This window comes from Staurois parvus, unplaced genomic scaffold (assembly GCF_062004578.1).
Source record: "Staurois parvus isolate SC_StPar_1 unplaced genomic scaffold, SC_StPar_1.0 ptg000350l, whole genome shotgun sequence".
NCBI classification, from domain to species: Eukaryota; Metazoa; Chordata; class Amphibia; order Anura; family Ranidae; genus Staurois; species Staurois parvus.
Genome location: NW_028318146.1, coordinates 1 through 437,500, shown reverse-complemented (window position 1 = coordinate 437,500; position 437,500 = coordinate 1). Strand labels below are relative to the sequence as shown.

The 437,500-nt window shown below is 43.4% G+C and overlaps 3 protein-coding genes, 1 non-coding gene and 1 pseudogene across 9 annotated transcripts in view; 1 reads left to right on the top strand and 4 right to left on the bottom strand.

Annotated features, from left to right (window-relative positions):
* MDK (midkine) overlaps positions 1-43,855 on the bottom strand; it is a 43,970-nt gene extending 115 nt beyond the window's left edge. Inside the window, exons 1-5 of the mRNA XM_089684556.1 lie at positions 43,697-43,855; positions 9,041-9,120; positions 5,853-6,014; positions 4,590-4,751; positions 1-314 (exon numbers count right to left, since the gene is read on the bottom strand). The exon at positions 1-314 is cut by the window's left edge and continues 115 nt beyond it. Of these exons, the coding sequence (XP_089540682.1) occupies positions 289-314; positions 4,590-4,751; positions 5,853-6,014; positions 9,041-9,119 (429 nt within the window). The 5' untranslated portion in view covers position 9,120; positions 43,697-43,855 and the 3' untranslated portion in view covers positions 1-288. The remainder of the gene's footprint in view (positions 315-4,589; positions 4,752-5,852; positions 6,015-9,040; positions 9,121-43,696) is intronic.
* Positions 43,856-69,577: 25,722 nt separating this feature from the next.
* On the bottom strand, positions 69,578-372,777 carry DGKZ (diacylglycerol kinase zeta). 6 transcript variants are annotated; one of them, XM_089684550.1, is made up of 34 exons: positions 235,893-236,229; positions 206,821-207,418; positions 199,267-199,369; positions 185,999-186,094; positions 167,544-167,621; positions 165,381-165,437; positions 161,736-161,804; positions 158,612-158,683; positions 154,347-154,463; positions 154,198-154,269; positions 152,772-152,867; positions 151,023-151,105; positions 149,442-149,502; positions 145,448-145,561; positions 142,311-142,451; positions 140,483-140,561; positions 137,493-137,548; positions 137,351-137,413; positions 136,127-136,200; positions 132,786-132,897; positions 125,559-125,758; positions 120,752-120,852; positions 117,960-118,039; positions 116,059-116,100; positions 110,001-110,045; positions 107,389-107,458; positions 105,413-105,453; positions 103,909-104,183; positions 94,924-94,955; positions 94,647-94,690; positions 91,011-91,131; positions 87,469-87,505; positions 84,543-84,642; positions 69,578-75,976 (listed from the first exon to the last, which is right to left on the bottom strand). In XM_089684550.1, exons 2-34 carry the CDS (start codon positions 207,363-207,365, stop codon positions 75,860-75,862), a joined length of 3,393 nt encoding a protein of 1,130 aa, XP_089540676.1. In that variant the 5' UTR covers positions 207,366-207,418; positions 235,893-236,229; the 3' UTR covers positions 69,578-75,859. The 6 variants fall into 6 exon arrangements, with proteins under 6 accessions (XP_089540676.1, XP_089540678.1, XP_089540679.1 ...); XM_089684552.1 differs by lacking the exons at positions 206,821-207,418; positions 235,893-236,229 and adding an exon at positions 372,566-372,777; XM_089684553.1 differs by lacking the exons at positions 206,821-207,418; positions 235,893-236,229 and adding an exon at positions 301,049-302,975.
* Positions 192,099-192,217, bottom strand: LOC149456686 (5S ribosomal RNA). Its single transcript, XR_016313825.1, has one exon. It is a non-coding gene; the product is annotated as a 5S ribosomal RNA (ribosomal RNA).
* LOC149456685 (protein peroxidase GPX7 pseudogene) lies at positions 337,856-338,421 on the top strand (annotated as a pseudogene).
* An 11,516-nt stretch (positions 372,778-384,293) lies between the features above and the next one.
* CREB3L1 (cAMP responsive element binding protein 3 like 1) lies at positions 384,294-416,594 on the bottom strand (the record flags this gene model as incomplete). Its single annotated transcript, XM_089684548.1, has 11 exons — positions 384,294-384,974; positions 389,122-389,338; positions 391,896-392,022; positions 400,484-400,583; positions 403,570-403,638; positions 404,219-404,277; positions 407,294-407,443; positions 407,538-407,695; positions 408,878-408,953; positions 410,757-410,908; positions 416,381-416,594. Coding segments are annotated over 11 exons (1,347 nt in total), but the record flags the coding sequence as incomplete, so codon positions are not given.
* Positions 416,595-437,500: the final 20,906 nt, after the last annotated feature.

Here is a 437,500-nt window from a genome sequence, read left to right as displayed (position 1 = left end):
AAGGGGAAGTTTATATATTGGGGTATCAGACAATAGCAGAGACTGCAGAAAAAGATATTGGGGATAGTTTTATCTTTTGTGAGAGAAGAGATTGTATCTTATTTTTACATTCCTTTTCATTTTTTTTTCCTAAAAGACATTAGTGATTAAAAATAGAAATCTCGGGGTAATGGGGAGAGGGCAGAAGAGTGCATGTTGAAGACAGACTGTAGAGGGCACTTGTTGAGTCGGTTGTTCTTTGGGGCTCAGACCCCACTGGAAAATGTTGCTGCTTCATCTTCTCAGGCTTTAGTCCTTCCCTTTCCCCTTTTTGCCTGTAGAAAAAAAACACCGAAAAATATTTATTAGCATTAATGCTCAATGATTTGTCAAATTAGAGATATTTATAGAGAATGATGTTAATGATTAAATATGCCACTGAAACCTAGAGCACACACACTGGAGGATGAGGAGTTCTAGGGCTAAAGGTGGGATGACACGGCAGGGGGGACTGAGGAGCGCTAGAGGAGCCTGGGGAGTTCCAACACAGGGAACCGGCTACCACTCTGCAGTGTCCTGGATCCTGGAGGGCAACCCAGCAGAACTGAGGCACCTACTATTGGCTTGATGCCACCCTCAGCAGTAATGAGTCAGTCTTGTTAGGGCCATCTTTAATAGTACTTGGGCCCTAAGCAAACCAACATACAAAAAAGCATCAGGCAGTGACTGTAATTGGTTGCCAGAGGTTACAGCCTATTATTACCGCTCACTGACTGGTTACTAGAGGTTACCAGGGGTGGACTGACCATTGGGAACTCGGGAAGTTTGAACTTCAGCAAGTCGTCTTCACTGTGCCTAGATGCCTAAATGCAATGAGTTGCTGCCATGTGATCGGCTGATTATCAATTTGTGTTACCTAGCATGTGAACACGTGTACCTATTACTCCCAAGCTATTTCCACTTTAGGTAAACTGATGCACACAGTTATTATTTTATTATTTATTTATTTCAGGTACTTTTATAGCACCATCAATTTACGCAGCACTTTACATATATATATTCACATCAGTCCCTAACTCTCAAGGGGCGTACAATCTAAGGTCCCTAACTTACATTCATACATACACATACTAGGGTCAATTTAGACAGGAACCAATTCACCTACCAGCATGTCTTTGGAGTGTGGGAGGAAACCCATGCAGGCACAGGGAGAACATGCAAACTCCAGGCAGGTGGTGCCATGGTTGGGATTCAAACCAACGACCCTAGTACTGCGAGGTGGCAGTGCTAACCATTTAGCCACTGTGCTGCCCAGTTCAACTTTGTTCAGCTTTGTCTCAATTCCCCCAGCTATGGTGCATTGAAAGAGTTTAATTCAAGTTGTATTAACCTCCCTGGCGGTATGATTATTTCAGATTTTTGGTGCTGAAAGCGGTACCATTATTTTGCATGGAAATATGTAGTTTTTTTATTGTAGGCCTGTAATTTTTAGGAATAACTCACTGAAATCTGTCCGAACAAGAGTCTATTAAACATTCCGGGTATGATAACATTTGAAACACGAAATCATAAATTATAATTTAATAAATAATCATAAAAAATAATAATATAATAATAATACATTTAATTCAATAATATAATCAAACAAAAAACACTGAAATTTGAAATAGAGCGCCAAGTTCGCACATCACTGAGCAAAGTCGCAAAATCGTTTTCAGTGTCTGATGAAGAATTTCCCCACGAATCATTATCACTCAGTTCTGCAAGTGGTTCTGATTTACTATCGCTGTTCTCTAGCTGATCTAAAACCGCGTTTGACCTAAAGGGACACTTTTTGGACGCCATGGACGTTTCTCAGTTTCCAGGCAGAAAGAACACATAAAATGCAGGCAGGGCACAGGACAAAGCACTCGGGACAAAGTGTATGTGAAATGGGTTGAAACAGCAATGTTTTGCTATGTAAAATTTGTTTTGAAAAAAATGACATTTTTTAAAATTTTCAAATTTCCCGCCGCCGCCCGTACGTCCCGACGTCACAGGGACCGGAACACAGAAGCCGGATGCCAGCATCAGCCGGAGGAGATGGCCGGGGACGCTGCAGGGGACACATCGCGGGAACGAAGGACAAGGTAAGTGCTGCAGGGACTCCCTATGCAGCGCCGCATGGTAAGCCCGAGTGTAGCTCAGGGTTACCGCTTTTGGCACTGACATTTTACCCCGAGCTACACTCAGGAATACCGCCAGGGAGATTAATCCATTGGATCAAAGCATCAGCATTTCCCTAAGGGCTTGTTCACACTTGACTAAATTTCTAACTCTTCAAAAATGCCTCTATAGCGTTAGTATGGGTGTTAGACAGGCATTAATGAGCTTTAGTATGGGCATTTTTACAAGCATTTAAAATGCTCCCCATATCACCTATGTGCGGTTTTGAGGCATTTTACAAGCATTAAAAATGTTCCCCATATCACCTATGTGCAGTTTTGAGGCATTTTACAAGCATTAAAAATGTTCCCCATATCACCTATGTGCAGTTTTGAGGCATTTTACAAGCATTAAAACTGCACCAAAAATGCCTATAATAAACTCTATGGTATTAACAGGCCGAAACTGCACTGTAAACGCCCCGCAAACATCTGCCAGGGCATTTGAGGAGTGTCACCATAGACTTGAATGGGGAGGTGTCGAAAGGCTTCACACTCCTCCTGACTGGACATGAGGCTTCAATTTTGAAGCAATGCTAATGCTTCCTGTTTTAATAATGTGAACAGCACTGTTCCCTGCCCATAGTATCATTTCCATGGTAAAAACGCCCCTCAAACACCTGCTTTCAAAACCAGTGTGAACTAGGCCTAAAAGGTGTGTAAGCTTCAGAGAAAATCAATCTCTGAAAATCTTATACAATGTTTCTGCTGCAATTATATGCACAAAGTTCACCCAGAACAGGAATGGACATGAAAATGTCATAATGAACCAAAAATGTATTCTTTTCTTTAGTAACAAAACAAAGTGTACCATGCAGGGAAAGGATGAAGGTCAAACCGTCATACTGCTATCTCAAGATCCAACATAAGTGATTGTATACATACGCTCCAAGATTGGTCATCTGCCAGTCATTGTATACATACGGTCTAAGATTGGTCATCTGCCAGTCATTGTATACATACGCTCCAAGATTGGTCATCTGCCAGTCATTGTATTCATACACTCCAAGATTGGTTCTCTGCCAGTCATTGTATACATACGCTCCAAGATTGGTTCTCTGCCAGTCATTGTATACATACGGTCTAAGATTGGTCATCTGCCAGTCATTGTATACATACGCTCCAAGATTGGTCATCTGCCAGTCATTGTATACATACGGTCTAAGATTGGTCATCTGCCAGTCATTGTATACATACGCTCCAAGATTGGCCATCTGCCAGTCATTGTATTCATACACTCCAAGATTGGTTCTCTGCCAGTCATTGTATACATACGGTCTAAGATTGGTCATCTGCCAGTCATTGTATACATACGCTCCAAGATTGGTCATCTGCCAGTCATTGTATACATACACTCCAAGATTGGTCATCTGCCAATCATTGTATACATACGCTCCAAGATTGGTCATCTGCCAGTCATTGTATACATACGCTCCAAGATTGGTCCTCTGCCAGTCATTCTATACATACGCTCCAAGATTGGTCCTCTGCCAGTCATTGTATACATACGCTCCAAGATTGGTCCTCTGCCAGTCATTGTATACATACACTCCAAGATTGGTTCTCTGCCAGTCATTGTATACATACGCTCCAAGATTGGTCATCTGCCAGTCATTGTATACTGTACATACGCTCCAAGATTGGTCATCTGCCAGTCATTGTATACTGTACATACGCTCCAAGATTGGTCCTCTGCCAGTCATTGTATACATACGCTCCAAGATTGGTAATCTGCCAGTCATTGTATACATACGCTCCACGATTGGTCCTCTGCCAGTCATTGTATACATACGCCCCAAGATTGGTCATCTGCCAGTCATTGTATACATACGCTCCAAGATTGGTCATCTGCCAGTCATTGTATACATAAGCTCCAAGATTGGTCATCTGCCAGTCATTGTATACATACGCTCCAAGATTGGTCAAACAAATAGCATCCCAGGGGTTGAGTAATCGATTGACCTACACAGTTCCTTGGTTCCTTGGATTTAGCTGGTTACTTTCAGAGGAAATTTGGAACCTTTCCAAACCTTTAACCAAGATATTTAAATCTTCCATTTTACTCCTTCAAACATCACATTCATCCGATCTAAACATTATGTACTGTATGTCTTATGAGCTTACTCAGACAAAATATTGATGCTAGCTTCGAGACAAGAGAAGGAGGGATTTATAGGCATATTAAAACAATAAAACTTATTGAGTAGATGCTATCTGAACCTAGGTACCTAATTTTGAGAACTGCTGCTCTAAGCAATTTTTAATATCAATGTGTGCCTGACGAGTTTTGGTGCTGCTCTGGGACTGTCCTACCAAAACAGATACTTCCTATATAATGTATGTATTTGTAGAATATTGTCTGGAGATCCAACCATCCATCTTGAGTATTAGTTTTGGCAAACTCACCTTTGGATTTGGACTTGGTTTTGGCAGAGCAGGGTTTGGTAGCTTCAACATTTTGCTGGCACTCTGCGTTGTACAAGGCCTTCTTCAATGTTCCAGTGCGGCTCTTTGCTCCGGTCTCAGTGTTGCAATCGCCCCAGCTGTTGAACTTGTACTTGCAGTCAGCTGGAGGGTAAGAAATATAGAGGGGATGGTGTTACTGCTAGGGCAATCCCAAAACCTATTTTTCAGTATGTTTGGCCTGATGCCTCACTAATTAGAACGTTCTGAAACAATTTACAATGAATTTGTTTTTACCTTGAGAGCTTGCCAGTAACCACACTTTCTGCTTAAGGCTGACAACACCATGCTGGTCTCACAATTAGCAGAAGCTTGGTCAACCTTCCTGTGCATTCCCTCAGTTGGCTGTTCAGATGTCTACCAACTCATTGCCAACTGAAATAGTGCACTCAGCCACATGATAACACTGCTGCTAATTATGAGGCAATAGCATAGCTCTGGTTTACACTGCTGCTACTTCTGGTGTGACTTGCTGCGACCTGCGACACGCGACACAAAGTTGTAAGACAAGTAAAAACACTGTCTTAATTGCCGTGACTCCAGACGCAGCAACAACAAAAAGGTTCCTGCATGAATTTGTGACATGAGTGTCAAAAACTGCAACATTAAAATCACAAAAGTCGCAAGGAAGTTGTATTTTTTTTTTAAGATAAAGTCGCAAAACATCAAAGTAGCATTAAAGTTGCACCATCAAGTCATAATGCAAAGTCGCACAACTTTGGGGTTGCAGTAGTGTGAACCGAGCCTCAGGTGCCATCAGTCTGAAACAGGAAGGGTTTGTTACTTGTAGGATCTCCAGTTAAGAAATTCAAAATCATAAAACATTATTTGTTTGGAAAGCTGTATACAGTGAGATATGATGACTAGCCGTGAAAAAAAAGCTTTTGGGTTTATATACATTAATTGCTGTAACTCCTAATTTTGCTGAATACCTCAAATGAAAGTCAAATCTGCAGACACAGCTTGACAACTGAAAAGTAATTACATGCACAGACATGCCCGAGTGACCAAGCAGGCACTATAATGTCTATGGAAGAGAGCAGAAAGACATTCCAGTTCTTAGCTTCTTTCAAGAGGTAAAAGACAAGTTGGGAGTTCTAACCCTGTTCATTGATTTTCTCCTGAGAAAAGTCCTTCAGAGCCCACAGACAGTTTGACATCTTTGTAGTTCATTGCACATTATTACTCCTCATCATACTCGCTCACCTCCAAAGGGTTTCTTCCAGTTGCATGGAATTTTGCACTTTAGTTTGCTTGTCTCTTCTTTGCATGTCCCCTCCCGAGTTCCCACACCACAGTCCTTGATGTTGGGGACGCAAGGGCCCCACTTCCAATCTGAGCAGTCCGATCCGCCTTTTTTACCTTTGTCTGTGGAGGGAAAGGTTGCAAAAGCTGTATGTCAGCACATAAAAAAAGAACTGGAGGAACTAATAGGACAGATTTATGAGAACTGGAAAAAAAGAGAAGGTTTTAAAGAAGATCTAAACCCTAACTGGGTGACTGGGTATCAAACAAACGCCGGGCCATTGGCTATGAAATACTGTTATCCCTTTCAAATTCCTTGTTTGCGTCTGTGTGTTGCTGATCTCCTCTAGCTTTTTCAACTGCTTCCATGCACTCATTCCAGTAGCTTCCTCACTTCTCTGGACTGATTTCCTGATGGTGACAATGGTGGACCATGCCTGAGCAATGTGTTGTCATAGTCACAAGGCAGAAGTACAATTGGGAGACCGATATCATTCCATAACAGAACGTGCCTGAACAAAGACATTTATTGCAGGATCATCAGCTATTTATTGTAAATAAAATTGTGTAACACCTTTCAGGTTAGGTAGGTTTTTGTTAGAGGCTGAGTAGCAGGATGGGGAGAGAGGTAGTAAGGTTACCTTGGGACAGGCTGGGAGGCTCTAACAGGTCAGGGCTACTGGAATCCTCCCTCTTCTCCAGAAACCTGGGAGCTTTCTGGAGGGAGGAAGCCCAGATCTGCATGTTTGAGGAACCCTGACCAATCCCCTGGCAGGAGGCTGGGCATGGTGCCCAGGGCAACCCTCAAAAGTGGCAAAGCCTGTGCAGCAGATTTAGTGAGTGTTGGGTGGAAGATGGAGTGAGAGACTAGAGTGTGGAGCCTAGGAGGGGGGCCCAGAGAAGGGGCCAACCTACAGGCAGGCGCTGGAGAAGAGGATCTTCACTGTATAACCTTCTCCAAGGGAAGATATCCTGAGCAGCAGGGAAGGAGCCTGCCCAACAAAAGGCCTGAAGGCAGCCCCCAACCATTAAGCTATCAGAGGACAGTGTGAGTACTCTTACACCCCCTGGGCCGGATAAGGGGATAGGGCAGTCAGGTGGAAAACCCAACTAACTTCTCATCTGGGGCTGCTGTGATAAAAGTTTCTTGGCCCCCTTGCCCAGGGAATACCCTCAGTGCAGCTGGGTGAAAACTATGATTCATCTGGGGTCTAAGGAGGTACACCAGAGAGCTGGAATGCTCTTAAAGGAGAGTCTATTTTTCTGTCCCCATCTGTATATAGTTGCTAAGGAGTTTGTCCTCACGTTTGCAGTTTCATTGGGCATTCCATATACCAATCAACCCCATCCAAGTTCTAAACCCCTTAATAAAATCACAAAGCCAAGCTCAAGGACTGTTTACTGTCTCACGTGTGGAAGAAAATGCGTGTTGCCTGGCTGCACAGAGCTTTAGGGGGACCCAAAACTCAGCGACTCCTGAGGGCTAGTGCTACAATTGCAAGTCTAAAAAGACTGAAAACAACTTTTGAAACTACATTAACATGTCAAAGTTTAAGTAATATTTTAGTAATTGAGTCTAGATACCCAATTATTCCAGCCTTGTGGTGTGGTTAAATATTTTTATTAAGTTTTGCTCTATCAGCATTAAAGACAAGTGCACCCCCTTAAAATAAGGGATCCTCTGTCATTTTACATCACCAGAGCATTCCATTTTGTTCTGGGGATATCCCACCACTGCTATGTAGCGACTGCATCCCTTTATGTTTTCCAGCTCATTGGAAGTACCTCACCCAAATAGGAAATAGGGGATGTCTGTAATATGACTTCAAGCTCTGCACAGACATACGGGAATAACAGTGGTCTAAATACCTGGGTATTAAACAAGATTGTTGTGTATTTGCTGCATACAGAAGGGCATACAGAAATCCCTGGGAGATATAGATGCAAGGAAGCAGCATTAGAATTTCTATTGACTGTTTTAAATAAATAATAATAATGGCTGCATTTTGGAAAGAAACGTTGATTTTTAATATTACAAAATGGTTTAGGAAGCAATTTTCTTTTTTTCTCAGTTGATTCAATTGTCAGAGAGTATAGCACCCTCCTAGATAGGCTGTTAGGATAGTAGGTAAATTTAGGTCTTTTTGGCTCCTCTGTAATCATTGGAGCAGCAGTTGATTTCTTTTGGCTGTTTTGAGTTTCAGAGGCCGTAGGGTTAATTGCTCTTCCCTACCTTCTGGAAACCTCTGGAACATGGCGGGTTGAGCAAGGCAAATTGGGAACCATGAATATTTGTGCTGCAGACAATCCTTGGGGAGGTGTGCTCAGTATGGGGCTGAAGAGCACATAAATAGTCTACAGCTTGGAACAGCCCTTTTCTAAGTCATGTGTCTAGTCCTGCAGGAGGAATCGCCAGTCTGATGGCCCTCTGCCCCTCTGGGCTGATTGCTGGAGTTGCTGAATGGTCAAAGTCCCAGCTGTAGCATAGCTGGGGGGTCTATTTCAAAAATCATTTTCTGGGGCTAAAAAAGAGATTTTCACTCAAGGACCTGGCCTGGAAGAGTGTCTGATGGATGTTGGAAGGGTACATCCAGCTATCCTTTGGCATTGTGAGCATTAACCTCTCCCTCACAGAAGAGTGTCCAGTGGATACTGGAAGGAGGCAACCAGTAGTCCTGGGACATTGTGAGAACTGACCCAAGCTCACGGTCCTAGTGACTGTGTGCTGTTTGCTTTTGGTAGAAGAGCCAGTGGCAGTCCTGACTGGGATAGCTTTTTAAAAAGGACTCAGTTCTGCCATCTGTACTTGCTCCTGCATAGAGACTGTTCAGGAAGACTTAGCAAAGAGGAGGGTCCTCCTGTGAATATTCCGTGAATCTGGAGTACCCCGTATTACCCTACACCCCATCCAAGTTCTTCGGTAATAACAATCCTAAAAAGACATCTCCTAGACTTATTACTGAGCCAAGAGTGAAAGAACTGCTGCTGTGTGCCTGGCTGCCTCTGTACTAGTTTTGGGAAAGAACTGGTTAAATGAAAATGGCTCCTTAGGGGGGTAGCGCTGCTGACCAGTTAAACTGGTCTTTGTAGGTAAATGTGGGGAGCAGATCGGGGTGGACAAATTTATTGCTGATAGGAACATAAATCACCTTTCTTGTTCTTGGCGGCCTGAGAGCTGACGGCAAGGATTGCCACCAAGACGATGACACACAAAGCTCGCAATTCCATCCTATAGCAGAAAGAGAGAACAAATAAAACCATGAACTAGGTTTTTAAAGGAAGTCTATAAAAAAATAATTTGGACGTTGCTTGTTTAGATCGGCTTAAATCTAAACCTGTGCTGAGAAACAAATTATAATCTGCAAATTTTGAACCTTTCGGAAGATATCTGCCTGATTGTGATATCAAATCCAGAGCTTATGGGTTACTGGTGTAGCACCCTCCTAGGTAGGTTGCTAGGGTGAATATAGTCTAGTTTAGTATAGCATTGTCAACTGCTTAACAGGAGACTGATAGGCAAAACATAGCAGCTTTTCTGTTTAAAGTGGTTGTAAAGGCTTTTTTTACCTTCATGCATTCTATGCATGAAGCAGGGGCGGACTGACCATCTGGAAACTCGGGCACTGCCCGAGGGCCCGGGGTCAGTAGGGGGCCCCATGAGATGCCCCTGGTACCTTCTTCATAGGCTTTTTTGAGTTTGGGCAAGGACACAGGGGCCCCATGATCCCCTATTGCCCGGGGGCCCCATGAGTTGTCAGTCCGCCCCTGGCATGAAGGTAAAAAACCTGTGTGCAGCAGTTCCCCCAGACCCCTTATTACTTACCTGAGCCGCATCATGATCCATTGATGTGCACAACAGCCTCAGCTGTCCCGGGTCTCTGCCTCCTCATTGGCTGAAACAGCAAGCAGGAGCCATTGGCAACTGCTGCTGTCAATCTCAGCCAATGAGGAGAGAGGGGGCAGGGCCAAGCTGCGGCTCTGTGTGTGAATAGACACATGGAGCAGCGGCTTGGGAAAAGTCTGCTCAGGTGCACCCGTAGCAAGCTGCTTGCTATGGGGGCACCCGACAAAAAAGAAGAGCCAGGAGCGCTGGCAGGGGGCCCAAGAAGAAGAGGATCCATGATTCACTGTGCAAAACCACAGCACACAGCAGGTAAGTATGACATGTTTGTTATTTTACAATAGAAAAATTAACCTTTCGTATCGCTTTAACAGGAAGCTACAATTGTCAAGTGAGAGATCCTGTGCGGCTCACAGTGCTGCAGCTGTGATTGGCTCCTCTATATCCAGGAAGGTTCCGGGAGAACAGGAGTTCCGGGTGAACATGCATATCAGCAGCAAGAATACGAATACAGTTCCAGCCAATTACAGGGAGCGGTGCCCCTGAGAATGCTGGGTACTAGTATTTACATTTAGTGAGCACATATGATCGGGTTCTTCTTCCTTTTCCTCTGAGAAGGAAGTTTCATCCAGGGAGGCGGGCTTGCCTCCATGGCTCACTCTGCCAGAAGGCCTCGAATGGGTGACCTGAGAGCCAGAATGCTGAAATCCAGGGTGCTTCTAAGAGCTGACTGAGGGGGATGTATACAGATCCTGTCTGGTATCACAGAGGAAGGTGACCTGCAGCAAGGGCCTTGTGAGTACAGACCATTCTACATGGATGCTGGGACTTGTGCTGTTTACCCCCTCGGGATCTATATAGTCAGCTGCTGGGTGTAAGCTAGAGGGGACACCGGCCGTGTAACTCTCCACTAAGTTTACATATCTACAGAGGGACGTTTCTCCATTCTTTACAGTCTGTTACACAGTTCCATTTTGAGAAAGCTGTCCTCAGTTGTGCATAGTTTGATTTGGAGTATCCTACTATATCCCAGTTCCAAAAACCAAAGAACAAGGAAAACTACAACCCCTAGACATTGGAGTAACAAGCGGAAATTGTGTGCGCCTGGCTCTAGGAAATGCTGTGTGCTTGGCTGCAGGAGACGATCTAGGAGAAAGCCTGGACAAAATAGAAGTGGCTCCTGCGGAGGTAGCTCTACACTGGCCTTGGACAAATATGCACATCGGGAGTTCTTGTATTTCTTAGACTTTAATAGCTACATACTCATTCTAGATATCTTACTGGCCGCTTAGCCAGGTGATCAACATGAAATGACAATGGTCACCTGCTGAGAGTCCAGGTGTGAACCTCCCAGCACACTCATGCTTCCCAGTTGCTTGCTGCAGGGCTATTTACTAATAGCTATGGTCACAATGACAAGACTTACTTGTGTGAACACCCATGGGCACAACTTAAAAAATGTGCTTTGAACTGCAGACAAAAACAGGGGTTCAATCTACACCTACAATATGCTGAGATGACACACTGCAATTTTGGATGCTGATCTTCTGCCCAGGGCTGTCTTAAGGATGGGCACTGCCCAGGGGCCCCAGGTGCATAGGAATCCCATGATAATCTTTCAATATATCATACCTGTCCGGACTTGTATAGTTATGTAGTTAGTCTGGCTGAAAAAGAGACAAAAGTCCATCCAGTTCAACCATAAAAAAAAAAAAAGTTATAATTCTACATCGACAGTTGATTCAGAAGAAGGGAAAAAAAACAGCAAAGCATGATCCAATTTGCTCCTGCAGGGGAAAAAAAATCCTTCTTGATCCCCCGAGAGGCGATCGGATATTCCCTGACTTGCCAGGTTAGTCACGCTTTTTACTAAGTTGTCCCTGGATGGCCTGGGCAGCATCTCAGAACCTGTACTGTGCCCTCCTGATGACTGCCCCCATACTGTGTCCTTTGTGTTGTTTAGTCTTTTATTTATTCAATGTTTTCTTATTGTTTAAAATCAATTTTATTGAAAGTGCTAATAAATATGTTTAATTTCATCAACTATTTGTAAACTTTAATTCTTGAGAGTAGGTGTGTAAATGGAGGCAGGCTGGTGGGGGCCCCAGAACATTACTTTGCCCAGGGGCTCGTGATGCTATTAAGATGGACCTGCTTCTTCCTGGGCAGGGAATGGTAAGTGTAGACTCTTTGTGAACCTCACTTTCAAAAAAGTCCTTAACTCCATGTAGTCCAGAACAGGAGAGGACTGACAACTCATGGGGTCCCTGGGCCATAGGGGATCATGGGGCCCCTGTCCTCACCCGCACTCAAACCACACCCAAAAAAGTCTATGAAAGGTACTAGGGGCATCTCATGGAGCCCCCTACCGACCCTGGGCCCTCGGGCAGTGCCCAAATGATCAGTCCGCTCCTGGTCCAGGCAAGTTACAGGATCTAGTCTAGTCTAGTCTAATCTAGTAGTAGTTGTTCACATTAAAACTGGATTAGTTCTGTAATATTGAAGCAGTTTTATAGTTTACCAAGAATTTTTTTGCCAGTGTGTAAGGAAAATACCCCAGCAATTATTGGTAGCACCTACACCTTGATCCAATAACCATGGAATGTGTAGATGTAGATTGTAAAAGGACAGGCTGGGAAATGTGAAAATTGTGGAACCACCCTGTTTTAGTTATAGTGTTATGCAGGCCATAGATGGGTCAAAAATCGGCCGATTTTTCTTTTAAAAAAATGAAAAATCGGTCGTTCAAGCGGCCGACGTTACCAGCAACGGTAAAAAAAAATCGGACGATTTTCATCCCGTCTACAGCCGGCAAAAAGTGTCCCTGCAGAGAGCTCCGCTATTTCTTTCACAGTTCATTGACATTTATAGCGGTTGCAACAATGTATCTATTTGTATCCATTTAGGATACAGATGTTTTTATTCGGAAACAAATAGATCCTCTTCTTCATCCTCTTCTTCTTCTTCATTCTCTTCTTCTTCATCCTCTTCTTCATCCTCATCCTCTTCTTCATCCTCTTCTTCTTCTTCTCCTTCTTCTTCATCCTCTTCTTCTTCTTCATCCTTTTCTTCTTCTTCTTCATCCTCTTCTTCTTCTTCTTCTTCTTCATCCTCTTCTTCTTCTTCATCCTCTTCTTCTTCATCCTCTTCTTCTTCTTCATCCTCTTCTTCTTCCTCTTCTTTTTCTTCTTCTTCTTCATCCTCTTCTTCTTCTTCCTCTGCTTCTTCTTATCTTCCTCTTGCAGGTCACTGCTCATGCGCAGATTTTTTTATCGGTAAAAAATCGACCGATTTGCCCATCATTGCCGCGAAAATCGGCGATCGGCAAAATCGGCCGATTTTTTTCCCAACTTTACCGATAAAAAAATCTGCCAAAATACCGAAAAACGGCCGAACAGTTAGCCCACTAACGATTCGAAAATCGGCCGATTTTATTTTCGGCCAAAAAATCGGCCGATTTTCAACCCATCTATGGCCTGCATTAGGAAGGCTCCATAAAGCCCCGTACACACAATAAGAATTTTTTTTTTCCTAGCATGCTAGTCTCCATATCGAAAACGAAGAGATTACTAAAGTTACAAAAATTCTTATACAACAGAATAAAAATTTGGAGGTGATGTAATGTATTGTATTTTTTTTTTAAAAAACTACTGATTAAATATAAATCGAACCATCTTTATTGTACAAGAAGAATTTTCGCACTTGTCCCTTCGAATAATTTTGTACAGAACCTGTGTACTAATGATCATATTATTGTGCAATCACTTTGAAAGCGGAATTTTTTATATGGATTTTCTGATCGTGTCTACTAGGCTTTAGTGTGGTCCACAATTGTCACACCTCCTATTGAAGATGGTGTCCTTTCCATGGTGATTGGATCAAGGTGTCCTTGCACCTATATGGATCTCCTGAAACATTTGATGTATTTTCCTGACACTCAGTAGAACAGAAGTAGCTTGGATAAGCTATGACACATCTACAGCATTACAGAATAAGTCCAGTGGAATGCTTCCAAAACCTCCAATGGTCAACTACTACTAGATACTAGATGTAGCATAAATGGGACCATTAACAGACAGATGTATTTGGCGCCCCTATTGCAGTTTCAGTGTTTGACAATTGAGATTTGGTTATCACAGATAAGGGCTGAATTGATAGCATCCCTTTAGACATTTAGATTGCAAAAATTTCCTGCAATTTTATATGTATTTGATGAATGGGAGGAATTAATCAGATAAACTCTGTTGGTGAACAGATCCTCTCAAGATTTTCAAGGGAGTTTGCCATCTGTATCAACTTGAGTTTTCCCCCTTCCCCAATAGCTGATCTTTTGTCATATTTCTGCATATCAAATAAGCTTTTCATGTTTGCTTGATGGTGGTATGCATTGTCATGTAAGTATCTGGAAGAAAAAAAATCATTTGATCTGACTATACAGTTGCTTGGGCCTCAAAAGGTGGCATGATTTATGAACATTCACTAGGGTTTCATTTTAGGCTACACCCAGAGTGTTCCCTACCCATGCAAGATCTACTTAATCATGCTTATAACCCAGGGGCGGACTGACAACTCATGGGGCCCCCGGGCAATAGGGGATCATGGGGCCCCTGTGTCCTTGCCCAAACTCAAAAAAAGCCTATGAAAAAGGTACCAGGGGCATCTCATGGGGTCCCCTACTGACCCCATTCCCCCGGGCAGTGCCCGAGTTTCCAAATGGTCAGTCCGCCCCTGTTATAACCATGCCAAGTGAGCATGGTAAATATTCTTTGGCAGGAATGCATGATGTGGTAAATCCTTTGAACCCCTTTCATATATAGTCTGAAAACGTTGTGGGTTCAGTATTTGCTACGTTCTTTATACCTGTGATAATGCCACTAGTTCCCCATGTATGTAAGCAGTAAACCATCATCCTTCACAGATCCATTTCTCTTTAGTTCTGGATAGATTAAGGAAAAGATAAAATCCTGTAAATCTGTTTATTATTTCTGTCCACGTCGTGATGGGGTAATTTACCCCTTAATTCCTGCTTCTCCAGAGATGCAACAGAAAGTGAAAGGACATGCAAGGTGAGAGGAAACAGAGACCGTTGTCACCACAGGGGTCCCCATTGGGATATTTCCCCTCACCCCTTGTTCTAAACTGTAAATTTATGGGCTTCTCATCACTTTCTGGCTCAGTGACAATGGTCAGAAGTCCCCTGTTCCCTTTAACAGTTATTGTTTCCCAATTAGTGTTTCTCCTTTTATCTGTTAAAATATGACCAGAAAGGAATATATTCTCCAAGTAAAAATATAATCGAGAGAGGGCGCCTCCATCTAAATGTAAACCATTTTTTTAAAGTAGGAATGAATAACAACATATGCACTTATTGCATCACAGTTAAGATCAGCATATCTGTATGACCGATAAGATCATATACACAGGCATGTTCATACTATAGAATATTTAAAATTGAAAATTTTTAATTGTAATTCTACTTTTTTTTTTTCAACAATCTCTTTTATTGCCAATTAAACTTCAAATATGAGACCATGGTCTGCAGGGCAAATATTATGAATCTACCTAGGCAGGACAGAGACGGCAAAAAAAAAAAAGACCAATAGTGGCTCCAATCCTTTCCAGGTCTATTCAAAATTTAAAAAAACAAAAAACATTTTTTTTTGGCTGTGCATTTATTTGAGAGAACAAGAATGTCATGTAAGCCAAATATGGTCTAAATTCCCAACAATTTAGCACAAAGTGTTTGGTGGACAAAATTGGTCACTATCATACGGCTTGCAAAAACTTAAACTGGATGACTATCACTGTAAATTGCTCTACCAAGATCCAAGAGTAATGTAAAAATAACAGTCCTGGGAAAAACAAGACACATGACAGGCCCATTAACCCAGCACATTTCTACTGCTGGAAAATGGAGTGCAGTGAGAAATCTCGCACTCACAGGATGCCCCCTGCTGCTGCTGCTGCTAAGGATTCCTGTACAACCCCTAAAGAATCCAAAAATAAAGGCCAGCTCACAAAGGCAGTCCCATCCACAGAGAATAATGTGTTATCCATCCAACCATAGATAATGTACTCTTCAGGGCACTCTATGAATTCTCCAACCCCATAGCAGAGGTAACCCTACACTATGCTAAATCTATAAATGACATTATAAGCTACAAATGTGTTCTTTAGCTAGTCTTTCTTGTTCAAAAAGGAAATTTCAGTGTATTTTAAGTGAGTACTCTTTTTGAGCAATTGTACCTGCAATCAGCATTACTGTTAAATGGCCGTTGCATGGAAATGAATTGCAAATAAAGATGAGCAAACTGATCCAACAAGTAGGTGTGAATTCCAGCTATCTGCTTATACTTGTGAATATTCCTTGTATTGTTTTCCTATAGCAAGGAAAAATTGGCTGCTGAAAATGCTACTTTCCTGACGGTCATGGTTGTCCAGCAACTTTAAGCTTCATGTACACAAGCCGCTGCTAAACTCAAATTTAGGAGCTTTTGGCATTTGTTTTCCAAAGCTCCTAAACTCAACTCCATAAAAGCCTATGGGGGTCATTTACTAACACTGGAGAGTGCAAAATCTGGTGCAGCTCTGCATAGAAACCAATCGGCTTCCAGGTTTTATTGTCAAAGGTTAATTGAACAAGCTGAAGTTAGAATCTGGTAAGCCAATCAGCTTCTGAGTGCTCTAGTTTTAGTAAATCCCCCCCTATGTGTCCGTGTACACACAGGCTTTTAGCAAAGTTTGAGAGATGCTGCATTTAGATGAGGTTAAACCTCCCTCTCCTGAACGTGAAAGAATTGTGTTCAGGATAGAAACGTTTTGACTGCTGACCGCGGGAAACCACAAAACTCGGCAAAAAATCAGTGCCGCTTTTTTTACCATGTATTGCATTTCCCAGCGGTGGGTGGTCAGAGTAGGCCAGAGGTGGACTGACAACTCATGGGGCCCTCAGGCAATAGGGGATCATGGGGCCCCTGTGTCCTTGCCCAAACTCAAAAAAGTCTATGAAAAAGATACCAGGGGCATCTCATAGGGGCCCCCTACTCAGTGCCTGAGTTTCCAAATGGTCAGTCCACCCCTGGAGTAGGCTCGTGTACACGGAGCCTTAGTAGTTCTGTTACTGACCCAGTATGCAAAATCAAATGTTTTAAATTTATTGGCTGTACCATTGATCAGGACAGTGACTCAGAGATACTGAGACTGCAAGGAAACTAGAATTTGAAGGAGGTCAGCAATGGCAGTATACATATTTCAGAGCAGAATTTCTGGTTGAAGATATAATGTCTGAAGGTTCTCGTTTATCCAGGTCATATAGTTATTAGTAGTAGTTGGTCACATTCACTGGACTTGTACTGTGATATTAAAGACTTTTTGTAGCTTATCCATGCCACTTCTTCACTCTTACTGAGTGTCAGGAAATTATCCAAACCACACAAGGAGTAGCAAAATCTTTATCCAATTACCATGGAAAGGCAGATGTTGAATTATCCAAGACCATCATGGGAGGAGTGGAAATTGTGGAAAAACGCTGTACTAGCTACATAATATTTACATAAGGATGCTTCCTGACACCAAATTATTGAAGGGGACTAGTGTTCTTCAATCAACAATGGTGGACCATGTATTTCCCTAAGTACAATTATATTTAAATGATCCATTCAATCAAATTTGAAAAAGATGTCACAGTAAACCAGGTCCTTAAAGAATGCCCACCTTTCACCATTATTATTATTATACAGTATTTATATAGCGCCAACAGTTCGCTCAGCGCTGTACATTACAATGGGAGACAGTACACGAGACAGTACAGTAACAATACAATGTGATACACGAGGAGTTCGAGGGCCCTGCTCCTTGGAGCTTACAATCTAGGAGGGAGGGGATAGTGGTACAGGAGGAAGTGGCTGTGGGGGATGGAGTGGTAGAAAGAGTGGAGGAGATCGGCTGTTAAGTGAGGGTGGGGTAGGCTTCCCTGAAGAGATGGGTTTTCAGGGTGCGCCTAAAGGTGAGGAGGGTAGGTGACAGTCTAATGGATTGGGGTAGTGAGTTCCAGAGGATGGGGGATGTCCTGGAGAAGTCCTGCAGTCAGGCGTGGGAGGAGGAGACCAGGGAGCTAGAAAGTAGGAGGTCTTGTGAGGAGCGAAGAGTACGGGTTGGGTGGTATTTGGGTATTAGGTCAGTGATGTCCACCAATCAAAGCAGCTATGGCACACCGTCTTTAGGCAGGCCGTAGACGAAGCGACCTGCAAACACAAGCTGAAGGAACGAAATTTGCTCGATAACCCAATCAACACAGGCAGTGTTGACAGGGGAATCCCTCCCAGGGAGCTATTGTTTTTTCCTGGCAGGGGGGCGAGGGAAGCCTTCCCCGCTAGAAGAACACAGCTATTATTGTTGGTGACTATAACAGCCACTAGCAATAATCGCATGTAAAATCAGTCAGGCTGGTTGTACCCAAGTTGATCAATCAACTTGGTATAATCAGACTGTCCACACATTCGAATCTCATGCGGTTCAGCATTCAAACTGTCTATGGCCGGCTATAGCCCACAGAAATCTGTCGTTGCCATGAAAGGACCAGTTGGTTGTGTTTGCCCCCACCTCCAGGCCAAAGTATATTTGTCTCAAATCTGCATTTTTAGCATTCTCTCCCACTAATGATATCACTATGATAAATAAAGAATAGGTTACTGGAAAGTCATACTGTTATCAGTTTGCCTTCACATAGACACAAGCATAATGAAAGTGCTGCCCTCCTTAAGCAGGGAGTACAGCATGTATATATGTACATTTTCTGTCTCTCTGCTAGCAAGTTCTAATACTATTGTTTTCGTGCACATCTTCATGGGTAATCTTCAACCTTCAAGAAACATTGTGGAATGGAGGGAGAAATAGTGCGGGGTAAAGGGAGTATATATAAAACGATGCCTATCTTTTGGCCTTGTTTGGTAAGAGTTTATCAACCAACTGGAGTTCAATTTTGTGACATCAAACTAGTATGCAATGAAATATGGCACAGGTAATTGTATTTAAAAATAATAAAGCCAGCATAAAGCCAAAAGCTAATGTATGACCTTTTCAGCCGTATTTAGTGACAATGAGCCCTCAAAGAAACCATTGAAAGAAACCGTTCTTGCTGAATTTCCCATAGGTGTTTTGTGGCACCTATCCCAGATTCCTATAGTCGCAGGAGCCTATACATCTCACATCAAACAAAGGACGGTCTTCTGCGTAAAGCTGGGTATACAGTAGGAGAAAATCATTTTTAGTTTTTGGAATGATCATTCTATTTTCAGTTTGTTAATATAATATGGTTGACAATTGGTGCTGACGGCTGGGATGAATAAAGGATCAGTATAGAAAATATTTTTTGTTTCTAGGACTAGTTAATTCCTATTAGTATTACCAATCAACCCACCCCCCACTTTCCCTCCATCCTAAAATTAATACCCCAGGCCCTAATCATCTTCTGACCTTTCTTGCATCCTGGACTTGGCCATCCCCCATCTTGCCAGTTCCTGGAGCATGAAGGTGAAGCTAGTCATTAAGTCACTATGGGAGAAATTTACTAAAACTGGTGCACTCAGAATCTGGCACAGCTGTGCATGGTCACCAGTTTCTAACTTCAGCTTGTTCAATTAAGCTTTGGCAATAAAACCTGAAAGCTGATTGGTTTATATGCAGAGTTGTACCAGATTTTGAACTCTCTAGCTTTAGTAAACCCTCAATGTATCATAAGCTGGGAAATGAGAGCTTCTCTTTGGGCCACTTTTGTGTGGCCTAACTTGGATCAAGTTGCTACAACATGAGCAAACAATCCCCATTGCTATGAGTTTCCATTGTTTATATGAATACCATGGCTCACCAGTGTTCCTCAGTTGGAGAATCTGTGCCTCAAACTAAATCCTCTTTCCTGCTTTGTTTTTATCGCTTTTTGGTTTAAGCATATATCTTTTTAAAAAATATATATCAGCTAAGTGCCAAAACTACATCAATTCTTGAATCAAACCTCTAAATGATTGCATTTATGAGTTTAATCAATTCATATTTTTTTGTGCATTATTGTGTATTGTGGTATATGTATTATTTTGTTGTGGTCTACATAACTTGTAGGCGTGTGTCCTCTGTCTACAATTTAGTGCTAAATGGGATCCCTCTTTCTTTTGGAGATGTTTTAATACTGACCAAACACAATTTTAGTGCAATTTCAGCAAACCAATGTCAATTGCAAAAATAAAAAAAACACATACAGTCAAGGAAGTCCATCAGAAATGTTTTCTTTTGAAACTGCTAACCAGTTGGTGGCAGGTTGCTTTGTCACATAGATTTGAGATTGAAAACTGGTTGAACGTGGTTAAAAATTGTGAATAGTTGGGTTATGGTTAAGCTAGCCTCAAACTATGTATAGCCATTTTTTAAATGATTTAATTGTGAATAAAATAGGGAAGGTTGAAATGTCCTAAATTCTATTGTGTCCCATTGGAAAGATTTCCTACAATTAATTTCCTAAAGATGCAAAAGGAAGTCAGAGGAAATCTGTCCCAAATAGTAGAAAGTCCCCTCTTAGACTTTTTGCAGCAGAACAAGTGTCCCTGTTGGAATATTTCCATTTACCCCTAGTCCTGGTAACAACTGTAAATTTTTGGATTTCTCATCATTTTCTGCCCTGCTAACAATGTTCACCAGAATAAATAGGATGAATATTCCTAAGGAGAACACAAGACCGCAGACAGAAAACATCAATTACAAGACATAGCCAGCACATGGCCCATGTACCTCAAACATTTATTAAGATCAAAAACTAGAAAACTGTCTAATCCATGGAGCACCATACTCATACGCCAAGTGATGGGTTTCTCATCTTATGTTGACACTGCATTATACCTAATTTCCCAGAAATAGCTAACACAATGCCCATGTACCTCAAAAATTAATTTAGATCAATAAAATGGGCACCCCATCATTGGGTGTATGGATATGCTGCTGGATGAATTGGCTAGTTTTCTACCAATAAAAACCTGACAGTGTTTGCAATCTTCCTGCTTTATTCAAAGAAAAAAGTTTCATCTTCCTATAAGAAATGTTAATTTATTGTTATTTATGCATGTAAAAGCCTCCTTCTGTGTAGACATCCAAAAACTCAGAAACTGCTGCTGGGTGCCGCCATCTTGGATGTGATGTCAGCAGACTCAAAGCTGTCACTTAAGTGTCAGTCTATATTATTCCCCTTCACTGCTCCCCCAACAGCTATATAAAAATTTGTACGGAGGTAAGGGACATAAAAGCTGGACCAGCTCAGACAGTAGTAAGACACTTCCAGAAGAGGGGACAGCTATGACATGCAAGTAGGACTGTGCTAGTGGATAGACTCTTCTAAAATAGTCACATTTGCTCGCAAGTAAATACACATTTTAAGTGAATTAAAAAAAATCATGTCTGAAAGGGAAATTACTTCAAGTAACAAGTAAAACTCTTGATTTTTCTGCGCTTTTACCTACAATTTTTGTAAACTGGTTACAGGGTCTGTTTGATGTTATTAAAGGAAATTAGTGGAGCAATATGAAGACTGATTACACTAGTTCATCCAATGGATACCAAGCTGTATCTACGGTTTTAGTAGATTGAATTGAACCAGAACTTTCAAAAATATTAATTGGCTTTTAATTATTGTAACTTAACATTGTATATTCACTTCAGTCCCTGTCCTCAAGGAACGTACAATCTAAGGTTTCTATCCCACATGCATACATAGTCTAATTAACCTACCATTGTGTCCTTGTAGTGTGGAAGGAAACCAGAGTACTTGGAGGAAACCCTCCAAAACACGGGAAGAACATGCAAACTCTATACAGGTAGTGTCATGGCTGGGATTTGAACCGGTGACTTCAGTGCTGCAAAACAGATAGCTAATCGCTATGCCACCAAATTTCATATCCTAGCAGTACAGAAGGAAATGGAATAAAATGATTTTCCCCTAATTTTGCAGCAAAGATTGTTAGGGGAGGATTCCATTGTGTTTCAGAGGTACATGAACAGATGGAGGCTTTGCATACTTTAGTTTTGATAAGGATCTTAAATATCTTACATTTCCAGAGTGTAAGTAAAACAAAATATTTGCTCATTTTAAATGTGTAGGTTTTGAACTTCATTACTGAACAGGACTGTTCTTTCTTCTGCCTTTTAAGCTACCCAACTATATCTCCATACATATTTGGAAGAAGATGATTGGCTGGGTTGCAGGCGCCAAACGCTTTATCATGCAGAAACCTAGAGATTTAGGAATTGGATTTTTATTCTGGTTATCGTGACATTAAACCTGTCCTATTCTTATCTCTAGTATTTTAAATTGGGAGTAAGCAATAAATTCCCACAGCCAAGTCCCATTTATCAAAGTGTCCAAAGAACAGTTTGTACTGACCTCATCAGTCAATCAGAAATACTTATGGAGTTACCCCATGTGCACTGGACTAATGACCAGTTAGAGCCTTTTATAAGTTGGCCTTTAAAATGAGTCTGTGCTACCATTTTAAACATTTATTCTGAACATTCTGCCTAAGAACAGCATTTTCTGTCTCTTCTATTTTCGTTTTCTATATCTATTGTTCTGTATCAGCCAGTCATATCAGCTAACCTAAATATAAGATGGATTACCAATGTAAGAGTTAATTTTTTTCAAAGTAACAACATAAAGCACCCTTCACCCTCACTAATCCCCAAAGTAAGGGGGCCCTTCTCCCTTTGACCACAATGTAAAAGGGGTCCTTCTCCCATTGACCACAAAGGTAACTAGAGCCTTTCTCCCATTGACCAGCTGTAATAGGTGAACTTCTCCCTTAGAACATCAATGTGACAGGGGCCCCTCTCCCATTAACCACCAATGTAATGGTGGCCCTTTCTCCCTTTGACTGCCAATGTAAAGGGGGTCCTTCTCCCATTAACCACCAATGCTACTGGGGCCCTTCTCCCATTTGACCCCAAGTTTAAGGGGGAACCTTCTCCCTTTGACCTCCACTGTAATGAGGGCCCTTCTGCTGTTGGCCGCTAATGTAATGTGGGCCCTTCTCCCTTACCACCAATGTAATGAGGACCCTTTTTCAACTGACCACCAATATAATGGTGGCCCTTCTCTCTTGTACTACCATTGTAACTATGGGTGACATTCTCCATTTAATCACTGATGTGATAAGGGCCCTTTTCCCTGACCACCAATAAAAGTGTAGCACTACGTTTGTGTCCCTATGCACTGCACAGCCAGGCAACACACATTTTCCACACTTGTACCTTGAAAGGCAATGTCTGAGACAGTCCTTGAGCTGTTTTTTCATTAAGGGGTTAACAGCTTGGATGGGGTCTAAGGGTATATGGCTGCCCAAAGATCTGTAGAACTTGAGGATGAACTTCTTAGCAACTATGTACAAAAATGTGGACTACCATGGAAAAAAAAAAGAGATTATATATATATCACTGTCCATTTTTCTTGGTGGTGTACCTCCTCATACCCTGGATGAATCATCCTTCTCCTCGCCCAGCTGTGCTCAGGGTATCCCTGAGCAAGTGGGTCCCAAGAGTTTGCAGTTAAGCAGTCCCAGGTGAATATTAGTTGGGTTTACACCTGACTGGCTTCTCCCCTTATCTGGCCTAGGGGTGTAGGAATTATCATGCTGTCCTTGCCTGTTAGCATGGTGGGTTGGTGGCTGCCTTCAGGCCTTACATTGGGCTGGTTCCTTCCCTTCTACCAGGTTGTCCTCCCCTGGAGACGTTGAGGCAATAGACATCCTTCCGTCCAGCAACCAGCCTGTAGGCAGGCTCCCCTCCCAGGCTCCATGTTCCAGCCTACCTCTCAGTCCATCTTCCACCTGACTCCTCTGCTAGCATGGCTCTTTCATATATATGGACTAGTCCACCACACTACCAGGACCTCTTAGCCTGGGATTGGTCAGACTCCCATGAATTTGCTGAGTCTCCACCCTTCCACCTACTGGCTTCTGGAGTTTTCCATGGACCTCCAGAACCAAGTGGAGAGGACAGAGTCCCAACCTGCTTCCAGCCTGACCTCAAACTGAACCCACAGTAATTCAGGCTCACTCACTACCATGGACCAAAAACAATTTACCTTACGATAGCCCCATCTAGTGGGTGTTACAATAAGGATATCCTTTTTTTTTCCAATAATAGGTAGTGCCAATTTTTTTTTAATGGTTTCCTAGCAATCACATGACCAAACAACTCCAGATCTTGGGTGGCTGATGTGACAGCTGACAACAGTGAGGAATTCCCGGAGCAGTGACATCACTGCACCAACACCAATGCTCTAGGTGTTGTTTAGGTCTCCTCCCAGAGCTGTGAGGTCATATGGCCACTAAATAAAAAAAAAAAACAGGTAGAAAAACTGAGAAGGAGCAGAAAGAAGACAACATTTAAAGCTTATTAGTATAGAGTCTTTCATTCTTCTTTAATATTTTGTGTATATCTTTTTAAACTTGCTGATCATGCTTATGTACAAAGAGCCCTAGATAAAGTCATTTTTAACAAGGGTTTCCTGAAGCCTGAAAGTTATTTAAGGGGGTCCCCTGCCTAAAAAATCAAGTCTTATAAATATTATACACAACATTCTTTGTACTGACACTTCATGGAGATGCAAACAACCAGCCAGAATGTCCTTCCATCAGTTGATCACACCTCTCCGCCCATTACCCCAGGCTTCAGAGGACTTTTGTAGGCATATTGAAGAAACTAGTGCAAAAAGCAATGATGTGAACTTACACATCAATATATTTGTAAGCCTTGCTTCAACTACCCTCCTGAATGTATACATTTAGTAATTTAGGATGGGTTAGATTCACTTAAAGTTAAATATCACCTAGAAAGGGGAAGTTTTGCTCATTCTCCTCCTCCTCCCTCCATTAACGTAAACCTTTTCTTTTCTGGAAGCAGGTTCTGGCACCCACTTAAGCTCGGCTGAGTGATCCGAGGGGACATTCTGCCCTCCTTCCCCTGTTTACAAGGCTGTGGATCTATTCAGAAAGCACGGAGCAATTTGCACATGCTTAATGGGAAGTCAGCAGTGAAGCTGCAGGAAATCACAGTCGGCTTCCCACATGACAAGCAGGCTGGGTGATGACCGCACTGGATTCCTGGACAGGTAAGTGTCTTTTTATTAAAAGTCAACAGCTACAGTATTTGTAGCTGCTGGCTTTTTTTTTTTCTTACCAACCAGAGCTCCTCTTTAAAGTGGTTCTAAAGGTTGGACATTTTTACAAAAATGTACGCCCCGTATGAAGTGGCATCCTATGGTGGCACTCCGGGAAGAGGAGGTTCAGGGGCACTATGTGCAATACCATTGCACAGAGCACAAAAGCATAACAGGTTTGTTATTTTAAAGTGGTTCTAAAGGTTCAAAGTACTTTTACCTTCATGCATTCTATAAGTAAAAAAAAAAACTCCCGTGTGTAACATCCTCCCCAACACTTACCTGCGCCCCATCGCAATCCAGCCACGAGAGCCTCGGTTCTCTGGGGACTCTTACTCCTGATTGGCGGAGGCAGCAGCAGATGCCATTGGCTTCCTCTGCTGTCAATCACAGCCAGTGAGCTAATCAGAGGGAGAAGGGGCTGAGCTGCGGCTCTGTGTGTGAATGGACAGGCAGAGCCGCAGATCGGTGGTGACCCCGCTCAGGTGCCCCCATAGCAAGCTGCTTGCTGTGGTGGCACCCGACAGGAGGGAGGGGTCATGTGCGCCAGCAGGGACCCAGAGAAGAGGAGGACCCGGGCTGTTCTGTGCAAAACCACTGAAAAACTCTGGTTCCCCGCTGGCGCACGTGACCCTTCCCTCCTGTCGGGTGCCCCCACAGAAAGCAGTATAACATGTTTGTTATTTAAAAACAAAACAAAATCCAAGGACTTTAGTATCACTTAAACCTAAAGAAAAAACTTTACAAACATTTTAAAGTAAATAGACTGTTCGCCTTGCGAAGGGAAGTTACACTTTGCAGGGGACTTGGCCCCAGAGCTCAGTAAATGTGGAAAAGTTTCACTTTGCAAAGAATACCCAATCACAGCCAAGGAAAATTAAAATAAAAACAGAGTTTTTGCTTGCACATGATTGAATGACGGAATTATCAGAACTTCATGTCCTTTATGAAGCTCTAGGGCAAATTCCTCTGCACAGCAAACACTCTATTTGCCTTTAGTAAATCAACCCCTATTGGTTAAACAAGGGTCTTCTAGTTTACTACACTCAAGGCACAAAGAGCTCCAACTACTTGGAGACCCTGTAAAGGTTTACAAGTCATATAACCCCACCAGCTCCCCCTCCCCACCCCTCACTGTTGTTTTTATGGTCCTGTCCATCTGTTGAATGAAGACTGTGACCTGTGCAGTGCAAGGCTAACAGCCCCGGGCACATTCCAGCCACAGGACCCAGCATGGTACGCTCCCTGAGGGGGGACATTCCCATCTGGGGCCCCCTGACCAGGATTTAGAGAGGCCTGAAAATCTGCAATTCACACTCCAGTCAGCCAGACGCACACAATGTTTTAATCCCCGTGCCCCTCCACCAGAATACGACAATCAGAACAATACGTGAGCTGGCCTGGACATAAAAGAATGCAAAACCCAATCATAACAGGCGGACGAGGCTGCGTGCAACTTCGTCAAAACATCGCCATCACAGATCCAATAGTACAACACGGCTAGCTTGCAGCGTGCCAGGAGTGATCCTAAGGGTTCCATATTGGAAGCAATTGTCAGTTTAACCATCATCATTGTGTCACGCGTCTCTATAATATCTCATCTTCTCAGCAGGACACCTGTGCTGGCTGTGCGCCTTACAAATTACATTTGGATTGTATATGTTGTAACATATATGTTACAATCCGACTGTGAAATCTTTTTCTAGGCTTAATAAAGCTATATGAATATGAGGACCTACCTAAGCAATCCAACCAATTCCTATCCAATCAAACAGACACTTGCACTACTTACTTGTTGGTAGATCTAAAGAACATTGTACAGTCAGATTGCAATATGTGGTGAGCAAAAGGCTCTGTTCACACTAGTGTGATTTCAGATGCAACTTGAGTTGCACAGAATCGCATGACAATAGAAACCCCATTGTTTTCAATGTTACCCATTCATATCAATGCAAATCATCTTGGCGCGATTTTGGAAAAGGCTCCTGTACTACTTTGCTGTGATTCCAGTTTGATTTTGGCGCCACAGAATATGCAAACCCCATCCAAGTTGCACTACATAATCCCACTAAAAATCGAATCGTAGCACTGTGAACCTAGCCTTGGGCCAGGGTAACCCTTTTTGTGGTACATTGTGGCATCATGCATCAACATGTACTAAACCCAGGACCCTGCATTCACTATATCTGGTCTCCCAGGACCCTGCATTCACTTAATCTGGTCTCCCCGGACCCTGCATTCACTATATCTAGTCTCCCCAGGACCCTGCATTCACTATATCTGGTTTCCCCGGACCCTGCATTCACTATATCCGGTCTCCCCGGACCCTGTATTCACTATAACTGGTCTCCCTGAACCCTGCATTCACTATATCTGTTCTCCCCGGCCGGACCCTGCATTCACTATATCTGGTCTCCCAGGACCCTGCATTCACTATATCTGGTCTCCCCAGGACCCTGCATTCACTATATCTAGTCTCCCCAGGACCCTGCATTCACTATATCTGGTCTCCCTGAACCCTGCATTCATTATATCTGTTCTCCCCTGCCGGACCCTGTATTCACTATGTCCGGTCTCCCCGGACCCGGCATTCACTATATCTGGTCTCCCAGGACCCTGCATTCACTATATCTGGTCTCTGCAGGACCCTGCATTCACTATATCTGGTCTCCCCGGACCCTGCATTTACTATATCTGGTCTCCCCGGACCCAGCATTCACTATATCTGGTCTCCCAGGACCCTGCATTCACTATATCTGGTCTCCGCAGGACCCTGCATTCACTATATCTGGTCTCCCCGGACCCTGCATTCACTATATCTGGTCTCCTCGGACCCTGCATTCACTATATCTGGTCTCCCCGGACCCTGCATTCACTATATCTGATCTCCCCGAACCCTGCATTCACTATATCCGGTCTCCCCGGACCCTGCATTCACTATATCTGGTCTCCCCGAACCCTGCATTCACTATATCTGGTCTCCCACAGTACACACAACATGGAAATGCAATAATTTTAGTAAATATAAACTGCTAAATACCTTTTCTCATCAGCAGTTAGAGCAGTCTTGTGACTTCTATCAGTGTCCAGCAGAGCACTTTTTAAAGCTTTTAGGAGGGGTTTTCATTCTCCCCTCATTGTCCTATAAAGCTGCAGGATCTCTGACCCTCTGTCTGGACAGCGCTGATTGGCCCTGTGCTGATCACATGCACTCTCCCCCCAAAAAAACCTCTCTGGTAATACACACCAAAACTGAGATTGTAAGCTCCCAGGATCAGGCCCTCCTAACCCTCTTGTATTGAACTGTATTGTTGCTGTATTGTCTCCCGTTATATTGTAAAGCGCTGAGCAAACTGCTGGCGCTATATAAATCCTGTATAATAAAAATAACTAAGCATGTGCAGCTTGCCCCCAAGGCTATGTGCTATCAGCAGATTGATTGGGGACAGAAGAAGGGGAAGATCAGAGAAGACAGGATCAAACAGCCTTTTTACACAGTGCAGAGCATTCTTAACTCTTAAGGTTCCACAGTACATATAACAATCACGCTTTACTGCATATAGAGACTGATTTTACTGTTGTGAGTTTAGTAAAACTTTAATGCAGTCTTTTCATTTTGAATGAGCTGCCAGTGCAACCTAGCATGGCCCACACTATATCCCAATCTTTCTCCAAAAATCTACGCCTGGTAGTATGTTGTGGTGTGCTTCAGTGCAGGCACATTACCTTATTACATTGGGGTACCAGGGGCGGACTAACCATTTGGAAACTCAGGCACTGCCCGAGGGCCTGGGGTCAGTAGGGGGCCCCATGAGTTGTCAGTCCGCCCCTGTGGGGTACCATCCACTAGGAGATGCTTTAATGCATGCACAGTGCCGTGCTGCAAGTGTTACCACAATATAAAAGCATGATCCCTGGTTTCACCAAATCTTTAATAAAATGAAAATGACCTAAATAAGCAATTCAGTTTGTATCAATTTAGGCAGTCCCTCGTACTAAGCAGTTGTTGGCATATATAGAAGATTGTACAGTCCAAACATAAGATGTATGGTACACATAAGGCTGGCCACACAAGGCAACTTTCAGCCATTTTCATCAGCTTTTGATTGTCAAGAATGACCAAACAGATGAACAAGATTACCAGCACCATCCAATGATTATAGAGGTGGTGGTAAGTTGCCCTGGTCTTGTTTGTATTTGCCATTTAAATCTTTTTGAAAATGCTTGCAAATTCCTGTATGTTTGTCCAGCATAAAGCTAGCCAGTCAAGGCAGGATTGGAAGTACAAGGCATGTGATCTTTTATTTTAGCACTTGGAGGCCATGAGTTCTTGACCTGACTTCAAAGTCTTGTTAATGTAAAACAATTAAACAGATGAACAGAAGACTACCAACATCTATATTGGTGGTGGATGGTCACCCTGACTATTGTTTTTATTTACCACCATTAAAATGTTTTTGAAAGTGGTTAAAATTGCCTGTAAGTCCTGTATGTGTGGCCAGCAGAAGACTATCCAGTTGGTTGTGGCAGGAGGAACAGCACAAGGCAAGTGGCCTTTTATCTTCGCATCAGGAGGACCATGGACTTGTTCTTGACTTTGAATCCAAGGTTCTGTATACAGCTTGGGTCTTGGGTCCTAACCTTGGACTTTATCCCCCTCAGGTGCACAGAAACTGATTTGCGAATGTGTACAGGTACTTGGCTAGTACCACCACACGCCTGGACCTTTCCAGTAATGTTGGTTTGTATGCTTTGGTAGACTTGTGAGGTTTTAAGAAACAGGTTCCTGAACTACACAAATAGCATATAGTGATGGAACATCTTCCACGGTGCTCCAATTGCATGCAACTAATCAGTGCCACATGCTACTTAGTTACATAGTTAGTCTGGCTGAAAAAAAGACAAAGGTCCATTCAGTTCAACCATAAATAAAAAAGTTAATATCCTACACCCACAGTTGATCCAAAGGAAGTCCAGCAAAGCATGATCCAATTTTCTCCTGCAGGGGAAAAAAAATCCTTCCTGATCCTCCAGTACCTGTATACCCTAAACCAGGTGTCTCCAACCTTTCTAAACAAAGGGCCAGTTTATTGTCCTTCAAACTTTCACCAGTGGGAGTACAAAATGCCCTATCATCAGTGGGAGGAAAACATTTACATAGAGCCTATGGTCATTAGGAGGAGGAATAGTGGCCCAACATTGGTAATAATGGGAGCAATAGTATCCCATTGTTGTTTTCATTAGAAGGAATAGTGTCCAATCATTTACATTGGCGAGAGGAAAAGTGCCCTATCATTGATGTCAATGGAGGGAATAATGCTCCCTTGCTGGTGTCAGTGGCAGAAATACTGCCCCACTGGTGGTGTCAGTGGAAGGAACTGTGCCCCATCATTGTTGTGGAGAGGAAAAATGTGTAAAATTGTTTATGTTACTGGGAGGAATTATGCCCTATCATAGATGACAGTAGATGGAATAGTCCCCATCATTGGTGTCAGTGGAAAGAATTAATGCTCCATTTTTGGTGTCAGTGAAAGTAATACCCTCGCTGTTGGTGTCAGTGGATGAAATAGTGCCTCATCATTGGTGTCAGAGGAATAGTACCTCATATTAGTTGGAGGAACAGTGCCCCAAGGGCTGAATAAAGTTAAGAAAAGAACCGCAGTTTGGACACCACTGCCACAATTCTGGGTACACATTTTTTTTTTCATTCAGTCCAGTGGGATGAATGAAAACAAGAACTAAAGAGCTCAAGAGCTAGTAGTACAGTGATCTCCCTGCTGAACTATTGTGTTCTGAAAGAGGGACTGCCTCCCCGCCATAACACACCGGTCAACACTGGCAGGTCGAATGCCAAATTGGATGCTGCTCTTCCAGCAAAATGGTTTGACAGAAGCTGGTTATTTGGCCCATGTGTACAGGGCTTAAACTATAGAAAGCCATCCATTCCATCAGTTAAGCAAAAGTAATTTTAGTAATACAACATAAGTCTGGACACAAAAAAAAACATACATATGCAGTACATCTCTGTAACACTTCCACATTTCCCGGTGTTTTCCCCCTTTAAAACACCTTGCTAGTACAGAAATATACCTGGTTTATCTGCTACAAAATGCACTCTGCTTCTAAATGCCATTGTATGCTGACAACACACTGCATAGTGATGGAACATCTTGCACAGTGCTCTGAGTGGTGTCAGCCCTACCCAGTGTCTTTTGCTAAACAGCTCCTTCTCACCAACTCAGATATCTACAATATAAAGGCTAATCATTCTGTAGTACAAGATATGAACTAGGATCAGGGGCGGACTGACCATTTGGAAACTCAGGCACTGCCCAAGGGCCCGGGGTCAGTAGGGGGCCCCATGAGATGCCCCTGATACCTTATTCATAGGCTTTTTTGAGTTTGGGCAAGGACACAGGGGCCCCATGATCCCCTATTGCCCGGGGGCCCCATGAATTGTCAGTCCGCCCCTGACTAGGAGTACTCCTTGAGATTACACAGGACAGCTTTGAATTTCTGACATGATCAACAGGTATTTTTTTTTTTTACTTCTCAAACAGATCTAACAAAACTCTTTAAATTATATATTTAACAGACCAAAAGGGAGCAAATATGAGAAGTTCATTGTTGGGGTTTACATACACTTTAGGTTCATGCAGCTCTTGGTATTGAGCTGTGTGAATCCAAGGATCAGCCTTAATTTTTAGTTAAAGGATATTTAAACACAACTGCAATATATGGCCATTACCAGACCTTGGATGTGGTAGCTGCATTTAGCTTTGTTTAGGTCAAGTCTGTTTTCTGCAACTACAGGAAAAATACCTGTTGCTCCTGCCAGAAATCCAAATGTCTTTGTGGCTACCTGTGCACTAAAATGCCCTTTCAAACAATGTTTTGAGTTTTTCTAGGCACTTTCTATGAACTACACTTCCTCTCCTCCCAATATAATGCAGACGAGGAAAGAGGGAGGAGTGTGTAGTCCAAATTGGGAGAGGAGCCTAGGGTGACAATGCTACTCCTCCATTGATAGAGTACAGAGAGTATGATCATCCTAGGATGGGGATTGTTACTGGCAGGATGGAAAAAAAAAAAAATACTGCAGCCACTACATCTTAGCTGCAAATTATTACATTTTTGGTTTTGGTTTTAGAAACCCTAATATATAACAAATTGCAAGGGATATTTTTCATCTCTATAAAACACAAAGCATTGCCTGAACAGACGTCTACATAGCCATACATTTTTGGAATTTGGCAAGAAAAGCGCACACTTTATGGAGGTGCTTAAATTCAGACACATCTGGTTTACGCAGTAAAAATTTGCCTTTATGAAGCAGTTCATAATATAATGAGTAACGGTACTCCAGAAAGACTACAATATCGCTCCAGGCAGAGAAGCAGTTGGAGTTTTGAGCATGAACATGAAGACTTGAGTCCCCTCAATTTTTTTTCCCCCTTTTTTCCGTAAAGTCAATAATCTAATGTTAGCATTGGCTAGAAGCCACAACTTCTGCGGGTTTTAAACATACGTAAGATTAGGAATAGCATTTCATGTCATGTTCCCGTCTCCAAACTGAGGATTACCCATTAATTGCCCAATTAACTTTAACTGGATCACAGTGCTTAAAGCAATAAGGGAGTTTCGCTTGTTAGGAATGCGCAGGTCGAGAGTCTTGGAAGTCAGTCAAATAAAGCATATTAAAAGCTGTATAAATATTTGAGAAGCCACATGAGAGGTTTTAATGAAGTGGGGAGAGCCATTGAGGTTAACAAGGGATGTACAGATGGGAGTGAGGTAGCGGGACAGAGCGCAAGTGAAGTTTGTATAATGGCCTTTCAACTCCTTGAAGTTGAAGGGGTTTTCCACGTTAAAAGTGGAGCCCTAACATTGCTTTATGGAGGTAGTGTATCTTAAATGCTACAGGTCCAAAGACAGATGATAACATTCCTGACACACTCTAAGCATCTACTTGTGTCCTCAGACATTCAATGATTCCTGTACCTTGGGCCTCTACTCATGGCCCTGGACTTCCAATAATTCCTGTACCTTGAGCCCCTATTTATGTCCCTGCAGTTCCAATGACTCCTATACCTTGATCCTTTACTCATGTCCTAAGACTTTCAATAATTTCTGTACCTTGAGGCTCTACTCGTGTCCCTTGACCTCCAATGATTCCTGTACCTTGAGCCTCTTCTCATGGCCCTGGACTTCCAATTATTCCTGTACCTTGAGCCTCTTCTCATGGCCCTGGACTTCCAATAATTCCTGTACCTTGAGCCCCTATTTATGTCCCTGCAGTTCCAATGACTCCTATACCTTGATCCTTTACTCATGTCCTGAGACTTTCAATAATTTCTGTACCTTGAGGCTCTACTCATGTCCCTCAACTTCCAATGATTCCTGTACCTTGAGGCTCTACTCATGTCCCTTGACTTCCAATGATTCCTGTACCTTGAGGCTCTAGTCATGTCCCTTGACTTCCAATAATTCCTGTACCTTGAGGCTCTACTCATGTCCCTCAACTTCCAATGATTCCTGTACCTTGAGGCTCTACTCATGTCCCTTGACTTCCAATGATTCCTGTACCTTGAGCCTTTATTCATGTCCCTGAACATCCGACGACAATACCTGTACCTTAAGGCTCTACTCATATCAGTGGAAGGAATAGTGCCCCATCATTGGTGTCAGTGGCAGGAATAGTGTCTTATCGTTGGTGTCATTGCTAGCAATAGTGCCCCACGGTTGGTGTCAGTAGCAGGAACTATGCCCCATTGTTAATGTCTGTAGGAGAAATAGTGAATGAATGAATAGAAAATGGCAAGCAATGGGCTGCAGTCTGTACACCACTGATATAAATCAAGGAAAATAAAGTCACTTTTTTGGAGGGTTGGTTTTGCTTTTCTCTTGGCCAAATGCTGCCAGAAATGTAAGAGGTTGAACATGATGGACATCACACTTCTAATTTAAGAAGTTAGTGACCTTTTCGTCCCTAACGCCCCTTTTGGTCACTGAATTTAGTCCTAAAGTTATAGAAGACAAGCCCTTAGTAATGAACTGAGATCAACAAGACATTTGTGGTTAATAAAAATAACGACAGGCATTCTGTTACCTGCTATTACCTGCAAAATGTATATTTTTTAAAAGTTTAAAAAAAGTTTTTTTAAATGACTGACAGGTTCATTTTAAATATATGCCAACCCCAACAATTAACTTATTTGCTTTTAAACATTTAGTTTTATGTGTTCAAAGTGCAAAAATAAAACCTGTTGGTCGATCCAGAAATGTAGGGCTGTCCAGGTCAATATGTGACTGTTATCTCAAGAAGTCTAATTGTCTTTTCCAGTTCAGCAAAAAAAAAAAAAAAAGAAATGGGAAGGACTGACTCCATTTCTTGCAATTTCGACACAGAAATTCCACAGTGTCTTCAGCCCAAAATAATAATAGGAGCCAAGGGCCTTTTTTTGCAGGGATTATTTTCCACTTACAGGGTCTATAAAATGGATGAAACATGGGGAAATATGCATGTATTGCAGAGATGTACTAAAAAATTCCTTTTTTTTTATTTTCCCCTGACACACTTTAAAGCTGAACGCCTGAAAAAAGTTATCCTGGCACATTTGCTAATGTGACTTTCAGTTCCCGCTCTCATATAATGCATACCATGAAGGACAGTGGATCGCTTGACGTCCATTGTCTATGGATAAGCCCTTTTGTATTCTTTTCAGAGAATTCAAGGCATTTTGTGATGGACAAGGAGAGGGGTGGATGAACCTCATGATTCCCTCTCCAATCACAGAATTCCTTTCATTCTGTGAAAGGAATACAAGACATTTTCGTGAATGGACAAGGTGGGGTGCAAGTGACCTACTAATTTTGACTGTATGAGAGTCGGAACTGTAAGCCTCAGCAATAGAAGTTCTACACTTACTATACTGTTGGAGGCAAATGAAACTAAGAGTTTTAACTAATTCAGCAGTCACCCAAACACTGAAAACACAGCATTAGAGCTCATTTATTCGTACATAGCAAATGTGCAAAAATGATTTTTTTTTCAGCTTTAACTCCACCAAGTCCTATCATATTTTACCCTTAAAGTGTATCCAAAGCCCAAACTATTTTTGGTATGGAGTTTGTCCCCGTTTTACTCACTGTGTTTGTCATTAGACAACTGTCACTGGGACTAAGAGGGTGAATCCAAATTGTGAGTTTTCCATAACAGGAACAGAAGAGCGAGTCTTCCAGACGGGACTTTGTTCTGGTGACAACTTTCAGGGAAGAGACTTCACTTTTGGGGAGATTTTCTCTCACTTTTTGTTGAGTTGACAGGATAAGAAGTGAAGTGGAACCCCCCCCCCCCCCCCCCCCAGTAGGGCACACGTGGCAAAATTAAAGGAAAAAAAATCACGAGGAAAGTTTAAACCATTTCCTACTCTAAAATTAAAAAAAAAGTTTGGGCTTTACACCTTAATATATATGTAAGCCCTGACAATGTACGTTTCCTATTTGTTTCTATTTAGTATACCATTGGAAGCATTTCTTATATCTGTAGGATAAGTGCAAAAAACTGTTGATCTTCCAGAACTTCAGAACTATCATGTATGCTCTGCACACAGACAAAGTATGCACTATGTTGTGGAGATGTGACAGGGGCAGGGGCGGACTGACAACTCATGGGGCCCCCGGGCAATAGAGGATCATGGGGCCCCTGTGTCCTTGCCCAAACTCAAAAAAGCCTATGAAAAAGGTACCAGGGGCATCTCATGGGGCCCCCTACTGACCCCGGGTCCTCGGGCAGTGCCCGAGTTTCCAAATGGTCATTCCGCCCCTGGACAGGGGTTTAGTAGTTTAACAAAACACTGGGGAGGACTGACACCACTTGGTGCACAAAAATACTCTGTGTTGTCATTCTACAACAGAAATTAGAAGCAGAGTGCAGGGGCGGACTGACAACTCATGGGGCCCCCGGACAATAGGGGACCATGGGGCCCCTGTGTCCTTGCCCAAACTCAAAAAAGCCTAAGAAAAAGGTACCAGGGGCATCTCATGGGGCCCCCTACTGACCCAGGGCCCTCAGGCAGTGCCTGAGTTTCCAAATGGTCAGTCTGCCCCTGGCAGAGTGCATTTCTGGCAGATCAACAGGTATTTTTCTGTATTTGAAGGGTCTTTAAAGGAATAAAACATTGGGAAACTTGCATGTCTTCACTTTTTTTTTTTGCTATGACATATGCTTTAAGGAGCCCATACATGAGATGATGGTCTCCTGTTCCAACCATAATGCATCACAACAAATAAGGCCACGCAAGGCTTTTTGGGGAAGGTGAAAATGTTGGGAAACCTTGCCTGATTGCTAGTGTCACACGATGCAACCGTTCAAGTTTTGGGAAGTTCTGGCAGATCTTATGCTTGAGGGCAACGAAATAGTGTCCATATGCCTGGCCCCTTTGTGGCCAAACATGGCATGCACAATCGTTGGAAGACCTTTCCCCCTTGCTATTCTTGTCAAGTTTTGTGTCCTGCATTGGGATATAGAACATGACTGGGATATAGGTCATTCAGTAAGGGGCAAAATGCGCATAGCAAACTTTTCAAATTACACCATCGAAAAGGAGGTCAGTTGGTCACACCTCAAAGAATCCCTAACAACCTCTGGGGAAACCCTACGGCTCAATTACACCCTGGTTGAGAATGGCTGTGATAGACAATTGCCCCATGATGAATAGTCCAAGATGTATACTGAATGTGTAGATATTAATACCATTTGGATACAAGACTATGTAAGTCAATGGAAATTGTCCACCTTGGCTATGTGTGACCTTTGCAGCTGCACAAGGTGTATTCATTTAGGAGAACACTAGATACTAAATAGTAAACACGTCACATATTCTCTCACCTATTTATCTCCTCATTACTTTACCATCAGCTATATTATTGCTTGGAAGCTTCCTAAACAATGTGGCATCCAAGAGGCAATCTCTGCCAAAGTCTCCTCTCCTGTAGAGTGAAGATGCACCCCTAAAATGCAACGTGAACTGCTAATTCTAACCTACAAGTGCCAATGGCAAATCAGAAACCAAGGACATGCAGTACATACTGCATTTTACAAACACTGAAAGAAAGGAACCTTCAAAAGGGATTGCAGTTCAGTTGCCCAATATGAAGCTTAATTAAACCCCTGATGATGTCACATTTGACTAAATGTATTGGGAGCAGCCAGGGCACACGTCACCACGCATACGTGCCGAAACGGGGCCATCTTGGATGTGGGCACCATTGAGGTTATGTACAGCGCTGTTTCATTTCTTTTAAGTTCATTTTTAAACTAATAAACCTGTGGATCACTGGTTTTACACGATGGAGTGCGTTTTTATTTCCTGCATGTTCTGTTTGCAAACTGTGGATCTATATGAAGGACCCCAGCACTATTTGCAGCTGTGTGCTGGTGCCTTACGGTTGAAGCAAGAGCCAACAGAGCTGTCCATATAATTTTTCATTGGTATTTTCTTTTCTGTATTTTAGAGATATTTCAGATTTGCGTAAGTATATTTTCTAGTAAATGATTTGTGGGTCCTGAAGAAGCGGGAATACCCACGAAACGCGTCGACCTACGTTATTGGAAGCATTTATATCCAAGAAAGATGTTTGAACCTAGAGAAGGTTATTATTATATGTCAATGTAATCAACTATAACTTTTATGCATATTTGTGTTTGTGTGTATAACATAGGTTCACTTGTGAACCACTGAGGTATAATTAGAGTCCCACTTCCATACCCTAATTTGTACATTTATAATCGGGAGTCATTTTTTCATGTAATCATTTACACCACTCCTTTTATCGTACATTTATGTGAGCTGTCCATAAAGCTGTGTATGACCACCCTTTAATTTGGAGGGTCAAATCTTTCTGGTAAGCCCCCCTCTCCTTTTTTTCACATGAAGTGGTGTTCACCTGTGGAATCCAATGGGATATCTATTATATGATTAAGAAAAGTGGAGAAAAAGAATCCCTTTATTTTAAAGCTGAGACTTCTTTTCTCACACAAACTTATTTTTTTTCACACGTGGTTTTTGGTTTAAGCGCAAGTATTATATGCATATAACCTTTAATGAAAATATTGTCGTTATATATTCAACACACTAATTTACCATGACATGGTAATAGCTGGCTTTGCCTATATACGCATTTATGGTGTTTTATGCATAAGAGATATCGTTGTTGGGTATTACTAAATAATTTTGCACGTAATGATGGCATAAATTGATTACTTTTGTATGCGCTGCACATTTTGGCTAATGCAGTTTTTATTGCCCAGTAAACTGCTCAATAAACTTTCAAATATGGTAAGGGAGCTATTACAAAGCAGGGATGTCAAATTTCCAACTTCATTGGCAAAGTTGAAGATCTATGCCTGAGGGCAGGGGTGGACTGACAACTCATGGGGCCCCCGGGCAATAGAGGATCATGGGGCCCCTGTGTCCTTGCCCAAACTCAAAAATCCTATGAAAAAGGTACCAGGGGCATCTCATGGGGCCCCCTACTGACCCCATGCCCTCGGCACTGCCCGAGTTTCCAAATGGTCAGTCCACCCCTGCCTGAGGGGCATCATTGGTTCTATTGCATCCAGTGCAGATTTTACAATCTATGGCCAGGTCAAGGTATGATACTTTCCTTGATTTCATTGTACTCAATACTCCATAAAGACTTGACTACTGACTTGGTCAATAACTTTAATATTTGATTTGGATAAAATATTTTTGAATATGTTTTTACCCTTAAGGGCCGGTTTACACTGATGCGGTTCAGGAAGCCACATATGATTTGGACAGATGTGATTTTTTTGCAGTGCGATTTGAGCCATTCATTTTGTATGGCTCAAATTGCACAATGCACCCGCAAGAAAGGTGCAGGGTCCTTTATTTTTTGCACTGGGATCAGATCGCATGGGTGTTCACACCCAAGCAATCTGCTTCAGCCAATCGCAGTGTGTTTTGCAAACCATTTTGGGGGTATCATTAACTTAACATTGACATCCACAGCGGTTTGCATGCATAGAGTGTGATTCTGATGCGCTGTGGGAAACACACAGAATTTGCTGCGAAGCCCGCACCGCATCAGTATGAACTGGGCCTAAAACATCAAGCTCGTGTTGATGTTGCCTAAAGTCCTTTTTGTAAGAAGCTCCTTTGTACAAAATGCCCATGTTTTGCTGTTTTGTAAATGTTAATGGGAAAAGCATGGTGATTTAGAACAAAAGGAAAGGAAAAATAGAACTGAAAGGGCCATTGGACAAAAACATTTTTTATGCAGACTTCTACAGAATGGTAACCCAGGCACGTGTCTAGTTTGCCTATACAGTAAAAAAAAAAAAAAAAATGCCCCCTGTATCCTGTCCTTTTCACCCCTCTACCCTCTTGACCCCCCACCACCACCAATAGCACTTGGTCTATAGTCACAGCTCTCCACCCCTCTACAGACCTCCTGCAGCGCTTGTGATGGACAGCAACAAGCTATGAATGGACTGGTCATTGACATGAGCATCTGTGAACCTTGCAGCCTTGAGCAGCAAAACATTGAATATAATAGATTGCCTACCCATGGTGCATTCGGCAGCAGCCAATGAGCTCATACACAGAGTATTGTTTCCTCTGAATCCACAAAAGTTTTAATAGTGAGAATGGTACACAATAGGTGCCAGCATTTAGGGAAAAAAAGCTGCTTTGCATCTTGTTGGGCATTATAAAGTAAAAGGTTAATAAAGAAGAGTGAGCTTCCAGGACTTTTCAGTCTACCAGTGGGACCATAGACTCCTGAAAATATGCTGCTTTATAAATATTTAAGTTGTATTCACAACTGCAATTAATTTTTTTTTTATGATTCTAAGAACAAAAACATCATTCCAACTATGTGCAGTTTTCTGTCTATAATTTTTTATCAGTTTACTCCCATACAAGTTGCTTTCTTGGGTGGTTGACTAAACTGATTTTCTTCACAATGTTCCTAAAGGATTGTGCCCAAAAAAGTCCAACAACTTGGAAAATATTTATGCTAGGTGTATCCTTGTGGCATACATTTCTGACCAGGTTTATTAAAAATGACTATTGATATTGTATATACTTTCCCCAAGCCTAGTGATCTTAGGTGCCTTTAGAGCTCCACTATCAGTCCCAGCCAAAATTGGCAAAGCGGGTGGAGTACTTTCACCACGTAGGATTACATTCAATTGATCGACCAGCTTTTCTCAGCTTTTTTACATTAGAGGAACTTCTAAAATTTTCAGTTCACGGGGAACTAAAAAATAATCAGATTCTATGTGAAAAATGCCTCTTACATTGGTGGTCAGTAGGAAGGATGCAACCCTTTACAGTGGTGGTCAGAACACCTTAGGCCTCATGCACACAAAGCTTTTATGAACACCTTTTTCCTGGAAGGAGAAAAGCAGCATTAAAAACCGGCTTAAATCCATGTTAAGACGCTTTCAGGTGCGTCAAGCGTTTGGGTGTTTTTTCATTTAATTGGCCGGAATAGTAATTTATTCTGACTATTGAAATTAATGAATGGTCAAGCCCTAAGTGCACCTACCATTTAGGAGTTTGCACAGGTTAAGGTGCATCAGAAGTTTCTTTTGCCCAAATGCTCCTTTCCTGAACAAGATTTTGGTGCATTCAGATTTCTGCCCCTAAATGCTCTTGTGTCTAAATGCCTGTACATGTCTGCATGGACACAAAGAGGGACATTTAGGGGGCAGAAAATAAATGTGAAACGCCTCTACAATGGGCATTTTTAGCTGCAGTAAGCATAAGGCTGTTTAGTTGGAGTGTGTAGGAGGTCTTAAAGACAGCTATAAAGATCATTGGTATCATGCTGCTGCCTTTCATCGTTGGTCCCAAGACTATGATTGGCACCACCAAATAGGAGGTCAATTGGCTGCACCTGGAGGAACCTTGGTTAAAAATGACAATTAGACAACTGTTCCATAATGAGCAGTCCCAGAGGTCTACTGAATGTGAAGACATTAATGACAATTGGATACAACACTACCCAAGTCAATGGAAATTGTCCACCTTGGTTATGTGTGACCTTTGTAGCTGCACAGGGTGTCATCATTTGGTGGAACACTAGGTACTTCTAGTAAACACTTAACCTGTTCCCTCATCTATTTATCTCCTCGTTATTTTACCATCCGCTACCTTATTACTTGGAAGCTTGTTTAAACAATGGGGCATCCAAGTGGCAATCTGTCAAAGCTTCTTCTCCCCTCCTGTAGAGTGAAGCTGTACTCCTAAAATGCAATGTGAAGTGCTAGCTTCTAACCTACAGGTGGCAATGGCAAATCAGTAACCGAGAAGATGCAGTACATACTACATCCTACAAACCCTGAAAGAGAGGAAGCTTCAAAAGGGATTTATTTATTTCAGGTACTTATATAGTGCCGTCAATTTACGCAGATCTTTACATATATATTGTACATTCACATCAGTACCTAACCCTCAAGGGGCGTACAATCTAAGGTCCCTAACTTACATTCATACATACACATACTAGGGACAATTTAGACAGGAGCCAATTCACCTACCAGCATGTCTTTGGAGTGTGGGAGGAAACCGGAGTACCTGGAGGAAACCCACGCAGGCACAGGGAAAACATGCAAACTCCAGGCAGGTGGTGCCGTGGCTGGGATTCGAACCAATGATCCTAGTACTGCCAGGCAGAAGTGCTAACCATTTAGCCACTGTGCTTGCAGCTCACTTGCCCAATTTGCAGCTTAGTTGCCCAATAAACTTTCGAATGTGGTACGGTAACTATTATAAAGCAGGGATGTCAAATTTCCAGCTTCTTTGGCAAAGGTGAAGATCTGAGAGGCATCACAGTAATGTCTACACAGGGTGCAATAGTACCCAAGTCTGGTCCAATATATGCCCAGGTCAAGTTATGAAGCTGTCTTTGTTCGCAATATTCCACCAAGGCTTTACTACTGCTTTGGTCTTTAATGTTACTATTTGATTTGGATTCAATATTTTTGAATGTTTTTGCCGTTTAAACATTGGAGAACAGAACAATAAATTTGGCTTGCTGAAAATGAACTGTAGGGTTTTAGTTTTTTTGTATAACCTAGTTTTTACACTATGTATGCACTTAATATATTGAGGTGGATTTACTAAAGGCAAATAGACGTATGCATTTTGCAAGTGCAGTTGCCCCAGAGCTTGGTAAATGAGGAATAGCTTCATCTAACAAAGAATACCCAATCACTTGCAAAAAAAAAACCCCAGCCTATTTGCTTGCACATGATTAGATGATGGAAATATGTAAAGTTCCCCCCATTTACTAAGCTCTTGAGCAACTACACTTGTAAAGTGCACAGTCTATTTGCCCCTATTAAATCAAATTCCTGTGTTTTCATTATAAATTGGTAAGTTATAAATACAATGGAAACTTGATATGAATTGACTAAGTATGCAGTATGAGTTGCACTTGGCCTGGATTAAAAAGAAACATTTCACAGGCTATACATCATCCAACTCTTACCAACAATGCAATCTATTTGAGCTTAGTGATAACCAGGGGCAGACTGACAACTCATGGGGCCCCCGGGCAATAAGGGATCATGGGGCCCCTGTGTCCTTGCCGAAACTCAAAAAAGCATATGAAAAAGGTACCAGGGACATCTCACGGGGCCCCCTACTAACCCCGGGCCCTCGGGCAGTGCCCGAGTTTCCAAATGGTCAGTCCGCCCCTGGTGATAACTATCATTGGAGAAAAAAAGCATTTGACTTTGAGCGTGGGTTTTTAAAAAAGATTTCCCAACATGCTGGTAAATTTCTGAAGTCAGCAGCTTCCTTTTATAGACTAATATAACACTTCAAAATATGGTGCAGTGTCCAAATGACTTTATGTCAACAGTTAGAGCTTATCCCATAATCCGTCTACCCAATCCCTTTCTATAGCACAGCCTTGGTAGAAAAATGGAACCATCGCCTCCATCAGAGAAAAGGAAATGATCTAAAACTGAGCACAAATATTTTGCACCGGGTTGAAATGGTGACAATAAGCCCTTATGATACATTGCATTTGTGTTAACCCTGATAGTGGCCATACATTGCGATCTGCATTCGAGCTAGGTATGACTGACCTTACTCCAGTGATTGAACATGGATTAACACATTGCACAAAGTAACACATGGTATTGTTCTGCATTTTGCAATCAAATAGTGATTGAAAATACAAATTTGTAAGTCAGAAATCTAAACCACAAACAGTCATTAATGCAACACTATTCAAAACAATTATTTATTATATTTATATAAAAAAAACAATTTCTGGCACACAGATATTTTTTTAATTGATCATAAGCAATCATCAAAATTCCACCACGGCTGATCAACTTGACAGTCAAAATCAATAAAGGGTTTTCTAAATTGAATAGATGCATTTTTTTTTTATTAAAGCCAATCAGCTGGGTTGCACTATATGATCAATTGAATAAGGGATATTTGCTCTGCAATTTTTATGGAAGTCCAATCCAGTTAACTTGCTTTGATGATCAACTGAATGAGCCTATCAATACGTGTGTGACCACCATAAACTCTCACCAAACTGATCAGATTACTTGCAAGTCCATGGAAGATATTTTGAAAACCTTGAGCTGACTCTAAATTAAAATAACCAGAGATAATAGACATGGTCCAACTCTGCTGTGACTTGAACTGGCAGAAAAAGTGATAAAAGTTTGAGTAGCACTGGGCAATTGGGACACAACTAGTTGGTGCTGCTTACCTGCTTGGTTGCTTCTGTTCACAGCAGCCTCCTCACTCTGGATTGGGTTCAGCCAGCAGTGCTATGCTCCCCTTATCTCCTCCTTTGTGTTCTCCCAACTAGTTTCAGCTAGTCGGACAGAAACCTTTCAATTATCTGCTCTGCTGACACCAGTAGGGAGTTTTTCCCCAAACTCTGCCCAGCTCTGACCCTCCCCCTAGAGTGAGAAGAATAGGGAAGGAGGTGGTTGTGCTGCTGCTGGAAGGGAAGGGAGGGGATGTGGGCTACACTATAGCCATTTCACATCATCCAGCTGTGCCAGATCTGGCTGAGTACCTAGCTGTAATGTCCTGGAACATGTCACACCCGGTGGCCCCTGGGAATCCAGGATAATGGGGCTAGGATGCCTTAACCCCTCAAGTACTCAATGGTCAAGAGGTGCCAGAAGAAACATATGTTTAATGTACGTTCCACAATGTCAGTGCTGGAGAGAGTTCAGAACCATGGACTTTCTTTTAAATAAACTTTAGCTATGGAAAGATTGGAATTCAAGTGGTCTCCTAAATTGGCCAACTTTAAGCTCATAGAGGCTCCTTCCTCAAGCATTATGTTGAACATCGCTTGAGGCAGGAACCTACAGTAACAGGTGACAATACAGCAATTATACAATTCAATACAAGAGGGTTAGGAGGGCCCTGCTCCTTGGAGTTTCCAATCTAAGAGGGAGGGACTGGTGGTACAAAAGGTAATAACTGTGGGGGATGAACTGATAGGAGAAATAGAAGATTCGGTTATTAGCTGAAGGCAGGATAGGCTTCCCTGAAGAGATAGGTTTTCAGAGATCGCTTAAAAGTGGGCAGAGTAGGCGATAGTCTGATAGATTGGGGTAGAGAGTTCCAGAGGATATGGGAGGCTCTGGAGAGGTCCTGGAGAGAAGCAAGTGAGATGGAAATTGATCATATATCAAAGCAAGTATGGCCACCAATACAGAGATTCTGTAAAAGAAAAATAAAGTTTGTTGTTGTGTGTTATAAGCAGGGGCGGACTGACAACTTATGGGGTCCACGGGCAATAGGGGATCATGGGGCCACTGTGTCTTTGCCCAAACTCAAAAAAGCCTATGAAAAAGGTACCAGGGGCATCTCATGGGGCCCCCTACTAACCCCGAGCCCTCGGGCTGTGACCGAGTTTCCAAATGGTCAGTCCGCTCCTGCTTGCGTCTCTAGTAAATTAAAATCCAAGTTATTATTATTATTATACAGGATTTATATAGCGCCAATAGTTTGCTCAGCACTTTACATTGTAATGGGAGACAGTACACGAGACAGTACAGTAACAATACGATTCAATACACGAGGGGTTCGAGGGCCCTGCTCCTTGGAGCTTACAATCTAGGAGGGAGGGGATAGTGGTACAGGAGGAAACAACTGTGGGGGAAGAAGTGGTAGGAAGAGTGGAGGAGTTCAGTAATTAGCTGAGGGCGGGGTAGGCTTCCCTGAAGAGATAGGTTTTCAGGGTGCGCCTAAAGGTGAGGAGAGTAGGTGATAGTCTGATGGATTGGGGTAGGGAGTAGTTAAGTTTTGTTAAGTTTTGTGGGAAAAACGTTCCCCCCATGATTTTATTAAAACTTGTCACCTGACATTATAGATCTCTTGCCTGAAATGGTGGTTCTGAATGCCGCAGAGAACTGCGCCATGTGATGAAAAAACCATTGTTCCCTGTGACATTCTAACGTAAGCCCAGGTTGACACCCTGATCTCAAGGAAGTCAGCTGAATAATGCTGGCTTATAATGGACGCTTGCTAAAAATTGACAGCTCAAAAGAACTTAGGGTGGGTATCCTCCATGGGTTCTTTTGTTGCTTCCTTTACAAGGGATTTCACCATCACCAAATCTACCATTCTAGAACATGTCCAGAAATGCTTAAAAAACACAAAGCTCTCAGCTCTCAGCAAAATAAGGGTTTTCTGGAACTTTTTAATCTAGGTGAGTGTAGCTGGAGTAGTGTACTCGCAACAAAGATAGTGAATGTAAAATGAAAACTTTTAGTTTTGGATAGTGTAAGAAAAGGTTAGAATCCCTGCCAAACTGTTGGCACTATATACACTCAATGGCCACTTTATTAGGTACACCTTGCTAATGCCAAGAAAATGTCCCCCACACCATGACACCACCACCAGCCTGAACCATTGATACAAGTGTAGCACCCTCCTAGTCAGGTGCTAGGATGTGTACAGTTAGGTTAAGCATAGCTGTGGTTCTCTGCTTACCAGGGAGGCTTTCAGGCAAATTCAGTGGGGTATTCTGCTTAACAGGGTGCTGTGATTGATGAGTTACATCTGCTCATGATGTTCTGGTGCTGTTGGAGTTTATCTGAGTTCTTCCAGCCTTCAGGAAACTATGGAAGCCTTCAGAACATGAGAAGGGACTAGGCAGATGAACAACATTTATAAGGATACAGCCCTGGCCAACTGCAGGGTAAGGCAGCCCCATTGAATGCTGGGAGTGGTATTTATATTCTGAGAGCACATGGGTTCAGTGTCTTTTCCCAGGTGTGGATTGCACCAGCCAAGATGGAGGCAGGCTGCCTTGCCTGGCACTTGCTGCTATGTGGCCTCATGTGGGTTGACCTGAGGGCCAGAGGTTAGAGAGAGTGACCCTGGTTCTTCATTAAGCTGACTGACGGGAGCTGTCTGCCAAAGCTCCGTCTGGTATCACTGGAGGGTTTCACTTGGACGATTGGAAGGATTCAACCATTTTGTCCTTGGGCCTTGTGAGTACTGACATTGAGGAATTTGGGGACACTGTGTGCTTGATAGCCAGTGTGAGTCTGGAAAAAGGGAACACTGGCCAGTGTTCTGAAGAGCTTGTCCAAGTGTTGCTACTGCAAAGGACTTTGCTCAGCTATGTTACCTTTGGGCTGTCGGTCTGTTGTGACTGGCTTATACCCGAGGAGCTCAGCCCTGTAACGGCTACTACTGCTATAGAGACTTAGCTCACTTCTAAACTACTTGCTGCTATATGTTACAGGAGAAGTCTGCTTTCTACTGCCAGCTAAGACTTTGTAACTGCTCAACTTAGAGATCAGCTAGATGTCCACAGTGTGAACAGTTCTGATTTGGAGTATCCCACTACAATTCCCCATCCCTATCCCCAGTTCTACAATAAACTTCAAAAACAAAACATACACTAAAATGGCCAATGAAGACAATGTGCAGAAGTGTGTGCGTGTGTGAGTGTATTTTGAGGTGAAGAAAGGGAGGTCCGTGGAAAACATACAAACAGCTCCTTCGGGGGTAGCGCTACACAAGGCAGGATGGATCCATGCTTTCATGTTGTTTACGCCAAATTCTGACCCTACCATCTGAATGTCATAGCAACCAGTCTGCCCATTCTCCTCTGACATCAACAAGGCATTTTCAGCCACACAACTGCCGCTCACTGGATATTTTCTCTTTTTCGGACCTTTCTCTGTAAACCCTAGGGATGGTTGTGTGTGAAAATCCCAGGAAATCAGTTTTTGAAATACTCAGACCAGCCCGTCTGGCACCAACATGTTCAAAGTCACTTAAATCCCCTTTCTTCCCCATTCTGATGCTCGGTTTGAACTCCAGCAAGTTGTCTTCAGGATGTCTAGATGCCTATATGCATTGAGTTGCTGCCATGTGATTAGCAGATTAGCCAATTTGTGTTCCCAAGCAATTGAACATGTGTACCTGATAAAGTGGCTGATGAGTGTATATCCTGTGTAATAATAATACTCAACTGTTTTGCAACCCGCATAAGCAGCTGTGTGCCCAACTGTGGTGCAGGGGCAGACTGACCATTTGGAAACTCGGGCACTGCCCGAGGTCAGTAGGGGGCCCCATGAGATGCCCTTGGTACCTTTTTCATAGGCTTTTTTGAGTTTGGGCAAGGACACAGGGGCCCCATGATCCCCTATTGCCCGGGGGCCCCATGAGTTGTCAGTCCGCCCCTGCTGTGGTGTCAAGAGTATCAGTTGCTAGCATTCTTAAAGTGGTTCCAAAGCCTAAACATTTTTTTACCTTAATGCATTCCTTGCAGTAAGGTGAAAAATATTTGGGTTAAAGTATCACTCCTCACCCCTCCAATACTTACCTGAGCCCTCACTCTACTCAGCACTGTGCCCACCTGAAGTGGCTCTCTCCTCTTCTACCTGGCTTCGCAGGGTTTGCTGAGAGTAGCAGGAGCCATTGGTTCCTGCTGCTGTTAGTCAAATCTTGTGACGAGGGAGTAGAGGGCAGGGCCGAGCCTCACTGTCTGTGTCAATGGACACAGGCAGTGGGGCTCGGGATCAAGCACACAGGTGTGCCATGATAGGAAGTGGCTTCCTATGGTGGCACACCCAGAAGAGAAGGAGCCAGGAGCACCAGCAGTGGACCTGAGAAGAGGAGGTTTGGGGTGGCTCTGGGTAATTCCATTGTACAGGGCAGGTAAGTTTGTAAAAAAAAAAAAAAAAAAAACGTAATGAAATGTAAGACTTTAAAATCACTTTAAGGGCTCATTCATTCATGCAGCTAAAGTGATCACTTTTTTTTTTAAGGTGGTTTAAAAGTGGAGAAGAGGGGATATTTTTCCTACTTACTGCCTGTTTCAACCATCTAATTGCCACCCCACTAAAACCACAGGGGTAGGATGAGTACAAAGCGACCCTATCCACTTGAATGGGTTACGTTTTGGCAAAGCAACATGCCCTTTAAATATTATTTCTGCAACTTATGCACAGATCGGAGTGGTTGCATGCCTTATTTTAGGTGGGCAGTTGGAGGGCAGTAAAACCATCACTCAACCACCTGCTTTTACCGCCTCCTGGCCACCCTTGTGAATAAGCCCTAAACAATACATAAGCCATTTGATACTTTATGTGCTCAAAGTACATCTACAAAAAGTTAGAAGTATATTTTCTAGCACACTGCGGGTTCAAAGTCCATAAACCTAATTTTCTGTTTCCCCATGATGGCTCTGTGACTTTTTTTTTTTTCCTAACAAGACCTAGTTATATGTGATCCATGCACTCCAGGGCAAAGTTATGTTGAAGCTCTCTCTGTGTTTCTTTGTTCTAGACCTCATTAAATTGGCATTTCCAGAGCACTGTTGTTTAATGGCTTGTTTTACCATAGGTAGCAGATTAAACAACTTCAAGCCAGCAGAGTGACAGAGGCTGAGTGCCATTGTCTTCAGTTTAAGGACCATTAATGGAGGTCATATGCCTAGACCATGAGCATGCATGGGTAGTCTTTCACCCAATTTTTATTTTACTCATTGGAAAAGTGATTGACACTTTATAGAAATCATTGAACCATTACCACCAGTCCCTGCACCTAAAGAAGGTTGACAAGTGTTTTTAAATCCTAACATTGAATGTCTCTTATTTGCTCCTTTTTGGTCGGTTGAACCATTGGAAGTATTTTGCTATATCTGAAAGTTAAAAAATATGTTGACCATGAAAATAAATCATAGCTGTCCTGTGTAAACTTATTGTGTTATTAAAGCAGATCTTCACCCAAAAAAACAAGTTGTTTGCATTTGACTGTAGCCCCCACCCTCCCCAATAATTACATACATTTTTTAAGTGTTTTTGACTTTGTGCCTAGGCATGAATGACTTGCCTTGCGGGGCATTCATCCGCTGGATTCCACATGTCTGCCGATGTGCCTAAGAGCTGGGCCTTCATGACTCAGCAGTGTCTTCGGCACATGTTCGCATGCATAATGTTTCCCTATGTATGCTTGAAGGCAAAGCAGTTATGGAGGTCCCGGATTTCAGGTTGTCTGCGCATGTATGGGGAAATGTGGTGCATGTTCTTATGTACTGCAGGCCTCTGCAAGGTCCTGAAGGTCAGGTATTGGCCTATGAAACCTTTGCACATGGTATACAAAACAGCAGTGTCAGCATTATGGAGAATGAAATTCCTCATTGAGCCCTCCTAGTTGTTATCATGGACAACAGAAATAATTGCATGGAATTCCAGCCAAAGTTTTTTTTTCTGGGATAAAGTCAAAAGACCTTAGAACCTATGTCTGGTTTTTAAGGTCCTTAGGTCCTCCTAATTTCTTATCCCAGTGACCACATGGGATGTGAGGGAAAATCTCCTCGACAAGAACACAGTATGAAAAAGCATCAAACTCTTCTTCACTCTATCTAAAAGCCACCAGAACAATGGTTTATTCTGAGATTTTATTGTGCATCCACACTGGGAAAATTCTACGGGTTCATGTACTTGGGCAAATTCATGTGTCATTTGTGTGTGCGGTGCATCTGTGAGCTGAGTGCCACCAAAAGAGCAAACGTTTGAGCATACACAATGGGCCCCTATTCACCAATCTGGTATGCCCTATGCTTCATGTTGGGAAGCAGTGATCTCTTTGCAGAGGTCTGATGGCCCCTGCTAAGTCAGGGCCAGAGCTCTCCAATCAGTGAGGAGCATGATGTTTGCTGATTGCAGAGATACAGGTCTGACCAGGGGCAGACTGACAACTCATGGGGCCCCCGGGCAATAGGGGATCATGGGGCCCCTGTGTACATGCCCAAACTCAAAAAAGCCTATGAAAAGGTACCAGGGGCATCTCATGGGGCCCCCTACTGACCCCGGGCCCTCGGGCAGCGCCCTAATTTCCAAATGGTCAGTCCGCCCCTGGGTTTGACTCAGTAGGGTGCGTGTCAGACATCTGCAATGAGACTATTGCTTCCCCATAGAAAGAAAGGCTCTTGTTCTACAGAGGAGAACTCTGGCAGAGGACAGGTTTTTCTTTTCAGGTTGTGGCTGCTTTAGAAAGAATACAAGCTGTAAGACTTTGCACACCTTTATTTTGATGCACGTGGAATGTATTTATCGGATTTAAAATAAGGCTTCATTTGGGCTTTAAGGCTCCACTATACAATTAAGAGACATTTGCACAGCAGTGAAATCAACAGACGGGTATGCGTCTAGTTGGCAGACACTTTTACCTTCTGTAATAATATCTTGGGTTCTCTTCTCACCAATGACAGCTTGGAGTTGATATGTTGTCCCAGTGCTTGTCTTGGTACTTCTCTATAATCCAAAGACACTAGTAGTTTAACTGGCTTCTTGGGTGGTAGCTGTGTAGATGGTTTCTGTCCTGTGCTAATTTTGGATAGTACAGGCAAAGCGAAGATTGTGATGGTGGCACACAACAACTGACTAAATGTGTGGCTGAGAACTGGGGGTCCAGATGCATCTGTCAGGAAGTATTCCTTTGCCAGTGTCCAGAAGGCCTTTAACTCACAAGTGTCAAAAAGGAACAATGAGTTTGTGTTCCTACCAAACAACAAGCAGTGCTAAAAGTTGGAGCTCTGCGTTCAGCTGAATTAATTAATGAACAAGAGCCTTCGTCAGTATTTTTCAGTGGGCATCAGAGATGGCAGAGGGGTCTTGTACAATAGAAAACTTTGGGTTCCTATTTGCCTCTAAATACATTGCTTCCAGGCCAGAGTCTGTCAGGAACTCTTACAATGTACAGTGTGTTGTTTTTACTCTTTTGCATTGAGAACTCTATTCACTCAAGCAACATCCTCAATGACACCCTAAATGGTATTATTGGCTCAGTTGACATAATTTCCTTTGGTTTTACTAGTATCGCAAACATCAGTTTTGAAGTCTGGTCATTCTACAAAGGGGCCAAGAAGATGACCATCAGAATTCAACCCAACCTCCTAATTTCCAGGAAGGCTTGATCACCACTTCTGGACCTTTTTAGGCCCCTTTATAGCTTCTGTCCCTCCACTGCATCCCTGAGTTTCACTGACAATCCGTCACTTCTGTCACATCCGTGAATTGAAGTCAAGGCACACCTTCCTACCTTTATTCTGCAATGCAAGTCTAAAGTTGGCCATAGATAGATAGATAGATTCTCTTTCAATATGTTTATTGGATTTAGCAATAGGAATTCAAAGGTATAAATCAAGCATGCAAATCGCCCACGCAGGGGCTGAGTGATAAACAGTACAGACTAAGCAATAACAATTCAGTCAAATATATCAGGTATCAAAAAAGAAATCTAGGACATTCGGATTATAGTAATGAATGGAATATGGATAAAAGCCAGGTCCCAAAATTCTCTCGCAGACACCAAAGGGGAGGCTGAGCATCTGCAGCCAACTCCCTAAGGTGGTGGCTGCGTGAGCGTAGGCAAAGAACACCTAGACAGAGAAAAAGAAAGAAGGAGAGAGGAAGAAGGAAGAGGGATAAGATGGTAACTCGGACTCGTAGGCTCTGGAGGGAGCAGTCAGACAAGGCCTAGGCAGGATGTATAAAGTGATGGAAACTCATATAGGATCCAAGGTTCCCATACCTTAAGAAATCTAGCTTGGGAGTCAGTCAGGATACTGGACATTTGTTCATGGAGCATCATTGTGGTCAGTTGTTTTTTAACCCTCTGAAAGGCCACCTGCTGGGTCTTCCAGGCTTTTGCTATAGTCTGTTTATCTGAAATAAAAAGATACGTGGCCAGCATCTGTTGAGAGGCATATAGCCCGGGAATAGAGCAGTGTAAAAGGGCCAATTTTGTGTCCTTATGGACTGGCAGATGAAAGAGGGTCTGAAGTAGGCCAAAAACTCTATAGACAAAAAACCCTACTAGCTTGGGGCAGGACCGCCAGATATGCAGAGCATCCCCCCACTGTCCATAGTTACATAAGCATCTGTCACTACTTTCAGGGTAGGCATGGGCAATCCCAGCAGGGACCCAATCTGGGTAGAACCTCTTACATGCTGCCTCAATTGTATTTGTATTGAAGGAGCATTTGGCAACTATCTTCCAAGCCTTACTCCAATCTTCCAAGTCTAAGGGGGACTGGAGGTCCTGTTTCTATTGGCACATGTAAAAGAGGGGTGTTGAGGACGGGCGTTTGCTTAGGGATGCGTAGATGGCAGAGATGAGATCAGTGGCCCCAGGGACATACTGTCATGCATGTTCAAAGAAGGTCTTCCTACCATATGGGTGAGTGGACATGCAATGCAGGGCACCAATCCTGTGTTTTAGTGGCAGGTAGTGGAAGTGTTCTCTAGCTAGGGCATCATGTGTTTGCCTGATGGCCTCCCAAGATGGGAAGGAGCAGGAGGTAATAAAATTCTGAACCGGCGTAAAACCCTGGGAAAGCCACCAAGAGAAAACCTGAGGTTCCTCCAGATCCAGGGGAAAAGAGGATTGTGGGTGATTGGAAGTAATGGTAGAAAGGGGGACATCAGGTTGCCTGAGTAGCGGACTGCACCCCAGATCTGCAGCATATGTAACATCAAGGGGCTCAAAGACGAAGGGCATTATTTATGAGGGAGCCAAAGCAAGGCATGCAGAAAAGTCGGGTCACAGTTGGGAAGTTCAAACTAGACCATAGATTTGCAAAGTGAGAATTTTTAGTTTGTGCAAAAATTCTCAGAACATTTGTTTGTCAATTGAAAGACTTTGTTTTCTTTTACCATTTGATTTTGGAATAAATAGACTTTACTGAATGAAAACCACATACACTGAATTTCACTTGTTCAAGAAAAACATCCCAACCTGCTCATCCAAATTTTCTCTTCACTAACTTTCTTAGAACCTTCTTTTCCCAAGAATGTTTGTTTGAAATTCTAACCATGTATAGCTAACTTACCTGAGTGGCCTATCAGCAGCCCTAGGCATTCTTACATAGGGAACAGGAGTGCATCTGCTTACAGAAATAAGCATTCTGGGGGAATCACGATTTTGCATAGCTAGTCACGCAGGGCTTGGGCTTGCAATGAAGGCTGATATCCCACTCTCCTCCGCCCCCTACTCGTGCGATTGGCTGACTGCTTTCCCCAGAAAACGTAAATTTAAATTGATTTCTATTCCATCCGTGGCAATAGAAATGTCTTCTATGGTTATACTTTCTTATAACCGAAGCATCACTTGCAGGGGCGGACTGACAACTCATGGGGCCCCTGGGCAATAGGGGATCATGGGGCCCCTGTGTCCTTGCCCAAACTCAAAAAAGCCTATGAAAAAGGTACCAGAGGCATCTCATGGGGCCCCCTACTGACCCTGGGCCCTTGGGCAGTGCCCGAGTTTCCAAATAGTCAGTCCACCCCTGATCACTTGATGCATGTAACTTTTCTTAAACGACTGCTGCCCCTCTCTGCCAATCCCTCCACTGGCTTCCACTAACCCAACGTATAAAATTCAAAATACTAACCACAGCTTACAAAGCCATCCACAACACTGCCCCTAGCTACATCACCAACCTCATCCACAGATACCACCCAAATCGCCCACTCCGCTCCTCCCATGATATTCTCCTCTCTAGCTCCCTCATCACCTCCTCCCACGCTCGCCTCCAGGACTTCTCCAAAGCCTCTCCCATCCTCTGGAACTCCCTACCACAGCATGTCCGGTCAGCTCCTACCCTGTCTGCCTTTAGGCGATCTTTGAAAACTCACTTCTTCAGGGAAGCCTACCCCACCTCCACCTAAGAACTGTACTTGAATCACCTCCGCCAGATCATCCCCCGCAGCTATCACCTTTTGTATCACCTCCCTCTTCCTTTAGATTGTAAGCTCCACTAGCGAGCCGGGCCCTCCTATTCCTTCTGTACTGAAATGTATTGTATTTGTACTGTCTCCCTTATATTGTAAAGTGTTGCGCAAACTGTTGGCACTATATAAATCCTGTATAATAATAAAAATAAAGAGCATTGCAAATGACCAGGTGATTGTATTTAAGGCAGGCATGGTAAAGATTAAAATCCTCAGGAGAGAAGCAGGTACATATCTGCTGTACAATTCCTATGAATGCTTGCAATCTACATAGTTGACCAGGTGGGGATTGCTGGTTTCTCAGCAAAACTGGGATTCCACTCTAACCTCGTCTTCTCCTCCAACATCTTCTTGCCATTGCAGACCTAAGAGGTGACATTGTAGGAAAGTTAGGGGTGACCGGCTCAAACCTTATGCAGAATCTCAGCTCAAGTCTGAACAAGTTCAATAAGAATGATTTCAGCAGGCTTTGCAGTTTGAATTTATTAAGAAAAGAATGTTGGGTTCACCGTGACGTTGATGTCTCCAAGCTTTGAATATTTACCACCAATCTTTTGCTGTGTACGAAGCCATGGAATCATTCTTTGAGGATCCTGACAAGACTCTCTGTTATATAGATAGCAAGTGAAGGGACCGTCTATGAGTTCATACACAATAAATGATCCTTAAACACTGGAACAGAAGCGAAGATAAAAAAAAGTCTCATCAGGTTTTCAGGTAAACCATATAATAACTCAAAAAGTGAACGCACCAAAGATACTCAGCTTTACTTTTCAACTCTGCAAAGAGAAGAATAAGAAAGAAGTTTGATTTTTCGGCGAAGACAGGGGGGCTTCTGGGTAACTCAGCAAAGTGCTTCTCAGGAAAGTTGGTACGCTGGGGGGAGGGGGGCAAGGAGACCAGTTTAATTCAGGCTTGATGGCTTGCCCATTGCACCACCCCGCCTTTCCCCAGACTCTTTTAATGAACTGCATCTTGAGTGGTTTACAAACAGCCCTCTCTCCCCTGCAGTTAAGTCTTTGTGCGCTCTCCTTTTTTTTTTTTTTTGGAAGAACATAAGGGGGGGTGAGTTTGTATCCTATTTCAGCCCTCACTCCAATGAGAGATGAGGAGCAGGGGATGGGGAAGGGGGGCTTTCTTGACCTGGAGCAGCCTGATTCAGTCCCTGGTGACTGAGTGTTGAGCTGTGAGTAATGTATCACTGCAGGATTTTACCCCAGGCAGACTTAACCCCTGCTCTGCCGCAGAAGCCCCAATAGCATCTTAGTTGTGACAACAGAAGATTGTTTTATAAAGTGCATGTGGACTGATAACCAGGCAAGAGCTGGGCACCGTTCATAAAGTGTACAGAAGAGTTTAAAGTTACTAACATGTTTTTTACTTATAACCAGGGGCAGACTGACCATTTGGAGACTCGGGCACTGCCCGAGGGTCCGGAGTCAGTAAGGGGCCCCATGAGATGCCCCTGGTACCTTTTTCATAGGCTTTTTTGAGTTTGGGCAAGGACACAGGGGCCCCATGATCCCCTATTGCCCGGGGACCCCATGAGTTGTCAGTCCGCCCCTGCTTATAACACACAACAACAAACTTTATTTTTCTTTTACAGAATCTCTGTATTGGTGGCCATACTTGCTTTGATATATGATCAATTTCCATCTCACATGCTTCTCTCCAGAGCCTCCCCCATCCTCTGGAACTCTCTACCCCAATCTATCAGACTATCGCCTACTCTGCCCACTTTTAAGCGATCTCTGAAAACCTCTCTCTTCAGGGAAACCTATCCCGCCTTCAGCTAATAACCAAATCTTCTATTTCTCCTATCAGTTCATCCCCCACAGTTATTACCTTTTGTACCACCAGCCCCTCCCTCTTAGATTGTAAGCTCCAAGGAGCACGGCCCTCCTAACCCTCTTATATTGAATAGTGTAATTGCTGTATTGTCTCCCTTTATATCGTAAAGCAGTATTGGGCAGCACAGTGGCTAAGTGGTTAGCACTTCTGCCTGGCAGTACTAGGGTCGCCGGTTCAAATCCCAACCTCGGCACCACCTGCCTGGAATTTGCATGTTCTCCCTGTGCCTGTGTGGGTTTCCTCCGGGTACTTCAGTTTCCTCCCACACTCCAAAGACATGCTGGTAGGTTAATTGGCTCCTGTCTAAATTGGCCCTAGTATGTGTATGTATGAATGTGAGTTAGGGACCTTAGATTGTACGCCCCTTGAGGGTTAGGGACTGATGTGAAAGTACAATATATATGTAAAGCGCTGTGTAAATTGATGGTGCTATAGAAGTACCTATAATAAATAAATATTAGAGCCAAATGAGACAGGAGACAATTAACCCACCAGCATGTCTTTAGAGTGCAGAAGGAAACAAGAACATGCAAACTCCATGCAGAAGGAGGTAGTACAATTAGTGGTGCATTTCGATTTTGTGCTGCTCTAGGCAACACAAAAAAACTCCCACCCTGGGAGAGAAGAAGAGAGACTCAACATCATAGCTTTCTGGAATCCTTGCTCAAATTCCTGGAGCCTCTCGGCCGCTCCTCCGGCTCCTATCACTGTGCTCTTCCACCTGCCGCCCAGCCCCGGTGGCCCTTGGAGCCTCAGTGGCTGAAGGCAGAGCACAGGGCATGTGGGACAACCAGCGTCCCTTCTTCTGGGGAGGAATGGCGCTGTCCCCCTGAAAAATGCTGCCCAAGGCAAACACCTTGTTTGCCTTACTGCATATACACCCCAAGTGCAATAGGTAGCTAAGAAACAATTGTAAAATATCGAGTGCACCTCTGTTTTCACCATGTAATCTCATAATCTGATCGATCAAAATACAATCATGTTCATGAACAAAGTATCTCAGTGCTGCCAAATGATGCTAAACACCTGATAATATTCCTCCCTGGTCAATTGACTCAGTTTGATAGAATCTGAAATGAAGGGAAGTTATGGCTATTCCATTTTTTGTGAAATTTATGGCCATCTTTAGATTTACCAAAACTAATTAAGACCCATGCAATCTGTCAGCAATCAGGTAAGCACATTCACCATCTAGTTATTGGTACCACAGTACCATGCGATCCGGTTACATTGCATTTTTAAAAGTAGTGCATGAACCAGTCACTCCCTTGTCATATTACACCTCGACTATTGTAACTCCCTCCTCATTGGCCTACCGAATCGCAGGCTATCCCCTCTTCAGTCTATCATAAATGCTGCTGCCAGACTCATCCACCTTACTAACCGTTCTATATCAGCCTCCCCTCTCTGCCAATCCCTCCACTGGCCTCCACTCAGTGTCCTCCATCCCTCTCTGCCAATCCCTCCACTGGCCTCCACTCAGTGTCCTCCATTCCTCTCTGCCAATCCCTCCAATGGCTCCCAGTTGCCCAATGAATAAAATTAAAAACACTAACAATAACATATAAAGCCGTTCATAATTCCGCCCCAAATTACATAACCGATCACCCAAACCGTACTCTCCGCTCCTCGCAAGACCTCCTACTCTCTAGCTCCCTTGTCTCCTCCTCCCATGCTCATCTCCAGGACTTCTTCATCCTCTGGAACTCCCTACCCCAATCTATCAGACTATCGCCTACTCTGCTGACTTTTAGGCGGTCACTGAAAACCTATCTCTTCAGGGAAGCCTATCGCTCCCTCTGCTAATAATGGAATCCTCTACTCTTCCAACCAGTCCATCCCCCACAGCTATTACCTATTGTACCATTCACCCCTCCCTCCTAGATTGTAAGCTCCCAGGATCAGGCCCTCCTATCCCTCTTGTATTGAACTGTATTGTTGCTGTATTGTCTCCCATTATATTGTAAAGCGCTGAGCAAACTGTTGGCGCTATATAAATCCTGTATAATAATAATAATAACAACCACTTTTGGTGTGAGCCAGTGTGATTTCAACCCATTCAAATAAATAGGCTGAAAATTGCATCTCACTGAATTGCACAGGAATCACACAGGAACGTGGAGCACATATGAACTGACAGTAATCCCAACAGAGGTTCTAATTCTTCCCAAAAGCATCCAAGACTAAAAAAAGTTTTTCCTGGAATTAGGTCTCAAGTCAGAGGGTTAGCAGAATGGTCAGACAACTGGGCTTGTGGTCATCAGCAACCAGCAAGGCATCCTTCCCTCCTCTGTTCTCTCAGTACAGGATTCCTGTAGACGCAGGAGGAACCTGCATAGACCTGAAGACCAGAAACCCCATCCATAGGGTGCTGTGGTCAGTGAGGCTCCCGGGGTATGTCTACATGGCTGCTACAAGCAATGCCAGCTAATGTTCCATTGTAAAGAGGGATAGGCCCATCCGTCCATGTTTGTTTGGAATGATCGTCTATAAAATGACATGAGTCTGAGTCAGACTGTGTCTGTCTGGAGGGATTGCTCAATAACAGACATAATCAGTCAATATATATACACTATACATGGTCATTGAGCTCACCATGACATACCTCACATCAGTTAGTGCCTGAGCACTGCAGGTTTATCTTATGTACACAGCCTGTCATGGACACCCATCATATATCCCATACATAAGCCAGACCACCGAGACTAGGAAATATCCAGGTATTAGGCTGTGTCAGGCTCCCACCATAACTGTGTGTGTGTACGTGTGTGTGTGTGTCTAGACCACAGAGAGAGAAAACTGGATAGAGAGAATGAATATATAGAGAGAGGAAGAGTGAATTAATGAATTAGCAACAAAATACAGAATGAGACAGAAAAGAGAGCAGGTATGAGAATGAATGAATAAGAAACATAATAGAGAACGAGAGAAAAAGAACAGGGAGAGCGAATGAAGGAGAACCAGTCTAGCGAATGAGAGACCATGAATTAATTAATGAATGGGAAACTGTATAGAGAATAAGAGACCGAGAACAGGGAGATAGAGGGAGAATGAAGGATTAGTAAATACATAGATTAGAAACAAAATAGAGAATGAGAGAGAGAGAAACAGAAGACACCAAGAGAAAACTGGAGAGAGATCATGAGAGAGAGAGAGTGTAAGTGAATGCACGAGAAACAGAACAGAAAATGAGAGACAGAAAACAGATCTAATGAATGAATAGGAAACAGAATAGAAGATGAGAGACACAGAACAGAGAGAATGAATAGGAAACAGAATAGAGAATGAATGAATAGGAAACAGGATAGAGAATGAGAGACAGAGAACAGAGAGAATTAATGAATAGGCAACAGGATAGAGAATGAGAGACAGAGAACAGAGAGAATGAATAGGAAACAGGATAGAGAATGAGACACAGGGTACAGAGAGAATGAATGAATAAGAAATGGAATAGAGAATTAGAGACAGAGAACAGAGACTAAGAATGAACAGGAAACAGAATATAAGATGAGAGACACAGAGCAGACAGAATGAATGAATAGGAAACAGAATAGTGGAAGAGAGACAGAGACCAAAGAGAATGAACAGGAAACAGAATAAAGAATGAATGAATAGGAAACAGAACAGAGAACAAATTAATAGGAAACAGGATAGAGAATGAATGAATGAATGAATAGGAAACAGCATAGAGAATGAATGAATAGGAAACAGAGCAGAGAATGAGAGACAGAGACCAGAGAAAATGAATGAATAGAGAACAGAACAGAGAATGAGAGACAGAGGCCAGAGAGAGTGGGTAAATAGAAAACAGAATAGAAAATGAGATATAGAGAATGAAACATAAAGAAAATAGAGAATAAGATAACATACATGCAGGGGTGGACTGACCATTTGGAAACTCAGGCACTGCCCGAGGGCCGGGGTCAGTAGGGGGCCCATGAGATGCCCCTGGTACCTTTTTCTTAGGCTTTTTTGAGTTTGGGCAAGGACACAGGGGCCCCATGATCCCCTATTGCCCAAGGGCCCCATGAGTTGTCAGTCCGCCCCTGCATACATGAATGAGAAAAAGAATAGGGGATATGAGGCAGAGAACAGGGAGAGAGAATGAATAGATGAGAAACATAATAGAGAGACAGGAGACAGAGGGAATGGTTAAGAGGGAATAAGAGCCAGAGGACACAAAGAAAACAGGAGAGGGAGAAAGAGAGAGAGAGAATGAATGAATGGGAAACAGTATAGAGGATGAGACACAGAGAAGAGAGAGAATGAATGAATGGGAAACAGTATAGAGGATGAGATACAGAGAAGAGAGAGAATGAATGACTGGGAAACGGTATAGAGGATGAGATACAGAGAAGAGAGAGAATGAATGACTGGGAAACGGTATAGAGGATGAGATACAGATATTATAGATTAATGAATGTGAAACCGTATATAGAATTAGAGATGATAGAGGGTATAATAGAGAATGAATGAAAGTGAAATATAATCGAAAATGAGAGACAGAAAAGAGAAGGTGTAAGATAATGCAGAGAAAGACAGAGGACAGAGAGCAAGAGTGACTAAAGCTGCGCCACAACTGCCTGTTTTACCGCCCTTGTCATTGATGCCTATGAATGGCCTGGTATACTGTATACTGCCACCAGGTGTCTGCATGTAGTTTCAGATTTCAGTAATATAATAAAAGCAAAATCAAGATCCACTGCAGAGGAAAATTTAGACTAATATAATGTTTTGCCAACTCACCCTGGAATTAGGGTTGGTGTCCTCAGGACCGAAGCAGTGATTTAAAAAAAAAGCCTGTGAGTGGAGAACCCACAAGAAAAGAGGTCCACTAGAGAATAATCTGCAGCTTAAAACCAATTATGTTTATTGACATGATATGTACCAAATATCAAAAATTCAAATACCCCTCCACCCTGCACAATAAAACAATAATGACATCTTTCCATATGATAAAAACACCCGTCCAGGCATGCAGGTGAACTCTCCACTCATACCAGACACACAAGTATGGAACTGCAAACATAGCGGGCTATGAGGCCCATGGATAAACTGGTAGAGCTAAAATGATTGGAGGTAGAGACTGACTGCAGCATAGTGGAAATGATAATAATGAAGGAGTTTAAGTCCATCAATTGTGACCAAAATGTTGTATCAATGTCTATAGCCATAGAGGCAGTGCATATATCTTCAGAAAGATGTAGTGCAATCAATACTGACCCATGTAATCCTAAAGGGAATGATCCCCATGTGCAATCAGGTGGTAGTAAATAAATAAAATAATAATAAGCAGACTTGACTAAATAAACACAAATAAAGTGTCCCATACACCTAGAGTCCAAATAAAGTCCAAATTAAATCCAAAAATTCTTGCAGGTGATTTCACAATAAATCTTTATCCCCGAATAAGATTGATGGTATACTCCAGACTATCTTCATATACCTCAAAGAAAAAATCTAAACATAGTGTATTATCCCAGGTATTAAAATAAAGTGCCACACGTGTCACATGCAGACAAACTAAGGTGCCACTGCAATCGTGAAATATCAGGACTCCAACAACTCAATTAATAAATCCACTGCACACAATATAAAAAGTGCATAATTACCCTAACATAGATAAAATCAGCATAGGATCCATAATAAAGATGAGATTGCCTCCAAACATTATTCTACCATCTTCCCCAAACACTTCCCATAGACCTCATAAACAGACCAGGGATCAGTATATGTATTAGATGACAACATATTTTATTATAGCAACTTACATTAAAATTTGATGAAATCAGCTTCCATATAGTGAGATGGTCCAAACAACACCACTCCTCGGCGGTAACTATATTTATATGGCCATACCACTCTGAAGGAGAGCCAGGCAGTGAATGGAAGTCTCCAGGGTAGGAACAGCCGCGTGTTCCAGAACCCAAAATGGCCGCCAGGGCACTTCCGGAAAACGTCAATACGTCATGTGCCTCTTACGCGTTTCGTCACATCTGGACTTTTTCAACAGGTAGTAAATGTCACAGTAATGCCATGATAGAGGGCAGGCTGATATCACACAGTGGACAATGGGACAATTAAAATGACCAGAAATCAGCAGTCAAAGATTCAGGGACCAGAACATGAGTGAGTATAAGCATTGGGCCGTAACCCTTCACTGCGTACAGGCAGACCGGGTAAGGACATCAGGTGAACAGAGCTCAACAGAGCAATCAACATTGAGGGGAGTTCCCCAGTATAATAGTGACCTTGTCCAGATGTAAATGGCTCACCCATCCAAGGATCATCACAAGGCTCAATCAATGTCCTCCCGCAGGTGGTACAAATTACGTTGCATGCCCAGTTAGAAATCCATGAGGTATGGGTCTGTGAAGACTGCAATGGTGTGTTATGCAAGGTGCGGCTAGTTCGCAAAGCCACGAGGAGGAGACTGGAAACCTTGGATGCGAGCATCACTGTGCTGACGTCAACGCGTTTTGCCCACGGAGTCATATGAGCTTCTTCAGGATTTTTGATATTTGGTACATATCTTGTCAATAAACATAATTGTTTTTAAGCCGCAGATTGTTCTCTAGTGGACCTCTTTTCTTGTGGGTAGTTTCAGATTTCTCCTAGAATTCCTCAGGTGCTGTATTAGGCAAATGCTGACCAGATAGTCATGAGAGTTATTTTTGCCCTCAGCACAACCATGCGTATTAGAGACATGCATTTTGGATAGTCGGACACTTCCAGCATACGTTTCTCGGGGGAAACCTCACAGGGATCATTCTTTGTAGCAAAATGCATTATAATAAATATTTCCTCCCGATATTGGTCGACCAACATATCAACTGATGTCCGCAGGCACCCAACCCTCTTGAAGTCTGTCAATGTTCTATGATCATCTAATGTAGGATTTACACTTTCCATCCCATTTTTACGAGGCTACCACCATAACAGCAGATGCAGATAATTAAAAGGAACACTGATTTTCATACTGACAAGGTCCAGGCTTTCCTCTGTACCAGGTGCATGACTGAGATGTATTAAGAAACATGAAAGTAGAGAGCAAGGTTTAATTATTACAGACATTAAAAGTCTGATCACACAGAAGGCAGCAAGCGGTGGAAGAGGTCCTCCAGGGCAGACCTTGCACATCTATTGATGGGCAGCAATGCATTAATATTCATTCCTATTTTCATGAACTCTCCTCATGACAAAAGTTTGATCCTAAGTCTTTAGGGAGACTGTCAGGAAAATGTGAAATCTCTGCCTTATAAGATGCTCATTCCCCTTCCTCTGTGCATATTGATGGCTGCAGACCGTGCTGCTATTGTGTTCATTACATGCATACACTTAAATGGGTCAGTTTGGCAGCAGTACTACCCACCAAAAGTGACATGATGTTTCATTTTTGCTGTGGCCATGGCATATGACCAGCCTTGAAAAGCTGCATTCCCTTCTTTAGATGGGTAGTCAAAGGTGGTAACACTGCTGCTCAGCCGTCTGCATTTACTGCCCCTCTGGCCACGAGTCCTTAATGCTACAGCACATGAATACATTTTAAACAATGGTGTGCTTCAAACCTTCTTGCAACAGTTTAAAGCCCAACTCTGGGCCCAACTCCTTGCAGTGGAGGCTGCACCTGCATGGGTTAAATGTTCATTTAGTCTGGGGTAAGTTAAAAGCACTTTAACTTTCCTAATCCTCCACTTGCCCTGCTAAACTGTGCTCCCCTATGCTCTGCAAGTGGACTGTCCCTTGGTGCCTCCACATCTATTGCAGGACTATAACAGGTGAGACAGAACTGCTACCTCCTTAATCATCCTCAACTTGCAGATATGGGCTTCTAGCTTATAATGTTTATGACAACATATAATCTTCAATAAATGTAAGGAAAAGCTGGTGCCACAGTAAATCGGCTTCAATCAATGCTCTTTATTAGTATTCTTGTGATACTGTCCTGCAGTAATCCACTGCGTTTCGGCCATCAGACCATGGTTAAGGCATAACAGCTGAAACGCATTGGATACCTGCATGACTGTATTACATGAATACTAATAAAGAGCATTGATTGTAACAGATTTACTATGGCACCAACTTTTTCTTACATTACATTGCAGTACTATGGTTGTCAAGTACCCGATGGAAGTCTGAATTGACGAGGTCAGCCTCTCTTGTATCTCCAGCCCAGGCCCCACTGAAGGTGCCGAGGGACAGGAGAAACACAAGTGCCTGCGGATGTTGATTGCAGAACCTGCGGCCGGAGGTTTAACCTCGGTAAATAAAGCAGGGCATCCGGTCAGGAACAGAGGAGATGCAGAACAGCCAGCTGAGGTTAAGGAAGCACTCCACTGGAACTTCAAGATCTGGGTACATGGCTTTCCGGAGCTTCTAAGCGTGAGGCCGGAACACACCGTGACAACCGGATCTGATATAATAGATAGCCAGGACAAGCACTCGGCAGGACTGTAGAGCAGAACTGGTCAGAGTAATAGCCAGGGTCAGCGAAGAGCAGGCGATGAGGTACTGGAACATCAGACAGGGACGAGGTCAGGAGGAAGCCAGGATCAGAAACTGATGAGCAGAAGCATAATCAGAATCCAAGAGCAGGTCAATGGCAAGCTCGGTCAGTAACAGATATCACACAGGATACAGGGAATTAGTTGAAGACCAGTCAGCACTGACAGAGAGTAAAAGCCTCCTTTAAATAGTCCGCCTGGTGCCAGAAACTGTGGGCACGCTCCCGCGTGCGTGCACCATCTTTCGCGCATGCGCAAGCCTATGATCATTTTTCTTAGCAATGTGCCTGTGCTCATTTCTGTGCACGCATGCACAGAACTATGCACCAGTCGCCATACAGGAATTCTGGTACAAAGGTCTTGATGACACGTGGTGCATCCGACAGCCAAAATGTAGGGGAGAGGAGGCTGCAGGGATTGGTCTTGCAGTGAGGAGGAGCCTGTAAATAAAACTGGTTTGCCCGGTCCCCTAGAAATAGACAAGGTATCAGTTCTTGTGTTGCGGGTTCAGTCTCACTGCAAGGGAGGACATTTACTTTTCTTGGGTATGAGCTTTACTCTCTCGTCGATGGGCATCCAGTGAGCTGAGAACTTTGTGTGCTTTCTGCTTTCCGATGACTAGTATCAGTTATCACTATTTCCAGTTTTCTATGCGGACTACAGAATACCTCCTCTCTTTTTATGGAGTTAAGGGAGGGAGGGTGTCCTTAAGTCCTTAGACCAGCAATGGGCAAACTACGGCCCGCGGGCCGTATACGGCCCGGCGGACCTTTTAATCCGGCCCGCGGAGCGTGATACTGTCAGGATGGCTGTCAGGATGTGTGTAGGCGGGGCAGCGTGACGAACGTGGCGGGAGCTAGGCTCCTCTCACAGTCCGCCCTGAAGACCGGAACGGCGCGGGAACATGGCGAGAAGAACGCGCGGAGCAAAGGTAATTAAATTGACACAGGGGGGACTTGATATGGGGGATGAATTAATATGGGGAATTAATTACTATATGGGGGATGAATTACTATGGGGGATGAATTACTATATGGGGGATGAATTACTATGGGGGATGAATTACTATGGGGGATGAATTACTATATGGGGGATGAATTACTATAGGGGGGATGAATTACTATAGGGGGGATGAATTACTATAGGGGGGATGAATTACTATATGGGGGATGAATTACTATGAGGGATGAATTACTATAGGGGGGATGAATTACTATGGGGGATGAATTAATATGGGGGATGAAATACTATAGGGGGGATGAATTACTATAGGGGGGATGAATTACTATAGGGGGGATGAATTACTATAGGGGGGATGAATTACTATGGGGGATGAATTACTATAGGGGATGAATTACTATGGGGGATTAATTACTATGCTTACTATGGGGGAATATTACTATACTTACTATGGATGACACATACACATCATTCATCTACTCTTGGTCCGGCCCCCGGGTCCAATATATGAACCCATTGCGGCCCTCAAGTCAAAAAGTTTGCCCACCCCTGCCTTAGACCCTTACTAACCAGGGTGATAACACTGTTCCTCCATATGGTACGGTGAGTGCCCGTTGTCATCCTAGGACAGAAGATGTATTAATTCCCAGGTGTAAATGAAAGAAAATGTACCTATAAATGAAATCCAATGTTGTCAGCACATCTAAGGATTGGCAAACTGCTATTATTTGATACATTTGTAAAAAAAAATAGTTTATTACATTTTTGTTCTTGAGTTCAGATTTGCTTTAATCTACCTACAGACAGATATCAGTAATCTGACCTCTGAGTGATTTGCTTCAGAAAGATTTCAGTATAAAAACGCAATTTTGTATATCGTGAATTTGCACACATCTACCTATGTAGAGGGAGCACTTAGAAGACATACTTGTTACTGGCTTTTCTTTGAAGTGGGAGTACAGTAGTGATCAGCCATGAAAAATACAATTCAACCTGAAAAATCTTTTAACAGAGGATGTATGCCACAGGAGGGTCTACAGACATGTGAATGTTCCTCTACCTGAACAAAAAAAACAAAAAGATTGGGTGGATGCTGTTGGTATGGTTTACATCACCTTTATACAGTGCATCCAGAAAGTATTCACAGCACTTAACTTCTGCCACATTTTGTTATGTTACAGCCTTATTCCAAAATGGATTAAATTCATTTTTTTCCTCAACATTCTACAAACAATACCCCATAATGACAATGTGAAAGAAGTTTGTTTCAAAATCTTTGCAATTTATTAAAAATAAAAAGCAAAAAAAAACACAAAACACATGTACATAAGAATTCACAGCCTTTGCCATGACACTCAAAATTGGGCTCTGGTGCATCCTGTTCCCACTAATCATCCTTGAGATGTTTCCACAAGTTGACTGGAGTCCACCTGTGGGAAATTCAGTTGATTGGCAATGATTAGGAAAGGCATAAACCTGTCTATATTAGGTCCCACAGTTAACAGTGCATGTCAGAGCACAAACTAAGCCATGAAGTCCAAAAAATTGTCCGTAGACCTCCGAGACAGGATTGTATCAAGGCACAGATCTAGGGAAGGGTACAGAGCACAGTGGCTTCCATCATCCGTAAATGGAAGAAGTTTGGAACCACCAGGAATCTTCCTAGAACGGGACGCCCGGCCAAAATGAGTGATGGAGGGAGAAGGGCCTTAGCCAGGGAGGTAACCAAGCACCCGATGGTCACTCTGAAAGAGATCCAGCGTTTCTTTGTGGAGAGAGAAGAACCTTCCAGAAGCACAAGCATCTCTGCAGCACTCCACCAATCAGGCCTGTATGGTAGAGTGGCCAGATGTAAGCCACTCCTCAGTAAAAGGCAAATGGAAGCCCACCTGGAGTTTGCCAAAAGGCACCTGAGGGACTCTCAGACCATGAGAAACAAAACTCTCTGGTATGATGAAACAAAGATTGAACTCTTTGGCCTGAATGCCAAGCATCATGTCTGGAGGAAACCAGGCACCGCTCACCACCTGGCCAATACCATCCCTACAGTGAAGCATGGTGGTGGCAGCATCATGCTGTGGGGATGTTTTTCAGCGGCAGGAACTGGGAGACTAGTCAGGATTAAAGGAAAGATGAACGCAGCAATGTAGAGACATCCTTGATGAAAACCTGTTCCAGAACGCTTTGGACCTTAGACTGGGGCGACGGGTCATCTTTCAACAGGACAACAACCCTAAGCACACAGCACACATAACAAAGGCGTAGCTACAGGCCAAGTCTGTGAATGTCCTGGAGTGGCCCAGCCAGAGCCCAGACTTGAACCCGATTGAACATCTCTGGAGAGATCTGAAAATGGCTGTGCACCGACGCTCCCCATCCAGCTTGATGGAGCTTGAGAGGTACTGCAAAGAAGAATGGGAGAAATCGCCCAAAAATAGGTGTGCCAAGCTTGTAGCATCATACTCAAAACGACTTTAGGCTGTAATTGGTGCTAAAGGTGCTTCAACAAAGTATTGCGCAAAGGCTGTGAATATTTATGTACGTTTTTTTATTTTTTTTTATTTTTAATAAATTGCAAATATTTCAAAACTAACTACTTTCACATTGTCAATATGGGGTATTGTTTGTAGAATGTTGAGGAAAAAATTTAATTTAATCCATTTTTGGAATAAGGCTGTAACATAACAAAATGTGGCAAAAATTAAGCGCTGTGAATACTTTCTGGATGCACTGTAGAGGAGGTCAGAAAATGGAAAATCAGCTACTTTTCTTACCGTTTCCCAATGTGCCCCAGGAATCATTCAACTGCAAAACATGGAGATAAAACAACAAAAGTGAAGGGTTTTAAAGATTTCTCAATAGGGCGTATGATCGTTTCTGACAGAGATGACTCACGCGGCGGTGGAGCAGAAGCCCCAAGGGTTTAAAGTTCCACCACTGTTTAACCAGACTAGCTTTGCAGTCACACCAGGGTTTACGAAGATGACTGGAAGGAAAAAGTAACAGGCTATTTTGTAAAGACATCTTTTGTTTATTTTACAGAAGATTATAACTTGCAAGCAGACTGAATTTGTTTTATAATGTCTGCACATTTACAATAAAACCCAAAACCCACCATTGCCCCCCCTCAGCAGGACTGCCCATTGAATCATAAGCCTTACCATCTTGGCTTCTTTCGAATAATAGGACATACATGTTTGATTATTGGCTGTCCAGTGTGTGCGCACAAGCGTTACCAAACCTTTTGTTGGATAAAATGTGGAAGGGTTTGAACCTCTGTCAGGTTTTTACTGCTGTGTGTATCCCTGCTAAGTAGAGTTACCCTCTATATTTGTCCTGGTGACCATTGTCGCCAAGTCAGAAAGTGGAAAGCACTTGTCATAACTTGCAAAGTTGGGAAGCCTGCAAGCAGTAACTAGTGCCCAAACCTTGCCAGGATGTGAACATCGGGATCGCAGAATCTGTAGGTTTCCATCGCTATGGGCAGTTTTGATGCAATTGGGATTTGGGGGGGGGGGTGGTTGAAAGGTAAGATTGCCCCTTTTAAATTATATATTTTTTTTATGCAGCATCAATCTTCCAAAATTCCCGAAAATCTTTACTGGAGGAACCATTTACAGTAGTCCTCTCAACAGCATTATGATGGTACTTTAGTACAGACGACAAAACTGTAATCAGGAAAAATGCCTCTAGAATCTTACCAGGAAATCCCAGGGTGCCCCAAATTCAGGGAAACTTGTTTTTGCAAATTCAGAGATTACCTATCAAGCCTGTGCTGCACTTCTTTTCTTTTTAATATTGAGACAACCTCACTAACCAAAAGGTGGAAAAAAGAATAGGCCAAAGTGCCAACCTCCTAGTTGAAGCTGGGATTCGCTTTATTGCCTCCTTGGGTTTTGACCTCCTGAAACATTCCCTCAGGGGAGGAGGCAGTTACATGATCCCTCAGGGGAGGGGCCTGCTACATCATCTGGGTGGTTTAGTAAGCTAGAACTCACATTCAGTGCAAATGTCAAAACATGTAAAATGCAATGAAACAAAGAGGCACAGAAGTAAAATGTACATATTTTATTTTTATTGGCAAGAAAACAATACCTGTTTGTGTAAAGCCAGCCCCCATAGAAAAGGAGCAGGGGTGGACACAGTGTATATATACCATTAGGAAAGTGAGACTAGCACTAATACAACTGCTATAAAAACAAGAGATCGCACACATGTTCTGATACAGAAACCCAGTATTGCACACTCAGGGGGGGTGAGGACCAGAGGGAAAAGGGGCAGTGAAGCAAGTTCGATTCCCCCCATCCAGCACCCTCAGAAACAGAAGATTGCTGTAACAGTAATAGTAAAACATAACGCAAGAGACCAGTGTATCACTGTGTACAGTCAGACGTCTGGACTAAAAGAGCACCTGTCACAGAGGAGATGGTTGCTTTGTGTGATTCAGTGTTCATCAGAGATGGGAAGGCTATCTTGCTAGGAAGCGGGGACAACACTGAAGCAGTTCTGCCACTGAATCAGCCAAACTGGGTCCAATAGACTGGACGTTCACATAAATACTAGCGCAACTATTTTGCATTCTGGCAGTGACAACAGATCACAACTAGATTTTCATGAACTGTGGTATTTTGTTTTTCCTCTTTGTAATGAGCAGTTCCTAAAAAAACTCCCAAAAAGCAGCTATTTGATTAGATTAAATACGAGTGTCTGGAGTGCCTCGATATCAGTTTTGATGAACCAATAAGGTGGAATACTAGTGAAGACCTTTCTTCCCCAATGATCAGAAAGGCAACAATTTCTTGGTTTGGCCACTTCCTATCCTCGATGTCCCTGGTTCCTTACAAATTACCAACCTGTGTTCACATGAACACACTACAGCTGCCTCATCTGTATTCCAGTGACAGGTTCTCATTAATACTGTGACATTTATCAAGTGCTTCACCCTGTAATATTTATATGTATGAAGAGTGACATATAACAGTCATCGGTTTTTCATTAGAATCTGGAAGGAACTTTTGAAAACATTGTTCCTTTAAACTGTCCAAATTTATATTATCAATAGATGCAAAATATTTCCTGGTCAAAAAAAATCTTTTTTTTTTTTTCATCCCTTCTATATGTGATGATGCACTCATGCTTCCTGGATGAGGTCTGGCTTTTCTGATGCCAGGCATTAATGATGTCTATCCCAACACCAGCAGTGCATGGGACTTGGAATGCCTACCATACAGAGGTGAAGATATGCTACTGCTCTAGTCTGCAGGCAGCCATATGGTGTGCAACTTTTGTAATTGGAAATGGCAACCTGTAGACTGTATGCCTAAAGTCCTAAAATTAACCCAGCACAAGGTTTGATAATCCAAACTACACAAAAAAAAGGTTACCTTCATTGAAAACCACATACCAACTAATCAGTAGACCCAGAACCATAAGAAAGATCTTGACTTGTCCTGTATTAGTTCAGATTGGCTGCACTTCCCATGTTTCCCTATCGGTCTTAGAGGTCCTCAATTACATATAGAACCAAGTGAGGGATCTAAGGTGGAGCCAGGTAAAAAAAAAAAAAAACTACAGATTTTCTTGGAACTTTAGATGTGAATTGTTGGGATCCATTGATCATTTTCCAGTGCAGGTTTTACAGGTAATCTTTACAATTTTCATTATATACGCTGTGTAAACTGGCCAGGTTTCTGGCAGGTTTGCTTCAAATGAAAACTATATATTAACATTCTAAAAACATTGTCTGTTGGAGTAGTTTGTAATAATGTATGTTAAATGGGGGCAGCCATATTTGCTCACTACTTGTGCACACTGCCTGTGCTTCAATGCTTCTATCCATCTATGCAAGTCTGTAGGCCAGGTTTGAATTATCTCAGAAGTCCATAAGCAAAGATGCTAATCCAACTGCATTCCAATTACAACTACGTAACAAAGACAATACCCAACATATGGAATATGTACAATATTAAATTTGCATCAACAACTTGGTAAATGTTACAATACCAACTGAAAGTATGCACTTTTTGAACACACAGTATAGTTTCCCTTTAAGGCTCCATGCACACGGGACGTTTTAATAACACTGGCAACGTTAGCTGTGTAAAGTCACATTAAAAATGTGAGTTTTTCAGCATTTTTTGCATTAGCGTTTAGCCTCGGTTTTTTTACCCCCCCCCCCCCTTTTTTTTTTTTGTAGTCAAAAAAAGTCCAAAAACGCCAGTGTACCACGTTTTTCAGCATTAGATCGTTTTTACAGCTAAAAAACTCCTCTAGAAACCCACTACTTCTGGATTTTTTTCTTTCCAGACAAAAAACGCTGATTACAGCCTATGTGTGCATGGACACATAGGATAGCATGCTGGGGAGTTTACTGGCTGTAGAAAAAAACGCCAAAAGCAGCCGCTGTAAAAACGTCCCGTGTTCATGAGGACGAGTTCTTGTACCTATAACCCTGGGAAAGTGGGACACACAATCAAAACTATTTTTTCTAAAAATAAAAGGCAGTGTCAGCAGAGCTTCACCTTTTTATATATGGCATTGACAAAGGGGTTGCTGTTATTCTACCGACTAGTAGTTACAATTCCCATATAAAGATTTTTTTTTCAGTGACCTGCTATGAAAAATGTTCTGTCGAGTTGTGCGCACGCAATGCCGACCTGACTCCGCCTTTTTGGTGAGATGTCTCAACATACTGGAATTTTGGTGTCTTGCATGTCCAAACTGATCACACAAGTGTGTAAGCTGTACAGTGTCCTAAATGAAACATAGAAACACACACAAGCCATCATATAGGATATAATATAGACACTGGAAAACATGGGGATCCAACAAACATGACCAATCCAAAGCACACTGGTTAGCATGTCGGAAGCATGTAGGCAGCGTCTGGTTTCCTGCTCAATGGACCAATGCACAGCATTCAAAGCACTGCGCATTGCAGACATATTGCTGTAAATTCATTGCACTTCTTAATCCCTGACCAGGGGGATCTGCAGTGTTCTTTGCTTTTAGCGGGAAGGATGGAGAGAGGTGTTAGGCATAAATGGACAATATTCCACAGTTTACATAGGGGATTAAAAGGGTCAAAGGCAACTCCACCCTGTTATTGATTGTCAATCTACAATGCTTACATAGTAAAAAAAAAAAAAAAGGTCAATGCTAAGCAGGGCTTTATATGCTATTGTGGTGTCAGAGGCTACATTAATCTTAATACAAAACAGCAAGAGAACAACTTGGATAACAAAAAAAATAGAAACATTTAAAGCAGGGGCGGACTGACAACTCATGGGGCCCCGAGCAATGGGGGGATAATGGGTCCCCTATATCCTTGCCCAAACTCAAAAAAGCCTATGAAAAAGGTACCAGGGGCATCTCATGGGGACCCCTACTGATCCCGGGCCCTCGGGCAGTGCCTGAGTTTCCAAATGGTCAGCCTGCCGCTGATTTAAAGTGAACGCCAATCCATTGCAGCCAATGATTGATCAGCTTTGAGCAATCTGGATTCAGTAAACTTCTACAAAGCAGATTGTGTCTGGCTGTGATGGATTTCAGAAAGGGCTGGATTTTGATTCTTGTTGGTCTTAGGCACTGCCTCTCATTGCTTTCCACTGAATGCAGATATACAGATGCCATGATATGGGCGGCACTTCGAGTAGTTTTTATGGGACAACAAAACATACTTCTGAGTGTCGCTTGTGCTTCTATAGGTGTCTTCAGTAATGTTACTGAAATACTGTTAAATTGAAAAAACGTTAAAGACACGGATGGAACTGGCATGCAATCATTGGCTCCGTGAGCCATTTTGGGAAAGCCTGTGTTTTGGTGGGCCTCTAGCAAGAGGAGGTCCTAGGGATGCATGAATGAATGAAAGCATGAGAGCCATGATGCAGACAGAAACTGTTCATAATTGATGTTTCCACCAGTCATCTTGAAAAAGCCTGCATTAATGGGATGTAGAGGGTGGTGATCCTGTTAAAGCATGTATTTTGTTCCCTTTCTTTGTAGGTGATACAAATGCCATAGGCTCAAGGTATATGTCTCCAATGTCTGGAAGGAGCTGCTCTTTGTACTGGGTGGGTAAATAAGCCAGACGGTCTCAGTGAAATGCCAGGGTAAGTAGGAATGACTGCACAAAAAGGCTTAAAATGCCTAATGGACCTGTTTGCTAAAGACAGCAATGGCAGCCAATTGGCGAGCTGAATCAATATGCAAAAAGCAGGCTTGAGTTACAAATACATAGCAGCTTTCTTAGTCTGTCTAGAGAAGAATGACAGTGGAGATTCTCTGCCCAACTACCTGGAATTCTACTTTAACAGCAATATGAGAAAACCAATCCATTAACCGACAGTGCTGCTTAGCGCCAGCCACAATAAATCAGTCCAATGTTTTGGCCCTAATGTGAGCCCTCTGTAATCCCTTGCAGCGTTCACACAGCTCCTCACTTGTTCAGTGGGAGGGTCCACTTCCTGAAGCCCATGCAGTTTATCGTCTTCTTTCCATGCTGTCACCAATCTTACAGGTCTTGCAGTCATTTTCAAACTCTGTAATGCAGGAGAGCCATTCCCAACTGCCACTACTAAAGGCTCCTTCTAGTCTCACAGGGAAAGCTTGATGTACCAAACAGATAAACAAAAGGGTTTCCCAGATCATCAACAAAAGAGAGCAGGATTGACTGGTGCACTACAGCTTTTCCTGGCTGAAAACTGAAACCGATAAGCAAGTAACTAAAATCTACTTTAAACTAGACTTGAACTCAAAATGTTAAGATTTACTTTTTGGGAATATTTATAAATATTCAGATTTTCCTCTTGTCTAGTATTCCTCCTGAAAAAATACCATTGTGCTTTCGGTGCTTTGAGCTTCATAACTGTGAGCCCACATTCCAAGATCATCTAAAGCACTGCTGCTCTGACTGTTAATCTCAGAAGATTTAGAGCAAGATTTGGTGAGGTAAGCATTGTGCTGCTAACTGTTCTCCCTTGCTGGACAGAAAGCTGTATCTGAGGACCTGCAGTGCAAAAATCTCCCTGCTTCTGCTTCATTAATTTGCTTCCTCCACCTCTCCTGCTGCTATTTGAATACTCCCCACCAGTCATCAGAGGGGCAGCTTTGACTCTACCAAGCTGGTCACCCACACAGAGACACATTGTAGAACAAGGTAAGTCCGTGATAGGGAAAAGATCAGCTGCAGGGAGCCTATAGGCAATACTGGTAACTAATCTATTGCTTGTCTTTTTTGGGCACAGTTTCCACAATCTTTAATGCTGTTCGATGACTCAGCCCACACAAATTCCTGCTCCAAGGTAGATAGGGAATGGATACTATTAAGTGACAAACCAGTAGAGAATATTGTTTCACAAGATGGTCAATGTATAGTGATAGATTACGTTCAGCACACAGAAATGTCTGTCCTCAAATAACAATGAATCCACATGACTGAACACTGGAGTAACACCCTGGGCAGTAAGAATATTCTAGTCACAGAAAGTATGTACAAAGTGCCTCTTGCGAGGCATATTCTAAACCTACTAACCAGTCCACAAATTACCTACTTTAAATCTGATAAGACAGGAACTGTTTAAATAGGCTTTCGGCAGCTATCTCGGTTCTAAAGGTTACATTTTTATATATATATATATACATACACACAATTTAACATAAAACTAGGTCAACACAACACTCCACAATGAGGATTTAAAAAAATATTATACATAAAACATTTTGATGACTGCAACCGAGATTCAGACATCATCATAAAAAGACCACATGTAAACTAGCCCCAGTCGCCAAGACTAAATGTGCAAGAACATGACAAGTCTTGTACCCTAAAGGAGCTGAGAAGAGAGGATTAGCACAAGTCAAGTCACATGAACAGAAACAAAATGGAGGACAGTAAAACACCTGTTATTAAATATTCGGGGGCATCTAAATAACCAGATACAAAAATATAGTTAATATAGAGGGGTAAGCACAGTGAGTAGGTCACTGAGAAGGAATAGGTATCGAAAGTGGAAGCATGTTGGCAAGAGGCCTTTTAACAATGAAACACATATTTTTAGGGGTCGATGAGCTTGAAATTTGCTTTGTGAAGTCGGGGGGAGCTTTCCCGTCATGGTTCGCAAAGATGACCTGGTTGCTGCAGAGAAAACGCCAAACCTTTACCCAGCAGTCCTAGAAAGTGTCATGTACAGTTGGTGGGGCTTTGAGGAGATGTACAGTAAGGCTTCTCTGTAAGAGGGAAAAAAAAGGTGCAGTTCTGCCCACATTAAGGGAACCTGGAAGGTTAGGACTGTCTCTGTGAAGTAAGAAGTCTTTTTCGGGGGCTCAGGTTTCCCATCACACTGCCGTTTCCTGGTCTTCCCTCTGAATCATTTGGTAGTGCTGTCTGTTCTCCAGGTAGGCAGCAAGTTCAGGGTCCTTCGCCTTCTCAGCTCGATTTTTTGGGGTGTCCCCCTGCAAGATATAGATGAAGAATGTTGTTTAAAGGGCAGTGCAAAAATCTGCTGTGCCCACACAGAGCAAAACAACAGGTTCACTTTGATGAAGACATTTGCAGATGCATATACATATCTATACCTGTCGCTGAGCTGCCAGTAGTTAAAGAAATGACACGTGCAAGAATGTAAGTCACAGCTTACACCGGGGTATGGACATCCCACATGTCACATGACATCTGTGTCTTGCCCACAGTCAAGCATGGTGGTGGGAGTGTCATGGTCTGGGGCTACATGAGTGCTGCCGACCACTGACACTGGTTCATTGACGAAACCATGAATGCCAATATGTACTGTGACATACTGAAGCAGAGCATGATCCCCTCCCTTCGGAGACTGAGCTGCAGGGCAGTAATCCAACAGGATAACGACCCCAAACACACCTCCAAGACAACCACTGCCTTGCTAAAGAAGCTGAGGGTAAAGGTGATGGACTGGCCAAGCATGTCTCCACACCTAAACCCTATTGAGCATCTGCGGGGCATCCTCAAACGGAAGGTGGAGGAGCGCAAGGTCTCTAACATCCACCAGCTCCGTGATGTCGTCATGGAGGAGTGGAGGAGGATTCCAGTGGTAACCTGTGCAGCTCTGGTGACCTCCATGTCCAAGAGGGGTAAGGCAGTGCTGGAAAATAATGGCGGCCACACAAAATATTGACACTTTGGGCCCAATTTGGAGATTGTCACTTAGAGGTGTACTCACTTTTGTTGCCAGCGATATTAGACATTAATGGCTGTGTGTTGAGTTATTTTGAGGGGACAGCAAATTTACATGTTATACAAGCTGTACACTGACTACATCACATTGTAGCAAAGTGTCATTTCTTCAGTGTTGTCACATGAAAAGATAGAATCAACTATTTACAAAAATTTGAGGTGGATTCACTTCTGTGAGATACTGTGTGTGTATATATAAATAAAATGTATTTATTTATTTCAGGTACTTATATAGCGCCGTCAATTTACGCAGCACTTTACATATATATTGTACATTCACATCAGTCCTTAACCCTCAAGGGGTGTACAATCTAAGGTCCCTAACTCACATTCATACATACAGATACTAGGGACAATTTAGACAGGAGCCAATTAACTTACCAGCATGTTTTTGGAGAGTGGGAGGAAACCGGAGTACCTGGAGGAAACCCACACAGGCACAGGGAGAACATGCAAACTCCAGGCAGGTGGTGCTGTGGTCGGGATTTGAACCAACGACCCTAGTACTGCCAGGCGGAAGTGCTAACCTTTTAGCCACTGTGCTGCCCATATATATATATATATATTTATTTTTAAACACAATTTATGTGTTTATAATTCATAATTATATTTACATTTTTTTCTGTACTTAGCAACTTAACAAAACTAAATGATCCATGCGCAGTGAACTTATCCATGGTTGCTATGGAATACTGTATATCTCTACTCCATGTACTACAGGCTTCATTTATATCACAATGTATCCAAAAATATACTGGCTTTCACATCCCTAAAATCAACTAAACCAACATATTCATCACATTTGGATTTTTAAAGGATGAGCTCACCATGTTCAGCAGCCCCACCTCCTTCTCTGTGACAGCAGGAAGGGGTTCCTCTCCCCTGCACCCACTGTCACATTTGGAATTGACGCTCTGTCTGCACAGATGCATCATTCATTCACAGGGATCCGTCCCATCTGTTACACACAGCAGCTGGACTTGTAGTTTCAATGGACTGTGATTGTGCTGATCAGAGCGGTCCTAGTCCACTCACTCTTCCTCCAGCTTTCAAACTGAAAGCCTGTACAGAGATATGGGCAGAAAGCTGGAGGCAGAGTGAGCAGGAGCCTGACATTTTACCGGCGATCCATAGATTCTGGGTACAATACTTTGCAGGCTCCTGCAGAAAGAAAATAATAACAGCACATTGTTACCTGCAAAAATATGTGCATTTCATTTTTTTTTGTTAAAGTTAGCCTTAAGTACACTGATAAGTCATAGGTAATCTAGACTGGCTATGATTTATTGGTATCCTTAAAGTGTTACTAAACCCGCAACAGTAAAATCAGTCTGTATATGCAGTACAGCATGCTTGTTATACTCACTGTGGAACCTAAGGGGTTAATTCTCCACATTGTGTAAAAAGGCTGTGTGATCCTGTCTTCTCTGATCCTCCCCTTCTTCTACTGTCCCCAATCCATCTACTGAGAGTACAGTGCTCTAGGAGGCACTCTGCACATGCTCAGTTCAGTGTGTATGGCTAGTGTGTTTTTTTTTTTTTTTTTTTAGGATGGTGGATGTGATCAGCACAGGGCCAAATCAGCACTGTCCAGACACAGGGTCATGCAGCCTCATAGGTCACCAGTTTATTTAAAAGCAAAAAAGTGCATACTCACAAACCAAAGGGGATTAAAACAGAGATAAAGAATCAGTGGTGACGGTCCAAAGTAACGGGAGACTCTTATTGAAGCAGCTAACGCGTTTCGGGAGACATACTCCCTTCTTCAGAGCTGCCGAAACGTGTCAACCAACCTCAATAAGGGCCTGCCGTTACTTTGGACCATCACCACTAACTCTTTATCTCTGTTTTAATCCCCTTTGGTTTGTGAGTATGCACTTTTATGCTTTTAAATAAACTCATGTTACACTACGGTAATGCACGATGAGAGTGCGCCTTGTTTTTGCTTTTCTTTACCAGTACCAAGATTTCCCAATCTTCTAAGGCAGTGGTTCTCAACCTTCCTAATGTCGCGACCCTTTTATACAGTTCCTCATGTTGTGGTGACCCCCCAACCATAAAATTATTTACCCAGTAATTATAATTCATGAGTGTCCTTTTACCTCCAATACTGCTGCTTTCAACACAGTGGCTGCTTTCTACAGAGCGGCTGCTCTACACAGCAGCTGCTTTCTACACATCGGAAATATGTGTTTTCCGATGGTCTTAGGCGACCCCTGTGAAAGGGTCGTTCGACCCCCAAAGGGGTCACGACCCACAGGTTGAGAACCACTGTTCTAAGGGCTGCACCTCAATGAATGACAGTTACAGTACCCCTAGTCAGCATGAAGATTTGAGCGCTGGTTTCGTTTTTTTTTTTGGGATAGCCTCATAGGTCAGTAAGAGGAGAATTAAAACTCCTCCTACAAGCTTAACCAGTGCTCTGCTGACCACTGATAGAAGTCACAAGAAAAGGTATTTAGCATTTTATATTTAATAAAATGATTGCATTCTTTTGTTCTGTGTACTGTGGAAGACCAGATATAATGAATGCAGGGACCTGGGTTTAGTAACACTGTAGGAGTCCGCAACTTCATTTAGAACAATCAATGTACAATGATAATGCAGATGCTGGCACTGTATGCAATCCCCTGTATCTGTGCCAGATGGTAAAATCAGAACGTTATTAGACACGATGCTGCTTGCCAACATGATAAAATAAAGAATGTACAGCTTGACACTAAACAGTGATTGATTGCAGAATTGTGAAAGGGAGATATTACATCTAATTAGAGAGGAATCCTGAGAAAACAATTAAATGGTGAGTGGAAGAGTGCCGAGCAGAGATTACAGCACACAGCGGAGAGCCTGTCTAGTGTTATATGGGACAGGCATTTAAATCATTGCAATTTTTGCCAAAATTCATTAAGTTCCATCTCTCTTCTCGCTCATGCTGGCACACCGCTGTCTGTACACTCCTCTTACAGTTATTGTATCTCCAAGAAAACGAGTCATTGCATTACCAGCAACACAGCAGGGAACGAGAAGTCTGACTGTAGAACATTGTACATTCACGACAGTGGATGGGAAGGGATGTGCAATGGAGTACAGGGGCCATGCACCAAGGAACAGAAGTCAAGGTGCAGTTTTACACTGTATTGCAGAAGCATGAATAGTTCGATGAGAACACAAAGCAGAGGTCCCTGGACTATCGTGCGTTTTCAGTTTGGAGAACCTAAACTGCACCAGCTGCGCATTGAGGTACCAGGATGAGATGCAGTATCAATGGCACACTGAGGGACTAGGGCTGGGGTGCAGTTTCAGCATTACACCCCATTATCACCGCTGAGCTGTAGGAACAGAAAATTGTTATAGAAATACTTTTATATATTATTTATTACAGGTACCTGTATATAATAAAATATTTACAAAAATGTGAGGGGTGGACTCACTTCTGTGAGATACTGCGTGTGTGTGTGTGTATATATATATATATATATATATATATAAAAAAAATGTATTTATTATTTATTTCAGGTACTTCTATAGCGCCATCAATTTACACAGCGCTTTACATATATATTGTACATTCACATCAGTCCCTAACCCTCAAGGGGCATACAATCTAAGGTCCCTAACTCACATTCATACATACACATACTAGGGACAATTTACACAGGAGCCAATTCACCTACCAGCATGTCTTTGGAGTGTGGGAGGAAACCGGATTACCTGGAGGAAACCCATGCAGGCACAGGGAAAACATGCAAACATCAGGCAGGTGGTGCAGTGTTTGGGGTTTGAACCAACGACCCTAGTACTGCCAGGCGGAAGTGCTAACCATTTAGCCACTGTATATACATTATTGATTTTAAGCAGAATTTGTTTGACAGGCTGTTCACATTTATTTATTATTTATTTCATTTATTTCAGGTACTAATATAGCGCCGTCGGTTTACACAGCACTTTACATATATATTGTACATTCACATCAGTCCCTAACCCTCAAGGGGTGTACAATTAAAGTCCCTAACTTGGGCCATACTAGGGCCAATTTAGACAGGAGCCAATTAACCTACCATTTGTGTGTTGAGGCCAAGCGCAACACAATCAAACTCATGCGTTAATACGCGTTCATTGTGAATGGCTGCACAGTGGATTGTAGAGCACTACACACTGCTGCGCACCACATCACATTTCGAAAAAAAAAGGTCATGCGTCGTCTTGTAATGAATGGGCTGCCTCAACACAACACACATTACCGCAAACCATAAGGTGCAATAATTATTTGATCACTTTAGTGTGAATGGGCTGTACAGGGGCAGTCCTCTGGCATTTTCTTTATAGAGCAGGGACTGATGTTACTGTACAGTATGTAAAGCACTGGGTATATTAGCAGCACTATATAAATACCTATAAAAATGTAAATAAATACTATTTTGGGTCATAAAGGGCCAATTATTTGTGATAAGTTAGTTGTTCCATCTCTGGCAATGAGGAAAGCAATCTCAGTACCAGCCTGTGTATGGAATGCACATTAAAACCTGTAGCTGCAGGGAAAGGGGGGGGGCAGTTTTGGAAAGGGGGGGAAGTAGCTGCCTGCAGCTGTCTGGAATTCCTCAGCTTCTGTCTTAACCTTTCTCCCAACACTTCCCGTTCTCTCACCCCCCCTCAGTCTCACACCCCTACCAATCGCCTCTGTACCAGCAGCTGTCACTGCTCTGGTGGGGGCAATATCCACAGGAGGGGGGGGGGGTCACAGGCAAGGCAGGGGTACAGCTGGACTCATTACCACAATGGGCCCCATGTGAGGACATAAAGCCCATCACACCTATGAGCTCTTTGTCTAAACAGCACTAACAAATGTCTGAAATTGGAACAGCCTGAGTTCCCTGTAACAACAAATCAGCTTTTCCCTTTTGTTTTTAGATCTGCACTACCAACATGAAAAGGGACAGGCTGACTGCTTTGCACATCTACATCCAAACACAAGGCCCATGTTTCAAACAGAAATGGTGTGCCGTATTCCATATCAATCGAGCAAACATTGGTTTTCATGAGTCTGACCAATCTAAACTGCAAACTGAATTGTAATTGGTTGCTTTGGCTTACATATTTTAACCCACAACTGTATACAGGTGAAACTCGAAAAATTAGAATATGGTGCAAAAGTTCATTTATTTCAGTAATGCAACTTAAATGGTGAAACTAATATATGAGATAGACTCATTACATGCAAAGTAAGATAGTTCAAGCTGTGATTTGTCATAATTGTGATGATTATGGCTTACAGCTCATGAAAACCCCAAATCCACAATCTCAGAAAATGAGAATATTGGGAATAAGGTGAAATATTCTCGGCTCAAAGTGTCCCACTCTAATCAGCTAATTAAGCCATAACACCTGCAAAGGGTTCCTGAGCCTTTAAATGGTCTCTGTCTGGTTCAGTAGGAATCACAATCATGGGAAAGACTGCTGACCTGACAGTTGTGCAGAAAACCATCATTGACACCCTCCGTAAGGAGGGAAATCCTCAAAAGGTAATTGCAAAAGAAGTTGGATGTTCCCAAAGTGCTGTATCAAAGCACATTAATAGAAAGTTATGTGGAAGGGAAAAGTGTGGAAGAAAATGGTGCACAAGCAGCAGGGATGACCGCAGCCTGGAGAGGACTGTCAGGAAAAGGCCGTTCAAAAGTGTTGAGGACTTTTACAAGGAGTGGACTGAGGCTGGAGTCAGTGCATCAAGAGCCACCACACACAGACGGATCCTGGACATGGGCTTCAAATGTCGTATTCCTCTTGTCAAGCCGCTCCTGAACAACAAACATTGTCAAAAGCGTCTTACCTGGGCTAAAGAAAAACAAAAACAGACCTGGTCTGTTGCTCAGTGGTCTAAAGTCCTCTTTTGTGATGAGAGCAACTTTTCCATCTCATTTGGAAACCAAGGACCCCGAGTATGGAGGAAGAATGGAGAGGCACAAGGACCCCGAGTATGGAGGAAGAATGGAGAGGCACACCCTGCAAGATGCTTGAAGTCCAGTGTGAAGTTTCCACAGTCTTTATTGATTTGGGGAGCCATGTCATCTGCTGGTGTTGGTCCACTGTGCTTCATTAAGTCCAGGGTCAACGCAGCCGTCTACCAGGAGATTTTGGAGCACTTCATGCTTCCTTCCGCAGACGAGCTTTATGGGGACGCTGACTTCATTTTCCAGCAGGGCTTGGCACCTGCCCACACTGCCAAAAGCACCAAAACCTGGTTCAATGACTGTGGGATTACTGTGCTTGTTTGGTCAGCAACTCGCCTGACCTGAACCCCATAGAGAATCTATGGGGCATTGCCACGAGAAAGATGAGAGACATGAGACTGAACAATGCAGAAAAGCTGAAGGCCGCTATTGAAGCATCCTGGTCTTCCATAACACCTCAGCAGTGCCACAGGCTGATAGCTTCCATGCCACGCCACATTGAGGCAGTAATTGCTGCAAAAGGGGCCCAAACCAAGTACTGAGTACATATGCATGCTTATACTTTTCAGGTCCGATATTGTTCTATGTACAATCCTTGTTTTATTGATTGCATGTAATATTCTAATTTTCTGAGATTGTGGATTTGGGGTTTTCATGAGCTGTAAGCCATAATCATCACAATGATGACAAATCACGGCTTGAACTATCTTGCTTTGCATGTAATGAGTCTATCTCATATTAGTTTCACCTTTTAAGTTGCATTACTGAAATAAATTAAATTTTGCACGATATTCTAATTTTTCGAGTTTCACCTGTATTGTCATTATTTAAAAAACCAAAGTGATATGCTAAACTGTATTTTTAGTGAAAAGCAGAAAGCAGTTTTTTTTTTTCTTTAGCCCAGGTAAGACGCTTCTGATGTTGTTTGTTGTTCAGGAGCGGCTTGACAAGAGGAATACGACATTTGAAGCCCATGTCCAGGATCCGTCTGTGTGTGGTGGCTCTTGATGCACTGACTCCAGCCTCAGTCCACTCATTGTGAAAGTCCCCAACACTATTGAATGGCCTTTTCCTGGCAATCCTCTCCAGGCTGCGGTCATCCCTGCTGCTTGTGCACCATTTTCTTCCACACTTTTCCCTTCCACATAACTTTCTATTAATGTGCTTTGATACAGCACTTTGGGAACATCCAACTTCTTTTGCAATTACCTTCTGAGGCTTTCCCTCCTTATGGAGGGTGTCAATGATGGTTTTCTGCACAACTGTCAGGTCAGCAGTCTTTCCCATGATTGTGATTCCTACTGAACCAGACTGAGAGACCATTTAAAGGCTCAGGAACCCTTTGCAGGTGTTATGGCTTAATTAGCTGATTAGAGTGGGACACTTTGAGCCGAGAATATTGCACCTTTTCACAATATTCTCATTTTCTGGGATTGTGGATTTGGGGTTTTCATGAGCTGTAAGCCATAATCATCACAATTATGACAAATCACGGCTTGGACTATCTCGCTTTGCATGTAATGAGTCTATCTCATATTAGTTTCACCTTTTAAGTTGCATTATTGAAATAAATTACATTTTGCACGATGTTCTAGAGTTTCACCTGTATTGTCATTATTTAAAAAACCAAAGTGATATGCTAAACTGTATTTTTAGTAAAAAGCAGAAACTGACCATTTTTCATATAACTGTCTCCCGGTATGTAATACTGTGAACAATGCTGTACTGGAAAATTAACCTCTTCAATACTAGAAGCCTGCCAGAGTGACAGTATTCTGTGCCTTGGTTCTCTCCACCTCTAAATTCCTCAGTACAGCCACACCTGTATGTCTACACATCAGCACTACCCCAACCCCCAGCTTACCTGTAAGTCTGTCTTCATGAGCGATGCTCCGGCCTCCACTATATAATGACAGATGGTCCGCTGACGTAAGGATGCCGCAAGGTGCAAACCTGTCTCGCCGCTGCAACACAAAAAGATTAGGAAGAAGACACTTGTGAGGTCTATGATCTAAGCCTCATACAATGCTGTTCAAAGCACTTTGAAATCATGTCTGTAACTTTTCAAAGCAAAGTTCCATCTTTCTTTTAAAGTAAACGCCATCTTTGCGTCAAATGTAAAGTTCACACCTTAATGCTGGCACTTGCAGATGCTTATACTTTATATTGCTAAAAGTTTGTGAACACCTAACAACCACACCTATATGAGCTTAGGACATCTCATTAGAAGACCATTACCATGATTATGTAGTTGCCCCTCCTCATGGCTACAACAGCTCTTCTGGGTAGGGTTTTTTAAGTGTGTCGGTGGGAATTTCTGCCCATTCAGACAAAGGAGCATTTGTGAGGTCAGACACTGATGTTGGATGAGAAGACCTGGCCTTCAATCGGTGTTCCAATTCAGTCCAAAGGAGTTCAGTAGGGCTGAATCAGGGCTCTATGTAGGACACTCTACTTCAGTGGTCTCCACTGTGGCCCAAGGGCAAGATGTGGCCCTTTGCCAGCCTTTATCCAGCCCTTGGGGCATTATTCCTCCCACTGATTTGAGGAACTGTTCTTAATACTGAAACCAACAGTGGGGCATAATTCGCCCAACTAACAGCAAGGATGGGGCACTCTTCCTCCCACTAATATTAATGATTGAGCACTATTCCATCCACTGAAACTAATGACTGGGCACTATTCCTCCCATTGATAGCAATGATGGGGCACTATTCATCCCACCAATACCAATGATGGGGCACTATTCATCCCAGTAATACCAATGATGGGGCACTATTCATCCCAGTAATACCAATGATGGGGCACTATTCATCCCAGTAATACCAATGATGGGGCACTATTCATCCCAGTAATACCAATGATGGGGCACTATTCATCCCAGTAATACCAATGATGGGGCACTATTCATCCCAGTAATACCAATGATGGGACACTCTACTTCAGTGGTCTCCACTGTGGCCCGAGGGCAAGATGTGGCCCTTTGCCAGCCTTTATCCAGCCCTTGGGGCATTATTCCTCCCACTGATTTGAGGAACTGTTCTTAACACTGAAACCAACAGTGGGGCATTAATCGCCCAACTAACAGCAAGGATGGGGCACTAAATCCCACTAATATTAATGATTGAGCACTATTCCATCCACTGAAACTAATGACTGGGCACTATTCCTCCCAGTAATACCAATGATGGGGCACTATTCCTCCCACCAATACCAATGATGGGGCAGTATTTATCCCAGTAATACCAATTATGGGGCACTATTCCTCTCATTGATAGCAATGATGGGGCACTATTCATCCCAGTAATACCAATGACGGGGCACTATTCCTTCTCCTACTGACCACAGGCACTATGCAAATGAACACTACACCTGAGGCATTGCTTACGCTCATTGATGCCCGGCCTAGAACATTTTCTACCCCCACTGGCCACAATCTGGCCGTCCAAAAGACTGAAGGACAGTAAACTGGCCCTTTGTTTGGAAAATTTGGAGACCCCTGCTCTAGTTCCTTCACACCAAACTCATCAAACCATGGCTTTATGGAGGTAGCTTTGTGCACAGTCATGCCGGAACAAGGACCTTTGACAAGTGGTTATCACAAGGTTGGAAGTGCACAATTGTCTAAAATGTCCTTCCGTGCTGTAGCAATAACATCGCCCTTCACTGTAAATACCTGAACATTTGGAGGCTTTTAGCCATCTCGTGTAGGTACAATAGTCAGATATCCACAACCTTTAGCTATATAGTGTATTTACCTCCATTGACTCCCTCACCACTCTGCTAGCCTAGGGAAGCAGCATAAAAATAGCCAGTCCTTCCCGGCATGGGGCAGCATGTGAATCGCACTCCTTCGTAATGTAATAGAGCTGGTGCTTTGCGACTATACTAAGGAACTCTAAACTCCTTTTGCTCCTCCAATTTCTTTTTAATAAAACAAAGCCATGTTTTCCCTTAATTATAAAGGCTGCTTTTATGTGATGCGGTGTGTACTACACCGCGGAAGCAGCGCACGGGTTTGGTGTGGGTTAGCTGTGCTTTTCTATAGAGTTCCAATAGGTCTTGCAGTTTTGAAAAGCGCATCAAAACTCCTGCATGCTGCATCTTTGGTGTGCTTTCCCTTCTGTGGTCCAGACTCCTCCACATCCCCACCCTGTGTGTGGACAATAAAAGGAGAAGCAGCATACTGATGAGGTCATCTCGCTGTCACTCTGCATTCTCCTCCTATTAGCATGTCTCTTGTACTGCAGCACAAGTGATTGGTGACTTGTACCGCTTCTCCCTCCCCCAGTCTGAGCTCTGTTGTACAGGGACTGTAAGAAGTTGATACCAAGTCACATTCAGGTAGTTACACTGCTTGCAAAGGAAAAAAAAATACATTTCACTATAGAATGCGGAGTTGAATTAGTGTTTTTTTTTTTATAACTGCCTGGAGTTTAGCTTTAAGAATACATGAGGTGACTATACACTTCAGAATCCCCCCCCCCCCCCAAAAGAAAATCCAAAATACTGGTTTTGGGAGGACTGAACTGATTGGCTGGATTTTAACAACATAATTCTTCCATTGTACAGGAGACAGATGTTCCACGGCTGATGTATACCTAGAGGTAAAAACCTCAAAAGCTATGCTGATGTCACAGAAACTACCCTTTTAGAGGCAATTAACTTTCATTGCTTCAGGAATAAAAATCCTCCTTTAAGCCTTTTTAGACATTAATGTCACTTTAAACACCCATGACTCAGCAAACAGCCCACGAAGTGATTTTTGGCAGCCACTCAGTCCAACTTACTTCTTGAGCTCTGTAACATCCAGAATTTCAGATGGAGCTGGAGGAAGAGAAAAAAAAAAACATTGAGACGAAAAAAAAAAAATATTGAGACATGTGAGGCGTGTGAAAGACAAAAAGTGAGAATGTTTTCAGGGCTAGTATGGTGTATTTTTAGTGAGTGAGCTGTTCTGATTGAACTGGTTACCAAGTCATTTTTATGTGATATAGCATTTGTTGTTGATACAACTTTCTATATTTTTTTCAATGTATAAAAGTATGTGTAATGCCAAAATGATTTGAATAAAATGTGCAAGAGTTAGAACCCCTGTCAGGTTTTTGTTGCTAAAAGAATCGGAGATTAAAGTGCCACACCACCAATTAATCATCCAGAAGCAAAGCTATTCCAGTGTAGGATCAAACAAAGCCAATGCCAATACTTCGAGGGGCCAGGAATTGCCATGATATACCATATACATTGGGGCTGATTGACCAAAACTGGAGAGTGCAAAATCTGGTGCAGGAGTTGCACTTGATTTTGCACTCTCCAGTTTTAGTAAATCAACCCACTGTATTCTTTAGCCAGTCCAGGCTATATGGCGGCCATTTGGCACTTTTTGTGTGGCTCTTGGGGTCACTGCAGACACTAATCTAAATGGGGCAGCACAGTGGCTAAATCGTAAGCATTTCCGCCTGGTAGTACTCGGGTCGCTGGTTTGAATCCCAACCACGGCACCACCTGCCTGGAGTTTGCATGTTCTCCCTGTGCCTGCATTGGTTTCCTCCAGGTCCTCCGGTTTCCTTCCACATTCCAAAGACATGCTTATAGGTTAATTGGCTCCTGTCTAAATTGTCCCTAGTATGTGTATGTATGAATGTGAGTTAGGGACTTTAGATTGTACGCCCCTTGAGGGTTAGGGACTGATGTGAATGTACAATATATATGTAAAGTGCTGCGTAAATTGACAGCGCTATACAAGTACCTGAAATAAATAATAAAATAAACTGTGTTTCTCTATTGTCCTGTAATAGTAGTGATTTTGCACAGTCTCATGTAATATGTCTCCAGTCTGCGAATGTCTGCTAAAGCATGTCCCCAGGCTGCAACAATAGTAGGTTCCCAATCTCAGAGTCTCCTTCAGTATGTTGATAGTCTCTGATCATCTGTTCAATTATATCTGCAATCTCCTGTACCACGTTTGCAGACTCTGACCATTTCTTGTTTCATGTCTGCAGTCTCTGACCATCTCCTGTATCGTGTCTGCAGTCTCTGACCATCTCCTGTATCGTGTCTGCAGTCTCTGACCATCTCCTGTATCGTGTCTGCAGTCTCTGACCATCTCCTGTATGGTGTCTGCAGTCTCTGACTATCGCCTGTATCGTGTCTGCAGTCTCTGACCATCTCCTGTATCGTGTCTGCAGTCTCTGACCATCTCCTGTATCGTGTCTGCAGTCTCTGACCATCTCCTGTATGGTGTCTGCAGTCTCTGACTATCGCCTGTATCGTGTCTGCAGTCTCTGACCATCTCCTGTATCGTGTCTGCAGTCTCTGACCATCTCCTGTATCGTATCTGCAGTCTCTGACCATCTCCTGTATCATGTCTGCAGTCTCTGACCATCTCCTGTATCGTATCTGCAGTCTCTGACCATCTCCTGTATCATGTCTGCAGTCTCTGACCATCTCCTGTATCGTGTCTGCAGTCTCTGACCATCTCCTGTATCGTATCTGCAGTCTCTGACCATCTCCTGTATCATGTCTGCAGTCTCTGACCATCTCCTGTATCGTGTCTGCAGTCTCTGACTATCGCCTGTATCGTGTCTGCAGTCTCTGACCATCTCCTGTATCATATCTGCAGTCTCTGACCATCTCCTGTATCGTGTCTGCAGTCTCTGACTATCGCCTGTATCGTGTCTGCAGTCTCTGACTATCGCCTGTATCGTGTCTGCAGTCTCTGACTATCGCCTGTATCGTGTCTGCAGTCTCTGACCATCTCCTGTATCATATCTGCAGTCTCTGACCATCTCCTGTATCGTGTCTGCAGTCTCTGACCATCTCCTGTATCGTGTCTGCAGTCTCTGACCATCTCCTGTATCATGTCTGCAGTCTCTGACCATCTCCTGTATCGTGTCTGCAGTCTCTGACCATCTCCTGTATCATGTCTGCAGTCTCTGACCATCTCCTGTATCGTGTCTGCAGTCTCTGACCATCTCCTGTATCGCATCTGCAGTCTCTGACCATCTCTTATATCATGTCTGCAGTCTCTGACCATCTCTTATATCGTGTCTGCAGTCTCTGAACATCTCCTGTATCGTGTCTGCAGTCTCTGACCATCTCCTGTATCGTGTCTGCAGTCTCTGACCATCTCCTGTATCGTGTCTGCAGTCTCTGCCCACCTCCTGTATCGTGTCTGCAGTCTCTGACCATCTCCTGTATCATGTCTGCAGTCTCTGACCATCTCCTGTATCGTGTCTGCAGTCTCTGACCATCTCCTGTATCGCATCTGCAGTCTCTGACCATCTCTTATATCGTGTCTGCAGTCTCTGACCATCTCTTATATCGTGTCTGCAGTCTCTGAACATCTCCTGTATCGTGTCTGCAGTCTCTGACCATCTCCTTTATCATGTCTGCAGTCTCTGACCACCTCCTGTATTGTGTCTGCAGTCTCTGACCATCTCCTGTATCGTGTCTGCAGTCTCTGACTATCGCCTGTATCGTGTCTGCAGCCTCCGACCATCTCTTTTTAAATGCCTACAGTCTTTGACTATATCCTGTTGTGTCTGCTGTCTCTGGCACTGAATATTTCCTGAATTTTATGCGCGGCCCTTTAGTGATATCAGGGGCCACATTTGAGGCCCCCTGCATCAAGAAAGTTGACCACCACTAATATATTGTACATTGTTCCTCTTCAAGTCCATCTAGCAGTCACGATTTGGTTGATATTTTTCCACTTTCTTGAGCTGGGTGGTGCTTGCAGTGCCAACCACATGTCGAGTTTCAGCAGAAATCTGCTGGATTTGGAAGTGTCCATGGCTAGACTAAGAGGGGTTATCTCCTCACTTTGGAGAGATCTCGTCTTACTTCCAGGAAGGAAAAGAACATTTTACCACTGGGTTACAGACAGCCTGATGGGGGGTCTTAACCATTACCTATTCTATCCAAAACATGAAAAAAAATGTATTTTGGCTGTATATACACTTAAAATGTAAATGTTAGCAGATCAATTAAGCTGGCCATACACTGTGCAAATTTGACTGATAAAATTTTGGTATGCTCATGAATCAAGTGCTACAAAAAAAAAATTGCCAGCTGAACACATTTGGCTAAAGTTCGCCATACATGTTACAATCTGACTGTACAACCTGTTACAATCCCCCTTGGATTTTCCAAATGATGTAATATGTGGATCTACCTAAACTATCCAAATTGTTTGTATTCAGTCAGGGAGGCCCTTGTACTATGTAGTTGTTAGGAGTTCTAAAAGACATTGTACACCTGTAATGTGTGTGGTGAGGAGTAAGTTGTGGTTGGCGATTTAAATCATGATATTGACTCTACAAGCACTTACCGTGCTCAATAAGGTGCTTGACGATCTCCTTACTTCCAGCATTCACAGCGTGATGTAATAGTGTGCAGCCATCAATGTCCCGCTGAGCCAAGTTCCCCCCAGCACGATGAGCCTCCCGAAACTAAGAGAAGCACAGGGTAGAGAAGGAGATTAAAAAAAAAATGTTTTGACAATCATTACAAAGTAATGTAAACCTCAGACATGAAATATGAACAAAGCATATCGCTCTATAGTGTGTACTTGTCTCAAGAGCACTAAGTGTCATTTCTGTCTGCTGCTTCATTCCTCTGCGTGAATCACTATTCCCAAAATTTCCTGACGACAAGGGAAAAAATGGAGCTCCAGCTGATTGGCAGCCTTGGCTCTGTTCCTGTGTGCTGTGTGGAGGGGGTGTGTCCCTTCCTTCCAATCAGCTCTCAGAGCTCTCCTCACTGAGCTCTGTAGTGTGTAATTTCAGCTCTCCTCCCTGTTTCCTGAACTCTCAGACAAGCTTCTGGTCTTTGAACAGCTATAGATAAAAGCTAGCTACAGGTAAATAGGTAGAACTTACATAGGAGGATTTATTTAATCTCTGTGTATCACCTGAGGTCAGTCACTTCACTGGATATATGTCCTTGGCGTCATTCTTGACTCGAACCTCTCCTTCCAACCTCATGTCAAATCACTTACAAACACATGCAGGCCCCACCTCCGCAACATTGCCAAGATACGTACCTTCCTTACCCCAGACACCACCAAACTTCTAGTACACTCCCTCATCATCTCACGCCTTGACTACTGCAATTCTCTTCTCACTGGCCTACCCCAGTGCAGGCTCTCCCCGCTCCAGACCATCCTGAACTCAGCGGCTAGACTCATCCACCTCACCACCCGCTCCACCTCTGCCACCCCCCTCTGCCTCTCCCTCCACTGGCTCCCGATTGCCCAACGCATCAAATTTAAACTTCTAACTCTGACCTACAAAGCCGTTCATAACACTGCCCCTGACTACCTCACCAACCTGATCCCCAAGTACCGCCCTACCCGTACCCTTCGCTCCTCACAGGACCTCCTTCTATCCTGCTCCCTGGTCTCCTCCTCCCATGCACGACTGCAAGACTTCTCCAGGTCCTCCCCCATCCTCTGGAACTCACTGCCCCAATCCATCAGACTGTCGCCTTCCCTCCTCACATTCAGGCGCTCCCTCAAAACTCATCTCTTCAGGGAAGCCTACCCCACCCTCACCTAACGGCCATTCTCCCTCTTTCCTCCCACCACTTCATTACCCTCAGCCACTTCCTACTGTACCACTACCCCCTCCCTCCTAGATTGTAAGCTCGAAAGGGTAGGGCCCTCTTACCCCCCGTACATTGTTTGTTATTGTTGTACTGTGCCATGTATTGTCCCCCCTATATTGTACAGCGCTGAGCAAACCCTTTGGTGCTATATAAACTCGATGTAATAATAATAATAATAATATATGTAAGGGTTTACAACCACTTTAAATATTATATTTATTTTGCCTATATTTTTGCTTCCTTGCTTCCTTGGTTCCTCCTCATCATGCTAATGACATTTTTAAATAAAACCTGTTTTCATTACATACCTTATTTGAAACCACGTAATATCATATTTAGCCGAACATTTTACAGCACGCTTCTTCTACAAAAATCGATCAAATATTTGCCAAATGGAGTAGGGCCATCCACTAAGTGAATCTGCATAGTATGTGGCCAGCTAAAAGCAGAACTAAACCCTCAAAATACTCAGTTCTATCTTCCAGGAATGCAGAAGATACAACCCTCACCGGCCGCTGTCATCTTCTTCCTGGATACTTTTGGATGTGGGGTTTTCTGCCTCTTGATTGGCTGGTAAGGGAAGGACGTCATCCTGCGCATGCGCATGGGAGTCAGTCATTCCAGCACAGCTGCAATACACTGAGCTGCGCTTCTCAGTGCACACTCAATAGAAGACTGCGGAGCAGGCAGGTGTTACTACAGGAACATAGTGTCTCTTCTGCAATAAAGAGCTGTCTGCTTGCAGTTTTTCACTAGTTACATATAGTTCCACCTTAAAGATCTGTATTTTTAAAAAATGACAGGTATTTTCAGCTGAGATCAATGAGATTTTAACCACTTGCCTGCCGCCCCAAAGCAGATGTACTGCTACAGGGAGACTGCGCTGTGCAAAATCACACAAATATATGTCGTTTTGCATTTCCAAGTAGGGGATACATGTGCTGCCCTACCCGGGCTGCTATTGGCTCCTGAGGATGTCAATCATTCGGTGATTGTCGGCAAAGCTGAGAGGGGAGAGAACTGTGAGTAAACAACACAGGTCCCTCTCCTGTCAACATAGAAGTCTCTGCTGTGCAGAGAGATAGAAAGCAGCAGGTCTCCTTAGCAAAACAGCACAATAAAAACACTTCCTAACACACAGTTAACCCTTTGATCGCTCCAGATGTTAACTTCCTGCCCAGTGTCATTAGTACAGGGAGTGCTTTTTATTAGCACTGATCACTGTATTAGTGTCACTGGAAATGTCAGTGGCAGGTAGTCAGTTCCCACCCAGTGTCAGAATGCCCGCTGCAGTCCCGCTATAAGTCACAGATCGCCGCCATTACTAGTATAAACTAGAAAAAAAAAAAAAATTCCAGTATATATACCGCCATTTGTTGACGCTATAACTTTCACGTAAACCAATTAACATTCAATTATTGGGATTTTTTTTTGCAAAGACATGTAGCAGAATACATTTTGGCCTAAATTTATGAAGACATTTTCTTTTAATTCTTTTATTGGATATGTTTATAGCAAAAAGTCAAAAGTATTGTTTTTTCTTTCAAAATTGTCAGTCTTTTTTTGTTTATAGTGCAAAAAATAAAAACCGCAGAGGTGATCAAATACCACCAGAAGAAAGCTCTATTTGTAGGGAAAGAAATGACATAAATTTAATTTATGTACAGCGTTACATGACCGCGCAACTGTCAGTTAAAATAATGTGGCGCCGGAAAGCAAAAAATGGTCTGGTCAGGAAGGAGGGATAAACTTCCGGAGGACAAATCGTTAAAAATTACAGTCATATAATAAAGATTAGTTTTTTTCTAATAAATTTTTGTGAATTTAAAGTGTTACTAAACCCAAGACCCTGCATTCACTATGTCTGGTCTCCCATAGTACACACAACATGGAAATGACATTATTTTAGTAAACATAAACTACTAAATACTTTTTCTCATCAGCAGTTAGAGCAGTCTTGTGACTTCTATCAGTGTTCAGCAGAGCACTGGTTAAAGCTTGTAGGAGGAGTTTTCTTTCTGCTCTAGGAGGATGCAGAACCCCTGACCTCTGTCTGGACAGTGCTGATTGGCCCTGTGCTGATCACATATACTCTCCCAAAAAAAAAACAACAACCTCTCTAGCAATGCACACTAAACTGAGCATGTGCATAAGGGCTACGGCTTCAGTCTTTTATATCATTTGAACAAGAGGAGGGGCAGAGAAGACAGAATCAAACAGCCTTTTTACACAATGCAGAAGATTAACCCCTTAGGTTCCACAGTGAGTATAACAAGCATGCTTTACTGCATATACAGACTGATTGTACTGTTGAGGCTTTAGTAACACTTTAATCTCTAATGTCAAACGAACTGCATACCTTTTCAATATCATCACCTTTTGCAGCTTCCAGTAAACCTTCATCTAAAAAAAAAAATGAGAAATTGAATATGCACAAAGTAAACATTTTCTCTTAAAAAAATCTTTAATTGTGATAGGAAAGAAATGTGCCCTTTGCCTCGTATTGATAAACAGAATAAACTCGCATAGTCAGTCCTACGAAAATAATAGTATCTGGAATGGCCGTGGATAAACCACACCTCATTACCAATCACTCACATAGAAATAACTGATAAACAGGGATTTTATATGCTCACCTGGCTGGTAGTCTGAGATGTCATTTTCTGTCCTTTTAAAAAGAGAGAGAGGGTAAAAAATGTATCTATATAAATAATACAGGTTTATTTTAACTCAGCATATGTAATCAATGAAAAAGTGCAAATTGCTGAAAATGTTACCAGTCCAGGAACGTCTTGTAGTCTAGTCACATGACCAATGTCGAGGCACTGGTCATATGGTCTCCGCTAAATAAAAGATGTTCAGGCACAGCCAGCAACTTTCCAGCTCTGCCATCTATGACCCCTTGCCAGAGACCTTTCCACAAGCAGAGACCAAGTGAGAAGTGCCTTAGCACTAATGTGATTGGTGCATATATATTTGTATATGAGTTTGGAATCTGATTGTTTGATTGCTCATGTGGACAGGTGTCTTTTATACAGGTAACAAAAAGATTAGCAGCACTCCCTTTAAGAGACTTCTTCTAATCTCAGCTTGTTACCTGTATGAAAGACACCTGCACATGCGTGAGTAGTGCTGTGCTTCGCTTCGTGATTGGCCCCGTCGTCTTCTGGGATCTGCCACATGTCCCACAAGACTTCGAAGACTTTGGGGAGGGAGGGGGGAAGACAACTTCCGTTTCTGATCGCCTAGGCAATCGCAGTAGAAGTGGGAGTGGGTACCTGTCAAATTCAGGTACCCCCCCCCCCGCTCCCCAAAGGTGCCAATCCTTAATGGGGAGTGGGGGACCAATCTTTAAAGCAGAACTTCCCCTTTTGGGTGGAACTCCGCTTTAAGGTAGTATTTCACAATGTGCTAGTGTGCAAAGGCACATTATTCCTTTACCTTGCAGGGGAAAATCTTTTTTTTTTAGGTTTACTACCACTTTAAAGGTTTGTGTTAAAATCCAATTGAACTTTCAGTTTAAATGAACTAAATATATTCCAGGTTGCATCAAATCAAAAGGTGTGCCAAAAAATTACATTCTGCTTTCTTCACAAAGCAGCCATAGCCTGAATTGAAAAGCCTGTCCCCTGCCAGCATGCTCTTCTTGCTCTTTACACCTCTTGCTGCATTCCAGCAGTTTCTGACCACCACTTGCAACATTATTGCAGTCTCTGACTACCTTTTGCTGCATTCCTGTAGTCTGACCACCTCTGCAGCATTTCTGTCATCTCAGATCACCTCTAGCAGCATTCCTGTAGTCTCTGACCACCTCCTATAGCATTCCTGTAGTCTCCTGCCACCTCTTGCAGCATTCTTGTAGTCTCTGACAACCTCCTGTAGCATTCTGGTAATCTCTGACAACCTCCTGCAGAATTCCTGTAGTCTGTTGCCACCTCTTCCAGCATTTCTGTATTCTCTGATAGCATTCATGTAGTCTTACCACTTCCTGTAGTGTTTATGCAGTCTCTGACCACCTCTTGTAGCATTCCTGTGGTCTTTGATCTTCTCTCGTAGCATTCCAGCAGTCTGATCATCTCTTGCTGAATTCCTGCAGTCTCTGACCACCGCTTGCAGCATACCTGTAGTATCTGACCACCTCTTTTAACATTCCTGTAGTCTCTGACCATCTCTTGCAGCACTCCTGTAGTATCTGACCACATCCTGTAGCATTCCTGTAGTCTCTGGTCACCATTTGCAGCATTTCTGGCAACCTCTTGTAGAATTCCTAGAGTCTTTGACCATCTCTTGCAGCTTTCCAGTAGTCTCTGACCACCTCTTGTAGCATTCCTGTAGTCTATGGCCATCGCTTGTAGCATTCCTACAGTCTCCGACCACACACTGTAGCGTTCCTGTAGTCTCTGACCATCTCTTGTAGCATTCCTACAGTCTCTGACTATGCACTGTAGCATTCCTACCGTCTCTGACCACCTCCTTTACCTTTTGGTAAAGTAAAGGGCCACACTTAATGCCACCAATATGAAGAAAGTTGACCACCACTGAAATACAGCAATAGGTTAACCTATAGGTTATTTAATTTTCCAGCATCTACTTTCTAGCATCTACCAGAAAATGTAAAAATGTCAGTTTTCAGCAGACTAGCCTTTACAAAATGTCACCTCCTTTATTTTATTTATTTTGAAGAACCTCATTTAGACACAGGAAGTTTAGATTTTCTCCATTATTGTAGAACTCAGCCAGGGTGACTAAGACAATCAGGATTTTAACATGTCTATTACCCATCAGCACCAGGCCACAGCGATAATACGGCCAGCCGCCCCAAGCGGTTTATAGATTGCCTTGTGTAATAAGTATGAAGGATGATTTGCTTTGTTTATACATTTCTATTAGGACCAGATGCCGGTTGAACATGTACGCATGCAAAACCATATCATTAAATCTCTCCACTTGTAAATCCTTCTGTATTATTTACATGCCACAAACTTTAAGACTGGAATTAGGAGGCCCACAAACCAAATGATAAAAATGCATTGCTGGCTGGCGAGGGAAAAGGGTCTAAAGACATCGGCAAATCTAAAAGGCCAATCATCTGCTATCCTTTAAAAGCTGCTAATTTTGGTATTGTGTATCTTCCCTTCTTTATTTTAAGCACAATTCTGTTTTATTTTATAAGAGAACCACACATTCATTGTAGATTATTTGGTAATCAGTAAAATAAAAAAAAATACGTAAAAGGCTGGTGTGTTTATTACGCTTTGGCTTGTAGCCTCCCAGCTTGTGATTGCAATCTGTCTTGTGGTTATAAATCCTGTAACCAATAGGGTTCTCCTTTAGAGGTTGTCTAGAGCAGGGTTTCCTCGTTGTAGCTTTGAAAGTATGCAAAATCTTGAGGCGCCCCAGTAAAAAATGGGGTTCCGTCACATCAGAATCCACACAGTTCCCCACACCTTTCACGTCCGAGTCCTCAGCCCCTTCCCCCACCCCTTTCACATTAGAGTCCTCAATTCCCCCTTTCCCACATTAGAGCCTTTAGCCCCCATACTTCACCTCTGAAACTTCAGTCATGCCCCCCCACCCCAAATTTTCACATCAGAATCCTTTGTTTTTTCCCCCACCCCTTTCCCATTAGAGTCCTCAATTCCCCCTTTCCCACATCAGAGCCTTTAACCCCCATACTTCACCTCTGAATCTGCAGTCATGCCTCCCCACCCCAAATTTTCATATCAAAATCCTTCGTTTTTTCCCCCAACCCTTTCATATTAGAGTCCTCATTTCCCCCTTTCCCAAAATCAGAGCCTTTAGCCCCATACTTCCCCTCTGAGTCTTCAGTCATGCCCCCCCACCCCATCTTTTCACATCAGAATCCTTCATGTTTCCTAAGTCCTAAGCCTGTCCCCCTTCTGTTTTACATCAAACTCCTCAATCCCCACACCTTTTCACAAGGGTCCTACCTTCCAATCTTCACTACCACAGCTTTGGCAGCATGGTAATGGGAGAGAGGTAGAGCAGGTCTAAACAGAGGTGGGCTTCCATCCCCTTATGAGTGCTGGGGCTGCCCTGAATGCTTCCCACCCTGAATTATCGTCATGTGTTTTCGTGTTTCTGGTGCCGGCCCGTCTGCATCATGGAAACACACGGCGCTGTACAATAATACCAGATGCAGCGCGGCACATCTGACAACCCAAGAAAGCGGACCAAGGTGAAGCAGCATCCAGGCTTAGAAACGCTGATCTAGAGTTCTGAATTAGACGAAGTAAGCAGCCTGTCCCCAGATAGCTCTCTAGTGGCGTCTGGTAGTGGCTTCCTTAGTGGCACAACATGGTGTAAGCCTCTACATGTAAGCACGTAGAAAACTATTGATGGTGCACCAAATTTTTGGCACACAAAGTGTAATATTAATTAATAAATGGAAGTAAAAATGATTATTAATAATAAAAGCTGAAGGGTTTGAAAACTAAAATGTGCCTAGTGCGCCAAATATTAGGAAATCCTTAAGTGTGACATATTGCACAAAACTCACATGATCTCTGCAAATAAATAATGGCTTAGAAAATACATTTGTCAATATTTAGCACAAGAGAGGTGTGCAATACTGTGCCAAGAGGATGCAGGCACAAGACAAAATTACATTTTATATGTCTGTTCGAATGTGTTTTGAGTGCAATTGTAGATTTAAGTATGCACGTCAGTGATCTTTTCATGGATAACAATTTAAGGTCGGTGGCATTAGTGAAATGGAGTCATTTATTTCCTTCCTGCTATCAACCCTTTCCAGCTGTTGGCAGTTTTCTTCTTACTATCAGCCCTTCCCACTTGTTGGTAGTTTCCTTCCCGCTATCAGCCCTTCCACACCCGTTGGCAGTTTCCTTCTCACTATCAGCCATTCCACACTTGTTGGCAGTTTCCTTCCCGCTATTAGCCCTTCCACACCCGTTGGCAGTTTCCTTTCCGCTATCAACCCTTCCACACGTTGGCAGTTTAATTCCCGCTATCAGCCTTTCCACACCCGTTGGCAGTTTCCTTTCCACTATCAGCCTTTCCACACCTGTTGGCAGTTTCCTTTCCGCTATCAACCCTTCCACACGTTGGCAGTTTAATTCCCGCTATCAGCCTTTCCACACCCGTTGGCAGTTTCCTTTCCACTATCAGCCTTTCCACACTTGTTGGTAGTTTCCTTTCCATTATCAGCCCTTCCACACCCGTTGGCAGGTTCCTTCTTACTATCAGGCCTTCCACATCCGTTGGCAGTTTCCTTCCCACTATCAGCCCTTCCACACCCATTGGCAGTTTCCTTCCCGCTATCAGCCCTTCCACACCCATTGGCAGTTTCCTTCCCGCACCCATTGGCAGTTTCCTTCCCACTATCAGCTCTTCCACACCCATTGGCAGTTTCCTTTCCACTATCAGCCCTTCCACACCTGTTGGCACTTTCCTTTCCGCTATCACCCCTTCCACACGTTGGCAGTTTCATTCCCGCTATCAGCCCTTCCACACCCATTGTCAGTTTCCTTTCTGCTATCAGCCTTTCCCACCTGTTAGCATTTTCATTCCCACTATCGACCCTTCCACACCTGTTGGCAGTTTCCTTCCCGCTATCAGCCCTTCCACACCCGTTGGCAGTTTCCTTCCCGCTATCAGCCCTTCCACACCCGTTGGTAGTTTCCTTCCCACTATCATCTGTTCCACACCCGTTGGTAGTTTCCTTCCCACTATCATCTGTTCCACACCCATTGGCAGTTTCCTTTCTGCTATCCGCCTTTCCATACCTGTTGGAAGTTTCCTTTCTGCTCTCAACCCTTTCCACCTGTTGGCAATTTTCTTCCAGAACTTAGCCCTTTGCTAACAGGTGGAAAGGGTTGATAGCAGGAAGGAAATTGTCAAGAGGTGGGAAAGGCTGATATGTCAAACAAAAGAGAAAAATTCCAGGCTTAACTTGCCAACCAGCCTGTAAACAAACCGAATTAACCTGTCTAACAGTATGCATTAAAAGCGAAATTCGTAAGAACACATTAAATACATGTGCCTCTACTATGGGGGCTCTCAAAATTTGTAGAGTTAGGAACTACAGAACATTGGGGTGCCATGACGAGACTCTGTAGCTTATGCATGTATTTGCAAATGTGTGCCAACTAAACTCCTGTTTTTAACACATACTGTTAGACAGGTTAATTTGGTTTGTTTGCAGGCTGGTTGGCAAGTTGAGCTGGGAATTTTTCTCTTTTGTTGTTTGACATGCGTCGCCCTTCCATGTGCTCCTTGCTTTGAAGGCCAGTTATAGACTGGGGCAGTGGCCATTTTTTGTACTGTTGAATTGTTGGTGAGGGGGTGCACTGGACACCTTAGCTGCCATTGTGCTACATGCTGGGTGTACAGAGCGATCCTGTACCTTTAAGGAGGGGTGAGCTTCCTCAGGTCCACCTGCCCTTGGTCTATTCATTAAATACATGTTCCTCTACTATGGGGGCTCTCAAAATTTGTAGCGTTTGGAACTACAGAACATCGGGGTGAGGTGATGAGGCTCTGTAGCTTATGAATGTATTTGCAAATGTGTTCTAACTAAACCCGTTTTTATCGCATACCACCTGCTGGCAGCTTCCTCCGATCTAGCGTTCCCCTTTTAACTGTGTACAGTCTCCTCCCTTTTGTTACACCCCTTACAACTGTCTACATTTTCCTTCTACCTGTTGGCAATCTTCTCCCTGATATCAGTCCCCTCCCACCTGTCAGCAGTCTCCTCTCTCATCTACTGTTGTCCTTTGGATAATTGGTCTAGGAAGACGTGATTTAAAGTATATGTGAACTCCTACCCATTCAGTTTAAAACAGAAATTTAAGAAGTTATATTATCAATATCAGGGGTTGGGTGGGGGGGCATGTCTACACATGTCTTAGCGATTGGAAGACAGGCAGACTGTGCTCCCAGCACAGCCAGAAAACTGACCACGCTAAGATGGTGGTTTCAGTTTGAAATAGGAAAGCAGAGGGACTGGCAGGATTACCAAGTATTTCACACAAACGAAGCAATACAAGGAGAACAGGATGCTTTTTAATACATGGTATCATACCCATATCAGCAACATGAAATATTGGTGTAACATACACTTTAAATGGAAGTCTTTCACAGTGATATTCCTAAGTAAATCCGCGCATAAATACTAACTATAAAATGTAAAGCAGCCACTTGTGAAACTGTGATACCAGTCCTAAACATAAATTCAACAAAAAGCAGCACTATATAAATGCAATCAATGTAAATGAATATTTCAGGTATATGAATACAGTGCATACTGGTGTGGGGTTCCCTATGCTGAGCTGATGGAGTCAGTGGATGGCACTTACAGGCATTTATAATTTGATGGTCCATCTTTTCTGGTAAGCGGCGTCTAACAACACGTTGCACTTGGTGTTGCATTTCTTCTACATCACAACACCTTTTTTATGAGTGACTTTTTGCACATAATCTGAAGTGGGCAGTGCTTTTTCAAGCATGTTTATAATTGGACTGATTGGCCTCACTTTCTTTTGACAAATTGTTGCTTTTTTGCACTTTAATTTCTAGGTCCCACTATATGGACTTTATTTGCACTTTATGTTTATGCACTTTAATTATTTTATATTATTATACAGTATTTATAAAGCACCGATAGTTAGCTAAGCGCTGTACATTACAAAGGGGGACAGAACATGTGACAGAACAATACAATGCAAAACATGAGGGGATCGAGGGCCCTGCTCTTTCGAGCTTACAATCTATTTATTTATATACTTGAAATATTCATTTACACTTATTGCATTTATAGAGCGCTGCTTTTTGTTGAATATTTCTTTAATAATGAACTTCAAAACAATATTTGATGACTTTGTCACACCGCCTGATTTGGGCACACTTTTGCTGGTCAAATTAAATAATCCTATGAATGTAATTTATTTTCACGTGTTGGTGTGCTTGCTGCCTTGCGTCTTCAACATTATATTATAATTGGTTTTGATTGGTACAAGCAGCCAATCTTGTGCACTTAGAGCTAAACTGAAAGCAGATGTAGATTTAGGCCTCATGCACACAGGATGTTTTACAAATGCTCCTCCTCCAGGCAGCAGCATTTTGGCAGAATAAGTGCCTGATGCTTCTCAAAGTGTCTAACGCTTTTACAAGCATTTAGGCGCATTTACAAGTGTCAAGCGTTCATTTCATTGGCCAGAATAATAATTTATTCTGTCCATTGAAATGAATTAATGCTCAAGCACCAAACGCGTCTAGCGTTGACACGTGTTTACATGAGCCAAACGCTTTTTCTGCCAAAATGCTGCTGCTCCTGGACGCACTAGCCTTGGGGTTTTTTTCCTGCTGGTAAATGCTACTGCTACTAAAAGCTTCTAAAATGTGCATGGACACATAGTATAACATGGACAGCCATTTGGAAGCAGTAAAATAATTAAAAAAAAAAAAACAGCGGACGCCCCTAAAAGTGGCTGCAAAAAAGCTGTGTGTGCGTGAGGCCTAGGTTTCATGCAGTAGTGAAAACACCAACTAGGAAAACCAAGCCTCTACAGGCTCTAGCACAAGGTACACTGCTAAGCCCTGGAGTTTAGGCAAGAAGATATGGCTGCTTCACATATATTTAACTAATGCACCTGTTTACTTACATTAACTGCTTCCCCCTGCCCTACAGTAGAAGAACTGCTACAGGGCAGCAGGGCTGCGTAAAATCATGTATATATACGTGATTTGCATTTCCAGGTAGGGGGTGTGCGTGCCGCCCTACCCGCGCCGCCACTGGTGGCTAGGCATGTCAATCACCAGGTCCCGGCTGGAGATTTCCTGCCAACACCTGGCGATCGGCGTGCAAAGCGGACAGGAGAGAGACCTGTGTGGAAACATAGGTCTCTCTCCTGCCAGCAAGGGCATGCTGTTTTGTATTTCTTTCCAAGGTAAAACAGCACACATTGTAAGACACAGAGCACACAGTTAACCCTTTGATCGACCCAGATGGTAACCCTTTCCTGCCCAGTGCCATTAGTACAGTGTCAATTATTTTATTAGCACTGATCTCTGTATTAGTGTCACTGAGGATGTCAGTTGCAGTTAGTCAGTTCCCACTTAGTGTCAGAATGCCCACTGCAGTCCCGCTGTAAGTTGCTGATTGCTGCCATTACTAGTATAAAAAAATAAGTAAAAAAATTCCAGTATATATACACCGCCACTTGTAGACGCTATAACTTTCACGTAAACCAATTAATTTATACGTATTGGGATTTTTTTTTTTCTTTAGCAAAGACGTAGCAGAATACATTTTGGCCTACATTTATGATGAAATTTTATTTTTTAAATTTTTTTATTGGACATGTTTAATAGCAAAAAGTAAAAAATAATGTATTTTTTTTTCAAAATTGTCGGTCTTTTTTCGTTTATAGCGCAAAAAATAAAAACCGCACAGGTGATCAAATACCACCAAAAGAAATCTCTATTTGTGGGAAAAAAGGACATACATTTCATTTATGTACAGCGTTGCATGACCGTGCAATTGTCAGTTAAAGTAACTAGCCATCATACTGCTCTGATCACACCACATATGTAAGTCACAATACATGAGTGCCATGACAATAATACTCTCTGGAAAGTACCTCTGCTCGCATGTGCCTCCTGACTTGGTCACAGAACTGTTTGTACACATCTTGCCAACATGTGGAGATCCATTGTGAGGCTCCGTCTGTGCAGGGGAGTCGGGAGGAGATACTGGTGGGAGCATTGGGAACTGGAAGTGTGGGTTGGTATTGGTAGGCTGGTCTCTAGAGTTGGGCATTGCTGGGGAAGTGCCTACAGACTGGGTAATGATCAGCTCTGGGTCCAGAACATACAACTCATCCTGGCAGATTTCCAGTACAAAATTCAGGTGCTCCTAGAAAAGAATGGGGAAACATAATAAGATGCTTAGATACATTAACCTCCATTTCAACAGTCCTGTAAAGTTAAAAAGTTTATTACTTTACAATATATCCTTTTTTTTAATACAATCATGTCTAGTGATCCAACCAGCAAGGTGCATTTCCAGGAGCTTCTTTTACTAGAATGAAAATACTTGATCAGTTCAGCTGCAGAATTGCCACCCTTTCTGGTACACACTGGACTGGCAAGGCTATAGTCACTGTTGTAATAAGGACATTCAGCTACCTCTGAAGTGCATACAGTATATGTCTGCAGGAAGATCCTCCAGAAAGTCCACAGAATGTGCACAGTGGTGGGAGAGAAACATGACCAAAATACGGGAATAAATAAGTGATCCAATCCTGTTTTACCTACAAGTCCATCTACAAAACTAGGTATTCTTTAGTTAGAGTTTAGTTCTATTTTAACCCTATTTTTCTTTTAAAGGAGTTACATAGAGTGACTATAGGCACCTGGGTTACATGTAATACACTCTGGGGTCCATTTATAATTGATACTGATAACACAAAACCTGCTCACTATTATACTCTGCATATCTATGCACGCCACGGCACACAATTTTTGGCTGATCTGTAAAATGTGGGCCACAGTGTGGTCCCCCATGGAGTTCCCTCTGCAGATACAATCCCATGGGGAACCACAGGCTCCGTGACTGGAGGATAACCAGCCATGTGACTTAAACATATGTGATTGGGCCCAGTTTTTATTCATTTATTATTTGGTCCTCCCATTCACTTTTATTATTTTAGTAACAAACCTGGTCAGATATGCCCTCCTCTCTTCCTCTGCAATACAACTCTATGTGTGGACGCTTGTGATAAGGGATGTAGCTATGCAAGCACAGTGCACTGGAGAGGGAGGGCAGGAAAGAGCCTTTTTACAAAAATTAAATAAATTATATATATTTTTCCAAGCAAAAAACAGTCACAAATCAAAACTTGTAGGGATACAGGACTACAACAAGATAAAAAAAAAAAGGTGTGAAAGTCAATGTGGGCTTTAAAGGCAAGTCCAGGTCTGCAGTGTCTAAGCATATGCCCATCTACAATCTGCAACCTACCTAATAAGGCAGTGACAGAGGCATTCTCAGGTTGTCTACCTCTGCCCTAATTACTATTTTTGCACCACCCTTGGGCTATCCTGTAATAAGCACCCCTGAAAGATTTCAATTAAGCTTCTTACCTGTGCTCGATCAATCCTATAGAACCTGTCTGCAGTGGTGGCTGCAAGAAGGAAACAAAACCAATTCATGTTTTTCAAAAAGAGATGTTAGAATCATTACACTCAAGAAACAAAATTGGAGGTTTTAAATACAATGCTACCCCATTATCAAAACATTTGCCACAGCAACCAAAATCATTCTATCTTTTATATTCCAGCCTGCTGTGAAGACTAAAAGGGAGAATCTGGCTGGCTGCTGTTGAATGCAGACTATGGATTAGTGTAAAGTAGAAGCATTATGAAGGTTTAGACCAGATAAAGCTGAATGCATTTTTAAAAATACTGCAAGAATGCACATGCAAGAAAAATGAATATATTTCTATGAGCACCATTACGATGCTTTTACGTGCATTTAAAAAAGTGCAATATGCTGCACTGCTGCACATAAATGTATAGAACACAAGTAAATGCACTGCAAATGTATGTAAATACAGCTCGGTAAAAGAAAAAGCATAATGCTTAAAAAAGCATAGTGCAAATACATTGCAAACTTGCAACATTGTGTATAAATAATCATTGGAACTGCACCGATTGCAGGGACTGCAATGGAAATGAACCCTTAAGGGTAAACTTTCTTCTCCTTTTTGTCCATGTGACTATTGCAACTAGGGCAGAGCGTAACGCCACATTTCTTGGTTGACAGCTATACCAAACTACCCCCCCCCCCCACTTTTAGAGATCTCTTCTACTTCCTGTTGTATTACTACAGCCATAAGTGGGGAGTAATTTTCCCAAGAGGGACACAGATAGCACTAAATACCTACCAGTGGCTTCCTCAACACTCTATTCAAAGTTAAAGCCCCACTCTGGTCCGCTGTCAAGTGTACCCATGCAGTGGGATCCTCTTAGAACTGCATGGGTCAAACATTATTTTAGCCAGTAGTGAAAGAAATATGACAGTACCTTATTTCTCATTCCCCTGTAAGCTGGAGCTCTCCTGCGCTCCCTGATTGTGAGCAGGTTCTCACCATCTTCATTTATAATGAAGGACTGCTGCTCCTCCATTGTACATGATGATGTCAGAGAGCTGTGGCCAGTGGAGCAGCCAACTGAAGCGGCTTTGGGGGACTGGCTGCACAGAAAACAGGAAGTCTGTGGGAGTGAGGAATAAGGCATGTATACCTATCCACACCCCCAAGCCAAACGAGCAATGGAAGGGGGGGGGGAGGCCTCATTGCATTGATACATTTACTGGAATTGGTGTCAGCGGCTTGAGCCTCAATGTAATTTGCACAGTTGCACGTCTTTAGGAAGCTTCCTGAAGATGCGAAACTGTGTAAAATGCTTTGAGGCTTGACCTGCAGATGCCATTTCCGGTTCCACTGATGCCCCATCTGGGGTTTTGGAACGCATGCAGACCATGGGAAGAGACCATGGGAAGAATGGCGGTGTGAAGCAATAAATCCCCCTAGTGAGCTGTCTGGGTGGGTGCTCCCTGTGGCACCATTACCATGTGAGTGCAATATATTTTATTTCCTATTACGGTTTTAATAAAGAAGTTGCTGCACCATGATTAGTCTCTCTGGCCTTTTTCTGAGACAATAATTAAGAATAGAAGAGGTGGTGTAACACCATTTGATTGGAAGTCTAAGTAAAGATTCTATAGGATTATACATCGCATCTGAAGCATCTGGGCTTTGTTTTCAAAAGCGGGTTGGCTACTTTGTGGCCAAGTTGGTCTGGTGGGTCCCCATTTTGGCTACACTTGGTGGTGGAACACAGTTTTGGAGCTGCGGGATCTGAAGATTTTTTGGACTGTCACATTCACATTTGGATGTAATGGGATGCAGATCCGCTCACATCCAACTGTCCACAGACTAACACTGAGCTTCTGTTCAGATCCGCCTGAAACACTGATAAGCTGATCTAATCAGAACACATCTGGAATGTGCAAGAACTGAAAAGCTACGTTTAGACAGGTGCACTTTAATACTCACAATCCAAGAAGCACCATTTTGGGGACAGCTTTTGCGATGACACAATTTGAGGTTTGCTTGTTCCATCCTCCTGAGTACACAGCAAGAAACAGCATTAGTAGAGTATAGGAATTTTCTAGGAAAGCCTAATGTCAGCATACAACACCAAACACTACAAGAAAAGCACGCACATAAATCCAGGTAACTAATACAATACAGCGCTATATTAGTACTGGTTTTCTATTGCTATTCCTGCAAGACAGAGCTGCGCAGAGGGAACATCAATAGCCGTATTTTTTTTTACATCCGCTATTTTATTACAAAAAAAGTAGGCCCTGTTTATGTAAAAGATTTATACAGGAGAGTGTTAAAAGGGTAACCGAAAATTTACCCTAAAGCCCTTATCCTTCCTCACTCCCCTCATCAAACATGTCCATCCAATGTCAGATCATGCATACAGAGAACACTCTGGTCACTGCTTTGGCATGAACAGGGCAAGGTACCATTTCTAGCCTACAGTGTCCTGACTTACCTCTGGTATGCCAGGTGTACCCCAGGTTGGTCACAGGAAACAAAGGTTTACCCTAATCAAACATCATTTTCCATGGATAGATCTGGATCATACTCAGCATACCAGAGATGACTCCAACAAAGCCACAGAAATGATAAGAGTTGGATTCCTGAATCATGTATGGGCAAGTTTGATGTGAAGGGTGTAGGGTAGAAGACGTGTTTTTTTTTTGGGGGGGGGGGCAAATGTACCAAGGCAACTTTTGTACCAATTTTAACCAGATTTCAATTTCAAGGCAACCTATCACCAATGGTTTGTATTCTTTCCTTTGATAGCTAGTAGGTTGACTTGATCCTTTTACTTGCTTTGTGAACAAAACCTGGTTAGAACTGCCACATAGCTGCCCATTTATATGTCCCAGCATTACCTTTAAAAACAAACCTGAGCTTTGCCCATACAAAGACACAGGTATGCTTTAACATCCCCTTTGCCCAAGAGGAACATACACACCTTTCCTTGGCTCCTGCTGTTCCTTTCAGTCATCAAAAGTAAAGAAAATCCCCAGTGCTTCCATGTATGAGGAGCATGTGACAGTGCTGGTGCTTAGTGATTGGGCCAGTGCTGGCACATGGCAGGGAGAGACCTCAGCTTTGTGTAAGCTGTGCCTGGAGTGACGTGGAGATTGTACAGGGCTTTCTTTCCTCAATCCATGTGGAAGAATGGAGCAGTGGGAATAAAGTGAACGTATATGCTGCCAAGGAGGGGGGGTTTGCCCTGTATGGGCAAAGCACAGGTTCACTTTAAAGTCTTCCTGTTTGCTCACAGAGAGGAGCTGGGCAGTCCAATAACCTCTGCGTGAGAGCTTAAGGGTGTGTTAAAATGAACAAAGCATATGCTTCTATTGTGTGTACTTGCCTCAATCCAGAGTACCCATTGTCATTTCTTTCTGCTGTCTCCTTCCTCTGCTATCTGCATGAGTCCATGCTAACAGGTTATGCAGACACCAATCCTGGGAGATGGCCCCGCCCTGCAATAGGAAGAAGGATCAGCCGCACACCAGAGGATAGATGAATATAGTGTGTATTTATTGATCCATAGGACACTCAAAACAGCAGGACATGAATTACAGGACTTGTTAATGCGTTTCACACGATCTCGTGCTTAATCATAACCATTAATTAATTGATTAAAATGATTAAGCACGAGATCGTGTGAAACGCGTTAACAAGTCCTGTATTCATGTCCTGCTGTTTTGTGTGTCCTATGGATCAATAAATACACACTATATTCATCTATCCTCCGGTGTACGGCTGACCCTTCTTCCTATTGCATCGAGCCAGAGCCTGCACCTGTTGTGGATTGGTCTGGATTGTTTGCCTTAGCGGTATACCTTTTGTTCTTTGGATTCAGATGGCCCCGCCCTCCCAGCACACAGCAGGTGATTGACAGCCCCAGCTGTCCATGTCTCCCTATAAGACTGTGTAGAGGGGGTGTGTCCATTCCTTCCACTCAGGTCTCAGATAACACTTCGCTCCCCTCTCTATTCTGTGCAGTGTGTGACCTCAGATCCCTGCCCCCTGGCTTCTGGAGCTCAGAAATAGTCTTTGGTCTCGTTTCACAGGCTGTAGAGAAGAGAGGGCTGCAGATAAACATGTACAACTAATGTAGGAGGATTAGTTTATCTCTGTGTATCAACGGAGGCCAGTCACTTCACTGGGTACATGTAATGGTTTAAAACCCCTTTGGGCCTGAGCCCCTATCTGAAATCAGCTCAGCAGACTAGCTGCCACTGGTGGTGCTACCTTAGATATTTTCTGAATGGATGGGCCACCCATCACAACATGCAAATTATCCCTGTTTTACCTTTCTGCATAAGTGACATGAAAGGGAGGTTGGTTAGCTGACAAGGGCAACAAGAATAGGTTGCAATTTTAAACAAAGACCAATATCCCAAACACTGCCATTCCCCTAGATGAAGAAGCCAGAAGATGAAGTGCATGAGCAGAGGGAGCTTACACGCTGCATGTACTTTTCACAGAAGGAAGCACACAAGTCACTAGCACATATGTTGCACAAGGCACAAAGGAATGGCACACATTTTAATAGTTGGTTCTAGACACACCTTTAGGTCGAGACGCTGTAATATTGTGGGGTACGCAGGAAAGTCCTGGAGAGAAAGAGTCATATCATCTTATCCCCAATATCTGACAGCTTTCATATTCATAAACCACCACTGCTATGCACCTTTTCATTTTATCAGTTCATTTCAAAGCAATCAATTACCGGCAGCCTGATCTGAAAGTGCAGCAGGTGTGAAGAAGATGCTTGTCATTCTTTTTACTTGTAATTCACAAAATCCTCTGTAGGCATCAAAATTCACAATAGAACCTATGCAGCTTTAAGTGTCACTTACTTGCTCACTGAACTGTAAATGAAAGATGGGGTACTCTATGCTCTCACCTACTCCTGTAAACTGCCTCAAGTAGCGTGGAAGGAAAGAAAATCACTCGATTCCCCCATCAACACAGTCAGTGTTGATGGGGAATGCCTCCCACGGAACTATTTTGTTCTGCTGGGCGGGAGCCTTCCCGGCCAGCAGAACACAATGATCCCTGCTAGCAGCTATAGCTGCAGACAATAATTGCATACAAAAAATCTGACGGGCTTGTTGTACTGAAGTTGCCCATAGTTGGATTAAATCTCGGCCGGAACCTTCTGAACCAGACGAGCTTCGATCCATCTATGGCCAGCATAATTTCTCCTCCTCCAGCACCCAATGCCTGAAAGTATGCTAGTTTAAAGTTGCCCATACACAGTCCAGTTTTTTTTTTCATTCAGCCAGTGGGTCTTTCAAGGTAGATGAGGGAATCCTCCCTGCTGTGTCAGTGTATTCTGACAGTGAGGAGACTCCCCCTGCCATGAGAATACACTGATCCGAGCTGCAGCCACTTGGCTGCGTGCACTGATCGAAGCAAACTTTTCCAACAAGCCGTTTCATGAGAAATCAGTCAATATATCGACTTCACATGAACAGGAACAGCCAATCTGTTTCATGTGCTGATTGGAGCATAATTTTGCAACAAACTGGGTAATGAGAATTTGGTCGATAGACTGACTTCTCATGAATGGGAATGATCATAGATAGATCGAAATTTGTCCGGTTCCTGCTGTACAAAAGAAAACTGAACCAATTCCCAATCCGAGGTGGATGAGGGAATCCTCCTGCTGTTTCATTTGTAGTCTGACAGCAGGCATCCACTGCTGTCAATGTACACTTATCAGTGTTGCAGCTGATTGGATGGTTGTGCTGATAGAAAGCAAAATTTTCCAGCAGGTTCATAGAAAATCAATCAATAGATCGACTTCTCATGAATAGGAATGGCAATAGATGGATTATAATTCAGTCAGTTGCTGCTGAACCGGACAAATTTTGATCCATAAATGGCCAAATAAAAAGTATTGTTCAGAGAAGTAGAGCCTGATGGCCTTAGAACTGAAGTTTTTACACTGGGAGGCAATAAATAAATAAGTGCTGGGAGGCGAATAACTTAATAACTGAAAAAGAAAATACTACAGACATATTTAGGCATTTTCTAAATTTAATATAGGGCTGCTTTTTATATCTGCCTAGAGCTCTGTTAGTAGCTTTTTTTTTTGTGCTTTCTAGGAAGAGAGTAAAAAATTTATTTTCACAGAAAGTGAAGATTTCTTTAGGGTAAAGTGTTGGTTGGGCTGTATTTCCGGCATCACCACTGCCGGTTCCCTATTGAGCATATGGGATTGTGCGCCAAGTTAAATACATTTAAATCCATCTGAGATGACCTCAGCGCTCGGAGGGGAGTTGGGGGTTTGATGGAAGGAATAAAGTGGCGGTCTTGGGATGCTGCCATATAAAACAACTCAGTCTGGAATAATCTGCAATACAAACTATTTCCATGATGTCAGTGCTCCAGAGTGACATGTCTGCACAGAGGAAAGTGGCATTCGGTATGGCGGCTAGCATTCACTATAAGCACTCGCAGCAGTGATTGAATGCCCAGGCACGATAGGGACTGCTAAAAGAACTTTTTTTTTTAAACAAACTTTATTATAAAAAAAAACCTGGTTTGGCTGAGTGTGCAAACAAAGGATGATGTGCAAAGTGGTGCCAAGGATGGTGTGCAAAGTGGTGCCAAGGATGGTGTGCAAAGCGGTGCCAAGGATGGTGTGCAAAGCGGTGCCAAGGATGGTGTGCAAAGCGGTGCCAAGGATGGTGTGCAAAGCGGTGCCAAGGATGGTGTGCAAAGCGGTGCCACGGATGGTGTGCAAAGCGGTGCCACGGATGGTGTGCAAAGTGATGTTACCAAACGACCCCATTACATGAATACTAGGGTTTCTAGAAGAGCAATTATATAATACTCAGGTCATCTCTTATGATTAAGTCAGGTGACGAAACATGTCAAGGGAAGTGATGTCAGGCGCATAGAGGAACTGGAAGTGATCCGGCGGCCATTTAAGAATCTGGCAAAACCTCATAGAAGTCCATGTGGAGGAACTCTGAGAGGTTTGGATTTTCTGATAAAGGCTATTTTAAAGAGGAATCATGATGTAAGAATATTCAATAAAGTATTTTAAATTGTATACGCGGGTTTACACTATGATTTATTCTATATATGGCGGCATCGGTGGATTGGTGGAGATTCATGGTTATACTTGAAAGCTGCTATATCTGGATGACATCTTGATTTGATCCATGAGGCTGTGATGATCCTTTTGTTTAAAGCAGAATTTGTGATAATACCCTCGCCGGGAGGTGTAAAGGCATATTATTTACATATTTTTGGTAAGGGTATTCACTCCTTACACCATAGATGTGGACACAGTGTTTCACATGTTGTTTTTGGATGCATATTTTTCACTTGATTGATTCACTGGCACTGTTTTGACACTTTGACTTTTTTCACCATTTGTGATCACGCGTGGTTGTTTGCGTTTATCACATCTGTTTTATTTATATTTTATTTAAGATAATGCACTGCATGTGATTTTCTTTTTATGTTGAGGTTTCTTTGTGAGCCATTGAAAGGCTGAATATGAAGATTGATGATTGAAGTTGGCACAGAGTGACTTTTTATAACATTATTTATTTAATTTTATTTCTTATCTATTTTTGGACGGTTACATTTAAATATTTTTTTTTTTTATATATATACAGTCATGGCCGAAATTGTTGGCACCCTTGATATTTTTCCTGAAAATCAAGTATTTCACACAAAAAAGGTATTGCATTAACACATGTTTTGCTATACACATGTTTATTCCCTTTGTATGTATTGGAACAAATATAAAACAGAGGCAGAAAAGCAAATATGACATAATGTCACACAAAACCCCAAAAATGGGCTGGACAAAAGTATTGGCACCCTTAACTTAATATTTGGTTGCACACCCTTTGGAAAACATAACTGAAATCAGTCGCTTCCTATAACCATCAATAAGCTTCTGACACCTCTCACCCGGAATTTTGGACCACTCTTCCTTTGCAAACAGCTCCAGGTCTCTCTTATTGGAAGGACACCTTTTCCCAACAGCAATTTTAAGATCTCTCCACAGGTGTTCAATGGGATTTAGATCTGGGCTCATTGCTGGCCACTTCAGAACTCTCCAGCGCTTCTTTGCCATCCATTTCTGAGTGCTTTTTGACGTATGTTTGGGGTCATTGTCCTGCTGGAAGACCCAGGATCTTGGACGCAAACCCAGCTTTCTGACACTGGGCCCTACAGTGCGACCCAAAATCCTTTGGTAATCCTCAGATTTCATGATGCCTTGCACACAGTCAAGGCACCCAGTGCCAGAGGCAGCAAAACAACCCCAAAACATCATTGAACCTCCACCATATTTTACCGTAGGTACTGTGTTTTGTTCTTTGTAGGCCTCATTCCGTTTTCGGTAAACAGTAGAATGATGTGCTTTACCGAAAAGCTCTATCTTGGTCTCATCTGTCCACAAGACGTTTTCCCAGAAGGCTTTTGGCTTACTCAAGTACATTTTGGCAAACTGTAGTCTTGCTTTTTTATGTCTCTGTGTCAGCAGTGGGGTCCTCCTGGGTCTCCTGCCATAGCGTTTCATTTCATTTAAATGTCGACGGATAGTTCGCGCTGACACTGATGCTCTCTGAGCCTGCAGGACAGCTTGAATGTCTTTGGAACATGTTTGGGGCTGCTTATCCACCATCCGGACTATTCTGCGTTGCAATCTTTCATCAATTTTCCTCATCCGTCCACGACCAGGGAGATTAGCTACAGTGCCATGGGTTGCAAACTTCTTGATAATGTTGCGCACTGTGGACAAAGGCAAATCTAGTTCTCTGGAGATGGACTTGTAACCTTGAGATTGTTGATATTTTGCCACAATTTTGGTTCTCAGGTCCTCAGACAGTTCTCGTCTCCTCTTTCTGTTGTCCATGCTTAGTGTGGCACAGACAGACACACAATGCAAAGGTTAAGTGAACGTCTCTCCTTTTTATCTGCTTTCAGGTGTGATTTCTATATTGCCCACACCTGTTACTTGCCCCAGGTGAGTTTACAGGAGCATCACATGCTTGTAACATTCTTATTTATCCGCAGTTGTGAAAGGGTGCCAATACTTTTGTCCAGCCCATTTTTGGAGGTTTGTGTGACATTATGTCGAATTTGCTTTCTTTCCTCCCTTTTTTTGTTTTGTCCCAATACACACAAAGGGAATAAACATGTGTATAGCAAAACATGTGTTAATGCAATACGTTTCGTGAGAAATACATGATTTCCTGGAGAAATATCAAGGGTGCCAACAATTTCGGCCATGACTGTATATTTGTGTGATATATACTTTTGGGAATATATTTGTGTGATATATACTTTTGTGAATATTGGTATTAGCATATTCATATTCACAATCCTCAGGTTAGGACCGCTATTACTAGGCTTCTGTTCTTAGCATGTAAATAAATTTTGTTGAAGTGGCTTGCATCTGCACCACCTGCATTTGAAGAGTGGCAGACAAATGTTAATTCTACCTTGTCGAAAGAGAAATAAATCATGAGACAGAGAGGGACTCCCTCTAAATTCAGTAAGATTTGGGACCCTTGGCTACAGATGCCAGGTTTGCCCCCTTTAGCTCTTGTATCCCTGCATATACTGCAATGTTAGTTGTCCTGTGATCTTGACACTTGCTTGGAGATATATGGGTATCACAATGCCAGACTTATAGGACACCACTAATGGTAGAGGGACCCGAAATGTAGCGGACATAATCTAGGCACCTTACCCATGGGCAAGACATGATGTGGGTTACTACACTGTATTTCATTGGGCTTTGTCCAAATTACTCGTATATTTTGCTAATTCCTCACCATAGGAATTAGCAAATTAAGTTAGAAAGGTAATGTGATTCTAACATGTTTTATTGCTACATGATACTAGGGATATAATATTTTTTAATTCAGGAACTTATATAGTGCCGGCAATTTACGCAGCGCTTTACATATATATTGTACATTCACATCAGTCCCTAACCCTCAAGGGGCGTACAATCTAAAGTCCCTAACTCACATTCATACATACACATACTAGGGCCAATTTAGACAGGAGCCAATTCACCTACCAGCATGTCTTTGGAGTGTGGGAGGAAACTGGAGTACCCGGAGGAAACCCACGCAGTCACAGGGAGAACATGCAAACTCCAGGCAGGTGGTGCCGTGGCTGGGATTCGAACCAACGACCCTAGTACTGCCAGGCGGAAGTGCTAACCATTTAGCCACTGTGCTGCCCAATAGAGAACTGTTTGATGCCATGTCTAGCTTTGACCTTACTATATCTATGTGTAAATAAAGATATTAATGTCTTATGTGAGATATGTACAGCCAGTGTGTGGGCTGGTTAAATTTTTTGGTTTGGTTTTGTGGTTTGTAAACTGTTGGAAACTTTAATAATAAAGTATTTGGGAAAAAGAAAAAAGTATACAGTACATATGGGGCATATAATAAAGATCCTTGGATGGTGGTTTTTGAGTTCCACTTTAGGACAAAGTACTTTGCACATCATCACTGCTCTTTGCCAGCCCTCTGGGGTGAGAAAGAAGCTTATACAGTCTTACAAAGCACAGTAAAGATGAGCATTAAATGACTCATGGTCCAAGTTGTGAGCATCATGGCAAATTATCACCTGAAAAAAAGAGAGCAGCCGCTGGAAGGAACCAGGAGTTAACTGTGTAGTTAAAGAGCAAATACCAGTTTTGTATGGCTCGGGAAACAATTATATCCATATATTGAGCTATCTGTAGAAGTAGCCAAATAAATACTTTTTGTTTCAACATGCGTTACTGAACTGAAGGGCAGGGAATCTAACACATAGAAAGGGTTAAGACTTTGCTTTAAAATAAACACCGAATCTATTTTTAGTAAGTTTGACATGAGATCCCATTGTATATCTTTTATGACTCTGTTACAAAGCTTCATAATTAGAGATCCTGCCAGAAATAGCACATCCTGTTGCTGACGGCCAGTGCTATGTCATTGCTTATCAAATTGGCAGCAGTGCGTTAGCCTGTTATGTGCACTCTTTTGGTTGGCCATTGGCCTGCCTATTATTATACAGGATTTATATAGTGCCAACAGTTTGCGCAGCACTTTACAATATAAGGGAGACAATACAGTTCAATACATTTCAGTACAGAAGAAATAGGAGGGCCCTGCTCGTGGAGCTTACAGGTGTCACCCATCCTCTGGAACTCCCTGCCCCAACCCATCAGATTATCACCTACTCTCCTCTCCGTTAGGCGCACCCTGAAAACCCACCTCTTCAGGGAAGTCTACCCCACCCCCTGCTAACTTGCCGACCTCCTCCACTCTTCCTACCACTCCATCCCCCACAGCTATCTCCTCCTGTGCCACCATCCCCTCCCTCCTATATTGTAAGCTCCAAGGAGCAGGGCCCTCAATCCCCTCATGTTTTGCATTGTATTGTTGTTGTTCTGTCACATATTCTGTCCCCCTTTGTGATGTACAGCGCTGAGCGAACTATTGGCGCTTTATAAATACTGTATAATAATAATAATCTAAAGGAAGGTGATACAAAAGGTGATAGCTGCGGGGGATGGTCTGGTGGAGGTGATTCAAGTACAGTTCTTAGGTGGAGGTGGGGTAGGCTTCCCTGAAGAATTGAGTTTTCAAAGATCGCCTAAAGGCAGACAGGGTGGGGGCTGACCGGACATGCTATGGTAGGGAGTTCCAGAGGATAGGTAGTTGCCTATCTGATAGGTAGCCCAATAGCCAACTCAAGAGCACACACAGCAGGCTGACATTGCTATTGCCAATCGTGAGGCAGCGGCTTAGTGTTGTTAGCTGAAAAGCAGGAAGTGTTGTTACTCGTAGGATCCTTTGGTAGGAAACAATCTGCTTAAAAAAACTGTGCGGTCGATTTACTAAAAACAAATAGACTGTGCACTTTGCAAATGCAGCTGCTCCAGAGCTCAGTAATGAGGGGAAGTTTCACTTTACCAAAAATATTCAATCATATGCAAGGAAAATAAAAAAAAAAAAACAGCATTTTGCTTGCACATGATTGGATGACGGAAGACAGCACAGTGTCCCCTTATTTTATAGGCTTTAGAGCAACTGCACTTGCAAAGTGGACCGTCTATTTGCCTTTAATAAATCAATCCCTGTATGTGGTAGGACATGACATATTAAAAAATAGTTTTAGAGTTTACAAATGCTTTAATGGAAAGGTGGTACCTTACTGGTTTGTGTGCTCAGTAGTATAGATCCACTATAGCAGTTTCTGGAAGAGCAGTAATTTTGCAGTGGAAGACATAAATGAAGATTGGTAAAACACTACATTCTTGTGTCTGTGTGTGTCCATTAGTGTCATGTACAGGTCTGGTCTAGGTCAGAAGGCCCAACATTTTTACAATTGAGAATGTTTATGTCTGTGGGCAACAAGCACAGCAGGGTACACACGTAGAAAAAATTCAAATTGCATGGATTCAGTAACTGAGCACGGATAGGGCATGTGCATTCCGTAAACACAGGGCTGACAAATATGTGTGCGCAGAGTGTCCTTACCTCCTGCAGCTGCTGTATGTGGATCCGACACGTCTCAAGATCGCTGTCTCCAGGAACCACAATAACTCCCAGTGGGAGAGCTGCAATCACCAGAATAGAATTAAAACAGGGAAAAATGGGGAGAGAATTAAAGAGGATAAAAGGGGAGGGAGAGCAGGAACAAATAGAGGAGGGCGAGAAAAGGGGGGACTGAGAAGAACAGGGGGTGGACAGAAGTAACAGAAATGAAGGGTACCAGGCAATGCTTTAGGAAGGGAAAAATATTTTGCGTTCAAATTCCTATTCGCTCTTACTGAATAGGAATTCTGGGTAAGTGACAATGTAAATGGCAGCATTATAAATAAATGGCCTGTAAAGCATAAAGCAGACTTTCCACTTTGGTAAAGGTCTGCTTTTTAAGTGCCCCTCACAAAAATGCAGCATACAGTTGAAGAAGAAAAAAAATCTGTAGGGGGTTAAAATTATAGAAAATATACTGATCTTTCCTAAGGTTTCCATACGTAGGGGGTGACATCTTTTTCTTGCCAATGCTATCCTTAGAAACGGTGAGTGCTCTGAATCTCACAAGAAATGCTGGAAGTATCTTGAGATCTGCATTTTCCAGATCTCACCCAAAGAAGGATGATGTATGTATATATATATATATATATATATATATATATATATATATATATATATATATACACACACACACATATACACACATATACACACACACATACATATATATTTATATACATATAATATATATATATATATACACATACATATATAATATATATATATTTATATATGCTATATAAATCCTGTATAATAATAATAATGATGTAGCCCTCACCTAGGTGCTGTGTGTGGAAATCTGGGGATACGTGAACATACCATTTAAGTACCCCTATACAGGTTGTTTTTTAATTTGTATGCTGCCTCTCTAAAAAGGGATTGGGAGGGGGGTTTTTATATTGCAGACCTTGCATGTAAGCTTAAAGCGGAGTTCCAGTGAAACTGTAAAAAAAAAAACAAAAAACAAAAAAAAACAGCCAGTGACCTGTCCCTTGATCCCGCAATGTACTCCTTGCAGCCCATTTCACCGGCCGTCCTGTGTTCCCGGCGCCGGCATGTTCAGTGTGGGCACCCAGCAGCGACAGCTTGCGGCTTCACAGCTAGGTGCCCACTGAGCATGCGCAAGTAGCGCTGTGCTTTCTGATTGGTCTTGTGGGTCTTCTGGGGCCTGTCACATGTCCCAGAAGACTACGGGGAGGGAGGGTAGAAGGACAACTTCCGATTACCTAGGCGATTACAGCGGAAGTGGGAGCAGGTACCTGTCAATCTCGGGTACCCGCTCACCCCCCCTGCTCCCCAAAGGTGCCAATCCTTAAAGGGGGGCGGTGGACCTGCCCTTAAAGGGGAACTTCCCCTTTTGGGTGGAGCTCCACTTGAAATCATTGGGGTTGATTTACTAAAACTGGAGAGTGCAAAATCTGGTGCAGCTCTGCATAGAAACCAATCAGCTTCCAGTTTTGTTTGGCAAAACTTAATTGATGAAGTTAGAAGCTGATTGGCTACCATGTACAGTTGCACCAGATTTTGAGTGAACCAGTTTTAATAAATCAGTGTTCTGCCCACCAGGAAGGCTCCCTGCAGGCAGCTATTTTCTTTCCTTACACCCATGGTGGAAGGAAAGAAAAGAAAATCATCTATTGGCTTCCTAAGAGTCAAAGTAACATTCTTTTTCAGGATGCATGAAAGCTAAATAATGAAGTTATGATCATGATGATGACGACTGAGTTTCCATCTTTAAATACAATTCAAAAGTAACAGCAACAGCAGTAGAATCCAATACAAATATAGAAAATGCTTTGTTTAGAATAGAGTTCCCCTTCAAGCCATTTATAACAGATTATACATTTATATGAATTTGTTGGCTATTTTGTGATCCTGTACTGATTTAAAAAGGCTTTGGTTGATTTTGAACCAATTCCTCTGTCCACACAAACAAGGAGGATAGATGTGTCCTTCCCGCTGAGGAATCCTCTGCTGTCAGAATACACTGATCAGCGGCTGCCGCTAATCAAGAAAAGTTTTTTCTTTCTAACAATTGACTTCTGTTGAACGGATACAGCTATACATGGATCCGAATTCGGCTGGTCCCTGCTGACCTGGATAAATTTTGATCCATTTATGGCCAGCTGAACAATGTTAAGTGGTTCTAAAGGATCAAGGTTTTTCATATTCATGCATCATATGCATGAAGGTAAAAAACCTTCTGTGGGTGGCCCCCCAATCCTTACCTGAGCCCCCCAGCAATCCAGCACTGTTCACAATAGCCTCGGATGTATGGGGACTCTCCCTCCTCATTGGCTGAGACATCAGTGGGAGCCCATCAGCTCCTGCTGCTGTCAATCACAGCCAAGCCGCAGCTCTATGTGTCTTATGGACGCCTAGAGCAGCGGCTCAGGAGCGAGCATGTAGCAGGGACCCCAGAGCAAGCAACTTTTCCTGGGGGCACTGCTCGAGGGGAAGGAGCCAGGAGCATCGAGGGGACCCGCAAAAAGAAAAGGATTGGGGATACTCTGTGCAACACTACTGCACAGAGCAGGTAAGTATAGATAAGTTTGTTATTTTATAAAAAAATATGATTTATATATTTATATAAAAAAAAACAAAAAAAAAACAAGCTTTAATATCACTTTAAAGAAAATATATACTATGAAAATAAGACCTATGAACAGTAAAGGGCAGGTAGAGTTACAGTGAAGCTAATAAAAGATACATCAAATTACCATGATACTCACAGGCTTCCTTCAGCTTCTCCTTGTCATAGTGCAAAGCCTCATAGTCATGCATGGAGATGCGGTTAACTCGAAGGCGCAATCTGTCAGGGACCGGCTGCTGACTGAGGGACAGACACCGACATATTTGTTAGCATATGTGCTGAATCAAAATCTGTTACTACTAGGTTTATATTTGGTTCTCTAGACCCATAGTAATGATTTTAAAGCCAGGTCTTTGCATGAGTAACACTATATTGCCAAATATTTGTGAACACCTTAGCTTGCTAGTCATCCCATTCCCAACCATAGGCATTAATATGGAGCTGGCCTCTGCGGCTGTTTCAGGTTCTATTCATCTGGCTAGGCTTTGAACAATGTGTCTGTGAGAATTTGTGCCCAGTCAGTGATGATGGATGAGAAGACTTGGTCCACAATTGGTGCTCCAATACATTTTAAAAGTGTTTAGTAGGTTTGAGGTCAGGGCTGGCTTTGTGCACAGAGACACAGTCATGCTGCAACAGAAAAGGGACTTCTCCAAACTGTTAATAACTATGAGACAGCACACACCCACCATAATACAAAACCCAATTAAGTTGTTTCACAATCCTTCCCCTGAAGTACAAACATAAAACATATAAAAAAACAGACTTAAAATAAATAAATCAATAATAATTCAACCCAAAGTCCAATAAAAGTCCAAAAAGGAAAATATACAGATTAAGTCCACAATCTTGATAGATAGATACACACTGATTCGGATCCTAATGATAATCGATGATGAATCCCATTCCACTTCTGGGAACGTCAATGCGTCACTACGTCACGTGCCCCGGACGTGTTTCCGTCCCTGTTGACAAAGTCCAGATGTGACGAAACGCGTCCGGGGCACGTGACGTAGTGACGCATTGACGTTACCGGAAGTGCCTCGGTGGCCATTTTGGATTCTGGAACACATGGTTGTCCATATCCCTGGGACTTCCAGTTACCATCTGGTTCCCCTCTAGAGCTGAATGTCCATCTTTTTGGAGCTACTGTTGAATATCGCTGCTGTATATACAGCTTTATGACCTGGAAGCTGATTTTATCGGTTTTTAATGTAAGTTGCTGTAATAAAATTTGTATGTTATTTGATTCAAACGCTGATCCCTGGTCTGTTTGTGAGGTCTATGGGAAGTGTCTGGAGAAGATGATGTCATTTGGCGGAAACTCCATTCTTACTATGGATTCTATGCTGGTTTCATTTATTTTAGGGTAATTATGCACTTTTATTGTATTGTTTGCAGTGGTTTAAATTATGTATATTTGAATCCCTCATGATTGCTGTGGCACCTTAGTGTTTGCATGTTGCACGTGTGGCACTTTTTATGAGACCTAAGATAATACACTATGTCTAGGTTTATATTTTTTTTAGGTATATGAAGAGTATCTGGGATTCATCATCGATTATCATTAGGATCCGAATCAGTGTCTATCTATCTATCTATCTATCTATCTAGATTGTGGACTTAATCTGTATATTTTCCTTTTTGGACTTTTATTGGACTTTGGGTTGAGTTATTATTGATTTATTTATTTTAAGTCTGTTTTATATGTTTCTCCAAACTGTTGCCGCAAGGTTCAAAGCACACGATTGTATAAAATGTCCTTGAGTCTTTGAGCTGGAGTTCCTAGATCTGATCACCTACTGCAGCCAACACCTTAACCCTGTTGGGTTCTTTATTTTATTCTATGGGGAAGGAGCAGGATGAGCTGAACACACAAAGGTAGGTGGAAAGACCCAAAACTCCAAGGTGGACAAGAACAAGAGTTGAGAATATGGCATGGAGATCTCACTGTTGGAGTATCCAAGATATAAGAAGTCGTGGACTGCCTCAGATCACCAATCTCCACCTATAGCCAAAATATCACTTTTGAGTGGACTGACCATTCAAACTAATTTACGTGACTTTTACATTTTATTTTATTGATGTACCATATTTCTATTACTGTATTAAAGATTTGTACTTTATTCCTCTAGCGCAGCCTCTCTCAACCTTTTTTCGCTGAGGATCCATTAAAATTATTTTCGGGTCCCAGGAAATCCCAGCTAATAATTACTTTAACTGCAGCTTCAGGTACATTAGCATGTTGGTTACAGGGTGGAACGCTCCTTTCATTTGTGGTCAGTGTGAATAATTCCCCCTCACAGGCTGATAAAAAGATAATTAGTGTTTATGGTATCTAGAACACAGAAATTGCTTATTGCGCAAGGAACCCCTAGAGACCTCTGGAGGAACCCTAGCGGTGAAAGGCTACTCCATATTTGTTTTCTCCTACAATCTCGCAGCCTCCCTGCATAACATGCTGAAATGAAATTACAACCATATGCTTTCAGACGGTCAGTCCTGACTGATGGTGTTACTCTTCCTCTAAAAGGAAGCTCCATCATTTTCAAATAAAAAATATAGTGTGCATCTCCTGGAGCAAGACATCTTTACTATGGCCTTGTGCGAGTAGCTGGAGAAGCAAGGCACTATGGGAAAAAAATGACAAGAGTCTCTGAGTGATAAAAGAAATAGCCATCACGTTACTCAATGACCCATGCCTACTTAAAGCGTAATTCCACTTTTGTGGGGAAAAAAATTAGCAAATAAAAAAAATATATAATATAGCATACACAATTGCAACACAAGTCATATTTTAATTGAATGTTATTAAAAATTACTTTTCCTTTTCTGTTTCAATATATTTATTGAATTTTTCAGGGCAAACATGACAAGCTCACAATTTGCCCACACAGGGGTGGAGCTAAACAGTTACATGTAGAAACAAGTACAAGTAGGCAATGTATAATGGTAAATCAGCAGAGTTTTAACCATTAGCAAGGAAGACAGAATAAACTCTCCAGCGCTTCAAATGCCAAAGGAAAGCCAGGGGAACCAGGACCAAAGTCGCCTATGGATAGCCTATCGGAGATGCTGCTCTCCTCAGATAGGGAAATCAACAACTGAAAAAAGAGCAAACAGGAGGCGCAAACCCCTAGTGCATTATCCAAGGTTTATTAAAGGTAAATAGGTTGAAAACATACTCACAAACATGGCATAAATGTAAAGTTTAGTAGAACGGTAGAGATGGCCATGACAGTGGTGGGGTGTCCGACTGTCAGTATGGTCGGCTTCCTAACGCGTTTCGGGGACCAGCTCTGAGGAAAGTGACTCGTCCCCGAAGGAGAGAGAAACAGGGGAAAGAGAAAAAGCCAAGAAAGGAAGAAAGTATCACAGACCCAGGACCAGCGCGGGCAACAACTAGACCCAGGACCAGCACGGGAAACAACTAGACCCAGGACCAGCGTGGGCAACAACTAGACCCAGGACCAGCACGGGAAACAACTAGACCCAGGACCAGCGTGGGCAACAACTAGACCCAGGACCAGCGTGGGCAACAACTAGACCCAGGACCAGCGTAGGCAACAACTAGACCCAGGACCAGCGTGGGCAACAACTAGACCCAGGACCAGCGTGGGCAACAACTAGACCCAGGACCAGCGTGGGCAACAACTAGACCCAGGACCAGCGTGGGCAACAACTAGACCCAGGACCAGCGTGGGCAACAACTAGACCCAGGACCAGCACGGGCAACAAATAGACCCAGGACCAGCGTGTGCAACAACTAGACACAGGACCAGCGTGGGCAACAACTAGACACAGGACCAGCGTGGGCAACAACTAGACCCAGGACCAGCGCGGGCAACAACTAGACCCAGGACCAGCGCGGGCAACAACTAAACCCAGGACCAGCACGGGAAACAACTAGACCCAGGACCAGCACGGGAAACAAATAGACCTAGGACCAGCACGGGAAACAACTAGACCCAGGACCAGCACAGACAACAACTAGACCCAGGACCAGCGTGGGCAACAACTAGACCCAGGACCAGTGTGGGCAACAACTAGACCCAGGACTAGCGCGGGCAACAACTAGACCCAGGACCAGCGCAGGCAACAAATATAAATGACCATAACTGGTTGAAAGTAAGGAATAGCTTTTCCAGGGTTCCCAAACATTAGGAAACTTTGGGTATGAGTCCTTAAGAATACTAGACATCTGCTCATTGACCATCATGGCAGTCATCTGGGTTTTCACACCCCGGAAGACACCCAAAGGAGTCTTACAGGCTTGAGCTATAGTATGTTTGGCAGAGATGAAAAGATAAAAAGCCAATTTCTGTTGGGGTGAAAGGGTCCGGAATAAGGCTTACCTTTCCTTTTCAATCTGTAAAATACAATACGGCAACCTGGAGGCATTCTTTGCACAACTGGAGTACAGAATGCCCCCCAGAAATTTAATTTTCTGCTTGTATGATTGGTGTACTGATTTTCCCACAAGTCTACACTAAGATAAGTCAGATTATGGGCATCCCCTGCAATAAAAATTTAATTTTTGGTGAGATACTCTCAAATGGAAATCACGTCTATATGGATGCAGACCCCACCACTTTCCTTAGAGCCCTGCAAGTTCTCAAATAGAAATCACATCTAAAGGGATGCAGACCCCACCACTTTCTTTAGAGCCCTGCAAGTGTAGCAGCTGATTGATAATTATGAAATCACTCCCATACAGATTCACTCTGCACATGGACACAGACAAACAGCTAGTCCTTTACAAATGAAAAGGTAGGAATCTGCAAAAGAGTTTGTTGAAATCCTTTCGATGCGCATAGATCATACAGAGGGGAATGTTTTTTTTCTCAACAAAAGTGGAGCTACTCTTTAAAACAGAAATGACAATTTTCTGTAGAGTTGCCGTTTGTTGTTTTGTAAAGCATATTCTCAAATGCAATGCTACTTACTCATTGAGCAGAGGAACCGATGTCCTCCTCTTCGTCTTCTGGATAAGGTTGGCCTGATTCCGAAGACTAATCTTCACTACAGAGGGTCCCAGTTTGCACGGTTCACCGTCCACCTGCATGGGAATAGACTTATACGTCCGCAGAAGAACCTCACGACATTGGTGCAAGCGCTCACCGTGACCCCCAACCTGCAGAGCTGCCTGTGGACACAAGTGACAGATTCAGGCTTAAATACAGGTGTATGTGTGACAATAAACCTGCAGATCTTTCTCCAGTAATGACAAGTTGGGAAATGTTTGCAGTTTCTTATTTTAACTGTGTGCTCCAGAGATCCTATACAACTGTTCTCCCTGTCATACAGAGGTGGTGCATGTATGGTAGAAGCCAGGGGAGGACTGACCATTTGGAAACTCGGGCACTGCCCGAGGGCCCGGGGTCAGTAGGGGGCCCCATGAGATGCCCCTGGTACCCTTTTCATAGGTTTTTTTGAGTTTGGGAAAGGACACAGGGGCCTCATGATCCCCTATTGCCTGGGGGCCCCATGAGTTGTCAGTCCGCCCCTGGTAGAAGCAAAGGGAAAGACTGTTTGGTAACCTCAGAGATTTCCCACCATGTTCTTGTGGACTCAGGTGGGATCTTTGGCCTAAATGATACAAAGAACATAACTGTATCTCGTGGCTAAGTGGTTAGCACTTCCGCCTAGCAGCACTAGGTTTGCTGGTTCGAATCCCAACCATGGCATTATCTGCCTGGAATTTGCATGTTTTCCCTGTGCCTGCATGGGTTTCCTCTGGGTACTCCAGTTGCCTCCCACACTCCAAAGACATGCTGGAAGGTTAATTGGCTCCTGTGTAAATTGGCCCTAGTATGTGTATGTATGAATGTGAGTTAGAGACCTTAGATTGTACACCCCTTGAGGGTTAGGGACTGATGTGAATGTACAATATATATGTAAAGAGCTGCCTAATTTGACGGTGCTATATAAGTACCTGTAATAAATATTTAAATCTCCCACTCTGTCCTCATTGGACAGAAGGAAACCCACCTGTATCATCACTTTGTACTGATGACCATATCCCCTACTACACCCTGGACTAACAGTGACATTGTGCTGCCAAACCCCAATGCTCCCACCAAAACAGAAACCACCATAACCCACTGGGATTCAGAGAGCACCACAATATTCCTTACACTGATGTGTACATACAGTATTTCCATGGAATACATAGAGAAACACACAGTGGTGGACATAAGGGTTCTCATGCAAGAGCACTTTTTGAGGACAAACAGAATGCCCACACATAATCCAAAATAACAATCAGCCCTGCTTCCTGCTCCAGACTAAATAATCACTCCGGAATATAGACCCCATTCCCACTTAGCATGAGTGCAGCCAGATGATTTACAGGCTTTCTTGCACATTTGTAGGTCCGACTCAGCAGTGTAGCAGAATCATAGATTTTTGGTGCCATACACTTTAAATGGGGGTGCTTAAAAAATGAAGCGTAAACACACTTTTTTAAAGCATTTTTCAGGCACTCTCAAAGACCGTGGGGCCAAAAAACACATGATTCTGCCCCAAAGAAACTCATGTACTTTTCCAGCTTTACACAACAGGCGACAAAAACACAAAAGCCGGCCATACATGGACTGAAATACGGCCGGTTCAGCAGGGACCAGCCAAGATTAGATCCATATATGACCGGGCTCATTATACAGTACCAAAGTTGATCCATCAGTCGAATTGGGTACAACCAGCCTATCAGATTTTTTTTACATACTATTACTACCAGCGCTTATAGCTGGTAACAGTAATCATTGCTCCCAGTACCCCTACCTGACAGTGTTGTTGGGGGGATCGAGCAATTTTCTTTCCTTCCACCTGTGGTGGAAAAAAAGAAAATCGAGTCATCTGTGGGCTGCTTTAGTTGTGAACGGACCCTCTAAGATAAATGGGATTCTTTTTCTTGGGCGCTGTCACACTTCAGGAATTGCATGGAAAAAAAAACCTCTGGTGTGAATGGGGACTTACAGCCAAGCACCTGCAACCCCCTAGACCTACAAGAAAGTAACAAGACAGAGGGCACCACCATCTAAGTGTAGCATGTATTTATAATAACGTTCTACGCTTAGATGGTGGCGCCCCCTGTCTTGTTACTTTCCTGCAGTTTCCATACACAGAGGATTATCAAATACCCTGTATCAGAGGAGCAGAAGTCATTCTTAGAAGTGACTTTTAAAATAAGCTGTGCTACATATTGGACTTTAGTGAACCCATATGTTTTTATAATTTCATGTCTTACTCCGTTATGTGCCATATTATTTTAAATTCTACCTCATAAACCTGTCTGTCTTTCTCAACCCTTTTAACATGGAGGAACAATTGTTATAACGGTCAGGTCTAAAGGAACCCCTGGTAATAACAAAAATTACTATATCCACAGCTCAGGGTACAATAGTGAGTGGTGGCCAGTAGGAAGAATGCCCCTTAAATGGTGGCCAGGGGAAAGAATGCTTCTTACATTGGCGGTCAGTAGGAAGAATGCTCCTTACATTGCATCTGTGACTTTTACCTCACTGTTTAATAAAGATGATTTACAAGAAAAAAGACCAATGCCGATGTTTACGTTCCAGTTGGATATACAGGGCATACGGGAGCTCTTACTGCAGTACCTCCTACTGCACACAGATATTGGATCTGGCCGGGTTGAGCACAGTGAGTTCTTTTTGTGTTCCCTTATATGGTGATCAGTGGGAAGAATGTTTCTTACATTGGTGATCAGTGGGAAGAATGTTTCTTACATTGGTGATCAGTGGGAAGAATGTTTCTTACATTGGTGATCAGTGGGAAGAATGTTTCTTACATTGGTGGTCAGTGGGAAGAATGTTTCTTACATTGGTGATCAGTGGGAAGAATGTTTCTTACATTGGTGGTCAGTGGGAAGAATGTTTCTTACATTGGTGACCAGTGGGAAGAATGTTTCTTACATTGGTGACCAGTGGGAAGAATGTTTCTTACATTGGGGACCAGGGGGAAGAATTCTCCTTACATTGGTGACCAGGGGGAAGAATTCTCCTTACATTGGTGACCAGGGGGAAGAATTCTCCTTACATTGGTGATCAGTGGGAAGAATGTTTCTTACATTGGTGATCAGTGGGAAGAATGTTTCTTACATTGGTGATCAGTGGGAAGAATGTTTCTTACATTGGGGACCAGGGGGAAGAATTCTCCTTACATTGGTGATCAGTGGGAAGAATGTTTCTTACATTGGTGACCAGGGTAAAGAATGTTTGTTACATTGGTGATCAGTGGGAAGAATGTTTCTTACATTGGGGACCAGGGGGAAGAATTCTCCTTACATTGGTGATCAGTGGGAAGAATGTTTCTTACATTGGTGATCAGTGGGAAGAATGTTTCTTACATTGGTGACCAGGGGGAAGAATTCTCCTTACATTGGTGACCAGGGGGAAGAATTCTCCTTACATTGGTGATCAGTGGGAAGAATGTTTCTTACATTGGTGATGAGTGGGAAGAATGTTTCTTACATTGGTGATCAGTGGGAAGAATGTTTCTTACATTGGGGACCAGGGGGAAGAATTCTCCTTACATTGGTGACCAGGGGGAAGAATTCTCCTTACATTGGTGACCAGGGGGAAGAATTCTCCTTACATTGGTGATCAGTGGGAAGAATGTTTCTTACATTGGTGATCAGTGGGAAGAATGTTTCTTACATTGGTGATCAGTGGGAAGAATGATTCTTACATTGGGGACCAGGGGGAAGAATTCTCCTTACATTGGTGATCAGTGGGAAGAATGTTTCTTACATTGGTGACCAGGGTAAAGAATGTTTGTTACATTGGTGATCAGTGGGAAGAATGTTTCTTACATTGGGGACCAGGGGGAAGAATTCTCCTTACATTGGTGATCAGTGGGAAGAATGTTTCTTACATTGGTGATCAGTGGGAAGAATGTTTCTTACATTGGGGACCAGGGGGAAGAATTCTCCTTACATTGGTGACCAGGGGGAAGAATTCTCCTTACATTGGTGACCAGGGGGAAGAATTCTCCTTACATTGGTGATCAGTGGGAAGAATGTTTCTTACATTGGTGATGAGTGGGAAGAATGTTTCTTACATTGGTGATCAGTGGGAAGAATGTTTCTTACATTGGGGACCAGGGGGAAGAATTCTCCTTACATTGGTGACCAGGGGGAAGAATTCTCCTTACATTGGTGACCAGGGGGAAGAATTCTCCTTACATTGGTGATCAGTGGGAAGAATGTTTCTTACATTGGTGATGAGTGGGAAGAATGTTTCTTACATTGGTGACCAGGGGGAAGAATGCTCCTTACATTGGTGATCAATGGGAAGAATGCGCCTTACTTTGGTAGCCAGTGGGAAGAATTCTCATTACTTTAGTGGTCCATGGGAAGAATGCTCCTTAATTTAGTGGTCAGTGGGAAGAATGCTCCTTACTTTAGTGGTCAGCAGGAAGAATGCTCCTTACTTTAGTGGTCAGCGGGAAGAATGCTCCCTACATTAGTGGTCAGCGAGAAGAATGCTCCCTACATTGATGGCCAGTGGGAAGAATGCTCCCTATATTGGTGGCCAGTGGGAAGAAATGCTCCCTACATTGGTTGCCAGTGGGAAGAATAAGCCCCTTACAGATAACTAAAAAGATCAATGATGTCAGTGGTAACTTACCTGATAGGTAGAAATTGCTCACTGCCCAAGGAACCCCTAGCAATATCTGGAGGAACCCAGGGGTTCCACAGAGCTCTGGTTGAGAAAGGCTTCTCGAAGAAAAATGACCTGCTAGAATTCCCTTCCCACCCACTTACAAACAGCTACAAGCAGTGTAAACCTTTCTAGATTTACAAGCAGCTACACCCCATTCTTCAAAATGGATGGGCACAGCTTTTTATCCCCAAAACAAAAAGATCTTTACACCAATTACAACAGCATGTCCACTTGCGGAATGGAAAAAATATAACAGAAGAAAAAATGTTTTTGTCTGTTTGTGCATATTGAGGACTTTTTTTTGTAGCTGTTCAACCAAAGGGCCAATCTTTTGTTAGTAAAAAAAACTCCAAAACTTTAAAAAGAGCGGAGTATTACAAGTCTCCTGCTTTGCCATCTAATAGCAGCACTGCCATCTAGTGAAAGAAGCTACTTGCTGACTTCACGGAATGAACATCTTGTAAAGCTGCAGGAGTCTAGGCTACATTAAGTACTAATTCATAAATATTAAGCGTTTGAATACACAGAAATAAAATAGGTAAGCTATTGTTTGTGTGTGTGTGTGTGTGTGTATATATATATATATATATATATATATATATATATATATATACCGTATTTGCCGGCGTATAAGACTACTTTTTGACCCTTGAAAATCTTCTCAAAAGTCGGGGGTCGTCTTATACGCCGGTACACATGTTTAGGGGGGCTGCGGCATTAAGTACAGGGGTTTGCAGGGGCTGATGTCTCTTACCTGGATCCAGTCCCACGACGATCCGGTCCAGGAAGCGCGGCGTCTCCTTCAGTTCGGCCACTGGATGTTCGTGCGGCTGCTCGGCTCCGCCTCCTCACCGGTGATTGGCCGCCAGAACTGTAGCTCAGGAAAGGCACACAGGCGGCCAATCACCGGCGAGGGGGCGGAGCCGAGCGGCCCCGCGAAAATTGAGTGCCGGAGCAGCAGGTAAGTGTTCTGTGTAGAGGTGCTGCTGCAACCACATATGCTGGCTGCAGCAGCACCATACGAGAACAGGGTCAGCAAGTCTCAGTGGGAGGAATAGTGCCCCATCATTGGTGTCACTGATACCAATGATGGGGCACTATTCTTCCCACTGACACCAACGATGGGGCACTATTCCTCCCCCCCACTGACACCAATGATGGGGCACTATTCCCCCCCCCCACTGACACCAACGATGGGGCACTATTCCACCCCCCACTGACACCAATGATGGGGCACTATTCCACCCCTCACTGACACCAATGATGGGACACCATTCCTCCCACTGACATCAATGATGGGGCACTATTCCTCCCACTGATACCAATGATGGGGCACTATTCCTCCCACTGATACCAATGATGGGGCACTATTCCTGCCACTGATACCAATGATGGGGCACTATTCCTCCCACTGACACCAATGATGGGGCACTATTCCTCCCACTGACACCAATGATGGGGCACTATTCCTCCCACTGATACTAATGATAGGGCACTATTCCTGCCACTAATGCCAATGATGGGGCACTATTCCTGCCACTAATACCAATGATGGGGCACTATTCCTCCCACTGACATCAATGATGGGGCACTATTCCTCCCACTGGTGTGCATTGGAAGAGGGGTAGTCTTATACGGCGAGTATAGCCCAAACACTACATTTTAGCAGGAAAAGTAGGGGGGTCGTCTTATACGCCCAGTCGTCTTATACGCCGGCAAATACGGTATATATATATATATATATATATAGGAACATATGGCACAACCACGGATAGCTAATAAACATGTTAAAGGCAAACTACACTTTTTAATGGTCTTTAACCCCCCGGTCACACCGATCAGTGAAGTCGCACGATTTCAAAGTTGGATGTCATCTTCCTAGAAGTCAAACCTGAAGTAGTGTATGCACTACTTTAGAAATCGGTGCGGCTCTGACCAAGTCAGAATTGCACCAATATGACTGCTTGATTATGGACAATAGGGTGTGACTTGCCATGTGATTTGCAAGTCGCATGGCATGGCAAGTCGCACCCAGTGTGACCGGGGTGTAACTGTACGTCTTAAAGCTGAACTCCAGGCTGATGTTCAGCCTGATTAAGGTCAGCACACACATTTGGCTCCTGATAATGTGACCCTTGTGATAGCCAAGCAAAGCAGTCACATTACTAGGCAGATGTTCCAATCCCTTCGGGTGTAATAGCCCAGTTAAAAGAATGTTGGGGCGTGCAGGCAGGGGTTAAGCAATTATTATAATTAATATTCTTAGATTTGCATTACAGATACATCAGACTGTGCCGTAAACTGCAGCAAGCTATATATTTTTGGAGGCTACCTGTTAGCTTAAAAAAACCTGAAAATTATTGTAAGTATTCCATATATGCATGAAAAAGAAACCTTTTCTTGAAATATGTATTGTTTTAGTCCTAACTATAACAAATAAGACAATGTGTACAAAACCACTATGGATATTCCTTAAGCTGACAGTACCAGTGATGCCATAGTGAAGCCGATCACTTCAATACATCCATCATCGTGTCTCTGAGGTTCGAAGTCATGGTGCTCCCCAGGATTCCCCCATGGCATGGTGCCTGCACAATACCTGGTGCAACAATAAAAAAAAAAACATTTAAAATATATAATTGATAATAATAATACTCATGTATACTAAGAGCCTGAAATGAAAGTGTAGATGCTCAGACTGTCAAAGACTCTCGTTTTATCACCTGAGCCAGAAAAATTATAGCAGGAAGCCCATTGGCTGGTTTATCAGAAACATGATTCATAAACAGTTTACTATATGTCTGGAAACACAGCTCATTATCACATGCTTGAATACCCTGGGCAGCTGGGGAAAAATACAGCGAATGTAAACATTGATTTCAAATAATCCTGCGGATTACAATGCAAAAATGGTTATAGATTTAGCAAGGGAAAACAAAGCCTTCAGCTCTCCATAGAAATCACATTGAAGAGGGCTGTGTCCAAACTGGTTACATTCCTCAGTGTGAAGATAAGTCCATATCTTTGAGTTCAGTGACTCTGGTTAGGCAGCACTCTTAGCAAGAAAGGGCCTCAAAGGGAACTTTGATTTGATAGAGGAAGGTAAATGGAAAATAAAAGTGCCACACCAAAACATATATAATAAAAAGTGTGTGTACATACATATACACACTGCTCAAAACAATTAAAGGAACACATCAGATCTCAATGGGGCAAAATCTCCTGCTGGATATCTATACTGATATGGACTGGGTAATGTGTTAAGAATGTAAGGATGCCCCATTGTTTTATGCAAATGAAAATGATCAACCTACAGAGGGCTGAAGACACCCGGAAAATCAAAGTGAAAAACCTGGCAGTGTCGGATGGACCGAAACATGATATTCCAGGTGTCCCATTTGATTTAGATCAGCCGAGCGTGGGGGTCCTTCAATGGTATCATTTCCTTCATCCTCCAGGAACTGCCTGCATACTCTCATCCAATGAGGCCCACATCATGCACCAGGAGGAACCCAGGACCCACTGCACCAGCCTAGGGTCTGACAATGGGTCCAAATATTCTATCCCGATACCTAATGGCAGTCAGGGTGCCATTGACTAGCCTGTAGAGGTCTGTGTGTCTCTCCATGGATATGTCTCCTCAGACCATCCCTGACCCACCACCAAAATGGTCATGCTGAACGATGTTAGAGGCAGCATAATGTTCTCCATGGCTTCTCCAGACCCTTTCATGTCTGTCACATGTGCCCAGGGTGAACCTGCTCTCATCTGTGAAAAGCACAAGATGCCAGTGGCGGACCTGCCAATTCTGGTGTTCAATTGCAAATGCCAATCAAGCTCTATGGTGCCGGGCAGTGAGCATAGGGCCCACTAGAAGACGTCGGGCCCTCAGGCCACCCTCATGAAGTCTGTTTCTGATTGTCTGGTCAAAGACATTTACACCAGTGGGCTGCTGGAGGTCATTTTGTAGGGCTCTGGCAGGGCTCATCCTGTTCCTCCTTGCACAAAGGAGCAGATACCGGTCCAGCTGATGGGTTAAGGACCTTCTACAGCCCTGTCCAGCTCTCCTAGAGTAACTGCCTGTCTCCTGGAATCTCCTTCATGCTCTTGAGACTGTGCTGGGAGACACAGCAAACCTTCTGGCAATGGCATGTATTGATGGCCCATCATGGAGAAGTTGGACTGCCTATGCAACCTCTGTAGGGTCCAGGTATTGCCTCATGCTACCAGTAGTGACACTGATCCTAGCCAAATGCAAAACTAGTGAAAAACAGTCAGAACAGATGAGTAGGGAAAAAAATGTCAGTGGCCTCATTCCTGTTTTGGGGATCATCTCATTGTTGCCCATCTAGTACATCTGTTGTTAATTTCATTAACACAAAAGCAGCTGAAAATGAGTAACAACCTCCTCTGCTAAGTGATCAGATCAATATCCCAGGAGTTTAATTGACTTGATGTTATACTCTGATTAAAAAGTGTTCCACTAATTTTTTGGAGCAGTACACACACAAACACACACACACTTGCCAAAAGTATTGGTCGGCCTGCTTTTACACGCACATGAACTTTAATGGCATCCCAGTCTTAGTCCGTAAGGCTTAATATTGAGTTGGCCCCGCCCTTTGCAGCTATAACAGCTTCAACTCTTCTGGGAAGGCCGTCCACAAGGTTTAGGAGGGTGTCTATGGGAATGTTTGACCATTCTTCCAGAAGGGCATTTGTGAGGTCAGGCACTGATGTCGAACGAGAAGGCCTGGCTCGCAGTCTCCGCTTTAATTCAATCCAAAGGTGTTCTATCGGGTTGAGGTCAGGACTCTGCAGGCAATTCAAGTTCCTCCACCCCAAACCTGCTCATCCATGTCTTTATGGACCTTGCTTTGTGCTCTGTGTGCAGTCATGTTGGGACAGGAAGGGGCCATCCCCAAACTGTTCCTAGAAAGTTGGAAGAATGAAATTGTCCAAAATGTCTTGGTATGCTGAAGCCTTTAGAGTTCTCTTCACTGGAACTAAGGGGCCAAGCCTAACCCTGAAAAATAACCCCACACCATAATCTCCCTTCCATCAAACTGTACACTTGGCACAATGCAGTCATGAAAGTACCGTTCTCCTGGCAACCACCAAACCCAGACACATCTATTGGATTGCCAGACAGAGAAGTGTGATTGGTCACTCCAGAGAACATGTCTCCACTGCTCTAGAGTCCAGTGGCGGTGTGCTTTACACCACTGTATCCGACGGTTTACATTGCACTTGGTGATGTAAGGCTTGGATGCAGCTGATCGGCCATGGAAACCCATTCCATGAAGCTCTCTACACACTGTTGTGCTAATCTGAAGGCAACATGAAGTTTGAAGATCTTTAGCTATTGACTCTGCAGACAGTTGGTGACTTCTGCGCACTTTGAGTCAGCATGCAATGATCCCGCTCTGTCACTTTGGCCTACCACTTTGTGGTAACCTATCACGGTACCACGCTTGAATTCACTGAGCTCCTGAGAGCGACCCATTCTTTCACAAATGTTTATAGAAGCAGTCTGCATGCCTAGGTGCTTGATTTTATATACCTGTGGCTATGGAGGTGATTGGGACACCTGAATACTTTTGGCAATATAGTGTGTGTATATAAATAAATTATATATATATACACACACACAGACACACACACGCACGCATATTCGGTACATACATACTGTATACACACATTTTTTTAAGTAATATTGTTAGCTAATAGGACTAATGATGGTGATTTTGATAGTCTGAAGAAAGAGGTATGAACCAGTTTAAGAGAGGAACCAGTTTAGTGTCTCTTAAAGAGCTTTCCATACTTACCGAGGGATGTTTAGAAACACTAAGCATTGTAACTTGAGCTCCTGAATTTTAGCAGTCAGGTCCTGGCCGTCACACTATATATATTTAAAAAAATAATAATAATACAGTTTTAAACTTGTCAAACAGAATACTTCGATATGCAGCAATTCACTAATCAAGTATTGGATTTCTATCAAGTGTGCAGCCCTGTTGAATAATTATCTATGGGGTAGATTTACTAAAACTGGTGCATACAAAATCTGGTACAGCTGTGCATAGTAGCCAATCAGCTTCTGAGTTCAGCTTGTTCAATTGCGTTTTGTCAATAAAACCTGGAAGCTGATTGGTTTCTTTGCAGAGTTGCACCAGATTTTGAACTCTACAGTTTTAGACAATAAACACCTATATGTCCAGGAACGCATTCCCATCAAGAGATAGAATTCTGTGGCAGCGTTTTGTAAGGATAAAAAAGGAACACCTAGATTGTAAGCTCCGAGGATCAGGGCCCTCCTATCCCTCTTGTATTGAACTGTATTGTTGCTGTATTGTCTCCAGTTATATTGTAAAGTGCTGAGCAAACTGTTGGCGCTATATAAATCCTGTATAATAATAATAATATAAAGGGTTATTCACACTTGCTTTGGTGTCTGAAGAGTGATCCACATTTGGATTGCTCTTCAAAGCACATTTGACAGGCAGTGAGGAGGCATTGTGTTGTCTCCTCACCACTTGCTTTAGCCCCTTGAGCCCTGCACTAGCATGCCACAACCATGTCCATTGCATACAGTTGCGGGCAGCTTGCAGAGCAGTTCCATTCACTTCAATGGGTTGTGCTTGGTAGGCGCATGAGCCTGGGGAAAGTGACAGAGGGTATAATTCCTGCCGTGGCTGTGAAGCAAAGTGCGTGTGCCCCCATGTGGTGGAAGTAAAACTACTATAGGGTGGATGTAAAGTGGTTAAAGATTCTTGGCACTTTTGCATAAGATGGGAAAACAGAGTCACTGTCCTTAGTGGTATAATACACAGCAATCAGGGGCGGACTGACAACTCATGGGGGCCCTGGGCAATAGGGGATCATGGGGCCCCTGTGTCCTTGCCCAAACTCAAAAAAGCCTATGAAAAAGGTACCAGGGGCATCTCATGGGGCCCCCTACTGACCTCGGGCCCTCGGGCAGTGCCCGAGTTTCCAAACGGTCAGTCCGCCCCTGACAGCAATAGAGAATGAATGTGAATGTATCTACTTACCACCACTCTGATGTGTTTGGCCAAATCTCTGGAGCTGCCAGTTAGGAAGTCGGAGAACGCAGTCTGCATGGAGAGAGGGGATGAGTAGGAAGAACGAAGGGAAGACATGAGAGTGATGATCAGCACACCTAGATCTACTCACCCCAGCATAGAACATCTTATTGCGAAAACGACTGTTGAACTTTTCTGGGTTTGCCTCTAAGATAAATAAGAAAAGACTAATCACATAAAAGATCTGGTCAAAAAACTAACGACACCTAAACGTGTATGTAAACCCTAATGGTGAACTTCTGTTTTGCTCCTTTTTTGTCTGATGAATGTACAATTGAAAGGGTTTTGTTCTAAAAAAGCAAAGGTTTTTTGTTGATCCTGCCAGAAATCTAGTGCACTGGTAACAACTTGTTCTCTCTGCTGTTATCAGTCAGCATTGTTCCCAGTTCTACATAACACCTCTCCCCTGTGTTATAGAGAAGAAGAGAAGAGAAGGTGTTCAGTGATCCTGTCCTAAAGTGACTCTCCGCACCTCTTCAGATACAGTACAGCAAGTAGGCGCTGGCACTCTGAGACAGGAAGTGTGATACGGCCAGGATTACCAGATGACAATTAAAGTGTATGTAAACTACAACAAGAATCTTCTCTCATTTGCTCCCTTATGGTCCATGAAATATACCTTTAGAAGCATTTTATCATTTCTGCTCAACAACTGCAGAAATATACACAGTGCATTGAAAAAGTATTCATACCCCTTGAAATTTTACACATTGTGTCACGTTACAATCAAAAATGTAAATATATTTTACTTGGATTCTATGTGATAGACCAACACAAAGTGGCACATAATTGTGAAGTGGAAGGAAAATTATATCATTTACAACATTTTTTGCAAACAAATATCTGAACAGTGTAGTGTGCATTTGTTTTCACCCCCCGTCTTTTACTCTGATACCCCTAACTAAAATCTAGTGGAACCAATTGCCTTCAGAAGTCACCTAATTAGTAAATAGAGTCCATCTGTGTGTAATTTAATCTCAGTATATATACAGCTGTTCTGTAAAGCCCTCAGAGGTTTGTTAAAGTACATTAGTGAACAAACAGTATCATGAAGGCCAAGGAACACACCAGACAGGTCAGGGATAAAGTTGTGGAGAAGTTTAAAGCAGGGTTTGGTTATAAAAAAAATATCCCAAACTTTGAACATCTCATGGAGCACTGTTCAATCCATCATCCGAAAATGGAAATATGACTGCATACCTACCAAGACATGGCCGTCCACCTAAACTGACAGGCCGGGCAAAGAGAGCCTTAATCAGAGGAGCAGCCAAGAGGCCCATGGTAACTCTGGAGGAGCTGCAGAGATCCACAGCTCAGGTGGGAGAATCTGTCCACAGGACAACTATTAGTCGTGCACGCCACAAATCTGGCATTAACAGAAGCATGGCAAGTAGAAAGCTATTAATGAAAGAAAATAGTAAGAAGTCCGGGTTGGAGTTTGCGAGAAGCCATGTGGGGGACACAGCAAACATGTGGTGCTTCGGTCAGTTGAGACCAAAATTGAATGTTTTTCACCCTGAACACACCATCCCCACTGTGAAACATGGTGGTGGCAGCATCATGTTGTGGAGATGCTTTTCTTCAGCAGGGGCAGGGAAGTTGGTCAGAGTTGATGGGAAGATAGATGGATCCAAATACAGGGCAATCTTAGAAGAAAACCTGTTAGAGTATGCAGAAGACTTGAGACTGGGGTGGAGGTTCACCTTCCAGCAGGACAATGACCCTAAACATCCAGCCAGAGCTACAATGGAATGGTTTAGATCAAAGCATATTCATGTGTTAGAATGGCCCAGTCACAGTCCAGACCTGAATTGAGAATCTGCGGCAAAACTTCAAAATTGTTGTTCAGAGACGCTCTCCATCCAATCTGACAGAGCTTGAGCTTTTTTTCAAAGAAGAATGGGCAGAAATGTCCCTCTCTAGATATGCAAAGCTGGTAGAGACATCCCCAGAAAGACTTGCAGCTGTAATTGCAGCGAAAGGTGGTCCTACAAAGTATTGACTCCGGGGAGCTGAATACAAATGCCGCCACACTTTTCACACATTTATTTGTAAAAACTTCTGAAAACCATTTATAATTTTCCTTCCACTTCACAATTATGTGCCACTTTGTTTTGGTCTATCACATAAAATCCCAATAAAATACATTTACGTTTTTGGTTGTGACATGACAAAATGTGGAAAATTTCAAGGCGTATGAATACTTTTTCAAAGCACTGTATTTCAATGTCTTAAACTGACCAGTCTGCAGTCTTGAGTGCTGCCACATGGGGATGTGTCCCCCAAGTAAAGCTAGCCATACAGGGATCAGTTTCACATGATTTCCATTTGATATGGATGCGGGAATCCTCCCCACTGTGTAATTGCATTCTGACAAAGGGAGGACTCCCATGCCATCAGAATACACAAATCAGTGCTGCAGGCTATAGCTGGCAGTGCTAATCGAGTGAGAATATACCAACAGGGCAGCTGAACAGAAGTCAATTGGTAGATTGTCTTCTGTTCAGCCCCAATGGCCACACATCGATTGAAGATTGGCTAGTCCCCGCTGAACCGGCTCAACTACGATCTATGTCTTCCCAACTTAAGTTTTGACTTACAAGACCTCAGGTGACAGATCTGGGTGGCAGGGAAGCACAGAAAAGCTAAGTACTGGCTGATGATAGAGTTCATAATAAAATGAACCTTTTGCAAAGTTCAGGTTTGTGTCAAGTGACAGACCACTCGGTTGTTTGAGTACTGCACAATATGAACCACACATGAGGTTTACTGAACCCTAGAGGGAGCGATACTGCCGTGTAGACAGACAACTCAAGTTATTGCTGGATTCCAACAACAGGATAATCCATATTAATGCAAAGTGACTTGTGCACAGTTGTAAGAATGTAAACATATAATCACAGATGCTATGGTCCTTACATAGGAATATATCTGCAATATAGTTTTTTCTCCTTTAATCAACCCTACACATCCTCTATTTTAGCAGCAATCTGAGTAGTAAATACAAGTCCCATAACACTTGTTACAACCAAGTCTACCACTCATCACTGCATTCCCCAAACATAGACAGAAATACCATACCTCGGGACTCGTGGAATTCCAGTGTGACTCGAGCATCAAATCCCAGGCTGAAATAATTATTGAACACATCCAGAGGCAGCTGTAGGAAGACAAGAAGATTAAAAACGGTACATATGAAACAACTGGTCCACCTGTTCTCAGTTTTCTGAAGGTCACTAGTCTGTGATATCAAGGAATGCTGTATATCACATGGCCTCTCATACCTGGAATGGGACGCCCCCAAAGTAAGCACCAGAATTTGACTTGGTATCAGCCTTTTGTAATCTACTGTATAGTCTGTACAGCAGAGATCAGAGGTGGGGAGAAAGAAGCAGCATAAGGACCGAGTCATGTGCACTGTATTGCATGGAGCATGCTGATAGCAGGACAGAGCAGACTAACAGAGAGATGAGCTCATCAGTGTTCTGCTTTTCCATTCACAGTACAGAAACAGGCTGCAGACATGTTAATTAAACTACAGCAGAGAAAGATTAAGTCCCCAGGGCTGTGCTGTAGGGCAGAGCTTGCGTAAATCTCACAACTGGATGGAAAAAAATACAAGTCCTTTGGCTCTCATATATGTATTTCTGCGTATTAAGCGGTTTGTCTGGAGTTAAACTTTAAATTTACTAACAACTTTGTAGTACAAGGACCTGACTGAATGGATGGGAATACAATGGGCTGTTTAGTTATGTCACATAGCTAGGTAAATTTAAAGGAGATAGTACAGAGATTGTATAATCAGATTGTAATGTGTCTGTCCAGCTTTATTAACTACCACTAAGATCTACGCAAGCTTCTCATCTGGCAGGGATAGGTGCCAAATGAAGACCTAAAAATGAGAAATGCCCATAAATGAAATTAAAACAGAAATAGTGTAGAAAAGTGGTGACATGCATTTTATATAGACCAAATGCGATTTCTCCTGCGCTCCAGGACCCAGGCTAGTGGAAAGTGGATGGAACCAAAATCAGAAGAACGACCACCAGTGTATAAAAGGTTGTGCAGCTCCAAACAAGGCTGGGGAAGCCCGACCAATACTGCAAAGTGAAACAAAAAACAAGAAGCGCACCAACCTTGCGCATTACCTCAGTAACCAAAAATGTATTGATAAAGGAATGGTACTTACAAACAGCGAATAAAAACAGGCATGCAAGTCCTCTGGGGGACTTCAGAGACGGGGAGCCAGCGCAAATCCCATCATGGAGGTAGACACTCAGTAAAGCAACTGCAATCAGCAGGTGGTCTGAAGCATGAGGAAAAAAGAAGAGCCCCCAGAGGACTTACATGCCTGTTTTTATTCGCTGTTTGTGAGTACCATTCCTTTATCAATAAATTTTTGGTTACTGAGGTAATGCGCAAGGTTGGTGCGCTTCTCGTTTTTTGTTTCGTGCATTTTATATGAGACTGTATGTCTCTTTTGTTATAGATGCTTTAACCTGCCTGACAACACATTTTTCTGCTTGTATACACTGAGCCACGCATGCACAGCTCAGTTCGGTCTTGGCACAATTCTGTTCTGGGATGAGATAACTCCAGTGTGGATGTGCGGAAGTTACGTAATCTGGGGAAATAAGGAGCTACCAATAAAGACACCAAACCCAGATGAAGACTAAGTAAAAACGGAAGTGTCAGCCATGGAAGCAAGCACAAACATCTCAGTGCTGGAAGGGATTGCTTTGCTAGGTAAGTGGGCCACAATGTGCAAAGATGTTGTGCATGCTTACATATTACAGCAAAAAGCTCCTGGAGACCCAAAACTGAAAACAATTTACTTTCACTTTACGTTTGTCCACCCAACTATATTCTCCCTTCCATTTTATTTTTCTGAAATGATCTGTGTACTCACTTTAGCGGTTGCTCCTTCTCCCCAATCCTCATCACTGGCCTCATGGTTTCTCTCCACTTCCAGGTTCCACCGGTCCAGCTGGACTACAGTTCCCTCCTCTATGTGGCTTAGGATCTTAGAAAGTGGCTCATCAGTATAACCCTAAGAAGTAAAATAACACAGGCTGAATATTCAGCAAATCCCACCTCATTTGTACATAAAGCACATATAGTGGCCATAGCAAAGAGTTTGAATCAGACTGTATTGTATACAGCACTGAATCATAGTAAATGTGTACACAAAAGAAACCTTTACTAATAGAAATGCGGATGATGCCATTGCAGACTCCCCTCTCATTTGAATGGACTCCCATGCCATGCAGGGAAGAAGTCCCTGCACTTCTTTGGAAAACGCAGCTCACACGGGAACCTCGGTTCCCAGTACGGTTGCGTTTTCCAGTGCGGGCGGCGTGCCATTAGAAGTAATGGCACCCACCCGCGGGTCCACAATTCTCTGTGCGGCTGCACGGATTTTCGTGTGGATCCGCAGCGGCACCACCCACACAGATGTGAACCTAGGGTTAATGGTAGTTGCCTGGCTGTGATTGACTTCTGAGCCAATGAGCTGGGAGATGTATGTCAGGGGGAAGAACACCTGATGACATTTTAAGGATTGGTCCTTCCATTGCAGGTTATGGTTAAGCCAGTGACAAAGCTGCCCATTCTTTCATCCAGAACATAGCTTCCCCTCCGAAGAGGATGGTGTCAGTAGGGCAGCGGTTTGTGTCAGCAGGGCAGAAGACGGTGTCAGTAGTTTCTATTATTTTTTACAAAAAATTTTTTTTTTAAATATAATAATTTTAATTATTTTACTTTTTACAAATGAACTCCTGAGGAAGTCACGTGATGTGATGTAATGCGTAGAGTGGGCTAAAGAAGTCAAGCTGCTAAACAGGAAGTTTCTGAGCCGCCATCTTGGAAATTCCTGAACACATTGAAAATACATTATAACAAGGTTTTTTACTGTGGTGTCACTTTTAAATGTGAGTGCACTTTGTTTTTTTAATAAATCACGCTATATTTATATACTACACTATGGCAAGCGTTTTGGTGAAGTATCAGGGGTCTAAATAGACTGCTGATATCAAACTTTTAGGACAGAGAAATGGAGTGAGGACAGAGATTTCCCCAGTCCCTTTCTCTGCAGCTTCAACTGCCCTGGACGGAGAATGAATAGGAAGTGCTCTGTGCTGAGCAGCTTCCCGTCCAAAGGAAGAGGCCGGGCAGCAGAAGGAAGGGGAAACCTAAAGAGGAGGGGTGGTGGGGGCAGCATTTGGTGAAAACCGATGGGGTGTATTTTCCTCCTGCAACAGCTGAATGCCAGAGGGACGGAGGGGAGGAGAAGCGTGCTTTCAGCTGCTGCAGAAGGAATATACAGCCCATAGATTGCACTAAATGGCGCCCTAGAGAATCCCAGAGAACAGTCTCCCAGCTCAGTCACGGACAGCAAAGAACAGTCTCTAGTTCAGTCACACAGAGCAAAGAACACTCTCTGTCAATTCGTTTAAATAGAGCAGAAATCAGACAGCAATCTCTTAGCATGTTCACATAGAGAATAAAGCAGTCTCTTAGCGTGTTCACATACAGTAGAAAGAGGTCTCCTCGCTTATTCACCTACAGGTGAAAGCAGTCTCTTAAAGCGGTTTTTAGCCTAGGTTCACACGTGCGTGGCTCTGCAAGCCGCATTTTGCGCAGGCATGGCAGCCCATTCATTTGCTGTGGCATTGGAAAAGGTCTCTGGTCCATTTCTTAAACCACAGCCCACAAGGAAACCGCAAGCGCAGTACAATTCCCAGTGCGAGAAGTCCCGCTGTGATTTCCAGTATGTGCGGGGGCCAATAGGATTAATGGCACCCGCACTCATCTCCTGAGTAGCAGCATGTCTTTCTGTGTGGGTAGTTGCGGCTGCAGGAACTGGTGTGGTCCCTCAGCGGCAAGAACCCGCACAGATATGAATCTAGCCTCAACAGCAATTTTGTAATAAAAATAATAATCATGTTATCCTCATTTGCTCTGTGCAATGGTATTAGCCAGAATACACCCCCTGATCTCAGCCAAATTTATGAAAGCGAAGAAGACCAGCAGTCAGGCACAGCGCTGGATCAATACAGGACTCAGGAAAGTATTTTGGGAGGGGGGAGGGCACAGCAAGTGATAAAATGTTTTTTGCACAGAATGCATTAAGGTAAAAAAAAGTTTGACTTTTAGAATCAATTTAACTTATTCACATACAGAAGAGAGCATGGCTTGAATTTCAGGAGACTTCTGCTGTGATGGCTGATATTCTACCCATGGGTTTCCATATCAGCACCTCCCAGAAAAACAAAATTATTTTATTTATTATTTCAGGTACTTCTATAGCGCCGTCAATTAAGCAGCGCTTTACATATATATTGTACATTCACATCAGTCCCTAACCCTCAAGGGGTGTACAATCTAAGGTCCCTAACTCACATTCATACATACACATACTAGGGCCAATTTAGACAGGATCCAATTAACCTGCCAGAATGTCTTTGGAGTGTGGGAGGAAACCAGAGTACCTGTAGGAAACCCACGTAGACACAGGGAGAACATGCAAACTCAAGGCAGGTGGTGTCATGGTTGGGATTTGAACCAATAACCCTAGTACTGCCAGGCGGGTGTGCTAACCATTTAGCCACTGTGCTGCCCTGAAAATTCAAAGAGGCCAGGTAGAAAATCGAACATAGACTTCACCCAATCACATGCGATCACTGTGTTGGTATTCAGCAGCTGCGGGTGCTAGTTGTTAGAATACAATAGCCAGCAAGGGAGATTCCTCCATTCACACTGTTTGGGTTAGATGGAGAAATCTATATGTGTATGGCTAGCCTTAGCCTACTGACATACAGCAAAATTAAGTCCTAGTTCTTTAATATACTTTAAAAACATTCTCTCATCTCATTAACATATAGCAATGTACAGTCCTTTGAGAAAGCCTCATAGAGCAAAGAGCAGTCTCCTGGATCATTCACACGACAGAGAGCAGACTTCTGGTTCATCCCTGTACACAAGAGATTCATATCCGGGGTCTTTATTACACCCAGGCAAGAGCACTGTGACCACGGTATCACTTACCCCACCCCAGTTTAGAGTTCTGGCGAGGTCATTTCCTGTTCCTAGGGGCAGTATAGCGACAGGAGGAGAAGGGAAAAGATGAAGCTGATCTAGTACAGAAAGGATCCATCCCACCTGATGAAAGAAATATGTCATCGGTTATACACAGAAACAAATACAGATCTATAACAAAGGCATGACAAAGGGGCCACCACTGATCATTCCATCCCTGTGCAGTGCATTAATTCCTGTATATTGTGCCTGCAATGTAATGTGCTAGTTGGCAATACTTAGGATATGTCAGCTCCAGGATGCACATTACATAGAGAACACAAGCATGTTAAGGACCAAATGCTTGCATTAGCAACAGCAAATATTTATAATAAATACTACTTACATCTAAAGTAGTTATCATAACCTCAGCATAACATCTTCCAATCTGTGGAGTACATTACATATTTGACAGTTGCACACATGGAAAACTGTACAAATATAATGCTGTGGAGGCCACTCCTCCTGATCGCATGTCATAGCTGTCAATGGTGGGAGGCGAGCACATGGCATCTACTAACTTCCAATGACCTTTAAACCCGGGCATGCAGAGACAACAAATACAGATTTATTCTGGGTCCTTGGTTAAGTGGGCCAGCTAGCCCTTGCTGCTAATAGTTACAGTAGAAATGTTAAGATTGTAAGCTCCCAGGATCAGGGCCCTCCTAACCCTCTTGTATTGAACTGTATCGATGTTGTATTGTCTCCCTTTATATTGTAAAGCGCTGAGCAAACTGTTGGCGCTATATAAATCCTGTATAATAAATAGAAATCCAGCCAAATGTTTTTTCTAGCTTTGGATACCATGTGGAAGGGTTAGAACCCCATCACAATTTTTAACACACTGTTTGTATCCCTTTTGAGGAATCTATCCTTGGCATTTGTCCTGGTGACCAGTCACTAGGAGAGAAAATTAATGAAAAAACAAAAATTATACACCTGTCACCAGAACAGAAGTAGTGGAGGGGGTATCTTCCAATGGGGACACTAAGGCGGGATTTCAACTTACTTTAGGGGGACATTTCTGCTATCCCTTATCCACTGAAAACAAAAATATATGGATGGAATGCTGCTTTAAAAGCTTATATTTAAAGATCGAAACTACAAAAAAAGTTCTATTTAGACCAAAGTGCTATCAAAATTAAGTAAGATCCTTTTTATAGTTCCTTGTTTTTGTCATCACCCCTTTCAATTTCCCATCCATACAGAGATATGAATAGTGATGGGAAATGTGCAGTAAGCGAAACACAGAAAAAAGTCTGTAATTATAATACTGAAGTCAACAGGGAGTTTTTGTCCTGTGTAAGCAGTGAATCTTCCACTAAAGAGCTTTGTTCTCTCTGGCTCATCAAATCTGTAAATATATTAGTAACAAAGCATGCATCTAAAGCCTACTTTCTCAACCTGTTTGTTCTAGATCAGCCATTCTTGACCAGAGGTGCATGGAACCCTAGGGTTTCCTCAGAAGTGGCCTTGGAGTTCCTTGAGTTGTGGCTAACTGACCTCCCCACCTGAAGGTGCCTGCATAGTTCCAGGTCCAACGCAACTTGGCAGAATTAGCGGCATGACTGCAAAAAGTGGCTTTCTGACCATCTCTCTAAGGGGGGCCTTCTTCCCACTGCCCACCGCCAATGTAAGGGGCATTTTCAAAATGACCCCATGATGGCCTAATCTTAAAGAAGAAAACTCTGATTTACTAACAGACATTTCAGACTGGATGTCACACCACTTCCTCAAACTCAGTCTATCCAAAACTGAGCTCATAATGTTTCCTCCCCCACATGCCCCTTTCCCTGATTTCTCTGCAAAGATCAATGGCACAAATTATCAACCTGTTCCCGTATGTCAGGGTGCTAGGGGCAACCCTGGATTCTGAACTGTCCTTTCAAGCCCACATCCAATCCCTTTCCAAATCATGCCGCCTCAACCTGTGCAACATCTTCATCCCCTTTTTAATCAATGACACTACAAAGCTTCTAATTCTCTCCCTGGTCATCTTCCGCCTCAACTACTGCAAATCCCTTCTCATTGGATTACCTTTACATAGGCTATACCCCCTTTAGTCCATCATGAATGCTGCTGCCAGACTCATCCACCTTACCAAACGTTCAGTGTCTAGTACCCCTCTCTGCCAATCCCAAGACTGGCTTTTACTCACCCAATGAATAAAATTCAAAGTACTAACAACTTACAAAGCCATCCACAACTCTGCCCCCAGCTACATCACCAATCAGGTCTCAAAATATCAATCAAACCACTCTCTTTGGTCCTCCCAAGACCTCCTGCTTTCGAGTTTCCATGTCACCTCCTCCCATGCTCGCCTCCAAGACTTCTCCTGAGTTTCTCCCATCTTATGGAACTCCCTACCCCAATCTGTCCAACTATCTCCTAATCTATCCACCTTTAGATGACCCCTGAAAACAAAACCCTTCTCTATAAAGAAACCTATCCTTTTAACTAATACACTGCATTTTTTGCTTTCTCCATCAGCTCATCCCCACAGCTATTACCTTTTGTATCACTTAACCCTCCCTCTAAGTTCTAATGAGCAGGGCCCTCTGTTTCCTCTTGTATCAAATTGTATTGTAACTGTAATGTCTGCCTTCATTTTGTAGAGCACTTCACAAATTATTGGCACTATATAAATTTTGTATAATAATACATCTCCTGTAGGTTACAGGCTTGCACTTAGTTCTGCACTGTGATCAGTTTTCAGCTGACAGCGGACTAAGCCCATTGTTGGCTGATGGCACAGAGCCAGTCAAGACTCTGGAGAGATCCCGACTTTAATTATGGGAAACACTCAGGTGCCTGGCTGGCCCACCCTTTCAGCAAGCCGTTGAAAGCCTGAGCCAGCTGTGCCCACCCCCATCACAGCCCCGCAACTCCAGTGAGCGATGGAAAAGCGAAGCAGAGAGCCAGTGTCTGACAGTCATCGGCTCTCTGCTCAGTGAAGACTGAGAACTGAGTGAGCAGCGATCTTTGATCTCTCAGTTCTCAGTCACAGAACTGTCTGGGGAGAAATGCAGCATGAATTGATGCTGCATCCACCTAGGTGAGTATAAATGTTTTTTTAATTCCCAAACTTTTCTTTTAACATGGGTTCCCTGAGACCTAAAAAAATTAGTTCAATGGCTCCTTGTGTAAAAAGGTTGAGAAAGGCTGTCCTAGAGGAACTCTTGAAATCATTTTCAGGTCTATGGGAACCCCTGCTTAAATCAATTCATCAGGAGTCAGAAGGAAAAAATGCTATTTACATTGGTGCTCAATGGAAAGATTGCCCCACTAACAGTGGTGGTCAGAATGACAGCCTTATAGCGGTCATACAGTCTTTGATTTTATTATTTGATGTGCAGTTCAATAAATGAAGAAACCAATCAAACAGAGTTAACCTCCCATCTGATCGAATTAGACTCGGTTTAAATTGGATTAGACCAAAATGAATTGACTGGCCAGAGCAGAAAATGATTGTTTGCATCAATCAGCAGCACTGAAGTGATTCAATCATACATTTGATTGTATTCTGATCAATCAGGTTATGAGACAACCTTGTGGAAACAAAGATACGATGGATAACTTACAGTCGTATCTGCCAACTATTGATCAAATGTAATTTCTCTATGTGCGGCATATCAATTAATCAATTAAATCGATTATTCCTATCAGGAGAGATCTATTGGAAAATAAATCATTTATTGAAGTGTGTTGGCTACCATTACAGAGAACTAAAAGATCCCTGGTGTCATGCCAGTGAATGTTTCAAGTGGCGTTGGCTCTAGAACTATGCAAGCAACAACAAATGGGAGGTCAATCAGCCACAGCTCAAGGAACCCCTAGCAACCTCTTGAGCAACCCAAGATGAGGATGGCTGATCTAGAGTGACTGTAAGACTGGCCAGTACATGGGGTCCTGAATAACACAGTTACAACCCACACATACACTACCAGAGATACATAGGACTTACAGTGCCATCACCCCCGCAAGCCAGGATACGCAACGATGGAACCTTCCGATACATCTCCAGCCTGTCAACAGGATGAAAACAGGATTAACTGATCAGAGCACAATTAAAGCACATTAAAGTTGGTCTAAACTCAACCATTTAATTTACATTTTAGTTTTATTTTTCAGATTTTTTTTTAAAGTGAAAAAGTAAATGCAAGAAGGGCAAAGTAACTAATAGGAGGCATAGAGGAACTAATAAGAGGTATGGAGGAGCTCAACTTTGAGGAAACATTAACTGAAATGAATTTATGCTCCCTTGAGAAGAGGCATTTAATGGGGGACATGATCACTTTGTTTAAATACAAAAATGGTCCATATAATGAACTTGGTGCAAAGTTATTCCTTTTCAAAGACAAGGGGGCGCTCTTAGCATTTGGAGGAGAAGAGGTAACCTCTACAAACGGAAAGGCATCTTCACCGTAAAAGCTGTGAAAATGTGGAATAGGCTTCATCAGAAACTAGGTCTAGCCATCTCAATTGATAGTTAAAAAAAAAAGTCAGATACATTCCTTAAAGGAGAAGTACAGCCAAAACTCTTTTGGGCTGTACTTTTCCTGTGGATCACAGGAGTGCAGTTCGTTCGGCACTCCTGTGACCCGTTGGCTGACATCACTCAGCCAGTCCAGACTGACAGTCACCATTCTCTGCTCAGAGCGGCTGTGAGAACTGAGCGATCAGTATTCATGTGATCGCTGAGTTCTCACCCTTAGAGCCAGCGGGAGACAGATGCAGCACTGGACCGATGATGCATTCACCTAGGTAAGTATGATTTAAAAAAACAACTAATTCCCACACTTCTCCTTTAATGCATGGGATATAACTGGATATTAAAATTTATAAGTAATTGTTGATCCAGGGAATATGTGATTGCCTTAAGGGATCAGGCAGGATTTTTTTTCCGTTGGAGAAAATTGGACCATGAGTTATAAGGTTTTTATTGTGCTTTCCTCTGGATCAGTTGTGGATATAGGGTTCTGTATATCGGAGTTTTCAATATATTTATTTATTCTTTTTTTTCTATTAAATGAACTCCATGGACTTGTGTCTTTTTGCCACCTAACTATGTAATTTTAAAGCCGGCCATATGGAACGAATCTCGGCCAGTTCAGCAGGGATGAGCAGAGATTCAATCGATCTATGGGCAGGCTGGTTGCACTGAAGTTGATCCATCAATCAAGATCAGTACAACCAGCCTGTTGAATTTTTTACATGCGATTATTACTGGCAGCTATACCCACAGCACTGAGCATTGTGTTCTGCTGACTGATGGGGGGATCCAGCAATTTTATTTCCTTCCACCCATGGTGGAAGGAAAGAAAATTGTACCATCTTTGCGCTGAACCTACCTACTGGAGCTGGGTGGGGGGGAACTGTAGACAAACGGACACTCACATTGTCCTACTATGCAGTAGATTTTGAATGAGTAATGCTTCCTCCAATGTTTTAGACACACAATCTGACAATTTTTCATGATGGCTCCAAATGTTAAAGAACAAATTTCACCTAAATAAATTGCTGATCGCTTAATCTGAGCACTTACGCTTCTCTTGGGCCACCTTGGCTAAGATCAAACACTTGTCGTGGATTCAGATACCACATAAAGGACTGAAGGATCTTTATGCCCTGCGTGAGCAAAAATAAAGTCACATAACTTATAACCTGCATTTAGTATCAAGTATGAATGAAAAAAAATAAAGACTGTCATATGAAGTTGTATAGACCTACTGTATACTGTATGTGTAAGTGACAGAAAAAATAATAGTGTGTTGGCCCATCAAATCTTTACTCAAAGGCCAAACATGGATTTAACCACTTGTTTTCTGTTTTATTCTACCAATAGTCATCCAAACTCGTCAGCTATTAGGTAATGGCTTTCAAACCAAAAAGTCCAATGCTACACAAAACGAATATTTATTTATTTCAGGTACTTATATAGCGCCGTCAATTTACACAGCACTTTACATATATATTGTACATTCACATCAGTCCCTAACCCTCAAGGGGAGTACAATCTAAGATCCCTAACTCACATTCATACATACACATACTAGGGACAATTTAGACAGGAGTCAATTAACCTACCAGCATGTCTTTTGAGTGTGGAAGGGAAACCGGAGCACCCGGAGGAAACCACGCAAGCACAGGGAGAACATGCAAACTCCATGCAGGAGGTGCCATGGTCAGGAATCGAACCCATGACCCATTTACTGCAAGGCAGACGTGCTAACCACTAAGCCACTATGTATCTTGGTTTTCCATAGTTGCTGCCACATTGATTTACAGCCTGGCTTCTTCTACCTATTAAGAGACTCTATTGGTGACCAGAATGGCAAGATACACCCAACTGCTGAAACCAAACCTTTTTTGTTGGTAGAGCGGGAAGGCTTAGAATATAAATAGAGAGCCAACAGCTCTAAAAGATCAAACACTGTTGTTAGCCCTGCCCGGTTCACCCCTACTGGACTACAGAACTACAAGCCTCTTTTCATCTTTGCAACCCAACCTTGTTTGTATCCTTTACACCAGGGGTGTCAAACTGGCGGCCCTCCACCTGTTGCGAAACTACAAGTCCTATCATGCCTCTGCCTTTGGAAGTCATACCTGTAACTGTCAATCTTGCAATGCCTCATGGGACTTGCAGGTTGGCAACAGCTGGAGGGCCACCAGTTTGACACCCGTGCTCTACACTCTATTCCCTCTCATTCAAGCTGTCAGCTGTTTGTTTACTGCTATCACATATGCTTGTGTTTGAGGGGACGCAGAGGATGCCAACAAAGAGGGGGAGGTGTTCTGTAGTCCAACAGGTGAGCACTGGGCAGGTCTGACAACAATGTTCGGGATTATAATTTGGCAGAGGCAGAATGCACAGGATCTTGGGAGCTCACTGGATTAAAGGCAGATGTACATATATTATTCTGCACCTGCAGTGCTTTTAAAGACAGAGAACATGGGGAAAGGTGCATACACTAACATTTGCCAGCCATTCCTCTATAAGAGGTCTCCAGTTCTGCACTCAACCTTCAAATACCAGTTTACTGTTTTTCTACTTTGGCAGCCAGCTGGCTTATCACTTTCTTAATAAGTACGATGGAAAATATTTTGCACACATATTACAGAGGTGGCAACTATGTACCCTGTAAACAGATTTTAGTTTGCCACTTCCTAATAGATGGTACCCCATGCTTTTGCTCCATCTTTATTCTGGGAAAAAAGTTATTTGGGAGAGATATGTTCACAGATGCCCATGGGCACACGCCCCAACATGACAGTATAATGAAGGAATCTGTACCTGATTTCCTCCACTCCTAGGGTTCACAAACACGAGTACAGGCTTCATAAGCGGGCATGGAGCAGGTCTGATGATGAACGGTCGTATCCTCGGCTCCTAAAACCAACATTTTTTTTTTTAATGAAGTTCACCAATTGCAACACAGACTTACAATCATACTAATTACTCTTAGTAATGTGCAATCTTATTCATTTATCTTGGCATTAAATCTGAACTCCACGCACACAGCTAAATGCACAGATGAAACAGTCTGAGGGGTCTTCAAAATGTTTCCACACTTTTATATTTTCGCTGGAAATAGTGAGGGTGGGAGGAGTAGTAATTGGTTGTGGCTGAGAGTGTCATGTGACTAGTCTGTCTGGCAAGGCGGCTGACCTTGCAGTTTAGTATAAGAGTTGTCATGCTGTTTTTGAAATTCTTTAAGAAGTTTCCGCTTTTCCTTTTAACTGTATTTTTTTAAAGACCCCTCGTATATATTCGGGACATGTTTACCTACCAAAGCACTTTTATTTCTGTCTGCCGAGTACTGCCCTTACAGGATGGGAGAATTTTTTTTCCCCTTTGTTCTTGGTTTGTTTTTTTTTTGTACAGGTCTTGTTCCTTTATCCAGCCTGTAGTGATAGTGACAGTGTAGCAGCTACTGATTAGCCCACCTCTCCATCACTCTGTTCTCTCCTCCTGTCAACACGTTTGCTAGCACATGATTACTGCAGCACAACTGACTCCTTGTGCTGCTTCACCCTTCTCTCCAAGTCTGATCTCTGCTGTACAGGAGTTGCAAGAAGCTGAACACGGGTCAAATTCAGGTATTTAAATTGCTTGCATTAATTTTAAAATAACTGTAAATGCTCAGCTTTGTTTCTTAAAATAATAAACATGTTATACTTACCTGCATTGTACAATGGTTTTGCATGGAGTGGCCCCAAACCTCCTCTTTTGGACTCCCCCGCTGGTATTCTGGGCTCCTGCTCTTCTGTGTCTGCCCCTATAGCAAGTGGGGGCAGGTGTGCAGGCTCGCTACTAATCTGGGCTCTGTGTGTCCATAGACACACACAGTGTGGCTCTGCCCCATCCTCCGCTCCTGCCTTACAGGATTTGATTGACAGCAGCAGGAGCTAATGGATAGCGTTGCTGCCTCTTTGCCAGTGAGAAGAGAGAGAGAGCAGCAATGCTGCTCTTGGTCAGAGCGTTGCATCGAAATAGGAGCCAGGTAAATATATAGGGGGGGTTGGGGGGTGCAGATACTGGTAGGGTTTTTTTTACCTTAATGCATAGAATGCATTAAAATGAAAACCTTATGCCTTTAGATTCACTTTAATTATGTGTTATTGATTACAGAGCTGCATTAATTTTAGTTTTTTTATATCTCCCTGTAATTCATCTTTAAATCAGTCTATGCAGCACACACAGATCTTTTTAGGCTTACCTCTGCACCTTTCTTGCTAGGTTTTCTCTTGAATGAGGGTCTCTTTTTCTTCTTGCTGGACTTGATTGAACTCTAAATGAAACAAGTAATGAACATTAGAAAGAGGGCAAAGAAACAGAGAGAAGTGGAAAAAGCTAGGAAACACTGACCTGCGGTCGGCGCACTCTGACGATCCAGGTGGGTGGGACCATGACAGCAGCATGAGCGCCTAAGGAACACGGCTCTTCTATGTGGTGCAGCATGAAGCATGAGACCTTGTTGTGGTACTAAAAAGAGAGAATTCAACACATACCCAAATTGTATTATGCAGATTTAAATCGCAAGACCAAACAAAACTGGCATTTTAGTTATGGACAGAATCTGGTGGGTTGTGTCCACTGCTGATTTCTAACATCTCTTAAGAACACCAGCAGGGAGATCTCCCCACCAACTTTTGTGATGCTTTCTTTCCCTATCTGGAGTCTCATACGTGTTGTACCAACAGGGGTGTTCATATTCACCTCCTCTTAGTTTCTTCTTTATAAAAAAATACATACAAAATGTGTCAAGGAGAGCAGGAACCCGAGTGCTGATCTCATCACTGGAGTCCTTGAGAGGAATAAAAGACTAGCAGGTGGTTTAACCCTTTCATCAGCTGAGTGAAGTACAAGATGCACAAATCCATCAAACCAATAATGTTTTACATTCCGTCACTTCAGAACATCCTTGACAAATACAGATTTCTGCAAGCTCTTTGCTGTACATTGCTATCTGGCATTATAAATTACATAGAAAGCTGTACTCTGGCTAGAAAAAATACTATCATTTAGCTCTCCACTTGCTTCCAGCTAATCCATAATTTTGAAAGTGACATTTCTATGACCCAGGTATACTTATCTACATCCACAGTCCAGTATCCCAGTTCTCCAATCTTCAGCGCTGTCAAGTAAGGGGGTACCTAGATTGTAAGCTCCAAGGAGCAGGGCCCTCCTAACCCTCTTGTATTGAACTGTATTGTTGCTGTATTGTCTCCCGTTATATTGTAAAGCGTTGAGCAAACTATTGGCGCTATATAAATCCTGTATAATAATAATACCTCTGGGAGTGCCCAGGTCCCATTCTAATGACATGGATATTGCGCATATGCTTGAAAAGATTTCACCGATATGATCCTACATTGACTACAGTGCAGATGCAATCACCGCAAGCAGGCAGAAACAAGACCTTCACCAGAATCAGCATACAGGAAGACCACAGGACCTGTATTAAATTAGTATATCTGCGTCATAGAAACTTTATAAAAAAAAAATTATATATATATATATATATATATATATATATATATACACAGTTATGTTCAAAATAATAGCAGTGTGTTGAAAAAAGTGAATAAAGCTCAAAATCCTTCTAATAGCTTTTATTTCCATACACACAAATGCATTGGGAACACTACACATTCTATTCCAAATCAACACATGAAGAAAAATATATCAAATTTGTGTTGTTCCTCTAAAAAAAATTGAAGAAAAGTGAATATTAGACTGTTCAAAAAAATAGCAGTGTTTGTATTCTTCTTTACAAACTGAAACATTCACTATATAAACTGAGAAATGTTTGAAGATTTTGCTTTCCTTTGAATCACTTAATGAATATTTGGTTGTAGTCGCACTGTTTCTGAGAACTGCTGTACATCTGTGTTGCATGGAGTCACCCAACTTCTGGCCCCTGTGATCAGGTATTCCAGCCCAGGATGATTGGACGACATTCCACAGTTCTTCTCTATTTCTTGGTTTTGCCTCAGAAACTGCATTTTTGATGTCACCCCACAAGTTTTCTATTGGATTAAGATCCGGGGATTGGGCTGGCCACTCCATAACGTCAATCTTGTTGGTCTGGAACCAAGATGTTGCACGTTTACTGGTGTGTTTGGGGGTCATTGTCTTGTTGGAACACCCATTTCAAGGGCATTTCCTCTTCAGCATAAGGCAGCATGACCTCTTCAAGTATTCTGATGTATTCAAACTGATCCATGATCCCTGGTATGCGATAAATAGGCCCAACACCGTAGTATGAGAAACATCCCCATATCATGATGCTTGCACCACCATGCTTCACTGTCTTCACAGTGTACTGTGGCTTGAATTCAGTGTTTGGGGGTCGTCTGACAAACTGTCTCCGGCCACTAGACCCAAAAAGAACAATTTTACTTTCATCAGTCCACAAAATGTTGCACCATTTCTCTTTAGGCCAGTCAATGTGCTCTTTGGCAAATTGTAACCTCTTCAGCACATGTCTTTTTTTCAACAGTGGGACTTTGCGGGGGCTTCTTGCAGATAGCTTGGCTTCACATAGGCGTCTTCTAATTGTAACAGTACTCACAGGGAACTTTACACCTTCTTTCATCTTCCTGGAGCTGATTGTTGGCTGAGTCCTTGCCATTTTGGCTATTCTTCTATCCATTCGAATGGTAGTTTTTCGCTTTCTTCCACGTCTTTCAGGTTTTGGTTGCCATTTTAAAGCATTTGCGATCATTTTAGCTGAGCAGCCGATCATTTTCTGCACTTCTTTATATGTTTTCCTCTCTCCAATCAACCTTTTAATCAAGGTACGCTGTTCTTCTGAACAATGTCTGGAACGACCCATTTTCCTCAGAATTTCAGAGAGAAATGCACTGTAACCAGCATGTACAACATTTGCTGCCTTCCTTCCTTAAATAAGGGCAATAATTGCCACCTGTTTTTCAAAGAATGAATGACCTCACTAATAGAACTCCACACTGCTATTATTTTGAACATGCCCCTTTCAATTAGTGATTCAATTACACAGAATCAGCAGCATGCATGTCATGACTGTTGGGTCTGTTGGATTTCTATTACTCTACTACACCTGCTAGTAAATTATTTGCCATGTAGAAATATCATTCCTACCAAAAACAGTGATTGATCCAGTTAGTGATGTCTGACTGCTATTATTTTGAACACAACTGTATATATATATATACACACTGTATAAACTGTCTGGAAGCAGGTAAAGAGCTAAGCGCTACAGTATAGAAGGAGTTGGTAGATCGTAGGTTGCGTGGTCAGCTTAAAGAGACTCTGTGGTGGGAAACAAAAACTAAACTGCTGCAATTATAAGACATTGGCATCTAGAGGTACACAAACTTGCAAAGAGCCTCCCAAACCTTCCTGGTACGGACATCCTTACAGGCAAAGCTGAGGCTTGCCCATCGTTCCCTCCTCCTGCACATTCTTATTGTGCATCAATATTGTGAATAATTGTGATGGGCCAATAGGAATGGTGGGGGGCTTAGAAAGCAGCTCTAGCGCTACCACAGCTTTGCCCGCAGAGGTCATTATTTTTGTTCACACTTAAAAAGACCTTGTAAGGTCCCCAAGCATATAAAAACAAGTATACTAAAGGCCCATGTCTCCTCCTTTTTGTCTGTTTCAGCACTGCAGCCTCTGTCAGTCTCTTTGGAATTTGACACTTCCAGGAGTGTCAGATCAATGTCTTCCCTGCCATGCACTGTGGTTCCATCTCCTGACACCTGCTGTGTCCTGTACAGCCATAGGGATCAGAGGAAGTAACCACTGCACATGGCAAGAGAAAAAAGCCAACTCACATTCCTGGAAGTGTTGAATCCCAAAGAGACTAAAAATGGCTGCACCATTAGAGGTGTGACAAAAGACACAGAGAGGCAAGTATATACCTTCTTCTATTGCAGAGGTGTGCCATTTTAAAATGTTTAGATATATGGATGGAAATAGACAGGTCACCACTAATGGCCTCTGAATGCATGATAGTTGTCATTCACTTCAACATTTTCTTAGTCCTTGCCCTGAAACAGGAATGTAACCAGTGAATTTGGAACTATGGATAATTGTTGAAGGTCGATGACTTTTAAAGATAAAGGATCAGCATGACATTCAGGCAACCAGCATTTGTAGAACAATGTATGTAACATCAGCCTAAATACTGTATTTCCCTTAAAGCTGGACATACACTATGTGAATTTTGGCTGTTTTCTGATGAACCAACCAAAATTTGCTAGGTGGGTGACCCTGTCGGCCCCTTCCTGCTTGACATCCTTTTTGAAAAAAATGAAAGGATCTGGATGGAAAATTGTTGGCTGAATAACAGCTGTATACAATCAGATGCAGCTGCCGTTTGGGAATTTTGACTATATTGAATACAAAAGGCACAGTGGAAGATCTGTCCATCCACACTACAGGAATCATTCATTTTTTTTGTGTTCGGCTTGCAGGCTGAATGAAAAACATCCAATGGTGTATGGCCAGCTTAACACTAGTTTCCTTTCAATGGATTTTATCAGACAGGAGACTCTGCAGTCCTGTGTAGTATTTCTTTCCACTCTCAGGCCAGATCACAGAGGAGGTGACAGCAGTCAGACAGCCGTGACACTGAGACTTACCGCCAATTTGCACCACGAGCAGCTGATTGCAACAATCTCTTTGCTGTGAAAGGCAAACTTCTGTTGAAATCCCTGAAAAGAATAACAACATTTCACGAACCATGATTGCATATTATTTGAACTATTAAAAAAATCAACCACTTCTTACAGATGCTTAAAGTGTATGCATGGTAAAAACCTTTTGTTGTCTATGGAGACACAGAGCGTGACTTGGGATCGGACCCTCGCAATTGCCCCCATAGCAAGCAGATTCCTATGGGGGCACTTGGCAGGAAGGAAGAGCCAGGAGTACCATCGGGGTACCCCAGAAAAGGAGGATTGGGCCTGTTCTGTGCAGAACCATTGTATAGAGCAGGTAAGTATGACAAGTTTATTATAATTTTCTTTTTATATACCTTTACAATCACTTTAAGCCAATGTTAACAAGTGCAGCAAACAAGCTCATTAACACTGCTAGATCATTGTACAGAGCAGGTAAGTATGACAGGTTTGTTACCGAAAACAAAAATTAAGTTTACAATCACTTTAAAACCACTATGAGGTTATTTTTTTTTCTACGCCCCTCTGAGGAAAATTCCCTTCACTTTCTGTCTTGGAAACGTAAAAGGAAATAAAAGGGAATAAAAGGGATTCTCACCTAGATGAGGGGAAAGCCTGTGTTAAACAGTTGTCACTCTGATGACAAATAGGGGGGAACACGGTCAGCAATAGAACCTCGACAGAAGGTCCAAATCTAATCCCCACTATGCAAAATTAAAAGTAAAGATTTAAAGCGGACCTTCACCCCAAAGGTCACATCATGCTGTCCTGCCTCCCTCCCCTTCCTCTCTTACAAATGGATATTATTATTATATCTTAACCAAGTTATTTATTTGTGCTGCAAAGCCATTTTTTGCCTAGGTGAGAATTACGTTTTTTTTTCTCCCCACCCCCTGCATGTGGGCTGATGTGCCGCAGGGTTTTGGGTTCCAAGACAGATATCAGGTAAGTCCCAAACCTTCCCTGTCTTTGCGCACGCACAGAAAATCACATGCACAGATATGCCAACGTGTTCTGCCAAGATCCATTGGCCTGGCATAGCCTGTCTGACACATCTGCACATGCAGCATAATGGAAGCGCCTTAGGGGAGCCAGAACCACTTGAGCTGCTGACTGAAGTCACCCTTTAAGTAGAGTTAAACCCTAACTGAATGATATTGATAGGGTCACTTTAAGAGAACTTTTCTCAACACAGAGGAACCTTTGAAATAACTTTCCGGTCTCAGGGAACCCCTACTAAAAGTGACTATATGTACTACTCATGGTACATTAGTGTGATGGTCAGTGGGAAGAACATTCCTTACACCTATGGTCTTTGGGAAGAATTACCCCCTTATAGATAGCTAAAAAGATCAATGGTGTCACTGGGAACTTATCTGGGAGGCAGAAATTTTAAATTGCTCAAGGAACCCCTAGTAACCTCCAGAGCAACCCTAGGGTTCAACAGAACCCTAATTGAGAAACCCTGTTTTAAGTGTGTTAGCCTGTATGGTAATCTTTGAAACAACAAATCGCCCGCGCTTCTATGTGTAGAAACAATATTTAGAAAAAATATATAGATATGAATTTCTAAATCTGCTAAACAATGCTGCTGTTCTGAAAGTGCAATGTCACTAACACATAATATATAAGGTCTGTGAGAACACCCTGTAGGAGGGGCGAAACGCGTTGACACAATTTCAGGTTCCAGTGGTTGTGTGTGACGTCATGTCCAGTGAGTGGATCGCACGCGATGCAACGGCGCTCCGGAGCCATCTTATTACCGCTGTATAACTTTGAGGCTATGCAAGGAATATATTCATAAGGCTTGTGTATTATTGATCAAATGTGAATGTAATATGTATTGCTGTTTTAAGCTAAATAAATAACTCAACAGTATTACACTATCAGTGTCCTTTCTGCTTCCCTCTATTACACGCATGAAGAATTATGGAATAGATTGATGGATTGCACCTACACTTCATAACCATGGGTCTGGCACTCTATTGAACCCTGGATATCTCTGCAAGCACATTCCACCAGAAATGAGCGTTTTTGACTCTTAGGGCTCGTTCACACTTGGCTGTTTTACCAACGCTTGCCAAACGCCCCTATAGCGTTTAGCAAGCGTTGGTCCGGCGTTTGCGGAGAGTTTTTTAACGCTCGGCAAACACCGCATGCGCGGTTTAGTGGCGGTTGCTAGGCGTTTGCCAAGCGTTAATAACGCCCCACAAACGCCTATAATGCAGTTTGAGTGGCGTTACCGCTCCGCAAACGCCCCGCCCGGGCGTTTGCGGAGCGGCACCATAGACGAGAATAGGAGGCTTCAAAGCCTCCTGACTCGACCAGAGGCGTCCGTTTTGCCACGAAGCAACGCGACATGACGCAAACGCTCCCGTTAGAACAGCACCATGTGCTGTAATGTGCAGAATTGGCAGAGGCGTTTGGGAAGCGGTAAAAACGCTTCCCAAACGCCTCTCTGCCGCCTGCACACAACGCTAGTGTGAACGTAGCCTTAAGCCCACAAAGCTTGGAGTCCATCATATCTGGTGAGTATGGAAAGCATAGGGGAGGCTCCAATGAGCACTATGTGGTGAAATTATTTTTGTCTCAAGGCACGGGATATTTATTATTTTTGGACTTTTTCTTCTGCACGTGTTTATTTATTGGATCACTCAAGCACGAAACATTTAAGAGTATGGACTTTATATATTTGATTTTATTATATTTTTGGCGCTGTGTTTATTTTCTATATATATATATATATATATATATATATATATATATATATATATATATATTTATTTATATTTGATTTTTTTAGCTAAGTAGTGTTAAAATAGCACATTTTGACAAATATTGCAAGAAATACTACATGTGCAAATTAAAATGAATGTGAGGTTGTCCCTTTATGAACCAGTCAATAGTATGTTTTTTCTACATAGATAATGAAAAAAACACAGTGAGAGACACATAGTAAAGCATTTTAACTCCCCCCCCCCATTTTCTATTAATATTGGTCAAGTTGTAATACAAATCTACCAACCTTTTAAGTCTAGACGAAGTACACTTCTACCCCTCAGTGCACACTAATAAGGTCTCTTACCTTCCCACACTGCCGACACTTCCCTGCCTGCCGTCTCCGATGAACCCAGTGATGCCGAACAATTACAGGCTAAAGAAAGAGAGAAAGTACTTGAGTGAGTTCAGTAAAGAGGCGAGCAGTTGTGCTAATTGCACTATGAAACCAGCAATCCAAGAAAACATACAGAGAGAGAAAAATCAGATTTTTGTACTTATCATAAAATTATTTTCTTAACATCCATTTAGAATCACAGGACAGTGGTAATTATTTTCTTTTCTTTTATTTCAGGTACTTATATAGCGCCGTCAATTTACGCAGCACTTTACATATATATTGTACATTCACATCAGTCCCTAACCCTCAAGGGCGTACAATCTAAGGTCCCTAACTTACATTCATACATACACATACTAGGGACAATTTAGACAGGAGCCAATTAACCTACCAGCATGTCTTTGGAGTGTGGGAGGAAACTAGAGTACCTGGAAAATACTCACGCAGGCACAGGGAGAACATGGAAACTCCAGGTGCCGTGGTTGGGATTCAAACCAACAACCCTAGTACTGCCAGGCAGAAGTGCTAACCATTTAGCCACTGTGCTGCCCATAGACATGTAGGTTATAATGCCACCCCCTGTAGTATAACCCATATATACAAGAGTTACTACTATCCTGTGTCCCTCAATGAACAAGAAAGAAATTGTAACTGCAAGAGACCATTACAGAGAAACCATAGAGCACATTTCTGTGTTAGAACTGTAATAATACCTTAGTGTGCATCCAAAGCCAAAACTTGTTTCTATCATTTTGGATAGGGTAGGGAAGAGTCAGACCAACTCTCATCTCTCTCATTTTTGCCATCTGTGTCCCACTGGAAATATTTCCTTGCGCTTCCTGTCCCATAGACACAACTGGAAGTAGGTGGAAATCTCTCCAAACTTAGGAAGTCCCCTCTTGGTGTCCCCATTGGTAGGTTTCACCTCTATTCCTGTTTTGGTGCCAATCTAATGGTTAACAGCATCAGATACAGCCAATGCATTTTGGGAGAAATAGCTTCCTCCTTCTTCATGGCTTGAACAGTCAATGTTTATAAAATCACAACAGAATGCACCAAGTGACCTGTGTTAAAGCGGATGTAAACCCTTACAGGTATGCAATGAAGTGCTGGGCCCCAGGTGATACACAGAGATGAAACAAATCCTCCTATGTTAGCTGTAACTGTCTATCTACAGCTGTCATTCCCCTACATCCATTCAAAATGCAGAATTTACACAGGATCTCTCAGCTATGAAAAGCAGGGGGTGGGGAGCTGAATCCATGAGTGAGGAGAGCTCTGAGAGGTGATTGGAGGGTAGAGAGACCCCCCCCCCCCCTTCACACAGGAACAGAGCTGAGGCTTTCAATCTGCTGGAGGTCCCTCCCCTGTCACCATTTTTCTCTTAGTGTCAGGAAAACTTGTCAGAAGCGATTCATACTGATAGCAGAAGAACAATGCAGAGTACAGAGATGATACCTAGAGATCTGGATTGAGAAAAGCACATACTATAAAGGGTTATGAAAGGTTATGAAACATAAATAAACAGCGCAAAAATAGATCTCTAAATCCAATCAAAAAAATTATTATATAAAGTGCAAAATAAATATATCATTAACCATGAATTAATAGTGAATATCCCCAGTAGTATTAATATTAAACGCCAAAAGTCCGTGCATAATAAAAATCAGAGGTTCCAAAAATTCTTCAAATACAAGGAAAACTTCCACCTTCCAAACGCGTCAACGCCCCTCCCATTTTGCCCCAAGACCTTGAGAACGCCCGATGGGAGGGGCGAAACGCGTCGACGCATTTCCGGTCCATTCTCCGTACGTCTGATGTCACTTCCGGTGAGTGGAGAGCACGCTGAGCGGTGCGTTCCAGCGGCCATCTTTGGGAGCTGTGTTGGTCTGTTTTGTGGATTCTCTGCTTTATCCTGTGGCTGATGTGAGATTCCTGAAAGAGGAGGCTGTAAAATGCTCGTGTTCCATCTGGAGGCTATTGTACTCAATAAATGTGCCTTTTAAAAGTTGCTGACATGTGAGTGGCCTTAATCTCTGCTTTGAAATTTTACTATTATTTGGCAATATTACACTATTTGAGATTGCTTTCTCCTGGTTGAACGGTGGAGCCTATTCGGATGGTGAAGAATTCTATAGAGTGGATGCTAAAGAGGGTTTAGGATCCCTTTAAAATCCCTAAAGGCTTCTCACTCACTAAGTTCTAGTGAGTGCATTTGATGTTGGTTTGCACAGGTGGAATGTGGAAGTTTTCCTTGTATTTGAAGAATTTTTGGAACCTCTGATTTTTATTATGCACGGACTTTTGGTGTTTAATATTAATACTACTGGGGATATTCACTATTAATTCATGGTTTATGATACATTTATTTTGCACTTTATATAATAATTTTTTTGATTGGATTTAGAGATCTATTTTTGCACTGTTTATTTATGTTTCTTATTGTTTGTGTTTTTTCACATTTTGCACAGCAGCAGTTTAGATTTTGTAGTTTTTTGGCGCAGGAATAATTTTTATATAAAGGGTTATGCTTTATTCACATTTCATTTCTGAGGTGTACAACCACTTAAAGGCTTGTTAAAGACTAACCTGCCCTGATGACACCTTGGACAGCTGGTTGTCTACAGTGCCAGGAGATGCTGGTCTTCATCAAGCCCTAACACAGGTCACTTTGTGCATTCTGTTTTGTTTTTTGTTTTTTTGGGTTGAATGTATGTTTATTTCACACAGATTGGTCATAACACACTTCCGCCTGGTAGTACTAGGGTCGTTGGTTCGAATCCCAGCCAGGGCACCTCCTGCCTGGAGGTTGCATGTACTCTGTGTGCCTGCGTGCGTTTCCTCCGAGAACTCTGGTTTCCTCCCACACTCCAAAAACATGCTGGTAAGTTAATTGGCTCCTGTCTATATTGTCCCTAGTATGTGTATGTATGACTCTAAGTTAGGGACCTTAGATTGTATGCTTCTTGAGGGTAGGGACTGATGTGAATGTACAATACATATGCAAAGCGCTGCGTAAATTGGAAAGAAGTAGATGATGCTGGATGCTCTTCATCCAGGAAATGAGGGCACTATCTGAATTGCTGCATATTTTAATGCACACGGTAAGAAGCTCACAGTGTGCGGTAAATTCAGAGTAAACAATTTCAGTACAGAACAGGAACCTGTAGAACTCTCCAAGACTAAAGGAAAGACTGAAGTTCAGTTTTAAAAAGAAAACCTATACTAGGGGAACTATTGGGGTTACCCTTTGATCTCATTTGAAAAATGCTAATCGCTTGGCTGTCTGTGGTCTTAATACTTTTAAAACAAATGGCCTAGAATAGGTCTGTGACTTAGAAAGTACTGAAGCCCCTGGATCACCATGGCAGTCAGGGAACTAGCATAATTAGAAAAAAGGGAAGCAATGGCGGACTCTGTACTTCCTTAGAACGGACCTTGAAGACCTGGCCTTCAGCTTTAACACTTTTTGGCATATTGACTACTTCATTCTTGGAATTTGCTTAACCACAGGAAGAGTGTACCAAGAAGAAGTAATGGAAAGTGAATGGTTCACAACACTGATGTCCTACCATTAAATATTGTTCTGATTTCAGAAAACACAGCTCATACCTCCCGTATGTTGCGGGACCCGGACTCCCGAAATGATGGCTTGCATCGGAAATTTATCTATAAAAAAACATATTTACAATGATCAATGCTCAGGCAGAGCAAAGTCAGCTTTAAACAAACAGGATGTGTAGTATGTCTTTCTAGTCAAATGCGTTTTTGGCCAAACTAACCAATCACATGGTTTGAATCTCAGACGATCGGCTACAGAAGTCTGTTCAGAAAAAAACCCTACTAGTGGAATTGTAGTAGGGCTTACACTGGTGGTTAGTGGGTAAAGGACCCCCTTACATGGGTAGCTAGCGGGAAAAGGACACCCTTATATTAGTGGTCAGTGGGAGACAAACTCAATTTGTCAGTGGAAGAAGGACCCCCTTATATTAAGTGATCAGTGTGAAAAGATCCCATTATATTAAGAAGTCAGTAGGAGAAAGACCCTCTTATATTAGTGGTCAGTGAAAGAAGGACCACCTTACATTAGTGGTGAATGGGAGAAAAACACCCATACTTTAGTGGTCAATGGGAAAAGGACCCTCGTATTGCCTTATTTTAGCAATTAGTGGGAGAAGAGCCTCCCTTTTATTAGTGGTCAGAAGGAGAAGGACACCCTGACATTAGTGGTCAATGGGAGAAGACTTCCTTGCATTAGTGGTCAGCGGGAGAAATACCCCTTACATTGGTGGTCAGTGGGCAAAAGTCCCCCTTATATTAGTGGTCAGTGGAAGAAGGACCCTCTTACAATAATGGTCAGTGGGAGAAGGACACCCATACATTAGTGGTCAGTGGGAGAAGAGCCCCCCTTATTAGTGGTCAAAAGGAAAATGGCCCCTTTACAATGGTGGTCAGTGGGAGAAGAACCTCCTTACATTAGGAGTCAGTGGGAGAAGGACCAACTTATATTAGGAGTCAGTGGGAGAAGGACCCCCTTATATTAGGAATCAGTGGAAGAAAGCCCCCGTTTTATCAGTGGTCAGAAGTAAAGGACCCTCTTACTTTGGAGGTCAATGGGAGAAGGACCTCCTTACTTTAGTGTTTAGTGGGAAAAGGACCCTTGTATTGCCTTATGTTAGCGGTAAGTGGGAGAAGGACCCCATATATTAATGGTCACTGGGAGAAGGACCCCCTTACATTAGTGGTCAGTGGGAGAAGGACCCCATACATTAGTGGTCAGTAGGAGAAGGACCCCCTATATTGGTGGTCAGTGGAAGAAGAACCCCCTTACATTAGTGGTCAGTGGGAGAAGAACCCCCTTACATTTGTGGTCAGTGGGAGAAGAACCCCTTTACATTGGTGGTCAGTGGCAGAAGAAACCCCTTACATTGGTGGTCAGTGGGAGAAGGATCCCCATACATTAGTGGTCAGTGGAAGGACCCCCATATACTAGTGGTCAGTGGAAGGACCCCCATACAATAGTGGTCAGTGGGAAAAGAACCCCCTTTTATTAAAAATCTGTGGGTTAAGGACCACCCCTCCCTTTGCAATGAGATTGGTGGGAAGCCTTCCTCATTACAGACAGATAAAAAGACAGTGATTTAACAACCTTTGGGGGAACCCTAGTGTGCCACAGATCCCCTGGTTGGGAAATGCTGCTGTAATCCATGGCAAACAGCCTGGTTTACAACTTCGGTAGCCAGACTAAGTGCAAAAAGATTTTTAACGGATACCAAAGGCAGGCCATAAAAGTATTAAATTTTCTCTCCTGCAATCATGGGTAAGTCATTGTCGATGGGGGAATCACTTCCCCCGAACTGCTGTGTTGTGCCAGTAGGGAGCCTTCCCAGCTGCCAAAACACAATGACTACTGCTAGCGACTATAGCCACCGGCAGTAATCACCTTAAAAAAACTCTGACAGGCTCGTAGTACTGAATTCGATTGAAGGATAGACTTTATTATAACCAGACTACCCATAGATGGATTGAATCTCAGCCAGTCCCCACCGAACCGGCCCAGATTCAACCCATCTATGGCTGGCTTAAGGGTTGGCTGATCTTTGACCACTGTCAGCATTGATTGCAGTCCTTTACAGCAACCACTCATTCTACTGGGTTAATCAGGTTTCAAAATAAAAGAAATGAATGAGCAGTTGTTGTTTGCAACACAAACAGTTTTACATTCAGATATTTTCATTCAAGGGGTGACTGTCAGGTAAATAATTGGTTGCTTACCTTTTCTAGCTGCTCAATGCAGGGAGTATGAACTACGATTTTACATGCAGCACACTTCCGCCGCGATGCCGACTTTTGCTGTACAATAGACACAAAGGAGTATACGTCAAGGTAAAAAAAACAAAAAACAAAAACATATGTAGTACATCCCTGCCATATATGCATATTTCCCATGTTTTTTTCCCTTTAAAGACCCTGCAAGGGAGCTTCTTGTAAAGACTGCCCCCCTGTAATTTTCTGAAGGCAGTCTGTAGTGGGTGTGGTCTGCTGGGCCCCTCCCATTGCTCTGCATTCTGCACAGACTATGATCCAAACAGTGATGATGTCACTGTTACTTTTACAAGGTAATAATTGGGTTTGTAAAGGCATTTGGTGCACATACAGTAACTTAGATTTATATCCTCAGTAGATATTGTGAAATATATTTGAATGAAAGTTTTTGTGCCCAGAGTTCAGCTTTAAAGGTTAATAGGGTGGTTCTAGAACCCTTATCACGTTTTACACCCGGTCCATACCGGTGTGGCTTTGAAGTGGCGCTACTTCAGCGAGATTTCAAAGCCGCTGATCAGTGCAACTTCACGTGTGGCTCGTCGACATCTGTGCAATTTCATTTACACAGATGTCAATGCGGGCCGCACATGAAGTTGCACAAAAATAGTGCAGGAACCTTTTTCAAAGTCGCTGTGACTTGATTCACATCAATCTGAACAGTTCTATAGCGGCAAATAGGGTCCAACTTGTCACGCGACTTTGATCTGTCAAGTCACACCGGTGTGAACCCGGGGCTAATTGTATATTCCCTACTGTAGATTTTCCTTCACTTCCTGTAAAAGGTTGTCCCCAAAACAGAAAGTAAGGAGGAATCTCTCTAACAGAGCCTCAGATAGCATTAAAACCTGAAAGAGGTTCCAATCTTTCCCCATTCTATACAAAACTGAAAACAATTAGTGTATATATACACTTTAAACATTATGGCTATTTTGGGTAGATCAAGACATAAAAATCAGGTTAAGGTCATTGTAATACAAGGGATAAATACTGGACAAAGCAGTTATTTTTGTATATTTTTAATCTAGAATCTTTTTACATTTAAACTTCCCTTTTCCTTGACACTGGACATTAAATTTAGATCTGTACAGAATTTTACATGATTATCTATAAATGGTTCAGTCATTGCAAAGTTGATGCTGGAGGTCCTCTGTTGCAATCTCTAAAGCTGGCCATAAACAAATCAAAATTCAGCCGGCTTAACAGGGACAGGGCAAATTTCAATTAGTGTGCAGCCATCTCTGCTCGACAGAAGTTGATCGTTTGACCGACTTCTGTGGAAGGAGAATGTTGGAAAACTTTTCTCGATCAGAAACTGGAGCCGGTCAGAAACTGGAGCCGGTCAGAAACTGGAGCCAATCACCTACAGCAACTGACCAGTGAATTCTGACAAAAACAAGAGCCGTCCCAATGAAGGGGAGGGAATTTCTCCATACATTTAAACTGTATGCATGGAGGAATCTGTCTTTTTTTTTTGTTCATCGCACTAGCTGAATGAAAAAAAAAAAAAATACCCATCTATGGCCAGCCTAATTCACAAAGCAGATGGTGACCTCGGTTTCTCCTACCTTCTTGGTGCTTACTTTCCAGCCCCTTTTATTTCCCTACCGCAGGGATCTCCAAACTTTCTAAACAAAACACCAGTTTACTGACCCCCAGACTTTAGGAGGGCCAGACTATAGCCAGTGAGAGTAGAAAATGCCCCAATATTGGTGGGAGTAGACAATGTTTCAAGCTTGGTGGAGTAAAATATATATATATATATAGTGGCTGTAATCAGCAAGAGGAGGAATAGTGTTTCATCACTGGCTAAGTTGGAGAAATAGTGACCCATCGTTGTTCATAGATGGGGAAACAGTGCCTCATCATTGGTCATAGTTGGAGGAATAGTGTCCCATTGTTGGTCATAGTTGGAGGATTAGTGCCCCATTTTAGGCATTAGTTGGAGAAATAGTGCTCCATCGTTGGATAAGTTGGAGGAATAGTGCTCCATTGTTGTTCATACATGGAGAAAGAGTGCCCCATTTTAGGTATTACTTGGAGGAATAGTGCTCCATTATTGTTCATAGATGGAAAAATAGTGCTCCATTGTTGGTCATAGTTGGAGGTATGGTGCTTCAACGTTGGATAAGTTAGAGGAATGGTGCCCCATCATTCGTCACAGTTGGAGGAATAGTGCCCCATTGTTAATATTAGTTAGAGGAATAGTGCTCCATCGTTGGATAAGTTGGAGGACTAGTGCCCCATTGCTAGTATTATTTGGACAAATAGTCCCTTCCCGTTGCTGTCAGCGGGAGGAATAGTGCCAAATCATTTAGATCAGTGGGAGGTATTTTGCACCATTGTTGGTGTCAGTGGAGGAAAAAATGCCCCATTATTCATGTCAGTGGGAGGAATAGTTCCCCACTGTTGGTGCCATTGGGAGGAACAGTGCCTGGTATCAGTAGTAGTAATAGTACCTCATTAGTGGTAGAAACAGTGCCCCAAGGCTCAGATAAAGACAAGCAAAGGGTCGCATCCTTGGCCTGTGGGCCGCAGATGGAGGCCACTACCCTACAATGAAGCAAAAACATCTTTAGCCTTCCCCATTAGGAAAGAACAAACAGTGATCTTTTCCTTTCATTTTTACCAGCTATTTCTTTCTGCAAAAGCATAATAAACTGTAAACTAATAACAGGTGCAAACGCTGAAAGATCAGAAGCAACTGTCTCATAAAAGTCGAACATAAGAACAAAGTAAACAGCAAATTTAAGACTTAAAAATGTCCTGTTCCTCATCAATCTGTTTAATCCAAACTGTAAATTAGATTTCTCAGCAATTTTCTTTGTTTTATCTCTCAGACAAGAGGAAGATGCATAATCTAATTCAAGGAGAAAGCTTTTAGTGTGCCAGGATACAAAGGAGGATTTAAATTCATTAAAGGTTTGAAAAATAATCACATTAACAGAGAAACGTATTCAGTAGATCTTCACTTATTAGTACGATTTACAACCCACATGTATCCATGGATATAAGAGCATATATAGTATAAATAAGAGCAGACGCAGACATGAGATGGTGGTTGAATGATGTAGCAACCATATGGTTTGCTCTACAAATGATTGTGCCATAAAAATGTATGGTCTTTTCTGCTAAGCATGCTTTTTAATGCAGGAGGAGCTTCCTCAGGGACACAAAGATATAACAGTTTGGGGAACCAACTGAGAAAAACAGAATGGAAGCCAGAGAACCCCTCCAAAAACCTCCAGATATAAACAGGGAATTGATTTTCCTTATAGCGGAACTAAACCTAACTTGAATAAAACTGCTAACAGGCAGCTCTTTATTGCTAAGGAGACCAGCTAGGTCTCTTATGCAATAATACACACTTACCTGCCTGTGTGGTATTTCTGGATATGCAGAATAAATGACTCTTGTGCGCATGGGCAGGATAACATCATCCCCCACCGGGCAATCAAGACACCAAAAAGCCAGCATACAGGGAGTTGACAGCGGCCAGCAAGGGATGGAACTGTTGCATCGCTGGAAGGTTGAGGTGGGTATATTCTAGAGTTTAGCTCCACTTTAAGAGTGTTGCATTCTGATAAATCTGAATGGCCCACACAACATGCAGGCAACAGAGTGACCTAAGGACACCAAACTAAACTGAAGCATGGCTGGTGTGGCAAGGGCCCTAGGGGCTGGCCTATACTTTTGTATATCCAGATAGAATGGTGCAGCGCTAAATAATAGTACACGATTAATACACACAATATGCTAGTGCAAACTAAAATGCGTGATGTCACTCTGATGGTGATCAATAAATATTAAAAAGTTCAATATAATAGTGCGGATCATGGAGAGATCCTAATTCCAGGTGAGTGGACGTCCTGATCCAAGGTGTGATAATAGGTGCAAACCACACAAATAGGTAAAAAACGCACTCACCAAATGTGTGTTTAAAATAGGCAATATATAATCCTGCGTCACCAGGCCATAGATCGGTCATCAAATCTCGGATCGGGTTACCCACAGATCACCATCCCGGTTCCACAGAGGCAAGGTCACCAGAAACTGCTACCAGGTATCACCACCAGGGTCATGGTTCCTCCAGATGGGCACTGCGAATGATAGCACTCACACAGAGTGCCCAATAAGAGACCACATAGCGTGATACTGCTTAAGGTACCTTTATTCAGGGTTGGTTGGTGTGGGGTACATAAAAGGATTTTAAAAGAAGTTACTGACCATATATTTCAGGGTATCCACCAGCGGTGGTTAGGTGTCCTGTTGCTGCTACCCCCCCTGACGTGTTTCGTGCGATGCGCGTATTCATAGGGATAAGGGCTAGAGTGACATCACGCATGCATATTAGTTTGCACTAGCATATTGTGTGTATTAATTGTGTACTATTATTTAGCGCTGCACCATTCTATCTGGATATACATGTATTATTGGAGGTTTTCTTTTGGTTACCTTTTCGGTGTATCAGCTGCTTATTAACTTTGTTGTGTATACATATTTATACACGTTTTCACTTTTTAAGGTAGCGCTCACTAAAACATCTTTTACCACATTCTGGCCTATACTTTTGTTTGCCTAATGCTCATTCCACCTGAAGGTATATAACTGTCTATATTGGACTCTGTGTCCCTCAATCGACGATACAGGAAAATATTTTGCAAGAGGATTTTTCCACAATCTCTTGGCACCTTTTTGTCGCCGTTTACAGTAACTGATTGTCACAAATGACGCTGGAATATTACACATCACATGCATTTACTAGACTTTTTATAATAAAAATACAGACAGTTTTCACGAAGCAATTTGCTACATTTGATGTGACATCTGTAAAAATAAAGCCAGGTTTAAAAGGAAACTTAAATGGTTTGAAGTCAATTTTAGCAATTTTGTTTTCAAATTTAGAATTTACATGTTTTTAAAATTGTTGTCTATATGTTTTTACTACACGTGTATAATCTTTGTTTTGCAAAGAGATATATAAATACATGACCAAGGATTTCCAGAGCTCTCTGGGTTTATTTAAATAAACAGCACATCAGAGCTACTTGCTTAGAGGCTTTTCCTTGTCTGGCTCAAACAATTAAGTACTGTCTGTGATACTTTTTTTATTTGCACTAACATACAATTTTCAGGACAAGCTTTCGGGGAATGTCCCCTTCTTCAAAGTCCAAACAGTACTATTACAAATCACAAAGTTTAAGCAGAATGTTAGAAGGGATTGAGAAAAAAAAGAGCTACAGATAAGATACATCAAAAGCGAGGGGGGGAGGGGGGGATACTACACTCACACAGAGGGGGTCAAGCTTTAGCTAATAGATAGTCATAAAACTGTCGGATAATGGTTGAGGAATCCCATGTCCAAGTTAAGCTGGCTGAAACTTTGGAGCGAGTAATTTAACAAGGGATGAAACCCTGCTATAACTCATTCAATTCTGTGTGTAAAATTCAGCTTGTGCTATTGAAGTGTGTAAGCAGCATGGTTTTTACAAATGGCTATAAATGAAGAAGTGAAAATCTGAAAATAGGCAAAAGTGCCATGTGATAGCTAAAAAAGAATGGGAATTCGGCCAAAACATTCAGTTAATTTTGTACAACGTAATAAAGGATCAGATCTCTCAGTTTTTACTACTGTATACGCATTGTAAATATTTCCCCTCACTTCCTATTAGAAAAGACAAAAAAATAGAAACATATTTTTTAGTAGAGTAAGGAACCGTTAGCACTTATAACTTATTTAGTGCTGTCTAGTCCTAAAACCACCCTCCTCCAAATTACTTGTACAGACGTTCCAACAACAGGAAATAAGTGAAAATCTCCCCAATATGGCCAGAGACAGAAGACAAAACTATTGTAATCCTTTTCCAATCTATCCAGCGTGATATAGATATATACATGTACACTATATTGCCAAAAGCATTGGGATGCCTGTCTTTACAGGCATATGAACTTTAATGGCATCCATCTTAGTCCAAAGGGTTCAATATTGAGTTGGCCCACCCTTTGCACCCTTTTTCAACTTTTCTGGGAAGGCCGTCCACAAGGTTTAGGAGGGTGTCTATGGGAAGGTTTGACCATTCTTCCAGAAGCACATTTGTGAGGTCAGGCACTGATGTCGGATGAGAAGGCCTGGCTCGCAGTCTCCGCTCTAATTCATCCCAAAGGTGTTCTATGGGGTTGGGGTCAGGACTCTGTGCAGGCCAGTCAAGTTCCTCCACCCCAAACTCGCTTATCTATGTCTTTAGGGACCTTGCTTTGTGCACTGGTGGGCAGTCATGTTAGAACAGGAAGGGGCCATCCCCAAACTGTTCCCACAAAGTTGGGAGCATGAAATTGTCCAAAATGTTTTGGTATGCTGACGCCTTAAAAGTTTTCTTCACTGGAACTAAGGGGCCAAGCCCAACCCCTGAAAAACAACCCCACACCATAATCTCCCCTCGACTATTATTATTATACAGGATTTATATAGCTCCAACAGTTTGCACAGCACTTTACAATATAAGGGAGATAGTACAATTACAATACATTTCAGTACAGAAGGAATAGGAGGGCCCGGCTCATGGAGCTTACAATCTAAAGGAAGGGGGAGGTGGTACAAAAGGTGATAGCTGTAGGCTATGTTTTGATGGAGGTGGCTCAAGTACAGTTCTTAGGTGGAGGTGGGGTAGGCTTCCCTGAATAAGTGAGTTTTCAAAGATTGCCTAAAGGCCGACAGGGTGGGGGCTGACCGGACATACAGGGGTAGGGAGTTCCAGAGGATGGGAGAGGCTCTGGAGAAGTCCTGGAGGGAGCGTGGGAGGAAGTGATGAGGGAGCTAGAGAGCAAGATGTCTTGGGAGGAGCGCAGCGGGCAATTTAGACGATATCTGCGGGTGAGGTTGGTGATGTAGCTAGGGGCAGTGTTGTGGATGGCTTTGTAAGCTTTGGTTAATATTTTGAATTTTATACATTGGGTTAGTGGAAGCCAATGAAGGGATTGGAAGAGAGGGGCAACAGTCACTGATCGGTTGGTAAGGTGCATGAGTCTATCAGCAGCATTCTTATTAGACTGAAGGGGGGATAACCTGTGGCAAGGAATGGCCAGCCTTTCCCCTCACCAGCCGTCCAAGGACTGTACTGCATTTATACTTACGTGGACTGAATTTTACACTTGGCACAATGCAGTCAGGCAAGTACCGTTCTCCTGGCACCTGCCAAACCCAGACAAGCCCATCAGATTGCTAGACAGAGATGCCTGATTCATCACTCCAGAGAACACATCTCCATTGCTATAGAGTCCAGTGGCAGCCTTCTTTACAACACTGCATCAAACACTTTGCATTGGACTGGGTGATGTAAGGCTTGGATGCGATTCCATGAAGCTCTTTACGCACTGTTGTTGTGCTAATCTGAAGGCCACAAAAAGTTTGGAGGTCTTTAGCTATTGATTCTGCAGACAGTTGGTGACTTCTGCGTACTGTGTACTTCAGCATGCTGTGACTCCGCTCTATCATTTTATGTGGACTACCACTTTGTGGCTGAGTTGCTGTTGTTCCCAGTTGCTTCCAGTTTTTTATAATACCACTACAAGTTGACCGTGGAATATTTAATAGCAAGAAAATTTCACAGATGGAGTTATTGCACAGGTGGCAACCTATCACGGTACCACGCTTGAATTCACTGAGCTCCTGAGAGCGACCCATTCACTCACAAATGTTTGTAGAAGTAGTCTGTATGCCTAGGTGCTTGATTTTATACATCTATGGCCATGGAGGTGATTGGAACATTTGAATCCAATGATTTGGAGTGGTGTCCCAATACCTTTGGCAATATAGTGTGTGTATACATGCACACTTATTCAGAATGCTTTCAGAAATAGAACCCCATTAATTAACAAAATGGAAAGTAAATGAATAGAAGACAATCCATATCAAATCAATATTTGATGTGATCACCCTTTGCCTTCAAACAAGCATCAATTCTTCTAGGTACACACAGTGCTTGTGCACATTTTGTGAAGGAACTCGGCAGGTAGGCTGTTCCAAACATTTGGAGAACTAATCACAGATGTTCCGTGGGTGTAGGCTGCCTCAAATCCCTCTGTCTCTTCATGTAATCTCAGACAGACTCAATGATGTTGAGATCAGGCCTCTGTGGGGGCCAAACCATCACTTCCAGGACTCCTTGTTCTTTACACTGAAGATAGTTCTTAATGACATTAACTGTATGTTAGGGGTTGTCCAGATGAAGAATAGGTTTTGGGCCAATCACATATCTCCCTGCTGGTATGACATGTTGGATAAATATCTGGCTGTATGTGTCCTTAATGCTAAGAAATACAGGCAATGTCCTGTCTGGGATTACATGAAAAGACAAAAGGATTCGAGGCAGTCTACATCCACAGAAAATCTGTGGTTAGTTCTCCAAGATGTTTGGAGCAACCTACCTGCTGAGTTCCTTCAAAAACTGTGCACAAACACTGTATGTACCTAGAATAATTGATGCTGGTCTGAAGCCAAAGGCTAGTCACCATTTATTTAACTTAGATTTTTCTTCTGTTTGCCTAATTTGCATTTTGTAAATTGATAAAAACAATTAAAATCTATAATATTTATATATGTTTTTATGTACTGTATGTGTTTTGTCCTGATATCATCTTCTTTAAATGCTGATGCCAGAACTAGCGTTCTTCTAAGCTGCCCACAGACTTTGAAGGATGGCCAGCCATGTGGGCACCATCCAAAAGCACTCAAATCATCAGAGTGCAGCACAAATTGGTAAGTTTGGCACTGAATGGAGAAGAGAAGGAGGAGTAATGGGGCACAGTGGTGAAGGGGTTGTCTGTGGCAGCGTATTGAGGAATAAAACATAAGCAATATCACTTCTTTAATAAAAATTGTCCCTCAATAGAAACTAGAATCTGAATTGTGAAGTCAGTGAAACTAGACAGCAGATGGCAGCATCCAATCAGAAAACGGTTAGAAGATGCAAACTGCAATTTCCAGGGATTACAAACACTTCTCCTTCAGATAAAAAAAAGATAAAATGTATTTTCTTCTGTACAGGGACTGCAAGAGGCCAACACTGGGTCACTTTTAGGTATTTACATGGCCTGTATTAAAAAAAACCCCACAAACTATATCTAAAAAACAATTTTTTTACTACATTTTGAATATAATATGGAAGGGTTAAAAGCACCGTGAGATCTTTTTGACATGTGTCTCATTAGGAAGATTTTTCAACACTTCCTGTCCTACAGACTCTAAAGGAAATGAGAGGATATCTTTTCAATGTTAAAGAAATTACCTCTTAGACAGTTGTCACAGGAACAAGTGTTCCCATTGGAAGATGTCCCCTCTATTCCTGTTCTGCTAGCAGCTCAAAATTTTGGATTTACCTCCACTTTCATTCCCGGTGCCATTGGTGGACAAGATTATTACAGATGGCAAATCAGAGTGAATCTCCTTAACACAGCAGAGCAATAAAAGCCTGACAGGGGTTCCAACACCTCACCATCCTATCCAAATCTAAAAACCTTTGCCTTTAATTATTCACACCTTTTAGTCAGAGTAGAGCATCAAGTCAATGAAACTCCTGGGATATTGATCTAGACAGTTAAGTAGCAGAGGGGGCTGTTAATCAGTTTCAGCTGCTTTGATGTTAATGAAATTAACAACAGGTGCACTAGATGGGCAACAATGAGACGACCCCCAAAATAGGGGGCGGCAACCGACATTGTTTTCCCTACTCACCTTTTCTGACTGTTTTCACTAGTTTTGCATTTGGCTAGGGTCAGTGTCACTACTGGTAGCATGAGGCCATACCTGGACCCTACAGAGGTTGCACAGGCAGTCCAACTCCTCCAGGATGGCACATCAATACATGTCATTGCCAGAAGGTTTGCTGTGTCTCCCAGCACAGTCTCAAGATCATGGAGGAGATTCCAGGAGAAAGGCAGTTACTCTGGGAGAGCTGGACAGGGCTGTAGAAGGTCCATAACCCATCGGCAGGTATCTGCTCCTTTGTGCAAGGAGGAACAGGATGAGCACTGCCAGAGCCCTACAAAATGACCTCCAGCAGGCCGCTGGTGTAAATGTCTCTGACCAAGCAATCAGAAACAGACTTCATGAGGGTGGCCTGAGGGCTTGACGTTCTCTAGTGGGCCCTGTGCTCACTGCCCCGCACCATAGAGCTCGAATGGCATTTGCCATTGAACACCAGAATTGGCAGGTCCCCCACTGGCGTCCTGTGCTTTTCACAGATGAGAGCATGTTCACCCTGAGCACACGTGACAGATGTGAAAGGGTCTGGAGAAGCCATGGAGAATGTTACACTGCCTGTAACATTATTCAGCATGACCGTTTTGGTGGTGGGTCAGTGATGGTCTGGGGAGGCATATCCATGGAGGGACACACAGACTTCTACAGGCTAGAAAATGGCACCCTGACTGCCATTAGGTATCGGGATGAAATCCTTGGACCCATTGTCAGACCCTACGCTGGAGCAGTGGTTCCTGGGTTCCTCCTGGTGCACAACAATGCCCGGCGTCATGTGGCGAGAGTATGTAATAGTTAATAAGGCAGTTTTTTTATGCCTGTGTCCTTCTAGGGAGATTTTTCTTCACTTCCTGTCCCAGAGACACAACAGAAAATGAGTGGAAACATCTAACAGGAACACGTGTGCCCTTTAAAAAAAATTTCCCTACCTCCTCTACTCTGGTAAAAAAACACTTTCACGTTTTGAATTTTTCCATCACCTCTTCTCTCAGTGACAGACACCAGTACAACAATAAAACCCCTGAATGAATTTTACTATTTCCTACTTTATTCTGAAACAGAGAGAAAGAACTTTTGCCTAAAGATAAACTTTAAAATGGTTGTAAACCCTTACACATACCCAGTGAAGTGACTGGTCTCAGGTGACGCACAGAGATTATACAAATCTTCCTACATAAGTTGTATCTGTAGTCTTCTCTTCTTTACATCTGTGCAAAGTCCAGAATTTATAAAGCTTGTCTGAGCTTTCAGAGAGTAGGGGCCAGAGAGCTGAAATTACACACTGCAAGGCTCAGTGAGAAGAGCAGATCGGAGGGGAGGGGAAGGACACCCCCACCTTCACACAGCTCACAGGAACAGAGCTGAGACTGTTAATCACAGGCTGGGTGCTGGAGCTCCCTACCCATCACCTTTTTTCTCTTGGTGTAAAGAAAGCTTGTCAGAAGAAACTCATGCAAAGGAACAAATTACACTTTGGGGTTTATTTACTAAAGCTGGAGAGTGCAAAATCAGTCTGACTTCTGCATAGAAACCAATCCGCTTTTAACCTCAGCTTGTTCAATGAAGCTTTGGCAATAAAACTTGGAAGCTGATTGTTTTCTATGTAGACGTGAGACTGATTTCGCACCCTCCAGCTTTAGTAAATAATGCCTTAGTATTCTGGACTGAGACAAGTACACACTAAAGAGGGATTGGTTTTGTTCATATTTCATGTCTGAGGTTTACAACCACATTTTTCTCTTTCCTGTAAAAATGGGAATCCCACATCAGCCATTTGAGCCACACCAGATGGTCTTGGAGACTGATGGGTGGTGATCACATGGCCAGGCCTGGTACCCAATGATAATTAGAGTCTTAATCTTGCACGGTGGGAAGTTGTCCTATACTGAGGTTATACTACACTGTGCAGTAATGAGATAACATATCTGAAATCTGATTGTAGTTGCTGCTTACAGGTTGAATGTACGCCAAACTCCACAACCTGTTTATAATAACTAGATACTGCTGTCAACACTCTAAAGCAGGGGCAGACTGACAACTCATGGGGCTCCCGGGCAATAGGGGATCATGGGGCCCATGTCCTTGCCCAAACTATAAAAAGCCTATGAAAAAGGTACCAGGGGTATCTCATGGGGCCCCCTACTGACCCCTGGCCCTCAGGCAGTGCCCGAGTTTCTAAATGGTCAGTCCGCCCCTGCTCTAAAGGTCTCCTTAACCCAGAGTGCCAACATGTGCAGATCCTCATCCTCGGACACTGGAAAACCTTTGCTAAGAATTTCCGTTCTGATCCAACAAAAGATCAATGACACAAACAATCGCTTGCCACCAAAAGAAGAAACGTATCTAACCATCTGAGTTCTGGAAAATTTGACCTGCACTTTAGAATCTACAGATCAGCCTCCAAACCCGTGGTCCCCATCCACGGAGACATGGTCCTTACGTGGCTATACTGTAGCTCTTAGTAGCAGCACAGTGTCCAGTATCTATCTAAACTCCTCTAGCTCTATTTATGGGCACCAGTTCATAAAAAGGAGATGAGAGAACTAAAGAAAGCGCAGAGAAGGACAACCCAACTGATAAGAGGCATGGAGGAGCTCAGCTATGAAGAAAGATTAGTGAACTGAGGTTAGAAAAGGAATGTTTAGTGAGCGCTACCATAGGAGTAAAAGAAATAAATACACTCGCCGCTGAAACACCAAAATAAAGGTAACCAAAAAACCTCCAGAAATATATGAATCAAAATAGACAGGTGCAGCGCTGAGTAATGATAAACCCTTATAGTATACACACTTTCATGGAATATCAACTGGTGCAAACAGATGATGTCACCGAATGGTGATTCTCAGTGAGTAAATAGTTCAATAGGGTATGGTAAAATCGTGCGGATCCTGAAGGATCACAATGCCAGGTGTGTGGATATCCTGATCCGGGAGTGATAGATGGTGTGCTTCAAATGAATGAAATATGCACTCACCAGAAGTGCGTTTACAACACGCAATATGAAATCCATACCTCCTGTATGGGCAGACAATTACTCGGGAGCAGGAAGATCAACGAACTACTGGAGCGCTCACCACCACCTCGTAGTTCATTGAGAACTACAAGCCGTCTGCTGCAGTGGCAACTAGTTGTTCATTCATTCACAGAACTCTGTGAATGAATGACATGGCTGTGTGGACAGAGCCCCACACAGCTGCTCTCTATTTAAATTGTGACAGCACATGCAGGGAGAAGATCCCCCGCCCACTGTCACAGCAGGGGATCGGAGAACCTATTCTTTAACCTTTATATACATAAAGGCTTCTTCACAGTAAGAGCTGTGAAAATGTGGAAGACACTCCCTCAAGAACTAATTCTGGCCAGAAGATTGTTTTAAAAAAGGCCTGGATTCTTTCCTAAGTGCCCGGTCACACCACTCTGAATTCAGGTGCGATGTGCTAATTGAAATCGTACCAGTCAGTGTCTTAACATGTGCATTTTGCTGCAGCGCAATTTCTAACGTAGTTCTTGCATTAATTTTTCTTCAGCTTTGTTGCGATTTCACATACATGGAATACAATGGAAATCGCACTGTAAATTGCAAGAAATCGTTGAAAGTCTTCACAAGTATTATTATTATACAGGATTTATATAGCGCCAACAGTTTACGCAGCTCTTTACAAAATGACAGACATTACAGTTACAATACAATTTGGTACAAGAGGAAACAGAGGGTCCGGCTTGTTAGAGATTACAATCTAGGAGGAAGGGTTGAGTGATACAAAAAGGTAATAGCTGTGGGGGGATGAGCTGATGGAGGAAATAAAAGGCAGTTTACTAGGTAGAAGCAGGATAGGCTTCTTTAAAGAGAAAGGTTTTCAGGGATCGTCTAAAGGTGGATAGATTAGGAGACAGCTGGACAGAATGGGGTAGGGAGTTCCAAAGGATAGGAGAAGCTCGGAAGAAGTCCTGGAGGCGAGCATGGGAGGAGGTGACACGGGAACTAGAGAGCAGAAGGTCTTGGGAGGATCGAAGAGAGCGGTTTGGTTGATATTTTGAGACCAGGTTGGTAATGTAGCTGGGGGCAGAGTTGTGGATGGCTTTGTAAGTTGTTGTTAGTATTTTGAATATTTCTAGTTGAGCAAGTGGAAGCCAGTGGAGGGATTGGCAGAGAAGGGTGGCAGACACTGAACGGTTGGTAAGGTGGATGAGCCTGGCAGCAGTATTCATAATGGACTGGAGGGGGGATAGTCTATGTAAAGGTAAGCCAAAGAGGAGGGAGTTGCAGTAGTCAAGGTGAGAGATAACCAGGGAGAGAATTAGGAGCTTTGTGGTATCATTGGTTAAAAAGGGGCATATTCTGGAGATGCTGCGGACATTGAGGTGGCATGATTTGGACAGGGATTGAATATGAGCCTGAAAGGATAGTTCAGAATCCAGGGTTACACCTAGCACTTTGGCCTGCAGGGATGGGTTGATAGTGGTGCTATTGATCCTGACTGAGAAATCAGGGGAAGAGGCACGTGGGGGAGGAAAAATTATGAGCTCAGTTTTGGATAGATTGAGTTTTAGGAAGTGGTGTGACATCCAGTCTGATATGTCTGTTAGTAAATAGGTGATACGTGAGGAAACTGATGGCGTGAGCTGAGGAGTAGAGAGATAGATTTGCGTAGCAAAGTTTTCAGAAATCACACCTGAAATCGCGCTGGTGACTTAATGTACAAAATATACCTGGATATTAACATTAATAGATGATTACTCCAGAGATTGTTGATTCAGGGAATATCTGAATGCCTCTTGGGGAATAAGGAATGAATTTTCTTTACCCCCACTGCAGCAAATTGGATCATGCTTGATAAGGCTTTTCTGCCTTCCTCTGGATCAACTGTTGGTGTAGGATTCTGTATATGGTGGTTTTGTATTTATTTATTTATTCTATTGTTTTATTTTTTTCTATTGGTTGAATTAGACGGACTTGTTTCTGACTAATTCACTTTGTAACAATTACAATATTTAAAGAGCATCAGAAGCCATGAACAGAAGAAGGAAAGGGTTAGAACAGGGGTGGGCAAACTTTTTGACTTGAGGGCCGCAATGGGTTCATATATTGGACCCGGGGGCCGGACCAAGAGTAGATGAATGATGTGTATGTGTCATCCATAGTAAGTATAGAAATATTCCCCCATAGTAAGCATAGTAATTAATCCCCCATATAGTAATTCATCCCCCATATAGTAATTCATCCCCCATAGTAATTAATCCCCCATATAGTAATTCATCCCCCATATAGTAATTCATCCCCCATATAGTAATTCATCCCCCATAGTAATTCATCCCCCATATAGTAATTCATCCCCCATAGTAATTCATCCCCCATAGTAATTCATCCCCCATATAGTACTTCATCCCCCATATAGTAATTCATCCCCCATATAGTAATTCATCCCCCATATAGTAATTTATCCCCCCTATAGTAATTCATTCCCCATATTAATTCATCCCCCATATTAAGTCCCCAAGTCCCCCCTGTGTCAATTCACTTACCTTTGCTCCGTGAGTTCCTCTCGCCGTGTTCCCGCGCCGTTCCGGTGTAGCATGAAAATCTGTCTCCTATGAGGATCTGTTCCCCTCGACGTATCTGCGCATGTGCCAGTTTCAGGCATTAGCAGCCGATCGGCGATCTCCGGCACATGCGCAGATACGTCGAGGGGGACAGATCCTCATAGGAGACAGATTTTCATGCTACACCGGTCTTCAGGGCGGACTGTGAGAGGAGCCTAGCTCCGCGGGCCGGATTAAAAGGTCCGCCGGGCCGTATACGGCCCGCGGGCCGTAGTTTGCCCATTGCTGGGTTAGAATCTCAGACAAGTATATTTGCCGTTTGTGCTGCTGGGGAAATCTACCCTCTTTATCTTACCAGGACATGAAGTGACAGGAAATCCAAAAGAGAGGATTTCCTTTACCTTATAGAGACTTCTTCTCATTCCCTGTTGTATCTTTACAGGAAAAAGTGAAGGAAAGGTAAAAAGGGACACAGACAGAAAAAAGAACCTGACAGGGGGTGATACCATTTCCCACTTCATCCAAAAAAAAAAGTTTAGGCTTTAGAAATACCTGAAGTAATTCATCCTCCGAAATCACAACAGTGACCCTGAAGTTGAGGTTAAAACTTAAATTTAATCCTATTATTTGCTGTCCTTAGTTCATCAACATGCTAATGACATTTTGTTAGATAAAATCTTTCCATTTTCCCTCCAAATGTTATTTTAGACCTGATGATGTCAACACTGGGTCTCTGTGTTTCCCTGTGCAATCTAGGCAGATCATGGCTGGTGGGAGGCGTTGTACATACAGTAGCTTCATGGAAAAGGCAAGGTAATACCCACATATGATGCTGATCCTCAAAGATTGAAAGAACTGAAATACAGTGAATGAAAGGGATGGATCAGAGAGAGTTTAGCTGGGAAGGAAAGGGCTAGATGGTGATGAATATCCTCCAGCCAGGAAATGGGGCTTTATCCAATTTGCTGCAGCTTCTAATACACACTGTGAAAAGGTCACAGTGTGCAGTGAAATCAAAGGAAGCAGTTTCAGTACAGGAAAGGAGCCTGTACAACTGTGAAAGACTGAAAGTGGTTGTAAAGGCTGAAGGTTTTTTACCTTCGTGCATTCGATGAGTGAAGGTAAAAAAACCTTCTGTGTCCCCAGCCCCCTCAATACTTACCTGTTGTCAGGAATGGACTCACCACTGGTGGTGCTGTGGCTCACTTGCTCTGTGGTCTGCAGTACCAGCTCCTACCAGAGGGTGCTTTCAGCAGCCAGGGTCTTACTCCTGCAATCAAGCCATCACCTGAGGCTGATTGCAGGAGGTCTATTTAAGCAGGACCAGGCCTGCAGTCAGTGCCTTGGTGTTTGTTTCCCATGAGCCCCTGTACCTGGTATCCTGTGAATCTTCTGTTGCCGACCTCTGCATTGTTCCTGACCCTGCTGACCGTCTCCTGTTTAACCCCTGGCTTGCCTGACCATCCTTCTGCCTGCTCCTCTGTACCGCGCTGCCCGCACGTTGCTGACCTGGCCTGCCTGACTACGCCTTACGCTACCCAGACGATCCATCCATCCCGCACGGATCTGTCCCTGTTACCAGGTCTGCCAGCCTCTTCACGTCAGGCTCCTTTCCCCGCACACCTCTGACGACGCTCTCTACCATTGCCGGACGTACTCAGGGGTCGTGACCTGGTCTCAGTCTGCTCCAAGTCCATCCCCACCATCAGGGGCCCTGGTGAATAAGCAGATTGGGACTTAGACCCCGCGCCCTGAGGAACCCCCTGCTGTGGGCTGCTAGAGACGCTGCCAGGCATTGCTTAACAGTACCAAACGGCCTGCCTGACCATTCCACCTCTCCAGCCCTGACTACACCTGTGTTCCCACACATTTCTGGTCATACCCGGATCCCTGACACCTGTGCCCTATTGTGCCCTCCTAGATTTTAAGCTCCAAGTAGCAGGGCCCTCGAACCCCTCATATATTGTATTGTTACTGTACTGTCTCGTGTACTGTCCCCCCACTATAATGTTCAGCGCTGAGCAAACCCTTGGCGCTATATAAATACTGTATAATAATAATTGTGATCCAGCAATGTGAATATACAGCTTCGTCTCATTGGCTGCTGTCAATCACAGCCATCCAGCCAATGAAGAGAGAGGGAGAGTGGTGCAAGGGTTTTGCACAGAGCATCCTGGATCCTCCTCTTCTTGGATCCCCAATAGGCTCTCCTGGCTCCTCCTTTTTGTCAGGTGCCCCCACAGCAAGCAGCTGTCCATTCACACATGGAGCAGTGGGTGCCCCCATAGCAAGCTGTTTGCTGTGGGGGAACCCAACAAAAAGGAGGAGCCAAGAGAGCCTGCGGGGGGACCAGAGAAGAGGAGGATCCAGGCTGCTCTGAGCAAAACCACTGCACACAGCATGTAAGGCTGGCCATACATTATACAATTTTCTTGAGAATTTTGCTTTAGCTTTACCAAAAACCATATAATATGAGGTCAAACCTAAACAACACTTTCAATTAGGCGGGCCCTTGCACTACATAGTTGAAGGTAAATCTAAAGGAAATTGGGCAGAAATTGAACAGAAAATTGTACAGTATAACATTTTTGTTATTTTCCAAAAAAAGAAAAATGAAGCTATAGAATGGCTTGAAAGGAAAGCTGGAGTTCAGTTTTTGAAAGTCCATCTCTCTGACCATGGTTCATGTTACACCCATATTAAGGCATTTCCATGTTTTATTTTCAGCTGCAAAGTACCAATACCGAGAGCACCAAGTCACTACTTAGAAAGCGAGGGTAGGTTTTTAATTAATGGAAGGAAATGCGAAAAAGAGTTCAGTGTTTTCTGACGCTCTTATTGATTTTTAACATTCCACAAAATCTTTTTTAACCCCTTGTTTACCAATGTACGTTTATAAACATCCAGATAGCCAAGGAGGTAAAGCAAGCTCACAGCTGATGCTGGAGTCATGATCTTGGTATTTTTTTTTCTTCTTTTTCCAGCCGACTCTCCAGGAGGCTGTAGAGCTTCCCGATCACCTTTACAGTACACCAAAACATTTTATATTTAGGAGATCAGCAGTAGGATGACTCATCCACCAGCTGCTCATTTCTGGAAACCATCAACCTACCTGTATCTTAGCTGTGCAGTTCTGCTCTCCCACGTAACAAAAATCTCCGGACACATTGGTTTCGAACCAGAGGTGGTCACCGTACAAAGCCGACTCCTAGAAGAGGAGAGTAGAAATTATTACCAGCACATAGTAACCTGTACAATAAAGTAACCTGCCTGCACTACACAATACCCGCCCCTTGATGACGTTGTGGTGACGAAACGTGTTGGGCGTGGCCTACTTGATGCTGACGTCAGGACGCTCTTTTGGCAGTGTGTGTCGGAGGTGATCCGCGGTGAGCGGAGATCATTATCAGTGCAGTGCTGCATATTGCTGGTGAAGCTGGTGTCTGTGTTAGGGAACCGGGTATGACCAGAAATGTGTGGACTGACACAGGGAAACGCAGACTTCAGGTATAGTGTGAATAAGACAATTTATTAAGACTAAACAAAACATAGACACAGTGCAAGACTAAACAACAACAGAGTGCAAACAAACCAACCCAAACCTCAAACAGATAACAATAGAAACAATACTAAGCGTAGTCGGGCAGGCCGGGTCGGTAGCAAACGGGCAGGCAGGGCACAAGGAGCAGGCAGAAGAGTAGTCAGGAATAGCCTAGGTCAGGACAGGCGGAGTTCATGCAGAGTCAGGGATCGAAGCAGAATCTGGAAAGCAGACAGGATGCAGGTACAGGGGCCCATGGGAAACATACACCGAGCCCCTGTTCACAGGCCTGGCCATTCCTTAAATACACCTGTTGTAATCAGCTTCAGGTGATGGCTCATTGCACGAGTGAGCCTCTGGTTGCTGAGAGCACCCGCTGGCCAGCCCTGGTACTGCAGCCCACAAGGCAGGTGAGTCCCACCACCACTGGCAAGTCCATTCCTGACAGTCTGTCTGGACACCTCTCTTGTTAGTTGTTTGGCATTTTAAATAAATTTACATGTGTTTAAAACGTACTGCACCATCAATCTTTTTCCTTTGTCCCTGAGTGAGATTCATATATGGAGATACGGAGTTAATGGAGAGATGCATCATGAGATCTATGGCTGTAGAGTATTGATTATTTCAATGAAATCCGATTACCATTAGTATTTACCTGGATGTGATTGAAAAGTTACTACAATTAACACCTGGATACCGTTTACCCATCGCTCCCAGGGCAAAAGCGCTATTGCTGTTCTATAATTTGAGCAGTATATAGCTCTGGTGAGTCCATCTAATTTATCTGGTGGTGGATTATTCACAATTTTATGAATTCACAGAGGAGATATATATTTTTATTATTAAAAATGTTTTGACTTTGAATTTTCACAAATTAATTATGGATATTTAATTATGTTGATGTATGAATTCACAGAGGAGTGATATACAGCCAAAAAAATCTTTGATTTACACAAATTAATTATGGACACTTAATTATGTTGCACAGATTGATTATGGACATTTAATAATATGGATATATATTTTATTTAGCGCATGCCTTTATTATATATACAATACCTGATGGTCTAGGAGTCATCCAGCTCAAATCACGTTGCTTTCATAGGATACAATCTTACCCCAGCCACCATTTGTAAGGTATATGCCCCCCCACAACTCAGCTCAGGATATGTACAGCACCATAATGATGTCACTGCTATATTTACAAAGTAATATTTGGGTTTTCAAAGGCAATTGGGGCACATAAAGTGGATTTATATCCTGTGTGTCTATTCAGAAATGATTTAAATGGAAATTTAGTGTCTGGTGTTCAGCTTTAGGTATCAGAACACTTTACTAAATAAAGTCCAGTTTAAAAAGCATCAGGGTGCTTCGTAGTGAAGGATCCAATCAGAACTCATCTATGGAATAGGCAGAAAACCAAAAAGATGACTAGCAATGTATTTCCACACACCACAGCACTTTGAGCTGTAAGATCCAACTAAAACTAATGTCAGTTCTAGAAAGGTCCTTGTGGAATTACACTCCTTTTTTTTTTCTTTTTTGGTAAAGTGTTACTAAACCCACAACAGTGAAATCAGTCTGTAGATGCAGTAAAGCATGCTTGTTATACTCACTGTGGAACCTAAGGGGTTAATCCTCTGCATTGTGTAAAAAGGATGTGTGATCCTGTCTTCTTTGATCCTGCCCTTCTTTTACTGTCCCCAATCCATCTGCCATAGTTAGAGCAGCAGTGGCAAGTCTGCACATGCTCTGTTTGGTGTGTATTGTATTGTTTTTCTTTTTTGGGGAGGGTGCATGTGATCAGCACAGGGCCAATCAGCACTGTCCGGACAGAAGGTCAGTGGTCATGCAGCCTCATACGACAGTCTCCTAGACTAACTAGTGCTCGGCCAGACACTGATAGAAGTCACAAGATTGCTATATACTGCTGATGAGAAAAGGTATTCAGCAGTTTATATTTATTAAAATAATTGCATTTCCATGTTCTGTGTACTGTGGAAAACTGGATATAGTGAATGCAGGGTCTGGGGTTTAGTAACACTTTAAAGTGTATGTATAGCCAACATTTCCCGTAATTACAAAATCACAAAGTCATGCATGTTACGACTATTACAATTTACAATAAGCATCAGGTGTGTGTGAGGGAGGGGAAAAGGGGTCACAGGCCCGAAGCTTTATTGAAGGGGCAAAGACACACAAGGGGGAGTAGGGGGAAGGGGAGATCTTCAGACGTCCTCTTCCTCCTCAAAGTCCATCAAGGTATAGTCCCAGAGCAGACTGAGGATCAGTCTGCGGCAGTCCTCAATGGACATCCTCTCCCGCTGGTGGATGAGGCGCTTTCTGGAGCACCATAAAGCGTCCTTAAAACAACACAGCACCCGCCAGGCGCTGTCAATGTCCTCCAGAGTAAAAGTTCCACAGAAAAGTCCGTTCAACACCCCAAAGTGTGTGATGGCTGTCTGTGGCACAAAGTCCTTGAGTTCGGGTTCCAGGGCCCTCAACAGGTCCTGGGCAAAAGAGCACTCCCAGAAAACGTGCTGAGCCGTTTCCTCGTGGATGATGCAGAAGGGGCAGTGCCTGTATCTGCTCAGGTTCCTGGCATGCATAAATGTCCTGAGAGTCAACCCCCCTTGGATTGCCATCCATGCCAGGTCTTGTGCCTGTTGGTGAGGCTCTTTGAGGAGACATTCCTCCAGACCACCTTGCAGGTGTCTGAAGGCAGGCCTGGAACCGACTCCAAAATGTCACTTGTTCTGATGAGCCTGTAGATGATCTTCGGTTTCCACAAATCAGGCTTGACTCCCTGTAGCCCCTGCTCCTTGATAAACTTGAAGGTATCCAGGTAGTACCAAGGAGTGTCCCAGTTGTAGGGGATGGAACTGTCCCAATTGTCCTATCCGAGGGACCGCCAGAGAGGCAACAGGAAGAAGCGTGACATTGCGTTTCCGCCAGAATCCATATTCCTTTTTGTTAAAGTCCTGCGGATGCAGTTGCAGGCAAAGAACACCCTGAGTTGGGTGGCGATGTCGGGCATGCCCTTACCGCCCTTAAGGGGTTCCTTGAACATGACTGCCCGCTTAACTCTGTCCATCTTGGAGCCCCAGATGAAGTGAAACACCGCCCCGGTGATGACCTTGTATGTATAGCAATGTATAGCCAACATTCTTTATCCAAGTATAGTACCTCTGATGCATTTTTACTGCCATCTGGGTACCAGCTGGTTAGATTTCATCCTCTTGACTTATGGTGACCACTGTCACAGAGACAGAAAGTGAGCGAAAGATCCAAACTTTTAGAGCTGTCCTCAGAGCAGGATGGGAGGGAAAATCTTTTAAAGGTGACACCTGATGTGCTGACAACATGCTTTTTTCCACATTATAGCAAATCTGATGGAGGAGTGGGTTACCATCACTTGCTGTAGTAAGGCCTCATTCACCCTGATGCAGGTGCGATGGAGTGCATGTGCATTCTTTAGTGTTCTCAAGCATCATGTTTAGGCCAACTCATTCATTTCCATGGGCTGCCCTACGTATGAGAAACATGCAAAAGAATTGCCCGTCCCTTTTTAAAAGTCATGCTGCACCAAAATGCATGGTGCGTTGTTACCATGCATTTCGGGGTGTGCGTGTTAGCAAGATGCATGGGGGTGTCATGAAAGGATGAAAGGATAAAGTCAGTTATACCCATATTTAGGGTCTAAAGTGTAACATGCTCCAGCACGTGGTCCTCACCCATCCTCTGATCCTCCCCACAGTGACAACGGGTGGGGGTTGCTCTCCCCGCAGACACGGTCATAATTCTAAGTTGTTATAAAAGCTCAAGGTTTTATGCCTGTATGCATTCTATGCATGATAGTAAAAAAAAAACCTTCTGTGTGCAGCAGCCCCCTTAGCCCCCACTCCCCTTATACTTACCTGAGTTCCATCTCAATCCAATGAAATGCACAAGAGCCTTGCCTGTCCCAGGTCTTTGCCTCCTCATTGGCTGAGACAGGCATTGGCGCCCACTACTGTCAATCATAGCCAGTGAGCCAATGAGGACAGAGTTGAAGCAGGGCAGAGCTCTGGCTGTGTGTGAATGGACACACAGAGCAGCAGCTCCAGAGCAAGCCTGCTTGGGTGCCCTCATAACAAGCTGCATGCTGTAGGGGCACTTGGCAAGAAGGAAGGTCCTGTAGCGCCGTCAGGGGACACGAGAATAGCAGGATTGTGGCTGCTCTGTGCAAAGCCACTGCATACAGCAGGTAAGTATAACATGTTTGTTATTTTAAAAAATATGTCTTTACAATCACTTTAAAGAAAGTGTGGCAGTGCAGGCTCCACCCATCCAGTTGTGTCATTCATAGGAATCTGTGAATAAGAGAGCTACAAGTGCCATCTGCCACCACGCCAGATGGCTTGTATTTTTCAATAAACTGAGGACGCTGATGAGCACACTTATAGCTCATTCAAAAGTCCTGCAGCTTTCAAACTGACATCCTATATAGATGTACGGGCTGAAAGCTGCAGGGCTTGTCTGCAGGAGCCTGACATTGCACACCTGATCCACTGATCACAGGTGCATTGCTCTGCAGGATCCTGTAGGGAAAAAAAAATAAATGCACATTTTTTTCTGCAAAATATGTGCATTTATTGTTTTTTCCTAAAGTTGAACTTAGCCATTAAGAATTAACTGCACCACCGCACTTCTACTAAAGAGCTGCTAATTTGTGAGCATCGTTGGAAAGTACACGATTTTGTGCGCATTCTTGCAATGCACAAGTGTGAAAGTAGCAGTTGAACAATTCCAGGAATTCTCGGGGGACATTAAACTATTGAACTGTAAAAGCCAATGTGCGATTTCACTTGCCAGAAACCACAAGACTGAAATATCCGTTCTGGATGGAACTGAGCTATAAATGGAAAGAATAGTGTATTTTGTGTGTACTGTATTTGCATTTCTCTTAAAGTAATTATTGTGTAGTAGTTGTGGCTTCCCCATTATTAGAAGCTTCCTCTTTTTATTATTGCATGAAAAGAAGAGATTTATATTAGCACAGCCGTTCTCAACAGAGAGGAACCCTTGAAATGTTTTTCAGATCTCGGGGAACCCCCGCTAAAAATAATTATACCTACAGTTTGGGGTTCATCAGCATGATCACTAAATTGTAGAACACAAATGTAAGAAAAAAAAAGAGGCATGCCTTGCATACTTGACATCCAAGGTAGATCATTTTTTTACCATTCAGGTCTGTGGAACCAGACTTTTAGTATAAAATCTTGAATTTGAATGAATAATATTAACAGAAAAGAAATGCAGACAATAAAGGTGTGTTCCTTACATTAATAGTCAGTGTAGAGGTACCCCCCTTGCATTGGTGGACAATGTACTATAGGTAGAAGACCTACCTTCAGGAGAAACTCTAAGGTTCCATGAAATCCTGGTTAAAAAAGTTGTTAGATTCGGGGTATATTAGCTACAATGTGTATTCAGCCTAACTTCTTTAACAAGTGCCAAGATGAGATCTTGGTCAGAAATTGTACCCTACCCTGCTTAGCTTCCAAGATCAGACGAGATCGGGCACATTCAGGGTGATGTGGCCGTAGGCGCTTCTCTTTGGAGCCCTCAATCTGCTTAAATTGGGGCTTCGCAAACTGGCCATTTGAGCCCAAAAACAAGCCGAGTAAAAAGCCTACAGCACCTGGTATTCCCAGGCGGTCTCCCATCCAGGTACTAACCAGGCCCTCCCCTGCTTAGCTTCCGAGATCAGACGAGATCGGGCGCATTCAGGGTGATGTGGCCGTAGGCGCTACTCTTTGGAGCCCTCAATCTGCTTAAATTGGGGCTTGGCAAGCTGGCCATTTGAGCCCAAAAACAAGCCAAGCAAAAGCAAAAAGCCTACAGCACCTGCTATGCTGTATATGGGTCATCTGACTCATAGACTTGAATTGTGAGAAAGAGCCATAAAGCACAACCATTGTGTAGCGCTGCAAAGTTGAAAGCAGAGGTTGCCTTAGTTATGAGTAAATATGGCAACATCCACACACACACAATTACAGTCCCTTTTTAATCCCAGCTCCGGATTCAGCACCCGGTGATGGATGGTCCTTGATGACGCAGAGTGGAGCTGGCAACATGTCACTGCCACCCTCTCCATAGGTGCATTGTAAGTGAAGGGCACCCTGCACTCCCATTATGTTCTCTGTCTTCTCAGGCTGAATGATGCTGGGCACCATTCAAACCTGAGGACATCTTCTGGTGGAAAAGAGGTACTGCTCGGGTCAGCTCTGGATTGAAGGTGATTGCAGCCTAAGTTGTTTCTTGAGCCTCCAGTTGGATTTAGAGGAAAAAAAAATATCCCAGAGTCTGTCAAGAAACACAGCGATCACAGCTTCATGGCTTACATCTCTGGCTGCCATTGTAGGATAATATGCACAGGACGTTCTTCATGCTTCTTTAATGGAATTGCAACTAATCTCAGCTTTGCTACTACCTGCAAATAGCTGTGAAAATCCATTCCTGGACGCAGCTCTTTTCTTCTAAATGCACCTAACTCAATTCTGCTATAAGCACCAATTTACATAGTGTGAATGGAGACATACACTGGTATTTCAGGTGCATAGCTTTGATTAGAAAATCATTCTGATTGTGGCTATTCTCATCATTGTAATCACCCATGTGGATGCACCCTTAAAGTCCTTCTTCAGGGATCAGAAAAAAATCCACCCTTGCAGTGGAGTCTTGCTATCTTTAGGGGGTGCAGGGATAGGCATAACATTTTATTTTTATTTTTTATTTATTACAGGTACTTATATAGTACCATCAATGTACGCAGCACTTTACACACACACACATATATAAGTGTGTGTGTGTGTGTGTGTGTGTGTGTAAGGTGCTGCGTACATTGATGGTACTATATAAGTACCTGTAATAAATAAAAATAAAATGTTATGCCTAACATTTTATATATATATATATATATATATATATATATATATATATCGTAAATTCACATCAGTCCCTAGCTCTCAAGGGGTGTACAATTTAAGGTCCCTAACTCACATTCATACATACACATACTAGGGCCAATTTAGACAGGAGCCAATTAACCTACCAGCATGTCTTTGGAGTGTGGGAGGAGACAAGAGTACCCAGAGGAAACCCACGCAGGCACAGGGAGAACATGCAAACTCCAGGCAGGTGGTGCCGTGGCTGGGATTCGAACCAATGACCCTAGTACTGCCAGGCGGAAGTGCTAACCATTTAGCCACTGTGCTGCCCTCTATATGTAGGGGGAAAGTGTGCAACCAAATCTGCAGCAGACCAGTGGCATCACTTGAGGGAGTTTACAGGAGCCATGTGTAAGGCATTTCTCCATATTCTTGCACTCTTAGACATAATAAACATTTAGCCATTGCAGCACTGGTTGTGCCCAGAATTGGGCCTTAAAAAATCTCAGAAATGAAGTGAGATGGCAGTTGCACTTTAGTAGACATGGGGGTTGATTTACTAAATGCAAATAGATTATGCACATTGTTCCAGAGCTTAGTAAATGAGCAGAAGCTCTGCTGACTTCCATCATCCAATTATATGCAAGCAAAAATACAGTTTTTTTTTTACTTTGCATGCATGTGGATTGGATATTCTTTGTAAAGTGAAGCTTTGCAAAATACGTTCGCCTTTTAGTAAATCAACCCCTTTTTTTTTTCCTGCTCCTGGCTCCTCTGATTGACAGCTTGTCCAGTCACCAAGAGGAAACATGACATGCCACTAGCTGGAAGGCATCACCACTTATACGTACACTGCTCAAGGAAAGAATCTCAGCTTCTCGTTAGTTAAGGCAGAAGAGAAAGTCATTACAGTGCAAACCTAACACAAAAGAAGACTATAGAAAAAATAAAGTTCAAAGGAAAACAGTAAAAACATGGGCGGCTCCAGCACTGCCAACATACAGGAAGAAAACTCAAAATTAGAGTTCCTTCCCCTGAAACTGTGAATGCACTAGATTGAGGATTGAGGACAAAACAAACAGAAAAAGAACACATTAAAAACAGAGAATGGAAAAATGAGCTAAAAGAATATTTAAGTAAAAGCCCAACTCCAGTAATTAGAAATAAAACTACCTTTGGAGTGGGGCTCCTTATACTGCAAGAGCTAAATGTCCAGGGGTGCAGGATAAGGAGTAAACAATTACATAAGGCTGGCCACATATGGATTTATTTCTTCGATCAGCCAGCAGGTTGATCAAAAAAAAAAAGAACAAACAGATTCCCCCATCCACACAAGCAAGCTGGGTGGCGGAGTCCTCCCAAGCTGTGTTATTGTATTCTGACAGAGGGGACAGCTTCAATGCCAAATACACTGAACAGTGTGATCTCCAAGATCTTGATTGACAAAAGTCAATTTTTGGATCGACTAATTCAAGTGGGAATTACCATAGATCAGTGGTTCTCAACCTGTGGGTCGCGACCCCTTTGGGGGTCGAACAACCCTTTCACAGGGGGCCCCTAAGACCATCAGAAAACACATATTTCCGATGTGTAAAGAGCAGCTACTGTGTAGAAAGCAGCTGCTGTGTTGAAAGCAGCTACTCTGTTAAAAGCAGCTACTGTGTTGAAAGCAGCAGTATTGGAGGTAAAACGACACTCATGAATTATAATTACTGGGTAAATAATTTTATGGTTGGGGGTCACCACAACATGAGGAACTGTATTAAAGGGTCACGGCATTAGGAAGGTTGAGAACCACTGCCATAGATGGAGCAAAATGCAGCCGTTCCCTGCTGACCTGGCTGAGTTTCGATCCATCTATGGTCAGTTTTATTCTCTGCTCCAGCAGGGTCCCTGTAACAATGCAACCGGCCTTCTTTAAGGTGCTCCTGGCTGCGGTCACTTTCTCGCCCCCCCCCATACAATCCAGGGTTAATAGCCTGCATAGTACATGATGACGTCGAGGAATCGTCCACAGTTCAGAGACTTGGGGAAAACAGGGTACCGTATTTTTCGCCGTATAAGACGCACTTTTTCTTCCCCAAAACTGGGGGGGGGAAATGTCAGCGAATATGGAGCAGCCGGTCCGGTATTTCCACCGCGGCCGTGTCAGAATACCGGGCCGGCCGCTCAGCTCTGCAGCGGGACCTTACCTGTTCCTCTATCCAGCGGCGTGCTGTCTTCCCAGCTTCTGTAGTGTGGGTACTGGGCATGACAGCCGGGTGCCAAGTGCGCATGCGCAAGAAGCGGTGCTTTTTGTGAATGGTAAGGCGGTACCTGGGACACATGACAGATCCCAGAAGCCGCCGGACCAATCACAAAGCGCAAGTGCTTCTTGCTCATGCGCACTGGGCACCCGGCTGTCATGCCGAGCGCCATTACAGAAGCCGGGAAGACAGCACGCCGCTGGATCGAGGGACAGGTAAGATCAAACAAAAACTCTGCGGAAGTAAGAGCGGGTACCTGTCAAATTCAGGTACCCACTCCCCACCTCCCCAAAGGTCAGCAGTCATCTGTACTGTCCGCAGTCTCTGGTCATCCCTGTGCTGTCCGCAGTCTCTGGTCATCCCTGTGCTGTCCGCAGTCTCTGGTCATCTCCTGTACTGTGTCTGCAGTCCATTAGTTCAGAATTTTTTTTTTCCTGTTTTCTGCCTCTAAAACCTAGGTGCATCTTATGGTCAGGTGCGTCTTATACGGCGAAAAATACGGTAAGTAGCAATGCCTCTTCCTGTACCCCCTAGACATAACAACCATTTACCCCTTGCAATGCGAGAGTGCTCGCTGCAACAGAAGATATTTTTTTTTTATTTCTGTGTGTCTCATGTCTATAGTTGAAGACAGATGATTTTTACAGACATAATAAATGTAAATTTTGTTACTTTTGATTAGAGTGGTGAAGGGTTAGAATGTCTGTCAGGTTTATATTGTTGTCTCTGTCCCCACTGGGAATCTTTCCACTTGTTGACATATCATGATGGGAAATCTTACGGAAACCAAGACAGCAGAACTCTGGGGAAAACTCTAAACTACCCTTGGATCGGGGTTCCCCTGCACTTCAGGGCTTAAATGCTCATGTTTGTCTAGGGTACTTTTAAATGCAGTTTTAGTTACTTTATCCCTAGGTCCCAAAGGTTTCCTCCTCTCCATGCAACCAGTCCTTTAGGCTTCTTTTCTTCACTGCTCTGTCAGTTGCACTCTGACATCATCACCTACAATCCAGAACCAGCAGTCCTGCATTGTGAGGATGCCAAGGGCCCGCCAACAACTCGGAGCATCATAGGGAAGAATAGAGTGCCACCAGCCGGGATTAGGTAAATTGCTTTAAAAAGGTATTCTAGACGAAAACAAGCATTCTCAGCATTTTCCTGGGAATATTCAAAACCAACCTTGTAGTGGGGCACCTCCAACAATATTGCAAAAGTAGTTTTTAATTTTCCTGGAGGTCAACTTTAAAGTGGTATATAAACCCAGCGCAAACATGAATTATACTTCAGCTTACCAATTCTTAAATGTGATGGCTGCATTCCTTTTCTTTCTTAGGCTTTTTATTATTTTCACCTGCTGATCTGACCAGTAAGTCTATTTTTTAAAAGAAAAGGCTCTCTTGCAGATGTATCAGTTTACAGGGATGAGACAAACCATCCAACACTGGCAGGAGTGCTTACAATGATCAGTTTTTTTTATGTAAAACCCTTTTTTTATGTAAAAATGTAATCAGTTACAGCATACAATTTCCTTTTCATTTGAGATAAAACCTTTATCTCAAATGAAAAGGAAATTGTATGCTGTAACTGATTACAAAGTGTGGGCTGGCACTTGGATTCAGTTTGTTAGTGTATCCAAATCTGCTAGTCCATGTAACGTTACCCTCCCCCCTCCTGCTTTAACTTTTCCCTACTCTTTCCAAAACTAAAAAAACATTTTGGCTGGACGTATGTTATAGTGTGTGCATGGACAAGAGAACAAAATAACATATTTAGTACATCTTTCCATTACCTGTATTTTTCCTCATGTTTTGTCATTTTACAAATAATACAAGTACAGAAAAAACAGGGGACAATGTGATCCAGCTCACAGCCGGAGTGTGCCAGGAATGGACATTGAGCTGCGCATGCACAGCTCAGTGTACATTCAATAAGAAATCTACGAGCAGGCAGTTGTGTATTATTGCAAAAGAGACATAGCATGCATCTTCTGCAATAAAGAGCTGCCTGTTCACAGTTTTGTAAAAGTTAGGTTTAGTTTTGCTTTAAGTTAGTTGTAAACCCTTATATGTGTATGTGTATGTATGTATATGTATATATATACATATATATATATACACATATATATATATACACACACACACACACACACACACACACACACACACACAGTGAAGTGACTGGCCTCAGGTGATGCAACGAAATAAAATAAATCCTCCTACATAAGCTGTACCTGTAGTCTTCTCTTCTCTACATCTATTGAAAGTGCTGACTTTCTAAAGCTTGTAGAGCTGTCAAAAGAGGAGGGCGGAGAACTGAACTTACACTCTGCAGAGCTCAGTGAGGAGAGCTCTGAGAGCTGATTGGAGGGGAGGGACACCACCCCCCCCCCCTCCACACAGCACACAGGAAAAAAGCTGAGGCTATCCATCTGTTGAAGGTCCCTCCTCTGTCACCATTTTTCTCCTGGTGTCAGGAAAACTTGTCAGAAGTGACTCATGCAGATAACAAAGGAAGGAAGCAGCAGACAGAAATGACGCTTAGTGCTCTTAATTGAGACAATTACACACAATAGAAGGATATACTTTGTTCATGTTTCATGTCTGATGTTTACAGCCACCATAAAGTGGATTTAAAGGTTCAAGGATTTTTACCTTTATGTTTTCTATGCATGAAGGTAAAAAAACCTTCTTTGTGTAGCCCCCCCCCCCAAATCCTTACCTGAGCCCCCTCCAATCCAGTGACGTTCTCGACAGCCTCTGCTGTCTGGGGACTCTCTTTCTCCTCACTGGCTAAGACAGCAGCGGAAGCCCATTGGCTTCCACTGCTGTCAATCACAACCAGTGAGCCAATGAGGAGAAAGAGTCCCCAGACAGCAGAGGCTGTCGAGAACGTCACTGAATTGGAGGGGGCTCAAGTAAGGATTTGGGGGGGGGCTACACACAGAAGGTTTTTGAACCTTGAACCTTTAGAGCCACTTTACAGTGCGGGGCGGGGCCACGGCTCTATGTGTCTTATGGATGCATAGAGCAGTGGCTCAGGGACAAGCATGCAGCGGTGCCCCTACGGAGAGCGGCTCACTGCTTGAGGGGGAGGAACAGGGACCCGAAAAGAAGAGGCCCTGGGGCTGCTCTGTGCAAAATCACTGCACAAAGCAGGTAAGTATATACAAATTTATTTAAAAAAAAAAAAAAAATTATCTTTAGTGTCACATTAAAGTCTCTTCTAGTTCTGTCTGCATCAATGTTGTTTACCTGTAATCATCTATTACCATGTTGTTGCTCCATTAAATACGTAGACTCCACTTGGTAGTGCTGCACAATGTCTGTGCACTACTAATGCCCCAATCCACTTGTTCCACAACCCGATTAAAAGTTGAGTACATCCTCTACCCTTCCACCTCCTTATTAGTTATGTAATCTGACACATGGCCTGCACAACCAATATGAGGGTACAGGAAGTGGGGATGGAACCAAACTCAACTTCTTCAAGAAATTCAAGATTTAGAAATAACTTCATCTGCCTATACTGCTCCATCTACTGATCAGGTTTTATCATTTATCATTGGCTCAGCTTGCCCAGGTTCCCAAAAGGTGCTGTAAAGAAACCTTAGATATTTTGGAGACAATTAAACAATCAAGCTGGTTTCTCGATATATACTCACACTCCAGTCAACGGTGCTGCGTATTTGGGATTCTTGTGCATCGCTGTGCGGGACATTAGAGGACGTTGTGAGGTGCTGGCCTCCAGATTTGGCAATGGCTTTTCTGTAAAAAAACAGCATGCATCTGAGAGTGGGTAGATGACCATTTTATATTCATATGCAGCTCATGTATCTGCCTAAGGCAGACTCAATGTCATGCAGTTCAGGCTTCATTTTACATCATCTTTATACCAAAATATAAGGTACCTTGCTGCTACCATAGAACATAAGTAATCCACCAAGCCTGTCTGGACCAATCCAAATCCACTGGCGCCATATTGGAGGATTCCTCATCATAAGCCAACAACTCCTTCCTGCCTGACATGCCAACCCACCAATCCTTTTGTATGAACAAAGACATCTGTACCATCACTTTGGATTTGCTTTGCCTGAAGTTCTGGCACCTTACAGGCGAAGGACAGGAATTGGGTTTAGGTAAAGAGGTTTCACTTATTTTGTTTGAGTCTGAGACTTTTTAAAGCACAAGGCGGAGGGGGTTCTGTAGTTCAACTGGTAAAAACTTTCTGATTGATTGCTCTTTACTTCTTATTTATCAAGCCCAGGAGGCTGGCTAATGGGTAAGTGGTAAATTTCCCTAATGGGACAGACAGCACCATTTAACCCACTCTTTGAGAGCCGAGGCCATCTTGGATGCAACACCATGCTGACTTAAAACAGAAGTCCGGTCTAATCCTATTTAAGCTTGATCCTGCTCACCCCCCCCCCCATTCCAAGCCCTTTACTAACTAGGCAGCAAAGGAAAGATGTACATACTTACCGAATCTAAGGGTGCTCCGGTCTGGTCATGTGATCTCCACAACGGCTGGTTTCAATGTAGAGGAGAGAACAGCGACAATGCCTGCAGGGCCTGAGCGATGACGTCACCCATAGACTTACCATGGGGCCATCTGTTGTCCACTGACCCTAAAGCCGGCGCTGGGAGCCAATCATGTGACCAGACCGGAGGGCCCTTATAATAGGTAAATATAGATATCTTTCCTTTACAACACAGTTGTCAAACTGGTGGCCCTCCAGCTGTTGCCAAACTACAAGTCCCATGAAGCATTGCAAGATTTACAGTTAAAAGCATGACTCCCAAGGGCAGAGGCATGATGGGACTTGTAGTTTCACAACAGCTGGAGGGACACCAGTTTGACACCCCTGCTTTACAAGGTAGTTAGTATAGAGCTTAGAATAGGGGAGGAAACAGGTTTAAGTTTAGATAGGTTTAGGTTGGACTTCTACTTTAAGATAGAATGCTGAATTGGTCAAAATTTGAGCCATGGATGGCCTTGAAAGCACCACCCAGTTCAAAAGTCATTTTAAAAATCCACTGAGACAGATGGAAAATTACCGGCCAAACTGTGACTCCAGCCTATCAGATGCAGTCACGGATTGGCAGTACCATTGCACTTAGTCAGTCGCAGCTCCAGGAGCTGCTGCTGAATACAATAGCTGGCAGTAGAGACTTTTCCATCTACACAATTTAGCTTGGAGAAAAAAGAGAAAACAGATATATATGGCTAGCTTTACAAGCATAGCAATACACTCATTAGTACGGCAGTGTAAAATTCTTCCAATAACATTGAGCAGTTATGAGATATTCCTTATAATATACATGCACACCCATTGCAGAGTTTAGGAAGTCACTGCTGAAGGATTGGCCATGCTCTATGGAGAGCGTTCTATCCCAAAGACATTACACAGGTGCCCATAGACACTGCCAGGAGAGAACACAATCTAGAGCCAAAATAAACATTGCGCCTACCCCCATTAAACACTAGACGATAGGCAATAACAAAGCTAAGTGTCTGTTTCTAAGGACAGATAGGACCGTGCCAAGCAGAGAGAACACAAACAGTATGCAGAAGAAGTCTATAAAGACAATATAAATTACCTAGTGTTTAAATTAGTAATTTGTGCTTCTCAGCTCATAAAGGTTACACTCTTGTTGGCAGCAGAAAGGTCGGCAATATTAGAGTATGTTAATTTTATAAAGCAAAACACACTTTTTAAAAACCTATAACATTATTCAATAAATTGCCTTTTTAGCTTTATTTTGCAGTCACGTGACAGCACAGCCTTTCTGTTCATCTCTGTTTTCGACCGCAGAGGGTGTGTCTGTACCGCCCGAGGACGGGTTGTGAAATGGCGTGTACTTCAGAGGGGAAATACAGTGGGGATCGAAAGTTTGGGCACCCCAGCTAAAAAATTGTATTAATGTGCATAAAGAAGCCAAGGAAAGATGGAAAAATCTCCAAAAAGGCATCAAATTACAGATTAGACATTCTTATAATATGTCAACAAAAGTTAGATTTTATTTCTATCATTTACACTTTCAAAATAACAGAAAACAAAAAAATGGCGTCTGCAAAAGTTTGGGCACCCTGCAGAATTTATAGCATGCACTGCCCCCTTTGCAAAGCTGAGACCTGCCAGTGTCATGGATTGTTCTCAATCATCGCTGGGAAGACCAGGTGATGTCAATCTCAAAGGTTTTAAATGCCCAGACTCATCTGACCTTGCCCCAACAATCAGCACCATGGGTTCTTCTAAGCAGTTGTCTAGAAAACTGAAACTGAAAATAGTTGACGCTCACAAAGCTGGAGAAGGCTATAAGAAGAAAGCAAAGCGTTTTCAGATGTCAATATCCTCTGTTCGGAATGTAATTAAGAAATGGCAGTCATCAGGAACAGTGGAAGTTAAAGCAAGATCTGGAAGACCAAGAAAAATATCAGACAGAACAGCTCGCAGGATTGTGAGAAAAACAATTCAAAACCCACGTTTGACTGCACGATCCCTCCAGAAAGATCTGGCAGACACTGGAGTTGTGGTACACTATTCCACTATGAAGAGATACTTGTACAAATATGGTCTTCATGGAAGAGTCATCAGAAGAAAACCTCTTCTACGTCCTCACCACAAAAATCATTGTTTGAACTTTGCAAATGAAAATATAGACAAGCCTGATGCATTTTGGAAACAAGTTCTGTGGACCGATGAGGTTAAAATTGAACTTTTTGGCCGGAATGAGCAAAGGTACGTTTGCAGAAGAAGGGGCACAGAATTTAATGAAAAGAACCTCTGTCCAACTGCTAAGCATGGGGTTGGATCAATCATGCTTTGGGGTTGTGTTGCAGCCAGTGGCACAGGGAACATCTCACTAGTAGAAGGAAAAATGGATTCAATAAAATTTCAGCAAATTTTGGATGGTAACTTGATGCCATCTGTGAAAAACCTGAAGTTAAAGAGAGGATGGCTTCTACAAATGGATAATGATCCTAAACACACCTCGAATCCACGGGGGATTACATCAAGAGGCGTAAACTGAAGGTTTTGCCATGGCCTTCACAATCTCCTGACCTCAACATAATTGAAAATCTATGGATAGACCTTAAAAGAGCAGTGCGTGACAGACAGCCCAGAAATCTCAAAGAACTGGAAGACTTTTGTAAGGAAGAATGGGCAAAGATACCTCAAACAAGAATTGAAAGACTCTTGGCTGGCTACAAAAAGCGTTTACAAGCTGTGATACTTGCCAAAGGGGGCAGTACAAGATATTAACTCTGCAGGGTGCCCAAACTTTTGCAGACGCCATTTTTTTGTTTTCTGTTATTTTGAAAGTGTAAATGATGGAAATAAAATCTAACTTTTGTTGACATATTATAAGAATGTCTAATCTGTAATTTGATGCCTTTTGGAGATTTTTCCATCTTTCCTCGGCTTCTTTATGCACATTAATACAAATTTTTAGCTGGGGTGCCCAAACTTTCGATCCCCACTGTAGATGTATTTTACTTTTTAAGTTTACACTTTCTTTAAACTGACATTTGTTTGTTTTTCACAGATAATTGTGGTTTTCTAAATGCACAATACAGCACAAGATGATTCCTTTCAGACTCTCTGTCTATGAACGCAGCTATCAAAAGGGAGGGGGAGGAGTCACTGCAACAACTCTCTTTGCCGTGATGGAAATTTAAGCTTAAGCTATTGAGCTCTGTAAACAAAAGGTTTTTTTCTTTGTGAAGCAAATAAAGATAGACAAGCAAACATCTGCTGGCTTGAAATTAAAACAAGGAATTATTCAGTTGCAATATTCAGTTGCAGTAATTCATGTTTCCCTGACAAGAAAGATTAAAATAGTTTAAAAAAATATTAAATAAGAGAAATAGCAGCAAAACCACTAAGCAGTCCATTTAAGAGTCATTTTACTTTACGGTTTCCCTTCCCTCACTCTCTAGCCTAAAGCTGCAGCCTATCCTGTAACAGAAATTCTTGCAGCAGTTGCTCATGACAAGTCCTGACTGCACTGCCTCATGGCTGTCCATAGGTGCAATCATTTGAAGAATTACCATAGAAAATATATATCTGCTAATATTTAAAGCACAAGACATCAGCAAAAAATGACCCACCACCCAAGTGTTTGAGTGGTAGACATATATTGCCGTCCATTCACACAACTCAATCAGTATTTCTGACAATTCAATAAGGACCAGAACTAGTTTACAAAAACATTGCTAGGTGTATGGTCTAAAGGATGGAGATGACTAATCGTCACTTTAGAAAGAAATTTAACAACCGATAAAAGTACTAATAGGCTTTCCTGAAAACAGGACCGATCCATAAACATACCCACTAAACTGAGATGTTCATGGCTCGGAGTTGATGGCAGACAACTGATGCGCGGCAAAGTGAGGCCACTGCTGCTTCGTCGCTTTAAATAATTAAAGTGTTGCTACAGTCAAAACATGGAAATGAGATGACAAATTTGACATTGCTCGCTGACCTTGAGCTTTTACCTGATTGCTCTAGCTACGGTGTTGAGACTAAAACCACGTCCATAGATACCATGTACTTGATAATGTTGCATGTTCTTGTCCATTACAACTCTGACGCACTAGTGTATTTAAAGACAAGAACCTTTTTTTCACCTTTTGATACAATGTGGAAGGATTAGAACCTCTGTCAGGTTTTTATTGCAGAGGAGATTCTCCCCCACTATTGGTCCTGGTGATCATTGTCCACAGTACAAAAAATGATGGAAAATTCAAAGCTACCTTTGCAGTGAGACTCCCCCTGTTAAATGCGCGTTATCTAGGGAACCATTAAAAAGCAATTTTACTTATCTTACCCCTCACTCCCCCAACAGCCAGCACATTCCACTTCCCTCCGAAGCTCCAAGTTGTGACCTTTGGCCTCCTCACTTACAATGCACATTTATTGGTCCTGCATTGTACATGATGAAGTCAGAGTACAACCGAAAGATGAATACAGCACCAAGAGAAGAGGCTTCAGAGGGCCGGTTGAATGGAAAGGAGTAAGACTGGAGGAGTGAGGAAATGGTAAGTAAAACTAAATTTAAAATTTACAAAAATGAGCATTTGATTCTTGCACTGCTGGGGAAGCCCCACTGCAAGGTAAGTGTTGAATTATTCCTAGATTTCATCTTTAACATTTTTGAGCTGTTACAGGAATAGAACTAAAGGAAAGTTTTTTAATTGGCACATATGTTTTGATGGCAGCTAAGAAGGGATAGCTCCTTTCTTACGTACTATTATGGCCAACTATGTTCTCATTCACATGGGGTGTATCAATTTGTACCTCGTGCAAGGGCCATGTTTACCTGCATGAGGATGCACAGGTGTTCCATGTATTCCCATGTAGGCAGTCCCGTTGATGTGGGTATACAAAATGTGCTGCGCTATAATTTATAAAAAAACATTTGTGACAATATTGAAGTGTCCAAACGCTAGACTCTTGGTGAAATTATTGCCAAAAGGGAAGAATGAATCTTCCAAGAACCTCCTCCAATTTGTGCTCCAAACGCAAGACTCTTTGTGAAATTATTGTCAAAAGGGAAGAATGAATCTTCCAAGAACCTCCTCCAATTTGTACTCCAAACACAAGACTCTTTGTGAAATTATTGTCAAAAGGGAAGAATGAATCTGCCAAGAACCTCCTCCAATTTGTGCTCCAAACGCAAGACTCTTTGTGAAATTGTTGTTAAAAGGGAAGAATGAATCTTCCAAGAACCTCCTCCAATTTGTGCTCCACCACCAGAAGAGACTTAAGTCTGCTTCCCAGATGGGTATGACTCTCATACCATCAAGAGTCATATCACGCTTTTTTAAAGATCCATACAGGTCATCATTCCTGGTCTCCAGGCATCTCTTTCTGGAAAAGGTCTCTCTGAAGCAGGGAATACTTCCACAGCTCCTGTCAGGTAGAGGGTGAGTGCATGCAGGTATGTACCCAGAAAAAGAGAATCACATGTTCCACGAACAATTAAAACATAAGCAGCACTGCATATAATGACCAAACTCCTGAATACTCCGCATTTCCCAGCTAAACATGATAATGTCACAACAAGCTCCCCCCCACGTGTTCCATCAAAGATTACATCTTCTGGGGTATACGTAGGACAGAGCCCATAGTGATGTCATCCCATTTACCGGAAGTGAGCTGGAAGTGCGGAGTATTTGAGAGTTTGGTGCTTATATGCAGAGCTACTTATCTTTTATTTGTCTGTAAGTGCAATTTTAGTAGTTTTAATTAAAATTAAAGTCCAATGGTTTGCACACTTTAACATTGTAACACATTTTTTTTTCTGGTTAAATTATAGTGCAGTACATTTTGCATACCTATAGATGGCTGTGATAAATATCTAATAGAGTGCTTGCAGCTTTTATATTAATTTCAACTGTTCCACAAGCGCAGTAACCACTTTTTGAATTGTTTTAGTTCTACTGATGTCTATTGAGATGCATAGGCTGCATGGACATAACTGCTGCTCCTAAGTTGATATCTGTTTAAGTATATGGTGCCAAATTTGCTGTACAGAGATCAAAATTCAGTAGGGACCAAACGAATTTCAATCCATGCATAAGCACTGTGGTTGAACAGAAGTCAATCTACCAACTGACTTTTGTTTAACGTCCTGTCAGAAAAAATTTGCTCAATCAGCACTGCAGAAGTTATACCTGGAAAGTGTGTGTTTGTGATGTAGGAAAACTCTCCGCACTGCTCATCACAAAGCTACCCTGATGTAAACACATCATCAATAGAATGTTTCTCACAGCCACCTAACAGATTCAAGCTTGCCTTTGAAATTTGAATGCGATTGTTAAAGTAGGAAACAAAACTAAAGTTGCACAGCACAGGCTTCAGGAAGTACAGTCCTACTTCCCTTTTCCTGACCCTGTCAGATGGTCTGTGTGCTGTGGTACAGTGGATTACAGAAAATTCAGATAAAGATAAATTGAGTGAATTTTCTCATTTTAGTATAACTTCAGTATGTTAAAATGTGTTAATAGGTCAATCACTATTTAATTGGTTGATTAAGTAGCTTTGGAGACTTGTTCATGAAATCGCCTAATGTGTCATAAAGTAAAAATGTTAAAATATGATGCTGGCTTATACGCTGTAGCTTTCCTGTAAATTAAAATAATAATAATAATGGTATATTAGATACACACTTAGCCCCCCTACTCCACCTTTACTCAGTCCCCTGCGTACAGTTTTCGGTGGTCAGTGGTGGAACAAGAAGGAAGCACAGACATCTCCTCAGTACTTTTATGGTCAGAAGTTGTGGAGATATTGCTATCCTGATCAGTTCCTTCCTCCGACATGTCTTCCATTTCCTCCTCCTTTTCTTCTTCCGATTCCTCTTCTCTCACATCTGCAGCTTTCTTTATTGGGATGAGGCTGGCCAACAACATAGAAGGCCCCAAAAGCTGATGATCAATGGAGTGTAGCTTCCCCCCACGTCTCCTCTGAACAGCAAAACGAGGACTCAGGCCCGGAGTGGTGGTACTTGACCTCCTTCGCCCATCTCTCCTTCCCCCGTGTCCTGATGTCATCAAACAAGGAGGGAGAGGCTGTGTGACAGAACATCGTCGTTGCATAGAAAGAGAGGAAGATGCCAGGCCAACACTGGATCTGCGGCGTGCTTTTCCGGTGGTAATAACCACATTGCACCGCCGCAAAGTTGGCGGACATGATGTCTCTGTGGGTGGAGGAGCAGCTTTTTTTCTGAAATGTCTTTTAAAAAATGCGTCCATTGTGCCCTCGTTGAAGAGGGGGTTAGGTAGAATGTGGTCAGCAGAGGAAGGGGCTGTTGGTGTAGAAACCACCAAGTTAAAATGCAGCAAAGCTTCAGAAATTATCATTAGTTCAGAGCTACAGAAATATCTAACCGAGTGAAATTAAAGGACAGATCCACATCAAACTAACAAGTGGGTACCAGTGAAGGGAAGGCAGTCAGTGTAGTGAATACATTTCACCCATGAAACCAATTTTCTTACTCCTTAGACTAGCTCCATTTTTGCATGGAAACAGCCTTTCTCAACATTAACATAGAAGAACCCTTAAAATAACTTTCAGGTCTCAAAATCGACAAAAAGATCATTAGTGTTAGTGGTTAAAGGTAGAGATTGCACATTGCTCAAGGAACCAATGGCAACCTTTGGAGAAACCATAGCTGAGAAAGGCTGGTTTCAATACAATATAAAGCCATTCCCTGGGCTCACAAAAAATGAATGCTGCAGAGAACAGGGCCAGGTCATTATGTGGCACCATTCTCTGGAACATTTAGGACCTGCCCATGGATATAGGAAGAAGAGAAGAAAGTAGACTAGTGATGTCACGTAATGGACTGTCTTAGGACCCAAAGAAGCATAAAGCAAAGCAGGTCCATGGGTCACCCAAAATAAAAAAAAAAGGATATAGAAATCTATAGAACTGGAATAAAAACATGTTTCTAATGAAAGTAAAATGCAGAAAACCAAAGCCAAACTACATGAGTCCTTATACTGGGCCACACGTTAAAAATGAATTGTACAGCTTAGGTACAATCCACTTTAGATTTACCAACAGTAGTGTGAGGGCCAATTAACTTTATAAGAGACTGCCCTTAAAAATGGGCATGTGAGCGATGTAATTACTGAAAATTCAGTTCCACTTTAAAGCCCATCTCCAGGGAAAGAACAAATGTTGCCTTGCTGTGGAGCTGTCCCCACACTGGAAGGGTCAAATGCTTGTTTAGATTTAGGGTAGCCAGAAAAGGTGGTTTCACTTACCCGATCCTAAACTCCTGCAGGAGCAGACTCTCTCCTCTATGCCCCAGCAGTGGAATGTCTCTTGGGGTCCTCCCTTCCCATGCATGGATATGGGCTCGGAATTGGACTTGATGGTAGAGGACCTACTACCACCAGAGCATAGGGGGAAAAGAGACTGCGGGGAAGGGTCTTACTGTCTGGAGGGAGCAGAGGAGCGGATAAAAAAAAAATATTTTGCAGCCATCGTTGGTCAGCAGGTTTTATTTAAGTCCCTGTCCCCGGGTTTTGGCGCGCATCTTGGCTAGTGTAGGGAGAGAGACCCCACTTGTGAGGAAAAGTAACTAGCGGCAGGAAAAGGTTCCTGACCAGAAGGAAAGATTAGGGACTCACTATCCTAGAAAGGAGCCTCCCTCTTGGGACCGGACTGGCCAAGCAACGGTTCACCCTATGAAACGTACACTGTCTTCACCTCTCATCCTCTACATCTGACTACACTGAACTGTGAGCGGTTTCTCTAGCAGTGCTCTCTTGGCAGGGTGTTGGAACAGAATGCCAATGTTACAAAGTTTTACTGCAACCGGACTCTGTGTATTTACTACCTGCACCACGCTGCACCTCCTTACATACTTATAAACTAAATTTATCGCTCCCACCAATCCCTGCTTGTTAATTTAACGTGGAGCTGCCCCTTAAGCACTCTATTTCAATTAACAATGACACATTGTATGCATTAGCTTGTCCATAAACCACATTTCTTTACATTACAATGTGAAGCAATAAATTGCAAGCTATCCAGCACCAGAAATGCATTGGCTAAATCCAGAGCGCAATTAAACTCAGGAGATTGGAACCAGTCTGTCAAAACAGAAACACGTGGGCTGCAGAGCTGGGACAAAAGCAATCCCACTTCCTCCTCTATTGGGCAGAATACACAGATAAAGAAATTATTTCCAGTTTTTTTACACTGACAACATATTCTTTTGATCTTCTGTTATTTACAACAGCCCCCTGTAATTAATATAATGTCCCCACCACAATCACACACACAGAGGTCACTGAAGCCTAGATGCCCAGGCCAAATTTAGCAGCATCAGTTAAGAAGACTAAAACTCTATGGCTCTATGGACAAATATATAAAGTATGTAAGTTTGTATACATTTATTATAAACATTTTAATGTATCCTTTTTAATACTGTGCTTTGTCAGACAATTACAGTATTAAAGAAACACTGCCATCTACAGGGATAGTAACATGTCATTATGGGACATTATGCAAGGCAACCTTAAAAAGAAAACTCACTGCTTGACTTACCTTCACTCCAGCGCTGCGGTGACCATAGGTTTCCTCTGCACTGTAGACATCTTTGCCCTGCTTCATAGTCTTTAGCCATCTTGTTTGGCTGGCTCGAAATGATGCAACTCCCACGCAGGAGCATGGGAGTTAATTCATCCAAGCACCAAGGAATGTCAAAACTGAGCCCAGTGTACAAGCTTTGGAAATTGCTACTTTTTTTCAATGCTGATGTTCCACTTTAAAATATAGGTTGTGGTTAGGAAGGGAGTAATTTAGGTAGAAGACAACCGAAAAGTAAAATTTGTAAGGAAATGCAAGTACCGAGAGGAAACATACACAGAAACACAACTCCATGCAGATAATGTCACTTTTGAGATTTGAATCCAAGTCACCAAAGCTGTAAGACTTTAAGGCTATCCCTCTAAAATTATGTTACCTAGTTTGATCAACAAGACCTACAAGGCCATTTACTATAGAGGAATACAGGCTGACTGATAAAAGTCTAAGAGCCTAGGGCCCAAAGCACCTAAAACAGGCAATCTCTACATTTTCTTTTATAATGATATCAATGAAGGTGCTCCATGGCTCCTCAGAAGTGTGTCATAGCTCCCAGGTCTAACTACCCAACTCTTGAACTATTAAGCGTATGTATGGTCAAATTCTAATATCATTTATTCATTTCAATTCTTTCTAGACCACTCTATCAATCAGAAGGATCCTGAAGTTTATAAATGTACTTTGTGAAGATCCTCATATAGTTACCTTAATTCTGTGACACATAGTCACTATGCCCTGTGAGTAGGCACTGCCGTGTCACACATTTCACAGAGCCTGCCTTCTGAACTACAGAGGTGCTGAAATGAGAAGTTTGAGGAGGAGGAGTCAGCACAGGGATCACTACTTGCGGCGAGCAAGGTACTATGGGATATGTAGTCCTTTGAAATCAAAAGTAAACAGCAGAGGAGAAACGGCAAAGCATGCAGGGAATCCAGTAAGTTGTGGGAAAGAATGACCACCAGACAGGCAGAACTCACAACATGAACGGAGAGTTTTCAAGTAAACTTACATTGGATTGTCAAAAATAACGGTTGTTTATGTTACTATGACAATGCTCATGTTATAGAATAAAGGTTAATGATGTTATCATAGGACTCCTTTAATAGAATATACTATACTCACCTAGTTAGATGCAGCATCAGTCCCCTGCAGTTTCTAAGAGTGAGAACTGAGTAAATAGACTGCTGATTGCTCAGTTCTTGGTCTTCAGAGAGCCGGTGATTGTCAGTCAGCGGCTCTCTGCTCTGCCCCTCCAGTGCTCACTAGACCACCAGGCTGTGGAAGGGAAGGGCAGTGTGCTCAGAGGATGAGTCCAGGCATCTGGATGGATCCTGACATTAAAGCAAAGGTCCAGTTGGAAAAAAAATAAATAAAAGTCAGCAGCTACAAAAACTGTAGCTGCTGACTTTTAAAAAACGGACACTCACCTGTCCCGCAATCCCACGGTGTTCTCACATCAGCTGGGTTGATCAACAGTCTTGTCTCCTTGGCGCTGCACTTTGTGATTGGTCCCATAGTCTTCTGAGACCTGTCACGTGGGAGGGAGAGGGGGAGGACAACTTACGCTTTCGATGGCCTAGGCGATTGCAGCGGAAGTGAGAGTGGGTACCTGTCAAATTCGGATACACCCTCCTACCCCCCCACCCCCAAAAGGTGCCAATTCTTAATGGGGCTTAAAGCAGAGTTCCACTTTTAAAGTCTGGATCTCTCCAGAGCCTGGACCAGCACCTTTTCACAGATTTTAGACAGCGTTCCAACTGTTTTGGAATTGGAGTTGTACCTGCTGATCTGCCAGAAATGGACTATGAGTCTAAGTCTCGTAGTCGACTGACAACATGGAGCTCTTTTGTGAATCGAGTGTTGTCAGCCCTGCCCACTGACTTTTCCTAAACTGCTCACACCACACCAACTCTCAGATTTCTACAACATAAAAGCCAATCATTTTGTAGTCCAAGATAAGAAATGGGAGGGTGAAATAGCCACATTGAGATAGTACAGGAAGTGTGCAGAGAACACAGGATAGCTCTTAATTTCTGACAAGATCGACAGTTTTTTTTGCACTTCCCAAAACAGACATAACAAATTGCTTTCAATGGTATATTTCAGAGACCAAAAGAAAGCAAATGAAAAATGTTCATTATTAGGGTTAACAATCGCTTTAAGTGAAGGTTCTGAATGAAGCACAGACTCAGTATTCACTGGATAGTATTGTCAGTGCACTAACTGCTCATTCAGGGCAAAGTGGCAGTGCCTCCTGGAAGTTCCATTGCCTGGTAAGGTGGTTAATGGACGCTGAAGCCCAAGCACCGTCATATTGATTTAAATTGACATAAATAAGGGCCAATAGCCAAACCTTGAACACTGTGGCATGTGGGCAATGATATCATCCATTTGGGTATCCCCTGACACTGGAAGTTATCCGTGTGGATGATGTCACCCACCCTCCATTATCAAAGTTCATGTATAGTGATTGGATGCTCAGGCTGGAGCATTTTCCCATGAGGGAGGTCACATGCCCCCCATATCTGAAAGTCCAGTTCTGATGACCAGTGCAAGTGCTCCAATGGAAAGACAGCAAAAGGGCGCAGATTTGAGAGTATAACTTACTGGGGAAGTGAGCCATTAGTAGGTCTGGTCACATTGCCTTGAATTGATAAAGTGACAGTGTCTCTTTATTTTGCTTCCTGGCATTGCTGTTTAATATTACCGGAGATACAAATGAAAAGCAGCCGGTAAAGTATTCACTGCATCTCATTCTCGTGTGTCAACAGCGGCATTGTAGTCTTTGATGTAGGTGAGTAAGCAGCGTCAAGAGGAACTTTTTTTCATTTAGTGATGTATATATTAATAAGGATCTTTTCATATGGTAATAACTAGTATACTCCCCCATGGTGTACCCACAGCAAGGAGGAGAGGAAGAGGAGAGACACAGGAGGGAGAAGACTATGCTGAAAGCAGGACACCAAACCGGGATGAAGAACAGGCTCAAAGAAAGATCTTTATTAGCTAGATTGACCTTTAAAGGGAGCAAGAGAGAACTGCACCCAGTGAAACATACTGAAATGAATATGACATACACAAGATGCCATGAAAGCACAACTGATCCACCTTTTCATAAGCACATGACGACAAGTCCCTATGCATATTATTCTTGGATTATTTCAAATCAATTGCTAAAAAACTCTGGAATTCAGTTTCCTCCCAGACTCCAAAGACATGCCAGTAATTTAACTGGCTCCTGTCTAAATTGGCCCTAGTATGTGTATGCATGTGAGACAGAGACATTAGATTGTAAGCTCCTTGAGGGCAGGGATTGATAAAAATGAGCAACATGTAAAGAGATGTGTAAATTGATGGTGCTATATAAATACCAGTAATAATAAAAAACATAATTCTACTGAAAATACTGTTTTTATCATCCTACTACTTCACAAAGCCGAAATTAGTTTGAAACTGGGAGACTTTGTGTCAATAGCCTCTCTGGATATTTCATTGCACAGGTCTTTTAATCAAGCATGTTTTTCAGGCAATGAGAATCAAAACTTACTCCAGACCCCTGCATTATGTATTGCATTACTACTGACCACTGCGTTACTTACATGTGATCTCTGCACACTGCGTTACTTACTGTTGAGTTCTGCATTACCTACTGCTGACCTCTGCATTAAATACTACTGACCACAAAACTCTGCTACTTACTTCTGGCCTCTTCTGCACTTAGTGTTACTTCTGGCCTCTTCTGCACTTAGCGTTACTTACTTCTGGCCTCTTCTGCACTTAGCGTTACTTACTTCTGGCCTCTTCTGCACTTAGCGTTACTTACTTCTGGCCTCTTCTGCACTTAGCGTTACTTACTTATGGCCTCTTCTGCACTTAGCGTTACTTACTTCTGGCCTCTTCTGCACTTAGCGTTACTTACTTCTGGCCTCTTCTGCACTTAGCGTTACTTACTTCTGGCCTCTTCTGCACTTAGCGTTACTTACTTCTGGCCTCTTCTGCACTTAGCGTTACTTACTTCTGGCCTCTTCTGCACTTAGTGTTACTTACTTCTGGCCTCTTCTGCACTTAGCGTTACTTACTTCTGGCCTCTTCTGCACTTAGCGTTACTTATGGCCTCTTCTGCACTTAGCGTTACTTACTTATGGCCTCTTCACTCTGCATTACTTACTCCTGACCTCTGCATTTTCTACTGCTGATCTCTGCACTCTGAGCTAAATACTACAGACCAGGGGCGGACTGACAACTCATGGGGCTCCCGGGCAATAGGGGATCATGGGGCCCCTGTGTCCTGGCCAAACTCCAAAAAGCCAATGAAAAAGGTACCAGGGGCATCTCATGGGGCCCCCTACTAACCACGGGCAATCGGGCAGTGCCCGAGTTTCCAAATGGTCATTCCGCCCCTGCTACAGACTTCAAAACTCTGCGTCACTTACTTCTGACCTATGCACTAAACATTACTTCTGGCCTCTTCACTTTGTGTTACTTACTCCTGGCCTCTTCACTTTGTGTTACTTACTCCTGGCCTCTTCACTTTGTGTTACTTACTCCTGGCCTCTTCACTTTGTGTTACTTACTCCTGGCCTCTTCACTTTGTGTTACTTACTCATGGCCTCTTCACTTTGTGTTACTTACTCATGGCCTCTTTACTTTGTGTTACTTACTCATGGCCTCTTCACTTTGTGTTACCTACTCCTGGCCTTTGCACTCTGTGTTACAAATTACTGAGCTCTCATCTACATATGACTGACCTCTTAAACCGGCGTTACTACTAACCCCTGAGCTCTTACTAGGTTGTCTCCTAAAATAAAAGTGTGCTGCACCCCGGTGATCTCCACCTCTCCAGGTTTGCCTACACTTTAACCGTAGTATTCTTCTTTGCTACTCCCACAGAAGATACATTAAAGGCTATATAGGGACAAAGAGGAGAGGCAGAGGAGCTTGGCCAGCAGAAAGAGTAATTAGACGCTCCAGTAGAGGAGATGACTATGAGATGGAAGGGGAAACTGTGGCTGTGCAACAGAACTAAATTCTCTAAATAGTTCAAAAGGCACAGTGCAAGTGATTACAAAGATGTTTATGGAAAGAAAAAATGCTGCAAGTAAGCATTTAAAGCACTTGATTTTTCTGTGCTTTTGCTTGCAATTTCATGTACACAAGCCTACCCTGACCTCCGGCCACGAGAAAACGCAAATCGTGGCAAAAACGCGATACCGCGTTTTTGTGTTTTCCAGCGGTCGGCAGTTAAAACGTTCCCATCCTGACTGCGATTCTTCTGCATTCAGGAGAGGGATGTTTAACCTCACCTAAACGCAGTATCTCCTAAACTCTGCTAAAAGCCGGTGTGTACATGAACACATAGGCTTTTATGGAGCTGAGTTTAGGAACTTTGGCAAAAAAATGCCAAAACTTGAGTTTAGGAGCTGCTCGTGTACATGAAGCTTTAAGTTGGTGACTAGGACTCTTTAAAGCCGCTCTGCATTCAATTATATTTAACTAAAGTGCACAGGTAAAGCACTAGTTTAATTTAAAGTGTTAGTTCACCTTTTCAGAAAAAAATGGAAAGGTCAACACTAACACCATATACCCTCCCCACCAGCCTCTCCATGCTTGATGTACTTACCTCCATGGGCTATAAGCTGTCACTGCCCATGTAGCCAGTGTAGTGGTCCAGGGATTTGAAATCCCTGCTCTACCTCCCTCTACTTTCTGTAGTGCTTCGGGGACAGATCAGAGCAGGGGCGGACTGACAACTCATGGGGCCCCCGTGCAATAGGGGATCATGGGGCCCCTGTGTCCTTGCCCAAGCTCAAAAAAGCCTATGAAAAAGGTACCAGGGGCATCTCATGGGGCCCCCTACTGACTCCGGGCCCTCGGGCAGTGCCCGAGTTTCCAAATGGTCAGTCCGCCCCTGGATCAGAGCAATTCTAATTGGTCAACGCCAGCACAGAGTATCACAGCAGAAAAAAAAGAGGGAGAAGAGCAAGGATTTCAAATCCCCACACCACTGCACTGTCTGCATGAGAAGTGACAGCTTATAGCCCACGGAGGTAAGTACAGCACAGACCGGGGAAGGAGGTGGGGGTTGGGGGGTGCGGAGGGTGTACAGGGTTAGTGTACCTTTTTTTATTTTTCACAAAAGGTGATTTTACACTTTAAGACAAAACTGTATTCAAACAAAGCAGGTGACCAGATCAGATGTACACCGTTTACATTCCGGTACAGATCCTGCATCAGGGGACAACTAAACTTCTGTGCAATCAAAACAGCCACAGCCCAGAACCTGGAAGAAGCTACATAGAAGATGATGGTTCAGGGCCTTGGACCATTGAGGGAGAGGTAAATATTGTGGATTTTACAGTTGTGGCCAAAATTATTCAACCCCCAATGCTGTAAAGGGGTTTAGGGACTATAGTGTACATTTGGAATTGTATTCAGAATCAAATCCTACAAGGACGTTGTAACTACCCAAATGCAACTAAAATGACATCAATTGTTTATGTAATACAGTAGTAAATGGTTCTTATGTGGTTTCTTCATTGCCACAATTATTCAACCCCTTAAAGACTACCACTCTGAAGAACAGAGGTTCATACAGGTGCTTTCCATCAGGTATTGAAAACACCTGTGGATGTCACCGAGCAGCAATCAAGCATAATAAGCACCAATTAGGCAGCTTTAAAATGACTGTGATACTCAGCTCCTTCTAGACATTTACTGGTGTGGTTACAAACATGGTGAAGGCAAGAGAATGGTCCAGGAAGACAAGAGAAGAGGTGATTTCTCTTCACAGGAAGGGCAATGGCTATAAGAAGATTGCAAAGATGTTAAACATACCAAGAGACACCTTAGGAAGCATCATTCGCAAATTCAAGGCAAAGGGCACTGTTGAAACGCTACCTGGTCGTGGCAGAAAGAAGATGCTGACTTCGACTGCTGTGCGCTACCTGAAGCGTAGAGTGGAGAGAAGTCCCCGTGTGACTGCTGAGGAACTGAGAAAAGATTTGTCAGATGTGGGTACAGAAGTTTCAGCCCAGACAATAAGACGCACACTGCGTAATGAAGGCCTCCGTGCCAGAACTCCCAGGCGTACCCCCTTGCTGTCTCCAAAGAATAAGAAGAGTCGACTGCAGTATGCCAAAAGCCATGTGGACAAACCACAAAAGTTGTGGGATAGTGTTCTGTGGACTGATGAAACAAAATTAGAACTGTTTGGGCCCATGGATCAACGCTATGTTTGGAGGAGGAAGAACAAGGCCTATGATGAAAAGAACACCTTGCCTACTGTGAAGCATGGTGGAGGGTCAATCATGCTTTGGGGCTGTTTTGCTTCTGCAGGTACAGGGAAGCTTCAGCGTGTGCAAGGTACCATGAATTCTCTTCAGTACCAGGAGATATTGGATGGAAACGTGATGCAGTCCGTCACACACCTGAGGCTTGGGAGACGTTGGACCTTTCAACAGGACAATGATCCCAAGCATACCTCCAAGTCCACTAGAGCATGGTTGCAGAGGAAAGGCTGGAACATTTTGGAGTGGCCATCGCAGTCACCAGACTTAAATCCGATTGAGAACCTCTGGTGGGACTTAAAGAAAGCAGTTGCAGTGCGCAAGCCTAAGAATGTGACTGAACTGGAGGCCTTTGCCCATGAAGAATGGGCGAAGATACCCGTAGATCGCTGCAAGACACTTGTGTCAAGCTATGCTTCACGTTTAAAAGCTGTTATAACTGTAAAAGGATGCTGTACTAAGTACTAAGATTGAATGTCACTTGGGGGTTGAATAAAACTGATAATGCTGTGAGCACAGAAAAGACATTTGTGGTTATTTCATTATAACTGTTATGTTATATTTGTCTGACCTACAAGTGCCTCTTTAATGTAAATGTAAGCAAGATGACTGAATGATCAAAAGCAATGTCAAACTGGCCAAAACACTCAATTTCAGTGGGGGTTGAATAATTTTGGCCACAACTGTAGTTCTGCTTTAATGTAGATGTAAACCCTTCCATATACCCAGTGAAGTGACTAACCCCAAGTGATACACAGAGATGAAACAAATCCTCTTACATAAGTTGTACCTGTTTATCTGCAGTAATTTTTTCTCTACATTCATTCAAAGTGCAGAATGTATGAAGCGTGCATGAACTTTCCGGAAAAAAAAGGGGTGGAGAGCTGAAATTACACACTGAAGAGCTCAGTGAAGACAGCTCTGAAAGCTGACTGGAGGGAAGGGACAAACACAACACACCACACAGGAACAGTGCTGAGACTGCCAATCACAGGCTGTGTGTTTAAGGTTCCTCCCCACCATCATTTTTCTCTTGGTGTCAGAAAAACTTGTCAGAAGTGACTCATGAAGATAGCAGAGGAATGAGGTAGCAGACAGAAATGCCACTTAGTGCTCTGGATTGAGTCAAGTATGTGCTATAGAGCACGGGTGTCCAACTGGTGGCCCTCCAGCTGTTGCCAAACTACAAGTCCCATGAGGCATTGCAAGATTGACAGTTGCAAGCATGACTCCCAAAGGCAGAGTAATGATGGGACTTGTAGTTTTGCACCAGCTGGAGGGCCGCCAGTTTGACACCCCTGCTATAGAGGGATATGCTTTGTTCATATTTCATGTCTGAGGTTTACAACCACTTTAAGGTGGCTGAAAATGGCTGACCTTCTAAAAATGCTTTCTCCCCGGCTTTCTCTGGCTTCAATAAATAACATGATATTGGGGTAAGTTCGGAACTGATCTGCAAGCCTTTTTTCATTCAGTGTCTCAAAAAGTAAAAAAAACCCCACTGGTTGAGCATGACAACCAGGCAAAAAGCCTTTTCGGAAGGACACCTTTGGCCCTCTTATTTCTCTTATGACGGGTTTACTTTAAAATCCTGCCAAAGTAGGTGGTTTGGCATACAAAACAAAGAGATATTCACACCTATCTCATGAAAATATCCAATTATCCTTCTCCGATCAGGACATGTGGAAGCTGTGCACCTAGGTGCTGCCTGGGGCCGGATCTGTATTCTAAGTAGAACAGCTGGATGGGAGGTGTTTCAACCCAAATCCTGGATGCTGGCAGAGCAGCGGAGGGATTATATTCAGCAGTTATCAGGAATCAGCACTGCAGGCTGGCAGCTGGATGTACACAATGCATCAATTATATCATGATTGCCCATAGCTTTGTATGGGCTAAATAACATGGCTAAGCATTGACCTTTCCCAACCGTCAACTGTCAAAACTAGCTGGAAGCATGAAAAGATGCTGCCCTAAATCTCAAAAACACTTGTACGGTGTCTGTCTTCTACAAGTGGAAATTCTCTGTCCTTTTTTGCAGGGTCATTCCCAGCCTCCTTCCTAAAACCGTTTTGGATCGCAGCCCAGAACAGTCGAAAAGGACACGGGTTAAAAGGTCCTCTCCGCGCAAAGAATGAGTAGGAAGCGGCCTGTAACATGCACTTCCTGTGCGCGCTCCATTGTACGGCACACAGAGGTCTCATCAGAGGGGCCCTGACACAGATTTGCAACATCTGCATTTGTTCAGGGCTACTTGATTACCCTCCATTATTCCCAGCTGGTGACGTCAAAAGCTGGAATTTCATTAAAACAATGTGTCATCCACTTTTTAAAAGTCCGCGTATCAAACTGCTGCAAGTTGACAGTGTCTGACACCAGGCAATGACAAGACGTGTCCAGATAGAGCCTGAGAGGGGTTGTCAGTTAACAGCTTCATGCCCAGAAAATGGAACCTAATGAAAAGAGAGCGCCTATGTTTGGAAATGTGGAACTCCTTTAACTCCTTTTTATAATAGTTTTTTTTAGAGGGTAATAACACAAAAGAAAAACTTTTAAAAAATTAAAGCAGAAATTCACCTGAAAATTACCAATCATCCTCCTGTTGTTCTCCCCCCAGCCTCATACACAATTGCATTTTTTTGGGGGGGGGAATCAAGTACCTTTTTTGTGGTGGTTTTAGCTCCTGCTTCCTAAATCTTTGCCTAGTTCCTTAGTTCTCCCCCCAGCCTCATACACAATTGCATTTTTTTTGGGGGGGGGAATCAAGTACAGTACCTTTTTTATGGTGGTTTTAGCTCCTGCTTCCCAAATCCTTGCCTAGTCCCTTAGTTCTCAAATGGTACATCCAGGGGCGGACTGACCATTTGAGCACTCGGGCACTGCCCGAGGGCCTGGGGTCAGTAGGGGGCCCCATGAAATGCCCCTGGTACCTTTTATAGGCTTTTTTGGGTGTGATTTGAGTGTGGGCAAGGACACAGGGGCCCCATGATCCCCTATTGCACAGGGGCCCAATGAGTTGTCAGTCCGCCCCTGGGTACATCAACCCCTCAAAGGGATCAGAGTGCTCAGAAAAACTCAGCTATAAACCTAATGTATAAGGATGATGTCCACTCAGTCCACCATCCCCACCATCACCCCAATCTAGAACTTACACATATGAGGTAGGGTTTCAGATGTGAGTGGTCAGGAATTCAAAACTGGCTCCCAATTAAATCTAAGATGGCGGCATGGAAGATCAGAGAACCTGGGAAGCATAAGGTGCATGGAAAATTGCCCTGGGTTTCATGGCCCAGAGCCACGAGGAGGCCCGGCGGCTATTTTAATTAAGGGTTAGTATCACTCTGCATACCATTTATGTCATTTGTAGTGTATACTACCGTTTTATCCACTTTGCAACAATAAACGTTTGAAATACTACACTATGGGCATGTGTCCTTTGGTTCCCTTTGGAGCCTACTAATTTTCAGGACACCTCATATGATCAACTACCACCAGAGGGAGGGAGCCCTGTATCCAGGCTGTGTACCTGTCCAACCTTAAGGGGACCTCTGGACCTAGCAGTTTCACCACACATCACCCAGATTTGATGATCTATCCTGGAAGCTCACCCATTCCGCCTGCCTTAAGTGACCTTGGTGGATACTGATTACATGCGCTATATTTGTGCGCGTCCGGTGAGTGCGCATTTCTATTATTTGTTCTTGCCTCAAATCTTGGTACTTCTATCACAAGTGGATCTTACTATATGAACTGCTCATTTTTCTCAAATCTTCTGTGTGGACATTTGTGACATACTGAGAACATTTAGCGCTGCACTTTATTTCTTTGGTTGTGATTTGAGTGTGGGCAAGGAAACAGGGTCCCCATGATCCCCTATTGCACAGGGGCCCAATGAGTTGTCAGTCCGCCCCTGGGTACATCAACCCCTCAAAGGGATCAGAGTGCTCAGAAAAACTCAGCTATAAAACAAATGTATAAGGATTATGTCCACTCAGTCCACCATCCCCACCATCACCCCAATCTAGAACTTTCGCATATGAGGTAGGGTTTCAGATGTGAGTGGTCAGGAAGTCAAAACTGGCTCCCGATTAAATCCAAGATGGCGGCATGGAAGATCAGAGAACCTGGGAAGCATAAGCTGCATGGAAAATTGCCCTGGGTTTCATGGGCTGGTAAGTATGCGCTTCTTAAAAGTCAGCAGCTTCAGTACTTTACATTTTTCCATGCTCAAGTGAAGTTGCCCTTTAGGCCTGGTTCACACTAGTGTGGGCATAAAGAAGAACTTCAGCTGGCATGGGCTGCTCTGCCCGCATTTCACACAATAAAAAGGTGCATGTATTTTTTCAAAAATACATCCCCAGAGAAAACACATGGGTTTTTTTAACCCTGCAGTTCCCACACCCGTGATTGCACTGCAGGCTGAGATGCATGGGGGTGCCATTCAGAATGAACATCTTGCAAGAGAAGCGCAATTTGTCTGCGGGTGGTTGTGGGTTTGGGAACCAACCCACAACCAACAAAAACAACAAAAATCCCCTAAGAATGGGCACAGTGTTTCCTCCTAATTACAAAACATAGGGACTGGTGCATAGGGAAAAAATCTATTCAAGTAATTATTTATAAATAAGTTTAGTTACTCAAACATTAAAAAAAAAAACACCAGTGTGAACCCTAGCCTTAGAGAGGATTTGAGCTGTGGAGGTTGCATCAAAAATAGGCCAGAAGAGGGAAAGGAACAAGTTACGAGTACTGCCTGTCGTCTCCCTAGAGTTGATCTTTTCCCCAGAAAGGAGGAAATCTTGGCAGAAAAGTATAGGTTTGCTTTCTTATTTACAGCTGTAATCCTTCACTGGCTGGTGATATGATTACTGGTGCAGAAATATTCAAGTAGCAGCAAAAAAGGGAATCAATGAAGCAGGGTAGGAAAGATCCTTGCACTACGGTTCCTCAGGTACAGCTTTCACCTCCAACAAGGAGAAGGGTGAGCAGCACAGTAGTGAAATCACTAAATCAACTGCCAAGCCTGTGAGTCTAGCAGTCTGCTTGTGTATAAAAGAAAGAAGAGTGCAAGGTTTCTAAATAACAACACAAGCAACAGGAAAACAAAAAGGCACCCAATGTATTTGGGGGGCCAACAATCCCCCTTCATCAGGGTTTAAGAAAAAGTATCTAATTGGACTGAAAAAACATTTCCTGTATAGAAGATTTACTCCTGGTAGGAGAAATGATTTGCAAAAATGAAAACTGACAGATCCCTGCATCAACACAAATGATTTCTCACGCCAGGGATCCCCCCATCAGAATACACAGTTCAGCACTGCAGACATTGGCTGCAAGCACTGATCGAATGTTGGTTTTCCAGCAGGACTGTTCAACAGAAGCTGGTCATGGGACTGGCTTCTGTTCAACAAACAGTGGTACACACACAACAAAATTCAGCCAGTTCTGATTTTTTTGTCCATGTGTACCCTGCTTTAGATGATCTCATACTACAGACACACAGCTATGAGTCTCTATGGACAGAAGTGGCTAGGCACAGCCACAAACCAGGAAGCGCACGGCTATTTTTAGGAGGAATTCCACACAAAAGGTACATTTTCAGGGTAATGATTTGGCACAATTAACAATTTTAGATGTTTGTTAGCAAATCTTCACTTATTTAATTCATGTTAACATTGAATTCTGGATAAGGAAAAGTAAAGGAATAAAACTGAAATAGATTGGCAAAATTATTGGCAACCTTTTTATAAAAACAAAGTAAGATGGTTCTTATAAACTGACAAATTTTTGGCATAAAAGATTTGACAGGGTTATTTTTACATTATAAAAAAAAACCAAAACAAAAACAACTGCTCCAAGCAGCTCTGTAAAGATGCGACAAATGATATTTCTTGCAAGAAAAAAAAGCACTTTTGACCTCTATTGGCAGATCCCTAAGACTGACCATAGATGGTATGATCCAAAAATCAGACCACTTATGGGTAAATTTGGGGGGGACTTCACAAGTAATTTTTCACCGAGACAAAACTTCTTCAAGCTGTTGTTGACCATGTGTGTGTCACTTCACCCCTGGTTCACATATATGCAGCCGTGCGGGCCACGTTCTGCGTAGTCACGACAGCCCATTCATTTGAATGGACTCCTGTGCCCCGTGACACGCAGGGAAGAAGTCCCTGCACTTCTTTTGAAAACGCAGCCCGCACGCCAGTACGGTTGAGTTTTCCAGTGCGGGTGGCGTGCCATTAGAACTACTGGTACCCGCCCGTGGGTCCACATTCCTCTGTGCGGTTGCACAGATTTTTGTGCGGATCTTCAGCCGCACCACCTGCACATATGTGAACCTAGCCTCAATCTGTGGTAGGTGTACAAAGTTGGGTTCCAGTGTGGTCACAAATTGGTAGATGTCTCCCCCACCCGTGGCACTTGGAAGGACATCTGCCTCATCTATGGCACGTCTTTGCCGTCATTTTCCTCCCATGATAGTTTTGTCTGGGTTTCGGTATCTAATGTATACAGTGTCAGCTATCAGGGAAAAGGATAGCGTTTCACTGATGCCATTACCTTGATAAGAGACAGAGTAACCCTACGCCTAGGCACGGACAGGAAAGAAGGCTCGTATTGAAGAACACGAGAGGGGTTAACCCGCCATGAGCAAAACACAAACACAACTATTTATAGGGAACTGATCTTAGATACGCTCATTGCTATTAATAGCACAGGTGCATTGCCTGGAATGACACAGTACCACAAGACAGCTAAGTTTCATGCTGTTCCAGCTCACAATACTTCTGCTGACAGTCCAACCGCCATAGAACCCCCCACCCCTCCCACGCCGCAGAGTAAAGGTCACACTTCTGCGCTAGCAAGATCATGAATATCCAATTTAAAAAAAAAAAACCCTGCATCCTTTATGAAAGCGCATCAATCTTCACACCAGTTACATTCTAAAGAAGAACTCTAGTCAAGAACAAAGTTTTGTATGACATTGCCCACGAGGCATTGCTATCCAATGCTTGGCAGAAAACTTTGCACGCTTTCTTTGTAGACAATCCTGAAGGCTTTGGAGAAAAAAAAAGGGGTATAAAGAAAATAGAAAAGCAAATCATACAGCAGGAGGGACCCCAGGGGGAGGAGGGAGCACTAGGGCGCCAAGGCAAGAGTTGGCCTTTAACAAAGAAACATTAAATACTGGATATTATTATTATTATTATAAAGGATTTATATTGCGCCAACAGTTTGCGCAGCGCTTTACAAAATGAAGGTAGACAATACAGTTATTATTATTATACAGGACTTACATAGTGCCGACAGTTTGCTCAGCACTTTACATTATGGAGGGAGACAATACAGCAACAATACAGTTCAATACAAGAGGGAGTAGAGGGCCCTGCTCCTTGGAGCTTACAATCTAGGAGGGAGGGGATAGTGGTACAACAGGTAATTCGCTGTGGGGGATGGAGTGGTTGGAGGAGTAGGGGATTCCAGTAGTTAACCGTGGTCAGGGTAGGCTTCCCTGAAGAGATGAGTTTTCAGAATGCGCCTAAAAGCAAGCAGGGTAGGCGATAGCCTGATAGCTTGAGGTAGGGAGTTCCAGAGGATGGGTGATGCCCGTGAGAAGTCCTGGAGACGGTCATGGGAGGAGGAGACAAGGGAGCTAGAGAGTAGGAGGTCCTGCGGGGAGCGGAGAGTACGGTTTGGGTGGTATTTAGAGACAAGATCGGTGATGTAGTTAGGGGCAGTGTTATGAACGGCTTTGTACGTCAGTGTTAGTGTTTTGAATTTTATCCGTTGGGCAATTGGAAGCCAGTGGAGGGATTGGCAGAGAGGGCTGGCAGATACAGAGCGGTTAGTAAGGTGAATGAGTCTGGCAGCAGCATTCATGATGGACTGTAGTGGGGATAGCCTGCGATGAGGTAGGCCAGTGAGGAGGGAGTTACAGTAGTCAAGGCGTGATATAATAAGGGAGTGGATGAGTTGCTTAGTGGTTTCCGAGGTTAGGAACGGTCGTATCTTGGAGATGTTGCAGAGGTGAAGTCTACATGAGTTTGTTAGTGATTGGACCTGGGGCTGAAAGGACAGATTGGAGTCTAGGATTACACCTAGTACCCTGGAGTGAGGGGTGGGACTGATGATAGTGTTGTTGATCTTGATGGAGAAGTCGGGGGGGGGCACTGGCTGGGGGTAATACTAGAAGCTCAGTTTTGGAAAGGTTGAGTTTGAGGAAGTGGAGTGACATCCAGTCCGATATGTCACTTACTAGGCTGGTGATCCGATCTGAAACTGAAGGGATGAGGCGAGGGGTAGAGAGGTAGATTTGAGTGTCGTCGGCATAGAGATGGTAGTTGAAGCCGTGTGAGTTTATCAACTGGCCAAGGGAGGAGGTGTAGATGGAGAAGAGGAGGGGTCCGAGGACAGAGCCTTGAGGGACCCCAACAGAGAGAGGGAGTGAAGAGGAGGTGACAGCGTTATAGGTAACACTGAAGGAGCGCTGCAATAGATAGGAAGAAAACCAGGAGAGAGCGGAGTCTCTGAGGCCAAGAGAGTGGAGTTTTTTGAGGAGGAGGGGGTGGTCAACCGTGTCAAAAGCTGCAGAGAGGTCAAGTAGTAGGAGTATAGTATAGTGGCCATTGGTTTTGGCGGTTAGTAGGTCATTGGTGAGTTACAATAACAGTTACAATACAATTTGGTACAAGAGGAAACAGAGGGCCCTGCTCGTTACAGCTTACAATCTAGGAGGAAGGGTTGAGTGATACAAAAGGTAATAGCTGTGGGGGGGATGAGCTGATGGAGGAAATAAATCCATAATCCATAACAGTGGTATCATGCAGTACTATGGGATTTTCCAAAAAGCAAACATAGCAGGAGTTGTTTGCTTTCAGACTATCTTTCTCAAACTGAATCTATCTGGCACTTTATAAAAAAAAAGCAGGCAGGAAAAGGGGTGGAAGGATTGGTCTCTCTAAGGCCCCTTTCACATGGGGTAGACTCTGTTTGGATCACCAGAGGATCCATTCACAGATTCCCGGCTGATCAGAGCAGAGTGGGTACATGAAAGGTCCATGTCCAGGTTTTGTTTATGAGAGTTCACACAAAGCCCACTCTGCTCTTTGGTGGTCAGGTGTAAATGGACTCCGCTGTCCGTTTTCACCCGACTCCCCTTCGATCCGATCTGCCTGCAAGGAGGGGGACGGATCCACTTACTTTTTTTTTTAGCCAACCAGATCGGATTAGTGGTAGGCAGGTGTAAACAGACACGGTCTGTTTACACCTGCCAGTCCACAGGGCTGAATGGAGAGTCCGATCAGATCTGCCTGAAAAACGGACAAGCAGACCTAAGCAGATCACCTGTGTGTAAGGGGTCTAACCTACACAGTTGTAAATCCAGGGCTTTTTTTCCCAGCAGGAACGTGGGGAAATGCAGTTCTGATACCCCCAGCAATGAATGTATATACTGGAAAAGGATGCTGGGGTGTGCTGGAAGGTCTATTGAGGCTGGCTGCTGGGGATTTATTGTTGCTGGGGGATCTATTTTTGTGGGGGTCTATTGTGCTGTGGAGGTCTATTGATGCTGATTGGGGATCTATTGTTGCTAGAGGTGAGTCTTATGTTGCTGGGGGTCAATTGTTGATGGAATGGATCTACTGTAGAGAAAGGTCTGACTGCTGGAGGGTCTATTGATGGTAGCTGAGGGGAGATCCGTTGATACTGAGGTGTCGGGTCTATTGTTGCTGGCTGCAGGGGATCTATTTTACTGCTTTTCTTGTTATTAACAAAAATCCATACAAATTACTTAGCTTCACAAAATGACACTTGGTTCTGTATTCTCTAAAAGGGCGGTACTGGGCAGGGGATAGAACCAAGGAACAGTGCTTGGAGGTGTGTAGGGGGCGGAGACAAGGGGGTGGCTTGAAAAGGCAGAGTTCCAGCACCGATTCTCCGAGGAAAGAAAAAGCCCTGTGTATATCTAAATATATGTTATAAAGTCTGTAAACAAAAGGCTTTTTTTTTTCAGCAAAGCGGCTAAGGTTAGGCTGGTAAACAAGTGAAAAGGAGTCAGAAGCTCCACCCACAGGCAGAAAATAAAAACAAACCACTCATATATTTTAAAATATTTTTAGCTCTGAAAATAACAAAGAAAGAATACTCAAACACTATTATCTCTTTAAACAAGGATGATAACCGCATTCCCTGATAGATTGTACGCCCCTTGAGGGTGAGGGACTGATGTGAATGTACAATAAATGTGTAAAGCGCTGCGTAAATTGAAGGCGCTATACAAGTACCATAAATAAATAATAGATAAATAAATATAGGTGATCAATAGCGGTTTACAGGTCAGTAAAAAGGTAATCAAAAAGATGGCCAGCAAGCAAATAGTAATACCATGAATTCCACATCAAAATTTTCTTTTAGCCAGATATTACAATAACTCAGAATATTTCTCTAGTGAAAATACACCAAAGTTCCACGTAAAGCCCACAGGAGTCAATTAGAGAGTCTGTGTCTGCATCCGTATCATCATGGCTGACTCACAAAGAACAGGAAGAAATGTTCCTTTTGGTCTATGGTAGCAGAGCCTTTTTGTGTTCTTAAAGAGGAACTTTGATCCCCTTTAAGTCTGCCCCCCCCCCCCCCCCCATCCTCCAGAGCCACCATCTTTTTTATATCTTATATCATCTTCGGGTCTCAGCAGAGCTCTGTGTCACATATGCATGGGGGGGGGGGGGGGTTCTGCACATTATTATTATTATACAGGATTTATAAAGCGCCAACAGTTTGCGCAGCGCTTTACAATATAAGGGAGACAGTACAATTACAATACATTTCAGTACAGAAGGAATAGGAGGGCCCGACTCGTGGAGCTTACAATCTAAAGGAAGGGAGAGATGATACAAAAGGTGATAGCTGCGGGGGATGTTCTGGTGGAGGTGATTCAAGTACAGTTCTTAGGTGGAGGTGGGGTAGGCTTCCCTGAAGAAGTGAGTTTTCAAAGATTGCCTAAAGGCAGACAGGGTGGGGGCTGACCGGACATGCTGTGGTAGGGGGTTCCAGAGGATGGGAGAGGCTCTGGAGAAGTCCTGGAGGCGAGCGTGGGAGGAGGTGATGAGGGAGCTAGAGAGGATGATATCATGGGAGGAGCGGAGTGGGCGATTTGGGCGGTATCTGTGGATGAGGTCGGTGATGTAGCTAGGGGCAGTGTTGTGGATGGCTTTGTAAGCTGTGGTTAGTAATGCGCATACGCAGACGTGTCGAATGTTGGAGTTTTCATACTGGCTCCATCTTCCTGCACTTGCAGGAAACCTGCCCAGATATGCTGCAGGGCTCTGCCGGGGCCCGAATACCTGCAACACATCTGACCGGAATCCAGGCGAGTGGCAAACGTCATTCTCACCAAGGCGAGAAAGACAGTAGTGATGTTTTGCAGCACAAAAACAATACAATTAAAATATCTATATGGTATATTCAAATGTGAAAGAAGGAGGGGGAGAAGGCAGAGGAAAGCAGCTATTTATTTACACTGAAGGTCCACTTTAATTCAAACCGGCTCAGCTGTGGCATTCTCTTGTACAATGGGGTTAAGTCATGTGATCCAAATGGATACAAACAGTACTTAGCGGAGTTCTGCTTTAAACCAACCTCTAAACTCTATGTCAAAACGCTAAGTAGATCCACAGATATTGGCAGTCAAATTTCCATGCAAATCTCAACCATTCCTGTAGAAGATAAGCCTGAGCCTCCTTAGTGGCCCTTTAATACATTGAGCAGTCTTGAAGACTAATAGGGCAGATTTGAAAGGCAAAATCATGTATGACCGAGAATGGGTTTCACAGGGAGTCAAGACTGGCATATCCTAGATTGTAAGCTCCAGTCTTCAGCACTGTCAAGTAAGGGGGTCCCTAGATTGTAAGCTCCAAGGATCAGGGCCTTCTAATCCCTCTTGTATTGAACTGTATTGTTGCTGTATTGTCTCCCTCCATAATGTAAAGCGCTGAGCAAACTGTTGGTGCTATATAAATCCTGTATAATAATAATAATATAACTTCAGCCGCCTATATTTCTGATCATTCAGACATGTGCTTTTCACTAAAGGTTACTTTGGGTTGCACTTCTTTATTTCACGTGCTTAAAAAGCCAAAAAAAACAAAAAACCCATGGTAGTGGGGTCATTATTAAACCCCAGAGACATGCTGTTGTTAAATTTCAGCTTGATCACCCTTACTATCTAGCAGACCAGTCTTTGAGGTCTCAGAGAGCCCCTCGCTTACAATTACTAGAACTACAGCTCATGGGACATTCAAGTGAACAGTTGTGAAAACAAGAATAAATAAAAGAATAAGGAATGTGGCACACTTGATGTATTTGACAACCAGTGATGCTTTATACTACAAAATCATTTTCAGTAATATAATGAAATAATAATGGGCATTGGTGGTCAGTAGAAAGTGTCCCTTTACATTGATGGTCAGTAGAAAGTGTCCCTTTACATTGGTGGTCAGTAGAAAGTGTCCCTTTACATTGGTGGTCAGTAGAAAGTGTCCCTTTACATTGGTCAGTAGAAAGTGTCCCTTTACATTGGTGGTCAGTAGAAAGTGTCCCTTTACATTGGTGGTCAGTAGAAAGTGTCCCTTTACATTGGTGGCCAGCGAAGACCCTATTTATATTGGTAGCCAGTGAAGACCCTATTTACATTGGTGGCCAGTGGAGGTCCTATTTACATTGGTGGTCAGTGAAGATCCTACTTACATTGGTGGCCAATGTAGTCCCTATGTACACTGGTGGCCAGTGGAGACCCTATGTACACTGGAGGCCAGCGGAAGCCCCTATGTACATTAGTGGTCAGTGAATACCCTATTTACATTGGTGGCCAGTGAATACCCTATTTACTTTGGTGGACAGTGAAGCCCCTATTTACATTGGTGGCCAGTGAAGCCCCTATTTACATTGGTAGCCAGTGAAGGCCCTATTTACATTGGTGGCCAGTGAAAACCCTATTTACATAGGTGGCCAAAGAAGATCTTACTTACATTGGTGGCCAATGGAGTCCCTGTGTACATTGGTGGCCAGTGGAGTCCCTGTGTACATTGGTGGCCAGTGGAGTCCCTGTGTACATTGGTGGCCAGTGGAGTCCCTGTGTACATTAGAGGCCAGTGGAGACCCTATGTACATTGGAGGCCAGTGGAGACCCTATATACATTGGAGGCCAGTGGAGACCCTATGTACATTGGAGGCCAGTGGAGACCCTATGTACATTGAAGGCCAGTGGAGACCCTTACACTTGTGGTCAGTTGCTAGAACGATGGTTACACTAGTGATCAGTTAAAAGAATGCTGCTTACTTTGGTGGTTGATGGGGAAAAATGACCCTTACATTGATGGTCAGTAGGAAGAATGCTTCGCAGATTGGTAACTGGTGGGAAGAATGCTTTGTACATTGGTGGTCACCAGAAAAAAATGCCCCTGGACATTGAAGGTCATGGAGAAGAGTGATCCTTACATTGGTGGTAAGTAGGAAGAATCCTACTTACTTTGGTGGTCCGTGGGGAGAATGCCCGCCCCCAACATGAATGGCAAATAGGAAGGATTATCCTTAAATTGGTGGTAAGTAGAAAGAGTGCTACTTACATTGGTGATCAGCAGGAAGAATCCCCCTCTGGCACGGCTGGCCAATGGGTAGAATGCACCTTACATTGGTGGTTAGTAGAAGGGAAAATGGAAGAATACTTCTTATACTGACAGCCAATAAGAACAATGCTCCTTACATTGGTGGTCCTAGGGAAGAATGTCTCCTTACATTGGTGGTCCTAGGGAAGAATGTCTCCTTACTTTGGTGGTTAGTAGAAAGGAAAAAAGAAGAATACTTCTTAGACTGTCAGCTAATAAGAAGAATGCTCCTTACATTGGTGGTCCTAGGGAAGAATGTCTCCTTACTTTGGTGGCCAATAGAAGAATACTCCTTACACTGGTGATCAGTGGGTCGAATGTCTCCTTCCTTTGGTGGCCAATAGGAAGAATGTTCCTTAACATTGGTGGCTAGTGGAAAGAATTCCCGCCTTACATATTGGTTGAAAGATCCCTGGTGTCAGTGGTTATCTGAGAAACAGAAATTGCTCTTGCTCCAGGAACCCCTAGAAACCCTTGAAGGAACGCCAAGGTTCCATGGCACCCTGGTTGAGAAAGGCTGCAGTAGACTATGGGACCTGACCTGCTGATATTTCTTTGTTTTACAGTTCTTACAGAAAGAAACTCCGCCACTGGACCATATTCAATGGGTGTACAGCCAGACAGAAACAGACAGAGGCTCAGCCCAGAATCTGTACACGTTTATGCAGTGGCTCAAGACCCGTATTGACAATGCCAACTGTGTTCCTATAACCGACAATGCCAACTTTATCCTTGACTTTACAGGGACAAGTTTTTACAAAACCAAGAGCTCACATCCAAATTTCTGCTCGTTAAGAAATAGTTCTGGTTAAACAGTAACAAAACAAAAAGGATAAAACTATTATATACCCAAATGACTATCGAATTACAACACAAAGTACAAAACATATTCAAATACATATAGGTAGGGGAAGTTATAAAACACAAGAAGGCATTGAACCAGAATTCAGAAGACAAAAGCACACTATAAAATTTGCATTGTAAACTGAGATATAGAGACGTAATGAAGACTGCTACTACAGGAACACTGCCCTATGTTCTAGTCAGATAAAATGGAAGTAGTATTATATTCAAAAAGCAATGTACCATCTGCAGCATTCTATACCAACCAATCAGCAATCCCCTTCCATTTTATTAGATGTTATAAAGATGGCGTTTGTTGGGTTGCTATGGGGTTCCTACTCTCTGCATATTACTTTTTTAATTTAAAAAAGAAGGAAAAAAAAAATCAGCATTTGATGGTTACATGAGGATTACTCTGCTCTCTCCTCCTATCAGAATGCTTCTTGTGTTGCTTCCCCATTTCCCCATCTACTTGCTTGAGCTCTGCTGCACAGGGGACTGCAAGAGGTTGATTCTAGGTCAACATCAGGTACTTACACTTTAATAAAATAATAATAATACATTTATTGATGAATTAATGAATACAAAGCTGCATTAATTCGTTTTTGTTTTTTTATATCTGCCTTGAGTAAGAGTTTGATACAACTCTCAGATATTGGAGATTGAATCCAGACATTGGAAGTTTATAACCCAGTTTTCCACATCTGCAGCTGCCATTACACAGCGGTCCAACTTTCACTACTAGATATACTTTATTGCAGCAGGAGGAGTGAGAACACTCAGAGAGGAGCATGATCTGGTCCAGGAATCATGCCAGAGAGAGACCTCACCCATGAAGTCCCCAAGAGACCAAAGAAGCTGGAGGATCCACTCTGCCAGCCAGACCCCAACTATAGCAGAAATATCACATTTAGGTGGACTGACCATTGGGGGGGAGGGGGGGGGGTAAAATAAAACCAGAGTTTCTACATGTAGTAGCTTAGATATAGTAACATGGTTAGACCCAGTTTCTGACCTTCCAAATTTTCATTGCAGCATGACAGTACAGTCTCTATGACTACCACCATCTTTACCTTAGGACCCAAGTACACTGGACAGCACAGCATTGTGGTTAGCAGCACTGGGGTCTCCCCGATTCAAATCCTGGTCAGGACACGGTCTGCATGGAGTTTGCATGTTCCCCTTATGCTTCCATAGTATTCCTCCCACACTACAAAGACATGCTGGTAGGTTAGATGGTTCCTGTCTACATTGGCCCCATGTGAGAACGTGGGCAGCACAGTGGCTAAATGGTTAGCACTTCCCCCTGGCAATACTAGGATCGATGGTTACGAATCCCAACCTGCCTGGAGTTTGCATGTTCTCCCTGTGCCTGCGTGGGTTTCCTCTGGGTACTCCAGTTTCCTCCCACACTCCAAAGACATGCTGGTAGGTGAATTGGCTCCTGTCCAAATTGGCCCTAGTATGTGTATGTATGAATGTAAGTTAGGGACCTTAGATTGTACACCCCTTGAGGGTTAGGGACTGATGTGAATGTACAATATATATGTAAAGTGCTACGTAAATTGATGGTGCTATATAAGTACCTGAAATAAATAAATACAAAAATAAATAATGTGAGAGAAGGCCAATAGACTGTAAGAGAGACTGATGTGAATATACAATATGTACAGCACGGTGTAAAGTGTTGGTGCTACATAAATAGCTGTAAGGAGTCTTGCACATGGACACCAAAAACGCTACATTTTTAGGCATTTAAGTGTTTTTTTTTTTACTCATCTTAATGCAGCCTATTGTTTTTAATGGACCTGTACACACAGGCATGTAAACTAGCACTGCGTATAGATCAGTAGAAAAAAAAAAAAATCAACATCACTGGTCAGTTTTTTATGTGGATTCATCACACCCCCTTGAGAAGAAAACAGAAAAGAATATGTGCATGTACTAAGACGCCCATCCTCGCATTTTTACGCAGGAACTTTCTGCTGGGTATATCTGATGTTCATTCATCAGAAACATATTCAAAAACCCTAAGGGACCTTTCACACTTGTTTTTCAGTAGAAAAATGCATGAAAAATGTATCCCTTTAAATCGTATGGAACTCTTCACTTCTTTGTGCTGTGGGTGTGGTGCGGTTTTAAAAGTCCTGCATGTTGCATCTTTGGTGCGCTTTTCAAAAACACACCAAAACTTATCTCTGATTGATTTCTCTAGAAAATGCATCAAAAACGTACCCATGGTGTGTTCTTGGTGCATTTTTTTTTAATTCACATGTCCAAATTTCACAAGTGCATGCATGACTGGAGTAAGGAATCTTATTATTATTATACAGGATTTATATAGCGCCAGCAGTTTGCTCAGCGCTTTACAATATAAGGGAGACAATACAGCAACAATACAGTTCAATACAAAGGGATATAAGAGCCCTGATCCTGGGAGCTTACAATCTAGAAAATCCTGAAAAAATGCATATGCATTTTTCCAATGAAGCAGTGTGAAAGCACCCTAATGATACATTCAAATGTTACTGTTCCTTAGGCAAGGAACAAAGGTTCCTGCATAAACAGATGTGTCTTTTTAATTAAAAAATAAGTTATTTTCTTTTTTTTCCCCAATGGTGTATATATATATATATATATATATATATGTGTATGTGTGGGTGCGCATGCGTGTGCGCGTGTGTTTGTGCGTGCGTGTGCGTGTCTCAGATGCAGATTTGTAGATTTTGTGTTACAGATCTGAACACAGCGCATGTTTGCGCACATCTGTGAATGTCTCTATTGAACACAATGCAGCTGCATTCAGATCCGTAAATAATAAATACTTGTTTATGCATTTTCTTTTCTGCTGCGTGAATGAGGCCAAATAAATTAGGTACAGAACTACAGCTTTCTTTTACAGAGTCATAGAATCTAACAAAGCATTATCGTAGGTTCACACCTAAGCGTTTTCTGCAGAATTTTGCAGAAACGCACTATAGTCCATTTACCATGATTTCCTATGGGACAGGTTCACATCTCCGTGTTTTCACCCGGTGCATTTTTTGGAAAGGGTCAGGGACTTTAACTTTTTGAGCTTTTGGTTCAATGGAAACTCTGCAGAAAAGCATGTAGTGTGTTTTTGCACATGGGTTTTTCTTTTTTTTTTTTCTTATTGCTAGGCAGATTTAAAAACGCAGCAAAATCGCACTACCTGTTTTTCTGCAGCATTTGCATTGAAGTCTATAGAGCCACAAGCGCAACTTTTTGCGCTTAAAAAAGTCCCTGACCCTTTCCAAAAAACGCTCCGGGTGAAACGCGCAGATGCGAATGTGTCCCATAGGAAATCATGGTAAATGGACTGTAGTGCGCTTCTGCAAAACGCTGTGGAAAACGCTTAGGTGTGAACCTGGGGTAATGCTTTGTTAGATTCTATGACTCTGTAAAAGAAAGCTGTAGTTCTGTACCTAATGTATTTGGCCTCATTCACGCAGCAGAAAAGAAAATGCATTTATATATATATAGCAAAGCACTGAGTAAACTGTTGGTGCTATATAAATCCTGTATAATAATAATATTAATATATTATAAATATATTTATAAATAAATATATATATATATATATATATATAGAGAGAGAGAGAGAGCGAGAGAGAGAGAGCGAGAGAGAGATTTTTTTTATATAGATAAATATATATATATTTATATAGATATATAGATTATATATATCTATATAAATATATATATTTATCTATATTAAAAAATATATATATATATATATATATATATAAATCTCTCTCTCTCTCTCTCTCTCTCTCTCTCTCTCTCTATATATATATATATATAAAATTTACAGATCTAAATGCGGCTGCATTGTTTTCAATATAGACATTCACAGACTTGCGTAAACCTAAGCTATAAAAAAAAGCAGAAACAGATCATACGCAAACATGGGTGTGAACCTAGCCTTAGAACAGATTTTCCACTGCTGATCACCCTGCAACAACAGAATGACTTTAAAAAAAAAAAAAGGGTACCTTCTATGCCGTATCAGCCTGCTCTCTAACACTGTGATCTTGCTTTGGATGGCTACAGATTCACAGTTACATTCAACAGAGACAAGCCAAATGGTGGAAAGTCCTGCCTTTAAGAAGAACGCTACAAGGCCGCCCGTGTACACAGACACACACAATCACTGTGCAAATGGCTTAAAACGTTTAGAGCGCAATTGTACATTTTTAAAATGCCCTCTTGGCCAATAGCTGTGCTGGATAGCTGCAATGCATTGCTTCACCTCTCTTCTTTTACAACTTCTAACCACAAAAAAAAAAGCATACTGACATTTGCTGCCCCCCCCCCCCTCCCTTACCCCAAACCCCTTTGTACCCTCTTAAGAAATAATGAAGTCAATGACCTGAGCCGTCGGGCAGAGGATTCAGCGCAGTTGCAGGCTGGGAGCAATCCACTGGACAAGAAGAGACGAGGAGGATTAGTATTAAGAAAGCATGACTGAGTTAGAAGTGAGCTGTGTGTGTGTGTGTGTGTGTGTGTGTGTGTGTGTGTGCGTGTGCGTGTGTGCCTGTGCGCGCGTTGCACAGCGTGAGAACAGAGGCGATGTCACAGCGTCCCCGTGCCTGTGCTATGAATGTCACCAAGTCAGACAGAGAGGTGAGTACATCTCTGAGCCCTCGTGTAGGCGTGTGAATTGACTTTAAAGCCCCGGTCTGTGCGGGACGGCGACCTACAGCCTGACGCTGCGTCATCCGAAGTGTTAATGCAATAGAGAACGCGGCGGTGATATTCCTGTCAGTGGTAAACCCTACTCTTCACGGGCAGGTTGCAAAAAAAAAAAATAAAAAATTTAGCAAAATGTCTTTGGTATACAAGTGTTAAAACTATAAAAACCTAAAAGAGTGTATATAGAAGAAATATAATAGAGCTTCCTAGTGCCTCATCCGAAGAAATATAAAGAAAAGTACGGCCAAACTAGCGGATTCTTTTTAGGCACTTGCCTAATAGATTGTAAATACGTCCCGAAGTAGGAAGGGGAGATGACGGCCGGTGAGCATGGCGCTGTCAGCCGAAGTTTATATTGGCAGCTGAAAAGTTTGAGATCTTAAAGTGGAAGCTAGTTTTGGCACAAGGTATCAAGTGCTATACGTGTTGGTTGCCTATGGGTAGGGATTCCAACCCCCCCAAAAAAAAATAATTGACAGCCAGTTTTTGTAATCATAGAAACCTTGGCTGCCAAAAACTGCCCCCGGTCTTGTTGGCAGGACTGACTGGCTCCTGGATTTTACGTGCAGTCCTGGATGATGGTAAGTGGCTGGAAGGTGTTGGTGGAGTTGTGCAAACCTGGATGATGGTATGTGGCTGGAAGGTGTTGGTGGAGTTGTGCAGTCCTGGATGATGGTATGTGGCTGGAAGGTGTTGGTGGAGTTGTGCAGTCCTGGATGACGGTATGGGGCTGGAAGGTGTTGGTGGAGTTGTGCAGTCCTGGAGGACGGTATGTGGCTGGAAGGTGTTGGTGGAGTTGTGCAGTCCTGGAGGACGGTATGTGGCTGGAAGGTGTTGGTGGAGTTGTGCAGTCCTGGAGGACGGTATGTGGCTGGAAGGTGTTGGTGGAGTTGTGCAGTCCTGGAGGATGGTATGTGGCTGGAAGGTGTTGGTGGAGTTGTGCAGTCCTGGATGATGGTATATGGCTGGAAGGTGTTGGTGGAGTTGTGCAGTCCTGGATGACGGTATGGGGCTGGAAGGTGTTGGTGGAGTTGTGCAGTCCTGGAGGATGGTATGTGGCTGGAAGGTGTTGGTGGAGTTGTGCAGTCCTGGAGGACGGTATGTGGCTGGAAGGTGTTGGTGGAGTTGTGCAGTCCTGGATGACGGTATGTGGCTGGAAGGTGTTGGTGGAGTTGTGCAGTCCTGGAGGACGGTATGTGGCTGGAAGGTGTTGGTGGAGTTGTGCAGTCCTGGAGGATGGTATGTGGCTGGAAGGTGTTGGTGGAGTTGTGCAGTCCTGGATGACGGTATGGGGCTGGAAGGTGTTGGTGGAGTTGTGCAGTCCTGGAGGATGGTATGTGGCTGGAAGGTGTTGGTGGAGTTGTGCAGTCCTGGAGGACGGTATGTGGCTGGAAGGTGTTGGTGGAGTTGTGCAGTTCTGGATGACGGTATGTGGCTGGAAGGTGTTGGTGGAGTTGTTCAGTCCTGGATGACGGTATGTGGCTGGAAGGTGTTGGTGGAGTTGTGCAGTCCTGGATGACGGTATGTGGCTGGAAGGTGTTGGTGGAGTTGTGCAGTCCTGGATGACGGTATGTGGCTGGAAGGTGTTGGTGGAGTTGTGCAGTCCTGGAGGATAGTATGGGGCTGGAAGGTGTTGGTGGAGTTGTGCAGTCCTGGAGGATGGTATGGGGCTGGAAGGTGTTGGTGGAGTTGTGCAGTCCTGGAGGATGGTATGGGGCTGGAAGGTGTTGGTGGAGTTGTGCAGTCCTGGAGGATGGTATGGGGCTGGAAGGTGTTGGTGGAGTTGTGCAGTCCTGGAGGATGGTATGGGGCTGGAAGGTGTTGGTGGAGTTGTGCAGTCCTGGAGGATGGTATGTGGCTGGAAGGTGTTGGTGGAGTTGTACAGTCCTGGAGGATGGTATGTGGCTGGAAGGTGTTGGTGGAGTTGTACAGTCCTGGAGGATGGTATGTGGCTGGAAGGTGTTGGTGGAGTTGTACAGTCCTGGAGGATGGTATGTGGCTGGAAGGTGTTGGTGGAGTTGTACAGTCCTGGGAGATGATGTCAAGTCATCTGTTGTGTTGGCGTGTCAGGCGGCGAGGAGCAGTAGGAGTTTGTGGAAAGGAGAGAAGAGGTTGCCAGTCTGGCAGCTGGTGGGTACTGGTCTCAAGTCCTAGTATGGAGTTTGGATTGCCGGCTCCCCCCAGCTCAGCAGCAGGATAGAGGAACCTTATTGGTAAGTCGGAGCACTTGACTCAAAGGTTGAGGGGGGGTGGATGAGAGGAAGGGAGAGGAGGGAGACTGGAGGGGCAGGTGAACCAGAGGAAACGGGCTGGCAGGAGGAACGGGAAGCACCAGAGGGGAAGTGTGTTGGGGAGGGGGGTGCTGATATCAGAGCAGAACATAAAATAAATGCAAATACTAAATGCAAATGAAGAACGGGAGATGAAGAAGCGGGCATGAAAGGGCTGGGAAATAATGAGAGCTTGGCAGGGGGTAGCATAGGGGTGATGATGTACAGATGTGTTCTGCTTCTTCTCCAAAAAACTGCTACTCTGTTAACCCTTCACAGACCATGCAACCAGCCAAGCTCAGAACTTCAAAAAACGCCTTCCTTGATTGCAAAGGACCCTAAATGTGCTACAATAAGGTGTCCAATCAGAAAAGGTTTCTTGGTAGAGCTGAATCCTGACAGTTTGGGTTTCAGAAATAACCATGTACACGGAAATCGGACGTCTGATTTGGTTATTGAACGCCACTGCGCTCTGTACAGTGTTAAGCCTCGCACAAACGATGAGAATATCGGACAAATGGGCGTCCATTTTTTTTTTTTTTTTTAAATGAAATTCTGGTAAGAGAGAATTAAACTTTGATACCACGATAGTGTAATATATTGTATTGTTAATATTGTGTATTTATTTATTTCAGGTACTTATATAGCGCCGTCCATTTACACAGCACTTTACATATATATTGTACATTCACATCAGTCCCTAACCCTCAAGGGGAGTACAATCTAAGGTCCCTAACTTACATTCATACATACACATACTAGGGACAATTTAGACAGGAGTCAATTAACCTACCAGCATGTCTTTGGAGTGTGGGAGGAAACCGGAGTACCCGGAGGAAACCCACGCAGTCACAGGGAGAACATGCAAACTCCAGGCAGGTGGTGCCGTGGCTGGGATTCGAACCAACGACCCTAGTACTGCCAGGCGGAAGTGCTAACCATTTAGCCACTGTGCTGCCCAATATAATGTATTCTTTAATTTCCAAGCATGCGTGGTCTGGGTCACTTGATATTTTTACGCATCAATACTGTCCTGAATAAAACAAAAATTGTCCGTTGTGTTATACAAGAAAAATGTTTATCCCTTCGGATAATTTTGCATGAACTGTCATGACCTGCTCTCAAAAGCTGTGTATTAATGATCAGATAATTGAACAATAACTCCAAAAGCGGTATTTTTTGTCTAATTTTCTCGTCATCTGTACGAGATTTAGTGCAGTGGTCCCCAAACTGCGGCCTGGGGGCGGGATGCAGCACTTTACTTGCTTTTATCCGGCCCTTGAGGCAATTATTCCTTCCACTGACACCAACACTGGGGCACTATTTTTCCAATGACCTCAACAATGGGGCACTATTCCTTCTAGTGACCCCAACAATGGGGCATCATTCCTTCTAGTGACCTCAACAATGGGGCACTATTCCTTCTAGTGACCCAAACAATGGGGCATAATTCCTGCCACTGACACCAACACTGGGACACTATTCCTTCCATTGACACCAACAATGGGGTGCTATCTTTCCACTGACCTCAACAATGAGGCACTATTCCTTCTAGTGACATCAACAATGGTGAACTATTTCTTCCACTGACACAAACTATGCGGTATAATTCCTCCCACTGACACCAACAATGTGACACTATTCCTCACAATGACACCAAAAATAGGGCAACAACCTCCCACTAACACCAGTGATGGGGCACTATTCCTCCCACGGACACCAACAGTGGGGCACTTTTCCTCCTACTGATACAAATTACTTCTAAGAATAGTACCAAAGATGGGACATTGTTTACTCCCACTGGGCACAGTCTGGCCCCCCTAAAGTCTGAAGGATAGTAAACTGGCCCCTTGTTTAGGTTTGGTGACCCCTGCTTTAGTGGTGCCTTATAATCAGGGGGAAAATGTCACTCTGGCCCAAAGCTACCAGGCAGATGTCAATATTATACATAATTTGTATATCTACATATGGGTCTCAGTATGGTCAGACAGCCTCGGCTGTCAATTACGGGTCATGGCCGGTGATTCCCCGCCGGCACCCAGCGATCTCCGAGGATTTCTGACGAGCGAGAGACCTGTATGTAAACAATACAGATCTCTCCCCTGTCAGCTCCTGCACACTGCTTTGTATGGCTCTGCATAGCAATGTGCTTACAGTGAAACACACACACAGTCCCCATAGTAAAACAGCACACAGTTAACCCTTTTATTGCCCCATGTTAACCCCTTCCTGCCCAGTGTCATTAGTACAGTGTCAGTGCTTTTTATTAGTACTGATCACTGTATTGGTGTCACTGGGGATGTCAATGACACCAAGTCAGTTCCCCCCAGTGTCAGAATGCCCGCCGCAGTCCCACTATAAGTCACTGATCGCCATTACTAGTATAAAAACAAATTCCAGTATCTATACCGCCATTTGTAAACACTATAACTTTCACGTAAACCAATTAATTTACAAGTATTGGGATTTCTTTTTAGCAAAGACATGGAGCAGAATACATTTTGGCCTAAATTTCTAACGCAATTTTTTTTTTTTCACTGAACATGTTTAATAGCAAAAAGTTAAAAATATTGTTTTGTCCTCAAAATTGTCAGTCTTGTTTTTTTTATAGCGCAAAAAATAAAAACCGCACAGGCGATCAAATACCACTGAAAGCTCTATGCGTTGGAAAAAAAGGACAAATTTCGTTTGGGAGCAGTGTTGCATGACCGCGCAATTGTCAGTTAAAGTAACGCAGCGCCATATCGCAAAACATGGCCTGGTCAGGAAGGGGGGAAATCCTCTGGAGGGAAAGCGGTTCAAGCCCAACTCAAGGCAAAAAAAGAAAAAAATGCATCAATTTCCTGACTCCTTAGTCTTCATTCCAGACAGCTCTTCGTAAACCATCCCACAGTGTAATGGATCAAAATCACAGAAAACTCTATGAGTCAAGTTATTGGCTCCACTAGGGACCAGGCATTTCTCTCCACTGGTTACCTTCTAGGGCAGCCTTTCTCAACCAGGGTGCCTAGGCATCCTGGGGTGCCTTGAGGTTTCTTCAGGGGTGCCTTGGCAAAATGTCTAAAAACTGCCCAAAACTTGTATACAAGCCAGCGGGTGGAACAGGCCTGCCTTTTAGTTACACAAAGCCACAGGTTTTCATTGTGCACCATTACCACCTTCTAGCCGCTGGCATCCTGACAACCAATGACATCATCAGTTGGTAAGGAGGATGTCAGTTACCTGCACAGCATCCTAGTTTGACCCTCCCCTGTCCTCCTCCATCAGTGCTGGGGTCACATTAGCTCAGTGATGGAGAAAAACTGAGGGAGATTTCCCCTCACCTCCTGTTCCAGTGACAACTTAAAATGTTGGATTTTCTATCACCTTCAGTACTGGAGGCAGTAGTCACCAGTCCCAATAGTGAGGTTGAGTCTCCCCTGCGGGGACACAGACATCAGTAAAGATCTCATAATGGTTCTAAGGCTAGCCACACATGTATACATTCTCTCGAACAGTCTCCTCTATTCACACTATACAGCAGTCTTTCTCAACCAGGGTCCCTTGAGGTTTCTTCAGGGGTGCCTTGGCAAAATGTCTAAAAATTGGCCAAAACCTGTATGCAAGCCAGTGGGTGGAACAAGCCTTTCTTTTAGTTACACAAAGCCACAGGTTTTCATTGTACACCATTACCACCTTCTATCCACCGGCATCCTGACAACCAATGGCATCATCAATTGATGAGGATGTCAGCTGCCTGCATATCACCCTAGTTTGACCCTCCCCATCCCTCTCAGTCAGTCCTGGGGTCACATCAGCTCAGTGATGGAGAAAAACTGAGGGAGAAGAGAAACACTGGAATACTAGTCAGTACCAGTGTGCAAAAGTGTATATGCTTTGGAAGCATAAATCCCCTCCAATGTTGGGTGTCCTACATGTGTGGATGTTGCTGCGTTATATAAAACTTTTGGAATAGTTTTTCACATTTTAAAATGGGGTGCCTCAAGACTGTCCATATTATCAAAGGGTGCCTCGGGACTGTCCATAATTTCAAAGGGTGCCTCAGGACTGTCCATAATTTCAAAGGGTGCCTCAAGACTGTCCATAATTTCAAAGGGTGCCTCAGGACTGTCCATAATTTCAAAGGGTGCCTCGGGACTGTCCATAATTTCAAAGGGTGCCTCAAGACTGTCCATAATTTCAAAGGGTGCCTCAAGACTGTCCATAATTTCAAAGGGTGCCTCAAGACTGTCCATAATTTCAAAGGGTGCCTCGGGTCTGTCCATAATTTCAAAGGGTGCCTCGGGACTGTCCATAATTTCAAAGGGTGCCTCAGGACTGTCCATAATTTCAAAGGGTGCCTCAAGACTGTCCATAATTTCAAAGGGTGCCTCAAGACTGTCCATAATTTCAAAGGGTGCCTCGGGTCTGTCCATAATTTAAAAGGGTGCCTCGGGACTATCCATAATTTAAAAGGGTGCCTCAAGACTGTCCATAATTTCAAAGGGTGCCTTGGAACTGTCCATAATTTCAAAGGGGGCCTCGGGACTGTCCATAATTTCAAAGGGGGCCTCGGGACTGTCCATAATTTCAAAGGGGGCCTCGGGACTGTCCATAATTTCAAAGGGGGCCTCGGGACTGTCCATAATTTCAAAGGGGGCCTCGGGACTGTCCATAATTTCAAAGGGGGCCTCGGGACTGTCCATAATTTCAAAGGGGGCCTCGGGACTGTCCATAATTTCAAAGGGGGCCTCGGGACTGTCCATAATTTCAAAGGGGGCCTCGGGACTGTCCATAATTTCAAAGGGGGCCTCGGGACTGTCCATAATTTCAAAGGGGGCCTCGGGACTGTCCATAATTTCAAAGGGGGCCTCGGGACTGTCCATAATTTCAAAGGGGGCCTCGGGACTGTCCATAATTTCAAAGGGGGCCTCGGGACTGTCCAAAATTTCAAAGGATGCCTTGGGACTGTCCATAATTTAAAAAGTGCCTTGACTGAAAAAAGATTGAGAAACACTGTTTTAGGGTACAAATCCCATCACCACCCCCGGGAGCTCTCCTGTCTTTGGAACATGAGAGAAGAACCTGGTTTCTGAAAGTTTCGCCTTTACCAATAGAAACAATTGAGTACTGTCCGTGATACTTTTTTTTATTTGCACTAACATACAATTTTGAGGACAAGCTTTCAGGGAATGTCCCCTTCTTCATGTCCAAGCAGTACATTAAAAAAATTATCATGTCAGTACTCAATTGTTTCTGTCGCAAATGCACTAATACGGCTACAATTACCTCAAGCCTTTACCAATATAAGGTGTTCCCATCATGGAGACAGTGATAAGGATCCCAAGAAGTAAACAGAAGAAGAAATAAAGATTGGGTCTCCCGTGTCCTTTGGCTTAAGGCAGGGGTGGGCAACTGTGGCCCTCCAGCTGTTGATGAACTACAAGTCTCATCATGCCTCTACCTGTGGGAGTCATGCGTGTAAGTGTCAGTTTTGCAATGCCTCATGGGACTTGTAGTTCTACAACAGCTGGAGGGCCACAGTTGCCCACCCCTGGCTTAAGTTGAATGGGTATTTGGATAGTTTTTTTTTTTCAAAAACCAGTCGTTAGCTACAGTGAGGTGAGAAAAACTGGGTAAGTAAAAGGTGTTGCTGATGTTCTGGAGTTGGGCTTTAAGGTGGTAGTAAAGTCACTTTGTATATTTTTATCTACAGGTAAACCTATAATACAGATTACCTGGAAGTAAAATAAATATCTTCGAAACATTCACCGTTTAGGAGAAATTCTGCGGAGCAGCAGCCGGTGACAATACCATTGCATGCACTCTGAAGGAACTGCATACCCGTGCCGTGCCGTTCCTGTAGAGCTGCGGCAGTGACATTCTCGCCAGCTTGGCCATTCAAGCAGCCGCAACCTGCAAACCCAGAAGGAAGATCAGGTGAAGATGGAAGTCTTTTGCAGTGGTGACAGTGCGCCGCTGCAGGGCTTCGTTCTATGGCAAACCTTTTATAATGTGCTAGTATGCCTGCATTCTAGCACATGATGATATTACCTTGCAGCAGGAATTTTTTTTTTTTTTTTAAATGCGTTTACTACCACTTTAAGAACCAACCAGAACCTAAAGGACAACGTCAAAAGATTTATCAAACTGCAATACAAAATATAAAAATGAGGCACACTGACCTCCTCTAGCATTGGCTGGCTCATACTTGTAGTTAATGAGACCTTTGTGCGAACACTTAATGGCCCTATTCACAGGCAGACAGTTATATAAAGTGCATTTTTGTCCTGTAAGAAGCATGTGTTGCTTACTTTGGCTAAAAAGGATCTGCCATAGGGAGGAATAAGGTTCCATGTACACTGCAGCTGATAAACGTATGTTCAGGAGCTTTTCTGCGTTTTTTTCAGCAGCCCGTGAACTCTCCCTAATGTTTTCCTATGTGTCCATGTACACTATGTCATTTACAGGCAGTTGAGTTTACAGTCGTATTTCTGAATGCACCAAACTTGCGTTCAGTAGATTTTATCATAGTTTCAAAAGCTAACCGCGTTTATAAGCATATGCATTTAGAAGCGTTTTTTAAATGTTCCATATCCAGATGCTGTCCGGAGCCTTTTTTTACCATCAGAAATGCATGCAATGTGTTTTCCATGTATTCAAATGAACCGGGTACACCAGCACAGTCAGTTCCAAGTTTCGCGTGAAGGAAAAATGGTAGAACGTGCCGCATTATGCTCATGATGGGATCCATAGTGAATACAACCAGAAAAGACAGGTCATCTCAACACATACTGCTCTCTCTGCTTCTGCTCTCTCTATTTCTCTCAAAATGTCTGAAATAGTTAATTATGTGTTGCTTTTCCAGTGCATTCTGGGCATTTGGGAGGGTCTCCTGAGGTTATCTTTAAAAAACAGTTCTAAAGGCAAACGTGCATAAACGCGGTATGCAAACGCGGCTAAACAGACGTTTTTTAACCTACGTTTTCCAGCAGTCAGTTTTCATCGTTCAAAAGTGGTTTCCAAACGTCCTGTGTACATGAGCCCTAAGAGTTCTGACCTCTGTGGCAACATTGGAAAAGTTAGGTACCAGCCGTAATCATTTTAGGTGCCCTGTTCACCTGGCTCCTGGGAATGCGAGACATCCGACTGCAAGAAGAGTACAAAACTCCATCTAGGTGGATAACAACTTTTCATGATAAAGTGCAGGCCTAGGCAATCCAGAACCCTTATCCTCAAAATATAACCAGAACAAGTATAAACCTTAATTAAAACAGTGCTAACCTAGGTTCTTCTAGACTGGTCTATGTGCAGCTAACACAATCCAACCATCACAGAAGCCAATAACAGTCAGTCAATTTTTTCGGGTCACTTCAGACAAGTTTGTGACCAGATAAATTCTGGTTACTACCAGCTATTTTACTTTTCACATTGCTCTCTTGCTTATAATAAATAAGACCCCAGTTATGTGTAAAAGTCCTATCAACCACCTCAGAGATCTCACATTTCATGAAGAGCATCGACTCAAAGAAACAATCCAACCTTCCAATGAGACCTCCACAGTACGACATGAAGAACACAACTTCCTGACTGCTCTGATCTATCACTTCACAGATTTCAAGATCCAAGGTGACAACTCTGAACCTACCCACCACATGGAGAACACAACTTCCTGACTGCTCTGATCTATCACTTCACAGATTTTAAGATCCAAGGTGACAACTCTGAACCTACCCACCACATGGAGAACACAACTTCCAGACTGCTCTGATCTATCACTTCACAGATTTCAAGTTCCAAGGTGACAACTCTGAACCTACCCACCACATGGAGAACACAACTTCCTGACTGCTCTGATCTATCACTTCACAGATTTCAAGTTCCAAGGTGACAACTCTGAATCTACCCACCACATGGAGAACACAACTTCCTGATTGCCCTGATCTATCACTTCACAGATTTTAAGATCCAAGGTGACAACTCTGAATCTACCCAACAGAACGAGACCGCAAGAAACACCTGTCACCTGGAGGCCAGGCTGATCCTACAGACAGGTTCTGCAAGGAGCCAGACAGTGAAATGATAAAAGGAAGAGTGTCATATGATCAGAGGAGAAGAGTTTTGGCTATAATAGCTTGAGGGAAGACAAACCTACAAGTGAAATCTTAGATGAAAATTAGATGCAGACAGATGAATGAAAGGAAAAATGAAAGGAAAGAAGGATGGATGAATTAAAGGGAAGGGCTGAAGAAAATAGGAAAGGAAGGGAAAGAAAAAAGGGAAAAGGAACAGCAAGAGGAAAAGGAAAAATGGAGCTGTAAGAACAAAATCCAAATAGAGACAGAGAGATGGATAGACAGCTGGTTGATAAGTAAATAAATACTAGAAGAAAGGAAGGTGAGAAAGAAAGAATGGAAGGAAGGTGAGAAAGGAAGGAAGGGAAGAAAGGAAAAAGAAGAAGAGAAAGTAAGGAAGAAGAGGAGAGAAAGGAAGGAAGGCGAGAAAGAAAGAATGGAAGGAGAGGAGAGGAAGGAGAGGAAGGAAAGGAGAGAACGAGAGGAAGGAAAGGAGAGAACGAAAGGAAGGAAAGGAGAGAACGAAAGGAAGGAAAGGAGAGAACGAAAGGAAGGAAAGGAGAGAACGAAAGGAAGGAAGGAAGGAGAAGAAAGGAAAAAGAAGAAGAGAAAGGAGAGAAAGGAAGGAAAGGAGAGAAAGGAAGGAAGGAAAGGAGAGAAAGAAAGGAAGGAGAGGAGAGAAAGAAAGGAAGGAGAGGAGAGGAAAGAAAGAAAAGAAAAGAAAAGAAAAGAAAAGAAAAGAAAAGAAAAGAAAAGAAAAGAAAAGAAAGAAAGAAAGAAAGAAAGAAAGAAAGAAAGAAAAGAAAGAAAGAAAGAAAAAGGAGAGGAGAGAAAGAAAGGAAGGAGAGGAGAGAAAGAAAGGAAGGAGAGGAGAGAAAGAAAGGAAGGAGAGGAGAGAAAGGAAGGGAGGGAGGAGAGGAGAGAAAGGAAGGGAGGGAGGAGAGGAGAGAAAGGAAGGGAGGAGAGGAGAGAAAGGAAAGGAAGAGGGGAAAGGAAGAAAGGAAAGGAAGAGAGGAAGGAGAGGAAAGGGAGAAAGGAAGGGGAGAACGGAAGGGGAGAAAGGAAGGAGAGAAAAGAGGAAGAGGAAAAAAAAAAAAAGGAGGAAGGAAGGAGAGAGAAAGAAAAGAAAAGAGAAAAAAAAGAAAAAGAAAGAAAAGGAAAAAGAAAATAAACAGATGGAGCTGTAAGACAGAGACATGGATGAACAGTTGAGTGATAAGTAAATAGATACTAGATAAATAACAATATACATATGAAGACAGATGGATAGATATGAGATACAGAAACAAAGAGGTGGACAGGAAATACACATGAAGAGTGACAAATTGAAAGAGACAGATAGATAGACAGACTGACAGAAACAGATAGATAGATAGATAGATAGATAGATAGATAGATAGATAGATGAATGCTCACTGCTACAGGGTGAACAGCTGCAGTAGATGAGGGGGCTCTAGGAAGCTGCTGCAAAGACTTTAAGGAGATTAACATTCTGTAAGCCTTTATCTTGCAGGGTCGCACAGATCCCCCCTGTTATCCGCCAATCACAATCAGTGGCGTACGCTCAGCGGTACACTGTGAAGTGTCAGTCATTGCTCTGTACACAGGACACTTGGTTGCACCTCTCGTGTGAAGAGGGAGTAGCAGCTCCTGCTGGCTGGAAGTGGAAATTCAGCCCAAATTCTCCCCAACATGTCCAGGCGGACAGGAGAGTTGATCTGAGCACAAACCACACCGGACCATTTGTACAACCCAAGTGATTTCCAGGTGTTGAAACGACACACTTTTGCAACTGATTTCCACATTTTTTAGCGCAACAGGAACACTGACAAAGCAGATGAGGAAAGGAGTTCACTATTTCATATTGCTGTTATTACAAACTGTGCAACGGCGATTTCCGACTCTGAAGGGCTCCTCTACACTCCGCCACACCGCGCTGCATCACACCTCACTGTGGAGACATGTTCTGAAGCCTCATATTAGACGATGCATTTAAAATGAACGGGCCACAGTGCACAAAACAAAGAAATCTTGCAGCACTTGTATGCAATACGTTGTAAGGCAGGTGAACTCTTGCTGCGAGTCCATGTGCCTTTCAAAATAAATAGCACCTTCTAAGGCAGTGGTTCTCAACCTGTGGGTCGTGACCCCTTTGGGGGTCGAACGACCCTTTCACAGGGGTCGCCTAAGACCATCTGAAAACACATATTTCTGATGTGTAAAGAGCAGTTATTGTGTTGAAAGCAGCTACTCTGTTAAAAGCAGCTACTGTGCTGAAAGCAGCTACTGTGCTGAAAGCAGCTACTGTGTTAAAAGCAGCAGTATTGGAGGTAAAACGACACTTCATGAATTATAATTACTGGGTAAATAATTTTATGGTTGGGGGTCACCACAACATGAGGAACTGTATTAAAGGGTCGCGGAATTAGGAAGCTTGAGAACCACTGTTCTAAGGCTTTATTCGCACTGCGGGACCTTGCGCTTTCCTGCAATGCACAAAAAAAAAACCGCTGTCTCTTTTTTTTTTTTTACAGATGCACAGTGGTGCCAATAATTCTTAATGACACCCCCTCACATCTAGCGAACGCGTTTTTGTGCCATGCCATCTCAGTACCATGCATTTTGGTGTGGAAAGATTTTTTAAATGGTGCAGACAATGTATTTGTGTGTTTCTCATGCGTAGGGCGGCCCGTTGAAATTAATTGCCTTAAACGTGATGCGCAAAAAAGCATGCATGCTTGTAAACACCTCTGTGGTGTCACTGGAGCCGGAGACACAGATCCACTATGCAGAAAGTCAGAACCCCTGCGCTCTGTATATTTGTTCTAGATAGGTGACTGAGGCTGGCCATACATTAGGCTAGGTTCACACCTATGCAGGTTACGTTTGTGCCGTTTCTGCATCGCGTTTGGCTTTGCGCTTTTGCACTTGGGTTTTTTCATTTTTTCTTTCTTGTTGCTAGGCAGATTTAAAATGCAAAAAACGCATCAAAAACGAAATACATGCTTTTCTGCAGTGTTTCCATTGAAGTCTATAGAAACAAAACCGCAACTTTCTGCGTTCAAAAAAAGATCCAGACCCAGACCCTTTCCAAAAGACGCACCGGGTGAAAACGCACAAGTGTGAACATGTCCCATAGGAAATCATGTTAAAATGGAGTGTACTGCGTTTCCGCAAAACGCTGTGGAAAAAACTTAAGCATGAACCTAGGGTGATACAATTTTCTAATTCAATTTCCTTTAGATTTACCTTCAACTATATAGCGAGAGAGTTTGCCAGATTGCATACAAATTGGAAGTGTTTAGGTGTGACCTCATATTATGTTTTCGGTAAATCTAAAGGAAAATTGTACAAGACAATTGTATAATGGATGGCCAGCCATAGGAAGTCAAGCTATTCACCCTGAGGTCATCACAGAGGACAAGGGGGCGCTCTTTACGTCTGGAGGAAAAGAAATGTAATCTCCAAACATGGAAAGGTTTCTTCACAGTGAGAGCTGTGAAAATGTGGAATAGACTCCCTCAATAGTTGGTTCTGGCCAGCTCAGTGGATTGTTTCAAAAAAGTCCTGGATTCTTTCTTAGATACACAGAATATAACTGGATATAACATTTATAGGTAAAGTTGATCCAGGGAATATCCGATTGCCTCTCGGGGGATCAGGAAGGAATTTTTTCCCAGCAGGAGCAAATTGGATCATGGTTTGCTGGGGTTTTTTTGCCTTCTTTTGGATCAACTGTGGGTATAGGACGGGTGTCGGCAACCCGCGGCTCCAGAGCCGCATGCGGCTCTTTTTCACCTTTGCTACGGCTCCGGAGCACACTGCCCACCAGGTGACAGGCAATAGGGTTGCCGTAGCTCAGTGGTCGGCAAGCCGCGGCTCTTTACACATTTTAATGCAGCTCTTTTGTGTGCCGGGCGCCCGCTCCCCTCCCTCCTCTCGGGCGGCCGCCCCAAAAGTCAGGACTCTGCAGCTAGCCCAGCAATGGGCAAACTACGGCCCGGCGGACCTTTTAATCCGGCTCACGGAGCGTGGCAAACATTGGCTGTCAGGATGTAGGCGGGGCAGCGTGACGAACTCCTCTCCTCTCACAGTCCGCCCTGAAGACCGGAACGGCGCGGGAACACGGCGAGAGGAACGCGCGGAGCAAAGGTAAGTGAATTGACACAATATGGGGAATGAATTACTATAGGGGGGATGAATTACTATAGGGGGGATGAATTACTATGGGGGATGAATTACTATATGGGGGATGAATTACTATATAGGGGATGAATTACTATGTGGGGGATGAATTACTTTATGGGGGATGAATTACTATATGGGGGATGAATTACTATGGGGGATGAATTACTATATGGGGGATGAATTACTATGGGGGATGAATTACTATATGGGGGATGAATTACTATGGGGGATGAATTACTATATGGGGGATGAATTACTATATGGGGGATGAATTACTATGGGGGATGAATTACTATATGGGGGATGAATTACTATGTGGGGGATGAATTACTATATGGGGGATGAATTACTATGGGGGATGAATTACTATATGGGGGATGAATTACTATGGGGGATGAATTACTATATGGGGGATGTATTTTCAGTTTTAAAAATGTGGCTCTCAAAATAAATTTCAGTCGTGGTTTTGGCGAGATTTGGCTCAGTTGAAAAAAAAGGTTGCCCACCACTGACCTAAGGCTATGATTGTGATTATGACGATACACTGTGGCCCTGATTAACCCTTTGCTTACTGGGCCCTTAAACCCCCTTCATGACCAGAGCGCTTTTTGCAATATATGCAGTGTCGGATTTGTTTTAAATGTTGCAATGGTTTTGCGGCTCCCAGTCTTTTTTTCCCTCTCGGAAACGGGTCCAAGTGGCTCTTTATGTCTTAAAGGTTGCAGACCCCTGGTATAGGATAACTATTTTTTTTCTATGGTTGAACTGGATGGACTTTTGTCTTTTTTCAGCCAGACTAACTATGTAACTAAGTCAATGAACCAGCATGGCCACCAGAGAACTCGAATTTTTATAAGGGGCAATGACAGCTGAATATTCTTGCAGCCCCCTATAGATATCTGCACTTTCAGTACCTACACACGGACCTAAATGCCATCTATTTGCGTACATATTTGCTCTGTGTGGATACGATTCACTAGCTTCTGCTAAATGCAAATGAACGTGGCAAGTCTGCATGCAAACAGAGCTTTTTAAATATTTGCAGGTAAACATGCGTATTAAAATAACTAAAAATAGCAGCTAGAAAAAAAAAAAGTTGTGGATACAGCTGGGAAGGGTCAGAAAAAACAATGCATTTGTATCACCAACTTTGTTCCTATTGGACATTTTTCCATACTTCCTGTCCCCTTTACATCAGGATGGGAAACAAGGGGATGACAGATAATGTTGGCAGGCCGACATCCCCTTATTTCCTGTCCCCGTGACAACCTGTTATGCCCTAACACAAAGAGTGTCAAAATCCTGCACACGAGCTCTGAGGAAGGGGATACGTCCCCGAAACGCGTCGGTTTGCCGACACTACCAACAGTTGGGAACCTACCACGTTGGTTGGCCAAGAGTAATTTTTGTCATGCACGTCATTTCTGCTCTTTGAGTATGAAATTGGCTTTTTTTTATTTCTCTCAATAAACCCTGGGTAATGCGCTTGAGGTTTGCTCCCCTGTATGTTCTTTTTCACGAGGGCCTGGGATTGTACAATGTAAATTTGGGCGTATTCCCCTGCCTGGGAACTACAGTTGTGGCATACAGCTGCCCATAGAAATCAATGGCTGTACCCAAGTATATACAGCGGTGCATGCGTTTGAATGTACAACCAAGGGTGCAGAGCTGATCTTAGAGGAGAACACGTCAAATTATGTTTTTAATTTAATGCAGGTATCACGTACCTGGTGATGGAGGCCAATGGAGAGAGGGCTTCCCTTGTGGCTAAGTTCCGGACTCCCCTGAGAGTGGGACAGCGGGAGTCAGGCCCAAAGTTGCACAGGTCGCCTGTAGAAGTGCTGGTTGGTGGTCCACTCAGAAGAACAGCTGGTGCACAGAGATAGGTCTGCAGACAGGAGGTGCCTGTGCGTGGTATGTAAGCCCTTTTCCGGGATTTAGATGTTTACTGGGTAGTCGGTTCAGGCCAATCAGAGCGGACGTAGTCAGATGGGATAGCCGAGGTCATACACAGAGGAGCGAGAGGGAGAGAGTATCCGTAAGCCAAGCCGAGGTCAGATCAGGGGTAAGGCAGAGTATACAGGCCCAGGACAGGAGCAAGCCGAGTCGGTACCAGGAAATCACAAGTCAGAATCACAGGAAACAGGTACAGGGCACGGGGAGCTAGAGATCATCCAGCAATCAGAGGAAGTGATGAACCTCCTTATAAAGGGCGTCTGACACCAAACTGAGGTTGATGTGTACTTCTGCAGCCATGCAGACTACTGGCAGAAATGCCAGATCTTCCAGAACTTCTGCCGTGGACAGGACCCTGACAGCAGGTGCCTCATCAGTCACTTAAAAAAATTGAAAGACCTGTTCCATGTAATAGAAGAGCAATTAAGCCTCAATTAAGCCTCTGGTCATCTCCTGTACCGTGTCCGCAGTCTCTGGTCATCTCCTGTACCGTGTCCGCAGTCTCTGGTCATCCCCTGTACCGTGTCCGCAGTCTCTGGTCATCTCCTGTAGTATGTCCGCAGTCTCTGGTCATCTCCTGTACTGTGTCCGCAGTCTCTGGTCATCTCCTGTACTGTGTCCGCAGTCTCTGGTCATCTCCTGTACTGTGTCCGCAGTCTCTGGTCATCTCCTGTACTGTGTCCGCAGTCTCTGGTCATCTCCTGTACTGTGTCCGCAGTCTCTGGTCATCTCCTGTACTGTGTCCGCAGTCTCTGGTCATCTCCTGTACTGTGTCCGCAGTCTCTGGTCATCTCCTGTACTGTGTCCGCAGTCTCTGGTCATCTCCTGTACTGTGTCCGCAGTCTCTGGTCATCTCCTGTACTGTGTCCGCAGTCTCTGGTCATCTCCTGTACTGTGTCCGCAGTCTCTGGTCATCTCCTGTACTGTGTCCGCAGTCTCTGGTCATCTCCTGTACTATGTCCGCAGTCTCTGGTCATCTCCTGTACTATGTCCGCAATCTCTGGTCATCTCCTGTATTCTGTCCGCAGTCTCTGGTCATCTCCTCTACTATGTCCGCAGTCTCTGGTCATCTCTTCTACTATGTCCGCAGTCTCTGGTCATCTCCTCTACTATGTCCGCAGTCTCTGGTCATCTCCTCTACTATGTCCGCAGTCTCTGGTCATCTCCTCTACTATGTCCGCAGTCTCTGGTCATCTCCTCTACTATGTCTGCAGTCCATTGGTTCAGAATATTTTTTTTTCTTGTTTTCCTCCTCTAAAATGTAAGTGCGTCTTATGGTCAGGTGTGTCTTATGGAGTGAAAAATACGGTAAATCTCCCCAATAGGACAAAGATCTATAAAAACGGACATAGGTTATAACCCTCCCTTACTCTATCCAAAATGAAAGAAATATGCCTATAGTTGTGCTTTAATTGACTGATAGGGTCACTTTAAGGGTGACGTTGCTCAGAAACCTCTAGTTCTATGTAATTCATACACTGGGATAGTTTTTTGTTTTTTTTTTCAGTTTCACATTTGCAGGTGTGATGAAGTCATTCTTACACCTGGTCACAGCAGCCAAGTCTGAGCCTAACAAGTGCTAAGCTCCATTAGTCATCGTTCTCACATTGATAAGCATTAAAACGGAAAAATGTGCATGTGCTTCGTCCGAGATTATCCAACATCAAATAAAACAGTCACACCATTAAGTGATAGGGCAGCCCAGATGAGTCTCAACAAAAATCACCATCGAGGTAATGTATCAGAAGATAATGTGCTGCGGTTGACAAGCGTTCGGAAAAAGCTAAAGGAAATCAAAATTAGACATTTGAACGAAAATTATCACAAAAATTCTCAGTCCATTCGATGGCTTTTGATCTTCCCTGTTACCCTTTTCACTGTAACTATAGTCACACAAGACCAAGGAACCCAGCTCTAATCTTCTGTGATCCAGGCCGGGATCCTGTGTGTAATGGATCCGACCCCAAACTACGCTTGGGTACTTCCGTTATAACACCGCTTCCCCGTCCGAACACCGACCACAGAAACCACAGCAGACCATACAAGCCTAGACAACACCAGTCTTGAAGTAAACCAGGAGGTAGACTAGTTTATTTGAACACAGATACAAGATATATACATTCAATGGAACAATCTCCCCTCCCTGCATAATGACACAGGGTGGGGCAATCTACATTTAGTAACAAGAGACACACCAGCAGACAGTCCCATCAGGAGGGAGGGCTGCTGGAGACACCCCCCCCCACCAAGCCAATACACAAACACATACATCCCATAATAGTTTGCTCCCAAGCAAGACACACAATAGAACAATGGGATGCAACCACATAACATCAAACAATCAACAACCCCCACTCCACCTATCTCCTATACATGTCTACACAATATTAGGACAGATCACCCTGTACCCCTAACAGGCACAGGGTGACTTACACATAATAGGGATATGGGGAGCTGAGACAGGGGTCCCCTCACCTCTCCAAAGTGAGCTGGGTTCCATGGGCCCCCCACCCAAAGTGACTCCCGTCACACTGTGCCACCATCTTCCTTCCTACGTCATCAGGAGCCTGCTGTCTCTTCCAGGTTCTGGCAGCCAGCCCCCTGACTTTGCACCAGCAGGTCCAGCCTCCTCCAGCCGCAGGGTGGAAGCCGATGCCTTCTGCAATATGCAGCATGTATACCCCAGGAGGCATCAAAAACAGGGTCCACAAAATTCTTGCCAAAAAGAACAAAACAGGACGCACTCTCCTCGTGAATTACCGTGATAATACGAAATGTATTATAAAAATACAAATGCTCTGAGGAAGGGGGTTCGACTCCCGAAACGCGTTAGCACTTTACCCGAGGACCTATGTTGCCCATAACTGGCATCTTTGACTCCTTGTCTCTGTTTTTATGACCTGTTTGGTTTGTGAGTATGCATTTGTATTTTTATAATACATTTTTTATTATCACGGTAATGCACGAGGAGAGTGCGCCCCGTTTTTGTTCTTTTCTGCTAGTATCCAGATTCCCCGATCTATCGAGGGCGGCACCTCAGAGAGTGCTAGATTCCGTATTTGCAGTGCAGCAAGAAGATTTGAGCACTGGTTTCTGTTGGAGTTCCCACAGAATTCTTGCCTAGGCAAGTACAGGAGACAGAGAGCTGGTGCTGGAGCATGAAGGGGAAAAAAGGCAAATAAATAGTGAAGGTCTGCTTTACACTGTATGTCCAGGAATTACCCAGATTTATCACCACTATCCTTTTCAAGGTTATGTCCTAGAATTGTTTTTTTCTTCATCCTGTAGCAAGAGCTTTCCTATCCCTCACGGCATAATCACCAGGCTTGTACAATTCTCACAGAGACTGTCTGCTTGGAGCTCCATTCCTTTTTGCATTGGTACACTCCCAGAACTACATCTCCCAAGAGCCCTTTCCCTACAATCAATGTGTGGACAGGCTCTTGGGAATCAAAGAAGCAGCGTTGCCTTTTTTGGGAACCAAACCAATGCATGTATGTATGTATGCAGAGAGGACACAAAGGGGCTGAAAAAATTGGATTTTTAGAGTTCAGCAGGCAGGGATGCAGGTAATATATGTGACCCCTCACTTTGAAAAATATTACGTTTAAAACAGAAATTAAAAGAAAAACATTTGTGTATAGAAATACCTTATAAATACTTATTTTTCTTTTTTTAGAAGTGATCATATACCACCTGTTCTCAGCTGCCAAAGAAGATCAGAGAGCTGGGGGAGGAGAGGCAGCAGTATACTGGTCTTCCCAGTGAATGGGGGGGAGGGGGTCTGTCAGCACAGGTCTGATCATTAGAGGAGAGCAAGCAGAGTTCCCAGTAGAGCTGGGGAACTGACCACGCTGTGCTCTCATGCCTAGTGTGGTCAGTTTTTAAATAGGAAAGCAGAGGAACTGGAGAGAACACCAGGGATTTACCACAAATGCAGTAATACAAAGAGAACAGGATCATTTTTCATACAAGGCACATATCAGGAATAGGAATTGTTGGGTTTACATACTCTTTAGGGCCTCATGCACACTGGACATTTGTCCCATTCTCCTAAACACCTTTCCCCCAGGCAGCAGTGTTTTGGCAGAAAAAAACAACTTGATGTGCGTAGACATGTCAACACGTTTAGGCACATCAAACGCTTGGGCATTAATTCATATCATTGGCCAGGACACACATTTATTCTGGCCATTAAAAAGAATTAAGGTTCAAGCACTTCTCAACACACTTCTGACACCTATGTGAGCTTGGACACATAGGCTAACAAAGTATTTAACCCCTTGGCGCCGGCGCCTCTTGGCCCTTTAAGGGTTTCAGAAGCCAGGAGGTAGGGTGGGGTTTTAGGGTCATGTGACTGCAAGGATTCACCGTCACGGCGCTCACATGATCGGGAAAGGTCCTGATCGAAAGAGGAGATCAGGACCTTTCTGTGAGTACCGGACATGTGTGCTGGGAGCGCACTCTCAGCACATATGTTTTTCTTAACTGCATGCAAATGTGCGGCCGCTCAGCGTCTAGGTTCAGACTCCGGGAGGCCGCACATTTGTGTGTGGCCGGCGTGAAGAGGTTAAAGGCAAAAAGAAAAAAAAAAAAAACACAAAACCACCAGATAACCCTAAAAGCAGCATTTTTAACGCTCTAGGTCACAGGTGTCAAACACAAGGCCCGTGGACCGAATCCGGCCCACCAGAACATTTCATGTGGCCCTTGCACCTCTCCTGCAGATACCCCCTTGTCTCTGCCCCCACCTTTTCTCAGCAGTCGGCAGCAGAGAGGTGAATAGAACTCCTCTGCAAAATCCTGCACCTCTCAGTGCAGCTGCAGTACCCCTTCATCTCTACCTCCCCTGGTCTCCGCATTCAGCAGACTTTGGTAATTGACTCCACTCCTCCTATGGTCCTCCTCCAGACCCTGCACTTGCTGCCTTCCAGCTCTGCCCCAAAGGGGGTGCACAGTGATGTTAGGGAGGGTGTGGGATTCTTGATATCTGATGTAATGGGGGGGTGCTCTGGATCTGCATCTAGTCTTACAGATACAACTGGCCCTTTGAGGGCAACCATAATGCTGATACGGCCCGAATGAAATGTATGGCACCCCTGCTCTAGGTGCTCGAGACCTAAAGGCTCTGTGTTGCTGGTGAAACCGGAAGTTAGGAGCTCACTGGATTGCTGGCAGATCAACATGTATTTTCTGCTCTTGCAGCCTTTTCAAAGGGGTAAAATAAGGGAGAAATGCAATGACACTTGAGAGATTTACTGAATATGCTTTATTGAGACTGTGCTGCTGTTATTACAAAAACTAACACAAAAGGAGGACATGCACTTGAAAAGACATAGGGGAGTATTAAAAAAAAAAAAAATTGTATAGCAAGTTGCTCAATGAAATTGCATGTAAATGTGTTTTGAGCGAATTAGGCAAAAATGAATGTTATTTGGCTATTTCCTCTGAGGTTCAAATGTTTTTAATCAATTACTCACTTTCCAACCAGGCTCTAGCTGAAAGACGGCTACAGCATGGTCGGCTGGTTCTGGGAGGGCGACTAATGACGCAGATGGCCCTCGGGTACGCATCAGGAGTGCTCTGTGATCAGCTGTGTCAGAAGGATAAAGGGCCATTCACAGATGCCCTTTACCACATGATCAGCTGTGTCCAATCACAGCTAATCACAGTGTAAATAGACTTGCCGGTTATGGGCCGTTTGCTCCTTACTCGCTGTGACAGCACAAGGAGAGGAGAGTCGGTAAGCGTCAATAATCACGGGAACATCTACACTGATCATCAGGGCCCATAAGTGTCAATCAGTGTCCATCAATGCCTCCTCATCAGTTCCACATATCAGTGCGTCCTCATCAGTGCAGCCACATCAGCGCCCATCAGTGCTGCCTCATCAGCGCCCATCTGTGCAGCCTCATCAGCGCCCATCTGTGCAGCCTCATCAGCGCCCATCAGTGCTGCCTCATCAGCGCCCATCAGTGCTGCCTCATCAGCGCCCATCAGTGCTGCCTCATCAGCGCCCATCAGTGCTGCCTCATCAGCGCCCATCAGTGCTGCCTCATCAGCGCCCATCTGCGCAGCCTCATCAGCGCCCATCTGCGCAGCCTCATCAGCGCCCATCTGTGCAGCCTCATCAGCGCCCATCTGCGCAGCCTCATCAGCGCCCATCAGTGCCGCCTCATCAGCGCCCATCTGTGCCGCCTCATCAGCGCCCATCAGTGCCGCCTCATCAGCGCCCATCAGTGCAGCCTCATCAGCGCCCATCAGTGCAGCCTCATCAGCGCCCATCTGTGCAGCCTCATCAGCGCCCATCTGTGCAGCCTCATCAGCGCCCATCTGTGCAGCCTCATCAGCGCCCATCTGTGCAGCCTCATCAGCGCCCATCTGTGCAGCCTCATCTGCGCCCATCAGTGCAGCCTCATCAGCGCCCATCTGTGCAGCCACATCAGCGCCCATCTGTGCAGCCACATCAGCGCCCATCAGTGCAGCCTCATCAGCGCCCATCAGTGCAGCCTCATCAGCGCCCATCAGTGCAGCCTCATCAGCGAACATCAGTGAAGGAGAAAAATTACTTATTTGCAACATTTTATAAAAGAAACTAAGGTTTTTTCTCCAAAATTTTCTGTATTTTCAGTATTTTTTCTTTTGTTTAGCAAAAAAAAGTTAAAACCCAGTGCGATCAAATACCACCAAAAGAAAAATTTCATATGGTTACAGTGTTGCGTGAGCGTGCAATTGTCATTCAAAGTGCGACAGCGCTGAAAGCTGCAAATTGGGCTGGGCAGGAAGGGGGTGAAAGTGCCCGGTAAGCAAGTGGTTAAAAATGGAAAAGACTGAATTTGGCCACCAGAAGTACCATAGGGAAGCCACTGTAGCCATCTTGTGGCCATTTTCTGTTTTAAATCAAACAGAAAATATCACATTTGGCCACTAGACGGCGCTACAAACTAATTACCTATGGTACTTAGCGCCATCTGCTGGCCAAATGCAATCGTTTCCATTTTTATTCTTTAATAAACATTTGACCAGCACAGGAAATAGCCTTCTAACGTTCCCACAGAACGAATGTGTATGCACTTTCAATTGGCAGCTTGCTATGCAAATACACTCCATGCTGTATACCCACTGTGCAAACGTTAATACCGCCCCACCGCCAGTAATTTGGTTATATTGCTATGCACTCCCTCGCTTTATTTCTGTGATTGAAACGCACACAGAACTGAAATGGAAAAAACACATCAATGTGAATGAACCCCATCTGCTCTGACGGGCAGTGACAGGATTCTGAAGCTGTGACATCACTGTCAGTAGCGTGATGTGACGCGCAGGTCTTTGACACTGACACAAATGACTGCCTTTTATAGAAGTCTGGGGGGAAAAAGGAACACAAAGTCCAAACACAGCCGGAAAGCTGCGAGAACAAACAAAATAACACATTCAAAAGGAACTTGTAAGAGCTCAGCTGTCATCATACAAACTGGTTGAGCGAGCTGTTCTATCGGCTGCATTGCCGCACATCACTCAGGCGATACGTGTCCCATACAGGCGCATCAGACGGCAGCATTTAAAAGCCTCCTTTGTTAGCAATAAACTGAAGCGAAGTTTCGGAGTATTTATTACAGGTTTGTAACAGCTGAAAGTATTTTTATGTGTTATATTTTTACATAATTTCTAAAACAAATATGACTTTCACCAAACATTTACATTTACTAGCAGTGAATCGATGTCATTTTAAAGTGCAGGCAACTAGAAGATTCCCGTTTGGTGAATTGCAGGTTCACAACCCTATAAAGGGCTTTTGCACGCGGGTGCCAAAAATGTCACATTGTCATTTAGGCTCCATGTACACTGCAGCTGATAAACTCACGTTTAGGAGCTTTTCTGCGTTTTTTTCAGCAGCCCCTGAATTCTCCCTAATGTCTTCCTATGTGTCTATGTACCAGGGGCGGACTGACAACTCATGGGGCCCTCGGGAAATAGGGGATCATGGGGCCCCTGTGTCCTTGCCCACACTCAAAGCACACCCAAAAATGCCTATAAAAAAGGGGCATTTTATGGGGCCCCCTACTGACCCCGGGGCCTCGGGCAGTGACCGAGTGCTCAAATGGTTTGTCTGCCCCTGCTATGTACAATATATCGTTTACAGGGCCCAGGCTAGCTGGGGGGCCCAGGCAGCTAGGTGAATCAGATCTGGGCAGGAAAAGTGAACAGCACGGCGGGAGAGTACAATTGCTGGAACCAATCCCCTGTATGGCTCTCTCTGCAGCAGCTTAAAGGTGGCTTCTTCTACTCTCCCTCCCGCTGGCTTTCGGCTACTACAGAGAGAGCCATACAGGGGATCGGTTCCAGTAATTGCCCCTGCTCCCATCACTCTCCCTGTGCACCATACGGTTTCCCCTGCTGCCTAGGCCCCGCCCCCCCTGTGTGCCCCCACCCCCGCAGTGCTTGTGTCTTCCCTCCTCTCCTTCTCACCGACAGCGGCAAGAACACAATAGGATCCTTCATGATGGAGAGTAGGGGAAGGGGAAAGCAAGTATATCACATTTACCACCCCCTTCCTTTTCTGAATGAACACAATGAGTGATCGGAACCAATCACTCGCTGTGTTCGTTCATAACTGAAGCATAGTAAACAGATTTTTATTTCTGGGAGGGAGGGCTGTCAGGTTGGCTGTATGGGGTCCCGTGGTTTCTAACATCAGCCCTGCCTGTAGCATTCAAGTACACTGGGCAGCCTGGTGGCTTAGTCATTAGCAACACTGTGGTCTCCCTGATTCAAATCCTGCCTGCATGGAGTTTGCATGTTCTTCCTGTTGCATAGGTTTCCTCCCACATTCCACACTTGTGTTATAAATTACTCTTTGGGTCTTCTTAATGTATGTAGGACTGCTCCGTGGCGCATTTTTCTTCTTTAAGGCATTGCCTTGGTTTGTATATCTGAACATGGTGCCAGCATTCTGTTATGCTTTGTATGCATTATTTGTATCCAAAGAACAGAGGTATACCGCTCAGGCAAACAATCCAGATCAATCCACGACAGGTGCAGGCTCCGGCTCGCCACCACACACGATGCAATAGTAAGAAGGGTCAGCCACACACTGGAGGATAGATGAATATAGTGTGTATTTATTGATCCATAGGACACACAAAACCCCAGGACATGAATACAGGACCTGTTAACGCGTTTCACACGATCTTGTGCTTAATCATAACAAAGACAACAACAAAAGTGCTGTCTTACATAGGAGTTAATTAATAAAGAACACCTGTCCTAATCAGCACTCCAGAATCCTGAGGGTACGCCTACTAATACATTGTAACAAAACATAAAACGATTGTATCAAAAGTAGTGATCTCAAAGAACAACAAAAAAGGAAGAAAAGAAAAAAGAAAAATGAAGTAAAATAAAATAAAAAGATAAACAAAGAAAGAGAAAAAGAAAAATGAATAAAAATAATTGTGAAAAAATAATTCTGAAAAAATTATAAATGAAAAATAGAATAACAAACACAGGTAAAAGTGAGTAAATATCCCAAGAAGATATGGGCTAAGAAGCCACATTAGTAAATGATCAAAATTGTCCTGGTGTTTTGTGTGTCCTATGGATCAATAAATACACTATATTCATCTATCCTCCGGGGTGCGGCTGACCCTTCTTCCTCTTGCATGCATTATTTGTATCTTCCAATAAACTTGTTATGGAAAGAAAAATGTGCATTTATTGTTTTTGGTCAAAAGGTGAACTTATCCTTTAATGCAGGGGTGTCAAACTCCATTTCATTGTGGTCCGTATCAGCATTATGGTTGCCCTCAAAGGGCTGGTTGTATCTTTAAGACTAGATGTCCAAAGCACCCCACCCCCATCACATCAGATGTCAAGAATCCCACACCCTCCCTAACATCACCATGCACTCCCTTCGAGGGCAGAGCTGGAAAACAGAACGTGCAGGGTCTGGAGGAGGACCAGAGGAGGAGTGGAGTCAGTTACCAGAATCTGCTGAATGCTGAGATCAGGGGAGGCAGAGAGGAGGGGCTGCAGCAGCGGCACCAAGAGGTGCAGGATTTGGCAGGGAAGTTCTATTCTCCTCTCTGCTGCCAACTGCTGAGACAAGGTGGGGGCAGAGACAAGGAGGTACCTGCATGAGAGGTGCAAGGGCCACATGAAATGGCCTGGATTGCTGGATTTGGCCAACAGGCCTTGTGTTTTGACACCTGTGCTTTAATGGAACCACCGTGCCTGCTAGAAGTGCGTTTCTCTGTGTATCAGAAAAGCATTAGATTTTGTGATACACAAAAATCTGAACCTAGCCTAAGGGGATCCAGTTGGCATAGGGGTTAGACAAAGTTGGGGAGCAGTAAAATCAGGCAACTCAAAGGGGGTTAAAAATAAAATATAAAACCCAGGCTGAGTTCTAAATTGGCAGCAGACCTTTAAAAGACTGAATACCCTGCTTAGACAATGTAACCAAAAACTCAAAGGGGGTAACCCCAGTTCAAGGCCTGCCCTGTCGCCTGTCCCAAAACGCCAAGGAGCTAAGCAAAGCTTTTTGAAACCTTCCCTGGATTTACAATACATTTTCCTGGAAACCATAGAAGAAAGTAATTAGCTGCGGGCCGTGTACAATTTACCATACTAGGTATGGCTGGGATCATCAGCATTCTTTACTAAAAGACGTCAAAAATTTGCATCCCGAGGGCTTAGCAAATCAATGCTTTGCAAATCAGGAAGCTGCTCGCCAACACATTAACCCTTACAAATCTGTGTAATGTACACCCCAGGTGTGCCAATAATGTCACTGGATCAAGCTGTGTGCACTTGGCAGAAAAATAGGATAGTCCGAATTAACATACAAATCTGCTTCTATATATATATAAAAAAAAAAAAATCATAGCCTTTTATTGTACTTCTTTATGCTCATAAAGTGCAGGAAAATACAAAAGAAAATGGATGGGACTTTTGTACAATTATGTGACCAAAAAAAGTACAGTAAAATCTTAGTCATTTTTATTACAAGCATTTAAAGATTGGGTCATAAAACCATAAAAGATGTATAATGCAAAAAGGCTTACACTGTTTCATTACTATAATCATGGATTACATCTTAGCATACCTTAGAATTACCACCTCAATAGTGCAGTACGTATATATACGGCCTCTTATTTATTTATTTCAGGTACTTATATAGCGCCATCAATTTACGCAGCACTTTACATATATATTGTACATTCACATCAGACCCTAACCCTCAAGGGGTGTACAATCTAAAGTCCCTAACTCACATTCATATACAAGGGCCAATTTAGACAGGATCCAAATTAACCTACCAGCATGTCTTTGGAGTGTAGGAGGAAACCGGAGTACCCGGAAGAAACCCACGCAGGCACATGGAGAACATGCAAACTCCAGGCAGGAGGTGCCATGGCTGGGATTCGAACCAGCAACCCCAGTACTGCCAGGCGGAAGTGCTAACCATTTATTGAGGTAGGTTTACTGGGAACATGATTGAGGCTACAACCATGATCCCGGTATTGTGCTTTTTTTCACAGTAGGCAATTCTCTTTCTAGTAAAAGTGATTTGAGCAGCTACAGTGAAGGAAATAAGTATTTGATCCCCTGCTGATTTTGAATGTTTGCCCACTCACAAAGAAATGATCAGTCTAAAAATCGAATGGTGGGTGCAGGGGTGGACTGACCATTTGGAAACTCAGGCACTGCCCGAGGGCCCGGGGTCAGTAGGGGGCCCCATGAGATGCCCCTGGTACCTTTTTCATAGGCTTTTTTGAGTTTGGGCAAGGACACAGGGGCCCCATGATTTGTCAGTCCCCCCCTGGGTAGGTGTATTGTAACACTGAGAAACAAAATAGCAACAAAGAAATTCAAAAGCAATTCATGTCTAACAAATGATGCACTGATTTGCATGTTCATGAGTGAAATAAGTATTTGATCCCCTATCATTCAGCAGGATTTCTGGCTACCAAGTGTCTTTCATACAGGTAACAAGCTGAGATTAGAAGCAGTCTCTTAAAGGGAATGCTGCTAATCTCATTTTGTTACCTGTATAAAAGACACCTGTCCACAGGAGCAATCAAACAATCAGATTCCAAACTCTCCACCATGGCAAAGACCAAAGAACTGTCCAAGGATGTCAGGGACAAGATAGTAGACATACACAAGGCTGGACTGGGCTACAAAACTATCACCAAGCAGCTTGGTGAGAAGGTGACAACAGTTCCTTCACTGTATACAGCTACTGGATTACTTTTACAGGCAGTGGAAGGGAGTACTGTTTCAACGGGGAGCCTGGTAATGATGCGACCAGTTCGGTTCCCATCCCTTTTCTGTGACTTCAGAAAGCGGAACCATTGAGGATTTAGTCAGTTACGGTTTCGGTTTGTTTGTTTGTTGACAAGCTGTTACCGGTTTGCACAGCATCTGATCAAACCACTTTTGGTTTGATCGGATACTTTAGAGGCCAGAGGCGACATCTGGGGTCTAGTAGAGATCAGATTTCTCCACACTACCACAAGTTAATTAAAAAAAAAAAAAGGATTCAGTGTAAAAAAAACTAATTTAAATAAAATAAATAACATTTTTAAAAAAGTTTTTAAAGTGCCCCAATCCCCCCATGCTCACGCTCAAATACAAAGCTGCACGTAGATCCCGTGCACATACGTAAACGGCGTTCACACCACACATCTGAGGTATCGCCGTGAACGTCAGAGCGAGAGCAAATATTCTAGTGCCAAACCTTCTGTGTAACACTAAACTGGTAACTGATAAAGGCTTTTAAGCATGGCCTATGGCTACATGTTTGGTATCTATTTTATCATATCATATTTTACAAAAAAAAGGGTATTTTATTGTGTTTGTGTGCACTCATATTCATTAAAGTGTATTTTTTCCAACATATTTGCTTTTGAAAAACTGCTGAGTAAATATCGTGTCACATAAAAAATTGCAACACCCACTATTTTATTCTCTAGGGTCTCTGCTAAAAAATTATATATATATATATATATATATATATATATATAAATATATATACACACACACACACACACACACACACACACACACTGCTTAGGGTACTAAAGTGTGGGGTCTTATGAGCTACTATGATGTATACAAAGTGCTAATAAATATTTAAATAATTATATTATAAATAAAATTGTGGTAAAATAAATGCAATAATGAAAATAAAAATTGTGTATAAAAGCTGTGAAAAATAGTGGTTTGCTTACCATTGTGTCATGGAGAATAAAATCAGAAATAGTGTCGTGCTCCGCTACCAACTGCAAAATTTTGTGATTAAATAAATAATAGTTCAGCATGGAAAGAATACATATCACTGCAATTATATTACTGCTGCAAACATGTCCTTATTAAGTCCGTGACCTTCTAGTGCTGTGATACGAAATAATAACCGTGCAGTCCACCAATTATAAAAAATACATTGTGCACCTTCACCGGTTGTACTCTCACCTGGTGTGTATGACCAAACCATTAAGTGAGGTCATAAAAGGCTTGTGTCCCTTTAATTGGATTGGATATTAATATGTATTCTTTCGATGCTGGACTATTATTTATTTATTCACAAAATTTTGCAATTGGCAGCGGAGCGTGACACCATTTCGGATTTTATATACTGCTTAGGGGTTCTAAGTAATTTTCTAGCAAAAAAAATGGAGATTTTTACTTGTATGAAAGAAATGTCAGAACTGGCCCGATAGGCAAGTGGTTAATAAAGATTCACAGCCTGCCTTTACCACCCTGAGCAGTTTACAACGTGTTTAGGAACAAATATATCCAGGGATCTTCTTTAGTTGAGCCTCTAGGGAGGGCAAATATTAGCAGCAAACTGACTACGCGTTTCATGAGTTGAGTCCACTTCTTCAGGTTCCATGAAACTTTGACATATAAGACATGTTGCAAAATTATACACACCAAGTCGGGTAGAAATCTCAGTTAGAATGGCCTAAGCCACAGCTCCTCCAATAGGCCAGGCCGACACATTTCTACCCAACCCCTGGACTGAGTCATAGAGGTCTACGGCTAAGCCCCAAAAGTGGGGTGAAAAAAAATCAGGGGGGCATAGTCTAGCAGCCGAGTTGTTGCTGAGGCCGTTCTCTACCTTTCAAGCACTCAGAGCTGTCCAGCGTGCGGTGTGCACTCATGATTTACTAGGGTGCTTATGTTAGTGTTCAATTGAACCGTCAATCCATCAAACAGCTGGAGTCATAGCTGATCACATGTACGCCATGACAGCAACTGCTGATCGAACAGGGGCTAAGATGGCAGCTTCTTTGGCCGTAATGGATAGGAGGGCTTAGTTCTGCTTTAACCTTGACTTGGACAGAAAGCAAGGTCAATGCATAGGATCTAAGGGCTCGACAGCGAACAAGCAGAAGATAATGCAGGCACAAGAAGACACCTACACTTCAGTTCTGTCAGGTTCACTTTAAGACTGCTGTCCTTTGAGTCTTCATGTTATTCGCAGGTTACCATGGCAGCTGTAGCAGATTAGCCCCTGGAAAAGTTAGATGTGACAAGCTCAAGTGTCATTTAGCAGGGCATACCATAAAAATATACTTTAAAAGAGTCATCTTGGAATTCAGAAACCCGTATAAAAGCTCTTCTACCTTTATCTAGCCCGTGCTCTGTGTTCTATGGTAATTTTATATTTTACGGAGGAGAATCCATTACTCACAGGCAAAGGTTAAAAGAAAATGAATATTACTATTATTAAGAGGTTATTAAGAAGATTACGAGGGTCCTGCTTGTAGGAGCTTGCAAAAAAAGAAAAAAAACTTCTCTGATGTCATGGAGTTGCACTGTGGTACATTGTGATCAGTAACCCCGGTAGATCCTCCTAAAATGCAAACTTACTTGCAAATAGCATACAAATTAACCCAAGACATGCAAATCCAAGACCAATTATAGTAACAAGGCTTTACATGCCAACTCAACAACTGCTCTTGGAATTACAATGGGAAGGTTCAAGGGAATGTGTCAAGATAGAAACACAGGGGTCTGACAAGGCCAATGTATTTTGGCTTGCACCTTTAAAGTGACCCCGTCACAAAATCAAAATGTATCAAAGAAGAGATGCTGTGCTTAAACCATCCCATTGCCCATGCCACCAATCTTTGCTCTTTTCAAGTTTATCGGTTCTCGGAGAATCCTCTTCATACAACACACTTCCAGGGAGTGTCAGATTCTTGATTACCTGTCAAGCGCTGTGTCCTGTAGTGATGTAGGGCCTGTTGGAGCATCAGGAATCCAACACTACCAAAGATAGAAGATCGGTGGTTTGGGCAGCAGGACATTTAGTATGATGTCTCTACTTTACAGGGGCAGTCTCCTTAGCTACTTTTCGATTTTGCAACAGGGCCAATTAAAAACACTGGAAGGTTCTATTTGAAATAAACCTGACACTTAAACAAGAGGCCAAATTCTCCCCTTCCTTGTATAAGGCAATCAACCTAACTTTACCTCCACATACCTGGCATCCTACCAACAGCCAGCAACTGTCAACATCAAATACACTCTGTAAGGCATCTCCCATGTGACAGCACTGGAAGTGCACTATAGTTTGAAGAGGCAGATGGCATGTCATATGTTTCCTTGTACTCAGAAATATCAAGATTTTCACAAATCAGTGGTAAATGCTAGGGTGCCAATAAAGTTAAAGCCCAACTCCAGCATTTTAAAAAGTAGCTAATGTCTTGTAAAAATAAGGAACGCATCTCAGGCTGCAATAGTCCAATTCTCTCCAAGCTCACAGCTCTGCAATGTAGCCAAAGATTTCTTCTAGGCTGAATGATGCCCGGTATCATCCAATCAACTTCCCGAGGGCCCAGGGCATCAAGGACCCACCCCCTTGGGGGCAAGCTGTCAGGTCAACTGGGACCCACAGAAGATTTCTTCTAGGCTGAATGATGCCCAGTATCATCCAATCAACTTTCCGAGGGCCCAGGGCATCAAGGACCCACCCCCTGGGGGGCAAGCTGTCAGGTCAACTGGGACCCACAGAAGATTGCTGAAGAGAGTGGCACCATGTCATGACAATGTCATTTTCTGCAGCATTCAAGACCTGCCAAGTGCCAGAGGAAGAAGAGGTCCCATGATATCAAGGGACCACACTGAAGATACAGTACCTGGAAACAAATGGCAGAGGTTCTCCAAGGAGGAAGTGAGGAAGAATACAAGGAGGAAAAGGGGGAGTGGAAGTTTGGCTTTGAAGCCCAAGGAAATGGCCTAGCACAAGGGGCGGGGGGGGTATTTTGAAAAAACTACCAGTTATTTTTACTGGAACAAGAAAAACTAAAACGAAAGCAATTATTGCCTTTTTTGTGGAGTGTATGTAAAGTTTAGCTGACTGTGGATTGAAATGGAGAGCTCATTTTTAATTAAATACAAGCATCAAACTACCGTATAGGGCTATGTTGGCTCGAGCGCCAATCTGCAGGCAATTTCCTGCTTTCAGAGGCAGCCAAACACCGCCTCTGGACGCAGCAACGCTCTGTGCTATAGCCACATACATACAAACTGGACGATTAGCTGCGGCCCGTTTGTGTGCGACAAGAACTCTAAGGGAAACGCGGAGGCTCTAGTCACATGTAATCACTCAGATCAGCGGTTACATTCATATAGCAATGGCATCAGCCATTAACTTGTACAGAATACAAACCTGACAGCTGCTACAGGTCACACACAGAGAGTGCAGGCAGCTTTCACAACCGCCAGCGAGAATCTACTGAATCTAAGGGCCCTAACATAGTAAAAATGCATGTGTTTTTGCCGTGTTTTCTGGACTCCTGACTCCAATCGCCTGTAAAACTTGGACAAGTGGCTCAAAAAATACACCATGGGTGTGTTTTTGATTCTTTTCTTTCCTATAGAAATCAATGGGAAATTAGTTTTTGGTGCGCTTTGAAAAAATACACCAAAGATGCAGCACGCAGGACTCTTTAAAAATGCACCGCACCTGCACTACACTGGTGTGAAGACTTCCAGTGATACATTTGTCTTCTGCTTTTGTTACACCAAAAATGCATAAAAAATTAATAGGTGTGAAAGAGCCCTTAGGAACCTTTTATGCCGCTGAGTTTTTGATGTACTTTTGGTTTTTAAAAAGCGGAGCAAAAATGCATGAAAAAATGTATCCCTTATATCCTATGGAACTCTTCATACTAGTGTGCTGTGGGTGTGGTGCGTTTTTAAAAGTCCCACATGCTGCATTTTTGGTGTTTTTTTGTGGTTCAATTATTGGTGTGCTTTTTGAGTCATGTACCCAGTGTAAAAGGGCCCTTGCTGGTACTTTTGCTGTGTGAATGTAGTCTAACAAATATTTAGACAAAGTTAGAGTTTTCCTTTAATCTGCTAAGGCAGATCCCTGCTGCAACAGACCGCCATTGCATTCTAAGTTCTTGACACCACCTGTCTCTAATATGAATGGGCAATGGGAGAGGCTGGTACTTTGTATAAACAATGTGGGAGAGGGGACTGATTAACAGTAGTAGAACTCGCTGGGAATTCCCATCATAGTTTACTAGATAATAATATCTGCACTCTATAAACAGAGACATACAAGTGCGTTCTTCCTGTCTGAACTTGTAGAGTCATTTGTTAACTGTGAATAACCATTATGAGTCTAATAACTGGTCATTGAGATTTAACCACCATATTGTTGGAAATCCATAGCACATAGCTAGAAAGATATTGCCTCACACCGACTAGTATGTCAGTACAAACAATAGCTAACATTTGTCTTGATGCGTTCTTTCAGTTTTGGAAGCATTAGAGAGATAACACAGTGACTATCTCACTCACTACGTTTTTTGTAGTTACTCCTGTCCCTCAGGGATATGTATGTAGCACATTGTCCCATCTTTCTAGGGGGTGACAATCCTGAGATAGCCTGGTTGATAGCACGCCCCACTTCCCTCACCGCTGTTCCACCACATTGCTAGCAAGGAGATGATTATTTCATGAGTGGTGATTATCAAAATCACCTCTTTTCCGCATCTTCCCCGACTCTCTAAAACATGCACTAGTCATCCCCCATACTTAAAAAGCCCAAACTAGACCCCACCAATCTTAACAACCTTCGACCCAATCTCCTTACTCCTTGAATGCCTGGTCTACAACCAACAGAATGACCATCTCAATGAGAATAGCTTTCTTGATCCCCTTCAGTCCAGATTTCACCTTCAATGCTCTACAGAAACTGCTCTCAAATGATCTACTAACGGCTAAAACCAATGGACACTATTCTGTTCTCCTACATCTGGATGTCTCTTTGACACAGTGGACCACTCCCTCCTCAAAAAAAACTCTACTTCTTTGGTCTTAATGACTGTATTCTTCGCTGATTCTCATCCTACTTATCCCACCGCAACTTCAGTGTCACTTACAATTCTACCTCCTCTTCCTTTCTCCGTTGGGGTTCCCCAAGGTTCTGTTCTTGGACCCTTCCTATTCTCAATCTACACCTCCTCCTTGGGTCGGCTGATAGCATCCCATGGCTTTCAATACCATTTCTATGTTGATGACATCCAAATCTCTCTACCCCTCAGCTCACTCCATCAGTCTCCTCACGCATCACTAATCCACTAACAGATATATCAGACTGGATTTCACACCAATTCTTGAAAAGCAATCTATCCAAAGCCAAGATCACAACATTTCCTCCCCTACGTGCCCCTTCCCCTGACTCTGTCAAAGTCACCGGCTCATCCTTCAACCCAACTCCGCATGCCAAGGTTCTAGGTGTAATCCTGAACTCTGAACTATCCTTTCGGCCCCTCATCCAATCACTGACCAGAGCTTGCCGCCTTAACATCCATAACATCTCCAAGATATGCCCCTTCCTAACCAAAGACACCACAAAGCTCCTAACTCAATTCCTGGTCATCCCCCGCCTTGACTACTGTAACTCCCTCCTCACGGTCTTTACATAGGCTATCCCCGCTCTAGTCCATCATGAATGCTGCTGCCAGACTCATCCACCTTACCAACCATTCAGTGTCTGCTACCCCTCTCTGCCAATCCCTCCACTGGCTTCCTCTCACCCAGCTGAATAAATTCAAGATACTTACAACTTATAAAGCCATCCACAATTTAGCCCCAGGTTCATCGCACAAAAAAAGATGCATGCATCATTTTAAATATGTGCTGATCAGAGTAGTATTATTAAATGATATAGGGTCTGAGACTAAAAGTACCATTTCAGTGTTTGCAGATGACACCAAGCTATGCAGTGGAATAATGTATAATATAACTGGATACTGACATTTATAGGTAAAGTTGATCCAGGGAATATTCAATTGCCTCTTGGGGAATCAGGAAGGATTTTTTTTCCCCTGCTGGAACTAATTGGATCACGCTTTGCTTGAGGTTTTTTTTTGCCTTCCTCTGGATCAACTGTGGGTATAGGATTGTGTATATAGGATTGCAAATTTTTTTTCCTTTTTATTGGTTGAACTAGATGGACTTGTGTCTTTTGTTAACTATGTAAGATGAGGCAAATGACAGGTCCTTGTCCACTCAGTTTCTGAGGAGCAGATACGGACACAGCCTGCTCTGCTCTATGGATCAGCGGGTGCAAACGGACTCCGATGTCACACTGCCCTTCAATCCAATCCACCTAGACAGAGGGTGATGGATTCCCTTCCGTTTCTTTTTTTTTAGCAGACCAATTTGCACTGGAAGTAGGTGAGTATAAGCAGACATTGGAGTTCCTTTACACCCTCTGATCCATAGGGGTGAACAGAAGGTCCGATCAAGCCAGAAAAACTGACCGGTGGACCTGATCGGACCCCCCCCCCCCCCCCCCACGTGAAAGGGGCCTTATTTGTCTTCAGTGAGATCGGCAGGGGAATTGTGCCTGATCAATTTACATTCTCTATCAGCAGCTCAGAACATTGTTTCAACTTTCACGGAAACATGATACAGTGAAATGCCAGCAAGTTATTTTTGAGTAAAAAGAAATGTGACAATAAAAAGAAGCTTTAGTTTTGGCATTCAATGTTTACTAGAAGCTCAACACTGCAGAAAATGTAGGTAAACCTGAAAATGTTATCCTAAGTTTCATTGCAACCTTGTGTTACAGTTTGCGTTCTGAAATGTGTCAAGGATCCAACACTGAAATCTGAACTCCAGCCTTGCACAGTTGTACCGGCTCCTTTCCTGTACTTAAATTGCCTACCTGGATTCAATGCACACTGTGAGCGCAGCAGCTAGTGAGATCGAGCCCCCCTTATTTCCGGGCTGAAGGATATCTAGTATACTTTATGGACGTAAAGTATACAAGGTATAGTATGATGGCCACTCAGAGCGATGGATGGAAGAAAAAGGATCACTCCACCAGCAAGTGAGAAGAAGGGAGCATGAGTCCAAGTGATTCCAGTGTCAGCCAATACAAGTGATCAAGCACCGAATAGCGAGGCGAAACGCATCAGTGACGTGGCCGGAACGGGGGCTGAGGCCATTCCTCAACATTGGACTCCTGGGGTGGGTTGAGCAGAGTCCATCCCTTCACTTGTATCAGCATCATCCCTAGGCCTTTCCTCCCCAAGTCTTACTGTCCTTGGTGTACCCCTTTCATTCATTGGATTTCAGTTCTTTCAATCATGGAGGCTCAGCATCACATGCAGGCATCATCTAGGGCAGTCTGGATTCAAATGCATTCTGGTTAAGAATGTTTACTCCTCCAGACTAACACTCGCCTATCAAGATATTTTAATATGTACATAGCTCCTCCCAATAGCCAGCCTTTGCATTTATATTCGGGCTGAGGCTTCTTGAGAGGAGTACTGAGGGGGGGTAGATGAAATTTTAGGAATATATGTACAGCACCTTGCTGCCACTTCACCAGCCATGATCTGCCTGCATTGCATAATGAAGAACAGAGACGTAAAATAAACGTATTCTGGTGAAGCAGTTGCCTGGTTCTTGAAAGGATGGAAGTTTTTTTAGCCTTGAAAATGGGGAAGAGTTTCAAACAAGTTACCTAGCAATGGTTTCAGAAGCAATCCTCTCCATCCAGGCAACTGAGGACACCACATGGTTGGCATCTCTGAGCAGGTCCCACACTGCTGGCTGATAATCCTATCTCAGGACCCACCACTGGCCAGTTTTTTGTTGGGCTAAATGCTGCGGCCCCATTCCTAGATTGCCTTCGATGTGCTCTTGAATGATCACCATGAGGACATCCAGGCAACCGAGGACACTGCATGTTTGCAGGTCTCAAACTGCAGATGCTTTTGATGGCTCATAATTACATCTTGTTGACCTGCCACTGGCCAGTTTTTTGTTATGCTTGACGCTGATGCCACATTCCTAGATTGCTTTGATGTGCTCCTGAATGATCACCATAAGGCCATCCAGGCAACCGAGGACACCACATGCTTACCATCTCTGAGCAGGTCCCACGCTGCAGATGCTCTTTCTGGCTAATAATCCTGTCTTCAAGACCCACCGCTGGCCAGTTTTTCAGTGGGGTTGATGCTGCTTCCACATTTCTTGATTGCAATCGATGTGCACCTGAATGATCACCATGAAGCCATCCAGAGAACTGAGAAAACTACATGCATACAGGTCCCACACTGCAAACGCTTTTGTTGGCTCATGCTTACCCACACTGCAAATGCTTTTGCTGGCTCATGCTTACCACCTCTGAGCAGGTCCCACACTGCAGATGCTCTTTCTGGCTAATAATCCTTTCTTCAAGACCCACCGCTGTCCAGTTTTTCAGTGGGGTTGATGCTGCTTCCACATTTCTTGATTGCGATCGATGCTGCTTCTACATTTCTTGATTGCGATCGATGTGCTCCTGAATGATCACCATGAGGCCATCCAGGCCAATCAAGAAATGTGGAAGCAGCATCAATGTGCTCCTGAATGATCACCATGAGGCCATCCAGGCCAATCAAGAAATGTGGAAGCAGCATCAATGTGCTCCTGAATGATCACCATGAGGCCATCCAGGCAACTGAGAAAACTACATGCATGCAGGTCCCACACTGCAAATGCTTTTGCTGGCTCATAATCACATCTCGGAGACTTGCCACTGGCCAGTTGGGCTTGAAGCTGCTTCCACATTCCTAGATTGCCTTGGGTGTGCTCTTCAATGGTCACCTTAGTATAAGTGTTTTAAAGCAATTTATTATTAAAATTCTCTTCCAATGCATGTGGGTTCTCCCTTGTTCCCTTTCTGTTTCCCAACATAATAAGATGGTAGCAGGTGCATCAGCCAGCTTCCAAAAACTAAAATACCAGTCCTGGCTCAGACTACCCTTTTGAAGATGAATAACCTATATTTCCGCTGAGGACTAGTAAGACTGGCATGGAAGTACACCCACACATATACAGATCTCTTGTGTAACACAACAATAAGTAGACAGAAATACAAAGTAAGAGAGGAATAACTGAGATCACACAGTCTCATGAGATAAATCGGTGTGGGGGCGAGTAAAGGACTGAATTCCTCTTTACAGTAACAGCTTGTGTCAGCATCACTTCCACAACACTCTGCAGCTAGAGAATATAGATGAGTATGGCCTCCCACGCGTTTCACTCATCCTGCACAATCTGGAGCAAAAGTTAGGCATCACCCTGCATACAGCAAAGCCTGTTACACCCCTCTTTGAAGGCCACCTTCACATCTCTGTGTAATAGTGGTCATACTGTATGTTCTTGGCTTGTATTTGGTGCGTTGTACACACAGTATGCATGTGTTCCACCATTCATCCCAATGGAAGGTGCTTTTGATGGACACCTTACCAATTATGAAGCTAGCAGTTTGTAAAGTTCAGCCCCGGGTCAAAGTGGCATGTTGGCAATTGATCACCATTGTCTTCTTTGTCCTTTGTTCAGGGCCCATTCATACTAAAGCAATCTGTTTCAGTGCATTAAAGTATATTTGAACTCTTACCTGTTAAAACATTCCATTCAGTTTAAAATAGAAATGCTCAGATATCCTCAGGTGCATAAAGGGCTTAGAGAGGTGAGATTGGAGACTGCAGACGGTGTGTCAACAAGAGGCAGAGAAAGCAATACACTGATCTTCCCAGTGAAGAGCTTTTTAAGGGGGCATGTCCGCAATTTCAGATATTTGCAAAAAAAAAATTTGAAACCCATTAATCATTTTCCTTCCACTTCACAATTATGTGCCACTTTGTGTTGGTCTATCACAAGGATCTCCAAACTTTCTAAACAAAGGGCCGGTTTACTGTCCTTCAGACATTAGGTGGGCCGGAGTGCCCAGTGAGAGTAGAAAATGTACCATCGTCAGTAGGAGTTCAAAAAAATGACATTGTTTTTGTAGTTAGTGCAAGGAGGAATAGTGTCCAGTCATTGGTATTAGTTGGAGGAACAGTGCCCCATCATTGGTGTCAGAGGGAGGAATAGTGTCCCATCATTGGTGTCAGAGGGAGGAATAGTGTCCCATCATTGGTGTCAGTGGGAGGAATAGTGCCCCATCATTGGTGTCAGTGGGAGGAATAGTGCCCCGTCATTGGTGTCAGTGGGAGGAATAGTGTCCAGTCATTGGTATTAGTTGGAGGAACAGTGCCCCATCATTGGTGTCAGAGGGAGGAATAGTGTCCCATCATTGGTATTAGTTGGAGAAATAGTACCCCATCATTGGTGTCAGTGGGAGGAATAGTGCCCCATCATTGGTATTAGTGGGAGGAATAGTGCCCCATCATTGGTATTAGTGGGAGGAATAGTGCCCCATCATTGGTATTAGTGGGAGGAATAGTGCCCCATCATTGGTATTAGTTGGAGGAATAGTGCCCCATCATTGGTATTAGTGGGAGGAATAGTGACCCATCATTGGCATTAGTGGGAGGAATAGTGCCCCATCATTGGTGTCAGTGGGAGGAATAGTACCCCGTCATTGGTGTCAGTGGGAGGAATAGTGCCCCGTCATTGGTGTCAGTGGGAGGAATAGTGCCCCATCATTGGTGTCAGTGGGAGGAATAGTGCCCCATCATTGGTGTCAGTGGGAGGAATAGTGCCCCATCATTGGTGTCAGTGGGAGGAATAGTACCCCATCATTGGTGTCAGTGGAAGGAAACGTGACCCATCATTGGTCTCAGTGGGAGGAATAGTGCCCCATCATTGGTGTCAGTGGGAGGAATAGTGCCCCATTATTGGTGTCAGGGGGAGGAATAGTGCCCCATTATTGCTGTCAGGGGGAGGAATAGTGCCCCATTATTGGTGTCAGGGGGAGGAATAGTGTCCCATCCTTGGTATTAGTTGGAGAAATAGTACCTAATTGTTCATATCAGTGGGAGGAATAGTGCCCCACCATTGGTGTCAGTGGAAGGAAAAATGCCCCATAGTTGGTGTCAGTGGAACAAATGGTATCTCCTTGTTGGTGTCAGTGAGAGGAATAGTACCCTGAGGGCCATATAGAGGCAAGCAAAGGGCCGCATTTGGCCCACGGGCCGCAGTTTGGAGACCACTGGTCTATCACATAAAACCCTAATAAAATACATAAAGGCCAAATTTGTGGAGTGTAAGACTAATAGTTGTCCTGTGTACAGATTCTCCCACCTGAGCTATGGATCTCTGCAGCTCCACAGAGTTACCATGGGCCTCTTGGCTGCTTCTCTGATTAATGCTCCTTGCCTGACCTGTCAGTTTAGGTGGACGGCCATGTCTAGGTTGGTTTGCAATTGTGCCATACTCTTTCCATTTTCGGATGATGGTGCTCCATGAGATGTTCAAAGCTTGGGATATGTTTTTATAACCTAACCCTGCTTTAAACTCCACAACTTGATCCCTGACCTGTCTGGTGTGTTTCTTGGCCTTCATGATGCGGTTTGTTCACCAATGTTCTCTAACAAACCTCTGTGGGCTTCACAGAACAGCTGTATTTATATTGAGATTAAATTACACACAGGTGGACTCTATTTACTAATTAGGTCACTTCTGAAGGCAATTGGTTCTGCTAGATTTTATTTAGGGGTATTAGAGTAAAGGGGGCTGAATACAAATGCACGCCACACTTTTCAAATATTTATCTTTAAAAAATGTTGAAAACCATTTATCATTTTCCTTCCACCACAATTATGTGCCACTTTGTGTTGGTCTATCACATAAAAACCCAATAAAATAAATTTACGTTTTTGATTGTAACATGACCAAATGTGAAAAATTTCAAGGGGAATGAATACCGTACTTTTTCAAAGCACTGTACTGTATTCAGTGTGTTGTCAAACATGGTGCATGTCCCAGATACATGAATCTGTCACCCACACGGACCTTTGTCTTGTGGAGGCACGTCGGAATTCGAAAGAGCGTCTTAGACACACTTCATGACTTCTCCTATGTCTATTGTGCATAGAAGTGTCTTACCTGTCTATCCATGTTGTACACTGAGCTAGCAATGCCAAGAAAAATGAACTTGCCTCCACCCACTCCCACGCATGGAAGTGACGTCATCCCAGCCCAACCAATAAAAATGGCAGAAGACTGGTACCTGAAAGACCACCAGCTGAAGATTTCATCTGCCGGCAGGGAGCTTCGAGACACCACAGCACTGGAGTGAAGGTGAGTATTGTTCTGATTTAATAGGTATTATGGCATGCAGTAACGTGTTGTGTTAAGACATGCATTATGAATTGGCTGCTAATACGCAAGTACAGATTAAAAAAATGAATGATGCTGTATATGTATTGTGCTGCACTGGGCTCTACTGTACAATGGACTGCCATTCCCAATAAATGCATAGAACATAGAGCTGTTAATGCATGCGTTTTAGCATGTGTCACCAAAACACACAAAAGTGAATGAGCCCTCAAAAACTTTCATCAGAGTTGCTGTGCATTCCGCTCCCAAAGTCATGCTTTAGACCAGTGGTCTCCAACCTGTGGCCCGAAAGCCAGATGTGGCCCTTTGCTTGCTTTTATCTGGCCCTTGGGGCACTATTTCATCCACTGATACCAAGAATTGGGTATAATTCCCCCCACTTCAACCAATGAAGGGGGCACAACTCCTTCCAATGACACCAACGATGGGGTACAATTCCTCCCAGTGACACAATTGATAAGGTCTAATGACGTAAATGATGGGGCACAATTCCTCCCAGTGACATAAATGATAGGGTCCAATGACATCAAGGATGGGGCAGAATTCCTCCCAGTGACATAAATGATAGGGTCCAATGATATCAATGATGGGGCACAACTCCTTCCAATGACACCAACGATGGGGTACAATTCCTCCCAGTGACACAATTGATAAGGTCTAATGACGTAAATGATGGGGCACAATTCCTCCCAGTGACATAAATGATAGGGTCCAATGACATCATTGATGGGGCAGAATTCCTTCCACTAACACCAAACAATGGGGCATTATTTTTTCCCCACTGATGTCAGGACCTTTTCTACTCCCACAGGCCGCACTTCAGCCCTTGTAAAGTCTGAAGGACAGTAAACTGGCCCTTTGTTTAGAAAGTTTGGAGACCCCTGTACTAGAACATTTGTATTTCTTGCTGCCAAGACAAAATTCCTCTCTCTGATACTTTTCAGATAGAGAAGAAGAGGAGGTGAGATTGTCCTGACTTCCTGTTCTGCCTGACAGCTGTCAAAGAGACAGAGAGTGAAGAATACTATCTTTATTGATGTTGTAATAGGAAGTGAAGAACAATTTATTATTCATCACCCAGGACTGCTCGACTTTCAAATACTGATCAGCTTCCCTGATTGAGCCCTGATTCACAAAGGTGCGTTCCTGCAGGCCGCGTGTTGCGCGGGCACGAGAGCCCATTCATTTGAATGGATACCTGTGCCCCGGAACAAGCAAGGAAGAAGTCCCTGCACTTCTTTGGAAACCGCAGCCCACATGGGAACCTCGGTTCCCAGTGCGGTTGTGATTTCCACTGCAGGCGGCGTGCCATTAGAATTAATGGCACCCGCCCGCGGGTCTGCATTCTTCTGTGTGGGTGGTGCGGCTGCACGGATTTTTGTGCGGATCCACAGCGGCACCACCCGCACATATGTGAACCTAGCCTAAGAACTTGGCCCTGGCCCCTTCTGTGCCACATTACTGTCCACTGAGGCTTCCCAGACATAGGCCCATAGCATGCCTCAGGAATCGGAAGGCAGTAGAGCCGGATTCTCACCAGTGGAAACTGATCACACTTCATTACTATTGGGTAGCACAGTGGCTTAGTGGTTAGCACTTCTGCCTTGCAGCACTGGGGTCCTCAGGCTGAGTCTTGGGCAGGACATTATCTGCATGGAGTTTCCTCCCAGTAGATCCGCATTCTCACCAGTGGAAGCTGATCACACTTCATTACTATTGGGTAGCACAGTGGCTTAGTGGTTAGCACTTCTGCCTTGCAGCACTGGGGTCCTCAGGCTGAGTCTTGGGCAGGACATTATCTGCATGGAGTTTCCTCCCAGTAGATCCGCATTCTCACCAGTGGAAGCTGATCACACTTCATTACTATTGGGTAGCACAGTGGCTTAGTGGTTAGCACTTCTGCCTTGCAGCACTGGGGTCCTCAGGCTGAGTTTTGGGCAGGACACTATCTGCATGGAGTTTCCTCCCAGTAGATCCAGATTCTCACCAGTGGAAGCTGATCACACTTCATTACTATTGGGTAGCACAGTGGCTTAGTGGTTAGCACTTCTGCCTTGCAGCACTGGGGTCCTCAGGCTGAATCCTGGGCAGGACACTATCTGCATGGAATTTCCTCCCAGTAGATCCAGATTCTCACCAGTGGAAGCTGATCACACTTCATTACTATTGGGTAGCACAGTGGCTTAGTGGTTAGCACTTCTGCCTTGCAGCACTGGGGTCCTCAGGCTGAGTCTTGGGCAGGACACTATCTACATGGAGTTTCCTCCCAGTAGATCCAGATTCTCACCAGTGGAAGCTGATCACACTTCATTACTATTGGGTAGCACAGTGGCTTAGTGGTTAGCACTTCTGCCTTGCAGCACTGGGGTCCTCAGGCTGAGTCTTGGGCAGGACATTATCTGCATGGAGTTTCCTCCCAGTAGATCCGCATTCTCACCAGTGGAAGCTGATCACACTTCATTACTATTGGGTAGCACAGTGGCTTAGTGGTTAGCACTTCTGCCTTGCAGCACTGGGGTCCTCAGGCTGAGTTTTGGGCAGGACACTATCTGCATGGAGTTTCCTCCCAGTAGATCCAGATTCTCACCAGTGGAAGCTGATCACACTTCATTACTATTGGGTAGCACAGTGGCTTAGTGGTTAGCACTTCTGCCTTGCAGCACTGGGGTCCTCAGGCTGAGTCTTGGGCAGGACACTATCTGCATGGAGTTTCCTCCCAGTAGATCCAGATTCTCACCAGTGGAAGCTGATCACACTTCATTACTATTGGGTAGCACAGTGGCTTAGTGGTTAGCACTTCTGCCTTGCAGCACTGGGGTCCTCAGGCTGAGTCTTGGGCAGGACATTATCTGCATGGAGTTTCCTCCAAGGCTCCACAGGTATGCTGGTAGGTTAACTGGCTCCTGTCTAAATTGGCCCTAGTATGTGTATGTATGAATGTGAGTTAGGGACCTTAGATTGTACACCCCTTGAGGGCAGTAACTGATGTGAAAGGATAATATATAATTGTTGGTGTTACTATTGTTATTATTATTATACAGGCTTTATATAGCGCCATATAAATACATCTAATAATAATAATAGTCATATTTACATAACAAAAACTGATTTTTTTATTACTTGATCTTTTGATCGGAAACACAAAAAGCATAAAATCACATTCCCTGTAAGCTGGGCTGCTAATCCCATTCTCTTGTGTGGATATAATCACTAGAGGGAAACTATATACTGTACGTACTTACTAAAAATAAACCAAAGTTCTCTTTAAATTGCCAGAAGCAACCTGATAATTGCACAAAGCTGCCCTTTACACCCGCAGTACTGACCCATATTTTACTGGCAGGGGTTGCAGAGCTGGAAGCGGGAGTTTCTTGTACGTTATTAATAGGGAACCAGGGGAATCTGCGCTCGTCCCACGCACCTGTTCTCCTATAGGTACAAAAAAAAAAAAAAGCCAAAAGATTTTCTACACACAAAGCAAACAGCGAGACACAGACCCTGTTTTGTCAGATGTAGAAACAGGAAGCATTGTGACACACGGAACAATAGAGGCACTTGGAGGAATTGACTAATTGTGCTTGATGACTGTGCAATGTAAAGAAGCACAATGGCAAACATCCGAGCCAGGCCCATCCAGGGGAGCCGGAGCCGGCTAACAGGACAAGTCCTCCACTGGATGTCCTGATTGGCAATTTGTTACATAGAATTCAAATCAGTGACTGTCAAGTTGGTCTCCTGTTTCAAATTTGACAATTAAAAAAAAACAAAAACAAATTAGAAGGTGATGAATATCACCATACAACTAAGTGAAACTAAATCTAGGTTCACACTGATGCGGTGTGGGAAACGGCATGTGATTGGGACAGGAATCGCACCGCACTCCTTTTTAAATCACATGCGATTCTTTGCAATGCGATTTGAACCCATTCATTTTGTAAGTCTCAAATCGTACCGCACGGAAAAGATGCATTCACCTTTTTTTTTGCAGCACTGGAATTGGATCGCATGGGTGTTCACGACTATGCAATCCGATTCAGACAATCACACTGCGTTTGGCAGATCACTTTTGGAACGTCGTTACATTGACACCCACAGCAGTGTCAATGTTAACAGGATCCCCATATAACTTTATATATACACATTATATGGCCAAAAAGCATCCTAGTATAACTTCATAAATACATTATATGTCCAAAGAGGATCCCTGTATAATTCTGTATACACACTATACGGCCAAAGAGGACCCCTGCATAACTCCACTTATACCCTATATGACCAAAGAGGATCCCTACATAATTCCACCTATACCCTATATGACCAAAGAGGACCCCTACATAATTCCACTTATACCCTATATGACCTAGGAGGACCCCTACATAATTCCACTTAAACCCTATATGGCCAGAGGATCCCTGTATTATTCCCTATATACCCAATACAGCCAAAGAGGACCCCTACATAATTCCACTTATACCCTATATGGCCAGAGGATCCCTGTATTATTCCATATACCCAACACGGCCAAAGAAGATCCCTGCATTATTCCCTATATACCCAATACAGCCAAAGAGGATCCCTGTATAATTCCACTTATACCCTATATGACCAAAGAGGATCCCTGTATAATTCCATTTATACCCTATATGACCAAAGAGGACCCCTACATAATTCCATTTATACCCTATATGACCAAAGAGGACCCCTACATAATTCCACTTATGCCCTATATGACCAAAGAGGATCCCTGTATAATTCCACTTATACCCTATATGACCAAAGAGGACCCCTGCATAATTCCACCTATACCCTATATGACCAAAGAGGACCCCTGCATAATTCCACCTATACCCTATATGACCAAAGAGGATCCCTGTATAATTCCACTTATACCCTATATGACCAAAGAGGATCCCTACATAATTCCACTTATACCCTATATGACCAAAGAGGACCCCTACATAATTCCACTTATACCCTATATGACCAAAGAGGACCCCTACATAATTCCACTTATACCCTATATGACCAAAGAGGATCCCTGTATTATTCCATATATACCCTATATGGCCAAAGAAGATCCCTGTATAATTCCACTTATACCCTATATGGCCAAAAAGGACCCCCGCATAATTCCATGTATACACTACACAGCCAAAGAGGACCCCTGCATAATTCCATATATACCCAATACGGCCAAAGAGGACCCCTGCATAATTCCATATATATCCAATATGGCCAAAGAGGATCCCTGATGTGAATGTACAATATATATGTAAAGCACTGCGTAAATTGACAGCGCTATATAAATACCTGAAATTAAAAAAATAAAATACATGTGAATAAGTGATGGGATATCTATCCAATGGGGAGACAGATGAAAACAACAAAAAAAAAAAAAAGCACATTTTTAGTGTCTTCATGTCCAGATGACAACTGCCCCAGCCGCCTTTCCCAGGAGGAGAAAAGAGGTAAAAGCTCCCCGGTACAAAAGGAAACCTGAAAATAACCAGAAATGTTAACATTTCCCTACTTTATCCTGAACAAAAAAAAAAAAAAAAAAGGAACACCAGGAGCAGAGCTATAGAACGAGTTTGCTAAGCTCTATTTTTATCTGAAGTGGCTACAGAACATAAGCAGAATGTAATTTTAGAAATACTGCAACCATTCTGTGAAAACAAACGCCTTTCTCTTTAATGTTCCCCTGCTTTTAATTGCAAAACAGACAGGAATCTGAATATTTAAAGTGGAACTCCATGCAAAATACAAAACATTTCAGACTTCTCACTGTTATTTTTATTATCTTCTTCTGTTCTTTTTATCTGTTGATCCTGCCAATGGTGCTGCTGCAAACTCATTTCCTGCATTGGGCAGACAATGCCATGATGCCGCTGCTGACGTTACAGCATTGCCAGCCCTCTGCTCTCCAACGCTGCTTTTGACTAGACCAGTGGCCTTCAAACTACGGCCTGATACAAGATTTATACAGCTCTCTAATGTAAGGGGGGACTCCTCCAATGTAAGATGGACTTTGATAAGGACTCTGAATTAAGGGGGGACTCCGATAGGGACTCTGAATTAAGGGGGGACTCCGATAGGGACTCTGAATTAAGGGGGACTCCGATAAGGACTCTGATTTAAAAGAGATGTATGGGTGTGTTTTAAAAAACAAGCAGTCCAATGCTGCATCTATCTTCCAACGCTTCTAAGACTGAGAACTGAGCGATCAAAGGCGCCAATCACTCAGTTGTCGGTCTTCAGCGAGCAGAGATCCAGTGACTTTCAGTCACCAGCTCTCTGCTCTGCCCCCCCAGTGCTCACTGGAGCGTCATACTGTGGAGGGGGTGGTGGTGACTGGCTCAGTCTCAGTCTCCTAGTGGCTCGCTGAGAGGCTGAGCCAGCTGCCAGTCCAGGCATCTGGGTGGATCCTGACTATAAAGTTGGGATCCTTCCAAAGCCTGGACTGGCTGAGTGACATTAGCCGACAGCGGACTTTAGCAACAAACTGCACTCCTGTGATCCACAGACTTATAGCCGAAAAAGCTTTGGCCCAACTTTCCATTTAAACTGAATCTAAAGGTTGGAATTTTTTTTTTTTAAATAACAAAACATGTAATACTTATTTGTTCTGTACATTGGTTTTGCACAGAGCTGCCCCGATCCTCTTCTTTTTGGGTCCCCCACCGGCGGTCCTTGCTCCCCAGCCAAGTGCCCTCAATAGCAAGCCTTATGCTATGGGGGCACTCAAGCAGGTTCGCTCTCAAGCAGCTCTCCCCTCCCATTGGCTCACTGGCTGTGATTGACAGCAGCAGAAGCCAATGGCTACCACTGCTGTGTGAACCAATGAGGAGAGAGAGAGAGTGGCTCTCATGCACATTGCTAGAAGGTTTTTTACCTTAATGCACAGAATGCATTAAAGTGATATTAAAAATGCAAAAGCAATGTACAGAGCAGCCCCGTTCTTCCTCTTCTTTGGTTCCCCGCCAGCGCTCCTTGCCCCTCCTCTTTGCCAGCTGCCTCCAAGGAAAGCTGTCTCCATGGGCGCTCCCGTGCGGGCTTACTCCCGAGACGCCCTGTGCATCCATTGACACAGAGTAGGCAGCTCTGCCCTGCCCCCTACGTCACAGCATTTGATTGACAGAAGCAGGAACCAATGGCTTCCGCTGCTATCAATCTGCCCAATGAGGAGGGAGAGAGCAGCTGGAGCCGTTGCTCTAGTGCGCATCGCTGGATCAGATCAGGCTCAAGTAAGAAAAAAAAGGGGGGGGGGGGCTGGGGAACTGCAACACAGAAGGTTTTTCCCCTTAATGCATAGAATGCATTAAGGTGAAAAATCTTAAGGTTTTCGAACCACTGTAAGGTAAAAAAAACCTCCTGCCTTTAGCCCTGGTTCACACCAGTGCGACCTCTCATGCGACATGACAGCTCAAAGTCACATACACATACGTCGCACACAATTTGCAGCAATAGAACCATTCAAATCACTGTGACTCAAGTCGCTGCAACTTTGAAAAAGGTTCCTGCACTATTTCTGTGTGACTTCATTGCGACTTGCATTGACATCTGTGAAATGAAGTCGCAGAAATGTCAGCAAGCTGCACTTGAAATCACACTGATGCTTAAGTAGTGCAATTCTAATGCCACACAGGTGTGAACCAGGGCTTAGAACCACTTTAAGGGGGGACTCAGATGTAAAGGGGACTTTGATAAGGACTCTGATTTAAGGGGGGGGGTCCCCGATGTAAGGGAGACTTTTATAAGGACTCTGATTTAAGGAGGGTGCCCCTGATCTAAGGGGGACTTTTATAAGGTTTCTGATTTAAGGGGGAGTCCATGATGTAAGGAGGACTTTGATAAGGACTATGATTTAAGGGGGTTCCCTGATGTAAGGCGGACTTTGATAAGGTCTCTGCTTTAAGGGGGATCCATGATGTAAGGGAGACTTTGATAAGGTCTCTGATTTAAGGGGGGTCCATGATGTAAGGAGGACTTTGATAAGGTCTCTGATTTAAGGGGGGTCCATGATGTAAGGGAGACTTTGATAAGGTCTCTGATTTAAGGGGGGTCCATGATGTGAGGACTTTGATAAGGTCTCTGATTTAAGGGGGGTCCATGATGTAAGGGAGACTTTGATAAGGTCTCTGATTTAAGGGGGGTCCATGATGTAAGGGAGACTTTGATAAGGTCTCTGATTTAAGGGGGGTCCATGATGTAAGGAGGACTTTGATAAGGTCTCTGATTTAAGGGGGACTTTGATAAGGACTATGATTTAAGGGGGTTCCCTGATGTAAGGCGGACTTTGATAAGGTCTCTGATTTAAGGGGGGTCCATGATGTAAGGGGGACTTTGATAAGGTCTCTGCTTTAAGGGGGATCCATGATGTAAGGGAGACTTTGATAAGGTCTCTGATTTAAGGGGGGTCCATGATGTAAGGAGGACTTTGATAAGGTCTCTGATTTAAGGGGGGTCCATGATGTAAGGGAGACTTTGATAAGGTCTCTGATTTAAGGGGGGTCCATGATGTGAGGACTTTGATAAGGTCTCTGATTTAAGGGGGGTCCATGATGTAAGGGAGACTTTGATAAGGTCTCTGATTTAAGGGGGGTCCATGATGTAAGGGAGACTTTGATAAGGTCTCTGATTTAAGGGGGGTCCATGATGTAAGGAGGACTTTGATAAGGTCTCTGATTTAAGGGGGACTTTGATAAGGACTATGATTTAAGGGGGTTCCCTGATGTAAGGCGGACTTTGATAAGGTCTCTGATTTAAGGGGGGTCCATGATGTAAGGGGGACTTTGATAAGGTCTCTGATTTAAGGGGGGTCCATGATGTAAGGCAGACTTTGATAAGGTCTCTGATTTAAGGGGGGTCCATGATGTAAGGAGGACTTTGATAAGGTCTCTGATTTAAAGGGGGTCCATGATGTAAGGAGGACTTTGATAAGGTCTCTGATTTAAGAGGGGGTCCATGATGTAAGGCAGACTTTGATAAGGTCTCTGATTTAAGAGGGGGTCCATGATGTAAGGCAGACTTTGATAAGGTCTCTGATTTAAGGGGGGTCCATGATGTAAGGGGGACTTTGATAAGGTCTCTGATTTAAGGGGGGTCCATGATGTAAGGGGGACTTTGATAAGGACTATGATTTAAGGGGGTTCCCTGATGTAAGGCGGACTTTGATAAGGTCTCTGCTTTAAGGGGGATCCATGATGTAAGGAGGACTTTGATAAGGACTCTGATTTAAGAGGGGGTCCATGATGTAAGGTGGGACTTTGATAAGGTCTCTGATTTAAGGGGGTTCCATGATGTAAGGCGGACTTTGATAAGGTCTCTGATTTAAGGGGGACTTTGATAAAGACTCTGATTTAAGGGGGACTTTGATAAAGACTCTGATTTAAGGGGGACTTTGATAAAGACTCTGATTTAAGGGGGACTTTGATAAAGACTCTGATTAGCTCAAGTTAATTTGGAGTTTCTTTGCTTTGTTTTACTGATTTTTTTCCTTTTTTTCATATGCGGTTTGCAAAAAAAAGGTATTCAATCATATAAATTGTATTAGATCACTTAGAAGTTTTTTTTTTTTGGCCCACAAAGTTTTGAAAAAATAAAAACAATGTAGCCCTCGTGCTGAAAAGACTGGAGAGCCCTGGGCTAGGTGGTGGGGTCATCACATACTATGGTCACAATACAAAGGATTCAATTTTGGCTCCTCTGCTCCCAGCTAAGTCAGTCGGAAGCAGGAGAGTGATGACATGAGAGCATCTTAAGACCCACTCACTGCCCCAACAGGAAGAAAACGTGGTCACACGATCACGGCCAAAACATGAAAATACAATTTTGTTTCATCATAGAGGCTCCGCATCATAAGTGGGCATTACCACAGCTTCCTATTTACAGAAAGATACATACAGCACCCTGTGAGCCCCTCCCACCAGCCATGATCTGCCTCTACTGCATAGAGAAACAAAAAGACCCAGTAATGACATCACTGAGTCTAGAAGAGGGGATGTAAAGAAAATGGAAAGTGTTTTTTTTTAATAAATTGCATTATTGATGAGAGAAAGGAGGAAAGGCAAACTATATTTAATTCAACTTCAGCTTTAAATGTAACCAGCGTCACTCTGTACCCCATGATGTTGTTGTACTTACCATCACATTATATCGGGAAAAAACCATTCAATGTCTGGAAAGAATATTTTTCAGCTAAAAGAAAGAAGCCAAGAACCCCGACCACTGTGACTGTGGGAATACAAGGTTGCTGGTTATCCTGTACAAGTTTGTGGACACGGCACAGAGATAAAATACCAACTTCAAAGACACAATGTAATGGTCCTGTGCGCCTTTCATTATACAGCCTTTTCATGTGACAGACTCGGTTTGATTCCATCTAAGTTAAAGAGCTTGCCAATGTTCTCAGAAGGTAATATACATGTGTGTGTATATATAGCCTGCCTCCTGACATGATTAAAGGGTCACTCCACCCAAGGTAATATTTCAGATCTTGGCAGATGCTGGAGAATTAAACCACCAGACAGTCTCTTGTCTATTAAGGACTCTATGGGGTTGATTTACTAAAACTGGAGAGTGCAATATGTGGTACAGCTGGGCATAGGAGCCAATCAGCTTCTAGCTTCAACTGGAGAGTGCAATATGTTGGTGCAGCTGGGCATAAGAGCCAATCAGCTTCTAGCTTCGACTGGAGAGTGCAATATGTGGTGCAGCTGGGCATAGGAGCCAATCAGCTTCTAGCTTCGACTGGAGAGTGCAATATGTGGTGCAGCTGGGCATTAGAGCCAATCAGCTGCTAGCTTCGACTGGAGAGTGCAATGTGTGGTGCAGCTGGGCATTAGAGCCAATCAGCTTCTAGCTTCAACTGGAGAGTGCAATATGTGGTGCAGCTGGGCATAGGAGCCAATCAGCTTCTAGCTTCAACTGGAGAGTGCAATATGTGGTGCAGCTGGGCATAGGAGCCAATCAGCTTCTAGCTTCAACTGGAGAGTGCAATGTGTGGTACAGCTGGGCATAGGAGCCAATCAGCTTCTAGCTTCAACTGGAGAGTGCAATGTGTGGTGCAGCTGGGCATAAGAGCCAATCAGCTTCTAGCTTCAACTGGAGAGTGCAATATGTGGTGCAGCTGGGCATTAGAGCCAATCAGCTTCTAGCTTCAACTGGAGAGTGCAATATGTGGTGCAGCTGGGCATAGGAGCCAATCAGCTTCTAGCTTCAACTGGAGAGTGCAATGTGTGGTACAGCTGGGCATAGGAGCCAATCAGCTTCTAGCTTCAACTGGAGAGTGCAATGTGTGGTGCAGCTGGGCATAAGAGCCAATCAGCTTCTAGCTTCAACCGGAGAGTGCAATATGTGTTGCAGCTGGGCATAGGAGCCAATCAGCTTCTAGCTTCAACTGGGGAGTGCAATATGTGGCGCAGCTGGGCATAAGAGCCAATCAGCTTCTAGCTTCAACTGGAGAGTGCAATATGTGGTGCAGCTGGCCATAGGAGCCAATCAGCTTCTTGCTTCAACTGGAGAGTGCAATATGTGGTGCAGCTGGGCATAGGAGCCAATCAGCTTCTAGCTTCAACTGGAGAGTGCAATATGTGGTACAGCTGGGCATAGGAGCCAATCAGCTTCTAGCTTCACCTTGTTCACTTACCCCTGGTTCACATATATGCGGCCGTGCGGGCTGTGTTTTGCGTGGGCACGAGAGCCCATTCATTTGAATGGACTCTCGTGCCCCGTGACTCGCAGGGAAGAAGTCCCTGCATTTCTTTGGAAAATGCAGCCCGCATGATAACCTCGGTTCCCAGTACGGTTGCGTTTTCCAGTGGCGCCCGCCCGTGGGTCCTCTTTGCGGGTGGTGCGGCTGCACAGATTTTTGTGCGGATCCGCAGCGGCACCACCCGCACAGATGTGAACATAGCCTTAAGCTTTGACAATAAAACCTGGAAGCTGATTGGTTTCTATGCAGAGCTGCACCAGATTTTGCACTCTCCAGTTCTAGTAAATAAACCCCACTGGCCTGTCATGCGCTCGCTCTGCTCCAATCAGCAGGGGATCGGGGGACAGTTTTAGTAAATAAACCCCTATGGGTGAGATCTCCATGTTGAGTACCTCAGCGGAGGGGTGTGCTGGGGCATACTAAGGGCCATGTTTGTCCCGCATGGGGTAGCATAGGTGTTCTTGCCGTCCCCATGCAGGCAGTCCCAGCAGGGGGTCTGCTCATGGATCCTCTGCTGGAAAGAATCCCTTAGATCAGGGGTGTCAAACTGACGGCCCTCCAGCTGTTGCGAAACTACAAGTCCCATCATGCCTCTGCCTTTGGGAGTCATGCTTGTAACTATCAATCTTGCAATGCCTCATGGGACTTGTAGTTTGGCAACATCTGGAAGGCCGCCAGTTTGACACCCGAGTTTTAGATGGTAGTAAAACTCAGATATAAAACATGAACAAAGCACATCCCTCTATAGTGTGTACTTGTCACCATCCAGAGCACCAGGTGTCATTTCTCTCTGCTGCCTTGTTCCTCTACTACCCGTATAAGTCACTTCTGACAAGTTTTCCTGACACCAAGAGCTAAAAAGGTGACAGAGGGAGCTTCAACACACAGCCTGTGACTGAAAGCCTCAGCTCTGTTCCTGTGTGCAGGAGGTGAGTCCCTTCCCTCCAATCAGCTCTCAGAGTTCTTTTCTCTGAGGTCTGCTGAGTGCAACTTTAGATTTCCCCCTGCTTCTTGAAGGCTCAGACAAGCTGTATAAATGCTGCACTTTGAATGGCTGTAGAGAAGAGAAGACTGCAGATAAAGAGGTCCAACCTATGTAGAAGGATTTGTTTACATTCTGTATCATCTCAAGCCATTCACTTCAGTGGGTATAGGTAAGGGTTTCAAACCACTTTAATTGTTACAAAATTTTGGATCACCCCTTAATGTTCATTAAAACATTTCTGAGCTCATGTCTCTTTATTTGAGTTATGTTTTTATTATTACATTGGATTTCTACTTTTAATTTTTTAATGCAGTAAGATACATTTTTTATTGCAGGAAATTGAAAGAATGGGAAATAATTGTGTCTGGGGTCGGCTAGTAAGAACTTCACAATCACTAGATTCATTTTAGTTAAAAGAAATCTGTTATGCCTTCAGGATTTACATGAGATTGGCACTGTGGTTTGGGTTGATGCACACTCACCCACTTGATTAATGTGAGTGTTTGTTATTTCAGGTATTTATATAGCGCTGTCAATTTACACAGCGCTTTACATATATATAGTACATTCACATCAGTCCCTAACCCTCAAGGGGTGTACAATCTAAGGTCCCTAACTTACATTCATACATGTACTAAGGACAATTTAGACAGGATCCAATTAACCTACCTGCATGTCTTTGGAGTGTGGGAGGAAGTACCTGGAGGAAACCCACACAGGCACAGGGAGAACATGCAAACTCCAGGCAGGTGGGGTGCTGTGGTTTGGATTCGAATCAACGACTCTAGTACTGCCAGGTGGAAGTGCTAACCACTAAGCCACTGTGCCGCCCAGTTATTCACTATGTTTACTTTTTAATTTTCTTCCTTTTTTCTATTTCACTTGTTATTTGTGGTCTGTATACCTCCACTGTATTGCCATAATATCGGCCTTTGATTCTATTGTACCTATGGTGGGGCCTCTTAGTTATTCGAGTGAGACCCCACTACAGAATCGGGCTCAGTGCATTCTCGCAATCGTGTCTTCTGAACGCTTTGTCATATATATATATATATAAAAAATTCTCTGAGCTTTTGTGATAATATACTGAGGTTATCGGACCACTGTGTATATATTTCTTTTCAAAAATTTCAATAAAGAAATATTGTACAAAAAAAGAAATCTGTTATGTCCATCCTTACTATTGGAAAACACACCCGGTGCAGTCAGATGAAGTATACACGTCCCTGTGTCTGCCCTTTATAGTCCAGTCTGCAGTGGCAAGGTGGACAACGTTGGAAGAGTAGACCCCATAATGATTCCGGGATGGTGAACTCCTTGGCAGTGAAGCTGATTAGATTCACTCCCAGAACAAGCATGCATGGGATTCTCAGTCCACACAATGTCCTCTGAATAGAGCCCAATGGGATTTTACAGCACGGGGTGGGGATGAAGAGATCAAATATTTCACCTTGGTGCACTAAGGCCTCGTTTACTCATGAACTCACCTAGTCGTTAAACTCTCCTGGCAGGAGAAAAACACTAAACGTGGCAAAAACGCGTGTAAACGCGGTACTTCCTTCAGCACTTGACGTGTAGTCATTTGATTGTCCAGAGTATTTTCCATTGACATGGACAAATGCCCATGTACTAAACGCGGCTAGCGTTGAGACTCAGAAGAGGAACGTTTAACCACCCCTAAACTCTGAAGCTCCTGAACTCTGGAAAAAGCCGATGTGTACATGGACATATAGGCTTTTATTGAGTTCAGTTCAGGGGCTTTGCTAAAAAACACCAAAAGCTCCTAAACAGCAGTGTACATGAGGCCGAAGTATGGTCTACATCACCTCCGTTATCTAAATTTAAATTGGTTTTCATTACGGTGGGAATCCCCTTTATTCTACTCTCACGGTTGTCATTGGAATGTCCCAAGTCCAAACCGTCCTCCACCACCCATTGGAAAGTATGACACATATTTTGCCCCCAAGGCACACAGCACTGACAGCCCAGGGACAGATCATTTTTTTCCATAAAGCACCACGGAACTGTCCCAGACAGTTCATTCTTTAAACACAACCACATGGTCACTTAGAACTGGTCCCTATACAGCTGTATGTCCTCCGTAGTGACAGGACTGCTAGTGTGACACGGCCCCAGGGTGCAATCTCCCCTGACTTTGGGGCAATTTTAAACTTACTTCCTGTTGTGTCCCTGTACCGTGAAGCAAAGGAAAATCTCCACAATGGTACACTAAAGGCAATAAACTGGCCTGACAGGGGTTTTAACTATTCACTACTCTAGTAAATATTAGAAAAAGGTAACAGGTTTGGCTACGAATGCACTTCCAGGCTTATAAGGGGAGAGGCAATTCTGCATTTGTTTTATCAACATTTTAATCCCAGGGAGCCCTTAATATAGTTTTCAGATGTCATGGAACCCCCAGCTAAAATTAAATCATCAGGGGTCAGTGTGAAGAATGTTCCCTACATTGGTCGTCAGCGGGAAAAATGTTCCCAACATTGGTCGTCAGCGGGGAAAATGTTCCCTACATTGGTCGTCAGCGGGAAAAATGTTCCCTACATTGGTCGTCAGCGGGAAAAATGTTCCCTACATTGGTCGTCAGCGGGAAAAATGTTCCCTACATTGGTCGTCAGCGGGAAAAATGTTCCCTACATTGGTCGTCAGCGGAGGAAAGTTCCCTACATTGGTCGTCAGCGGAGAAAAGTTCCCTACATTGGTCGTCAGCGGGGAAAAGTTCCCTACATTGGTCGTCAGCGGGGAAAAGTTCCCTACATTGGTCGTCAGCGGGGGAAAAGTTCCCTACATTGGTCGTCAGCGGGGGAAAAGTTCCCTACATTGGTCGTCAGCGGGGAAAACGTTCCCTACATTGGTCGTCAGCGGGGAAAACGTTCCCTACATTGGTCGTCAGCGGGGAAAACGTTCCCTACATTGGTCGTCAGCGGGGAAAACGTTCCCTACATTGGTCGTCAGCGGGGAAAACGTTCCCTACATTGGTCGTCAGCGGGGAAAACGTTCCCTACATTGGTCGTCAGCGGGGAAAACGTTCCCTACATTGGTCGTCAGCGGGGAAAACGTTCCCTACATTGGTCGTCAGCGGGGAAAACGTTCCCTACATTGGTCGTCAGCGGGGAAAACGTTCCCTACATTGGTCGTCAGCGGGGAAAACGTTCCCTACATTGGTCGTCAGCGGGGAAAACGTTCCCTACATTGGTCGTCAGCGGGGAAAACGTTCCCTACATTGGTCGTCAGCGGGGAAAACGTTCCCTACATTGGTCGTCAGCGGGGAAAACGTTCCCTACATTGGTCGTCAGCGGGGAAAACGTTCCCTACATTGGTCGTCAGCGGGGAAAACGTTCCCTACATTGGTCGTCAGCGGGGAAAACGTTCCCTACATTGGTCGTCAGCGGGGAAAACGTTCCCTACATTGGTCGTCAGCGGGGAAAACGTTCCCTACATTGGTCGTCAGCGGGGAAAACGTTCCCTACATTGGTCGTCAGCGGGGAAAACGTTCCCTACATTGGTCGTCAGCGGGGAAAACGTTCCCTACATTGGTCGTCAGCGGGGAAAACGTTCCCTACATTGGTCGTCAGCGGGGAAAACGTTCCCTACATTGGTCGTCAGCGGGGAAAACGTTCCCTACATTGGTCGTCAGCGGGGAAAAGTTCCCTACAGTGGCCGTCAGCGGGAAAAACGTTCCCTACATCGGCCGTCAGCGGGAAAAACGTTCCCTACATCGGCCGTCAGCGGGAAAAACGTTCCCTACATCGGCCGTCAGCGGGAAAAACGTTCCCTACATCGGCCGTCAGCGGGAAAAACGTTCCCTACATCGGCCGTCAGCGGGAAAAACGTTCCCTACATCGGCCGTCAGCGGGAAAAACGTTCCCTACATCGGCCGTCAGCGGGAAAAACGTTCCCTACATCGGCCGTCAGCGGGAAAAACGTTCCCTACATCGGCCGTCAGCGGGAAAAACGTTCCCTACATCGGCCGTCAGCGGGAAAAACGTTCCCTACATCGGCCGTCAGCGGGAAAAACGTTCCCTACATCGGCCGTCAGCGGGGAAAACGTTCCCTACATCGGCCGTCAGCGGGGAAAACGTTCCCTACATCGGCCGTCAGCGGGGAAAACGTTCCCTACATCGGCCGTCAGCGGGAAAAACGTTCCCTACATCGGCCGTCAGCGGGGAAAACGTTCCCTACATCGGCCGTCAGCGGGGAAAACGTTCCCTACATTGGCCGTCAGCGGGGAAAACGTTCCCTACATTGGCCGTCAGCGGGGAAAACGTTCCCTACATTGGCCGTCAGCGGGGAAAACGTTCCCTACATTGGCCGTCAGCGGGGAAAACGTTCCCTACATTGGTCGTCAGCGGGGAAAACGTTCCCTACATTGGTCGTCAGCGGGGAAAACGTTCCCTACATTGGTCGTCAGCGGGGAAAACGTTCCCTACATTGGTCGTCAGCGGGGAAAACGTTCCCTACATTGGTCGTCAGCGGGGAAAACGTTCCCTACATTGGTCGTCAGCGGGGAAAACGTTCCCTACATTGGTCGTCAGCGGGGAAAACGTTCCCTACATTGGTCGTCAGCGGGGGAAAAGTTCCCTACATTGGTCGTCAGCGGGGAAAAGTTCCCTACATTGGTCGTCAGCGGGGAAAAGTTCCCTACATTGGTCGTCAGCGGGGAAAAGTTCCCTACATTGGTCGTCAGCGGGGAAAAGTTCCCTACATTGGTCGTCAGCGGGGAAATGTTCCCTACATTGATCGTCAGCGGGGAAGAAAGCTCCTTACATTGGTCCTCATTGGGAAGAATGCTCCTTACATTTGTTGTCAGTGGGAAGAATGCACCTTACTTTTGTTGTCATTGGGAAGAATGTGCCTTAGGTTGGGGGTCAGTGGGAAGAATGCGCCTTACTTTGGGAGTCAGTTGGAAGAACGTGCCTTACGTTGGAAGTCAGTGGGAAGAACGTGCCTTACGTTGGGGGTCAGTGGGAAGAACGCACCTTACGTTGGGGGTCAGTGGGAAGAATGCGCCTTACGTTGGGAGTCAGTGGGAAGAATGAGCCTTACGTTGGGAGTCAGTGGGAAGAATGAGCCTTACGTTGGGAGTCAGTGGGAAGAATGAGCCTTACGTTGGGAGTCAGTGGGAAGAATGAGCCTTACGTTGGGAGTCAGTGGGAAGAATGAGCCTTACGTTGGGAGTCAGTGGGAAGAATGAGCCTTACGTTGGGAGTCAGTGGGAAGAATGAGCCTTACGTTGGGAGTCAGTGGGAAGAATGAGCCTTACGTTGGGAGTCAGTGGGAAGAATGAGCCTTACGTTGGGGGTCAGTGGGAAGAATGTGCCTTATGTTGGGGGGTTAGTGGGAAGAATATGCCTTACGTTGGTGGTCCTTGGTTTTGATCAGGGGTAAGGGGTATTCTTCCCACTGACCAACAAATTCAAGGAGAGAATGCTCCTTGCAGTGGTACTGATTGAGAGGAATTCTTACATTAGTAGTCAGTAGAAATAATATCCCTTTTATTGGTGGTCAGCGGGAAGAATTTTCCCTAATTGAGGAAAAATGGAAAGAAACCCCTTACATTGGTGGTTATTCGGAAGAATACCCCTTACATTGGTGGTCAGTGGGAAAAATGTGCCTTACATTGGTGGTCAGTGTGGCTAGTCTCCCTTATATTGGTGGTCAGTGGGAAGAATGCTCCCTAATTGGGGTCAGTAGGAAGAATACTCCTTACACTGGAGGCCATTAGGAATAATACCCCTTACATTGGAGGTCAATGGGAAGAATGTCGCTTACAATGGTGGTCAGTGGAAAATATACCCCTCACATTGGTGATCAGTGGGAAGAACACCCCTTACAGTGGTGGTCAGAATGACACCCTTATAGACATCTAAAAAGATTATAATAATTATTGATGTCATGCTGCTGGATTTGCCAAATGGCGTTCAGCCTGGAACTATACAGGCACCATCAGATGAGAGGTCTATCAGCCAAAGATCAATGAACCCCCAGCAACCTCCAGAGGAACCCTAGTTGAGAATAGCTGGCTTACAGATAGTTACAGATCTTCCCCTAGTGAGATACATTTACAAATATCTATATGTAATACAATACAAAATGTGAAAGTCCCATTAAAGAAAACATAATACAGATCCCCTTCAAACAGAACTCACAAAGGCTGATTTAATAAAAATGAAGAACGACCCTCAAAGTGCAGTATGCTACAGCACCAAACAGAAGCCATCTTCCACCAGTCCGGCTGCTCTGATTTCATGTGAAATCTAATTAGGTCTCTACACACACTGCTCTTTGCATTTCCTTATTAAACAAGGCCAACCTTATTAAAACCAAACCGAGAAAAGGGCACTTGGACAGCGGCTCAGGGATGAGATGAAGAAATGTGTTTCCAAGTCAGTCGGCGCCTGACATGTCATGCCAAGTTCTGTACGGACGCAGCCATTTTCAGTGATCATCCCTAGTGTCCAGGCACAGAGAATTAAAACTGGCCATACAGGCTACAATCTGAATGTACAATATCTTTTACATCTACTGTGTATAGTTGGTTAGACACAAATGAAGCCTTTTTCACACAAGAGGTTGAAAAACCTGACAGGTGCACCTGATTGGACCCTCCATTCACCTCTATGGACCGGCGGCTGTAAACGGACTCCAATCTAATCCAGTCCGCTTCAGAAAAAAAAAAAAACACCCATAGAGCACAGCGGGCTCTGTCCACGTCCATTCTGCATAAACTGAGCAGACACTGGAGTACATTTACTAAAATAGGAGATTGCAAAATCTGGTGCAGCTGTGCATGGTAGTCATTCGGCTTCTAACTTCAGCTTGTTCAATCAAGATTTGGCAATAAAACCTGGAAGCTGATTGGTTTCTATGCAGAGCTGCACCAGATTTTGCACTCTCCAGTTTTAGTGAATCAACCCCACTGACCTGTCATTCACCCTCTCAGCTCTGATCAGCAGGGGATTAGGGGACAGATCCCCTGCTGCTAAAAAAACAGAGCCCACCCTTTATGAAAGGGGCCTAAAGCAGTTTTTCACCCTAGATAAAAACTTATTCTCCTCCATTCTTCTCTCCCATGTGGATGTTTTTTGTTTTAAACTTTATATGGCTTTTGTGCTGCAACACAGCACTTCCATCTTTCTCGCCTAGGCAAGAATGACATTCACCCCCAGGTTCACCCCCAGATGTGCCACAGGGCTTCAGGTTTCCAGCAAAGCCCTGCAGCTTTCATGCATGTGCGAAGATGGAGCTTGTATGGAAGTCTCAACACTTAAAGGGGTTTATTTACTAAAGCTGGAGAGTCCAAAATCAGACTCCCTTCTGCATAGAAACCAATCAGCTTCTAACCTCAGCTTGTTCAATGAAGCTTTGGCAATGAAACCTGGAAGCTGATTGGTTTCTATGCAGAAGGGAGTCTGATTTTGGACTCTCCAGCTTTAGTAAATAAACCCCAAAGTGTCTGCGCATGCGTGGAAATCCTATGGGTGTAGATGTGCCGCAGGGCAGAGCCTTTCAGCACCTCTGTGCATGCACGAGATTAGCAAGGATGGTGGCATGGGGGTGGGGCAGTTGGCAAAGCTATAGAGGACTGAAGTTCCGCTTTAAATAAAGGGTTTAAGCAGGCCCTCACATGGCATCGTTTTGGTAATTCTGTAGGAGATTGTACAATCAGACTGGGACTTATATGGACAGTTTAAAGGAAACTTATCAAAAAAGATGATATATCCTATTTTTGAAAGTTCCATGACTGTCATCGTGGTTTTACCATTTAGTGAGCTACTGACCCAGAACGTGTACATCTGGTGCCCCGATGTCTTGGCCGTGTCTGTTCTGGGTTAGAGAACATGCAATGACATCAGGATGGCAGCACTGGAGCATGCATTTCATAAACAAGTCATCAATACCAACTGCCATGCTTCTGTCCTGGAAGGATACTTCTACCCCCGGTTCACATATATGCAGCTGTGCAGGCCATGTTTTGCATGGACACGAAAGCCTATTCATTTGAATGGACTCCCGTGTCTGTGACACGCAGGGAAGAAGTCCCTGCACTTTCTTGGAAAACGCAGAGAACTAATGGCACACGGGTCCGCATTTTTCTGTGCAGGTGGTGCGCACAGATGTGAACCTAGGGTTAAAGGACAGAAACATGCAGGCTGTCATTGCCGGCCTCCTTTGGAAAATTCTAGTTCAATCCAAGACTAGAGCACCAGGCACCAAAAAGTCAGGATTTCCACAATTAATTTTTCACAATGGTAGACATTCATTTTTTATTATTAATTCTTTAGTGCTCCAGTTGGCAATAGAACACTGCAATCTTAGATTTCACAGATTCATTTAGAAAGTGTATCCTATATTGGAGGAGGGGGTTAAAATCCCTGTTGGGTTTCTTGCCATCTGTGCTTCATTAGGGAGACTTCCCTTCACTTCCTGTCCTTTAGACACAACAGCAAGTGAGTGTAAATCTCTCCAAAATTGAGGGAAATTCCCTCTTAGATAGATGTCACCAAAACAAGCGTCTCCATTGGAAGATTTCCCCTCTATTATTGTTCTGGTGGCAACTCAAAATTTTTTTGATTTACCCCTTACTTTTGTTCCCGTAGACATTGGAGAGAGTGAATCTCACTAACAGGGACACAGTTGCAAAAATAGGGGATGTCCCTTACATTGGAAAGATATCTTCTCATTTTCGGCTGACTCTACAGGACAGGAAGTGGGGGTAAATCTCCCAAAAAAGACATAGATGGCAAAAAAAATTGATAGCTGTTTAACCCTCTACTACTCTATCCACAATGAAAAAAATACCTTTAGATATACTTTAAGACATTTGGGGGTTCTTTTACTGTCTATGACCAATCAAGGAATCCCTGTAAGTTCTGTCCCTAAAACACAGCAGGATGTGATCTCTCCAAAGCAAGGGGATAACCCTTCTTAGTTGTCACCAGAATAGATCTTGGCGATTTCCCCTCACCTCCTGTTCCAGTAACAACTTAAAATGTTGGATTTTCTATCACCTTCAGTACTGGAGGCAGTGGTCACCAGTCCCAATAGTGAGGTTGAGTCTCCCCTGCGGGGACACAGACATCAGTAAAAATTTGATAATGGTTCTAAGGCTAGCCACACATGTATACATTCTCTCGAACAGTCTCCTCTATTCACACTATACAGCATGGATGAAGGATCTCCCCTGCAGGACATTGCATTCAGACAGCCACAGAATCTGCAGCTGTTTGATTACCCCAACAATGACTGCAATGAACAGCGTGCAGTCACTGTTTGGGTGCTAATTTTCCACTCAGTTCTTTAGTCAAAAGTTGATTGCAAAAGTGACTTTTGTCGAGACAAATGGTGCCAACAGAGCCATCAACTTAACAAATTTTGCAGATTCAGCAGCAATCCATCAAAATGCGAGCCATGTATCCAGTTTCCAAGTTTAAGCCCTGGTTCACATCTATGCGGCCGTGCGAGCCACGATTTGCACAGGTACGAGAGCCTATTCATTTGAATAGACTCCCGTGCCCCGTGACACGCAGGGAAGAAGTCCCTGCACTACTGCTGAAAACACAGCCCGCACGGGAACCTTGGTTCCCAGTACGGTTGTGTTTTCCAGTGCGGGTGGTGTGCCATTAGAACTAATAGCACCCGCCCGCAGGTCCGCATTCCTCTGTGCGGGTGGTGCAGCTGCATGGATTTTCGTGCGGATCCGCAGCGGCACCACCCGCACAGATGTGAACCTAGCCTTACTGCCAAAGCTTAATTGAAGAAGCTGATTGGCTACCATGCACAGCTGCACCAGCTTCTTAGGGCACCATTTTTAGGCTGCCCATTCATTATACAATTTTCTTATTACATTTCCTTTAGATTTACCTTCAACTATGTAGTGCAAGGTTCCTTCCTGATTCCATACAAATGGAAAGTGTTTTGACCTCATATTATATGGTTTTGGTAAATCTAAAGGAATATTGTATAATGTATGGCCAGCCTAAGTAAATCTCACCCAAAAGGTGGCTTCAAATACACTTTAAGTATCAGATATGAAAGTTTCCATCTCTTTACCTGCGTCTGAAGAAGCGGAGCCCGCTGAAGGTCTTGACGCTGTGTCTCCGGCTGATGGCAGATCGGTCAGGTTCGGGGGTCTGGTCTGAGGCACTGGAGGCCGCCGAGCTGGTGTTGGCAAGTTCCGCTTCGCCGTCCATCCCCTGTCACCTGCCCCCTTATATCCAGGCAGCACGGGGCTTCTTCAAGCCATCTTCCCAAAGGAAAGGACCCACAGCTCAGTCGTCCCTCTGCTCTCTGCATATACCACTGGAGGTGCGTACAAGACACGCAAGGCTGCAAGCATTGCAAACACTATGCAAACATCACCGGCAATATATTCAAACCATAAAACGAATCTGAACACCCACAGAGGATCCTACCAAGACGACAAACACTGTACAAAGGGCATGTCCCGAACCGACATGGCGGAGCAATCCTACATACACGTGTGCACTTACAGACTTTTCTTGGTAACAAATAAAGAACTCAGGCAAGCATTAGACAGAGCTGTCTACATCATTCATCTGGATACTATGAATTCATCGCCAAACGCAGCACATGCTACACCATAAATACCGATCACCACCCAATATGGCTCAAGGACGCTCCTCTGGTTCACGGACTTCACTTTTTGGCAAAATGTTGTTCCTGAAAGCAATTAAGTTTCCAAATTTTGCATGTGTTCAAATTTTTTAATATGCAATGACCGCCAATGGCAAAAGGTGTGATCGAACTAATTAAAAAAATGCCTGGTCTCTTAATTTTTGATACCAGGTGCCTTTGGTCACTCTCAGACCTACACCCGGCTAAGATACCGAATTACAATGATTCTCTTTGCAAATGCAATTGGTGACCAAACTAATGAAAGACCTCCCCCCCCCCCGTATCTTAAATTTGTGATGCCAGGCGCCTTCGGTCACTCTCAGACCTCCATCTGGCTCTGATGCGTAATTACAATTATTGCTTTTAGGAAATTTTAAATTATTTCATTTACAAATGTGATCTAACGAATTAAAGACTCTCAAATTTTTGATGCTAGACGGCGCCACAGACCTCCGCCACAACTACGGTGCTTAATTGAAATACAGTGCGAAATTGAAATGATTTCATTTGCAACACCTACCGACCACAGTGAGTTTGCTATACGAGCCAACTTCTGAAAGACCGCCGTATCTCAAACGTTCGCTACTACGTCATCGAACTAATAACAGACCGGCAGATCTCCTATTTTTGATGCCAGGCGCCTCCGGTCACTCTCAGACCTCTGCCCGTCTAGGATGCTTATTGACAATTATCGCTTTTAGGACTTTTTTGCAACCCCCTCCTAGGCGTGCGATGGAATCTGAGCTCTAATTTTGATAGCAGACGCAGCTCCTCACCCGCAGACAGGTTGCCAAGTAAAGAATAATTTCTCTAACACAGAATAATAAAAGCTAGTTGTACGACTTCACACCAAACAATCAATAACCGTACAAGACGCAGCAGCGATCGCACCCACAGATCTCACCAGCAGCAGCGATTGCACCCACAGATCTCACCAGCAGCAGCGATTGCACCCACAGATCTCACCAGCAGCAGCGATTGCACCCACAGATCTCACCAGCAGCAGCGATCGCACCCACAGATCTCACCAGCAGCAGCCTACACGCTGGGAAAGCCGCACAGCCAGCTCTCGCAGAGGATCCAGGAGCCCAGGGATCAGAGCTAAAGGACAGACTTTCACCTGTTGCAGATGACACAGCCAGCTTAGTCCTGTCTGGGTCCAGCAGTCATCAGGCAAGGCCAGCACACAATGACAGGCAGGAATACAATGCTTAGAAAGCCCAGTGATTGCAGCCTTTCCTTCCTGTCAGCCATACATACACATTTCCTGCCATAGACTGTCACTTCCCAGCTCACAATAACATGACTCTTCCCCACCAGGAAGTGTGTGCAGGCACTGTGTCCCCTGCCAGGACCCCGCACATAGGTGGCCACAGCAGTGCCTGATCACAGGGAGGCAGAGAGAGGGTCAGGGGGAGACACCTGTTGACAGTTTGTGGCACTGCACTCAGCTTAGAATGACTGGATGTAAAAAAAAAAAAAAAAAAAAAAAACATTTCTCTAGCGTAGTTCTTTTAACGCCGGAGCCATTTATTTATATCTATTTATTTCAGGTACTTCTATAGCGCCGTCAATTTTTACGCAGCCCTGTACATATTTATTGTACATTCACATCAGTCCCTAACCCTCAAGGAAGATTGATAACAAAAAAGCACGAGTGAATGAATGCTGTAAGGCTACGTTCACACTAGCGTTGTGTGCGGGCGGCAGAGAGGCGTTTGGGAAGCGTTTTTACCGCTTCCCAAACGCCTCTGCCAATTCTGCACATTACAGCACATGGTGCTGTTCTAACGGGAGCGTTTGTGTCGTAAAAGGGACGCCTCTGGTCGAGTCAGGAGGCGTTGAAGCCTCCTATTCTTGTCTATGGTGCCGCTCCGCAAACATCTGGCCAGCAATAGCGGTGTGGTTGCGACACGGTTGCGGAGCGGTAACACCACTCAAACTGCATTATAGGCGTTTGTGGAGCGTTATTAAACGCCTAGCAACCGGCAAACGCCTAGCAACCGCCGGTAAACCGCGCATGCGGCGTTTGCGGAGCGTTAAAAAACGCTCCACAAACGCCAGACCAACGCTTGCCAAACGCTATAGGGGCGTTTGGCAAGCTTTGGTAAAACAGCTAAGTGTGAACGAGCCCTACCTCCTGCGCTGGACGCTGAGCGACACAATGTCAGTAATCCCACATGGAGTACTTTTTGGGAATGCAAGCCTTGCTCCCCTCAACGGACCAGGGACATCCAAAGGAGCTGTGTGAAAAGAAACAAACAGAGGGCGCACGGGCCTAGCGCATTACCTTCTAAAAATGAGATTTATTGAATAAAAAGTAGTATACTCACAAAAGAATAAAATCAAAGGCACATCACAAGAAAAAAAGACAGCATGGTCCAATCTCCCTAGATTATTATTATTATTACATCGAGTTTATATAGCGCCAAAGGGTTTGCTCAGCGCTGTACAATAGAGGGGGGGACAATACATGAAACAGTACAGCAACAACAAACAGCACACGAGGGGTTAGAAGGCCCTACTCTTTCGAGTTTACAATCTAGGAGGGAGGGGGTAGAGGTACAGGAGGAAGTGGCTGTGGGGGATGGAGTGGTAGGAGGAATGAAGGAGAACGGCTGTTAGGTGAGGGTGGGGTAGGCTTCCCTGAAGAGGTGGGTTTTCAGGGAGCGCCTGAAGGTGAGGAGGGAAGGTGACAGTCTGATGGATTGGGGTAGTGAGTTCCAGAGGATGGGGGAGGACCTGGAGAAGTCTTGCAGACGTGCGTGGGAGGAGGAGACCAGGGAGCAAGATAGAAGGAGGTCCTGTGAAGAGCGAAGGGTACGGGTAGGGTGATACCTGGGAATCAGGTTGGTGAGGTAGTTAGGGGCAGCGTTGTGAATGGCTTTGTAGGTCAGAGTGAGTAGTTTGAATTTGATGCGTTGGGCGATAGGGAGCCAGTGGAGGGAGAGGCAGAGGGGGGTGGCAGAGGTGGAGCGGTTGGTGAGGTGGATGAGTCTAGCCGCTGAGTTCAGGATGGTCTGAAGCGCGGAGAGCCTGCACTGGGGTAGACCGGTGAGGAGGGAGTTGCAGTAGTCGAGGCGTGAGATAATCAGGGAGTGTACAAGTATTTTAGTGGTGTCTGGGGTAAGGAAGGTGCGTACTTTGGCGATGTTGTGAGATGGTGGCTGTTGGGGGACTGTAGGCCTCCAAATGGCTGACGCGTTTCCAAATGCTGAGGAAGAGGTTCTGCCTCGAAACGAGTCAGCCATTTGGAGGCCTACAGTCCCCCAACAGCCACCATCTCGGGAGATTGGTCAATAAGCTACCTAGCCGGGCAGAGGCCTGAGAGTGACCGGAGGCGCCTGGCATCAAAAATAGGAGATCTGCCGGTCTTTTATTAGTTCGATCACGTAGTAGCGAACGTTTGAGATACGGCGGTCTTTCAGAAGTTGGCTCGTAGAGCTAACTCACTGTGGTCGGTAGGTGTTGCAAAAGAAATCGTTTCAGTTTCGCACTGTATGTCAATTAAGCACCGTAGTTGTGGCGGAGGTGTCTAGCATCAAAAATTCGAGATTCGGCAGTCTTTCATTCGTTAGATCACATTTGCAAATTAAATAATATCACATTTCCTAAAAGCAATAATTGTAATTACGCATCAGAGCCAGATGGAGGTCTGAGAGTGACCGAAGGCTCCTGGCATCACAAATTTAAGATACGGGGGGGGGGGTCTTTCATAGGTTCAGTCACCAATTGCGTTTGCAAAGAAAATTATTGTAATTCGGTATCTTAGCCGGGTGTAGGTCTGAGAGTGACCAAAGGCAAAAGTAGTATACTCACAAAAGAATAACATCAAAGGCACATCACACAAAAAAAAGACAGCATGGTCCAATCTCCCTAGATGGTGGCTGTTGGGGGACTGTAGGCCTCCAAATGGCTGACTTGTTTTGAGGCAGAACCTCTTCCTCAGCATTTGGAAACGCGTCAGCCATTTGGAGGCCTACAGTCCCCCAACAGCCACCATCTAGGGAGATTGGACTATGCTGTATTTTTTGTGATGTGCCTTTGATTTTATTGTTTTGTGAGTATACTACTTTTTATTCAATAAATCTCATTTTTACAAGGTAATGCACTAGGCCCGTGTGCCCTCTGTTTGTTTCTTTGCACCTAACCCTCAAGGGGCGTACAATCTAAGGTCCCTAACTTATGTTCATACATATACATACTAGGGCCAATTTAGACAGGATTCAATTAACCTACCAACATGTCTTTGGAGTGTAGGAGGAAACCGGAGTACCCACACAGGCACAGGGAGAACATGCAAACTCCAGGCAGGTGGTTGGGATTTAAACCAACGACCCGAGTACTGCCAGGCGGAAGTGCCAGTTCAGTCACATTTTTTGCTAAGAAAATACGATGAACACGTACTTACATTGGATTAGTTTGCAAATCCATTTTTAGTTCAGTTGACGCCTGCTTTCATGCCGCTCTATTGACTGAAGTGCATTAAAAATGCGTTACTTTTTCTGGGTGCCTGACTCCCAGCATGCAACTGTGAAACACGTGACTCAAAAAAAACGCACCAATGGGGAGCTGCCTTTTTGGTGCGGTTGCCACCTCACCGAACACACATGAATTCCACAGGTTCCAAGGTTACTTTAACGCAGATAAGGCTCTGAGTGATTTTAACCCCTTGGCCTTTTAAGGGTTTCAGAAGCCGCAGGGTGGGGTTTAGGGTCATGTGACCACCGTGACACGCTGTCACAGCGGTTACATTATCGGGAAAGGTCCTGATCAAAAGAGGAGATCGGGACCTTTCCATGAGTACCGGACATGTGTGGTGGGAGCGCGCAGGGCGCACGCTCTCAGCACATAGGGTTTTTTTAATAGAACGCAAATGTGCGGCCGCTCGGTGTCTAGGCCCAGACGCCGGGAGGCCTCACATTTGCGTTCGGCCGGCGCCAAGAGGTTAATTACCACCTTCATCAGCCACAGAACCTGTGTAAATCATATGTGTTCAGTTTTAAAGGAATGAGGTGGCAACCCTAAGCATGCAGGAATTTTCAAAACACACCGAACCCGTAGCACAGTTGTGTGAACAGTCCCAAAGGAGATAAAGGGAAATATTTTTAATGCATTTATCGTGTGTGAAAGGGCCCTACATCTGTTTTTGCAAGCAAATTTTACACGTCCTTTTTTTTTAGTTGTTGAAGAAACTAGTCATAGGTGATGATGAGCTCCGGAGTTTTCAGGCACAAGTCCAAATCTGTCTAAGCTATCCCACCGAAAAGTCCTCAAGGCCAATAGCCAATCATAGGCGGAGAAAGCATCCCCACCCCGTAGCTGCATGTATACATGTCCCTTCCATACTTGTGGCTATGAGGCAGGGGATGCCTTGACAGTATAAGAGCGGGACAGCTATGGTGGGTTCAAACTTGCGACCAAACATGAAAAACAGCAAACCCAAATACTCCTGCGTTTGGGGATGGACTCAGCATGGGCTATGGCTACATCACGGATATCCTGGAATGTGTAATCCTTGCTACCCTCAACAGACCGAGGTAGTCCAAATGCACTGGATATAAAGAAAACAAACAGAGGGCGCATCGGCCTAGAGCATTACCGTAAATAACATTTATTGAAGTAATAAAAATAGGTATCGTACTCACAAATGACATCAATGTCAAAGGCACATCATAAAGAACAGCAACATCCAATCCACACTATGTGGCCATCCACAATGGGAACCCTGGACCTCTAACAGACTAACGCGTTTCGAGGACTTGCCTCTTCCTCAGAGCCAACCTTCTTTGGACGGTGTTGTTCTTTATGATGTGCCTTTGACATTTATGTCATTTATATGATTTGTGAGTACGATACCTATTTTTATTACTTCAATAAATGTTTTTTACGGTAATGCACATGTTGCGTCCAAACGTGTCTGAGCCCTAGTTATAGGTGACAACAGTATAGGTTCCTATGCAAACTGGGCATGTAGCCCCGATATATTGGGGCCATGGTGTTTTGTCCATTCACATTCATTCCATTTATAACCCTTTTTAGGCAAGAAATATTTTGTATTAATACTTTTGTCACGTATGACTAGTTTCCTCAGACACTGGGTATATATCTCGGCTGGGTGTGTGTGTGGGTGGGTGCTAGGTACCTATATATCACAGGTCCTAAGGCGCTGCAGGACCATTCAGATACCATAGCACGACTCGCGCATGCACAGTGGGGTGCTAGCTGTGACGCCGCAAAGCGTCACAGTCGGCTTCCCACAGTAAACATGCCAGCATCAGGGACCCGAAGATTGGTGAAGAGCCAATCCAGGTGTAATAAAACCTCAGTACATGTTGGAAGGAGAAGGCTGGCACATGCTCATACTTATGTGCATGCTCATAATTTTGAGCAGAAGCTCAATACAAAACAGGCATTGTCACACTCATGCAAACGTATTAAGCAATAACATGTTATTGTGCAGAAAACAAGTGGCGCCAAATGGCCTATTTAAGCTGCACTCTGACATGGATGGATTGCTGAGTGGTCTTCAGCTAGTTCCTGCTTTACCTGAGCCTTGACCTATAGTTGCTTATCTGTGCAGGAATCGGTTTATCCTTGACCTGTCCCTGGATTTCTGCCTGTCTTCGGCTTGTATCCTGACTCCGTCCCTGCCTGATGTTCCTGTACCTCGTTGCCCAGCTGTTGATGACCTTTTGGGTTGTGTCCTGGCTACACTCCTGTCTACCAAACAAGTGTCACCATGTTCCAGTTCCTGGTTCCTGCCTGGTGATCTATGGTCCTTTGCTTCCTGCAAACCCCAGCTGGCGCTACCTGCTACACCGGCCCCTGTGCCACTGTGTGTCCCCACCAGGGGCGGACTGACCATTTGGAAACTCGGGCACTGCCCGAGGGCCCGGGGTCAGTAGGGGGCCCCAAGAAATGCCCCTGGTACCTTTTTCATAGTCTTTTTTGAGTTTGGGCAAGGACACAGGGGCCCCATGATCCCCTATTGCCTGGGGGCCCCATGAGTTGTCAGTCCGCCCCTGGTCCCCACACTCCCTGTTATCACTACCAGGGGTGTTGGACAAGAGGTGCAAGAGAAGCCCCCTATCCAGCTCTATCTCCACCAGGTACATGACACCAGTTGAGGACTGCGCTGGATCCCTGGACTGGTACATATGGATAGCATACATTTTGGTTTTGGATTGAGTATGGAAGTATTAAAACTTTCCAGTTTATTCTATTTTGTCTGTGTATCATTGGGGAAAATTTCCCTTCTTTTCCTGCCCCATACATGCCACAGGAAGTTAGAGGAAATCTCCCAAAGTGAGGGGATTGCCCCTTTTCTTGGTAGTCTCTCCTGATAAAACTTATAAAGAAACTGCAAGAACTTTATATGTAAAGTCTTCCGAAAAGAATGGAAAGGGAGACATGATTAACACCTTTAAAGTTTAACTAAGGACACAACATTTTTTCATTTTGGATAGAGAAAGAGTGGGTTATAACTCCTGTTCTTTTTTTTCCATTTGAGAGATTCCCCTTCACTTCCTGTCCCATAGCCAAAGTGAAAGAAAATCCCTCCAATATGAGGGAATCCCTAGTTACCACCAGGATCCCCAGAACTAGTGTCCCCACTGTTCCTGTTATGGTGGCAACCCAAGTTTTGGAATTTTCCTTCATTCTCTGTGATAACAGTAAGCAGAACAAATAGAGAGGGTGAATCTCCGTAATGGGGACACAGACAGCAATAAAAACCTGATCGGCATTCCAATCCCTCTCCAATCTACTGAAAACTAAAAAAAAAAGTTTTGTTCTTTACTGTGCCTTTACTGTGGCATTGGCGCAGTAAAGGCTTCTTTCTGGCAACTCAACCATGCAGCTCATTTTTGTTGAAGTATCATTGGTTTGTGCTCCATGAAATAACCACACCATTGTTTTTCAGAGCAGCCTGTATTTCCCCTGAGGTTACCTGTGGGGTTGTCGTTCCATCCCAAACATTTCTTCTGGCAGTTGTGTCTGCAATCTTTTTTGGTCTACCTGAGCTTGGCCTGGTATCAAGAGATCCCCAGATTTTCTATTTAATAAGTGATTGAACAGTACTGATTGGCATATTCAAGGCTTTGGGTATCTTTTTATATCCCTTTCTATCTTTATAAAGTTCCATGACCTTGTTATGCAGGTCTTTTGAGAGTTTTTTTCTGCTCCCTATGGCTCAGTATTTAGCTTGCTCAGTACATCCATGTGAGAGCTAACAAACTAATTATTTATACGCAGACACTATCTGCAATTTAAAAAGCCACAGATGTGGGATATTAACCTTTAATTGCCATTTTAACCCGTGTGTGTCACCTTGTGTGTCTGTACCAAGGCCAAACATTCCAGGGGATGTAAATTTTTGATTAGGGCCATTTGGGTGATTTTTGTTATCTTTATTATTTAAAAAGGAGCCAAACAACTAGGTGATAACAAATAGCTTCATCTGATCACTATCCTTAAATAAAAGACATTTTTTTTGGCATGATCAGTCATATTTTCAATATTAATGCCAAAAGTTCACAATTTCTGCCAGAGTGTGTAAACTTTTAAGCACAGCTGTGTTCCCCCTTAAGCCATTTATTTCACACAACTTTGCAAATCCCTTCCCAAGTTATATATAAAGTGATGATATGATACTACAGTTGTGTCCAAAATTATTCAACCCCCACTGAAATTGAGTGTTTTGGCCAGTTTGACATTGCTTTTGATCATTCAGTCATCTTGCTTACATTTACATTAAAGAGGCACTTGTAGGTCAGACAAATATAACATAACAGTTATAATGAAATAACCACAAATGTCTTTTCTGTGCTCACAGCATTATCAGTTTTATTCAACCCCCAAGTGACATTCAATCTTAGTACTTAGTACAGCATCCTTTTACAGTTATAACAGCTTTTAAACGTGAAGCATAGCTTGACACAAGTGTCTTGCAGCGATCTACGGGTATCTTCGCCCATTCTTCATGGGCAAAGGCCTCCAGTTCAGTCACATTCTTAGGCTTGCGCACTGCAACTGCTTTCTTTAAGTCCCACCAGAGGTTCTCAATCGGATTTAAGTCTGGTGACTGCGATGGCCACTCCAAAATGTTCCAGCCTTTCCTCTGCAACCATGCTCTAGTGGACTTGGAGGTATGCTTGGGATCATTGTCCTGTTGAAAGGTCCAACGTCTCCCAAGCCTCAGGTGTGTGACGGACTGCATCACGTTTCCATCCAATATCTCCTGGTACTGAAGAGAATTCATGGTACCTTGCACACGCTGAAGCTTCCCTGTACCTGCAGAAGCAAAACAGCCCCAAAGCATGATTGACCCTCCACCATGCTTCACAGTAGGCAAGGTGTTCTTTTCATCATAGGCCTTGTTCTTCCTCCTCCAAACATAGCGTTGATCCATGGGCCCAAACAGTTCTAATTTTGTTTCATCAGTCCACAGAACACTATCCCACAACTTTTGTGGTTTGTCCACATGGCTTTTGGCATACTGCAGTCGACTCTTCTTATTCTTTGGAGACAGCAAGGGGGTACGCCTGGGAGTTCTGGCACGGAGGCCTTCATTACGCAGTGTGCGTCTTATTGTCTGGGCTGAAACTTCTGTACCCACATCTGACAAATCTTTTCTCAGTTCCTCAGCAGTCACACGGGGACTTCTCTCCACTCTACGCTTCAGGTAGCGCACAGCAGTCGAAGTCAGCATCTTCTTTCTGCCACGACCAGGTAGCGTTTCAACAGTGCCCTTTGCCTTGAATTTGCGAATGATGCTTCCTAAGGTGTCTCTTGGTATGTTTAACATCTTTGCAATCTTCTTATAGCCATTGCCCTTCCTGTGAAGAGAAATCACCTCTTCTCTTGTCTTCCTGGACCATTCTCTTGCCTTCACCATGTTTGTAACCACACCAGTAAATGTCTAGAAGGAGCTGAGTATCACAGTCATTTTAAAGCTGCCTAATTGGTGCTTATTATGCTTGATTGCTGCTCGGTGACATCCACAGGTGTTTTCAATACCTGATGGAAAGCACCTGTATGAACCTCTGTTCTTCAGAGTGGTAGTCTTTAAGGGGTTGAATAATTGTGGCAATGAAGAAACCACATAAGAACCATTTACTACTGTATTACATAAACAATTGATGTCATTTTAGTTGCATTTGGGTAGTTACAACGTCCTTGTAGGATTTGATTCTGAATACAATTCCAAATGTACACTATAGTCCCTAAACCCCTTTACAGCATTGGGGGTTGAATAATTTTGGACACAACTGTATGTGGGTGTGATAAAGCAGAACTATCACTAAAATTCACACTTCACATAAAATCAACAGCATCTATCAAACTAAATAACTGGGACTGATATATAAAAAGTGTGGCAACAGGAAAATTTCTTGGTGCTTTTAGCAACCAGTCATAAGCATTTAATACCCTGGACTGTGAAAAAAATAACATCAAAATCTGGTTGCTTTGGGGAACTAGAAATTGATCTTAGAGATCATTTTTCAGGGACTGGCTTTAAGGGGACCTTATATAAAAATACAAAGTACTGCTAATAAGTAGTCTAACAGTCTAAAAACACTAAGGGCCTGTGCTGGTGGGTTTTTTTGTGCAGAAAACACATTTTGCATTCGTATACAAGTCTATGGTAATGCAAAACCCACTTGAAGCAGGTCAACTGCAAGTCAGAGGGAGGTCAACCGTAGGCTGGATAGGTTTTGCATTCCAATACAAGCCTATGGAAATGCTAAACCTCGTTAAAGCAATTGCAAGTCAGAAGAAAGTCAACTGCTGGTCAGATGGGTTTTGCATTCCCGTATAATTCTTGGGTAATCCAAAGTCCATTTGAAGCAGATCAACTGCAGGTCAGAAGAAGGTCAGCTGCAGGTCAGATGGATTTTGCATCCCTAATCAAGTCTACAGTAATGCAAAACCCATTTGCAGCAAGTCAAATGCAGCTCAAAAGGAGGTAAACTGCAGGCCAGACAGTCTAATACCATCCCCTACAAGTCTATGGTAATGCAAAACCCAATTGACAAAGGTCATATGCGGGTCAGATGAAGGTCAACTGCAGGTCCAATGCACCCGTCAATGAGTTCTGAATGACTTCAGGAGCCTCTTATACTGATCTCAAACCGATGCCATCGACAAAAGCCCAAAGCCTGTCGACACAGGCCCTAAGATAACTATTTAAATGGTGATATCCACTGTATACTGAATAGTTACTGGAGCCTGTAAGTCAGAGGGAGGTCAACCATAGGTTAGATGGGTTTTGCATTCCAATACAAGCCTATGGAAATGCTAAACCTTGTTAAAAACAGGTGAATTGCAAGTCAGAAGAAAGTCAACTGCTGGTCAGATGGGTTTTCCATTCCCATGTAATTCTTGGATAATGCAAAGTCCATTTGAAGCAGATCAACTGCAGGTCAGATGGATTTTGCATCCCTAATCAAGTCTACGGTAATGCAAAACCCATTTGCAGCAAGTCAAATGCAGGTCAAAAGGAGGAAAATTGCAGGTCAGACAGTCCAATATAATCCTATACAAGTCTATGGTAATGCAAAACCCAATTGACAAAGGTCACATGCAGGTCAGGTGAAGGTCAACTGCAGGTCCAATGCACCCATCATTGAGTTCTAAAGGAGCCTCTTATATGATTTCAGGAGCCTCTTATACTGATGTCAAACCAATGTCATCGACATAAGCCCAAAGCCTGTCAACACAGGCCCTAAGATGACTATTTAAATGGTGATATGCACCGCATACTGCAAAGGTACTGGAGCCTGCAGTGCATAATGAACTTCTCTCTGTCTAACACCATAGAGCTTTGTGATTGGAGGAGAAGCAGGTCACATAACTTTAAAACTAAGTTTACATACTAAGCACATTTGTAAAGCTCACTGCTGTATTTTATTCATGTTCACTTGTAAGCAGGTTTTCCACTATAAATGAGATAGCATGGCTGCCCGAGGAAGAGAGGAAGGAGGTTAATGCATTTTCCTGCTCTTTTCTGGGTTCTGCCTCTCTCCCTCCAATGTAAAGAAAAAGGGGAAGGACTCTGCACTCTGCATGGAAAGAAGGCACAGACAAGACCAGACCCAGACTGGGCCAAAAAATAAGCCCGGGCATTATAGACTGAGCAGCCCCAAGCCCGGGAGCCCCTCCCTTGGAGCCCAGTGGCGGAATGCCAGGAAGCAGTCGCAATTACAACCTTTGCAACCCTGGTAGTTCTGCCACTGGTGTCAGCAGTTTTTTAATTTTAATTAAATTTTTTATTATTTTTACCATTTTATTTTTTTTACAATTTTATTGCTTTATCAGTTCTTACGATTTTTTTTAGGAGCCCCATTGGGGGGCTTTGGTGAGATAACAAGTGAGATATCTAAATAGACCCCTGAGATAGAGAATGGAGGTTGAAGACATACCCCTCAGTCTCCATCTCAGCAGCCTCAGAATGAATAGACATGAATATCTCTGTACAGAGCTTTCTGTTCATTAATAAACTGAAGTATAATAAACACAGTTTACTATGCCTCACTTATGAATGGACAAAGTCAATGATCAGTACAGATCACTGACTGTCCATTCAGACAAGGAAGGAACTGGTAAATTACATATTTATTGGCCCCTTCTCCGCTCTCCATCCTGACAGATCCCCTGCAGCAGTCGACGGAAGAGGAGAGGAGGGAACCTGGAAGGTAAGAGGAGGGGCAAGGAGAGAGCACAGGGGAACCAGGAGAGAGCGGGGCGGCATATAGAGGAACCAATCCATCTATTTCTCTGGATAGGACACAGCATGTAATCTCCAGCTATTTCACAGAGGAGAGCGGCTCTGTCCTGCATTGCTATCAGTGCTTGCTGATATCAGCACCTACCACCATGCAGGGGGAACTTCTGGGACTTGCAGTTCCCCCTGAAGACACCAGCATTGGGGTTCCGTCACTATGTACTCAGCCAAGTCTGAGTTAGGGTCTAGGTTAGGGACAGACTGTTGCCTGGTTGATTGTAATTCCAAAGTTATTTAAGTACAGCGTGAAAACGTTGCCATGCCCGGTTTAAAGTTATTCAAGGGGTGTATAAAAGTAAACAGCACCACACTTGATCTACCTCTGGGGTCAGGAAATACATTGGGGTATGAAGACAGCAGTACAAGAGGTAATGCATTACAGGGGGTAACAGAAATCTACAGTCAGTACAAACAGCCTGTCCTGAGGCATGTAACAGAAGAAGGGGAAGGAGACGCCAAGCCACCAATGGTGTAGCAGGATTTATTCAACAGTGTATGTTAAAATACAATAAAATTGCACTCACAGAAGTCGCTTGAAACAGGCTGGTTTTGTGAGTGCAATTTTATTATATTTTAACATACATTGTTGAATAAATCCTGCTACACCATTGGTAGTTTGGTGCCTCCTTCTCTCCTTCTCCTTCTGTTGCAGCTTTTGGATTTCCAGCCCATCCAAAGAGGCAAACTAACTCCAGCCAGCTCTGACAGCAAGAGACTATCCACTAATTGATTATAGCCCATTAATTATTGATTATAAGTTTCATATATGTCTATATATACATGCATTTTTGTTACTTTATATCATTGCGTATCAACATTACTTCATCTGATATTTCATATCATCTGATGTTGATATAGTTCCTCCTACACCATTCAACCTAATTGCTTAAGATCATCCCTTGGTTGTAACAAGCAACTAGTGTAGTGCTGAGTGTTGGTAGTTTTTCCTCTTTATTGTCCTGAGGCATGTACCTGTGACAGGTGGGATGTCCTCTAGCAATGAGGGAATTATCAGCATTCGCAGTCCGTTTCCCATAGCAAGGTTAGCAGATCAGCACTGCAGAGGTTCCCGCCTGGTCAGATGTATGAAAGACAAAGAGTTAACAGAGCACCAGGAGTCTGCGCTAGGTGCTCGGTGGGACTCTATTCCATTACTGGGAAGTAGCGAAGATATGCTGGATAGGTGGAATGGGCATCGGCTCAGCATGTCCCTCCTAAATGCAACAACTGACAGTGAAGGTGTACATTGACCCGCGGCCTGAGAGAGTTAACTGGAGACCAGTCTATCTGATCTAGTGTACATAATGTACGGCTATCTCTGAGTTGGAGGTCCGTCTTAAGGTTCAGTCATCCCTGAAAATGACCTCCGCCCTGGTCCAGAGCATTGGTGAGAAGGGCACAGTAAAGGCACCCCATGTGCAAGACAAATTACTTGTCCAAAGTGCCTAGAGTTCCCCAGAAGAATCCACCACAGGGTAAGCCTCCTATGTTACCCACACTTGGCACTCATCGAGGAGGAGAACATAGAGGAGGTACCAACCACTTACCCTTACACACTGCTTTACACATTGGGCCCTAAGTTACACGTAAAAGGTACATACTTTAGGTACCTTGCATAGGCGCATGTTACCTGACCATGGGTTCCTAGGAAAGCTAATACATGGCAAAGTCAAAACTTCAATAAACAAAATTGCACAATTTTATTGTAAGTCTATGCAGGAGCGGACTGACCATTTGGAAACTCAGGCACTGCCCGAGGGCCCGGGGTCAGTAGGGGGCCCCATGAGATACCCCTGGTACCTTTTTCATAGGCTCTTTTGAGTTTGGGCAAGCACACAGGGGCCCCATGATCCCCTATTGCCCAGAGGCCCCATGATTTGTCAGTCCGCCCCTGAGTCTAAGTATTCCAATTCTTGCAAAACCCCATCTCTGACTAGTTGACTTTAACAGTCAATGCTATTATATTATGCTGTGTTATGGCCATATAGAGACCTTTAGGCCTCATCCACCCGCATTTGGGGCTGTGAGCCCGCACAGATGTCGCATTGGGAGCAGCTGCTGTATCTGTGCAGCCGCTGCATTCCAATTGACAGCAATAGGATTGCCTGCACAGGAAAGCACATAATGGTAAACACAGTTCCGTACGCCCCATGTGCACGAGGTCCTATATGCAAAGCAATTTTTTTTTGATCTGTCAGATAACATTATCTATTCCATATTACAATTTCATTTTTAAAGATGAAGTGGATATTTAAACCTTATCTTAATTTTATGTCTGTAAAAAATGGAATTGTAGTCAAACCTGTTTTTCCCATGCACGTGAAACACCATTCAGTTCAACAAAAAAATCAAAATGTAAATGCTTTCATTCTACCAATCCAGAGCTTTTCAGAACAAAGGCAAGAAACCGACATTTCATTATAAGGGCACAGGCAGGCTAAAAAGCTGCATTGTGAAGTGTGATGTCTGCTAAAGATAGCTTTTTGCATGAAACACATACAAACTCTTTATGTAGACTGTATAGTGAGCGCTACTGCAAAAAAAGCTTACTCAAATTATGTATATAAGCCGCTAGAACACCAAAAAGGTAACCAACAAACCCTTCCCAAGAACTATAGAAATAATAAAGGTGCAGCGCTAGGAGTAAGAGTAATATCATGCAAATATCAACAAGAAAAAAGAACAGAAATTAAGATATATACAATGTGCAAATTAGTTATCAAGAGCACAATGTGTAATATAAAATTATAGGTCAAAAATCAATATAGTGTCCAAATCACAAGAAATGTGGATATAGGAATCTTGCAGGGTCCCGTCTATCGGTGAAGATAAGTGATCCAAAGGTGAAGATAAATAAATAGGTGGAATGCGCACTCACCAGAAGTGCGTTTAAAATACGCATGAAAGACGTTTCCTCTATCAACAGATACATCTAGGTCATCTATGTTCTGGTCAGGCTGCACTCGCAAACATCCTTTGGTCATCCGTTATGACAGGGCACCAGGGTTCATCAGACAATCCCACACATCCGGGGTCCCCCTTTAGGATAGGCACTGCGGAGGGTGGCGAGGTTAGAAGACTCCTTTTTTCTCAACTGCTGTCTGTGATCTCAATCCCAATGTGAGCTGAGACAAACTCTTGTCAGGGGGAAAAGAATGTCTCATTCCAATTGGATAATACATTATCATAAAGACACATTAATGCATTCACTGAGGTGCAGCCCTTGGAAGATCAGGAAACCTTGGTACTGATGAAGAAAAGCAAAAAACAGGGCGCACTCTCTTCATGCATTACCGTGGTGAAACACGAGTTTATTAAAATGCATAAAAGTGCATACTCACAAACTAAAGGGGATTAAAATAGAGACAATGAGTCAGTGGTGACGATTCCAAGTGATGGGAGACCCTTAATGAGGTAGGCTGATGCGTTTCAGGAGAAATACTCCCTTCTTCAGAGCTCTGAAGAAGGGAGTACGTTTCCTGAAACGCGTCTGAACCCTTAGGTGACCCAAATACTGCGATACACCTACATTTCATGGAATATTATATTGGTTTAGCTGCAGATAAAATAAGTTGTAGATTGAAATCTGCGTCAATCCTTGTTAAGATAGCCTGATATGTTACTCTCAACTCCCACAAATACAAATGGCAAATATGAATACCAGAATTGTTGTCCATTGCAGGTAGTTGGCTTTTTAATTACTGATTCTGAATGGGCAGCATCTCCATTTATTTCAGTGTGTTTATAGAGAAGGCAAGGGAACCAGTGGTGGTTAGCTTCCTAGATTTTGGGTTTTCATGGGCAGCATCTCCACTTACAGTATTACAAGTGTTTATAGAGAAGAGCACAGGGACCAGTGGTGGTCAGCTTTCCAGATTTTGGGTTTTCACGTGTGTCGTATGACCTTTATCTCCTCTAAATAAAATTTAAAATAGTTTGGCAATTTAGTTATGTCTATTAAATTTAACCTGATTTGGCCTGAGAAGGCAACAACAGTGCTGAAGTACGAGCAGTAATTTGTGTCAGGCTTCCAAGTGATCCCTATGCCCCGTAGAGCTTATTACTTCCCAGGGCCAGGCCAAGCATGATGCTTGACTTCTTCCCAAGTGAAGATTAAGCCTATCCCTTCTGGGTGCTAAGACTTGCCCTGTCATTAAATTGTCAAAAGCTACCACCTCAACAGTCATTAGAGTAATGTAAGAGTTTAACGACAGGAGAAGAGGCAAGGCTTGGACTAGACTTGGACAGAAGTTGAAGCCACATGTACAGTGTGGAGTACACAAGGGGCTCCACAGGGAATGATTTAAGGACTAACACAAGTACATGAAGCCACCAAAATGCATCTTGACTTCATTATTATTTTCAAGGACCTAAAACAGACATTCTGTAAGGGATTTCTGACAAGAAGAATAGCGATCAGGAACGCGCATGCGCATAGGAATTCCCGCAGAAGAAGTGCCGGTTGTGCGCATGCGTGCAGGAACGCGCGATCACGCACACGCACGGCGAAGATTGGCACCAGATGGCCCATTTAGGGAGTGCCTCTGCTCAGGTTCAGTGCTGACTGGTCTTCAGCTCCCCCCGTGTCCTGCTTGTTTCCTGTACGATTCCTCCGTTACCAACCCGGCTTGTTCCTGACCCGACTTCGATTACTCTCCTGCTACCGGTTCCTGACTTCGACTCTGCTCCTGACCTTGGCATTTCCTTCTGATTCTGTACCACGCTGCCCAACTGTTGATGATCTTGGCTATCCCATGACTCTGCTCCAGTCTCTTGTCCTACCTATCTTGCTCTGCTGTACGTCTGGCAATCCACAGAACCTGCTCTGTCTATTATTACGGTATCCAAACCAGAGGATCATCCGCCTTCCAAGGTCATCATCTGCAAGAGCTGCAAGCAACAACCACTGGCACTCTTGTCCCCTTGGTCCCTAGACTCCCTCACTCCCTCTGTTCCAACATCAGCAGGGTCAGGGCTAGTGACACAAGTGAGGCCGACCTTGTCAATTCAGTCTCCCATTAGGTACGTGACACCTTCACCAATCCTTTTGTCTCATTCCTCTCCTAACCCCCTTTCTACATGACTGGATATTTAAATTTATTTAAAATATCTGTTTCTGGGAACTCATCTCCACACTTCCTGGCTATTCACCTAGGCGAGAATGACGTATTTGTTGACCATAGCCTCTTGACCCTAGTCACACATTCTATGAGGCCTCAGGGAATTCCAATGCGTATGCACCAAGCCACCTAACCAATGAGTTGACAGTCTCTTCCTGGTCTCTACAGCCATTCCCCTGATGATGTGGCACATGCGTGTGGGGTAGGTGCAGTGTAGTGTGGTGGCAGCAATTACGCTGAGGCCAATAGAAAATGATGTATTAATGAACTTTCAGAACAATACAACAGCCTGGCGGGGTGGAACACCTGACCAGGAACTCACAGTCAATGCAGCGGAGAGTCAGCTGTGATAGGCCTGAGCTCCAAGGCAGGTGGAGTGCGGCGTGGCTGGTCTAGCCCAAGAGGATGCTTGAGGAATTGTAGGTGTAGGCTCTGCTCTTTCCCTACTCCTCTGGAACCTTTCCCTACTGTTAGTACTGTCCCTGACAGGCATGTAAGCTCTCCCTTCACTAGCCACTTCACACATACGCACCAAAACATGGGGGTAGGGACTTAAAAAGACTTTTCGTGACCCAAGATGGCCACCAGGGTCACCTGGATGCAGTGCAGCCAAGCAAAACTCTGCTCCAGGGGACCGTGGAAACCACAGAGAAACAAGGTTTCTCCTGACTTCTTCTCCAGCTGCAGTACAGCTCCGGTCAAGCACCACCTACAGTGGAGAAAACAGACTGCACCTGCCTACATGCACATCATCATAGGGCCAGCTGCAAGAACCCAGAAGGGACAGGTGCCCCTTTAATGATAAAGAAGAAGATGGCAACCCAGGATGGGGTTTGTATTGGTGGATCCCAACAGAATACCACTGGATCTCTGGGCCTGTGAGTATATTTGTTTTGTATAGAACCCAACTATAGAACTAAAAAGGGTGAAAACATAGCAGTGGGGGGAGTCAAGGTCCCTTAACTTTTAATGGATTGTACATTTCTGGACTGTTGACAAGTAATCTGGTAATCCATCATTAAAAGCACTTATTGACCTGCTTATTTTTATAAGAGATCGATTCAATCAAGGGAACAAAAGAAAAAATTAATTACAAGTTACATAGTGGAATTTGCCACTTGTGTGGAGTGTATTTGTGCAACACACTGGCACATTGGAATGGATTACTGATTTTTGTGCAGGACTACCATTTTACCACTTTACACTTGTGCAACGCGTTCCGCGTGTAGGCAGCTCATTCATTGCAATGGGCTGCTCTACCTGCAGAAACTCAGGAAAAGAAACCTATGACTATTTTTTTTAAATTGTGCCACACTGAGCTGCATAGTACCAGAGCACAATGCGATTTGGTGCGATTTGGTGCATGTGAAAATGCATTGTGTTTGCCAATGCGTGGGGGTACCATTAAGAATTAACAACACTTCTGCTACAGAGCAGTGTGTTTTGCCTGCGGGTCAGATCCGCGCATGATTTTGGAAATGTTCCTGATCCACACAAGTGTGACTTAGCCTAGAAAATTTGTCATGTAGTTTATAAATCACAGATGTATGCAAGAAGTAAAGTACAATTAGTCACATATACAGTATATTCAGTAGCACTTATTTGTATAGGGTACCTCTTATCACGTTTGAATTTTATATATTTCTACTTACAGTGATCATATAATATATTAGGTCAAGGTTCAAATAATAAGGTCCATGTTTTATTTGTAAAGGGCACTTTATAACACATTTATACTTTATACTATGAATGAGATATGATATAATTAAACAGGTTAAGGCTCATATAACAGGGTCCTTATTTATTTTTGTGGCTCTTATTGTGGTTCATGCTAATGTAACATAAGGTGGAACAGGTCCATCAAGTACGCACTAATATACATTTATTGATTGTTCTAGCTTTTTCATTCATAATTTGCACTCTATAGAGCACTGCATTTTATATATAGAGTTTCACGATCGTCAGCTATTTTTTGCTAGGCAGCAGCTGGGGAATTTATTAATCATTCATTTACCTATTTATATGCCTAGGAGCGCAGGTGTATGTATTCATGTACTGTAGGTTGGCAATTAGTGACGTCTCTCAAGAACACTTTTCAGATTCACTTAAGAACCACTACTACAAACACAATTCTACCCAAATTTTCTATGTGTCTTATAAAATAAAGGCACCCCGAGAGAGCACAATGTTAGGTAAAGTAGGGGCTTCGTGCAACACCCCAAAGCAGACATCCAAAAGATAACTGTCAAAAATAATACACTAGTCCTGATCATGTACTAACCTTTGATCATTCTCTGGTAGAATTTGTGGCACATCCCAAGAGTGTCTCTTCCACATGGGAACTCTTTTCTTTCTTCTCCTCAATAACTGCTTAGTATGGTCTACCATCAAAGCCTTCAGAACCTTGGTGATGCACAACAATGACCCCCCATGTAACTGGTCTGTTGATAACTACCGGCAATCCCTTGATTCTCACTTCTGAAAGATAGTTTCACTCTGGCCTTCCACCATAGAGAACCTAAACCACATCTTGTTTGTGCTTTTCGCAAGCATCTCACTTCTGTCTCTACCACCTAGTTGCAGTTGAAGGTTTATTTCTTCCTTGCGTGGGTCCCTCAAGTTAGCACTGTGATTTAGCTCCTTTGAAACCACTTTTTGCCAGTTTTGTGTTTTGTTACAGCTATATCCTTCTTGGGGCCCACCCTCCTGATTGCTCTGTCCTGTTTCCCTTTTTCTTCACAGCTGTGCGCTCTACTCCTTGCGACATCAAACCTTTTCCTCTCCGTTTGCTTCCATCCTCTTTGCGGCTATGTCCCCTTTTCCTTGTTCCTCTATCTTTTCCTCCATTCAACGCCGTCCACTTCACTTTGCCCTTTGCTGGCTGCCTTGGGGCCGTAATGTGCGTCTTCCCCCACTCTGCTCACGACTCACTTTTCTCGTACAACTGATATTTTGTAGATCCTTCCTGTTTTTAAATACTTCCTTCTTGAATTTGTCTTGTTTCTTACTGTTGCTCCTCCAGTGGGTGATGTAAAGAGATAGGAGGCTTGCAAGATGACAGGATGTTAGCGTAATCAGTGAATTCAGCACCGGGAAAAGGAGACAGCAAATGCTGAAGTGTAATTCTTAAAAGTGACACCAAACGCTGGTTTAAAAAAAATATATTCAATTACGGAATGTAATATATTTATGTATGCATTTTTAAATGAAAAAATGTCTACTGCTCTCCACCACTCAAATCTCAAAAATCCTTTTTGCTGCTTTGATCTGACTTCCTGTCAGAGGGTGGCTACGTTGGTTCTCCATGGTCCCACTGTATGTAGGAACGTTCTCTTGCTCACTCCCAAGGCGGACTATGGACCAGGGGCGGACTGACCATTTGAGCACTCAGGCACTGCTCGAGGGCTCGGGGTCAGCAGGGGGCCCCATGAAATTCCCATGGTACCTTTTTATAGGCTTTTTTGGGTGTTTTTTGAGTGTGAGCAAGGACACAAGGGCCCCATGTTCCCCTATTGCCAGGGGGCCCCATGAGTTGTCAGTCCGCCCCTGCTATGGACTATGAGATTTGTAGTGTGCATAGAGCAGCACATATGATTTCAACTAACATGCACTGCTTGTTATAAGAATGGATATGAGGGGGAAAAAAGAAGAGGTTCGGGTTATAGGCAGATCGCCTACAAGGGGAATGTTTTCTTTTAGCAAGTGAGTCGGGCTGCCCGGGCAGGGAAGGGGTCAAACCTGTCTACCGTTTCCCGCACTTTTCTGGGCTCTGCCCTCTTCCCTGTGCTGTAATAAAAACGGGGATGGAACTCTGTTCACACGTCGGTCTGCATGACAGAGGCAAGCCAAAAGGCACAATCTCCAGCTACATCACGGGGAGGGGGGGGTGCTCTTGTCCAGGACAAAGGGTTAACTTAGCAAGACAAATGAAGGAGGATTGCAATTGATATGGGTAACCAACTTATGGCGTGAAGTGTACAGCAGTCTGTTATGAAGCGTGGTGCCTCCAGTAGTGAGGGAGTCGGTGACCCTTTCCCAGCCAGTGTCATAGATATACCATAGTTTGTAGACGCTATAACTTTCACACAAACCAGTCAATATACACTTATTTGGATTTTTTTTTCCAAAGACATGTAGTAAAATACATTTTGGCCTAAATTTATTAATACATTTTATTTATTTATTTTTATTTTTTATTGGATGTGTTTTATAGCATAAAGTAAAAAATATTGGGGGTTTTTTTCAACTTTTTGGTCTTTTTTCATTTAAATAATAACAAATAAAAAACCCAGTAGTGATCAAATGCCACCAAAAGAAAGCTCTATTTGTGTAAAAAAAAATAGTCAATATACACTTATTTGCATTTTGTTTTACCAAAGACATGTAGTAGAATACATTTTGGCCTAAATTTATGAAGAAATTTTATTTATTTATTTATTTTTTTTATTGGATGTGTTTTATAGAAGAAAGTAAAAAATATTGTTATTTATCAAACTTTTGGTCCTTTTTCATTTAAATAATAACAAATAAAAAACCCAGTGGTGATCAAATGCCACCAAAAGAAAGCTGTAAAGCTCTCTTTGTGTAAAACATATTATCAAAATGTTGTTTGGGTACAGCATTGCATGACCGTGCAAGTTCCAGTTTGTGGCGCAGAGCTAAATAGCAAAAAATGGGCTGGTAAGGGAGTAACTTACCAGAGCTGATGTGATTGACAGACTAAGCGGTTCTGTAAAAGTGGCAATTAGAAGGGTAATACAAACCATTTACACTGACAGGAGTACTTACACTGATCAACTTTTATTTATGCAAAACCTTTACCCCAAAAAGGAAATAAAATGTAACTGCTTAAAAGTGTTAGTTGGAGTTTAAAAGGGAACTTTACTCTGTCAATCAGCATGGACTATTTCTAATCCTTATGTTGCTAGCATTAGTAAATAGGAAAGTATATCATATCTACTTGTTTTAACCTTTTGTTTTTGCATCCCTTCATTTACTTCCTGGTTTCCATGCCTAGGCAAATGATGTCATACTTCCCAGGAGTCTTCAGGAAGGGAGGGAGGGTTCTCAGCTCAGCCAATACCTGAGCTAAGGACAGATGGATTCCCGGAGATAACTGCTACATGAATCATCTGCCCTTACTCAAGATGGCCACTGCCTAAAATGCCAGAAGGTGTTTTTCAAAATGATTTCTCAGCAAAATAAAGCATGGAGACATGAATGGATGGAGGAGTTTCTTTTCAATATTACAAATGAATTATATAGCTTTTTGGGTTGGGGTATCCAGATGCAGTGCAGTTCCACTTTAACCACTTGCCTTCCAGAGGATTTACGCCCCTTCCTGACCAGGCCATTTTTTGCAATACAGCGCTGCGTTACTTGAACTGAAAATTGCGCGGTCATGCAATGCTGCACCCAAATGAAATTAATGCCCTTTTTTCCCACAAATAGAGCTTTCTTTCAGTGGTATTTAGTCACCTCTGCGTGTTTTTTTCTTTGCGCTATAAACAAAAAAAGACCAATGATTTTGAAATAAAACAATATTTTTAACTTTTTGCTATAAAACATACCCAGTAACAAAAATTTAAAAATCGAATTTCTTCACAAATTTAGGCCAAAATGTATTCTGCTACATGTCTTTGCTAAAAAAAAATCCCAATGTATGTATATATGGGATTGTTATTTTTATTTTACTATTTATGGCGGCAATCAGCAACTTATAGCGGGACTGTGGGACTAAGGGACTGCGTCGGGTATTCTGACACTAGGTGGGAACTGGCTAACTGCCACTGACATCCCAATGACACTAATACAGTGATCAGTGCTAATAAAAAGCACTGACACTGTAGTAATGACACTGGAAAGGAACATCTGGGGTGATCAAAGGGTTAACTGTGGGCTGTTTTACATTATGTGCTGTGTGTGTTTTACTAGGAAAACATGCTGCCGCGGCGCAGGTAGGGCGGCACACGTGCAAGCCCCCAAATCAGGGATGCAAATCGTGTATATATATATATATATATATATATATATATATATATATATGACTTTGCATAGCCTTGTAGCAGTATTTCTGCTATAGGGTGGGGGGAGGGGGAGGGGGTAACAAGTGGTTAATGGTAGTCAAGTCCATCCAAATCTGCTAGTCTGGGTATATGTAGCGCCCTCTTGTGTTCTACTAGAGTAGTGTAAGTAAATCTATTGTGTATAACTATGTGAACCTGTGATTAAGGTCAGGTTACTACAGGTCAACCTGAATGGCTTAAACAGGTTGGGACTCTATTGCCTCTACCAGGTTCTGGAGGACCATGGAACCTTCCAAAAGCCAGTGGGCAGAAGAGGTAGAGACCTAATCTGCATGCTTATGGGAGTCTAACCAATCCCTGGTTTGGAGGCCTTGGTAGAGTGGGGAGACCAGCCCATAAATATGGGATAGTCAGGCAGTCGGTGGCCAGGAAGGGGACCCCTAGGTCTAGGGGGGCTGGCCTCCAGGTTGGGCTCGGGCTGGCTCAGGAGGGTCCATTCAGCATCTCAGCATTAACAGGTTCAAGGCCTGAGAGCAGTGGTAGCAACAGTGGGTACATCAGCACGTCCAGGGATTTACAAGTGGAGCGACTGCTACAAGCAGCAAGCTATCAAAGGACAGCACTGTGCTTAATCCTTTAACCTTGTCCTGGAAGATCTTCAGAACAGTCAGGAGGGCTGGTAGTGTCTGCAGGCTGGGGAGCATTTCTACAGGGGAGAGGAGACATCTCTAATCGTTAGTGGGGTCAAATCGATGTTCGTTTTCAACAGCAGTGACAGGAAAATTTGAAGGGGAAGAAAGGAAAACTTCTTGATCAAAAGAATTTTCAGCCAGTGCATGTGGTTATCTTTCAAAAATTACATTCATTTTAAAATCGAATGACATTCATCCATTTATGGGAAAGCTGAGAATATTGTTTTTGATATCAGTTAATTACACAGGAAATCACACGGATGCTTGAATTCTGCAAGGTCAATAGGTATATTTCTGTACTTGCAGAAAATGTACTTATCCAGAAAAAAGAAAACTGAGCACAGTAGCTACATGGTTAGCACTTCTGCCTGGCAGCACTAGGGTCTTTAGTTCGAATTCCCACCATGATACCTGCATGAAGTTTGCATGTTCTCCCTGTACCTGTGTGGGTTTCCTTCCGGTACTCTGGTTTCCTCCCACACTCCAAAAACATGCTGGTAGGTTAATTGGCTCCTGTCTATATTGGCCCTGATACGCGTATGTATGAATGTGAGTTAAGCTGGCCATACCTGGATCGAAAATCTTTTGTTCGAATTTCACATTATTAGTGGGTCACAGAAACAGGCGATTTTCGTGTGACCATCGAATTTTGAAAAATGAATTAATTCAATGATGGGAGACTCGTTTGAGAAATATAAACAAAAAAGAAATGCTAATGAGCTGTGACCTGAAAAGAAAAGAAAATTCTTGGCCACGAAAATTCTTTTGTGTAGCAACATGAGGTGAAATTGAAGGCTTGGTTGGTTGAATTTCTAAAACAATGGTGGCACCATCAGATTACAAAACGCACAAAATTTCCCATTTAATAAAGAAAAATTTTCAGAATTTGACCCATGTATGGCCTGCATTAGGGACTTCAAATTGTATGTTCCTTGAGGGTTAGGGACTGATGTGAATGTACAATATATACTATATTTCCAAAAGTATTGGACCCCCCTCCAAATCAATGGATTCAGATGTTCCAATCACCTCCATGGCCACGGTATATGGTGTATAAAATCAAGCCCCTAGGCATGCAGACTGCTTCTACAAACATTTGTGAAAGAATGGGTCGCTCTCAGGAGCTCAGTGAAATCAAGCGTGGTCCCGTGACCACCTGTGCAATAAGTTCATCCATGAAATGTCCTTGCTACTAAAGGACTGTTAGTGGTATTATAACAAAGTGGAAGCAACTGGGAACAACAGCAACTCAGCCACCAAGTGGTAGGCCACGGAAAATGACAGACGTGCACAGTGCGCAGAAGTTGCCAACTGTCTGCAGAGTCAATAGCTAAAGACCTCCAAACTTGATGTGGACTTCAGCTTAGCACAACAACAGTGCGTAGAGAGCTTCATGGAATGGTTTCCATGGCTGAGCAGCTGCATCGAAGCCTTACATCACCAAGTGCAATGCAAAGCGTCGGATGCAGTGGTGTAAAGCATGCCGCTACTGGACTCTAGAGCAGTGGAGACATGTTCTCTGGAGTGACCAATCACACTTTTCTGTCTGGCAATCCGATGGACGTTTCTGGGTTTGGCGGTTGTCAGCAGAACGGTACTTGCTTGACTGCATTGTGCCAATTATAAAGTTTGGTGGAGGGAGGACTATGGTGTGGAGTTGTTTTTCAGGGGTTGGGCTTGGCCCCCTAGTTCCAGTGAAGGGAACTCTTAAGGCATCAGCATACCAAGACATTTTGGACAATTTCATGCTCTTAACTTTGTGGGAACAGTTTGGGGATGGCCCCTTCCTGTTCCAGCATGACTGCACACCAGTGCACAAAGCAAGGTTCATAGAGACATGGATGAGCAAGTTTGGGGTGGAGGAACTTGATTGGCCTGCAGAGTCCTGACCTCAACCCCATAGAACACCTTTGGGATGAATTAGAGCGGAGACTGTGAACCAGGCCTTCTCATCTGACATCAGTGCCTGACCTCACAAATGTGCTTCTAGAAGAATGGTCAAACCTTCCCATAGACACCCTCCTAAACCTTGTGGACGGCCTTCCCAGAAGAGTTGAAGCTGTTCTAGCTGCAAAGGGCGGGGCCAACTCAATATTGAACCCTACGGACTAAGACTGGGATGCCATTAAAGATCATGTGTGTGTAAAGGCAGGCTGACCAATACTTTTGGCAATAGAGTGTATATATGTATTGCGCTGTGTAAATTGATGGCACTATATAAGTACCTGTAATAAATAAATGAATAAATTCTGAGAACTATGTACAGACGTGATGACACACAGATCTCCAGTGCATGCAGTCTGTAATTCTGCTGTGAATGCTGGTTACTCCTTCTAAGGCACCCTAACAGCTTTGACTGACAGTAGCTCCGAGGGATGCGCACTCACGGATATGTTGTGCACTCCTGTACTGGAATCTACCTGCCATAGCTGTTGACACGCACGGCTCTCAGTCCCACCTGCTGAAAAAAAGTATGTTTCAAGTGCACATATGCAAGTCAGCAACATTTATTGACCCCTTACAGACTACATAAATATATCCAGTGGCAAAAAAGATGAGCTTTAAAGAGTATGTAAACCCAACATTTTATATTCTTGATATGTGTCTGCTGTACCATGTATGTATGAAAAAGTATCCTGTTCTATTGCTTCCTTTGTGTGAAATCCATGGTGTTCTTGCCAGTCCCTCTGCTTTCCTATTGAAAACTGACCACACTAGGTATAAAAGCACATCGTGGTCAGTTTTCTGGTTTTCTGGCTGTGCTGACCTGCTCTCCTCCAGTGATCAGACTACTGCTCACATGCCCCCCCACCCCCACCAGCACCGCCATTCACTGAGCAGACGAGTGTGCTGCTTTTTTTCCTCCCCTATCTCTCTGAGCTCATTATGCAGCTAAGAACAGAGGGTAAGTGATCAGTTATAAAATAAAAAAGGAAAAAAAAGATTTTTTTTATGTATACACAAATGTTTTGCTTTTCATTTCTATTTTAAACTGGATGGGTTGTTTTACAAAGTGAGGGTTCACATATACTGTAATGCCCAGCCACTGTATATATGCGTCTATGGCAGCAAGAGCTTGTATGCCGAGAGTGTGCTCCCTGCACCCCCCAGGACACTGACCGAGCTGTCACTGAGCCAATCACAGCAGTCACATGAAACAGAAGCAGCCTGGGCATTAAAGCCCTCTTAAGGTTGTACTTTAATGGTACAAAAAAAACTGATTCAATGTTATTGCACTGCCCTGTTTCACATTATCCACATAGTTCTAAAACTGAAGTGGCACCATAAATTAAACTTGTCAGCCATCACAAATTATCCCCATAATTGGAGGAATGTGTTTACTTCCTATGATCGCCAACTAGTGGCCACAATGCAGTATTTTCCTGCATGGGTTATTTCAGAAAAATAACACATTTTGGCCACTAGATGGCACTGACAATCATTTTACTGGATTATTCGTGAATGTGTGGATCAGTTACAGAGATGGTGAGTATTAGAGTTACTGGAAAGCCAAGAACTTACTCTTTGCTTGGCAGAGAAAGCTTTGTTCTAGTTTTTTGTATTAATCATTATGATGGAGTCACTTCATGGTTAGCCTGTTAAACACTAAGTTCATCTTTGCAGAAACAATAAATGCACATAATTTAGCAAAATTAAAACATGCATTTATTATTGTTTCTTGCTGGAGCCTGGAAAGGATTGCACCGGCGATCTGTGGATATGTACTTTAGCTTTTAGTCCATACCTCTATATGGGCTTTTTGTTTGAAAGTCGGAGGATGTGTCAGTGGACTACAAGAGTGCTCATCAGCATCTCCGCAGCCCATTGCAGCTACAAGTCTGTGTGCCACGGTGGAAGGTGGTACTTGTAGTTTATTCATTCACAGGAATCTGGGAATAAATGATGTGACTGTGTGGGTGGAGCTCCACAGAGCTGCGCTTGTTTTGAAAAATGAGGAGAGGAACCCCCCCCCCCCCACTGTCACCTAAATACAGCACATGTGCCGAAGGTGGACCTATCCATTAAACCTCACTAAGGCTAGGTTCACACTTATGCAATTTGTGTTTGATCCGTTTCTGTGGTGCATTTTGCGTTTTTGATGCGTTTTTGATGTGTTTCACTGTTTTTTCCAACTTGCTGCTGGGCATAAAAAAAACACATGTCAAAAACACATCAAAAACACATCAAAAACACACTACATGTATTTCTGCAGTGGCTCCATTTAAGTCTATTGAACCAAAATGCAACGTTTTGCTTTTAAAAAAAGTCCCTGACCCATTCCAAAAAATGCACCGGGTGAAAAAGCGGAGATGTGAACGTGTCACATAGGAAATCATGTTAAATGGACTGTACTGCGTTTCTGCAAAATGCAAAATGCACAGCAAAACACTTAGGTGTGAACCTAGACTAAGGGAGCCTAGAGAGCCACCTACAAAAATACACTGGTGGCAATTTATTAAAGTAAACGCTCGCCTTTTAAAACAACCCATTGAGTTTAAAGTAGAAATGAAAGGCAAAACATAAATGTAAAGATATAAAAACATTATAAATGCCTTTTCCCCTTTTTATAAGGGATCACACACCCTCTGTTCTCAGCTGCATAAAGATTTCAGGGAGGAGAAACGGCAGAACACTGGTCTTCACAATGAATGGCTGTGCAGGGGGGTTGTGTCAGCAGAAGTCTGATCATTCGATTAGCTCCCAGCACTGCTAGAAAAAAAAACTGACCATGCTGTGCTCTCATGCCAAGTGTGGTCAGTTTTTAATAGGAAAGCAGAGGGACTGGCAGGAACAACAGGAATTTCACAGACAAGGAAGAGAACAAGAGACTTTTTCATACAAGTACATGGTACAGCAGGCACATATCAGGAATGAGAAATGCTGGGTTTACGTGTTTTTACACTGGAGCAGACATAATCTGGGGCAGCTGTGCACAGTAACCAATCAGCTTCTAGCTTCAGCTTGCTCTGATACGTTTTGAAAATGAAAGATAGAAGCTGATTGGTTTCCATACACGGCTGCTCCAATTTTGGTCAATTCCACTAAATGAAGTCCATGAGATATCCAGCCTGACCTTTCAATTAAAGTATAAGTAAAGGCAAAACTTTTTTTAGAGCGGAGATGGATTAGAACACCTGTCAGGTTTTTATTGCTAACTGTGCCCCTGTTAGGGAAATTTACTGTCTCCATTTGTCCTATTTATTGTGATCGCCAAAAGTAGAAGTGAACATAAATCCTACATTTTTGGTTGTCACCAGAACAGGAATAGAGGGGAAATCTTCCAGTGGGGACACTAGTTCTGGTGACACTTTGGAAGGATTTTCTCTCACTTCCTATCTTGGCAATGGGAGAGGAAGTGAAGGGAACACAAGGAAAATATACAGGGGTTGTAACCCTCTTATTTTATACAAACGTTTTAAAAAAAGTTTTGCCTATAGTTCAACGTTGATCCTCTAGTACAGCGGTCTCCAAACTTTCTAAGCAAAGGGCCAGTTTACCATCCTTCAACCTTTACGGGGGGTCTGACTTTGGTCAGTGGGTCAGTCCTGGCATCAGTGGGAGTAAACGATGCCCCATCTTTGGTATTAGGGTGAGTAATAGTGCCCCATCATTGGTATCAATGGAAGAAATAGTGCCCCATCATTAGTATCAATGGAAGAAATAGTGCCCCATCATTGGTATCAATGGAAGAAATAGTGCCCCATCATTGGTATCAATGGAAGAAATAGTGCCCCATCATTGGTATCAATGAGACAAATAGTGCCCCATCATTGGTGTCAATGGAAGAAATAGTGCCCCATCATTGGTGTCAATGGAAGAAATAGTGCCCCATCATTTTTATCAATGAGAGGTATAGTGCCCCATCATTGGTATCAATGGGAGAAATAGTGGCCCATTGTTAGTATCAATGGGACAAATAGTACCCCATCGTTAGTATCAATGGGAGGTATAGTGCCCCATTGTTGTTATCAATGGGAGGAATAGTGCCCCATCATTATTATCAATGGAAGGAATAGTGCCCCATCATTATTATCAATGGGAGGAATAGTGCCCCATCGTTATTATCAATGGAAGGAATAGTGCCCCATCATTATTATCAATGGGAGGAATAGTGCCCCATCGTTATTATCAATGGAAGGAATAGTGCCCCATCGTTATTATCAATGGAAGGAATAGTGCCCCATCGTTATTATCAATGGGAGGAATAGTGCCCCATCATTATTATCAATGGGAGGAATAGTGTCCCATCGTTATTATCAATGGAAGGAATAGTGCCCCATCGTTATTATCAATGGAAGGAATAGTGCCCCATCGTTATTATCAATGGAAGGAATAGTGCCCCATCATTATTATCAATGGGAGGAATAGTGCCCCATCATTATTATCAATGGGAGGAATAGTGGCCCATCGTTATTATCAATGGAAGGAATAGTGCCCCATCGTTATTATCAATGGAAGGAATAGTGCCCCATCGTTATTATCAATGGAAGGAATAGTGCCCCATCATTATTATCAATGGGAGGAATAGTGCCCCATCATTATTATCAATGGGAGGAATAGTGCCCCATCATTATTATCAATGGGAGGAATAGTGCCCCATCATTATTATCAATGGAAGGAATAGTGCCCCATCATTATTATCAATGGAAGGAATAGTGCCCCATCGTTATTATCAATGGAAGGAATAGTGCCCCATCGTTATTATCAATGGAAGGAATAGTGCCCCATCATTATTATCAATGGGAGGAATATTGCCCCATCATTATTATCAATGGGAGGAATAGTGTCCCATCGTTATTATCAATGGAAGGAATAGTGCCCCATCGTTATTATCAATGGAAGGAATAGTGCCCCATCGTTATTATCAATGGAAGGAATAGTGCCCCATCGTTATTATCACTGGAAGGAATAGTGCCCCATCGTTATTATCAATGGGAGGAATAGTGCCCCATCATTATTATCAATGGGAGGAATAGTGTCCCATCGTTATTATCAATGGAAGGAATAGTGCCCCATCGTTATTATCAATGGGAGGAATAGTGCCCCATCATTATTATCAATGGGAGGAATAGTGCCCCATCATTATTATCAATGGAAGGAATAGTGCCCCATCGTTATTATCAATGGGAGGAATAGTGCCCCATCGTTATTATCAATGGGAGGAGTAGTGCCCCATCATTAGTATCAATGGGAGGAATAGTGTCCCATCGTTAGTATCAATGGGAGAAATAGTGCCCCATCATTAGTATCAATGGGGGAATAGTGGCCCATCAATGTTGTCAATAGGAGGAATAGTGCTCCATTATTGGTGTCAAAGGGAGAAATAGTGCCCCATTGTTAGTAGCAATTGGAGGAATAGTGCCCCATTGCTGGTTTCAATAGGAGGAGTAGTGCTCCATCATTGGTGTCAATAGGAAGAATAGTGCCCTATTTTCGATATCAGTGGGAGATACTATGCCACACTGATGCTTGCAATGGGAGGAATAATGCCTTGAAAGCCGTATAAAAGCAAAGAAAGGGCCGCATCTGGCCTCCGGGACGCAGTTTGGAGACCACTGCCCTAGTATTCCTTGTCACCTATCCTTCTGCATCAACTGTAGAATTATTACTGAATTAATTCTGTGCCTGCTTCCTCTGACTCATGAACAAAATAAACCAAACTAATAAGATTGAAATTATTGAGTTATTTATCTATCATACCAAATTAAAACCAAACACCATCCACTAGTGGAACATTTGATGTACACTTACCAGCATTCTTTTTTTTTTTCTCTAAAACAAACATAAAAAAAATAAAAGAAAACTCTCTAGCAACACACACCAAACAAAGCATGTGCAGACTTGCTACTGCTGCTTTAGCTATGGCAGATGGATTGCGGACTGTAAAAGAAGGGGAGGATCAGAGAAAACAGGATCAAACAGCCTTTTTACACACTGCAGAAGATTAACCCCTTAGGTTCCACAGTGAGTATAACAAGAATGCTCCACTGCAAATACTTCATATATATTACTGTTGTGGGTTTAGTAACACTTTAAAAAAAATCTGATCTGAAAAAAATGAATTGATTCTGACCTTGTCGCTTTGTTGGATAAACCCTACTGCTGTCTTATTTGCATTGCCAACTTTACCCCCAACTTTAAATTCCACCTGATAACAATCAATGTGCTACATGGATCAATAGACAATCTGTTCCGGTGTAGCTCTAAAATATATCAGAAAAAAAACCCAAACTACCCGATTCTTTTATAGAGAGCCTCCTCTGGAGCCTTTTTTCTCTTCATTAATTGGGTACACGACGTGCTCCTCTCCCCCCGTTGATATTTAAATGACAAGTCAGCCACACAGCTTTGAGAGTTTATATTTAGCTGTCTGATAAACATAATTCATTAGCAGGATCCCTTTGAGAGCAGGAGGGAAGAAATACGACTGATTAGAAGCAGGTAGAAATTCAGGTTTGGAGGAAGTAGGTAGGAACAGCTTCTGGGGAATTGATGAAAAGCTGCTGGCAAGAGAGAGGAGAGCGAAGGGCAGCTTGACAAAAAAACACTTGAATTTCAGGACTTGAGAAACACAACTTTTGTGTACAGTTCATCGAGGTCTTAAAGTGAAAATGTAATCAGGTCACTTGTAGCAAGGTTGTTGTACGCTAGGATCCATAAAATACAAGCCCCTACATGCACCATACCCCCTTCTGAATGACCAAATTCAGCATTGGTGTGTAAGCAGGGGTTAGTACCCTTTTAAGGTGACCTCTCCCCCCCCCCCCAGGTGGGTACTGTTTGTGGGGCTAGTCCTTCCCTTTATAATCAGGGGCCAGAAGAACTTAAGTTACATAGTTACATAGTTAGTCTGGCTGAAAAAAGACAAACGTCCATCCAGTTCAACCATTAAAAAAAAAAGTTACAATCCTATATACACAGTTGATCCAGAGGAAGGCAAAAAACCCAGCAAAGCGTGATCCAATTTGCTCCTGCAGGAAAAAAATATTCCTTCCTGATCCCCCGAGAGGCAATCGGATATTCCCTGGATCAACTTTACCTATAAATGTTATATCCAGTTATATTCTGTGTATCTAAGAAAGAATCCAGGACTTTTTTAAGGCAATCCACTGAGCTGGCCAAAACCAACTCTTGAGGGAGTCTATTCCACATTTTCACAACACTTGCTGTGAAGAAACCTTTCCATTTTTGGAGATTAAATTTCTTTTCCTCCAGATCTAAAGAGTGCCCCCTTGTCCTCTGTGATGACCTCAGGATGAATAGCTCTACACCGAGTTCACTATATGAACCACTGATGTATTATACATGGAGATCATATCCCCCCTTATGTATTATACATGGAGATCATATCCCCCTTATGTATTATACATGGAGATTATATCCCCCTTATGTATTATACATGGAGATCATATCCCCCCTTATGTATTATACATGGTGATCATATCCCCCCTTATGTATTATACATGGAGATCATATCCCCCCTTATGTATTATACATGGTGATCATATCCCCCTTTATGTATTATACATGGAGATCATATCCCCCCTTATGTATTATACATGGAGATCATATCCCCCCTTAAGTATTATACATGGAGATCATATCCCCCCTTATGTATTATACATGGATATCATATCCCCCCCTTATGTATTATACATGGAGATCATATCCCCCCTTATGTATTATACATGGAGATCATATCCCCCCTTATGTATTATACATGGAGATCATATCCCCCCTTAAGTATTATACATGGAGATCATATCCCCCCTTATGTATTATACATGGAGATCATATCCCCCCCTTATGTATTATACATGGAGATCATATCCCCCTTATGTATTATACATGGAGATCATATCCCCCCTTATGTATTATACATGGAGATCATATCCCCCCCTTATGTATTATACATGGAGATCATATCCCCCCTTATGTATTATACATGGTGATCATATCCCCCCTTATGTATTATACATGGAGATCATATCCCCCCTTATGTATTATACATGGTGATTATATCCCCCCTTATGTATTATACATGGAGATCATATCCCCCTTATGTATTACACATGGTGATCATATCCCCCCTTATGTATTATACATGGTGATCATATCCCCCCTAATAAATTCAGTTCCTCTAATCTTTCCTCATAGCTGAGCTCCTCCATGCCTCTTATCAGTTTGGTTGCCCTTCTCTGGACTTTCTCCAGTTCCCCAATGTTCTTTTTGTGAATTGGTGCCCAAAACTGAACTGCATATTCCAGATGAGGTCATACTAATGATTTGTATCGGGGGAAATGATATCTCTCTCTTTGAAGTGCAGAGGTTGATGGGAAAAAGTACAAATTAATTTGGAACAATGTTACCAAATAGGATAGGCGGACATTATCAGCACAACACGAGGCAACTTGATTTTAAAAATGTACTTATTTTACTTCCACATAAGTTAAAATTTGAATAAAAGTTAAATGCAACACCATCAAAACATAAAATGTCTGCTGCTAACGAACACCCAACCCTGAGATGGAGCTTGACACCAAACACTATATATAGGATGTGTAATCAAACATAGTAGTCTCAGTGACTGAATACCATAGTATCAGTTTGGGTCCTCTAAATTAGTGTTCAAAGCATCTTGAGTCAACACGTTTCGCAAAGAATACCCGTTTCCTCAGGACTGGTTGGGTGGGTGTTGCTGCAAGCTTTAGAATACAACAATAATATAAGTATACAAAATATACAAATATTAATCTCAACCTACATTATACATATTTGAAATGTTCATAGCATGCTTGCCTGATAAGGACATGTGTAGGAGATGGATGGTTAAAAAGGTTCTGGGGGCGGATGCAGGAGCAAACAAAGCGATGGAAAGAATCACCCCAGGGATGGACACCAGATGGACTATTAGGTGGACCACAGACCATACAGATTTAGATCTTGGAGAATCAACTAGTTAAAACACAAAATACAACAATATGGTAGGCAATATGATATGTATTATCCCAAGTAGAAGATATTACACCATTCTAAGTTTTCAGCTCACTGCATATCATGGGACTAAGCCGCCAGTTCAGTGCAAAATGGTATACATATATATATATCTACTACTTGGGATAATACATATCACATTGCCTACCATATTGTTGCATTTGGTGTTTTCACTAGTTGATTCTACAAGATTTGAATCTGTACAGTCTGTGGTCTGCCTACTAATCCGACTGGGGTCTATCCCTGGGGTGATTCTTTCCCTCTCTTTGTATGCTCCTGCACCCGCCCCCAGGATCTTTTTAACTAACCATCTCCTCACATATCCTGATCAGGCAAGCATTCTATGAACATTTCAAATATGTGTAATCTGTGATGAGATATGCATATTTGTAAATTTCATATACTTGTACTATTATTGTATTCTACAGCTTACAGCAACACCCACCCAACCATTCCTGAGGAAGTGAGTAACATTCGTTACTTCGTTGACTCATGAGTTTGGAGACACTGCGGATACCAATTTTAGAGGACACATACTGATACTAGTTGTAGTGGAGGGGGGCCGCTGTCCGTTCATTCCTCCCGGTGCACAGTAGCTCCGTGTACGGTACCCGCCATGTACCCGGCTGTCCTCTTCCTCCTCCTCCTGGCCAACTCCCTCCAGAAGGAGCAGGACTTCTACACCTTCAAGGTGGTGAATATCAGGGGCAAGCTGGTGTCTCTGGACAAGTACCGGGGATCGGTGTCACTGGTGGTGAATGTGGCCAGTCAGTGTAGATACACAGATGGTCTCTACAAAGCGCTGCAGAAGCTCCAGCGGAACCTGGGGCCTTACCACTTTAATGTCTTGGGATTCCCATGTAATCAGTTTGGACATCAGGAGCCAGACACTGAGTGTGAGATTGACCAGTTTATCAGGAAGCAGTACAATGTGTCCTTCCCCATGTTCAGCAAGATAGCTGTCACCGATATTGGAGCCAATGCTGAATTCAAATATCTGACTGAGTCTTCCGGCAAAGAACCAGACTGGAACTTTTGGAAGTATCTGATTGGTTCAGATGGTAAAGTGGTGAATGCATGGGGTCAAACCGTTTCTGTGGAAGAGATTAAGCCACACATCACAGAACTCGTGAGGAAGCTGATCCTGAAAAAGAAGGATGAATTATGACACCTATTTTGCCTCCTCTAGACAGCTCAGGGAATAGGACGCTCATTTCTGAAATGCAACATACTGCGTCTGACCAATCAAATCATCCAATTTTATACCAGATTACTGCCAGTGGGCATTACTGATTGGCTTCTGCCACCCCCCTCTGTCATGCCCTCCACTGGCTCCCGATTGCCCAACGTATTAAATTCAAACTACTAACACAGACATACAAAGCCATTCGTAATGCTGCCCCAAACTACCTCACCGACCTGATACCCAAATACCACCCAACCCGTAATCTTCGCTCCTCACAAGACCTCCTACTTTCTAGCTCTCTGGTCTCCACCTCCCACGCCCGACTGCAGGACTTCTCCAGGACTTCCCCCATCCTCTGGAACTCACTACCCCAATCCATGAGACTGTCACCTACCCTCCTCACCTTTAGGCGCACCCTGAAAACCCATCTCTTCAGGGAAGCCTACCCCACCCTCACCTAACTGTCGATCTCCTCCACTCCTCCTACCACTCCATCCCCCACAGCCACTTCCTCCTGTACCACTACCCCCTCCCTCTTAGATTGTAAGCTCGAAAGAGCAGGGCCCTCTAACCCCTCGTGTGCTGTTTTGTTACTGTATTGTCTCATGTTCTGTCCCCCACTATAATGTACAGCGCTGTACAGCGCTATATAAATGCTGTATAATAATAATAATACTACTATGTTATTCAGCCACTTATTTGTGACTACTATGTATGATTATTATTATTATTATAATACAGGATTTATATAGAGCCAACAGTTTGCTCAGCGCTTTACAATATAACAGGAGACAATACAGCAACAATACAGTTCAATACAAGGGGGTTAGGAAGGCCCTGCTCCTAGGAGCTTACAATCTAAGAGGGAGGGGCGGGTGGTACAAAAGACTGGTAGGAGGAGTAGAAGACTCCATTATTAGCTGAGGGCAGGATAGGCTTCCCTGAAGAGATAGGTTTTCAGAGATCGCCTAAAAGTGAGCAGAGTAGGTGATAGTCTGATAAATTGGGGTACAGAGTTCCAGAGGATGGGGGAAGCTCTGGAGAAGTCCTGGAGATGAGCATGGGAGGAGGAGACAGGGGAGCTAGAGAGCAGGAGATCGTGTGAGGAGAGGAGAGTACAGTTTGGGTGATATTTGGAGACAAGATCGGTGATGTAATTTGGGGCAGAGTTATAAATGGCTTTATATGTTATTGTTAATATTTTGAATTTTATCCATTGGGCAATGGGAAGCCAGTGGAGGGATTGGCATAGAGGGATGGCAGATACAGAACGGTTAGTAAGGTGGATGAGTCTGGCAGCAGCATTCATGATAGACTGAAGAGGGGATAGCCTGCGATGAGGTAGGCCAATGAGGAGGGAGTTACAGTAGTCAAGGTGAGAGATAACAAGGCAGTCAATAAGTTGCCTAGTAGTTTCCGAGGACTAGTTTACACGTCCCATATATAGTGTGTTTGGTGTCAAGCTCCAACTCAGGGTTGGGTGTTCATTATCAGCAAACATATTGTGTTTTGAAGCTGTTGCATTTGTCTTTTATTCAAATTTTAAACTTATGTGGAAATAACATATGTAATCTTTTAAAATCAAGTTGCCTCGTGTTGTGCCGACAAAGCCCACTTTTCTTATTTGGTAACATTGTTCCAAATTAATTTGTACATTTTTTAGGATGTGGCACACTGATGGTCTCTATATTTTTTGTTGATGGGAAAATATTGCTACAGAATCCCATTATGCAAGGTTGCTGCCCAAGAAAGTTTACCCTTGGGGTAGGCCTGGTATAGAACCCATCTAAGGGAACCTATACTGAGGAAACTGGAAGTTCCGGTCGGTATCCGCAAGTTGAATTTTAGTTGTATAGTGTTGCTGATGCCAGGGGAAAGAGGCAGAAGCCTATTTGCTTTGGAAAGAACTGTGCGCTCTCTTCCTGTTACATTGAAAAGGCTGAATATGTGGACATTCCTTTATTTCTGGAAATGGGATTTGGTCTCAGAGAATGCAAGTAGCCAAGATGGCAGAGTTACTTCAAACTACACGGGTGCAGTACCCAATCACGTTCCTGTTGCAGGAAGATGGTGGAAGGTGCCCTATGCCAACATGACTGTTGCTGGTGGCGAATTATTGCCCTGCTTAGATGTGGAATGGAGTTTTTGTGATGTAGCAGCGCTGAACCTTATGGAGATGTGTTATAGCACAATGGGTGGTTTAGGGACCTAGAGGCTGCTCACCAGCAACTGTGGGATCTTGCTGGACCCCCAGAGGAGTTTATCGAAATTTTGAAAGGATGGGAGTGCTACACAAGCTTGTATAGACCCTTCCAAAGGTCTATTCAAGCTTTAAAACAAAAATCTTGTAAAAGGTCTATCCAAGCTGGTGTGGCACTCCCATCCTTTCAAAACTTCAATACCATGATGTGGAAGGCAGAGGTCTAGCAAATGCCAACTTTCCATCCTTTCTGGGTGAATGGACCACACATCCTACCAGGTCCAACCACCCCCACGTCAAGTCATCACAACCTTCACTTCCTGATTTGGGAACCTTTCCTGCCTTTTGAGAGTACACTGAGCATTGGCACTTCTATTGCACTTCAGCGCTTTCTTCTATAGGGGGGGGGGGAGCTCTTCTGAACATTGAGCTATCTCTGTCTGAGGAATTAAATGAAATGAAAGTGTTATTTACTATATAACACTGACTTACCCTTTTCTTAGAACCCTTGTTCTAGCAAAAGGTTTTGTGCTGATAACGATGGATTGGCCTTTAGATGTTACTCTGAAGATCATGGCTTGACAATGAAATAAGGACTCTGATTGGCTGACAGGGGCTATAACAAATGTCTTTAGTATTACACTTTTCACCCATTGGCCCCACAGTGAGTGTTTTGGACCTAAATAGCTTTGCATGTTCGAACAATTTGGCAGATGTCTTGTCATATGAATATGTTAGAATGTGGCGGCTCCTACTGAAGGCAACTTTATAGGTCTCTCAGGAAAAGGGTTACAGTAAACCTGTATTTAGTAACAAACCTAATGTATTCATGAAGGAGTGTAGGGAAGGAAGACACTGATATACCCTACTACAGCCCTGTGTTCTTCTATAATGCATAGTCTGGCCTGGGGTCTCTTTAAGTTACCCTGCAGAACATTCTTCCTTGTGGCAGCTTGTTATGTTGTGTTGCCGTGGTGGGAGCTGCAGAGCTATGCTTACCAGGAACTAATCTGTTACAGGCAGGGCTGCCTTTAAAAACCATAGGGCCCCATACAGCCAACCTAACAGGGCCCCCTAAAAAAAAAAACAAAAAAAAACAACAGTATACTAGGCATCAGATATGAATGAACACAGTGAGTGATTGGTACCGATCACTCCTTGCGTTCATTCAGGAAAGGAAGGGGCTGTTAAATGTTACATATTCACTGGACCCTTTACTTACTCTCCATCCTTTTTTTTTTTTTTTACTCTCCATCCTGAAGGATCCTATTGTGTGCTTGCAGCTGCCGATAGGAAGGAGAGGAGGGAAGCCGGCAGCACTGCAGGGGTGGGGGCACGGTCAGCAGAGGGAAATATATGGTGCACATGGAAGGTGATGTGTGCAGCAGGGGGGGGAAATGACCGGAACCGATCCCCTGTGTGGCTCTCTCTGCAGCAGCTGAAAGCAGGTGGGAGAGAGAGAACCAAAAGCCAACTTTCAGCTGCTGCAGAGAGAGCCATACAGGGGATCGGTTCCAATAATTGCCCCCCCCCCCCCACGCAGCTAAACGCTAATGCAAAAATGATTAAAAAAGCTGAAAAACTCACGTTTTAATGTGACTTTACACAGCTATTGTTACCAGCGTTATCAAAACAGCCCGTGTGCATGGAGCCTAAAAAGGGACATGTTGAGAGAAAAGAGAGGGCAGAGTCACCTGTAAATATTCTATACCTGCAGCCAGAAAACCCCCCAGCATATTATCCTAAGTGTCCATGCACATATAGACTGGATTCAACGTTTTTTTGGCTGGGATGTTTTTTGGTTGGAAAAAAAGCCAGGACTAATGGGTTTCTAGAGGAGTTTTTTAACTGTAAAAACAGTCTAATTCTGAAAAACGTGGTAAAACGCAGTAAAACGCAGTAAAATAACCGCACACCAGCGTTTTTGGATGTTTGACCAAAAAAAAATATTTTTTTTATAAAAACACTAAAAACCGCAAACGTGGAAACACGCTAATGCCAAACCGCTAAAAAAAGCTGAAAAACTCATGTTTTTAATGTGACTTTACACATCTAACATTACCAGTGTTATCAAAACGTCCCGTGTGCATGGAGCCTAAAAAGGGACATGTTGAGAGAAAGGAGAGGGCATAGTGACCTGTAAGCAGGGGCAGACTGACAAATCGTGGGGCCCCCGGGCAATAGGGGATCATGGGGCCCCTATGTCCTTGCCCACACCCAAAAAATCCTGTGAAAAATCCAATGAAAGGTACCAGGGGCATCTCATGGGGCCCCAGGGGCGGACTGACAACTCATGGGGCCCCCGGGCAATAGGGAATCATGGGGCCCCTGTGTCCTTGTTGTAGCAGAATACATACATTTTGGCCTAAATTTATGCCGAAATTTAATTTTTTACATTTTTTACTGGAGATGTTTAATAGCTTTTTTTGCTTATAGCACAAAAAATAAACAACGCACAGGCGATCAAATACCACCGAAAAAAAAGCTCAATTTGTGGGAAAAAAAGACGTAAATGTTGGTTGCAGCGTTGCATGACCACTCAATTGTCAGTTAAAGTAACGCAGCACTGTAACGCAAAAACCGGCCTGGTCAGGAAGGGGGGGAAATCCTCAGGAGGGCGAGGGGGTAATGTGGCGGCAGTAAGGACTGCATGAATCTGCCACGTGTCGGTAATGCTTACCTGAATTAGATGCAGGGAGTTCTTATGGAAATTACCACCAGAAAAGTGCCAGCATGATTTTATTGAATCCCCCTGACAGGGGCGGACTGACAACTCAATTCAAGTGGAAATTATTGGAGTGGGGATGTCTACTTCAATGATATCAAGCTTCCAGATGCCTCAACCAGGTATGGTATATGCCTAGTTACATTGGTCCAAGTTGGACCGTTGTAACTAGGTATAACACAGGGGTGGACTGACCATTTGGAAACTCATGGGGCCCCTGGGCAATAGGGGATCATGGGGCCCCTGTGTCCTTGCCCAAACTCAAAAAAGCCTATGAAAAAGGTACCAGGGGCAGGGGCGGACTGACCATTTGGAAACTCGGGCACTGCCCAAGGGCCCTGGGATAAGTAGGGGGCTCCATGAGATGCCCCTGGTCAGGGGCGGACTGACAACTCATGGGGCCCCCGGGCAATAGGGGATCATGGGGCCCCTGTGTCCTTGCCCAAACTCAAAAAAGCCTATGAAAAAGGTACCAGGGGCATCTCATGGGGCCCCCTACTGACCCCGGGCCCTCGGGCAGTGCCCGAGTCTCCAAATGGTCAGTCCGCCCCTGTGGGGCCCCCTACTGACCCGGGCCCTCGAGCGGTGCCCGAGTGCTCGAATGGTCAGTCCGCCCTTGCCTGTAAGTATTCTATACCTGCAGCAGAGAAAAATCAGGTCTCCCCCTTTCTGCCAGACAGGGCTGTGCTGTGTGTCAAAGCTGTGTAAATGTCAGAACTACATCAACAGAAATACAAATCCTTTTGGCAGGTAAAACAGCTCTCCTCTATAAATTTCATCTGTGCATTGAGTTGTTTGAATAGAGATTATCATTAGGTGCAGTGAAAACAAATTAGTTACAGCTAACAGGCTTCAAACCAGCAACATGGAGCTGGAAGGGGCAAGATGAATAGTCATGGTGTGTTTATCTCGCAGGTAATGAAGTTGATTAGTGGCAGAATGCAGATCTCTGCTAGGATACCAGATAAGGGGCAGAGAATCTAGGGCAAGCACATACACAAACACAAGCACTCAGCAGGACCTATCATAAATAAACACATCTCCCACACTGTACATGCTAGGGCCAACCGTAGACATCAGATGATGGTCATTCTTACATCTATGATCCATATGTAGTGCTACCCTCGAAGGAGCCGCTTGGTAATTTGGGTTCTCTGTTCTGTGCCTGGACTCCAAGAACAGCCTCAGCCCTTCTGACTCACCTGTTTGAGCGAAAGTTACTGCAAGCACTTCTAAGAACATGAGTGTAGATACCTGTGAGTTAGCACTAGGAAATATTATTATTATTATTATACAGGATTTATATAGCGCCAACAGTTTGCTCAGCACTTTATAATATAACGGGAGACAATACAGTAACAATACAGTTCAATACAAGAGGGATTTCAGGGCCTGATCCTGGGAGCTTACAATCTAGGAGATAAACACTATTTTGTGGTAAAGGAACTCAATGTACTGCTACGGGTCAGAAGAAATGCTGGTTTGAGCATAAATAAATACACAGAAGGTAGGTTGAGACACAGTATAATTGCTATTCCAAGGTAATTTAGAATCAAGTTCTGTACTACTAGACTGGAATGAACACATAAACCAGCATAGTCAGCAATAAACAGTGAATATAAGCATTACCTGCAATGTGAATAATAATACTATACCTAATCTAGAGTGCACTTTAGGAGAGAAGGATAGGCTATGGTGCAATATCCCCTGAGAGGTGAAGGTCTTTGTGGAGCAGCTGTAAAGGGCAGTACTAACTCTTCAGCCGGCTAGTGTTGGGGCCCAGTTTTACCATTGGTGTAAATTAGAAAAGTTCTAGTCAAGCCTGCACACAGCAATAAGGCTACTAGATGGCGGTATGTTTAGTTCCTAAAAGGCTCAGTCTCTCTAGCAGCAAATAGTAAATCCCCACAGCAGAAGCTCACCAGAGTCAGTGATATGGCAGCTCACCATCTGGTCACACACAGCAATTAGGCCACTCTCTGCTCTGTACCCAGGTGACTCTGGCTGTGTGCACACCAAACTCAGCACTCCAGATCGTGCTCTGGCTGCCATTATGCAGCATTGATGTAGCACACTGGACAGCAACGTGCACTCTCCAGTCCCCCTCAGGGCAAGAGGAAGCTGTGTCCTGTACAACTTGAGAAAATGCAGTTATTTCCCCTCCTCCTGGCAATCTCCCTCTGGAAACCGCAGTCCAAAAGCTATGGATTACAGTAGAGTCTCTCTCCTCTGGACTACATTTCCCACAGTGCAATGCTGCCTGACTCAGTATATTGAAGTCTTCCTGCTATGCAGCTCCCTCCTCTCACTGATAGAGCTGTTAAAGTGGTTCTAAAGACTCAAGGTTTTTTACCTTCATGCATTCTATGCAGAATCCTCCCAACCCCCCCTAATACTCACCTAAGCCCCTTCTCAATCCAGCGATGTGCACTGGAGTCTTAGCTCTCCCGGGACTCCCTCTTCTCATTGGCTGAGACAGAAGAGGGAGCAATTGACTCCTACTGCTGTCAGTCACAACCAGTGAGCCAATGAGAAGAGAGAGGGGGTGAGGCCGAGCCGTGGCTCTGTGTGTGAATGGACACACGGAGCAGCAGGTGCCTTTATAGCAAGCTGCTTGGAGGGAAGGTTCTAAAGACTCAAGATTTTTAACCTTCATGCATTCTATGCATGAAGGTAAAAAACTTTCTCTGTGCAGCATCCTCTCAGCCCCCCTAATACTCACCTAAGCCCCCTCTCAATCCAGCGATGTGCACTGGAGTCTCAGCTATCCCAGGACTCCCTCTTCTCACTGGCTGAGACAGAAAGAAGAGCCATTGGCTCCTACTGCTGTCAATCACAGCCAGTGAGCCACTGAGAAGAGAATGGGGGTGAGGCAGAGCTGCGGCTCTTTGTGTGAATGGACACATGGAGCAGCAGGTGCCCTTTTAGCAAGCTGCTTGAAGGGAGGGACCAGGAACGCCGGCGGGGTACCCAAGAACAGGAGGGTTCGGGCTGCTCTGTGCAAAACCACTACACACAGCAAGTAAGTATAGAAATGTTTGTTATTTTGTTTTTTTTAAAAAAAGCCTTTAGAATCATTTTGACTAGTTCAGCAGCAGCTGCAGCCAGTGTTTTTCTCACTCTAGTCTTACCCGAGCACCTTACTACACATACAATAATACATATGGTACAAACAACTGTTTAGGTGGAACTTTACCCATAACAACCTGATCAAAAATAATGTTCTCTAGCATGGAACATACATTCCACATTAATAAATATGTGTGTGCTGTAAATTGCCTCCAACATTATTCTCCTTTCTTCTTGCTGGAGGATAAAATTTTGCTGAAGCCCAGAGCCCCTGAGCAGCAGTAAATCTTTAGGCTGTCAGAGATCAACCTCTGCAGTTTTGGCACAGTGCCGAAAAACAGAGAGTAACTGAGCAGGTGCAGAGCAGGGTGAGACAGTGTATTACTGGATTTTAATCAGTATAGCCACCTATTTTTAATGTTTTACGTACCTATTCCTGAAAATGAAGCCAGCCTGAAATGATCTATCAGGACCTAAAGCTCCACTTTAACAAACATGCACATTTGTATCGAGAAACTGCATGCTAGTGCACGGCGGGAAGAGAGATCACTCCTGTTCCATTTCAAATGCTCTTTTATGCATTTACATACCTCTTTAGATCCAGTCTAATAGTATGGTTACTTGCTCACTTGGCACCATCCACAGACAGCTTAACTCTTCAACACAGAAGTTGAGTCCAATGCAATCTACTTCAGCTAATTGAAGTACAGAGGATGTTTTTCCAGTCTTTAGAAGTGTAAGGAGTGTAGTGCTTATCCCCAAAGGGGCCACTGACAATATACCCAGCTCTCCCACAGTGGGACAGAGGCCGCAAGGCACAAGTACAGTTCCACGTACATCAACAATTCAGGCTCGGTCTAGGGGATGTCTTTGCTGAAGAACTCGAAAAGAAGAGGGGTTTAGGGTCACATGATACTCCAAAATGGAATGAACAATTAATCAGAGAACAAACTTCTTAGCGAAAACAAAAATCCTTACAGGAGCAGCACACACTATAGTCCCAAATTAGGTCTTACCTAAGCATCGCAACCATGACATGTGTTTACCCCTGGTCCCTGCCTCAACGGCAAAGGGGAGGGGAGCGATCGAGGGGTAAAATGCAGCTAAACCCCCAAATGCTAGTGTAAACAAGCCCTAAATGCCTCCCTTGTGTAGACATTCAAAAGACTAGAGACTGTTGCTGGGCACCACTATGCCATCAGCCCCAACAGACTCAGAGCTGCCACTCTATAGAGTTCCCCTTCACTCCTTCCCTGGCAGTTACAAACAAGGTTATGAAGAAATGTGAATGAAGGGGTAGAGGAGCTGGGTCAGCACAGAGAGAAATCAGCCACTTCCAGAAAGGACAGGGCTGTGCTGTGCAAGGATACTGTGTGAACCCAGACTTGTCATAGGCATCCCATGCTGAGTGTCAGTGGCAGGCGAGGAGAGAAAGTGGATTTGAAATCCCCACCACTTTCTTTCCTCTCCTTGCAGCAGTGACAGTTCGGGCTAGATGGCATCTGACTGGTCAGCGGCAGTACGAGTACTCATGAAAATACTCGGTATCGGTATCACTGCTTCCCTAATGAATTCCATGCATGGATATTTTATATCAGGGGCGGACTGGGCCCCTGGGCAATAGGGGATCATGGGGCCCCTGTGTCCTTGCCCAAACTCAAAAAAGCCTATGAAAAAGGTACCAGGGGCAGGGGTGGACTGACTATTTGGAAACTCGGGTACTGCCTGAGGGCCCGGGGTCAGTAGGGGGCCCCATGAGATGTCCCTGGTACCTTTTTCATAGGCTTTTTTGAGTTTGGGCAGGGACACAGGGGCCCCATGATCCCCTATTGCCCAGGGGCCCCATGAGTTTCCAAATGGTCAGTCCACCCCTGTGTTATACCTAGTTACAACGGTCCAACTTGGACCAATGTAACTAGGCATATACCATACCTGGTTGAGGCATCTGGAAGCTTGATATCATTGAAGTAGACATCCCCACTCCAATAATTTCCACTTGAATCTGGTTTCTGAACCTTGCGGCTTCCCTGCTGAGTACAGGAGGTCTACCGCTAGGCATTCTCTGATTGGACGAGGGGGAGAGTGTGACATCCCTGCCTCACTTCTCCACTTGTCCAATCAGAGAATGCTTTGCATTCATTCAGAAGATACAAAGCATTCTCTGAATGGCACCAGTGTCAAGCGGCTGACTTCTTGTGTTCAGAATGCAGCAGGGCAACTTAACTTAGAACCCAGAAGCAAGAGGAGACCACTGGAGTAGTTGTCCAATTGCAAGAAAAAGTATGTGAACCCCTTGGGATTACGTGGAGTTTTGCATGAATTGGGCATAAAATGTGCTCTGAACGTCATCTAAGTCACAACAATAGAAGAACACAGTCTGCTGAACATAATACTACACAAACATTAGATGTTGCCATGGTTTAATTGCACATAACATGTAAACATTCACAGTGCAGGGAGGAAAAAGTATGTGAGGCCCTAGCTTAATGACTTCTCCCAGAGCTAATTGGAGCCAGGAGTGAGCCAACCTTGACTCCAATCAGTGTGATGACATTGGATGTGTTGCTGACAGCTGTCCTGCCCTTAAAAAACACACACCTGTTTTGGGTTTACTGGTTTCAAGAAGCAGTGTCTGATGTGAACCATGCCTCGCAGAAAAGAGCTCTCAGAAGACCTACGATCAAGAATTGTTGACTTGCATGAAGCTGGAAAGGGTTACAAAAGTATCTCCAAAAGCCTTGATGTTCATGTGTCCACGGTAAGACAGACTGTCTACAAATGGAGAAAGTTTAGCACTGTTGCTACTCTCCCTAGGCGAAGAGGAGTGGTCCAAAATGACTTCAGATCGTTGTGCTGGTCTGATCTGCAACTACAGGAAACGTTTGGTTGAGGTTATTGCTGCCAAAGGAGGATCAACCAGTTATTAAGTCCAAAGGTTCACATACTTTTTCCTCCCTGCACTGTGAATGTTTACATGTTATGTGCAATTAAACCATGGCAACATGTAATGTTTGTGTAGTATTATGTTCAGCAGACTGTGTTCTTCTATTGTTGTGACTTAGATGACGTTCAGAGCACATTTTATGCCCAATTCATGCAAAACTCCACGTAATCCCAAGGGGTTCACATACTTTTTCTTCCATCTAAATGTACTTCAGTGATTTCCAGCTTCAATGGGCATCTGGCAGGTACAGATAATACATACTGTAGGTACATTGATCCAAGCTGAACCAATGTACCTATGTATAAAATATCCACACCTGGAATTCTTCTTTAAAGAATGAACCCAGCCAAGAGTGACATTTACTGAAAGTTGTAAGCTGGTGGGCTAGTGTAAATCCACGGCTTCTTTTATTTCTTGGATATTGCAACGGCAAGATCTCCTTTCCATAATTCCTGACTCTGATCCTTTCTTGTACCTGGTAGTACCTGCTGTTTGAGCCTCTAGCAGTCTCAGTGGGAGACAGCCAACCATCCGCCATTGTATGAACCATGTGCGCAGAACTTGAATTACCTCCGTATGAGTGAATGCTGAATGTGGGAACCCTGTTTAGATTTAGTCACAGAGTCTTAATGCTTTTAGTTCTCAGTACAGGTACACTATATAATGACTACATACAAGAGAATAAAGAGCCATGCCACTTATACGCTATAACTGATCTCGCTCTTGTGTTATAATTGCTTCCCTGCCTTCCTTCCAAACGCAGATCTCAGAGCAGCATTGAGCGCTGCCATTCTCAGCGGGCTCGAAAGAAAGATGTTAAGCACACTTACAGATGATTAACACGGCATGAGCCTGGCACACCAAACCAATCTTTCATTGTGTCTGTTACCCCTTCGTCTGTTGACAGATATGTGTGTGTGCTCTGTAATGGTAGCAGCATTGTGTTCATCTATCCATGCAGAGAGAGCGAGCTCACCCTTTCACTGCCAAGATGGCTTTCTATGGGGAAAACACAGTATCACCAAAAGAAAAAAAACAAATATGTTGATGAATAAAACAGAGAATTACAACTAGAAATGGGAAGTCTTTAGCATGCCAAACACTGTGGAAGCACAAGTTGCAACAGCACATTTTTTTAACCACTTCAATATCGGGCACTTTCACCCCCTTCCTGGCCAGGCCAATTTTCAGCTTTCAAAGCTGTCACACTTTGAATGACAATTGCACTGTCATGCAACACTGTACCCATATGAAATGTTTATAATTTTTTTTATATACTGGCACTTTCACCTCCTTCCTGCCCAGACCAATTTTCAGCTTTCAGAGCTGTCACACTTTGAATGACAATTGCACTGTCATGCAACACTGTACCCATATGAAATGTTTATAATTTTTTTTATATACTGGCACTTTCACCTCCTTCCTGCCCAGACCAATTTTCAGCTTTCAGAGCTGTCACACTTTGAATGACAATTGCACTGTCATGCAACACTGTACCCATATGAAATGTTTATAATTTTTTTTATATACTGGCACTTTCACCTCCTTCCTGCCCAGACCAATTTTCAGCTTTCAGAGCTGTCACACTTTGAATGACAATTGCACTGTCATGCAACACTGTACCCATATGACATTTTTATCATTTTTTTTACATACTGACACTTTCACCTCCTTCTTGCCCAGGCCAATTTTCAGCTTTCAGAGCTGTCACACTCTGAATGACAATTTCACTGTCATGCAACACTGTACCCATATCAAATATTTACAATTTTTTGATATACCGACACTTTCACCTCCTTCCTGCCCAGACCTATTTTCAGCTTTCAGAGCTGTCACACTTTGAATTACAATTGCACTGTCATGCAACACTGTACTCATATGACAATTTTATCATTTTTTTACATACTGGCATTTTCACCTCCTTCTTGCCCAGGCCAATTTTCAGCTTTCAGAGATTCACACTTTGAATGACAATTGCACTGTCATGCAACACTTTTCTCCCTATGAAATTTTTATCATTTCTTGATATACTGGCACTTTCACCTCCTTCCTGCCCAGACCAATTTTCAGCTTTCAGAGCTGTCACACTTTGAATGACAATTGCGCAGTCATTCAACACTGTAACCAAATGACATTTTTATAATTTTTTTGAAACAGATAGAGCTTTCTTTTGGTGGTATTTTTATTTTTTTTTACTAAACAAACAAAAAGGACCAAAACGTTTGAAAAAAAAAACCAAAATGTTTTTCTTAGTTTCTGTTATAAAAGTTTGCATATAAGTAATTTTTCTTCTTCACTGATGGGCACTGATGAGGCTGCTCTGATGGACACTGATGGGGCTGCAGTGATGTGCTAAGGACATTGCATCCACAGCGAGCTCTCCATGCACGTCCATGGACGCCCTCCCAGAACAAGAGAGCTGCGCTGTAGCTGTCTTTCGGCTATTGCTCTTTACTAAGGTAATTAACACTGGCGTGGCTGGAAGGAAGATTCATAAATCAGCTGTAAGTAGAGGGAGAATTCAATTACATAAAGACAAATATATGTGGCGCTACCTCAGTGGGGGCCTCTTGGTTGTTCCCGGACCATGCACACACCCGGGGGATGCCGTGTAGCTGAAAATCTTACAAGAAGATGCTCCTGTAATGAACTGGAATGTCTTCTTGTAAGATTTTTGCCCGCTATGCATGTCTCAGGAATCTTCCCAGAAGAACAGTGACCTTTCGCCCACTAATGTGAAGGACTGGGGTAAGGTAAGTATAAATCTAACTTTTTTTAATGGGTTCATTTTACACCTACTAAGTCAGTCTATACATTGATCATGAGCTGATTCCCCCATTCACACATTCAAGGTGGATGGGGGATGCCTTTCCGCTGTGGTATTGTATTCTGACAGGGGGAAGCCTTCCCCGCAGTTAGAATACAATGATCAGTGTTGCTGGCTACTAGCCAGCAGCACTAATCGTGGAGGAAAAACCCAACAGGTTTGTTGTACAACCAGACTGTTCATGCATGGAGCAAAATTCAGCTGGTTCCTGCTAAACCAGCCAAATTTCAATCCATGTATGGCCAGCATAACAGGAGGTGATCTGTAAAAGGAGATTGCCTGGACAAGGGAAAACTGGGAGGGAAACTTGCATGGCAAGATCTGTTTCAAAGTGGACTTTGCATTAAGGCAGGCTTTCTCAAACTTTTCAACATGGAGGAACCCTTGAAATAACTTTCAAGGAACCCTTGCTAAAATTGACTACATGTACAACTCATGATACATTGATTGATGGTCAGTGGGAAGATTGTTCACCACCTTTGTGGTCATTGGGAAGAATTATAGCTAAAAAGAGCGATAGTGTTAGCAGGGACCAGGGGTGGACTGACAACTCATGAGGCCCCCGGGCAATAGGGGTGCCCGAGTTTCCAAATGGCCAGTCCGCCCCTGGCGGGGACATATCTGAGAGGCAGAAAGTGCTCATTGCTCAAGTAACCCCTAGGAACCTCTGGAGGAACCCTAGAGTTCCATGGAACCCTGGTTGAGAAACCCGACATTAAGGCAACTCTGTTGCCAACAAAAAAATATCTCTGCAGTCGGCTGCCCAGTGCATGGAACCCTAATGCGTAATGGGGGTGCAGGCTTCTGACATAACTGGAAGTGTTGAATACTGAAGTATGTAGCTCTACAAACAGGTGAAGATTGATGTAATCTGAAATAACTTTCAGGTATCATGGAATCCTTGTTAAAATTGACTACATGTACTCATGATACATTGTGTGATGGTCAGTGGGAAGATTGCTCACCACCCTTGCGGTCATTGGGAAGAATTACTGCCCTACAGATTGCTAAAAAGATCGATGGTGTCAGCGGGGACATATGTGAGAGGTAGAAAGTGCTCATTGCTCAAAGAACCACTAGCAACCTCTGGAGGAAACCTAGAGTTCCATGGAACCCTGGTTGAGAAACCCGACATTAAGGCAACTCTGTTGCCAACAAAAAAAATTGCTCTGCAGTTGGCTGCCCAGTGCATGGAACCCTAATGCATAATGGGGGTGCAGGCTTCTGACATAACTGGAAGTGTTGAATACTGAAGTATGTAGCTCTACAAACAGTTGAAGATTGATGTCACTGGCAGCGGGACTGATAAATATTAATAATGTTCTTTTACAGGTTGACAGAGTTGCGTTAAAAACAATAGTGTATAGTTTCTGGATAATCTTTATAATTTGTATGAAAAGTATTGTCCGTTTAGGCCCCTTTCACATGGGCGGACTCCCCCAGCGAATCCACCTCAGCAGGGATTCTGTCAGCTGATCCCCTATGAGCACATGGATGACAGGTCCACTTTCCTCTATGGGTGTTTGGATGTAAATGGGTCACCTGTCCATTAACATCCGACTGTCATCTGATCCGATCCGCTAGACGTATGGTGAACGGATCCCCACCTGCCTGTTTTCAGCAGATCTGATCAGATCGGATGCCAGCTGATGTAAACGGACACATCTGTTTACATCTGTCGCTCCATAGAGGGCAATGGATGGTCTTTTGACTTAGTTCAGGATTTAGAGAATGACAACATCTTAAAACACATTTGCAATGTTACATGACAAATACTGCAGACATAGTGGGATGTGTTATTAGGCATAGTAGGCATGCGCTGTGTCTTTGAGTTTGTTTCTTCTGTGTAATAAGCACAGATTTAGGTTAGGGTTACAGGGAGGGTTGATGTTGGGGTTACAGGGAGGGTTGGTGTTGGGGTTACAAGGAGCTTTAGTGTTAAGGTTACATGAAAGTTTAGTGCTGGAATTACAAGGACAGTTTATATTGGGGTTACAGGTTGGGGTTGTATTGGATTTAAAGAGAGGATTTGTATTAGAGTTACAGGGATGATTATTATTATAGATATAATGAAGATTACTGTTGGGGTTACAGGGATGATTATTATTATAGATATAATGAAGATTACTGTTGGGGTTACAGGGAAGATTATTATTGGAGCTATAATGAAGATTACTGTTGGGGTTACAGGGATGATTATTGTTAGAGATATAATGAAGATTTGTTGGGGTTACAGGGAGGATTATTATCGGAGCTATAATGAAGATTACTGTTGGGGTTACAGGGAGGATTATTGTTAGAGATATAATGAAGATTACTGTTGGGGTTACAGGGAGGATTATTATTATAGATATAATGAAGATTACTGTTGGGGTTACAGGGAGGATTATTATTATAGATACAATGAAGATTACTGTTGGGGTTACAGGGAGGATTATTGTTAGAGATATAATGAAGATTACTGTTGGGGTTACAGGGAGGATTATTATTAGAGATATACTGAAGATTACTGTTGGGGTTACAGGGAGGATTATTGTTAGAGATATAATGAAGATTACTGTTGGGGTTACAGGGAGGATTATTATTAGAGATATAATGAAGGTTACTGTTAGGGTTACAGGGAGGATTATTGTTAGAGATATAATGAAGATTACTGTTGGGGTTACAGGGAGGATTATTATTATATTATTAGAGATATAATGAAGATTACTGTTGGGGTTACAGGGAGGATTATTGTTAGAGATATACTGAAGATTACTGTTGGGGTTACAGGGAGGATTATTATTGGAGATATAATGAAGATTACTGTTGGGGTTACAGGGAGGATTATTATTGGAGCTATAATGAAGATTACTGTTGGGGTTACAGTGAGGATTATTGTTAGAGATATAATGAAGATTACTGTTGGGGTTACAGGGAGGATTATTGTTAGAGATATAATGAAGGTTACTGTTAGGGTTACAGGGAGGATTATTGTTAGAGATATAATGAAGATTACTGTTGGGGTTACAGGGAGGATTATTGTTAGAGATATAATGAAGATTACTGTTGGGGTTACAGGGAGGATTATTATTATATTATTAGAGATATAATGAAGATTACTGTTGGGGTTACAGGGAGGATTATTGTTAGAGATATACTGAAGATTACTGTTGGGGTTACAGGGAGGATTATTGTTAGAGATACAATGAAGATTACTGTTGGGGTTACAGGGAGGATTATTATTGGAGATATAATGAAGATTACTGTTGGGGTTACAGGGAGGATTATTATTGGAGCTATAATGAAGATTACTGTTGGGGTTACAGGGAGGATTATTATTAGAGCTATAATGAAGATTACTGTTGGGGTTACAGGGAGGATTATTGTTAGAGATATAATGAAGATTACTGTTGGGGGTTACAGGGAGGATTATTATTAGAGATATAATGAAGATTACTGTTGGGGTTACAGGGAGGATTATTGTTAGAGATATAATGAAGATTACTGTTGGGGTTACAGGGAGGATTATTGTTAGAGATATAATGAAGATTACTGTTGGGGTCACAGGGAGGATTATTATTGGAGATATAATGAAGATTACTGTTGGGGTTACAGGGAGGATTATTATTGGAGCTATAATGAAGATTACTGTTGGGTTTATAGGGAGGATTATTATTATAGATATAATGAAGATTACTGTTGGGGTTACAGGGAGCATTATTATTGGAGCTATAATGAAGATTACTGTTGGGGTTACAGGGAGGATTATTATTATAGATATAATGAAGGTTACTGTTGGGGTTACAGGGGGGATTATTATTATAGATATAATAAAGATTACTGTTGGGGTTACAGGGAGGATTATTATTATAGATATAATGAAGATTACTGTTGGGGTTACAGGGGGGATTATTATTATAGATATAATGAAGATTACTGTTGGGGTTACAGGGAGGATTATTGTTATAGATACAATGAAGATTACTGTTGGGGTTACAGGGGGGATTATTGTTAGAGATATAATGAAGATTACTGTTGGGGTTACAGGGAGGATTATTATTAGAGATATAATGAAGATTACTGTTGGGGTTACAGGGAGGATTATTGTTAGAGATATAATGAAGATTACTGTTGGGGTTACAGGGAGGATTATTGTTAGAGATATAATGAAGATTACTGTTGGGGTTACAGGGAGGATTATTATTACAGATATAATGAAGATTGCTGTTGGGGTTACAGGGAGGATTATTATTATAGATATAATGAAGATTACTGTTGGGGTTACAGGGAGGATTATTATTAGAGATATAATGAAGATTACTGTTGGGGTTACAGGGAGGATTATTATTAGAGATATAATGAAGATTACTGTTGGGGTTACAGGGAGGATTATTATTGTAGATATAATGAAGATTACTGTTGGGGTTACAGGGAGGATTATTATTATAGATATAATGAAGATTACTGTTGGGGTTACAGGGAGGATTATTGTTAGAGATATAATGAAGATTACTGTTGGGGGTTACAGGGAGGATTACTATTAGAGATATAATGAAGATTGCTGTTGGGGTTACAGGGAGGATTATTGTTAGGATTGCAGAAAAGTTTGGTGTTAGGGTTACATGTACAAGGTGGTATAAAAAAGTTTGGAGACTAGTTTTGTAACACGCCAACAGATGGCAGCACAAGGCTGCACACACAGTCAAAGCACCAGTCTTCATAAAACAGTGTGCCAAAAGACATCATCCTGTGTATATCATGAACTGTGCCATTTTGACCAGGAGAATCATTTCCAATGACGAAACTTGGGTGCGCGGGTTTCACACAGAATTTCATGTTTGCTCTTTGTTCTAACTTGCTGTCCATGATGAAATAGCAGATGTGGTAATGCACATGGTCAGAACAGCACCAGTTGCACAACTCCCGATGTACACAGGATGATTTCTTTTGGCACACTGACATAGGAAGGTCGGTGCTCCTTGTGACTTGTACTGCCATCTGTTGGAGTGTTACAAAACTAGTCTCTAAACTTTTTGATACCACCTTGTAGACTTTATATTTATATATATATATATATATACAGTCAGGTCCATAAATATTGGGACATCGACACAATTCTAACATTTTTGGCTCTATACACCACCACAATGGATTTGAAATTAAACGAACAAGATGTGCTTTAACTGCAGACTGTCAGCTTTAATTTGAGGGTATTTACATCCAAATCAGGTGAACGGTGTAGGAATTACAACAGTTTGCATATGTGCCTCCCACTTGTTAAGGGACCAAAAGTAATGGGACAATTGGCTTCTCAGCTTTTCCATGGCCAGGTGTGTGTTATTCCCTCATTTTCCCAATTAAAATGAGCAGATAAAAGGTCCAGAGTTCATTTCAAGTGTGCTATTTGCATTTGGAATCTGTTGCTGTCAACTCTCAAGATGAGATCCAAAGAGCTGTCACTATCAGTGAAGCCATCATTAGGCTGAAAAAACAAAACAAACCCATCAGAGAGATAGCAAAAACATTAGGCGTGGCCAAAACAACTGTTTGGAACATTCTTAAAAAGAAGGAACGCACAGGTGAGCTCAGCAACACCAAAAGACCCAGAAGACCACGGAAAACAACTGTGGTGGATGACCGAAGAATTCTTTCCCTGGTGAAGAAAACACCCTTCACAACAGTTGGCCAGATCAAGAACACTCTCCAGGAGGTAGGTGTATGTGTGTCAATGTCAACAATCAAGAGAAGACTTTACCAGAGTGAATACAGAGGGTTCACCACAAGATATAAACCATTGGTGAGCCTCAAAAACAGGAAGGCCAGATTAGAGTTTGCCAAACGACATCTAAAAAAGCCTTCACAGTTCTGAAACAACATCCTATGGACAGATGAGACCAAGATCAACTTGTACCAGAGTGATGGGAAGAGAAGAGTATGGAGAAGGAAAGGAACTGCTCATGATCCTAAGCATACCACCTCATCAGTGAAGCATGGTGGTGGTAGTGTCATGGCGTGGGCATGTATGGCTGCCAATGGAACTGGTTCTCTTGTATTTATTGATGATGTGACTGCTGACAAAAGCAGCAGGATGAATTCTGAAGTGTTTCGGGCAATTTTATCTGCTCATATTCAGCCAAATGCTTCACAACTCATTGGACGCTTCACAGTGCAGATGGACAATGACCCAAAGCATACTGCAAAAGGAACCAAAGAGTTTTTTAAGGGAAAGAAGTGGAATGTTATGCAATGGCCAAGTCAATCACCTGACCTGAATCCGATTGAGCATGCATTTCACTTGCTGAAGACAAAACTGAAGGGAAAATGCCCCAAGAGCAAGCAGGAACTGAAGACAGTTGCAGTAGAGGCCTGGCAGAGTATCACCAGGGATGAAATGCAGCATCTGGTGATGTCTATGCGCTCCAGACTTCAGGCTGTAATTGACTGCAAAGGATTTGCAACCAAGTATTAAAAAGTGAAAGTTTGATTTATGATTATTATTCTGTCCCATTACTTTTGGTCCCTTAACAAGTGGGAGGCACATATGCAAACTGTTGTAATTCCTACACCGTTCACCTGATTTGGATGTAAATACCCTCAAATTAAAGCTGACAGTTTGCAGTTAAAGCACATCTTGTTCGTTTCATTTCAAATCCATTGTGGTGGTGTATAGAGCCAAAAATGTTAGAATTGTGTCGATGTCCCAATATTTATGGACCTGACTGTATATATATATATATATATATATATATATATATATTTGTATATATTACTTGGTACAATGGTAAAGCAGGAAATCACTCCAGGTTATATTATACTCACAGACATGTTCCATTCATCAGTCACAAGACATATTTCCTGCTTGGATCTCTGCATGGTATGTCTCTAATTTTTTATTCAGAATTACTTTAACCCTTGCAATGTGATGCACCAGGTTGTGCCTCAATATCCTTGCGTACAATGCAGGATTATAAATCCCGGGTTGTATGTGAGGACACCAGAGAGGCCAGGACCGGTTCAGCGGCAAAGTGAAGGGGTTTCAAAGACTTTGTGTGGTGGGGAAGAAGCCTGGGGCAGCAAAGAACAAGGTAAGTATGTCACCTTATTCCTTTCCCCCTAAACCAACAAGGGTTCCATGGAACCACAGGGTTCCTCCACAGGTTGTTAGGAGTTCCTTGAGCTGTGGCTGATTGACCTCTCATCTGATGTTGCCTGGATCATTTCAGGTCCAACACCACTTGGCAGAGCCAGCACCATGACACCAGTAATCTTTTCAACTGTCTATAAGGGTGGCATTCTGACCACCACTGAAAGGGGACATGTTTCCAACTGACCCCCAATAAATTACTTTTAGCAGGGTTCCCTGAGTCAACAAAGATATTTCCTTTTAGTAAAAAGTTTAAAAAAGGCTTCCCTACACAAAATTATGATTAGTACAGAGGGGGGTCCACTGCAGTGTTTTTTTTTTTCCCTGGAGCTCTTCTTCAGCAGACAGTTTCCCTCTCTGTATCAGATGTTTTGTTCAATCGCATGAGATATCCAGCCCCATATAGTTTATACCACTGTATAAGTGACATGCTGGGAACTGTATTTCCTAGTGCAGGTAAAGTTAGAAACAGGGGCGAACTGACAACTCATGGGGCCCCCGGGCAATAGGGGATCATGGGGCCCCTGTGTCCTTGCCCAAACTCAAAAAAGCCTATGAAAAAGGTACCAGGGGCATCTCATGGGGCCCCTTCTGACCCCGGGCCCTCGGCAGCGCTCGAGTTTGCAAATGGTCAGTCCGCCCCTGGTTAGAAAACATATTGATTTGTATTTCTGAAAGGCATGTGTAGCCACTTGCCTGGCTAAGAATGGAGAGTGAGAAAAACACTGACTGCAGCTGCTCTCTGTAGCTGCTGCCCAGCAGTTCTGAACTGGTTACCAGCTGTATCAGTAAAAGGATGGAGCTACTGAGTTGGACAGTATTGCACTGTGGGAACTGTAGTTCAGAGGAGAGAGACTCCTCCGTGTAATCAAAAGCTTTTGCACTACATTTTCCAGAGATTGCCAGGAGGAGGGGAAAGAACTGAATTTTCCAAGGCTGTATAGAACACCGCCTCCTTTTGCCGTGAGTGCTCATTGCTGTCCAGTGTGCACCTTCAATGACATGCATCAGTGAAGGTGCATCAGTGAAGGTGTATCAATGAAGGTGCATCAGTGAAGGTGTATCAGTGAAGGTGTATCAGTGAAGGTGCATCAGTGAAGGTCCAGTGTGCACCTTCACTGATGCATGTTGGATCTGAAGTGCTGAGTTCAGGGGCGGACTGAAAACTCATGGGGCCCCCGGGCAATAGGGGATCATGGGACCCCTGTGTCCTTGCCCAAACTCAAAAAAGCCTATGAAAAAGGTACCAGGGGCATCTCATGGGGCCCCCTACTGACCCCAGGCCCTCGGGCAGTGCCCGAGTTTCCAAATGGTCAGTCTGCCCCTGGCTGAGTTTGGGAGTGCTAACAGTCAGAGTCACCTCGGTGCAGAGCAGAGAGTGGACTAATCGCTGTTTGTAACCAGATGGTGAGCTACACTATTGCTGGGGCTGGTGAGCTACGGTTGTGGGGCAATACTATCTGATGCTAGAGAGAGAGAGATAGACTGAACCCTTTAGGACCTAACAATACAGCCATATAGTAGCCTTATTGCTGCCTGCAGGCTTGAGTGGGACAATTCTCATGTGCACCAATGGTATAACTTGGCCCCAATGCTGGCCGGCTGAAGAGTTAGGACTACAAATGATACCTTTACAGATGCTACACAGAGACCTTCACCTATTGCTTATGCTAAGAGGTTCCTCTCAGGGGACATTGCACTATATCCTAGCCATTCTCCTAGAATCTGCTCGAGATTAGTTATAGAATTATTATTCACATTGCAGTTAATATATACACGCTCTGCTCATTTATTTATGAGTTGATTCCAGTCTAGTGGACTCTAACCTAATTCACATCAGCCTAGAGATCACATTGTTTAGCAGACTGTGTCTGAATCTTTCCTCTGTATTCTCATTTATGCTCAAACCATCATTTAATGTAACCGGTACTGATACATTGAGTTCATTTCCCACTAAATGGTCTTGTGTCTATTTACTGATACTAATTCACAGGCAATTCGAGGTATCCACACTTGTGTTCCTAAGTACATGCAGTAACTTTCCCTCAACCAGGAGTGCCAGAGGGGCTGAGGATTTTCATGGAGTCGAGGCACAGAATAGAGAACCCAATTTACCAATGGGCTCCTTTGGGTGTAACGCTACACAGTATCTCATCGGCTGTTTGCATTGGGAGTAAGCTATTTATAAGCAGTATATAAGTAGGCCACCTTAGTAACAGGATAATAACAGTGACATAAAGACCTATTTGTCCAGCTAGCTTGCTTTTATTCATTAAGGTCTGAGTCTCAGAGGACTACTGATTTTATTATCAATGATTCTCTAATCCTATCATTTTTCCATTATATTTGCATCCTCCTTGTTCTTACTATTCCCAGTTATGATTGTACTCAGTTATTATTGTAGCTTTATCCTCCAGCTATTTTTTTACATAGCGTTTACATTTTTAAATATTTGCTGTACCATACTCCCAATATTGTTAATTAAGTGGGAAGAAAAGCCTAATTATAACTAGTCTTAAAATGGTCTCTCTCCCCTCCCCCTCCCCCTACCTATTCTTTATGAAAAGATGTGTGTACTTACCTATTTTCAATCTGCTATCCACTTGCTATGGGGCACTCATGTGGAGCACTCAAGTCGCAGTTTGTGTGGTCCTGATCGCTTCTCACAGGCTGTGATTGAAAGCCAATGGCTCCCGCTGCTGCCTCCATGGCCTGTGAGGAGGCAGAGAGCAGAGAGAACTGCTGCTCTCAGGCACAGTGCTGGATCGAGATCTGTCTCAGGTAAGTATAAAGGGGGGGGGGAGCTGGGTTGGTAGGAGCACACAAATAATGCATTAAGGTAAAAAAAAGCATGCCTTTAGAATTAATTTTAAGTGTTACTAAACCCACAACAGTAAAATCAGTCTGTATATGCAGTAAAGCATGCTTGTTATACTCACTGTGGAACCTAAGAGGTTAATCCTCTGCATTTTGTAAAAATATTGTGTGATCCTGACTTCTCTGATCCTCCCCTTTTTTCAGTGTCTTCCTATTATCTCCTGATAAGAAATATATTGTGGAGACACTGCACATGCTCAGTTTGATGTGTATTGCTAGAGAGGTTTTTTATTCTTTCTTAGGAGAGTGCATGTGATCAACACAGAGCCAATCAGCACTGCCCAGATAGAGGCCAGGGGTTCTACATCCTCCTAGAGAAAACTCCTCTAACAAGCTTTAACCAGTGCTCGGCTGGACACTGATAGAAGTCACAAGACTTCTCTAACTGTTGATGAGAAAAGGTATTTAGCAGTTTATATTTACTAAAATAATTACATTTCCATGTTGTGTGTACTTTGGACTAGGTATAGAGAATGCAGGGTCTGGGGTTTAGTAACACTTAAAGTCTATGGGTAGAGGAATAAACTGTAATACCTTATTATATGCTCTGGCAGACGTCCTCCATGCTGTGCGACTGGTTCCCTGAAGCCTCTTCTCTTTGGTACTCTGGCTGATGGTCACATGCTCACCTCATCAAGTACAATGCAGGGCCAATAGTCCTGCATCACACTATAAGTGAGAATGGCCAGAGTCCATTCACAAACCAGTGTGTCAGAGGGAAGTGGGGAGTGCTGGAACCTGCAGGTAATCTTCTTTTTCTGTCTATAAAGATTTTTTACCAACACTTTTTTAACTATTCTAGGCAAATGGATGTTTGACTTAAGTTTCCACATTTCTTTAGACCACTACAGGGTCATAATTATATAATTATATGGGGCGGCACAGTGGCTTAGTGGTTAGCACTTCCTAAAAAGTTAGTTACCAAAGAAATGTTCCAATAAATACAACACTTCTATTATACCAACATCATTGCGCCAATGTAATAAAGAGGTTAGCACTTCCGCCTGGCATCACTAGGGTTGTTGGTTCGAATCCCAACCACAGCATCACCTGCCTGGAGTTTGCATGTTCACCCTGTGCCTGCATGGGTTTCCTCCCACACTCCAAAGACATGCTGGTAGGTTAATTGGATCCTGTCTAAATTGTCCCTAGGATGTGCATGAATCCCACCATGTTCTTGTGGACTCAGGTGGGATCTTTGGCCTAAATGATACAAAGAACATAACTGTATCTCGTGGCTAAGTGGTTAGCACTTCCGCCTAGCAGCACTAGGTTTGCTGGTTCGAATCCCAACCATGGCATTATCTGCCTGGAATTTGCATGTTTTCCCTGTGCCTGCATGGGTTTCCTCTGGGTACTCCAGTTGCCTCCCACACTCCAAAGACATGCTGGAAGGTTAATTGGCTCCTGTGTAAATTGGCCCTAGTATGTGTATGTATGAATGTGAGTTAGGGACCTTAGATAGTACGCCCCTGGAGGGTTAGGGACTGATGTGAATGTACAATATATATGTAAAGCGCTGAGTAAATTGACGGCGCTATATAAGTACCTGAAATAAATAAATAAATACAGTATGATGGGGCCCTGTAGCAAAACCATTAAGGGGCCCCCTGCCTCAATAATCTCTATCTCAAAGGTAATTTCCCTAGTGATGCCAAATACTGTGTGTTATCATGTAGGGGTAAATACACAATCATTTTATCCAAATTGATTTGCCAAATGTTATTGCTACTTGCATAAATCACCATGCAGCCAGACTGCTGCGGGCCCCTGATGCTTCTGGGCCCCAGGACAGTCTCATGGAAGTCTGCAGCAACCAAAGGACAGTAGGGATGCTCATCTAAAGGGATGCTGGGAACGTGTTCTTTCATATATAACTTATGAAGAGCAGTTCAGTGACTGTCACAAGCCCTGAAATAATGCCCACCCATGACTGAGGCCAGACGATTATTGATGGCAGGCAAAATATTTGTGAAAGGTGGACCAATGACAGTACAGAGTGGGAGGAGAGGAGAGGAGATTGATGATGACGGGAGTCATTCAGGAAATGAGATTCAGGTTTGCAGGGAAAGGTAAGGCTGGAGGTCAGCTTAAAAAAATCTACTTTCTACAGTGTCTCCTTCACAGTTAAACACATAAAAAAGAATTTTAAAAAATGGCGAGCACTCTGCTATCTTGGTGTATCATAGCTAGCTGTGCAGGGGGCGGGGCACTGACAGCATGGAATGATCTGGAATCAGGTCATGAACAGACAACAAACTATTCCGGAAGGAAAGCAGCAAACCTGTATATTACTTGTCCTTCCGCCTTCAGTATTGGTCACAAAATGTACAAAACTTGATATTTCAGAATCTAATTTGGGGCCTGACGTGCTGCAAAGTCTGCTGTAGGTGAAACAGTTGGTTGCCATGGCAACCCATCAGCATCCTTGATGTATTTTAAAACTGCAAAAATTGACATTGAAAGTCAATTGGTTGCTCTGGGCAACCACACGTCTTTTCTCCAACATTGCTTTTCCTCCACAGCAGAAGGGTGTGGCCAAGGGCGGGGACTGTGCAGAAGGCGGTGTCTTTGAATGAAGTTGAATGTTTGGCATCATTGGAGTCCTGTATTGTTACCCCTATATGCCCGCCCACACTGCTTCTCTGAAAAGTGATCTGTAATAGCTTTTCAGAGGCACTTGGCATGAGGTGAGGAGGTGATATGTCGCCTCCTCACAACCAGATTTGATCCTGTAAATACTGCCCCACCGCGCTGCATGTGCTTGCCGGAGGGAATGCAGCATGGCCCCATAGACTTGGGTGGTGTGCCAAATGGAACATGCTAATTGTTTGCTGTGAACATGAAGCAAAGCATCATGGCAGCGGCATGTGTTCAGCTCTGAGTGGCTGCATGCTTGCGTTCGTGTGAGCAGTTGGGGAGAGGGGAGGTAGTAAAAATGTGGCTCAACCACCTTTGTTTTACCATCCCCTGGCTGCACGTGTGAACAATACCCTTGTTTTATTTCTTTAGACCAGGGGTCTCCAAACTTTATAAACAAAGGGCCGGTTTACTGTCCTTCAGACTTTAGGAGGGCCGGAGTGGGAGTAGAAAATGTCTAAGCGTCAGGAATAAAACAAAATATAGTCAGTGGAAGGGGGAATAGTGCCCCATCATTGGTGTCAGTGGCATGAATAGTGCCCCATCATTGGTGTCAGTGGCATGAATAGTGCCCCATCATTGGTGTCAGTGGCATGAATAGTGCCCCATCATTGGTGTCAGTGGCATGAATAGTGCCCCATCATTGGTGTCATGGGGAGGAATAGTGCCCCATCATTGGTGACAGTGGGAGGAATAGTGCCCCATTATTGGTGACAGTGGGAGGAATAGTGCCCCATCATTGGTGTCTGTGGGAGGAATAGTGCCCCATCATTGGTGACAGTGGGAGGAATAGTGACCCATCATTGGTGTCAGTGACATTAACAGTGCCCCATCATTGTTGTCAGTGGGAGGAATAGTGCCCCATCATTGGTATCAGTGGGAGGAATAGTGCCCCATCATTGGTGTCAGTGGCATGAACAGTGCCCCATCATTGTTGTCAGTGGGACGAATAGTGCCCCATCATTGGTGTCAGTGGGAGGAATAGTGCCCCATGATTGGTGTCACGGGGAGGAATAGTGTCCCATCATTGGTGTCAGGGGGAGGAATAGTGACCCATCATTAGTGTCAGTGGGAGGAATAGTGACCCATCATTGGTGTCATGGGGAGGAATAGTGCCCTAACATTGGTGTCAGTGGGAGGAATAGTGCCCTAACATTGGTGTCAGTGGGAGGAATAGTGCCCTATTATTGGTGTCAGTGGGAGGAATAGTGCCCCATCATTGGTGTCAGTGGGGGGAATAGTGTCCCATCATTGGTATCAGTGGGAGGAATAGTGCCCCATCATTGGTATCAGTGGGAGGAATAGTGACCTATCAATAGTGTCAGTGGGAGGAATAGTGCCCCATCATTGGTGTCAGTGGGAGGAATAGTGCCCCATCATAGGTATTAGTGTGTGGGAGGAGTAGTGTCCCAACATTGGTATTAGTGGGAGGAATAGTGCTTCATCATTAGTGTCAGTGGAGGAATAGTGCCCCATCATTAGTATCAGGGAGAGGAATAGTTCCCCATCATTGGTGTCAGGGGGAGAAATAGTTCCCCATCATTGGTGTCAGGGGGAGAAATAGTTCCCCATCATTGGTGTCAGGGGGAGGAATAGTGCCCCATCATTTTTGTCAGGGGGAGGAATAGTGCCCCATCATTAGTGTCTGTGGGAGGAATAGTGCCCCATCATTGGTGTCAGGGGGAGGAATAGTGCTCCATCATTGGTGTCAGTGGGAGGAATAGTGCCCCATCATTGGTGTCAGGGGGAGGAATAGTGCCCCATCATTGGTGTCAGGGGGAGGAATAGTTGGTGCTAGTGGAAGAAATGGTGCCTCCTTGTTGGTGTCAGTGGGAGGAATAGCACTCCAAGGGCCGGACAGAGACAAGCAAAGGGCCGCATTCGTCCCCCAGGCTGCAGTTTGGAGACCACTGCTTCAGACCAAACACAGGAATATGATGTGAGGACACAGGAGGATAGAGCTTCATGTGGCTAATGAAATATGTATGACATTTTGGAAGGAATTGTCATTTAAAAACCGCATGGTTGGGAAAAAAAAATGACATGCTCACAATGTTTATTTGCCTCAGATTCAGTTCCAATTATTGATTAAAAACAGTTTTTGTCTTTCTAGGACTATACAAGACACCATCGGGGGGCAGGGGCGGACTGACCATTTGGAAACTCGGCCACTGCCCGAGGGCCCGGGTCAGTAGGGGGCCCCATGAGATGCCCCTGGTACCTTTTTCATAGGCTTTTTTGAGTTTGGGCAAGGACACAGGGGCCCCATGATCCCCTATTGCCCGGGGGCCCCATGAGTTGTCAGTCCGCCCCTGTCAGGGGGATTCAATAAAATCATGCTGGCACTTTTCTGGTGGTAATTTCCATAAGAACTCCCTGCATCTAATTCAGGTAAGCATTACCCGACACGTGGCAGATTCATGCAGTCCTTACTGCCGCCACATTACCCCCTCGCCCTCCTGAGGATTTCCCCCCCTTCCTGACCAGGCCGGTTTTTGCGTTACGGTGCTGCGTTACTTTAACTGACAATTGTGCGGTCATGCAACGCTGCAACCAACATTTACGTCCATTTTTTCCCACAAATTGAGCTTTTTTTCGGTGGTATTTGATCGCCTGTGCGTTTTGTATTTTTTGCGCTATAAGCAAAAAAAGCTATTAAACATCTCCAGTAAAAAATGTAAAAAATTTAATTTTTCATAAATTTAGGACAAAATGTATTCTGCTACGTCTTTGGTGAAAAAAATTTCAATACATGTAATTTAATTGGTTTACGTGAAAGCTATAGCGTTTACAAATGGCGGTATATATACTGGAATTTTTTTTTTTTTACTAGTAATGGCGGCGATCAGTGACTTATAGCGGGACTGCGGCGGGCATTCTGACACTGGGAGGGAACTGACTTGGTGTCACTGACATCTCCAGTGACACCAATACAGTGATCAGTTCTAATAAAAAGCACCGACACTGTGCTAATGACACTGGGAAGGAAGGGGTTAACATGTGGGGCGATCAAAGGGTTAACTGTGTTCTGTTTTACTATGTAGGCTGTGTGTTTCACTGTAAGCACACTGCTTTGTATGGCTCAGCTATGCAGAGACATACAAAGCAGTGTGCAGGAGCTGACAGGGGATAGATTTGTTTTGATCTCCTCGGAGATTGCCGGGTGGCGGAGGGAAATCCCCGGCCGGGACCTGGTGATTGGCAGCCGAGGCCGCGAATATATATACAGTTGTGCTCAAAAGTTTGCATCCCCTGGTAGAAATTGTGAAATTTTGGTATTGATATTGAAAATATGACTGATCATGCCAAAAAATGCTCTTTTATTGAAGGATGATGATCATATGAAGCCATTTATTATCAAATAGTTGTTTGGCTCCTTTGTAAATCATAATGATAACAATAATCACCCAAATGGCCCGAATCAAAAGTTTACACACCCTGGAATGTTTGGCCTTGGTACAGACACACAAGGTGACACACACGGGTTAAAATGCCATTTAGAGGTTAATGTCCCACAACTGTGGCTTTTTAAATTGCAATTAGTGTCAGCGTAGAAATAGTCAATGAGTTTGTTAGCTCTTACGTGGAAGCACTGACTAGGCTAGATACTGAGCCATGGAGATCAGAAAAGAACTGTCAAAAGTCCTGCGTAACAAGGTAACAGCCATCTAAAGCAGTGTGCTTACAGCAGGCATGTCCAAAGTCCGGCCCGCGGGCCATTTACGGCCTGGGGGTTGGTTTAATACGGCCCTCCAACAGCCCTCCCTGCTCTGTGTAATGTGGCCCTCCCACGGCCCTCACTTCTATGGCAGACAGTCTTCTGCTTGAGAGCAGAGGGCAGTGCGCATGCCTGACTGCGGCGCGTTCTCCCTGGTCTGTGTAAATGCGGCTGTCGCACGGCCCTCCCTTCTGTGGCAGACAGTCTTCTGCTTGAGAGCAGTGCGCATGCGTGACTGCGCTGCGCTGGGAGCGACAGAGGGCGGTGACGTCAGGGCCGGGCTTCAAGCGTGAAGTGTGTTTCTCTTCCCCTCCCGGCTGCCGAGCAGAGACTTCAGCTCCAGCTACCTTTTTCACCCTTCACATTAGTGCAGGTAAGTTTTTTTTAAATTTATTTTCAATACATTGTGAAAACTCAGCTGTCAGTTGATCTTAATGTTATGAAATGAAAAGTATGTCGTTTGCAATTAACTTGGCATAAAATAATTTATTTGCATTTAATTGTAATGGTTCAAAGAATGTTCGGAAAAATGTTCGGCCCTCCACCATGTTCACTTCATCCAATCTGGCCCTCTTTGAAAAAAGTTTGGACACCCCTGGCTTACAGTGAAGCACACTGACACGGCCCCATAGTAAAACATACCCAGCACACTGTTAACCCCTCATGTTAACCCCTTCCTGCCCAGTGCCATTAGTACAGTGTCAGTGCTTTTTTTTTAGCACTGATCACTGTATTGGTGTCACTGGGGATGTCAGTGACACCAAGTCAGTTCCCCCCAGTGTTCCCCTCTGCTATAAGTCACTGATCGCCGTCATTACTAGTAAAACAAAAATTCTGGTATCTATACTGCCATTTGTAAACACTATAACTTTCACGTAAACCAATTAATTTACACGCATTGCAATTTTTTTTTTGTAGCAAAGACATAACAGAATATATTTTGGCCTAAATTTATGACAAAATTTTATTGTTACATTTTTTTGTACCTGACATGTTTATTAGCAAAACGTCAAAAATATTTTTTTTCTTAAAATTGTCGGTCTTTTTTTTTATGTTAGCACAAAAATAAAAACCGCACAGGCGATCAAATACCACTGAAAGAAAGCTCAATTCACGGGGGAAAAAAAAGGACGTAAATTTCATTTGGGTGCAGCGTTGCATGACCGCGCAATAAAACAAATCCTTCTGCATAAGTTGTACCTGTCTATCTACAGCAATCTCTTCAACTGTAGACAAAGTCTAGAATTTATAAAGCTTGTCTGAGCTCAGTTAAAGTAATGCAGTGCCGTAACACAAAAAATGGCCTGGTCAGGAAGGAGGGGAAATCCTCAGGAGGGCAGGTGGTTAATAACTGTATAAGAACTTTTTATTATAGGGTGACAACTCTCTCTCCCTGTCTGCCAGGTGTGCTTTTACATTGTCACCCTATCACATGGGCTTCTGATGGAGACTACAAGTGGCCTTTTCAACACACATTATACAGGCATGGTCCACTTCTGTCACCATCAGGAAACCAACCCTGGGAAATCCCATGCAGCCATTGCTGGAATGCATATACACAGGAAGAGGCTTCAAACAGGCTGCAAGAGATCAGCAGCACTGAAATGTAACAAAATATGGAAAAAAAAGATGAAAAAATATTTCATTTATCAAAAAATGGTCATTCTTTATGAAACACTTTCCTTTAGCGAACTAAATTTTATTCAGTTAGGGTTTAGATTTAAAGTGGTTGTAAACCTCAGACCTTGTGATTGACAATCTCAACTCTGTTCCTGTAAGCTGTGTGGAGAGGAGGGGGTTGTCTGTCTCTTCCCTCCAATCAGCTATCAGAGCTCTCCTCACTGAACTCTGCAGTGTGTAATTTCAGCTCCACGTCCCTTTTTTCTGACAGCTCAGACAAGCTTTATAAATTCTAGACTTTGTCTACAGTTGAAGAGATCGCTGTAGATAGACAGGTACAACTTATGCAGAAGGATTTGTTTTATCTCTGTGTATCAATTGAGGCCAGTCACTTCACTGGGTATATGTAAGAGATTACAACCACTTTAATTTAATGTTTTAATAACCCCCCTAATAAATTCCCCAATTCCCCAGGGATGGACTGACCATTTGGAAACTCGGGCATTGCCCGAGGGCCCCGGGGTCAGTAGGGGCCCCATGAGATACCCCTGGTACCTTTTTCATAGATATTTTTGAGTTTGGCAAAGGACACAGGGGCCCCATGAGTTGTCAGTCTGCCCCTGGTGTCCCCATACCCTTTCACCAGACTGTTGAAACCATCATCATCACCAGTCCTATAAGTTTCCAGTATGACTTCTAAGGAGGTCAATGGGCTGTTTTTGCTTTACAGATGAATAAAAAGAAAATCCTATTTATATGATCCTATTTATATATATAGAAACAATGAATCACAAATGCACACGCTAACTAACATGTGACATGATGCTGTTTATTTACAGTCAGTACATAGAATCAATGTCCAGTTATTGACAACTCATGTTCTTCTGACACATCAAGTCAATTTCTCCACTTTGATTCCAAATTCAATAATGTGGAGAATCCTGTTCCCTTTTTGTAAAATTATTTAGATATCTGGCCCCATTCCTCAATCATTTGGTTCCGGTATTCCTAGTAGGGGAGACGAGACCCATTGCCGTGCATTAAGAGGGGAGCAGTGAAATGCAATCATAGTGCAGTACTACTAAGCAGGACACAGACCCTACTGTAGCTGCAGCAGGGGCGGACTGACCATTTGGAAACTCGGGCACTGCCCGAGGGCCCGGGGTCAGTAGGGGGCCCCATGAGATGCCCCTGGTACCTTTTTCAAAGGGTTTTTTAAGTTTGGGCAAGGACACAGGGGCCCCATGATCCCATATTGCTCGGGGGCCCCATGAGTTGTCAGTCCGCCCCTGAGCTGCTCTCATACTGTAGCTGCACTTATGTACATGGGGTTACTGATTGGGGGCACAGTCAGTACTCCTTTACCAGGCTCAGGGCCCATTGGGTCAACAGGTGGACCTAGGCTGGTGTGAGTTGTGCAACCTCTTTGTTGGCTTTGAGTGCATTCTCTGTAAAACTGCCTGAAGTGGAGTATAAGATGTCTCAGCGGATGATAAAGAGACATGGCTCCTCTACACCTCTGGTAAACCCCGCCTGTGCTGGTATAGGCGGTACTCCGGGGGGCCGGAGATCTGGCCCCATTCCTCAATCATTTGGTTCCGGTATTCCTAGTAGGGGAGACCAGACCCATAGACATGCATTAAGAGGGGAGCAGTGAAATGCAGTCACAGTGCAGTACTACTAAGCAGGACAGAGACCCTACTGTAGCTGCACTCATACTGTAGCTACACTTATGTACACAGGGTTGCTGATTGGGGGCACAGTCAATACTCCTTTACCAGGCTCAGGGGCCATTGGGTCAACACGTGGACCTAGGCTGGTGTTAGTTGTGCAACCTCTTTGTTGGCTTTGGGTGCATTCTCCCTAAAACTGCCTGAAGTGGAGTAGGAGATGTCTCAGTGGATGATAAAAGAAATGGCTCCTCTACACCTCTGGCAAACCCCGCCTGTGCCAGTATAGGTGGTACCCCGGGGGGCCAACTTAGCCAATGAGAGCTATGCCTGCCTTTCAGCTGGCACCACTATACAAGTGAAGGGTGGCTGCCCTACACACCCCTTCCTAGAGCAGCAGTTCTACTAAATGGAATGGGGCTAATGGAAATGGCTCCAGGAGAAGACCCGCCATGTCCATTTAAACAGGGGCCCTGTCAGGTAGGCTGTATGGGCCCCATGATTCTAATGGTGGCCCTAGTATATATATATATATATATATATATATATATATATAACAAAATGAGGTTTTAAAACATCTACATGCATTTCTAAGATTAATTGCATCAGGCTAAACGCATTCACACACGTAAGTGGAAAAAAAAGCATTTAATAGATTTAATAGAATACTTAATAGACTTAAATGAATTAGAAGGTAAATGATCTCTCACCTGTATGACAGCTGCTTCTTCATATAAAGTGGAACCAGATTTTCTACTGTTCCTTCAGAAGGGACTCTTGAAGTGTTAATCTGTGACATGGCAGAAGTACTGGCTCTCACCTCTTCTCCTTCAGATATACCATGCGAGCTGGTTACTCCTCCATCCCCCGATCTGTTGGGGTCCTGATCCTGCCCTCCCTCCGCCATGCTACCCGCTGCCCTCTGTAGTCCCCCCCTTAGAAACTCCGTCAAAGCCTTGCACTGCTCTGTGCAAAACGACAGCAAGTTCTATCAAGGAAACCGAGCTGTTAAAGGGAGAAGAAAGAGGAGAGAAGGAAAAAGGTTGAGTGGAAAGGGTTTGATTTACAAAAGGAATAATTTCTGCCTATGCTCACTTCCAATGTCCAATCAAGTTCCGGAATAAAATAAAATCTATTTTCTTTTTCAAATTCTAATGAAGCTGATTGGGTGCTTGAAGTGAACACAGAGCAGCATGAGAATGATTCAGCCCCCAAAAAGGAATAAAAGGGAAATTGGTTTTGGTAAGATGTAGATCTACAGTGAGACAGGAGATAAAGAACGGGAAAGAGAAGGGGAGAGGAAAAGAGAGAAGGGGAGAGGAAAAGAGAGAAGGGGAGAGGAAAAGAGAGAAGGGGAGAGGAAAAGAGAGAAGGGGAGAGGAAAAGAGAGAAGGGGAGAGAGATAGAGAGAGGAAAGAAGAGAAAAGAAAAACGAGAGATGAAATCTGAGAGAGGGAGGGAGAAGGATGGGGAGGGAAAGAAAGAAAGAAACAAACAAACAAGGAAGCAACAGAAGCAAGAAAATGAGAAATGGATTCTAATCAGCTGAAATGAAAGCTGGTATGGCTGTAAAAAGAGCTAAATGTACAAAGTCCAAAGGTGCAGAGAGGCATACCGGAGGCAGGAGAGGTAGACGGAAAAGCAGAGATGAAGGAGAGAGGGGGGTGGAGTTCAAAGCTGAGAAGAGGAAAGAGGGATACAGATGGAAAGATACCCAGGAAACCACACTGCAGATCTAAAAGAGGATAAAAGTAAGAGGGATACAGATTAAAGAATACGCTGGAAACCACAGTGTGGATCTAGAAGAGGGTAAAAGTAAGAGGAATATGCATGGACAGATACCCAGGGGAAAACACTATGGATCTAGAAGAGGTTAAGAGGTATAAGAATGAATGGATACCCAGGAGACCACACTGTGCATCTAGAAGGTAAAAGTAAGCGGGACACAGATGGAAAGATACCAAAGACACCACATTTTGGATCTAGAAGACAGTAAAAGTAAGAGGGATACAGATAAAAGGATACGCAAGAGATCACACTGTGGATCTAGAAAGTAAAAGTAAGAGGGATACAGATAAAAGGATACCCAAGAGATCACACTGTGGATCTAGAAAGTAAAAGTAAGAGGGATACAGATAAAAGGATACCCAAGAGATCACACTGTGGATCTAGAAAGTAAAAGTAAGAGGGATACAGATGGAAGAATCCCAAAGAGACCACACTTTGGATCTAGAAGAGGGTAAAAGTGAGAGGGATACAGATAGAAGGATACCCAAAAGATCACACTGTGGATCTAAAAGATAAAAGTAAGAGGGGTACAGATAGAAGAATCCCAAAGAGACCACATAGTGGATCTAGAAGAGGGTAAAAGTAAGAAGGATACCCAGGGGACAACACTGCAGATCCAGGAGACAGTAGAAGAAAGTGGGATACAGATTGAAGGATACCCAGGAGACCCCACGCTGCTGATCTAGAAAGTAAAAGTATAAGGGATATAGAGCGGAGGATACCCAGGAGACCACACTGTGGCTCTAGAAGAGGGTAAAGGTAAGAGGGATACAGATGAAAGGATACCCAGGAGACCACACTGTGGATCCAGAAGAAGGTAAAAGTAAAAGGGGACAGATAGAAGGATACCCTGGAGACCACACTTTGGATCTAGAATAAGGTAAGAGTAAGAGGGGACAGATAGAAGGATACTCTGGAGACCACACTTTGGATCTAGAAGATGGTAAAAGTAAAAGATATACAGATGGAAGTATATGCAGGAGATCACACTTTGGATCTAGAAGAGGGTAAAAGTAAAAGGGATACACATGGAAGGATATGCAGGAGATCACAGGTCGGATCTAGAAGATGGTAAAAGTAAAAGGGATACAGATGGAAGGATACCCAGAAGATCACAGGTTGGATCTAGAAGATGGTAAAAGTAAAAGGGATACAGATGGAAGGATACCCAGGAGATCACAGGTTGGATCTAGAAGATGGTAAAAGTAAAAGGGATACAGATGGAAGGATACCCAGGAGATCACAGGTTGGATCTAGAAGATGGTAAAAGTAAAAGGGATACAGATGGAAGGATACCCAGGAGATCACAGGCTGGATCTAGAAGATGGTAAAAGTAAAAGGGATACAGATGGAAGGATACCCAGGAGATCACAGGCTGGATCTAGTAGGGGGTAAAGTTAAGAGGGATACAGATAAAAGGATGAGAGGAAGAAAGTGAAAGTACAAGATGAGAGGATGGCAGCTGTAAGATGGCAGAGAGAGGAACAGGTCAAGATTGGGACTGTGTAAGTTCACAGCAAGAGATGTGGTGGAGATGAATGGGTGTATGACAGCTGGGGTGAATTGAAAGGACAGAGTGCAAGACAGGCAGGCAACATGTGAGAATGGAGGGTGAGAGGGCCAGGCTGTGGCAGAGCAATGATGGAGACAGACTGTGACAGGGCGCCTTGCGAAGGAGGAGGAGGAGTCCCACTAATATAATAATATTCGTCGTGTCACCTTAGAGACACTAATTAACCCTGCACAGCTATACAACAGCAATGACGGTGGAGGAAGAAAAGGGCAAAAGACATCACTCGCTCCTGTGTTTATACATGCCACTTCAGAGACTTACATACAAGGACTCAGAATGTAAAAGATTAAACATCACATTGAGACTTGGTTATTTTATATTAAATGATTTAAAGGGTCACTCAAACCATAAGTTACTGCGGCTACTGGCAGGCTAAATCGCCAACTACAATAACATTTGAGATCCACTGTCACTGCATGTAGGTTTCTAGGACTGCCTCCCCTGCAGTTTTTTGGAGAATGCAGCAGGGGGCAGTCTGGAGCCAAGGGGGGAAAATGCCTCTTGTTGCTGAAGCATTTGGGAGATATTAGAAGCCAGTGGGGAGAATGGTCCTTTAAAGTGATGCCTGAAAGGTCATTAGAATAGGGATGGATCAGGATCAGGAATAAGCAGTTTATATATAGAGTTTTTATTTATAGAGAGTTTGCATGACAGATTGAGGATAGAGTGAGCTGCGACTGACCATAGAAAATATGCTATGCGATGGAGACACAGCTCTGTGCTGTACTTATTGCAGACAGTTTTGTATGTGGATCAAGGAAAGAGTTTGTCACTGATTCATTGTAATTTTTATTGATTCTTGATAGAGTGCTGTGTGATGGATCAGGATCTGAGTGCTGTGTGATGGATCAGGATCAGAGTGCTGTGTGATGGATCAGGATCAGAGTGCTGTGTGATGGATCAGGATCAGAGTGCTGTGTGATGGATCAGGATCAGAGTGCTGTGTGATGGATCAGGATCAGAGTGCTGTGTGATGGATCAGGATCAGAGTGCTGTGTGATGGATTGGGATCAGAGTGCTGTGTGACGGATCAGGGACAGAGTGCTGTGTGACGGATCAGAGTGCTGTGTGACGGATCAGGATCAGAGTGCTGTGTGATGGATCAGGATCAGAGTGCTGTGCTATGGAAGGGACAGAGTGCTGTGTGATGGATCAGGATCAGAGTGCTGTGTGATGGATCGGGATCAGAGTGCTGTGTGACGGATCAGGGACAGAGTGCTGTGTGACGGATCAGGATCAGAGTGCTGTGTGACGGATCAGGATCAGAGTGCTGTGTGATGGATCAGGATCAGAGTGCTGTGCTATGGATCAGGGACAGAGTGCTGTGTAACGGATCAGGGACAGAGTGCTGTGTGACGGATCAGGATCAGAGTGCTGTGTGACGGATCAGGATCAGAGTGCTGTGTGACGGATCAGGATCAGAGTGCTGTGTGATGGATCAGGGACAGAGTGCTGTGTGACGGATCGGGATCAGAGTGCTGTGTGACGGATCGGGATCAGAGTGCTGTGTGACGGATCGGGATCAGAGTGCTGTGTGACGGATCGGGATCAGAGTGCTGTGTGACGGATCGGGATCAGAGTGCTGTGTGACGGATCAGGGACAGAGTGCTGTGTGATGGATTGGGATCAGAGTGCTGTGTGACGGATCGGGATCAGAGTGCTGTGTGACGGATCGGGATCAGAGTGCTGTGTGACGGATCAGGGACAGAGTGCTGTGTGATGGATCAGGATCAGAGTGCTGTGTGATGGATCAGGATTAGAGTGCTGTGTGATGGATTAGGATCAGAGTGCTGTGTGATGGATTAGGATCAGAGTGCTGTGTGACGGATCAGGATCAGAGTGCTGTGTGATGGATCAGGATCAGAGTGCTGTGTGACGGATCAGGATCAGAGTGCTGTGTGATGGATCGGGATCAGAGTGCTGTGTGATGGTTCAGGGACAGTGTGCTGTGTGATGGATCAGGATCAGAGTGCTGTGTGATAGATCACGGACAGTGCTGTAGGACAAATTGATAAGTGAGTGCAATTTAATATATTGGGATGTGATATCGGCATTTGGATTAGAAGCAGAGACAGGTGTTATTAATCAGTTACATTGTTGTATGTAATGAATCAATAACTTGAACGATTCATCGCCAACAAGCTGCTCTGTAATGGATCACAATGAGATCGCAGCCCAACCCGTGTGATTTTCTTTCTTTATGTGAAAATAGAAGCTTTGTTAGTTGATATAATTTGAGTAGACTTGCCAGAGACACTTTACTGCTGCACAGCTGCTAAACCACATAAATCAAATTGGTTATGGTCTCCATAGACCTTCATATCCCACAATATACCTGACATGTCCCCATAGTGTACATTTCACTTAAAGGTGATAGTTGATTTGTAATCTAAGTTGCACATAATGGTGTATCTGTGCAGTGAGTGATGTCAGTGCTGTCACTACAGGTGTCCATGTATTGGTGATGTCAGTGTTCCGGGTTCCAGTGTAGTGTATGAGTGGCCCTTGCACAGTGCACACCGAGGCTCCTAGCACGAAGATTGGTGGATGCTGGGAGACACTGGCTCCTGCAGCCACTGATGCGATGCTTGATCTCATTAGGTCAATGTGATCTGTCAGCGGCAGGAAGGATGATTTTGAATTACTGGAGTCACTGCTCACTGACTTTTCCACGTCTGGGAACATCTGCAGCTGACTTATTAACTCTTGTGTAACCCAGAGAAGTCATGTCTTACTCAGAGCGATCCCCTCACCCTCTCCATCGCTGGGCTTATTTAAAGGAATATTAAACTCAAAATCAAAATTTTACTATATTGCAGTTTTTACCAATCCCTAAATTTGCTGGATGCATTACTTTTCTTTTTTTAGGCTTTTTTTTATTCTCACTTGGTGATCAAGCCATTAACATACACTATATTGCCAAAAGTATTGGTCGGCCTGCCTTTCCACGCACATGAACTTTAATGGCATCCCAGTCTTAGTCTGTAGGGTTCTATATTGAGTTGGCCTCGCCCTTTGCAGCTATAACAGCTTCAACTCTTCTGGGAAGGCCGACCACAAGGTTTAGGAAGGTGTCTATGGGGATGATTGACCATTCTTCCAGGTCAGGCACTGATGTCGGACGAGAAGGCCTGGCTCACAGTCTCCGCTCTAATTCATCCCAAAGGGGTTCTATCAGGTTGAGGTCAGGACTCTGCTGGCCAGTCAAGTTCCTCCACCCCAAACTCGCTCATCCATGTCTTTATGGACCTTGCTTTGTGAACTGGTGTGCAGTCATGTTGGAACAGGAAGGGGCCATCCCCAAACTCTTCCCACAAAGTTGGGAGCATGAAATTGTCTAAAATGTCTTGGTATGCTGACGCCTTAAGAGATCCCTTCACTGGAACTAAGGGGCCAAGCCCAAGCCCTGAAACACACCCCCACATAAATAATCCCCCCTCCACCAAACATTACACTTGGCACAATGCAGTCAGGCAAGTACCGTTCTCTTGGCAACCGCCAAACCCAGACACGTCCATCGGACTGCTAGACAGAGAAGCGTGATTTGACACTCCAGAGAACAAGTCTCCACTGCTCTAGAGTCCAGTGGCGGCGTGCTTTACACCACTGCATCCGATGCTTTGCATTGCACTTGGTGATGTAAGGCTTGGGTGCAGCTGCTCGGCCATGGAAGCCCATTCCATGAAGCTCTCTACACACTGTTGTGCTAATCTGAAGGCCACATCAAGTTTGGAGGTCTTTAGCTATTGACTCTGCACAATTAGCGACTTCTGCACACTGTGTGCTTCAGCATGCGCTGACCCCGCTCTGTCATTTTACGTTTTGCTGTTGTTCCCAGTTGCTTCCACTTTGTTATAATACCACTAACAGTTGACTGTGGAATATTTAGTAGCAAGGAAATTTCATGGATGGACTTATTGCACAGGTGACAACCTATCACAGTACCACGCTTGAATTCACTGAGCTCCTGAGAGCGACCCATTCCTTCACAAATGTTTGTAGAAGCAGTCTGCATGCCTAGGTGCTTGATGTTATACACCTGTGGTCATGGAGGGGATATGAACACCTAAATCCAATGATTTGGAGGGCTGGTCCAATACTTTTGACAATATAGTGTACTTCCAGTCCTAGGGTGTCTCCATTCCACTGGAGGAGCAACAGAGCCACCCTTGGACAGCAGCATTGTCAGTCAAATTTACATAGACTTGACTAACTTTTAAAGCTGAATTCCAGATAACACTTTTTAAATTGTTACAGCAATAGATTTTTTTTCTTTTTTGTGATAAAGGTTTTACATAAATGAATAAAAGCTGACCATTGTAAGCGCCCCTGTCATAGTTAAACTCCAATTACCATTGTGGCTAGACAGCTTGGTCTTTTAAAGGAAGTTTACAAAATATTAGACATATTGGCCAGAAAAAAAGTCTTAAAAAATAAAACTAATGCGGCTAAGAAACAATATTATTCCCTCTCTCTCTGCAGGGAAGAGATGGAATATACAAGGAGAGACTTTAATTGTGCCATAGTATATCAGACATATAAAAAATGTCATAAAACCTATAAAGCTTTATTACAAAAGATAGTATACAAAAATGTTTAAAACCGTAATCTGTGGAGCAGCATATAAATGTCATTAGACAGTATAAGTGAAAGTTTATATATATGATGTAACTATGTCTCTGTGCTGAGAACAGGCGTACAGGATCAACTGGTTTCGCTCACATTGCTTCACGCCACCACCATTGGATCCACACCACCACCAGGACATTCACAAGCTGTGCAGATTAAAATATTATTTTATACACAATAAACTTAACATTACAAAATACTAAATTTAATATATAACAATCTTGAGCACATCAAATCGGTGGAAAAAGAAAAAAAAACCCTCACACTTACTGAGGTGTATATAAAACGCGGGGGAGCCAAGTCCATCTAAATGCCCTTACCTTGTCCTGAATGTAAAAGACCACGAGGTTTATTATAGGTAGAGGGAGGAAGAAACAGAGAGACCCAGCCAGGAATCAGATGGAACAAACCAACTGTGATGAAACCAAACACATTATAAGTACACACAAAACAGTTCCCAATGATGTATCACCTACAAAAAAAGGCAGTTAAGATCAAAATACACATATATAAATTGTCCGTAATTAAATAAGGAGCCCCATCTGGGTCTCTTTTGTTCCATCCAGGGGCGGACTGACAACTCATGGGGCCCCCGGGCAATAGGAGATCATGGGGCCCCTGTGTCCTTGCCCAAACTCAAAAAAAGGTGAAAAAGGTACCAGGGGCATCTCATGGGACCCCCTACTGACCCTGGGCCTTCGGACAGTGCCAGTTTCCAAATGGTCAGTCAGCCCGTTTCTAGCAAATAGTAGGTAGTGGCATATGCCTGGTATGTTTTCTATGTCAGCTGTGGGCAGATTGGGTTGAAAGTGGGTGGTTGGAGCATGTGTGGCATCCAGGGGCAGACTGACAACTCATGGGGCCCCCCGGGCAATAGGGGATCATGGGGCCCCTGTGCCCTCGCCCACAGTCAAACCACACCCAAAAAAGCATATGAAAGGTACCAGGGGCATCTTATGGGGCCCCCTACTGACCCAGGGCCCTTGGGCAGTGCCCAAATGGTCCGTCCGCTCCTGGTTCCATCTAAATCCTGGCTGGGTTTTGCCGTTTCTTCCTCCCTCCACCTATAATATACCTGGCGGTCTATTACATTCAGGACAAGGTAAGGGCATTTAGATGGATTTGGGCATTATTTATATGGTGGTTCCCATCTTTCTGGGTCCTTTTCTTTTGTTGAGTTCCACCATGACTCCACCCCCCCCCCCCCCCACACACACACATTTTATATACAACCCAGTAAGTGTGATATCCCGATGGGGTTTTTTTTTTTTTTCCTTCCTTTTTTGCACTGATTTGATATGCTCAAGATTGTTATGAATTAAATGTTGTATTTTGTAATGGTAAGTTTATTTTTTATAAAATATTTTATTCTGCACAGTTGGACCCTGATGAAGCAATGTGAGTGAAACGTGTTGATCCTGTATACCTGTTCTCAGCACAGAGACATAGTTACATCATATGTATAAACATTTACTTACTACTGCCTGATGACATTTATATGCTGCTCCATGGATTATGGTTTTAAACATTTTTGTATACTATCTTTTGTAATAAAGCTTTATAGATTTTATGAAATTTGTTGTATGTCTGATATACTATGGCACATTTAAAGCCCCCCTTTGTATATTCCATCTCTTCCCTGCAGGGAGAGAGGGAATAATATTGTTTCTTAGATTTATTATGGGGACAGTGCATGTATAAGGTTTAAATATTATCTACATACACTTTTCTATAAAACAAATGCAGCCACCACATGTAAGAACTGGTTAGCTGGAATATTATACATTTTTGCTTTGGCTTTAATACCTTCTGAGTCACAGACCTGGAAGGAGAATGCAGATCAGGAAACTTAGAGTGATATTTGAACTCACAATCTGAATTGATCAGTGGTCATTATTTGTTCAGATTCCAGTGACTCTGTGAACACTAAAACTCTTAAATCAGCATGACAGCCAAGCAACTAACATTTTCAGATGGAAAGAACTGCAATGGCGGCCACCATAATCCCTTACATTTCCTTTAAGAGGCCTTGCATGGGTCACTTTAAATCCCACCCTCTACCCATATCACAGTGCTCCCTAGTTGCACCATTCCTCTGTCATAGCCAAATATCCAGTATAAGCTCTGTGCTGGAGCTTACACAGGTTGAAGATGTTACCTCCTCCATCAACTGACAATCTGTAGGCCTAGTGATTGGCTGCTTACAGTACACTACATCATTATAAAAGTTCAAATGTACTCCATACTGAGTAATTTTCCATGGCTGTGGTGAAGGAGCAGTGGGGTAGCGCTACAAAAATGAGTATTAGAAGAAGTAGGTTTTAAAGGGGCTCTGCTGCTAAAATCGTCAATTAAGAGTTCCCTACAACAAAAGTAAATATTCACTTCTCTAACTGTCCATACCGCTGTAATTCAGGGAAATTATCACCTAAAGTCTCTTCAGACACCAACATTTCCAGCACTGTGATTTTTGGATAACTGATGCTTTAAGTGGCTCCTCCGCTAACCCATGTCACTAATGTATCCTTTACTGTACATAGAGGTTGTTAGGAGGAACCAATGGGCACAACAGGGGATCAGGAGATCAACACTCCCAGAAGTGACAGATTCTAAAGAGTAGTCTTTTGGAATCAGTGTCCTCTATAATGTCATAGGGGATGGAAAGAGGAACCAATGAACATAGCAGGGAACTAGGAGATCACCACTCCCAAAAGTGTCAGATTCTAAAGAGGTGTCATTGGCATCAATGTCCCATATAGTGACATACGGGTTGGTTGGAGGAACCAATGAGCATGGCAGGGAATCAGGGGATCACCACTCCCAGAAGTGTCAGATTCTAAAGAGGTGTCATTGGCATCAATGTCCCATATAGTGACATACGGGTTGGTTGGAGGAACCAATGAGCATAGCAGGGAATCAGGGGATCACCATTCCCAGAAGTGTTGGATTCTAAAGAGGCATCATAGGCATCAATGTTCTGTATAGTGACATGGGTTTGGTAAGAGGAACCAATGAGTAGAGCAGGGAATCTAGAGATCACACTCCCAGAAGTGTCAGATTCTAAAGAGGTATCATTGGCGTCAATGTCCGATATAGTGATATATATATAGGGATTGGTAGAAGGCACCAATCAGCACAGTGGGGAACCAGGAAATCACCACTCATGGAAGTAGTAGATTCCAAAGAGACATCATTGGCTTTTTTTTGTATAGCCAGGATCAACAGTGGTAAGTATATATTTCTTTTCAGGAGCACCTTTTATTGGCCCTTCAATTTTAGCAAGACAGTCACTTTAAAGAAACTGTGTTGTCACACCATTAATTTCAACAACAATCTTCCCGTAAGATTATACTGTATGTACATTTAATTATTTACCTGTAAAAACCTACCTTGTGTAGACATCTAAAAGCCCTGAGACTGCTTCTGGGTGCCACCATCTTTGATGTGATGCCAGCAGCCTCAGAAGTGTCACCCAGCTGACACTCTACATCATCCTTTCTCAAACTTTTTTACCCCAAAGGAATCTTTGGAATAATTTTAAGAGCCCAAGGAAACCCTGCCAAGAGTAGTCCATTGGTGGTCACTGGGAAAATGCCCCTTCCATTGGTGGAGGTCAATGGGAAGAATGCTGCTTATGTTGGTGGTGAGAATACCACCCTTCGAGTTGGTATTGACTCAGCCAATTGGTGTTGCACCTAGAACTATGTCGGCACCATCACATGGGAGGTCAACTAGCCACAGCTCAAGGAACCCCTAGCCATCTCTGGAGGAACCATCGTGTTCCATGGAACCCTGGTTGGAAATGGCTGCTCTATAGTATTCTTCTTCGCTTCTCACCCAGGAGCTACATAAAAGGTTATGTAGGGAGGTGAAAGAAGGGCAGATAAGCTGGGCCAGCACAGACAGTAATTAGACATTACCAGAAGAGGAGAAGGCTATGATATGCAAGAGTGGGGGAAGGGGGGCTGTGCTAGAGAATTGCCTTCCCTGAACTAGTCTATATTTCCAGCAACTTCAAAGGTGCATTTGCAAATCAATGAAAAAAACATTTATGGAAAGCAAAAAAACTGCAAGTAATAATTTAAATGATGTAATTTTTTCGGTGCTTTTACCACCAACCTGGTGACAGGGTTTCTTTTCTGACTGCTTTGAGCTGGTAAAGACAGCTGTAATGTTGCTGTGGTTATTGCACTGTGAAAACAATCATTGTCCTCCACAGGCTGATCTGGAAGTTTGTGATGGGAACTGTAGTTCATCACAAGCTGGAGGGCCCCAGATTGTCCTTCTCAGCTAGATCACCTGCGTAATTGCTGCTCTTCCCCTTAGCAGCCTCCTTCATAATACATATCCCTATGTCCCTTGGTTCTTCATTTTCAGCTACGTTGACCTGTTTCATTCTCGCCTTGCGCTCCCCTCCCCACCTTCAGTGACTCACACAAGAGACGTAATGCTGATGCTAATTTTTTTTTTATTCTTATGATTTTGCTTGACTGAAGCAGGCACAGAGCGGAGATGAGAGGAAGAAGCGTATAAATTGATGTAAGGAGCCTCCAGTGCGTACAAAGCTTGCGTTTTAAGTAACCAATCTTCTCCAGAGATCCAAGTTGGTGTCTGTACAGGGGACAGAGAGGGCTGAGAGAGGGCTCCAGGGGCAGAGCAGGGGGGAAGGTGTTCCAAGGTTGACAGTCAGAAGTCATTTACTGGCAACAAATAGGGGGGAGGGCAACTATTTTGGTAAACATAGGAACTACCTTTCCTTTAAAGTTTCTTAATGATGTCATCACAAGTAGGAGGCAGAAGGAGAACTTGGCAGATACACACTGCTCGGTGTACTGAAGACGCAGCAGTCAGTCTCTTCCTCCATACTTGTTGCCTCGGGCACATGCAAGGCAGCTGTGACAGCACCATGATTAGCGAGTCTCTGCACACATTACCAGGAAGCCACGGTGCTGCCGTCATATGTGTGTACTGGGCTGTTGTAGAGTTGTGCCGGGATTACAATGTATGTGTCAGTCTCTGATTCCAGAAATCCCGACGTCTTTTCAATCCTGCTCCCCCCATGTGTAGTGCTCAGCTCTCAATCCCTCTCCCTTTGATGCCAATCCTACAAGAACTTGGAACCTGTGTCCCTGTAAAAGAAAACATAAAATAATGTTAATCGTGACCTTGTATGTACTGTATGCACTACATATGACCATCATTAAAGTGGGGCTGATTTATGAAAACTGGGACAATGAAACCAGCATACAGTGCCTTGAAAAAGTATTCATACCTCTTGACATTTTCCACATTTTGTCATGTTACAACCAAAAATGTAAATGTATTTTATTGGCATTTTATGTGATAGACCAACACAAAGTGCACATAATTGTGAAGTGGAAAGAAAATGGTAAATGGTTTTCAACATTTTTTACAAATAAAATCTACCAGCTTTGCACATCTAGAGAGTGAACTTTTTGCCCATTCTTCTTGGCAAAATAGCTCAAGGTCTGTCAGATTGGAAGGAGAGCATTTGTGAACAGCAGTTTTCAAGTCTTGCCACAAAATTGTTGTATGAATACTTTTTCATGGCACTGTAACCAACACACAGTAGCCAATGGAATTTTAGCAGCCAACCTAAATTTGAAACACATCTGTGGGGAACTCTTTTGTTTTTTTTTCCAAACCTTATAGGGGAGCCCATGGTGTGTAGCCAGGACTTGAGAAGGAGGTACAATTTCAGAAGACCATAAGGCCTCGTGCAGGAAGGCAAAGGCAGTATGATTTTAGTTGCCTTCAGTTTCCCTTTGAGAACATTTTGAGCTGCACCTGACCTACCTCTGACCATCTCCTGAGATGCTTTTGTATTCCCTTTGACCTGTACTGGGAAAACGTAGTTCTGACACAAAAAATGCCCATGAACACAAGCTTTTAAGAGTTCAGTGACTTTCTGTTCTATATTCTAAAAGTTTTCCTTCACACATGGGCGGGTAGCACGACTAATAAGAAGATTAGGCTTAGAGTAATCTTAAAGATTCATTTTTTTTTTAATAAAAAACATAACATAATTACCTGCCCTGTGCAATGGTTTTGCAGAAAGCAGCCCCGATCCTCTTCTCAGCTCCCCTGCCGGTATGCTCTGGGGGCACTCGTGCGTGCTTGTTCCGAGCTGCCTCTGTGTGTCTATGAGACACAAAAAATGTGGCTTGGCTCTACCCCCCCAATTCCTCGCTTGCTGGTATTGACAGCAGCAGGAGCCAATGGCTCCCACCGCTGTGTCTCTGCCAATGAGGAGGGCAAGACCCAGGAGAGCCAGTGCTCTTGTGCACATTGCTGGACCAAGAACAGGCTCAGGTAAGTATTGGGGGGGAGCTGCACACTGAAAGGTTTTTTACTTTCATGCTTAGCCTGCATGAAGGTAAAAAATCCTTCAGCCTTTAGAACCACTTTAAGTCAATACCAATCCACATCCCCCAAAATATGACACCAGAATAATCTTTATGTTGGAAGGGCAAGGTCACAACTTTATTACCTAAAACAATTACTTTATTCCAACTTTCAGGCAAATAAACCAATTATGTTTAATAGGAATTCTGTGTCGGTCAGGAAAAACTGTGAGCAGCCATTTATTATTACAGCATAAATGCCTATCTCAGCCTTTCTCAACCTTTTTAACATGGGGGAACCCTTGAAATAATTTTCCTGTTTATTTATTTATATATATGCATATCTACAGCTCACAGTACATTAGTGTGATGGTCATGGGGAAAAATGCACCTTACATTTGTGGTCAATGGAAAGGATCCTCTTCTTACTGATAGATAAGAAGATTATTTGTGTCGGTGAGAGGCAGAAATTGCTGTATGCTCAATGAACCCCTAGAAACCTCTGGAGTAACACTAGCGTTCCACAGAACCCTGGTTGAGAAAAGCTGGCCTATCTTACCCCAAGTTGCAGAGTCATCCAAGTAATCAAAGGCAACAGAAGGTGTGGAACATGCACCACTTAAATCCCTGGTGCTCAACTTGTGGCCCGCGGGCCGCACGTGGCCCTTTGGTGTATGATGTGCGGCCTTCTGACCTCAGTAGTCTGTAGCGGGAACACCGAATAGCATAATTGATCTCTACTAGCCTCATGTAACATGTTCTCAGTTTCATATTGTCTTCTGCAGCATATCCCCAGCCAAAAATGTAGCATGTCCACGTTCTCTGACCCTTTATTAGGTCTGCAGTTTCTGACAGTCCTCTTAAGCATTGCATATATTGATCGCTATGTGCAGTGCTTTGGTGATGTCAGAGGATGCATTTGAGGCCCCCTTTACCTCATAAGTTGACAATCACTGATTGAAATGATGACAAGATACAATCTGCCAATAAAGCTATGACAACAAGCATAATAGAGAGTGCCAGTGCAGAGCTTCTGGGTGTCTGACACAGCTTCAGATCAATACTTTCCTCACACAGGCCTAATTGTTACTATGATTACCGACATTTACAGACATCACAGTGAAGAGTGACCCCATAGTGCTACATAATTTTTAAGACCACCCTTTACATTGTCATCCTTCCAGCAGTCAGGGCTGCCTTTACCTATGGATGAAAGAGGCCCTCAAGGTTGAAAATCACCATTGTTGCTTTTCCCTGTATACTGTGCTTTTGAGTAGTAAAAGGATTTCAGCGTTCATGAAGCTGCTTAAACATATTTCAATAAAAGGTAGAATACTAGAGATACTGTATATCATGTTACCAGCTAAGTGATTGGACCTTTTGCCTTGGTGGGCTCCCATGTTCAGTTTTCAGGGGCACTATCTGAATGTATCTTTTGTTTACTGTGTCCTCAGGCTTTGGACTTGTGTCAATAGACAAATGCATCTTGCTTCTAGATACATTATGTTGTCATTTGACATCAGTTTGAGACATTTCTGAGATGACAGTTCATTGACAGGCTACATCAACCTGTTTCAAGCAGCTTTTGCATTCCCTTTGACTTGTATGGGTGAGAAAAGAGAGAACAAAGGCCCATTATCAGGGGCCCTTCACATTGGTTTTCTCCCACAATCCAAAACCAATCTGTTAGATAAACAAACTTCACAATGCTGAGGTCACACTCAGGTGCCAATTTATAACTCCTACAGTGCATTGCAAAAGTATTCATACCCCTTGAAATTTTCCACTGTTTGTCATGCTGTTCACAGATGCTCTCCATCCAATCTGACGGAGCTTGAGATATTTTGCAAAGAAGAATGGGCAAAAATGTCCCTCTCTAGATGTGCAAAACTGGGAGAGACATCCCCAAGACTTGCAGCTGTAATTGCAACGAAAGGCGGTTCTACAAAGTATTGACTCCGGGGGGCTGAATACAAATGCACGCCACACTTTTCACATATTTGTTTGTAAAAAATGTTGAAAAACATTTATCATTTTCCTTCCACTTCACAATTATGTGCCACTTTGTGTTGGTCTATCACATAAAATCCCAATAAAATACATTTATGTTTTTGGTCGTAACATTATTATTATTATTATACAGTATTTATAAAGCGCCAATAGTTCACTCAGCGCTGTACATTACAAAGGGGGACAGAACATGTGACAGAACAATACCAATACAATGCAAAACATGAAGGGATTGAGGGCCCTGCTCTTTCGAGCTTACAATCTAGGAAATGTGGAAAATTTCAATGGGTATGAATAATTTTTCAAGGCACTGTACACCAGCGGACACTCTTTGCAACCCATTCAATGAATGCATGCTGTAGTGTGAAGGCTCTCTCTGCTTAGCGCAGCTCTGTGATTCGACTAGAGCCGGTCATGTGTCACATGAGCATGCTCTCCTACCAGATTATTTTCCCAAGCAACTTTCATTCAGTCCTATTGCTCACTGCTGGCTTTTGACTCCCTAAACACAATACACATTTGTTACGCACACCACCATGCTTTATAAATGTGCGGTGTTATTATTCCTTAAGCAGTGGTACGGCCATATCACTACTTTTTAAATGTCCTTTTTTAATAACAATCAAAAATGATAAACTATTTCAGCTAGTCTGTATTATCCCAGAGAAATTAATCCGATTTAAACATTTAACCTCATTTCCCAATGCTGGTATGATCTGATGACTGATGGCTCTCATGAGTTGGCAATGATTGTCTCCTGGGTTTCTCCTCCCTGAGTCTTTCACAAATACAGACCCCCTCCATCCTCCCATTTGATGATGAGATTAGAACAATGATGATATATTGACACTGAGGCTAACCCCATCCAAAAACCATTTCCTGCTCATAGACAGGTGCTCACCCCTCTTCTTGTCGTGTGAACTCTCCATGTGTCCGGTTCTTACGGTCTGTTTCGGCAATGTATTTGTCCCTTTCGTGAGCCGTGTTTTTGAGATGTTTGCTGAAAACTGCTGTGTCGGCAGTCCAGCTTCCCCTTCTGTGAATTCCCAGACCTGGGCTGGGATCCTCTTCTGAAGCTGTGGTCCCTTCATCGTAAGACAAGAGATTTCGGGAGCGGACTGCAAGACAAAAGCACAATGCACAGATCTGTTATTCGCCAAACAGAGTAATAGCCTGCGTTAAGACAGACAAATCTATCAAATCCAAACAAATGCTGGTTGCTTTAGCATATATTTAACAGCTGACTTAAGTGACACTGTCACCTCGCCTGACTGGGGTTTTGCAAAGCTCATCCCCTGACCCCATATACTTATACATATACTATCTATGTGATCTTTCTGCACTTCTGGATCCTTAGCAGTGGGCAAGAATACCTGGTTCTTCTATGTACAGAGGAGCATGTGACCTTCTATTCTGCGATGGGACCTGGACCTAGATGCCAAACGCTAGATCCATGCCTTGCCACATGACCGGGGGAGTGACTTCACTACTCACCGGGGTGGGCTCCGGAGTAAGGAACCACCAGAGAGTGCTGGTATGGTAAGTATATGGGGCAGAGGAATGCCCTTTGCAGAAACACTGTAATATTGCCCTGCATGGGCAAGGTGATGGCGTTTCTTTAAACAAGCATAATGTATAGAGGGTGAATCTCCTTAACAGGGAGCAGCAGAGCTTCTAACCCTCACAGACTTTATTCAAAACTAAAAGAAAAGGTTTCGGCTAGTGAAAAACTTGAAACCAGCCCTTAGGGATTGAAACAAGTCACTTCCCAAATTAATTCTAAATTCATGCTCTAGTAAGCTCCTTGGGGGTTAGGGACTGATGTGAATGCACAATATATACTGTATATGTAAAGCACTGTTAAATGTATATGTATATGTAAAGCACTGGTAAATTAATGGCACTATATAAGTACCAATAATAATAATAAAGTTAATAATTAAATACATTCAGGTGCATCAAAACAAAAAGTGTCCAAGGTCTTATAATATGTTTCTTTAGAAAGCAGCCACAGCCTGAATAGAAAAGCCTGTCCTCTGTCAGCAACTGCAGGTATGTAGAGGTCCAAAAGGTTCCTTCCTGAGTCAGACCTAGCTCTGAAAAGCTCATGCTCAACACTGAGAGTTCTGACTCAGCAAGTGGCATGTTGGACCTCAGCAATGAGATCACTGCTCCCACACAGAGAAAGCAAGGGTCCAACACTGCAGAAGGCTTCAGGGGACAGGCTTTTCTACCCAGGCAGTGGCTGCTTTTAAAGAAAACAAACTGTAAGACCTAACACCCAAACCGGACAACAGGGTGTACTCTTCAGCGCTCCAAGAATCGAATGCCAAAGGAAGGCCAAGGGAACCAGTACCGCGGTGGCCTATGGATAGCGTTTTGGAGATGCAGCCCTCCTCAGATAGGGAAATCAACAACTGGAAAGAGCAAACAGGTGGCGCAAACACCTAGTGCATTATCCAAGGTTTATTTAAAAGTGAAAAGGAAGAAAACATACACACAAACAGAGCATGTATGCTAAGCTCAGTATGAAGGTAGAGATGGCCAAAACAATGCCAGGGTGTCCAATTGTCAGTGTGGTCAGCTTGCAAGCCAACCACACTGACAGTTGGACACCCTGCCATTGCACTAGGTGTTTGCGCCACCTGTTTGCTCTTTTCCAGTAAGACTTTACACACCTTCTCTTTTGATGCAACTGGAATGTACTTAGACAATTTAAAAGTTCAGTTGGGCTTTAAGTTATTAAAAATGCAATGTGGATACATTTTCACTTCCCCAAACATTTACATTACAGTCTCTAGCAGAAGGTTTAGACCAGCCGTTCACAACTAGGGTTCTGTGGAATCCTAGGGTTCCTCCAAAGGTTTATAGGGGTTCCTGTGGCTGATTGACATTTCACCTGACAGTGCCTGCATAGTTCTGGATCCAACACCACTTGCCAGGGTCAGTGGCATGACAACAATGATGTGTCTGTACAGGGAGCATTCTTACTGCTGACCACCAATGTAAGGGACATTCTTTCCACTGACCCCTGATGAATACATTTTAGCAGGGCTTGCTGAGACATGGAAATTATTTCAAAGGTTCCTTTGGGGTAAAAAGGTTGAGAAAAGCTGATTTAGACTAACCCTGCCCATACTTATTAGAATAAGATAGTTGAGTGAACCAGCTGTTTCAGTTGGATCCAGCATATGTTCACTTTTTTCCAATAGTATGTAGATCCCTATCAACTGAACATTGAATCAAAAATGGTAAAGACTGGATAGGTTGGAAATTGCAATCATTTCAGCAACTGATCACTCAAGAGTTTGTTTGTCCTAGCAGCATAGTGTTCCACTATGACTAAAAAAAATTGCTATTTGAAGAATAAAACAATCTTTTCACAGTAACAGGTGTTTACTTCTAATTAATTTTGTCATTAATAGCGATCAGTTCAATGCAGGCAAAATTTATTTTGCTGGTATATCAAATGATCAATTTCATCCTGTGATTGATTAAATTATCTAACTACATTCAAACTATCAATCTCATGAAAATTTGATGCATGCACGGTCAGCACAAATAAAGAAGATGTCTAACACTCATGATACATTGACATCGGCCCAAAGTCACAACTCTGTCCTGCTGATGATGAAGGTAAGGTAAGTGAAGAGAGTGTTCATGTGGGTGGCTTACTCTGGCTGAGGGTATACAAGTCAGGTGCCAAAGGAGGGGCCGATTTCACTGTCTGAGACCCCGAAGAGAATTCTGGGAAGGATGGAATCATGGACCCCAAGGCAAGAATAAAACACAGTACCACAACCTGCAGAGAGGAGAAAGATATCAGAGGGACAGAACATACACCAAACCTATTAGTTGGTTAGTCGGGAAGTGGGCAAAGAGACGGCTTACATCTGAGATAGGCAAGTCAGTGATACAGAGATGTAGGGGAGGTTAGTTTGTAAGTGTGACATGCTTAGGAAGACTTGCTAAGTTAATCCTATACTATATACTCATGAGACAAATTTTTCCGACACATTCACACTGAAATTGATTGAAAAACAAGCCCTCAATTCAGGCAACTAAGACGGATTTTGCCCTTCAGATGGGACAAAATTTCTTCCTGGATCACAAAAAAATGGAACCAAAAAAATTTTACCTGGAAGGTTTTTATTGCAAAAGACATACTGAGGGAGATTTACAAACTGGTGCACACAGAATCTGGTAGCGTTGTGCATAGTAACCAATCATCTTCTAACTTCAGTTTGTTCAGTTAAGCTTTGACAATATAACGTGGAAGCTGATTGGTTACTATGCACAGCTGCAAGAGATTCTGCGTACTCCAGTTTTAGTACATCTCTGCAATAAATGTTTCTTACCTGCTTATTGGCAAACTGTTTTAGAGTGTACATGGGAGTTCCATCATCCCAGGCAGGCCAATCAAGATGGGTGAGGGTGCTCAATTGCTGGAGGGAAGGTAAGTACCAGTTCCACTTTAATAATCATAACTTTGCTTGCTTAACCCCCCTGGCGGTATTCCTGAGTGTAGCTTGAGGTAAAGTTTCAGTACCACAAGCGGTAACCCCGAGCTACACTCGGGATTACCATGCAGCGCTGCTCCGGGATCCCCCGGTCACTTACCTTGTCCTGCGCTCCCGCGATGTCCCTCCTGCAGTGTCCCCTGTAATGTCCTCCGGCGGATGCCGGCATATGTCATCTGGGTTCCGTCCCCTGCGAGCGTCGGGACGTACGGGGGACGGAACGGCAGGAAATTTAAAAATGACATATTGTGACATTCACTCAATACACGAAAATCACATAGTATAACATTACTGTATCAAACCATTTCACATACATTTTGTCCCGAGTGCTTTGTCCTGTGCCCTGCCTACATTTTTACTGTTCCTTCTGCCTGGAAACTGAGAAATGTCCATGGCATCCAAAAAGTGTCCCTTTACGTCAAAATCGGTTTTAGACCAGCTAGAGAACAGCGAAAATAAATCAGAACTACTTGCAGAATTGAGTGATAATGATTCGTGGGGAAATTCGTCATCAGACACTGAAAACGAATTTGCGACTTTGCTCAGTGATGTGTGAACTTGGCGCTATATTTCAGATTTCAGTGTTTTTGGTTTGATTATAATATTGAAATAAATTTATTAAGTGTTCTTGCATGACCACTTACTGTTATCTCACATATATATTCCTATTATTATAGCCAAATTTACCACCCTAACTCCTCCCACAGTTTTTACACTACATAGACAGTAATATACCGAAACGTGCGGATTGTTCCTGATTGCTGTGCTATTACTTTGTGGAACGTTTTGCCGAATGGTTCACGAAATATCGGCGTTTTTGTGGTGAAATTGGTCCCATAGGAATGAATGGCGGAATGTTCAAAACTAGAGTGGGAGCTGACAAAAGCTAGAGTGTGAGCTGAAAAATCAGGACATGATTTCTAAACTGCCATCACTCCCTCATTTTCAAGCCCACCCACACAAATCTTATATCAAAACGTTCAGCTATCCCTGCTGCCACTAAAAATGCCCACGGCTAATCCATAGTCCTGATAGTTTTCACAATATGACCATTTGTTTGCAACTCACACCGCCCCTTTGACATTCATTGAAACTGCACTCTAGCCACCTCAAATTTGAAGGGCAATTTATAAACTGCAACTGTGCCTTCATTTTTAATATTTCAGATATATACTATGCATCAAAATGTAGGTCTGAGTCTTGTGATTCTCACAATATAAAGCTCTTCAGTGTAGGATTTATAATTTTTAAACTACAACCGTTTGAAGATGGCAACCGCCAGTGAAGTGAGCAAGTTGGAGCAGTTTGTTTTTAACCGCTCTTCTCTGCCCTTGCTGTAGAGTGAGTTGCCATAGGAACCCAGGTGTGTGAGCAGGCAGCAGAATGACAAAAGCTAGAATGTGAGTTGTAGACTGCTGGTGGAGGCAAGAACACTTCACACAATTTCTCCAGAGATTGTAGCTTTTCTAGTTATTATATTATTATTTTTTATGATTATTTATTAAATTATTATTTATGATTTGGTGTTTCAAATTTTAACATACCCGGGATGTTTACTAGACTCTTGCTCGGACAGATTTCAGTGAGTTATTCCTAAAATAACAGGCCTACAATTATTTCCATGCAAAAAAATGTACTGCTTTGAGCACAGAAATATGGACATAATCAGACCGCTAGGGAGGTTAAAGCTTTAAAGCCATAGTCCACCTTTGTGGCTATTTTGCTCACATGCCACAGCCTAAAGTGGATGTCAAACTAAAACCTTTTTCTCCAATCTTGGATAGTGTGAGGAACAATTAGAACTCCTATCTGTTTATTACTGCTTTCTGGGATCCATTGGAAAGATTTACCCTCACTTCCTGTCTTGATGACAAGACCAGACCAAGACCTGAGGGAAAATCTGAATCTCTGTATTAATATTGGAGAGCTCACTTTATTTCCCGTCCAGTATATTGTTGTCAGCTGGACAGAAAGTGATAGGAAATCTATTAATGAACCCTGGAATAGCAGTATAAAGTCTACAGCGGTGGAAACCAGTATGAAAGCGAACGGCTGTACTTTAAACTTCTCAATGATGGCCATTGGGTCCTCCCTGCCTTACCCAACAATCTATGGATTTCAACTGTTGCTCAGCATCCAAATTGATTGAATGTGAAAGAGATAATGCACTATGTGCGGTTTATAAATTTTGTTTTGAGGGGTAAAGAGGACCACATCGTCTTGGAGATAGAGGAACTGAGCACTTAATGACCCGTGGTGAAAATCCATGAAAAATGAGAACTTACCATATGAATTTATAATACGAGTATAATGACTTTCTGATCAAATTTGGACGCTGAGCAACAGTTTATTTATTGGCTTCTTGGGGAGGTAGTAATATCTTAGCAACCGGGAATCTTGTGTCATATGGATTAATTTATTGATTTTTATATATTTTATTTATCTGTGCTAGAGGATTGGTGTCTGGGGTTTATCCTGGTGTTGGATTCTTTTCAGTAATCTATGGATTTGATCTGCAATGCACAAATTCAAGTACCCCATACACAAAACACATTCAGCATAACTGGACTGGCTACAGATTATCCTACCAGTCCATCTAAACAACAAATCTCCATGCTGTTTCAAAGGTCTATTTCACAGCACAGCTATAGAATGTGCCGGCAGAAAGCCAGAGTTTACAAGGAGGCAAATCTAAAAAATGAACATGTAATACCATAAATGTTACCAAACAAAACACTGCTCCAGGTCTGCCTGTGTCAGGATCCGCCTGGCGGCGTCTCTATCGGTCCACAGTACGGAGTTCCTCAGGGCGCGGGGTCTAAGTTCCAATCTGCTTATTCACCAGGGCCCCTGATGGTGGGGATGGACTTGGAGCAGACTGAGACCAGGTCGCGACCCCTGAGTACGTCCGACAATGGTAGAGTGCACCGTCAGAGGAGTGCGGGGTAAGGAGTCTGATGTGAAGAGGCTGGCAGACCTGGTAACCAGGAACGATCCCTGCGGGATGGATGGATCGTCTGGGTGGCTGGAAGCATAGTCGGGCAGGCCAGGTCAGCAACGTTCGGGCAGCGAGGTACCGGAGGAGAAGGCAGAGAATGGTCGGGGTCACAAGCCAGGTTCAGAGGGTCAGGCAGAAGGATGGTCAGGCAAGCCATGGGTTAAGCAGGATACAATCAGCAGGGTCAGGTACAATGCAGAGGTCGGCAACGGAGTAACACAGGATCAGGTATCAGGAACAGAGCACAAAAGACCAAACGGCAATTCGACATACCTCTAGTCCATTTAAATAGCCCGCCCTGCGCTGTCATTGGTGCCAGACACGCGTCCGCGATCGCGAGTGCGCATGCGCGGCCATCACGATCGCCCAGGTCCCGCTGCTCGCTGGTTAGGACGCATCGGTGTCCTGCGCATGCGCCACCCGGCGCATCGCGGCAGGGACAACGATTCCTGACAGCCTGCCATAGCATCCAGCTAGCAGAGTGTGCCAGCTCGCAACTGTCCCAAAAGGAAAACACAAATTCGTATGGCTGTACTCCTTGGATCCTCTTATAAGATCAGCTTTATTAAACATATAAACCAATAAAAAACAAGGCACCCCCCTGGGGGGGGGGGGGATAAAGAAACATGGTTGACAACACCAGAAAGCACTAACACAAGAAAGCCCGCACACAGTTTTCTGAAGACAAGCAGACTAAGGACATGGATTACTGAAACCATGTCCTGTGGTCTGATGAGACCAAGATAAACCTATTTTGTTCAGATGGTGTCAAGCGTGTGTGGCAGCAACCAGGTGAGGAGTACAAAGACAAGTGTGTCTTGCCTACAGTGAAGCATGGTGGTGGGAGTGTCATGGTCTGGGGCTGCATGAGTGCTGCCGGCACTGGGGAGCTACAGTTCATTGAGGGAACCATGAATGCCAACATGTACTGTGACATAATGAAGCAGAGCATGATCCCCTCCCTTCAGAGACTGTGCCGCAGGGCAGTAATCCAACGACCCAAATACACCTCCAAGATGCCCACTGCCTTGCTAAAGAAGCTGAGGGTAAAGGTGATGGACTGGCCAATCATGTCTCCAGACCTAAACCCTATTGAGCATCTGTGGGGCATCCTCAAACGGAAGGTAGAGGAGCGCAAGGTCTCTAACATCCACCAGCTCCGTGATGTCGTCATGGAGGAGTGGAAGAGGACTCCAGTGACAACCTGTGAAGCTCTGGTGAACTCCATGCCCAAGATGGGTAAGGCAGTGCTGGAAAATAATGGCGGCCACACAAAATATTGATACTTTGGGCCCAATTTGGACCTTGTCACTTAGGGGTGTACTCACTTTTGTTGCCAGTGGTCTAGACATTAATGGCTGTGTTTAGTTATTTTGAGGGGACAGCAAATTTACATGTTATACAAACGGCACACTGACTACATCACATTGTAGCAAAGAGTAATTTCTTCATTGCTGTCACATAAAAAGATAGAATAAAATATTTACAAAAATGTGAGGGGTGTACTGACTTCTGGGAGATACTGTATACACACACACATACACATTTATTTATAGTATTTTGTATTCTTTATACCATAACTGATGGTATTATATACACTATATTATTTATTTGTATTGGCTCAGTATTTTTTATATTGTTGTTTAGAACTCTAGTGTAACGCATGCATTGGGATTGTTTTGTTTGTTCCGTTCTGGATTTATTTTAATTTGTTAAAAAAAACTCATGAAAAAGAATAAAATCAGACACTCAGTTTGGCAATCCAATTACACTAGTCAAATACACAGAAAATTGTTCACACATGGCACAGAAGCATACATGCTAGAGAATCAGCAGTAAATAAAACACCCATGAGGTCATTCTGCATTTACTCCTGGCAAACCCAACAGGAATGAGGTTAGGCACGCCGCCCTGGGTTCAAAAACGTATTCCAACCACACTTTTGTTTGCATGAAGTTCATATGTTTTTCTTGTGTTTGTGTGGATTTCCACCAGCTACTTCGATTTCCTCCCACAAGCTAAAAATATACCAGTGGGTTAATTGGTTTCTGCTTAAATTAGATGTGTGGTGCTCGTAGGACTGTGGCAAGGATACTACACGGTTATAGATGTCAACATTTGAAAATAATTTCCTAGGGTGTACCTAACGAGTGACTCTAAACATAGATACGATTTCTGTTATGCTGGATTCACAAACCTGCATTGTACAGTAACACTCTGTATAGGTGCAATGCAGTGCATTGCTGTTTAATCAAAATGGGCACAACAAAGCACATATACAGTAACAACAAACAGACTTGTGCCATGGTGCACCACATGCATTGTGGTGCATTTTGCTGCCAATAATAAAATACTTTTAATGAAAAAAATAGTGCAGATGTGCTAATTAGGACATCATGCCGTGAACTCTTACAGTGTTTTGTTTATGTATCCTTGTTTGTAATTTTGCTAATGATAGGATTGTTACTTTATTATTATTATACAGGATTTATATAGCGCCAACGGTTTGCTTAGCGCTTTACAATATAACGGGAGACAATACAGCAACAATACAGTTCAATACAAGAGGGAATTAAGGGCCCTGCTCCTGGGAGCTTACAATCTAGGAGATTACTGTGTTGTGATTCTCCAGCCTCTCTATGTCAGTGTTCAAATAATTGCGATTTAGCTTTCACCTGTTAATGCAGCCATAGATTGGAGGGGAAGTTTTTGAAAAGGATCTTCTGTTTGGTATGATTAAAGTGGCTGCAAACCTCAGACATGAAACATGAACAAAGCATATCATTCTCTAGTGTGCACTTGTCTTAGTTAAGAGCACTAAGGGGCAGGGGCGGACTGACCATTTGGAAACTCAGGCACTGCCCGAGGACTCAGGGTCAGTAGGGGGCCCCATGAGATGCCCCTGGTACCTTTTTCATGGTTTTTTTTGAGTTTGGGCAAGGACACAGAGGCCCCATGATCCCCTATTGCCCGGGGGGCCCCATGAGTTGTCAGTCCGCCCCTGCTAAGGGGTTGATTTACTAAAACTGGAGAGTGCAAAATCTGGTGCAGCTCTGCATAGAAACCAATCAGCTTCCATTTTTTGTCAAATATTAATTGAACAAGCTGAAGTTAGAAGCTGATTGGCTATCGTGCACAGATGTACCAGATTTTTCACTCTCCAGTTTTAGTAAAGCAACCACTAAGTGTCATTTATTTCTGCTGCTTTGTTCCTCTTCTATCAGCATGAATCATGTCTGACAAGTTTTCTTGAGAAAATGGTGACGGGGAGGGACCTCCAGCAGATTGACAGCCTCAGCTCTGTTTCTGTGTGCTGTGTGGTGGAGGGTGTGTCCCTTCCCTCCAATCAGCTCTTCGAGCTCTGCTCCCTGAGCTCTAGAGAGTGTGATTTCAGGTGTCCACCCCCTGTTGTCTGAACTCTCAGACAAGCTGTATAAATCCAGCACTTTGAATGGATGTAGAGATAAGAAGATACAGATAAACAGGTACAACTTATGTAGGAGGATTTATTTCACTGAGTATATGTAAGGGATCAAAACCACATTAAACCTCACGCAAGGCTGAAATGCATGAGCGTGCAAGCGGATAACTTTACCCTGTATAGAATAACGTATTCCTTTGTATCGGAAGTGCGTGTGGTGCTCTGCTTAGTTTCATTGTCTTAACACATAAGCATTAACTCACACAAAGGTAAGAAAGGACCCTTATAGATGGAGCCCTCTAAGATATTTTGGGGCCATTATTGGGATCTGTTCCCACTCACCTTAGAGTTTTGGTATGCCGGTCCACCTTGTGTGTGTATACAATTTTTTATTTTGCTCATAGCTCCCTTTTAAAAATAAGGTAGAAATAATCACCATGAACCCACAGATCAATCCTGCTCTCCCACATGGAAGAAAAATAATTTGAAGAATATATTTTACAAAAATATATTTTTAAAAATACATTTTTTAAAATATATTCTTCAGATTTTTTCAACATATAAAAAAAGTAATTTTAACATATCTTTTTACATATACTTGTAAATGCATTCCAAAAATGTAGATTTGTATTTTTAACGACATGCAGTATATTTGAAATGTATTTTTAAAAGTATTTTTCATATATTTTGTAATAAAAACGCATTTCAACATGCAGTATATACTGTGTATATATATATATATATATCAATTTATTGAAATATATTGAATATGGCCAAAATTGTAGTATTTCAAATATATGGCAATATATTTGGGAAGAATATTTTAACAATACATTTCAAATATATTTTTCTTCCATGTGGGCTGTGCCAGTGGTTTAGGGTGGTGGTGTACTGGTGATGGCTCTGAGCCAACATGGACCAGAATTCAGCAACCTGAAAAGGTGGTCCTGACCCATACTTGATAGGTGTACCTAATACTATTGCCAGCGAGTTAGTTTTCTGAATTCATTTCAGTCATTGTGGGCACAAATGACTTTTGCCTCTCGGGGGATCAGTAAGGGATTTTTTTCCCCTGCTGGAGCAAATTTTATTGCGCTTTGCTGGGTTTTTTTTGCCTTTCTCTGGATCAACTGTGGGTATAGGATTATAACTTTTTTTTTTTATGGTTGAACTAGATGGACTTTTGCCTTTTTTCAGCCAGACTAACTACGTCATTTTGAACACAATGAATCCCCTAATGTCATCTAAAGATGCATCAATTCCTCTGTCAGTCTGTCAGAAACCTCTGTCACTGTCGGAGAAGACAAATTGGTAGGGCACATACCATTAGGCACGTTCCTGTCTGTGTTGCAGCAAGTTTGCAGGGTCGTGGCACTTTCCCTGTCACCAAGGCCTGCAGCTTTTGTAGCTGCTGTAGGAGAGACCTAAGGAAAATAATGAAATGGTCAAATGTAAGTACCAGTGCATTCAAATGCAGATTTTGTTTACTTCTGTGTGATCTCCATCATTTACCTAGATTTTATGGATCAGATAAGCTTTCATGCCTACAGTATTATCTATGAATCACAGAGTTGCTGCAATTCACAGAATGAACATTAGGTGGTGACAAAATCTCACATCTGATTACACTGGACCTAACTTTTGTGAAATTCTTGAATTTACTTCCCACATGGCTCATTTTGCATTATAAAGATTTCAGTTGTTCAAATGTTCAGCTTTTATTCCAGTAGAATTGTCACGCACACTCGCCAGCATTTAAACAGCTCCCAGGTACAGTATGCTGCATTGCTGACATATTTAAGCCCACTGAACACAATGCAAGGATCTCAAGAGGGCTATAGTCACAGTTATGAATAATTCAAGGGTAATATATAACAACACATTTAATTCTGATATGGCTTCAATTAATCCAGCAAAAAAATACATAGAGTTAGCCTACATGAGTCTTAATATCAGCCTCCCGTAAGGTATATGTAAATCCTCACCTTGTAAAACAAGCCATTCAGTTTAAAATAGAAATGAGAGGCAAAACATTTGCGTATAGATATAAAAAAAAATGATAAACACTTTTTTTTATCCTTTTTTTTATAAGTGATCACATTCCCTCTGTTCTCCGCTACACAGGGAGTTGGGGGAGGAGAAACAGTAGCACACTGGTCTTTCCAGTGAATGGCTATGCAGGGGGGGGGTGTTAGGACAGGTCTGATTATTGGAAGAGAATATGCTGAGTTCTCAGCACAAATAGAGAACTGACCATGGTGAGTTCTTCTGCTCAGTGTGGTCAGTTAGGAAGGCAAAGGGACTGATGGGAACACTAGGGATTTCACACAAAAGGAGAACAGGGGACTTTCTTTTCCTACAAGTATATGGTACAGGAATCAGCAGCCATATCATATCAGGAAAATGAAATGTTGAATTTATATATTATTTAATCCTCTGCACAGCATTGTTCAGAGAGAAGGAGGGGTATCATATACAGATAAGGAGGACAGCAAAGGGATGATCTCACCGGTCCTTTGCTAGCCTGCTGCTCCTTCAGTGTCCAATCAGAGGCTGTGTTGGGGCTAATACCATGCTCACTATTTTGTAACTTTAGATATCATTAAATATAAGAAAATTTTTCAAAGCGTTTTTTTCATTTTATTTGATTTTTCCACCACCACCTTCAGTGGCAAGGCATTCTATTTAAATTAAATGTGAACTGCAGGCAAACGGCTAAATATAAATACAGAGTTAAAATTCATTTATGTAAAATGTGCTATCTGCCAAAGGATTTGTAACTCTGTTCAGCCAGTCTACAGATAGGGTTACAGAAACCTCTGCCAGACAGCACAGTCAACTCCTGGACTTCTATTCATACTACACAAAAGTTAAAGTGGAAGTAAATGGTGGCGGGGGGGGCCAGCATTCGCCATAATGTGTACATATGGTTGTGCTCTCCTGCAGTTTCATGAGGCCCAAGCTCCCCACATCCACTGTGTCCCCACCGGCGCTGTATAATCTTCCTCTTCTATGTCTGCCGTCTTCTTGTTTTGCTCATTGGGCAGACACTGATGAGGTCTCCTGTGCTTGAACACTAGAGTTATATTTTCTCAGCACCCAGCTCCTGAATACACTGCAGTCAGTCTACAGGTTCCAAAAAATTGCTAGTATGAAAGTGAAAGAGTTTTTTGTCAGAAGAGACTTATAAATTCTCTGCTACCAAAAAGATCCTACCCCGCTGGCAGTTTTTCTGTTTTCAGGGTTTACCTCTGCATTAAGCAGTGCAACCTGGTAACTGCACCAGCCTGTGACAGTGGCATCACTATGGGGGTGCGGGGGGTGTGGACCGCACCCGGGTGACACTGGTCACGCCATTTATGAGCCACTGCTATCATGCTCTGGGAGCTGTTTGTGAGAGATAGGACAGCTCTGGATAGAGGGCGGGGATGCCCAAGTTAACAGCAGGTGATTGGTTGTTAGGATGCAGGGTGGTCCTAGAAACCAATCACCAGCTTGCAGCTCGCGCCCTATGTCCGGACTCGCTGTGTCTCCAGCCCTACGCACTGCCTGTGTAACATAAGACATGAGGAGGGGTGATGTGGGGGGGAGCTGAGGACGGTAATAGGGTGCTGTGGGGGGGAGCTGGGGACAGTAATAAGGCACTATGGGGGGGGGGGACTGAGGACAGTGGGGGGCTGTGGGGGGTTTAGTAATGGGGGGAGACTGAAGACAATAATGGACTGAGGACAGTAATTAGGCAGACTGAGGACAGTAATAGGGGCCTGAGGACAGTCAATGGGTGAACTGAGGACAGTAATGGGGGGGCTGAGGACAATAATGGGGGGACTAAGGACAGTAATAGGGGCCTAAGGACAGTCAATGGGTGAACTGAGGACAGTAATGGGGGGGCTGAGGACAATAATGGGGGGACTGAGGACAGTAATGGGGTCACTGAGGACATTAATATGGTCCCTGATGACATTAATGGGTTCACTGGGGACATTAATAGGGAGAACTGAGGACAGTAATGGCGGCCTGATGATAGTATTTGGGTCACTAAGGACATTACTGGGGCAAAAGCCACACCAATGCGTTAGCCTGCTCAGTGCACTACTGCCTGTCCTGCTGAGAATGGGGGGTGACACCATGTTTTACTGCACTAGGTTACACCAACCCTAGTGACGCCACTGGCTTGTGACACAAAGGAAGGGCATAGCTGGAGGCAATGTGTGAATGGTAAGATGTTGGAGGGATCAGGTACAAAAGGAAGAGCCATGCCTACAGAGAAAGCATACTGTAATTGCCACGTAGGTACCTGATTAATACAAAACTGGCTAGGTTGTGTCAAACTCAAAGAATGCCCAAATGGGGACCTAAACGTTTTGTGCAGTGTTCATCACTGGCACGTGGCAAGTGAAAGCACCTCACCTGTTGGCATTTTCCAAACTCTCCACTTTTTTCCACAGCTCACTGTTCTGTGATGTGAAGGATTCTACCCTAAAAAAAACAGAATACAAACAGAAAGGTAAACTTATTGGCACACCAGAGCAGTATGAGTCAGGCTTTAAGGAACAGTCCACCCCAGATTGATTTTAAGTTATGTGAAATTTCTGGCAATCACATGCTGGATATTTATATCTGTTGAAATGTCCAGTGATGAGCTGTCCTTGCCAGGATTCCCAATTTGGCTCAGCTACTGCAGCCATTACAAAGTCATGGTGGACTCATGCTCTTCCAATGGATTATAATTGGGAAGTCCAGCTAGGAGAGGATGACAACTTTGTTATGGATCTGTGAGCGGGGGGGGAGGCAGAGACACAAAGGATAGAAGGGAATTTCTCTTCACCGGAGTCTCAGATATAAGAACCCAAAGGTTTTATATTAGCGGGTGAAATAGGATACACAATAGACACAATAACAATCTAACAACACAGTAACAATAAAAATTACACAATAATAATAATGTTATATATGCTACTGGCCGACATAACACATTAACAAATTTAGAGGGACAAAACAAAGAAATGTCAGAGAAAGAAGGCTTGAAGAAGTGATGTACACACATTTCACAACTCACTTCTTTTCCAAGCACTCTACATATTCCTTCTTCTTCCTCCGGCTTTCCTGGGCTGAGATCTAAGGAACAGACACAAAAAAGAACCAATGTCACACCCAGGGGCAGACTGACAATTCATGGGGCCCCTGGGCAATAGGGGATCATGGGGCCCCTGTGTCCTTTCCCAAACTAAAAAAAAGCCTATGAAAAAGGTACCAGGGGCATCTCATGGGGCCCCATACTGACCCCGGCCCTGGGGCAGTGACCGAGTTTCCAAATGGTCAGTCCACCCCTGGTCACACCTGATGTCATTGCTGGAAGCCCCAATCTACACATCCTTTTCTGAAACCTCCGATCTATACCTCCTTCCCTCTAACCTCCCATCAGCACATCCTTTCCTGTAACCTCCTTTCTACATGTCCTTTCCAGTAACTTCCGATCTACACATCCTTTCCCATAACCTTCCATCAACACTTTCTTTCCCATATCCTTCCATCGTCATATCCTTTCCTGTAACCTCCCAGCAACACATCCTTTCCTATAACCTCCCATCAACACATCCTTTCCTGGAACCTCCCATCAACACATCCTTTCCTGTAACCTGCCATCAACACATCCTTTCCTATAACCTCCCATCAACACATCCTTTCCTGTAACCTCCCATCAACACATCCTTTCCTGGAACCTCCCATCAACACATCCTTTCCTGTAACCTCCCATCAACACATCCTTTCCTGGAACCTCCCATCAACACATCCTTTCCTGGAACCTCCCATCAACACATCCTTTCCTGTAACCTGCCATCAACACATCCTTTCCTATAACCTCCCATCAACACATCCTTTCCTGTAACCTCCCATCAACACATCCTTTCCTGGAACCTCCCATCAACACATCCTTTCCTGTAACCTCCCATCAACACAACCTTTCCTGGAACCTCCCATCAACACATCCTTTCCTGGAACCTCCCATCAACACATCCTTTCCTGGAACCTCCCATCTACATCTCCTTTCCTGTAACCTGCCATCAACACATCCTTTCCTATAACCTCCCATCAACACATCCTTTCCTGTAACCTCCCATCAACACATCCTTTCCTGGAACCTCCCATCAACACATCCTTTCCTATAACCTCCCATCAACACATCCTTTCCTGGAACCTCCCATCAACACATCCTTTCCTGTAACCTGCCATCAACACATCCTTTCCTGTAACCTCCCATCATCACATCCTTTCCTGGAACCTCCCAACAACACATCCTTTCCTATAACCTCCCATCAACACATCCTTTCCTGGAACCTCCCATCAACACATCCTTTCCTGTAACCTGCCATCAACACATCCTTTCCTATAACCTCCCATCAACACATCCTTTCCTGTAACCTCCCACCAACATATCATTTCCCATAACCTCCCATCAAAACATCCTTTCCCGTAACGTCCCATCAACACATCCTTTCCTGTAACCTCCCATCTACAAATCCTTTCCAGTAACTTTCCATCTACACCTCTTTTCCTGTATCCTCCCATCTACAAGTCATTGCCAGTAACTTCCCATCTACACATCCTTCCCTGTAATCCTCCATCTACACAGCCTTTCCTATAACCTCCCATCAACACATCCTTTCCCAGAACCTCCCATCAACACATCCTTTCCTATAAATTCCCATCAACACATCCTTTACTATATCCTCCCATCAAGACATCCTTTTCCAGAACTTCCCATCAACACATCCTTTCCTGTAACCTCCCATCTACATCTCCTTTCCAGTAACTTCCCATCTACACCTCCTTTCCTGGAACCTCCCATCAACACATCCTTTCCTATAACCTCCCATTAATACATCCTTTCCTGGAATCTACCATCAACACATCCTTTCCCGTAACCTCCGATCTACATTTCCTTTCCAGTAACTTCCCATCTACACCTCCTTATCTGTAACCTCCCATCTACATGTCCTTTCCAGTAACTTCCCATCTACACGTCTTTTCCTGTAACCTCCCATCTACACATTCTTTCTCATAAACTTCTATCAACACATCCTTTACTGTAATCTCCCATTAACACATCCTTACCAGTAACCTCACATCTACACATCCTTTCCCATAACCTCCCATCTTCATATCCTTTACCATAATTTCCCATCTGCATATCCTTCCTGTAACCTCCAATCTGCACGTCCTTTACTATAACCTTCCATCCACATATCCTTTCCTGTAACCTCCTATCTACACATCCTTCCCGTAACCTCCCATCAACACAATCTTTCCCATACCCCCAATCAACACATCCTTTCCTATAACCTCCCATCAACACAATCTTTCCCATACCCTTTTATCAACACATCCTTTCCTATAACCTCCCATCAACACATCCTTTCCTGTAGCATCCCATCTACATGTCCTTTCCAGTAACCTCCCATCTACACATCCTTTCCCATAACCTTCCATCAACACATCCTAAACCGTACTCTCCCATCAACACATCCTTCCCTGCCACCTCCCATTCACACATTGTTTCCTGCTCCAAAATTTTTAAGCACAACCCTGGAGACCATTGAATCCTAAAGCTAGATTGTCACCTTGTTCAGCACATGGACAATGTCATGTCCTGACAGAACACACCTCTCTTGGTGGGAAGGATCAGTCAGACACATTTTAAAAAAATGCATGGGTTGATAAGCTAAGTGTTGGACAGTAGTCTCCTGTGAAGCAAGGACTGAGTGCATGTATGCTACTAAGAGCAGTGTCTTCCAATGGGAGCATGGACAGACCTACCACTTTGAGATTTAGGGGTCCCTATATTACTAGATTGGATACTAGCTGGGCAAGTACTGAAACCAAACAGGAGCCTATAGATGGACTTTAAAAGAGGGAGTAAGTGAGTAATTGAACTGAGCCATGAGCTCCTTCTATTGGGTAATAGCTCTATATAATTAATATGACAACACAAGTATAGTAAAGCAAGCTTGAGAAATCCATGTAAAAAAACGTATTCTTAATGAGCTAAACCTCAAAATTAACTTTAACTAGACATTCACTCAAAATACACTATACTTTCCCTTCAATCAGTCTTACAGAGGCCCTTCCTCACCTTGTTTTTTATTTTCCTGCGCACTCTTTTCAGAGCTTTCTCCTCAGTTTTAGTGAGCGGGAGTTTGGTAGGAATGGGGTAGCCCTCAGCAACTAATGTCCGCCTTTCTTCCTCCGTCAGCATTAAAGGTCCCGATGTCCCTTGCAGTTTCTAAACACCATTGAAAATATTACAATGTAAAATGCAGATTATGACTGTGAAAGCCTCTCGGAGATGTCAGCTGCCATGAAACCAGAATACCTACATGAGGGGCAGTGAGGAGCGGTGATGATGAGATGGCATGGGAGGATCGGGGTACTGGACGGGCAGGGCTGGGAGGCGGAAGAGATCGTGGACTTTGAGATCCATCACTATCACTGCTATGGCTACTGGGAGGAGTTAAGGGCATGACCCCCATTACATCTAGGAAAAGAAAGACATGTCAGATCATACCAAATCTTTAAAGTAGGTGACATATATTAAAAGAAAACTTAGTGATTTTGGGTCAATGTTTTTCTATAAAACTTTAATACTGATGCTTTATATCTGTTTTAGATAAAAAAAACTGTATGCATACACTCTTTCTTTAAAAAATAAATATTTAATACATGGCAAATATTCTCATGGCACTATGGGTTTTCTAAGGAGACAGCTCAGCAGTAGTTATGGTTTTTAATTTAACTATTCATCATTGAAACCTCAGACAGGGCCTCCAACAAGGAATAAGTCACTACACTGACTCATTCACATGTTACATAGATAGGTCAAAAAAAGACACAAATCCATCCAATTCAACCAAAAGAAAAAATAAATAGAATAAATAAATAGATATATATACAGAATCCTATACCCAAAGTTGATCCAGAGAAAGGCAAGCATGTGTACACATTTCAGCTTGAGCTAATAAACCAGCTTTTTACTGCAAAGGAGACAGAGGAAAACATGTAAAAGGAGCTTATAGCTCCATCAGCTGGTCAGATAGGACACTACATGCTATCCATATTATTATTTATATATTTAATTGGCTAGAAATTAGATATTAATTTTTAGTCCTGGCCAGGATAAAGGAACCTTGTTCCACATGAACAGCCCTACCAGAGCAAATTAGCTCATCAAAGGCTTATGGTCTTTCCATGTTCTGAAATGAATAAACTCAGTACCAGAGTCTCTTTTTTATATCAGTCATTGGAGGTGCTTACAATTTCCCATGGCTTGCATATGTATACTTCAGGCACAGTTTGATCAAACACCAGTTAACCTCCTGGTATGTTTTTGGACATTGAAGGAAACAGTACCTGGAGATAACCCGTGTTAATAAGTGATACGTGCACCATGTTACCCTGCTGGGACTTTAGACAGTAATTACAAGGAAATATTGATACCGGCCTAAGGTTGGGGGAAGGCAAACTCTCACCAGAACCAGGCCCAGATCTAGGCAGGGTGCTGGGGTAGGCTGTGCACCATCCTAGGTTTTTAAGAGTGCAACAGCTCTCTAGTTGTCTATGGTCGGTTGCAACCTATACAGCAAGCATTTAAACATTCCCAGGAAAATCCCTTATACCTATACTTTCAGTAATAATACAATTAAATGGAGAGTTCATTTACCTTGTGGTATATTCAGCAGGTGGTTTGGTACTCCTGGTTCTACCTTTATATGTGATATTGGTGTCCTGCAGACATTCTATAATAAAAGGGACATAGAACATTACAATAGTATCGTTTATAGTAGAGATATATATTATACTATAGTCTATAGTGTAGGGTCTGAAGACAGCTAAAGGTTCATCGGAGAACGTCAGCTTGATCTGGTCATTTTAGGTTGCACTTGGGAATATTTTTAGATATCTGTAGGTAACATTTTGTTGTCTCTAGGTCTAGAGGGTTTCCAGATTATGACATACATTCCCTGCCAAAAGTTTTTTGTTGACCTTGTTGGATTTTGTTTGGATGTTTTATTTCTTGGGTACTTCGCCAGCATGATCTATTGATCTATCTGTCATAATTCTCAACTCTGTCCAAGCCCGTCTAGGGGTTTTTGGTGCTCCTGACCACCTTTGTGTGTACCAGCTCCTCCTTTTACATTCATCATAATACTAGATTAATTTAAAAAAACAAAAAACAAAACGTAAAGTAGAATTAAATGCATAGAGTAAGGTAGGGTACTAACCCCCTGTGATTCTTTCGCCATCTGTGTCCCATTGGGGAGATTTCTCTTCACGTCTTGACTCATAGCCAAAACAAGAAGTGAGGAAATCCCTTCAGATTGATGGAATTTCTTGTTTGTCACCAGAACTAGTGTCCTAATCGGAAGATTATAGGAAGATTATTCCTGTTGTGCTGTCAACTCAAAATTTGGGGGATTCTTTTATTTTCACTCTCAGTGATAAAAACTGACAGCTGTTCTAACTGTGTCACCATTGTATCCAAAATTTCCGATTTTCTAAAGAAAATTAGTTCAGAATTCAACCCATGTATGGCCTACATCAGAGAGACTGAAAGCCCCTCATAATGACCACAGCACGTGTGCAGACCTGGGAACTCAGCATAACCAGTGTGCAGGAGAAAGTAGAGCAGACCTGGGCAAACTACAGCCCCAGTGCCACATATGGCCCTTTGGCTGTCACTGTCTGGCCCTTGACGCCTCCACTGTCAGCATGTCCATGTGGAGAGTTGGAAGAACTGGAAGGAGAAAGCTTCAGGAGCTGATTGGTACAGCAGGGAGGCTGGGTTCTGATGAGAGAGTGTGGCATGGGTGACATCCTGACAGTCTCCCTCCTGTCACTCTACTACCCAGCCAAGTTCTTCCTGTGTTAGGAGCCATGCAACTGTTCTTCACTATAGGTCAGGATCTGGAGACATCCCCACTGAATTCAATATGCTTGTCAAATTCTGCACCGCAAAGTAAAAATGCCATGGCAGCATAACAAAGCATCAGGGCCGCAGCATATTAAAAGCCCAATCTAGTTGTTATGGTGTTATTTTCTAGCTCAGGTGGGCAGCCGGGATGGTAAAACTGCATTCCAGCCACCCATTTTTACCACCCATTGACTACCTGTCTAAAAGATTTATTTCGTACCTATTATTGCCAGCACCATGTGTTTGACCTTCTCAGGTCCAAAATTAAAATTAAGCAGAAGTTCAACCCTCCACAACAGTGCCAGTTTCTCATGTAGCCCCTTTTCTCACCCCTGAAGTAGAGGCTGTCAGGTGGTTTTAACACTCCAGCATCTACGAAAAATGTAAATATCAGTTTTAGATGGGAAGATCCTTTAAGACTGCCCTTAGACATAGGGGTGGGTACAGGCATGGCTCAGAAGGAACACAATAGACTTTATTTTTCAGAATATATGATGGAATATGGTGTCAGAAAATCTGTGTTGCCCAAAAGCAGCCATAAATATAATGAGTCCATATGGAACAATTCTTCATGGCAAGTCCAATGCAGCAGGATGATGACAGTCCTGTTATAATTTCATGTACTCACCTCGTCATTCTGCAGAACCCCTGGCCCCAGTGCTTGTTCCAGAGGTGCACTTGTCGGGTATGTGGGCTCTGCCTGTGATAACATGTTCTGTTCCTGTTTCACCAGTAATGAACACAGCTCATGCTCCAGGGCCCACACTGCGCTCCCAGGTTCTAAGAGGGAGAGAAATGTAGGTTAGACCTTCTCTACAACAAAGAACATTGGTGGTCACCACCACCTCCTACTATGCAGTGACCTGATGACACATTCCTTTTTAGTATATCTGCATACAACACACCCAATTGTTTCCTACTGCTGATCCTCCCTTTCCCAGACTGACTTCTACTGTACACAAGGTTTATACCAAGTTAAATTCAAGCACCTAACACTTGTTGAATTTCCTTCTGTGATGGTGGGGCTGACCAAGAGCTGCTGGGAGTATCTTAGCAACATACTAGCAACAGGGCAGGATGGCATGATGCCATTTATGGGAGTTTTCCAGGCAGACTTTATTAGGTACATACTGTAGATGGTGTACACCTATGGGGAATTATCCAACTTTAGTCACACCCGCCCAGTATGTTTTTATCAATATGCGCCCCTTACCTGCATTGGCATTTTTTTGTAAAAGTGAACTAACCTTTTAAGAGCATCAAATACAGCCAATGCGTTTGGGGGGATAAAAGCCTCCCTCTTCCTCGGGGTTTGAGTTGTCAATGTTAATGAAATCATGACAGAGTACAGTATGAGGACCTGTGTTAAAGTGGTTGTACACCCTTGAATATACCCAGTGAAAATGATTGGCCTCAGGTGATACACAGAGATGAAACAAATCCTCATACATACGTTGTACTGTTTATCTACAGTTCTCTCTTCTCTAAAGCTGTTCAAAGGGCTGAATTTATAAAGCTTGCCTGAGAGTTCCGAAAACAAGAGGCGGAGAACTGAAATTACACACTATAAAGCTCAGTGAGGAGAGCTCTGAGAACTGATTGGAGGGCAGGGACACACCCCCCTCCACACAGCACACAAGAACAGAGCTGAGGCTGTCATTCTGCTACAGGTCCCTCCCCTGTCACCATTTTTCTATTGGTGTCAGGAAAACTTGTCAGAAGTGATTCATGCTGATAGTAGAGTAGAAATTACACTTAGTGCTCTGGATTGAGACAAGTACACACTATAGAGGGATATGATTTGTTCATATCTCATGTCTGAGCTTTACAACCACTTTAAGACTTGATGAAGACTAACATCTCCTGATGGCATTATAGGTAGCTGGCTGAATGTCTTCTGGAAAAATAAAAGTGAAATGTCCTATGATGGAACCTGACTATTACAGAGGATATCCATTCCCTTCATTATCCGGAGAGAATTGAGAAGGGAATCTAGTAAAGGAATGTAATCCTCTGTATTCTGACTGGGTATCAGGAAAATGCCAACTTCTCCTCTTTGAAAGGCTGCAAGAGAGCATCAGCAGCTTCCATTTACATGTGCACAACATCTGCTGTTAATTTAAGCAGCTGAGCTGCACGAGCTATAAATCTTTCAGTTAACCCGCTCTGTTCTTATTATCTACTGCAGTAATGGCTGACTACGAACTGCCTATTGTACATTTAAAACCCTATGAGATGCTGCATGCCCACAGCGATGGTGAGGAGGTCAATCTACACATATAAGCTGATGTGGGACCAGGGGCGGACTGACCATTTGGAAACTCGGGCACTGCTCGAGGGCCCGGGGTCAGTAGGGGGCCCCATGAGATGCCCCTGGTACCTTTATTATAGGCTTTTTTGAGTTTGGGCAAGGACACAGGGGCCCCATGATCCCCTATTGCCCGGGGGCCCCATGAGTTGTCAGTCCGCCCCTGTGTGGGACAGAAGTAAGCACAGGCAGTCACCTGCTACTACTGGATAAGTAAGGCTTGGGACAAATTGCACAAGAAATGGTAAGCAGGAAAGAGGGACAAGAAGGCCAACTCCAGCCAACACACTTTTACTTGTTATCAGTGTCCCCAATTGGGAGATTTCCCTGCACTTCCTGTAAGAACATAAAGGGATGGGGAATCTCACTAATAGTGGGGAGGGGGTCACAAACAGAAGAAAAAACATTTTTGGTGAGCAACTTCTAACAATGCTTTTTTGCGGTATGTGTAGACTCCTGACAATTTCCTGTATAGATGTAAAAGGGACAGAAAGGTAAAGAAAATCTCCCGACAAACTGATCACAGCTTGACAGAACTTCTCACTCCTCCACACTCATGTTTTGGCCTGATTTAGGCATTAATATAGAAAAACAATTCTGTGGGAAAAAAAATAAAAAAAAATATATATATATATATATATACACACACACACACGCACATTATATTGCCAAAAGTATTGGGCCCGCCCTCCAAATTATTCGATTCAGGTGTTCCAATCACCTCCATGGCCACAGGTGTATAAAATCAAGCCCCTAGGCATGCAGACTGCTTCTACAAACATTTGTGAAATGGGTCGCTCTCAGGAGCTCAGTGAATTCAAGCGTGGTCCCGTGATAGGTTGTCACCTGTGCAATAAGTCCATCCATGACATTTCTTTGCTACTAAATATTCCACAGTCAGCTGTTAGTGGTATTATACCAAAGTGGAAGCAACTGGGAACAACAGCAACTCAGCCACCAAGTGGTAGGCCACGGAAAATGACAGAGTGGGGTCAGCGCATGCTAAAGCGCACAGTGCGCAGAAGTCGGCAATTGTCTGCAGAGTCAATAGCTTAAGACTTCCAAACTTGGTGTGGCCTTCAGATTAGCATAACAGTGCATACAGAGCTTCATGGAATGGGTTTTCAAGCCTTACATTACCAAGTGCAATGAAAAGCGTCGGAAGTAGTGGTGTAAAACACGCTGCCACTGGACTCTAGAGCAGTGGAGATGTGTTCTCTGGAGTGATGAATCACGCTTCTCTATCTGGCAATCCAATGGACGTGTCTGGGTTTGGCATTTGCTAGGAGAACTTGTCTGACTGTATTTTGCCAAGTGGAAAGTTTGGTGGAGGGGGATTATGGCGTGGGGTTGTTCCACTGAAGGGAACTCTTAAGGCATCAGCATACCAAGACATTTTAGACAATTTCATGCACCCAACTTTGTGGAAACAGTTTTAGGGATGGCTCCTTCCTGTTCCAACATGACTGCACACAGAGCACAAAGCAAGGTCCATAAAGACATGGATGAGCGAGATTGGGGTGGAGGAACTTGACTGGCCTGCAGAGTCCTGACCTCAACCCGACAGAATACCTTTGGGATGAATTAGAGCGGAGACTGTGAGCCAGGCCTTCTCGTCCAACATCAGTGCCTGACCTCACAAATGTGCTTCTGGAAGAATGGACAAACCTTCCCATAGACACCCTCCTAAACCTTGTGGACGGCCTTCCCAGAAGAGTTGAAGCTGTTCTAGCTGGAAAGGGCGGGCCAACTCAATATTGAACCCAACGGACTAAGACTGGGATGCCAATAAAGATCATTTGCGTGTAAAGGCGGGCGTCCCAATACTTTTGGTAATATAGTATGTGTGTGTATATATATATATATATATATATATATACATACAGGGATTGGTCAAAATTATGTAAACACTAGGTACAGTGGGTATAGAAAAGATTTCGACCCCCTTAAAATATTATTAAAAATGTTGTTGCTTTGCACCCAGAAATAAAGACAGACACAGTTTTTGTTTTATCCAGCTGTATTTGCAACTTATAACGTCCAAGTAAAAAAAGGGTCAGAAAAAAATATTTAAAAAATTCAAAAACAGAATCACTGAGTTGGAAGAAGGATCACCCCCTCCTAAAAATGACTTGTAAACTCAGATGTAGCCAATCACCTTCTCAATGGCACACAATGCCATTTGACTTTAAAATGTGACCAGCTGTGGTCACTTTGATTAGCTCAGCATGAAAAAAGCTTTCCTGGAGCATGTCAGTCCCTGGTAGTGCACCTGAAGCAAATCAACTATGGGTGGCAAGGAACTGTCAGAAGATCTCCAGGATAAAGTTGTGGACTGGCACAAGTCAGGAGATGGACACAAACACATTTCAAAAGCTTTATAAATGCCTAGAAGCACAGTGAAGTCTATTATTAAGAAGTGGAAGGTATTTGGTACAACACAGACCCTTCCTGGATCAGAATGTCGCTCCAAACTGGATGAAAGAGCCAGGAGGAAACTGGTTAGAGAGGCTTCCAAGAGGCCTACAGCAACTGAAGCAGTTGCAGGAATTGATGACAAAGAGTGGTCATTGTGTGCATGTAACAACAATATCACACATTCCCCACAAATGTGACTTGTATGGGAGGGGTGCAAGAAAAAAAGCCGCTCCTCGAGAAAGGCCACATGCAGTCACCACTGAGCTTTGCCAAAATGCACCTTGAAGATCCTGAGGCCGCATGGAAAAATGTGTTATGGTCAGAAGAGACTAAAATTGAGTAATTTGGCCTTAATACTAAACGATATGTCTGGCGGAAATCCAATACATCTCACCATTCCTACACTAAAGCATGGAGGTAGTAATATCCTGTTATGGGGGGTTTCTCTGCAGCAGGGATTGGAGCACTTTTCAGGATAGAAGGAAAGATGGATGGGGCAAAATACCATCACAATCTTGAGGAAAATCTGCTTCCCTTTGCCAGAAAGCTGTCAGTGGGAAGAAGGTTTACTTTCCAACATGACTATGACCTAAAGCACAAAGCAAAAATGAACTCACAGTGGTTGGAGGAGAAAAAGGTCCTTGCATGGCCTAGTCAGAGCCCAGACTTAAATCCCATTGAAAACCTGTGGAATGACTTGAAGACTGCCATCCACAAACAGTCACCATCAAATTAAATTGAACTTGAGCAGTTCTGCAAAGATAAGTGGGCAAATATTGCAATGTCTAGATGTGCAAAGTTAGTAGAAACATATCCCAACAGACTGAAGACTGGCATTAAAATGTTACTAAACCCACAACAGTAAAATTAGTCTGTATATGCAGTAAAGCATGCTTGTTATATTCACTGTGGAACCTAAGGAGTTAATCCTCTGCATTGTGTAACAATGCTGTGTGATCCTGACTTCTCTGATCCTCCCCTTATTCCAGTGTCTACCTCTTGTCTCCTGATAAGAAATATAGTGTGGAGACAGTGCACATGCTCAGTTTAGTGTGTATTGCTAGAGAGGTTTTTTATTTTCTTGGGAGAGTGCATGTGATCAGCACAGGGCCAATCAGCACTGTCTAGACAGAGGTCAGGGGTTTTGCATCCTTTTAGAGCAGAAATAAAACTCCTACAAGCTTTAACCAGTGCTCAGCTGAAGTCACAAGACTGCTCTAACTGCTTATGAGAAAGGCCTTCTCACCCGACATCAGTGCCTGACCTCACAAATGCTCTTCTGGAAGAATGGTCAAACCTTCCCATAGACACCCTCCTAAACCTTGTGGATGGCCTTCCCAGAAGAGTTGAAGCTGTTATAGCTGCAAAAGGAGGGCCAACTCAATATTGAACCCTACGGACTAAGCCTGGGATGTCATTAAATTCATGTGCGTGTAAAGGCAGGCCGACCAATACTTTTGGCAATATAGTGTATATATGTTTGTGTGTCACTTTGCATAATACTGTAGCTGCAGTAGAGTGATTACCGCTGGGGCTGTCTTCATCTTCCTCCTTTATAGTGAGGGCGGGACTCTGTGGGGCGGAGTCTTCACTCAGCGAATAGCTGTGCTCAGCCTGTATAGGAGGAGTCGGGCTCTCCACCTCCATATCCAGTAAGGCATCCCGGTCCAGCAGAGGAGGGTCATCAAAAAAACTGTTGAAGAGTTCATTGGAGAATTCATCCAGAGCATCCGAGAAGTGCTGGTTGGAAGAAAAAAATACCAATAAGTTCAAAGACAAAAGGTGGGCACCTCTGTATCTCATATATCTGACACAAGTTATACAGAAAATCATAGCTTTAGTTGACTGGTTCAACCAATGTGAGGGGTATAAAGGGGAATTAAACTTTAATAGTTGCAATACTGATAGAAATACCATGTTCTTGCTTGAATTAAAGATTATTAAGACATAAAATATATCACACAGAATTTTGTTCAAATTCTTCAAGTTCCCCATATTGTCTATCAGTATAAGCCGATAAGTCACCCCACAGAGCAGCCATAGGGGTTGATTTACTAAAACTGAAGCCTGAAAAACCTGGTGCAGCTCTACACAGAAACCAATCAGCTTCCTGGTTTTATTGTCAAAACCTAATTGAACAAGCTGAAGTTAGAAGCTGATTGGCTAGCATGCACAGCTGCACCAGATTTTGCACTTTCTAGTTTTAGTAAATCAATCCCATAGTGTTTCATGGACACTTGGTTGAGGTGATAAAAAACGCTGCAAACTGTGCAACCAAATCAATCCATCAAAAAGTGTCAGACACTCAAAAGGGATCTTTAATATCTCCGGTTCATACAGCTGCACCTCCAGTAATGTTGTGTACCTTATCCAGTGCAGAAAATGTAACAAAGGATCTTATGTTGGCGAAACAGGACAGAAGTTGCAAACAAGGATGAATTTGCACAGACATACCATCAAGGAACATAAAGAAGATGACTTTTGCACACCTGTGGGACACCATTTTTCACAACCAGGCCACACAATGGGAGACCTCAATATTTTAGTTCTTAACCTCCCTGGAGGTATTCCCGAGTGTAGCTCGGGGTAAAGTTTCAGTACCAAAAGCGGTAACCCCGAGCTACATTCGGGCTTACCATGCAGCGCTGCATAGGGAGTCCCTGCAGAGCTTACCTTCTCCTTCGCTCCCGCGATGTGTCCCCTGCAGCGTCCCCGGCCAAATCCTCCGGCCGATGCCGGCATCTGTGTTCCGGTCCCTGTGACGTTGGGACATACAGGCGCCGCCGCCGGCGGGAAATTTGAAAATTTTAAAAAATATCATTTTTTTCAAAACACATTTTTCATAGTAAAACATTGCTGTTTCAACCCATTTCACATACATTTTGTCCCGAGTGCTTTGTCCTGTGTCCTGCCTGCATTTTGTCTGTTCTTTCTGCCTGGAAACTGAGAAACGTCCAAAAAGTGTCCCTTTAGGTCAAAAGCGGTTTTAGATCAGCTAGAGAACAGCGATAGTAAATCAGAACCACTTGCAGAATTGAGTGATAATGATTCGTGGGGGAAATTCGTCATCAGACACTGAAAACGATTTTGCGACTTTGCTCAGCAATGTACGAACTTGGCGCTCTATTTCAAATTTCAGTGTTTTCGGTTTGATTATATTATTGAATTAAATGTATTATTATTATATTATTATTTTTTATGATTATTTATTAAATTATAATTTATGATTTCGTGTTTAAAATTTTATCCTATCCGGGATGTTTACTAGACTCTTGTCCGGACAGATTTCAGTGAGTTATTCCTAAAAATTACAGCCTACAATAAAAAACTACATATTTCCATGCAAAATAATGGTACCGCTTTCAGCACCAAAAATCTGAAATAATCATACCGCCAGGGAGGTTAAAGGAAATTTCAAATCCATTCAGGAAAGAAAAACTTTTGAACTAAGAATGATAATTCTATTTGACACAAGAGAGAACGGGCCTGAATTTGGACATGGGATTCCTCAATCATTATCCAACAGTTTTATCACCTCAAGCATGACTGCCTCTGTGAGTGTTGTCTCCCCCCCCCCCCCCAGACTTTGCTTTTGCTGTGTCTTATCTCTGTTCTCTTTTTTTTTTCCATCCCCTACATCTCTTCTAACATTCTGCTATACCTTTGTGATCAGTGCTGCTTGGACCTGAAGAAGGGGACACTCCCCAAAAGCTTGTCCTCAAAATTGTTTGTTAGTGCAAATAAAAAAAAGTATCACGGACAGTACTCAATTGTTTATGGGCACTTGGTGAAAGGGAAACTACTCAAAAACTAAGAACCATACTCCAAACTAATTTTATGGCCCCTCGCAGTCTCAATCTGAAGACTGTGTGACAGGGTGACAACACAGTAGCACAATAAGGAGACAAGGACATAGGGTTGTCACTATGTGACAGGAAGTGTCTGAACAAAGGTCTTCATGATCACCAGGTTTTATTAAAATGAAAGCTATAGATTTATTACATTTCAAAGGGACTTCTGAAATGAAATTAACATATCTCCTAGATTGTAAGCTTGAAAGAGCAGGGCCCTCGATCCCCTCATGTTTTGCATTGTATTGGTATTGTTCTATCACATGTTCTGTCCCCCTTTGTAATGTACAGAGCTGAGCGAACTATTGGCGCTTTATAAATACTGTATAATAATAATATTAAAACTTATCAGAGATTTTGGTGATTGGGTTATATGTTACAACACAGAAACACATTAGGGAGACAGGGACAGAACATTGTTGCCCTATAAGCACTTTCATGGCAGAATAATCAGGTATTATATAAAAAAAAGATTTTAAAATATTAAAAATTACTTAAAAAACTACATTGATATATTAATGTAATTTTACTGTGATTTTAATAAAACTTCTATGAGATTTTAGTATTTGGGTTTACATATACTTTAACCCCTTGGGGCCGGCGCCTCCCGGCCTTTTAAGGGGTTTGTGATGCCCGGAGGCGGGGCGGGGTTTAGTGTCATGTGACCACCACGTGGTATAATAGACTGAATGTTGTGTGAATTGATGGTGCTATATAAGTACCTATAATAATATTTGTATGCCCTGCCCAGGGGCAGACTGACCATTTGGAAACTTGGGATCTGCCCGAGAGCCCGGGGTCAGTAGGGGGCCCCGTAAGATGCCCCTGGTACCTTTTTCATAGGCTTTTTTGAGTTTGGGCAAGGACACAGGGGCCCCATGATCCCCTATTGCCCGGGGGCCCCATGAGTTGTCAGGTCACCCCTGGCCCTGCCCCAGACTACTTACTTGGGTGCTCCCTCAATCCAGCACTTTGCCTGAGTGTAGCAGCTCCTGCATTCACAGGACAAGAGTCAGCCGCGTGAGCCATTGGCTCCTACTGCTGTCAATCAATTCCTCCTAGCAGAGGGCAAGGTGTGCTGTGTGTGTCTATGGCTCAGGAGCGAGCCTGCACATGCACCCCCATAGAAAGTGGCTTTCAGAAAAGAGGAGGAGCCAAGAGTGTCAGCGGGGGACCCCAGAAGAGGAGATTCGGGTCCGCTCCGTGCAAAGTATGCAATCTTTTTTTATTTTAGGGAAAAAAATGTTTTACCTTTTACAACCAGTTTTACTTATATTGCTTCATTGTATCTTTTCTCCAACCACACAGAGCATTTTAGAAGTAATAAAACATCTGTCTTTGCTTATTCCTTGTCAGCGCATTAACACCTTCACCGAATATTACCACCCTGCATTGTGACAGATTCCCGGGCAGCTACGAATGTGCATGAACCTGGAGGTCTTCATATGGACAGAAAAGAAAGAATCTTCTTCTTTTGGGAGGTGATAGGTACAGCAAAAGCTCCAGGGACAAAGTTAAAAGTCTCAGCCCTCTGTCACCCTGGAAAGAGCCAGCAGAGGACTGAATCTGAAACACTAGGCGTCTGCAGACAATTTTCCAGGTACGTGAAAGAGCCAAGTTTTATTTTATTAGTCTTCCAGGAAAAAACACATTTTGGACGTAGCTGGCGACACCAGGCGCGCGCCTCAACAGGACGTTTATAATTAGGGAAAACAAGGCATCATTGTTCTGTTAGATTCATTGTCAGGATTAAAAAATAAAAGATGCCAGAGGGTACAAGACTTGGCCAGATATTTAAAGCTGAACGCCAGGCATATATATATATAAGCCGGCCATACATGGGTCGAAATTCGACTGATTTTTCATCTGAAGAATAATCGGCCGATTTTGTTTTTGTTAGTGGGTCAATGGCACCGGCCGATTTTTGTGGTTCCTCCCCTTTTCGGTGATTGGGCATGTTGGGGAATTCTTTAAAAAAGGACCAATTTTCGACTCAATGATGGTCAAATCGTACGATCATTTTTTCCGAACAGAATATGCGCATGAGCCGTGACCTGGAAGGAACAGAAGTTTCGCCTATTATATGGGGTGAACTTGGTCGGCCGATTTTTGACATCATTGATGGCACCATCGGATTACCGAGTGAACGACGGTTTCGATTTTCGGACGCAAAAGTGTTCGGAATTCGAACCATGTATGGCCTGCATAATACACACTCATTTATGTAGGTCTGTATTCATTAATACACCATTAAGTTTCATACACGGGGCTGCACACGGGTGTAAATAGCCAGCATAGGGAAGCCACAGGTGTACAATGCAATGAAGGGCTATATGCTGCTATACCAGGATTTATGAACATATGTGCGTGCGCACAAGTATACAACCCTGGATTTATACAGTCTGGTCCCAGGTGCGTAAACAAACGCCATCTTAAAGGGCAACTCCATTTTCGTGGGAAAAAATATCAAATAAAAAAATATTATAGCGTATGCAATTGCAACACAATTCATATTGTTATTGAACGTTATTACAAATGACCTTTCCTTTTCATTCTGCAGTTCTGCAATTTTCTGTTAAATGCAATGCAATATGGCAACCTGGAGGTATTCCGTGCACCATTCTTTTATTATCAATTTTTTTTTTATTATTATAACTTTTTTTTGTTTAACCACTTCAAGTCCGGACACTTTCACTCCCTTCCTGTCCAGGCCAATTTTCAGCTTTTGAGCGCTATCACATTTTGAATGACAGTTGCGCGGTCATGCAGCACTGTACCCATATGAATTTTTTTTGCATTTTTTTGAGACAGATAAAAGTTTATTTTGGTGGTATTTATTCACCACTGGGACTTTTTTTCTATATTAATGAAAAAGTCCAAACATTTTGAACAAAAAAAGTGTTTTTCTTATAAAATTATGCAAATAAATAATCTTTCTTCATAAATCTTGGCCAAAATGTATTCATCTATCTTCTTAGTAAAACAAAAATAACCCAAACTAGTTTATAACCCAAAATTATAATTAAAAAAAATTTTTTTTTTATATTATTATTTATTGTTTTTTTTTTTTTAACATACTGTCACCCTAGCAGTACAGTGTCACCATAGTGACACTGTACTACTTGTGGGGGGGTGATGAAGATTTTTTTTTTACGTTACACTCATTGTTTTTACACCCATAAAAGCAATAATTGTTTCCTTCACTCTGGTTGCATTCTTGCAGCCATTGAGAAATACTGTGAGAGCTGTGATTGGTCACAGCTTGTCACATGGTACAAGGCTGTTGTGAATAGCCTTGTACCATCTGACCTCTCTGATCATTCACAGATTTCACACGTAGTAAGCAATGATGTCAGGAAGTGACATCTTGCTTACTACTATTCATGTGATCCCTGATTGGCCAATCACACAGAGGTCCTGTAGAGCGATCGGTCCGGACACAGCAGGCACCGGATTGCGGTGTTACGCGCTCCCAGGGACCGCGCACAGGCAGGGAAGCGGGGAGGACGTTTATAAATGGCAACCTGCTCCTGCACTGCTCCCGTGTGGCCATTTATATACATGGGCCAGATGGGAAGTGGTTAATTATAATTTTTTTTTTTTTTTTCAATTATAACTTTTTTTTTTTAAATGGTTGAACTGGATGGACTTTTGTCTTTTTTCAGCCAGACTAACTATGTAACCATTGGTGCACAGAAGGCCACCAGAAATGTTTTCTCAGCTCTCCCTTTCCCCCCTCTTCAACATGGTTACAAAATTTTATAAATAAATCCTTACAGGTCTTATCACACAGGTGATCCGATCCGATCCACTTGTCAGTTTTTCAGGTGGACCTGATTGGATGGTTCTTGCATTCCTAAGGACCGGTGGGTGTAAATGGATTTGTATCAGTTTACACCAGCCTACCTCCAGGTCCAGTTAGGCCTGGTAAAAAAAAAACTGGATGAAGATTGCGTCCTCTTCCGTTTGGGTGGACCTTGATCAGAGGGAAGTCAGGTGTAAACAGACAGTGAAGTCCATATACTCCCTTCTGCCCACCGGGGGTCTGTCCATGTCCACTCTGCTGAAACTGAGTCATCCACCCCCTCTGATCCTATCAGCAAGGGATCTGTGAGCGGGTCACCTGCTGATCAGAACCCAAACTGCCTGCCCGATTTGTTCTCTTACATACCTTATTCTGGACTCTGACCATGGTCATTATCAAATTCTGTAGAATTGTTACACTGTATCTCTTGTTACAAAGTCATATGTATTTCCTATGCTCTTCTGCGCCATCTAGTGGTCACAGTGCAGTATGTTACTACTTCAAATAATGAAAGAAAATTTACTCAGAAGAGAATATAGCTTAAAGTGTTACTAAACCCCAGAGTGCATTCACTATACCCGATCTCCCACAGTACACAGAACATGAAAATGCAATTATTTTAGTAAATCTAAACTGCTAAATACCTTTTCTCATCAGCAGTATATACCAGTCTTGTGACCTGTGTTATCAGTGTCTGGCTGAGCACCTTGTACAAGGAGTTTTCATTCACCCGATTGTCCTATGAGGCTGCATAACACCTCACCCTCTGTCTGGACAGTGCTGATTGGCCCTGTGCTGATCACATGCACTCTCCCAAGAAAAAAATAACTCTCTACTAATACACACCAAACTGAGCATGTGCAGCGTGTCCCCAAGGCTCTGTTCTATCAGCAGATGAATTGGAGACAGAAGAAGGGGAGGATTAGAGAAGACAGGATCTAGCATCTGTTTTATGTAATACAGAGGATTAACCACTTAGGTTCCACAGTGAGTATAACAAGCATTCTTTACTGCATATACAGACTGATTTTACTGTTGTGGGTTTAGTAACACTTTAACCACTTGCCCTCCTGAGGATTTCCCCTCCTTCCTGACCAGGCCATTTTTTTGCGTTACGGCGCTGCATTACTTTAACTGACAATTGCGCGGTCATGCACCAAAATTAAATTTACGTTCTTTTTCCCCACAAATTGAAATTGGTATTTGATCGCCTATGGGGTTTTTTTTTTGTGCTATAACAAAAAAAAAAAAAAAGACTGACAATTTTGAAAAAAAAAACAATATTTTTGACTTTTTGCTATTAAACATGTCCAGTAAAACAATTTTAAAAATCAAACTTCATCATAAATTTAGGCCAAAATGTATTCTGCTCTATGTCTTTGCTAAAATAATTCCCAATACGTGTAAACTAATTGGTTTATGTGAAAGTTATAGCGTTTACAAATGGCGGTATAGATACTGGAATTTTTTTTTTACTAGTAATGGCGGCGATCAGCGACTTATAGCGGGACTGCGGCGGGCATTCTGACACTGTGGAGAACTGACTTGGTGTCACTGACATCCCCAGTGACGCCAATACAGTGATCAGTGCTAATAAAAAGCACTGACACTGTACTAATGACTCTGGGCAGGAAGGGGTTAACATGAGGGGCGATCAAAGGGTGAACTGAGTGCTGTTTCACTATAAGCTCTGTGTGTGTGCTTCACTGTAATCACACTGCTTTGGATGGCTGTGCTATGCACAGCCATCCAAAGCAGTGTGCAAGAGCTGACAGGGAGGAGAACTGTATTGTTTACAAACAATTCTCCTCCCCGATGGAGATGCTTGGCAATCACCGGCCGCCAGCGAGTAATCACCGGCCGGGACCCGGTGATTGACAGCCGCCGCCACGAATGGCGTCGCGGATAGGGCGCGCACTCGCCCCCTACCCGTAAATGCAATATCAGGTATATATACATGATTTTGCGCACCCGTGCCGCCCTGTAGCAGTATCTATACAGTATATATATAGGGCGGTCGGGAAGCGGTTAAAGAACATTAGATTTTGCCCAGAACAAATGTACATGCAGATAAACTCAACAAATGACTGTTCATTTTTTTTATAAACAGACCCCTAATCTTTTCTTTCTTTATCGTCTGTCTGTTTCTAACAAATTTTGCAAACATGACATTTAAAACCAAACTCCAGGATAAGCAAATGTTGTCTAAATACCAGTCGTGTATTCTAACTTGAATCTTGGCGTGCTTTGTGTATTTCTTCCAGATCTGTGCAGTAATGCATTGTGAGACTTTTCCTCTGTTCAGGAGCTTCCTGTAATAAAGACCAGTCAGTGCCGCTCTCTCTTCTTGTGCGGGGTGGCTGGCCTTGTCGCCACCCCTCCTGCAGTACAGCAATGATCTCACTGCAAATTTTACAAGGTAATTTCAGGGTTTGCAAAGGCATTGAGTGCACACAAAGTGAGTTATATTCTTTGAGGCTATTGAATATATTTCAATGAAAATGTTTCTGCCTACAATTCAGCTATATTAGTTAAAAAATGTAGAAATGTGCTGGGATGTTCTTGTTCGTTATTTGGTGCTGTTAATATCAATAAAATTCTATGAAGAAGACTAAAATAGTCACTGTTTATTGCCAGCAGTCCTCTATACTCCCTCTTCAGTCCTGCCATTATATTAACACACATTGTCCAATATAATTATGAGAAAAAATACTGTGTATTCCTTCTGTCAACCCCCCCAAGAAAGAAACACTTTGGGGGGTCCCCCTCTTCTCATACAACTCCAATCTCATTTATCATGTGGGTCGGTCATCACACTTTTTTTAGTCTTAGAAAAATAAAGGCTCACATTTACCGAGCATATATTGGTCTAAAGGCGTCGCCAAGGACTCCTTCACCTCTTTATTATTACATTACTGTTGTTATAATTACGAAATGTGGAAGAAGTCACAGCGGTAGGAAAACAGAGTCAGTCCAATCCTGTGTGTGTTCAGTGGGACTGCCAGCATCAAACAGCCAGAGTATTCCTTGGTGAGAACACGTGTTCAGGACTTGCTCATTTGTTTGATTGAGATGTGTTCCTGTGCTCATGGGTCGGAGATCATTGATGGGAGAGAAGGGGGCTTCACACTCACCAGCTGGTGGAAGACTAAACTTCCCTCCATTCTAATGGAGATGCTTCTTATCAGGGGCGGATTTACAACTCATGGGGCCCCCCAGGCAATAGGGAATCATGGGGTCCCCGTGTCCTCGCCCATACCCTATATCTATCTCTCCACCCCTTGCCTCACCACTTCAGTCTCTGCCTGAATCACTAGCCTTCTGAACGACATATCAGACTGGATGTCACTCCACTTCCTCAAACTAAACCTTGCTAAAACCGAGCTCCTAGTTTTCCCCCAAGCCTGCGTCCCCCCCCCCCTGACCTCTCCATCACGACCAACAACGCCACCATCAGCCCCACCCCGAAAGCCAAAGTACTAGGTGTCATTCTAGACTCCGATCTGTCTTTCCAGCCCCAGGTCCAATCGCTGACAAATTCATGTATACTCCACCTCCGCAACATCTCCAAAATACGCACGTTCCTAACCCCGGAAACCACTAAGCAACTCATTCACTCCCTTATTATATCATGACTTGACTACTGCAACTCCCTCCTCGCCGGCCTACCCCAACACAGGCTATCCCCTCTTCAGTCTATCCTGAATTCTGCGGCCAGACTCATCCACATCACCAACCGCTCCGTATCTGCCACCCCCCTCTGCCAATCCCTCCTCTGGCTTCCGATTGCCCAACGCATAAAATTCAAATTATTAACATTGACATATAAAGCTGTTCATAACACTGCCCCAAACTACCTCACCGACCTGATATCCATCTACCACCCAAAATGCACTCTCCGCTCCTCACAAGACCTCCTACTCTCTAGTTCCCTGGTCTCCTCCTCCCATGCCCATCTCCAGGACTTCTCCAGGGCTTTCTCCATCCTCTGGAACTCAGTACCCCAATCCATCAGACAGTTACCTACCCTGCTCACCTTTAGGCGCACCCTGAAAACCCATCTCTTCAGAGAAGCCCACCCAGCCCTCACCTAATTGCTCATCTCCTCCGCTCTTCCCACCACTCCATCCCCCACAGCTATTTCCTCCTGTACCACTATCCCCTCCCTCCTAGATTGTAAGCTCCAAGGAGCTGGGCTCTCAAACCCCTCGTGTATTGTATTGTTACTGTACTGTCTCCCACTATAATGTACAGCATTGAGCAAACTATTGGCGCTATATAAATACTGTATAATAATAATACCCAAAAAAGCCTATGAAAAAGCCAATGAAAGGTACCAGGGGCATCTCATGGGGCCCCCTACTTACCCCGGCCCCTCAGGCAGTGCCCGAGTGCTCGAATGGTCAGTCCGCCCCTGCTTCTTATGATCACTGATGTACTTTCACTGGTATTACCAATGTGGACTACTCCAACACAGCAGCTGGCTGGACACAATTGGACTTGTGGCTAAAGAGCCAATCAAGACAACAGTTACTGCTATCTTGCAAACACTGCTGCTGGTCTAAAGTCAGACAGTCCATTCAGTTTACCTTAAAGTAGAACTAAGACCAATCTACAAAATTCTGTGTAGCACCCTCCTAGTTAGAGTAGGCTGCTAAAAAAATTGAGTTTGGCTCCCCTGTAATCAGAGGCTCGATTATTTAGGGCTCCTCAGGTTTTCAAAGGCTTCTGCTCTGTTACTTCTTCCTGTATTATAGAGATTTGAAGAACATAGTGGAAAGAAGGCCAGAGTCTGCAGCTTGGATATTTATGAGACTCCAGCCAATCCCTGGGGAGGTGTGCCCAGATGGTGGTGAAAGAGCCCATAAATAGTCTGAGGTCAGAGCAGCAGGAGCAGTGTTTATTTATTTATTATTTCAGGTACTTATTTATTTCAGGTACTTATATAGCGCTGTAAATTTACGCAACGCTTTACATACATATATTGTACATTCGCATCCGTCCCTAACCATCAAAGAGCGTACAATCTAAAGTCCCTAACTCACAATCATACAAATACATACTAGGGACAATTTAGACAGGAGCCAATTAACCTACCAGCATGTCTTTGGAGTGTGGGAGGAAACTGGAGTACCCCGAGGAAACCCACGCAGTCACAGGGAGAACATGCAAACTCTAGGCAGGTGGTGCCTGGGTTGGGATTCGAACCAGCGACCCTAGTACTGCCAGGCAGAAGTGCTAACCATTTAGCCACTGTGCTGCTGAGTCTAGATCTGTTTATGAGTCTAGATCTGCAGAAGGAGACCCCTGTTTAGGGGTTCAGTCCCCTGGGGTAGATGTCTGGGAGGAGACCAGCCAAACGACAGCAAGGTCCCAGCTAGGCTTAGTTGGGAGGCCTATTTGCAGGTCCAGGTCCAAGGTCTAGTTGGGTCAGGAGAAGCTCATGGGAGAGAGCTGAGAGGAAGCTGTGGGAGAGAGCCCAAGTTGTCCAGAGCTGTGTGAGCCTACATCTTCCTCACTAGGAATAGTCTGCTGGATATCGTCAGGAGGCAACTGATGATCCTGTGGCTAAGTAAGTACAAGATCCCAGTGCTGCAGAGTGTGGTAGTCTGTAGCTTTGTACTCTAGAAGGAGTACAGGTTACAGTCAGGCTAGAGGTCCTGTGGGACATTTCTTGTACTGTATGCAGTAAAGCCAGAAGTTTGTACAGTGAAGCAGAAGTTGAAGAGTCCTTACGTTGTACAGTTTACAGTACTGGGGAATTCCATGCTCTCTATCCTTATCTGCATTCATAGTTCCCCAATAAAAAACGTAAAATGAAGCCCACAGTCTGATCTTTCGAGCCAGAGGAAGAATACTGAAAATGCTCTGTGCCTGGTTGTGTGTGCTCTAGGGGGAAATAGAACATAATTCACCAGTGGCTCTTTAGGGGGCTCACTTCACAAGTAAGTGAGGTAGTCTGCCTCTACCAGTGTAGCAGTGACTCCCTAAAGAGTTGCTGAATGCTTGCCCCCCCTCCCCCAGCTTGAACTTACTGTTGCCCCGACAGCACTCACCAGCAGTGGCCATTTGACTAACTTCACTTTGCCAATTTTTGCTTGGGGGGTTTATTTGCTCATGTCCAAGGAAGAGGGGGTAGGGACTACAAGTTACTCAAAAATAGCAACACATTATTCCCTCTACTCAAAAAGAAGTGACTACAGCCCCTCAGAGGCCAATGTGTGCCTACAAAAATAAGTAGGGCCCTTCTGGGGATCACGGGAGTACACTTCGATCAGCCACTCCTGTGACCCGGCATTTTGAGGGTTAAAGCAAGCTGTCAAACGGTGACTTACTGCCTCCTCACTGCCTTTCAGACAACAGCATGGATCACTTTTTGGACTGGAGGTAGTATGTGAATGACCCCTAAATCTGTACCTTTCATTTTTATAATACTTAGTGATTGAGAAGGTCCTTGTTCAGACACTTCCTGTTACACAGCAACAACACTCTGTACCCGTCTATGATTTGTTCTCCTGAGTTGGCGCCCTGTTGCACAAGCTTCTTATGGAAGCTATAATTGCTACTTCAAAACACATTACATAGACATGGTCCACTGTTGACACCATCTGGAAACCGTTCCTGAGAAATGCCATGCAGACATCATTGGAGTTTTTGTAGACATAAATTGGCTGCAGGATGCAGTCTTATTGACATGAAGGTCATCAGGATGTGCTAGGGAAAGATGTGAAAGACCCAGAAGGTCAACACTTCTGGAAGTATCAGTATCAGTTGCCTGAGGGCACTTAGTTTAGCTCTCCTGTGACCCTGATGCTGCATCCACCTACTGCAGGTAAGAAAAAATAAGTGAGTGAGGTGTAGGTGAGTATAATTTATTTTTCTGGATTACCAAACTTCTCCTATAAACTAAGACTAGCAATCTACAAGAGTGTGCCTTTAAGAGACTAGAAATAGACTTTAGTGAGCGTACTTAAGGGTGTTCCCTTTATCAGCCACCTTCTTGTCCTCCAGGCCTTAGCTTAGGCCCAATGACTGGAAGGCAAAGACACATCTAGCAGTACCTTCTGTCCAAAGGGAAGCCTGGAAGGGCGAGGTTGATGCTATAGCACGCAAAGACATTTTATACAATTGTGTGCTTTCAACCTTGTGGTAACAGTTTGGGGGAAGGTTCTTTTCTGTTTCAGTATAGATGTGCCCCTGTGTACAAAGTAAGCTTCGTAGAGACATAATTTGATGAGTTTGGAATGGAGGATCTCTTGTGGTCTGCACAGAGACCTGACCTCAACTCTACTCTACTTAACACCCTTGCAAGCCCGGTCTTCTCATTCAACATTAGTACCTGAGCTTACAGATACCTTTTTGGCTCATTGTTTACAAATTCCAAAAGACATGTTCCAAACGGGTGGACAGACCATTTGGAAACTCGGGTCAGTAGGAGGCCCCATAAGATGCCCCTGGTACCTTTTTCATAGGCTTTTTTGAGTTTGGGCAAGGACACAGGGGCCCCATGATCCCCTATTGCCGGGGGGCCCCATTAGTTGTCAGTCCGCCCCTGGTTCCAAAGCGTTGTGGAAAACCTTTCCAGAATAGTAAAGGATGTTATAGTAGCAAAGGAATGTCCATGGTTCTGGTATGGGATGTCCAACAAGCTCATAACGGTACTGTCAACTGTTTGGCCATATAGTGTAAATATTGAGCAGCTAAGCTGTGTTCTCTGTATGAATTTCAAAGCTTAGATCTCAATTTTGACTGCCAGATACCAGGTTGCAGATTTGGTACACAGGCAATTATAGACCACCCACATCAGAACTACATGCCATTGCCAAACCCAGGCCAATAAGTCATACTGAAGTGATTTGCATCAACGTGTATTGAGCACTGATACACAGCCCCCTGTACGACGACAGGTGAACTTTTTCCAGGGCTCAGGAACCTTTTTATACACATGCTCCCCAGTGACTCTATAAACTACATAATACTTCATCCCGAAACTCTACCTGCCTGATTAAAATCCTGACAGCTTAGCAAATGCTTTAAAAGAGTTCAGTGACTTATGATGGTCATACATGGTCTAATTACAGCAAGCAGTGATCCTGATTTCAAGCATTGCTTCCGACAATCGACCCATTTCTGTGTTTCTCCAGCAGTCAGAGGAGCTAATTAACTCACCGGGGGATTTTTCTGCTTTTCTAAAACCTGAACTCTGGGAACAAAACTGTTATTTAAATATATTCAGTAGCCATAAATTATATGAATACATTTTTGTGAGCACAAAATGCTTGAAAACCAGGTTATTACTTTGTAAAAGTAGCAGTGACATCATCATTGTGCTGTAAATAGCCTGTGCAGAAAGCAGAGCTGTGGGAGGGACCCAGCAGGTGCCACCAGCCACGGGCTGCCTGCAGAAAACTACAGGAGGAGGCGGAGTCAAGACCAGTCACCCTGCACAAGGAGAGAGGGCAGCAATGGCTGTTTTTTTATTACAGGAAGCTCCTGCACAGAGGAAATGTACAGGAGTTGATTTACATTGGATCTGACAGAAAAGCACAAAGGACTTTAAGGGGTCTATGTATAACAAATTTGCAGTACAGCAGTTTTAAAGTGGTTGTAAAGGTTAAAATTGTTTTTGCTTTAATGATTTCCCTGCATTAAGGTGAAAAATATCCTAGTGTTTGTATTGCCACAACCCCCCCCCCCCCTTGAGTCCTCATTCAATCCAACACTGTGCCCATCTGCAGAGGTCCTCTCCTCCCTCCCCATTCACAGGACATCCTGTGACAAGCAAGTGGAGGGGCGAGCCAAGGCGTGTTGTGTGTGTCTATGGCCTGCACGTGCAGGGCAAGGAGGAGGAGCCAAAAACACCAGCGGGAGATCCCAGAAGAGAAGGTTCAGCTTCTCTGGGCAAAACCATTGCACAGAGCAGGTAAGTATAACATGTTTATTTTTTTTTTTTTAAATTAGGCTTTACAACCTCTTTAAACATTTTCACAACCCAACGAATGATAACCATATTGTTTGTAATATGATTATCTCCTATGACCAGCTAGTAGCCATAACGTGTTATTCTTTTTGATTGGTGTATTTTGGGAAAATACCACATTATAGCCACTAGATGGAGCTGACGATCATAGGAAATAAATTACAAACAATACCACAATTATTTCCTGTTCTTGTGTGAATGCCTAAGACATCCACATGGCAAATACTTTGTACATAAACCCCTATGATTAAAGAGAAAAACACATCTCTGGGCTCCAGTGCTTTGATACATTACCAGTAGCCTCTTAATCTGACCTTAAACCAAGTAAGGATGATGCAGCCTTGACATTCTGGTTTTTTTTTTTGTCTCCTCTTTTGTCCGTCTCTTCCCCCTTTCTTTTCTCTTCTTGGGCCTCGTTCACACTTGACTGTTTTTCCAACTCTTGCCAAACGCCCCTATAGCGTTTGACAAGCGTTGGTCCGGTGTTTGCGGAGCGTTTGTAACACTCCGCAAACACCGCATGCGCGGTTTAGCGGCGGTTGCTAGGCGTTTGCCAAGCGTTAAAAACGCCCCACAAACGCCTATATTGAAGTTTGAATGATGTTAACGCTCCGCAAACGCCCCGTAACCGCGTCGCAACTGCCGGCGTTTGCGGAGTGGCACCATAGACTTGAATAGGAGGCTTCAACTCCTCCTGACTCGACCAGAGGCGTGCATTTTGCTGCGACGTGACGCAACGCGATGCTAACGCTCCTGTTTGAACAGCACCATGTGCTGCAATGTGCAGAATTTTCCCAGGCATTTGGGAAACGGTAAAAACGCTGTCTGCCGCTTGCTAACAAGGCTAATGTGAACGTAGCCTTGGTGTACTCTTTTTTTTTTTTTTTTTTCTCCTTTTTCTATCCAAGAGCAACCCCCCACTTTAATTCCCCATCCCACCAAAACACCTTCGTAATTAGCTACCTGCCTATTTCAGGTGAATCTACCCTACAGCCCCTGTGCTTTCCAACCTAGACAGGTATGGCAACAGGATCTTGACTCCTGGAATGTGTATACAAGATTTCAGATCAGGAGCAACGCGTGGATACGTGATGATATGTCTAACTTGACAGTAAAAAGAATGAAAGATCAGATCATGGTCTTTACACATTAATAAATGACCAGACGGCCAGCAAGAAAAAAAACATAGTAATAGTGCTTACCGAGAGCATGAACAATCAGCATTGACAAAATACAGACCTAATTATAAATATATATATATATATATATATATATATACACACACACATATATATATACTCTAAATCTGCCCATACTGAAACAAGACTGTAGGACCAATGAAGCCTGAAACTTCAAGGAAATGTATAGGGATCTGATACGTATTTTCTTTATTTGATATTATGATCAAGACAAAAAAAACTAAATTCAGGTAGTCCATTTCTAAAGCATTCAGACCCCCTTCACTTTTTTTATTTTTCTTATGTTGCAGCCTGATACTACAGTTGTTTAAATGTATTTATTTGTTCTCATTGATCTACACTCAGCACCCCATAATGACAAAGTGAAAACAGAATTTTAGAAATCTTTGCAAATGTATAAAAAAGGAAAAACGGATTGATCACACCAGCATAAAGGTGGGAATACACGATTAAAAAAATCAACCGATCATCCGACGACCGAGAGGTGTTCGTTCATTCGTAGAAATTGTGGCCCACATTAACCAACCTAAAAAAATCGTTCGTTGGGCAATTCACAACAATTAACAGCAATAAGTATAAAATATTTTATTACATGACCTATATACATAAATAGTGATACATAAAATATAATCTGCAGAATTCTGGTTTCATGATCTCATAAAGCCAATCTACTTTAAACATTTGGATTTTTCGTTCGTGTTTACGAAGATTCCTTGGACATAAACATCCGGGTCATCTTCTGTTTCCGCTCATACGTGATAGCGCTTGATGGATTTTTTTCGTACAACCGTCATACCACCGCATAGAAAATTGGTTGTTTGTATGCGAAACGACAACATTTTTCACTGTTGTTCAACCAGATTTGTTTTGTTCACAATATTGTTACCGATTAAAACATCCTGCTTATCAACTAAGAGAAAATCGTTCGATCAGTGGTTCCGTGAACTTTTTCGTACGAATTTCTTATTGTGCGTATGGGGCATTAGTATTCAGACCCTTTGCAACAACACTTGAAATTGAGCTCAGGTGCTTCCCATTTCTCTTGATCATTTCTGAGATGTTCCTTGATTGGAGTCCACCTGTGGTAAATTAAATTGACTGGACATGATTTGCAAAAGGCACACACTTCTCTATACAAGACCTCACAGCTTACAATGCATACTGTATCAGAGCAAAAGAACTACCTGCAGAACTCAGAGACAGGATTATTGCAAGGCTTAGGGCTCGTTCACACTAGGCTGTTTTGCCAACGCTTGCCAAACGCCCCTATAGCGTTTGGCAAGCGTTGGTCCGGTGTTTGCGGAACGCCGCATGCGCGGTTTAGCGGCGGTCGCTAGGCGTTTGCCGAGCGTTAATAACGCCCCACAAACGCCTATAATGCATTTGAGTGGTGTTACCGCTCCGCAAACACCCCGCAACCGCGTCGCAACCGCACCGCAAACGCCGGCCGGGCGTTTGCGGAGCGGCACCATAGACGAGAATAGGAGGCTTCAAAGCCTCCTGACTCGACCAGAGGCGTCCGTTTTGCCGCGACGCAACGCGACGCGACGCAAACGCTCCTGTTAGAACAGCACCATGTGCTGTAATGTGCAGGATTGGCAGAGGCGTTTGGGAAGCGGTAAAAACGCTTCCCAAACGCCTCTCTGCCGCCTGCACACAAGGCTAGTGTGAACGTAGCCTTAGATCTGGGGAAGGCTAAAAAAAAAATTCCGCCACACTGAAGGTTTCAAAGAGCACAGAGGCCTCTATAATTCTCAAATGGAATATGTTTGGCACAACCAGGACTCTTCCAAGAGCTGGTCACCCGGCCAATCTGAGCATTTGGGGAGAAGGATCTTAGTGAGAGAGGTGAATAGGAACCCGATGATCACTCTGACTGAGCTCCAGAGATGCGAAGATGGTACAACGTTCCAGAAGGACAACCATCAGTGCAGTCCTCCATCGATGTGGGTTTTTTGCTGGCAGAGTGGCAAAGAAGAGGAGAGGAAGCCTCTCCTCTGTTCAAAATACATGAAAGCCAGCTTGGAGTTTGCAAAAAAGCACCTAAAGAACTCTCAGACTGTGAGGAACAAGAGTCTCTGGTCTGATGAAACCAGGTTTGAACGGTGGCTTAAATTCTAAATGTTATATCTGGAAGAAACCAGGCGCCGCTCATCACCTGCCCAATACCATCCCAACAGTGAAGCATGGTGGTGGCAGCATCATGCTGTGGGAGTTTTTTAGCAGCAGGGACTGGGAGACCGGTCAGGGTTAGGAAAAGGTGAATAAGCAAAGTACAGCAATATCCTCAATGAAAACCTGTTCCACAGTGCTTAGGGTCACCTTCCAACATGACAACAATCCTAAGAACACAGCCAAGACAACACGAGTGGCTGAAGGACAACTCCGTGAATGTCCTAAAGTGGCTCAGCCAGAGCCCTGACTTGAACCCTATTGAGCATCTCTGGAGAGACCTGAAAATGGCTGTCCACCAATGTTCCCCATCCAAACAGACTGAGCTTGAGAGGGTTTGCAAAGAAAAATGGCAGAAAATCCCCCAATCCAGGAGTGCAAAGCTTGTGAGGTCATAGGTGCTTCAACAAAGAACTGAGTAAGGCTAGGTTCACACCTATGCAGTTTGCGTTTGATCCGTTTCTGCAGTGCTTTTTGCGGTACATTTTGCATTTTTTGCACATGCGCTTTTGCTGCATTTTGCGTGTTTTTTCCAAAAAACGTATCAAATGTACTACATGCTTTTCTGCAGCATCTCCATTGAAGTCTAAAGAACCAAAAACTCAACATTTTGCATTTAAAAAAGGTCCCTCTTTCCAAAAAACATACCGGGTAAAAACGCGGAGATATGAACCTATCATGGTAAATGGACTGCTGTGCGTTTCTGCAAAACGCAATGGAAAACGCATTGGTGTGAACCTAGACTAAAAATTATGAATACTAAAGTACATGTGATATTTCAGTGTTTTCTTTTTAATAAATTCACAGACATTTCTAAAATTCTGTTTTCACTTTGTCATTATGGGGTACAGAGTGTAGATTAATGAGAAAATGAATGAATTTAAACAACTTTAGTATCAGGCTGCAACTTATCAAACTTGAAAAAAGTGGAGGGGGTGTGAATACTTTAGGAATGCACTATGCATGAAATACTGGCAAATATTATAAAGTAGTCTTCTATATTGCCAGTAGGGGGAGCTCCAATCCCTTTTTCTACCATTAGTATGATTATGCTTCCCTTTAGAAAACTCAGAGCAGTCTCTCCTCCCTTATCAGACGGCTCTGTCTGCAGTTTCAATCAGATAGAGGGTGCCTCATAGCAAGCTGCTCTGCACTGCTTTCTCTTTAGTTAACTATACATTCTCGGGGTATATATTATTGTATGCATTTCTATTTGTAAAATAATTTGATGGTGTATATATTGTATCCATATATATATATAAAACAAAATGTATAATAGACTCAAAGAAACCCAAACACCAACTTGAAAAATTGTAGGTGAAAACAGACAAATATCGAATATTTTAAATGCTTACTTGCAGTGATTTCTTTTTTTTTCAGAAATATGTTTTTTTATTCACTTGTGATTTGGATTTTACTAGTCAGTTCCTTAGCACAGCCTCCTGCATGTCATAGCCCTCTCCTCTTTCAAGAGTCTCCAATTTCTGCCTGTGCTGGCCCAGCTCCTCTGCCTTTATCTCCCTGTATAACACTTTATGTAGCTGCCAAGGGAGGAGTGAAGAGTGCCACTCTGAGTCTGCTGACATCACTTCCAGGTGGCGGTAACCAGGAAAACTCTCAGGGCTTTTGGATGTCTAGACAAAGGAGGCATTTACAGGTGAATAACATGCATAAAATGTTGGGAAGATATTGCTGGAATAAATAGTCTGGCAACAAAAAAAAAATATAAAAGAGCTGTTTTACTTGCCAAAGGATTCCATCCAGGCCAGAGATCTGCACAGCTCTGCCACAAAGCACATCCCTTTCTGGTATGATAGGGGATCTGATCTTTCTCTGCTACTGATAAGCAATACTTACAGGTCTAGTCCCCCCCCCCCCCCCCGACATTAAAAGAAGAAGCAGCAAACTGGTGAGCTCATCTCCCTGTCACTCTGCTCTCTTCTACTATCAGCATGTCCTTTAGTCAAATTATTTGCATGCAGCACACCTCATTGGCTCCAAGTCCTGCTTCCTCTTTCCCAGAGCTCTACTGTGCAAAAATATTACATTCAGACACTTAAACTGCTTGCATTAAAAAATGACATGTAATGATTTATTAATAGACACAGAGCTGCATTCAGTTGTAACTTTTATATCTGCCTGGAATACAGCTTAGAAAAAAAACACAGCTAAAATGAACCATTACAGTATTACCCCCCCTCCCCCCCCCCCCAGCCGGTGTTCACTGTCATATACCGCAGAGTGAAGCACAGTTAATATTTCATCCAGCGTCCATTTGTATTCCGCCATTTACTGTTTAATTGACTGAGCACCAGGGATGCTAGGAGGACCGTGGACAGAACCAGCAGTTAACTCATGCAGTGCAGTAATATGACAGGGTCTCTTTAAATTTGAAAATAACCACCGTCCATGTAAAATGTATAAATACATGCAAAGGGATGTACGAGAATAAAAACCTGCACAGTTGGAATGAAGACAGGTCCCCCTGAAGCATATCTGAACCCTAGAACCAAACTTGATTGTACCACAGCTTACAGATACATAGATGCGGTGGCTGCCTTCCTTTTATTTTTCTTACACTTTTCTTACTTTATTTTAACCTGGAAATCCTGCCATTAACTCACTTCCTGTCCTTTACT

What these genes read in the sequence shown, in the direction of transcription:
- DGKZ (XM_089684549.1), bottom strand. Translation starts at nt 207,473, where the DNA reads ATGATAATTTCTGAAGCTTTGCTGCATTTTAACTTGGTGGTTTCTACA. An exon ending in TCAGAGTGCGCCGACCGCAG is followed by an intron (nt 154,270 to 154,346) that starts GTCAGTGTTTCC and finishes TGTTTCATTTAG; the next exon opens with AGTTCAATCAAGTCCAGCAA. An exon ending in AAAATGGTGCTTCTTGGATT is followed by an intron (nt 105,454 to 107,388) that starts GTGAGTATTAAA and finishes TCCTTCTTGCAG; the next exon opens with CCACCACTGCAGACAGGTTC.